This window comes from Cotesia typhae, unplaced genomic scaffold, assembly GCF_013202065.1.
Source record: "Cotesia typhae breed Kobodo isofemale line unplaced genomic scaffold, CoteBio_Ctyphae contig_23, whole genome shotgun sequence".
Classification (NCBI taxonomy): domain Eukaryota; kingdom Metazoa; phylum Arthropoda; class Insecta; order Hymenoptera; family Braconidae; genus Cotesia; species Cotesia typhae.
The window spans coordinates 1-466,139 of NW_027423729.1; the positions used below are offsets into that span (position 1 = coordinate 1).

Sequence of the window (466,139 nt, forward strand, 5' to 3'; positions counted from 1 at the left end):
ATGCCGGCCGTTTTCGGCCAAATATGGCCGGCCATATTTCGGCCATTTAGTGACTGTTTTCAGAACCATTTGGTCTGCGCCCAAGGCCAATATATGTCGGCCAAATGCCGGCCGTTTTCGGCCAAATATGGCCGGCCATATTTCGGCCATTTGGTGCCCGTTTTCAGAGCTTTGGGCTTCGCCCAAGGCCTATATATGTCGGCCAAATGGTGGCCATTTTCGACGAAATATGGCCGGCCATATTTCGGCCATTTAGTGACCGTTTTCAGAGCTTTGGTCTGCGCCCAAGGCCAATATATGTCGGCCAAATGCCGGCCGTTTTCGGCCAAATATGGCCATTTGGGCCATATTTCGCCATTTGGTGCCCGTTTTCAGAGCTTTGGGCTTCGCCCAAGGCCTATATATGTCGGCCAAATGGTGGCCATTTTCGACGAAATATGGCCGGCCATATTTCGGCCATTTAGTGACCGTTTTCAGAACCTTGGTCTGCGCCCAAGGCCAATATATGTCGGCCAAATGCCGGCCGTTTTCGGCCAAATATGGCCGGCCATATTTCGGCCATTTGGTGCCCGTTTTCAGAGCTTTGGGCTTCGCCCAAGGCCTATATATGTCGGCCAAATGGTGGCCATTTTCGACGAAATATGGCCGGCCATATTTCGGCCATTTGGTGCCCGTTTTCAGAGCTTTGGGCTTCGCCCAAGGCCAATATATGTCGGCCAAATGCCGGCCGTTTTCGGCCAAATATGGCCGGCCATATTTCGGCCATTTAGTGACCGTTTTCAGAACCTTGGTCTGCGCCCAAGGCCAATATATGTCGGCCAAATGCCGGCCGTTTTCGGCCAAATATGGCCTTGGGCCATATTTCGGCCATTTGGTGCCCGTTTTCAGAGCTTTGGGCTTCGCCCAAGGGTCATATATGTCGGCCAAATGGTGGCCATTTTCGACGAAATATGGCTGGCCATATTTCGGCCATTTAGTGACCGTTTTTCAGAACCTTGGTCTGCGCCCAAGGCCAATATATGTCGGCCAAATGCCGGCCGTTTTCGGCCAAATATGGCCGGCCATATTTCGGCCATTTGGTGCCCGTTTTCAGAGCTTTGGGCTTCGCCCAAGGCCTATATATGTCGGCCAAATGGTGGCCATTTTCGACGAAATATGGCCGGCCATATTTCGGCCATTTAGTGACCGTTTTCAGAACCTTGGTCTGCGCCCAAGGCCAATATATGTCGGCCAAATGCCGGCCGTTTTCGGCCAAATATGGCCGGCCATTTGGTGGGCGTTTTCGGAGCCCTGGGCTGCGCCCAAGGCCGATATTTCTCGGCCAAATGATGGCCATTTTCGACCAAATATGGCCGGCCATTTGGTGGGCGTTTTGAAGGCCTTGGGCTACGCCCAAGGCCGGTATTTCTCGGCCATTTTCGAGCAAATATCGCCGGCCATATTTTGGCCGGCCATATCTGGACCATATTTCAGCCAAATATCGACCATATTTCCCCCAAATATGGACCATATTTGTGCCATATTTTAGCCTACTTTTGACCAAATCTAGGACACTTTTTTGACAATTCTAGGCCGTTATTTCTGGTTGTTCTCTGGCCATTTCACCGATGGTTTTGAGAGCCATGCGCTCTACGCGTGGCTGGTAATTTTTGACGAAATCTTAGCTATATTTTTGACAACACCACGCAGTTATTTTCGACTATGTTTAGACTTCTATTTCTAGTTGTTGGTTGGTCATTTACTCGATGGTTTTGAAAGGTATGCGCTTTCGCGCACAGCTGGTAATTCTTGGCTAGATCTCGGCTATATTTTTGACTATCTCTAGAACGTTATTTCTCGCTGTTGCTTGGCCATTTCGTTGATGATTTTGATAGCTATGCGCTTCGCGCGTGGCCGACAATTATTGATTAAATCTTGGCCTTATTGTTGACCATATCGACATTGTTATTTTAACTGTAATTAGTTAATAAATCATTGATGGTAAATATTCATTCTTTAGCATTTTTTATTTATCATTAATTTTTAATTATTAATTAATTTTTGAAGGGAGAATTATAGCATTTCATAAATCAGACCTGTCGAACGGACCTGCTCTTTACCGACGGTTAAAGGCCCCTTTATCATGCCTCGTGCATAACACAGCGAGTTTGCTCTTTCAATCTAGGCTTTATGGTCTCAAACATCAGCTCGAAAAAACACCTTAAAAATTTGTGTAGATCGTCCTTATACATGAGTAAATTAGTGAAAATTTTATTGTGCTATTTTTCATTTTTAATCAAAAAATAAATTTAATTCAATCATGAATAGCTCTAGTAAAAATCAATACAATAATTTATTGTTTATTTATGCTATTTCAACAGTATTTTTTACTGTAAGTTTTTTTTTATTTGGTTTTTTTCCATTAACCTCTTTAAATGACAATGATAAGTTTGCATCTATGAATGATTTACCAAAATCTATAAACAAAACTTTGTATGTATATTTTATTTCAGTTTACCCAGTCAATTTTTTTTTTTATAAAAATGTAAATTTTAATTAATCAATTATTATTTATTTTTTTAGGTTGAATTCGAATATTTTATATAAGCCGCTATTCAAAAAAATTGTAATTATGGTTATTGATTCTTTAAGATGGGATTTTATTTCCAGTAAAATCGATGGTATACATAATACAATGATTTTTACAAATCGACTATTGGAAAAACGTTTTGGGAAATTGTTTCAAGTTAAAGTCGACAACCCAACGGTGACAATGCCAAAAATAAAGGTTCAATTTTATAACTCATTATCATTGATTAAATGAATTTAAAAAATAATTGATAATTTTTGTTTATTCTTTTAGGCTATAACAACTGGTACTGTTTCTAATTATATAGATGTCATTTTAAATCTTGGCGAAACAAGAGTCTCCAGTGATAATATATTATTACAAGCTAAAAATCATGGTCACAAATTAATATTTTATGGTGACGATACATGGTTACAAATGTTTACAAATATTTTTCATCGTTCTGAGGGAACTACTTCATTTTTTGTTAATGATTTTGTGGAAGTATGCATCAACAATCTTTTTATTAGTTGTTTTTTTTTTTTCGTTAGTTTTTTTTTTTTTTTTTTTTTTTTTTTGTTAGTTTTTTCTGTCGATAATGTGTTTTTTTAGGTAGATAATAATGTTACTCGTAACATTTATAGTGAATTGGAAAATAACAATGATTGGTCAATAATGATTCTTCATTATTTGGGTCTCGATCATATTGGCCACGTTTATGGTCCTGAAAATCCATTAATTCAATCAAAACTCAAAGAAATGGATAAAATTATTAATGATATATCATCTAAAATAATTGAATGGGTAGGTGTTTTAGTATTATTATTATTTCCTTTATTTAAACACTGTATTTATTTCATAATTTTTGTAGAATAAACAAAATGTTGAATCTTTATTTATTATTTGTGGAGATCACGGTATGAAAAATTCTGGAGGACATGGTGGAGCAACACCTGAAGAAATTTTGGTTCCCTTGTTAATGATTGGTGGAAATTACAGTCATAATAATAATAATTTAAACAACAAAATGGTAAATCAAATTGATCAAATTGATATAACGCCGACTTTAGCTGTTATACTGGGACTACCTTTACCATATTTAAATATTGGAGTTGTATCTTTAAATATCATTAATTATAATCTATCATCAGCTCAAAAACTTTATATTCTTTATTATAATGGTAGACAAGTACTCAATCATTTTAAAAAGTTATCCAACTTTCATTTAAAACGTTGGTATTTATGTTATTTTTATTTTGTTCAATTTTTTTTTTCTTTATTTAATATTTGATATAAAATATTTATTTTTACAGAATGTTATTTAAATTATTTAAAAGCCGTACAGTTGCATATTGAATGGATTAATTCTTTCAACAATGAAAGCAATTTTGATAATACTGTTTCCGAAGAAATTATTAATTTGTACCTCGAGTCTTTAAAAGATATGAAGAATTTACTAGTTCAAAGTATCATTTATTACAACATACCATTAATAACAATAGCCATTATATTAACAATTCAAGTAAGCATTTTAAATTTTATTCATTTATTTATTCAACCAGTACTGGTGTTTTGTAATTTTATTGTTTTTTTTAGGTTTTTTTCATCATTATTAATTTAAATAAACCGATGAACAAAGTATTTTCATTAAAAAAATATTTTTACTTCTGGTCATTTTCAGTCGCGTCATGGTTTTCTTTAAATTATATACTAATAAATTTTATAAACGATAATGAAAATTCCTTAACATTTAAGGACTCACCGATAGCTTTTATTGTTATTATTTTTATACTATTTAATTTAAATATTTATTTAATGTGTACAAAAATAGTTTTCCCATTCAAATTATCAGTATTTAGGATTAATAGTAAATTTTCAAGTTTATCTTCAAATTTTATGCTATATTTAGCTGTTGGACTGCATGCTGTAAGTTTAGGTAGCAGTAGTTTTATTGAAGAAGAACATCAAACATGGTATTTTTACTGGACAACATTTCTTTTTATTATACTAATTTATTGTATCAAACAAAAATCAAAAAATATTACGGAAGAAAATAGAAACAATATAAAAATTTTTTTTTTGCTCATTTTACATCGATTTTTGAGAAAATTAAATAGCACTGGAAATAAATATGCTAATTTACCTGATATTTCTGGATGGTTAAAAGAATCTAAATATTCTGATATTTTCATGACCTTACTCGTAATAATTGGTAATTTGGATAAAAAATTTCTTTTTTACAATTGATTTTTTCTCTCATTTTTAATAATGTTATTTTATTATTATTATTATTATTATTATTATTATTATTATTATTATTATTATTATTATTGTTATCATTATTTTCAGCTCTTGGATTGATTCTCTATATTCTATTATTTATATTTAAAAATGATAAAAAACAAATTGATGCAGCAAAAAGATAAGTTATTTTTTTTATTCTTTCACGTTGCTCTGTATCTATTTACGTCATGCATCAGAAAGAAATATATATAGATTGCCTTTTTATTCTGAATCCAGGTAAATTTTAAAGATTGTTATTTTCTAAAATGTTTTATCTATATTTATAATGTGTTTATATCATTTACAGAGGTATACGCGAAGTTAAAACATTTTGGGTCGTTTGTACCATTTATTTAATATATTCTCTAAAAAAGATTATTTTATATCCAAAAAATAATTACAAAAGTCTGATAAATCAACTGATCTATTTATCGTTACAATATTGGATTATCATATCGGCCATACTACACCGACCTCATAACATAATATTATTACCAATTCAATTAATAAGTCAAATTATTATTAGTAATTTTCTAATAAATTATACAGATAATCTAAAGATTTTAACATTTACAAGTTACTGTATAGGCAATGTTTTTTATTTTTACCAGGTATTATTATTATTATTATTATTATTATTATTATTATTATTATTACTATTAATATATATTTATATAAATAATAATTTATTTTTTTTTATACAATAATTTATTTTACCATTTTCAGGGTAACTCCAACAGTTTAGCAACTATTGATGTCGCTGCAAGTTGTATTGGTTTAGAAACTTACAGAATATACATTGCTGCGTTATTCATATGTATTAATACATTTTCATCACCTGTTTTGGCTTATTTAATATTAGTATTCAAAATTACATTGAATGATACCTCAAATACGCTAGAGTAAGTAAAATATATAATTTTATAACTTATTAAAAAAATTATCTGTATATAGTTATATAAATTAAAAATTTTATCAATTTTTTATTAAATAGATTCTTCCAAAAACTACATATTATTAATCGTCAATATGCAATATTCAAATTATTTTCGTATATAACATACACTATCATAATAAGTATTGAAAGACATCATTTGTTTGTATGGTCAGTATTTGCTCCAAAATTATTGTACGAAACGGCGCACTGTATTTTAATTTTTTCTATTATATTCATTGTTCAAATTACCATTACAGTAGCTAAACAACTTAATAATGTTTAAAAAAAATTTTTTTGTAGCTTGAATGTACTTTTTTTTTTTTTATTTATTTATTTATTTTTTTTTTAATTTACGATTACTGAATATGTATATAATCGTACAAAAATTTAATAAAATACTATTTTGTAAATAATTGTAATAATTTAATTAAGCGGTAATTGTACTTGTAAATAATATCAGAGCACAAAGTTTAAGCTTCAATTAAAACCCAAAATTTATATTTAGTTTTTTATAATTCATTATTATTAAATGCATTAAATTAACATAAAAATATTATTTATCTTTTTTTGAATATATTTTAATTAATCAATGAATTAATTAAAACGGTGAATTCATTCCGAGTTTTGTACCAAATTCTAATCGAGCCCTTTTTTGATGACGTACATTGGCTCTGAAAAAAAAAAAGATTTAAGAATTAAAACACTTAAAATTTTTTACTGTCTTTAATGTATATTATTATTTTATAATATATATTTGAACTTACTTTATTTCTTGCCACTTAACCAATTCGTTAATAGTGAAAACTAGTGGAATTGATATAAGGAAAAACAATGGCAGTTGAACTGGAAATTTTTGATTTTTCCGTTGCTCTTCTTTTAATAATTTATACAATGTATTACCAGAAAAAAGAGCTTGCAATCCTAAACTGTAAAAATTATAGTTAATAATAATATTATTAAATTAAATTTTTTTTTAAAGAAAAATAAATAAATTAACAAATAGATAAAAATGCAATTATTGTATATATATAAAAAAAAGTACTTACACAATAACTATATTACAAAACCATAATAAATTATTAAATGGCATTCTTTGAAATATCAAATATTCTCTATGTACAAATCCTGATGAAATTATTACTGAAATTTATATAAATGATAATAATAATAATAATAATAATAATAATAATAATAATAATAATAATAATAATAATAATAATAATAATAATAATAATAATAATAATAATATTATTATTATTATTATTATTATTATTATTATTATTATTATTATTATTATTATTATTATTATTATTATTATTATTATTATTATTATTATTATTATTATTATTATTATTATTATTATTATTATTATAAAAATACGAATAACCAATTGGAAAGGATTTAATTAAATTTTTAAAGAATAGTAGTAGTAGTAGTAGTATATACACACACCGAAATGTAAAACTAACAAAGTTAGCGAAAAATGTTGCATCATAAAAATAATATTTGGTTGGGTATTCCATCCACCCCAACTAACATCATTGTCATCAATTTCAAGATATATATAAAAACATTCTGTATTTATTGTACTTGTTGATGTAGTTTTTATATTATATAATGGACATAAAAACATGTAAAAAATCATTTGTGATATTACAAGTGTTATTATTGTAGGTAAAAATTTACTCCCATAGCACCAAATAACAAAAAAGGCAACCTAAAAGAGAAAAATTTTAATTCACTTACAGTTCTTATTCGTATTATAATTATAAAATAAATGTACCTTGCTATTAACAACACACTGATTTTTTCCGGTAGCTCTCTGCATTATTGTAGGGTCAATTGGTGTAGCCATCATTGATATTGATAATAGAGGAATAATTAAACAAATTAACCAGATAACTTGGCTTATTGAAAATAATGGTGGTAATAATAACAATACTGATAATGCTTGGGTAAATGAAAGTGTTACAATGCAACACAACCAAAATTGAACACAATTCCATAAACATCTCATGTAGTCTCTTGCCTGTAAATAATTAAAAATTAAAAGTTTAACAAATAAAAGGTGAAAAAAAAAAAAAAAAATGAAAAAATTTACCTCCATTACAAGGTGAAATAAAGCTATTGGATCTTCACGTTTTACACATAGTGAACAAGCTATTGAATTAAGAGCTCGACTTAAATCAATTGGTGATGGGCCTTGTTCATCATTTGTATTTACCATTACAGGAATTTTTTGGCAAACTTGTGGATACAACGGTTCAACAGCAACTCTATTTTATAACAATAATTATTAATTAAAAAAATTTTTAGTTTTACAATAAAAAAATATTTAATTTAATTCAATTGTTGTTACCCTGCATCTGCTTGCATAAATATTGGCATATTATCAGCATTTGCCGATGAACCAAGTACACAAACTACTTCACCATAATCTTGCATAATATTTAACATTTCACGAGTTACTATTGTATTGCAATCGGTAAACAACGATACCAATAAAGGTACATTGTCAACCATTTCAATATGCGGACGTATTTTATCTATTCCTCTAGGTAATTTTGCCTATAACGTAATATAATTCTTTCGATATTGTTTTGAAAAACAATTTATTATTTAATTATTATTCTTAATGTATGTTAAACTTACTCTGTTAGATAAATCAAAATTAACTGGAGCACTTTGTTCAGTACTATCAGTAAGACAGCTCAACGATCTCCAAGCTTCCTGTCCGGATCCTAATTCAACACTTTGAACCAATACGCTATCTTCACTTTTTATTGTATCATGTTCCCTAAAAAGATAAATAAAAAATGAAATAGTGATTTAGTTTTTTTTATTTTTTTATTTTTTTATTTACAAACCTATGACTCATTGCACTTTTAGTTTGCATAACAGAATCCTGATGCCATTCTGTTGTATCTTGTTCAAATTTAACAGTTGTATAGTCTATATTTATTGCGCTAGGTGCAGACATACTCATTGTTCGACTTACATCCAAATTAGAACTAAAAAATTTATAACACACTTAAAATATAATAATAGTGTTGAAGAACATTTGTTGTTTGAATTATATCAATAAGCTTATTATATTTTAAAGCAATAAATAGCTTAAAAATAATAGTTATAAAATAATAATTTAAATATGAATATGAATATGAGGATGATTATGAATAAATAATTAATAAATTAAATTCCTCGGTAAGTAAAATGTTTAATAACATACCGAGGACATATACGATTAAGCAATTCGCTGGCCTCTTCATTCATCATGCAGGTATCAGCATTATACTGATTAAATTTATCAGAAGACGTTGGTGAGGACATAGCAGCTGCTTGGCTCACCCAACATCCTACTGGACTCTCTGACCTATTGTCATTTTGTTAGTTACACACATACACGTAAAATAATAATAATTATAATAACAACAATATTAATAATAATAATAATAATAATAATAATATTAATGACAATTATTATTAAAATATAATTCAATATACAACAAAAAATATAAGCATGCTTGTAAGCATAAATTAATCAACTAATGATGGTGAAAATGATCATAATGTAAAGTGTTATAATAACAACTTTAATTGTTATTTTCTCTTTATGATTAACGCCATGCATCAATTTAAGTTACTTACATTAATTATTCAATATATCAATTGTAAATATAATCAGATTATTGTTCATTATTGATTATTAATAACTATTAGTAGAATAAATATATTTTTATAAAAATAATATCATTTTTATTATTATTATTATTATTATTATTATTATTATTATTATTATTATTATTATTATTATTATTATTATTCCCCGCTTGATTATATGATAAGATGATAAATAATACCTAGCCCTCTCGCTGAGCAATGAAATGTGACAATTCCATCCACTCTCAAGACCCATCTTCTCTGAGAATACACGCGAACGTAATTCATTTTCCTTGCTGAAGTGAACAAATCTTATGCACGCTCTTTCTAATTGTTCAATTAATTGCACCTATCAATTTCACATACATATCGTCAACGTTATCGTCATAATTGTCAATGATCAATGATTGACCAATGAACAATTATTTCAAACAAAACATGATAATAAATTTCATAAATTAACTATTACTATTATTATTTACAAGCATCAATTTGATAACATTACTCTCACGTTAAATAGTATTAATAGTAATAATTAAAAATACGAACCATATCTGCTTGAGCTTGATACTGCATTGTTACCATTCCAATGAATATTTGATTACATTGCATCTCGAAACAACTATCAACATCATTTATTTCTTCATTTTTATTTTCTGTGCAAAGTAATGAATCTATAATAAATATTAATATATTATATTATATTATATTATATTATATTACTATTACTATTACTTTTATTTTATTTAAAAATAAATATTTGTCATTTTATTAGAGTTTAAAAAAAAAAAAAAAAAAAAAATGCTTGCCTGTTGAATGAAATTGTCCTAATAATCCTTTAACACGTGGATCTATAACATTTCGAAAATCCCAAGGTACTGGAGTTGGACTTTTATGAGGTGCATACAAGTGTTTACTATCAGATGGAAGTTCTAAATAAATATTCGATAATTTATTATTGACGGTATGAATCAATGGTCGATATGCAAACGCAGTACAGTAAGACGTTAAACTAGTCCGTTGATAAAAATCTTGAATTTTTTTTCTACATATTATAAATAAAGATAAAAAATAAATAAATTAAGCCTAATTAAGTATATGTATATATAATAATAAAATTATTGTAAATTTTTGACCAACCTATCAGAAGCGGATAATGGACAAAGATCATGTCCATCCCAAAATTCAATACATGAGTCTAAAATAATATCCGCAGTACCTTGAGTTAATAATTGTAAACTACCACCGGTACGTTCTTTCATTACAACTGCAACCATATGAGGGAAAGGAAATTTAAGTTTTGTAGCAATACTTAATGATCTTGCGAATTTAATATCACGTCTGACCATTTCCGGTTGCTAAATTTAAAATATCAAGAAATAATTTTATTTATTTATATTATTTTATGTTGAAAAAAAAAAGTTATTATACTATATACATACAACATGTCGAAAAGTTGATAGCTGTTGTTCCAATTGAAAAATTTCTTGTGCCTGTTCTTGAAATCCAATTTGTTTTGCAAGTTCACATAAGCACCTGTTAGATTAAACAATTTTCAATATTATAAAATAATAATATTATGGATATAATAAATTAACGTTTAGTTAAGTAAAAGTAAAATAGATGTTAAGTAAAAGTAAAGTAAAAGTAGTCTATGGTTAAGATTTATTTACATAGTTCGAGGTTTATTTAATAGTAAGAAACATTAAAAGTTAAAATTATATACTGCATTATTATTATTATCAATTATTAATTATTAATTATTAATTATCACTATATATTTACAGTAAAGATTAAAATAATATTATTATAGTTTATAAAGAGATTGCGAGTAGTTTTTATAAATGAAAACTATAATAAATAATATATTTTAACTGACCCCGTCTTTCCAATGTTTTCAAATTCCTCGACGATTAAATTTATTTGCCTCGAACTTTGCATAACTGTATCATTCTTGTTTGAATCAATTTTATCGTCATTGTTGTGGTTGCTGACAAATTTATTATTTAATATATTTAAAGAAGCTATTAAAGTTTACTTACGTATACATAAATAATATACTTAAATGTACAATTTTGTATATTATTATTATTATTATTATTATTATTATTATTATTATTATTATTATTATTATTATTATTATTTTAGTATAATTAGATTGAGATATAAATTTTAAATCTCAAAATGAATATACATACCTTCTATTTATTACTGGAACTAAATTTTCATTGTAAAAAGCTTCACAAGTAACGTGACAACAAAATTGAGCATAATGTTCTTGAGTTTCCATATTACACGTATTCAGTAATATCGCTAATCCCAAAGGTTTTAGAGAATTTAAATGATGTCTCCAGGAAGGATCATCAAATTGAAGACGAAACGGTAGAGCATGATCGTGAGTTAAATCAAGAACTTCAGCTACTAAAAATAAAAAAAAATTATACTGTTAATAATTTTATTACAATATGCTTAATATTAAATATAAAAGGAAAAATTAAATTTACCATGTTGAACATATGTTGTACGGTGATTTTGTTGCTGTTTTTGTTTTTGTTTTTGTTCTTGTTCTTGTTCTTGTTCTTCTTTTTCTTTTTCTTTTTCTTCTTCTTCTTTATCTTGTTCTTGTTCTTGCTTCAGTTGTTCATTTGGTTGGTGATGTTGTTCTTGTTCATTTTTATGTAGGGGTTCTGTTGTTGTTGTTGTTGTTCTTGGCGATTCCGATGGTTTTTCAAGGCTAATAGAACTAAAATTTAAATAAATAAATATACTGTTATATTGGGGGGGGGGGAGGAAGGAGAGGAAAGAATAAATATAAAAATATAAACATTTAAAATACCTAGATGTACGAGACAATGCATTGGCATTACGTAAAAAAAAAACTTTTTCTGCAGTTGGATTGGCCCAAGATAGAATTCCTTTTTTGTCAATGCAACATAATGCTGTAACTGATCCTAATACATGAAGAATACTTGCTGAGCGTGACATCATAAATTCTTTACCAATAATTATTGAAAGAAAATATTCTGCCAATTCCGACCAATTATAAACAACCTCAGGATTGTTTGGGCCTGCTATATCGGTATCATCATATGGATCTACAAACTATAAATATATTACGAAATATAAAATTAAAAAAAACTTGATTACTATTATTATTATTATTATTATTATTATTATTATTATTATTATTATTATATGCGATGCTTGCTACGTGGCCTCCAAGCGGCGCATCGCGGGAAACGCAGACCATAACATCAGGTCTGTAGGCGAACGACGTAGCCCGTGCAGTGGGCCAACTACCCACTGCATGGAAATAACTGAGTTACCACAAGATACCAACTCAGAAGTGCTCCCCACAACCGGTCCTTTTCGGATGAGGACCATTCATCAGGTGGGAGGAGCACGCCGGACCCGATGAATGATGACGACCCTGGCGCCTTAAGGACTTACTTTAAGTGGACGGAGGAACTGAGAGTCGATCTCTTGGTGTGCTACCAACGTAGCGAGCCGGGGGTGAGCGGTTATATGGCCCGGATGCACACTCTTGGAGTGATATGCATCCGGAGCTAGCGCATTTTACGCCCAAACACCTGCGTAATTATGCCGCTCATCTTCGGCGAAATAGAAGATCGCTTGTGCCGGACAGAAGGCAGTCTAATAGACTTTCCTTTCCGGCGCAACTACACCAAGAGCGACGCCGTTCCTCCTGACAACAACAATCCCTTTTAGGACGGCAAGTAAGTATATCTAAAAAGATAACTTACTCCCAACAACAGCTTGACGCGGTAAACGAAGATCTCCGTGCACACATCCTGGAGGATTCCACCCTTGCCACTGTGAGCCAGGTTGTGTATGGTGCAGCAGTTTCGGCTTTTCCGAGAGAGAGACAATGTCTCTCGATCGAGGCAAGGTTGAAACAGCGCATCTCACAACTTGGCTTGAAAATTGACATGTCCCGGAAACAGGTCTCCTGCATTCAGTGTGTGATTGAGTACGACACAACTCAAACACCATACACGCCCCGAATTCGGCGCATTGCTGCTGAACTTCGGTGGCGTCATCACGCACTGAACAAGAGTACTCTTCATGTCATCAAGGAAGAGTCTCTTAATAAATTGCGGGCTCTAGTGGCTGCTAAAAAGTCATTAGAGAAAAGGCTGAAGCGGTTGGTCGACAACTCGTTGTTTCGATCCAGCCCTTCACGGTTTCTGACACCAAAGACCGATGTTACCGGGAATTATCCAACACCTGAGCGGGTGGAAGCTTTTTGGACTGAGTTGTATGGAGATCAACCAAACGTGAACGCCAACACTCCAGCTCTGCACGACTTCAAAGTATTCTGTCGGGAACACCGTCGACAGAATGCTGATGAAGAGAGCCCTGCAGTCAGTGTGGATGAAGTTCGTTCAGCTCTAAATGGCAGCAAAATTGGGCTGCCCCGGGACCAGACGGCATTAATGTCTTTGGTGGAAGAAGTTTACTTCTACCCACCTCCATCTGGCCCGCATATTTACATCATACATTAGAGCTGACGATCCGATTCCGGACTGGCTTGTAGAAGGGCGAACCGTACTGATACCTAAAAAAAGGTGACTTGTCTGACTCCTAAGAATTTCAGGCCTATCACCTGCTTGAATGCGGTTTATAAAATTTTTACAAAAATTTTAAATAACCGTATCTTGCAGCAGATAGAGCCTGTATGGCAACAGATATATGAACAACGTGGCAGTAAAGAGGCCTGTCAGGTTGCAAGGAGAACCTGATAGTGGATCGATGCGTCTTACAAGATGCGATCTACTATCAACGCAACCTGTCAATGGCTTGATTGACTATCGCAAGGCATTTGACTCAACTCCACATGAGTTAATTTTATATCTACTCAAATGCCTGGGAGTCAATCCCGAAATAGTGGAATGTATTCGGCGTACAATGCAGCTCTGGCGAACGCGATTTCACATTGGAAGTAGAAACGCATTGCACGTAACCGGAGTTGTAGAGTACAAACGAGGGGTCTTCCAAGGCGATTCCTTGAGCCCTCTGCTGTTTTGCATTTCACTGCTGCCTATATCTGTTGCTCCGTAAAACTCGTGGGTACTCTGTGGGGCCTCCGGGTGATCGAAAATATTCGATCACCCATCTGCTTTACATGGATGATCTGAAGCTATATAGTGCTGATGAAGATCATCTACAAGCAGCCCTTAACATCGTAGCAGAGTACACACGAGATGTCGGAATGTCTTTTGGGTTGAACAAGTGTGCGGTCGTACATCTGGCGAGGGGTAAGTGCTCTGATACTGGTGATGATGTCGAATTAGTGGATGGGAGCGTCTTAAGCCAATTAGACGCCGGGGAGTTGTATAGATATCTAGGAATGGAAGAGCACCGCATGCATGCGGTCTCTGAAGTCCGAACAACTCTCCAGAGCGAGTATGTTAGGAGACTCCGGAAAATTTGGTCCTCCGAACTTTCCGGCAAAAACAAAGTCTCAGCTACTAACATGCTCGCTGTCCCAGTCTTACTATACTCTTTCGGTGTCCTGAAATGGACCCGAAAGGATTTACGAGATCTCGACATCAAAACCCGTAAGATCATTAATATGAATCGAAGCATGCACCCCAATTCATCAGTCGCCAGATTATACCTCTCCCGGTCCATCGGTGGGAGAGGTTTGTAGAGTTTGGAGCGGCTTCACGACCGTTTGGTCCTGGGTTTAACTCACGAAGTTGTCAATTTCACTGCAGACGAGGATGACTTTCTTATGCAAATTGTACATAAACATGAAAATGCGCATAAGGGGTCATTCTTGTATAAGGCAGCATATATGCGGCAAGAACCCTTGGTCTTGGAGAAATAAACGCTCTTATGGAACTCCGAAAGGAGGAATTTAAGAGCGTCATCAGGAACGCCGAGGAAAACTACTCCTTGGCGAACTGATGAACAAGTCCATGCACAGCGTGTTCTTTAAACACGTGCGTGATCATGGCTTGTCCATCCAGCTGACGTTTTCCTTCTTAAAGTCAGCGGGCCTGATGTCCGAGACTGAAGGGTTCATATTTGCCTGCCAAGATGGTGTCATTAACACTCTTGAGTACCGTAGCAAGGTGCTCCAGGTGCAGCTTCCGGACACGTCCTGTAGGAGGTGTAGACAACATCCGGAGACGCTTATGCACCTTTTGTCGGCATGTCCAGTGCTGGCGAGAGGTGCATATATCCAGCGTCACAATGCTGCCCTGAGAGTACTGTACTACTATCTTCGTCATTGCTACGGTATTGACGTGACACCAGTGCTGCCTTATTTGCCAGGAGATATTCCCCAGGTTGTTGAGAATGACAGTTGCAAAATTTATTATTATTATTATTATTATTATTATTATTATTATTATTATTATTATTATTATTATTATTATTATTATTATTACTATTAAAACTTACCGAAATTTTACTAGAAGATTGATAAAGTTGAAATAAAGCTTTGAATCTGGCCATACCAAAGCAATTTAAAACAATCCAAAATATTGGAAATATAATTGGCAATAATGGAAGTGTTACTGCAATGGGTTGTAATAAAAATAATTCAGTCCAGTGGCCAGAACCAGCATACTTGTAAAAATATAAATATCGTAATAAATTTACAATTAAAACAATTATTAAAAGAATAGGATAGGCCAATTGTTCAATGCAACAAATCATAAGTAAATGACGTTTGCGATTATGATAAGTAACAGGTCGATCAAGTGCTTGATCTAAAGCCATTCGTAAATTTACTAAATAAGGAGTTTCTTTTAATATGTAAATTTTATTTTTTAAAGGAATTCGGGCTTGAGGTGATGTAAATATTTCATTTGTATTGTGATTAACATTTGGGCTATACATTTCTTTTGCATATAAAGGTGAGCCATCAGGATCCTTAAAAGAGAAAAAAAAAATTTTATTTTAATAAATTAAAAAATTTTTAAATATACTAAGGCACAATAAGTATATAATAATATAATAACTAATATTAAAGCTTACGTTGTATGGAATACAATAACCAGGTACTTGTTGACCGGGTTTTATTATAACAATATCACCAGTAACTAGTAAAGCCCATGGTAAATTAACAATAACATTATCCCGATATGTCCACTGTAAAGTTACGCAAGGTGAAAGGGGAGTACAAAGATGTGGATAATTTTCCGGTTTCCATTTGCATAAAAAACGAGCAGCTGAAAAAAAAAAAAAATAATAAATTTAATTAAATTTTATTTTATATTAATTACTGATAAAGTATTTTTAAGAATATATATTGTTTATACCGTTTATTTTTTTGAGAAGAATGTTAACCCTGTGAGGTATTTCGTTATGGCGTAAAATATTATCTGATGTCACTAACACAAAATTTAATATAACAAAACAACAAATAATAAGTGCTTCATATGGCAATAATGAAACTTGATCGCTGTGATAACAGATAGTAATAATAATTGATAATAATGATTATGTATATTAATATATCAATATCTTACCTCTGTTGATTAATATTTAAATAAACAATTATTAAGATGATGGCATTTATGAATAGTGCAACAGCTGATGTCCAACAAAGTGTTGTATACTGACTTTTGTGATGGAGTGAATCTTTTAACCAACAATGAAATTTTCTAGAAATCAAAAAAACTATATTAAAAGATGATAAAAAAAAATAATAATAATAATAATGTTAATAACAGTAATAGTGATAGAATAATTAAAAAAAATACAATTTTTATTTAAAAAAAAAAAAAAAAAAAAAACGACAAACTTACTTATTTTTATGATAGTCAACTTTATATTCAATTAAAACACGTTCAATTTCATGATGAAGAATTTCTAATGCCTCCGCAGTTGATAATCCTATTTTATTACTCATTTTAAACCAATATTTAATATTTCAATTTGAATTTAATACATTTTTTTAAGCAGCAGCATCCTCTTGAACTCTGTTTTTTTCCACTTGATAAACCAAACAATTTATATAAATTATTATACTTAATAGTTATTTTTATACATACATTTTGAAAATTATATAATCATTCACTAAAATATTAAGAAAAATTTCATCTATTTATATATGTATGTTTCAATTGAAAAAAAAAAAAAAAAACCAATACCCTTAACACTATTTAATAATATCATCATGCATGAAAGAAAAAAAAACCGCTATTATTTATAATTTACAATACTGTTTAATAAAATAAATAGCATCAATATTATATAAATAAAATACTGTATATATACTGTGATTAGTATAATCCGAACAAAAACAGTTTCACTGTAAAAAATTGCGCCAAGGCCACGTTCATGAAACTCATCTCAATAACATTTGCACTTTACAAAAAAAATTAGACTCATTTTAATAATTTTCATTCTCTACAAAAAGATATGAAATACAAAAAAATACCAAGAAACCGTCATAATGTTGAAAAAATTGAAAAAAAATTTGTTGAAAATTAAAAAATAAAAAAAAAATTTTTTATCGTACTTGGCGCGCGTCATTGAGTACCCCAAATTTTTTCGGACGAATTTCAACCCAAGAAAAATCGATTTCGCTTATATATATATATATAATCATATTATATATTTATATAAATTTCATTAGTCAAGGATACTGAAGTCGTTGAAACATTGCTTAGTGTATCAATTATCAGCTCACTTAAAGTTAGCACCCCAGAGTTTTTTTTTTAATTTCAAAATTTTTTTTTTTCATTATATCGTTAGTTAGTTAATAAAAATATACATACATTAATTAACCATTGTTTCGAAATTTTTTAAGAAATTTAAAATGAAATTAATATTTATTAGTTATTTATTTATTTACTTAATGACATTGACATTGGCTGACGTCCAACAATTTTTTTCTAATTATTTAAATTAATTAAAAGGTGATTCTTAAAAAATTACACTTGTAAATTTTTTAATTTTTTACACATGAAATGTGCTTGTCACTATAATTTTCAAAAGACCACGCAAAAAGTCTATATACGTAAAGTTGACGCATGCGCGGTGCGAATATTTAGAATACATACATTCAGCTAATTAAAAATGTTAATAAAACAATAACTAAACAATTTGAAATAGGAACAAATGTTAAATATACATGAACAATCAAAAACAGAGGTTTAATAACCTAAATTGCAACCAAAATATTAAAAACATGCGATAGGGGGGGCTAACTTGAAGGTACATTATTAATAAATTCTTTTCAAAATAAATAAATGGATAACGAACAAATTTTGATAGTGAATAGTAAAAGACAAACAAAGAGCTGCAGACGTCATAGAAGAAAAAATCAAAAATTAAAAAAAAAAAATCTCTGGGGTGCTGACTTTAGTAGGCTATCCCGTTTTGAATCTACAGTTTATGTTGAAATAATTTCTGTGCACTCTGGTGGCTGTAGATGTAAGCTGTGAATTACTTTTTTTAACTGTAGTTTCGTATCTATAGGAGGATTACTACACATTTTTATTTTATCTAGTCTGTGGCATGTCACTTTTTACATAGAAAAAAAGTCAGGATCGAAATTCGTGAGCGCGCTATAGTATGTGCTGATAAAATTTAATAATTTCAAGTAAATAAATTGTGATAAGTGAAATAAATAAATTAATACGGTAAAATAAATAATGAACAACTGTTATAATAAAAAATTAGTGGAAAAAAAGTACCGTAGAATTAAATAAAATTTCGCAACCTCAAAAAACCGTTCTGCTTACAGTATAAATATACAGTCGGTAGTCTGGCGCTCCGTTTACAACGGCCGGATTTTTGAACGGACCTTGGCGCCAGATTCTACCGAATCTGTAGATTTTATACATCACATCTATCGATAAATATATATTATAAATTTAATAAAATAATTTTCAAAATGCCAAAAGTTTAACATTGCAAACACATTAAACAAAAAAAATTTTCTTTTAATATTTACTAGTATAACTATTTTTGTTAAACAACTATACTATTGTGATGTTGTTTCAAATTATCAAAGAATAAAGTAATAATAATAACACTGCTGAAATTGACAGATATTATAAATTTTTTGGAATTTTATAGCAATTAAATTATTTTGAAAAAAAATTCAATTAAAAAGTTTCACATGTGAAAATTAATAAAAATTACAAGTGAAAATTTTTAGAAGCATTTTTTAATTGTAATTAATTTGTTAAAAAAATTTTTTAAATTGACAGCTGACCTCTAACTTCAGTATTATTAATAATAATAACATTTACTATGAATTCAAAATTTCATAATTAAAGAAAACTGTGAAAAAATGAATCGCATAGTAGTTTCCAAAAATAACTGTTATCCCTAATATATGTATGTACATGCTTATGATGTTATAATATTTATTTATTTATTTACTTTATGCATATACCATATGTATATATATATATATATATATATATATATATATATATATATATATATATATATATATATATATATATATATATATATATATATATATATATATATATATATATATATATATATATATATTATTATTGGTTAATTGTTAATAAGTATGTATGGCCATCTATATAAATAATTTTTATTTATATTTTAGTTTTGATAATTGTACATACGTGAGGCTCCATCTTCTTTTGGTGTAATGTACCATTTTATTTTTTCCTCATTTTCCTCGTTCACGGTTGTTCCATTCGGTACTTGAAGCATTATCGTCATAATCCTGCGCAGTTTGAGCAGTTAATAGTCTTGTCTTTGTCTGTGATATATGGGTGTATGAGTGAGTATCTTTTCAATGCCCAAAACGATTCACCTTTAGCAATAAAGAATTTTATGATAAAATTTTATTATTAATTAACATTGTAAAAATGGCATGTTCTGCTGTGCGTTCTCCAATTTTACGCAATTCATCTGTAAGTTTAATTTATTTTACCTTTTTACTGAATGTTTTTATTATTCAATTCGACATTTTTTTCTTTTCTATATTCTGAAATATATGTTACGTTTCTTATAAATTAAAACTTGAGTGTTATATAAAACCGTAGACATTTTAACTACATTATAACAATTTTTTATAGCATTAAAATTCGGTAAAAGGAAGCCCCAATACTTTATTTTTATTATCAGTATAAAATTGAAATTAGTATTTATCAATAAACCCAATGAAAGAATTATAATATCTTCTTTTTTTTTTTAACTCTTCAAAGATTTATTATTGTTCATTTATAGGGTTAACTTTATTATACTCGGAGTGACAATGACAGATATTAAAAAAAAAAAATTATTAATAAAAAATAATAAATAAATAAAATGAAAAAAATTATTATTATTATTATTATAATTTGTATTGTAGGTAAGAAATTATGCAGCTGCAGTAAAAGCTGCTCATTCTGCACCAGCTGCTGCGACTGCTGGTGATTTCAAAGTCTTAAGTAATAAAATTACTGTTACTGCATTGGATAACAATAGTCCAGTAACCCAATTGTCAATTGTTTTCAAGTAATATCATTTTTTAATAATTATTAACCTTCCGTTACTCGCACTTTCTCGAGTGTCTCACTCGTATTCATGCCAACTTTATTAGGTTGAGTAGTGTTGTGGGGGGGAATCGCCGTATAGCGCGAGTAACAAAGGGTTAAAACAAATTTTATATAATAATAATAATAATAATAATAATTATTATTATTATTATTATTATTATTATTATTATTATTATTATTATTATTATTATTATTATTATTTATTATTATTATTATTATTATTATTATTATTATTATTATATTGTCTATATATAGAGCTGGACCTCGAAATGAAACGTATGATACTCAAGGTATTTCACATCTTTTACGATTAGCAGCTGGATTAACAACATCGCGCGGAACTACATTTGGTATTACCCGCAATATTCAACAACTTGGTGGTAATATATTTGCTACAAGTGATCGTGAATCAACAGCTTATACTCTTCAAGTAACTCGTAATCATTTGTAAGTCATTAATTTAATAATATAAAATAATAATAATATAAAATTATTAACTTTAATAATTTATTTTTTATTAACAATAAAATTTAGAGACAAAGCTTTTAACTTCTTAGAGGATGTGGCAACACGACAAGTATTTAAACCATGGGAAGTTAGTGATTTATCACCAAGACTACGTTATGAACTTTCAGCAGTTCCAGAAGCTACACGATTACTTGAGCTTTTACATAAAGCAGCTTATCGTACGGGTTTGGGTTACTCTTTGTATTCTCCAAAACGTCATATTGATAAAATATCATCAGAAAGCGTAAGTTTATTATTTAATCGAATATTGAAAATAAAAATAAAATATGATTATTAATAATAAATATCCTTTGATTTTTCTTTATCAGTTGCAACATTTTGTCAATAGTTGGTTCACAGGACCAAGATGTGCTGTAGTAGGTACTGGCATATCATTGTCAGATTTATCTAGCTTTGCAAACACTTTGAATGTTGGAACAAGTGAGGGAAATTCATCACCATCAAAATATCATGGTGGAGAAATACGTAAAGAACGTAATTCTTTGATTGCTAGTGTTGCATTAGCTGTTGAAAGTTCAAGTTTTAATAATGATAAAGATGCATTGGCATTTGCTGTATTACAACAGGCTGCTGGAACTGGTCCTCACATTAAATGGGGCACAACAACAGCTCCATTGCAACGAAGTGTCATTTCAGCAGCTGGAAATGATCCATTTGCTATTTCTGCTTTTAATGCTAGTTACTCTGATTCTGGACTTTTTGGAGTTATTATCCAAGCACCGGCTAATGTCGCTGGATCGGTAATTATATTATTTTATAAAACAAAAAAAAAAAAAAAAAAAACAAAAAAAAATTTATTAATATTCTATAATATTGTATATATTAAAGATCACTAAAGCAGCTTACAAATGGATGAATTCCCCTAATATTACCGATGCTGATATTGCTCGTGGAAAAACAGAATTAAAGGCATCAATTTTGTATACAAGTGATAACAATACAAGACAATTGGAAAATCTTGCTCAGCAAACATTATTTAAAGGACGTCCAGTATCTTGTTCTGCTCTAGTTGCTGAAGTTGATAAAATTTCATCTGCAGACGTTAAAAAGGTACCTCTTTTATGTTAAATGATTTTTATAATTATCCATAAATTTATCATATTTATTTATTTATTTTCCTTTGTAATAGGTTGCTGGAAAACTTAATGGTAAAGTTTCTATGGCAGCGATAGGTAATCTGGCAACAGTACCGTACATAAATGAATTAAATTAAACACCAATTCATTAGAAAATTAATAAAATATTAAATTATCTTTAATAGTATTGTAATAATAATAAATATTATTATAAAAATAATATCCATATTACAATGTCGAAACATGTTAATCATGACAATTTAAAAATATCCAATTACAATTCATGTAATTGTGTAAATAATTCAATTAAAAAAAAAAAAAAAAAAAAAAAAAGTAATTTTTTTCAAGTTATTTATTTATTTATTTAATTATTCAATATAATTTAACTTGTTCAATAGAATAAAACTTATTGAAATATTTTCGAGGAGATTTCAAAGATTTTCCATTCATAATTCGTAATAGTATTGGCCTAAGATCCTGTAAATCCTTGAATATTTGTAACTGCGAAAAAAAAAAAAATCATAATTTTTAACAATTTATGTACAACTTGGCATAATTATAATGAATATATGTTATATATTGATAAACTTACATGATTATCAATAATGGTATTTAACCTTTCAAGAATAATGACAACTTGCGAATCTTGAGTTAATAGATAATGTTGATAATGTGAATCAATAAAAATACTAGCCCATTCATAAAGATGTTTATCATTTGTTTTATCGATAAAATCATTTTTATTTAAATTCATTTTATCAATGAGATAATTAATTAATGTTAAAATTTCGTTAAAAGTTAAAGTTGTTTTAATGTGTGCTAACAACGATAAATCAGAAAAATTTTGTTGAAAAATTTTATCTAAAAATAAATTTCTTGTAGTCTTAAAAATTTTTTCATTATCATTATCATTATCATTATCATCATCATCATCATCATCATCATCATCATCATCATCATCATCATCATCACCACAAGTTGTACCATTCAAATTTATTGAAAATGTTTCGTCGGATGTTCTAAGTCCAAATGCTAATAAATCAACTAAAATTTGTTCTTGAAGATCTTTAAAATTATCGATACACCACAATATGGATTTAACATCTTTTTGTTGAATCAGTTGAGGCATAAGCGTTTGATGAATAATTGCATCACTAACTCCTTCATTTAACAAATTATTTATTTGTTTTGTGACATTTATAGATAGAAAATCATTTTTTAACGTAAAAAGTTTAATTGGTGATTCTGAAATAGAATTGGCAGATAAATTTTCCCAATTAACAATTATTGCTTCTCGTACTTCAATAATATCATTATCATTATCATGATCCATTGGTTTTGAATCTTTTTCATTATTGTTATTATTCTTATTGTTGTTGATACTGAAATTATTATTAATTTTTAAAGATGAACCAAGCATAGTATCCATTTTTTGTGATGCTAATTTAAATTGAGCTACTGATAAACTTCGATTAGCTGCCAGTAATAATTTGTCATCAATACGCCAAAGTTTTGCATTTTTAGTGTAAAGTTTTAATTTTTGAGAAACCTCTACAAGTTTATATTCAATATTATATATTGATAATACAGCACCTTCTTCATTAGCATCAGCTCCATAAATAGCTATTGTAGTTTCATTTAAAGATATCATTGCTACTGGATTATTGGTACTTATGAATGAAAAAACGGTAATAACATTTCCCGGTGCTGATTCTGACGATGGACAAGTTAGTGGATATTTGTAAAGCCGACCGTGTGACCCTGTAAATAATGAAAATAATAATAATAATAATAATAATAATAATAATAATAATAATAATAATAATAATAATAATACTTACACAATGTTAAAAGATATGCATTGTTTTTGTCTTGATGTAAAACATGACCTATTAGTTTTTCAGATTTACGTTTTAATTCAAATTTTTTAACTTGTTGATTATTATCTAAATAGGTATCATCTTGAAGATTTACAACAATATAATTTAATTTTATTCCAATTGTAGTTAAAGCACATAAATATGTTTTATTGTCAACTTTAGTTAATTTACAATCAATAAATTTTTCATTAGATCTCAAATATCCTTTGTTTGAAGACCATATATTTCGATTTTCTAATGCCCAATTTAATGATGCGGTAGCTCCATTTTGTTTAATCAATATTGATAAATCATTTTCTAAAGTAAGTATACCATATAATGAATCATTAAAATTATACTTTTTTAAATTATCCAAAGATTTTTCATCTTTATCCCAAATTTCAATATACTTTTCATTAAATATTGCAGCATAACGATCATTTTTTCTATCATAAATAACTTGAGACGTGAAACGTTTTTTTTTACTAGACCAACTGTTTACTTGTTTCGAGTCATGAAGCTAAAATAAAATAATATTTAATATTTAATATAATATTAATATTAATAATAAAAATTAAAAACTAACCTTGTAACGTATCGCAATATTTCGGTCTAAAGTAATAATAGCACATCCTGGATCCACATCTTTTTCAACTCCCAATAAAGATTGCTGATCATTCAATGGGCACAATGTATAATATGAATATAATTTAGCCATTATTTATATATTAATTCAAGTAAAACCAGAGTTTTTAAAATAAACACAAGTAAAATACCGTTTAAACATAACCTATAAAAACACGCGATTAAAAAAGTAAAGAGAGACCATGTGCCATTTGCCATAGTACCATGCCTGCATGCCGTAAAATTTGAAGGTATGGACTAAAAATTTACAACGCATGCGTAAATAAATACAAATTTAAAATCTAAAATACACAACGTACACATCTACTGGTTAAATTTTATTTAATTTTTTTCACTTGTATTTCTTAAAAAATATCTATTGTTTGTATTGTACATTATCTGTTTATTAATATAAGTGTTGGTATAGTTTTATATAAATTAATATATATATATATATATATATATATATATATATATATATATATATATGTAAAATAAAAATTCATGCCCATGTCTCAGTTTGATATCGTCCACTTTTTTCAAGTTGTTTAATAAACTCTTCGGCTTGAGTATCACTAAAATTTCCAAATTTTTTGGATAAATCAATAAATTCATCTCGTACATCCTTTGGCATATTTTTAGAGCTTCCTGACAAATAAATTTTTCCACCTTTTGACAATAACTCCCAACATAATTTACCTTGTTTACGTATTATGTGTTGAACATATCTGAAATAAAATTTAATAATTTAAATAAATCAATAAATTGTTTAAGATAATAAAATAAAAATAAATAATAATTACATTTTATTTTCCTGATCTCGAGAAAAAGGAAAAAAAACTTTTAAATTGTTATTACATATTAATTTTTCAATATCATTACGACACAAGTTATCTTTATCTTTATTTCGACATCCAAAAAATAAAACAGTATCGATAAAATCATGTTTCAAAGCCAATCTTTCAAATAATAATGATCTAAACGGAGCAAATCCAGTACCCGGACCAATTAAAATCATTGGTTTATCATAATCAAATTTAAAATTACCTTTTTGTAACCAACATATTATTTTATTATTGTTCAAATTTATTTTTAATGAGGCTAACCAATTAGAACATAAACCAAAACGTGGTGTAATAAGATTTGTTTTATATTTAACAACAGCTACCAATATATCTATTTGATTTTTTGTATATTTATTACTAGAGGCAATACTAAAAGCCCGTGGTTTTATTGGCGACATTATTTCAAATAATATTTTTTCATTTAATTTTTTAGCAGTATTTGGAAAATCATATAATACTTCAATAATATTTCTTCTTGGTCGGTTAACATAATTAAATAAATCTTCTTGTCCATCAGCTGTTGTAAATTCGATTAATTTATCTTTTTCCAATTTATTATCACTTATAGAAGCTAATATATACATTGTTGATCTTCTTGGAATGTAATTTAAATCCCAATAATATTTAACAAGTTGTTCAAGTTTAACTGGTTCTTTTAAAATATGTGGTATTTTTATTTCTTTTTTATTTAATTTAATAATTGTATTTCTATCAATTGGAATGTTATGTTGTTTAAGTAATTTGAAAAAATTATCTATTTGTTGTAATGAATTCTCTGGTCTTAAATAAATAACATCACCTGGCTCATAATCGATATTATTATTAAATAATAATTTTATTAATCTAACATTTTGATAATGATCTTGTGCTGTTAATTTAATATTATCAATAACTTTACAAATCATTAAATTTTCATTAATACCAACTTCTTTCAGATATATATTATCTAAATAATATTTATTATTATCATCATTATTAGATAATATTGTTATATCATAACGCTCCTCTATATTGAATGTATCATCATTATTATTATAAAATTTAAATGATGATTCTATTGATTTTAACAATGTTATATTGTATAATTCACCAATTTGATTAAACAATTTTTGTATCCATGGATCAATAGCTGCATCTATTCCTAAATCATGTTGATCATCAGCTAAACCAATAGGTATTATAGATGTACCACCCAATTGTAACAATCTTTTGTATAATTTTTTAGCAGCATAATTGTATTTTTCATATGAACTATCACCTAATCCAAGTACAGCATACATTAAATTTATTAATAAATTTTTCGATAATTTTTTTTGCAATAAAAAACGCCAAAATTTTTTCATATTCAATGGACATTCTCCTTGACCGGTTGTACTGGTAATAAATATTATTAATTTTTCATTTATTAAATTTTCAATATTATAATCGTCCATACACATAACTGAACAATTTAATTTATATCTGTAATAATAATAATAATAATAATAATAATAATAATTAAATTATTATAAATATTTTTATTTTGTCAAATAATAAATAAAGGTATAACCTCTTAATTAATTTCCAAAGTCCTTCAGCGGTATCTTGAGCAGTTCCAGTTTCACTTCCATACAATATTTTTATGTCTAGAGTTTCCATTATACAATATTGATATTTAAATAGTAAAGAAAAAAAAATTTATTTTTTATATGTATATTTATTTTTTAATTTACGAATAACGCATATAAAACTAGGTTATACACATGTATTAGTAAAAGTAAACAAATCAGAATGATTATATACAGATGTATCTTTATTATACATATATTCTTTTTATTATCTTGAATTTATAAATTCAATCGGTCGGACTTTTTGATGGATTTTTTTTTTTTTTTTTTTTAATTATATTTCTAATGAAAATTATATTTTTATAAAAAATTTCAAGTAGTTTTTCTTTATTATAATTATTTACATTATTATAAATATATGAAAATAAAATTATTCAAAATTATTCACCAAAGATTATAAAATAGTTTTAATTACTTTTATTTGAATAAATAAATAACTATTTATTTTATTTTGAATTAAAAAAAAAAAAATAATAAGCAGTAGCATCTTATGAAGAAACACATTTTTATAATAATAATAATAATAATAATAATAATAATAATTATTATTATTATTATTATTATTATTATTATTATTATCATACTAATTATCAATAATTAATGAAGAATAAAGGACGATAACATAATATTATGTGAAATATAGTAGGTGGGGTATACTTTTTAAGTATAAGACAATGGTTAAGAAAAGGATTCATTCTACTTGTGATCTCTGCTATCAACACTCGCTAAATAATTTTTCTATTGAATAAAAAAAAATATGAAATTTAAATAAAATGTATTAATTTTATACAATAAGTGATTGCCTGATTGACATTAAAAATTTTTTTATATTGATTTTTAAAAGTTTTATGTAGTGAATGAAATTGTCTCCGTATATTGCGCGTAAATTTTTACGGAAATTGTAATGATATATCACATTAACGAGAAAATTAACGAAATTGCCGTATGAAAAAAAAAAAAAAAAAAAAAAATCCTTGAAAGTTATTAGAGTCCTTATACTCTTTGAGGATTCATCAAAGTCGCTGACATTCGGAATATTTTAAAAGGTGTGTGAAACTTTCTTTATAGTGCCTACAGATATACAGTATCTAACAATTTTTAACAATAAACAAAAAATTAGTTACTTTTGTTTATATTTATAAATTTTTTAACTTGCTGATGAAATAGTTTTTGTTTATTTAATTACAAAAAACCTTTTTTTTTTTTTTTTCCCTTAAATAATATTTTTCGCAATTTATATTCATTTTTTATTAAAGAACTAATTATTAATAAAATTTAAAAAGTGAAAAAAAAAGAAGAAATAAAGCATGCCTATGAGCATTATTTATATTTTATCAGATTACAGCATTTCGCGGTGTTACATATATATATATATATATATATATACTAGCTGTTACCCGCCCGCTTTGCTGGGCGTTTACAGAATTGTATTTATACGCGTAATCCCTTTTGAAGTCAGAATTCGAGAAAAGCTATTTCTAGCTGAATTTAACATCATATGTGAATTTATTTTGTTATTAATACGCTGAAAAATATGTAACCTTGAAATTATTAAAATATTTTTAACCGAGAACACCATTTTAAACAAATAAATTTTCTTGAGTCAATAGAAAAAATTATTGCCTCAAGGATAATTTCAGGGCAACAATTGATATCGCGACATGTTAAATGCGTAAGAATTATGAGGTAGATGTGTAGGAGGAGGTGGGTAGATCAAAAGTATTTTCAAATTCAAGATTTGCAGGAGCTAAAGCTCGGATATTAAAAATCTTAATTGTTAACACCTACCCCCGCAATCCATATTATAAGTAGGCTATCATAAAATCCGCTCTTATAGCATTCCTACATCACATACAAAAGATTCTTACCACATTTAAAACCTGTAGAAGCTATAGCTTGGAAATTAAAAATCTTAATTGTTAACACCCACCCCTGCAATCCATTTTGAGAGTAGGTTGTTATAAAATTCGCTCTTACATCATTTTGAAATCACTTATAGAAGATTCCTACCAAATTTGAGAACGATGGGAGTTATAGCTTGAAAATTAAAAATTTTCATTGTTAAAAGCCACCCCCGCAACCCCCTGTGGGGGTGAGATATCGTAAAATTCGTTCATAAATTATTTTTACATCATTTACAGAAGATTTCTACCAAATTTAGAGTCGATAGGACCTTTAGCTTGAAAATTAAAAATTTTCATTGTTCAAAGTCACCCCCGCAGCCCCCATGGCTGAAGGGGAAAGGGGGGGGGGGGGAAATATCGTGAAATTCATTCATAAATTATTTCTACATCTCCTACAGAAGATTCCTACCAAATTTGGTGTCGATAGGAGCTATAGTTTAAAAACGGGAATTTTTCATTGTTAACGCCCCCGCAACCCCCCTTGTGGGTGGAATTCCGTAAAATCCGTTCTTAGCTGACCTCGACTCGTCGAAAGGAATATTCCTACCAAATTTCAAGTTTCTAGGTCTGATGGTTCCCGAGATATCGTGATGAGTGACTATATAGATAGGAATCTCTTATATATATATAGAATATATATAATCATAACGCATTATTATGAAAAAATAATATCTAACAACAACGAAAAAGAATCGAGAAACCAGAAGTGAAGCAAGAAGAATTAAAACGGTGTGGTGTTATTTTCACACAGCCTATTTTATACATCTTTATTATATTTTAATAGAAAACACAGCCTTCATTGTATTTAGTTACAATATTAATCTAATTAAAATTTAACATCCTTGTAATATGGAATATATTTATTATTATTATTATTATTATATATTCTATACAACGTTAATTGAAAATGTAATGATTTTGTTAAATATTACCATATAGACAAGTTTGAAGCTTAAATAAAGTTTTTTTTTTTTTTTTTTTTTTTTTTTTTAATTACATAAATTAACACAAATAATTTATTGAATTACAGATTTTATAATGATGACTTATTTGATAATTCCATTTCTTCAAGTAATAATATTACTGGTTTCTGTAATGGTTACGCCTGTAAAAACAGTCAAAACATCGGATTACCATTTTTCAAAGGATATTATCGATATTAACAAACCTGACAAGGAAAAATCTAAACAAATAACAAATTTTATAAAAGATATTGAAAAGAAAATAATTAAATTAATATCAATAATTGATAACATTTTTGAGCTATCAAATAATCATAATAACGATGATAAAAATAACAAACATTTCCTCAACAACAAATATTATGAAAATTTTCGGTCGTTTGTAATAAAAAAAAATAATAAATATTCAATGATATCAAACAATTTAAAGCAGGAGATGACATCAAATAATAATTATAAAAAAAAAAATGTACGATAGTAAAATATTTTACGTCCGTTTACCGGCAGTCCCTTACTGGATAACTTCATTAATAAATTTACCAATTGATTTTATTAGTAATGGAAAACCGAGTTCAATATATCAATGGGGAAAACCATCAAAAAGAAAAAGATCAAGTCCAATAATAAAGTTAAAAAAAGGACCTTATGAATTTAATGGTAGGCCTACGTCTTTATTTTTAGTTGGATCAAATAGTCAAACATCAGTTGCAGCGTCGAAAAAAAAAAATTCTTCATCAAGTACCTAAACACTTTATGGAACAAAAAAATGATATTATAATTATTTTCTATGAGGAATAATATACATAAATGAAACATATATATATATATATATATATATATATATATATATATATATATATATATATATATATATATATATATTTTGTACAAATATTATTAAAATTGTGTTTATTTTTTAAATAATAGTTCTATTTAAATTTTAACATATACATATAAAATACATAAAAAAATAAGTATAAAAGTAATAAAATTTATTATTATTATTATTATTATTATTATTATTATTATTATTATTATTATTATTATTATTATTGTTGTTGTTATCTTTAAATACTTTTATTGTGATAGAAAAAATTTTATCATTCCGTAATAAAAATTTATATCGTTATTATATCCTTATTATTGATGTTTCATAGAGAGTATTATACAAAAGTCTATTATTCTTTCAGTCTATTCTTTATATGATTCTTAATGTTAATAAAATTTATTTTTTTGTATACTTATATTGACAATAAAATAGATATTAAGTATTTTTATTATTATAAAATTAAACTAATACATTGTATATATAAAAATGACGTTTAAAAGTTAAATTAAAATATAAATGATTATGGCAATAATGAATGGTAGTAAATAGGTTTGCGGCGACTTTTTTCCATAACATAAAATGCTTTTGGCTTTCCATTGCCTGAAAAATATTTTTTATTACTATTTTTATTTAATGATAATTCAGTAGCTTCCGTTGTAATTGGTGCATAATATGTCATTGATGTTTTAATTTTCCGTTGTTTTATATTTTCGATTTTTCTAATATTTTTATCAAAGTAATTATTATTTAATAAATCATTACGAGAGTTGTTTAATTTATAGATATCTTCATCTAATCGGTACATTTTTCTCGTGGAATTATTTTCATTTTTAAATTTATTTAAAAAGTCATTGATTTTTGTTGTTTCGTTATAATAACTTTTTTCATCGATAGCGTAATTTAATAATTTATCATTATTTCTTGTTTGGGTAATGTTATATTTATCGTTACCCGAAACATAATTATTTTTATTATTGTTATAATTTTTAATCATATTTAGATTGATTAATTTTTTAAATCCATCATTGAAAAAATTTAATTTTGACGACGCAATAAAATAATTAATCAATTTTTTATCATCATAATTATTAAAAATTTCATTTATATTATTTTTAAAATAATTTTTTTTAAATAAATTCATTTTAAATAGTGTATTTAGTCGTTTTTTTTCGTTAATTTTTTTCATTAGAGGAAGATTCCAGTGATAAATTTTATCAGGTTTACCATTACTGTTAAATCCTACAGATGATGGTTTATGTATTGTGCTTGAACTATAATAAATATCATTTTCAATACCATTTTTGGTTGAGATATTTTTATTTTTATCATATTTATCAATTGTTGGGTTTACTGCGCTGGGCTTAACGGGCTTCGTCACCGTATAATAAGGCGGACTTGCTGGTAATTTAACCACATATACATGACTGTCATAATGACCATGACGTCTGCTATACGGTTGATGAATTCGTGATTGTGAACTTGAATAAGGTAATGATGATGATGATGATGATGATGATAATTTTTGAGGTTCTGGTCCTGATAAACGTTTTTTAAAATTACTCACAGGAGTTTCAATAGGTGTTAATCCTAAACGATTTAATACTGCAGCATTACTTGTGTGTACTGTTTCAAAAGTATTTTTATCTATCTTGATACTGATTACCAAACTTATTAATAAAGATGTGATAACGATCCATAATCTGAAAATTTATTATAAATAATTATTTTCAGTAAAATTATTATTAAATTTTAAATATTAATAATAATAACAACATTAAGACAAGTATATGTGCTCGTACGTAGAAAAATATGTTAGAATAATACGTGAGTAGAATACTGTAACAAGTTTTTGCAACGTATAACACAAGGATAAGAATTACAAACGCGAGTGGAATCTCCGACAATGGCGTAAATTTATCGTTAACTACAGTATCATTGACATTTTAAAGTTTAATGTTTACTCGTTTATTTAATGTTAACATATAAGGCTTAAACAACTTTAACGTAACAGTCAGTAACATAACAGTAATAGTCTCTGTTTATTGAGTATAAATAATCTTGAATCTGTTATTTAAGCTCAATTAAGGTATGAATATACTACTATTTATTATTTATTATTCAATAAAATACTCGATAATCAAGTCATTTTCTGCTGAAATATTTCTAATAGGAATATATTTTTATTTAAAAATTAAAAATTTATTTTCCACCGATAACACTGAATATTAATTATATATAATACTTATTTATATAGACGCGTCATTGTCCATTATTCACTTAAAAAAAGAAAAAAAAGTCACTATCAATATCACAAGGGTTTTAACTCTTGATTGACCATCAAACAGACTTCTGTTTATATATGTAACGGTTTTTTTTTTTTACTTAAGTAGATTGGGATCAAACGAATCCTAAAAATAAATAAGTAGTATAAGTACAAAAGTCTATAAAAAATTTTTTCGTAGCGGATCTTTACATCTTCTTACATCTATCTAATTTATTATTCTGGTATCTTCTATACATCCTTTCTCGATTTTAATCTTTCTCTTTCTATACATATATAAATTTAAATCATGTTATTCTGTTTAGTATATTAAAAAATTAATAAATTACATTATTGAATTTAACTCAACAATTATTGTTAATTTTTTATTTTATTAATAAAATCAAATACGGTATAAATGTTTCCCTAGATTCTCGATTCTTCACGTATGACCCATGTTGATCTTTTATGCATAACGGTGCATCTCTTATACCAACCGCTTTCCGTATTAACCGTATTGTATTTATTTGTGTGCCTTGGAACTTTGCCTATTGTGTCGTTATAAACATTTAATCTATTTTTAAAAACTTTATAGGTAAATTTATTTTTTTATACTAAATAATTTATATTTTAGATATATTGTTAAAGTTATATCAGTAAACTTGAACTATTTAAGAATTAAAAGGAGATAAAAATTTATACCGTAAAATGTATATTATTATAAATAAATAATACGAATAAAAACCGTAGTATAGCAAGTATCATCCTCATATATATTTAACCAAACTTTTTACTCTTAAAATATTAAGCATTAAAGCCTGTACAATGGAAAATATATATTCTGCCCAACTGCAAATCACATATAAAAACATACTTAGTAGTAGTAGTCTCTTATTTTTTTACCTCCCTCTTATCTACTCCCCTATTTTTTATTTTTTTTACTATCCTTAAAAATTCTTAATAAATTATAATTTTATTAACGAAATTTAATGATTAAATTATTATTATTTAAAGTCTTTTTTTGATAAATACATTTTAATTATGAGTAATACATAAGACTTTTTTATGTATACACCATACGTATAAGTATATGCTAGTGCTAGGTAGATATATTTAATATACGTGGGCGACCCCTTACACATTACACTCATTTTTTTTAAATATTATTATCATTATAAATGCAAACATATATTATACTGATAAAAAAATATTATTTAGTTACAATAGATTTATCATTCATATAATTAAGTGTTAAAATAAACTACATCTGTATAAAAATTTTAAATTTTAATTAATTATAATAATAATAATAATAATAATAATAATAATAATAATAATAATAATAATAATATGAATTGAATAAATCAGATTTACAATGAAAAAAATTTTAATTTTTTAATTTAAAAAAAAATTTTAAGCTTTTATTTATTATTATCTATAATAATTTTTTTTTGTTTAATTACTTACCTTACTGTCAGATTCATTATTTATTTGATTTGAAAGTTATATTAAAAAAAGTTTTTTTTTTTTTTTTTTTTTTTTTTTTTTTTTTTTAAATATGAATAAAAAAAAAAAAAAACTATAAAAATTTTTACTTAAAATAATGTAATTGATAGAGTTATACAATATTTAAAAATGACACTGTTATTTGAAAAAAAAAATAAATAAATAAATAAACGCGTTATATGGTATATTTATTATATTTATATAGCGTTATTGCACTTTTAAGACTGAATCTTCTATACTGACTGAATTCAGCTGACTGCCGCGTTGAAATGGATTTAAAATCAACTGAAAGCCAATACCTATAGGCATAGGTGTCTTGTGGATACCGAACTTTCCCGAACCTATCCGAAGTTGTTTATATTTAGGGTGTATTTTGATATATGTTATGATATGAGGAAATTTAACAAATGTAGCATAGCGTATAGCTCCAAATAATTTAATAAATATTATAAATGTCAAAACTCAAATTTTAGAATTTTAACGGCTCTAAAGGCTAATAAAAATTTTTAATTTATAATTTGTTTAGGGTTAAAATCTAACAAACAAAGTAACCTATTCAATGATTATACTCAATGGTACTTGATAACACACCAAGAGCTATATCCAAACAAGTATCTGAATAAAAATGATAATGATAATAATAAATAAAAATCGACAATACTTAGAATTAAAAATTTTAATATTTTTTATTTTTGAATTTTTTACAGTTGTATATAACTGATATATTTATGAAAATTATCTTTAGCTATTGACAATTATAATATTTATTGTACTTATTAAATTATTATTATTATTATTTTTTTTTTAATAGTTTTTATAGGATTTTGTAATATAAAATGTATATATACATCTTTATCTTACCGAAAATGTATTCATTAGCTTGAAACTATTTAAATATATATATATATATATATATATATATATATATATATATATATATATATATATATATATATATATATATATATCAACCTTTAGAATGATTATATTTTATTTCTGTTCGTACGTTTATTATGTATAGATTACAATAAATGGAATAATAGGAAGTATTTTTTTGTAACTTATATCAATATATTTATAACTGAATATAAATATTATTTAAATAAATTGATAAAAATTTTACTATTGATTTAGTTAAATAAAAAAGAAGTCATGTTATAAATTTGAATTAATATAAAAATGACGCATTACATGACTAGCTTGCGTCGAAAACTAGATGACGGGGCTTTCCCTAGGTTTTTTTCCAAGAGTAATACATTTCTAATGGTCTATTAACTTTCCAAAATTTATCATTTACTTGACGTAAAGTTTGTGCACCACTTAAAACGATATACTGACCAGGTTGTGGTGCAATATAAATGCAGAAATTTAATAGCCTATCAGATTCAGGTAGTTCTGTATCTAAATCTAATGTCAATCGCATTGCTAAATATTTGCTCAAATGATCAACTGAAAGAGAAAAAAAAAACAAAAGAAAAATTATCGAGTTTTTGTTGTTACTATTATTTATATTATTTAATATATGTATATAAAAAAATATTAGCTACATACCAGTTGCATTAGCAGTTGTTTTAATATAACGAATACTATTTTCTTTTAGAGCTTTAATTAGTGAATTGTCACCAGCCATTTCGATAGGATGAGGTTTAAATACTAGTTCAATTTCATTAAGCATCAATGGTTCACTAGGTCCTTCGCCTTCTGTATCAACCATTGAATCTCCACCACCGGTTTCAGCTTCAGCACTTGATGAATCATTTTCGGAAGTTATTAAACTTTTTAAACGTTTTGCCGGTTTAGGAATTTGATTAGCTGGATTTGGTGAAGGTGTTGTAGAATTTCTTGATGTAGTACCTAAAAATTTTTAAATCCTCTTTTATTTAGTTTAAAGTGTTTATTTATTCACTTCTTAAATAATATATTCTGTTATTTTTACCAGAAATGGTTGGACTGTTAGCTGCTTGTAAAATATTGTTCATTGAATTTGAATTAATCCCACCCGTGTTATTATTATTATTATTATTATTATTATTATTATTATTATTATTATTATTATTATTATTATTATTATTATTATTATTATTATTATTATTATTATTATTATTATTAGAAGTAGTATTAGCAGTATTATTATTATTACTTAACGCTGTTGCACCTTGAGATGAGTCACTTTGATTGGTAATAATATTATTATTGTTGTTGTTTACAGAATTCGGTGTTGCGGGCGCATTATTATTTGAAACGATATTATTGTTACTGCTGCTGTTGTTGTTGTTGTTGTTGTTGTTGTTATTGCTATTATTATTATTGTTGTTACCGTTATTGTTGTTGGTGGTATAATTTGTTGAATTATTACTATTTTCTGATTCATTCGCGGTTCTTCTGGATCTTTGAGGTCTATTTTGACTTTGTAATTTAATACCCTCAGTTATTGAATTAACCAAAGCTGCTTGTGAGTGTGATTTATTTAATTTGGCCAACACTCGTTCTTGGTGTGCTTCATATTCATCACGACTGGGATAAATTTTTGATATCAATAAATCAAAATTTGGATCAGGTCTCAAAGATCTTTTAGAAACCAATTTTTTTCTACATGTTGGACATTCCTGAAAATAAATTATATTTGTATATAGATAGATATATACAAAAAAATACATTAAAAAAAAAAAAAAAAAAAAAAAAACAACTATTTGTAATTATTGTTACCTTATTGCCACTTCGTAATGCTGTAATAATACAGTCAGAGCAAAATCGGTGCAAGCATTCTTTAGTTGTCATTGTTTTTTTCAACATATCTAAACAAATAGGACACATTAATTCACTATGTAAACTTCTGGGACTGACCGCTATTTCGGTATTATCTGTTATAGCATCTTGTGATATACGATGTAATTCATATAATGATAATTCCCATGTTTTATTCGATCCTATTTGTTCCGTTGACGCCATTTTAGCTTTAAATTAAAAGGCTAAAATACAAAATATATACATCAATATTATTACTGATTATGATTGAGTAAACCACTCAGTAATCCTAATAAACCTAATCAACAATTTAATTTTACAAAACTCACTGTATACTACCAAAATAACTTATTTTTTATATATCTGTTTATTTATTTAAAAAACTAATGAACCATAAATAACAATTTATGTTTATGGTACTTATAAATTGCTGTACTTGTATATATTCACTGTATTTGAATTTATTATATCATAAATAATATATTATACTTTTATACAAGATAATAATGTTTATATTTTACAGTAAAAATTTTAACTTGTTATCCAAGTTATTTTATTCTATAATAATTAAACAATTTAACAAAAATAATATGCATAAAGTAAATATATAGAGTACTCAGTATAAAGATTTACAAATATAAATGAGTGAATAAGTGAGAATAATATGGAAGGTAGAGAGGTTAAAATTATATAGAGACTATACACTCCGTACAATCACTACAGTCACTATAGATGTAGTATAAAAACTTTTATTTAGCGCCTCTACTGGGTAAGGAATAAAGCTTTCGAAATTGGCGCCAAAATTTAACTTTGCAATTTATTGTAATTTTTTTTTATATTTTTCAGTAAAAAATAATTTATTAAAATGAGTTGAAATGTTATTTTTTAAATTTCAACTGAAAAAAAATTTTTTTTTTTTAAAACATTAATAAATCCAAGTGTAAATATCCAAACTTTTGAATACACCTTTATTTTTTATTTTTTGTAAATTCGACTCCTTCGCCGAGATATCGATTGTCAAAGTTATTTATTGTCTGTTGTCCGCTAAATTCATTAAATTCACACTAATGTCAAGTGATGATGATTTTAATCGATAAAAGTCAGCTGAAAGATCAATGTAAATATATACGCAATATGTCTGAGAGCGTCTAATTAATTAATATAATCGTATTACAAGTTAATATTATATAGGTGAATTAGTATATGTATAGATAGATCCTTATTCCTTACAATAGATGATGATGATTTGATGATTATTTATTATTACATCTAGTGGCCGTTCTCGTTCTCCTACCCCTTCCACTTACCATGTATCACGTATCAGGTATCACACATCACGTATCAGGATGACGCATCATTCTTAGAGTTCAGGTAATTTCAGAATCAAAGGAGAAGGGGAATACGCCATCAACCTGCACCGGTACTCTGCGGTACTCCGTTGTCCGATAGTCTGATACTCTGATGTGTCAGTAAACCCGCGACTACTCGTGACTTCTTACAACTGTTCACAACTTCGTTAATAATAAAGCTTATTCTCTAGAGATAATAAAATATTTCAAGTCAATTTATTCATTAATTTTATTTTCTAACTAATTAATATGTCATTTGTAGGTTGTTTATGAATTATATCCATCAACATTATTTATTTATTTATTTATCAAGGTATTTATAACATATTTCATTTATTTTAATTAAATAGGTATTTTATACACAATTGATAATTATTTAAACTCTATAATATTATTTAAAAGGGACAGCGTACATATATATGTATATATATATATATATATATATATATATATATATATATATATATATATATATATCCATAGAAAGTTTAATCTAAAAAAAATTCATTAAATAAATAATAAAGGGGTTGCTAATATTATAAATATAAAGTATAATAAGATTATTTAGAGCGTGACAACTGACGTGAAGAAAAGGTATGTTTAAGATGACGATACTGCATATCGGATTTGACACACGCAGATAATAATTATCATCATTTTTCTTTTATTAATATAATATAAAATACATAAAAAATTTAGACTATGAATATTATCCAGTAAATTCATATACTTTTCGTCACGCGAGACAGCTTTTTAATCTTATTATTATTATTATTATTATTATTATTATTATTATTATTATTATTATCATCATCATCAAATTATTATAATATTAAGTACACTTAGTAGAACGAGTATTGTATATAAATGGTTAGTTAATCTCTTTACTTTTTTCGATCTAAACGAAATTTAAAAACTTTAATTTATTTACAATACTTAATATAATTATAACTTAATTTTTTTTATTATATATTTATATCAGAAAAAAAAATTAAAAGACAAAACATTATTATACTTTGTTAATATATGACCTAGATTTACTATTGTCTAAATGCTAGAGATACTAATTTTAATTATAACGACATTTCTACAATTACAGCATAAAAATGTATTAAGAGTTTCTAAATTTCATTTGACACATATGGCATTTATTTCCATAGATAAAATTATAAACAGAGTTATAATGCTAGTATCTTGTCACTGATGAAAGAAAAATTCTCAGCATATATGTGTACTTGAATTAAATTGTTTATTGTTATTAAAAAATATGTATTGATGCGTTTTTAGAATAAAATAGCCCTAAATTAGTTTCAAAATAAAAGAAATAAGAAAGAAATCATGTGAATGAAAATTATTTTGCTTTACTTAATATACAATTGTCTTTTATTAATAACGAGAAAAGATTGAATCACGGTGCGTTCTATTGTTGGTTTTTTTTCTCTTTTTTATCATAACTATTGTTATTATGTTTATGATAAAAATCGATTTTTTTTATATTAGATTTATTAATTAAGATCATCATTTATTACTTTTTTTATCTATTTAAAATAATGAATCTAGTCAAAATTGCAATAGAAACAAAATTTATTTTTGTATAAATGGAAACTGATTATTAATATATAATATAATTGCAGTGTATTAATTTAATAAGAAAGGGAAAAAAAAAAAAAAAAAAAAAAAAACTATGAATTATTAATCTCACAATACATACCCGAGAGAGTGCATTCATGAATATATATACAAGTTAATAACGGACAAAGAGAATAAAAATATTACGGTCTCTGTAGAAAATATTTACCATACAAGACAATGAAAAGTGTTTATACATATGTATATCAAAAGTAGCATGTGATATAAAAATAAAAATAATAAAGTAATAAATGCAAATTAAATATTTTTCTCGGTGTTTTATGCCAATTTTATTGTGAAAAAATATAATTTCATTATTGTTAATGTTTAAATTAATTATATACCATATATAAATTTATTAGTATGAAACACTAACGTACTGTAATTATTTATAAAAATATAGATTTATTTTTTAAGATGGAACTTTTTTTCTTTACAAGTGATGATGATAAAAGTGATGTGCGATATATCTAGTATTATAAATATTATGTTATAACTCTTGATAATAATCTGATTAGCAGAAGCGTGAAACATTATATATACATATTATGAATAGATAAACGCAACTTACCGACAAACCTTCCATTTTTAATTAATATTTTTTTTTACGCTTCCAGCCATGACGCTAACAGGAAGTTATTTTTTTTAATTTATATAGTAGAGTATGTATATAAAATCAGATATAAAATTTAATTTTTTTTTTATTATTACTATCAATAATAATAATAATAAATATATACTTTTACATATATTATCTCTCTTTTGTATTATATATTAATTATATCTTAGCGATGATATAATATTATTCGGAAGATGTAAATTAAAATATTAATGTAATAAATGTAAAGATGTTGATTTGTACAGTAATAATGGGATTTGAATGCAAGTGCAAATATAAATATATATTTATTTATGTAATATGTAGACGACGACAGGTCAATGGCTTGGTCTTAAGACGTTTGACTGACTGTCTCAGACTCACAGAGTACTTCTCAGACCGCCTGTTCTTACAATTATTCACCCTTCTAATGGCTAGTATGTATCCTAAACCTATACTACAATGTATATCAACTACTATGTACGCTGTATCTATTTACTTTTTTATACACAAAATAATCATAAACTGGTGGTTAATTTATAATTATATATATATATATATATATATATATATATATATATATATATATATATATATATATATATATATGCGTATAACGTGAATTTTTTAAATTTTTGTTTCAGATATTAAAAAATGTCACCAAATGCCGAAGAAGATGTGTTAACAGTTGAACCTTGGAGTTTATTGAAAGAAAAGGTAAATATTTATTAATGCTTAACTAAATTTTTATTGTTGTTATTATTATTATTATTATTATTGACAGTTAGTATAGAACAATATTTATTTTGTTTCAATTGTTATAAAAATAATTAACAGGATCGTTTACGTCCACCGACATATAATGCTGAAGACTATGCTATAGCATTAAGAAGATGGGGCAGACGTCCCAATTTTAATGATAATGATTCTCAAGGGACATTACCCTCTATAACAAGCTCAAGTTCCGGTTATATATCAGCAAGTGGTGAAATGACGTTAAGACAATTTACATCTGTTAGCGAATTGGTTAATAAATTACGTGCTGATCTACGACTTGCTTTTCCTAGGTATGTATTGTTATGCCAATTTAAAAAATTAATAATTATAATAAGTACAATTTTAAAAATCTTATCTTATTTATGATTTATTACATTAAAACATTTGGCGACAAAAAAAAACATAATAATAATAATAATAATAATAATAATAATAATAATAATAATAATAATAATAATAATAATAATAATAATAATAATAATAATAATAATAATAATAATAATAATAATAATAATAATAATAATAATAATAATAATAATAATAATAATAATAATAAATGTATCGTAATACTGCTTGAACAGGAAATCCCTGATGAAGGCAAGTATAGGTATAGTAAAGGACATCTACGGATGCCGACAACGATGCCGTTAGTTAGCTTTTAACAACGCAATTAAATGACGTGTTATGCTACATCAAAAGAATAAAATAAGTAGGAAAAAGATTAACAGTTATCACAGCAATACTATACACAAGTATACTAACTTTAAGACATATATGCATATGTATGAAAAGGATTTAACATTAAAAAAATGAAAAAAAATTAGATGTTGGCGTTAACAAAAAAAATGGTAATAGTTATATTTTAATTTTAATAATTAATAACATTACAGCTTTGTGCAAGAATTTTCAAGCTCACCAGCTGACGGAATAACTTTATTATTGGAAACACTGAGGGGAGTCCAATTAATACAAAGTACACCTCCATCAGCTGGACAAAGTGGACAGCGTATTAGTACACGTAGAGCAGCACTTGATGAACTCGGTTGTGTTGAATGTTTAGCAGCATGCGTTGAAAGATGTGCTGATGCTCCGAGACTTTTGTCGCAAGCACAACCGGGACTAGTTGCACTTGCAGTCTGTCTTACCAGTAGCTTAAACCGGTCTCGGGTTCTGGCTCTTCAGGTATCATGTATACTTTTTATGTATTTATTTATTTATTTACTTTTTTAATTTACCGTACTGTTTATTATATAGCAAAGTTATTTTATATACAATACACATATGTTTTTGCTACTGCAGTTATTATTGTTGTGGTGGTTGATATAGCAATTATTAGGATATAAAAATATTCAGGTGAAAGTGTATTACAGTTATATATATACTATATTTAAAAATTTTTAAAAACAGTTATAAAAAAAATCAATAATTAAAAGTATTATTTATTTTTGATCTTGCCACTGAAGAAACAAATAAATTTATTCAAGTTTTAGGTAGTATCCCGTTAAATTTTACGTTATACTTAATATAATACACGAGTAACCAGTGGTAATATATTGCCACAAAAGACCAGTTTTCAGCTTACTTGTTAATTTTTTTATCCTTTAAGATGACTTTAACACAATTACATCTTACATTCTATAATATATACATGTTCAATGTCAAGAAACCGTTCGACACAAGTTATAGATATACACGATGATTATTGTTATTTTATATTAAATTTATTAATTATTAATTATTAATTATTTATATTTTAAAAAATTTTAAGCTATTGACGAAGGTATGTCAGATACCTGGTGGGTACACTGCAGTTTCAGAAGCTGTTTCAACATTACGACTACGTTATGGTGAAGGAGGACGATTTAGATTTCTTGCTGGTGCATTATTAGCACCACGAGCAGCGATAGCTTTAAGAGTTGCCGGAATTTCATTTCTTAATGCATTTATTAAGTCTGCTCCTAAAACACAAACAAAACTTTATATCCAGGTATATAGATTATTAGACATACTTAAATAATTGGATAATTAGTTAATTATATTTTAATATTATAGGCAGAAGCATGTGAAGCTGGTCTTGAGCCTTATGCGCTTCAAGAATGGTTATCAGAAGATGAAATAATTAACAATGATAAATCATTGATTGATTTATTGAAAAAACAAGTTTACAAATGGTCACAAAATTGTATTGATGTTGATAGTCTTCAAAAACGGTTAGCTCGAGCTGAAGAAACTTGTGTAATACTTAATAATAAAATAATAATATTACAAAATCAACTTAAAAAATTAAAAATTGATGAAAAAGTAATAACAAATAATAATAATAATAATTATAACAGTATAATCAATGGAATTGATCATCATCATGAAACGAATTATAATTTTAATTCATCAGATATTAAAAGACTACAGAGATTATCTTTAAATGGTGAAGATGAAGGTATAAGTTCTTCTGAGTATTCGAGAAGTTCGAGTAGTCCAGAAGATATACATTTATATAATAATTATCACAATCATAATCACAAACCGAAGCAACACAAATCAATAATTGAGAAAACAAATATTGACAATGATCAAGAAACAACTATCGATGATGTAATTGAAGAATTACGTACAATTGTTAAAGATGCTGAAGAAGAACAAGAACAAGAACAAGAACAAGAACAAAAACAAATACAAGCACGGATAGATAAAGCTAGTTACGAAAATGAATCGATGATTAAATTATTATCTACTAATAATGATATACATTTAATAAAATCTGATTTATTTAATTCAATAGATTCAATAGATTTTAATGATATTGAAGTTAATTATTGTAATAAAACCAATGATACAACTAAATTATCAAGACAAACAATAAAAACAAATGATGTAACAAGTTTAAAAATAATTGTACAAGGGCCTGAAGTCGAAGAAGCTATAGTACCAGCTATTTTGTATCCACAACCCCCGAGAAAAATTCCACCATGTTTATCAGCCATTATTACTGGAAATAATCAAAGTAATGACTTTTTAGAAAACAATAATAAAAATCAAAATGATGATGATGATAATAATAATAATAATAATAATAATAATAATAATAATAATAATGAAAATAAATGTAGAACTTACGATGAAATATTTGGTGATGGAAGTGATTCATTACTTAGTGCCGCACAATTAAAATATCGAGATGATGATGATGATGATTATCATCATCATCATCATCATCATCATCATCATCATCATTATAAAAATGAACATGGTGGACTCTATTTGAGTAAAAATGGGATAATGATAAAAGGAGTATCTGAATTAAAAATTTTAAAGACTAACATAAACGATAATAATAATAATAATAATAATAATAATAATAATAATAATAATGAAAAAAAAACTAAAAGTATCTCAGATGCTGCCAGTAATTTAACAGAGTTATTTGAAAATGATTATAACAATGATAATAATCGAATTATAAAAAATCAAGTTGAAAAAAAAAAATTACAACGATCAGTTAGTCAAAATAATTTAGATGATTCAAAAAATTCAAATTCTTCTAAATTAACGACCACTAAAATAGAGGATCGTATTAGAAAATTTGAAAGTATGAATTTATTTGATGTAAGCTTGAAAACAAACAATAGTTCACCGTCATTATATAGTAATAATAATAACGTTACAAACAAACGAATTGTTAATAATGGAAATTTAAAAAAAAAAATACGAAGGTCAGAATCATGTCATCAGGTATCACATTATAAATTTACAGAAAATTCTAATGGTAATAGTAGTAGTAATAGTAATAATGACAATAACAATAATCGTAATGTAGTAATAAGTAGTGACAGTAAACTTGATTATGTCGATAATTATTACGATAACATAATATTATTAGATCGATCAATGTCATCATCGACGTTAAAACCTCATAAAATGAATTTTTCTGAGGAATTTTCTAAATCTAAGATAAAAACTAAAAAATCAACACAAATAACAAAATCTTTAGATAGAATTGATGAGGGCTTAAATTCATTAGTCGATATTGTTATTGGAGGTACTGCTAAAAATAATAAATCTCCAACGGTTTATCAAAACACAAAGAGAAATTTCAACAACAATAGTAATAATAATAATAATAATAATAAAAATAAAAATCAAGAAAGTTTAAAAAATTCTCAAAATAAACAAATTATGTTAAAAAATAATAACAGATATTTATCATTATCATCATCATCATCATCATCATCTTTATCTTCTTCAACATCATCATCAGTATTAAAAAATGACAAGTTATATGGACGAAAAACAAATAAATCAATATATCTAGGAAATGAATTTAATTTAAATAACAATATTGGTAGATCATCAAATTTAAATAATTCTGATAAATTATTTGTAAATGATTCACGAATTTTCTCAACGGCCAGCAATAAATCACATGGTGGTGCATTTGGATTAAATCAAAATCGATTCAATGCAGGAAAATATTCTGGAAATCCTAACATCAAAGGAGATAAAATTGAATCGAAAATAAAAACTGTTTCATCAAATCATATTATAAATCGTTGTAAAGTAACAGATATTATTTCAGGGTTGTATTAAATTATTAACTAACTTATTACATTATTTATTTTATTTTATTTTTATTATTAAGACTGAAAAATTAAAAATAATTATAAATATATATATATATATATATATATATATATATATATTTAGAGATTTATTTTATTGGTGAGAGGCATAAATTGTTAACATTCTTTAAATATTTATTAAATTATTTATTATATACATTAACATGGCTTAATTATTCATTGATGTATCCGTAAATTTTTCATAAAAATATTATTATTATTATTATTATTATTATTTATATATTAAGTTATAATATTAACTTTTATAAAATAAATAATATTACTTAATACTAGAATTATATAGATTCAGTAGGTACTGCTTATATTAATGGTTAAATCTGTATGTATAATTATTTTTTACGTTTTATAAAAATTTTTTCAATGTTTATAATTGATAAAAAATTCAAAGTATATACAAAGTATATTTACGCAAATTATTTTTATCATTTTGACATTCATTTATAATACAAAATAGTCATATATATATATATATATATATATATATATATATATATATATATATATATATATATATATATATATATATATATATATATATATACATAATGTATTATTGTTATCATTATAAATAAATAAATAAATAAATAAAATCTATATACAGTAAAATACAAATTAATAAGATAAAATAAAAGTTGTTAAAAATGATGATTGTTTTTAAATAAATATAATAATGTACATGTAAAAAATATAACGATATAATATTTATTAAGGGCAAAGGTATTCAATGGAGGAGAAGAAGAAGAAGAAGAAGAAATAAATAGTCCGTATTTGTATCCAAGACTTAATCTTAAATGTGCACGCAATACATAATTATAAGACGGAGTAGATCCACATTGTCTTAAAGGAGGTTCCCAAAGATTATCATCACGTGGTCCCAATAATAAAGTGTATTGACCACTCCAATTAACTCCTATTTTAGCTCTTAATCCTAATGTTGAAGGTGTTTCTATTGCATGTTTGACGCAATTTCTTGGCCAATAATTTAGAGGCCGAATTATAAATCCTCCGTAACCATTATCATCAATATTTGCACCACAATTATTAGCAATTGTTAAATCCCCTGGTATTAATAAACTTTCAGCGACATGTAAATCTAATTCAGTTGTACCTATTAGTATTTTAGAGGATAAACTAGATGATTTTTTTTTATTTAAAATAGTTTCTCTTTCATCTGGACCATTTACTTTTGATACTGATGATTCGTCATTAAAATCATTTTGGTTACCTTTTAACATCATCGTAAAAGATTGAGCCATAGATGGTGGAGAATTTTCAAGTAAATGACGATAAGAATCATCAGTAGCACTATTATGATTACCAATATAATTTACTCGAAAATTTTTTTTATCACTACTAGAAGTTATTTTTGTGTTATTTAATTCATTAACTATTATACTTTTAATAGTAGAAGTAGAATCTACTGTATCAACAGTTATTTTTAATTTATTTATAATATTTAAATGACTATTATTTTTAAATAAATTTGACGGTAATGGCATACGCAGAGAATTAGATTTTAAAATGTCAAGTAATTTTGCAGAATCAGATGTTATCCAATTTACGTGCCATTTATCATATTTTAAATAATCTTTATCCTCAACTTTTTTAGATCTACGTTTAGATCTACGAATAACTAAATTACTGCTGTGATTTTTTTTTATTATCAAAGAATCTTTATTATTATCATCATCTGTAGATGAAAATTGATTATGTTTTAATTTTTCAGGACGTTGAATATAACTTCCAGCTGCCGTTACAGTATATAAAAAGTAATTACACTTTGGATCTGAATAATAATCCCAACGACCTGTCCATAAGAAATCTCCAGAGTAAAATTGCAGTTGACGTTTTATCCATAAACCACCCTGACAACTTTCACAACTTGAAGAAATCCATGAACCACCTAATAAAGCTGGTAGTGCTGCTACTTGATGTAAAAGTGGTGGATTGTTTTTTGTTGACCGTGATATTGCTCCACAAATTAAGCACCCGCGAGTCTAAAATGAAAATGAAAATGAAAATGAAAATGAAAAAGAAAAAAATGGAAAAAAAAAAAAAAAATAAATATATTACCGTATCACTGCGGATAAGTACAGTTGGTTGCAATGAACTAGAACAATGAGATTTTTTGGAGTAACTATTGGGTGGTAAACTACCCAATAAAAGTTCAACTCTTGGATAACCATTTAATCCTAATGCAAATGCTGTTGAAGTAGCTGTTTTATTTTCTACCCTTATTAATTTTAATTCATTGTAATCAATACCTAACGACTCAAGACAATTTAAATTATTAATATTGCTATAACTACTCCGATGATGTAAAATTTTTTGAGTACGTTTAATTGGATAATGAATTGGTATTTCAAAATTTAAATTTAAATATCTTTGTGATGACTGTGATTCATAAATAACTTGGGCCCCAAATGCTCGCCAACGAGATTGGGGTGTACAATTAATATTAACTCGATGTCCAAACTTGTGAGCCACCTGTAATTTATTGTTGTTATTATTATTATCATCATCATCATTTATATTATATTTTAAATATTAAAATACAAACCTGAGGTGTTAATGGAATTATATAAACATGATCCAGCTGATATTTAGTTTCTGTTGCACCAGGAGCTAATCCTGATGATGACAAAAGTCGTATTACTCCCGTAGCGACCACAGTATATGTAGCAATACTACATGATTCTTCAGCATAATGATATCGTATTAAAGTAAATGTTCCATTTTCATAAAATTTATATTTTCTAATAATATATTCTGGTCCAGTTCGTACTTCGCACCTGTTTTAAATATAAATAAAATAACTTGAATAAATAACTATTTTTTTTATTTTCGACTATTAAAAAGCTCTATATATGAATATAATAGAACGATAAAAGGATGTTACTTACTCTTGGGATAACCAAGTGGCATGTAGTCTTCCTGGACTATCATCAACTATTTTTGCTTTATCTTCATTGATAACTTGTTTTATAGCCGATTCACATTGTTTACCACTCTGTTGATCCATCCAGGCAGTATCACTGCTCCAAACTCTATAGCCTTTACTGATTCCTACTCAATCAAAACAATCGTATAATCATCATTATTTATAAATAGGGTATATTTTTTAAATTTAATTATACTTTTTAGAAATATACTTTGACTGGTATTATAAAACTATAAATGATTCTCGAAAAAGTAAGAAAGAACAAAAAAGGTATATAAAATAAATAAAAGTCCATTGGAAAAAAAAAAAAAAATCTTAGGAAGAATCGTTTATACCAACCACCCGTTGACTCTCTAAAAGTTTTATTTAACTCAACAGCTGAAATAATGATAAACGACAGAAAGTTGCAAGATTTAAATCTAAAAGATTATATGAGGAAGAACGAAAAAATAAACAATCTTGATAGATCATATGATAGGTCCTGAGGGTACTCGACTTCTCATCTATAGATATATAACTGATTATTATCGTTGTTGAATTCAGGTGACTGAGGCGACGAGATCTTAATCATCATTATGTCCGGACAACTAAGCAAACTTTTGTTTTATAATTTTATAATTATTCATAATATTATCTGTTAAAAAATTCATAAAATTCTGTTTAAAAAAAAAAAAAAAACTTTTTTTTTTTATTCTTGTAATTATACTCAAGGGATCCCTAAAATGTGTAGTTGGATTTAATTTCAAAAATCTGTAGCACACATGTTGACCAATACAATACAAAGAACTGGTGGTAGCTTATTACCAGTATGATGATGATGATGATAATAATAATAATAATAATAATAATAATAATAATAATAATAATAATAATAATTTATAGAATTAAGTATTTGAAAAAATAAAAAAATCACTATTGAATGTGTAGTATTAATATTAATAGTGTAAATGATGATTTAAAATATTATGTATGCTTAGAGTGATACTATAATATGTATTTTATATTCTTGTCTCGTTAAATTTTTATTACAAAATTTTTTTTATGTAAATTACTTAGTACATTATCCTTTTATTGAACTTGTACTGCGGTGATGATAATGTTATTGTTTCAATTAATATTCTGTTCGCACCAAAGTAAAACTTAAAGTTGCATCGTAAGGTATTTCTAAGTAAACGCATTTAATAGGTATAAAATAAATTTAAATTAATAAAAAAAATTTTTTTTTTTATACTTTTAAACTTACCAATAAAAAAACTTAAAAAATAATCCAAGTTTGTTTCATTATTGTAAATCGCAATAAATCAATTAATTTATCTAAATTATTTTGTTTTTTTTTTTTTTTTTTTTTTTTTTTTTTTTTTTTTATTTATTTATATTTTTGAAACAATCACACTAACTATTAATACAACATCACTAAACACGTTTTAAATAATGTTATAACACGATGCAGGTTTTTAATCAACTGTTGACTCGAAAAAATTTACCCCAAAGTTTTATAGCTTTGTCCCCACTTCTGCTGAGAAGAATAAAGAGTAAGAAGAAGAAGAAGAAGTAGTAGTAGTATAGAAGAGATATATTGTGTACATAAAGTACCATAATCAGTCTGTTGGCCACTATTGGTATGGCTTTTCAACTACTAGGATATATCGTCTATACATGGATAGATCAACTAATGTTACTTATGGTTAAGTGTGGAGTAGTTCTTTGCTCGGGTATATATTTATATATCTACAGTGTCAAGGTATTTTTTTTTTTTTTTTTTTACTATAATAATAAAATGCCAACCCGCTGTGAGTAGAGACCTGAGGGTCCAGTGGTATAGAGTAGAGTTATTGTATAATATATATCCAGACAGTTGCAGTTCACATTTTTTTTTTTTTTTTTTTTTTTTTTCTTCTATCAAAAATTTAAACAGTAGATTTATCATCGACGTTCTCCACGGCCTTGTAAATTTTATTTTAGAAAACTCATGACTAAATGGAGACAACCTTAAAAAATTAGATAAAATCCTGAATTTTTTTTTTTCCTCTCTCTATTTTATCTTAATATCTTACTTCTGAAGTATTTTTAGTTTTTTAAAAGTAATATATAAATAAAAATTATTTCACAGTGAGATACATCTGAGAAATCTTTTACAATTGATAAATATAAATATAAAGATTTATTTTTGCACGGGTTGAATGATTTATCAAAATAATTGTAAAATATAAATTTTTAAAGGTGAGAAGGATTTTATGATTTAAACCACCGAACAACAATAGCACAATAGCAAGGTATAGTGGTTATATCTATTGTTGAATATATATCTTTAAATATAAATGGAGATATCTCAATAAAGGTAAAAAGGTAAAAAGGTATAATCGAGGGTACTATACGGTTGCTTACCTATTATTTATTATTGTATTGAATTCTATTCTATAATAATCCGCAAAATAAGACGTTTAAGAACGAGAAAATAATAAAAGCTAAATAAATTTAAAGATTAAAGATACAATGTCATATGAGAAAAAAAAATAAAAAGCAAATATAGATCATCAGTGTCACCCCATATGTGCCTATATAATAATAGAAAGATCGATTATTTTTTTAAAACTTTTGTCAGAAATGGTTTTTGTTTGTTAAAAATTGGCTCAAATTTTTTTTTTTTATTTCCTAGTCGGGGTTGACTTTTAAACATTAATATATCTCCATGTAAAAGAATTTAAACTTGACGCGTGGATGGATATTTTATATATAATAACAGCTTGTATATGGGTGGGCACATTTTATCAATAAAATGACATTATATATTGAATGAAAAAGAAAACATCTGCACTCCCTACAACAATTTAATTATTTAATGGCTATTCAATAAATATTAAATTTATTTAAATCGGATTATATAATATAAGAAAAGATATAGAAATATTTTATTTATTTAATTTCATATCAAACTATACTTGTAAATATTATATTATATATATGTACTCAAAAACAGTTACCACTGTCAATTATTTATATTATTTATTATTTGAGTAATATACCTAATTTTTATTATGTATTACAATTTATAATAATTTAATTTTTACTTAAAAGTGTGAGTCGATAACTTTGTTCGAGTTAATTATTTACATAGTTATTGTATGTATCTCAGTACATACTCTAAAAAATTTTTTTAAATTCTAAGAACCAGCTGCGTACTTAACTTTAACGCCTCTAACGGCTAAAAGAGGTAAACAAAAATTTTAGCCGTCTTTTACATGTGTGCACATACATGTATGTATAAATATAAAATTAACATCAGTCAATAGATTATATACACAAGAATTTATGTATATCTATTTATTTTTTTATAATAATAGTGATAATAATAATATTAATAATAATAATAATAATAATAATAATAATAATAATAATAATAATAATAATAATATCATAATTACGTTGATGTGAGTGTACCCAGTATCCAGTTTAATACATTATGTGTAAGAAGCACATGTATTGGAAAATTAAAAAACATCTGACACATAATGGTTTATTATTTTTATTGGTTTAAAAAACCAATAGACAATAATGAGAATCTAATTAAAAATTTATATTAAACGGTACATTAAATCATTAAATAATAAGTAATTAAAAAATAAATATTGTGTGACTGATAAAATAAATAATAATAATGTCAAGAAATTTAACAAATTTTATAAAAATGTTTTTATCGTGTTTGTATGGACATACACGTAATTTAACGTATTTAATATTAACATTTATGGTATTATTTTATTGTCTGAATCCTAGTCGATTTGCATCACATTATAGTTTTATAAAAGCTCAAGATATTTATAATCACCTAGAAAAATCATACGAACCGCGTGACAACTCATGTACAATAGCAATATATTCTAATAATAATAATAATAATAATAATAATAATAATAATAATAATAATTACAATGATAAATCAGAATTATGGTATCCAGAAGAAAATGATCGTCAAGATCCAGTAGTTATGGCACGTCGTCTTGGAATTTTACCGGGTGGACAATGGAAACCACTCAATTGTCATCCATTATTTAATGTTGCTATTATATTACCATATCGTAATCGTAAACAACAATTAGATATTTTTATGAATTATATTCATCCATTTTTACAGCAACAAAATTTAGATTATAGAATATTTGTTATTGAACAAAGTCCATTAACTGAATTTAATCGTGCTAAATTATTTAATGTTGGCTTTAAAGAAGCTACTAAAATAAATGATTTTCATTGTTTTATATTTCAAGATATTGACTTGATACCACAAAATCCAAATAATATATATGCTTGTACTAAAATGCCCCGACATATGAGTTCAAGTGTTAATACATTTAGATATAATTTGCCGTATACTGGTTTATTTGGTGGTGCTATTTCATTAACACGAAAACAATTTGAAAAAGTCAATGGATTTTCAAATATTTTTTATGGATGGGGAGGTGAAGATGATGATTTTTACAGTCGTTTACAATCAAGAGGTTTTAAGGTACACTATTTAATAATATTCTTATTATTATTATTATTATTATTATTATTATTTTTTATATTAATTTTTTTATTCAAGATTATGCGGTTTGGACCCAATATTGCACAATACTACATGTTAACACATAAAAAGGAACCACCGAGTAATTCTCGATTTGCTAATTTGGAAAATGCTGCTAAAAGATATGACTCTGATGGACTTAATAATTTAGAATATACTGTTTTAGATCATCAATTACGTCCACTGTATTCATGGATATTGGCAGATGTATAGTAACATTAATTAAGGCTAAATAATTTTCAATTACAAATAATAATTTAATTATTAATTGTTTTATTTTTTAATTCATGTTATTAATTAAATATTTATTCCCATTAAAAATGATTGGAAAGCAAAAAAAAAAATTAAAAATAAAAAATTGAGTATCTATTTTATATAAATGATGAAATATTTATATATACATATTTTTTTTTTGGGAATATAAATAAATAATTATAATAATTTGAGCAAACTTGAGGTTAATATTGTTTGCGCAAAAACTTTTATTTACGAATTAAAAAAAAATCTTTTATAATTGTAATTGAATTTAATTTGTCAAATATTATTACATAATAATATCAGTATTATCAATAGAATAGAACATACGTTTTAGTAATTTATTTTATTTATTATATTTTATACAGAATTATTGCTCAATATGAAATATATCAGTGTAATTTTTGCATAATTGGTACTTTATTATATTATCATGATTAAATTTTCTTTTTTTAATGTTATTTTTTTTTTTTGGTAAATAGTAGTATGATTTAAATTGATTTTTTAATGTCTATTTGCATTTGAGTTGGTGTGCGATAACAATATTATTATTTAGATTATTATTGTGATAAAAAGTAATTAGAAAGAATGAAATTACAAAATAGAGTTGATAATTGTAAAATATATGAATTATTTAATTTAAACGTAAAAACATAATCTTAAATTATAATTATGAATTTGATTTCTCAATATGAACATTGGGCAATGTTTCTATGAAAAAATACAAATCTATCCGTATAAATAGATGTTATCTGATTTTATTTTATTTATTTATTTATTTTTTTTTTTTTTTCTATACTTTTTTGTGTCATTTATAAATTGTCTTAATTATTATTTTTAATATAAGAATATTAAGATTATTGTTTAATTATTATTTAATTGATATAAGAAAAAAAAGTAAACATATTACGTATCAGATAATTCCTGATAACGAGCGTACATCATTTTTTTGACACAATCTTTATAAGTATCACCAGGTAAAGCACTATAAGTAGATGTTTTAGCTCCAAGACCAGCAGTTGATACTCGTCTTTCAGCTTCAATAATACTTGTACGTCCTTGATTAGTTTTACCTAAGCCCATACCTTCACTCCATCCCATTTTTTGTAATAATTTATTACCAACATTGTCAGAACCAATAACAGTTGGATTATTTTTATTAGAGTCTTGATTATAATTACAAGATAAAGATGATGATTCAGCCTCTTCAATTCGTGTTTTTAAATATTTTTCTTTAAGTTTATTTGGCTGTGGTGGATCTGGTTCACCGTACTTGGCTCTACGCTCTTTAGCGCGATCTCTATATTTATTATTTCTTTGTTGTGGATCATTTGGATCTAAGCCTCTAATTTGATACCAATTTTCAAGATTTTGTTTATGTAAATCAGAGAGCTGTTGATGACGTAATAATGCATCTTTACTTGGAAATTGACGTTTACACAATAAACATGCTATTTTTATCCAATCAGTGTGTTGACGATCTTCATGCTGTACATCTTCTATTTCTTCTTCAATATCGCTACCCCCTCCATAAGCAGCTACTAAACCATTATTATTATTTCCAGGATCATCATCATCTTGATAATTATTATTATTATTATTATTAACAATTGATGATGATGATGATGATGATGATGATTTTTTTTCCAATATTGCATAACCAGCATCAGCAGCACCACTGATACCACTGATACCACTTGTTGATAAATTACTTTGATATGAATAATTGTTATTATCATTACAATTATTACCAACTCCTAGTCCAGAAGTTCCCAAATCAACAGTCCAATTAATAATTTTAGCATTTTCTTTCTTTTGATTTAATGTTTTAGCCCAACGTTCCATATCTTTAGCTATTTTTTTAGCGACTTTTACTTTATCTTGTTTAACATCCTTTTTTTTACTATCATCATCTAATTTTAATAATGATTCTTGAGCTGAGTATGTTATTATAGAATTATTAATATTATTAGATGCACTTGAAGCATCACCTATTGATCCAATAGATGATGTAACTCCTGTTGCCGAAATAATTCCACCAACATTTGTCTGTAGAAAAATAAAAAAAATAATACATAATCATCATTATTGTTTGAATTATTTATAAAAATAATATACCTTTGCCGGTTGATAAGAAAATGATTCTGCATCCCAATAAAGAAATTGTTGTGTGTGACTGTTGTAATAATACTGTGAATTTGAATCATAATATAATCCAGTGCTAGGATCATAATAATATCCTGATAGTTTATCATAATGATAAGTGCTGACATCAGGTATAGCTAATAATGAAAATTATTATTATTATTATTATTTATTTAAAAATTTTTTTAAAATAAAAGAATAAGAAAACTTACAGTAAATTTTACCATCATTTGCGTGAGCTGGAACTCTTCCAGAGGATAAATTAGTTGTAGTTGGTGCTGTTGGTGTTGGCCTACCTCTCATTTCTTCAGCATCACCTAATTTACGGGCTGCTTGAAGTTGCTGTATAGCTGATTGTGCAACTGCTGCAGCAGCATTAACTCTATCCGTTTGATTTAATGATGGTAACGTTATTAATGAACCTTGGCTTATTTGATTTTGATAATATTGAGTATAATATTGAATATAATGTGCTTTTTGTGCTGGAGTTTTAGCATACATGTTTGCACTGTATTCAGCTAATTGCGCAACATCATCAAGTGTATAACGTTGAGGTTGTTGTTGTTGTTGGTGATGTTGCTGCTGCTGTTGATTATCCAATGATTTCCATATTGATGCATGATTTATTTGATTATTAAGTTTACAATAAGTTACTTCAACTTTTCTCTCATCAACAGATAATCCTTGTTTTGTTAATGCAGTATGTAAATTCATGGCATCAACAACATTACCCATTTCTAAATAACATACTCCACGAGATGTATTTGTTAAACTATCACGTCCAATTCGTATACTACGTATAGGCATCGCTGATGCATTTTTCATAGCTTGAAGAACAGAATCCTCTGTTGTCAATACATCAAGTCCACGTAGTAGAACAATATTTGTGGGATGTGAGCTTATTTCATCGCTACCTTCACCACCTTCTTCACTTTCAGCTCGAGATGCTGAGCATTTGAAACAAGTCTCACGTCTTTTGAAATTATGAGCTCCACACTTAAAAAATTAAATAAAATCCATTATTTTTACAAGTAATCCAATTATAATAATTAAAAAATATATATATATATATATATATATATATATATATATATATATATAATTACCTTAACACAATGCCAATCTTGTGTATTTTTAGATGGAGCTTTATCAGAATGAATATCTTTTGGTATACTATACTGCATTAGGGCACGATATTGATCTTGCAGCATTAAAATCCCCTGAAACATAGAATTTTAGTGTTATCCCGTTCAATGTCTTTCGCCAGCCTCTTTATGTCCTTTAAGTCTGTCTGTTCCTGATGAAATAATATATCAAGCTACGTATTTTGTATTTTATTATTTACTATTTCTTGAAAAATAAAGATAATAATAATTTAATTAAAAAAAAAAAAAAAAAAAAAGACAACACCGTGGATCTACATAATGCTGGGATTAATATAATAAAAATATAGATAAAAAAAAAATATTATCAGTTTGACGTTATAACTCAAAGGGGTCCGTTAAAAGGATCACTTATTGTTGTTATTTCCATTGTAATAATAAAAATTATTATTATTATAAAAATAGTTCAAAATTAATAAATAATAATTAAAACGAACTAATTTATGTTTATAATAATAATAATAATAATCAATCATAAAAAATACAAAAATAATAATCAAGTAAGTAAGGTGATTTGGACAACTCCTAGATAAAATTAAATAAATAAAAATATAAATGAATAAATAATAAAGGTATGTATATATTAAAGTAGCCTTTAATAGATGTAGAGCTATAGCCCCCAGAGGCAGGCCACTGGACGGCTGGCTTTACTGTGCCCTTGCCACCACTGGGCGTTGAAAGCACGTCTGAGAAAAGCATCAGTTGGATAGTATCTGGATTCTGGAACTCGTTACTACCTGTTTCATCTCCATCCATCTTGTTGCCTCCTGTGTTGCATTAAACTCGACGAATGCAAAACCTCGCGAAGCACCTATACAGAGCAAATATACAGAGATCCAGAGTTAATCCACGTTTTTTGCCTGATGGAAATCAATCTCTACTCTGAGAGGCCAAGCAATCACAGCCATCATCACCAACCATTGATATGATACTTATTAATTAATTAATTAATTATGATTCTTATTTTCTTGATTTTTCATTTGTTTACATTTTAAAAAAAAATCACCTAAACTCCATTCCCCTCTTTAATTATTAATGTATATTTCAACTAAATTATAATCTTGTTTTTATTTCTCCTTTAATTTAATCAATCTATCAAAGTGATACATTTAGGAAAAAAATATATATATATATATATATATATATTCTATCCGTTTTTTATTTTTATTTTTCCCTTTTTCCCCTTGGTACTTGATTCAATGATTCAATGAGAAAAAAACTTACCTTTAAATGTATATGGAATGTTTATAAGTCTTAATTAATTTAAAAAAAAAAAAAAAAAAAAAAAAAAAAAAAAATATTTATATTTTAATTTCAATGGATAACGTGATTTTATAGTTGAAATAATAACATGAATATTGTTAATAAAATATTAATACCGGATAATTAATTAATAACGATTTCAATAATAAGAGCATATTAGATTTGAATAAATATTTACCAGTGTCTTTTTTCCGGATTAACCTTATGTCCTTGGGCATGAGACCACAGTTGAGGATGTCTTGCCGCACCTGTGATAACATCATAATGATAACATTGATGGATGATGAAACGTTAACAGATCTCACTTGAGTGGCCATTATTGTGGGCCGTTAAGTTGACAACCTACGTCGTTTTCAGTGATATGCTGGGCAAGCCCACGTATCATAATGGTGTTGTTTGGGGTCTGTGACTTGTAGTGGACACCCTCCATTGATGATGAACCATAAGAACGACCGTGGTCATGTTCACTTATCATCATCATCATATCTGAACTTTCCCTACTGTGATCGTCATCGCGATCGCGATCATCGGTACGTTTACCACGTCGATCTCGCTCTCGCTCTCGCTCACGCTCACGTTCTCGTTCTCGATCTCTGTCTCTGTCTCTATCACGCCGAGAACGATCACGATCGCGTTCACGATCACGATCACGATCCCAATCGCGATCACGATCACGATCCCTGTCACGATCACGATCGCGTTCTCTGTCACGTTCGCGTTCTGGTGAATCCCGATCTCCCCTTTCTCGTTGACGATTGTAACGGTCATCTCGGTTGTCTCTGTAACTACGATCACTTCCTCCACCTACACCTCCGCTTCCGGTTCCTCCTCCACCTCCACCTCCACCACCACCACCACCACGATCTTCACGACTACGATCCCTTTTATCTCGTAAACGATCATGATCTCTATCCCTTTCACGTTGATGACTATTATTTCGATAATCTGGACTCCGATGGGTTCTTTCTCTACTATGCTCTACTTCTCTTAGTTCTCCAAATTCTGGTGGTGATTTACTATTACGATACTCATACTCTGAATTACTGCGACCTCTTCTGTCTGATGGTGGCCCATAACCAGGCTCCCAAGGGTCAATGTTACTATACATTTTTTTTTTTTATTCCAACTCTGAAAATAATTGAAATTTATCAATTAATAAATTATATTAAAAAAAAAAAAAAAATATTTTTTTTTTTATTCAATAAATACTTATCCCGTAAAATTTTCACTTATACGTATACATATCAATACTCACACCTTGAATGCAAAATGTTTTATTTTAATTATTTGTGTATTAAATTTAAAAAAAAAAAATCAATCTATAGAAATTTGGTAATTATAATAGCTTATTTACTTATTATTACTATTATTTTTTAATCAAACACCCTTCTATATAAGATGCAATAGATAACTATTTAATAAATTATTTTCAGACTGGTTTTTAGTGTAATTATTATTATTATTATTATTATTATTATTATTATTATTATTATTATAATTATTACTCTTGCTATGGATATTGGATATTACGCGTAGTAATATGGCGGAAGTAAAGCAGTAAAGGTGGTTTGTCATAAGAAAGAATCATGATGACATAAACGGCAGCATCATCAGAAGCGGTTGTGAAAAATAATTACTAAAATTTACAGTTGATGGCGTGGATGGCGTCGTGACATGGTTAAGATGTTTACTCAATTCGCGTTTATTTTATCCGTTAGAGGCGCTATATTTCCATGTTTCGGGTTTTACGCGGTAAAATCATCATACTAACCTCTTGGCTGCAAATCCGTAAATAACTATTTGTAATAATTAAATAAATTGATTTATTGGGTATATTGTTATTAAAAATAAAGTTTGTCCATAATTAAGAAATTTGGTAGTGTTTCAATCCTAAATCACTCATGGATTTAGATTTAAATTACATATGTAAAGAAAAATTACGAAGTAACTATCCATTGGATATACAATTTTATTCTTATTATCAAATACCTACATTAAATTTAGAAGATTTTATTCCTCTGATACGTGAAAGGATTGTAGGTAATATTATGATTAATATATATTTTTGTTTCTAATACAACGAATTAATTTTTTTTTCTATTTACAGCCCTCAAAGTAATTACAACTGTTATAAGTGATAATCGTCGGGAAAGTAATGAATATATAAGATCACTTGTAATAGATAAGTTAAAAAGTATCAAGAGTGATTGTTACATATCTTTATTACTTAGCAAAGGACACCAAACAAGTACTGATCAAGATGTTAAGAATAGATTGATCGATCATGTTTCATTTATAGCATTGTTAGCATCAATTATTTCTAATCGTAGTCGTTATCGAGAACTTATGGAGATTGAAGAAAATTTTTTCAAATTGCGAACCTCTGCTCTAGATGATGAAGGATTAAATAATCTATTAAAGATTCATAACAAATTTCCAAAGGTACGTGCGACACTAAATTTTTATCATATTAGCTAATAATGATAACTATTGGTTTTTTTTTTTTTTTTTTTTTTTTAGATTGATGAGAAAGAAAAAAAAGAGCTTAAACTAGAGCTTGTTAAATATTTAAAAAATAAAGATGATTATAATAAGATTGATTATTTTAAAATTCCTATTAATAAAATTATATGTAAGATGAATCCTCATGAATTTTACTTAAATAAAGGAATAGCTTATATACCTTATAACATGATGAGACAAGTATTGTGTGCCAAGTTTCATTATTTTATAAAAGAAAAGGTAAATAATAGTAAAATTATAAATATATAGACATTGAATACTTGTTAAAAATAATAATTAATTGTTTTTATATATTTTGTTTTGATTTATTTATAGAAATCTGACTTGATAGTAGAAACTTTGAAATTGGCAGAAAATAGTCATCCCGGATTCCGTATAATTTGTAATTATGCCCGTACAACTTTCACGCACATTCAAGAGTCAACTCTAAGTGACGATGGATTAACAGAAAAAGATATCGATCACGTAATTAAAAAAAAAAAAAAAAAAAAAAAAAAAAAAAAAAACTAATTTTATTTAATAACGGCAATAACTAATAATCTATTAATGAATTTTTTATTTCCATTAGTTATCTGAAACAGCATTTCCACCTTGTATGCGACATATACACCAAACTCTACGTAAAAATCATCATTTAAAACATGAATCTCGATTACAGTACACTCTGTTTCTTAAAGGTATCGGTCTTAATGTTAAAGAGACAATTAAGTTATTCAAAGGTGAATTTACTCAAAGAATGAATGTTGATTTATTTGAAAGAGAGTACAAGTATTATATAGAGCATGCTTATGGGTTGAGAGGAAGAAGAATAGACTATCTTCCTCAAGAATGTACCAAAATTCAAAGCAAACGTACGCAGCGAGGAGACTGCAATGGTTGCCCTTTACAAATTCATAATGACATTGACATTGAAGATCTTGATCAAACTCTGACTCAATGGGAAATTCCAAAATCAGGTATATATAAATTACGTTTAAATTACGTTAAATTTTTATTAATTTTATTTATTTAGATAGACAAGGTATTATAGAAGAGTTTAAGAATAGAAATCCTGGTACTGCCTGTGCTCTTTATTTTGAGGCGATGAATGACTGTAAAATGAAGAAAAATATTTATCATCCCAATGATTACTATTATCGTAGTCGTTATGCTCAGCATCATTGTATATCTGAATTTCCTTTAGAAGATGATGAAATTATATCGAAATTTTCTCGCCTTAATATGTCTACTGGAGTAACGGAATATACAGAAGATTATAATGAAAAAAATGTTGTTAAAGATGAAGAAGAATGTAATGTAGGTTTTAATAATATTAAAAAAATAAAACCCGATATTGCGTTTGATGATTGTCAAATAGCAGTATCCAATGAAAATGAAAAAATTCAAATAAATTCAATCAATGTAATAAATCCATCAGTTTTACCAGCAGCTCTACCAGTTTCATCAGAACAACTATCATTGCAATTTTATCAAGAAGCAGAGGGTAAAAATTTTATTATAAATCCAAAGCAAATATTTAATTTAATTTTTTTTTTTTTTTTAATTTCGTTAATTTTTCAACAGAACTGGAGTTTATCAAACAATTTACTGTCGAATTTTTAAATGATATCATTCCCATTGAAAACATTAAAACAAGTTCTTTAGTTTGTATACCACCACCAACGTGTCCAAAAGAACATAAATAATTTAATAATTCGCGATCATTAAAACACTGCAAAATAATGTTTCTTTATCTACAGCAGATGGCAGTACAATTTTAGTAGGAACATATTAAACTCAACTGTCAACTATGATTTTCTATAAGGAGAAAAGACCATAAATTAATACTATGAAGTGTTGCTATATACAAAGTTAATTAATATAATAACATAAATATTAACGTATTAAATAAAATTTTTTTTTTTGTAATTATTCAGATTTAAATAAAATTAAGTAAGTCTTGTAAAATAAAATAATTTTCAGTAATAAAACAATCTAAAACTTTGAGGTTAATTATATTATTTGGAAATAATTAAGTATTTTTTATTAAATAACAATGAATCTATTATCGTTAGAGCCGTTAAAAATTTTTTGTAAAAGAGTCTGAGACAAAAAATTTTTCTGACAAAATAAAAAAAATAAAACATAAAGATAAATTTTTAAAAACAAATATCAGTGGAGATGAAGCAAAAAAATGTATAATGATATTATTATTTATGTAATTAGTGGGGAAAAAAAAAAAAAAAAAAAAAAAAATGTTAATTTTAATTTAAGTATTAAACGAGAAAAAAATAAAATAATATCTATTCCGGGCCCTAATGATAACAATAGTAATTCAATTAAAATGAATCCAAATAAAATTTTAAAAGCTATTGAACAAGGTGATATTGATTATTTAAATAAAAGTAATGTCAATAAAATTTTTGATAATTATGGTTGGACACCATTAATATCAGCAGCTTGCTGTGGTAATGAATCTATTGTTAAATTTTTATTAGAGTTGGACGCCAATAAACAATATAAAAATAAATCGGGTTTAACAGCTCTACAATTAGCAAAAAAAAAAAAAAAATTTTAAAGATATTATAAAATTATTGGAGAGTGATTGTTTAACTAAAAATATAAAAATTAATAATTACGATAAAATAAATTCATTAAAAATTTTTTATTGTGAAATTTGTAAAAAAAATTATAAAGAAACTAGCTGGAAAGAGCATCAAGCTTCTATTGTTCATAATTTAAATAAAAATGTAGTATCACCAATAATACCATTTTATGGATTGTCAATACATAATAAAGACTATAAAATAATGTTAAATAATGGTTGAAATGATAGAAATGGACTCGATCCATATGGTTCTGGTTTAAAATATCCTATAAAAACTATTTTAAAGAGAGATCGCCGGGGATTAGGTGCAAAACCACATGAAAAACCAAAAATAACACATTGTAAAAGTAACGATATAAATGCTGTTATCGGTATTAATAAAAAAAATATAACATCATTAAATGTAAAAGCTATAAGTAAAAAAGATCGAAAAAATATTGTAGATAATGACCGAAGAAAAGAGCGAGAATTAAGAAGGGCATTGTCATAATTTCTGTCTTTAATATTTTAAATTAAAAAATATATATATATATATATATTTAAGTAAATCGATTTTTTTTTATCTAAGCATTATAAAGTATTTTTGTACTTTTCTAGTTAAACTAAAAAAATAATTTTATAATTACAGATAATGAAGGAACAAAAACAAATGTTGGATTATCTCGAGGAAGTTGAAAGAAAAGCTGGAGAAATTTTAACAGATAGACAAGAAATAGTATCATTAGATAAACGAAGAAATGATGATAGAGTTGGTATGCGAGAATTACAAAAACAAAATATTGAAAAATGTTGGATAACATTGGGGCCTATTCTAATAAAAATTCCTTCAAAAAAAGCTCAACAATTACTTGTTAAAGGTAATAATAATAATAATAATAATAATAATAATAATAATAATGATAATAAATAATATTTAATTTATTTTTTGTATAGATCAAAATGAATGTGACGTTGCTATAAACAAATTACGAAGTGATTTGAGAGTTAAAGTTAATGAGTTACGTGATTTGGAACATACTACACCAGTACCAGGATTAATGTTGAAACCATTATCTCATACAGAAATGTCTGCTATCAATAAATTATGTGGTAAAGATTAAAAAAAAAATCTATCAAAATCAATTAATTTTTTATATACCATTTGTATTCATGATAATAAATTTTGTTAATTACTTGTTGATTAATTGATAATGTTTATTAGATTACCAAATACAAAAACATAGCTGATACATTTTCAATATTATTATAATACAAAGCGCTTAATATATGTATATTAATTGAATGTAATTTTATACGGCAAGAAATATACATATTACGCTAAGACATATATATATATATATATTTTTTTTTTTTTTTTATTTATTTATTTATACATTTTTCTTAGACATGTAATTGTACATAAAAATTAATTTATTTATTTATAAATTTACCATTTTTATTTCCTTTTCTAAATATTTATCGAGTAATTGCAATAAAATCTAAAATAAAATTCACCATAGTTATATATAATAAATGTGTCAAACTTTTCTTGATCAGTTAATAATCAGAGGAAATGCGTATATAATATTATTAAATCGCCTACCTGCTAATGGAGTATTTTATATTATTATTATTTTCGTTTATATATAAGTATCTATCTCATTTATATTATATATAAATATGTACATTATAATTTATACAGACTATTTATAATTTATTTATTCATCAAACATTATAAATTTATAAATTTCAACTATTGTTTTTAGTTTTTCGGCTCATCTCCTAATTAACCTCAAAACGGTAAATTATTTAAAAAAAATTATTAAAATTTCAAAATTACTAAGTTTATTTAAAAAATAATAAAATTAATTAAAACGAATTTTTTATAAAATAATCATGCAGAACTAAAAAATAAAAAAAAATATAACAGCTTTATTATTCTATATATTTATTAATATATTTCATATTCGATCAATAATATTAATCAAATTATCTACATATTGAAAAAATCACTGCTACAAATTTCTTTATAAAATCAAATTTTTATCTTACCACTTAATATTATTATTATTATTATTAAGATTATTGTTGTTGTTACTTATGATTATGAATTTAAATTATTATTTTTATTAGTACTGTTGTTTGCTTTTCGCAAATTTATACTGTCAAAAAATTAATTAAAGTGGATAAAGTAAATTATATCCTACTGGAACAACGTAGACTTTATCAGTATCTAATTTTATAACAAAATTATAAGTATTTGTATTTTTTTAATTTTACTTTATTGTGGTGTCATTCGTTATATAGTTTATATATACGAAAATAATATAATTTTAGTTCAATTTTTATATACACATATTACAATTGTTTTTAGTTATTTAAATAAAAGAGTCCTAGATTCATCAGGAGCGTAATTTTATTATACATATTTTAATTTTTAATTTTTAATTTTTTGTTTGGTTTAATATTAAATTGAAGACTTGTGAAAGATAATTCAAGTAGAATTATTATAACGTATTGTTTATTTTAACTCATAACTATACAAATATTTTAATGTTTACTATATAAATTTTACAAATTTAAAAACTAATATATCATGTCATTCATTAAAAATCATCAAATTTAATTTAATTAAAAAAAAAAAAATTTACTTTAAAACCATATATGTATATATTTTAGTTAATTTTCCATAACTAGAGAATTTTAATACATAGGCTCATTCTCAATTTAGTTAATAGTATATGCTAAAATGCTTTAAAAAAAAAAAAAAAAAAAAAAAAAGTAAATACTCTATGTTTTAATTAATAATGAAAAAAACGATTTACTATCAACTAATAAAGATTACCTTTTGTTGTTCAATTTTAATTTTTAAAGCACAATAAATGAGCATAAATAAATAAAAAATTAATATTATTATTTTTATTTAATTTATTGCAAATTTAGTTGAAATTTTTTAAAAACTTATTTTATTGTTATTATTATTATTATTATTATTATTATTATTATTATTATTAAAAAAGAAAAAAAAGTCATTGACGTTGTTATTATTACTATTATTATTTTTATATTTATATTTAAAAGCCAATAAACGATAAGAATAATAGTCTTTTGAAAGTTTATTTATTCTTATTTTAATTTTAATATAAATATATATATATATATATATATATATATATATATATATATATACTTTTTATTTTTTTTTTTTTTCGTATCACTTTATACGCGGCTGTAATTTAATTGATTACAAATAGAATAAAATAATATATAAAATATAAATAGTGTTCAATATTTAAGTTGACACTTGTTGAATAAATTGAAAGTTGATTAGTTAAGTCTAAATTATTTAGCTTTTAACCGTAACATTGACAAGGCTTATAATAGCTTTACACACAGCAAACGGACACAGAAAAATATACAAACACTGACGGACGCACCACACTTACTACACCATAAAGTCTGGATCACTGCAATCATCTCCACTATCACTGCTATCGGATATTCTTCTTCGTTTTTTCTTTTTATGTTTTTTTATTTTTTCCGTTTTGTGTGTACGATGTTTTCGGTGTTCTTTATTTGTTTCAGAATGAGCATGTATTGTAAGTTTAGGTACTCGAGGTAAGGGGGGTACCGTTGGTGTAATTATTGTATTCAGTGAATTATTTTGATGATGCATTGAATTAGGATTATGTTGCTGTAGTAATAATGTACTATTATTATCAATAGTACCAGTACCATGACCAGGATTTATTATTGGTAAGATACTTTGATTGTTAATTTCAGGATTAGGTACTCTTTGAGCTGAATTATTTACAGACAAATAATTATTATCAGGAATACCTGGATGACCACCACCGCCACCGCCACCGCCACCACCACTACTAATATTAATAGAAGTAGTCCCACTAACAGTAGTTCCACCAGTTGTAGTTTCTTCATCTGGCTCTTTAGGATCAAATTTAAGCATCAGCTGTTTAAAATCAAGATATTCAGCAGCCAATTTTTTTCTTCCATTTTCATCAAGTTCTTTATCACTGACATTTTCTTGAAGTTTAGCTAATGTAGCTTTTGGATTAAAGTGAGCAGTACTTTTACGTGTAACTGCTTTTTCATATACTTTGGCAGATTCAGAGGGTGAATATTGACTTATTTTAGCATCTGAAAATCCATATATTTCTTTTAAATGTTGTCGTAATGTAAGAAGTAAAAGAAAACCTTGACTTGCAGTAATATATTCACGTAATAATGTTGTATCTTGAGGTAATCTAGCAACAATAGCTTCATCATCCTCTTCATCGTCGTCCTCATCTTCAATAGCAGATAATATTTGAATAGGTCTAGGTTGTCCATCAGATCCATAAATAACAGATTGAAGAGAGGATGCTGTTGATTGTTGTTCTTCAGAATTTTTTTCTAGGCTTTGTGTTAGTTGCTGCTGCTGCTGCTGCTGCTGCTGCTGCTGCTGCTGCTGCTGTTGGGGTTCAGTAGATAATGATGATGACGATGATGATGATGATGATGATGATGATGATGATGTTGATGATGATGATGATGATGATGATAAATTTGTTGAGTTATTATTACTATTTGTTGTTGTTGTTGTTGTTGTTGTTGTTGTTGTTGTTGTTGTTGTTGTTGTTGTTTTAGGTAATAATGCTTCTTTGAATGATTGTAATAAATTATCACCAGACATAGATATTATAATATCAATATGATGAATAATAAATAATGGTTCATCTTGAACTTGATATGTAAAATATGCTAAATTATCAGCAAGATATAACATTTGTGATAAACTTGATTTAGCAGATTCTTCAAATTGTTTTAAAAATGAAATAGCAATTGCACGACGTTGTTGTTTAGTATTTCTTAATATTGTATATAAAAAACCATTTAATGCACTTGGAAATTCACCATCTTTTAATCTCATACCTCTAACAGTAATATTATTTTGTAATATTTTTTGAAGTCTATAACTTAATTTAATACCATACTGTGATTGCATATGAATAAAACTAGGATATTTTCTTTCTATTTCTTGTAATTGATTATCAGCACTGTGACTAACGCTAACATCAATATCAGTACTCATACAAATAAGAACAGGTATTATTTGAATAGGATAAACTAATCCCTGGGCTAATATTAATTGTATTACTTTACATGCTGCTTGACGTACACGAAGATTTGGATTTATAAATGATTCAAGTATTTCTTTAAGATATAATTGTATAATAGTACTAGCCATACCAGATGATACATCGCCCATTTCTTTTAAATTTTCTTGTTTACATAATTTAGCCCAAGCTTGATCCTGTTTAATCATTCTTTTTTCCTCTTCTTGTAAATAAATTTCAATATTATTTAATACTTGAACTTTCATATTATCTAATGCATTATCGGATTCAGATGTTAATAAATAATGATAAAGTTCTTTTAATTCAGGTGTTAACATAAATTCTGAATAACGAATACAAATAGAACCAATAGCTGTTAATGTATGTTGACGTATATCATTATTATCTTGATTAACAAAATAACTCATTGTTTCAAATACTTGATCTTTAATATTATCTGGTAATGTATCTATTACTTGAGGATCTGTAAAATCAAAATGTCGTAATAATAATCCAACTGTAAATAATGCCCGTCTAAATAATGGACGTCCATTTAATAATTTTTGACTATTTGGATCTATTTCATGTCCAGCTTTATAATATGTTAAATATTTATAATATTTAGTAAAACAATCACGTATTAAACTGAAATTTTTAGTAACATTATTAACAATTGATCCTAAACATGATAAACAACTAGCAACAACTGATTTATCATGTTGAAGAATTAATTTAATAGAATCCTCTTCTAATTGTGCTAAAAATGTTTCACTAGGATGTTGCATTAATGGTACAACAAGCTCTAATGTATGAGCAACACAACTTATTATTTGATAATCACCTTGGGTTTGACATTTTAAACCAAGATACGGTTGTAATGTACTGGCATGTTCAACTAATAATTGTGGTCGTATTTTAGCAAATAAATAAAGTGTTGTCATACAGGCAACAAGTCGTTGAGACGGTGGTCCTTTTTTTTCATCTCTGTTGTTGTTGTTGTTGTTGTTATTATTATTATTATTATTATTATTATTATTATTATTATTATTATTATTATTATTTCTATTACTACCAACACCACTGCTAACCGCATCTGAATTGTTCATTGATTGTTCATCTAATTTTAATATATTTTGAATTAAACAATCAACTATTTGTTGACAAGCTGTTAATAAAACTTTTGGTGGTTCAGTTAATAATTTAGTACTGTCTTCTTTATCTTCTTTTGGTTTAAATAAACTAACAAGTAATTGTTCAAACCATTCTAATCCAGCATCTTTATTAGTAGCAACAACGTCTGTTATATTCATAACTTTTCTCAATAATGCTTTTGAATCAAGTATTGGAGTTGATTTAATTGGTGTAAACCACATATTTTGAAATACTTCCATAACTAATCGTCTTATACCCTCTTCATCATTAACTCGGCGTATCATTTTACCACATATTTCAGGTATTTTAGGAAAATCTGGACACTCAACACAAATATCCTTTAAAATTTTAATAACTCTTTTACGAACACTTACTCCAGTATCAAGTATTCTAGCCAATAACATATCATAATATTTATCAATTAATTCAGGTCTACTCAATACAAATTTACCAACTAAATCAACAGCAGCTTCACGAACAGACGTTGAATGATCTAAAAATGAATGCCGAACACCTAATTGCATATCACCACGTCCAAGTACACTTGGATCAGCTTCAACAATTGTTGTTAAACATTTCATAGCTTTTGTTCTTATAGCTATTGATGATTCTGTTAATACATGAAGTATTTGTTTTAAATATTTATCAAAACTTTGTGAAAATGGTCTTTTTGATGCTAAATATTGTGATATTAATTCTGCTGAATTATAATCAATGTATGTTTGTAGTATATCTGGTTTTGTTGATGAACTGCAAGGACGGATTGAAGTTAATATAAATTTTTTCTTTTCTTCTATTATTCTATAAGCTTCAGAATTTTTTTTTTCATTATTGTCATTTTCATCTGAGTCTAATTCTTCAATATCAGAATCATCGCTTTCTTTATCACTTTCAATATAATGTTTATTACGTTTTTGATTTTTACTACTACTGCTACTACTACCACCACCACTAGTACTATTATTATTATTATGTGAACGTCTTTTGTGTGGTGATGATTTTTTAATAGGAGATGATTTTGTTTGACCAACACGAGTTTTTTCATGTTCACAATCACGATACCATTGGGCTAAATAAAAATGACGTGCAAAAATTAATGATGGATCATTAGTACCATTAACAGCTAAATGATCAAGGAGTACTTTTTGTAAAAATTTTGTTCGTTCTTCATCTTTATCTAAATCTTCACTAGTTGTTTGTTTTTTCTTTAAATTATTATCACTATTATTATTATCTTTTGTCGTTGTAGTTGTTGATGTTAAAGATAATGTTGATGTTGGTGTTGTTGTTATTGTTGCTACTGTTGATTCATAATCCATGTCTTTTTGTTGTTCAGCTTTTATATCAATTATTATTTGATCGATTGTTGATAATTTACATTGAGAATTAACAGCATCTTTTCGTAATCTTGCAGCAACAACTCCAAGATATTCAATAGATGCAACACGTAATGACATATCTGAACTTTTATTTGAAAAATGTCCAACAAGTAAATTTCCCAATATACTTAATAATAATTCAGCAGCTGGCCATTCCGGTTTATTAACAGTAGCTAATAAATCTTGAATAAAATTTTCAAATAATGGACGATAATCAATATCAGTACCTTTACTACTGCATTTATTTAAAAATACAGATAAAAAATTACCAGCTAAACGTGTTGCTGTTTCATATTTACTGATAACTAATATATCTGCATCAATATGTGATAAATTTTTATTATTATCATCATCTTTACTATTAACAGTAGCAGCAGCAGCAGCAGCAGCAGCAGCAGCAGCAGCAGTAGCAGCAGCAGCAGCAGCAGCAGCAGCAGCAGCAGCAGCAGCAGCAGCAGCAGCAGCAGCAGCAGCAGCAGCAGCAGCAGCAGCAGCAGTAGCACCACTACTTCCAGAATTATTATTTGATGATGATGATGATTTATTATTATGATTATAATGATCTTGACGAATTAAATTATCTGGTAATATAACAACACATTGGATTAATTGTAATACTAATGCTGTTAACATTTGTATATAATCACCAGAATGAAGTTTATAAGTACGTAAACTTCTTTTACTACTTGGTAATCTTGCTATTGATGCAAGAATATCATCCAATAATAATCTTCTGTGTTTTTCATATTTTGTAAAAATAACAGTTACAAGTTTTAATGCACTTAATTGAAGATCATTAACAGATTCAACAAAAAATGGTGCAACACCAAGTGTCGATGCATGAAGTACACTTGTATCAGTTAATACTTGTATATTTAATAATTCAGCAAGTAAACCAACAAGTTCACGCATTTTATTGTAAACTTCAAGTATACTTTTTTCACGTACCTCCTTCATATTACCTCTTTTTTTACGTCCAGCGTTCAAATTCATATCAGTCTTATTTTTTGAATCTATTCTATAAACAGGATCAAATGATGGATATATTGTATTTTGTAATTGAAATTTCATAAATAATACAATACGATCAATAACATCCTCTAAATATACTGTTTTCGGCATATTTTGTGATGTCATTATATTTAATGCTATTACAGATGCATCAACAGCACGTAATACCCTTTCCATTGCCATTTGCATCCACAATTTACTTTCTTCAATATCATCATCTGGATCAGCCAAAGGTGATACTCGAGCACCATCACGAATATTTTTTTCCAATATATTTAATAATCTTACTAGCCTGTCTGCTGGAATAGATTCCATAGCTCTTAATGATTTTAATTTAGCAGCTTCTTTACATAATCCTTGTAATTCATATTTTTGTATAAGTATTTCTGCTGGTACATCACCATCATCATCTATTTCACCCATTGTTACAACATCCTCTGTATTTTCAAATATTGTATCAATCATTGAATTAAATAATTGATAGGTATTTGTTTCCATTAATTCATCAACGCTCAATTTTGCTAATACAGGTACTAATTTTCTTTCTATTTTTCTTATTTTTGGTTTTATTGGTGATGTTTGTATTATTTCTTTTTTATTATCATTATTATCATCATCTGTTACATCATCACCACCACCACCGTACTCCATTTCATTATCATCGTCATCATCTAATATACGTTTTCGTCGACGAGCCCTTAAATTACGATCTTTTGTTCGAGATGATGATGGTGATGATTTAAATAACGATTTATTATTTTTTACATTATCATCATCATTTTCTGAATCTGATTTTAAATTATCCTGATTAATATTATGGTTGTTATTTTTTAATCCCGTTTTAGTTGCTCCACGGCTAGGTGATTTTTGTTGCATTAGAACTTGATCTGATAGTGATATTCTATTTAACATAACTACTGGTTCCTTAAACTTTGTATCAAATGATTGTCCCATTAATTTAATGTCTTTGATTACATGCTCATTTATTAGATCATGATGGTGTTTGGGAGTTTGAGATGATAATTGTAAATTCGAATTGGATGATTGCTGTTGTTGTTGTTGTTGTTGTTGTTGTTGTTGTTGTTGTTGTTGTTGTTGTTGTTGTTGTTGTTGTTGTTGTTGTTGTTGTTGTTGTTGTTGTTGTTGTTGTTGTTGTTGTTGTTGTTGTTGTTGTTGTTGTTGTTGTTGTTGTTGTTGTTGTTGTTGTTGCTGCTGCTGCTGCCGTTGTTGTAGTAATAGTTGTTGTTGCTGCTGCTGCTGTTGCTGTAATATCAGCTGTTGTTGCAATTGTTGTTGTTGTTGCAATATTTGCTGCTGTTGAAAATGATCTTGCTGATATTGTTCCTGAATATGTGGTTGTTGAAGTTGTTGCTGTTGATGTTGAATATGATGATGATGGTGATGATGATGTTGCTGTGGTGACAATTGTTGTTGCAATTGTTGTGAATGTTGCTCATGATGATGAAGATGATGCATGGGCATTGCAAGACTTGAATCAAATACATTTGCAACACTTTCAGGATTGATATTAGAATAAATAGATTGTTGCTGTTGTGGTTGTTGTTGTTGTTGTTGATTCATTAAATTATCAACATTCTGTTGAATTTGTGGCTTAGGATCAATGGTATCCATTGGTAAATCTATATCAGGAAGTCCAGAAACAGAATCTAGTAAAAATTGTGAGCTATCTTGTACAACATTAGCAAGATCCAGTGTGTGATGATTAACATTTATAGGATGCTGTTGTAACTGTTGATTAATTATTGGATCATACATAGATTGTGGTAAATTAATATTGATTGGTTGATTTGATATTGAACTGTGCATTGGAGATGTAATATGCATTGAATGTTGAGGTGTTAAACTACTAAGGTTATGATGATGTGGCTGTACAACATGAGTATTAATTTGTTGTTGAATAATTGTTGTTGCAGTACTTGGAGATCCCATGTGAGCTGGTGAATAAATATTTGACAATTGATTATTAATAATACCATTAGCATCATCTTGTAAATGATGGTGTGGTGTTGTTGATGTTCTTATTTGTTCCGTAATAACAGTTGCACGAGGTGATGGTGAAGGCACAGCGAAAGGAGACATTTGTGAGATATCAGTATGATTATGTGGTGTAATTGGCATTTTAGAATGTTGAATGTGACTTATATTACTGGTTGCTGAGGTTGCTATTGTTGTTGTTGTTGTTGTTGTGGTTGTTGCTGTTGTTGTTGTTGCTGCTGCTGCTGCTGCTGCTGCTGTTGTTGTTGTTGTTGTTGTTGTTGTTGTTGAAGTTAAAAGTGATGATGGTAATACAGTTCTAGCGGGTGCAGGTTGAGCAGGACTACCTTGAGGTGTTTGTCTTGATCCTGATGAATTAGAATATGATGGTGAAAATCGCCCATAATTTGCTGGTGACTGATTAGCGTTCGTTAATTGTGAGGCATTCGGACAAGGCCAAATTCGACGTGAATTATTATATTGTGGACCTTTGAATACATGAGGATTTATTACTAATATAGCTTTTAATAATTCTGGAGTGTGTTGTTCTATTTCAGAATACGGTTGTTCAGATTGTGCGATAAATTCATCTTTTAATTCAATATTATCAGATGATGTTTGCGATAATGCTTGAATCAATTGTGGTACTAATGTTTCATCTCTATTACTAAGCTGTAATTTTGCTTCTTCTGCAACACGTGCATGAAATAACAATGACTTATTTGTCACAGCTTGCGGTAAAGGTGTTGGTAGGGGCATTTCCGGCAATAAGTCTGTAAGACTCGCGATACCTGCGAGGGTCGTGATCGGAACACTCGGTATAACCCCATTCATTTTGACCTTGATTAATTCTGGCATTACACCCTTGACATTAACTCACCGTTTAATCAATTCCACTTGTGTTTGTTTCTATTTAAAAATTTTTTTTTATTTTCAATTTGAAATTAAGAGAAAAAAAAAAAAAAAAATAAATAAATAAATAACTCACGATTGAACAATTTATAATTATATGCTGTCATAAATTATTTTAGCGATTATTATTATTATTATTATTATTATTATTATTATTATTTTTTTTTTTTTTTTTTTTCACAACAAGTAATGGTCTTTTATCAATATAATTGTTCTCAAGTTGTTAAATGCATATTTTCTCCAATTTTTTGTAGAATAATACATTTTACAACAACTTTTCAATTTTGTTATTTATTCAATTTTGTTCTATTGTTTTTGAGAGAAAACACTAGCACTGTCACACTCAAAATATTTAATTTATTAAAACACTGACGCAAAATTCAATTTTTGGAAACTATAAAGCTTATTTATCTCTTTGTTCAAGTTCCCATAATGTAGGCTATGATATTAGCCAAATTTAGATGATGCTCTTGGATCTTGTAATAAAGGATTCATTCTACTTTTTTTTTTTTTTTTTAATTATCTGAAAAAAAAAAAAAAAAAAAAAAATTCAACCATCAATATTTTATTTAATATAATATTTAAGAAAAAAAAAAATAATGATTGAAATAAAATGATCGATTAGTAGATTAATTAATACTTTAACTAACTCAATATAGTAAATATATAAAGATGAAAAATATTTAAATGTCAAAATATAAATTAATTGATAACAAAAACAAAAAATATTATAATTTAAAGAATCAATAAAATTTAGATGTGTGAATGTACAAACAATATAAAAAGAATAGAATAATAAGCTTTTTATATTTATCATTTTCTTAATAATGATTAAAAATTTAATGGTATGTCAAGTGTTCTTACCCCACTGTTATGGATAATTATTTACGCCAACAAATGCTAATTTGTAATAAAATTTTGGCGGGAGGTAATATAATAAATAATCCTTCTGAAAATATAATAATTATTATAATAATGACGTAATAAATATTGAAAAAAATAATATATAACTAAAAGACAAATACTTACAAGGAATTGTTTTTTTTTTTTTTTTTTTTTTTTTTTTTTTTTTTTAATGACTATGATATTCAGTCAATTGTCATCCGTAGCAGTGGCCTACTTGATTTAAAGTCTTTATATAGTAGATAAAAATAATAAGCACCTATCATTAATACACAACATACAACTCACTTATATTGTTAGTAAAATTTAGTTAAGATTCATTGATTATAGTTATCCATGCGTAACTTAAATTTTATTTATAGTATTAATATGAGAAAAACAGACACAAAGGCGTCCATTTTGCTCAGCAGTCAGATAGCGGAAGTTGCGTAGTACATAGATTTAACCATATATACATATGTACACAACAAAGAGAGAAAGAAACTCGGTGCAACAGAGTAGTCCGAATAGTTCGTGAGGCACTAACACATACTAACATATCCATAGTTTTTATTTTTTTACTTTTTCATTTCTATGTCCATATTGTATAATCATAACTGTATAAGTCAAATACATGTATACAACTACATCTGCCTATACATTGTATTTGTATGTAGTACTTAAATAGTGTAGTACAATATCCATAGCAGCGTCAGATATTTAAAATTTTTCTTAAGCTCTATTTTTATTGCAACACTCCCAATTGCTGCTGATTGGTTGGAAATATATCATCTTAAAATTATTTTAATTTATAAGCTAATAAATTCTTATCTATTAACAACAATTATATTTATCTATATTATAAAATAAATTAATATTTTATATAAATATTTACAGTAGTGAAATTTAAATTATTTAAATGATTGTCGAAATAGCATCGAAATCTCTCTTGAGTACACTTTTTTAGGGTGATTTTTCATGTAACTAAACCCATTATTTTGACGAATCGTAAGAATGGGATAATAAACAGAGTATATATTCCTAACCTAAAGGTTTTATGGAGAATGATCGTTACGGTTAATTTACATAGTTAGCGTCAAAATACTCTTTTTGTTAACGTTTTAACGCAACGAGAAGTATTATTATTTTTTTTTTTTTTTATTTAAAAGAAAGTAAACCTAAAAACGAAGAAAGGTATATAGTAGTTTTTACATTGAAAAGGAGTTGACTGCCAATGACTAAATTTTAACTTTAGTTTGTTGGAAAATTTATCGACAATGGCTGGGATTAAAGGTTATACTTGGTACATTTATTATTTATTTTGCATCTGATGATGAATCATAAATAATTAACTAACACGTAAAAATAAATAATATTTTCTAATCGCAATAAGCTTAACCTAGAATTCAAGTATTATGAGTTCAATAAATTGCATAACTTTAACTAATGTTTATCTCTACTTAATAATTTCCTGTTATAATAACATAGGTTTTGAATTAATTTCAGACAAAAGTATTTTTTTATTTTTATTTTTTATTTTAAATTAAGATCATAAATATTTTGTTTCCGAGTAGTCACTTTGTAAATGTATTTACAACATGAAAAGTATGATTTCTGTTGTAAAGTAAAAAAAAAAAAAAAAAAATATAAATTCATGAAATAATAATAAATATCGACAATATAATTTCAATCTTTTTTTTTTTTTTTTTTTCATGTTCAACATTTTGTGTCAATTTTTTATCAACAGCGTAAGTATAAAGTTTGAATAATTTATAACTTTTATTTTATTTATAAATAATTGAAATGAAATTTGATTTTAAAATTTCAGATTGGTTACACTCGCGTTCGCTGGCTCCATAGGAATGACATTTGTTATTCTGGCATGTGCACTTCCATCTTATCAGTAAATACGATATAAATAATTAATATCTATTAATTTTATATTTAATGAAATATAAAAAAAAAAAAAAAAAAAAAAAAAAACACTTTTTTCAGAGTATGGTGGCCGCTATTTGTAGTATTATTTTATGTACTTGCACCTATTCCAACGCTGATAGCACGTCGTTACACAGAAGATTCGGGTAGTAATAGTAATCCATGTTTGGAACTTGCTATTTTTATTACTATGGGTATCGTTGTATCGTCATTTGCATTACCAATTGTTTTAGCACGTTCACCAGCTGATAAAGGAACCGTAAGTATTTTTATCCAATTTAATAAACTTATTTATTATTTTAATTATTAGTGAATTGTAATTACCTTTTACAGATTGAATGGGGTGCCTGCTGGCTCACACTTGCCGGAAACTTTGTAGTTTATTTAACATTACTTGGTTTCTTTATGACATTTGATCAAGACGATGCTGATTATAGTATTTGGTGAACAATTTTTTTTTTTTTTTTTTTTGTGTATACAAAATCAGCATTGCTGGATTTTATTAGTATTCATTTTTTCCAAGTTAAAATGTAAACGATATTTAAAAAAAAAAAAAAAAATCAATTTGCGAGAACATTGACTGATGGCTACGCTTTAATTTTATTCCGATTCAAAACTTACTGACATTTACTAACTTGTATTAAACAATATTAATTCCGTAGAACTATATTAATAAATAATTTAATTAAATATTTAAGCTTATTTTCATATTATTAAAAATACTTAATATTAACATAAATAAGTGTATTAAATGATTTTTTTGCATTAATACATGTAAAATTTTACAATTAAGAACAATATTATACACAATAAGGTTAATAAAAAATATTAAATTATTAATATGACACTTAAATTTAATTTTTTTCGCATATATATATATATATATATATATATATATATATATATATATATATATATATATATATATATTGTCAGAATTCTGGAATAGAGATAAAGTTGAAAGAAAATTAAAATCTATTATATCGGCAAGGGAGTGGATTTATAGTTATTTTGTCGATCTGTTAGATCGACTGAGAGATGAGGATGATCTATACAACACAATAAAAATAATCCAGACAGAATGTATCAAAGCCAACAATGCATACATATATATATAAGTTTATTTTTTTACACAGTTATACTACATATCTATACTGTGAATTGTATAGGATTGTTATGTACATGATGACAGATAAGGTCACCAAATGTGTCAGCATTTAAAGTTTTGTTGATTAAATTAAAAATCGATATTGATAAGGATGCTATCAATTAATTAGTATAAGATTAAATCTAACGATAGTAGATCAGTATTTAATAATTATGATAGAACCAGAGAGTGATAATTTTAATATGCAAGAAGGTAAATAAATATAATTGATAATTAATTAATTTAATTAGTTTTATTACTGGTTATTTATTGAATTATTTTTAAGGACGATCAAAACGATCTTCAAGTTGGAATGACTATGGATCATTTGAAAGTCATCGACTGACTCACCGACGAGCTTCAGACCAACATTTTTGTTCTCAGCATACTCGATATTTACCATCAAGAACACTGGCATTTTTAAGTTATACCGAAAATCCAAAACTTCATTTTGTCCAGCCTTATAAAACATTACATTTATTAGATGAAGAACAGTCTCAAATTGAAGAACACGTTGATAGTATCGCTAATCATATTGAACTTCAAGAAGATCTGATGCAAGATGATCCTCTATCAGAAATGCGGCGTATTGAAGCGCTTAGAGATATGCCAGAATGTTTAACTGTAAAAAGATCTATAAAAGCTAAATTGAGTCAGTCCATTAATCTTAAATCTAATAAAAAAGGTTTAAGTACATGGAAAAGATTTAAGTATACTTTCAGTATTTTTTTTATAAAGGTAATGACATTTTATTTTATAAATTTTCTCTCCTGTAAGAAGATTAATCTAATTTTTTTTTTTTTAAATAGATTATCATTGGTTTAAAAAATTTTTTATCCAATTTTGAAATATGGCACCATTCGATAAAATCTATTGAAGGCCACTTTGGAAGTGGTGTTGCAACCTATTTTAAATTTTTGAGATGGTTATTTTTACTCAATATAATAAGCTGCTTTTTAAGGTACATCAATAACCCTTTATCATTAACATCTATTGATAAAATTTCGTTTTATTGATTTTTTTTTTTTTTTTTTTTTTTACAGTGTGTTTTTATTGTTATTCCTCAATCATTAATAGAAATTTATTCAGAGCCTTTGCAGTTTAATTTTGTTGATTTATTCATAGGACAAGTATAATTTTTATTTTTATTTTGACCCTAACAAATCTCTTATAATATTTAATTAAAAAAAAAAAAAAAAAAAAAAAACTTTTTAATTTTTTTTTTTTTTTTTTTTTTTTTTTAAGGGTTTTATGAAAATACAATTTCATTTTATGGATTTTACTCTAACCACTCAGTAGAAATAATACCTGGATATACGTATAATATACCAACAGCATATATAATTTCAATGTTATCTTGTTATTTATTAATATTCACTCTGTTATCAGTAAAGTACGTATATTTATATTGTTATTCTGTATCAATACATCAACAGTTTAATTATTAATTAAAAATTTTTTTACAGAGTAACAAAATCTTATCGAAAATGTTTCATTGAAACATCCGGTGGAATACATAATTTGTATGCAAATAAAATATTTTGTGGATGGGACCATAATATAACGTCTTACAAAGCAGCATGTTTACATTCATCTTCAATTTACAGAGAACTAAAAGAATTATTAGCTGAACCGGATACTTTTAATGACACTAGTTGTCTTGCTAAACTTTATAAATTTTTTATACAGTTTATAGTAAATATTTCAGTAATGGTGACAATTGTAGGAACTGGTATTTTAATATGGACTTTACTGAGTGCACACATGCCTCAAAAATCAAATTTTATTTCTATATTAACAATACCTTTAGTTGTTACAATTATTATGAGTATTTTTCCAGTTATAATTTCACAATTGGTAAAAATATATATTAATTATTATTTAAATTTTATTATAAATATAAGTAGTAAAATTGTTATTAAAATAAAATTAATTATTTTTCAGGTAAAAATAGAAAATTATAGAAATAAACGAATAGCTTTATTTGTTACAATGATACGAATGTATGCAATGGCTGTGATAGTAATTGGTACATTGTTAGTTTATTGGCTGACATTTGGCCTGACTGATTGCTGGCAAACAGAATTAGCTCAAGAAATGTATCAACTGATTATTTTTGACTTTTTAATATTTATAATAGGAAGTTTTATTGTTGAGGCGGTTCATTACTATGTTTATTCTAAATTTTGGAAAAAAATTGGTGCTCCAAATTTTGATATTGCCATAAATACCTTAAATTTAATTTATAATCAAATTTTATTTTGGGTAGCCTTGTATTTTAGTCCATTGTTATCGGTTATTAGTGTAGTTAAAATATTTTTAACATTTTATATAAAAAAATTTGGATTAATGAGACACTGTGAGCCACCCTTGATTCTTTGGCGAGCAGCTCAAACACAAACATTATTTCTCGCTCTAACATTTCTTGGTATAACTGGAGCTCTGACAATGTTGGGATATGTTGTAACAACTATTGAGTGTAATGTCTGTGGACCATTTCAAAATTATAATTACACTTGGGAAGTAGTGATTGAACGTGTTTTGGATCTTCAACGTGATAGCAAACCATGGAAAATAATTACAAGCTTAGCCAAACCAGGAGTTGGTGCAGCAATATTAATTGCTATGAGGTTTATTTATAATTTTTAAATTGATTTATATAATCTTAATTATTAATTAAATTAAATAATATTAAGAAACAATTTGTTTTTTTTTTTTTTTTTTTTTTTTTTTTTTTCTCAGCGTAACTGTTTATTGTTTTCATTCTAAAGCTGAAGCCAGCAGACAAATGGTTCAAATTTTACGTGAAATGCTGGTTATTCAATCACGAGATAAAGACTTTTTGCTTAATGAATTTTCTAAAGTAGCTGACGAAAGTAAATATTTTATTTTTATAATTTTTTAATGATATTTAAATTAATAAAAATAAAATAACATTACAGATTGGTTGCAACGACGAATTGCTTTTAACGAAAGCCGTATCAATAGTATTGATCCACAAAAAGAATTGCAAATTCAAACTCCTTTTAAGAGTCATAATACATCGATGATTTTTTATCCTAGTAGTAGTAATCCTCATAAATACGAAAATATTAAAAATTCAACACCAAGCTGTTCAAAACATTATGTTACATTTGATTATTCGTAAAAGTATTATTGATTTATTTATTTATTTATTTATATTATACCTAAAATGGAAATAAATTAAAAAAAAAAAAAACTTCAAAATGATCTTTTATTTTATTTAAATATTATAATTTTATTCTATAAGTAATAAGAATTCTTCCTGTTGCTATGGTGACATGTTTTCATTATTTATGTTGCTATGGTGATATGTTTTCATTATTTATATTGTTGTCGTCAGAGTATATTTAATGGGTTAAACTTTAGAGGTATGTAAAATGAATTGTACAAATTAAATTTTAATAATATATAAATTTAAAAATTTTTTTAAATAATTTTAGTAAAATAAAAATCTGATGGACAATAATAACTTTTCAATGTCATCAGAGCAATCAAAAGTATCCTGGATGTTGACTACAAGTCTCAATGATCCTCAACATCCTTCAACTTCACAAGCTGAAAAATTTTTAGATTACACGGAAAATAATCGATTAGTTCTACAAGATCAATCATGGACAAACGGAATTACATATAAACATTGGATAAATTATGTAAAATTATCAGAGCGTATTGCAAGCTCATATAATACCCCAGATGCATCAACATTATCTATAAATAATTTAATTAAAAAACGGCTCGTTAAAAAAAAATCTGTTTTATCTAAGCGATTTTCAATCAATCAATATCTTGATTATCCCTCCATTAAATATTTACGTGGACATCAAAAGGAAATTATTGATGCAAATGCTAAAAAAAAAAAACTTATTGAATCAAAGTCAAATAATATTGTTAATCTTGTTGATTTAATTGATGGTACATGGGAAAGAAAAAAAAAAAAAAAATCTGAAAAAAAGAAAAAAGGAAATAAAAAATAAGCAAAAAGATCAACCAATAGAACGAAAAATGACAGCAAGTTTTATTTTTAATTTTATTTACACTATATAAAAATAATTAATTAATATAGTTTATTTGTTTTTAGAATATAGAAATTAGACAGGCCGATTTACCAAGGTCTATTGAATCACAGCAAGAACAATTATTTAATATAATTGAAAAAGAATACAATGTAAATATTCAGGTGGAAACAGTTTATAAACTTAATTACTTGATAAATTCAATTAAGGATTTTCATATTGAATTGTATGATTTTTTACACATTGAAAAAGCACACCAATATTTGTCGTATAAATTAAAAAAACAAAAAAAGTAAGTGTATGATAATAATATTTAATTCGATATTAAATATATGTAGAAATATATATTTATTTTTTTTTTTTTTTTTAGTTTTATTCATTATCAAAATCACTGGAATCTGAAATAATTGAAGATTATAAGCAAAGCATTCGATTTTCAATAGTTGATTATATTTTACTTGATCCTTCAGAACGACAGCGATTACTTTTGATTGATAAACTACCAATTCAATATCCAATAATGCAAATTCGTGCACCTGTACCATGGCATCATTTTTTGTAAGTGCAGCTCATTATAATCAACACAATCTTTTATTGGAAATGAAATATTAAGGGATATCAGAGACTTGTGGTACTTCAAGTAATTATTATTTATTATTTATTATTAAAATTTAATTAAATTTTTTTTTTTTTTTTTTTTTATTATTATTATATTTATTTAAATTAAATCAATTGATTATTTTAAAGGTATTACAAAATGCGAATAATAAAATTAAATAATTTTCAAAAGTTTCCAATTCCTGGATTAGAATTAGAGTCAATAGTTGACTCAGTTTGTAATGAAACAAGTCAGGTATTATTAAAAGAATGGCTGGCTGATGTTGCAGAATTATTCCTTGAAAAGAAATACGCTTGGTCATATTTACTGGAAAAAAATTAAATACTCCTACAGCTCTTATTGAAAAGTACTTTCGCAGTATAAATATTTTACTATCACGACAATTGCGTATAATAATAATTGAAACACTAAAAGAAATGAAAAATTTTTTAATTCAATACAGAGATGGGAATAAATTTGATAGTGAATATTATGATTTATTGTTTATACGGTAATATATTTATTTATTATTGAAATATAAATATAGTTAATAATTTTATTTATTTTATTATTTTATAGAACTCCATTTATAAGAATAACAGTTAAACCTGTATTAGAAAGCACAGAATTAAGATTAGATCCAAATATAATGGAAATATATAATACTGTGTCAAGATGTTTTGACAGAATATTATTAGTTGGATCAGTAGTGCCGAAAATAGAAACAATTCTTTTTCCTGAATTTAAAGGATCTGATTATCTATTATCTGTATCACGGAATGAAACTTTGGTAAATTAATAACAATAAAACTGAATAAAAATATTTAGGTCATTTTTATATATATATATATATATATTTTTTTTTATTTTTTTTCTTTTTCTTTTTCTTTTTCTTTTAAAGGTCTCAAAAATTATTAATGAAGCGCTGGAATCAATTTTATCAAACAAAATTGGCTCAAAATTATATTTACAACGTTACAATAATCTGTTGTATATTTTAAATGGTCAAGCGGATGAAAGTTTAAATAATTATTTCAAAAATCATCCAATACCATCGTTACAACAATTTGGAAATAAAATCAATGATTATGATAATCTCAGTAAAGAAATATGTTTATTTAGAAACAAAATTCCATTAAATATGATTGAAATAGATTGTACCATTGTAAATGAGACAATGCGAATTATTTTAAATAATCTTCGTAAAAAAATATGTAATTTTTTTTTAAATGAATTACGATTAAACAATCATGAACTTTGTCATATATTCGATGAAATAGCTGAAAAAATAGCTGTAATGCCCGAAACAACTCAAGAAGTAGTTGATTTATTTAATTATCTTTGTGATAGCCGTGATAAAACAATATTTAATTTAAAAAATAAATTATTACGATGCGGTGAATTAATAATATTTATGTTAAATTATCAGCCGCTTAATGACGAAGATATAAAATTAAATGCACGAACTCTTACATGGCCAAAAGATATGGAAATAATAATGGAGTTGGCCGTTAAACGGCTAAACATGAGAAAAGAATTTATTGAAGGCGTGTTACGTAAACGTAAATATAATTTTGAACAAAAAATTTATCGTATGCAACAAATTATTGATATATTTAAAAAAAAAGATCCACCGGTATTAATTATTGAAGAAATTAAACAATCGACCGAAGAGATAGAGCAATTGTCAATAATTATGGCAGATATTAAAAATGAAGCTGAAGAAATAAATAATGAAGAACGGCTTCTTGATATTGAAATAAGTCCTTATTTAACGTTACCTAATATGTTATCAACGGTTGATACTTTTAACAAACTTTGGCATACAGTTTTGAATTTTTATAATAATTATGAACAATGGTATTATGGTCCATTTGCCAGTTTAAATGCTGAAAAAATATATGAAGAAACGGATAACGTATGGAAAATTTTATATAAATTAGGACGTTCATTATCAGATACACCTGGTGCGCGTCGAATAGCTGAAATGATACGTGGAAAAGTTGAAAAATTTAAACAATTTATACCAATTTTAAAAATAATATGTACACCAGGACTTAAATTACGTCATTGGGAATCAATTAGTAAAATTGTTAATATAACAATTGTTCCTAATAAAAAAAGTTCCCTATCAGATATGATTGAGTATGGTTTATCTGTTTATATTGATAAACTGGAAGAGATATCATCAGCAGCTACTAAAGAATATTTATTTGAAGTAAATTTAAAAAAAATGCAAACTGAATGGGAAGATATTTATTTTGATTTAATTCCATATCGTGATACTGGTATTAAAATTTTATCAGCAGTTGATGATATACAAATGTTACTTGATGATAATATACTTAAAGCTCAAACAATGCACGGTTCACCATTTGTTATGGCATTTGAACATGAAATTGAAAATTGGGAAACAAAATTAATATTAATGCAAGATATTATTGATCAATGGTTAATTTGTCAAGCGACCTGGATATATTTAGAGCCAATATTTAATAATGAAGATATTATACGGCAAATGCCAGTTGAGGCTAAAAATTTTCGTTGTGTTGATAAAATTTGGCGAACATTTATGAAATCTGTTAGTGAAAATAAAAAGTAATTATTGCTACATCTATTCCTGATATGCTTAAACAGTTTAAATTTTGTAATTTATTACTTGATAAAATTCAAAAAGGTTTAAATGATTATTTAGAAAAAAAAAGATTATTTTTCCCCGATTTTTTTTTTTATCCAATGATGAATTGCTTGAAATTTTATCTGAAACAAAAGATCCACAGCGTATAGAATTACATTTAAATAAATGCTTTGAAGGTATTAATAAATTATGTTTTACTAAAAATTTAGAAATAATAGGTATATTATCTGGTGAAGATGAATACGTACCAATGAATGAAAAAATTTATCCAGGTGATGCCAAAGGTATGGTTGAAAAGTGGCTCTGTCAAATTGAAGAAATTATGATTAATTCTTTACGTGATATTGCTCAAGATAGTATAATTGAATATTTTACCACTAAAAGAGATAAATGGATACTCTTATGGCCAGGACAAATAGTTATTTGTAGTAGTCAAATTCATTGGACCAGTCAAGTTATTGAAAGTTTTCAAGATAATTCAACAAAAGCATATTTAAATAAATGTAATTATCAAATTAATCAAACAATATCATTGATAAGAGGAAAATTAAATCCTGGAATACGAATTACTCTTAATTCATTAATAGTAATAGATGTCCATGCAAGAGATATTGTTAAATTACTCGTTGAACAAAAAATCAATGATCCAATGGATTTTAATTGGATCGGTCAGCTTCGTTATTACTGGTTAGAAGGTAAAATAATTGTTTCAATGGTTACAACCGATGTTATTTATGGATTTGAATATTTAGGAAATACTTCACGTTTAGTAATAACTCCATTAACTGATAGATGTTATCGAACACTTATGACTATTATAAAATCAAATCTCAGTGGAGCTCTAGAAGGACCAGCAGGTACCGGTAAAACTGAAACATCCAAAGATCTTGCTAAAGCTGTTGCTAAACAGTGTATTGTATTTAATTGTTCAAAAGGTTTAAATTATAAAACAATGGGAAAAATTTTTAAAGGTCTTGCACAATCTGGTGCATGGTCTTGCTTTGATGAATTCAATAGAATTGAATTAGAAGTATTATCTGTTATTGCACAACAAATATTAACAATACAAATGGCAATAAGTATTAAATCAAAAAGATTTATTTTTCAAGGAACAGATATAAAATTAAATTCAACTTGTAATATTATTATTACAATGAATCCTGGTTATGCTGGTCGACAAAAATTACCAGATAATCTTAAAGTTCTTTTTCGTACAGTAGCTATGATGATACCAAATTATGGTATGATTGGTGAAATAACGTTGTACTCTTATGGATTTACAGATGCTAAAAATTTAGCGGATAAAATTGTTTTTACTTATAAACTTTGTTCAGAACAATTGAGCTTACAAAATCATTATGATTATGGTATGAGAGCTGTTAAAACTGTACTAAATGCTGCTGGAAATTTAAAATTAAAATATCCAGATGAAAATGAATTAAATATAATTTTACGTGCTATTATTGATATTAATTTACCTAAATTTTTATCCCATGATATTTCTTTATTTAATGGAATTTATTTAGATTTATTTCCTAATGTGATATCACCAAAAGATGATCGTGATGAATTAATTCAATTGTTATTAATTTATTTAAAAAAACGAAATCTTCAGGCTACAAATTGGTATATAGAAAAAATAATTCAAATTTATGATATGATACTTGTAAAACACGGATTAATGATTATTGGTGAAACTCTTGGTGGTAAAACTCAAGCTTATCAAGTATTAGCTGATGCCCTTGGTGATTTGTCGGAAAAAAAAATATTCTAAGATGAAAGAATTCAAAACAGTATACCGAGTAATTAATCCAAAAGCTATTTCAATAGATTCTTTATACGGAAATTTTGATCTTGTTTCACATGAATGGAATAACGGGATTGTTGCTAATATATTTCGAGAGTATGCAAAGTCGTTAAATTTTGAACGCAAGTGGATTATTTTTGATGGTCCAGTTGATGCTGTATGGATTGAAAATATGAATACAGTGTTGGACGATAATAAAAACTTTGTCTTATGTCTGGTGAAATAATTATTATGTCTAAAAAAATGAATATGATTTTGAATCAGCTGATATAGATCAAGCTTCACCTGCAACTGTCAGTAGGTGTGGGATGATTTATATGGACACTTATCAATTGGGCTGGCAATCTATTTTTGAGTCTTTTAAAAAAATATTAAAGGATAAATTTCTTGTTGAACAGTTTCAATTAACTATTGAAATTATAGAATGGTTAACCATACCAATATTTCAATTTATTAATAAAAACTGTCAAACATTTGTTGATACATCTGATATCTGCAAATTTTTGGTAAAAATAATTTTTTTTTAAATATTATTGATATTTGACAATTTTAGAATTGTTTTTAATTAACTTAATTATTAATGGTACTAATTAAAAAAAAAAAAAAAAAAAAAAAAAAATCTACAATTATTTATTTGATTTTTTTTTTTTTTTTTTTTTTTTTTTTTTTTTTTTTCTAGGCATTTACTAGAATATTCAACGCTATGTTAGAAGATGAAACTCAAATAAGTACAATTTGGCTTCAGTGTACTTTACTTTTTAGTATGGTATGGGATTCACTTCAATTCTTACCAATAAAAGTAGAAAATTATTTGATATTTATCTTAGAAATTTATTACTCGGTAATATTGAAGAATATCCTAAGCCAAAAGTGTTTAAATTATCAAAACAACAAATTTTTCCTGATAGAGGAACGATATATGAATGGATATACGATAAAAAAATAATGGAACCTGGATCTCTTGGATGGATATAAATTCTGCTGTAAGAAATATAAATTTTAATTGATGTATTTTTTTTTTTTTTTTTTTTATCATTTTTAAAATTATTTTTAGGTACCTTTATCTCCTGATATTAATGTAAATGAAATAATAATACCAACAAATGAGGTGTCAATACAAAAATTTTTATAAAAAATTACTAAATAGGTCAATACCAGTATTATTTGTTGGACCAACTGGAACTGGAAAATCAAAAATCGTTTTAGATAATTTAATAAATCTTCCAAAAGAAAAATTTATTCATAATGTTATAAATTTTAGTGCTTATACAAGTGCCGGTCAAACTCAAGAAATAGTTATATCTAAATTAGACCGTCGTAGAAAAGGAGTTTATGGTCCTAATATGGGTAAAAAGTGTATTTTATTTGTAGATGATTTAAGTAGACCGTTAAAAGAAAAGTATGGTGCACAACCACCTATTGAGCTTTTACGTCAGTTGATTGATCACGGCCATTGGTATAATCCAAAAGATACATCTTTACTTTATCTAGTAGATATATTGATGATTGGAGCAATGGTATCACCAGGTGGAGGATTACATTCAATTACATCAAGATTTTTAAGACACATGCATATAATTGGAATTGATACTTTTGATGATACTACAATAACTAAAATATTTACATCGATTCTCGATTGGCATTTTACAAAAGGCTTCGAATCAATTATTTGTCAATCGAGTAAAATGATCGTTGCCGCTACAATAGATATTTTTACAAAGCTATTGATAATTTTTACCGATTCCTACAAAGAGTCATTATATTTTTAATTTAAGAGATTTTAGTCGAGTGATCAATGGAATTGTTTTAGTTCCTGCTGTCAAAATGAATAATAATTTAAATAAATTAATAAAATTATGGATTCATGAAGTTTATCGAATTTTTCACGATCGTTTAGTAGATAATGATGACCGTAATAAACTATTTGAAATGGTTAAACAAACGGTTTATGAAAAATTACATCAACCTTTAAATAAAGTGCTTAAATATTTATTAAAATCTAATGAAAAAATATAACAAGCAATGACATTTGTAATTTATTATTTGGAATATATATGGAGCCAGATGCTAATCCAAAAATTTACGATGAAATAGTTGATTTTAATGATTTAAAAGAAAAAATTAATTATCATCTAACAGAGTATAATAAAATTTCAAATACCCCTATGTCATTGGTAATTTTTCATTATGCTATTGAACATATATCACGTATAACACGAATTTTAATTCAATCTAAAGGTAATGCATTGTTAATTGGTGTTAATGGATCAGGTAGAAGTTCATTTTCAAAATTATCAGCAAGTATTTGTGAATATGATATTTATCAAATTGAAATAACAAAAGTATATGGAATTAATGAATGGCGTGAAAATTTAAAATTATTATTAAACAAAGCTGGTTGTGATGGTAAATATACAGTTTTTATATTATCTGATAATCAAATAAAAGATGAATCATTTATTGAAGATATTAATATAATACTAAATACTGGTGATATACCAAATCTTTATAATAATGATGAAAAATATGAAATATATGATAAAATATCAAATATTTTACAAAATTCAAATTTGAATAAAAAAATTGAAACAACGCCAATGGCTTTGTATAATTTATTTATTGAAAGAGTTAAAAAATATTTACATATTGTAATTATAATGTCACCTATTGGTTATAAATTTCGAAATCGTATTAAAATGTTTCCATCATTGATAAATTGTTGTACAATTGATTGGTATGTAGATTGGCCAGCAGAAGCACTTGAAGAAATAGCCAATTTATCATTAAAAGAATTAAATATTGATCGAGATATTCGTAATAAATGTATTATTAATTGTAAATATTTTCATAACAGTGTACAAATAGCCAGTAAAAAATATGAAAAAATTAATGGTAGAATAAATTATGTAACTTCAACAAATTTTCTTGATTTAATAAAATCATTAACTAATTTGTATAATAAAAAAGTTAAACAAATATTATTAGAAAAAAATCGTTACACTGTAGGACTTAAAAAATTAGATTTTGCTGCTGATCAAGTGTCTGTTATGCAAGAAGAATTGCATAAATTGCAACCAAAATTAATTTCACAATCACAATTAAGTGATAAATTGATGATTAAAATTGAACAGGATACAGTTAATGTTGAAGCTAAAAAAGAAATAGTTGCTGCTGATGAAGCATTATCAAATGAAGCTGCAGCTGCTGCTCAGGCAATAAAAGATGATTGTGAAAGTGATTTAGCTGAAGCTACTCCAGCATTAGAAGCTGCATTAGCTGCATTAAATACATTAAAACCTGGAGATATAACAATAATTAAATCAATGAAGAGCCCACCAGCTGGTGTTAGATTAGTAATGGAGGCGGTCTGTCTATTAAAAGGAGTTAAACCAGAACGTGTTCAAGATTCATCGGGTTTAATCGTTGATGATTATTGGCCAGCATCAATAAAATTACTTGGTGATATTAAATTTTTAGATAATTTAAAAAATTTTGATAAAGATAATATTCCATTGGTTAATATTAAAAAATAAGAGAAAAGTTGATGAATGATAGAAGTTTTAAACCAGAAGTTATTAAAAAAATATCAACAGCTTGTGAAGGATTATGTAAATGGATACGAGCTATAGAAGTTTATGATCGAGTTATAAAAGTTGTTGCACCAAAAAAGCAATGCTAGCAGAAGCTGAAGCAAAACTTGCTTCTCAAATGGAAAATTTAAATGCTAAAAGAACATTGTTACAAGAAGTAACTGATAAATTACAAACATTAAATGATGAATTTGCTGAATGTATGCGGGAAAAAAAAATTAGAGGATCAAATAGATCATTGTATACAAAAATTGGATCGAGCTGAAAAATTACTTGGTGGTCTTGGTGGTGAAAAAATCCGATGGAGTAATACTGCTGTTAATTTAAATTATAGTTTAAATAATATTATTGGGGATGTATTGTTAGCTTCTGGAATTCTTGTATATCTTGGTCCATTTACTATTGATTATCGTAATGAATTAATTTATCAATGGAATAATTCATGTAAATCAATATCTATTCCATTCAATGATAAATTTAAATTTGTTGATATTATTGGTGACCCGGTAGAAATAAGAAATTGGATGATTTACGGTTTACCATCAGATAATTATTCCATTGAAAATGGTATTATAGTTAAATATAATAACCGGTGGCCACTTATGATTGATCCACAAGGACAAGCCAATAAGTGGATTAAAAATATGGAAAAATTAAATAAATTAATTGTTATTAAACTTACTGATTTGAATCAGTATATTAAAAAAATTCAACAAGCTATTGAACTTGGTACACCAGTTTTAGTAGAAAATATTCTTGATTATCTTGATTCTACTCTTGAACCAATATTGTTAAAAAATATTTATAAACAATCTGGTATTTATTATATTAAATTCAATGATACTGTTTTAGAATATAATAATAATTTTAAATTATATATAACAACTAAGCTACGTAATCCACATTATTTACCAGAAATAGCTATTAAAGTTAATATTATAAATTTTATGATTACTCAACAAGGATTACAAGATCAACTTTTAAGTATTATCGTTGCTAAAGATTTACCAGCGCTTGAAGATAAAAAAATCAATTAATAATTGAGGATACTAATAATAAATGTATTTTAAAAGAAATAGAAGATAAAATATTGCAAGTTTTGTCATCCTCAGAAGGGAATATTCTTGAAGATGAGACAGCTATTAAAATTTTATCATCATCAAAACTTTTATCAGAAGATATTCAATTAAAACAAAAAATAACTGCCAAAACAACTATTGAAATAGATAATGCGCGTAATGATTATAAACGAGTATCACGTCATAGTGCGATATTATTTTTTTGCATCGCTGATTTAATAAACATTGATCCAATGTATCAATATTCTTTATCTTGGTTTATTAATTTGTATATTATGACAATTGATAATAATAATGAAAAATCAGGTAATATAAATTTACGAATGAAAAATTTTAATTCAATATTTACGCGAAATATTTATAAAAATATTTGTCGTTCATTATTTGATAAAGATAAATTAATATTTTCATTTGTATTAACTATTGGTATAATGCGAGCTAACGATAAAATAAATCAACATTTGTGGTATTTTTTCTAACTGGTGGTGTTACTATTGAAAATGTTGAATATAAAAATCCTGATCCATCATGGCTAACTAATAAATCATGGTCTGAAATTAATCGTATTAGTCAATTAATTGGTCTTGAAGAGTTTAAAAAATCATTTGAATCAAATATATTAAAATGGAAAGCGTATTATGATTTATTAAATCCAGAATATAATAATTTACCAGAGCCATTCGACAAAATATTAAATAATAATTTACTTAAGATTATTGTATTACGCTGTATAAGACCAGATAAACTTGTTTCAGCTGTTAAAATATTTATTAAAGAAAATATGGGACAATATTTTATTGAACCTCCGGCATTTGATCTTGAATCATCATTTAATGATTCTAATAATAAAACACCATTATTATTTATATTGTCACCTGGATCAGATCCAATGGCAAGGCTTGTTAAATTTGCTGAAACAAAAGGAATTTTACGGGAAAATTTTTTAACAATATCTTTGGGACAGGGTCAAGGGCCATTAGCTTGTAATTTGATAAATAAAGCCATTAAAAATGGTCAATGGGTTGTTATTCAAAACTGTCATTTAGCAGAGTCTTGGATGAAACAACTTGATAGTATCTGTGATGAAATAATTATTCATGAAAATATACATGATAAATTCCGTATGTGGCTTACAAGTTATCCATCAAAAGTTTTTCCAGTTTCTATTTTACAAAATGGAATTAAAATGATAAATGAACCACCTAAAGGATTAAAACAAAATTTATTATACAGTTATTTAAGTGATCCATTGTCTGATGTAAAATTTTTCAATGGATGTAAAAAAAAAGTATTTCAATGGCGAGCATTATTATTTTCATTATGCTTTTTTCATGCAGTTGCACAAGAGAGACGTAAATTTGGACCTCTTGGATGGAATATTCCTTATGAATTTAATGAATCTGATTTGCGAATAAGCATTTTACAATTGCAGGTAAATAAAATTATTTCAATTCATTTAATTCATTTAAATTAATGATATATTTAAAAAAAAAAAAAATTCATTTTTTCTATAGATATTCATTAATGAATATGAACAAGTGCCTATTGATGCTTTATTATATTTAACCGGTGAATGTAATTATGGTGGCCGAATTACTGATGATAAAGATCGACGTTTGCTGAATGCTCTGTTAAAAAAATTTTATAATATAGAAAATATTAAAGATCCTACGTAAGTGATTAATAATAAATAAATCTTAATTTTTTTTTTTTTTAATAAATCTAAAAAGAAAAATTATATTACTTCTAGATATTATTTTCCGTCAAGTAAAAAAAGACTACTTTATACCAGAAAATGCTGATTATGAAGGTATTTTGAGTTATATAAATAATTTACCATCAAATCAAAAACCTCAAGTGTATGGGTTGCATGACAATGCTGACATTACGAAAGACAACAATGAATCAATGCAATTACTAGCTGGAGTATTGTTAACTCAAACCCAAATAATTACTAGTGGAAATGAAGATAACATTGAAACAATAGTAACAAATCTTACTAGTGAAATACTTTTTAAAATACCAGAACAGTTTAATATTGAAGCTGTATCTGAAATTTATCCGGTTAATTATAAAAATAGTATGAATACTGTATTGAAGCAAGAACTTATAAGATTTAATAATTTAATAAAACTTATTAAAGATAGTTTAACTAACTTAGAAAAAGCAATTAAAGGACAAATTGTCATATCAACAGTGCTTGAACAGATATTCACTAGTATAAGTATTGGCAAAGTACCTATTATTTGGAGTACTAAATCTTACCCTTCGCTTAAACCACTTGGAAGTTATATTAATGATTTATTAAATAGAATTAACTTCTTCCAAGACTGGATAGATAACAATGTACCTAATGTTTATTGGATATCAGGTTTCTTTTTTACTCAGTCATTTTTAACTGGAATTTTACAAAATTATGCTCGTCATTATAAAATACCCATTGATTTATTAGGTTTTGAATTTAAAATTTCTGATTTTTTTGAAACTACTATTAAACCACCACATCTAAGTGTTTTTATTCGGGTAATTATATTATATTTAATCAACAACAAAACGAAAATTTTAATTATATAAAAAATTTTATTCTTATTATTTCAGGGACTTTTTTTAGAAGGTGCACGATGGAATGAACAAATAAAAAAATTAGACGAATCAAAATTTAAATTAATGTTTGATGTATTACCTATAATATTGGTAAAACCAGGGATAAAAGCTAATTTCAAACCTTCACTATCATATCATTGTCCTGTTTATAAAACAAGCGCCAGGCGTGGTGAATTAACTACAACAGGACACTCGTCAAATTTTATTATGTTCATAACAATACCATCAGATATCGACGAATCACACTGGATTATACGAGGTGTTGCCAGTTTAACTCAACTTGATGATTAATTTAACATTTAGAATCTGGAAGACTCAAAAAAGCGAGTGCATAATACACCTGATTATTCTTAAAAGTTAATTATTATTTTATTAAAAGTAATATATATATATATATATATATATATATATATGTATCTTTAGACACTTGTAAAAATAAATAGAATACCATATAATTCTTATTATTTGTAAGATCAATACAATGTTCAACACCTGCAAAAAATTTTTTAACATATTAACCATTGAAAATTACTCTGTACTAATTTTCAAATTAAAAAAAAATTTATACATAGAGTATAAAAGACTTACAAGTTAAAATTGTAGGTTATATAAACTTTTAAATATTAATTACTTTTTATACATTGTGAATCACACAGAATCACATTTTGAAATATATATATATATTAAGTTTTGTTTACTATTAACAAAATATAGATTTTTTTAAAAATCTAAAAGTACTCATAAATGCAAGTTTCTTTTTAGTTTTATTTATTATAAAAAAACACATACTAATTAAATTAATTTTAAAGTTTAATTACTAGTTAATATATATATATATATATCAAGAGTTTCATTTGTTTTGGATTGTGTTACGTAACCTCTACTGTTTATACACAACATTGAAAACATCGTACAAAGAGCCAACTAAACGATGGAAGAAAGTGCAAAGAAATTAAGTAAATTATAATATAAGTTTAAATTAATGATAAAATAAAGTTTTAAAACTTTGAAATAATAAAAAAAAAAAAAAATAATAATTTTGGAGATAGTATAAAAAATAAAATTCAAATATCGCGCTACAATATATTGAGAGAATTGAGAGGTCGTTGGTGAATGTGGCGTCTCTCTGGTATCCGGTTTTTTATTTTATAATAAACTACAAGATATTACGTCTCTTTTGGTATACACGACACACAAGGTATAAAAATAAATACACAATTAAACAGTAAGTTTAAAATATAGATAGATGTTTACATACATGTAATGAAAATATAAAAAATTAGTTGTTATTGTAATAATAATAATAATAATAATAATAATAATAATAATAATAATAATAATAATAATAAACAATAAGTATGGTGTGTTGGATAAACAATAATTGAATAATAAAATTTTTCAGAATTTGTAGATCGCGGTATTGAAAATTAGTGTCACGTGGTGACCACCCACGTTTCGTATTGTGGATAAACAAGGAGGAGAGAAAATAATAGTGCGTGTGTTCATCCAGTTTTCAGACAAGAGAGTACATCAGCAAAAATAAAGAAAAAGAGAGAGAGAGAGAGAGAGAGAGAGAAGGAAAGAGAAAGAGATGAGAAGCACGCGGGATGTACACATATATAGAGAATAGAAATAATCAGTACGAGTACGAGTACGGGTTGTGAGGTAAGAGAGAACCAGTGTAGAGGAACAGAAACAGAAACAGAAACAAGAAACAAGAAACTTGTGTGTCTGTTTTGTTGGTTAACATCCGCTATTGTATTGTGTATTAAGAGCGAGAGAGAAAGAGAGAGAGAGAGAGAGAGAGAGAGAGAGAGAGAGAGAGAGCGAGTGAGTACCATAGTACCATACCAGTAGTGTATTATAGAGGAGACGACGGGGACAGGGTGGGCCGGCCATATTACGAAGAAATAGACACACGAGTAGTACGTGCGTGCATGGTGTTATTTGTATATATTTGTTAAAAAACACGTTGAGAATATTAAATAAAATAAAAGGTATTAAATAAATTAAATTAAGTACACTGGGGTGTACTGATAGTTTTTATTGGGTTTGCCACGATGTCGTCAACGTATTCACGTACTCAAGAGAGTGACGCATGGGCGCTTCTTGCTCTAAAATCATCACCGGTTAGTCCAACGAGGATGCAATGGAATCCAGAAACAAAAGTAGCACCAATTGCAAGATTAGAGGGTCGTGAATTTGAGTATATGGTCCGACAGAGAAGAATTATTATAGGGCGGAATAGCAGTCGTGGTGAGGTTGATGTTAATATGGGCCATTCAAGTTTTATTTCACGTCGGCATTTGGAAATATTTTATGATCATCCATACTTTTTCATGACCTGTAATGGTAAAAATGGAGTTTTTGTTGACGGTGTTTTTCAACGTAAAGGAGCGCCTGCTTTTCAATTACCCAAAACGTAAGTAAACATTCTTCTGCAAATTAACTATACTAATGACGTTACTGTGTGTGTGTGTGTGTGTGTGTGTGTGTGTGTGTGTGTGTGTGTGTGTGTGTGTGTGTGTGTGTGTGTGTGTGTGTGTGTGTGTGTGTGTGTGTGTGTGTGTGTGTGTGTGTGTGTGTGTGTGTGTGTGTGTGTGTGTGTGTGTGTGTGTGTGTGTGTGTTTATATACTAGTGACGTTATTATTGCTCCATCTATATTTATTTTATTTTACTTAAAAATATTCTATTATTCTATTATTGTTGTTGTTGTTGTTTTTGTTACGCTAGTAAACAAATAATTATTATGATATTAACTCGGTAGTATTCAGTAACTATTCAACTTTTAATCACGTGATGATTTGGTGATAATTGAACAGGTTTTACAAATAACTAGATCATATTTCGTAATAACCTTCAAGTTCAATGTATTATAAAAATTAACTTTCAATTATTGTTATTTTGTTTTGTGATTGTGATGATTTTTTTTTTTTTTTTTTTTTTTTTTTTTTTTTTTTTTTTAAATTACATTGTATTATTAATTTACAGGTGTATATTTAGATTTCCCAGTACAAACATAAGACTTGTATTCCAATCTTTAGTGGATGATCAAGATCAAGGAAATGTTCGTGATGAATCACCACCAAAACAAAGAGCACTATTACCACCATTGCGGATTAATATTCCTGATACAGGATACAGCAGTCCTTTTCCATCACCAACAGGTACTATTAGTGCAGCAAATTCGTGCCCAGCTAGTCCACGAGCTGGTCAGAGTCGACGAAATATTTCAGCAGATTTGCAAATGGTGGCTGCTTATGCTGCGGCAGTAGCCGGTGATCCTCAAAATTCAAACAGTGATCGTCAAGATTCTGGTCAAAGTTCGAGTAGACAAATGAGTCCTGAATCTGGAAGTGATTCACGATATCGAAATAATAATGCATCTGCTTCTAATGGTACTTCGGGACATTACAGTTCTTCTTCTAAAGATGAATCTAAACCACCATATTCATATGCTCAATTGATAGTTCAAGCAATTGCATCAGCTCAAGACAAACAGCTTACACTTTCTGGCATTTATTCTTATATTACAAAACATTATCCATATTATAGAACTGCTGATAAAGGTTGGCAAAATTCAATTAGACATAATTTATCATTAAATCGGTATTTTATAAAAGTACCGAGAAGCCAAGAAGAACCTGGAAAAGGATCCTTTTGGAGGATAGATCCTCAATCAGAGGCTAAGCTTATTGAACAAGCTTTTAGAAAACGAAGACAACGTGGTGTTCCATGTTTCCGTGCACCTTTTGGATTATCTTCGAGGTTTGTAGTACTTTGATTGATTATTTTTTACAATAAATTTTATAGCATTAGATTGAATTTTTTTTTTTTTTTATTATTAATTAATTATTAGAAGTGCGCCAGCTTCACCATCTCATGTGGGAATTTGTGGTATTATGACACCCGAGTGCTTAAGTAGGGAAGGTTCACCAGGACCAGAATCTTATCCTGATAGCTCAGTTTCATCACCAGCTGGTCAATTGTCAAGTCAATCAGCTCCTGGTTCACCTGGACATCCTGGACATCCGTATGTTCCACCCCCAGCAACTTCTAATAAAAATCGTCTGGTACAACAAATTACAGTTGTTACTAATGGTGAAGCTTCTAGAGAAGGTAATATTTAAATATTTAAATATTCAAGTATTAATTTTTTTTTTTAAATTGATAACAAATAAAATAAACTCATTTTTTATATCATATAGATAAATACGTCATGTCTGGTAATATAATGGAAGAACAAATGTTATCACCTGTTGGTCAATATAGTCCAGCTCCTGTCATTGTTCAAACCTATAATTACAGGTGAATTTATTAAATTTATTAATTTTTATTCTACTTTAAATCTTATTATTATTATTATTATTATTATTATTATTATTATTATTATTAATATTGAGTTATATTTTTAAGTGGTACATTTGTTGGTCCTGATACAAGCGTTGGAATTACTAAACGGACTCACGAAGAACCAGACAGTTCGCCTGGATCTCCTGCTCCACTTTCGATTGTTGAAAGTCCTGAACCTTCTGATCATCAACAACAAAAACGACAACGCGTCAATGACGTTGACGAACACTGAATCAATATACATATTTAGTATCATATTCTAATAATGTAGTAGAACATTGTTGACATTCATTTCTCATGTCAGATAAATCCTCCGCTCGTTTGTAATTACAATCAATAATTACCTCTTCTATAATTGAAAATTACTACATATTTAAACTTTTTTTTTAGGTCTTGTTATACTTATGACATGATTGTCTATCAATGGCCGTGATATTGTAAAATTAGATGTTATAATAGTCTTAAAAAAAAATTTTTTTTGTAGTTTATTTGTAGAAAATTCTTTCTTTTTCTATCTGTTAGATCAAATTTATTAAGTTTTAATAAATTAAACAATTATGTTTTGTTTTATGAGTGGATGATCTGTCTGACTGTAATAATAGCCTGGAGCCTTAATCGATTCCTTATTTAATGCGGGAAAAAAAAAAAAAAAAAAATTAAAAGCTTGTTATTTCAATTAATCATTAAAATATATATATATATATATATATATATATATATATATATATATATATATATATATATATATATATATATATATATATATATATATTTGCATTACGGATAAAAAATTATTATTTTAAATATCAATATTAATTATTAATTCTAATAAAGTTTTGAAAATTTTATTAAAATTTATGACAGTAGGTTCAGAGCGTCACACAGTTTAATTTATTAGTTTATAAAAAATTTTTTCAACTAATTTAATTTTAACAATTATTAATTTGACCAAAATATAAATTTAAATAACCTCGACTCTTTGATAAATTTGTTTTGTTTAAGAAATATATATATATATATATATATATATATATATATATATATATATATATATATATATATATATTTTATTAAGCTTTGAATGGAACAAATTTTTCATATTTTACATATATTGAAACAAAATAAAAATATAAAATGACATATTTTGACTTTACTTAATTAAGATACAAGAAAAAACGAAAATAAATTTAACTCTTAACGTATAAATAAATAAAATATACGTTATAGAAATAATTTGTGATATTGATGAATTTTTCAAATGTTATCAATAACATTTTTAATATTTTACATATATAGACATAGTCTTGTTTAAATACAAAAATTATACCTTAAAAGCAATGAAAAGTATAAATATTGTCATCAAAAAATTATATAAAGAAAAACAATGCTTATTGATTATTTTTCAAAGCTAAAATTAATCACTGGAATTTCCCTTTATAAAAATAAAACTAAACTATTTCAATCATCGATGCGATGATAAATAATTTGTTTATCAAAGTATTTAGTAAAACTAATAAATTGTATTATATTAAAGTCACACAAGTGTATTGTTCTAATTGAACAAAAATAATAAATGGGAAAAAAAAAAAAAATACCCTGCCTCAAAAATAGCAATGTTATTAAAATTGTGAATCGTAGTGGCATGGATGCTAGTTTTCACGCTGTCAATTAGATTGAATTTATTTACTTATGATCAAAATTAATTTTCGGTAAAACCGAATAATTATTATTTTCCATTTTCTTTTTTTTTTTTTTTAAACTTTGACTGTTAGTCACAATCAAATAAAATATATCTGTAAATATACATAGCTTTATATATACATATATATTTATCATATATACGTATATATATTAAATGGTTATTATTTTATTAAGCAATTATCATAATTAGGTTTTTATTAAATATAATTATTTGGATAATACTTCATAATAACATAGATAATTATTCTGATTTGAAAAAAAATTTGAATCTCGAAATTCTATGTCTTTATGATTATGTAATGATGGAGAACCTCAAAAAATGAATATTTTTGAAATATAAATCCGAAGTATTATCGTCCTCCTAAAGTTTCTCGCAGGCCAACACAGTTGTTAATCACGTTTTTGTAGAAGTAAAAACACGACACATATTTTTATGATCAACATATGAAACGTTAAAAAAAACTGGCGCAACTTCAATTAGTGCAGCTAAAAGTATATTATTAAAATAAAATTTTTACGTTCTTATCAATTGAATTTATTTTTTGATGATTGTTAGATAACAAAAAAAATAAATTATTTTCTGTTACATGTTCTAATAATTATTATATCTCGACGATTAAGAAATGCAAATAATAGTTGTAATTATTTTATTTTTGGGTAATTTATTAAATTGATCAGATGTATCATATTAATTTTTTGTAATTGATTTTTTTCAATATAAAAAATAAAGTATATGAGATTAATAAATAGATATAATGACAAAAAAATTAAAAAAAAAAAAAAAAATAATTTTACGAACACAAATTTTTATAATATAATATAAATAAAAATGACGTATAGGCCTGTGTGTCTGTTATGTAGACTTCGAGACTGCACTTGTACAATAAATATAATAAACAGTACGTAGATTCGTACTAATAAAAAAAAAAGTAATAAAATTATTATAGAAAAAAAAATCGGCATACGCCAATAGCTATCATAATTCTGTTTGTCTGCGAAAAAAAAAAAAAAAAAAAAAAATATATATATATATATATATATATATATATATATATATATATATGTGTGTGTAAATTAATAATAAATTTAATTTTTAAGTAAAATTTAAACCTGTAGGATAACACGTAGTAACATGTCTTATGAATAAAATAATGTAATAAATAAAAATAAATACTTTTCTTATGTAGAATTCAAAAGAAAAAAATAAAAAATTTATCACTGGTTAATAATGATATGAAAATCTATATTTTATATTTATAGAATAATTTAAAAGAAAAAGAAAATATAGTTTTCTAATTCTTTTTGATCTTTTTCAATAATATTCAATAAAAATTTTGACAAAAGGTTTATTAAAAAACGGAACTATAAAATAAATCAAAAATCAATAAATTTGATTTTGTAGGATGTTAATAGGATGAGTAATTTTTATTGTAATATATAAATGATGTAATGAAAATTTAATCTGAGGACTAAAATATCTAGACTTTAGTATGTTTAAATGGATAACTATATTGCAACTTGGCAATTACGATTTAAGTAGGGATGAATAAGAGAGATTGTACAAGTACAGAAGTGAAGCTGTTCGTATAATAGTCATAGCACGGAGACAGGCGTGAAATATTAAAACACTCATCCCAGCCCCTAGTGAAATTGATTCCCCCCACGTCCGGTCGTTTCACTGGTAGCTGTCGCACGCTCGTCGACTGGAAAAGCATTTCGTTGTTAAAATTAAAGCCGCTTACGGTCTATCCTGAATAACTCCTGACTGTGAGCAATTGTGGTTGGGCAATACATTTTGAGATCTCCTCAATCCTCAACTACCCCATTACCTATATACCTATTTTTCCTTTTCACTTATCACTTTTTCAACCTCAGTTCAACAATTTTAACTAAATAATAATTATTATTTTTTTATTTCTACAATCTCTAATTCCAATAATTCTAATAATTCCAATAATAACATAACAATGCTCTATCAAAGGAATACTTTATCTTATCTATATTGTACATTTTACATTGAAAATCCAATAATAGTATCACATTATCTTTATAGATTAAAGGTTTTATATAAAAGAAAATCCGATGCACGTACCAAAATAATCGGATCCTAAATCTTGGATTCGAGTAAACGCATATTTCATTGGCTTACGGCAATGCCACACGATCAACTGTCGTAAAAATGTCTTCAAAGCTTTCAGCGTTAAGTAATATTTTTATCATAATTTTCTGCTAGAAATCTTTCTTTTTAATTTCACATGTTTTATAAAATATTTTATGTTATTATTTCGGGGAAAAAAAAAAAAAAAATTAAAAAAGGGTTGACTCTGTAATTTATTAATCAAGAGAATTAAATTTTTATTCAAGATTATTTATCTTGGATTAAATCGGGTGTTTTATTGATGCAAAAGTTTAAATACACTATTTCTAATGAGCAGAGGTCAAAATGTAAATGTTTTATCGGTAAGTAAATACGGTAAGATGTGACAGCTTGAAAAGAGAATAAAAAAAAAAGGTATAAGAAGCTGTGAGGGCATTCGAAACGATCGTCGAACAGGTATTATAGTGTGTAATAATAGAAGTGTACGTGCACAGGTGGCAAGAACCAAAACGAACAAAGAAAAAGCTCGATAGAGAGAAGCTTACATAATGTTCTGAAGAGGGTATATATATATATATATATAGAGTTTACGAATACCAAGCAACCATTGGTTATGGATCTTTACGGACGTTTAATCCGTAATGGCTTCTACATACGTGTTCTGCCTTCCATAAAAGCTACCACGGAATCTAATACGCGTAAGTCGCGGTTTTATCGTATTATCTCAACTTATTCTATTGACCACTGAAATCCACTTGAGAACTTTCCAGTATTTAACTTTATCGAGCTAATGTTATTGGCTTTGTATATATATACTTGACACTTTGATCGTAATCAAACATTTACTAATTTTTAATATTTTACCTGTTAAGCCCGAGACTTTGAAAAATTCTTCTTTATCATCTCACGACGTAATATTGATTTATTATTTTTTTTCTCATAAATTTTTTTATATTATTAATATCATATATTTCGCTGAGATAAATTTATAAAATTTAATAAATTTTTATTACTTTATATACAAGAACGAATAATTTTTATTTATTATATATCGAGAGTACTCAAAATATTAATTGTCTGTTAACAGATTTTTTGTCAATTGGTATAATATAAAGTTACACAATTTATTGATCTTTTAAATATATTATCCTGGATCGTCGTCTATTTATTGCTATGATATGGGACGAGAAAAAGTATATCATGATTAAAAACGCGGTCATAAAATACCGCAGTGATGAATTGTCGATTTTTTACATTCAGGCCAACGTTAATAATCTCTCAATTATTAAAAGTGTTTTAATTTTTCTGTACAGAAAAAAAAAAAAAAAAACTATTTTCAGTAAATACATCTTCCGGTTAAACAAATGTCTGAATATAATAGAGGCATAGCATGTATATAGATTATTCTAAAAAGTTTTTGACAGCCGATAGATAAATGAGGGTTGAATTAAATGTACTCGAACAAGGGTTTATTCCCTTTAGTTCTCTACATCAATTCCTTTTATTATTTTTTGCCTTAACGTTTTTTTTTTTTTTTTTTTTTTCGTTTACAAAAGAAGGTGACTAATCAATATGTCTAGATTTATTTAATATAAAAGTTGTAGTTTTTCAGACCAATTTTATATTATTTTAAAAACTTTATTAAACACCTTATTAAGGTGTCTAAGAATTAGAGACATTTTATTAACGATAGCAGCTTGGGGTTCAATGTCGGAGCTAATCGGACTATACGGTGCTCAGGGGGTTTTTTGTTAATGTTTTTGTTTATCGTTGTTTTTTTTTTTTTTTTCATCGTTTTCGCAATAGAGAGGGTATTAAAAGTTAGTGAGATAAACTTTTAGCCCTTCTACCCTTATATAATCATTTATAGGAGAGGCAGCTTCGCTTCTGTAATCAATAATACCTACAAGTGCAAATGCATTTGGAATACACGCAGACGAACCATTACCCTTTTGAGCTTAACGGTTTATGCAAACATAATTTAGATCGGGGTATAATAATATACACATGAAATAAAGGAACTAGCTGACTCGATAAATTAACAACATTGTTTGTAAGATAATTGATGAGCAAGATAAAAATATTTAGGAATTTAAAGAGATTGTTAAGATTTATTTTAGATAATATATAAATGATAGTTTATTGTCAATGCAAGAAACGCGTATGAGATCAAGAAGCCCTTTACCGGAAGCTGAGAATATTTTGAGCGTGACGTCTTCCACTCGTATGAACAGAATGTTAGATGAGTATATAACACGCGTTTTCAAAGGTTCCAAAAAGTTCCAAGAGGTTCCAAGAGGTTCCAAGAGGGAATAGATGTCGAGAATGGGCAAAGGATGGGTGAAGGATCGGAATAAGATAGAAGAGGTTGAGAGTCTAGTCTGGCTCCGCGTGAGCAAAAGACGAATGTAATGGAACAAGAGTACGAGTACAGAATAATTGAGAGGCCAAGTAAGTTATTTCTCTTAGACTTGAAGCTTCATCTCAGATGTAGAATTATTCACGATTGTATGAAATTAATGTGCGTTCTTGATATTACATTACACCAAAGAGATCATATGACTATATATATATATATATATATATATATATATATATATATATATATATATATATAAAACGATATTTAGCTCGCTTCTAAAGATTAAATATTTCCATAAAGTTATATCTAATCACTATAAGTATACTATTAATTATTATAAATTATAGAAAAATTCAAAAATTTTATTTGTTGTAGAAAACCGTTAACCGTTTTTCTAATTAGATTTCGCTTTACCTATCACCTCATTTTTAGTTAACAAATATTATTAAAAATTATAGGCTCGTCTTGTTATATTATTGTCGTTTTTCCTTTAAAATTTTGCTAAAACTTTTTTAGGCTTTAGAACTAGCTTCGTTCTGAAAATCAGCTAAGTTATTTTAATTATCATGTTTTACCCCCGCATATATTCAAGTTTAGAGTTGTTTAATTTTGTTAGCTGAGAAAATGAGGTTCATAATTATTTGTATAGGAAAACTTCATTAGGTGTCAGCTAATGAACAAAATTGTTTAAACGATATAGTTACAGATAATCCGATAAAAATAAAATAATTTAATTGTAGATATTTTAAAAATTTTTTTACAATATCTAAGTAAATAATGCATTTTTTTTTTTTCATTGTACTTACATTACTGTTTTATATGTTTGTGCAAAAGTTTCAGAGAGAGAGAGAGAGAGGATATGTGTCGGTAGCAGAAAAAAAAATCTCTTTGAAAAGAAGAAAAGGAAATTTAAACGATCGTACAATCTCTGAAAACGACGAACAGAACTTTTCTAACTAACCTTTTATTTGTACCAAGATAACAAACCACAAATATTCTATTTGTATACATCATAATTGTATTGTATGAGCGTTTTTTTCTTTAAAAAAAACTGGGTGGTGTATCCAAAAATCAAACCATTATTTTAAACAAATCTGACTCTGCGCTAGTATCATAAAATCTCTTGATCGCTGATAATAATTGGGCTTTCAAAAATCAGGCTGCAAGCAATAAATTAAAAAAATTTTGAAAATTTAAAAAATTTACAACATTCCCTTAGTAGAAAGTTAAAAATAATTGCCTAGTCTGTTGAATTAATTTTATGAATACCGGTACTTTCATTTCTGGTATGGCGAGTCTAAGACAAGAAGGGTCGTCGTTTTGATGTTGAAAGGAATATGAAAAAAAAAAAAAAAAAAAAAAAAAAAAATGAGAATTTAGAATGGCTTATGATATGCATAGTGCTTTGCTGCGCGAGAAATGACGCAAAAAAAGAAGAAGAAGAAGAAGAAGAAGAAGAAGAAGAAGGAACGTCTTGAGAAAGATGAGAGAAATAAAGACGAAGAAAGAAAAAATGTAAAATAAAGAAGCTCGTTTGAACATCGGGTGGGCGGGTTTCCTTTAACTCCCTCACACTCATTTCCGTGCAAATTTTCGTGGAGACGGCGAAATTTCTTAGTCTACTCGAAAGCTCATTAGACCTTTATCTCTAGCGTCATGTTCGGTATATATCCATGTCGATCGAGCACTCCATCTGCCTGGTGAATTCATAGGAAATATAATTCAACGACAATTGAAAAATTCTCGAGTTATATTCTCTGAGGATTTACAGTCGCAAACATGAATGCTATTTTCTTCCTCTTTTCTTCAGACATTTTATCATCCTCTTTTCATTATGTCTCTTGGACTGTTTTATTCTTCATAAATATTCGGTCAGAATAATATGTTTGAGCTATGGAATATATATATCCCCTGGGTCTGTTAGTATTAGTAGTCCTACCTTCATACAATAGAAACTTTATAATGAAAAATTATTACACCATGCTAACGTTTAATCGGGCCAGAGTGAAAATCAAAGTTTTTAAAGTTAATTTAATATATTTTCTAAATCTACAATATATCATTGTAAAATATTGCCTTTGAAAATAATAATAATAATAAAAAGAAAAACATTGTCACATTTTAAATTAAATTCTTCGATCAACAACATGAATTTAATTTATTTTATAAAATATTGTTTAATTTTTACATGAAGAAAAATTAAACCTTGTAGGCATAAATATAAAGGCGTATATGCTGGCTTGAATAAGAGCTTCACTGCATTATTCAGTTTGCATTTGATCAGCTTATGGTATAATATAAGCACATTCTACTATCGATTTAATATCAACGTCAGTATAATATAATATTCGGTGAAGAAAATCCAGGTCGATTTTGTTTTCGCCATAACAAATATTCAAACTTTTAAAATTATAAATAAAGTCAGTAGTATATAGAACGATTGTTCTTTATTAAATAATATTTTTTCGTGAAAAGAATAATAATAATTTTTTAGTATTTAATATGCGTTATTACACAGAAGAAAAAGATATAACAGGGGAAAAAAAAAAAAAAAAAAAAAACCGTAGGAAAAGATCACTGGGCAAGTTGCCAAAAGGATATTTTATAGAGCCATAGACTTTGGCAATCGTGTGAATTACATTATCTTAACAGAATCTCTATAAACTTTGAATTTAATTTATAGAACGACTGTTGCACAGTGAAAACTAAATAAAATAAGATATAATGAATTAAACTATAAAAAGATGTATTGACTGAAAAGTTGCAGAACATACTGAAAAATATTAATTCTTAAAAAGATAAATATACAGAATCAAATTATTCGAAATTTTTAAAACTGATGAATATTATTTATATAATCTTAATGGAACAAAATATTAACCTCAACGTTTTTTTTTTTTTTTTTTTTTTTTTTTTTTTTTTTTTTTTTTCATGAAAATTTAATATAGAAATGTCAATATAATATTTTAAAAATTTATAAGCTTAAATGTAAATCATGTTTATTACTATATACACATTAAAAAGTTTTTACCATTAACTTTCAAGTGTCGAGTGAAAAAATCCTTATAAGTTTAAAATGCATTTCATGCTGATATTTCCACCACCATTGAAACTTAAGAAGTTGGGGTATTTTTTTTTTTTTTAACATTATATTTTCAATCTGCTCAACTCTTCAGTGATCCTACGAAGAGTATTTTATTTACTCAGTATTATTCATTCAATTGATAGTTACTTGAATTCTGTATTGTAATGTATATGTTCACAATAAAAAATATATACTCTGTAGAGCCAATTGTATAAATTACAACTGTATAAAATAGATTTATTCTTAAAAAAATATTTTTAAACTATGAAAGTCTAACTAACTTATGGTATATTAAACAAATAATATACGGATAATAATTCTTCTACTGACTATATAGTATTTGTAATAGTGATCGATGGCTTGTTGCAGTTAGGAATATTGTAATTAAACATAAATATGAATGTCATCGACGTAGCCATATACTCTAGCATACCGCTAAAATTTTTGATTGATAATAATCAAATAAAAATTTATAGTCGCAGTAGATATATGCTATAGCTATAGCAATAACTAACTACAAGTTAAATATTTGATAGCAAAATAAAAAAATTAAAAAAAATTTTTTTTTTCTCTATATTAAGTATTACAGTGTTTCCAAAAACTTTTTAAGTTTGATATTTTTGTAATTCGTGGTGTTTTTCATTTTATAATAACAGTAAAATATAAACGCGAAAGTTGTATTGAACTCAAAACTTTGCTGATATCAATATCAACATTAATCCGTCCGAACTTATTATATTAAGTTTATAAATATAGCTTTAATACAAGAACAATTTCCTCATATTTCACCTGTCATTTTATATCAGTCGGTAAGATGAAGGCTTAAAATATTGAAAAAACTCTCAAAAAGTCTACAATGAAATTAAAAATTGATATAGCGAGTAGAAATAAGGTATTGTTTTATTGATAAAATTGAGAATTGAGAAAGATATATATTTTTCTATGCTTATGACGTAATGTTAAAATTTTTGCTCACTATGATTATCATTTATTAATTTTTAATTGGCTTATTCTTTGTTAGTGATGCGGAATATAAATAAAAAAAGTTAGGGGATTTCTTGGAATAAAATTTTTTCATGTTCGCTTGACAGAATCGAAAATTTTTCTCATTGATCTAGAAATAAGCATGTCCTTTGCATTGGTGGTGTAGGATTGAATCTCGACGTCGATATTGATGGCTAAGGCAAACTGGATTTACGATTGGGGAGGCGGAAAGTTTTGTCGACTCAACGTGGACGCTTTCACATGCTACTGGTGGTACGTACTATTGGTTGTCGTATAAGAGAGAAAGAGAGAAGAACTACATCTACTGATGGAGTTTCTATAAATAAAAGAAAAAGTAAAGGTATTAGTAGATGCTGGATGTAGTAGAAAAGGTGGGTCTGCTTGACGAGCCGTAATTTGTCCGTGTGACAAATTGCTAGTCGCAATTAGTTGCCCAAGTTTCAGACCGGATAGTCTCAAGCGACAACCACACAACTTCTCTATGTATATAATATATATATATATATATATATATATATATATATATATATATATACAACCTAACAAAACTTAGACATGTGCTAAATCATTAATACTCTCTCGAGTCTTTTTAAAAAATTTTACTAAATTACTTATCATCTTTCAACTAATAGAATTAAAAAGAAAAAAAAAAAAAAAAAAAAAAAAAAACCATACGCTTCTTAAGTCATTTTTCAACTCATACTATAATAAACACTGTAACTTTATTAAGGATATTTAATTAACCAAAATATAGTGATTGTAATTGTAAAGCCTGATAGTAAGTAAGTTAATTAAACGTTAAAGGGATACGATTAGTTAACAAACTCTTTGCCCAGAATAAGGAATCTAAATTTATTGCGAGCATGTGCCACAAGGTAACCCTCGTCGTCGTTTTTTGGACCAACTAATACATTAGCTCCTATACACTCTGGACGTGACTTTTCAGAAATTCTTAATTCTTTAATCGAATTTTATTTACTCTAATTCTTGGATAATAATTTACAATTAAAATAATTAAAATTATTACTTATAAATCTTATGCTTATAATAGATTAAGTGATCAAACAATTTATCAAGTAAGTTTTAAACTAAAAGTTTACAAGCTGGTTTAAACAGACACTTTAGAATAATGTTAAACCACAAGCTGATTTATCGTTAATAATCTGATTTAACGAGACTGGGATAAAGATTTAAGTGATAGAGAACCACAGAGACCAGCTGAGGTGAGGTTTTTCTCAAGTCCTGTGTCATTCAATTTTTTAAATAAAAAATTCAAAACTGATATTTTAAGAGTTTATTTTTATCTTTTAATAAATTAGTAATGTAAATATAAATAAGATTATGTTAAAATGGATTAAATTTTATCACGGTAAGATTTCAATCTGAATTGAAACTCTCAAAGATAAAATGTATGCAATGAGTGATGGATTATTATTCTATTATACAAATAATTTTTATTTAAAGTATAACTGTCAACTGTTATAGTTGTTGACTGAAGAAGGATTTTTAAGTCTTATGAATATTTTGATTGATTTGTGTTATTGAATAAAAATTAAGTATTATGCGGAAATAAGATTAAAAATTATTATTTTTATAAAAATAAAAGTTTGATTGTAAATTTACATCGACATTGTTGAATTATGAGAGTATTTCTCGACATAACAATGACGAAAAACAGCGAGACAAAATGTCGTTGTCTTGCCTCAGGATCAGATTTTTCACCTACGTGACTTGGAATTCGTATACGCTACAAGGTTAATCTTGACTTTTCCCGTTTTTCTTGACTTGCTTTTCACAAATGTCGTCGGCATCACAATGGCTACAACGGCAACGTTTTTACCATTGGATTTTGCTCTCTACTTTTTCAATATTTCTGTTTTGTTCTTCCTTTATAATACTGTCAATTTTTTTTTACCTTACGCAGCACATCAGTAATAACCTGATAACGTTATAATTTATTTTTAGGTATAGATTTTACTAGACTTTTTTTTTTTTTTAAATTTATTTTCATAGCTGTATGTGGTGGCACTTTTAATGATTTCGTCAAATTCAACCAAACGAATATAAAATTTATTTATTTTTCATACAACTTTCATTCTTATAATTATTTATTTATAAAGTAGAATAAGATAAAATTAGATTTTCTAACGAATTTTACGATAAAAAATAGAGTAAGTGACATTCCTGTAAAGAAACCAAGCTACGACACTTGGTTAAAGCATTTGTTGCAGCTTAAACTTTATTCAAATGAGCTCAGAACTAGTACTTATAGTAGTACTCGTGTGAATCACAGCACTCGTCTGCGGTAGAATAACTTACGGTACACATATACAATATCATTTTACTATTGTCTATTGATGTTAAAAATTAATTTGTATATATCATTATCAAATATTAACATATAGATTTTGTTAAAAATCACGTTTTTATGACGTACAGTCAAGGTCTGTTCATTGACTTAAATTAATATCTTCTCTTTATGGTTTATTTAACTATTGAAATAGTATAAATTTCCGATGAGTATACTAGTCCAATTGTGTGCTATAATTTCCATTTTTAATGGATTATTCACCACACATCAAATTTATTCATTTAAACTTCCCAAATTAATTTTAAAGTTATTATATATTCATACGTATTCGTCGTTATCACAGCCATTTTTTATCATTTAAATTGACAGTAATTCATTTAGTGTTGTGTATATAAATTTCAATTTAATCTAATTGCGATTCTATTGTGATTTGAGAACTAGGTTATTCATAAATATACCACTTTTTAATGTTACCTTGTATCAATTTCAATTAAAATTATAATGAATATTATTACAGAAAATTATTTTTAATCAGTTAATTTTAAGATAAAAAATTAACTACAAGTTTATTTACTAAAGTTTTTCAACAGAATTTTAAAAATAATCAACTTGAGAGATTAATTGTTGAAGTTTGTAAAATTTTTAATTTTCTTAGCGGAAAGTTAAAAAAAAAAAAAAGTCAATAAATTTTGTTATTGCCAAAGACTTAGCTGTCATCTCTTGGTAACTACTTAATTACTTGGAGTTATTAGACCGGATATCGAGCGTCTGCTGGCATGAGTAACGAAAAGGGTGCTGAAGCAGCGAGCGAACAATTGCCGACATCCTGTTTAACGAGCCATTGTAGCAAAATTCTCGTGTCAACGAATCATGCGTGCAATGTATTTCCCCTATTTTTTTTTTTCTTTTTTCTATGACAATTAACAATCGAAAAAAAATTTTCTGCTTCTCTTAACAGTTTAAAGGCTAAAAATAGCAAGAACAAAAAAGATTTATTTTATTGGGCGTAACAAATGCCGGTAGAGTACGAGTTTAATTAGACGTCTGTTGTCGTGAGAAAGAGAGAGAGAGAGAGAGAGAGAGAGAGAGAGAGAGAGAGAGAGAGAGAGAGAGAGAGAGAGAGAGAGAGAGAGTAAACTGACATTACATGGGCGCCTTTTTCGCGCTTCAACAAAATTGACTCTAATTGGCCTGCAACTTTAAGAAGCCACGATTCCAATGAAACTTCTGTTAGTTTCCTCAATTCTATACTGCCTGATCTTTCAAGTTTTGTTCGTACTTTGCTATATCGGTAGCTTTACTTCTTAAGAGTTAACAACGCGTTTATCAAGCCACAAAGTTGTGATTTTTTTCAAAGAAAAGCTATTTTAATTTGATAAATATGGGTTAACTTTAGTAATAATAAAAAAAAAAAAAAATAAAATAAAATAAAATAAAATAAAATAAAATAAAATAAAATTGACAGCTAATAGATTAGTTTTGCCTATTATATTTCATTTCGATAGCAAAAAAAGGCAACAAAGGAAAATTTATATCATCTACACTGATGTAAATAATCTAAATATACATTAAAATATATTTAGTGCAGAAATTCAAGTATGATCAATGTATACCAGACATAAATTGTTTTAAACCGATAATTATAATTTATAGGGACATTGAATGTTATGAATTTTGTAAAATAATTTATTAAAAACATTATCTTGTAATGTATTAAAGAATCAATTTTTGAGTAAATATTAAAATTATTACTTAAGACAATATGAAATTTTCGAATCAATTAAAAGTTATTACCAAGTACAGAGTTCCTTCGGTTTTATTATCATCTTACTGTTCTTGTATAATGATAATCAGCCTAAAGATACTTATTCGATATAGAACAAAGCATCTATTTAGTTATGAGCAGCGCAATAAGTTGAACTTAATACCCAGCACTTGACTGAATTTCTCTATTAGTGACTTGAAAGTATATTCATGGAAAATAAATACCCATATATATATATATATATATAAGCAACGAGAGAAGCTGAACAATTTGAAAACTGCTTTGACGTTGAAATTGCCACGTATAACTTGTAGTCTTTGTTGTTAGTTTCATACAAGAGTTAGCTAAACAGAATTGGCAAGAACAAGTAAAAATGAGTTGAGAAAAAAAAAAAAAAAAAAAAGTGTCACAATGTTTTAAAAAAAAAAAAAAAAAAAAAGTATAAAAAAGTAGCAATCAAGTCGAGAAGTCGAAAAAAAAAATAGAATAGAAATAGAGAGTAGTAAGCATGTGAGAGAATAAGACGTTTGCAGCCAAGTTTTCTTATCCTCTTCTGGTAACAACGAGCTGTATAGTTAACAGTAAAGTAACAAGAATTCGAATCTCAAAGGAAACAAAGAAAAAATAAAAAAAGAATGAGTTTTAGTATATGGTAGTCAACAACTTACCTCGACTAACCATTTCCATTTCTATACATTTCCCACTTTCGCGCTTCCGTGACTCTGGATCGCATTTTTTTTTCTTTTTAGTTTTATTATATCTGATGCTACTCCGAATGCTCGACCAGCCATCAGACTTTTATCAAGATCGATTTACACTTCCTCCTTTCTTTCTTAGTGTATGAACAAATGTCTAGTGACGTGACCCAACTAGTAATTTTAAAGCTAATACCAAAATCTATAATCTTCTATGATTTAGTTATTTTTCTGATAACTTACTTTTTATTGATAAAGAAAAATGAAAAAAATAAAATCATGAATTCGAAAAACACATAAATTGAAATTTTAAGTATCACGTACCTTGTGCGGTCTACAGAATAAACCTTCTATTATCTACCTTGTATTATCAAATAGAAAATAAATTAATATAAAATGAATATCCGTTTATAGTGATACATATAATAAAATTCTATATAAAAAGAAAAGAAAAGAAATAGAAATGGTAATAACAATCGTTTCAATTGTCATGGAATCAAGTTGCGTTTTAAAAAACGGAAATTAAGTTGTGGAATGTTATCATATTTGTATAACGATGATATACATTGGCCCGATCAAATTCAATATTTTCAAATTGTTTTTTCTCTTTTATGCCTCTTATTCGTATCAATTTCATTTGTATATTTGATAAATTGTAATGCTCTCTCGAAATTAAATTTGTTTTTTATTTTATTTGCAAGAGCTGCTCTATAATTTTTATCTCTATGTATACTAACTAACTTTTCAAAATAAACATAAATTAAAACACCATCATACATATTTGTAATTAATCTCGTATCATCTGTACTAAAGATACAAAGTTTATTTGATTGTTAAATTTTTCCCAAGTGCTATTCAATCTTTATCAACTAAATATATCCTACCAATATTTTATATTTCGATTTATTTTTAGACGAGTAGATATTCTACAATAGGTACCAATTAATTGAAAAAATTGTTAGATTAACTATTTTAATTGATAAAAAGCTAATTTTCTCTAAAGGTGATTAAATACAAACAAATTTTTAATTAATAGGAAAAGGAAAACTAAACGAGGCAAATTAGAGGAGAGGCAAATTGAAGCACGTGGATAAATTTTTTTTTTTACATATGCTACTGAAACAATTACTCTTTTTTATGAAGATAAAAAAATTTTTTTTTCACCAAATTCATTGTGTATTATTGTTATAATTGAATAGTATATTGGGTTATTTAAAATTATTTTAAAGTTGTATCTTTTTTCCGTGTACAATATCTTTAAAAACAATTTAGATATTTTAATTTTCGATTCCTTATTGAGAGCCCCATTTTTATCTAAATAATAATAATAATAATAATAATAATAATAATAATAATAATAATAATAATAATAATAATAATAATAATAATAATAATAAGCGGTGCTTGTTACGTGGCCTCCTAGTGGCGCACCGCGGGAAACGCAGACCGCAACATCTGGTCTGTAGGCTAACAACGTAACCGGAGCAACGGGCCAACTACCCGTTGCACCGTAATATCTGAGTTCCAAAACAGTATAATCTCAGAAGTGCTCCCCACAACCGGTCCTCTTCGGATGAGGACCAGTCATCAGGTGGGAGGAGCACACCGGACCCGATGACTTATGACGACCCCGGCGCTTAATAGGATTAAGTTTAAGTGGACGGAGGAGCTTCGCGCCGATCTCTTGGTGTGCTGGCAGAACAGCGAGCCGGAGGTATCAGGGTATATGGCCCGGATGCACACACTTTGGTGTGGCATGCATCCGGAGCACAGACATTTTACACCCAAACACCTGCGTAATTACGCCTCATACCTTCGGCATAATCGACGATCGCTGCTGCCAAATAGAAGGCAGTCTAATCGGCCTTCATTTCCAGCACCGCTACACCAAGAACGGCACCGTTTCTCCGAGGACAACGACAACCTCTTTACAGGTCGACAAGTGAGCATCTCCAAAAAGATGACTCACTCAAAACAACAGCTCGACACGGTGAACGAAGATCTCCCCACACAGCTTCAAGAGGACTCCACTCTGCTCACTGTCAACCAAGTTGTCTACGGTGCCGCGGCTTCGCTTCTGCCGATAGAGAGAAGACATTCTCTCTCCTTCGAGGCGAAGTTGAAGCTGCGAATCGCTCAACTTGGACACAAAATTGACATTTCTCGGAAACAAGTCTCCCGCATTCAGTGTGTGATAGAGTATGTTAGTACTCAAAGACCGTACACGCCAAAGTTCGTCGCCTGGCGGCAGAACTTCGAAGGCGACATCACACACTGAACAAGAGTACTCTTCTTGTCATCAAAGAAGAGTCTCTTAACAGGTTGCGGGCTCTGGTGGCTTCCAAAAGTCACTAGAGAAAAGGCTGAAGCGGTTGATCGACAACTCTATGTTTCGATCCAACCCTTCACGCTTTCTGTCACCTAAGACCGCTGTTCCCGAGAATTATCCATCATCTGAGCGAGTGGAAGCCTTTTGGAGTGAATTGTACGGAGATCAACCAAACGTCAACCCGGATACTCCAGCTCTGCACGACTTCGAGGCATTCTGTCGAGAACACCGACGGCAGGATATCGCCGAAGAGAGCCCTGCAGTCAGTGTGCAAGAGGTTCGTAAAGCCCTGAATGGCAGCAAGAACTGGGCTGCCCCGGGTCCAGATGGCATAAACATCTTCTGGTGGAAGAAATTTTCTTCTACACATGCTCATCTGGCCCGGATTTTTACATCATACATTCAGGGCGACGAACCAATTCCAGACTGGCTGGTAGAAGGGCGAACCGTACTCATCCCTAAAAAGGGTGACTTGTCCGACCAAAGAACTACAGGCCTATCACTTGCTTGAATGCGGTTTACAAGATTTTTACAAAAATCTTAAATAACCGTATCTTGCAGGAGATAGAGCCTGTGTGGCAACAGATATACGAACAACGTGGCAGTAAACAGGGCGTGTCAGGTTGCAAGATCAACTTGTTGGTAGATAGATGCGTCATTCAAGACGCAATCTACTACCAACGCAACCTGTCTATGGCCTGGATTGACTACCGTAAGGCATTTGACTCAACTTCACATGAGTTGATTCTCTATCTGCTCAAATGCCTCGGAATCAATCGCCAAACAGTGGGATGCATACAACGTACGATGCAGCTCTGGCGAACGCGTTTTCACATAGGAAGTGGAAATGCATTGCACGTAACCGGAACTGTTCAGTACAAGAGAGGCGTCTTTCAGGGAGATTCTCTGAGCCCTCTGTTGTTTTGCATCTCACTGCTGCCAATATCTGTTGCCCTCCGACAAACTCGTGGGTACTCTGCGGGGCTACCGAGTGATCGAGTATACTCGATCACTCACCAACTGTTTATGGATGATCTAAAGATATACAGTGCCAACAAAGATCATCTACAAACGGCCATCAACATCGTAGCAGAGTACACAGGAGATGTCGGAATGTCTTTTGGGTTGGACAAGTGTGCGGTCGTACACCTGGCGAAGGGTAAGTGCTCTGATACGGGTGGAGATGTCGAATTAGTCGATGGGAGCGTCTTAAGAGAATTAGACGCCGGAGAGTTGTACAGATATCTAGGGATTGAAGAGCGGCAAATGCATGCCGTCTCTGAAGTCCGAACAACTCTTCGCAGTGAGTATGTTAGGAGACTCCGGAAGATCTGGTCATCAGAACTTTCCGGCAAGAACAAAGTCTCAGCTACTAACATGCTCGCTGTCCCGGTCCTACTTTACTCTTTTGGGATCCTGAAATGGCCTCGAAATGAGTTGAAAGATCTCGACATCAAAACCCGTAAAGTCATCAATATGAATCAGAGCATGCACCCTAATTCATCAGTCGCCAGGATGTACCTCTCCCGGAACATCGGAGGAGAGGATTGCAGAGCTTGGAGCGGCTTCACGATCGTTTGGTTCTGGGTTTAACATACGAGGTTGCCAATTTCACAGCAGACGAGGACGACTTCCTGATGCAATTTGTTCATAGTCATGAAAATGCGCGGAAGGGGTCGTTCTTGTATAAGGCAGCAATCTACGCGGCAAATACCTTAGGTCTCGGAGAAATAAACGCTCTCATTGAACTCCCGAAAAAGGAGTTCAAGAGCGTCGTCAGGATAGCCGAGGAAAAAAAAACTCCTCGGTGAACACATGGACAAGTCTATGCACAGCGTGTATTTCAAACACGTCCGTGACCATGGCTTGTCCACCCAGCTGACATTCTCCTTCTTGAAGTCAGCTGGCCTGATGTCCGAGACCGAAGGATTTATATTTGCCTGCCAAGATGGTGTTATCAACACTCTCGAATACCGTAGCAAGGTGCTCCAGGCGCAGCTTCCGGACACGTCCTGTCGGACGTGTAAACAACATCCGGAGACGCTGATGCACCTTTTGTCGGCATGTCCTGTGCTGGCAAGAGGTGCCTACATACAGCGTCACAATGCTGCCCTGCGAGTACTCTATTATCATCTCAGATATAGCTGCGGTATCGATGAGAGACACCAGTGCTGCCTTATCTGCCAGGAGATATTCCGTAGGTTGTTGAGAATGACAGTTCCAAAATTTATTGGAACATACCATTCGCAACAACCCGGCGGATTGACCACAACAAACCTGATATTGTGCTCTTTGACAAGGCTACTCGTGACATTTATGTCATTGAGTTTTCGGCCCCAGCCGAATACAATATCTCGGCCAAAGAAGAGCACAAACACCAGATATATCAGGATCTCCTGTTTGAAATTGGCAAACTGTACCCAGGTTACCGTGTCAAGCTCGTCGTTTTGGTTGTCGGCGTCCTTGGAGGGATGAAACAGTCTTTTGTGTCTTCACTTGCGAAGATACCGGCTTGCAGTTCAGCAGCCGTGTCTCTAGCAGTGCGGATGCAAAAGGCTGTCATTTTGGGATCCCTGCGTCTACTTAGGCAAATGAATTTGGCCTGCTGCACTCACTAACCGCCTTGTTGTGTGGAGTGGTGCAGCAGTAATGGATGGCGCTCAGGCTGGGCCCTCGGAGAGTCGGACTCCGGGGAAAACCACCCTGAGCAATTAATAACAATTAATAACAAATAATAATAATAATAATAATAATAATAATAATAATAATAATAATAATAATAATAATAATAATAATAATAATAATAATAATAATAATAATAATAATAATAATAATAATAATAATAATAATAATAATAATAATAATAATAATAATAATAATAATAATAATAATAATAATAATAATAATAATAATAATAATAATAATAATAATAATAATAATAATAATAATAATAATAATAATAATAATAATAATAATAATAATAATTTGGTTTTCAGTTACGTAATATTATTTATTTGATAGAAAAAAAAATTTTAAACACTAGGGAAATACCTTTTACTCGTGATACAAATAAATTTTTGACATCAAAATATTGCGTGGATTTATTTTTATTATTATTTGCAAGAAAATATTTATCTCTAGAATTTTTTGCATTGCATCTGCAATAAAACAAATGTCCAAAAACATTAATCTCAACTATGTTATTTTTTGTCATTCTTCAGATAAAACTAAAGCGTTTAAAACGATATAAAACTCATAATAATAAAATAACCTCGTTTATTTGTACAGCCTCGAATGAAAATGTATCTTTTTAAGTTTTATTAATTGTTTTCCCACTTGCTGTCCTTTATTTTCTAAAACAATCACAAGTATGTAATAGAAGAAAATCTCTAAAGTTTTTGATCAACAACCGATAAATAGGATAGATAAAAAAGACTTTTTAATAAAAAGAAGAAGAAAAAAAAAAAAAAAAACTAATTATGAAACGCGAAGATGTAAAATTATAAAAAATTAATAAACTAATCAACTGTTTGTATTATTTTATTCTCATAGTCTCCCACCCCGAAGCAAGTATTTCTACTTTAAAAGGGAGCTTGCGCAAGCTTCGACCCGCCAGCAGCCCAATCGTACTTGATGCTCTGAGCTTTCATGTGGCGACCAACTTTCGTAGCAAGTCAATGCTACACACTGGTCTAGTTTGCTCTCGATATCCGAGTGCGTTGCGTTGTTCGTTTATTCACGCGTGTGGCTTTGTTGACAGTGATATATTAATACATTACACATTTTATATTAGTTTATATGATCTTTAGATAGAGTTTTGTTTTATTTTTTTTTTTATTTATTTTTTTATTTTTTCTATTTTGTTTTAATAATAAAATGTTTAAAAAAAGTCAACTTGGACTTGGACACTATTAAGACGACAGGTGATTAAAATAATTTATTTGTTTTTATATAAAAAACAATAGTTAGTTTTTATTAGTTTGAATGTGGACAAGCGTAAATAGATAGTGTAGAATTTAGTTAAATCATCAGATTAAATGACAGCAGGAGAGAGAATGAGAAAGGATGTCGATATAATGGATCGATATAGGCTCCCATGGGAATCATGCTCGCGTGACACATGACAGATCGTAAGCTTTCAAGTGTCGGTTCCACTCATGGTTACACTATTATTTGCGAACTTCAACGAATTTGTGGGCTCAATACGTTTTAAAATATACACATAATTTTCTCATGTTGATGTTTAAGGACATAGGTACATAATATTTATAAAATAAACTTTATCATTATCAATTTTGTTCTGATTATCAATAACGAGCAGAAATAGTAATGCATGTGTTGACGTGCCTATATATATATATATCATTAAAATGGAATCTATCGCGTGCTGACTTTAATTATTATCTTCTCATCAAGATAATCAATCTGCGATCTTATATTGATTTTCTTCATATTATAAAATGTAAATTTACATATTTTTTAGCTTACGCTTAAGTATATACTTTTTTAAATAAATGAATATAATTTTATAATACTCAATTTACAGAGAAACTATAACAACTGTTGAATTTTTCTGAAATATAGAGGTGGCGGGGGAAATGGACTCATTTTTTTTTTAACGTAATTTTCAGCTGTTTGGCACAAGAAAAAAAGATTAAATTCATCGGTTAATCTTAAGGTTTGTTAATATACAAATAATACAAAAATAAAAGGATTGTTGACGCTACTATGAAATTCTCTTCGTGTAGTATCCACTCGTTAAGCTTTATGACATAGTGTGAAAGAAGCTTGTGACAATGGACTAAAAAACAATTTACTCGAGCTGAATAAACTTCTTTGGAATAAGAAAATTATTGTTGTTTTTTTTTTTTTTTTGTTTATTTGATTAATGAGTAACTAACATGAATAACATTAGCCTCAACTATTAACTAAATTTGTAAAAATATAAATAATACAAGTCCTTTATAAATTATATAGTCGAATAATTTTTAGTATGAACCTTTTTATATTCCGCTGTTAAAAAAAAAAAAAAAAAAAAAAAAAAAAAACTTATTCATTTGTTATAAATAATTATTGAAGCCAAAATGTTGACCAGTTCATTTGACAGAAATACTCACACGATAGCTTAATTAAACGAATATTATTTTTAGTTTAACTTTTTGGTTGCTCAAAAAAGCAAAAAAAAAAATGTGTTTTTATTTTATTTTTTACTTTGTCTCGTTTTTTTTTCGTGTAATTAAAAGTCAATGCTACAACAGTATTAGTGTAAAAAGTAACTGAAATAGCACTTTTAGTAAATTATCAAGTGTTCTTTATCGACACTATTAACTGTGTCATGACATTTTTAGTGAATAATTATTAAGCTGGATATTGAGGAATCGAATTTAGATTTTCATCTGAACTAGAATTATATTTGAATCTGTCATATTTTCCTGTCATAATTATTGAATTAAAAGTTTTAAACTGTAAATGTAAATAAATGCTCATATAGGTACTTGAAAATTTTTTTTATTGGCTATAAATATTTAATTTTAAATAGGAATAAAAATTTAATTAATTCACCACATCGGTAATATTTGCATAAATACTTTTTAAGAGAATATGAAAAAAAAAAAAAAAAAATTTATATTAAATGTAAATAAAATATAATGACATATATTTATATAAAATGTATAAAAAAGATTTAGATATTCATTTTTCGTTTCTTTTATACATGGAATACATGGAATACACACAAAGTTTTGTATAGCATAGAATTGAGCTGGCAATGAATGGTAGGAAAAACGGGACGTGCTAGTCCAGCCATTGACGAAGGATAGAAGAGTAAGGGGAAGAAGTGAATGTGAAAATGGATGGGTGAATAGAAATTCTGACCAAAGTAGAAAAGGGATAACGGGGAAAAACTATAGAAACGAGCACAAGGATCAAAGAGAGTAGGGAATCTATACAGACAAATAGAAAAATAACTTTCTGACTGTTGATTTTCCTATTCTCGTTTTAACATCACATTTTTATTTAATAATAATTTTTATATTTCACCTCTCGACAATGTAAGCCGTCAAACAATCATAATATACTACATCAATAAAATATTTATCTTTTGTTGTTTTTCGTTAGTGTGTGTATAGTAAATTTATAAAGGCAATATAAAATATATGCATTGTAATATAAATAAAGATTGAAAGTTTAGAAAATTGAAAAATTGAAAAATTCATTTAATTTATTGTTCTTTTTTTTTTTTTTTTTTTTTGTCAAAACAAATCTACACAAAAAATAATTCAAAACACTCAATTGATGGATTTTTACTTAAATTTATTTTTTGTTAATTGATTTGATAACCCTAGACTAAAAATATTAAAAGAGGTTTAATAAAATAATTTAATCTATTTTGTTAAAGTTTCAACAAAATTCAAATGAGACAACCGAAAAGAAAAGATGATTGACAGTCTTCAAGACTGGAAGAGAAAAAAAAGAATGGTGTTTTTAACTTTACGCATAACTTCAGCCTCATCATGGACATTTCTCGCATTAGTCGCCCTCCTTCTAGTGACTCCCAGTCCCGCAGCTATTCGCAAAGGTAAAAGTAGTTACATATACAAGTTAATAGCTCGTTATCCGCTGTACAAATAGCTTAAATGAATGTGTGGAGCTTCCTAACTAAGTGTTTCGGCTTACTCTGTTAATTTATGACCGCCCCGAAATTGTAACTTGCGAATAAAAATTTGCCTCCATAAACTATGTAATATTTACCCGCTCATAATTTACATCTTGATTATAAATTTACATTATAAATTGCTACATTAATAAGTAAATAAAAAAATAAATAAATAAATAAATAAATCAATAATAAATTTAGAAAAATAATAAAGAAAGTATGAATTTAGTGGATTTGTTAGATAGGATTGTGAAAACCAGTTATTCTGTACACCTTCTAATCCCTTTAAAGGATTTCCTCAGCTTGCCTGTGAAGCTGCGGTTTGGACCAATCCTTCGTCTTAAGTTTAAGTTTTTTTAAGTTATTTTATTTTATTTTTCCACCTCACCCTACTACTTCTCTGACGTTCTACAACTTACCTTCCTAACTCTTTTCTTTTACCTGACTTTTTTCTTTTTTCTTTTTTCTTATCTTGTCCCGTCCCGACGACAAAACTTTTTGACCCGCCGGGTGAACGCATTCAGGGATTTCTAAGTTTAGACTTTCAGTGATAATGCTCACCGCCATACCACCTTCCAAAACTTTAATTCTCACCCATCGGCATTTTGCGCCATTCTTTATGACGTTTTCTCCCCTTTGCTCTTTAAAATTTTTTTATAACTTTTCGACAGTATATATATATATATATATTACAGTATCTATTTTTTAGTTTCAGTTACTTACTGCTTACGTATTTTGTTCTTAAATCTTTTCACATTAAACTTAATTTAAATTATATACATTAGTCACAAACAAAAATTATTTATAAAAGCACCCTGGGAAAAAAAAAAAAAAAAAAAAAAAAAAAAAAGTGAAAAAGGTGAGTGGAAAATTTTTTTTTTCAAGGAAAAGCTTTTTCTGACATATGTAACTTGGACGCATCAGTTAGATGTTGCCATTTATCCCATCCAAAACGTTTACGGAAAAAGAGCTACAAGTTTTATATACCGTAAAATCTTTTATAATTTTTTATCTTCATGTATAATAGTCATTTTTACTTTTATTGTTTTTGCTGTACTAACCATTGTCAGATTTGTTTAAAAAAAAAACATATCATATTTGACCTAGATTTTACAGAAATTAAATAGTACTCTTAATTACTTCTAGCGATAAGTATCATTATTATACCGGTAATTTAGCAGTAGCTTTACTTATTTATATCTAAGAAGAAATATAAAATTAATTAACCCTGCAAAAAAAAAAAGGTTACCCTTTTTGGTATTTTTGAGCTCTAGTTGACACCAAAAGTTAATACTCGGATCTATCCTCAAAATAAAATTCGGATTCAGTCTTTGTACAATACAAAAATTTTTTATTGAGTTTTACAGTTAAATCCTATCTTCCTTGGAATTCTTTCGTTCTATTCCCTACTACAGAGCATTCCATTTCATTACCATATTTTAATGTTTTATAAATCAAAAACATTTTCAATCCGTTTCTCTGTTTGTTATTCATGATTTCTATAAAATTATTATACACAATGAAAAATTAAGTTTTGGCTACTGGATAGCTTGAAAAGATAATTGTTTTTAATCTGAAAAGTTAGCTTTTTAATTAACATTTCATTGAAACAAATAATAAACTGGGTGTCGGTAAATTTATTTATAATCAAGTCAAGTTTTTTTTTTTTTTTTTTTTTTTTTTTTTAAATCAAAAACGTAATTAAAGTTATAATTAGTAGATTGTTGCAATTATATTGTATCTTCAAAGCCAAAACAGTCTAAAAATTTGCATCCACTATCTAAATATAAGTTTTATACATTATTGATATCTTTGTTACTGAATAGTAATTAAATAGTATTTTTAATTTTTCTAGTTTTTGTTTACCTCGTATCAGAGTTTGTAGAACTTGGTAAAAGAAACACAGAATTCTTCGTTGCGATTACAGTGCTTTTCTCTTGAGATGAAACTTTAAAGTTATATAACTCAACGACTAGCTTCTTAACTGGTCGATTTCAAAATCTAATCAGTTTCGAGTCTTAATAGACTTTTGGATTGTTGCATTGGCTATATCTTAGTCAAATAATTAGTTGAGAAGTTATCAGGGTTCAGAAGTTACTAGTATATTTTTAATTTGATCGAATAAATGTCTTCTGAATAATTCAACTGATTCAAATGATACGGCAATCGAGACAGATTATCAAAGTTTATACATCATTTACCTTTAGGATTAATGAGGTGAATGGATTGCAAAATTATTAAACAACCAAACTTGAGGTTTTATTTATTTTTTTTTTTTTTTTAATTAATCAAAAACTGTTGTATAATAATTATTGTTTGATAAAAAAAATTATAAAAAAAATTAGGTAACCATGTATCCGAAATTGTATTTAAAATATTTATCAATCCCCAGCTCGAGGAAAAAATTTTTTCTCAAAATTTAAGTACAAGTATATATCGTATTACTCCTATTGTTGTTATTTGTAATTATTATTATTATTATTAATAATATTTCCTAAGATAACGGATAGTATAATAGATATTTCATCAATATTATTATTATGATGACATAAAGCAGTATAGGATTATAGGAGTATAGGTGTATAGGAGGATTATGTTATTCTTTGAAAGGTCGGCTTAAGCCGTAGCTCAGCTGTGCGGCCTAATTTAGTACGCGCAGATTACGAAAGTCTCATAAGCATCTGAGGCTGACTATACAAAACATTTTACTACTTATGTATAGTATGCATGTAGACTCGGTTCACAGATTCGTTGAAATGCAGGGTCCTTTCTCTGCACTAATTGACATGCTAGGGCATTTTAATCTTTTCTCTCATTCCTATGCAAATTCTAACAGAGTCCTCTTGGATTTAGCCAGGATTTTACAAAGTGGAAAGGATCACAAGTTATATAGGGTGCTGTTCAGACGTGTATTGAACTCAAAAGTTTCACCTAGAGCATACCTTCCACAATCCTCGGATAGTTGTAATATTTAATGCTCGCGTTAAAATTTCAGTATTATATATATGTAAAGATAGTTTAGATATATAATATATATATCTAAACCGACTCGAAAATTTTACCGAAGAAAACTTGGACATGTTAACGTCGCGGTTAACTTATGAATAAATATGAAATGTTAATATACGAACTTTTGAATATAATAACAAGTGCATAAGTAATTATTTTTGAGTTATATATGTGTGTACATCACAAACACACACACTTTTGATTAACATTATGGAAATTTAAAATTTTTCATGATACTGATGTGTTTAATCGTAAAGAAAAATTTTACAATCTATTTACCCAAAGGGGTATATTTTACTGTTACATTTACGCGTGTCTAGTGTAAGTAAGAGTATCATTCTCATCACGCTTGTGGTTTTTTTTTTTTTTTTTTTTAAATATATATATATATATATATATTTTGGAAGCTATTCCCTTTTGGCATGCGGTCAGTTAATTGTGATGTGCACCAGCAATACTTGTCAGTTAGTTCGCGCATATTATTACTACAATACCATAATTGTTTTTTATATCAATATATATATATATATATATATATATATATATATATATATATATATATATATATATATATATATATATATATATATCTACACAAAATAAACCAAGTACCGGTGGTTATACATTGGTATATTCCCTTTCAGCATAATATTGATTTTTTAAAATCATTTAATTGGTTACATAGGAGGGAAAATTCATTGGCTAATAATATTACCGTTTTAATTATAATTTATCGACAGCAATATGAATTATAAATTGAAATAAAATGGAGCAAAATAATAATATTGTGATAGTAAGGGAATTAAAAATGTTAATATGAGAATAGAGTTAAATGATTTTTTTTTTTTTTTTTTTTTTTTTTTTAAATTATTTAACTGAAAAGAAAGCCAACGTTCCATTAACATTATTTTATGCTCTGTAGGGTACTATCGTTCATCCATACGATGCGCTTTTCATCCCCTCGCGTTTATTATATTGCTAGCATGGCCTGAAGGCATGTAATAAGTGACTATAGCTGCTTGCGCACCACAACGCGAGGAGAAAAAAATAATAAAACAAATAACTAAAGCAAAAAATCATTGGGGACGAAGGAAGATGCTGATAGAGCAAAATAAAAAAGAAATGAAAATAATGCAAAAACAAAAGAAAAGGTAAATCTATCGATCGTCAGTGACCCGCATTTGTGACGTTGCAGGCTTTTACACAAAACAAAAACTTTTTTTTTTTTTTTCCCCATTTTATGTTCGCTTGAAAAAGGAAAATTTTACTAGTTATTTCCTCTACAACTTTTATAATTTATTTATTTTTACATCACGTTAATCTTGTATATAAAAAAAAAAATAATGGATATAAAATGTTTTATATTTTGCAATAAATTTTAATTACTAATGATAAGAGTTTGAAAAAGTAAACGTAGTTTAATTTTTTTTTATAAATTAATATTATTTTTTTTATTATTACAATACATTATAAATGTTGACAATGTAAATATTTGATAGGATGCACTTTCTAACATAGTTTAAAATGTGCGACAATGTTCTCACCCCATACTAGCACGTCTACTGCTCAAATACTTGATGTGGCTGACCGTGCGCAACTACTGAATTTTATATTGTTATCTCCGGAACTATTTTTACGATCGATTTATTATTCTTCACTTGACTTTTGTGTGACATTAAACAACTACATAACACCGAAATTATAGTTTTAAAACGTAAAATAAAATCCAAGTACCAATCAAGTCAATCCAATTCATTTAATTATAAACCAGATTTAATATAATTAAACTAATAAAGTTACCCATCGTTATATTTTTATTGTTGATTTTTGTACAGTCAATTGGGGAAAAAAAAAAAAAAAAAAAAACCAGATTTTTTTTTTTCCTTTTTTCATTCAATCAGCAGAAATGAAAGAAAGAAAGAGAGAGGCTATGTTAGCTTTTGACGCTTGACAATGTAACGAGGAGGTCGAATATCGATTTCTTTCTTACCGAAATTCTCCCAGGACTCATTCTCTTTTGTTCTTCTTCTTTTTCTTCGTGTACTCTTTCTGCTGTACCTATTTATTCTATTTTATTCTGCACGTTTGAAAGCTACACTGTACTTGACCGTTATTCGGGCTTTCAGCGAAAACACGAGCTTTGCTTTTCTACGCTGACCTCATCCGCTTACTCAACTTCACGAAATGAACATCAATGGAAATTACAAACGGTTAAATTCTCCGGTAAGTTTGGAAGTTCTATTAAAAAAAAAAAAAAAAAAAAAAAAAAAAAAAAAAATAAGAAAAAATGATAGGTCATAAGAAGAAAAAGACGTAAAGAGGTTTCAAGTTTAAAATAAAACTAAAAATAAAAAGAAAAGAATATAAAATAGAAAACGATTGAAGAGCAAACGTGCTTGGGCGACAGCGGCTTTCAGCATCACGTTCCATGTGGCGCTCGACGCGTCATGTCGGTCTTATTACTTGGATATACGTGCATGCATCGTCACGCTTTGAATTACACGACATTCCGACACTTTACTTTTCTCTCCACAATATACTGAATCGCTACAATACTTTATATAATTTATTTTCAATGGGTCTCATTATTTTTTTTTTTTTTTTTCGATTTACAATATTATTTTACCGGGACTTTTGTCAAACCGAATGATAATTACATTTTGTTTTTTTACATTATATTTTCTTTGATTTGTTTTGCAGCAGAACGAGATCATTGCAATAAAACTGTCGATATCTATGAAGACGTTTCTAGCCCAGCTGTTACTTCTGGGACTTGGGGTAAACCTTTAACTTGTTGGTATCGGTTTCGAGCATTTCGTGGCACTCCTCGAGACTGGATCCTTAGAGTGCGATTCAAAAAATTCAAAGTCGGAGTACTCGCTAATGCTACTCACTGTCTTGGAGGTTTTTTACAAGTGAGTATATGCTAATATGCTAAAATATTTTTTAGAAATTTTTAGAGGGTCATTCCACATCACGGATTACTCGTCAAGCGATCGTAATGATTGATACTTGAAACGTTTAATTACTCGAGTTAAAACGCGTCGCGAATATACTATATCTGTGTGAGCAGTTGAAAATTTGATGGATGATCATCAAATTACTTTGTTACAAATATCGAGCTTTTACATTTTTAGTATTAATTATTTTTTAGTACAGTCCAATTGATTTTAAAAATTCTTTTCAATAGATTTTAAAGTTTTTGATAAATACTTGGGTTTTAAAATCACCGAAAAATCATATTTTTATAACGCATGTTCAAAATATAATACCCGAACAATTTTTTTTTTAAAGTGTTTCTTTTAATTACCAATTTTATTAATTGGTTATTTTTGGTTATACCAAAAATAATTGAATATTGTTTTTCATTTATAATTATAACAAAATAACTAAACAATTGAAAAGTGAAAAGTGAGAACAGTAATTTATACTTTTTGGAATATTAAAAAATTAATATATTCTATAGCATTTATTATAACGTATTTATACTTGAAAGAACACTAATATAGATATAACACTCAATATTTTATTTGATAGAAACAATTAAATTTATTCTCAGTGAACTCAGCAAAAGCGGTTGTAACATATTTCGAATAGGAAAATAGATTATCTGTTTTCTCATTTTACTTTGCTCTACCCATATACAATGGGTGCAATGGAGATAATGTTGCTATATGTAAATGAGGAGCCTCGAAATACAATATTCCATTATTTTCGGTTTATATAATTAGCTTTACTTACAATGTTTAATATGATATATATAGGATGATCGATATATCATTTTCGTTTATTTCATTTGTTTCAATAAGTTTTATGAGTAAAATACCCTTCGAAATAAAAAGATTCTGAAACCAGCGACGTTAGCCGAGTGGTAAAAAGCATATTGTTACCCATTAGTAAGCTCCTCGAAATCACTATTCAATTAAGTTAGTTTGTCTATCAGTAAAAAATCAAAACCTTATACAAATGTCAAATAAAAAAATTCATCGAATGATGATGATGATTTTGATAAAATAAAAAATTTCTATTTTTCGAATAGATTTAAAATTTTATTTATTGAATTCGATAATATAATTATATTTTGATTTAATTAAAACATAAATCTTTGATTTCCTTTAAAAAAAAGTAAATTAAAACTGTTAAAATCAATACTTTTGTTTAATAAATTTCTATAATTGATTTATACACTGGGAATGTTTTTCGAGTATCCTATTTTTTGCTCATCTATAAAGTATTGATCTATATGGGTATATTCAAGGTATTCTTACCGTGAACTGCAAAGTAACAGAAGAAATAAAAAACCAAGTAAAGCTTATAATTTTTTTTGTGCCGAGAATGGTCTGTCTCATACAATTTTTTTTTTAGCAATTTTTTTGAATTGTTAAAATCTTGTTGTTGAAATCTTTTCCATTGATTTATTCTATTTGATTTATAATCTAAAGAATTTTCTATAAAAATTTGGATATTATAAAACTCTAATACACTGCAATAAACAAAAAAAAAAGCAACTGACAAGACTGAAGATTTAAAATTAAATTTAAATGTAATGATACATAAATTTAATAATTTAAAAAATTTTCCACAGTCTTAAATAGAAACTCATAAAATCTAATATCCGACACGGAATTGTTCGTTCAATAAATCTGTCTCTAGTCCGTGATATTACTGCTATCTCTCTAAAAAAAAAAAAAAAAAAAAAAAAAAAAAAAAAAAAAAAAAAAAAAAAGTATATTTTCACGCTCAGATTAGTTTTCTCTTCCTTTAAATTAAAATGTCGAGGTAGGAAAAAAAAATGAGTTTAGAAATTGAAATATTTAAACAAAGAAATTTAAAGCTGTCATGAAAGAATGATGTATTACTCATCGCGGTGATATATAAACTTTGAAAATCTATATATGTAGATCATAGATTAGTTTGAGAAATATGTGATGTAGTTGTATATAATATTGTCCGTATCCTGCAGAGCTATGGTGGACATTACATTCAAATAATTTCAAAGCACAACTTCGAACTTGGTTGTTAGACTCAATATTCAGTGTGCAATTTCAACAGAATAAAAATAAAATATCCTGAAGAAAGCAAATAAAAAACGAATATATAAAAAAAATATTTAATACTTAAAATTCCAAGTAGTAAAGCAATTTAAAGTTAACCAACTTGGATTTCATTTGAATAAATACTTTATACATAAAGTTATTCATGGATATTAATGCCGACGTCAACTGATTTTTATAAATAAATAAATAAATAAACAAATATTTTTGCTCTTTTAACTATAAAATATTTTCCTCTCTAGATTTTATAAAATTTATTATGTTCTCAAAATTGCAGTACCATTGGTTTGATATTAAATCAATATAGTTGCATAGGTGGACAGAAAAAAAAAATTAAAAATTAAAAAAAAAAAAAAAAAAAAAAAAAAAATTGCCGTTTCTTTTTTATTAATTTTTTTACCCATACTTTTAGAATTCAATTTATAAACTCACACTATAGATTTACAAAAGCCGTTTTTGATTGCATGGGCATGGCGCTGCGAAACTATGTTCAATATTCATCATGTTATCGATATTACAAAATATAACTGTTAGTTGTCGTGTACAAATGTAGCTTGAAAAATTGCTAACCTCTCGCGGCTTTTACAATAATTTATTAACACAAATTGTCAGTCGTGAAATAAAAATCAATTTCTAAATAAAATTTATCACGTTAAACATTTAAAAAAATATATTAATTTTTTTTGGTTGTTAGTATTAAAGGATATAATAAATAGCTGGTGATATTAATCTTGATTGAAAAATGAAAGTTATTATAAAAGCTTTTATCTAAGTCTAAAGGGCAGCTATAGATTTAAATGTAACTCTATATAGTTAAATTTGAATGTATACAAAACAACTTTTGCATGTAGGATCGTATATACGGTAGTTTCAAATGTGTGAATTTTTATCCATATATATACACAGAGTAACACAGAGTATATACAAATGCAATGGAACAGGAGCATAGAGTGAGAAACCTGCCAGAGATTAATGATATTTCCTGGACGTGGCAAGGTATATATGGAACTAACGTTGTTGCGAAAAACTTATATCTTCACGTTTTCATGTCATGTTTTCAAATGAATAATTAACAACTCTAACAACTCTACCCCACTTTTATATAATAATGATGAAAATTAAAATAATTTTATTAATTACTTTTCTACATTTTTACTCGTTAGTAAAAATATTTCTGACATTATATTCATTTTTCAATTAATAATTTTTTTTTGTAAAACCGTAAAAATACGCAACTGTAAATCTATAAATATATAGATTTTTTTTTTTTTTTTTTTTTTATATTAAAATCCCTTAACTCCCTTTGTGTATGACATTTTTAAAAAAGTTTTAAAAACAAAAAGCTTTCCTTTGGCAGATTTTTAGATTTTTCATAAAAATAACATTTATATATATAATAATTTATATTTTTAATAATCTATGTTAATGTAAATTTATATTTATAACATTAAATGCAGCAAGTACTCTCTAAGATAATATATACAACTTTTTATAGTGATATATGTATAGTATATGTGAATGGAGGCTGTACTATCTGTCTAATTATTTACATACGTGATGCGCTTGCAATCTAAGGTAATCCTGTTTACATATTTATTATGCGCTTTAAAACGACTCTTCTATTTTGTCTAAATCGTTGATTTACTATAATGAGATTATATTTGATTTTATTTTATTCAAGTACATAACAACCCAATGTAACCAATGTATTATGCCATCAAATTACACAAGTTACTAATAAAGTTCCAAGTCTTTACTATTATTGATATTTGCATCTTGTTCTCATTATAAAATTTTGGAATATTAGTTTGGAAATGCTTATGGAATACTTGACCGTAAAGTTATAGAGTTATGTCCCTAAGGGGTCAACTAAGTTATTCACTTGTAATAAATAAATAAATTATATAATACTCAGAGATGATAGAATCGATAATACGTATATCTTGATAAATTCAATCCACAATAGAACTGTCATTGTCATCATCATTATAAACTATTATAGACAAATTTGAGTTTAAAGTATATTTAGTAAATCAAATTGAATATTATTCAATTATTCTCAGTCTCAGGACCTGTAGTTGACGCAGACATTACAATAATCGACGTTTTCTCAGACAACCTGGTGCATTATTATATGCCGCTGCCTGAATCCAACGACGCACGAAATTGAAAAATAGTCCATGATTTACTATAATACATGTAACTTTTTCCATTTCAAATGCAATTTTCATTTTCAATTATCCTCTGAATAGTAATGATTATTTGTAAACAACAGAGCTTTTTATTTATACCCTAAAAAGTTTACTGTTCAATCCGAGATATTTTCTGCATTTAATTTTCATAACTTTGATAAAAAACAATAATAAAAGTGTTATTTCTGAAAATAATTATTTATATCAAAGAAAATTTCAAATTTAATGAGTTTTTAAAAAACTTTAGTTTACTTTTGAGAAGACAAAAAAATGAGGTTATGCTTAATTATCATATGGACAAAAGAATAAATGAAAATATGTATATAGAGATGGAAAAAAAAAAAAAAAAAAAAGTTTGTAGTAATTGAACAACAAAAAAAATGTGAGGCGATGAGAGTACGAAATCAGGGACCACCGGATGCAATTCCAGGCTTGGTCTTACCCTCAAGCTTACTCTTCACTCTAAAGTATACTTCTTTCTATTGCACGTTCTACGCTCGGAAAAATACTTGCATAAGAGAGAGTTTAGCGTGTTGTAATTAAATATGCCATGCACGCGGTTACAGTGTAGACGAGTTAACTGGAGTTGAATCTTCAAGCACGTAGTTTGAATGGACCATTGCAGAATCAAATTGCTGGTACGAGTATACCATACGGGGAAAAAAACATATATATATATATATATATATATATATATATAAATGTTAATCAATATTTAAAAATTTTTTTTTCATAAAAAAAATGGCATATATTTTTGTATTAAAATTATTATTATTATTATTATTATCATTTAGTATTACTAACTCGAAATGTAGAATTTAATAACACATTCTTTTAATAAATTTAATTACATAAAATAATAGTAATTATAATATTGGCAATAATACTTATAAAATCGAGTAAATTGGATGCTATTGTTAATTCACTAGCAATAAATCACGAATTATTAATTAAAATAATTTTAGTGAAAATAATAACGAAGAGCAGCTTGATAAGGGTAAGCAAAAACATAACATCGAATTTGTGGGAAACGCACGATTCGCAACGCCTAATTAACGCGTAACAATTGTAAACTCGGTAGCCAAATCAACCGGACGTAGAGCTGAGCACCATTGACGCTACACGAAATTGCCCGAAGGATACACATCCAAATCTGTACACCCCTTTCACACAATTTTGCTTTTACAAAGGACGTTTCACGCACAGCTCGTGAATTCATGGTTGGCTCAATTTCATGTATAACCATTAAATCCCTTATTAATTAAATTAATTAAATTATATTGGTTAAAAATTAAAAAATTACTACATATTTAAATAAATAAATTTATATATATATATATATATATATATATATATATATATATATATATATATATATATATCTGATGAAATATTAAATACACATACTTAGTGTGATTAACTTTTCTTATTATAAAACATAATAAATTTGATTAAAGTAGATTACTGAAAATATAAAAGAAGAGAAAGAGAACTAACGAGTAAACTTAACGATGACTGTGGAAGCCCTCGGGTGATATGATAATTTGCTCCGAGTTAACGAAGCTCCAATAGCATGTATGCCGGATATTAAATGAGAACGGCTGGTAGTTGGCGCCCGTAGCAAACCAATAGAGTATTCTATCGTTTGCCGGAAGCTCTGTTATGTCACTACGAAAGACAGTGGATTCAATTTGGGTATTAAGTTTAGAGACAAGAGTTCTCTTGAGATAGTTAAAAATTTTTATAAAATTACTATTTTGTACATTTTAATAACTAACTAGCTAATTATTTAATTTTAATTTTATCTAAACTAATTACAAGTAATCTAATGGTATTTTTATGTTACAGATTATAGATGGAAATACTAAAACATCAGTGAGTAACCGGAAGGAGCCAGGAGTCTTTTGTGGAGAATCTGAACAACCTCAAACATTCATATCGGAAACCAGTTTTGTACGGGTTCTCTTTCATGCTGACAATTTCACAGATCAGACTTACTTTAGCTTTGATTCGAGAGCTGAACAGCAATTTGAGGTTTACCTTCGGTATGGTCAACATCCTGAGCTTTATCCTAATCGCAGAGGTGTAGTTGTACCTGGAAGTTATTGCGAACGTGATTTCAAAGACTGTCGACTTCAGACATGTTATGTACAAAGTCCTGCTTACCCTGGCATATATCCTCGAGCACTTCATTGCAAATACAAACTTAATACTAGACAACCTTTCATAAAACTATACATTGAAAATGAAGAGTTTAATATAGATGGCCAACGATGTGAAAATATTATGACATGTCCAATGCGACCAATAAGTTCTGGATCCCAACACTGCCCTTTTGACTATATTCGTGTTTATGATGGTATTAATGAGACAGCCCCAGTAATTGGAACTTTCTGCGGTATGGGAAAATTTCCTTACAGTATAATTGGGACCAGTGCCGATCTTTATGTTGAATTTGTATCTTCTCCTGCTGGACCACTTTTAAATACTGGATTTCATTTCAATGTTGGTAATTGGCCAGCTCATGTTGAAACAGCGGGAGTTAAAAACGGTAGTTGTGATTGGCTTTTAAGCAGTGATAATCTTTTAAATGGAGGTGAAGGAATATTTTTATCAGTAGCCCATTGGTATCCTCCGCACACAAGTTGTACGTATCTTTTGAGAGGTCGCCCGGGAGAAATTGCTAGGTTATATTTTCCTAGTTTTCGAGTCAATCGAATTGAATCACCTATTCAACCATATGACGGTGATTGTGGTGAAAGTCTCACCCTTTATGATGCCAATTGGCCAGATGATGCTAGAATCATAAAAACTTTTTGCGATACTTTCAGCAAACCTATGGAAAAGCATGATTTTGTTTCAACATCCAATGCTATGTTTGTTAGATTTGAAAGTAAAACTGGAAGTTATTCTGGTAGCTCACTGTATTATTGGGCACATTATGATTTTTTCAATGCCAGTAGATTTGGAGAACCTCTACCTAATACCGAGTGTGACGAAATATTTACCTCATGGAAAGCTCATTCTGGACAACTTCGTTCACCTCTCAACAGTCTTTTATATAAACGATCAGGTGATCCACCAAATGATTTGTCATGCACCTATACCTTTATAACCGATAAAAGATTATTTGCAAGAGTAATACTGACCGTTGAATCGGTAACTTTCAAAGACAATCCTTATGCTCAATGCAATCATTGTTGGGACAGCCACGCTGATAAAGTGATTGTACGTGAACCAAATATTGAAGCAGACAAGGGTCATTGCATATGTAAATTGAGTTCCCCTACGCCCCCCTTGAAAGTAGTTTCTCGTGGAGAAAAGTTAGAGCTTAAATTTTTTGTTGATGGCAGCCATGCTGCCCCGAGTTATTTTAAGCAATCATCAGCACTCTTTAAAGCAAATTACGAATTTGTCCACAGTCCACTCTGTGGTGCAGCTTTATTACCACCAGCAACTGACGGGGAGATTGAGTTTCCCAGCTATGAAGCTCTTAGTTACGTCAGCCCTCCTCGGTCAATCAAGTGTATTTGGGAGCTACGAGTCAATCCTGACAAAGATTTGTGGTTACACTTTGACAAGATTAAGTTTGCATCTAGGTCTTGCGAGGATGGAAAGTTGGAAATATTTTTAGCCAGTATAACGGAACCTTACTTAGCGATTTGTGGGGAGAATGTCAGTAATGTCAGAGAAATGCCAATATTTTCTGCAGTACAATTAGGTCAGCCGAGAATACCAGACGGCGAGCCACCTCCTGTTGTTATACAATTCACCGGATCGATGGCACCGGCGAGGGTGGCATTCAAGATTGCTTGGACGGAGCTTTTTCGACTACCTCGAGATACCAGCGGTCAACTTAACACTCAAAAACTACAAGAGTGTGGATTTCAGTGTCCACGTAATACCGGCTGCATACCTGAGCGTCTTTTGTGCAATGGTATCGTAAATTGTCCAAACATAAATTTCCCGTCAGTTGGACTCAATATCAGTCTAGTCGAGCCTAATGACGAGTCTGATGAGATTTGCGGAGGCCCGATATCAAATAATAATAACAGCGTTGTTGGCCCTGCAGGGTGGGCAGGAGCTGTTTTCGGCGCCAGCCTAGCAGTTATTCTATCTCTCACTTGTCTCATTGTTGTTTGTCGATTTTGTAGACGTCGTTCACGCTCTCGGAATATTCACGTACCGTATTAGTCTCCCGTAAAGTGATATGTTTGCCAGGGATTATCCTATCAGCTGTTACCGTTACAATTACAATTACAGTTACAGTTACAGTTACAGTTACAGTTGCCGTGATACTACTGTTGGGTACTAAAAATTTGTCAATGTCGCTGCTGTACATTTTTTTTTTTTTTTTTTTTTTTTTTTTTTTTTTAAATGGATATACATCTAATTCCATCAATTTAATGTATCCTACAGTTAGAGTGAATTTAATAATAATAATAATAATAATAATAAGCGATTATTTTCGCTACTGTTGTATAAATCTAAATATTGAATGACTTTATATCATCATGGTACAACGATATTACCAGAATGCTGTAAATTCAAAAATTTATAAATATTAAATATAACAATAGTCTTTTATTTTAATTATCATTATTTCAGTTATTTCTGCCGAAGTAACGACGGCTATTATGTATAATAATAATAATAATAATAATAATAATAATAATAATAATAATAATAATTTCAATCAATTTATTAGAAATATAATTATCAAATAGTGTTTATTTATAAGATGACAACAATTTATAGACATTTAAATGACTAGCGAACTCCGACAATAAATTTGGCACCGCTGGTTAACATAAATGCATATTATAGTAATTGTAAAAGATTAAATCATCATCATTTATATTATTATTATTATTATTATTTTATTATTTTGATACGCGAAAAAAAACTATTATCTTCAAATTTTTGTATGTATATAAGTATATAAATCGTTTTGCGTGGTTTACTTGTAGAGTTTGTTCATAAAATAAAAAGAGAAAAAAAAAAAAAAAACCACATTTGTTAATCTATAGTTAAAATATCCTATTAACTCATCTTTATGCAATCATATTATAGTCCTACTACATCTCATGTAATTATTGTATTGATAATTATATTTTCTACCAATAAAGAGAACTTTCACGTTAAAAATTAGTATAATATTTTTTAATATATAATATGTACAGAATAAGAAACAACTTAGTGAATAATACCATAAGCTTACATCATATTTAGATAAATCAACAGGAATATGTTTATCACTAATTTTATGTAAATTACCACAGCGTAACTTTATAATATATAATAATTAATAACGTATGCATTTCTGTCTATCATTCTGCAGTCACGCTGAAATTGACAAATTTTTTATCAACATAAAATATTACTAACATCAACATCTGCCGGCTGCTGAATATTTATCTTTTATGCATAATAAATCATAATTAATAAAATAAAGTAGAATTCAAGTAGTACAAATATTTACTAAATGTATTTAGTTCGCTTTTACAGTAGAAGAAATTTTTTCTCAGAGTAAATTTCTTGGACGGTTGGACTAGTTTTATTAAAAATTTTAACTTTATACAAATAAAATTATTATACGGATTGCAACATCCCTGATCAAAGAAACGAATTAAAAATTATTGGAAATAACGAAATTTTTAATGTATTTTTAATACTACTATAACTATGATAAATATTTTCGTCTTAAAATTGAAAATAATATGAGAAAATACTTTAAGCAGATATTTTTAAATAATTGAATGCCTCAATTTTCAAAAAACTAATGTGATGTATGGATTCAGCGCATCAAAATACAAAAAATAAGCTTTATTAAATCCACTGACAAAATTATACGAAAGCAATACCGCGTCTAGACTAAGATAAAGTCTTATCGTACCATATCTGTGGAAAGTATCAACCGATTGAAATCGGATTTGTGGTATTGGAGATAAAAGGGTTTATATTGATTTACATCTTATAAAATTCTTTAAGATTTTTTCGGTCAGCCTAAACAATTAATCGTTTTTCCTATTTATTTTTTTTGCAATTTAAGTAAATTTATTACAAATCAATATTCGGCTAAACTCGTATAACTTTTACGTGATAGTACTTCACTTAAAATAATTGAAAAACTTAAACAATAGACAAGTTAAAAGGTTATAATAATGCTTGCAGAGAATATCGAATTGTCTTCAGGCTTGAACGAGGACTTTAAATTATTAAAATAATATCCTTCAAAAGAACACCGTATTCAGTAAGTATTTACTATATTGACTAAGTGTTGTCAATATAAATATCAACGTATGCAAGTGTTTCTATTTAATCTCTATTAAATTCAAAATTGAACCATAATTACCATGATAACTACTTATTATCAACGGATGTCAATCACCCTTAATTAAAAATTCTTTTCTAAATTTAATTTTGTTCTATTTTGACGTTTAAACAAACTTCACTACAGTAAGATTTAATTCTGCTAAATAAAAACACTATAAGGTTTAAGTAGGATAAGTCGCTTTTCAACTGAAGCCGTAATCCGGGTTGGATTAAGGATTATGTAATATCGAAATAAATTTCAATCATTTCAATGATTTGACGAATAATATGTTATTTAATAATATGTTGTTACTTGAGATAAGCTCAAAAGAAAATAACAACATATTTAATAATTGAAAAAAAAAAAAAAAAAAAAAAAAAAAAAAAAAAAACATTTGCGTGGGTGGCAATAAGGGAACAATTTTTGGCAATGAAAGCTTCAAGTACAAATATCGTGCGACAAATGCCAAAAGGATATTTTAAATTTAGAACAATTAACTTTTAAACTTAAGTTTAAATTTTGTACGTTAAAATGTATTTATCACGATTTTATTTTCATAAAATTTTCACTATTGTAAATGATATTTCTTCATGCAACAGGTCTACTTAATCTTTAAATTATATACCTTCAACAATACCGTATATCTATAAAAATAAAAAAACACTTACCGTCTCATGTGAAGATATTATTTCACCCCTTCAATAAATATATATAAGAGATCATATAATAAAAAAAAAAAAAAAAAAAAAAAAAAAAAAAAAAAAAAAATCGTCTCCTCGAAAACTTGACGTGCACGTACAATTTAGTAGATCGATACTTGATTTTCCCCATCAGTTCGATATTTTAAACTTTTTCACTTTATTATAGAAAATATTATTGAAATATATAACCTAGCAAACGATATTAAATTATTATTCATATAACACAACACTTTTAATCACTATCATCACTCAAGTATATAATAATTTCATGAATTTATACACAAAGAAACAACTTGGATCGATCTTAATAATTGATGTAAAAAATTTCTATTCATATTTATTTAAATGACATATCACACGGCAGACCGAAATGCCATCAAAAAGTAACTTGATTATTTTGAAATAATAAAAATATTTTCTATTATTTTCAAGATTGACTCAAGAGTTAAATTTTCTTAAAAGTTGACATTTCGAGTCTTTACGAGCCCATTCCTAGCCGGTCCCATCTTTTTCTCGTGTCGCTCTCACGGTGAAATACGGTACTATCCTTGTTGCACTCGTGATGATGAAGCTAATTGTAGTTTATGTTTTTTTTTTTTTTTTTTTTTAAACAAATGAGAATTTTGAAAAAAAAAAAAAAAACGCTCTAATATGAAATAGATAATTAAAAAATCTTTTACGTAGTAGAGCATTTTTTTTTCGAAAATCTTGTTTGTTTAGAAGAGAAATGAAAAGCTGCAATCATAGGAAGGACCGGCTCTTCGCTCTTCATCTATATACAGGATAGTACCCGAGTGCACAATATATATATATTCCAATACGACTAGACACATTACAATATTATAAAAGTTATATTAAAAATTAAAAGAAATTACGTTGTTTACGTAAATAATAAATGTAAAGAACTTTAAAAATAGCATGTTAAAACCTGAAAAACTTGGGAGTCTGATGTAAATCTGACTTATTTGGGAAATCGGAAGAAAATCATTGATATAGCATTCCAAAAGTAGCAATTTATAATTATTCTCAGAGTAGCGGAAAGTTACAAATGTAAGTTATAGTGTTTTGCTATAAACTTGGATAAAAACTATTTAATTAAGAAATGAAAATGGAATTTTTAAGAGTTACGATGATAGTCATTATAGAGTAGGTTTCAACTAGCTTTTACTTATTGCAAGTTAATAACTTAAGTTTTCGCACCAAACTGGTCAGGTGGAAACTGTTGTCAGGACACTCCATTTGGGAGATTGGTTTCTGCAGTAGCTCTCACAGAATGTTAATCTTGTTGTATAACCAGAGAACTCAGGGGTGAACACTTGTGACAAAGTTGTCGTTCAAACGTTATACTATTTTCACGTAATGCAATTGTGTTACTCCTAACACAATGTTTTACGTCTTGATTAAATCAACGGCTACATTGGTTAATTCAATTAAAGTCATAATCATAAATAAAATTACAAAATATAAATCTTTACTGAAGATTTTAGTATTTAATTGTAACGAGAATTGATCTTTTTTAATTTATCTTTCGCTAATAATTCGTCATTTTTGTAAATTTTATTTGAATAAAAAATTTTTCCGCTTGATGTGGTGAATTTTTCTTAACATGGACAACACTGACAAAAAATTAGACAACGATATGCGAAAATTGTCCAACTAAATTAATTTTATTCAGTAGAATAACTGTTTATATAATTATTTCATCACCTTATAATTGATCGTGCTAAATTAATCTGTATAATGTAACATAACAGCCTGTTATTTAAGGAATATAAATAGAATGACCTATATAGATGAAACTACTCGAAATAAACTCTTTCACTTATTAATAATCTACTTGATTATTTAATTATTTAATATTTAAATACTATTCAAAAGCTGCTTGATTTATTTTTATTTTACAAAAATACATAGAAGAGTATTTATTACCAATAGTGGTGATATGTTTCAATATATTTCGTCATTGTATAGACAATTTGTAGTAGGAAATACATTTAAAGTATGTTTAAAAATTAACAAGAAAATAGCCGTTTATAAAATGAGGCGATCATTAAAAAATTTTAAGTCAATATAAGTTACAGTTTGAAAATTTAAATCGATCGATTCTAATATTGATTTACGGATATATAGACAAGAGAGTTGACCCACCTGTCACAAATAATAATATTTATAAAATTACATTTATCCCTTGAAATGTAACAAAAACACTGCATTACATATAGATGTTCATGAATAACCAAATTGGTATAAATAACGAAATTGAATATACAAACAACAATAATAATAAACCGTCCGTAGAATTGAAAGGACGATTAAATTACTTTTAAAATTATGAATGTATATTATAATTAAACATTCCGAATTATTCATACAATGAATTATGAATTTAAAAAAAAAAAATGAAACGTTCTTTTGTAGAAAATGATATTTGTAAATCTCATTTTCTTTTTTAAATAATTACTATTTATTACTCCGAGAATTTACATATTGGACATTTAAATGACCCTTGAACTTAGTGGTTTGTGAATGAAAAACAACTTTATTCAAATTATTTCAATTACAGTTTTATAATTTCAGAAAATAATTTAAGATCCGAAACTTATTATTAAAGCAAAAACAATGCAGATTAAAATTTACTGTAGAAAAAATGAATAAATTTATTCCGTAATTGAAATGTAAGCTATAATTTTTCTCTATTTGAAAGACAAAACAACAAAAAAAGTACCACAGATATATCACCTTACATTGTCATACCAGTATATCTAATAGAGATTGATAGGAAAAATGCGTCAAAAAATATTTTTATGGCTGATTTGTAATCACAAAACTATATTATTCAATTACAACGCTATAGAATGAAAGATATACAATACGGATTGGTTTTTACGATTGATCTTACGAATAAAGTATTCTAATCTTACTAAGCTGAAAAATATTTCAATCAATAAATATATAGATATAAAAATTTCCGGTCACAGTGTTTATCCACGATCAACTCCTAATTCTACTCAATCGATTTTAATAATGTTTTCCTTCATTTTGCCGGATTTGCTCCAACTTAAAACATAAGATAGTTTTTATCTTAATTTTTAATAAAATTTTTTTTTATAACCTTATCAGTTTTTTAATTGTCACTTTATTAGTTTCATAATATCAAATAGTTTATTATAATATTAATTCAAGACATAATGACTGAGTCACAGTAACGCGAGGTCGGGTCAACTAATAAAATAGATTTAATGATGGTTCATGAATAACTTCCAAAATATTGTTATCAATTATCAACAATCTTTTTTTTTTTTTTTTTTTTTTTTTTTTTTGTGGAATTATTATTATTTTCGGAGTTTATTTTTATAGATCTGAACAGAAGAATTTTTAGATGAATCTAATCGTTGGATTATAAAAAAGTTTACAGCTTTGGAGTAAAAAAAAAAAAAAAAAAAAAAAACTCCAAAATCAATTATTGAATCTATAGTGTATTTATAAGGCGATTTTCAATAGACAAATTTAATTATTATTATTATTTTGTAAGCAATCACTAAATATAATTATATCAGTATTTATAAAAAAAAAAAAATTTTAAGGATGCAATTAAATGTTTACATTGAAATAAAAATCTTTTTAAAAAATAATTAACCTGAACAGCCACGGCAACCACAATGTATACATTCTACTATCCTACCTTCCTCTAATTTGCCTTTTGGTACTCGGCAAATACAATTGGTACCAAAGTTAGTATCCCTTGTTTGAATGCATCGTAAACAACACAAGTTCTCGTAGCCAACTTTCTTCCATTTGGCGATAAGGTTCTTGTCAGCAATATTTTCATTCAAACAATAGTCGTATAGTTCTGTAAAAAAAGTTTTATATCATTATCACTCACATTAACTTAAAATGCAAAAATTAGCAGATATTTCAATTTTTCTATCATTTTATTGAATTTTCTACACTAAAATAATATAACTGGTAACTATTAATATTGTTTAAAAGAAACTAAATTTTGACCCAAGAATTGTTGTTAATATAGAATAATAATCATTTGTATTTATTTCCCAATACATGCTCATATTTTTTTATAATTTATTCGTCGATATAAATATAAAACAAAAAAAAAAAAAAAAAAAAATGATCATATCTGCTATTTTGAATGGTATTGTTTTATCATTTTAGTAGAAAATACTATTTAATAAAAGTAAATAATACATACCTTTGCTGATTGCCTTTCTCCTATAATAAAGATCATAGATGTATCTTGACTTTTGATGGTGTATTTTAAAAATTGGCCACAATGATTCTTGTTTCCTTTTTCCTTCGTGAGGTTCAGTTTCAGCTAGAATATTATAGACAAATAAATATAAAAAATGATTTTCATAACAGCTGTTAATTTATATATTAATATAGCACATCATAAATACCTTCGCGCATTTTGGACTCTAATTCTTCTAAAGTTGGTTCAATCAGTTCCCATCCTTCCGGTGGTAATTTCTTACTTCTACGTACTTTTGGCATATTTATTTATTTATTTATTATTTATTTTTGTTTTTATGTTTTTTTTTTTTTTTTTTTTTTTTTTTTTTTTTTTTTTTTCCGTGTATTAATTATTTATGAGGTTGATTTTCTGTTCGTTTTTTAACCATCAATTTATAAAGATCCCAAGTAAAAAAAAAAAAAAATTACTTATCTCTCACAGATTTAACACTTACACACGTAGATTTTTAATTATTAGAGTAATCAACTAAGAAAATAATAAAATATTAAATTCAATTGTATATAAATGTCCTCAATAAACTGATATATTTTCCAGGACAATGTATTTTGTATTGTAATGTAGACATCAGAGTGTGGTGAATACTCATTTTGTAAATTGATCATGTAAACAAACTTGGGTGGGTTTAGAATGAACGTTGTCATAGAAATTGACATTAGCTCATTGAGAAAAAGGAATAAAAAAAATCTTGCAAATGTAATAAATAGTAGAATAGTAGCCTCCACGAGCTAGATATAACGATTAAATTAGTTATCAATAATAGAAATTTTAATATAAAAGTACTTTAATTTCACCTTGTAATTCTTTGAATCATAAAAATCATAGTGGCTCACTCTAGACTTTAAAAAAGTACGTCTTGTTTTGATTTAAAGATTTTATTTTATTAAAAAAAAAAAAATTATAACGATTGATCACATGAGTTGATTATTGATGGATGAAAATTATAAATACAAATAACACATTTTATTTGTTTATCTCTGGTTTTTTTTTTTTTATTAATTTCTTATTTGAAAAAATAAATAACTACTTTGCTAATAATAATACTCGAATTAACCCTGTTTACCAACTCATAGGACCAAAACGGCAAGCAAATTTTTCTCCCCACCCAAATAATCTAACTAGATGTAACTTGTGCCAACTTCTCGATTTCAGTATATTCTCAACAATTCACATTTTTGTATCTTGCCGATTAATTAATTAACGTCAATATTTTTCCATATTTTACCGCAAACCATTCCTCCAATTATAATTTTTTAATTGAAATAAAAAATTGAAAAATGCCACGAGGTAATTTTATTATTATTATTATTATTATTATTATTATTATTATTATTATTATTATTATTTTTATTCTCAATTAAAATCGTGTTGAAAAAAATGATTTTTATCAACTAAAATTTTTTAAGTTTTTATTAATTGTTTGTTTTATTTTTTAACATTTATTTAACGTTACTTTTTAGGAAAATTTGTAAACCATAAAGGACGTAATCGTCATTTCACTAATCCTGAAGAATTGGAAGAGCAACGGCGTCAGGACGAGGCACGAAAAAGTGGAGAGTCAGTATTTTATAGGTTAACCAATAAGCAACGAAACGACTTGGAGAAATAATATTTCTTAAAGTACTAAGTTTCCAAGTATCTTGGTGATGGTAAACAAAACAATTTTCAATTGATCATTTTTACTTTTTATAGCAAAACAAAGAGCACAGTGATGAATCTAGTGATGAAGACGAGGATCCTAAAGCTAGCAGCGCTACATCGAAAAATCCTGATGCTTCATCCGATGACAGTGACAGTGAATCCGATGGTGATTCAGAGAACGAGGTAAGAATAATGATTTTATTGATGAAACTTTTTTTTGTAATATTTTATTTATATATCTCTATTTTAGGGAAAAGCTAAAGGAGTGGAAAATTTAATTGAAGTGGAAAATCCAAATAGGGTACAAAAGAAAACCAAAAAATTATCAAAACTAAACGAGACACTAGGTGAATCTACAAAGCCTGAACTCTCACGAAGAGAGAGGTAAACATAGATAAATATTATATTCAACTTTTTTTTATTTTATTTATTTATTTTTTTTTTTTTTTTTTTTCTGCTCTTAATTTATGTTTCTTTTTACAATTGTAATATTTTTATATTAATTATTTTCATCTGAATTTTTTTTTGTTCATTCATTAGGGAACAAATAGAAAAACAGCGGGCATATGCAAATTATCAAAAGCTTCATGCTGCAGGTAAAACCGATGAAGCACGGGCTGATTTAGCACGTTTAGCCATAATTAAACAACAAAGAGAAGATGCCGCAAAACGAAGGGAAGATGAAAAAAAGCAAAAAGAGTTAGCATCCCAAAAGAAAACTGAATTGACGCAAAAAGCACTGGGAAAACGATCTTAAACATATTAAATAACTATACTGTAAAACACATTGAAAATTTAATGTGATTCTTTTGATTATAACATATTATTATCATTACAAATGATTTATTAATTCAATCGCTACTTTCTTATCAATAAAAATTTAATAAATTCCTCTAACACTTAGTATTATAATTTCATCACCAGATGGCGAATTTATTTAGATTGAGAGGGGAAATTCATTTTCTTATCATCATCATCATTATCATCATCATATGTTCTTTGCGCATTATTATAATTTTCGAGGTTACAGCAATGATAATCTGAAAAAAGTCGAAAAATAATTGAATTACTATTTATACAAAAAAAGTAAGTTGCTAGATAATTGAAATTAACTAAAACATGGTATATGCTTGACTTTAATTACAAATCAATGTTGAAATTAAATGTAAGATTTTTTTTTCACTCAAAAAAAAAAATTAGATATTTAATTGACATTGATTTTCAAATAGATAACCATAAAAAATTTGCCGGCTAAACTAGGAAGAGTTTTCAAAAATTTGTCAACGATGTCATTTGAAAAAGAGAAAGGAAAAAAAAAAAAAAAAAAAAAAAAAAAAAAAAAAAAAACATACAATTATGAATAAATACATATGGTTTTATTATATTTTTTAAATATTTAACAAACTAAAGAAAAAATTTTTTCTAGAAAAATTCCTGAAGATGAGCTCAGATGAGAAAAAAAAATTTTACAAAGGTGTTATAATAACTTTAGATCAAGTTATGACATGGCCACAATATTGGCAAAAAAATAAAGAGTTAATAAAACCAATTGATACAAAAGAAGCGGAAAAGAGTTCAGGGGAATTAGCTAATAAAATTTCAATGTGGCAAGGCGATATCACGAGTCTAGAAATAGATGCTATCGTTAATGCTGCAAATTCAAGTTTACTTGGTGGTAGTGGAGGTAGCAAATATTTTCATTAATTAATTTATCATTTTTACTAACAATTTAATAATTATTAATAGTGAATTTGAACTAAATACATGTTAAAACGTTATCTCAATAGTTGATGGGGCTATTCATCGTGCTGCGGGGCCAATTCTTAAAAAAGAATGTGCGATACTAAATGAATGTGCTGTTGGTGAAGCAAAAATAACAGGTGGTTATAAATTGCCGGCAAAATGTTAGTTTATACTCAAAACTAAATAGGTAATATTTATTCAATTATTTAAAAATTAATTACATAACATTTTATTATTAGATGTTATTCATACCGTTGGACCACAGGGAGAAAAACCAGAAAAATTAAAGGAATGTTATGTAAATAGTATCCGTATTGCCAAGGAAAATAGTATTAAAACAATTGCTTTTCCATGTATATCAACCGGAGTTTACAATTATCCTCAAAAACCAGCAGCTAAAGTTGCAATTGAAACAGTTAAAAAATATTTACAAGATAATATAAACGATGTAAGTTATTAAAATTTTTTTTTACTATAATTAACATAAATTTTTATTACATTATAAGTTACTCAATATTTTTGTCTACTTTTTTTGCAGATTGACCGGGTTATTTTTTGTCTATTTTTAGAGTCAGACAAAGAAATTTATGAAGAACTACTTCAAAAATATTTTCCCTAAGATTAAATCGTTTTTACTGAAAAAATTTTTATGTAGTTTTTATAATAATTTCAAGCTCTCTAAATGATTTTTTTATGCAGTTTAATATAATAAAAGTATTGAAAATTCCAGCTACTATTATTTCAATTGAATAAAGCCAATAAAATTATTTTTTCAAAGATTAAAAAACTTGTTACGCTTGGTTTTACTCAAAAATTTAATAATAAAATAAAAATTTTAAATTTGTAAATAAATTGACATGAAAAATCTTTTGCATGTCATAAAAATTATCAAAATAATGGAAAATCATAACAGGAATTTATTTTGAGTATTTCTATAAAGATAGCAAAATTAATTATAAATTAAATTAAGTAGTCGAAATTTGCCGCGTAATGATTCGACAACGACACCTATCATATCTGATCGGATATAACATTTACAAATTGTAATTTCTAACAATTGGTATTATTATAATGTAGTTTTTATCACTAAGTTTTAATAAAAATAAATAAATGGTTTTTAATAACAAATTGAGTAGACTTAAGTATTTATAAAAATGTTATGGCAGCACGTTACAGCTAGTATGAAAAATTGAGAAGAAAAAAAGGGAAAAGGTAAGTAGGAAGTACACCAGCGCCATAACTTATAATTCCAGCCGCATCGTTTCAATCGTTTCGTCGTTTCGTCTGACGGTCAAGCTCTGGTGGTGGCAGCCATCTTGAAAAATGAAAATTTGTAATGTCTGCATGTGGTAATAGGTGGGGGACGTTTGTTAATGTGTGGTACATTTCGATCGTGAAATCTGTCACAAATGGGTAAATATTTAGAGTTTTACATAAGTGCTTAAACTGACTTAGATATTATAAGTTTTATTGTTTATATCGTAATACAAAGCATAAAACATTAATTGTGATGAAGGGATGAGGCGACCGTTCGATCGCGAGTGAAGAACGTGTCTTGTGTCAACTGTATCTACAGTTTCGAGAATTCCCTTCCGTGGCTTCTTTTGTATTTTGTATATTATTTTATAATAATTACATCGTTTTATCGTTTTAAATATGAAATATTGTTTAAATAAAAACTGTGGTGATATTAATAAGCTAAAATTAAGTGATTAAAATAATATATTGTTAGTTCCAAGGATTATAAAATAATAAAATACGCGGGTGAATTATTTTATGATTTGATGGTTTGGAATATCATGGACAAACATACAGAGTCCCGTAATCCTGAATGGCTGCCTACTTTCTAGGTTACTGACGAATACTCATGTCTGTTTGTTAAGTCTGATAGTGTCTAATACTCTAAATTCGTGTAATTTTATCATTATTATTATTATTATTATTATTATTATTATTATTATTATTATTATTATTATTATTATTATTATTATTATTATTGTGTATTATTAATTTTTAGTTATTTATGTAAATATATATCATCGTATAGTATATAAATATACAAATATATATTTTTATCTTTTATTGTCAGTTAGAGTAAAAAATAAATCGGTCGCTAGCACGTTTTTAGCTAGGTGCATGTGTCAGTCTAAATGAAACTTATCACCCGCGCTGGTTATACTACCGTTGTCACCACCGTTTATGACTTTTACTTTAGATAACCGTACTGCAATTTAAATGTATGCAACTATTTGCCTACATAAGTGTGTCTACTCAAATCACACGTGAGTGGTGAGTATAAAAATATACAAGGATGAGAAAATAGTTTAATAAGAGTTATGTAGGAGGAGCCCCAAATGTCTCTTAAAATGTTAAAAGATATCTTATTTCGGTAACAATTTTACCTAAAATTTATAATTATAACAAAACAAATTATTATTTTTTTTTTTTTTATTTATTTATTTATTTATTTATTTATTTTTTTTTTTAATCTAAATTTTATCCCTGGGTTCATTTGATTTTTTAAAATTACCGACCTCGAGAGAGAGAGAGAGAGAGAGAGAGAGCAGTAAGTACTGCAGTTGACTCTGCGAGGTCGAATCAATGGTGAACGAGTTTACTTCGAGTCCCTTCACTTTCACGTGATATTGTAAGACTTACTGATATTAAAAGCCGCTTCTTCTCTTGCTATTTTACTTATATTTTTCTTATTTATATATTTAATTTTTTTTTCCTTTTTCCAAGGTCAACATCGCTTTCTTTTGACGTCCTCGTTTTTTAGTGTACACCTTTATTCGGAATTAAGAGATATCATCTTCGATCGAACGGCTTCCCTGGATTTTCGTTTTTATATTGACTAGTTTTATTTTATTTTATTTTTTTTTTCGCTTTTCAAACTCATGATTTTCCCTTTAATGATATATAATATTTATTTATTTATTTTTTAAAGAGAAATTATTTAATTATAACTCACATTTAAATACAAACAGAGAGTATGTGTGAGTATTTTAAATATCAAGAAAATATAAAATTAATCTACAGAGATTACAGAGCTGAGAAATATTTGAACTGAGTGTAACCGATTTGGCAGCAAGGCCTTTCTCTCTTTTTGGGCCAAACGAGCAAATACTTGTAGAATAACGCCCACTCTATCGTCCAATCATCAGACTAATTGCGAGTTCACCGACTTAGAGTAGTAGACGACATTTATTCTTTGAAACGAAAAAAAATTCCCCCCCCCCCGCGGTCAATTTCCTCAATTTTTTTCCCCATATACGTTGTTTTTATTTATTATTTAACATCCGGTCAGGAAATATCTTTTGATCAAAATACTGTCATTATGTGAATAATTTCTCGAAAATTTTTACTTTTGTTGAAACTTAAATTTTACCATACTTATTCATACAGCGGATGTATAATAATAATATATTAATATAATTCAATAACGGAAACCTACTGATATTTATTATTATACATGGTATTTAATTAAGTAAAAAATATAAACTTTATTAAGTTTAGTGCACCATAGTAAAACCCGGTCAGTTTACACGATAATAATATAGCATGTACATTTAAAATTGATGCTTGTGAGGCTGTAGATTTGTGTAAACTCTAAAGGTCAGATTGGGACTAATTAGTTCTCCATTCGCGTTTCTACTAGAATACTAAGTGCATGTTAAAAAAAAGCTTTAATGTTAATCATAGCTTAGATAAAATAGTGATAATTTATACAATTACATGTATAGGATATAAATATTCAAGTTTTTTTTATCAACAAAAAATAAATTTTTTTAAATTATCGTGACAATCGCTTTAAAAATCAGATCATTAATTTTAAATCTAAAATTGCTTTATTACTCCAGACACTGACAAAATAAAGACCCAAATGTTTATTTCTAAAATTTAAAAAAATATTTGAAATACAATATTTATATGAATAAAATATTTTAAAAGTTTAAAGATTTGAAAAAATTTTTTTCTCAACACAGTATTAACTTTATAATGATGTAGGGAGCTTTTATTGCTTTGTATTACAATACTCAACTAACGCGGAAGGAAGCTGACCTCCTTCGCTTGAGGTCTGCCCTGAATCAACATCATCAACGTCATGTCAAGTAGCGCATTTCAATCGACAATATTCGTCATAATAAACGCTCTTAAGTGGTTACTCAATTAAAAAAATATTACTACTTGAGCTTTAAAACAAATAATAAGATGAACTTAAAAATTTTAAACATAAACCAATATGATGCTAACTGTTTCCATTGTTCTCATAGATACAGAGTTTATTTTTTAAGTATTTATATTCTTTACTTTATTACGTTTGTTTTTTTTAGTAAACAATAAAGATAATAAAGATAATTTGTAATACTTTACCATACGCTTTCCACGGTGAATAATAGCTACAGTAATACGTTAATCTGTTGAAATGACCATTTGCTTTCACCAATTTTAAATTAATGTTTCTACTGTATTATATTATGTTATATGTTATATTTAAAAAATTTTTCTGCTTTTTATTTTTTTGTTCAGTATAACATTATTTTTTCTTTTCTTTTCTTTTACAGGCGTAAAGGCAGAAACTGTAGCATTAAAGGGTTGGAGGGTTTGAGGCAGTAATCCTGGCTGGCCTATAATGTACAATACCATGCGGAGCACATTGCAAACTGTTCCAGAATCTGTGCCCGCTGACCGCGTCACAAATCCTAAGGTAATTTTTTAAATTTTTCATTAAAAATTAATTTTTGTCCTGGTAAAAAAAAAAAATATATATATTTGTACTAGTATAGTCTTGTCTTAAAAAAAGATTTCATTTACAACACAATAATTTTTATCGAAATATTTGTTGGTGGATACATCATTTTGAAGCTTCTGCTTAATCATAAAAAATATCAATGGAAGTGGTACTAATTTCCTAGCATTACTATTAATTATCAGAAGTGAAATATTAGTATTTAATAATTTCATGTATTTTTATGACAACTTTTTTTTTAAAACTGATTAACCATCAGTAAAACGAATATATCTGCCAATCGACTATTTAAAAAAAAAAAAAAAAAAAAAAAAAAATTGTCTCTATTGTTGTCAGCTATTTGTGATTCAAGTATTTCAATAACAAGACGGTCGCTCTTAATAATTGTTCGTTGAGCTCAATTTCAACTCCATACGTGAAACTCTGCGCTTTGACACTTGCCATTTATGTTTGTATTTTATTTTTTTTTTTGCTTATTAGTTAGTCTTATTTGTCTTTGTACATAATAATTATGACGTTGTGTTGTTTTATTTACACTAATTTGAAACTTTAGTAGTACGATCTGAAATTTTCCTAGTGATTTAAACTCATTCAAAATCATTTTGTGGTTTGTAAAAAAAAAAAAAAAAAATATCACTAGATGACAGATAAAGTACACTCGAATAGAGTATTTGACAAACCTTTAACCATTAAAGAGGACTTTGAAAGGACAATTGTAAAGCAATTTCTCTATGAAAAAACGTAATTAGATTGTAAAGACAACGATTTTATTTATTTATAATATCTAAGTTTAAATTACTATAGAAAATCGATATTAAACAAACAAGAATAGAAGACCTTCAGACGTCCGACAAATTGCACTATTGATTATAAAATTAATTGATGCATCAAGCTAATAGTAATATCTTACAAATATTTATTAGGACAAAGATAATTGAGGTAAAAAAAATTTTAATTGTTAAGATGGTCTTGAAAGCTTAAAATTATTCTTACTGTTCGACAAGTTAGGTTCAGTAAAATATAAGTTGCTGAGAGTGTACCAATTTTCTATTTAAAATATAATTAACAAATTGAATATTCATCTAGTCAATGCTCCTCTAATATAGTTATGCGTTGGAAAATTCGCAAATAATTCTCTGGAGAATTCTTGAGCGGTACATTTCCGTTGCTGCTAAGAGTTTAAACAACTGAGACCATAATGGATTAAAAGTATGTCACATGGTGCTTAAGTAACGGAATTTCGTCGTACTTCTCTGTTGTTTTAAGTGAACTGCTCGACTTCTATACTTTAATGTAATACCCGCTTAATCTAATAATTACATTGACGAAGAAAATTGCAATAGCTTTTACTGAAAATAATTTATTAAATCTTAAAATTAAAAAATTTATGAAAATACACAGAGTTTAAAAAAAAATTTTTTTAATTTTAAAAACTTTGGATAACTCATATTTGTCAGATAAAATGATAAATTAGTCTTGTGAAAAATATTTTCCATGTTATTAATTTATTCAATGACATAAATTACATGTGTTAAAACTATTAAACTTTGTAAGCATTAACTCAACTTCTAAAGTAACATTTTTATGTTATCGTTTATCATTAATTATCATAGGAAAATTTTTAAAGAATTTCTAGAAGCCTTGATTTAAAATAAAGATTAAATTTATCTATAAAGCATAAAAGTTATTCTGAACAATAATTCAATTTAAACTTTATCAAAAACTAAAGTTTCTTGTATTATAACTTTTAAGTAGTTGAATTCAAACAAATTAAATGGATATCGTTGTTACAATGAAATTTAAAAAAAAAAAAAAAAAAAAAAAAAAAATTTTTTTGTCTGTTATAGGCGGATCATTAAACACAAAGTTTTTTTTTTTTTTTTTTTTTTTTTTTTTTTGGATAATGATGCTTGTTGTTATTAATAGCTTTAAACAATTACCATTATATCTTCATCAATTAAGTGGTTGTCAAAATAAATATAGATGACAATAATTTATTTTGTAATATTTACATTCAATGTGGATAATAAAAACATTCGCTCAAATATTTATGATATATAAGAAAATACATAAAATGAAATACTACGGAACATGGGAAAAAAAAAAAACAAAAAATTTTTTTTCTTATTTTTTAAGTAGCTAAAGATTTGAGATAGTGCTTTGATTTATTAATTGAACCAATTTCAAAATTATTCTATTAAAAAAACGGATTTTTGAGCAAATTCATTATTTTAAAATTAAAAAACTCAATAAGTTATTAAATTATTATAGATTTTTTTTATAAATTTAATAATCATAGAGTAATCGACCTAATTGTTTATTGAAATATGGAGTACCAAGTCCAGTAAACACCCTTGAAATTTTTTTTTCTTTAGTTAATAAATTGAATATTAATAAAACGTCCTATTTTGCTGTCTTTACAACACTCCCGTTAAATTTAAATATAAAATCAATATTTTTATCAATCACCGCCTATTTAATTACTCTTGCACTAATTGCTACGAATTTTTTTTCTAATATAAACAAGAACATAGAGTAGTAGTAGACATCATATGGTGATAACCTGACGTAAGTTTATTACCTCTTGAAGGAAAAATTCCTCAACTAATCTATGTTATAGTCATTATAAAATTATTTAATATTCTCTTAAAGCTCCACCGAATCTATTAATAATGTTTGATTTATCAATTAAATTTTAGTTACAAAAACGGATTTAAAATTTTTGTATTTCGAGTTGATGACAATAAATATTGTCACACTTAGCTCATAAGTACAATATTTTAAGTCGATAAAATAAAATTCTGAATTTTTAATTATTGTAGAAAAATAAATAGTATTAAATAATATTTAAATCCAAGACAATTGATAAGTTATTCGATAATATTTAATTATTCCGTCGATTTCAAAATTGTCCGCCCTTATAATAAATTGTTAATGACTTGCATAGCCTATTACGTTAATCCCTACTTTTATAGTCTTGACTTAGGACAGCAAATAAGCATAAGGTTTTGTATATTGCCGTAAGAACATTGGTTGCACAACAAAATGAATCTAGGCGTGGTTATGCCGTTTTAATTTTCTATTCAATTGACTACGAAAACTAATATAATATATTATAACATAAAACATAATCTATCCAACGTAAGCTCCAGTGGTCCGTACTCTATTCGGCGATGCATCATATTACGAACAATAGATAGAATGGAGTAGAGAATATGTCAAGTATAGTAGAGTAGAGAGACATGAAGAAAAAGAGGAAAAATAATAATAATATGATGCGTACACATACAAGACACAAGACACAATAACTGCAGCAAGTATATCTGTTGGTACGATACAACGATACAACGATACAACGATAATACGATAATACGAGTATAGAGGCAGAGGCATAATAAAACAGTCAAGCTCAAAAGTAAAGGCGGTCGAAGGTTTTGAGCTCAACAGAGTAGAGAGTTAGAAAGAGAAAAAGATATTGTAACATTAAAAGAGTGGGAGAGAATAGACGTGGGGGATAACAGAGGATAGTATACTGTATTGAAGAAATATAGAAGCGTAGTGTGACGCACACAGGCCCCCCGGTACGGACACGAGTTACGTATCAAGCCAACCAAAGATCCAGCAACAAAGCTTACTGCTGGCTATCGCTACTTATGTCCCGGTATTGTGTGTGTGTGTGTGTGTGTGTGTGTGTGTGTGTTTTACATTTTACATTTTACATATCTTTATTCTTAGCCTTTTTACTCCAATTAAATATCTATTTTTTAACTCTAAAACTCCACTTTTTATTTTTATTTTTGTTTTATAGTTTATTATTGTTATTCTTTCAATATCAATTATTTTGGTGTACTTTAATTTCAAGTGATTAATTACTAAGTGTAAAGTGATATTAGAATTAACAATAAAAATCATAATAATAATAATAATAATAATAATAATAATAATAATAATAATAATAAAAATAATAATAATGGTACGTAATAATAGTGCGAGGAAAGAAAGAGAAAAATAATTTAATATTCCCTCGTGGTCATTTGTGCGCCCCAGCTGGACTTTTTGATTGTATAAACGAAGATACTTTCACGTACTTAAAATCAACGTTGCGATTGATATTCAATTATAAAGCTTTTCTATTTAAAAAAAAAAAAAAAAAATTGTTTTCTTTATAAATATATATACAAATTCCAAAATGCTTATTAAAATAAAAAATTTCATTTTGTTTTGTTTGAATGTTTATTTTGATTGTAAAATTATTTGCGGTTAAAAAAAAAAAAAAATGTGTCAATTTATGAATTTTTGTGTGACAAGAGAACAACTCTAAGCTAAACTAAGAAAAGTTTCCGTGCAGAATCATAAATCTGCCACAACCAAGTATTTACTAACTTAATTACGTTAATGACATTAACGTTAAGAATACGCCCCAATGCTTGATAAAATTTTTTTTTTCAATCATGATATAAGACTTCTATTATACTTTAGTGTATACTGTATTGTTATTTATTATATTTATATTATTCAATTATCGACAAGTGTTTCATCAGTTGTCAAAATAAATATGATTCAAAGTTAAAGATAATTTTATGTCAAAGTTCGTACATTGACTTTTTTCTTCCATTAAAAATATTATAATTATAACTTGAGTTAATTAGAATGATGTGTTGATCGTGAAATATTTAATTAACAAGTTGACTTTAAAAGTTGTAGGTGTAGTGTATAAGTCATATCAATTTAATGTACTTGTCTTGTTACTGAACTGCATGCCAAACAAACTATCATTAGTCTATTGTGTTATATTACATTATCTATTATGGAAAATTTAATAATTTTTTATTCCTTTTTAAAATAATAGTTATTTTCGAACGTTTATTGGTAAATTATTTAAAACTTGCGTGTGTTATAAAAATAATAATTGTCTCATGAGAATATTTTTTTTTTTTTTTTTTTCTCTTTAAAGTTATCGTAAATTAAATTACCCGTAAAATCAATAATTACACACAATTGATAATTTAAAAATATATACCTGTAATTACTTTGTTATTGTTTTAAAATTGTCAATTGTATCTTTGCTTAATATAATTTATGATGTAAGAATCATTTTATAACTATCAACTACAACTGTATAAAAGTTTTACTATTCATATCTTGTTATTATATATTGAGAGTTAAATTGACACGAAAACGCATTGAGGCATCAACGCAACATCATTTGCAAAAGTATAACTTCGATCTTCATACTATACTACGAGTAGTGATTACATAAATATAACTGAATTGTTCTCTGATAGTCACACATTGTATATCAACTTAATTATTATACAATTGTAAAATAATACCATAGCTTTCTTCGATATATTTTTTATTAATAAATGAAACAAAATGAAAAGTAAATATTTGGGTTTTTTAAAAACAAAATTAATTAAATCACCTAACTTTTTATCCTCGCACTATATATTTAATAAATAATTAAATTAATATAAAAAAAGTGATTTATTTGTTTATTTATTTATTGGCCAAGAAAATGTGATGTTGTGTAATTAATGTTATCTTTGAATAATTATGTTGAATAGTGTTCATCAGTTGAATAAAAATTTAATTAAAGTTTGTTAAAACAAATAAACTGATTGTTGTGAAATGTATCACTAATGATCCATATGATGGAATCGAGTGGGCATAGGGTAGCCCCAACAAACAATCTATTGAAAAAAATAGATTATAAACCAAATGAAAGTATCAATCACAATGAACGATCAAATGGTGGCGGTGGTGGGGGTGGTGGTGGTGGAGGAACTCATATTGCTGCAACTGTAAAAAATACAGTTCGAAGATTATTGCGTCGAACTAAAAGCCATCGAGATACTCCTTCTGTTTATTCTGCTTCAATAACAGCGAATGGTACTACTACGAATGGTGTAACAACAAAACCAATTACTCCAATTATACCAGCAATATCAAATGTTACTCCAGTTACAAATTCAAAAGGAACAGCAATAATTAAAAATAACGTTAATTCAAATGATGGATCTGTCCAAAGAAAATCTCAACCGCCACCACCTGCACCCTCATCTCAATATCGAGAGACTGGTAACCGGACAAGTACGGGTGGAAGCAAACGATATTCAAGAACCCGGTCTAAATTGAAGGTAAGGACAAAATTTAAATTTAAATTCAATTTCAGATGGGTAATCTTTGTCCGAATACAATCATGTCTTTCAAGTTTACTAGATTGATGATTCATCAGCAGTAGGTGTTACGTTCACTGAATACCATTCTTGTCCCGTTCATTTTTTTTTTTTTAATTATTATTATTATTGGTATAGTTTTATACACATAACTTATAGAACTAATTGATTATTTTTGAAACTACTTTTAATTTAATTGTATCTTTACGTAATGGTTTTTGTCAGAAATAGCAGATAAATTACACCTCTAATTAAGTTAGTGTCGAGTATGAATGATAAAATTTTTATGTATGAGCTGTAATAATAATAATAATAATAATAATAATAATAATAATAATAATAATAATAATAATAATAATAATAATAATAATAATAATAACTGTTGTATACTTAAAAAAAAAAAAAAAAAAAAAAATATATTTTTTATTTTGTATTATATTCTCTTTAATAAATTTTTCAATGAGTAAGACTTAAAGGTCAGTTCTAATTGAAGAAAACAATATTTTAAAATCTGAACAACTTTTATTATTTTGTTTTGAGCTTTGTTGGCGCACTATTTTACCTTGTATGGAGACTAGATTGAAACAATGACGTAGTTCACCAATTGGAACTTACATTAGCAAAAACTTTTTTTTTTTTGTCTGATGAGTGAATAGAATTATTTGTTCTCACAATCTAGCTATAAAATTATTCATTGACAAGAAGATGTATAGTTTATAGTTATACGTTTAAACATTTAAATTAACAATTCTTTTGATTAACATTAACAGAATTATTTTCATACCTGAACAGCAAAGTTTATAATCAATAGAATGAACAATTAGAAGATACAAACGCAAAGTTTGGTACATAGAATGGTATCAATTCAAATGTGTATCTAATAATTATTCTGATGAGCTAGTTATAATAGCGCTGTAACATTTTATCAAAGAAAGACGTTGTATTTCACATTTATTTAGATGAAAATACAAAGTTTAAATTAATGAAGGTAGTTAATTATTTTGGAGTATGTTACAAATAATAGCTAATGAGTGTTTTTATTACCTGAATTATTTGATCATTGTTTTATAGAGCATTCAATTTAATGCCCCATTGAATTTGATGACTCGTAAGTTAATTTTAAGAATTAAGTTATATTACTAACCATAGTTTGAAAAAAAATCTAATAAGATGTGAAAAATCAATATATTATATATTTTTCTATTCTTTCATAAATTAGAAATATATTTTTAATAAACAACTTTATTTTATTACTAAATATTATTGGTAAAATAATCTCTAGCTTTTCTACATTAACTTCCTTTCACTCCACTACTAGTTTCAACAGTATAATATGAACGCGCCTTAGATAGCAAACAATAAAACAAAGAAAATAAATAAAGAAGCGAAAGTAGCAACAAACAGGTTGCTGTTCTTGTGGTTAATGATTTGCTATTTTTTTTTTTTTTTTTTTTTTTTTTTTAAATCCTGCAGGTGTATAATGTAGTAGTAAATATACCTCAAAAGTATCGATTATATTTCATTTCAATACTTATATTTATTTATTTATTTCCATTAATTTTGCAATAAGATTGTTTTTCAAATATACATGAGTTTTATTCCAACGAATGTCATTAATAATTACTATGCAAAAACAACTCACTCTGAGTCACAATATAACAGCATGACTTGACACCCCGCATTCCAACTGAATCTTTCAGAATCAAATAGATACAAAGGAATCTTTAGTTACTTTCAAGGTTATTATCAGTTTTTTTGTATCTATCAAATTAATTTTTTTTTTTATTGATTATAAGTTATAATTCTTATTCAGTAACAATTATAATTGAGTTAATTCGATTAGTGTAAGAAAATTACAGAAACCTGTAAACCGTTTTACATGATGTATTACATAAGAAACGATAAGCCAGCCTAAACTTGTATACATAAGTAAGAAGTTATTTTAAATGAGCAAATTTAATCTGTTTAAAATTCAATATTTTTAAATTATTTATTCTGAAAATAACCAGCGCGCAGAAAATAAAATTTATAATGTAGATAAAAATTAATTTTTTAAACATCATCACTTCTGATGATTATAGTGTCCTTGAATTTTAATTAGCACTTTTAGGTGTCTCGACTAATGAATGATGCATTTATCAACCTTATAGTAGATAAGAATTTATTTATTAAATTTATATTCATATATATTTGTACAAAGGCATGAATGAAGTCTTGTTTTCAACAATAACAATTACAAGGACAACTAAAAAGTACTGTTTTAAATGGGAAAAAAAAAAAAAAAAAAAAAAAAAAAAAAAAGTTCGTCTATACAAATTACTATCATCAAGCTTGCGTGTTTATTAATGTAAAAGTTTGAAATTTATTTAAATTTTACAAACAAAATCTAAATTGAATAATTAATACATTATTTTACGCACCTTAAAATAATTTTAAAGAATTCTCTTTTTTTGATAAGTAAAGTATTATTCTTTCAAGTAGTAACGATATTTATTTATTTTTCTCACACTTGAATAAATAAATAAAACGTTTTTTCGTCGCACATACGGCAAATGAAAAATTTAAAACTGTTCTTGGTCAAACATGGTATATTAACAATAATCTTATACTCTATAATTATTAACACAATTAAAATTACTCATAAAAATTCCGGATATTTTTTCTATTTAGAAGAATTTTTATTTCTTCACATGAATCATCATAAATAATTGCCGTGCAAATTAGGAAAATTTTAAAATGACCGGTAATGTATTATAAATAACATATACAATATTACTTTATTACAAGTGTCTAGTACCTTACTGTAATTTAATTAAATTAGTAAAACTTTAGTTTTTGATAATTGTTGAATTAGATAAAGAATAACCTTTTAGACAGCTATAAAAAGTTTGATAAGGAATATCTAAAATAATAAATTAAATACAACTGCAATTTAAAATTGTTTTATCAAACAAAAAATTTTTAACTTTACAATGTAAAATAAAGTCATTTAATTACATGATCCAGCCACTATAAAATCTTGAGTCAATTGTATTTAAGTTAGTTTGTTATACCATCTCTGTAATAACACTTTTATTACTGTTAAAAGGGGGCATTTATATTAATTTTAGCACCTATAAAAACTTACATTCCAATGTATAGTTCAAATTTAATCGTTTAATCAATACAGATATGTCAAGAGGTAAAATTAGATCGTTTTTATTTAATTGAGAGATTCTGTCAACGTTAAATTAAAAAAAAAAAAAAAAAAAAAACATTTTTTTATCTAAATTTATCATTTGTATTTCACGTCACCTTAAAATCATCTTGACAGATTAATTTCTTTCATTATTGTTTGTAAGTTATTATAAAAAAAAAAATGTCGAAAAAAATTCATTTCTATTTGTCGATTTCGAATTTATTGATTTTCTGTTTCAATACAATTGAAAATGATATCTTTTAAATTATATTGAAACGACATTAGAAAGTTTCAAGACTAATCAAGTCAATAGTTGGGGGAAAAAAAAAAAAAAAAATCAATAAAACAATCATTATTAAATATAGATATTTTGTTAAAAAAAGAAAATTATAAATATCAAATTGCATATTTTTTAATAACAAACGCACTTAAGAGATTATTGTTATTGTTATTATTAATTTCTAAACTTAAATTAAAATATTTTCATTAAAGTTATTTTCACATTTCACATGAGGATACTTTCATCGTTCTTATAAAAATGTAAATTTTTTTTTTTATATATACTAGAATAGGAAATAATAATTTTTTGAATTTAACGTTGATTTTTAATAACGGAAATCATAATTACAACAATAGTAATGCAACAACGAATTAAAATTTGATCATTCAAGCTAACCTGATTCTCAAACAGTTTTAAGTATTGTTTTACCGCATCTATTTTAGTTTTATGAAATCTAAAATTAACTCACATTTAAGCCTACCTATAATTCATACAAAATCCCATGCATTGTTAAAAGCTCATGATTATCAATATTTTGAGGTCATAATACGTAGTTTGCTATCTTCCTGGTTAGCATTAACAGACAGATGGAAATTTCCGCAGCAAAATACATATTGATATTTACGATGTATTTAATTTTCATTTCAATTTATTTATGGATTATTACAAAAATAAAAAACAAGTAATGCAAAAGCACAGATAAAAAATAATAATTAATTACAAATGCTGGGAAATGTTAAGAGACTATCAATTTTTTTTTTTTTTTTTAATACTTTTACAAATTCAAGTTATTTTAATTTTGAAAATACAACTATATATATATATATATATATGTGTGTGTATAATTTCTCTCTCTATATGGAAACTGGTGACTCGACCATAATTTTTTTTTTTTATTATGACATTGAAAAGTATTTATGATGAATTTACCTTTGAATTACATGTGATTGGTGGATAAAGTAGGTTTAGTCAAAGTTTTTCTACCTATCTACGTATCTTTCTATGATGTTTCATAAACTGTCTGGTCTGGGCGTAGTTATCTGCTTGAACTAGCTTAGATGCAGTCCAGTAATAATGTAGTACCACCTTTAACGGTTTTTTGTTGACTTACTTATTTTTTTACCTGTATAAAAGTGATTCATTCTTCTTAAATAGAATATCTAAAAAGTATAAAATAAAATAATTTTAAGATACATAAGATAAACAAAACAAGATTCGGGGTTTTTTTTTTTTTTTTTTTTTAATGCAGACATTGTTATTTACTTTTAATATATAAGAAATGTCAGGTGTTTTGAGCATACGAAGAAGTATTTAAATTTAAATAATAATATGTGTGAGGTAGCCACATATAAGTTTGTGTCATCACAGTTACCTGTATTGTATAGTGGGCGTTGTAAGTGTGTATTTTAAGATACACTCACGTGATGTCTTCTCCCAAGTTGATTTGAACAAGAACAATTTATACGGAGGCCGTATCTCGTTGATAGTAGCGTAGCTTTTGTTGGTCAGTGACTATACCGATTAATGGCACTCACTGCCGCCACCTGACGGTAGTTAGTAACGAGTCTCTGAATTGTCAAGACAATAATCCTTTACACTTTACATTTAATTTAATGTAATATGTAGCTATTAAATTTTTATAGATTTAAAATTGAGTCAAACGCGCGTTGCTAAATAAATGCATTAATTTTTTAGACTAAATAATGTAATCCAAATAGAGAAGGGTATAGAAAGATAAAAGTGTCAAAGAAATGAATGAAAAGACGTATAATATACGTAATATATATTTTAACGTTGACTGCGAACTGCGTTGTTACTATGAAACTTGTTGATTGCATAACTGCATGTCAAACGGAAGCGGAAGAAACAAGCTATGCAAAAGTAATGGCGGTAATCAGTCTGCAATTCAATTCATCGTTCCTATCGAGTGTTTTTTCATTAAACGTATGACAACAATGTTAATTAAATACAATTGTTTTTTAACTTAATAATTTCCGTCGTATTGTCTTGGAAAATTTTCCGAGGAAAATCAACAAGACAAGACAGTGTTCCACGAAATTCTCCATAACTAAACAGTTGAGTGTTGAGCGAAAAGTCTGTTCTGTGTAAGCGGCGGTCTAATTGTGATTAGTTGTAAAGACATCTCTGATAACACTTGTAAACTCTTAGCAAACATTGAGACAATATAAAGCTGTTTTCCGTCTTTTGCTCGACAACGATGTCTCAAACTTTCATTTTTATCCAAAAGGAAGCGTGGGCGCTCGAGCGAGTTTTAAGAACCGATTGTACACGAACTAGAGGTTAGAGACTTTCTAAGCGCTACATAACGTACCAGTAAAGCCGCGTGTGTCTGTCTTGTAACTGTAACTAGGAGAACTACTATTCTACTATACTTAGTTATTCTTTTCAAGACTTTTGTATCATTTATATGTAACACTTATCTGTTAATGTTACTGAGAATAATTTTAAAAAGTTCAAGTAACTGAATTAATGAAGTGATTATAATCATAAAAAAGTGAAGTTGATAATTAAAATTTATGATAAAGTGTAAAAATTATTTAAACAGTGAATGTCAGTTGGTGTTTTAGAGAATTTTAAATTTATATATTACATCACAGATAAAACTTGTCAGATTAATTTTCTTTTTAAATTAATTATATGTGTAGTAAACATGTTTCAATTTTTTTTTAATTAATGAAAAATGAAATATGTCTTTAAGAGCTGTGAGTCATAAAAGTATCATCCTCCTTTACACTTTATCTTATGTATAGTATGTATAATATTATATCGTATACCGATAGATCGGTTTCCACGCACTCAAAGTAAAGAAGGCTTTCGTGAATCCTCGATCATGACTCACGCATAGTTCCACTCGTTCTTGTTTCACTCGTTCCACTGGCTTTCCTCCTCTTCCGTCCGCCTCTTTACCGCACTGCCTTAAATTCTGTCTGTGTGTTGGTTTAAATAGCAGATACTTGAAGACTGCGATCGAGTACGAAGGATAAGTCGGCCGTATTAAGAAAAGAAAATAAATTAAAGTAAAGTACAACAGTAGAAATATAAGTGTATAAGTAAAAGAGAAAAAAAAAATGAAGGAGTGGCTTTGGGGGGTAACGTTGCTGCATGGTCAATGCGATCAACTCGTGAACGAAGATACTACTTATACTTGTCTTAATCCTTAAATGATAATGATACTTCAAGTAACAACGGCTAAAGTACTAAGCACAACATATAGCTATCAAAATTCGCTTATCAGCAGCTGGCTGATAACAAAATTGTTACGACAAGGCTTGACTATCGCACTGGGAGAAGAAATCAAGTAGTTATTATTTCTTTGCGGGCGTCACTTACGTTGTCTTAACACTTATTAAAATTTATTATTTTTTGTTATTTTTAAATTTATTCATGTGCTAATTAACAACTGTGTAATAGGTTTTTAAATCACTAAAATATTTTTTCTTTAAAGTTATTTAATTCCATACATTTTTTAACAAGTCTGTTTATAATTTTATACAATCAAGTTTTGAGGTAAAATAAAATCAATTTGTGACATATACTGCCAAGGCTTTTGATTGATGAGATAAGACATTGAGACAAGGCCAGAAGACCAACCATTCTACACAGCGTATATAAAAAAAAAAAAAAAAAAAAAAAAAAAAAAAAATTATTTTTAAATAAAATATCATTTTTTTAAACTTTAACAAAAACAAAAAGTGTGGTGTTTTTTTATGCAATAATTGTTGCTTATTGTACGGCTTGCTTTTTTGGTGTTTCCCTATACTACCGGTTTTTTTTTTTTTTTTTTTTTTTTTTTTTTTCTTTTCTTGTAATGGTTTATAAAAAATAAAAGTCATATTATATTAATTGTTGAGGATCATAACCGCTTGCTAATAAGGCTATACAAAACACACACAGGACATATTTTTTATTTTATTAATTTTAACAGAACGCAAACTACTTGTTGATTGTGTCAACGTGGAAATTTATTGAATTAAAAAAAAAAAAAAAAAAATTTTAACTGAGCCATGGCGGATCGAGGTGGTCAAATTGCTGAATTACGTAGTGTTGAACATGTTCAGTCATCTCAAGGCTTACACGGATCAAAGAATAGTTATTTGATAGTCGGATCTAAAAAAAATAAAGAGTTTGAACGAGAGGATGTGAAAAAATCCGAATCATCGAATTTTGACAATCTCAAGCAATGGGAATTGATAGAAGGTGATCGAGGTCTGAAAGTTGTTGAAAAACGTTCAGCATTAGAATATTCATTACCAAAGAATTTTGAAAAACTTTCAGTACCTTGTTCACCGTCAATGTCTCAAATGCGAAAAAATAATATACAAGCAGAACAAAATTTGTGGAATGAAGATATTGTACAAAAGTTTAAAGCTTTTGAACGATCTAATATTATAAAAACTTCATCACCTGCACCACCAGTCAAGCAAATAAGCAACAAAACCAATAACGGAGAAACCGTTAATGATAGTCCCATTAAATTGGATACAATTTTGAAGCCGAAAAATCCACCTGGGGATCAGAGCATCGATATGTTGGATCAGCTGGAACGACAAGTAAAAGCTATTGAATTGGGGACTATTGCAGCCCGTACAAAATTGCGCGATAGTAATGATTTGCAACCGCAAATTCAACTTCGTTATCGTGAACACGAAGATTTGTTGAACAACGTTACTGACGATGAAGCTGATGGGTAAATTTATTATTAATTATAGATTTTAATTATAAATAAGTAGACAAAAAAAAAAAAAAAAAAAAAAATAATGAAAATAATTGGATATAAAAATCAAGGGCATCGCTGCAACGAGGTGAGGCTATGAGAAATTCAACGGGGAATGCAGCAATCAAAAGGCCAGCAGTTAAGTTATCAAGAACAGCATCAGATACTAGACGTGGTCAGGAAACAGAAATGCCTTTGAAAGTCCAGTCGAGAGCCCAGCAGTTAGCGAGGGTAGCTAGACCTGTAGTGATTAAGAAAAGTGATTCTCGTCACCGTCCCGAAGTTAGTGGAGCCCTCAAACCGCTCACCGACATCATGCAGAAAGCCATTCAAGCTCATCAGAAGGTATTAATGGTTAAAGCTCTTCATCTACCTTCTGATATTTTAATTTATTCATTTTATTCAACAACTCTTAATTTTGATAAAATAATTAATCCAGTCAACAATTTAGGCATCCATGAATGTATGTTTGTACGGTAACGATGATGTAGTGTAGGATATAGGGATAGTGTAATAGGGGATTGCTAGTATAACTAGTAAATCAGCTGACCTTTTTCAAAGTTTATACTCAGTAATCTCAACTTAAATTAGTATTATATACTAATATGTTTGACTATTAAGCGAATAGTGTTGTCACTATTAAAAGAAAGTCGATAACGCGCATGCGTTGATAACTACAAGAGCGGATAACGACAAGGGTGACGGGCTCGCGCATTTTACCATGCTGGCGGGAGTGGCGTCATGTATTGATTCTCCCTTTCATCCCTTAGTTCATGAGACAGTCGCGATTCGAAACTGTTGGTTCTCTATGATTAAATCAAAATTATCTTTTTTATTTTAGTTTAATTGTGGATAAAAAATACTCAATCAAGGATATTCTGTTAATAATTAGATTAAAAATCCTTATTCATTTGGTTATAATAATTAATTTGTTAAAAATTATGTGTTGTAATTGAACATGGAGTATTTACTCATTTTTAAAAAATATTTATATCAAGATAAGGAAAAAAAATGGACATTTAATTTACTACTGTAATAGTTTACAAATGTTAATATTTACGTATTGGAGTTTGAGACATTGTTTTGTGGTTAATCATAAAAATAATGACGCTTAAAGAACAAAAAAAGGTATCGCGACCGAATGAAAAGCGTGAAGTGAAGGTGCTTTTTTGGAATCTTAATAGAACTTAATATAATTTCATCTATCCTTTCATCAGACGATATACCACATTAAATTAAATTAAATTAAATTAAATTAATTATTTTTTTTTTTTTTTTTTTTTTTTTGTAAAATGTTTAAATCATTTCATTGTTGTTTAAACTTATCATCTAGAGTTGAGAATGATACTATTATTGTTTTATAATTGAATAATGATCTTCGTATATGTTTCACAAGTGTTTTTAACTCGTCTCACCTTATTTAAAATTTCCTGATAACAATAATATTTTTTTTATTTTTTTGAATTAATTTCTACAAGAGAAAGGAAAATTTTCTAAATCATTAACCAATAGATATAAAGTTATAAACTGGCGGCTTCGAAGGTTGCTACAGTGACCACTTGTAAAATGGTCACACGTGGTTTACTGAGGGTAATAACATTAAATAATTATAATTCCTTCTCATTATAATTTCAACAGTCAAAAATTTTTTATTTTTATCCTAGATCTATTAATTTTAATACATAATTTATTATAACGAAATTAATTTAGGTTCACTATTATTATCATATATCCAATTAAATGGTATAAACATTATTGGTTTATTATTTGATATGTTTAATAACCTTGAGGATACTGATTGTCGCCAATTTATTAAAACTACTTGATATCTTGTTGTTCTAAATAAAGCTCAATTAATTGTACGGTCTATGTTATTACCATTCCTTAATATATTTAAACGTATTTTATTTCACTTGACACATATTGAAATATTTTTTATTTTGATACTTTTTATCAAATATGTATATATTTATTAATACAATCAATTGTAAATTAAAATTGTCAACCATAATCAAGTGTGTGTGTGTGTGTGTGTGTGTGTGTGTGTGTGTGTGTGTGTGTGTGTGTGTGTGTGTGTTTATTTTTAATTAGTACATTTATCGTTTCATTGAAATCAAAATGATGTACCTACTATTAATATCATAAACAAATATAATATATGTTTAAGGATAATAAGTTTTAAATTTTTATTAACAATATTGAATTTATTTTTCACCAGACTGGAGATGGCGTGGGAGTATCAAGCAGCGGGGGGCGGCTTTCTTCAAGAAGCCGGACCTCCGAGGAGCCTCACATTGGCAAGTATAAGTTACTAAAAACAATTGGTAAAGGTAATTTTGCCAAAGTAAAACTTGCTAAACATATACCAACGGGAAAGGAAGTGGCTATCAAGATCATTGACAAAACTCAATTAAATCCAGGCAGTCTTCAAAAGGTAACTTAATGTTGTATTTTACGGGTTTTGATTTTTTTTTTATATTATTATTATTATTATTATTATTATTTTTTTTTTATTTTTTTTTTTATTTTTTTTATTATTTTTTAGCTCTTCCGTGAAGTAAGGATAATGAAGATGCTTGATCATCCAAACATAGTAAAATTGTTTCAAGTTATTGAAACAGAAAAAACACTATACTTAGTAATGGAATATGCCAGCGGTGGTGAAGTATTTGATTATTTGGTATTACATGGAAGAATGAAAGAAAAAGAAGCTAGAGCCAAGTTTAGGCAGATAGTTTCTGCTGTGCAGTACTGTCATCAAAAGAAAATAATTCATAGAGATTTGAAAGCTGAGAATCTTTTATTAGACAGTGAAATGAATATTAAAATAGCTGATTTTGGGTTCAGTAACGAATTTACACCAGGAAATAAATTAGATACATTCTGTGGATCACCACCCTACGCAGCACCAGAATTATTTCAAGGTAAATACTATAATTTGAACGATAGTTTATTAATAAAAATAATAAAAATAATATAATTTACCATAATTATAGGTAAAAAATATGATGGACCTGAAGTGGATGTATGGTCATTAGGAGTAATTCTCTACACATTAGTATCTGGCTCATTGCCATTTGATGGCTCGACATTACGAGAATTGAGAGAAAGAGTATTAAGAGGGAAATATCGAATTCCTTTTTACATGTCTACTGACTGCGAGAATTTGCTAAAAAAGTTTTTGGTGCTTAATCCAACAAAGCGGGCCTCATTAGAGGTACGTGGTGATAAGGTTCGGGTTTATTTATCTTTTTGATTGAAAAAATTTAGTTAATTAGTTTAATTATATAAATTGATTTATTTGTTTATTTTATTACGTCTATTAATCAAGCAATTAATTAATTAATTAATTAATATTATTTTATGTATATATTTTACGTTATTAGAATATAATGAAGGACAAATGGATGAATATGGGCTATGAAGACGATGAATTGAAACCGTACTTAGAACCCGAACCCGATTATAAAGATCACAAGAGGATAGGTGAGTCTGCCAGTATGTACATAACACTTCCTACCTATTTAATTTGCAAATTGTGTAACTTACTTTTCAGTGATTTTTTTTTTTTTTTGCACAATCACGTGTTTAATAATAATAATAATAATAATAATAATAATAATAATAATAATAATAATAATCGTTATTTAAATGTATTAGTTTATTTTTCATTTATTCATTGGGAAAAGAGAAAATTATCATTAGGTATTAATAAAATTTTAATATATAAATATCATTTGTATGTTATCATAGTACTGTGATATATATATTTCATTTATGTTGCACGTTAATATTGGTAGAATTGTAAAAATACAGCTGGGTTATAAATTAGTAATTGAATGAATTATCGACAGCTTGTAATCTTGACTCGATGTGACTATGCCTTTTGCAAATTTTATTACAGAAGCCCTTGCTATCATGGGATATTCAAGAACTGAAATTGAAGACTCGTTGGGACAGGCTAAATACGATGATGTTTTTGCCACTTATCTTTTACTAGGACGTAAAACTACTGATGTAAGTAAAAAATAAAAAATAAACAGCTGTTCTTTGGCTTATAAAATTTTTAAAAACAAAAAGTTGATTTACATTTGCCTAATAAAATTATATAAAATAATTTTTTTTTTTTTTTTTTCTTCAGCCTGAGAGTGATGGCTCGCGGTCAGGCAGTTCACTATCACTGCGTAACATTCCGCCACAAGCTAGTTCAGGTGCAGGAGGCGGAAGTGGAGGAAGTACTGGTGGTACAGTTCAAAGCCCTTCACATAGAGGTGTTCATCGGAGTATTTCAGCTAGTAATGCTAAACCTAGTAGACGTGCATCTGCTGGTGTAGAAACTCTTCGTAAGTCTTATCAATTTATTAAAATAAAATTTATTTTTTTGTGTATAACAATTTATTTATTATTATTAAAAATAATAATAATAATAATGATCGGTTTTTCAGGTGGTGTACCAAGTCCAGGTAATGCAACGAACCATAATCATGCATCAACTGTCACTGGTGGAACAGTGACTGCTAGCAGTGGTAGTAATTTTAAACGACAGAACACCGTTGATGCGGCGACTATTAAAGAAAATAGTGCCCGCGTTTCATCGACACGGACATCAGCGCCGAAAAATAATCCCGGACAACTTGATACCAGTGAGTTTATTTAATTTTGATTGATCAATTGCAAGAGATTCATTCTCTTATTTCAATTTTATTTTATTCCATCTTCAACATTTACTTTCGTTACGTTGACAAAATTCATATGTATTTAAAAAAAAAAAAAAAAAAAAAAAATTAATTCTTTAATCATATAAAACCATTTTTTACTATACTATTTAAACAATTCATCTTTTATACACTACTTATTATTTTTAAAACAAAAATTATAAAACTTACCATTAGATAGTTGTAGATTTAAAATTTATGAAAATTTATATTTTTTGTTGAAATCCCGAGATTTCAATGGATTTTAATTTTTAATTTTTTAATTTTTTAATTTTTTAATTTTATTATTTATTTATAATTTTGTTGGCGTACGTTAAGTTTTTTTGTGTTGAAACACATCTAATGAAGCTTGCAGTGACAATGTTTATTCTAGGCGTCGGTACGAGTCCTGGTAGTAAAGGAAGAGTGGGAAAAAGTAATACTATAAATTCAGGGGTAGGTGGTGTACGACCGCTTACCTCTCCTGCCCCTGGCTCTGTTGGTCGACGTAGCACCATTTCTTATGATCAAGCTAAAACCTCATCTTCATCTACAGAGAGAACTAATGACGTATCTAGGTATTATAATAATATTATCATCTTATTTTTTCCAAGAGCTTTATATTTACTATGTATGTATAACAATATTTATAATCTAATATGACTATGACATTCACTGATCACTTTTATGCATGATTAATTTAATAATTAACCAAATTTTATTCAATTATCACAATCGAGTGATGATTTTTTTTTTTTATAAAAGAAAAAATTACGCTTTAGTTTGAATATACTTAAAAAATTTTGTAAATTTACGATGATTTATTATACTTGTTAAAATTTCATCAAAAGGGTAAGAAAGTGTATTTGAATTAATAGCAGAGGTAAACGAAACTCAGTGAGATTATTTATTTTCTGCATTGTTATTAAAGCATGCTAGCTGCTATCTGCCAATCATTAATCATATTCACTAACAGTAATTATTCGTTCATAATCATTGATCTCGTGAAAATTGACAAAACTTTGAATACTATTCAATTTATTAAATCGTGTAGACTTAAATTATTTTTATGATAATTTAGAATTTCTAAAAAAAAAAAAAAATTTTGTCAGGCGTAATATTTATTTAAATACTATCTTTGGTTATATTTTTAATTTATTTAATGGATCAGGATCGGGACTTTTGTTGATTAGTTTTGTACACAGCTTAACCGAGGGCACTAGGCCAACGCGAGGTCATATCAAGTCTGCCAGCATCAGTGCAAGTCACAGATCTACGAGTGGTGTAGCTCCCAGTGATCAATTGCTACTGGATACTCAACCACGGAATGCTCACATCTCATTACTCACAACAACTGACCCTCTTAGGCAGAGGTACAGGCTCCCCATCGTACTTTTTCAATCGGAATTAATTATTTATTTTATCAAAGTTTCCTATTAATTTTTTTTTCATCGAGATAAATTGATATTATTTTATTATACTTATTGGGCCACTAACTCTCTTGGGGAATCTACACGTCGACGAGGTCAAATTTTCGCAACTACTCACAAGCTTAGTGGGACTAGTTGACTTTTACATTATTTTACAGATTTTCGAATGAGTCTATACTATTGAATCTTTTATAACTAAAATACTCGATCAATAATTCCTGTAGGAGCTCTCGGATAGTTTTTGGTCATACTGTCATTTCATATTGCCATTAGTGCATGATAATTCATTTTCATATTTTCATATTTTATTTTTTTTTTTTTTTTTTTTTATTCAGTATTATTGTTATTAGTGTTTATATACATAAATTTTTCTGAACGTTGATTTATTTTTAATTAAAAAAAAAAAAAAAAAAAAAAAAAAAAATAATTCAAGTGTTATCATTAAAGCAAAAATGCTTCAAATTATTATAAAATCTACTGAGCTTCGGCAATTTTTATCATTTTCATAGATACTGCTTATAGTAAATATTTAAACTTTTGTATTTATCATTTAGATTATTACACTTTCTCTCCGCAAATGATTTCAATAATAACTAAATTATATATGTTTTGTTTCTTACTTAACAATGCATCATTTATAAATTTTGTAAATAACAATAATTGTAATTCACACTAAATAACAACTACTATTACTATTACTACTTATTAACTATATTTAATAGATTATTTGAATTATATAATAATAATTTTTTATTTACATTTCAATGTAATTATAATTTTTTTTTTTTTTTTTTTTTTTTTTTTTTTTTTTGATTTTTGATTTAGTATGGGAGTATCTCCGAGTAGCAGATTGGCAACACCCACGACACCAGCATTTCCACGAAATGTACCAAGTCGCAGTACGTTCCATTCTGGTCAAAACCGGGCACAGAGAAATCATACTCAGGTTTGTCAAGTAGCTATGAAATATATTATTTTTTTTTTTTTTTTTTTTAATCATTTTTTTTATCATGATAATTGAACTGAGAAGTTGCTAAAATTACAGGGGCATACTCATACACAGGATACAAGCGCGATAAGTCCACTGGCAAGGCCATCTTTCTTTTCAAAATTGTCATCGAGGTTCTCTAAGCGGTAAGTTACTATTTTTTTCTTATTTTTTAGTATTATATTAATTTTAAAATATTTTGCATGTTAATATAGTCAATTACACTGTTTTAAATACAATAATTCTATTTCGGATCAGTTTTAATTAAAATTTCTAACCAAAGTCACGAAAAATTTATTCATCTTTTGTATATGTACTAATAATAATTGATTTTTAACAACTAACACTCAACTTAGTAACTAAAATAAATTAGGCAATGCATAAATTTTTATTTTAAAAAATTGAATTATCCAAGTATTATCTTTTTCATTAATTAATTTTTTAAATTAATGAATCCGAAGAATTATCGTATCTATTGTTGCTTGCATGCCATTTTATGTTTTTGTTTTAAGGATGCACAATGACTATGTATTATTATTTATCAAAAAGCCCTCACGGGATAACGATGCATTAATGAAAAGAAAAAAAAATAGTAAAATAACTAAATAATTATTTAATATTATGCATACAGTAATATCAGCTGTAATCCAATGAGTTAACAGCGACCATTATCAGTGAAAGTTATATTTTAAATGTAGTTTATTTAAAGTTTATTTTCTTAATAATTATTATTATCGATAATTTCGCGCACGTATTATTATTTATAATCATTAATTGACCCATAAATAAAAACCTGCTTGATGGCGTCTTTTATTTTTTTTTTTAAATTATATTTGGATAAATTTATAGTTTTTATTTTTGTTAGCATTTAATTATAAATATATATATATATATATATATATATATATATATATATATATATATATATATATATATATATATATATATATATATATATATATATATATATATATTGTTTTTATTAAAAATGGTAATGTTAAAAATGAATGTTATTTTATTAACTTTTTTTTTTTTTTTTTTTTTTTTTCAATTTAATGTCGATTCTATAACTATGTTTAAATTCAAAATTAAACTACCTCGCATATTCATTGTGCATCCCGTATCACTCTCAGACTTGTAGCGAGGCATATTTTTGGAATTTACGATTATTATATAAGATATAGCTATGATTGTATTATTAAATATGTGGTGATGGCATGTTGAATTACTTGCCGACACGAAATGCTTAATCTCAAGGTGTGTCACAGAATAACGGTATTGTCTTTGTAATATTGTAAATAAATAAATTAATAATTTAAAAATTGTCTTTCATGAAATGGTCACTGTATACATTATCGGAGTACTGCAAATTGCATTAAATTAAAATACGCGATAAATTAATTGCATAGCCATTAATGCATCATTGAAATTTCTAAATTTCTAAATTGCGTTTTTTTTTTTTTTTTTCATAATTTTTTTCTTTTACTGATATCGGTTAAAATTATATGCTGCAGGACTTGAATCCAAGTTAATTGGCTCCTTCTCAAGTTCAATGATGACCAAAGTCATAAAGACGCGATATTCCGCAAACAACCTCATGACATAGGGCACAGTGAGACATGAAATACAACTAGCCCCTTAATATCTATAATAATAATAATAATAATAATAATAATAATAATAATAATAATAATAATAATAATATCTATAATAATAAACTTTTAAGATGCAAGAATGCAAATAAGTCTTTACAGTCGAAGCTCAATGGAAAATGTGATTTACAGAACAAAAGAAAAGAAATGACATTTACATTATATAATAATTTTTTGATTAAAAATAAAAAAATAGTATTTTCAATTCCGTTATTCTGTGGTGCACAAAGTTTAAAGTAGAGATACCACTTTTTATAAACTTTGTATGCTGATCGACAAAAAAAAAAAAAAAAAAAAAAAAAAAAAACAAATTATATTATAGTGTCTATAATATACATAACATATAATAATTTCAATAAAATTGGTATGCAGAAGCTCGATTAAATTTTCAACAATTTATATACGTATGTATTTTAAATATATAAAATATATATATAGATATTATAAATTATTGAAAAATAAAAATGTCTTCCACATCGATGATATGATATGATATGAACGTAATATTGTCGATATTATTGGCAACCATATGATTGCCTGATGCACTTAGACGTAGCACAGAACTTTGTGCCTTCCCTATTTCTGCTTGTAAATCATAACTTTCAGTCACACATTAAATAATAAATACCATCATTTAATATTTTTATAAATGGGTAATTATATTTGAGTGTCAATATATCAATATATATTTTTTATTTTTCATTTTTTATTTTAAAAAAATACCTATGATTATTAAAAATGATTTCTTATTGATCTATCATTTATTCGTATTTGTTTGTAAGATATATATTAATATGTATTTTACTACCTAAATAGTTTCTGATAATAAAAAATGCTCTGCTTGGAAATTGTTTAAATTAGTTGGCTTATAAACAGTATATAAAAAAACTAGTATTAGTTGATGAAAAAAAAAAAAAAAATAAATATTTAAATAATAATATAAATGTTATGCGGCATCGCCAGCGGATAAGTCTATTGTGACTAATATAATTAGTTATCGCGAATTCATCTCATTGAAAACAATGGATCGGTTAATTATAATAGTCCCATACATTAACAGGTTTTCTAAGTGAAAAGGTGAAGTCTCGCTTAGTTTCTTCATGCTGAAACGAGAGCGAGTGACAGACTGGCTAACTCACACATCGGTATACTTGCCAAAAGAGCTGCATATTCCAGACACTAGATGATTCGTGAAAACTTCTTCGCAACGAAAAAAAATATTTAAATAAAAATTATTTTCATATTAATATTAGAAAAGTATATTAATAATTAATTGATATGCGAACAATCGACAATGGAGTCTATACTATAAGCTGATTATTAAGTATTGGCAATCGTTCAGAATAATTAGGTTTAATTAATAGGCTAAATTATTAACATTTAAAATAATTATTATTTTATTTTATTCTTTTTTTTTTTATTTTTTTTTTTCTTTCTTATCAGTTATACCATTATATTTGAAATGTTATTTAAAAATAAGTATTTATCTATAATAATCAATTGATAACATCGAAGAGATATTTATTCAGGCTATATTGTGTCATTAGATTTGACTGTGATCTCATTACTTTCATCATGATCCGATGTTGTTATTCATATCGATTTTAGCTCAGTTAAATTTGACGTTTTTCCGCTTTTTAACGTACAATTATCAAACAAAAAGATGCATTTATAGGAATTAGTTCTGTTGTTAAATAAAATTAATTATTATTTAATTCAAGGAAATACTGTAAATCTATTATTCGTCTAATATCTTAAGTTTTATTTAAAAAAAAAAAAAAAAAAAAAAAAAAAAAAAAAAAAATGACGCTTCTTTGTCTTCTACTCCATAATCAACATTAAAATTTTTAAGACTGTATTAAACTATTATTTAATCATTTAACTAAATAATAGGTTTTATAAAAATATAAATCAATTTTAATTTTTTTTTTTTTTTTTTTTTTTTTTTGCATATTCAACAGATTAATTTCCGATTATTTGGTGACAAATTGATTTTTGTTATCAAATTACCTACGATTTATTTTGACACATATATTTATATATATATATATATATATATATATATATATATATATATATATATATATATATATATATATATATATTTTAAAACAATAATATTCTTAATTAATAGTTCTCACATCATCATATATTTATTTATTTAGAGTCTTCGGTTTAATTAAAGTACAGAATAATAATAAATTGATGCATCTCTATTATAACATTAATGGGAAAAAAAAAAAAAAAAAAATGGAATTCTAAAGAATAAAACTATGTATTTAAAATTTTAAATGAAATTTATGAATTTTCATAGTAAAAAGTATGAATTAATTGATAATTACAGTAATCATCAAAATAATATAAATCAATGTAAAGCCATTGTGCTAAAATGTTTTTTTTTTTTTTTTTTTTTGTTTTTATATTATCAGTAGCATGTATTATAAATTTTGGTCATGCTTAACTGTAATATAAACGCATGAATGTAGAGAAATTTTTTATTTAAAAAATGGTTATGTTTATTTTTGATTAAATCGAAATGTATGTGTCACAGTGAAATGAAATTAAAAATGGAAAAGTAATTCTTATTCTAAAAAATTATTAGATTCATTTACATTGCATAAAGATTTATAAATTTTAATTTTAATTCCTGTATAGTCTGTACTGTTTGCTGCTCTTCAATTATGTGACCGTCTAAATTTAGATAAAAAAAAAAATATTAAATTGACTATGTTTGTTTGTTTGTTTTATATGATTTATATATTATTTTTAAAATTCGGTTGATTTGATTACCGTTTGACTGAAGGTATGATTACATGAAAAGCAGTAAATATAATACAAAAATTGCAGGATAATTTAATAATATTAAGAAGCAATAATAGATATAATTTCATTTTAATAAATATTTTAAAAACCGTCTTTTAAATGTTGTATGAATTTATTTCTTACTACCTATATTCAAGAAGTAAACTTGTTTAGATTATTAGTAATTTTATTTTTTTAATTTATTACTTCAAAATTTTATTTAGCTTGCATGATATATAACTGTTTTGCTATATATTTATTTATTTAATACTAGCCTACTATATTTTTTTACGATAAAACATTATTTATATTAAAAAAGATATAAAAACAAATGTCAATGCTTACTTCAGTTAATCATTTAATAAACCACCACATCATTATAACTCATTGTATAATAATAATAATAATAATAATAATAATAATAATAATAATAATAATAATAATAATAATAAAAGTTAATTATATTTTATTGTTGAAAATTTTGTAGTAAAACTTAAAAATTAAACTTTGAATATTATTTAATTTTTACTATAAATTTATTAAGTGTTATTTTTATATCTGTCAAATAGTTTTAATTAAATTAATAAATTTTTAGTAAAATATTAAATAATACTCCATTGATTGATTAATAATAATTATTCAAAGTATTCAAGAATTAATAATATTAATGACTATACACGCTGGTGATGGTCGTAAATAAGAAAAAAATCTTCATTTCATTTATACAGTTCAATCATCGTTAGCAATCGCCTTTGTTTTGTTATTTCAGCGCCATGGACCAAACTGCACCCCCAAAGAACCCAGTAGTAAGGTATGTAGCTTCTCAATATTAATTAATTTTATTATTATTATCATTTATTATTTTATTACGGTATGTTCACAAGTTTATTTTTCTTTTATTTATAACCATTTGTTTTCACTGTATAGTAACAACTAATTAAATTGACATCATCATTAATGTTGACGTTAACAATAAAAAAATATTTTCATTTAATTTATTAATTGTGCAATCAATTAATATTTTTTTTTTTTCTCATTAATATAACAAAAACTGTTGTTGATATATTTTAAATTTATATGCGTTAGCATGTGCATGAATAAAATTTAAAACTCGCATGGTATTTTTATAAATTTATATTTTTATAAAAATAAAAGACCATTACATAGATACTTTATGGAGAATCCTGATTTTTTTTTTGTTTTTTTATTTATATTTTATGAGGAAAATAATAGCAATTAATTATATAATTGTATAATTATTTTGAATTTTTCAGTGGAGCTACAACTAATGATGAGCAAGTTAAACCACGTAGCTTACGTTTTACTTGGAGTATGAGAACTACAAGCAGTCGAGATCCAAATGACATTATGGAGGAAATACGTAAGGTAGAGTGATATCTTAGTATAAAAATTATTGATGTGAAAATAAACAAATGAATATCTGAATTTTTCTAACTATGAACAAGACAAAGAAAATAATTTATTTTGATAATGAAGAAATGAATAAATTAATGGGAAGAAAAGTTAATAGAAGAATTGTTTATGATTTATATAAAACTTTCAGGTGTTGGATGCAAATAAATGTCAATATGAACAGCGAGAACGATTCTTATTGCTTTGTGCACACGGAGATGCAGCAACAGACAGCCAAGTTCAATGGGAAATAGAGGTTTGCAAGTTACCTCGACTTTCGCTTAATGGTGTACGATTCAAGCGAATACTCGGTACATCAATAGGATTCAAGAATATCGCTAGTAAAATAGCTAATGAACTCAAGCTGTGACTGCCGGCTGCCGGTGGTTTGACCACTAACGTTAATCCATAACCCTTTCGTGAATTAAATCACTCAGTGACAAATAATGAGGATTTATTATATTACTATTATGATGTCTGGAATTCAGACTCAGGCTCTGATGAATCAGATACACGAGAAGTATTTGTTTAATTTCCCCCCACCTCCTGTTACAATTAACTCAAAATTAAATCATTAAATTAAATAAATTTATCGCGTAAAAATTATCCTCGTCATTCAATGATGTCAATCAAATTAATTCAGTATGATTTTAAAATCTAATTATAGACGATTTTTTTTTTTTTTTTTTTTTTATATATATATATATATGGGATCAAAGTAATATAAATGAATATTATTATTATTATTATTATTATTTACAACTTAGACTTGTTAATTCATTATTACGGGAAACTAGACTTAATTTATGGTGTTGAAACTTTTCTTACCATCTGTTCTGAATTTCTTTAGTTAAGAACTATCCAATGAATTAATTTTAATCAAATACTTGAAATAAAAATAAAAATTAAAATGATGGTTTTTTTTTTTTTTTTTTTTTTTTTTTTTCTCTTCTTCATAGTAAATTTTCATCTATCGGACCCACAGGACATCCTTGGGATAATTATTGTACCTGTTAATCATCTATTAAATTGCATAAAAAATGTCTAGAGTATCGGAATACGATAAAATTATAAATAATTATAAACTATAACAATACATGTATAACAAAAGGAAACAAAAATCTGCCACTGGATTCAATTTTTTATTAAGCTTCTTAGAACAATTATAAATATATTTACAATGTGGCATCAATGTTTTCATTACTGACGTCCATTCGCGAAATCACATATGCGATTTATATTTTTTTTTTTTTGTTTTTATAAACAAGACAAATTGAGTTTCTTTTTTTATTTTATTGCACAAACTTATATCATTATCATTTTTTGTTAATTTAAAAATTTATGGATTCAAATTGCTGCAGGCTGAGTAAACAAAAGAAGAAATAAAAAACTGTTCTACGTCTAAAACATTGTAAGTTTGTTATTAATTAATAAGAAAACGCTTTTTTATTATTATTAACGAATGTGAATAATTAGATAATCAAGCATTTGTAAATGCTTTAATATAATTATATAAATATTGAGTTTTCTCAATAAATAATAGTGAAATAATATAATAATGATATTAATTATAATACTATACTTAAAACTATCAACACTAATCGTATCTATTGTGAATAATGATGATAATAATAATAATAAATATATATCGTTTCTTTCAATAATTCAATGACAGATTTTAAAAAGTAAAATTTATCGTAACTATAAAATCTGCTATATCTAATTGAAATAAACTATTTAAAAATAAGTATGTTAGGTTTCAAGGAGAATTATTTTGTGCTTAAATATTTTTTTTTTAACAAGTATTTTACGGTTCGATAAACCCAATAAATTAATAATATTAATAATTAATAATTTTTGTGAAAATATTTAAATCGTGGTGAATAAATATTATTATTTGTATATTGTAAGGTACTAAGTTATAAAAGTCTCAGTGCATCTCACTTAAAATAAATAACATCAGCTGTCATCAAATAATTCATAACGGGATGTATTTTGTATCCGCCTAATAATGAATGGAATTAAAAAAAAAAAAAAAAAAACTTGCACAATTGAAAAATATCAAATATTTCAATCATTTATTGGCAATATGCATATACATTTTTTAATATTTCTACATCATAGTATCGAATTATAAGAACTGTATGTCGTATGATATTCATAAATGACTGACAAAAATCGACAACAGTTTTGATAATAAATAAAAATTATAATTATAAAACGATGATAAATCAAGTGAAATTGGCAACGAGACTAATTATTTTTTTTTTTTTAACAAATCTGTACAGTATCATCATCATTATTTTTCCGTTATTTTAATTTTCATTTAATGTAATATAATATTATACAATTGTCGCATCATATTTTAAGTAACTAAGCTGATGAATAAATTCAAATACATACATTAAATATTGTTATACATTTATAATTTTTTTCGTTCTCATACTCAAAAAGTTAGTCTCTAATGTAAAAAAAAAAAAAAAAAAAAAAAAATCATATTTTAAATGGGAAAAAGTTTGTTTTGTTTTAGTTTCATCTGCATGATTTTTTTTTTTGGATTGATTAAAAAATTGTAGCAGATATTTTCACACTAAGTTATAGTGAATTAAAAATTATTTACATTTAAAATACAAGGTAATTCGTATTTTTAAATGCACCTCTTCATTTATGTTAAATGGCTGGATTTGAAAAAAAAAATTGTTTTATTAAAAGTTAAAGATTAACTATTTTTAATAAGAGAATAAAAAAATTATTATTATTATTATTATTTTATTTTTTTTTTATTTTATTTTTTTTTTGACAGTAATATGTATAATTATTGGCATCTAACTATAAAGAACCTATTAAAAGTAATGATAAATAATTCCTCTAAGTGTTGAAAAATAATCTTGCATGATCGGTGCAATGATTTACAATGCGTTTACTTGCTTGAATAAATGTAAAAACTCGTTATTAATATTTATAAAAAAAAAAAAAAAAAAAAAAAAATACGTTTGATAAAATAAGAATATTATCTTGAGAATGAAAAAAAAAAAAAAAAAAATACAACAAGAATATTAAATTACAAATGAAATGATGTCGGTTGAACTGACAAATAATTAAAATGATTAACACCTACACGGCTCCTTGTAATGATAATATAAATTGAGGTGACTCTCTCTGTCAGTGAATGTGTTTGATAAATTCTTAATATAAGTAAATTTTTTTGTCTTTGTAAGTAAATGTTTATGATTGAAAATTAGAAAAACGGATTAGAGCTGCTCATGCAGTCATCGATTAATAATGCGATTATTAATGCGTTATGTCATTGGACAAATAACATACACACATTATATGTTTATTCTTTTGTAGATAGATAAAAACAGCTTTGTTAAGGGTTTTCTTGGTTTTCGATATCTAGCCAAATGTAGTAAAAAGAAAAAAAATATTTATAATAAAATTGTAAAATTAATAGTTTTTGAATCATGTTTCCTTATTCAATAATAATAACTAATTAATTCACAATTAAATTATTGAAGGTAAGTAATCACTGCCTGCTGAAGTATATTAAATTATTTTTTTACAATTAATTTCGTTTTCTTTTTCTTCTTATCAATGATTATATTGTGTTTTTCTCATATTCTTCTTTCAGCTGTCAACGATTACTAATTAAACGAATTTGAATCTCTGTTCATAACTATTCCGCATTCATCATAATTATCACATTTAACTTAACGTGTATATCAATTATAACTCATTTTATTCAATTTTTTCTTCTTTATCATACCAATAAAACAGTTTTCAGGGCATAGATGACAGTAGTGAATTAATTCTATACAAATATAAGTCATCGTTTCCTGTAAAATTTTAAATAAAAATATTATTTTATAAACTTGAAATTTCATCCCCTAAAATTTCATGAATAAAAAAATCGATTAACTCATAAACTGCAATTGTCAATAATTTTTTTTTTTTTTTTTTTTTTTAAACAAAGAAATTTAATTAATTTCATAAAGTTATAACACGAATAAAATTGTATAAATAATTTATTAGAATTATCTTAAACTTGATACTAAATTTTGTAATTATAAATAATAATAATTACTGCTGAAAATTTTTATAATTCTGTATGTTTATAAATAATATAAAATATACTATATATATATATATATATATATATATATATATATATACTTGAGTTGCACTGTGTATATAGTATACCTTCGATCAATAATTTGTGAAACTCGTAAATCTTTGGGCTGACAATTCATATTTAGAATTGTGAATAAAACGATATGGGTTGTTGATTAAAAACTATTTTTTAACATAAAATTATTGATCATCTAACTTTGTGAACCGTTTTTTGTCAACCTAAATGTAAGTAACGTAATAAATATTTCGAAAAGTCAATTAAATAGTTATTAAGTATAAAAGACTCAGTATTTTTATTTTATATAATTATTAATTATAAATTATTTAAATAAATTAAAATCAGACTGAAGATGAGTTTATTGGAAGATTGTTGGAAAGAAGCAACTGAAAGTTTTAATACAGCTGTATGCGATACCTGGTTAGCTCGCTTACAAGAAGCATATTCTGATGAAAAAAGAACGTACCATAATTTGGATTCCTTACTGCAAAAGTTGGATCATTTTTTCAAAGTGAAAGATCATTTAAAAAATCCTAAAGCTATACTTTTGGCTGTATTTTTCCAAAAGTAAGTCAAAAGTCATCAAAAATAGTTTTATTTTTTATTAATAATGTCGATTTAAAATTTTAATTTATCCGAATGATTTTTTCTTAAACAGTTTTGAATATGATCCAAAAGCTCTTGATGAAGAAAATCGCAACTCTGAACACTTTATTGAATTTGCAGATCAAGCTGAAATACCTCAAGTAAATTTATACATACATTAGATATACTTATATTATTATTATTATTATTATTATTATTATTATTATTCATATTATTATTTTGATATTTTAGGATGACGAAATCCGAAATGAAACGTGTGCACTTCTTAAAGCAATTGCAATTCATAGTACTGAAGAACATAAAATAGGAGGTGCCTTCGGTAGCGATGATGCTCATTATTTATTAGATTTAGATATGGCCATCTTAGGCTCAAGTCCCGAAGTTTATTTGGAATATAGAGAAAAAATACGTGGAGAATATTCTTTTCTCAGTGAGCCAATGTATACAGCATTGAGATTGAAGGTAAATTAATATCTCAAGTCGATGTACATCTTTATACTTAATTATTTTTTTTTTTTTTTTTTTTTTTTTTTAATTTGATTTTTCATTAAATTAGGTACTACAAAATTTTTTACAAATACCAAATATTTTTGCCACTAAGGAATTCCGCTTGAAGTTCGAAGAGCAAGCAAGACAAAATATTCAAACTGAAGTGGAACTTTTATCCTGAAGTTAATAATATAGTATAAATATACTGCTATTTATATAAGTAATTGCGCAGGATTTGTGAATTTTAATTATTTTATGAAATATATTTACTTGTATTTTAAAATGTCTTTTACATATTTTACAAGTGTCAAAGAATTATCAGTTTTTTTTTTTTTTTTTCTTCTTTATTCTTAATCTTTCTTTTTAAATGTTTATTGTAAAATTTACAAAGTAGTAGAATGAAAAATTTCTTAATTAAAAGAGTAATGTTAAAAAAAAAAAAAGTTAAAAACTATTGAAAAATTATGTTTCTTTTGTTTAAAGCACCGTTTACATATTATTGGTATAATTTGTACTCAAATGTTCTTAAAAGAAATTAGGATCACTAATTTCTTAGAGTATTAAAAACTATTCTCAAAAATTTGCAGGCAAATTATAGAGAATTACAATAATTTTGTTTTTATCTATAAAATTATAAGATTATTTGACATAATAAACGTGTATTTAGTAATAATAAATATTAGAGCACAATAAAGTAATGGTTGTGAAATTATTTCCTTTAAATGCAAAGGATTTTAATATAAAAGTTGTTACAAATAATCCAACAATGAAAAATCTCACTGATTGTATTCTGAGTGAAGTTGATTGTTTGAAAAGAGTAATTGTAAAATAAAATAGTAAAGATTGGATTGAAATAAATTATGTATATTAAATGTTTTAATTAAGTAGATTTTTATATTAAAATGAAATTTTTTATTTTTACTTAATTCTATCCACACCAGAGAAGCAAATAAATATTATAATTTTATCAACAAAAAATATTAATCAGATGAAAAGCTTTTCAAAAAGAAAATTTTGAAAAATAGTTTTTTTTTTTTTTTTTTTTTTTTTTTAAAGCTTTCCAAGTGTGTACAATCGATATCTATATCATCATAAATGACATATTAATCAAGAAGTTGAATTTTAATAAAACGAAGATTATGGATAGAAATTTGAAGCTTTCATTTATCGCTTCCTGGCGTGACAGCTATGTAACATGCGAGTAAAACGATTTGAAAATGTGTTAAAAAATAGATTACATGAATGTTTCCTTACTTATTGTAGAAAGACTATATAGAAATAATCGATTTTTACTGCATGAATATGTTAAAATAAAATTCTGATCTTTATCCTCGTTTTCCTTTAGAAAAAAATTTACACTAGTTTCACTATTTTTATATAGCTCATATAAATATTGATTAATATTTTTTAGGTGTTCAAAATAGAGCATAATTGACTTATAATACTAAAACAAAAAGATGGGTGGCAGCAACACGTAATAATACAATATAAAATTTTGACGCGTGTCAGTTGATTTTGTGAAACATATTACATGCAAGTTATTTAGGTAAACGAGGGTGAATAATTCTCTGGCGTCTTCTTCTCTTTCTGACTCTCCAATAGTTTAAATCTAGAATCCAGAAGGCTCGTGACTCACGAAGGTGCTGGTAGCTTCGATTAAATCGCGCTTATCATGGCCACGGAGCTTAGATAGAAGGAGAACGATCGGCATAGGCCGTTGTATGCTATGAATTGTCCGCTGAAAAAGTGGCATAATTTCAGTGTCTATTTTTACCACCAGGACGGCAGTAATATCGTTGCGATCCCCCTGACGTCACAAAATATTTTTATATAGCTGTATGAAAATATACACATCAAGTAAATTTATTTATTGAAAAATTGAGTATTATTAAAATTACTGAAAAAAGAGTGATTAAAAATGGTTAAAATTTGTGCGGTAAATAATTGTGTGAGTGGTAGGAAAGCGGAGAGAAATAAAAGAAAACAATTAAAGAAACGTCAAACGGCATTATTCAAAGTTCCAAAAGTATGTGACATAACCTTATTAGATAATATATATATGTAAATATAAGAAGTCAATCAAGTAATAATATCTCTTATTATTTAATAATTTAGTGTCCTAGAAAATTCCAAGAATGGCAATCAGCATTGTCACAAACACTTACTGGAAATAGTTTTATTTGTGAACTCCATTTCAAAGATAAAGACGTTATTAAAGAAGACAAAATCAACTTGCCTGATGGGAGTGTTTATAGATCACCTAGGATCAAATGTGATTTAGCATTGGGTGCTGTCCCAAAATCAACAAATATTTTGGCGGGTGAAAGTAAAGAGGTAAGAATAGAGTCATTATAATAATAATAATACCAGTAAAAAATAATTATAGTTTAACGAGGAAATAAAAATAAAAAATTAACTTCAGATACATCAAAATGCTGAAAAAAATAAATTTGTACAAAATGAAAACAGTGAAGAGACGATTACTGATGAATCTTTGAATTGTGATCGTATGGGAAACGAATTTGTACCTGAACAACAAATTCTAATTGATACTTCTGATGTTCACAATAATGTAGATGATATAGTTGAAGATCAAACCTCCACAAATGGTTTTAATATTGATCCCGATGAAAACTCAAGCACGTTTTCTTTAAAGATAATTATAAATATGTTGAAAGATAAAGCCCTGCCATTTAATTGGAGTCGGTCCAGGACATTCGACGATGATACAAATATAATTCTGTTTCATATCGATAGTGTTTTAATGAAAGTGAAATTGAAAATTGTGATTAGTACCGATTTTACTATCATGGTAAGAAAAATTACATTTAGTTATAGCAAGATTTTAGATATTGTATGTCCTACTAATGAACGCATTTCTTTACAGATCACTGTTGTAGAAACAGGAATTTCTGTAATCTATGAACATCCAATATCATCTGTGACTGATTTTTGGAGTTTATTAAGGACAATTGGGAAATCACAATTTTGCAGTGGCTCTGGATTTCTTCAAAAAAAGTATTTAAGTTCATTTCATTTGTTCACAGTTATAAACGAAATAAATTTGCACGTTAATTTTATTTGTATATAAATGTACGTAATTGACATAATTACCATTATTATAATATTTATCTTTTTTGGAAAATAGATGTTCGGATAAATGCTACGGAATTTTAGATCCACATGAAGAATATAAACGTTATAAAATAGAAAGGAGATGTTTAAATTGCCGAAATTTGCGTAAAAATTATTAAATTCTAAAAGGAAAAATAATTGTGACAAAAATAAACGCTACATGACAATGAAACGTAAACTACAATCGAAATCAAAACGACTTCATCGCTTGCAAAGGAAGGTAATAAAATCAAATAATGACTCTGAACTAATACCTAAAAATATTTCGGTGAATGTTTTTTCGCTTCTTTTCTTAACTTTATTTGTTGTTGCACAAATTTTAATTTAAATTATACTCATTACTGTAAATGTGTAAAAATGTTAGTTTCTTAGTATTATAATATTTTTAAAACAATTTTATAATTGTATTACTACACAGAATGTTGAATTAAGAAATGAGATAGAAGGGTTATGAGGCCAGTGCGCTATGGTCAAAGAACAAATATTAGAAGAAGAAATATCTCATTTACCGGAAGCTCAAAAGAAGCTGTTCGTGCTTGCTTTCAAGCAGCCAAAGTTAAAAACAAAAACAGCGACGTTACACTATTGAATGGGTGTATGAGTGTTTGATGGTACGAATAAAAGGCCCTACTGTATATGAAAAACTTCGTACTCGCCAAATCTTACCTTTGCCGTGTAAAGATACACTAAATAAGTATATAAGCAAGTTAGATAGTGCTTTTGGTTTCCCTAAGGCAATATTTGATACCTTACGATTAAAAGCTTCCCGTATGCCTGAATGTAACAGAAGGGGTATACATCATTTCATTCATATAACTACAAACTTTTCTTTTACTAACGCTTTTTTATAGTAGGTATTAACAAACGAAAGCTTAATATTCCGTATAAGTATATACTTCTGAAGGGAAATATTTTAGAATATATTTCAGAAAGAACAATTTTAATTTGAAGAATATTTATCTGCAAGTACTAAAATATGGAAAATTAACAATATTTTATATTTTTAATTTTTTGCATCTTTCCCATTATTATCCTAGATTGTAATATAAATATCATTGATAACCATACAGCTACTGTTCTGAACGCAATTGAATTAACATGGGCGTAGTTTTTCGCTTTCTTCGTGGGTTTCGGATCGTAATTATATCTGTAAATATATATTTTATACATTTCTTTTAGGTACTCTGTTATTAGATGAAATTGCATTAAGTGAGGCGGTTAAATTGAACACTAAAAGTATGGAGTTTAATGGGTTCGTCAATCTTGGTGAATACACTCCAGATAGTTTAATTAATGAAAGAGCGGATCATGCACTAGTATTCATGTTTCAACCGTTTCAAGGTCAGTGGGTGCAGGTGTTAGGATACTTTTTAAGCAAGACAGCAGTTACTAAGGAAGTTCTGCATAAATTGATTATTGATTGTGTCATTCAATTGGAGAACAGTGGGCTGAACGTTGATGTTATAACTTCAGACGGTGCTCAATGGAATCGTGGAGTTTGGAAAATTTTTGGGATCGAGGACCAAAAATTTAGTTGCACGCACCCGTATGATACTTCTAGACGATTGTGGTTCATGTCTGACTTCCCACACCTGCTTAAATGCTTTCGAACCAAAATTATGGAGGGGTCAAGTTTCTGGGTAAATTGTATTATACACATATATACTATCTTCTATTTTATATATAATTCCAGTTTAGCGATGTTTTCCGGAATAAACTTCAAATGCACCAAACAGATAAAAATTTATTGTTTTATCTGTATTTTATTTCAATTGCAGAAACTTGATAGTCTATACTTATCAGAATTTAAATAATTCGAGAGACGCAGGTAGATATATGTTGGCCCGATGTACCGATTCCATTTCTTGCTTAAAGTTAAAAATCTCTTGACTGAATAAAATAATTTATACAGCAAAAAGATTTTGTAAAAAGAAGGAAATTTCTTCAGTTGAAAACTTCACTTGACAAAAGAAAATTATCTTCAGACAAATAAATTTTTGCTTAGAATTCGGAAGACTTCAGTCTTTCAAACATTTTCTTGACTGAAATAAATTTTTTTTCCCGTGTACAGCTTTATTTCTTGTTAGGATTATTTTAATTCATTCAACTTTTATACAGCAGTGTAAATAAAAAATTTTATTTTTTTTTACTCAAGACGCCTGATGGAATGGTGAGGAAAAGCCACTGGGAAGCTTTACTGAAATACGAAAACCATTTGAAAGCTAATTTGAAGGTTGCTTATAAATTAACACCTGAGCATTTAAATCCAGAGGGTTATCAGAAAATGAACGTCCGCTTAGCTGAAGAGGTATTTAATATATTTCATAAAATGCTTTCAATTATTTCATACAGCTCGATTGCTTGAAACAGTACTTAGTTCATTGTTTATTTGTAACTTGAAAATTTTCTTTTTTAATTTTATATTTAATTTTTTTAACTGTACATTTTACTTTTTTCAGCTTTTCTCAAAATCCGTAAGAGTTGCAATGCTAACGTTCAAGAATAATTGTTACGATTTGAATGATTGTGAGGCTACAGTAAAATTTATGGAAAGAGTTGATAATCTCATTAAAGCGATGAGTTCTCGAACCCCTGTTAACGCTTTACGTCCTGAAGAATGTCCTATGCAGAAGGTATCAAAATTATAATGAATAAAAATCGATTTTAAATTTTCAGTACAATCACAATCAAATACGAATTTGAAATAGGATCAGCATACCAGCGAACCTGAGATTTCTGCGAATCATCAAATTTTTTTTCAGCTGAATCAATTAATCAATCAATGGATCAATCAATTAATCAATTAATCAATCAATCAATCGATCTATAAATTAATGGCTTTTTCGTAATTAGATTCAAAGTAAGTAATAGAAACTGGAAGAACTTAAAGAAGGCGATGTTCATATAAATTTGCAACACTCTCTAAAAATGTTATTGTTGAATACTATTATATATTTATTGCGTAAGACAAAACAGAAACGTGCTACGCACGCAATAAATTAACCAAATGTAATCAGTCAGTTCCCTCCGACGGATTACATTACTTTCATTATTATAACCGCATGCTTCTATTCAGTTTCATTGATTGTTAGTCGCAAAAATCTTTTTATCTTGCAATCATACCACAGTCTGTCTTTTTCAATACATTTCTTTCTTATTATTATCATACAAAGAATCGTAAGCCAAGATAAAGAAATTCTAGAACTAAGAAAATTTTATGGGTTTAAGTAAATTTTTTTTCGCTTAACAATTTTTCTTCTGAGCTGTAACTAATGAATGTCTTCAAAAAAATGTTCTGGAGTCTAGTTTTTCTTCTTGTTTCGAGTAAACCTTTCTTGTGTGCCTTCTTATCCCATGTTTTTTTAACAGTTATTAGATAAACTATTTTCATATTATAGGTAATCACGGACTTTGATGTATATTTGAGGGATTGGGAAGCAAAAGCCTGTGAAGAAAAGCAGAAGTATAGAAAAAATAAGAAGCAATCGACTGATAACACTGAAATTCTGGAAGATTTTAATTTTGCAATTACCACAAGTACTTTAACAGGATTGAAGATAACATTGGGAGGAACGCTTGAACTGATAAATTTCTTACATGAGGAATGTCATTTTGATTATTTAATGACAGCTCGCTTAAATCAAGATAAGTTAGAAGTAAGTAAAATAAAAAATATTCGCTACGTTTACTTCATTTAATTGCCATTTAGTGATCGGTCTGAATTTCCCGGTGTCTCCTTTGGGAAGTAGGTAAACTTGGTGCTCTGTCCAGGACTCAGGATAATTCTGTTATTCGATGAGGTATTTAAAGTAGCCGAGAATTTGCAATGTTATAGTTTCAGGTAGACGCTTCATTATGTCGTCACCGATTTGATTGAGATTAGGCCTGGTCCCTGATTTGCTCCGCAAAATAGCTGAGTTTCATTCTGTTTGAGAGATCGTGAAGTTTTCCGATGGGGGTTCTGCGGTGGTATCAGAGTCTTATCTAATGAATCGTTGTGCTATGGAGTCATAACATTTTATTTGGCTCTTTTGGCAATCAGCTTTTATAAAGTTTCGTTTTTTCAGGTCGACTGTGCGTTCTTGGTTTGGTCGAACATACGAGGACGTCAATCTTCGGTTCTTGAAGGCTTTAAATTTCCTTCAAATCATGATTAAGGGTGCATTTTCGTTGAGAGTGGTTGTGTATTCTTGCCAAGTTTTTTGCAAAAGTTTATATCGTGGTACATTTTTTTTGTGCTATTGTATGTTCTGCATCTTCCATTGGTTCAATGTTACTTGGTTCAGTATTAGGTTTTTAACTTGTTTGGAGTTAATGCTTTTTTGGCTGCCTGTGTCGTGTATTTTATTCCGTTTGTCATCGTTGTTGTTTGTTGTATTGCTGCTTTGATTATTTTTATCTACTTAGTTGGAGTTGTCGTTGGTCCACCCAGTGTGAAACTCCTTCAAACGATTCGAAGGTTCCAGAACCAATTTGGTACACTGATCTGGAGTATCTTTCTTTGATTATTTCTAGCATTTTTTCGCAGATTCCGATGTTGTTCAGTGTGTCAAGAAGTTTCTCTCAGCATTAACTATAATTAAGCATTAAGTTCATTTTGTAGAACATCAAAATTACATAAAAAATTACGATTTTAAATAAATTATCGTTCATAGTAACGATTGTTAATTATTAATACGATCATTTGCGGATATTTATTAGGATTGACGATTTAAAACATTATTATCAGAAACTTACATTTTATATTATACTCAGTGTCAAAAATTTCATAACTTCTGAATATTTATTATTTAAAATATTTGAAATTTTTATTTACATCTTTTTTCATTGTATTATTATTTACAGCAATTCTTTGGCATTGTCAGGAGCGCTTGCGGGTGTAACGAACATCCCGATCCAATCCTATTTGGTCAAGTTTTTAGGCTACTTTGCTCATATTCATTGGTTACTCCACTTAAAGGATCAAACGTTACTGCTGTAGAATTGTTACAATCTTTAATGGAAACTAAAGAGTCATTGCTAATAACCAAAGATAAGAAATTGAAGTGGTTGGAAAAAAATTGATACAATTATTGAAGATGGATTTTGTGAAGAGGATAGTAATATAAATCTAAATGTAAGTGTTGCTGAACGACCTTTCGAAAATTTGGTGGATGAAAGCAGTGAAGAAGAACCTGATCATCCAGAGTTGAACGGTGATATTACAAATTCGAGTTCTAGTGGTGATCATTTACGAGAAGATTTCAATAATACGAACGTAAGCGTAGCTGAACAACCGTTCGAAACTTTATTGGATGAAAGCAGTGAAGAAGAACTTGATCACCGGGATCCACATTTACATCATGATTACGATGTCCCACACACAAGTACATATGTTATAGCATATATTGCTGGCTATGTCACCAGGAAAATGCAACGTTTCTCCCGGTGCTTTGATTGCTTAAGTAGTCTGGAGTCTGATGAATTTTCAGATCGTAATACAGTCATTGATGCGATGGGTGATTCTTGTAAACGTCCCAGTGAAAATTTATATAAATTAATTGAACGCCTAGAAAATATCGTATTACAAGTTGTTGGGACGAAAACTGTTAAAATGAATACGATGAGTCAAATCTTGGATAAAATAGCCGAAGAAAAATTACTTCCATATGTAGGCTGCGAAGAACATCGATTAAGCTTAATGAAGAAATTATTAAATTATTTTATTACTATAAGAGGACATTTTTAGCTAATTCAATAAATCGTAATTATACAAATAGAAAAAGTAAGAGCAAGAAGCTCAGAAAAATTTCGAAATTAATATAAAAACAATTTTCATTAGTTGCATTTGTCCGTCAAAATTATTATTTTTAAATATGTAAATAAATAAATTGTTATTTTTTTATAAGGTGATATTTTCATAAGAATTTAACCTTCCTGCAATTTCCTGCTTTATTCCCGTTCTATATAATTAGTAACACAATAATACAGTTTTCATTTTTGAAAAATCTTATTCTAATATCGTCATTTTTATAGTACTAACGCAATTAAAATTAATTTTCCGTATATTTTTAATATATAATCAAATTTTTATATTAAAATTTTCGTCACCGTATAATTTACTTCATCCAATTATTTTCTTAATTATGTATTAATCTATTTTTCGTGAAATTTTCAATTTTTTATTTGCATAAAATAAATAAAACCTTCGTTTCATAAATAATCACCCGCTAAATTTAAATTGGGGATCGCTGCGATTGCAGCGCACTCTGCAATAAAACTTTATTTTCTCAATATTCTGTAGACATTTTTATACATGACGATCGTTCTCCTTTTATCTAAGCTCCGTGATCATGGCTATCAGTTTTTGGAAATGCGTAAGTCCTTTTGCTTTTATTTTTAATATTAAATTATCCTAATTAAAGTTAAAAAAATTTAACTATTTTTTCTAATTAATTACAAATAATAATAATTAATTTATTGTAGTTGGAAAAAAAATCAAGTCGAGCTAAACTTCGACAATGTTCTTCAAATGTCCAAAAAAAATCAGCTGTTGAGGTAAGAAAGACATTATAATTTAAAATTTTTTACCAATTAAAATAAATAATTTATTTAAAAATTTATGTTATTCGGAAATTGAAAATTAAACGAATCGCGCGCTTTTTAAAATAAATAACAACTACATATGTAATCGGTGTCACAGTATAGTAAAAATCGATCGATTTAACCACAGTTCGGTTTTCAGGTTTATAAATTAACATAATTAAACAAATTTATAATAATTTTGTAATATTATTTTCGATTACTTTATTAACAACGTACATCTGTGATGCCGACAACTTTTGAATCATCTGGACGAAATAGCATTGATTATGATCAGGTTTGATGCTTTCATACTCATTAGAGATTTGATATTAAATTCAATTTTCAGTTTTTAATTTTTTATTTTTTTGATATAAACATTAAAATTATATTATTGTCTATTGACAGAGTCCAAAGTATCATAACTCATTTCGTCTCGATGCTTATCAGCCATTCAGAATTGATCCAGTGGATCTGATAGTTAAAACAGTCATGGAATATCGTTTTGAAGACATAACTTATGATATCAATACAATACCGCCTTTATGCAGTCAAGTAGCTGCGGAAATTAGAAAAAAAATTATGAATTTGCATTTTGATAGGTATGTATTTAATATTATTTATTTATTTATTTTAATTAAATCCAAAAATCATTATTTCTTTAGGTATAAAATTATCGTATTTGTGACAATAGTAGAAAAAACAAGTCAATCGATAGACTCTGTCTGTGGCTTTTTATGGGATGTTGAGAAAGATAATTATTCTACTTATACTTTTGAAAATCAATCTTTTTTTGCTTATTGTTTTGTTGGTGGTATTTATCACGAATAAATGTCTATTTACAAATCATACTTTTAACAATCACCGAAATTTAATAGAAAATCACTTGTCAAAAATAGATTTAATTGTTAATTATTTAATAATTATAATAGGTTTTATATAATAAATTTTTAATGTCATTTTTCATTAAAAATAAATATTTGTTATTAGCAATGAAAGATATATCTTTTATGTTTTCGACTTAACTTTAGATTTTTTGCAGAAATAAAAATTACAATACAAAAAGAGTACAGATTTAATAACTTAAAATTTTAGATTATGTTTATAATCAAAAAATTTATGTACAATTATAGTTCTTCAATATCAATTAATGTTAAATCTGCTGTTTTTTAAATAATTATACATTTTAATGTTATTGAAATCTTTAATAAAAATAAACATTTTCAGAAAAATCAATCATTGGTGTATTTATTCACGCACATATTTTTAGACCGAATAATCATAGTAACACAGTCGTAAGGAGAATTAATCATATTCTCAAAAATTTATCGTCTGACCAAATTTAGTTTTCACTACTTGATTAAAAATGATACCCGGGTCATATTAAAAAAAAAAAAAAAAAAAAAAAAAAAAAAAAAAAAAATCCAATTTCTGACCAAAACAATTTTATTCTACTTAATTTAAAAAAAAAAAAAAAAACTTTAAACAGATTAAAGTAAGAAAAATAACATTTTTTTTTTTTTTTTTTTTTTTTTTTTTTTTTTTTCAAAAATAGATTTTATTTTAACGATAAAACATTAAATTTCGAAGATCTAAAGTATAATTCATCATTATATTTATCTAGTGAATGCAGTTGACCATCAATCTAATAGGAGCATTATAAAACGGTGGAAAAAGAAAGAAATATTTTTTTAATGAACAGACAAAGGACAAATGAAGTTATGCAATACTCTGTACATTATGTACATTATGTGTATTAAAGTAAACATACATGCTTAAACATTAAACACCAAGTAAATGAATACATGTATTTGCTGAAGCGTTAAGAACGAATGAAGTAACATGTATAATGAAAGAACAGGGTCAGTTTCTTCGGTATCGTTGATATGATCGGCTCAGTATCTACTTTCTTATTTTATTAAATAAAATCAGAATAAAAATATTTGTGGAATAAACGATCGCGATGATGTCATAGTTATTGTGTCTCATATTTTTTACTGTTCCTCATAACGGTACTGTGTATAATATAAATTACAACGACTTTATGCGAGTAAGCAGAAAAATACATAAAAATAAAGGTGTGATCATCAGGTATACTGGTTTCATAGATGTAGTTGACACTGGCAGTGAAAGGTTCTGTTTTTTCATTAATTTCATTAAAAAAAATAAATAAATTTAATTCTATTGATAGCTATTCAATAAAGTTCTTTAATAAGTTCGTGCGCGGAAAATAATTAAACATCATTTCGAACTATATAACTATATAAAAAAGCCAATTTAGCTTGTTATGACCTCTAATTTCGACAGCCCTTCGATCAACCGAAGAATACGTGCACAAGTATTATAAATAATTCACTTAAAAATCAATTCAATTGCATGAGTTTGTTTGAATCTTTTTAATTTTACAAAGATTATATATTATACATCTATTTACTATTAGACTTTTACACAAATATACTGGTACTGAGTAATAAATATCTACTAAATAGTTTATGCAAGACCGTATTGTCGCTAAAAGAGAAATTTGAAATTTAAAGACAGTGGTTATTACAGAACCACTAGAGTTTTATCAGCATGTTTCATTTATCATTGACATCAGTATTAGTTTTTATAGCACTTTTGACTAGTGATTCTTTATCTCGCGAAGTTGACTTATGCTACGTAAATGATGATGATCCATATTTGTATTTCGGCACTAAATCTGCCTATACTTTTGTTGGTGGTAGGTCACGACTTGAAACGATACCCAGTAAGTATATTTTTCAACAATCATGTACTTTTTACTGTGATTCTAAACAATTACAAATATTTAATTAACATAATTTTTTTTAATAGATTGTCAACCATTGCAAATTTGGACGATGATTCGACATGGTGCTCATTATCCTGGAACCGAAAAAATATCAAAATTACGATCACTTGTAAAATTTCGTGATCAAATAATAGATAATCATCAACAAAAGAAAAGTAACTTAAAATTTATTAGATAAATACTAATTATATAAGGGGGTATTCTGGTCTAGAGACATGAATTTTAGGTAATTTTTGAAGTGCTGTAAAAAAAGGCAAGCAATATTTTTACCATCAATTTTTTTATACATTATTTATTCACATTAGAAGCATACAAAAAAAAATAAAAAAGTAAAAAAAATTCAAAATTCCGTTAGTTATCAGCTGATGGAGTGGGGCGTCTCAAAAATTTGGTGCGTGACCATACCCACGATTTTAACTCTCCTAGCAATCTGAAATCAAAAAATAAAAAAGATTATCAATCTACAATAATGTCGCAATGTCTGGAACTACGGAAAAGTTACAAAAAAATTTTTTTACAAAATGGCGCCTGCCTAAAGAAAAAAAAAATTTTTGTACCACTTTTTTGAACATTCTTCGATTTGTTAAAAATAGTAAAAATGAAAATTTGGGGATGGCCGTAGTTCCGGACGTAGACAAGTCCCTAAAGAAGACTCTCTTAAAATTTCAAGTAAATCGGTTCGGCAGAACCTGAGAAATCGTGGGTATCAGATTCAAAAAGACAGTTCTGAGAAAAACACGTTTAAAGTTTCAAGTAAAATTTTTGCAGTCTAAGTCATAAAATTATATTTTAAACTTACATTTATTCAATCTGCCATTCCTGCTTCATACATCGGACCTTCCTCGACTTCGAAAAAACTATTTTCGGCGTTTCTGTTTTCTATTCGAGCAGTTCTGGCCTCCTTTGATGCGCTGGATGCTCGTATCTCGGAGCGGTCAATCTGGGCGTTGTCTCGTCTGATAGCAAATGCATGCGCTTCTGGACCAATTTTCACTCCCATAATCGTCATCATCTTCAATATCGGTATAAAGCCTTCATTAAAAATACATACAGCAATAAATGTTGCAATTTCAATGATCTGAGACCCGGAATGGATATGCTTTGGAGCGAAAGTCCATATCAGCGAGTTTAGAGACTCATTATTATTTTGAGTTTCTGAACCCAAACATCGAGTCAATAACTCTTCTGATGATAAGCTCTTGTAAATTGGCTTTATAATTTTCAAAACTTTATCACAGAGAGGAGGATTTTCGTGGTCAAACTCGTCTAATGTTCCTTCAGATGCAGCTTTTTGCCACTTACACCAACTCTCCGCACCAGGTGGGCAATACATATGTTGTGGGTTTTTATTCGTAGAACTATTATGGTAGTACGTTGCCCAAATTGCATTTCTCATGTTCTCAACAGAATCAGGATGCCGGCGAATCGCTAAGCCATAGTATAAAGACAATTTATTGATGACTTTATCAGTTAATTTGCCTTCACCTTTTCCATCAACCCCTGTATTATCTTTTTTCGCTTTTCGTAGCCTCGCACCCATTCTTTTTTGGACGTGTCCTACGCACTCTTTTTTTTGGACAAGTGGGTCACCATCGTAAGGATCTATATCAAGTATACCCTTGAACGTCTTAGTGTCACCATCTCCAATATACTTTACGTATTTCACGCCGTGTTTTTCCTCCGATCTACAGAACATTTCGACGATAGCATCAACTTCCATTTTGCCCGCACTTCCTTTATGGTTTATTGTACAGGATTCTTCATGATCTTCATACCAATCGTTGTATGCAGAAATATCGGAATTTTTCTTATTTTTCCAAACATTGCAGCCTTGACAAAAACTGGATTTGACCACGGTATCAACGACCTTCTTACAATTTTTTGCTACAAGTGTAGTTACTCCGAATAGCGAATTAAAACCTCTTTTTTTCCATGTGCCATCACCGGATACAGTGAAATCCGTTGGACTGTCATTAGAATCAAAAGCTGAAATTAACTCTTTTTCTTCATTCACAGCTTTGGAGATAATGAAATCATAAACTGTAGATGCGGCCACGTGTATGTTTTTGACACAAGCGTAATAAGTAGAGATTGATATTCCTTGACAAATATCCATTATGCTGCAGAAGATATTTAATCCTTCCCTGCCAACTCCCAAAAGCCGCATAGCAAATATCACTCGTCGGTTTACTTCGAAGGATTTGTCAACGAATGGACATGATGGAATGTAGCGTAGACTATCGCAACTGCATTGTAATGCAATTTTGAACCCGAGTCCGCGTTGAGCCGTTCTTGAAAATCTAATCTTGTTGTTGCATGTAGTACACGAAACAAACGAAGAAATCGCGGAAAAGACCGTGAAAAACTCCAAAACACAGTAGCCGTAATTATTATCTATAATCACCTCTTCATCATTTGATTTCCTCAATTTTGCTGCTGATGCACTCGTAAAACTGGTGTTTTCCTGTTCCGTAAATCTATTGCCGTGAAATCGCCTTTTTTTTTTGTCGCTCTGGACGCGTAATCCTTCGCGCTGAGGATTTTTTATCCATTTTATTTAAAAAAAATTTAAATAATCACTCAAAATATTTTTATTTCACTCACAGCACATACGTTCACGTGGTTTACAGGTTAAAATTCAACTGTTAGCAGCTGGATGTAAGCGAATACTGAATATAAAAGACACAGGTCACCTAGAGTTATTGTATTACAATATATAATATATATATATATATATATATATATATATATATATATATATATATATATATATATATATATATATATATATATATATATATATATATAACGGAACAAAAGGGCTTACTAAGAAATATAGATTCAGGTAGTCGGAGAACCCATTATGTCTTTTGTTCGATTAGTTGCAGCCCAACCGATTTGGATGCCTGCTCAGCAAAATACTTATTTCTCCGAAAATAATTTGAATTTGGGAAAATCCTCTCGTAGACATATTCTTAAATAGTTAAACTATGAAAATATGAAAAAAAAAAAAAATCGATTTTTTTTTATTTCTAGACCAGAATACCCCCATAATAAAGAAAAATATATTTAAAGTTATTTTCAGCTGGACACATGTGCAATGAAGATTTAGATAACTTAAGAAATTGGTCACCGGATCCAAATATGAAAGAAGAAAATGCTAAAAAATTATCTTCTCAAGGAACAGAAGATGTGAAGCTTTTTGCACGTCGTCTTCAATCAGATTTTCCTGAGCTTCTTCAAGCTACTGATTCTGATATCACATCACAAAATTATTTGGTATCAAATATATTTATTTTTATTTTATTTTCTTCTTATATGTTTTTTTAATTTAATTAAATAATATAATTAATTGAAGTTTAGTAACTCGGGAAATCATCGTACTCAATCTAGTCTTGACGCTTTTACAGAAGAATTTTTTGACAGAGCTGGTGCTAGTGCTTCATTAGCAACTAAAAATAATGACGACTGGTTAAAGGTTTATGCAACAAAATTTATTTCAATAATAAATAAACAAAAAATATAACATTTTTGTTATTGTAGACGTACAAAAATTGTTCTCACTGGAAATATGGCGACGAACTCGAATCTAATATGTTAGAAGAACGATCTAAATTTTCAATGAGAGTTGAATTTACAAACACTATTCAAAAGATTAGTGACAGACTTGGTTTTAAGTATCTTTTATCCGAGGGTATGTCACGGATTTTTTAAATTAAAAATTTAATAAGAATTAAGAATATAGTATATATTTTAAATATTATTAAAATTTAGAGGCAATTTTTTTGATGTACGATATGTGTCGTTATGATAAATCGTGGACTGTCAATCGAATATCTCCGTGGTGTGCAATATTTAGTAAAGATGAATTAAAAATATTAGAATACTCTGAAGATATCAATTATTACTATGGAGCTGGTTATAGGCGTCAAGTCAATGCTCAACTTGGATGTATTCCTCTACAAGATATGTTTAAACATTTTCGGTTCGTTTCTTTGTTTTTGTTGTTGTAATTGAAAAATCTAAAATATTTATAAAAAATAATTTATTTCAGAGAAATTGAATATGGTGATGTTACTGGAAAACCTAAAGGAATTTTTCATTTTACTCATACAATGTCAATGCTTAGTTTTTTGAGTACAATAGGTATAGGAAAAGATGAACAATCAATATCATCAGCTAATTACAAAGAGATGACTAAACGACACTGGAGAACCTCATTTTTGGGACCTTTTAATTCTAATCTTATAGCTGTATTTTACAGGTAATTTATAATATATTTTTTATTTCATTTAATAATAATAATAATAACTTTCTACGTAAACAAAGGAATATATTCCGACCTAATCTTATATAATCCAACAAATAAATTATATCTACACACTAAGTTGTTATTTTTTCCTGTTTATTCGTTAGTGACGTCTTGCAAAGTGCAAAAGAAACCGATTATCGTAATTAAATATCAAGATAGTGATGTAATAATAATAATAATAATAATAGTTTATCTTTCAATCATAGACATGAAATGTGGATCACTTTGATCATATCGCATTGTAAAACACTTCTGTTGAATAACCGTATAACTTTCTTTTAAATATACATTTTACTCTTGACATAAGCTTATCGATCAATAAAAAATAATCTCCGTTCAAGATCGACGTTCTGCGACATATTAATTTTAAGAAATAAAAAAAAAAAAAAATTAATATCACCAAGTGATAATAAATAATTCTTCCGACAAACTTTGTATTTGCAAGTCATAACTTGCACCATTTACCCCGTTTAGTTAATATAATTTTCCGTGATGGCTAAAATTTCATTTATCACCGGTATCTTGTATATAAACATTTTTTTTCAGTGTTTAAAAGGTTTAAATTTAGAAAAACTTGAATGGCTGTCAAATTTATGTGATTATATAAAAACCAGTACCGATGAATATCAAGTAATGATAATTAAATCCGCTAATCAATCTAAAACCGTAAACAACCCATGGATATATGATTTATTAGCCACAACAATTGAAAATCGTCCTACTTTGAGACTCAATCTTAATCTATCATCATCATCATCATCATCATCATCATCATCAACAGTGAGTGATGATTCAATATACAATGGAATACGTGACACCGCAGGAACCTTTTTCATACTCCTACGAGATTCTGAATTCACTGACATCAAATCTTTAATGGATATGATTGACTTACTAAAAGAACTATCTACGTTGAAGGGAATAACAAAATTTTTAATAATTTTCATATCCATAGAAACGAAAGAAAATTTAGAGATGATTTTTCAGTATACTTGGAAGAAACAAATAATTGATATTACAATATTAGAGATACCAAAGTGTGATGTCAAAAAATATAAAATATTAAATGATTGTTCGGCTAAAACGCCTATGATTCATCAGTTTAATCCTTTTTTAAATTCATTTACACATGAATTTTATTCATCAAAAACTCAATGGTTTCCGCCGGTTATGAAAAATTTATACGGTTATCCAATTAAAGTTGCATTTGTTCACGAACCGCCCTTTTCATTCATACGTTATGATAAAAATTTAGAAGCTGTCAATATTTTTGGATCGGATATCTTGGTGATCAAAACTTTGGCGTCAAAAATGAATTTTACTCTGAAACTTGTGCATCGTTTGGTTGTCAATGAACATATTCGAAATAGCTCAGTAAATGAGCTATTTAAATTATTAGAGTCAGATACAATGGATGTATTAGCTCATGGGAACCCTCATTACACAGAAACTGTAACTGAAAACGCATATCGCTCGGGAGATTTATTTTTTGATCAATTATGTGCTCTGGTGCCGATACAAGTAGAAGATAAAACAATCTTATCATTAAGCGCGATAGAAGCTTTTATTATTTCTTTTACAATAGTAATAGCATTTTGGATATCGGCTTTTATCCTGAAATTCGACCGAAGCTGTTGGAGTATTTTTGTTATATTTAGCGTATTATTTGGAATTTCTGTAGATAAACGACCTTCATTAGTTTCTCAACGGCTTCTTTACACATTTCTTTTGTTTATTTCATTTTCATATTCTTCAAATATTTACGCTTCCTTAACCAGTTATTCTGTTGATTCAGAATATCAAAAAGAGTACCAAAATTTTGATGATTTAGCCAAATCATCTTTAACACCAGTCATTTCGAAACATCTTTATGGAAAAACATTTAGTAGGAGTGAAGGATCTGTATTGGAATTAAAGAAAAAAATTGTAAATACAACAGATATATGGATGTGTCCTTTTATAGCAGAAAAATTTAAAAACGTAACTTGTTTAATGGGTAAACTTGAGAGCGAAATATTTTTGGCATCAAAAAAATCAAGGAGACAAAATTTAAAACTTACTAAAGTATGTTTTTGGTCAGACAGCTATACTTTTTTGGTGAAAAAAGGTTCAGTACTTCGAAGGGCTTTTAAAAAAATTTTTTTGAAATTTTCTGCATTTGGATTAGATTCAAAATGGTATAAAAATGATGGAACAGTGGTAGAAGAATCTGGTGAAACAGTCGAACATTTTGTTAATGAATTATTTATTCCTTCGAATACTTTAATTCATAAACTAACAGCTGTTTTATTATTTGGTTACATTGTATCCGGCATAGCTTTTACTGGAGAAATAATATACAATAAAATAATAATGCGTTGGGGAATTACCAATTACTAATTTTTTACAAAGTTAGCTAAAAATTGATTACTTAAAGATTTTTTAAACGTTTAATAATAATAATAATAATAATAATAATAATAATAATAATAATAATCATCATAATCATAATCATCATCATCATCATCATCATCATCATCATCATCATCATCATCGATTAATTTCATTGAATTTAATTATATGAAATTATTCATTTCAGATGCAACGATAAAATTTCACCAAACCAAGTAATGTTTTATTTACAAGAAAAACCTTTGCAATATGAAGGTTGTAAAGTGGGCCTTTGTGATTGGGAGTATCTTAAAAATAAACTTGGTGGGATTGCTGATCAATGCAGCTCAGATTTTTGTGGATCTGGAAATCCATCTATATTTCATCGATTAATTACGTATTTTTTAATCCTAACTGTACTAATATTTAACTGTTTGATGTAAATTATTGAAACAAGTAACCGGTAGTAATTATGGATTATACGTTTAATCAAAAAATTAAATACGAGTTTAGTAGTTTGATGTTTATTTTATAAAAAAAAGATGTGTGCATCGAGATTACAATGCTTTTTTTAAATAATCGGCAGTCTTTGAAAATATAGTATAAAAGACATTTATTCTATAATTAAATAAATTATAAAATAACCATTTATTCTATATTCCATCTCCTTATTAATGTGTATTACTCCATCAGTATTGATTTATTGTTTTATGATTATGAATGGCAGTGGAATATTAACACGGATCAATATCTCTGTACAATTTATCTATAGAATATTAATTACTTTATTTAAGCAGTCCTATTAAATTAATTTTTTTTAAATTTTCGGTCATATTATTTCTGATACTTATCAAGATTTGACATTTTTTTTAGTTTTAACAGGCTCTGAGGCACCATCATCAGATATTGAGGAATCTCTTACGGTTTTTTTTTCCACGTCCAATATTTCTTTCTTCATTTTTTGAACCTATAGATTCACGATGTGATTCTAGGCGTGAAATGTTGAAAGTGTAATATCACATGATTTAATAATTTTTTTATTTTAAAAAATAAACATTGTTTCCAGTTGGTGATAAATTAAGATTTTCTGAATATGTATAATTTATAATTATCTGAATATTCATAATTATAATATAATAATGATAATAATATTATGATTATTATTATTTATTATTTATTTAATTTGTATGCCAAGGCAATGGCCGAATGACAAAAATATAAAAATATAAGAATATAAAGTACATGTAAGAGTATAAACGTCTTTAAATAGGTATTGAAACAATATTAAGATTTTGCTAACAAAAATTTAAGAACAATCCGAAAATTTAGGAAAATATAATCAGTTTTTTACAATTAAAAGAAATATATATTTTAATGATTTGAATCGTCATCAGTGAAGCCGAGAATTAAATTATCTTTAAGCTCAAGGTCATGGAAGAATTTGTAAGCTTTTGTCTTGAAAATATCAATGCTAATTAGCTATTATATTATATTATATTATATATTATATATTTAATTCACAAGCATATATGGAATCCACTCACATTTTATGTTTGTAAAGGTGGATCCTAGGAACTCCACCTAGGATGTGAAGATCCTAGGATCTTCGTCTGTGACGTTGAGGTAGATGATTTTGTGCCCCCAGCGATTCTTTTAAATATTTACGCTTTGCTTCCCAATACAAAGCTTGCCGGTGTACAATATCCGAATATTTACTTGTAAATTCAGTGCTTGGCGGTATTAATAATTTCCATCCCTTTTTTGGTACAACGGTTCCTAAATTTGTCAATATTTCCTCAATTTCTTCAGCAGGTAACTTGATTACCGCAGATATTGCTTTTTTTGTGACAAATTCATTTTCAGTCCAAGTTAACAGCTGAAAAAATTCATGGCAATTAATAAATTAAAAAAAAAAAAAAAAAAAAAAAAAAAAAAGAACATTAAACATGGTTAATTAAAATTTTTCGACAACATACAATGTAATCTCTTGCTCGACACATCAGCTCAGCACTGATTCCATTTTGAGATGATGTTTTATCTCTAGGAAAAACCAAATCACTTTGAACAACCCAGTTACCTTGTACAAGAACTGCTATTTGTTGTAAATATTTTACAACATCCGTAGTTTCGTGTTTTGGATTAATCATTGATCTTAATTGTTTGAACGAAATTACCTTTGCTATAAAATATAATTCATTTTAATTATTTATTTTTTTTTTATCAAAGTTGAAAATATCCTTTATAATTAAATTAACTTACCATCTTTGAGTATTATGCGAATTTGATCTAATAGTGGTCGGTTGGACATATGATGAGAAGACCTTTCATTGGCAGATCTATTAATATTCAAATGTTCATCAGAATTACACGGTAAATAAAATTTATGAAAAATTACGATAAAATATCGTAATCCTGGACCATACTCGTATTACCCTAAACTTTCAAATACTTTTTATGAAAATTTACTGCTTACAAGAAAGTTTTTTACGATTTTTTATCGTAATTATTTAAAGAGATTGTTGTATTAAATTTATTCGAAAAAATTACGGTACAAATATCATAAAAAAATGAAAGAATAATAAATAGAATTTAAAAATATAATAATTCTTATAATTCTTTCAATGCTTTACAGTGCTGCTTCGGTGTCTTTCCAATCGAAGCTTGAAATTTTACGATTTATTAGAAATTGGAATATTTATATTTGTATTTTCTGTGTTAAGCGCCAGTTATGGAGACTATACACCTCTTTGTGTATATATAGTCTCCACAGCGCTAGAATGCTAATGACCAGTATATACATACATATATGAACACATCTATAGTGTTGGAATGTACCCCTTAATACATTGTAATGGGTGAAATCAAGTATTATATAAATATACAATACAAGTGGTAACGACGCACGATCTGTGAAAACAATTAATTTGTAGAAAAAACTCAGGTGCATGCTAATGTGACATAAATATATATTATTAAAAAATTTATTTGTTTAATATGTAAAGTACATAAAAAAACAAGTGTAATAAGAAACATTGCTGTGATTCATTTAAAGTAAGTATTTTGATTATTTTAAAAATACAAATTCAATGATAATCGTTCGTTTTAAATTTATATATTTTTTGAAAATGAGGTTGATGTATGGTTATTAATGTATTTTATTGTGGAATAAAACTAAAGTTATTAATTAAAACTAATCAAGTATTCATAAGCTAATGAAAATTCAATATATTTGTATAAACTTCTGTTAATTATGAATCAATTCACACACATTTGTGATGAGGTAAAAATCTATAACCTTAAAATTGACAAACATAAATTTTTTTCATGTTAAATTTCGAGACATATGACAATTTTATGAAATTTCATTTAACAAATAAATTATTACAAATGAAATAATTTAAAATAATAGCACAAATTATTTTTTTTTCAATTCTATGTAGAATATTTTTTTTTTTTATTTATAATTCAGTAACTTGTTGAATAAAAAATTTATAAATTTGTCAGATGTCTCCTGATTATAGCATCATTCATTTCTTGCAAAATTCACGAATAATTTCGCGACAATTTTGATTTTATAGTATAACCCTTTCGACAAAAGTATTTCATCGAACGAGGGAGAAAGTTCCGACGTAGACGAAAGGAAAGCTTCATCTGGTGAAGATTTAGGCGGGAAAATGGATGATGATTTAGAAACTGATTCTCAAAATAGTAATGATAATGATTCAGTTTCGGTATTATTTGATATTCTATTTAATATTTCCTTTAACGGTTTTTATGTGTTCTCAAATCTGCGATAACTGTTCACTATCATTTCCAAATTTATAGCATAATAATAATGGTTCCCAAACAAATTCCGAAAAAGCTATTCCTTCGCCGGTCGATGATCAAGGTACCAATGATTCACGGGCAGATAATGAAGGGAGACCCCAAACAGTGTTGCCAGAACGTGCTCTTTTCTTACCCCCACTTTGTAGGACACTCTCATCTGACTACATTGAAAGCGGTACAAAGTGGGGGTAAAAAAATCGCACGATCTGGCCACACTGACCCCAAAGTCATACTCAACCTGGGGTATACATTAATATTTGCTTAATCATTTTCATGAATTTAATTTTCTAAATTTAAATTTTACTGTTCAAAAGCAACAATGGAATTTTTTATTTAAAAATTTGTTTCCAATAAAAATATATGGCATTACAGATGCCATAAGGGTGTATAAAAGTTATACGTCCTTATGGCTCCCGGGAACCATAACGGTGTAAAAAAAAAAAATTTTTTTTTTCGGAAATCAACGTATTTTTGCCTGCAACGTCGAGAAATGCAAAAAAAATTTTTCTCGAAATTAAAAATATTTTTTGCAAGTCGAAAAAAAAATTTAATTTGGGGAAAAATTTTTTTTGTATTTCTGCACATTTCATGCAAAAATACGTCGATTTCTGAAAACAAATTCTTTTTATACGCCCTTATGACTTTTCACCAGTACCTTTTGACGGTATACGCCCTAATGGCATATAGAACGCGATATCGCTGTATAGAAATGAACGGTGAATTTTCAGATATTATAAGATTTACTTAACAAAAATGCCAACACTCGTGCAATAGTTCTGTACTATGATAAACATAATTGTTTGAATAAAAATCTCAGAGGTCGATTATGCCGATTCATTATCGGTTTGGAAAAAGACAAACAATTAAGGAGATCGGGAATTGACGAGCCTATGCCTTCATTTGGGTAATAGTCCTAATTTATAATTCTCACTCTTACTATTGAAAATATTTTGAGTTGTTTTACCAATTTCTTTTCATTTTAGAATTAAAAAAAATCAGTTCATTGATTTCGCACGTGAAATTTGTATAACGTTTCCTCGCTAGCACCCTCACACCTACTATTCACCTTATTATCGGGATAAAGGAGTTGTTGTTCCAGTATCAGGTAAATTGTAGTGGCACTATGATTACGCAAAAAACGTTCTCTTTAAAGATGGAATTTTGAGTAGTCGCGGAAAAAAAATCGAATGTAGTAGAAAACAGTTTTGAAATATCAGGTAAGAAATGAAGTGAAAATTGAAATTTAAATTTGACTTTTTTTTTTTTTTTTTTTTTTTTTTTGGACAAAGACTTATTTTCAGTATCAAATTCTCATTCATTAGCTACATGTACTAATAAACTAGAGCAATTGAAATCAATGGTAAGCCCGAGGAAAACACTTATACAATTTTGGAATGATACATTTAAGGGGGGAAATACGTGTAGATGGCCGTTTTCGAGCAGATTTTAATCAATTATTTTAAGGTATAAAAAATTAATATTATTTATTCAAACTTTTGGGTTATTTTATACATATATTGAAGAGTAAAAATTTATATTTACAAGAATAAAACTTCAAAAGTAGTAAAGATATCAGCTGATACATCTTGTAGGTTGTCGTCCGACTTCGCAACTGGTGTACATCATGGAGGCCATAATTTTTATCTGAAATCAATGCATCAAAAAGTAAATTATTACTTTTTTTTAGACATGTATCTTCTATATGAACCTCATTTTAAAGAAAAAAAAAAAAATTTCATTTTTTTGACAGCTGTAAAAGTAAGTCATGTTTTTTTTTTTTTTACCTTTTTTTTTGTTTATTGTTTAGTATAAAAAAATTAGTTAAAATGAAAAAATTGCTTCTGATTGAGGTTGATATTCAGCAGAATTATGTAAAGAAATAATATACTAAATTTGAAGATGATTGGTTAAAAACTTTTTAAGCTAGAGTGTACACTAGTTCGAAAAAACTAGTTTCGAGAAAAACGCGTTTAAAAAATAAGTGATGAAAAAAGTTAAGGTGACAGTCTCTTTTTTCTCATGCAATAATTTCTCGTGACATAAATTATCAGCAATAATTTCTTGTTCGATATTTTCACAAAGGCAATATTTCTCATTGTCAAAATTTATTTGGTATTATTAATTATTATTAAAATTAATATTTATTTAATTATGAATTTTTAATGATAAAGTGATAATAAAATATTTGAAAAACTTTTAAATGATAATTTTTTGCTCTGTGAGAATTTTTTTAATCAAGAAATTTTTGTTTCGATAAATTATTACCGGGTAAATAAAGCCACGGTGCCAAAAGGTTAATATAAAGTTGTATTAAACGAATTGAAATAACTTACCAATTAATCAGCTATTCCAGCACCATATTGTAAGCCTTCTTCAGCTTCATATGCTTCATTTTGAGCTTGTAGCTTTTCTTTTCGTGCTTTTCGGGCTTCTTTACTGTCCAAGGAGCTTTACAAAAAAATTCATATACCTGTAAGTATATGAATGACTACCTACTCGACCCTAACCGACCGCTCCGTTCAGGTAATTATATTCTCGGGCGCAGTACCGAGCGCACTTACTAAACCGCTTGTAACTTTTGAACGAATAATAATTTTGACCTGAAATTTTAACTGTATATTTTTCAATAGTTTTACAAGCGATTTATGAGAAAAATTTGATTTTTTGAATTTTTCAAGCCTCTACACGTATTTCCCCCCTTAAAGCTCACCATCATGATTTAATAGTAAATAAAAGAATTGTTAAAATGTACCTTGATAAATTTTTATGTTTGCGTATGAAAGATGCTTTGATTTTGGTACGAACCATTAATTTACTGAAACTAAATTTTTTTTTTTTTTTTTTTTTTTTTTTTTTTTTTTTTAGATGAAAAACATCGATCGTTCTCAGCTTACTACCCTATTTAATTGCTCCTCAACGTTCTGGAAGGAAAAGGAAAAGTGTTGAAGGCGAAACAACTGAACAGGCACTACCTCCAAGACTGTCTTTGGACGAAAGATCACAATCTTTCTTTATTCACATTCCGGTGAGTTTTTCATAATTATTCTAATCCGGGAACAATATAATTTTCCAAAAATGTTACATTTATTGTTTAATTTTTTTTTTTTTTCAGGATATGGTAAATTTAGAAGCAGTTCTGGAAGCTGGAATTAACCACACAACTCGATTCTCACTCCAACATCAACCCATTCCAATAATTGTTGGTCCTTTTGAAAACATAGCTGCCAGTTACGTTATTCTGGAAAACCTAATTTACGAAGCGGATTCTATTTTGCATGCTTTTGAGAGTACATTTCACATATGTTACGCGGTTAACTGTGATTATCTACCAAATGCTCGAACTGTGTGGTTTTTTCTTACAGCAAGCATTTTTAAATATTGCTCACGCAACTGACAAGCCGCCGATCAGTTTGCTGTCTCTGATAGGCGAGGTTCAAAATATTATTTATCAGAGTGAACTTAAAAATTTACAAAATTCAAAGTAATTTTAATTGAGCTTCATCAATTTACTTATTTAAAAATTTTAAGGTTTTATAATACTTATTTATTTCAAGTTTATTGGTTATTTAAAATTTTATTTATTTTTTTATCTTAATTAATAATGTTTTCATGTTATTTGTGTGATAATAAGTTTACGAATAATACATTGTTTTTAGAACACATCAGAGATTTACATAATGATATTAAAACATTTAGATGTAATGATGATAACTGTAACAGAAGTTACTCAATTTATCGATCGTTTATCCGTCACCGATTTAAGTGTCACACTGAAAATAATAATACTGATAGTATAATGAGTGAGAGTGAGAGTGGAGAATCAAATCTGTTATATTATGTTCATGAAAACGTAGGAGATAGTTCCATGTCCTTTGAATCGTTATTATCATTTGATTCCGAATCATAAAATAATTCTGAAATCAATAATACATTATAATTTTCAATCAATCTTAACCGGTTGTGAAAATAAAAATTATTATGACAACAACAATATGAAAAAAGAGATATTTAAACTGTACGCAAAATTATACAGCTTTATCGGTATTTCGAGAAAAAGTATTGATGAAATTATTCGCATGTTTACCACATTATTAAAAATAATGGTTCAAAATTTTAAAGACCGGGTTGATAATAAATTCAAATCAAATCTATTATTTTTAAGTTTAGATAAGTTTACTACTGAAATAGTTGATGATTATTCAGTGATTATTGATGAAATGAAAAATGAACATCTTCGATTTGATACATTTAAAAAAAAAAAAAAACATGTAACTTATATACCACCGGAGACACTTAAAATAGGTGAACGAAAAGAGTTTAAAAGTAAGAATGATAATATTATATATAAAATGGTGCCTATAACTGTAGATTTTGTCCCATTACGTCAAGTTTTGAAAAAATTTTTTGAGGTACCAGAGCAATATTTGATGAAACTGTAACTTTTATAAATAAAGTTAAAAATAATAGCTCCGGTATTATACAAAATTTTGTACAAGGCCAATTGTAGAAAGATATAGAAAAATCATTTGCTGGAAAATTAGTTTTACCTCTGTTTTTATATTATGACGAGTATGAGCCGAATAATCCTCTTGGTAGCCGTAAAGGGTTAAATAAATGTGGAGCAGTTTATATTACCATTGGATCGTTACCGGATAAATATAATTCAAAATTAGAAAATATATTTCTTTTGCAATTATTTAATCCGTTAGATATAAAAGTTGTTTCTAAAGATATAATTTTTAATAGGATTATCACAGAACTTAAATTTTTAGAACGACATGGAATAACGATTGTTCATCCTTCTGGTTCAAAACAAATTTATTTTTCCCTCAGCTTAATCGAAGGCGATAATTTAGGTATCCACTGAATGTTAGATTTTCAAGAGAATTTTTCTTTTAATTATTATTATAGATTTTACTTGTCCTATTATAATGATTTTAACAAAATTTTTCATGAAAACGATACTATTTTAATGAATATAAATAACTACGATGAACATATTGAGAAAAATGATTCCGGTTTAACAGGAATTAAGGAAGAATGCGCTTTACATGGGCTAACACAATTTCATGCGGTCGATAATTTATACGTAGACATATATCATGATTTATTTGAAGGTATATTCATAGATATGATATGGCTTGTATTTTAAATTCTTTTATTCAACGAAAATTTTTTACACTAACTCAATTTAATATTATACTTAGAGCATTTCCTTTTGATTCAAATATAAAAAATAAACCAGTGGAAATTTCTCGATCTCATTTAAAAAAAAAAAAAAAAAAAAAAAAAAAAAAAAAAAAAAAAAAAGTATATCATTATGACTGCATCGGAAATGTTGGCTTTAGTTAATAATTTTTCTTTGATGATTGGACATCTGATTTCTTCCGAAGATGATGTTTGGCAGCTCTTTTTATCATTAAAAAAATCACTGACATGTGTACAAGCCAGAAAATAACTTATGCAACACCTATAATGCTAGAAGTTGAAATACAAGAATATTTAAGTCTTCACAATCAATTATTTCCCAACCGTTTTAAATTTAAACACCATATTCTTATCCACTATCCTCGAGTAATGAAACTTATTGGTCCTTTAAATAACGTTTCAACGATTCGTAAAGAAAGAAAACATTAAGAAGGAAAGCAAGCTGCTTGGGCTGCTATTATTCGGAAAAATATAAACCACACGATTGCAATTAGACATCAGTTAAAAATTTTGTGCAAATTGTCAAGTAACTGGTACCATCTTAATAGTTACAAAAAAATTGATTAATGTTCACTTCGATGAACACATTGATGCTTATAAAGTTTTAGACCATAAAATTTCAAATTGGATTATTTTAAAACCGTCTGAAATTAATGCTGGACAAGCAATTATAATGCATAAAATAAAATTGAATAATGAAAAGTTTTATATTCCAAAAAAATATGTATAAAAAATATGAAATAAATGTTTAATTAATACTATTTGTATGTCTTATTATTTAAAAGGTATTGATAATTCTATTCTAGATTATAATCAATGTTGGTCTAAAATAGGACTCAGATAATGCTACACAATGTAAAATGAAAGTGTAAAATTTGGATGATGTACAATTTTTATCTTATGTCTTTTTAATATTATGAAAAAAATTTTAATTTAGAAAATAATTTATTGCGTCAGTATCCTTAATATTAAATTTTTTTGCTTGATATTAATTTTTAACATTTATAAATTAACACCATTCTTATTTAACACAGTATTTGGTGCAATTTTGATAATAAAATTTGTATACTATACCGAGCCCATAAATTTTCCTACAGACGAATTATATATTATTATTACTTAATACTTAAAAAATTTCCACGTTACCAACTGTTCATTTTTACGATTCAGATAGTTATTGGTAAGTTTAAGAACATGACATGTATACATTGCGTTATTGTATAGTTGTTTTTAATTTTTTAAAAATTAATATTTACTAAATAAAATTTATAATAATAAATTGTAAATATTAATATTTTGAGAGTATGGTCCACTGGTACGATTATATATAATAAAAATTACGATAAAAAAATTGTAAAAATTACTACATTTTATTTACCGTGTAGTAGTTTGAGCCAACATATGAAGATAATCTTTACACGAAAGTCCTAAGCTATTTTTGGATATTTCATTAATTGAACAAAACATTTCCAATCGGGTTAACTAAAAATATCAGTAAAATTAAAATTATTATGTGTTGATAAATTAAAAAAAAAAAAAAATTTAATTTGCTCTCAAATGATATCTGTTGTGTTTCTCTTGCTAATAAAAAAAAAAAAAATTTGTTTACAAACCTGGGCTTGAGTAGATTCTGCATTCATGTATTGAGTATCAATCCATAGCTCTTCCAAGCTTTTTTTCGAATGGTTTTCAAATGATTGTTCTTGTAATTTTTTACTTGCGTCAGTTCTATTCCGAGAGAATGTAACACTAATTGCCTTAGTTTCCTCTTCATCAGACTCTAATTATTTTTCGGAGAAATAAATAGTTAATTTAAATTTTATAAATTTACAAGAATGAAAAAAGAGCAAACGCGATTTTACACCAATAATATTCGAAAAATTAACTTACCATTTCCGTTCTTCTTTGATTCATCATCTTTATTTTTTTCATTTTGTTCGAGATAATTAAATTGCGGTCTTAATTGAACGATACTTTTTAAAGGTGTAATATGCAATTCATTTCCTTGGAAAGTACCTACGGCATAATTAGAACAATCTGGAACTGCTCTTGATGATTGCAATACTGTCTTATCCATGAATTCACTGGAATATAAAAATCAAACTTTTTATTTGAAAAATATTAATGAGATGTTTCAATTGATTCGTCATACCCCTGAAAATATCTATCTTTATCGTTTTCAAATCTATCGAATGGTCCATCAGCATCCATCGCGATTTTTTCACCTTTTCTTTGATCATAATTAGCACTATTACAATCTAGTCCAACTTCAATGCGAAATTCTTGATTTTCTGGTTTTATTGAAGTTTTTAAAAATTTGGTGTTGTCATAACCTTTACTAGCAGGTCGTATGGGGTATTGAAATATATATAATTTATCGGCCAGCGATGTTGACAATAATACTGGAAACTGGAAATTATAATTAATTTATTTTTCAAAGTAATTAATCGATATATTGTCAATTATTTTTAAATAAAAAAGCCGAAAGAAAAGTAGCTGCTAATATAACCTATAATTATAAAATATTTATTTATTAAATTATATTAAATAATAACTACATGACAAAAAATATTATTGTTACCTCAAATTCAACTGGATCATTATCACTTTCTAAGTTATTTGAATCAGTCATTTTAATAAATTTTCCAATGATGAAATACTCATAAAATCACAAACATATATATAATTTTTGTCATTAGATATTATATATAGTTGTGACCCAATGTGCAAAACAGCGGTACGATACTATTGTAAATATCAAAGTCAAGTAATAAACATACTATATAGATATATACATATCGAGTTGAGCGGGATTTTAGTTTAAAATTATGATAACAGTCATAATGATTCTTAGTAATAATTCCAACTAATAATTTGAATGGATAATGTGTAAGTATATTAATGAGTTGGTATGTTTCAACATAAATCCACGTGTACATAAAGTATTTTTAAATAAAAACTTGATAATCAAATTTCATCGTTAAAGATAAATCCAAAACATTTCCTCGATAAAGCAAAGAAGATAAGCTTATGACCCTGGTTTTCAATGACCTTTATTTAGTTTAATTAACTTACGCATCATTGTTTCATATATAAAATATTTATTCATCGTATCGAACTCTTTATTAGAGCTAATTAGAGTTTATTAGTTTTAGTCGGTTTTTAAAGAATTTGATTAAATGGAGTTAATTCAATTGTTTATTTTCATCATCAGTTTAATCTGTTTTTGTAGCTGTAACAATATAACTGATGGTATGGAATTTAATTAATATTTATATAATTTTTGAGAATACGAAATTTTTCCTCTATTTTCAGGGATGACCTTTAGGGTTGCCCCGTTTTTAAATTTTTTTACAAGTTTCATTTAATATAAGCAAATGGAATCAATTATTTTTATAGAAAATGATAAAGAGACAAAACTGGTACACGAAGAACAACTATTGAGTGACCAGATTCGGTTAATACTTAAACATTACCAACAACCAGATCCTATTGGACTTGCAAATGTTCCAATACCTGATCCAATGACTGTACCAGATTTAAAGCATTCGGTTTCAATGCTTACTATAAATTTGAAATCTGTAACAGTTCATGGACTTTCTAAATTTCAAATTATACGTGCAGAATTTGAAATAGCTTTAATGCAAGTAAGTTTTATCTAATAAATGATATCATGTTAAAATGAATTAAAATTAATTTTCAAATGAATTTTTGCAAGTTTTAGTTGCTTTGAATATCAAAAATATTGATATTCGAGGGTTGTACACACTCAGTAATTCCTTTTCATTGTGGCTAGGAGAATCATCTGGGAATTTCACTGTTAAATTAACCGGAGTTGATGTTCAAGGGATTGCAAAGCTTGAAATTACTTCTAATGGAAAGCTTCGTGCTCAAGATATTGATATGGATTTAACATTCAAAAAATCGACATGGATTTTAAGAATCTTGGGTTCTTGGAATCAGTGTTTCAAGGCGCTATGAATTCACTAGGATCATTTATTTTCAATAACATTAAACCATTTATTCTTAATGAAGTTAATACAAATATCAGGTAAGATTTATAGTAAAATTTATAATAAATTTTGTAAATAATTTTGTCTTATTTCAGAGGTGAAGTGAATAAAAAAATATCTAAATTACCATATTACTTTCCAAACTCAATTTCCCCTTTTGACATGGCGATAGCGGAGGCACGCAAACAAGTTTCAGATTTGGGATATGATCCTTACAAACTCAAAGATTATTCTCAAAATTCTGGATTAATCACCGTTGTCTCAAGTAACACTTGGCTAACTGGCCTTTCTAGCTTTTATCGGATGGGTAATATTACTTTAACTATGGAAAATGGGACGGTAAATAAATTTTAATACGTTTCAATAATATATTCATAATAATAATAATAATAATAATAATAATAATAATAATAAAAAATAATAAATTTTTTTTTATTTAAATAATAGGTTAATGCAGTGATAGACGTAGGTACACAAGAGATTGATGGTAGAACACATTGGGAAGTGGGTCTGATTAATGGTTTTCTATCCAGGGCAGGAACAATCTCGTTTACAGTTCAGTATTTACGAATGCAAATGAAATTAATTCAGCCTGTAGACACCCGAAAACGTGCATCTCTAGGAGAGCTTAATTTTGAGCTTGGGAATATTCAAACGAGAATACACGGTGCGGGTACACTGGATTATCCTTATATAAAATTGAGATGAAATGTATGTGACATCAAACTATTCGTAACGTGATTGGTCGAATATATCATGAGCATAAAAATATATGTAAACGCTATAGTAAGGCGCGCGCTTGCGCGCGCGAATTTGAATTCTAGTATTATAGAAGCTGGAGTTAATATATTATCAAATTTATTACGGTAAAGGAAAAAAAAAAAATTTATTTGTATATTTTGTTAATCATTTTTTTATTTACTTGATTTAATTGCAAGTTTTTTTTTTTTTTTTAAAGGTATCAAATTATGGACGCAATCGAAGATCCTATAAAGAATCGAATTCAAGAAGAAATTAATAAGATAGATGTAGAAAAACTGATTAGTGAAAATATCCCGATTGTTGAAAAACAAGTACTTATTAAAGGAATTAAGCTGTCTGAAGCTATAATTCTTGCAGAAATTGCACTACCCCTGTCTGAAGATGAAAACTTGAAAATTGTTGACAGTGAAGAGTCATCTTTTCATAATTAAGCAATATACTTGACTTATTTTTTTTTTTTTTTTTTTAAATTAGTTTCAAGATAATTAATTGAAAATATTTAATTAAAAAAAAAAAAAAAAACTAGTGAATGATAATATAAATTAACACATCAAAATAAAAAATTTTTTTAATAATATATTATTACTTTCATAAAATCGATAAAGAAATAATTAACATAGTCACAAATCATCGAGTTCTCCCATTGGAAACGGCTTTGGAGAGGGTTGCTCGTACTTATTATATCTTTTAATATCTTCTTCGATTTCCGTTATCTTTTGGCCGTCTAATGTCTGAATCAATCGTATTTTCTCAGCGATCTCTTGGTGAATTATTGGCTGATACTTTTTACCAAGACCAATATGTTCCATCTCATGTAGAAATTCAATACGTTCTTTGATACCTCGTGTTACTGAAGTTAATTTATAAATTTTTTCTCAATTATTGACATATTATATTCTTAAAGTTATAATTTATTTATACTTACAGTCATCTAAAACGTCATTATTATCCGGTGGTAGTGAACATTTTTTCGGTTTATGTCTAATTGCCGGACCATGCGGAGTTTCTGGCATGTCTTTGCCATAAGCCATCATACATGCCAAATGACGTTTTTGTTTTTCTTTGTTTACTAAAAAATTATTTTTACTTATAGAAGTAAACATATGTTATTATTATTATTATTACTATTATTCACATACATAGTGGTGTAGTACGTCTGAATTGTTCTCGTTCATAAGCTCCACTATTAACAATCGCTTCCTGTGATCTTCGCTTCCAATATGAAGATGAAATAGTCTAGCCAAAAAATTTTTCTCTTCAATTATTGTTAATAATTGTTATATTGTGTAGTATATTCTTAAATAATTACACGTATATGATTAACTGCTACAGAAGATGCCCGTGAAATAGGTGGCAATGACTCTCCACGGTTTACTGCATTCTGTATAAATTTTCTTTGCATCATTGACAGTTTTGATTCTTCCATCAAAACTGTAAAAAATAAATAGATTTTTTTTTTTTTTTTTTTTCCATAATATCATGATAATTTTCATGTTAGCTTGCAAATAATACAAACTTTTAATGAGCTGCCGAGTTTCTTCACTATACTGAGCTCGTGGTGGATTATGAAATGCTCCAACTCCAAGTTCAACTCGTTGTTCTTTACGTTCCATTGTAATATTTATTTTTATTCACTAAAATCCAATGCAATATTCTCACAAAAGTTTATTTATTTTGAAATTCTTGTATTCACAATACTTTCATTAAACTATTCTTTTGTCAAGTCGTTACAGTAAAATTAAACTTTATCGCGTGTTACTTTCCATTTTATTAGTTTCGTTTGCTGTAATTTATACAATTGGTTTCTATGACAACACAAATAATGACTCTGAACTGCTGTTCATTATTTTTCGCTCTATATTCAATTTCAAAACTATATTATTTTAATTAGCTATAAATATTAAGTAACAGTTAAAATATTACAGCATAAAATTGTACTTGATATTTATAATTATCAAGTAGCGTTAGTGAATACAAAAAAAAAAAAAAATTCACAAAGTATAATTAGGTTTAAAAAAATTAATATTTTAACTTTAATATAATAAAACCTAGTTATTGAATTGAAAATAAAATTTTTTGGCGATTTTGTACAATAAATCGATTTATTATCATCATAATCATCAATAAAAAGTTAATAATGATAAAAATTTTTTTACAGGTACAATAAAGGACATTATCTAAATGCGCATGCCAAAACCCCAGACTTTGCTACCCCTAGAAAACAGATATTCGTATACGGGGTTGTGGGATATCCAGTCTATCGGTCATCGACGTTTCGCGAGTTCTAAAAATATTCACGATTTTATTTTAAAGCACTACATCTTAGGACAATAACAAAAGATATATTTTAAAGCTCATCTCTATCGTGTTTACTTAAAAATAATTTTATTTATTTAGGTGTTATAAGCTCTCGAAGTTGTTTATTATTCAAATCAAGTGACCACTATACTAGTTATTGATTCCTGAGTCATTGCATTTTACACCGCTTAATATACTATTTTATTATTTATTTATTTATTCAACTTTCTATATATTTTATATATTACAAAGAATTAATTTTTTTTACCAGTCATTTTGTACAACTTTTTTTTTCACACTACAGAAAGAAAAAGTAAATTTAATAAATTTAAATTAAGTGGAGAAAAAAAAAAAAAAAAATGAAAGTTGGATTGTTGAAAAATTTTTTGCATTGTTTCAATTTGAAACAAGGTACTTTGTTAATTGCCATCTTACAACTGGTAAGTTATCTTTTATTAAAAAAATATTTTTTCTCTTCCTTAATAATTATTAATATCATTATTTATTATGAACAGTTCATATCAGGAATTATTATGACTTTCTTCCTGTTGGCTTTGGCACACGCAATGGACATACAAGAAATGGTTGCCAGAGACTCTGAAGAGGCACTTGAACGTGAAGCTATGGAAGCTATATCATCAATGCATCAAAATACCAAAAGAATGGATATTGCCCATCACAATGCAACAGGTTTTTAATTATTTCAACTCTTGATGTTTGACATTTTTAATTGCAAAGATTTTCAAAATATTAGTAAAAATTAATTACATTTGCATATTCAATTAAATGCTGACTTATTAACAAAAATTTCTAAAATTTAATTATTTATTACAGAAAAAGTTTATTCAATGTATTGTGGATTAGTCATCTCAGTGATACATTTTATATCAACAATATTGCTCCTCTATGGAATTTTAATCGTAAGTATTTTGTATAGTAATTGAAATACATAAATAAATTTTAATAATTAAAGATGTAAGACCTAAAAGGTAAAAGTCAATACAAAAAGTTCTTTTTCGTTACTTACTTGAAGAATTTTAATCATTTTTATTTTTTAACAGAACAATCGTCATTTTATGGCACCTTGGATGATGGTAATGATGACAACGATTGTTGCTCTATTTTTATCATTATTCCTCGTACAACAAGACTGTCCTTTTATTGCAATACTCGGTGGAAAAGCTGATATGACTGAACGTAAGTAAAAAAAAAAAAAAAAAAAAAAAAATTGATATTTCAATAAACATAAAATATTAAGATTTATTGTAAGGCTAAAAAAGATTATTTCTTTTCAGGAATCGTCGTTCTATTTTTAATAACAATATGTTTATATATATGGTTTGTCGTATACAGTACATACAAGAGTTTAGAAATCAAAAAAGGAGGAATTACACATGAAATTCATAATGTTAAGAAAAGTAAATATGCATTAACACCTGGTGAAGGTACAAGTAATGGGAAAGTACGCTTACATTCTGGTACTCAAATTCCCTATGAAGTTTAAGACAATATTAACTTAATGTAATAATAACAATAAATATATTGATTTTAAAAAATTAAAAATCTACAAAAATGAACAGTTTTATGTCAAAAAATTTTATAATTCTTACGGCTACTTGTGTGTATTTTTTGTTACCTAATTAAGTCAAAAGAAACATTAAATAATAATGAATATATATATATATATATATATATGAATGAATAATCATTGTCTGGAGCAGCATATGCAAAATAAATAAATAAAACGGAAAGTAGAATGAGAAACTTTGATACGCAAATATATAATGTAGAGGCACGTAATGCATTCAATTAATTGTTATTAATTGACTGTTACCTTTATTTTGATGATATGTAATTATGTTATAGCTATTTGGCTTCTGGTATCTTTTTACACGATAAAAAAAAAAAAAAAAAAAAAAAAAAAAAAAAAAAAAAAAAAAAACAACTAATTTTAATATTAAAAATACAGTCAATCGGATTTATTTATCCATTGAGTACAAAAATGTGTTCTCCATAAAATAATTTTAGGCTTAAGATTTTTTCACGTAAACGAAATAAATAATAAATAAATTAAAACATAAAGTATTGAGGAGTAACTTGAAGTTTTAAATCTAATTATTTTTGTTTAGATTGATTTTTAAAGAAATTTTGTAATTGAATTTTAAAGTTAAGCATATTATATTATGTATTTTAATTGTGAAAATTTTAAAAGCCTGCAATAAGTAGATTAGCTTCTCGTTCTTCTTCTTCTACTTCTTCAACTTATTATTGTTATTTAGTAAGTGTATTATGAATGTGCGATCTATTTATTAATAAAGCTTACAATATATAATATTAAATTTCATTATGAAAATTTTTCTTCTAATTAGAGAAGCCCGAAGATTCTGTTGGTGCTATGATTTATATTGAATAATTAACATCCAAGTTTTTTTTTTTTTTTTTTTTTTTTTTTTTTTTTTTTATATAGTGAACTTTAAAATTTATTCATCAATAATTTTCAGTTTAAATATTTATTAAAAAAACAGTCTCAAATGCACATGTAAATATTTAAAAATATTTAAAGTACATTTGCAATAACTATTAATACAAATGATATTTTTGACAAGAAATACGGCCATGGTTTTAATAAATATTATTTTGCAACAATTGTCATTTTTTGTGTAGTTTAAATAATTGTCAGCATGATTTTGGTAGCAAAAAAATTGCACTTTACGATTAACAAAAACACTCAATTAAATATTTATTATTATCAAATAAAATTTAACAGTGAACCATCACTTTACATTATTTAATAATTAATCAACTAATTAATTAATTAATTAATTATTAAATAATCAAGCTGGAATCAAATATCACCTTCACAACTCAACAAAGATTTGATTGTCTTTAAAATAAGTTGATTTTGTTATTCAACATTAAATATTATAATTTAATAATTTAAATCAACACTTGATCACATCTTGTCATCGGTCATTTCAAGAAACTGCGCATAAAAATCACGTGTACACTCGCCTTTATTATTAAATACAAATTTATAATAACTACCGTCGGCGCATATCACTGTAACAAATAAAATAAAATATTTTATATAATTTGTAATAATAAAATAGTGTATTATTAGGATAAATATATTTACGTATTACCTATAATACTATTATTAGTACCAAATGCACACAAACATTGTGGACCACCTGGTACTTGAAATTTACAAAAGCTCCAACTAGAACTAAAATATTTTGGTAAAAATGTTGCTGATGCCAAACTAGACTGACGGTTTAATTTTTGATCTTCAACTGCAAATACGTGGACTGTACCATGATCACTTGCAACACATAACCACGTCGAGTCATGGTTAAAATTTATACTGAAAATATTATATATATATATATATATATATATATATATATATATATATATATATATATATATATATTTTAAATGATAAAAACAAATCACTACAAGTAGTTTAATAATAATTACCAATAAATATTAGCATGATTGGCACCTCGTCGTAACTCATTAATCATTGTACCAGTTTGTGTGTCAAACACTCGTATCAATGTACCCTTCTCTGATGCTGTTGCTAATCGAGTACCTTGTAAATTTAAAGCGATACATGACAATGGTGTTTCATGTGCTTCAATATTTAAAGGTTGTTTTTCTGTATTCGCCAAGTCTATAACTGTAACAAATAACAAAGTATGTAATTAGTTACAAAAAAAAAATTAATTTACTTCAAAAGAAACAGTCTTAGACTAAAAAATTATTTTCAAAAGTTTGATTATCACATAGATAGTAAAAGTTAATTAATAAAACGTAATTTACTTTGTATGTGACCGTTTTTGCGACCCGGAAAAGCCAGTAATGAATTATCACTATTCGGACATAGTACACAGAGTCCTCGTGGATTGGGATTTGTCTCAAAAACATGTAGCTGCTGTGGATTTTGTGTGAATGTAAATACTTTAATCACACCCTCAAGAATAGCTACAATTCTATCCCGTCGTAATTTAACCCCTTTCACAGGTGCATTAAATTCTAAAGTAATTGCTGGTAGTTTTTTTATGTCGTCCCATATGACAACTGTCAAAAATTTATGTTGAATTTAAAAATATTTCATATTAATTATCTGAATATCTTTTAAAAATTAAAAAGATGGAATTTACCTCTATTAGTTTGATAAACAGGCTTATTACCACCACCAATAATTGCTAAATAATTACATCTAAAAAGCATTTCGACATATCCAAGACCTCCATCTCCTTCAAAATCATGACGTTCTTTTTCTTTCAGTGGATCACAGTTGTAAACACGGTATCCATTTTCCATTCCACACGCGAAACATCCTACAAAATAAATAACAACATAGGTATTAATTTAAGTATTTTACTTTTCGTTAATAATGAAAAACAAATAAAATATAAAAAAATGTATAAATACCTTGATCTTGATTAAAACCGGCATATACCAAACCATTGCTATAAGCATTTCCTGTACTCAAATTCATTTTATACTTTCATTTAAAAGTTAATATATATTTTTTATTGATATTGTAACTTAATTAAATTAATTAAATTTATTAATAAAGTCAATCGCCTAAATCGGTGATAAAACACATGGTAATTTTAATATTTTCCTTATTATAATTGTCACCATTTTCACGCATGTTGTGGATGTATTATGTATATATACTGACTTGACACAAAAATAAATAACGTCACAATAAGTCACGTTGGGAATAAAATAATTATATATGAAGATTATTTGAATATATTTCAACAGTTTTATATCGAAATGTTAACTTTAATTTTGTATTAGAAAATATTATTTCCTTAATCAGCTGATAAATGGAGCAGCTATTTAACTGTTTGTAAACCGATCCCACAACTTAATAGTTTTTTACTTTTTTGTTCCGGGTGTGTTACATTACTGTAAAGATTCACTCTACATATATATATATATATATATATATATATATATATATATATATATATATATATATATATATATATATATATATATATATATATATATATGTACCTACTTATCCCAAGAAAGCTAATACGTAGGAGGTAAAAAATTTATTTTTATCTTTTTTTCTCACTCATTCAAACGCTCAATTTAATAGATAAAAAAAATCATTTAAATTGTAATAAATATTTATACGCTAGAGACGAAGGTAAATATCAAAGACAAAATAAATAAATTCTTTAAATTACAATTAAATTCATACACAATTATAAATTTTTAATGTGTTGTTAATTATATATTTGTCAACTTATCCAATCGGTAATAACATAATTAGTTTAAAATTAAATACTCAGATGGCGTGGCATTTGAATTTTAGCCACTCTGCGTCAATCTGGTGTTAGACATCTTCAAAAGATGTCAATAGTGTACTTTAGCTGAGTATGAGAAAAATTGTTTTTTAAATTTACCACACAATAATAAGTAGTAATTCAATAACGAAAATTAATCGCTGTCAGTTTATTTATATTATTTAAATAATTACAATACGTAATTGTAAGTATAATAAATTGTAGGTTTATTTTTTATTATTAGAGAAAAGCATGAAATTCGATTCTAACCTCTAATTGTTGGAAAAATCATCTTTACTATATAATTTATTAATTTGTATTGCAGATATCAGTTTGGAATGTCAAATTACGTACTAAATTTTTCAATTTAAATTTTTCGTGTGCAAGTGAATTTAACGAAGGAAACAAGGAGTAAGACTTGATAAAATTAAAATTAAAAAGACATTAGTGACAAAAAATATTCTTTCAATTACTTTTATAAAAAACCAAAAAAAAAAAAAAATAATAATTATAATAATTTCAAAGTCATCAAGTTAAAACTGCTAAAAAAAATTTATTGTGTCACTAATATCCTTTTTATTTATTGTGTATTATTATTCTTCTTTAAATTCAAAAGTAAAATTTTATTTTTTTCAGCAGGCAATTTAAAATGGAATTGAAGAGTTTTTTGACCGCAAGAAGTTTTTCAAGTTGTAAAGTGTTGTGTAAAGCCGTACCAAATAATTTAAAAGGTAAGAGTGCTGATTCTAAAAAATGGTTAATCAAGTATATTCGAGATCCATATGTCGAAAAAGCAAGACAAGAAAATTACCGTTGTCGTAGTGCATTTAAATTATTGGAAATAAATGAGCGTTTTAAGATATTATCACCTGGTTTATGTGTGGTTGATTGTGGTGCTGCACCTGGTAGCTGGACACAAGTAGCTGCTAACTTGACAAATTCCGCGGGTAAATTACAAGATACACCTCTGGGTAGTGTATATGCTATCGATCGATTGCCAATACATCATATCGAAGGTGCTACTTTAATTGGGAATTTAGATTTTACCACCAAAGAAGCCCAAACTAAACTACGTCAATTGTTAAAACAGCCAGTTGATGTTGTGCTGTCAGATATGGCACCTAATGCAACTGGAATACGGGATATTGATCATGAGCAAATCATTGGGTTGGCTTATGCTGCTATGAAATTTGCTGTTCAAATGTCTAAAGTTGATGGTACATTTATCGTTAAACTTTGGGACGGTAGTAAATCCTCGCAATTCGAAAAAGATGTGGCAAGATTTTATAAGTCCATAAGAATTGTTAAACCAGATGCTACTAGAGATGAATCGACCGAAAAATATATTCTAGCTAGGGGATTTAAAGGTCTCCAAATAAGTTAACGTATTGTAATTATAAAATATGAGAATTGAATAATAAATTTAACAATTTTTATTAAAAATATCTTTAAATGGTAATAAAATAATCATATTTTCTCATACTAAAAAATTTATACTTTTATTTTAGGGTTTTTTTTTTTTTTTTTTTTTTTTTTTTTTTTTTTTTTTTTTTTAAATAATTAACAGAAAAAATTAATTACTAAATACGCTTATTATTGAGTAATTTAATATAACTGGGGATTTATTTCTGAAATATTTATTTTTTTATCAATTACTTTGGCCAATAATTTTATACCAAACAACTTTCTAAATATGTCGTATAAGGAAACAGAATGATTAGACATCTCGCGCAGGGTCTCTTACTTTAAATAAAAATAAAACGTAAAATTAAAAGCTATTTTGTAAAATAAAAATAAACAAACAAATAGGATAATAATTAATAGAATAAATGAACGAAATAATATTTAATTATTAACTTTTAATATTTTTTCATCGGATAAAAAAAATTAAGTATCCACTTAAATCAAATTTCCCGAATATACATTGATGCATACATAATTTATTAATTTCATTTTTTTAAATTTGTAATATAAATACTAAAATAATACAAAATTACGATTTAATACAATTCTACTTAACACTCTAATAATTTCACACTTTATTACTAATCATTTTATTAATTATTTAAAATATTTAATATTAATAATACGTGATATATACAATTTATTATTTATTTATTACGACAACGGATGAATAAATTATTTACATAAGTTGACATTCATATATTTTTTTATATATATATATATATATATATATATATATATATATATATATATATATATATATATATATATATATATATATATATATATATTAAATATAATATATAATAAGTCATTATTAATTAGATATGTATGGCGACATACTGAGATACAAATACAGGAAAGAGTGGGCTTTAATATAATGTTTTCAAGACGGTGCGATCGATTTATAAAAATAATAATAAACAAATAATTAAGACAGTAACAGTTACTGGCCATAAAGTCAAAGTCATTCACACATATTTTTTATATACTTTTCAAGTTATTCAATTTTATTACACATTTAAACGTTTATTCTTAGACATATATATTTATGATTAATTATTCAAACATCAAGTTACTTAGTAAGTTGCATGTATATATTTTTCAGCACAAATATTTTAAATCACATTCAATTTAACTGCTATTACAATTAATTACTATGATTTATTGATACTATTAAGAGCAATTTAAAGACAAGAAGGAAATAAAAAAAAAAAAAAAAAAAAAAAATAGTTATTTCGAATATAAATATTAAAGTAAATAAATAAATTTAAAAAGCACCGTCTATCCAACTCGCTTTATTCAGGACTCTTATTTTTATTAATCATTTTTTTTTTCTCTGTAATAGTGCTATCAGTCTTGAAATATGTGCGTGCTGGACAAACGTTGTATAATTATAATAATTATAATTAATATATGTATTTGAACCAGCATAATGGGTACTTGTAAGCCCACGTAGACCCATGCTCACTTCTTATAATCGATAAATCGATAATTATCAGTATTGATAACGGAGAGAGTCAGAGGGGGGAAGGGGGATTCCATCCTCATTGATCATTCATGATGATAGTCTTGATCATCAAGAACGTTATGGAAAAAAAAAAAAAAAAAAAAAAAAAAAAAAAAAAAAGGAGAGAATCTAGTCAAGAACTCTTCCTTGCAGTATCGATTTGGATTTAGCGTTGAATGCGTATAAAAGATTGTTTTACATCTTGCGGTGACATTTCTTGATAGTAACTCACTCGACGTGAAGAATGTGATCTTCCAGTACGTTGATTGGGCTCAAATTGAGTTGGAATCTGTGAAAACGAGAGATTAGGTGAATTATTTATTAAACTAGGATCTAAAATCAATGGCATTCGCTTCCAAAATCTCATCAACATTGGAGTATTTTTATTTTGTTTTTGATCTTCGTCATCAGTTGATTTAACGCGTGAATGCTGACGATCTAGGTGCCATGTTGGCGGTATCGGCCACACTGGGCGTTTGAAGGTACCAAGTTTAGCTGTTGCAAGTCGATTATTTTGCAGAGATGGATAGCGGTTATGATAACGTTCTTTTGAATCATCTGTATGAATGCTGTTGGCTTCTTCTGACGGAAATCTTACATAATTCGGACGAGTTGGCTGCTGGTCATGCAACGGAAATCGTACGTAATCTCTTGGAAGATTATAGGGAGGCTGATAATTATTATTGGGGAAAAAATTAACTGGATTTTTATTCAAATCGATTTTTTGGTTGTCAATTGTTTTTATCACAGGATTATCTTGTAATTTATGGCTACTAAAACTGGAAATATGCGGAGCCAGATCGTAATCAAAAACTTGTTTATTTTGAGAAAACGTTTCTTCTTTTTTTTTATCAGTGATAGGATTATGTGAGGATGTTTCTTGGTTTGTTTTATTATCTATAGGTTTTACAATAATTGGATTTAGTGACTGTTGTTCAGGCAAAACAGTTTCAGCCTCATTAGATGACGATACAGCCATTATTTCTGCGACATCTGCTTGAGGAAACGGCTTAACTGTTTGAAAAATTTGAGTATCAGTTTGACTTGGATAAACAATGAACGGTGTTGTTGACTTTAATGTTTTGGTTTCTGTCGTCGTTGTCTTTCTATCAATAAACCCGGTTAGCGAAGCTTCCTCAATCGTTATCACCGGATTAATGTTTTCAAACGGATCAAAAGTTTTGTCAACAATTGAAACTGGCATTTGTGTTTGGAATTCTGTAACTTTTTCCGTGTTCTCTGTTATTTCCGTATTGTCTTCGATCTCTTTATTGTCCAATGGCGTTGTCGATTGGATTTCTTTATCAATTTCAGTTGAACCATTATTTTTATCATAGTTAAGACCCACTAAAGTAGTCTCACGAATAAAATCACGATTAATATAAACTTCACTGGATATTTTATCACTATCATCCTTATCTTTATCGTTCTGAATATCAGGTGCAATAGATGAAGATGTAGTATAAAACCGTGAAGAAGTCGTTACAGTCATACCAGCTTCACTGTGCTTCAAAATTTCATAATCACTTTCCGTAGATTCTTCAAAGGCTTCCGTGTGATCTACAAGGTCTTCTTCATCTGTGTTATAATCTATGGTCAATTTATCGTTGTAATTATCATCGTAAATAATATCAGCATCTTTTTCAGTTACTTGAGCCGCATCTTCGTAATCCGTATTAGTGTTTATTGATACTAATGATGATGATGATGAGTTGAGAAAAATTTTAATAGGGCTTAAAGTAGTCGTTACTGTAGATTCAGGAAGGCTTATATTTATTTCTTCATTCGTGGAATTATTTCTTACATTAACGATGTCTTTATCAATACTTTGGTTATTTATTTTGTTTGAATCTTCCGTTATATTTGATTGTAATTTTGTTGGAGATAAAAGAACTACTAGAGTTGATATTGATGATTCATTTAATGAGTTTTCTTTATTTGAAGTAACTGTGTTATTTTTAGTGTCTGTATTGTTCGTTATATTGTACAATTTAATAGGAATTGTATAATCTACTATTTGAGAGCCATTTGAATTTGTTTCGATAATTTCTACAACAGGAATTAATTGTTCATTTTCTAATGATTTATCATCGTTAGGTTTTGTTTCATTATTTTTATTATTATTATCATCATTTTTGTTGTTGTTGTTGTTGTTGTTGTTGTTGTTGTTGTTGTTGTTGGATTCTTCAATTTCATAAACTGTTATTATTGTTTCCTGTTTCTTTGTTTCATTTTCTGGACGTTTATCATCTGATGATACAGATAAGGAAGGTTTTTCAGAAACACTATCTGGGTTTGGTGATTCTTTGTCAGAATTTATAACAATAGGAATGTTTAATTGAAAAGGTCCTAAAGAACCACTTGAGGAAGTAGATAAAGGTGGATTAAAATGCTGAGAATTTCCTAGATTACTGTACATTGCATTCAACCGCTGAAGAAGAAAATCAAAATAGGCTTCTTGATTGATATTGACATCCTTTACGCAACGATTCATACTGTCTGGTTGATAACCTTCAGGACAAGTTTGCAATGGTGGTGCTATAAATATACTCTTTGGAGTTATACGCCGTGGTGGACTTGGTGAATCCAACACAGAGCTATCTGCTAGTAACAATACGCTCCAAGCTAACGCACTTGGATGTTGGGGGTCCTCTAAAATGCTAATTCTTTTTGAGGATGGTGGTGGTAATGGTGGCGAATTTTTGAGTTCACTTGAGGGTGCTGATATAACATTGCTACTCAAAATACTTATAAATAACAGGATAATTAATTTATTTAAATTATTATTATTATTATGATTTTGTTTTTTGGATGATAACATTTTGACGGAATTATTCCACGGCTGATGGTTTTTTAACTTGTGATAATATTTTGATTGCTGGGCTGTGACATTGGAGTTATTTCTGTAACATAAAACAGAATAATGTGCCATAAGTAATACTGATAATGTAAATATAAAAAAATTATATTTCATAATAATACAAAGTTTTTATCGGGTGAAGTGATTAACTATTATTAAATATTCATGATTTATGTCGTATCTATAAAGTAAATTGTGTGTGTCTAATATATACGTAAATTATCAGAAAAATCAATTAAGATTAAAATCAAATAGTAAAATAAGCTTATCAGTAAGGCTTTAATATATACCGTTTAAGATACATAAACGTTAGTCTATGTTCTTGATGGTGATTGTTAGACACAGGTGTTATTATTCTTAGAAACTATAATAAGTTTACTCATTTAAGGAATGCTAGATAAAATATGTAATCTTCATTAAAATTAAAATCAATTTTCTAGCACGAATAGTATAAATAATAATTTTTAAAAAATTATTTAAAATTAAATTTAAGATATTTTTGATATTTATTTATAATTTTAAATTGTGAAGCTTTTAACTTAAATTTGAAAGAAAAATCGAGAAAAAATGATCAATAATAAAAAATAGAAAATTTATATCCTAGAGAACTGTTATTATCCGAGTTGAGTGATCATAAATTGTTTGAGTGGTAAATAATATGAATAATTTTTGTTACTTTAATATTAAATAAAGTGAAACTTCAATAGTTCACTTTCTGATAGTTTTATGCTTGAATTATAAATAATTTTTTCCCCTCTATTTCCATTTTCAAATAAATTAAACTAAAAAAATTATGAAAATAATTCAAATCAAATGCCAGAGCGTTAGAAAATGTCAAGGATTACTAAATGGAATAATTGAAAAATAATTTAATGATGAAATTAAGTCAGAATTATAAAAGAAAATTTTTACGATCAGATTGATTTCAAAAATCTTTGAAATAACTGAAATTTTTTTCGAATGTTTTCAATAAAATTAAAAAATGTTCAATAATAATTAATCCAGTTTTTGCGATCAGTGATAAAAAAAAAATTATTTCCTCATTTCTTACATAAATATGAATTATGCATTGTGAAATCACTAAGAACATTAAATTCTAACATATAGCTCGTATTCGTAAATAACTTGCGATAAAAATTTCACGGGTAGCTTAGAAAAACTAAAACATTGACTCACTTTTACAGTTCTGATAATTTTCTAAACTTTCACTGTTTGATAAGTTATAAATTACTTATCAGTGGTGACAAATTAAAATTTTCAGTTACTAATGCATTTTAATCTTATTTTTTTTTTTTTAAACTTTACTCTTAAAATACAATAAAGTAATAGAGTAGATATTTTACGTAACGGCTTAGATATTGTTCTCACCCCTCTTACTTAAGAAAATATATATTTTTTTTCCTAAAAGGCTCGTTGAAAGTGCGTAGAAAAAAGGAAAATTTATTATCGATAAACGTGTTTAGAATTTCAAATTTTTTCATTGTATTTTTTTTTTTTTTTTTTTTTTCACATCGAATATTTTACAAAGTTAAATTACATATTTCAATATCAATAAATATTTATAAGCCAACAACCAAATAGGTTTACAATTTTTTTGGTACGATTTAAAGTTACAAAAATTGCTTATTTATTATTTATTTAAAATGTACACTTGTAACTATCACTTAAAACGATTCCATCACAGTCCTTTGCATTGTTATTATAATTTTCATTTACTAGTCGATGTGTTTTAAGTTCATTATCATCGTTGGAGTCGTTAACCGGTATCATAAAAATATTGGAGAACCATTTATACAGTTAATAACCATTAATAATGCCATTAGAACTGTTATAGAAATTAAAATGATATCAAATTCATCGTATTTTATAAATTTCCTGTAAATTATAAACAGGTAGAAAATTTTAAATACAAGTTGAAAATTTGTATTACCGTTGTCTCTACTATTGAAATAGTCACACTGATAATATTTAAGGTTATACCATGTGTTTATGTGCTCCAAAATTTTATCTATACTTCTAATAACCTTTATCAATTTATATGATTTATTTTAGTACACTTTATTGTTTTATTTATTATCTACAAAACTAATGCTTATTAATTTTTAACTTTCAAAATATTAAAAACTATATTACAAGATATATATATCACTGTCTCAAAAACGTGTACTAATATATATTGCGTTGAATAATATTAATATACATTTAAAATTTAAACATAATAATGTTAATCATTGAATAAGTTTATCAGAATAACTTAAAAATTTTTAATTAAATATTTAACATTACCGTTTTATTGATAATTTTTTTTTTCTTTTTTTTTACAACCGCAAGTCTGCCAGTGTCTAATTCTAATTCTAATCGAAAAATAATTTCATTGAGACATATCGTGTTTTAAAACACCAGAAATTATAATGTGATTCAAAGAAACACTTGTAACTCATATAGCTCGGTAACCATGCGTAAGCATTCATAGCAATGTTATAAGAGAGTGAGTACATAGTATTATAGTATTATACAGTGTATATACATTTAATATATGTAATATAAGAGAAGCCTTTCGAAACTTAAACTTCTAAGCGCATTCCACAGGATTGTGATCGCTGTGAATTTTCTTATTACTCTATATACCTATGTATGTACTCAGAATTATCATTGACAGAACAGAGCTCTGCATTCACAGTATTTCGAAAGTATTTATACATTCTACATATTACACTTGTTGTTAGCTATTATTTTTTTCATGCTTTAATCGCGTAATATAATAATCGTTCTATCTTTTAATTAATTTTTTTTTTTTTTATTCACAAATATCTATCGGTTGGATCTGAATATTTATTTTTTTTATAAATAAATATAAATATTCAAGTCAATATCATAAATTTATTCGATTAAAATAAAATAAATGTAAATATTAATTAATAAGTTGTTTACTTTTCAATTTATTATTTATCGAGTAAAAATTGAGTGGGAGTTATTGTATTTTTCTTTTTAAATTAAGATGTACGGGTATATATATATATATATATATATATATATATATATATATATTTTTTTTTTTTTTTTTTTTTTTTTTTTAAGAGGTAAAGAGTTGTTTACTTTAGCGATAAAAATTGAAATTGCAATAGAAGTAGACGATCTTTGACCTGACAATTTTTTAAAAATAAATACTTAATATTATAACTTGGGATTAAAGACGATGAGAGATAAGAAGTGAGGAAGAGTCAGTATAGTTAGAAAGTTTAAAGAAAAATTTTTTTATCCTTTTTTTTGTCTTCCTTTTAAAACCTGTAGGTGTAGGTCGTATATTTCAGTACCTTGTTTTTGCTTTAGCCTTTGGCTATAACCGATCAGAGAAAGAAAAATAAAAATAATAATCGTATATAATTCTGAGAATGATGAGGTCAATCAACGTTAAAAATATTAAACAGTCAATACTTTTTATCTGAAAGAAAAATATATTTTTATTCTTTTGTAAGGAGAGGATTTTATGTGACAGAGAGATAAAAAACCATTGCCATGGTGACAAAACTGATACTATTTGATGAGGTTATATTAACACATACATGTTTATATAGATCTATAATATAATGAGAAAGAGACTACTAAAGTAGGAGCAGAGACAGCAGTTTCCGCAGAGAGAATTCCAGAACACGTTCGCGGCTCGTTTGGCCGTAATCCAGTGTCCCTTTTATACTGTCTCTCATCCCATTTAGGAATTTAGGATCGTCCTATCATCCCATCTTGCCTTTATAAACTTGATATCATTAATAGTTTAGACTAGTTATCGATGATGAGGAGAGTTTACTCCAAAAGACAGTAATATATATACATTGCACTCTCGAAGAGTATAAGAGGAAGAAGGAGAACAGAGTATAGTATGAGCCATTTAGACTTTATGAATAAACTTATGCGTAGTATACTCCTTCCTCTTTACTGAGAAAGCTTCCACGAAACTTCTCGAGCTTATTTTGCTAATCTCCAAAGGCGTCACATTCTACCACTACTTATATCACTACTCTGTAACTGAACATACGAATAGAATAGGAATTAAGGGAGAAAGCATAGACTACTTTGAAGTTTAAATTGTCTGCCGGAAGCTCTCATATTACCTTGTTTTGCCTAGACTATCCAGTCATGCTCTATATAGCTTACACACCATCGTCAGCAACGGCATCCTCAATCAATATATCATATTATCTCTTGGCCCTTTCATCTTTATTCTCACATGTTTTCATACATAATTGTTTCTTTAATCATCCTTTGTATTTTTTCGCTAAACATTATTCTTTGCCTTTTTATTTTATTTTTTGTCATAAAATTTTAGAAACGATAAAATAAAATTTAGAGTATTTATTAATGTTGTTTAACATCACGAGACATCTTAATAATAATAATAATAATAATAATAATAATAATAAAAAAAAAAAAAAAAAAATTACTTAAGTATACTTGAACAGAAAAGTTTTTATCTTGAAAAAGTTCATAAAATGTTATACAAATGTATAACCAAAAAAAAAAAAAAAAAAAAAAAAAAAAAATAACAGACGTTGATGGTGGTTCGGTGGCAAAACTTTTTAGTGTCGTTACGTGAGTTTGCTTGGTCGTCATCGTCGTTGTGGTCGAAATGTAGTTGGTTAAAGCACATGGGACCATCAGGACGACATGAGTTGATCCTTCTGGGCATTCTGTATTAGTCCATCGGCTATATGCACGTGTATATAAATATATAGATATATATCGTCTACTACTATATGTATCTGGAATAGTTTGAATATATGATATAGCAGCAGCAGGGAGAAAAGCAAACGCAGATGCCCCAGGGCACTCGAACCTCGTCTCTCAATTCACTTTCGTCCTTCACGGCTCAATCGCTCTCTCTTTTTCTCTTCATCTCCCTCGTGAATTAAAACACTCTCTTCTATTTATTATGATTTTAAATGCACATTTAAATTATTTTTTTCCACCTGATTGTAAAAAGTCTATTATGAAATAAAATTTTTTTTAAATAAAAAAATTTTTTTTTTTTTTTTTTACATAATACACCAACATTTCCTTTGTTTAGATTTTAACCTCGACATTAAAAGTATTACCGTAATCTTAAATAAAAAATTAACTTGAAAATATAAGTTGATATTTTTTTATCAGACATTTTTTTTTTTTTTTTATATATATATCAATGAATAAAATAAAAATATCTAAATGTGTATGGAGTTTATATTTAGCAAACGAGTGTTTTTTTCACTGGTACTCATTCGTTTTCTTCGAGTGTAATAGCTTGTACTTTGTATTTTTATTATTTTTTATAAAGCAACAATAATAATACTTTTTTTTTTTTTTTTTTAAAACGTACAAGGAATAGTTTGGTGTTATATCTTATTAAAATATTGTAATACAATCCAAGTATTCAAGGCAATACCCTAGCGTAATTTCCATTCTGCAGTGGGTGAATGTTGGCTGCAAGTTCGACAACCCATTGTCGTTGTTTCTGTTGGTTACATTTTATTTTTATTTCATTTTATTTAACTTGACTTTATTATATTTTTTTGGTTTATTTTTGTGTTTATTTATTTTACTCCCTTTGTATAGACTCGTTCTCAGCAGGTCTTGGATTATATTATACACGTGCTAGAAACACCAAAGACCTTCGATCCTTGTCCAGTCGTGCGTCAAGGCTTTCTTCGATTTTTCCCAGTCCAAGCTCTTTCTTTCTCTGTTTCTCTGCTTTTTTATCCTTAGTATTGGCTATTTACTTTTATTTAATTCACTCTCAAGAACTTAAGGATAAACGATTCTATTTTAAAAAATATCTTTATGATTTTTGCCAACTATTTCAATAGTAATGTAACTAATAAAATTTTTTTGAAAACCCGGATTTTCGCTAATTTTTTTTTTTTTTTTAAAGCCATTAAACCGGATTTTCTTTTTATTTTTAATGTTCAGATTAATGTCGGGAGCAATGGCTTCTTATTGACAAAAACATTCTTTTAAGATGACTCGGTAAAATCCTCGTGAACTCTTTATATTTATTATCTATTTATCTTTTTTGGATATTAAAATTTATTGAATGAAAAAAAAAAAAAAATGAAGATAAATTGCTCAGTATTATAAATTACTAATTGTAATTTTTTTTTAATTATTATTTTGGAGTCGGTACAATATTTGGGTTTTACATCAGATTAAAATATAGATAAAAATAAAATCTAATTTCATTTAATAAGTAATTTAATGTAGGCTTGAAAAAAATAATTCTTTCAGTAATTAACAACATAATTACTCAATTATATAATTGAATTGTGAACAATATAATGTTGTTTTGCGTGTTTTAATAAATAAACAGAAAGCGGAAGAATATGTGACATGCAATATCGCAGTGTGATAACGGAATATTTCCGGTGTTCATATAAAAATCGACATTTTGGTATTCTTTTGATGTTAGTTTTATTAATTTTTAATAATATGCTAACTATATTACTACAGTTTAATATTTATGCTGGGTCAGTATCAAATCTAATTGGTATTTTTGATCAGTTATAAAAACTAACAAAAGTTTGTTATTTAATAAATATGTTGATGAAATTTGATTACATAAACTACCATTGATCAATCGACAAATAATTTTATAAGTAGAAGGGTATGGCTGATAAATTTAAAGAGAGATGATGTATTAATATAAAATACGCACGATTGTTGTATGGATATATTTTGGGTCAGTGCCAAAACTTTTCAGAGCGTTGGGTGCATATTTCATATGGTCTTGATATGGCCCATAAAAATTCTGGATCTTGTAGTAAAGTCCACGTTAAATAGCAATAATGTTTACTTAGATCAGAATATTAAAATAGTTAATTTCATAAAAATAATTAAAAAATTTTTATGTATTAATAAAAATAATAACCCCATGAAACTTGAAGCGATATTTATTTAATTTTTTTTTTTTTTTTTTTTTTTTTTTTTTTATTTACTACCGTTGTTATTCAATATTTTTAACTAATTATAAGTTTAATTAATATCGTAGACATTAAATTATATTATATGACATTTTTGGTCGCTAAAATCCGGATTGAAATGGCCCGCGGGTCAAAATATATTTTCGCCCTATGCCATCCATATCTCTTCGGTACGATCGTACTCGTCGGCGTACCCAGGCCGTTGGAGATTATTTCTAGTTTCTCTTCAGTAGTATGTATTGTAATATACATAAACTATTTACTCCCAACTTAAACTTTGTTCTGTATATTCTGCGCTCTCATCTCATCAGCCATTTTCATCCATCCCTTTAGTGTATTTAACATCAGATATTCTAACTCAACTAATTATAATGTACGAATTATTTTGTAAAAAATCTAACTTCTAATCTCTACTAATTTATCTCGACTGAGAAACCGAATTAATTGGAGTAATTTTTTTTTTTTTTTTTTTAAATGAAAATATTTAATTAAATAAATGAAATAGCAGTTGAAATTGTAAAAGGAAATATTTTATTAAATATTAACTTTATTTGAAAAAATAAATTAATTTTAATGATAAATTATTTAATATGAGAGGTCGATCAATTGTGGCCAATAGCAATAATAATAATTATAATCATAATGTTAATCAGTATCACAATAACAATAATAGTAATAAGCATGAAGATGGATGATAACAAGGTGTGCTCTTGTATATGTTCAACTGGTTTTTAAAATGAGGAATTGACCCGATTGTTAACCCGTGAGTTCTCTTTCGCACACAATGTTTCCCACTTTAATCTTTTACGATCATGATGGTTTGCTTTCTTGTATAAATTCAAATAATTTTATTATCACGGTATGAGCACAAGTATATTTTAATATATCGGTCGTTATGAAAATAAATTTTTTTTTAATAAGTGATAAGTATGTAATTTTAAAATTAAATCAGGGATTTTTTATTGGTCACGTGGTGAGTGGTAAGTAAGGCCTATACGGCACGTAAGGCTCCAGTTAAATTGTGTGTCTCATCGTGAAACAGTGTCAGTGACCGACAGCCTAAGGCCAACAGACCACCTTGCGCATGACAAGACATAACAAGCTTTTTAAAGATTTACTTGAACTTTAAGCAACGTTTACAGATAAATTCAAACATCAGTGAGATTGAGAGTAATGATATCGATGAGAAAAATTTATAATATTACATTATATATATATATATATATATATATATATATATATATATATATATATATATATATATATATATATATATACTCTTGACTTTATATTAAAGACCGTTTCTTCAATTTCCTCTGGCGCTCTCACCAGCAAAAAGGTCATCAAATTTCCGATAAATTATAAAATTACATATTTATAAATTTATTTAAATTAAATCAATAATTTACTTACAAATAAATTAATTATTTTAAAAAATATACATCAACTATGCTTTTAATTAAAAGAGAATTTTAAAAACTATATCAAGGTTTGACATTGACCCAGTCGCTATCCTACTTTTATCTACACTCCTTTTTTGAGTTTCTTTAATCGTATTTTCTTTGAAAAATTTTTTAAACAAATTTAAAATTTCAATTTAATTTATATATATTTTTAAGCAATGTTAAAAGTAATTTGTATTCTGTTACCTTCTCATTCTAGCTGATAATGTATAATATTGAAAGTAAAAGTATTTTTACTAAATATGCACTCGTAGGATTAACACACACACACACACACACACACACACACACACACACACACAACTAATTAATTGAATAGTTAATTTATCTATTGATTGATTTTTAAACAAAGTACGGTAAAGTTAAAAATCGTAAAAAAAAATAAAACAAACACTTTTTTATACGTGACACATATAGATCCGTGTGTACACACAAAATCATCGATCTCATTATAGCAACCCACTTTGAAATGTGCTAGACTAACGGACAAGTAAACTCGTTCAATATTTTATCTCCAATAATTAAAAGGCTAATAAATAAATTTATTAATTTACAGTTTATATAGCTTATGCATTCGAAAAAAAAAAAAAAAAAACCAAAGTTGATTCACAGGAAATGAATCATATTAAAAATTAAAAAAAAAAAAAAAAAAAAAAAAAAAATATATATATAAGCTCTTTTAAAACATCCCAATTAAAATGTATCATTACTTTTATTTCTCTTTGTTTGTCTACTAAGAAGCACAATGTATGGATTGATTTAATTATATATAATAAAGTAATTCTTTATAGTTTATAGATATATGTGCATGTAATAATACAGCATGAGAAAATTAATTAAAATTGTATGTTTATCGTAGGTATATACCTTCATATGTATGTTATATTAAAAGAAAATAAATAGGTATATCATATGAAGTTTATGATTTGACAAGTGGCTTGAAGACATACTTACTAGCCGCAGACAACCGGAAAATATTGACGTTGTGTAACCTCAGGTAATTCCCATGCTTCCCCGAAAGACTGTTCTTTATATGTGCTGTCCGTTTAATCATTAATGTATGTGTAACTTTAGTGTAAATATTCGAATCAACTTTATGGTCATAAAATTTTATAATTATGTAATTATAATTAAATTAATTTATTACTCGCTTTTTAATAAAGTTTGAGTTAAAACTCAAATATCTGAACATTTTTCACGAAGATACAAGTTCACTTTCAATGTATTTTGTCCTTATAATTTTGTTTAACTATCTACATTTATGTTTAATGTTTATATTCGTTTATTATTATCTTTAAATAATAATCACAATAAAAAAAAATCAATGATTACACAACGGACCTTGGTCATGAAAGTCTCTTTTATAATTTCTTGACAGTAATTCCATGCTCACAATGATTTTTTTTTTTTTTTTTTTTTTTTTTTCATTCTTCATGACATTGAAAGGATGAGGAGAAATTCATGTTTGCTAATCTTGATTCAATGCTGATTACGACATTTATTGAATAATATGAATCTATATTTATGTTTCTTTAAATTTTTTAAACTGTATTAACGTAAACAATTTATCATTTTTAACTTTTCGTTCAATAAAATTAAAATTTTTAGTAACAAGAGTCAAAGGTTAATCTTTAGGTTTAATACAAATGTCTTAAGCTTAAACAATTTTAATAGATTCTGAATCATTTAAATTTTCTTAAAAAACCGGAAAATAATTAATCGTATTTTTAAATAAATGATACCTGCGGACTATTTATTCGACAATAAATTGACTAAAAATTTAATTATTTTCTACCTAAAACCTTACTAATAATGAAAATTAAAAACGAAAGAATTTTTTTTTCTTAGTCACGATGGTACAGTAATCATAATTAACACACAATTTACGAGCCTCTAAACGGGACATTAGTATTTAAACAAAAAAAAAAAAATAATAAAAAAGTATGGTCTATAATAATATTGTTATGCTCGAAAAATAAAAAAAAAATTGAAAAATAAATTACCATAGAGTGGTGTTAAAAATTTTACCGTAATCTAAAATTACTTCCTTTGTATACTAGGGTGGGTCAAAAAAATCGAATAATTTATTTTTGACTTTATACTCTGAAAAATAGGTTCGTAGACACCTAAAAAAGAATTCTCTCCAAGTATAAGCTCTTAATTATAACGGGAAGGTCCTCCGCTTTGCGGGTTTCTATTTTTTTCGAATAATCAGATAAAAAAATTTATATCTCGCTTCCAACTGCTTGGAAAAATATTCCATGGCATAGATTTTGTGAGAAATTGAATGCTTTACAAAAAAGGTCTCTTATGACTTTTTCAAAAACTCAACCGATTAAAAGATATTCATAGTTGAAGTTTGGCTATTTTAAGGAAAATATTCGTTTTTATTATGAATTTTATAAGTCGATGAAAAAAATTATTTCGGATTGCGGAACTCATGATTTTGTAGGAAATTTACTGCTCTACAAAAATGGTCTCTTATGATTTTTGATTAAGTGAAGCCGTTACGAGATATTCATCGTCAAACATTAACGAATATCAATATTTCCAGTTTTTGATCAATAATTCGATAAATTTTAATTTAAACTATGAGTTTCAGGAAAATTTACATAAATTTGAGTTTCGATCGATAAAGAAATGTTATAATAAGTTAGATAAAGAATTATTGGAATTATCATTGATTTTCCTTGGAGAAATGCCTCAAGAAAAGATTTCTTTCAAACGTCCTGGTGCTGTTCATCATGCTAGATGGATGGCTAAGGCCATTTATAGTTTGAAAATGTATCTATTCAGAGATGAATTCAAACTCTCTCAGAAAGAATTGCATGGTCTTCGTCATTTCTGTATTTTTATAGTCACATTGTATTTAAAAGCTTGGTTTTCATCAACTTCTGCAACAACTGCTGCTTATCATGACTTGCAGTTTATGAAAAATTTATTGGAGTACAAACATATCAATCCTTTGATTTCTTCAGCTACGTGTGAAAAAATGATTTCGCACTTATGGTATTTGAGCGATGAACTTGCCATTTTATCACTGTTTGACGATGGCGTTCCATTAGAAGTAAAAAAGTATTGTTGAAGCTGTTAATACTCGTGAAGGTACAGATTCTAAAGCTAAAAGATTTGTAATTGCTAAAAAGATTTGAATTCATTGGCGCAGAGAACTCTGAGTGACTTTGTGTCTAAAAAGTCATTAAATCTTTTCAAAATCTTCGATCTACCGTATGACTTTCTTGATATCGATGTTGAATTATGGCCTACTAATGAGAGTTATCTCGAAAATAAAGAATACTTTCAACAACTAAAAGTTGTCAATGATTCAGCAGAGCGAGCTGTTGCATTAGTCAGTGAATATAATCAATGCTTGACAAAAATGAAGAACAATTCCAGTACTTATTGCAAGTTGTCAAAGAACATCAAAAAACATTCCCAAATTGTAATAAAAGAAATTATTTATAGTAATAGCGTACTGTTATGTTAAAAATATAGACAATTATATTGCAATTGATAATTTAATAAAAAATTTATCTATAAAAAAGTTAAATACTGGTTGTTTCTCACTTGATTCAATACTTTTCATATTAAATTTGACAAAGAAATATGTCATTCACTTCAAATTAAACTAATCATTGGCTATATGTCGAAAAAAATGCTCTAATTTCTTGTTTTAATGCAATCAAACAAGCTCAAGACTGAAAACAATATTAAAAAATTGTTTATAACATTTCTTTATCGATCGAAACTCAAATTTATGTAAATTTTCCTGAAACTCATAGTTTAAATTAAAATTTATCGAATTATTGATCAAAAACTGGAAATATTGATATTCGTTAATGTTTGACGATGAATATCTCGTAACGGCTTCACTTAATCAAAAAATCATAAGAGACCATTTTTGTAGAGCAGTAAATTTCCTACAAAATCATGAGTTCCGCAATCCGAAATAATTTTTTTCATCGACTTATAAAATTCATAATAAAAACGAATATTTTCCTTAAAATAGCCAAACTTCAACTATGAATATCTTTTAATCGGTTGAGTTTTTTGAAAAAGTCATAAGAGACCTTTTTGTAAAGCATTCAATTTCTCACAAAATCTATGCCATGGAATATTTTTCCAAGCAGTTGGAAGCGAGATATAAATTTTTTTATCTGATTATTCGAAAAAAATAGAAACCCGCAAAGCGGAGGACCTTCCGTTATAATTAAGAGCTTATACTTGAGAGAATTCTTTTTAGGTGTCTACGAACCTATTTTTCAGAGTATAAAATCAAAAATAAATTATTCGATTTTTTTGACCCACCCTATTGACTACTAGATCAACTGTAATATTTATCAATTAAAAACAATAATAAAAACGTCAGTTATTATCTGTTAGTTCAATGACCTTTCAAAAAGACTACAAATGAGAGGTAGGATATAAAATAAAAATAATAAAAAAACTAACGAAATATAAAGTGAAGCAAAATGAACTAAATTGGAAATTGTTGAGTTCGACAGACGTTTTCATGAAAAATATTTTATCTATTTTATTGTATCGAATCAACATTTTTTTTTATTTTCATAAATGAATTTATTGACTTATTAAATTTTCATTGACCGGAGTACGAACACGGACAAATATAACTTCAATAAATTACAAATAACAAGTTCAATAAATTTAATTTTTTGGAAAAAGAATTTTTTTTTTTTTTTGTGACAGAAACTATGATATTAAAAATTTTGTTGAAAAAAATACGATTATATTTATTACAAATTTTTATTAGATATTCTATTTATAGACTAGATACAGGTAATGGTATGAAACCTTATAAAAACAAGAACAAATATAAAAGTTGTGTATTTTTTCTACACGTAATGATAATAATAGTAGATTTTGTACATCAGTATGGGATATAGTAGGCAGTTTAAAAAAGGTGTGACAGCCGACCCACTTGCTTCACAAATACGATCATGTTTCTATATATGAAATATATGCATCAAATATACATACTCTCTTCTTATAAATTAATTGCGTGCATAAGATGAGACAGGTGGTTATCGTATATATATATATATATATATATATATATATATATATATATATATATATATATATATATATATATATATATATATATATATATATATATATATATATATATGTCATAAACTAAGATTAAACCATCACAAACAAATGGCATATAAATATATACATTACACCACACGGTGTAATTGCAGTGATAATATATATATTAATACGGTGATTTAAAAAAACTCTCTCGTTGGTTGCTCATATACATATACATGTATAAAATGTCGCTCATTAGAAAGTGTCGCGAATAAATTTGTTTTTGTTTTATTGACATGAATCTATTGGGGAAAAAGTAGGAAACTAATTCACGAGCGTTATATTAAATACTGGATGGAAATAAATAGAAAATTACATTAACAACTAAATTTATTGTAAAATGAAAATTAAAGTTATCTTTAAATCTTAAAACGATCGTAAAGCACACCCTAAAGCTTCACGTTATGAGCTGTATAAGCAGCAATTGTGATTCAATTTAATAAAAATTTCCGCGCAATGTTAATTTGAGAGTATTACGTGGTTGGTTAGAATATATACTCCATAAAGGGAAAAATAATAAATTTATAGTAATAAAAATCTGTAAATGGTTACTATGAAAATTCTCACGACAATATTATTACAAAGGAGGCTGGTAAATATACACGCAATGGTTGTAGTGCACCTGACATTTAGCGCAGCCGGGCGCGCGCAACGTAACCGTGCGAGCAAAGTCCGTACTGTGGTTACTGATGTGGTGGAATAGCTGCAACACTAGCAGGTAGCGAATAGAACGAATGTACACATCAAGTATAAAGTAAAAAGGTAAAAAGTTAAGTAAAACGAATAGAACTTCATATAGAAGATACACCATAAAAGTCTTTTAACACAAAGAACATTCGTAGAAATACATAAGTCTTAATTTCTTTTAATCTTATTTATTCCGTGTTCAATATATATATATATTATTTTATTTAGAAAAAAAAAAATAACTAAAAATTTTTCAATAAGCATATCATTACTTAGCAATATAATTATCATTATATTCGATCAATTAATCATTAAAATTTAATAAAACAAAATTAAAACAAAATAATAATTTATAAGTATGCCATGGACAAATTGAAATTAATTTTCATTAAAAGTCAAATTAACTATTTGACGCTAATTGATCTCTTTCTACTCAGGAAAGTACATGATTATATTACGCGAGCTATTCAGCCTTAACTAAAGACAGCAAATAATATATATTGTATATTTAACATCCTCTATTATGTATTAATACATAAACTGTAGCAATATATATATATATATATATATATATATATATATATATATATATATATATATATATATATATATATCATATTTTGTCGGAATATAGATGATAATCCTGATGAATAGTTAATAGATGGGATGAGGATGAGGAGTGAGAAAATCTGTGTAAAATTAATTATAAACGCGTGTGTAGTGTGTGGCGTGTTACACTTTCTATCTCGGTAATCCAGTTAAACCAATCACTCTTTGAGCTGATTAATTATTTAATGAACAACCCCTCTGTATACTGTATACTGTATACTGTATAAGCTACCTCACTTGCTCTATTATAGAATATAGAATCCAAGAATGCTTTGTCTTCATTGAAGGCCCATAATTAGATCATACCATCATCAAAATTATCCTAATAAATTTCTGCAGTTCAACTACTCTAATATATATTTATATTTATATTTATATCCAGAGAGATTAAACTCAAGTAAATTGTTTCTATTTTCTATTGTATTTAGTGTTACCATTTCATATATAAACAAAAGATATTTTGTAATTGTAATTTTATAATTACAAGAGATTTTAATAGTTTTATGCGTTGCATGTGTGATAAAGACAATGCAAGAGTTGGGTCAAGAACAAATAGATTCTCGGTCATTCTTATTCTTATGTATTATGTTTAATTTTGTTTGGTTAAAGATCTAACGGTACTTTATACCAAACTTATCTTTGATGTTGATGATGCTGCTGATGGTAGTAGTGATGAGTGATGATTATAATGGTAATGATAATGAGAACTCAATTATAACTCGTTTGTTCTAGTGACTCTTATAGACTAAATACTTTAACTGTAGAGACACTAGTCAGCTTTTTTTTTTTTTTTTTTTTTTTTTTTTATTTTGACAATAGGTAGAAAATTTTTTCTAATAAGATTAGAATATTTTTTTGAAAATTTTTAGGATTTTTTAAACAAATAAATTGTGGAGAAGAAAATTTTTTTTTTAAATTCCATTCAACATTAAGTCATATAAACAACAAACAAACTTACCATAAAAAATAATTGAAAAAAAAATTTCTTAGCCAAAATAATGAATCAGGCTGATGGAGAAGAATAAATAAAATCCTTCGATAGATTTGAATCACAAGTACAATTTTAATTACTAATTATTACGTGTATATAGCTGACACTTTCACATAAACAAAACAAGTCACGTTGCAAAAAGAAACTATTTACTTTTAACACCTTAGCAAAAATAAATATATTTATAAATTTTTTTATAAATGGGTATCAATGGTAATTTAAAAGAGCTGAGTAGCACTTTATTAAGTTTAATTATTTATGTTATGACAAGATGACATCCAATGTTTAACATACACGTGTAAATGTATAATACAATAAATTATTAATTAATTTTTGTATCCCAGTCTATACATAAATGTATCACTTAATATGTGACGACAGTGAGTGTTAATAAAGTCACTTGCAGTCTAATGATTTATTTTCATTAAAATATCCATGTACTTCTCGCCTCTCTATCTCTACCCAATTGTCTTTTAAAACTTCGCCTGACATTTCGTCTTCAACATATACTACTACTATTGTCAATAATTAATCAAATTTTTATTCAATAAATTAATTTTGAATTTTCTCACCAATGGTTTATTGTTTATTTTTATGAAAAAAAATTTCCAAGTTTATTTTTTGATTATTAAATAATTTACTCCAATTTTAAAAAAATTTATTTTATCGTAACTTGCTTAAAAAAAAAAAAAAAAAAAAGTCACAAAATTTTATAACAAGAGAAAAAAAAAAAAAAAAAAAAAAAAAAAAAAAGTATCAAAAATGTTTCTCTGTCCTTAATCTTTCCTTCAACTTTTACTTTTTTTATATTTTTTTAATTTCTCTAAAAAAAAAAATACTCAAAAAAAGTTTTACGTCTATTCCCTTTCACTTTACACCTTCACAAAAATAAAAATAAAAAACGTGGCACTAAAAATAAAACTTGCAGATAAAAATTTTCATTAAAATTATTGTTTAAAAATAAAATATTAAAAAATCAACAGTTGAATTTTTCAAAAAAAAAAAAAAAAACATAAATATAATAGCGATAAGCCAACTCTATTTTAAAAGTCGTTCTCCTCGCGTTTGCGTAGAATTTTCTTTCCGTTCGTAACGGGCGTCGAGTGGCGACTGCCGTTTCTTCGGTGTACAATCGAGTTCTCGGGTAAAGCCGACGAGTGAGTGTTGTATATCTCTCTTACACATTTCGGTATCTCTCGCTCATTGCTTGTTGCCCCTTCCTCGATCTTTCTCTCTCTTAACTTTTATTTATTATGACTCCAATTGTATACTCTCCAAAAAAATATTTTTTTTTTTTTAAAAACATCTATAAACATCACCTACACAATGGGACGGTAACTTTCGTCTAGGAGGTCTAGGGCAACATTCAAGATCACAATCGGCCATCTCAATCTAAATCTGTAGTCACTTTTTAAATCCTGTTATATCCAAGGTACCTTTTTTATAAAATTTCCCAGGTTTTTAACTTTTTTGTCATTTTAATTTTTATTTTCGTCACACTTAATTATTGCTCTACTCATCAATTATACGAACAAAATTTTTTATTTTAACCGTATCATTTTTTGCCTTATTTCTATATTCGGCCCTTTATTTTTAGCCAACCAATAATTAATAACAATTAATAAGCTTTGAGTTTTCTACAACAAAATATTTTTTGGCTACTGGTTCTTCCGGAATACTGATCGTACTGCTTTATGTAGTTCATGCGGAAGTTATCATTATTATTGTTTATTAGAGCAGTAAATTGTCGTAATACATTATATCAATTATCATAAGTGTACAGTCAATAAAAAAATCATCAATTATTTTTAATAGTCTTAAATATTTATTATTATTAAATAAAATTATTTATTTATTTTTTAATAATCAAGTCAATAAGTAATTAAGTAATGTACTGAATGAATAATAAATAATGTATAATATAAGTATCAAGACTGAGACAGACAGCAAAGATAGAGATAAAAATGTTATCTGCATTTGTATGTAGTAGGTTGTAAAATGATAAGAAAATTAATGTAATCAGTGGCTGGTGGGCTGATAATTCGTATTCTCCAGTAATATAGAATACAGATGATTTGATATTAGATATTATAAATAGAAAAAGTGAAAAAAAATGTATGTGATATGTGTATGATGTGAGGGAGAATATAAATACAGGGATCTACTGATTTACGGGATAAATTTAGTTGGAAAATTCCCTTGAGACACAAAGCCACCCTACAAGATTAGGGTTGTTACTGTACAAAATATAGAATAGTTGTGAGATATCTCTAACAATGCATAAATGGAAATATGAGGGCTTACACCGATGAATACACAGGGTTCAACCCATTGTAAATGCCTAGCGAAAAATGGACAACTGGACATTTTCAATCCACTCTTTCATTTTTTATTTTAACGTATTTTCTGCAATGTATAAAAGTTTCTAGTACGCGTAGAATAAAATAATTTTAAAAATACATTTTTACAGACAATATTTCGAATATAACATTAATTAAAACTTTTATTCAATGAAATTTAGATTTTTTTTTTTATTAATTATCTGATGTTAATTTTCTGAAACACAAAATTCATACTCTGCAGTATAATAAATAATGTAAATTTATATATAAACACAAGAAAGCACTTATCCATAAGAAAAGTTTCAGTAAAAGTTTTATATACCGAGAGATTAAATTTACTCTCCATCTACAATTTGATATTAAAATTACTCTAGATTTATTTTTATCATCCAAATAAGAAATACAAAACAAGGAATAAGAACAATTCGTAAAATATTAACCGAAAGCACCGCTCTAATATAATTTATTTATAATTAAGAAAATAATGAAATAAAACGAATTTTAAAATCAGTTAATTTATTTTATTGAATCAATAAGTAATTTATATGTAAATAATATTTTTCATCAATTCACAATTAACTGTTGACTCTTTTTATTTCAAATTTAATTATAATTATGTATAATTTTTTTTCTCTTTACTGTCCCTACGTCATACATAATATTTATCTTAAAAAACGTCTCCGATCGACCTTTATTAAATGTCAAGCTAAAATAATGAAGAATCACCTCCACTCGGTTTTAAAACTAATAATAAAATTCCTATCGGATTTTTAGTACTCTTTGTTAGTATACAGTGTATGTAATGTAATTTCTACCTTCAAAAATATTGACGGTATTACTCTCATTTCCATAGAATAACTTTCTATTTGTTCGTAGAACAAATTATTCACTAATGTATTTTATCCTATTATTATTTTTTATTACTATTATTTTTTTTTTTTTTTTTAATATATAAGTACCGGTACATCCATCATGTTATGTTATAATTTATAATATTTGATTTGATTTGATGGAAAATGTAATTCCTTTGTCTGATGGTAAAACTATGAAGCACGCAGGTGTACAAGTTGGCTATAAACATTCATCCACCTAAACGTGCTTTGTATAGTGATAATTAAGCTGTCATTATATAACATATATGTATGTATGTATGTATGTGTGTAAGTGAAAATGCAATCACCCATTATCAGTCATGGTAAAAGTGACTACAGTTAGCTCTCTACCTCTCATATCCTGTTGTTTCATTTTGGTGCAAAGCTTGCTTTATCAACACACATCCTGTACTCTGCCATCACCCACAAGGTTGATGCATTAGTTTCCCTAAAAGGTTTATGCCATCACTCTCTAAATCCTTCCTGCTCCCATCACTGCTTTATATTCGGGTTTGCTATATTTACATTTTACCAACCGGGTTTTTGCTATACAAAAAAATATCGATAAACATTTTTTTAAAATCAATTTTATTTACACAGAAAACTAAAAAAAATAAAACATTTTTATCCTACACAAATAAAGAAAATATTTATTCTGAATGCAGCAAAAATTTTGTAAAACTAAGAATAAATTGAATGATGGAAAAAGACTTTTACTTCGGTCAAAACAGTTTCGGTCTTTCTAAGTATTTTGTTGGCTTAACTTTTAAAGTAAACCTTTTTTCTGTGGAGGTCCATCAATTACATGCAAGCAAGCGATCCTCAATTTTTAAACCCGGTAGGAGTCGAATTTTTACAAGCTGATTTTATTATTAGTTTCTCCGAGTTCTAAGTATTGTATCCCTCATTTTCATCAAAATCCATTTTATTAATGAATATTATATTTGAAATAAACTTTCTAAAATTTTATTCTGTTCATTATTTATTTATTAGGTAAATTTTACTTTAGATTATTCATGTTTTATTTTAAATCCAGGTTTTGAATATTAATTAATATTAACCCAAAAAGATCTTTTTTTTTATAATTTATCATAGGATTTATTTCAAGAAAAAAATTTTATCCGACATTGTCTAAATGAATTAGAGCGAAAAATGTAAAAGTGACAAGAAACTATTTTTGAATTGACTGATTATAAATCCGTAAAATTTGACTCTTTCTAAAAAGAAAAAAAAAAAAAAAAAGTTTTTTATCTCTTAGACCGATTATAGTCTTAACTCATATTAAAAAAAAATAAAACTTTAAAATTCGAATACTCTTGAGTGAATTTTCTTTTACGATCTAACTGAATTAAAGAAACTCAATAAAGTTAAAATTATGTTCTCTTTTGATCTTCTGATGGCGACGAAGAATCTGAAAAAAAGCCAAGACAAGATATTGTAACATTTTTTCATAAAAGTTATTTATATGAAGAAAATTATTTTTTTTTTTCATTCGGTGTAAAAACGGAAGTATTTTTATTTGCTTCGAAGGTAATAAGATTGGCAACACAGGTGACAATTATGAGAGCGTCACTCCCAATAGATTATTTATATTGAAAAAGACGGCGTTTAGCTTGGAGCGAAAAGGACAACTTTATTATTCGTCTGTCACAGTCTATTTTCTCTAAAACGGATAAAATGGATGAAACAAGTTTAAATTTGGGGCATGTATACAACTACTATATACATGTATAGTATAAAAAAAAAAAAAAAAAAAAATTCCAATTTGGGGAGTTTAAAAGAAATTGACTGTTTCTCCCTTTATTTATATGTCTTAATTTAAAATTTTGAATGAAATTTAGTTGATCAATATAATTGATATATGAATAACATACTATTTTTATAATTAAATGTTTAATGAAATAATTATTGTAAGCGCATTGGGATATTAAATTTTTTTTTTTATCCATAAAATTACGATAATTCAAACGAAATTTTTTATAAAAATGAATATGATTATAATACTCAATAAAACGTTTAAAAGTTATTTCTGTTCGTGGTATAAGAGTTGTAATGTAGTTTGGCATCACAATAAATCTTAAATGTGTACATCAACGAACCCATAAAATTTTTCCTTTCTCTTTCTCACTCCTTTTATCTTTTATTTCCTCTTTTTTTCATTCTTACATTAATTTTTGTTTTCACTATTACTTTCATGCATCTATATATTTATATATCTTTGTAGATATATTTTTAACCCGTTATTCATCTTAATTTCATTTGATTATCAATCAAATGAAATATATATACATATATATACATATTTGATTGACTTTTTTTTTTATTTATTATTTGAACGAGGTATAACAATTTGAGTTTTAAAAATATTAGGGAGTAGAAAATCCCTTGGTAAAAAAATAAAGGTATTTTAAAAACACACAGAATTAAAATCACAGGCTTAATGCTGTTGCTTTCTGGTTGGCTCGTCTTATTCCTCAGGATTTCCTGTTTCCTGCGCTCTTTACCGATGACCCTATGGACGGTTTAGTTCACTCTTTTACTCTTTATACATTAATTATTACACATACGATATACTAAGTTACTTTTGTAAGACGTTTCGTTTATTATCCAAACATGAATTATTTTACATATTTATTTCGATAACTAATAGAAAAATTTTTAACGAATTGTCAATCAGGAGTCACACAAATATTAATATAAAAAATTACTCATGTTGTAAAAATCTAGAGCAGATCATATTACACGATTCTAACTGTTAAATCATCGCGAGTGACGAGATAGATTAAAAAATCAGGTCACTGTGAAATAATCATACACATGTAATGGATATTGAATCAGTAGATTTAAGATTGAAAAAATGTTTAATTTATAAACAAAAAAATTTGATAGAGTGTAAATAATCTTATAAAAAAGTGAAAAAAATTTTATTCTGATGTAAACTGTGTGTCAGAAAGTGTAATGTTCATTCAAGATATGATTGAAATACATGTACATGGAGCATATTGCACTAAATTTATACGAAGGGTATAAACAGTGAAATATAATAAAAATCTAATGAAAATATATAAGATAAATAAGTAGAAAAATATGCTGCACACTTGACAGATCCAGCCAGTGTGATAATCTAAACTGATAAAATGCGAGTGTTCTGGTACTAAAAAACCCTATTTGATGAGCATAGCTATTTCCGGTAGGCTAAACGAGAAACGAACTTATTCTGAAATAACACGGAAATTTAAATAACAACAGTATGTCTTGGAACCTTTTAAAGGGTCTTTTTAGGAGTAAATCCGTGTCTAAAATGAAAGCTTGATAATTCGTACAAAAAATGGTCTTTGTATGAATAAAAAAAAAAAAAATTGCCCAATGTATAAGATGGCCACGGTTGATGCAAATTTATCTATGAAGAAATCGAAGTCTTTCAAAATGATTTTTCCAACAGTCTCCTGTGACCTTTTTTGATTTTTTTAGCTCTCTCTCTCTCTCTCTCTAAAAAAAAAAAAAAAAAAAAAAAAAAATCACCCCTAATTTTATCTGCCGGAAGCAACTTTGCTCGTTTTGTGGATTTTCTTGGGCCAACAGACTTGCGGTCCATCAGTTTATATCATCATACTCCCTGGAGTATTGGGCATTCACTGTTTGTTTTATATATATTCTAAATATTCGTCGTACAAACTAAATATGCTCTACATATATGTTCTGTCGTATATATTGAATATATATTATAAAAAAAAAAAAAAAAGGTTTTTTCAATAAAAAAAAAATTTGAAAGTTTTTATCCTTTGATATATTACAAGCTTATCACTTTTAATAATAATAAAATGTAATGCATTACTTCATTGAGTAAATGTGGATATAAATAAACGCAATAATTGATTTCATAATATGAAGGTGTCTTGGTAATTAATATATAGGAATTTAACAGTAAATAGATAAAGTTATGCTAAAACCACGATATGTTAATAAATTTTCACGATTTTTATTATATAGAGTATATTCAATGATACATATGAAAGTATTATTTATATATATATATTAAAAAAATTTTTTTGTTATTTCATCCAATTGTACCATTGCCCTTTAATATTGTATAATATGCGTCCATTAAAATGTTGATAATTAATTAATAAAATTATTCAATTATGAATACGTCGAACGTTTACCGCTACTTGGAATCATCTTACTGTAAAGTTCTTTAAATCGGATGCAAATAAATACAAATATATACAAAATATTATGTAGGTTGAGAGTATTGGTGTAAAACAGTGAGTGAATTTAGTGAAGCATAAAACAGTTAGCGAAAGCTTTAACACGAGCTACCGGCTTTAACATTGAGTAAATAATATTATCGCTCTGGGGTCTCACAATATTAATTACCAAGTGCTCCCCCCTTTTGAATGGTGAATTCAAAACTCTCATTAAACTTTCCACAATTCGTTTGCCTTCCATCAAGTGTTTTTATTCTTCCGCTTTTAAATGTATATCCACTGCTCATTATCGAATTTCAATGATAATAAAAAATAAAAAACGCTTTGTTTCAATAAACTTTTTTTATTTGACACTATTGTTTAAGTTTAATTGAAATTTCAGATTCAATCAAATGATGACTTTTTTAACAATTAGTTGTTTATAGTTATAAAATTTTAAAACTCCAAAATACGATATTTTAATGAGGAAAAAACTTTGCGAAATGTCAATCGTTTCGTATAAATTGAGAACTTTTTTATATTACTAATTATAATTTTATTCAACTTTGCACACTTGATGTGATCATTAATTAAAATAACACTTTTAAGTTATTAATTTACTTGTAATAAATTAATTTATATTGATTAAATTTTGTTTTTACAATACAAATGCTTAAAATGAACGACATTATGAGATCGCAAAGGTTTTATTACGGGCTCATTAAAAGAGAATGAAAATTGTTTTAATTAAAAAAAAAAAAAAAAAAAAAAAAATAAGTTTATGCGCTAGAAATATTATTCTAAGAATATTTTTTATGAAGAGTATAGTAATAAAGGAATACATAGAACAAGAAAGCATAAGTCATAACTATATAGATGCGTTAACTTAAAGAACTAATACTACGAGGATAGGAATCGTGTACATCTTCAGTATCATAAATCTTCTAGATGCTATCGTTCGTGTCAAAAAGTGATCTAGGGAATAATTTACACTTTATAATAACAATAATTACAACCACAACCACAACCACAGCAGTAGCAGTATTAACAAAGTAATAACAACAAAGCTTACAGGCTTTTACTATTACATTCACAACTAGAACTACTAACATTTTTTCGATCTATTTTTTTTTTTTTTTTTTTTTTTTTACTACGTGTCGGTTTGTCTTTGATCCCGTTTATCGTCTACATCTTGTAATAATGCCCTCATTATTAAGTTTATAGAGTACTCATTTAATACAAGTGGGTTAATGACTCGCGTCATTAATAAGTGGGTGGAAAAAATTGAATAAAAACTCTGAAAATCCATCCCTATATAGAACTTTCTGAAATTTTTAAGTTTAAAATTAAAATTTTATACATTTTTTAGCTCAAAAATCTACTAATCGTGTTAGGAAACGATCTTTAAAATAAGAAAAGTCTCAGATCACATGTAATTGTTGTCCGAAGCGAAGCCGGTGTGTGATAAAAGATGTAATTAAATCAAAATATTAAATTTCCTCCATACAAATTCTTATACCGTTAAAAGTAAAAAGGTCGGAGTATAATTGATTACATAAACACCGTTTCTCGGATTTTTTTTTTTTTTTTTTTTTTTTTTTTTTTTTTTTAAATGTTGCAGATAAAAAATGATGCAGGATTATTTTAATCCCATTTATTGATGAAAACGAAATAGTCAATTTTATTTGAAGTAACAGTTTCTTTAAAACTCAAAAACCCTTTCAAGATTTTTTATTGTTCCTATCAAAATAAATAGTTAGAAAAATGTAACGGGATATAAACCTAATATTTATGTTAGATATGTTCAAGTTAATTTTTTTTGTAAAGTTGATAACAATAAAAATACATTTAAGAAGCTTATAGCAGACTAAAAAATAAAATAACTAGACAAATTATTTCAATCAGAAGTTTAATTAGCTTATCTTGTTGGTGATAAGTAGATGCAGTGTGAAAACCAATTATAAAGAATATTCTTCTTTACTACTGCCGCATTTACAACACCAACGAAGGTCGACAAGCAGTTGGTTGTTGGTAGCTGAATCCTAGAGAAAGGCTCCATGGAGACGCCATCGCCGGAGCAATTGAATGTTGACCGGCGCCACTTACTTTAGATCCGCGTGTTATGTTTATATCTTCTATACTATAATTTCTTCGTATATGATTCTATATCATACGATAAGTGATTTTATCCGTTGATTGTAAGCCCGAAAGACATTTAAATGTTTTTATATTTTATTTTATTTGTCTCTATATCAAATTTAATTACATTAACAAAGTTGTTATTATTATTATTATTATTATTATTATTATTATTATTATTATTATTTTTTTTTTTTTTTTTTTTCCCATAAAAATCTTCGAAATAATTGAATCGAGAAATATATAATATAAGAAATAAACAAAAACATAAATATTGAATAATTATAAATTATTGATGTAAAATGATGAACTTCACGTGTTTAAGTAATGATTAAAAAACGTTTTTCCGAAGAACTGGCGGAGTTAGAAAAATTAGCGCGTATAAGAAAATTATATTTATTTGATTATACACTATTAAAGCGTAACCCTAATCTATCTCACATAGTTCACGCAGCATTACATTTATCACAATGTGTAAGTTAATATTTTTTTAACCTCATTATAAAGTTTTATTTTATTGTACGTGTACATTAAAAGTAAAGTCAGTAATTAAATATTTATTATCAATATTTTGAGTAAAATGTTATAAATATAAATTTATATTTCATGTTGAACAACATAGAACAATTAATCGTGATTTATTTATTGAATGATATTAAATAATAGGAAATGAAGAAAAAAGTATGTATATAACGAGGACAATTGTATTGAATTACATAATTGAATTGTGTCGTCGTGTATTGCTCTTTTTATATCTATATATACATGGATATACGTGTATATATAACTATTAACATTAAACACGCGCGAATGAAATCACGTTTGAGGATGTAAGCGCATTGCGTGAATACAATAAAAATCAGGCCTTTTTGCTTTATCAAAAAAATTCTCTTGTGAAATGTTCTATAATTCTATTTTTTTATCCGAATATTAAAATTTAATTTCTATTAATTTATTTTACTTGTATCCTTTTTTTAATGTTGTCAACAAGGAAAATAAATTTATTAATTGAGCAATCGTTTAACAATTATAAAATAATTTTATTTATACTATTATAATAGTAGTATTGAGTTTTAATTAATCAAAAGAATTATTTAATTGATTACAGATGGTAATAACATCTACAGAAGTCTTTTCTCACTTATATCATGAAATCCATAGACGATTAAAACTAAAGAATCCTTCTTTACCCAACCTTGATGGTGATCGTGATACATTATTAATTATCAATATACCATTTAATTTAGTTATGAGCTTGAGTTTATGTTTTATGTGGCTGTGTGCTAAAAAATTATCAAAAAAAAATGAAATTGTTAGTTGATTTACGTTTTACATTGGAGATCGGTGTGAATGTGTTAATCCTAAAAAAATTCTATTTTTATTTTTTTAAGTCTTTCTGTGGCTGTTTTATTGGTAGCATTTTGACATTAATAACTTCGATAATGGTAATGAGACAATCCCAACTTCAAATTAGTAATGCAGGAATTCACATCTCGGATGTAATTGATCATCCAATATTTATTCACGACTTCGTTACTTGTATTTTATGTGTTTTCAGTATGGCGTTATATCAATTACAATTTTGGATTCTCTACGATTATTTACATTGGGTTCGTTTACTAAAATTTCCCTTAAAACTAATGACTCAATATTTAATTTTCCTTGAAATTATAGAGATATAAACGAAATAAATTAGCTCATGATGATTTAGAAATGAAGCCAAGTTCTACATCAAGAGATGCACAAACTTCAAGTAGCACATCAGTCACACTAAGAAACGAAGATCCTGTAAGTATAATTTTAATTAATATAAATAACTAGCGCAAATTTCGGGAAAAAAAAAAAAAAGAACTCTCAGGAGACATCTTGCGTTTGATTTATTAACTCTGAACTGTCGAGACGAAACAGATTATCATTTTCTTCTTTGCTTACCTCGCTTTATAATATCAAATTTATTTAAAAATTACCGATTATTGTGGGGGTATTATTATCGAAGGAGCGGGATAAAATCAGGCACTTGAAAAATTTTTTATCCTAAAAAATCTGAAAATATTCAAAAATGTAATTTTACGTCATATCCCACCCTTCTCTCATATTTTATTTTTTGAATTAACTTTGCTTTTAGATGGATATTGAAAACAATCGCATTAATTTATACTGCTGTTGTGTTGATTACTGGAAGTATCTAACAAGGCCGAAACGAAAAAATCGAGTCAACGGCGAGTTTCAAGTTACTTACATAATGTAAATAAAAATAAAAATTTTTGGTTGAATCGAATGAAATTGTATTTGTTTTAATTTCTTTTTTTTAATTAGTAAAAATCTAAAATCGACTAATTTTTCGTAGATCTACAAGTAATAGCGCACGTGCTTTGGTCCTCCGAATTATAAATTAAATAAACAATACAAAGTGTACACTTTTGAGTTCTCCAAAATTTTATCTTTTTATTTTTTTTTTTTTTTTTTTTTTTTTTTTTTTAAGTTTAGAAATGTATGATGAGTAACAATAAATGCATGACATCATAATAACAATAAATGATGCTTGTAATAGTTAGTTGAGTTTATATGTCATACACTTATTTTTCACTCAAAAGCATTATTTTATCTTGTATGTTGTTCTGTAAATCCTGTGTTTTCAATGAGAATTTTATTTATAGATATTACGTTTATTGTTTGCACATGAATCATTTTATTACTTATTATTATTATTTTTAGTTATGTATATTTTATATCACAACACTTTCTTATCAGTGATCGAATAAAATGTCAATGGTTGATGATTTTAAACAAAGTAGCATAATTTAGTAAATTAAAAATTTACTTTATACAAAAAAATTGATGAGTTTTTTTTTGTTAATGAATACTTAATGTCTATGATGCACAATACTGTAACTATCAAATATATATAAAGAATGATTCATAACTGTGAGTATATTTTTATACATGTATATGTATGTGCTTACAATGAAGTAGTAACGGAGCGGTCGAAAGAAAAAAAGAGGGAGAGATGCGTAAAAGCGTAGTAGAGGAGACTCCACCACTGTTTTACCATTGTATTGATGCCATTTGCCACTCTCTTTCTGGAGTGAATACAGTTAACACGGTTAAACATTGTCAAGTAACTGCCGGCATTTATATAAAAAAGTAGATATATTTCTATTTTTTTGAGTTATAAGTTATAAATCTTCAACGACACTATTTTTTTAAATAAATATATATCCCCGCTCAACTCTCACGTGGGTAAGTTAACATTTTTTATTTCAATTTAGCTCATTTAATTGTAAAAAATTTTATAACATCAATATCAAAATATTTATCATATCCTGTAACTATAAAAAAAAAAAAAAAAAAAACTATAAATTAAAATATATTATCTAAAAATTTTAATTTTATCGTCGTTGCGTCGTTTGCGTTCTACGCACACCACATCTTCCCCATTCCATAAACCTAACGAACTTTTCAATTTTCCAAAAATAAATTTATTTCCACACCTTAAAATTATTTTAATTCTTTATTGGTTTTAACTGTTGAAAACTTAAAAATTTTTTTTATTTTGGTATTTATTATTCGAAAAAATATTAGAGATTTATTTTGAATTTCGTAATTGTAAAATTAATACTGAATTAATGTAAATACCGCGAATATAAAGTATAATAGCTACGTCAATGGACTGGCACAATAATAATCTACACGTGTTGAAATTGCTGGTAAAAACACAAAATACAACTCCAGCATCCGGTTACTTGAATAAGGGGATATTTGTCTGTTTAAATTTGTTCATAAGAAAGTAGGTTAAAATTTTTAAGTATCATTACAACAGTACATATTATTTTTAAATTTCACTTAAAAATATAATTTTATTTTTCTGACAAATTATTATTATTATTTTTTTTTTTTTTTCTTCTTATTAGATTAAGAAACGAATCTTGACTTGGCTAATTTATATTATTCTTTTTACCAGAAAAATTAATATGGCATCCTTTACAAGACTTTTTGTGATCAGATTACTCGAACTGGTAAGTAAAATTATTTACTTAATCAATTATAATAATAGAAAATTATACAGTAGAAAATGATCAATTTAAATTTAATTTAATTTATGGTAAGCACAAATGGGCTTATTAATAATAATAAAAATAAAACGGTCAAATATGCGAGAGTTATAAACATACGATGACATAATCTTTTGCATTCTTCATCGTTGAGGTTCATTGATTATAATCATAAATAAGTCGCTAAAAATGATATAGAGTTAATATAAACGAGGCCTTGCGTGTCTCTTTAGTAAGGTGTAACTCTAATGAATACCAATCATTACACACCAAGTATGACATGATATTTTCTCTCCTTATTTAATCATCATATTATCTTATACCTTTCTCATTAATAATAAAGAGTTGTATACTCTCACTTAAATTATTATTTAAACAGAAGTATTCACTTTTTTATTGTATTTATAATACAAATTAGTTGTGTCAGTAAATTGAAATTAAAGTTTATTATAGAGTTTTTCTGTTGAGGTAAAGAAAATTTTTTTTATCGATGAAAATGATTTAAATTAAATACTTAACATAGATGCCCTCTAAAATTAAACTTCAAGTTCTTTTTATAAATATAAAAAAAATTACAATAAATCCCATGAGCTGACAATTATACAATATTAACCATTAACTCGTAATTCATGGATCAATTTAGATAGAATGGGTTGCAAGATGACGTATTCTGTAATTTCAATCCCTTTAAAGTCGTATACCATTAAATCAGGCATGCACCGTGCTAAAGTGAAATATAAAGAATAACTTATTTAGCCTTGATAAATAAATTGTCGATTTCTTTGCATCTTCAACTGTAGAGTATGCTGAAAGATCGCTTTGAGTCTTTGAGATCTCAATTATACTACGACACATACATGATATTATGTCTATTAAAAGTATGATGTATATCATAATAAATAATTTTTTAGATTTTTCTTGATATGAGAAATCAACATCAACCGCTCCCATGTCGTTTTTGCATCAAAGCTTGTGTATAAAATGTTTATAAGTTTTTCAGGAAAACGTGTAAAATTAATTTTTTAATTTTTTATCGATAAGTCTTATAGTGTTTCAGTCTAGTATAAAACTTGGCAAATTATTTGTGTAATTAAAAAAAAAAAAAATAAGTATGAAAAATTTTAAAAAAGAAATCAAATTGAATATAGTTGTATGTACTCGTAACCTGGAAAAATATTGAGCACAAGAATACAAACTATAAAAGTACTTATAGACGTTGCGAGGCAATAGATTTTATATTTGTATTTCAGGTCGTACGTTGTTCATACATGTATATATATAACAACAATGTCATATTCTTTCAGGCAATAGTATGCTGTATTATCGGACTTCATTGGCATTCAGAAAATTTCGGTGACTTGCCGACTCGTTTTATATCTACCGGAACAGCTGGAGGATATCTCATTATTCTTGTTGGTTTGTTTGCTGGCGGGTTGATGGGAACACCAGTTAATCGACGAGTGGTACATACCCCAATCATTAATCTGACTATTGGTGTTAACATTGATAATAATAAAATTTAATTTATTTTTGATAGGATTTGTTCTTCAGCCTAATCGGGTGCGTATTGTTCATCGCATCAGGAGCATTAGTAATCGATGCCTTTGATAAAGTTGGATACCGAAGCGCTGCGCGTGATCGAGGTCTAGCACGTGGTTCTTTGTGCATTATCGAAGGAGCACTGTTTCTCGTCGATGCTATTCTTACTTTCCGTGGGGAGGCTTAAACTTATTTTTAATTTATAATTTTAAGATTTAAAATTTTTTATTCAACCATAAAGAACGGTCATTAGTCTTAAATTAAATAGATTTTCTTTGAAAGGAACTATTTTTGTCAAATTGAATTATATTTTATAAAAATTTATATGCATATTAAAATTATTATTATTATTATTATTACTAACTATAGATTATATAATAATATATATATATATATATATATATATTTATATTATTAATTCAGTACAATGTATTCTACCTGACAATTGCAGCATCTGAAAGTTCATAAAATAAGCTTTAATTTTTATATTACACTGGGGAAAAAAAAAAAAAAAAAAAAAAAAAAAATACTTTTACTCAATTAAAAATTTCTTGGTTCAAAAAATTCGATAACAATAAAATATTCTATTATTATTAATTATTAATTTCTGAAGAGAAGAGCATCAATATTTATCTTTGGATAATGAATAAACAAGAAAATAGCTTTATTTAAATTTTCTTAACAAAAGTATTTTTTTTTTTTTTTTTTTTTTTTTTTTTTCTTGGTGTATTTAATATCGAGTGGCCTTATTAAATTAAAATTGTTAAGAATCAATTCCAAAGCAGCACTGTTCAAATAATGTCAATAACCCCCATAGAAATAATTTAAGTTAAGAAGTTATACTACTTGATAAATGGAATTTAAGAAAGCTTTTTTATTTCAGTATTCAAACTATACAAAATATTAATCTTTAAAATTGAAATAATTATGTCATAATTTTTTAATTCATAAGTGCCATTTAAATATTTTAAACTATGCATTAAATTAATATTTAATAAAGAAATAATTTATTTTAAAAATATATATCTCTATAATCTTTGCTTTACTATTTACTATTTACAAATATATGTATAATCATATTTTTACATACAATATTTTAGATTTCGTATTTTATATCATTGATTTATAAGATGAGAATCAATAAAAAAAATATTTAATCATAATTTTAACAATTTTTTTTATTACCTTTATAATTAAATTTTTAATTATCTTTATTATGATTAATTAAATAGTACACCCATGGTATTATTTTAAGTGATTATTGATAAAAAATATAAATCGAATTAAACTTAATTCGCTTCCTCAAACAAAAATTACTTATTATTGATAAAAATTTAAGTATTAAAATATTTATTATACTTAAAAAAAAAAAAAAAAGTACCGACAATTTAGATTTTTAGTAAATATTTAGTACATGACTATTAATACTTAAAATTATTTTAGATATTGCTAGGGGGCATGCATTATAGGGAAGGGATAGATAAGTTGTATTTTTCAATCTTATGAGGATGATTCTCCATGGCCTTATCTAATTACTGGAATAGAAATAGATTATTTTATAATAGTTTCTATTTTACTTGTTTGTGGATATTGTAAAATTCGTGCCCATCGAATTATGGTAAGTTAAAAAAATTGTAAAATTTTTTCTTTCAATCATCCGATGACTTAATAATTTTTTATTCCTACAGCATGGACTTTTTAATTTCATTGGATTTGCTTTATTTGTCGCAGCAGGAGTTAGATTAATTTATTATTATAAAATTCAATATGACTTTACCAAATCCGAATTAAACTTAAAGTCATTATCAACTGCCATTTTGGCACTTTTGAAAAATGATGACGATTCTAAAGCCTCTAAAAGCGGCGATTTATAAATCAACTCCTCTGAGGAAGAGCACACTGCAGATTTAAAAAAATTATTCATCCTAAGATTTACGAGAGGATCTATCGACATCGTTCAAGGACTAATTTTACTAACTGATTCATTTTTTGTCTTCAGAAAATATTATTAGTTATTTATTATATAATTTTTAATTATAGGGTCAATATTTAATTATCAAAAAATAAATTATTACACATATTTGAAAGATTGCTAAAACTTTTATTTTAAATATTATCTTATGAATTATTTATAATATCATTTGTACTCCATAGGCACAACGATACCTTCATACTGATTGTCCTCAATGCCCCAACTGTTCATCAGTACTCGTCTTTTAATAGCTTCACGATAACTAGTAACATCAGTAATCATTTTCAACCACAACCCAATCATTTCAATCATGTACCATCTTTTCATGTTTTCATCAACTTGATCGTCCTGTAAATCCGAACAAATTAAATCTTCATCCGCGGCTTCAGGGGTTTCCTCAACCTGAGCGAGAGGACTCGGGAAAATTTCTAAGCTTGCGGAGGTAAATAGTTTACGCAAAATATGTTCGTTTCTTGTTAACAATCGACGCACTGTCAACCGGCTTTCGTCAAATAATTTTTTAAAACGGTCTTCTGGTCGTTCATTTAACAGGATACTCAAATAAAGTTCTTGTCTATTCGAATTATCTTTACTAGAATTGTTATTTGAATTTTCCGAAATCTTCATTGTGTTTTTTATAAAGTCATGCAATTCTTCAATGCTATTGAATCTATTTATTTGAGCGAAACCGTCAAAATTAACTCGATATTCGTGTGCTTTTTGTAGGAGACTGTCGTCCATTGTTATTTTTATTTCTGGAGGATCTGCAGAATAATAAAATTTTTGTTATTTAATTTATTTTTCATCAATGAAAACAAAAAGAGCAAAAATACTCACCTAAAAAGCTAGATTGATTATTTTCCGGTGTTAAATTATTATCCCCTTCAAAATTTGGGTCTTCCTCTCCGTCATCATCATCATCATTATCATCATCGTCTTCTGTATCAATAGATTCTTCTAGTGAATCATTGTGCCAGATTATATTACTAGTTTTTTCAGTGATCTGTATCATACGATGTGAAGTAGATTCTACAATTATTAATATTAGTTATTAGTTATCTATATTGATTATTAAGTATCAAATAAATAATAAAATACAAACCACTTGGTTGATCTGGAGCGTCTTCCATATCTTCCTCTTGCTCTTCAATTATTCTGTCGTCTAGCTGATCCGTATTCAAGAGAGAATTGTTCAAAACTTGACCGAGAAGATTACGATAAGTTCGACACCTTCTTATAGAACGTGGTATTGAGTCTGAATTAACGGCAATTATATTTATTCTCATAACTTGTGATATGATACATCAAGGCCACTCGATTTATCCAGTATAACTAATTAATATACATCACCACTAATTATTACTAATTGTACCAGCGAGATTCAAAGTGTCAATCAATTGTTTAAAATTGACAAAATAAAATAAAACAGTGATGTAAAATTGACTTATTCACTTGTCACAAAGCTAGCTTACTGTTCTAACAATGTCACTGATAACCGTTGGGTCATAGAATGACAGGTCGATTGGTAAAACTCTGACACACACGCGGATATCTATTTTCACCCAGGGCCACGTGATGAAATAATCTGTAATTGGTCTAAGCCAATTACGCTTCTATCGACAATATTGCATCGTCAATAATCAACAATACTATTTTTATCGATTCTTTTTATTCTTAAATTTTATATTTGTTTTATTCCAAAATTTTTAACTGTACTGTGTATTTTATTTAGGATAAACTATATAAATTCCTCATCTAGTTAATATTTATTATCAAATTCATCTTGATTTAACATTTTTATTTTACTTTCATTTATTACGGTAAACCGTAAATAATACAATAATTGTACACAATGTTCAGTGAATTCTTATTGAATCTATTAAATATTTGTAATTATTTATTTTTTGTCACTCATAAATGTATATAATTTATATATGTACTTGAATTTGGCAACGATAAATAATAACTCAGTATATTTCGGTAATTCAAACTCGAGTAATGTTAATTGTAATATCTCTTGTACATACATAACTATGTGTTTATATTTATTGAATGTATACATATATAATTTAAAATCTTTATACTTTTATTAGGTGTATATATATATATATACTTTCGATTCAATCGATATGTTCGCCAGCGTTATATTAATTTTTAAATTTATACTTTCACTAATAATAATATATATTTATATTTATAATTTCTATAATTTATATTTTTAAATATAATAATGATCATAGTCATAAATATATATATATATATATATATATATATATATATATATATATATATATATATATATATATATATATATATATATATATATATATATATATATATATATATATCAATAAAATTAAATATCTAAATAATAAATGATTACAAAATAAACCATAACCGAAACAAAAATAAATAATTATTAATAATGATACTGCATCAAAAGTTTGACTGTACTTTCAGTAAAATTCGTTTGTTCGTTGTTGATTGTCTAATGAATAACATTTTCACATATTTTATCAGACAGTAATATCTTAATAAATCAGTCAATCATCGATGATAATAAAAATTATTAAAATAACAATTATAATTATTATAATAATAATAACAATATAATAATGTAGAAAACAAAATGAAACACTCAGGCATCTAGAACACTTAGACGGTGATTAAATTTTAACCAAATCCAAAAAATAACTTACAATAAATTTTTTAATACCTTGATTATCATTTTTACTATAATTAATTATTTTTTATTGTAATTATTATATTTTAATTCCATAAATGGCCGCTTACTTATCTTGGCCAAAAAAAAATATTTATTGTCATGATTTGTTTAACGAATCAGTTCATATCGACGTTGTGTTGTTATCAGAACCATTTTTCCCTTGTACATGATGTGGCAATGCTGCTAGCTCATCTCTACTAAGATAATTAACTATTCCTGCGCCCAATGAATCACCAATAACGTTTACTGATGTTCTAAAACGGTCCCTAAAAAATAAAATGTTATTTTTAACAATTATATTATTTGAGACAATTATTTTGAAATAAAATATATTTACAGTAGCCAGTCGATAGCTATAATTAAAGTAACGTCTTTAGCTGGAAGTCCTACGGTATCAAGCACCATTACCATGGTAACTAGACCCGCTTGGGGTATTCCAGCGGCTCCAATACTCGCAGCAGTTGCAGTAATACTGCAATTTATTTAAATTATCATTTATTCCATAAAAAATTGACTTCTGAATTTTTATTAAAAATAAAAAAAACAAACCTAACGGCAGCAAGTTGTCCAAAAGTTAATGAAATTTCGCGAACTTGTGCAATAAAAATAGCTGCAACAGCTTCATACAAAGCTGTACCGTCCATGTTGATAGTCGCACCGATAGGCATCACAAAACGTGATACTCGAGGGTCAATACCATTCCGCTCTTCTAAGCAGCCGATAGCTACTGGGAGAGTCGCTGAACTTGAAGACGTACCAAATGCCGTAGCAACAGCTTGTGCCATATTAGAAATATATCTTATTGGATTTTTTCTTGTTATTATAAAGAATATTGTGGGTAAAACAATAAAACCGTGGATAACGAGTCCTACTATTACTGTTAAAAAATACATTCCCAGTTGACCTAATATTACATCGAATGATTTCATCTCCAATACTTTTGAAGAGACGAGAAAAAGTACACCAACTGGAGACAGCCTGAAAAAATTTATTCAACTTTGATATAATAATGTAACTTTCAAACTTTTCTATTTTATTAATTTAATTTTCAATTATTGGCTTACCAGATTACCCAGTTTGTTATTATCATCATTGCTGAGGACAATGCTTCAAAAAAGTTTAGCAGCGGCTTTCCGTCAGGCCCCATTTTACCTAAAGTTATTCCAAGAACTGTTGCAAACACTACCAGACCTAATATATTCATTCCTGAAGAATCTTCACTTCCTATTTTCCATGTATTTATGTCGCCTATTTAATCAAATTAATCATTATTATTATTATTATTATTATTATTATTATTATTATTATTATTATTATTATTATTATTATTATTATTATTATTATTATTATTATTATTATTATTATTATTATTATTATTAAATAAATAAATAAATAAAAAAACTATTGTCTAGTGGAAATAAAATAAATTTATAAAGTAAATATGTATTAAACTTAATGAAAATGAAAATATTGAAAAACTACAACATTAAAATTTCAAATATTCTAATATTAAATTCTTGTCTTAATGGTACATTTTACTATTTCATTCTCTTTCAATAAATAAGTGCTCCTTTTTTCAGTTATACTAGAATTATTTTCTTTGACTATTATAATTAATAAAATTACCAGATGGATTATTCGGTTGTCTTGTAAGTACAGTGCGGTACTGAGAAATACAAGCTTGAACTAAATTAGGCGGGAACATATTTCTGACCAAATCCATCAATGTATCAACAGTAGAAACATTTCGAGGACCAACGCCATTATCTTCTGATGAATTATTACTTTTACCATACTTCCCTGGCTGTATAGTGACTACCAGTATAATACCTAATTTTAAAAAAATCAAACTAATAATTATTTATTATTATGCCTTAGAAGAGACAATAAAAATATTTATTTGTGTAATACATGATCGATCAAAAACTATACATAATACTAAAATACTAAATAGATTAGACCAGATATATTATTTATATATAGATTATAAAGTAATGTAAAGAAAGATAAACTACTAACCGAGTATAACAGCGCTAACAGTGGTTATCATGTAATAGGTTATGGCGCGTGCTCCGATTTTACCACTGAGTGATAAATCTAATGAACCGATAGCAGATACCAAGCTGGCAATAATAAGCGGTAGAATCAAACTCTTGAGCATTCTGAGAAACAGTTCACCTACATAGTTGACATACATTATTTCACGTTCGGTCCAACCAGTGCGTGCATTTCTCAGTATCAATCCCATCGCAATGCCACCGACCACACCAGAAATAGTAAGAATAGTCAATGCATTGTGCCGCAGACATGTCGTAATCCTTTCACGTCTATTAAGCGGCCTTTTATTTGGTGACTCACGATAGCAGGATCTCCTCTCTGTGTCTAAGGGCTTTGATTGAGCATCCACTCCCGACAGAGGAGCTCTGTAAATAGACTTACTATTAATTAATTATCAATAACAAATTAATCGAATTAATTAGTCATTTTACTCCTTAAACATTTATATCTATGTCAACATCGGTAATTATATCAGTTCCAGAATTAGATTCAGATTAAGACCAAGACGGTAATTAGATGCGCCAGTTTATTCCCGTGGAGATTAACTCGTCAATTTTCGGTAATGAATGTAACAAGGTAATCACCTTGTGAATATATATACCTTACGTTTGATTAAATTATCTCAAGGAATTCGTCTTCAGACTATTCTCGTGTGTCTTAATTAGATGATTGGACTATTTAAAATTATTCGACCTAAAATAAAAAATTATCACTTTTTTTTTTTTTTTTTTTTTAAGTTCTGAGATTTTTTGATTGAGAAACAACAATATGTTATTTTTTCTTGATGAATTGTTTTTTCATATTAATACAAAAGTTACATAATTCCACATAAATTTAATTGACAAAATTCTAATTTTTAGCCTTGATTTTACTCAACTTTTACATCTCTTTTCATAAAAAAATTAACTATTTATTTTGAAAACATCTCATTGAATAAATAACTTTTAATGATCCTGAATTATTTATTGAAACACTTAACTCTAAATAATAATAAATGTATTTAGTATGCATCTGTTTACTCAACATATCAATAGATAATGAATAGATACTCAAAGTATCGAACAAACAAAATAAATCAATAATTACAATGTCAATACTATTTTTATACCATTTTGACGAGGAGGTAAAAATAGATTTTCTTCAAAAATTTACTATCCAAATTAAAAAAAAAAAAAAAAAAAACTATAATAATTTTTGTTACATAAACTATTTTAAGTGCGTCTGAATAAATGAAGGCAATTAAATGTTATAATTTTTTAATGACGAGATTGAAACGTTTTACGGCACCCGTAGTATTAATAATTGTGAATTAGATGTGTGGGCAATATATCTAACGCTGAAACCACATTCATGCATATACATGTATATATATATATATATATATATATATATATATATATATATATATATATATATATATATATATATATATATATATATAGGGCTCACACACACGTCGATAACAAATTTACCGAGTACTACGTAGATATATGATGTTTACATACATAAACAGGATGTGACGACACGCGAGCAGTGAATCCGTCATTTAAATGTCTTGTATTAACTATTACACGTGTTGGTGCTCGTTTTAACCGGGTGTTTTACTTATGATATATATTTATAAGTATATTCATTCCACGTTTGACATCGCGTAATACAACTTATGAATACACTTTAAAAAAAAAAAAAAAAAAAAAAAAATTAAAATAATAATAAAAGTGTCAGATAGGGATTAAGGAATGCTAAAAAGTTCAATAAGTCAGTGATTTTCTATGCATGGATTATTATTATTTTTTTTTCTGAGTTTTTATAAATAAACTTCTTTTAAATATTCAACTATATTACGTAAAAATGAATACAATGAATAGTATAATAATTAAATAATAATAACAATGATTTTTGCTTAAAGAATACCAGAAAAAAACATTCAATTCTTAGTTTATTCTATTAATGTTAAAATAAGTAATGACTCTGATCTCAATTATTTTTTAATTTGAAATTTTTTGAAGGGGATTCAAAACAATTAAATATTTTTTAATTTATTTTGTTGAAAAGTCAATTGTTTTTAATAATAATAAAAAAAAAAAAAAAAAAATTTAATCGAATTACTTGTTAGTTACTGAGTATACATATTAAACATACTTTATAATTGTAGAGAAGAAAAAATTAGTTGCATAATTTTTTTATATTAAAATAAAATAATGGAGCAATTATAAAACTTCCTTGCAATTACTTTTTTAATAAGTTTAATTATATAGCTTTTGTGTCCTTTCGATAAGTAATAGTTAAAAATATTAAAGAGCGACAAGCATTTGAATGAAAAATGATAATCTTATAAAGAAAAAAAATATTGACATTTTTGTCGGTGAATATCTAGGACAAGCGACAATTTTGACCATGATACATAAAAATGTGTCGAAATCCCTCGCACCTACTTCTTTATCCTTCTTATTGGCTTTTTTTGTTCAAATACAAAGAAAACCGTTGGTGAGTAGTCAATGATTGTTCGGAGGTTGAAGGACAATGTTCAAAAGATTTCCTTAAAATTCTAGATAATCTTTCTTCAAAAAAAAAAAAAAAAAAATGTTAATGTTATAAGTATGGGCTGTTGCCATAGTATACTATATAGATACGTTTTCATAGGTGCAGTGTCTTTGATAGCAAGAGGGGAGCAGAATAAGCCCTTAGAAATTTTTCTGACAACATAATTTCTTTTTGTTACTTCTAATTCTATTTAGCTGCAGAAAAAAGTTTAATCACTATAGTTTTTAATTAATCAAAAGTTTTGTAAATGGGCGGTCGTGAAGCTGTAGACGTCAAGTTAAAAAATAAAGAAAAATAATGTATACTTATTATAAAACTACAACAAAACTTATAATAGCCGTACAGTAGTTAAATAAACTTTAATAGCTTATAGTTAAAGCTCATTATAGTTCCACTTATTTATATTTACTAGAAATAATATTAATTTACTGCATATACAAGAAAACTGTCAATAAAACAATGGTGATAATTTAATTTATAATATTGTAACAAAAAAACGGAACTAAAATTTATTTCCATTTAAAATTCATCAAGTGAGAGCTTTAAAAAAAATTTATCGTTTTATAAATAAATAACAAATATATATCCCTTATGCAACAGTTGCGTAAATAATACAAAGTAAATGTAATTAAATTTCATTGGTGTAAACCATAAATAAAAAATAAAATCTTTGAATTTATTTATAAAACAAATTTACATTAACGGTTTATTATTCTTTGCGGTATTGAATAATCATTGTCTCTATTATAATTTTAAATTAATTAATTTAAATATACAACTAATTATTTTTTAATTTAGTATTTGACATTTTAATTTTTGTAATCAAAAAATGACTTTTTATAATAATTTATTCTGTATAAAATCAAACGAGCAATTATTTAATTTTTTTTTTAAGCTTATTACTTATTTTAGTCTTTTATTATTCACTATTATTACTATAAAGGTCGTGGGTTACAAAACCTTACTCTAACATATTGTAATTAATCACCAAATTATTGTAATTTTCTTTCACTTTATTGATACATTATGAAATGATTAATTACCCAAGATATATTTCCTGTATCATTCATTCATATAATACATTTATATATGTATACATATATATATATATATATATATATATATATATAGACTGAGGATCTCCCGCGTATTTCATAATGTCATTATTTCAAATCGGATTAAACGCGCATAAAGAAAATAAAGGAGAAGCAGAAGACGACCAAGAAGAAGGAGGGCAATAGTTATGGATTAATGCAATTGAGACATTTAGACTTGACAATTGACCGAATGTCAAAGATAAAGAGACCAATAATAGACCGAGACTAAAGAATGCCTCTGTAGTAGATATTTGTTTATTTTTAGAATTTTTAAATCAACAAATAAAGTATTAAATTGAAAAATGTTTTTAATTACTTTTTTGAAAATTAAATTTTTATCAAATCGAATTTAAAAAATTAAGATTAATTATTTATCAAGAATAAAAATGTTTAATAGCAAATTTATTTAATTTTATTTTACTTTAAGAATATATATTTAGAAAAAAATTTAATAAGAAACAGAGCTATTAAATTTAATGTACATTATCTAATTATTTTCTTCTTTATATCTATTGAAAGTCATAATTTGTAAAATAATTAAAAATAAATAAAAACATATACTTACAATTCAGAAGCTTCCATCTTCAGTAGTACAGACGCTACGGTTTCGGTGTCGGTGGGGTCACTTCTGCCCGTTCACATGGACCTCGCTTCCGGTGAGGCGGAAGTGAAGAGTGACTACAAGAGGAGGCAGCAAACGTTCCCCAAGGGGGCCGAATAGAAGTGGACCGAGTCACTTGCCAAGCAAAAAGAAAATTATACGCGTAAAATAACTTTTGCTGTCGGGTTTCAATCGTTTAGTTTTATTTTCTATTAATTTTTAGAATTTTAATTAAGTCAGTCTACAAATAATTATTAAAAAAAAAAAAAAAAAAAAAAAAAAAAAAAAAACAGACAACTTTCACCACTCCCTACACTGATACTATACCGACAATAGTTGAGTGTAAAAATAATAAATAACCCGCAAAATCCTGGTCAATATCAAGAGAGGATGTGTGCTGATGGGGCTTTAAATCTATACCACCTTGAGTGGTACAATTAGATATATAATACAGCTAGACTTGTACATACACTGTTATACTATATTATCTGGGTATGTGTGATCCCCCTACGACAATCCCTTCCTGCCTCGGTATCGGGCTATCATAATGTCACAAATACTCGTATCGGTGATGATACTACTCGTATAGTATAGTACTACTGTTGAATCATTAGTCGCCCGGGCCCTGTGGTAATACTGATGCTACTGGTACTGTAACTACTGCCTGATGCTGTTTAGACGCTGCAACTGCTACTATTCCTCCTGGTTAGTCTTCATTGTTACGATCACTCGCTACGAATTAACAACAATCAGAGTGCCGACACACTGTCATTATTATCCGCTTTAATTTTTATTGATACTCCTGATTAACACCAACAATGATATTTAAATATTATTTTCCTTTTTTTTATAACTCAATTTATTTTACATTCCAGTTATTATTTATTCATTTATTATTATTATTATTATTATTATTATTATTATTATTATTATTATTATTTTATTTTATATTTAAGAAGACTATGTTTCTATTTTTTTATGATTTACTTTTCAGAGATTTTTATATTATCCTAATTAAAGTAAAAAATGTATCGTCAACTTTTTTTTTTGTTTTTTTTTTTTTTTTTAACTACTATTTACATAGCAGAGTATACTTGAAAAATAAAAAAATCAGCGGTAAAAAATTCTTTATGCCTACTCAAAAAGTTTTTATTCGTTTCAGTACCCTATATTTTTATTCTGAAAATTAAATTACGCAAGTTAAACAAAAAGTTATGTATGAATGAATAATTCGGTAGGAACTTATACTGAAATTTATAAACTACTTCAATTATTTCTACCCTGTTTTTTGTTTAAATTATTAACTAAATAAATAAATAAAAAAATCTAGCAAAGTTATCTCATATATTTTTACAGTCTTTTTCGGTGTTATGTATCTTATGATTTTGCTAAAATGTTAATTTGTCAATCGATTTAAGAATTAATGGCACTGATTAATAATTCATACATCCAAAAATACTGAAATAGAATTTAATAAAAAAAAAAAAAAAAAAAAATGACAAAAGAGATTTTTTTGTTTCGAGTAGACTAAAATCTCTCTTTGTTGCGCTTTTTTCTTGAGTTTTACAACTTTAACGGGTAAAATGAAAGCTTTTAAGGTTGAATTTTCACGTAACAGTATTTCCTTTTGAAAAAATTTCAGTTGTTTTAGTCCAATTTACGCGGCTCAATTCAAAATTTTCTACTCATACAAGCTGACTGTGAAAAATAGGATTTCATTTTAATTAAAATGAACTTAACGGGTATATAGAATTACGCAAGCTTTATATTTTATTTCAATCAAGATCCTCGCACAGAATTTTTACTCGCACAATGAACAATCGACTTTACTAATAGAGAGCTTAACTTTTTAGAGCTGCGAGGATTATAAAAAATTGTTTTCAGCAATTGATTTTAAATTTTAATAGCAGGAACTTCATTCAACAAATCTTTTGTTATCAAGAAACTGACCTCGAATCTGGATCGACGATCGATATTTTGTATGCATATGTCAAACAGTAGCGGAAATTGGTACTCTCGTTAAATTGTAGAGACTCTTGAAAAGCTTTTCCGGCTACACTAAAATCCACTTTTGCTAATCAATTCATATCACTTTTTATCATTTAAACTCTAAAAACTGATTTTATTTTATTTATTTTTTATTTTCAATAAATTTTATTGCATTTCGTTGAATTTTTTTTTATAAATTTTCAAATAAAAAATATAATCAAATGTTTGCTAAAATCTATCAAAATTAAAACTATAAACTACAAATTGTTAACTCTAATATAAAAAAAAAATTAAATAACATTTATTATAATAAAAAAAAAAAAATTCTTACGATCAACAATATTATCAGTTTCGTAATATCCCAAGTTATCTCTTAATTCCACTTCATTTAACTCTTCCTGCATACTCGCGTGTCACTATACACTAGTAGAACCCACCCTCATCGTTCTCACTCAGTTAGCGTCCTCCCTCTTTACTGTTTTATTTCCCTCCCTCTATTTATTTTTCTGCCTTCCTATCTATTCCTATCTATTCGTATCTACCTTTTCGAGATTTATTTCCCTCCCTTACATCCTCTCGACATCCTTGCAAACATTCACGGAAAAAGCTTAAATGGACGTGTGTAGTATATGATAAGTATAGAAATCGAGAAGCTTATAAGTGACGGGATATCCTGAATTCTTCAAACCTTGTCTTCGAAGAAATCCACTACACCCTCATTTACCTTGTTTACTTTACTTACTCTTACTTAATACATAGATTAACATATCTTCTAATTTTTTACACCAATTCAGCAATATTCTATCAACCCAGCTAATTTTTATTTATTAACAATCCTTTTTTATAATAATAATTAATGAACAAATAATAACAATTAAAAAATAATAGTATTAATATTAATATTATTGAAAATAAAAATGATCAATTTTTATAAAATATAAAAAATATTGTTTACTATAAATAACGCGTGTCAGGAGGTGTAAAAAATAAGCGTACACAATAAAATTACCTTCGCGCGAGCACGCCACGAACACTTGTGGCGTGAGACTCAAATAGGAGAGACGCGGCCACCCGGTGGTACTGAGTAGTGGAGTTGAGTTGTGTGTAGTCGAGGTGGTGGTAACAACACCGAACTGCTAAAGAGTAGAGAGAGTCCAAGTCTATGTAGATGATACAAATGTAGTTACTGAAAACTAAGTAACTTTACGGTCTACAATCTTCAGATAGTGTGATAACGGGAGATACAGGATCAGTAGAGATTGATAGGAAAAAAAAAATAAACCTTTTACCCTTAATTTTATTTCATGAAAATACTGAACACTGTCGGCCAGTAGTAAAGTCATCAGGATGTCACATGAGAAAAATCACTCTAACTTTATTAGATGAGTGTATGTACTCTTTGATGTAACGCTAAACCACTTTTTGTCTCTTTATCGTCATGACTCTTTTGTTTTCTTTGTCAGGTTACGTATCGACCCTCTGAACGATTCATCCAAAGGGCTAATTACCGGATATTAAAAGCAAGGTTCAAGATTTTCCGTGACATCGTTTTTTTTTTTTCATCAGAAATTCGTTTTATTGAAATCTGATTAGCACAAGTTTTCATTTAATGGATTCTGCAAAATAAATATGACTTAAAATTTATTTTTGGAGTGAAAAAATTGGAAAGTTATTTTTTATGAATTAAAATTATTACGCAATACCTTATTTTCTCGAGTGTAATGAATAGCTGACTACGTAAAGATGATAGTATTTAACTAACTTAATTAAAAATGTGTCAATAGAAGTGAAACGCTATTATAAACGTAATTCTTGTCTCCTTAAATTTGTATCAGTTTTAACGAGTAGGAGCTCACATATTTCCGGCATCACCGATATTCTTTCAATCTTGTATAATAATAAAAGTCAACTTCTATTATCAAGTGAACAATGTATCTACAAAAAATTTTCCAACTAAATATATCTATCCATGTTCTAATATGAACTGAGATTACATTTTATTTTATGCAATCAAGTAGATTAAGAAAAAAATTAATCTTATATTTTAATAATAATTATCTTGGCTCATCGATGGCAGTACTAGATCCAGAAGAGTAAAAAATAGTATAGAGGGAATAAGGATCTCTTGAGATATCTGTCGTTCCAATAGTGCAGTAGTAGTATAGAGTTTGTACGCAACAAGCGGTAGCTTGATGTATCCATGGCAACGCGCATCCCTACGAGCATTTTTCTACCTTACATTTGTATTTAGACGCATTTTCTTCCAGGATTCTTTATTTCTTCTCTTTAAAATCCGTGTAGATGATATTATTCACAATCCTCTCTTATTTTTTAATTATTATCGGACTTTTTCTTCATTTCTTTTCACTGTCTTTATTTCTTTTTTTTTTCTTGATAATTAAAATAAATAATGGAACTTGACGACTTTTAAATACCAATTACGGAAATTTATTATATGAGTAAATTTAATAAGTTTAAAAATTTAGTCAATAAATAAGTTTGCATAAACTTTTTTTTAAATGTAATGACTGTAAGAAGAAACAATTTTATTCATGGTTTTTTCTTCAATAGAATATAAGTTCACAGTAACACAGTGCGATTGTTTGAATTCATTTGAAAAATAAAAGTTTCTAAAAAGATAATAAAAAAAAAAAAAAAAAAAAAAAAAAAAAAAAGGTTTTTTTTTTATTGTTTTCAGAATTAATTCAGAAATTTTATTTAAAAAAAAAAATCTTAGTGTGTCAAATTTACCAGCATGTCATTCAAAAATCTAAGTGCAGGATTCTATTCACGTAACAAATATATGTATAATGATAAAACAGACACGCGCATTCACTTATGGGATCAATAATCTCATCATTTGCAAACGCATCGATGGCGGTTGTCCTGGTGCTACTCTTGATTATTTCATCTATATAAAAGTATATAGCGCTATTTTGTACACATGTAAAAAGAGCAATGAATGATTGATTTATTACATGTATATCTGATCTTCTATGACATATATTCCTATATAAGTGATATATATTATTCAATGTATTAGAAAATCAATTTAACTGATTAAAAGAATTATCAGATACTAAAATTTTTTATCAGCATAATAATTCTAGTAATTTTTAACTAACAATCGGAATTCGTTAGCTTGAAATACTCATTTCTAATTTGCAGATTTAATGCAGCAGGTGACACAGCGCTGAGCCAGCTTACCAATTTATTTTTGCTACAAAATGATTATATAGAGAATCAATTGATAATTTTTTCTATTCAAAAAAAAAAATCTCAACAACATGGATTAATTTTTTACCTCTTTGAAGTATTTTGAATTAATTCCTTCGACATACAAGGATGAAGCTGAAGAAACGTCGTGCCGAGAATCGGATGAATTGCCTGTGACAGCTCGGTATATCCCAGACTCGTATCATTGTGATGTACAAGCTTGTGTGCTAACTCGACATTTACAGGATTGACTCCCGGAAAGTCTAATAAATTTTTTTTAATTTTAGAAATTTTAAATTGATAACGATACATTACAATAATGTAAATGAACCGTAAGTGCATGTACATATATATATATATATATATATATATATATATATATATATATATATATATATATATATATATATATATATATATATATATAACAACACAAAAGCAGTTTCATATAAAACATAATCTCTCAAAAAAAGAAAAAAAAATATCGATCTGTTAGTAATTTTCGTGAAATCAGTACTCTGAAGCAGCACTTTCGCGGATTAAGGTCTAGTGCCGATCGTACTTACCGGGCATCGAGGCTAGTCGTCAGAGTAGTACTAAATATTTTTTATACAACAAATATACGGTAAAAAGCATAAAATCGACATTTTTATACATACCAGAGATCCAACCGTTGAAGAATAGTACAGGTACGCTATAACTCATGGACCAAAGTATGTGATGTTCCGTGATAAATAGGACTTCTAAATTGTTTTTAGCTTCGAAGGGATCATCAACAGCATTTAAGTCATCATCATTAAGCCCATCCTTTTTAATTAATTTTTTTTTAGATTCGGCATTATCCTGATAATCTAAATAGTCTCGTGTTACAAAGGTCTTTACCCGACGTGCTAAATAAGCCTGAGCAGGTACATCCTAAAAAAAAAAAGTTAGCAACAATAATAATAATAATAATAATAATAATAATAATGTAATTAATGACAGCGAATATAAAAAATGTTTGATTTAAAAACGCATGTGCACAAACGAGAGAGAAAGTGCGCACACGAATAAAAAGAGAAAAAAGGTATATTCATATAGTGCAGTTCCCGGCGAGTCATTCCTCTATTGATCGGCTTGTACCTTGTCACCACGGAGTTCCCAACTGTCCAAAATTTCATCTGAAACTCGGGCAAAACTTTTCGCATTCTCAACAAATTCTTCCCATGTTATAGTACCTGGTCCATCCATCCATATAAGATATTGTACAACTTTTACTCCTCAATTGAATGTGTGTAGTAAAGATCCTGCAAGGAATTTCATTCATTATTTTTTACTCATGCAATATATAAATATATACAATACTAACAAACTACATACATGCTTTTATTTTAAATACATATATCAGATCAAATCATAATAAATAGTAGATATAATAATAATAATAATAATAATAATAATGATAACTCGCCGCGGGTTGGAGCTGATATTGACATCGAATCAATTTCGATGGAAACCAAATAGACGGATACGGATGGAATTTATTTTTAAAATGAAAAAAATCTAAATTGAAATAATTATTTGTCAGAACAATATATATGTATATATCGATTGCTCGAGAAAAATGAGAAAGGGGAAGCTGTACACCCATGAGAACAGCTAGTGTCTCCCTTATCCGGCCCCTCGACGCCTCGTCAATTGTCGGGTATTTCGCGTCGGCTAAACTCGCTGGTCCTCGTACCTCCCGCCTTCAGTATTTCCACTCAGTCTATACCTATATTATACAAAATCTCCGTGGGTGAACCCGTGACTGAAATGTGTCCGTGTGCAGTACCGACTCATACTCACTACTCTCAACTCACTTACATACATAATTCACATACCACACATACAAACACTGAAAATATTTTCTACCAATCAAAGCTCTTCTTTCCTATCAGGAATGTACTACATAAATAAACAAATCCCGCATACTCGAACTCCAAATTTAAATAAAAAATTAAAAAAAAAAAAAAAAAAAAGACCCGCCAAATTCAAATTTCTCTAATTTTTACGTCCAACTATTAAAATAATTACTTATGAAAATGAATTATGATCCTGGAATTTTCATAAAATTTCTAACGATACTTGAGAAGATAAAAATTTAGTTCTAAAAATGTCTGCAAAAGGGCGCTAGAATACCTTGAACGTCTGTCGTACCTGGACCTTGAAGTCATGAATGCGCGCGCAGTTAAAATTACCGCACATGCGCATTTTTATTTTTACGTAAACGAACAGCAGAAAACGCGTGTCTGTGATTACGAATTTTTCAGTGTATTTTATTTATACACGTATATTATAAATTAAACCTCTACACCCCTAGAGAAGAAGATCGTGAAAAGAAGAGAGAAAACAGCTCTGATATATACTACATACACAATAGTGGCGTGCGCGTCGTACTCAGGAGGCATTTATATACACGTGTATACATATACGGATTTAAAATATATATGCGAAGGGTTTTTGAAGTTGAGGGGTGGTGGACAACGCGGCAAGGGACGTAGTCTGGTAGTATGGATGGCGTCCAAGTGAATATGTCTGCACATGTATAAATATAAATGTTTGTAAGTATAGTGTGTGTTGATAAGAGTGTATACTAGCATGTATGTATAGTAAAAGTGTGCGTGTATGTATTTGAGAGTATAGCTGTGTAAAGAGGAGAGGAGACGAAAGCGGTGGCGGTAGCGCGGTGAAGTAAGGTGCGACGACAAAGTGAAGTGACCGAGAGAGGCGTAACTTTGCTACAGTGACGTGTCAGAGACGCGTATAACAAATAAATAATAAATAGTATTGTAATATATAAAACCATAAGTGATAAGTGATAAATAACAATAAATTATTTGAATGAAATAAATATTAATATTATAAATACTTACTTGCATTGGTGGTTTGTGGAGAGAATGAGACGAAAGCAACGTGCCGGAACGTGAGCTAGAGAGTAAGAGAAAGACGAAGCTAATGAACGAGGACAGAAATATTGAGTTTGAGTGAGAAGAGGTTAAATTTACTGAGGCTAGAGCGAGACAGTTAAATATATATAACTGAGGGAGATAGTTTAGCTAGGAAGCAGAGTAGCAATAGGTTCACTGTCGCCCTCTTTCACGGATTAAACATAGAGAGCGTCGCCGGGGAATAATCAGCAGCAACTAGTCCTCGTTGCCGTTGTCCTAGTCGACGTCGTATTCATCGACGTCTTCATCAACCTATACATTTTATTATTGTTTATTATTATTAATAATTACAACAAACATCACTAGTAACTGCAAGCATTGTTACTACTGTTAATACTGTTATTATTTTTATCATTGATTAGTTTCGATATTTTGAGACACTAGTAGCATTGCTGTCGACAAATCGTCATCGTTTCCATACGATGACGATACTGTGTGCTTGTCCAGCGGAGTTTAACCCTCAAACGAAGCCATGAGGAGTTGTATAGCTATTGGTACAAGTGAGAGAGAGGACAATTGGTGTAACAACGTACCTGTGTGACGCGTGTTTTAATATTTATTATCATAAAATACACAGGATAAATTAGGGATTTTAATAATTAAATAGTTTTTGTTTTATTTATTTATTTTTTTTTTTATTTTTGTTGGTTAGTTTTTTTTTTTTTCTTATTTTATTGACATTGAGAAGACTAAACACGCTGTTTTTTGTATTAATTTCTGTGGGTATTATTTTACAATAAGTTAAGGATTTTAGTGTCTGGCTCCCACGCCATAAATATAAACTTGATATATTTATTTACATACGTAGTAATTGTATTATATATTTATATAATTATATATTTCGGAGATTGATAAGTAAATACTACGATGTACGCAAAAGGCAAAGGTTCCGCAGTACCTTCGGACAGTCAAGCCAGAGAAAAGTAAGTTTATTATTAATTATTAAAATTTATTAATTTTTCATTTATTTATTTCAGAATTGAGCCAAAATTAATATAAAAAATCGTGTTGTTTATTTTGGAGCAAAGGTGCCAAGTTCAGCTGACATGTTTATACTTACATGCGCATTATCGAGATTTAGTAGATAAATGAATATAAAATATTATTTGTTTAAATAAAATTGATAAACATAAACATGCGGATTGTGAGCTGATGTTTAACTGACAGTGTGAAAAGTTGAGATGTCAAAATACTATATCTGATGAGCTAGAGGCAGTTTTTTTTAAATTTAATCACTGTCACTTCGGGATAACTATTCAGATATAATATATGTGCTCTGATTCACACTCCTAAATATATACATATATGTAATACAACAATACTAAACACGTGACAGTAGGCTGAGATTGAGCACCCCTGGCTATGTTCCAGATAACCAACTACATACTTCACAACACTAGCTGTAGTGTTGTATATATGTATAATTTTGTTCCTTTCTCCATCCTCTCTTTTCTCACGCAAATTGTTAATGTTGTTTTCGCTTACGTTCGTCGGACGTTTGTTCGTCCAAGACCCCCCGTGTGATGATGCCGTTTCTTACTTGTTCTGTGGTTTTAAAACCGTGGATATATATATATATATATATATATATATATATATATATATATATATATATATATATATATATATATATATTCCGTTAGAAATGACGCCGGGTCGTTGACACTCGACCGATTAAATGCACCTCAAGCAGAGCGGAAATTATTGGACAATTACCATGAATTCGTGGTTACATACTTGCTACTTATCCTTGTTCTCCCATCATCCTCCTCCTCATCCTCATCGCAATACACCTTCTGCTTCTTCAACTCTCATATTGTACTTATAACATGTAATACACATCTATTCATTTTAAATATTAAATATATTTCAATTTTGTAGTAGAATTGTTTTTAATTTTATTTATTATTGTTCCAGATTAGCTCTGTACGTTTACGAGTATTTGCTACATGTTGGCGCACAAAAAGCTGCACAAACTTTCCTGTCGGAGGTAATTTTTATTTTTAATAATTTAATATTCCAAGAGCAAAACTTAAAGCTTCAGATATTTTAATCAAGTGTAAGAAATACTTAAATTTTCAATAAAAAATAAAAATAATTCAATATTATTTCATGTTATTATAAAAATAAAAAAAATAAATTTCAAATTAAGTTCTTCAGTACTACATCCTTAAAGTTTACCAGATTGTCTCTTATACTCTTGTTCAAATTTGATGAAAAAATTAAGATATGTAATGGTTCAAGGAAGCAGCACTGTAATTTATTTATTTATTTTTTTTTTTTTATTTTACAGATACGATGGGAAAAAAATATAACACTTGGGGAACCACCGGGATTCCTGCATTCTTGGTGGTGGTAAGTTAAACTAAATAAGTATAATTATTTATAATAATAATAATTTATTATAATTAATTAATTGTTTGAATTGATTTTTACAGCGTATTCTGGGATTTATATTGTGCAGCACCTGAGCGACGTGACTCGTGTGAACACAGTAGTGAGGCCAAAGCTTTCCATGATTATGTGAGTTGAACAATTATTTCAATAATTATCATTAATCATCTGATCATTATTATCTGCACTATAAACAAAATAAAAAAAAATATTATAATAAAACGAGGAACTATCGGCGGTTGCATGACAACTAATGGGTTCTCTATTTTCTAGGGATTTGTAAACAGTGGTTATGGCGTTAATGGAATAGCTCACGTAAGTATAAATTACTAAAAACATTATAAACAATAATAACAATAATAATAATAATAATAATAATAATAAATACTATTGATTTAATGAATTGTTCTTGACTTTCAATATTATTGCTTACTAAAATTTATAACATATCAATATCAGCATTACTGAGCTTGATAACTTATCAATTAATCTCTAATGTCATAAGTTCATTAATAATTCACTAACTATTAACTATTAAATTTATTATTATTTATAATGTAAAATATTGATTTATACGTTTGAGCGATATATTTTATGGTTATATTTATAGTATTTTCAATTTTTAATGAATAAATAAAACAATTTTAGAATGCCGGACCAGCACCATCACCACTCGGACAGATGCCACCAAATGATGGCATGCCTGGTGGTCCAATACCTCCTGGATTCTTTCCCGTAAGTCAATTAAAAATTATTTTATTATTTTATACACGTTACTATTTATTTTTTTATCTAGTCATAATAATTGACGGAGTTAAAATTAAACGAGTATGTGATAAAGCAAATTGTATCTTTCTTTTTTTTATATACTTCTTCTAAAAGAACAATATCAACTCAGTTTCAGCTCGAAAATTTTTTTAAACCTCGTACTCTATTAATTTTAACTTCTTCAAATAAAAATTCACATGTTGTCATATGTTGTCACTGTTTTAATTATAAATTGAAAAAAAAAAAAAAAAAAAATCAATTATTAATTAAGAAACTATTTTCTATGCGGTCTTTCATGATAAATATCAATTTCATTTGATGCTTGTCGTTTGGTGGGTCATATCGGGATGCAATTATATAAAAAAAAAGGCTTCACCCTACATACGATGCACGTTGTATATTGTACATAAATAATTTTATAATTTGTGAATGTCTCTGGGGAACATGGATTTAATTAAAATTTATTTTTCTGACAGCATTAATTAATAAAATGAGGTCTTGTTATAATTACATATAAATTTTAATAATTATATTTCTTCTTTTAAGATATGACGATACATTTCATTTATTGAATTTTAAAAGTTACACTTGATTCAAATCTGGTTATTATTAAAAAAATAACTTGTCATTCAATTGAATTATTTTCTACACCTGCTATATAAAGCTATTATGTACTCAAAATATTTATTCAAGTTTTAAATATTATACATATATAAATACGTCGATATCTAGTACTCTAAGAGGCAGGCTGTAGTTTTAAGTACTTGATATTTGATAAATTATTTATTAGTAATTAAGAGATTAAATTGTCATTATGTTTGTTATTATTTGTAAATTATTAAGTTATAGTGTAGGGATAGTTTTGAAACAAGTGTAAATTCCAAATTGCCATGCTTGACACCACTATTTTGTATTTATTATTTTCTTTGCTATGTACCTGAATCTTACGTATTATATGTATATATGAGTACATCATTGTAAACAATTCTATTCAACTTTGAAATCTTTGAATGATTAAAAATAAAAAAATCTTTACGATTATAATTTAATTCATATTGTAAAGATTTTTTTCTAAATTATTTATTGAAAGGTTTTAAAATTGAATGATAAACAAAAGTTGTTTGAGTGGTATATTAAAATATACATATTTACATATAAATACTTGCACTGGTCATTTCACTTTATTATTCTATTTCTCTGCTACATGGACTCAATGTAGGAATTATTTACCAAATCAAATTTTTTTAGATATTAGATAATAGCCCTTACTCACTATAGAAATTAGTTCAAGCAAATACCTGTCTATACGTTATTAAATTTGGGAATTAGTTGATGATTTTATAAAAAAACAAAAGAAATGGATCACCTTAATGTAACTAATAAAGGTCAAGCTCTTGGGATTACACTAATAAAATACAGCCGCCCTAGAGACTAGATCATTTTTTTTTTCTTTTCAATGTGATCCACATTATAAATAGTGATTTATTTTACAGATTATTAATATATTTTATTAAATTATTTGTACGCATTGATCAAAGTTAAGGTACTTTTTTCAAAATTATTTTATTTATTATCTACTTGTAACAAAAACAATTTTATTGTCGACAGGATTTGCACAAAATATTGCTTGCTCGGTTCCTTATGTCAGAGTTCAATAAAATGTACAGTTATAAAAATTATAATTATTTAACTAACTGTATATTTTCTGAGTTTATCATATTAATTTATTTGAGGTACTATATACAAATAATATTATTTAATAATTAAATATTTTGTATACATTACCTTAGATAATTAAATCTTGTTTATAAATCAACCAAATCATTATTTATCAAATATTATATTATTAAATATTAATTTTGTAAGAAACAAATTTTTCATAAAAAAATTTATTTGAATTATTATTTTTAAATAATTTCAATTAGTAAAATTACATAATTTCATACAGACACATACAATTTAATTTTTTATTTTTTAAAAAAATTATTTCTTACAAGTTAATAATGTTAATTGTGTATGTAACATAGTATTAATAACGAGTTACTAAACAAATTTCGATCTAAGAAATTTTTTTAACACAAAATCATTTTTCCTAAAAAGAAAAAAAAACTAAATTTGAAAAAAAGCCTTTCTAGTATAGTTGTTGCCTGGATCGCAGTGTTGCTACATGTCTGTCGTTTGCATTGCTTGTTGCAGAACAACTCGACAATGCGACCATCTCCGCCCACACACCCCTCATCACAGCCATCTCCCCAGCACCCCCAGCCACCCCCGCCCCCACACTCGCAGATGATGTCCACTCAGGTAAGCCTCATTCAACACATTCACACATTATCAAAAACTATCACTCATATCACGTCAATAATCATTCGTCATTTAATATTATTCCAATACCGGTATTTGTGTTTTTATTTACTAACTTGCTTACTTTTCTTTACTAACAATACTTGTCAATTGTCTCGTATTTCAATCATCATTCATTCAATCAATTAATTAGCGAATGTAATTCAGTGTATATTATTTAATTTAAATGATTGATACACGTAACAATTAAGAACACATTTAATAAAAGTCATTTCCTGTTGGTTTTATGTTTTTCGTTCCAACAAATAGTATAAATACATATTTTATAATAATTATTGTTACTATTAATATTAATATTATATACTAATAATAATAATAATAATAATAATAATAATAATAATAAACAATAACACATTAAATAATACCCTGAAATGAAGGTAAGAAACATAAATACGGCTTTTGTGCACTAACGCAGATTCATAAAAACTATTAATGCTTAAACATAAATACACTAAAGCGAACAAGGTAAGACTGGAAATGAATTAAAAATAATAATATACACTTTTCCAGTGTTAACTAAACACACAATTGCATTGTTCCTTTAATTATTAATTAATTAATAAATAATAATTTAGCATCTTGCCCCTTGCTAAGAAAATCCTAAGCCTGTATATTGTAACGATAAATATTTTTCATTTACAACACTTGATATTTATAAAAATAGAATTAATAATGCATTCTCCTTAGAGTGTGAACCTTTTTTTTTTTTTTCTTTAACAGTACGCGAGTAGATATCTATTTTTATTGAAACAATAAAGTCAAAGTCATAACAATTTTAAAAATTATAATTGCACAACTTACAAATTAAAAAAATATGTATATCTATTTATCTAATAAATACCTATATATTCTTCAAATAACATATTTAATTTATAGGTTTTAATTTTGATGAAAAGAAATTATATGTGTTGTTTATTGTTGCAGTTTATGGGACCTAGATATCCTTCAGGACCAAGACCTGGAGTACGTATGCCACAAATGGGAAATGATTTCAACGGAGTAAGTGTTTTTTTTTTTTTTTTTTTTAATATTTTCAATTTTTAATTTACATTTATATCAATTAATTGATTGATTATTTTTATTATAGCCACCAGGTCAACCAATGATGCCAAATAATATGGATCCTAATAGACAAGGTAAGAATTAATTAATATTGTATTTTTTTTTGTCAGTTGATTTACGTTTATTATTTTAATTATTTTTTTTTTTTTTTTTTTTATTAAAAGTATTGGCAAGCATAACGAAAGAAGAATGATTTAGTCGCATGTGTATCGAAATAAAATAATAATCATAATTAAATTTTAAAATTAATTTTACTAAAAAATAAAATATAAAACATTTCATTTTATATTATATATTATAGACACAGCAATAAATGATTTTTATTCAATAATCAAATATAATTTATCAAAAGGTTGAATTGCTGTGATTTGGAATGGATTGGTTTTTTTAATAGTCTATAAGACAGTGGCATAGCATTTATTAGTATTAATAATTGATAAATCAATTTTGTACAAAAAAAAAAAAAAAAAATACGAATTTACAGAAAAATTTGATTCCTTGAATAATAATTAAATAGTAATTTTTTTTTTTTTTTTTTTTTTTTTTTTTTTTTTTTTTTTATCACTATGCCACTGTAAAAATAAGAGTTTGTAGCAATCAACTTGACCTTACTATTATATTACCTACCTGCCGTACTAATGTGTGCTCTTGTGTTCCTCAGGCGAAGCTGGAGAGTTTGTAGGGTGGCAAGGTAGGAAACCAACCCACCAATCGAATCATACACACAATTACATTGTCGAGCCTACCATCTTATTTTCTCCTCTTCTGCCTACTTTTTTTTTTTTGTATTTTTTATTTAATTCTGTGTTTTTATTAATTACACAAGCTCATTTACTTATGCTTAAAATAATTTAATCACGCACATCATTAGTACTACTATAAAAAATTTTTTAATATCAAACAATTGCAACTACTTATCCTACATACCCGCACAAAACACATTTTTTTCTGCAAAGGAACAATAGATGTTTAATCAAAAAATAATACGCTTCTATTTGAAAAAAGTTATTCTTGATTATAGAGCATCCAATTAACCGAAAAAATAACCAGAGTATTTGCTTTGATTTTTAAACATAAGCTTTTTGTGGTTTCATTTATTTAATGCCTCATTGTAATTCATTTCACGGTACATCCACTTTTTTTTTTTTTTTTTTTTTTTTTTTTTTTTAATCAAATTCTGTATTAATTATTGTTTGTTTTAAAGCATGGAATCCGTTGCTTACTTCCAAAACTCTGGTTAAAAATTTATTCTTTAGATAAGTTATCTGCAAAAAATTTTTTTATAAATCAATGATCAATGCCTGACATCCAAACGCCATTGTGTATTTTATTAATAATTGTACTTTTTAAAATACGAATCTAGACACGCTTCTTTAATATACAATCATAGTATCAAATTAGTGACAGTATTAACAAAAACTCAAAATCTGTGTAGCACAATAATAAATATTGAATGTATTATCAAATGTATAATTAAATAGAATTAAAATTAATATTTAATTTTTCTGTAGGTCCACCGGGTATGAATCCAATGAATCCACGAATGAATCCACCTCGTGGGCCAGCCATGGGACCAATGGGTCCTGGTAATTATGGCCCAGGTATGCGAGGCCCACCACCAAACAGTAGTTTAGGTCCTGGTGGACCTGGAGGTCCTGGTATGCCACCTATGAACATGGCAGGACCTGGTAGACCACAATGGCAACCAAACACATCAACAGTAAGTTTAAATTAATAAAATTTATTCGTTAAATTGCAACCAATTTTATCATTTTATTAAAATTTAAAGCCTATGAACTATTCATCATCATCACCTGGTAATTATGGTGGGCCACCTGGTTCGACAGGACCTCCAGGTCCAGGTACGCCAATAATGCCAAGCCCGCAAGATAGCAGCAATAGTGGCGGTGAAAATATGTACACAATGATGAAACCAGTACCTGGAGGCAATATGCCTGGCGTAAGTATTTTTTTATAATTATTAAATGTTTAATTTAAGCTTTGGTAATAGTAATTTAATTCTTTAGTATTTGATAGTGAAATAATATTTAATAAAATACAATAAATTAAGTTTACAAGTGAATTATTTTTAACACAGGATTTTCCAATGAGTGGGGGACCAGAAGGTGGACCTATGGGCCCAATGGGGCCTAACACAATGGGCCCAGTATTGAATGGAGATGGTCTTGACGGTATGAAAAATAGTCCAGCGAATGGTGGCCCTGGTACACCGCGAGAAGACAGTGGCAGCGGAATGGGTGATTATAACCTAAGTGGATTTGGTGGACCCGGTGAAAACGTAAGTATAGCCAGGTTATATTATTAACTTTGATATAAATCTTTATTTATTTATTTATTTTTTATTTTATTTATTTTTTTTTTTTTTTTTTCATTATTTTGCAATCAATTCACAATCCACGGTCTTACGTATTCGCGTAGAACTTAATACGCATGCAATCCAACAATATTAAATAAAAAAAAAAATAAATAATTTTTTTTTATTTTTATTATATAACAATATAACCATTGCTTACATCATTAAGGTCTTTTTGTCGCAATTGCTAATTTTACCATAACGCGTTTATTTTTTCTAAAAATAATACAGTATCATTAGATTTTATTTATTATTATTATATTTTTTAATTTTTTAAAATAATTATTATCATTAGGCTCTCGTTAATAACTGATACTGGTGTGGTAGCTATTGCATTTATAAATAAATAAATAAAATTTACGCATTAAAAGATCGATCAGGTATCCATAGATTTTCAAATTATTAATTCACAACTAATCCAAAATTTGATTAATCAATTAATTATAAATATCTACTGCTGCATATAATATTAATAATTTGGATACACGATCGATACTCATGGCTTAAATATGCCTATGTATATTTACGGAATGACAGATAAATAAGTTATTAATAAATTAACTCTAATATAAATCGCGATTTGCATTTGATATAAAATTTAAAATAATTGCCGGGTTTATTTAAATAAATAATTACCAGAGTAACCGCATTCGTGCACGTTCTCTATTCTCGACAGTTTTTTTAAATCAAATCGCCTTGGATCCAGCTACGAGATCAATAGACACCGGGTTTTACCCACAGTGAGAGGAAGGATTCAGCGCGAATAAGTTCTTCTGATAAGAAATATTTTAGTTTAAAGTTAAATTAAAAACAAAACTGAATAAATAAATAAAAAAATAAACAAATAACTGCACAGTATAATTAGAAAAAGAACAAAAAATAATAATTAATTAAAACGATATTCGCGAATAGTTAAGACTTATGCAAATTGTACAATACATCGTTATTTTTGCCAATTTTTTAAAATATCCGTGTTAGTATTAAGAAACTTAACAACAATTATTAACAGTTATTAAATTGCCATTAACGCCATACAAACAAAAAAAAAAAAAACTATGTAAATGCTTTTCTAATACTCGCAAGGTTGCTAATTATTATATTTCATTTTTTTTTTTTTTTTTCATTTGTTTGTTTTACTTAATCTTTTATTATTAATTTACATCTTTGATTGTGAAATTACTTAGCGTTCGTTATTATAATGATTAATTACCGCGGACTATTTTTTTTCTTTATTTATATTTATTAGACAATGATTTCTAGCTCATAAGCGATGGTGCCTGATTTACGAAAGGTTGTTGTTATTTTTTTTTTTTTTTTTTTTTTTTTTTGTAATCATAGTTGATTTTGTCGCATAATTTTATTCTTTAATTTTTTTGTACGTGTTTTCCTGTAGTATTAATTTTTAAATTTTACTATTAACCTTTATACCGTAGATTTTGATAGTTGCTTTGAAATAATAAAATTATTTATTTTATGGAAAAAAAAAAAAAAAAAAAAAATTGATATTAAGATTTAACATTCTTAATATTAAGAGAAAAATTAATGATATTATAGTTCTTAATAACTTGAAATATGGCGTAAAGGTTAATAATTAATTACCAGTTTTTAAATACATTTAAGAGTAATAAAAATTTTGAAAACATAAAACTAATTATTAAAACGAATTTAAATTTTTAAATAGTCCAATAATCAATTTTAAAATTAAATTATTCAAGATTCTAGTCTATTTTTTTTTTTTTTGTGCATTCTTATACGAGTATTTTTCTTTTTTTACTTTTTATATTTGAATAATTAATACTCTTTAATGTAATCACAAAACTGGTACGAGAGAATAAATCCCTCCAATTTTTGCTCACTTCTATTAACAAACTCCCGTTTTAATCGGGAATGCACTCAATTAATCAATTAATTATAATTATAAAAATAATAATATTAATAATAATCGGCAACTTACGCGTCACAATTACCTAGTGGGCTCTACACTCTTGCGATAAAATAGCATTAAAGTAAAAAAAGTATCTTGCCGCTTAATTGCTCAATTAATTTTTTTATAAGTTAATTAATTAATATAATCTGTACTTATTAATGAAAAGGAAAAAAAAAAAAATAAAAATAAAAAAAACAAACAGATATGTTTTAAAAGTACAATCGACATCTTTGTCGTAATTTAAAAAGTTGATAATTAAACTACGCGCTGTGTTTATTTTAATCGTCTATTAATTGCGATTAATAATCAATAATAATAATAATAAATAACTAATAATTAAATGATATAATATTATTAACAAACAACAATTTAAATAATCAATGAATTATTGTCTATGTTAAAAATTTATAAATCGTTTTATCGTGCTTAAGGACACATTATTATGTACGTTTATTTCACACAATTACTAATTGTAAATATTTTAAACGACAATTATCATTTTTAATCACGATTCAATTTATATTTGTAAAAAAAAAAAAAAAAAAAAAAAAATGAATAACAGCATGAATTTTTTGGAGCTTGTTTAATTTTTATAAAACAAACAAAAAAATAAATGCCATAACGGTTATTAATGATATTTTTAATTAATTAATTAAAATTTTTCAAGACCATATATGTAGCAATGTATGTACATATTTTTTTTATATATATTACTAATACCCTATTACATAATTAATTGAACAAACAAAGAAAGCCTACAATTGTATATTTTAAATGACGAAATAATATTAGTAATCATTATTTTGAAATAAATTAGTAATTTTTTTAACGCGATTTATTAAGTATATACGAGTAGAATAACTGCGAGTTTATTATAATTGAAATAATAAAATAATAAATAAAAATAATAACGTTGCCGGATTAACTTGAATAATAGATACTTAAATAGTAAGAAAAATGTTATATAATATTAAAAATACGTTACTATTTTTGTATACATATAAGACACGTAATGTGAGTACTGAACCTTAATGAATGAATGAATAAATAATTAAATGATAACAAACTTTATTTCCAATAAATATAAATTAACATATTTAATTTAAATTAAATTTATAAAGCATAATTAACTGATTAAAATAATTAGGGAATAAAGTTGATTAGAAAAAGTAAAAACTTAAAAAAAAAAAAAAAAAAAAAAAAATATTAGAAAAACTCCGTCCGCAGGTGGTTATAGGTCAGTACCAGACTATGCTGTGCTGCTATTACGTATTATAAATCGTTTAAAAATATCTATATAAATAATTACCGATTTAATGTAAAATATAGAAAAACATAGTCGAGTGCAAGTACGAAATTTTGGACTGGTTATTATTAATTATTATTTATGCCACAAAGGATGGCGCTCATTTTTCTATATTTTTTTTTTCCCCCGTTGGTCGAGACTGATATTATTTAAGAATTTCGATTTCAAGTATAATTATATATTTACATTACGTTATAAATATAATAATTTCTGACGTTTTATTTGAAATAACAAATACTGGTCCGAAATATCGTCTTGAAAGCTCTTTTTCTTGATGGAAAATAATTAAATAAAAAAACTATAAATAATACATTTTTCTTTATTATTTTTTTTTTTTTTATTAACTAAAAAATTAAATTCTATTTAATATACTCGACGTCGAAGGTACGCTTACGTTCCAAGATTTATCGTGATCTGGAAAGTCATATTTTTTTTTTTTTTTTAATTATTATTATTACATTTATTATTGTAAATTATAACTATTATTAATACTATGATCTTTTAATTAATTAATAGTCATTTAAATTTAATATTATTTTTAAAACTATAAATAAAAACTTAAGTCTTGAAGTGTAAACGGACCTTTATTATTATCGTTTACTTAATAAACTCCCAAGTTGTAAGCTACAATTAATTATTAAATAAATTAAATAAATAAATTTAATGCCTACGCTAAGGGAGATCGAGACAATAAATGTAATCCTGTTACGAAACTGACAACTGAGTTTTTTTTATTTTTTTATTTTTTAATCCCTTAGGGTGCTGCCTACTTGAAGTATTCATGTATAATTGTCTATTTAATTATTTACTTCGCGTATTTATAAAAAATTTATTTTTATAATTATTTTTATTTTTTTTTTATTTTTATTAATTTTATTCGTTTAATATATATACTCAATACTGTGTTTCACGTCGTCACGTTAAAACCTTTAAATCCTTGTCCTTTTTATTTATTTATTTATTTATTTATATAAGATTATTTTAATCCTTTAAATGTTATTTTTTTTTTGAGCCCTTCATATTTGTTTTTTTTTTATTGTTTATTTATTTAAATATTGCGGAACGCGTGAAACACACATTCTGCGTCGCGTTAAAAAAAGACGACGTCGATTATAATTAAAGACAAAATTATTTTGAGTAAAATTTTAGCTTTTAAATTTAAAAATAAAAATAAAAAAAAATCTGGTAGCTTTATATAGTACTAGGCTGTACTGACCTGTAGCACATGGATGCGTGAGTCGGATTGCGATTGTGGATTGCGAATTAGTAAATCTCATTTTAAAGTTATAGAACTAAAAATTCAATTTATAAAAACCATATGTAAGACAAAAATTTAAATCACTATGAATTTATTTTATTTTTCAATTTAAATTTCATATTTTTTTTTCTTTTTTCACAACATTAAAATTTTTTTTTTTTTTTTTTTTTTTTTTTTTGTAATCGGTGAGGTGTGCGTGCCTAGGGGGACTTAGGCCGCCTTTAAATTAACAAAGGCATTTGAAAATTAATTTTTTATTTCGTATTTTAAATTAACGTCCATGTGTTGTGGGTCAGAGCACCCTGTTATTACAATTACAAATCCTTAAATCAAATCCTTAACAAAAAGTAAATGAGAAAAAAAAAATTTAAGAATAATCTCAATTGAATCCACCCGAAAGAAAATCGTTTTTTATTTCTTCACGAAGCCTAACCCCACCGACGCACCATCACCACACCTAGCACGCACCCACAACTGTGCGTGGCACACACATGAGCCGGTCAGTATTTGACTTCAAATATAAACAAACAACATTCTTTATTTTTATATTATTTTGATTTTTAGTTTTTAAAGTATTTATTTTTATTTATAAATATAATTTACCATATATTTTGTATAGATAAATCATCAGTGGACAATTTTCATTTTTATTACAGTTTTGTATTAAAATTTAATGAAATGAAATTTCTAATGCAAGTTCAATTATTATTATTGGTATAAATTTTAAAGATAGTTTCAGCTTTTAAAATATTTTTTTCGACCAATTTTCCAATATTGAATTATAAAAAAATTTTAATTAAAAAAAATTTTTTTTTTCATTCAATTGAATTTTTCAAGTTTTGACTTTTGTAATCTAAAATTAAAAAAATTAATTTTTTAATTTGAATGTAAATTAATTAGAAAAAAAGGTTAGATGATTTAAATTTTGAAAAATAAATATTATAAAACTGTTCACTTGAATAAAAATGTTTGTAATTTATATAAAAAGTACAAATACTGGTTAGGAAAAAAAAAAAAAAAAAAAAAAAAACCCGGCAAAATATAAATAAAAATCCCTGTGTGGGTGTGTTGCACGACGATTTACGTGTAACCGGCCTTGGTGTTGGTTGGTTCGCAGGATCAAACGGAGTCAGCAGCCATTCTCAAGATCAAGGAAAGCATGCAGGAGGAGGCCAAGAGGTTTGAAAAGGATTCCGAACATCCAGATCAATATTTCATGCAATAACTCTCCCCGAGTAATTGGAGCTCGCGATCTGACTAAAGAATTTCGCGACTGTGTACTCGAACGAGATATATAGATAGCTATATATGTTTATATATTTATATAAATGTATATTAATTTCTTATTCCAGTACCGTCCCTACGGATAAAACCACTTATTCGTCCCTTTTCCTTTTATATTAAGTTATATATTAATTAATTAATAATAATTAAATCAATTTTTCTTCTGTTATCTTTCCATAAAGTATCTTGCCCTTGTTCCATTAAAAGTCTTCAGAATCAAGGAAAAGGCGTTGCGATGGTGGCTTTCGCGAAATTCTCATGTCAAAATATCTCGTACTAATAATAAAGAATTTAAATAATAATTAAAAATAAAATTAAAATCAGTACATAGACAATCGCCAATTGTGTAATGTACGTACGATAAAATTTTAAAAAGATTGTCATGTATTTTTTATCATCATCTATCAATTATTAATTAATAACGAGATCTGCGAGATTTTAATAATTAATTAAAATGTGTAAAGAAGTGATGAAAAACAAAACAATATAATAAAAAAGTAAATTTTTAATTAAATAACCAAAACGCGCGGGATTTATATATTAATAGAATTTGAAACGTTTAAAAGAGATATATAATAATGATAATGATAATAATAATGATAATGATAATAATAATAATAATAATAATAATAATAATAATAATAATAATAATAATAATAATAATAATAATAATAATACTAATATTAATATCATTCATGGATTGGAAATAGATATATGCACGTTTAACAAGTTCCAAATATATTTATTGGAACTGTTCTCCAAATATAAATATAATTTATTTATTAATATAATTTGGAGAAAATAAGACGTGCCAAATATCTAAAATAGAAAGGACTTTTTTAACTCAAAATTATTGGAATAAACTTCCAAGATTACTAAAAATTAAATCACAAAAATAAATAATTAATAAAATAGTAATAAACAATGAAAATTAGGCCAGTCTTGCGGATTAATTTTATCCGCAGTATTACAACGGCGTTGTCGACTGTGTTATTAATTAATACCGTTAAATTTTAATAGATAAATAAACATTAAAAAATTACGGTTTTATTAAAACACTTATCGATTACCAGAGATGAATTTAAGAATAAATAAATAAAGTTATTGTATAATTATAAAAATAAAAAAATAAAAAAAAAATATAAATTTTTAAGACGCAATATCGTGATCGAATCATTGTAATCGCGGGGCAAGATAAATTTTTATTGAATTAAATGACTCGAGGAATGGAATTTTTAAAGTGTAAATTTATTAATAATCATGATAATAATAATTTAAAAAAAAAAAAAAAAAAAAAAAAATTTTTTATTATATTATAATAATATCACTATTATACTATTTTATTTTAATATATTATATTTTTAATTGTTTTTTATTATAATTTTAATTAATTGTAGAGAGATACAAATTTTAAAATCAAATAAAATAAAGTAGGACGTGCCGTCCAATTACAATTATATTATATAGTTCTATCCTCGAGTCAAATACGGCAATTACGCGCAAAAATTGAGAAAAATTAATTTTTAATAGTAAAAAAAAAATTTTATCAATCGTGCGCGAACCTCACGCATTCTTTGAATTCACGCATAATTAATGACATAATTGTAGGTATCCTGTATGAGTATAGCAAACAGTAGTGTAAACAATAATAATTATAATTAATTAATTAAAAACAAAATTTTAAGATATTATTGAATAAATATCATCTATCCTACCAAAAAATTATTTTTTATACTTTTTTATTCTACATCTCAATCAACATCACTATTAATATTAATAAGGTAAGTTATATTTTTTTTTTTTTTTTTTAATAAAGTGAATTTATTATATCATATTACTGTAACTTAAAAAAAAAAAAATTACAGTTTAATAATTTTAAATATATTTATTAAAATTAAGCAAAAAGTACATTTTCTAAATCTAAATATTTTAATATATTCAAAGTTTATTCTAAATGCATTATTTTAATGACACAAATTTAAAATAAAAAAAATAAAAAAGCTAAACTAACATTAATTTTTAAACATTAAAGTGTATAAAAAAAATAAAGTCGATCCTGCCAGGATTCGAACCTGGAATCTTCTGATCCGTAGTCAGACGCGTTATCCGTTGCGCCACAGGACCTGTATATCCATCAGGGTGATTCTATTCATTTTGGAGTTCACGGTAGTGTAAATTTTCATCATCATAATCTTAAACTTTTTTTTTTTCAGATCTAAAAAATTATCAGTAAGTCGTATAAAAATAATAAATCAATAAGTATATAGACTTACGTAAAATATAAAAATAAGCCTGAGGTCGATGATATCACAACTTGAAGAAAAAAAAAAAAACTAGGCCCAAGAAAGTCTGATAAAAAGTAAAGATGAGAGGATAAAACAGGCGAAGAATAATATTGGAGACGTATTTTGAGGTCAGAGGAAGAGGGAGACGTGCTTATCGTATATCGCCTCCAACTAGATTCAATGCCTTTTTTTTTACCCCTCATCATTTCTCTCTCACTCTGTTTTAAACTCTTCCGACTAGCGTTCATCCCTACTGTCTCCTTTCTCTACTTACGTTATACCGGCTGACGTCCGCAAAAAAAGCACGCCGCTGAATCGCGTTATGTTACCAGTACATAGTACAACTACCCAAGGAGAAACGATGTCACAATCTACGATAGACAGCCCTATAATCTAATTTATCAATCAATATACCTCAAATTATTTTTGAGTATCCAAAAATTGATCATTCGGATGTTAGAGATTTTTAAATAATAATTTTTATTTATACTGAAGCTATAAGAAGAATGATATAAAAATTTAGTAATTAAAAGTTAAAAGTTAAAAATAAAATATCAAAGGGTTTTATTTATAGTTGTACAGTATTTAATACTATATTTAATGTAATAATATATATGGATAACTGACGTCATATAATCATTAAATATTGGGGTAAGTTGAATAGTACATAAGGTGTTGGTAATTCACTACCACGAGGAATAGTTGAGTGGATGACTGGAAATACTCGAGTCTCTGTTGGAAATAAAGTTGGGTGGCATCTCGCACTCCATGTGTATAGACTCTAAAGTACGAGAAAAAGTATTCACGAGTACAAAGAGAATATATCTATCTCTATGGATATATCTATACATATTTGAGTAAAACTCGAGTCAAGAGAGATGTAAAGTTGCTTCGTCAAGTCATTCGAATACACTTGAAATATTTCAAGGGGAGAAAGCCAGCGAAATTTTCAACACTGTGCCAACAATCGATTCCTTTTTGCTATTAATTTCATCAATAATGTTTTTTTTTTTTTTTTTTTTTTTTTTTTTTTTAATAGTCTCATTTTTGTTTAATAAAACAATAGATACATTAACAATAAAAATAAACAGTAATACCATTTAAAATCTTCAATAAAATTTAAATAATGACCTGAATTTAATTTTATTACTTTGTAGTAATATTAAAGCGTTCATGTCTCTTGATGTATAAAAGCAAGTATGCATTATTATCATTGAGGTCACGAAATTTATAAAATTGATTTTTAAAAACAAATTTTGTAAAAGAGTTTTTTTCTCAGTTGTTTAATAAAAAATTTTTACAGGCTAAAAAAATTTTTTTTTTTTTTTTTTAACTAGTATTAAAAAAAATTTTTAAAGTTCAAAATTAAAATTAATAATTTTAAAAAGAAAAATAAAAAACATTGAGATAAAATTAATTATTACATTGATGTAAGCAAAAAATATTTTGCCGAGTAGACAACTTTAGAATTATATCCGATCCTATCGCTTCTTAAGATGTTTTCGAAGAGATGACGTCATCATGCGCCAAAAATTGACGCTTGCATCGATACAGAAACAGTGTTATTATATACATTAATATTGAATGATGCCCTCATTGTACTTGAAATAAAGTAATAAGAAAAAAAAAATTATATATATATATATATATATATATATATATATATATATATATATATATATATATATATATGAGTTAGCTGTAATTTAATTTAACTAATTATAATTATTAATAGACACAATGATAAAATTTCCATTGTGATTATTGAAATAATAACTTGATAATTAAGGTAACATTGTCATTGGTGTTTGACAAGTATATTTAACAAGTTAAAAGTATAATAAAAATATCTGCAAGCTTTTTGTTTAAAATGAATCACTTGAAAATTTATAACCCCGGAAATCCTCAGTTATTTTAAAAATTATTCAATTGATTTTATTTTATAATTATTAAAGATTCTTTGTATTTAAAATTAATTTTGAATCTAAATCTGAATCAGAAATAAAAATTAAAAAATAGTATTTCTATTAGACAAAAGAAGAAAAGTCAAGTGCACTGTATTAAAATCGTATGAATACGAATGTTGAAGAATAATAAAAAATCTCTTAGTAATTATCATTATAATTCTTAACTATATGATAATTGCGAACATTGTGTATGGATAAAAAAGTAGAAACTTTGTGAGCCCGAATGCATTTCTCTAGCACCGGAGATACTTATCCCTTAAGTTTCCTTGCTTTTGTTCATCATCTTCGTCCCTGAGAATCATCAGATCCACGTTTTTAAACAACTTACGAATCATTTGTACATCTATACAAACATAAGTATATTTAAAATACATATATTGTGCTGAAATCTTTACTACTATCATTCCCTGAGGAAGCAACCCTTCTCTTTGAGAATATAGCCACTCAACTACAACTGGGCTTTATATTCACGGCACAATTTCAAAAATCGATCCATTGAGCAGCATTTTCCCGAGGTAACTTTCCCAATGACGTGGCAATTAGACTAATTGTATACCATATAAAACAATCTATTTATAATACTTATTTCTTTATTTTTTATAAGTAAATTTATTACGACTTTAATTTTAAAATTCAACCAAATCTGGAAGATCTTGAATTTTTAGATAATTAATAATATTTTGGGGTTTCTTTTTTTAATAATAGAATAATTTTTAAAAATGTTTACTTGAAAAATTAATTTTTATGATTGTAATCATAAATCCTATGTAAAAAATTTCTACTGCATAAATTAAAGTGTTATAGAAAAATACGCAGATGTATCTACGCCAAGCATTGATATTACCGGCTCTTGAAACTCATACTCGTTATTTTTTTTATTAGATTAACGCAAATAGTTTATAAATTAATGTCATTAATCATTAATTTATTATTTATTAAATAATAATTCCGAGACTAAAAAAAATAATAAAACAGAATAGTGGGAGATTTACTGCATTGAAGTAAATTGAGGAGAGGTCGAGGGTAAGATATTCCAGAGGGATTATCCCTACGGAATTTAGTTTTATTATTCCATTTTATTTGTTGTACTTTCTTCCCACATTGGAGCCCATCTTGGTAATATACATCGGAACCAGTGATTGGTAACAGGGGTGAGAATATTTAGTAACTAAAATTGACTGGTAGAACGATGAGAGACGTTACCGTTAAAAAAAAAAAACAAATTGAAAAGGAAGGATAGATACACTTTAAAGCTTTTCCGCCTCTTTTTTTTTACCACCGTCACCACCCTTAGCTCGTCAGTGCCTACTCGGTAGCTCTTTAAATCTCCCACTACCAATTGTGCAACTTCTGCAAAATCTCTGCAAGAAGTTTCAGTCGTTGAATGTGTCTCCTCGCGACTAGTTACCAAAAATTCACTAATTTAAAAACTTTATGTCATTATTATTGTTAGTTTTTTGATTGTGTTCAACAGTTAAAAAAAAAAAAAAAAAAAAAAAAAAAAAAAAAAATTAATGAGTAAATTAACGAAAAGACACGTGATGTGTACACATAGTTTAAAAATTGAATAAATAAACAATAATTTTATTTAAATAAAAGTGATGTCAAGATTTTGGGAACGCGGCTCTGCCGCGTATACGAATCTTCATCTTCTCATTTATCTTCTTCTACTCACTGGGTTTCTCATCAACGATACGTACGCTCAGTAAGATCGCTTCTGTAGTCATGGCAGAACATTTTTGTTTTATTAATTTATATAGTCTTTTTATTTAAATTAAATATTTTATTTATATTTATAGAAAAATAGCAATCAGGCGCAATTTATTTATTGTAGTCACAATAATTAATTAGTTAATAGTTTTTTAAAATATATTGCAGGAAGAGTTTAGAATTTTATGATCTTCTACCAGAAGACCCCAAATTATATGACAAAATGAGACCGCCTAAAAAAGATGGACAAGCGACTACGGTTTTTTTTCATGTTACTGTTATGGGTCTAGATTCTATTGATGAAACTTCGATGGTATTTTTTTTTCTGAAATAATTAATATAGACTATGAATGTATTAAAATTTTCATTAATATTTCATTTATTAGACTTATGCTGCTGATATTTTTTTCGCTCAAACATGGAAAGATAATAGACTGCGACTTCCTGAGAACATGACTTCTGAATACAGGTATTTATTAATCTTTTATATATTATAAGTTAATAATAATTTTATGATTAAAAATAATTTTTTAAAAGATTACTAGAAGTTGACTGGCTGAAAAAAATGTGGAGGCCTGATTCGTTCTTCAAAAATGCAAAATCGGTAACTTTTCAAACTATGACGATACCCAATCATTATTTGTGGCTTTACAAAGACAAGACTATTTTATATATGGTCAAGTAAGATTGTTTAATAATCATTTTGTTTGGTAATTTTTTATTATTTAATAATAATCAATCGTTTGTTCAGGTTAACGCTAAAGTTATCATGTGCTATGAATTTTTTAATTTATCCCCATGATACTCAAGAATGTAAACTTCAAATGGAGAGTTGTAAGTAAAGATAATTATTTTCAATAAAAGTCTGACAAATTTTTTTTCTTCATAATAAATTTTTTATGTCTCTATGATAAAAAAAAAAAAAAAAAAAAAAAAAAAAAAATACTTGGGTGCGATATGGGTGTGTAATAATTAATAGCACACATTTTTATATTATCTGTAACATGAAATAATAATAATAATATGTAATATAAATATAATTATAATTTAATAAAATAAAATTGAATATAAAAAAAACATGTAATTAACAAACTCGGTCAACAGTGTCGCACACAACGGATGAAATGATCTTCCAGTGGGATCCAGACGTACCCCTAGTTGTTGATGAGAACATTGAGCTACCACAATTGCAGCTAGTTAAAAACTATACTGCAGACTGCACTCAAGTTTACTCAACGGGTATTTAAAGCGTGCTATTTAATAATAAATAATTAAAAAATGGAATGACTTACACTGTATTATAAATTTATTTGACTAGGTAATTTCACATGTCTTGAAGTAATATTTGTGTTAAAACGACGACTCGGATACTATTTGTTCCACACATACGTACCAACGTGTTTGATTGTCATCATGTCGGTAAGTTAATTATTAATTAAATTATTATCAATTGAATAGCTGTGAATTTTGATTGATAAATTGCTTACAGTGGGTGTCATTTTGGATAAAACCAGAGGCGGCACCAGCTCGAGTTACTCTTGGCGTGACATCTCTGCTGACATTATCAACGCAGCATGCAAAAAGTCAAGCGTCTTTGCCTCCTGTTTCGTATCTCAAAGCGGTGGATGCTTTTATGTCTGTTTGCACGATATTCGTATTCATGGCGCTTATGGAGTATTGTTTAGTGAACATTGTGCTGGGTGATAATGATGCCCCCTCAGCACCTAAACCACCTCCTCCGCCTCCGGCTACCACCTCAACCAGCACTGGTGATACTAAGCTTGATAAAATATTTGATATTGCTTCTAAGGTAATGCTTGAATGATAATTATTTTTTATTGTAATATAGCTTCTTCTGTGCCTCGGTGAAATTATTATCATTTTTAACAAGATATTTCCTAGATTTACCTTGTTGTAAGTCATTTTTTTACGGAAGAAAAATTATCAGAATTAAAATTTATTATTTAAACTAATTATAAGCTATTTAAATGACAATCAGAAGGTGAATGTGCTCTTAATAATCAATAATTTATTAGTAATAATAATATTAAAAAAAAAAAAAAAAAAATGAAGATAATGATGATGATAGTTACAATTGAATTTATTCATCGAGGCATAGAAGATATTCAGCAATAAACCCTGAAGTTCAAAAGTTGTGATTACTGTCACACAGGAGAACGCAATGTTATTATCGGGTCGGTCACAGAAGTCTGCAAATTTAGCACCACCACCAGGTCTTACGCCTGCTCAAAAAGCAAGATTACGAGCCCTGAACATTGATCGAACCTCAAGAGTATTTTTCCCAGCTCTCTTTGCTTTACTTAACGTCACTTACTGGATAATGTTCGCTAAATACATCTAGAACAACAGGCGAGAACAATATACGACATTACCAAATACATATTTATGTCTTCAACGGTCTCGCCGCTGCCGTCCGAAGTCCTGTCGTTTAATAAATTATATTATTTTAATTCGTACTTAATAATTACCAAATAATCATTTATTAGACGTGTTAATAATAAATGATAAATAATATTGAATAATTTATTGCTAATGTTTGTTAATTAATGTTTAAAAAAGATTATATATATATATATATATATTAAATAACGTGATATTATAATATTCGGCTTTAACGACTACTGGATAGTTTTATATTTATTATTCATTTTTATATTTTATTCTTCATTTATTCGCATAAAAATCTTCAACTTGATTCGCATATAAGATAAATTAGCTTTTGCTTATACAAATAAATTCATCATCTAAACAATTATTCAATATGTTATCATTTTTTCTGTTTATTTGTTTTGCTATTTTTTAATAACGATGATATTAAATAATTTAATACTTAATTTTAAATGCGATTATAAATATTTAAAATTTAATTAGGAGATAAATTAATTATGGATAAAAATTAACAGACTCTTCAATTAAAATAAATTAATGTAAAATATGAATTTAAAAAATAAATAAATATCTATTATGAATATTTATGGGCTTTGTTTATTTTTTATTTCAATAAATTTCAACTGATTGCAACTAAATTTTTCTTGGAATTTAAAATGATGATTCTTTCCGGAATTGAGATTATATACAATGACTACTCATGTGGAAAAAAATAGTTGAGTGCACTCTAAGTATAAACGATAATTATAAACAGTAGTAGTTGTCCAGTTGTTTTAGTAAAAAAATAAAATACGAAAAGTGTTTGAAACTGAGACAAAAAATAAGTAAGGGAAGTTGAGTGAGAATGATATTAGTACTTGTGTACGCAAAAGACAAGGAAGACGGAGGCAATGGCATTTTATAAATTATTATTATCATAACCGGAGAAAGATAGCTTTAGATATACACCCACGCTTCTCTTCCTTCCTCTTTACTCTATACATTGACTATTACTTTAAACACTACTTTTTTTTTTTTTTTTTTAATTTATATTATTTAATAGTCAATATTTGTTATATTAATCAATAAATATTTCAAATACGATTTTTTTTACATACTTTTTACAAATTTTATGATACTTTTTTGTCTTTAAGCTTTGAGTTTTGTAATTTTTTTTTTTTTTTTCTAAAAAATCTATGATTTAAGAGATAATAATTTAAATTAAATTTAGTATTTTTGAAGTTCTTACCACTTGACTCAATTGGTTTGGAAACCTTATAAAGTTATAAAAAATTTTTTAACTGACCCATTTTATACTCTTTAATTTTATTTATAAAAAATTAAGTCACTCCGTTTTACCTTTACCTTAAACAAAAAAATTCTCATCATTATTCAAAATTTGTAACCATGTACAGAAAATGAAAATTAATCATTCATTAAAAAAAAAAACAATTATATAATAAAGGAACTAAATAAAACTTAAATGCAAGTGTGCTGCATGTGTGAAACATCACCTACCGCATTTTATAACGGGTGTCTTTTAAAACATATCATTTCCGTAAACTAAGAAAAAAAAAACTCCTCATCAACGAAAATAAAATCAAAAACTCGGTTTTTTATTTCGTTGAGTAAATAAGTGAATAAATAGCATGGATTTTTAGAATTTATTTTTGCTAACTGGTATGCAGCACATGCTAAAAATAATTTCGAACACCCTTTTTATTAACTTATATCACTATACATGAGTAGCAGCCTTGCAAGATCCTTATTCGGTCAGTATTGTCAGTAAGCTCAGCCTCTGGCTATTTTATATTAAATACCAATGACCGTATTTTTAATTTATTTATTTCTTCTTTAATTATTATCTAAGTAAAAATAACTCATGTTATTAAAAATTAAAATAAAACGCAAATCTATGGTGAGCATTAAAGATTTAAGTGCCGACAGGAAACTTAAATACTGGCGTTAACGCCTACGTTCAAAACGAATAACGTTACGATCAAGTATGAACGAATTAATGCAACAGTAATTTTAAGTGCAAATTTTAAGCGTCATTTTAATTAAACTTAATTTTTTAAAATTAACTACATAAACAATTTTATTAAATTTCATTGAAGTAAAATGAAATATGAATTCTTAGAATTGGAATCAGAGTTTGGAGTAAAAATACATTTTTTAATTTTAGAATAATTTAGTAGATGTTTGTTAGTAGTTAGTACAAGTAGACAAGGGCGGCCTAGACTCGTAAAAGATTTTAAGGGAGAAGAGTGTTTTAATAGAGAAGCAGAGGAAGGTCGGAGGTCTCAAAGATTTCAGGCTCATGAAATGAAAAAACATCTGGTTTCCCAAGACACTGTGACACTCTTTACTTCTCTGTTCTATGTCTACGATACGACATTTTATGGTCTACAAGACGTTTACTTATATATACCTAAGTACGTACATATCTATACAAAACGAGTATAGTTTCATAGTCTCATAATAAACTAAGCAGACCAACGGCCTATAGTCAATGAATAAATTTTTTTTTTTTTTTAATTTTTAGAAAATTATCTTTTATTTATTGTAAAATTAAAAAAAAAAAAAAATAGCAAATAATTGATAAGCTACAAAAATGCATGAAAAATTTTTTAATCCTCCAGTCTTTAAAAATAATATTTAAAGTTCTAATAAGCATGTAAAAATATAAAAATTAAAATAAATCGTAAAAAATGATAAAATCTTTTAAAAAATATAATATTTTCATGCATATGTGTAGTCTAAACTGTAGTCGGCGTACAGTTATAAGAGATTTAATCCCTCCCACAGTGTGTCGGTATTTTACCCCGTGATCCCCCGCAATATGACTAACCTTTGTCAGCTCTCTCTAACATCCAGTGAAACTGGAGCATTGATCTTCCTCGACAGCATTTGCTCTCTGGTTTGGCTGTGCGACTGAGAGCTGAGAGAAGGCGCACATACAGCGTGTATATTCTGTAGTGTGTGCTGAGAGTGCTGCAGCCGCTAGCTGCTACTAGAAGCGACAGCGTGAGTCGCGTATAACTAAATAAAAACTATTCTCCGTATACTCGCATTTTTAGTTTATTATTTTTATTTTTGTGTCCAACTATATCTTCAGCGCTCGAAACTTTTGTTATTTATTTATTGCTCCGCAAAGGTGATTTTAAACTGGTGATCACATACAGTACCATACTCACACTCATTACATGTTATTGGAAATAACATAAACAAGTATTGTGAGGATCTAGATCTATTTGCAGGACTAACGTGTCCAGATTAGGTGGATGATTTGATGTTATTTAAATCGATATTTGTAAAAAATATTTTATTATTTTATTATTTTACTGTGCGCTTTGGTTACATTTAAAGTTAATAAGTGCAGTTTTTCTTGCTCACTACGTATATATATATATATATATATATATATATATATATATATATATATATATTTTATTATTATTATTATTATTATTATTATTATTATTATTATTATTATACCTACACTTATAATGATAATAACAGAAATAAGTAAGTAAGAGAAAGAGAGAGAAAGCAAGAGAAGAAGGTAAAGAATGTTAAAGTTAAAAAAAAAAAAATCGTCAGCTAATTTTATGTCAAAGATTTCTCTGTTTTGATAATAAATTAAAAAATATTTTATAATTATTTTAATTCACTCTCATTTATAATTAATTGTAAGTATTTTAAAAATTATTTAAAAAATTTTTTTAACTTATTTCTAATGTGTAATGACAATTTAAATTTATTAAATTAATCATACGGTCACTTTCACGTGCGGTTATATATTTTTTAATTCATTGATAACTTAAGTCTTGTATTACTTAATAACCTGGGGCTATTGTATCTCCTCTCTGATTCGCGACTTTATCACACAGGAAATAAGAAAAAAAATATATTTTAATATTATACTAAAAAATGTTATTTTTAAATTTAAGAAATTAAATTTATCTATTTTTAAAATTTTATCATCAATTATGTAATATAAATAATTAATTTTTAGATAGAAGCAGACATGTTAGACCGTTTGAATTGAACAGAAGAAACGTATCAATTCTGAAATAATGAAAATGAATACGATACGATTCACAGCGGCTTTACTGCTATTCGTCTTCACTATCGGTAAGTAATAAATTAAACTTAATGGAGTAATTGAAATAAAGTAATGAATGGTCAAAGAGAAATATGTGATATGTGATAATTAAAAAAATAAAAAAAGTTAAAATGAAGAAAAAAAAAAAAAACATGTGGTTACGTAGAGAAATGATACCCAATAACAGCCTACTTTCTATTCGTTACCCTCTTTAACAAAAAATTTTTTATCCGACGATTAGATACGAAGACCCCTTGACCCCCTGTTTCCGTTGGACCCTACAGTTTTATTTCGATTCTTAAAAATCGAATGGTCCATCAAATATTTACGCATATTGATAAATTATTTAACTTACTCTGTATGAATAATTATAAAAAGCCAAATTGCATTTTTTTTTTTTTTTTTTTTACCATAAAAATCAAATTATTAAAATATTCCGTAAAATTAGTAAATTCATTCTTCATGAAAAAAACTTTAATTACATGATATTTGATTAGACTTGAGTATCAACTGTTCAAAGAATCGTCACAAACATCCGTTTATATTCGCGATAATTAACAAGATTAAAATATTACATTTAAAATAAAATTACAGAGGAAATTCTATTTTTTTTTTTTAATTATCACTGTCATAAAATTTACTTTTTTATAACTGTATTTAAAATGAATTATTTATTTTTTTTTTTAGATTCTACCCATGGACAGTACAACAGGACGGCATCACGAGGTAATTAATATTCAAACGAATAAAAATAATTTTAGATAAATAGTTAATAAGAAAGTTAGCAAAGAAGAATATTTAAAAAAAAAAAAAAAAAAAAAAAAAAAAATTGCAATAAAAAGGAATAAATTTTAAAAGCTATGAAATAATAAAAGGGAATAAAATGAAGGTGTTATAGGATCAGTACAACGTGGAGACATTTCATCATCAGATGGATTAACTTATCATGGGCCCATGAGAATAATCGCAAGGCCTAGAGGTAGCTTTGCTCGATAGTGAGCAATAAAACCACCAAAAAAAAAAAAAAAAAAAAAAAAAAATTATTAAAAAAATAAAACACGCACATTAATAAAATTAATATTAATAAATACCTTCACATGGTTAAGGTGTAGTCTTAAAATGTACACAAAACTAATAGCACAAATTTCCCAGTTAAACATTTAATTTACCAATAAAATTTAATGTTAATCGCCATATAGACATGGAGTTGGGTGTACTTGTTGTTGAAATAATTTAAATTAACAAAATATTAAATAATTTATTAACGGCGTAGGTCCATTCCCAAAGAGACGTCATCCGTGTGAACAGAGTTCTTGTTATCCGGCGACAGGAAATCTGCTGATAGGAAGAAAAGACCGTTTATCTGCGTCATCAACTTGTGGTCTCAATGGTCCAGAGAGATTCTGTATAGTATCTCATTTAAAAGACAGAAAAAAATGTTTCTTCTGTGATGCCTCTAATCCAAAACAGCAGCATAATATTACTAATATTGTTGGAGGGTAAGTTTATGAATTAATTTTTTTTTTTTTTTTTTTTTTTTTTTTTTTTTTTTTCCCCTCTAGGAAATCATAATTCATAGATAGCTGATTTAATTATTTAATTTGCAGTCCATCACGTCGATTATGGTGGCAAGCAGAAAATGGAGTTGAGAATGTCACGATATCATTTGATTTAGAAGCAGAATTTCACTTTACCCATTTGATAATACGGTTCCAAACGTTTCGACCGGCAGCAATGTTGATCGAACGGTCACATGATTTCGGAAAAACCTGGCAAGTGTACAGATACTTTGCACACAATTGTGAACAATCGTTTCCTGGTGTTCCAACTCACCAACCAGAGAAATTAACAGACGTTATATGTGAGTCACGTTACTCATTTGTCGCTCCATCAACTGGCGGTGAAATAATATTCCGTGTACTGCCGCCGAATTTGCAAGCTGTAATAGACAATCCATATTCAAAAGAAGTTCAGAATTTAATGAAAATGACAAACCTACGTATAAATTTCACAAGATTGCACACTCTCGGTGATGATTTACTGGATGATAGACCGGAGATTAGGGAGAAATATTATTATGCCGTGCAGGACATGGTGATCCGTGGTTCTTGTTCATGTTATGGTCATGCTTCCGCCTGTCTTGAGTTGCCGGGAATAGCTAATGAAGATGAAATGGTACATGGACGGTGCGAATGTACGCACAACACCAAGGGATTGAATTGTGAAACTTGCCAGGATCTTTACAATGACGGGCCATGGAAACCTGCGGTTGGTAAACAAACGAACGCTTGTCGTCGTTGTAATTGTAACAATCACGCTCACTCTTGTCATTTTGACGAAGCTGTTTACGAAAAATCTGGACGGATTTCTGGAGGAGTTTGCGATGATTGCCAGCACAATACTCGTGGACAGAATTGCGAGCAGTGTAAACCTTTCTTCTACCATGATACTACCAGAAATATAACTGACCCAGAAGCATGCCAGCCGTGTGATTGTGACCCTGGTGGTTCTCTGGACGATGGAATTTGCGATCCACGAACAGATGTACTGACTGGCGAAGAGTCAGGTCGGTGTCACTGTAAGTCAAATGTCGAAGGTCGTAGATGCGATAGGTGTAAGAACGGATTCTGGAACTTTGACCCTGAAAATCCAGATGGTTGTCAAGCATGTACTTGTAATATTCTGGGAACTATTGACAATCAAGGCTGCAACCAAGTAACTGGAGAATGTACGTGTAAGCGATACGTCACGGCACGTGATTGTAATCAGTGCTTACCGGAATACTGGGGACTGTCCGATGATCATGACGGCTGCAAGCCTTGTGATTGTGATCTTGGTGGTTCATACGAATCTACCTGTGATGTTCTCACAGGCCAGTGTCGTTGCAGACCTCACGTCGGCGACAGAACTTGTGTTCAGCCCGAGCAGAGTTACTACACTGGATCATTAGATTTCTTGGTTTATGAAGGAGAATTGGCAGGCGCTACTGATGTAATAATAATAATAATAATAATAATAATAATAATAATAATAATAATAATAATAATAATAATAATAATAATAATAATAATAATAATAATAATAATAATAATAATAATACATATATAAATTATATTTCATTTAACTTGTAAGTATAAATTAAATAATAAATATTACTTGTTTCATAGAACTGCCAAGTGGTGATTAGAGAACCATTTAGAGATGGAAGAGACAATACTTGGACTGGTACAGGCTTTATGAAGGCGCTGGAAGGTTCGACGATGAACTTTACTATCGACGATATCAGGAAATCAATGTGGTATGATATTGTCGTTCGTTATGAACCAATTCATCAAGGTGTATGGCAGGACGTGGAAATATTTGTTGAGCGTGATGGTCCTCCAGATCCAGATGGTCCCTGCGCTAATTGGAGAGAAGAAGATGACAGACTCTGGGTTGAATTGACTGATAATACACGCTATAAGGAAGCAACACCAGCTGTTTGTCTTGAAGCTGGAAAAATTTATAAAATATTATTAAGCTTCCGGAGATTCGACCCTCAAGGTGATCCCATTCCTGGAGCAGCAATTCTTATTGATTCGGTTATTTTTTTATTTTATTTTTAATTAAAACAATTGTTGGTACGTTAAATTGATGACAATAATGATAGCAACTTTTTTTTTTTTTTTTTTTTTTTTTTTTTTTTTAGATCGTTTTAAGACCCAGAATTGATGAAATATCTTTCTTCAGAGGTACAGGCATCGGTGAATTGCGTAAGCAGGAGTACGATCGGTATCGTTGTAATGAAAGATTTAATGAAGTCAATGCTGGTAGTAGTCATGACGAAAATGATATTTGTACCAAGTATCACAATAGTATTGGCTTCTGGGTCTTTGATGGTGCTCATGGTAATTGTTTTAATTTTTTTAATTAAAAATAATTATTTAAAAATTTTGAATAAATGCTCGTAAAATTGACTTGTAATAAAAGTTATTTATCTGATGCGAATATATTTTTTCTAGCTTGTGAATGTAATCCGACGGGATCACACAGTTTACTGTGTCAAAATTATGGTGGAGTGTGTCCTTGTAAAACAAATGTAGTAGGCAGACGTTGTGACCGTTGTGCACCAGGAACTTACGGATTCGGACCAAATGGCTGTACCGCTTGTGACTGTGACGCAGTCGGAGCACTGGATAACTTCTGTGACGTTGATACTGGACGGTGTAAATGTCGACCCAATACTTACGGCAAAACTTGTGGTCAATGTGATCCAGGATTCTGGAACTTCCCTCACTGTCAGCGCTGTGAATGCAATGGACATGCCGATAATTGTGACTCACGCACGGGCGCTTGTATAAATTGTCGTGATTATACAACAGGCCACACTTGCGATCGCTGTATTGAAACTTTCTATGGAGATCCACGTATTGGCGTCGACATCCCTTGTCGGGCTTGTCCTTGTCCTGGTAAGTTTAAAAATTAATTAATTATTAATACCAATAAAATTAACATTTAATTTTTAAAACAGGTACCATTGACTCCGGCCATTCATACGCTGAAAGTTGTTCTCTCGACCCAGTAACCCACGACGTAATATGCGAATGTTTTGAAGGTTACGTAGGAGCCCGTTGTGAAAATTGTGCTGAAAATTACTTCGGCGATCCAGAAGAACCAACTGGCAGTTGTACCGCTTGTAACTGTAGTAATAATGTTGATCTTTCACGACCAGGAAACTGTGATCCGCACACGGGGCGCTGTCTTCAATGTCTTTACGATACTGATGGACCCAATTGCCAGTTCTGTAAGCCTGGATTTTACGGAAATGCATTGGAAAAAGATTGTAGAGACTGTATGTGTGATGTATTGGGCACTGATCACGCTGCTGGACCCTGTGATCATCGTACTGGACAATGTCCTTGCTTGCCGCATGTGGTTGGTAATCTTTGTGACACTTGTGAAGAAAATCATTGGCGCATTGCGAGTGGTCAGGGCTGTGATCCATGTGAATGTGATTCTGTTGGAAGTGCTTCTGACAAGTAATAAATATTTCATTGTTAATTTTTTTTTTAAACTAATTGATTTATTTATTCATTAAAATATTTGCATTTTAGATGTAATCCATTTGACGGGACTTGTGAATGTCGACCAGGCTTTGGTGGACGGCGTTGTAATGAATGCCAAGCCAACTACTGGGGAAATCCGAATATCCAGTGCCAGCCATGTGACTGTGATGACATTGGATCATCAAGTTCTCAGTGTGACCGTGAAACTGGTCACTGTGTTTGCCACAAAGGTATAGGAGGCGAGAAATGTGATCAATGTGACCGTAGTTACATTGGTACAGCACCCAATTGCAGTCCGTGTGGCGAATGTTTCGATAATTGGGACTTGATACTTGATGGATTAAAAAATACAACCAATGCGGTAATCCAAGAAGCATCTAGAATCCAAAAAGTCGGCACAACTGGTGTTTACAGTCAGCAGTTTGACGCAATGCTTGAATCACTTGACCAAGTTCGCTCGTTGATTGACAAAACCACAGTGAGATCACAGGATCTTGATGAATTGGAGGGGCTGGCTGAAGATTTAAAAACTAATATTTCGTCATCGGCCAATGAACTCGAAGATGTTAAAAATCAGCTGGAGAATGTCAGCCAGCGGGTTAATTTAGGCGATGTCGCACTGAAAAAGTTAAAGAACCGTACGAATAATTTACATCAGGGTGCGGCTTTATTGAAAGAGGAGGCAATGAGATTACAGGAAGCTAATGTTCAAGGAGCGTTGAATGTAACCCAGCAAATGGCCGAACAGTCAAGGCAAGCTGAGAAAATGGCCAATGAGACCACTAGTGTTCTTTCTGATGCCGAGAGATATAGGAAAAATACTGAAAGTCTCTTGGTCAAGAATCGTGCTACTGTTGAAGATGCTCAGGGACGCAGTCAGGAGTCTATCACCAGATTAAATGACAAATTGATTAATTTAGAAAATGATATTCCGGGATTGAATCTTGGAATGTGCGGAGACAATGTTACTGAGTGTAGCAATGTTTGTGGTGGTGCTGGTTGTGGCTCTTGCGGAGGTATTTCTTGCGATGCCGGAGCTGTTAGCAAAGCTAATCAAGCACTTGATGTTGCTAAGAAACAAGCTGACAAAATTAAAAGCCACAAAGATTCTGCAGAACAACTTTTGCGTACGGTAAGATAATAATTTATAATTTACATATTATTTTAATTTAAATAAATTATTACTAATCGTTGATTTACAAATAAAATAAATAAAAAATTATTTCAACAGATGATGAATATTAAACAAGATGCAGTGACAGCAAGATTAAACGCACAAAATGCATTTAATTATGCGTACGACGCAAGAAATAAATCAGATAAATTATTGAAAAATTTAACCGATATAAATGATAAAATATGGATGATATTGAATGATGATCAACCGACTCCAGTTATGGTTAGAGATTTAGCTGAAGAAGTACTAAGTAAACAGATGAATTTGAAACCAGAAGCAATTGAAAGCTTAGCGGCTGATATCGACAAAATAGTGGGATCATTAACTGATTCTGATAAAATATTGAGTGATACTGCTTCTGATTTAAGAAGGGCTCAAAATTTAGAAGACCAAGCTAATCGTGCTAAAGAATTAGCTATTGAAAGACAAACTCAAGCTGGCAAGGTATTTAATTATATTTTATTTTTTATATATTCAATAAATTAATTAAAATATTATTTTTTAGGTTGTTTCATTATTGGGAGAGACTCAAAAAGCACAGCTCGAAGCAGCTTCAGCAATAGAAAAAGCTGAAATAGATATCGGATTATCAAAAAAAGATCTTGAAGCTGTAGCTGAAGTAACAGCAGAGGCAAGACAAAAAGCTGGTAACACTACAGCGGCTGTTGAAGCACTTGAAGCACGATTGAAACATCTACAAACTCAATCTGTTAAAAATGATTTTGTTTTGAATCAAGAAATACGTAGAGAACTACGTAAGTTAGCTGAAGATGCTAGATTAGTTAAGGAGAAGACAGAAAAACTTGGGATGGAGTACAAAAACGCTGGTGATTCATTGACGTACCGCGTCACCAAGAGCAAAGGTGACATTCAACGTGCCAAAAAATTGTTACAACGTGCTTCTGAACTTACTGCTGATACAACCACCAAATTCAAAGATCTTGATGGTATGGAAAGCGTTTATAGAGATAATGACAGGCTTCTTGGAGACCTGATGGCTGAAGTTGACTCACTTAACACCGTAATGATACAGCAGTTGGCGGAAATAGAACAAAAAGCTCAGAGTTATCGTCAATGTTCGACTTAGAATTGTAAAATTGATTTTATAAATTTTTAAATTCATAACTAATTAACGACACAGCACAAATGCGTGTACCATACACCCAGTGTCATTTATTATTTTAATTATTATTATTAAACTAAATCAATTCATCAAGCATTTAACGTGTTGTTAATGCGTCTGTAAATACATTTTATAATCGAATTTTAAAGAATCTTTTTTTAATAATATTATATTTTATTCTATAGAGTCAAAGAGGTTTTTTTCTATATGCTTTGTTAATTAAAAAAATAATTTACTTAACATTGATAAATAAATAAAATTGATTTATAAAATATACATACTTAAAAAATTTATTTTAAATGAAAAGTATTTTTTAAGATTAAAAGTAAACCAGTTTTAATAGCTGGAAAACGCCAAAATAGTTGATATTTTGTAACGATTTATACGTTGATAAATAAAATAAAAAATTTAATAAATAATTTACCGTTTCTTTAAATAAAACCTTACAATTATTGTGTATGATGACTCGCCCTTTTTGGCCTTCTTTTTAAATCTAAGCTGAAATAGGGATTTATATCTATCTATCTCTAATGTCGATCTAAATTATTTTTCCGGGTTCACAAAAGGAAGTTTTATCATGATCATAAATAACAATATCTATTCACATTTTGCTCATCCTCAACTGTGTTTTAACATTGAATTAAAAAAAAAGTATTTTGGCCTCTCCTGCAAAGTATAATATATATTTTTTTAAAACCATTAATATTGTACCAATTTAAAGTTAAATAATAATAATAATTATTATTAAATCATTCCATTATGCAACCTGATTTTTCAATATTATGATCGACTAAGGAACAAAAAAAAAAAAAAAAAAAAAAAAAACGTAAATAATTTCCATACAACTCCTACGCAATTACAAAAAAAGTCCCCTTCTATTAAAAAAAACATGAATGACATATATACAACAGATTTCCGCATAATAAAATTAAAACAAAGAATGCAGTCCAAGCTTTCACTGTGATTACATTACTCGCATTATAAAAAATGGAATATTAAATTGTAGTCCTCCTTATCCTGGGACTAGGATCATTATATTAACTTTTAACGACTTTGTCTCAGCAGATACCATAATAAAAACACACCTCTACAAAACACAAGCATACATGTAGATCTACATACACGGGTATACAGTAGTAAATAATAAAGAAGTAAAAACAGCAAAGAGATGAAGAACAGTACAGGGAGTTTAAGCTTGAATGCTTATGAATGACTCTCTGTTAAATTCAAATAGAGTAGCGATATGTACGAAGAAACGAAGGGTAAATACAATGAGTTCATTCAGCTCTTGGTGGTTCTCGTTAGTTCTCAAGCATCTTTACTTGTCTATTATATCTAGTTGACTATACCAACACAACTACACCCAAGGAAGACTAACAATAAATTACAAATGCAGCAGTAGTCCTAAACTTTGACGTTAACTAATTCAAAACGACCTTTTAATTCTTCGTGTTACGACCCTATGACTAAACTCCAAGCTATTCATTATCATTACAAATTTATATTCACTATTATCAAAAGACATATTGATAAATAAATATTTTTTCATGTTTACACGCTATACTCCAAGAAGAAACTTAATTATAAAAGTATAGTTATACATCGCTTCTATTTTCTGGGAATTTTTTTAAATTTTTGTACTTAAAAATTTTTTAAAACTCTTTTTGTGAATTTAAAAAATTTTTTTTCACGATGATTAAATTTAGACTTACTAAAATAAAAAAAAAAAAAAAAAAAAATTAACTGTCATAATTTCACACTCATAAATAAATTTTCTAATCAACTATAAGTATAAATAAATGAATAAACAAACCAATTTCATATTATTGTAATAAATATTAATATACTAAAATACGTAAATTTTTATAATGAACCCTCCAAACATCGCTATCGTTTTTTTAAAAATCGATACAACAAATAATTATGATTATTGTTATTATTAATTAATATTTACAATTATTTATCGAAGGACATGCGTACTATTAAAGTTCATTGTTCATCATTGATTACAAATAAATATAATACGTGGTCAATATTGCAAGTCCGGTGATACTATTTATCAATTTTAGCAGTGCATCAACTGTCAAGATAAATAATAAAAATATAATTTCATTGTTTTATTGTTACAATAATTTCCCATTTCAAAGTAATATTTATTATCTCATTTCTTAATGATAAAATTCATTAATAAAATTCTTGGTAATTTTTATTATTTCATTTAATAAAAATAATAATCAACTTTTATCAATTATACACGAGCCATAATTAGTTCAAAAGTAACTATCAAATAAGTGGAATTATTTATTAATACAATGTATTCTATCTGGAAATATATATTATCATGAACAACAACTAAGTAAATATTTGTTTGAAAGAAATAACTGATTAACGTGACCAAAGAAATAGAAATATAAATAAATATCAGAAGAAATCTATTGTCAGCGATAATGATTTCTGTAAATATTGTCAAAGTACAACTTATATAAAAACTAAGAACTACTTAAATAAAACGTTTTAAAATTTAAATAAGTTGTATTTTGTAGTTTATAATCGGATTTATGTTAATAATGATTATGGGAATTTTTAACGTACATATTTCGAATAATAGAAGGGTCGTTAAGGTAAAAAGGTAAAAAAATATTTTATTGTACTTACTTAATTCCTTTAGTTATAGGTTATAAGTTGTAAGACTCTCTCTTTGGTGCCTTTGCCTTCAAAACCAAAAACTTATATGTGTTGGTGAACACTACTTTCAACACGCAATATGTGTAATATGTAATGAAAATGTGAATATAATACCTTGTGTATTGAGACGCGATTGTTTGACGTCTTTCGAAAGTACAAAAGAATTAGGGATGATTTTTGGGGAAGTTTGCAGCTGGTATCCCGTTAAATTGAATAAGCCAAAGCGTGTATGTACTTATGTAGTTTAATGCACCACCACCCGGCTTACCAATCACAAAACGAGACCATGTGCCGCTCACCTTTACTTAATATTTTTTTACTCTATCATTGGTCTCCGGTCTCCAGTGTCTTGATATTTATAATGACGCACCGTTTAGTTTCGTTTCGGGTTTGGGCTTGCATTTACAATATATAAAGTAGCTCAGTTAAGTTTCGTGCGCCAGTTGAGCAATAAGTAGATCGTCTATTTTACAGACGTGTCAGTACGTGTTTGTTTTTGTTTTGATAATTATTTATTATATGTCATAAGAATTAACGTTAATGTTTTATATATTTATTACTTGGTAATTGCTTTTTTAATTCTCAAAATTTTTTGATAATTTGTTAAGTGGGTAATTAAGAATATTTTTTTATGGACTGCGTATTTATGGTTTATTTACTTGTAAATATAGTTTTTTTTAATTAGTATTACTAATATTATTTTTAAAAATGCATTTATAATTTTTGGTTTAATTATTAATAAAATATTTTAAAGTAGTTAATAATATTTTTATTCTTTCACACAACTTGTGTTAGAATAAAAAATAATGAATAATTTTTACATTAGAACATGATAAGTAAAATGATTAATACAGAAAAAATATTAGTCGGAAGTGGTTAAGTGGTTTTTTTTTTTTTCTTTTTATAATTGATTTTCCGTTTTTATTTTTCAGGAAATAGTGACCAATAAAAAAAATGCGGTAAAAAAAACGATCTTACCACCACGAAATAAAACGGGTATATAATAGTAATGGGGATTTAAAACAGCAAGAAGACGGCGGTGATGATGATGAAGAAGCAAGAGAAGGGAAAGGAAAGTCATAACACAAGCTAATTCGAGTACAGTGTTGGAGAAAAGATAAGGAATTTTTATTTAGCTCTTGACGCTGGTTACGCCGGGATGAACTCTAGCAGTGCGCGCGTATATATCGCTAAATGTAATGGAATGTAAGGGAATAGAACGTCAGTAATACTAATATAACTAGTTAAAGTAACAAGTTTTATTACAAAAAGCAAAGAAGAAACAGAAGCACAAATCCGCGTACAATTAAATTCCGTGCACAGCTCGTTTTTAGTTTATAAGGGGATTATAGATTCCCAGTTTTATTCATCCGACTGTTCAGCGCCAGCATTCTTATTCCAATAAACGCGGTTGCTTTTGCATTGAAAAAAAAAAAAAAAAAAAAAAAAAAATAAATAAATAAATAAATAAAAAAGCTGCATTATAAATAAATTCACCGGTAATCGATTAGTACAAAGTATTTGGATAATTAAACTCTATAAAGTGCGTCAATAAGTATTTTTAAAATACATTTGATTGACTTTGGAAGCACGTACGAATTATTTTAATCGCACTTTATAGAATTATATTTAAATTTAAATTTATTTGTTTGGTTTGTAGTACTCAATTAATTGTTTATTAAATTTATTTTTGAATCTAGTAAATTTTAGACAGAAGTTAATGCAAATGATTGACGCGAGTTAATAATTTAAAAAGACCGGAGACTCAAAAAATAAATAAATAAACAAACAGATGAACGTAAATGTGCGGGAGTTTATTCAAGTGATTTAACTACAACACGTGTTCTCGAGTTTTAGCTTAAATGCAAACTTTACATTAATGCCGCTGTGAAGATTCCGAATAAAAATCGTTCCAGCGGAATAGAAGTGATATTAAAACCGAGATTGGTAAAAAATAAAAGGATTATCAAGATGAACGTGACTACCGACTTCAGAGTGATCCAGGATCACGATCATGGCTATCAACAAGCTTATCCACGAGCCGTGACACTTACTGCTGCTGTTTGTGCGATACTTTTTAGCATCGTTGGCGTTCTCGGTATGACTAACATTCAATATTCAATACAATAGATAATTCCTTTAATTTAATTATATTATCTATTTAATACGTAGTAAATAAACATTTTGTTATTATTAAGTATAAATACAAATAAAAATATCAAATTTCAAATGATTGTCTGGTCTCTCCGTGTCTTGGGAGATTAAATTTCATGTGTTGTTCTTTTTTGTTAATGGTAATTACAGTCGGCAAGTCATAATGATACGGTTATTAAGGTCATTATTATATGACTTTTAAAATAACTAGAAAAAAAAAAAAAAAAAAAAAAAAAAATGATATATTACTTAACTGTAATTTAATTTCAACAACTGTTGCAGTAGGGTTGGAGTTTAAATTAAAAATTTTTCCTACGTCACGTTTGTCACCTTTTAACTCTGAGCCATCAGAATTACGTCAATTAAGATAGACAATGATGATATATATTAATGTACGAGGAAAAAACACACAGACGATTATTCTTTATGGGTTTTGTTAGATGAATCATATTTAACATTAAAATCTCAACTTTCTCTTTCATTAGTTTTAATTAGTAATTATCATTTTAAATGATAACTACAAATTTAATTAAAAATATATTAGTGTAAAAAATAATTTAAAGAATTAAAAAAATAAAAGACTTGATGTTGAATCATTGGAATTATTATTATTATTATTAATTTTTTTTTTTTTTTTTTTTTTACGGGAAAATAAAATATTTGACTTAGATAATTATTAAAAAAATTATTTATCGTTCTAGGTAATTTAGTAACAGTAATTGCATTAATGAAGTACACACGATTACGAAGACATGCAACAACAGCATTCGTCATAAGTTTAAGCATATCAGATTTAATATTTTCTGCTGTGAACTTACCGCTTACGGCCAGCAGATATTTAAATGAGGCATGGGTACTTGGTGAAACACTTTGTCAAATATTTCCGCTGTTTTTTTATGGAAATGTTGCTGTATCTTTGCTTAGTATGGTGGCTATCACTGTCAACAGGTTTGTAAATTATTAATATTTTTTAATAATAAATTTATTAAAAATATATAGAGATTTATTCTTCAATTTGAATAATTAATTACTAATGTAATGAATAAGCTTGAAGACACAAACTCTGCATAGTTTTTAATGACTCATCAGTTCTCTTTTCATATTGCTTTTTATAGCGAGGGTCACGCACATATGAAAGCAATTAATAAAGTCGAGAATAAATCTGCGATCCTAAGAAATTTAAAAACTATTTTAATTCGTTATAATTATATAGAATAATTATTGGAATTATATTTTATTAATTTATTTTTGCAGATACGTATTGATATCAAAATCTGATATTTATGCGCAGCTTTACACAAACCGTGGGATAACAATAATGTTGATAGCGATATGGGTAGTGAGTTTTTCACTGCTTCTACCGCCGTTGACTGGCATTTGGGGAAGACTCGGCCTCGACTCCAGGACATTTTCATGCACGATACTCCAAAAAAATGGCAAGAGTCCTAAAAAAATGCTCTTTGTTATAGGATTCGTAATTCCATGCGTTGTAATTATTGTATCTTACCTCTGCATCTATTGGAAAGTTAGACAAAGTCGTAAAAAATTAGAAGCACATATGGTTAACGGCGGTATGAGACGAAATACTGGATTTCAAAGACGTGAAGATTCAAGAGTCACAAAACTTATGCTTACCATATTTTTGTGTTTTTTGCTCTGTTTTTTGCCACTTATGCTGGTCAATGTCGTTGACGACAAGGTTAAAATACCAATTTTACATGTGGTTGCTTCTATACTCGCATGGGCATCTTCAGTTATCAATCCCTTTATTTATGCGGGAACTAATAAGCTCTACAGAGAAGCTTACAGACAGGTACTGTGTCCGATTACCAGCAGCAAAAGTAATATACCCGTTAAGCCCACAGGTTCGCATTCCAGCAAAATTTCATCTCATCAAATTACTTGAAATAATTATTATATTACAAAGAATACTCAATATTTTAATATTTTTATAATTTTTTATTTTTAATAATTAGTTAGTGATTCTAAGTCACTTTTAATAACAATGGTGATTTACAATTTATAAAAAAGTACATGATATTTTTTCTTTAATAACGTGCTTCCGATTAATCGGAATAATTTTTTTTTTTTTACCAACGTAAAACCAATTTGTTTTACATTAATATTTAAGCACTGAATGTACTCATACTAATTACTATTTTTTTTACTCGACTGTATAAAATTTTTTATAAATTAAAAAAAAAATATATCGCTTATGCCATAAGATTTTTAATTTTAAGTTTTCTAAATAATTATTTTATACTTAAATACTAACACTTTAAATTATAACAATATAAATTTATGTGATATTTATGTATTACTTAAATAAAGATATTAATTTAATCAAAAGTATTTGTTCATTAATATCAGAATTAATAAAAAAAAAAAAAATCCTAAAACATATTAATGCTTAAATTAATTTGGTTGTTTAGGCATAGCGATATATCTTTATCAAATATATCAGTATTACTACAATTTTATTTGTACTTTGGTGAATGCCTAAATTAAAATGTACCTTTCTGAAAAAGATAGAAAGTATCTTCATGGAATTAACCAAATTTTAATTAATTACTCAATAAAAACAATATTAAAATGTATAAAATAAAATAAGATCTATGTAGAATATGATTAAATAAAAATAAAAAATATTGTAAAACTTGTATTAAAAAAAAAAAAAATTAAGTAATTTCTGGACGGAAAAGTTGAGCCTTATGTATGTACGAATTGTAAGTAGCTGGAAAAAAAAAAAAAAAAAAAAAATATATATATATATATATATATATATATATATATATATATATATATATATATATACTTGTTTATAAAAATAATAAAGATTGCATCAACAGCTTTTGTATACGGTAACTATACATGATATCAGGGTTCATGACCTTTTAAAAACGAGTTGTGTAATGTAATAAATATATATAAATGCAAAATTGTTCTTTTGTTTATAAACCTTAAGTATAAATGGAAATAATTGGAATTATTTAATTATTCAATTCCAGTTCTGGAACATAAGGCTCTGTGATGGCAGTGATAGGGACAACGCTCAATGTATTCTGAAAAATAATTTTTAATTTTAATTATTATTATTATTATTAATAAAATCTTTATTAACTTTAACTTTAGTATCATCAATTGTCAAGACTTACCAATCGACTAAGTTCATCAAAAGTCGGACGTTCATCGGCATTATCGTGCCAACAAGACATTAAAACTTCGTAAATCGGATCAGGCATATCTCGCAACTGCAGCAATCGGACATTTTTCTCAACAACAGCTTCCTCGACGTCGCACTCATCTTCTAAATTGTGATATGGAGTACCACCCATGCTCATCATCTCCCAGATAACGACTGCAAAACTCCAAACGACAGCCGGATTGTGTTTTTTGTGACCAAATCTTTCAGGCGCAGTCCAGCGAGCTAGTTTTAAATCATCTAAGGCGTGTTTACCAATACCGAATCCCATTATTTTGGGTACAAAATCATCAGTAAGACCGATACTTCTTGCACACAAGTGGGAATGAATTATTTTATGAGCTTCAAGATAATTTAGTCCCATAGCAATCGATGATCCAATTGTAAGGATAAACTCATACGGAAAAACATCACCAGATCGGGCAGCAATTAATCTCAATTTTAAATTATGTGTCGCCGTTTCTTGAACAACATAAAGTATTTCGGGTGTTTCGCAATTACCAATAAAACTTGTTAGGCAATTTATTTTGCCAGCTTTAATACAGACATCAAGATCTCTTAGCATGTGACGCTTTTCAGAAGCACGTAAATTTTTATCATCTATCGAGTGAATCAAAACTCTTGATGAGTTACCATCTTTATCTTGGACAGTTCCCATATGAATGTTACCGAACCTTCCGCGTCTTATAACGGCCGGTTCGACGGTCAAAAAATTTTTAGGAATATTCCAAACTTTAGACTTTAAATTTTGATAATGATTGGGACGTTCTGGAACGTCTTCTGGAATGTAAGCCATGTTGTCAACTTCGTACATTGGACCCTGCAGTGTAAGCTCTTGTTGCTCAGGTAATTTAGTCATGCGTATTTGTTCATGTCGCTTTCTCAAAATAAAATAGCCAGAGATAGCAGCTATTAATAAAATGCTAAATAAAGCAATAGCAATATAGAGTCCGATTGCTAAATCATCGGGACCTGCACTTGATTCAAACGAATGACCTGCAAAATCAGAATGACTGTATTTTATTTCGTTTCCTATGCGAGATACCAATACCAATCCAACTTGTGGTCTATTAAAAGGTTCCTGCAGCGGTGCATTGTAATAACCGCCTACTTTCTGACCATCCCCGATAATAAATCGCTTGTACTTATAATACTCGTTGGCATTAAATTCACCAGTGACATAAAACGGCAAGTCATCTTTGATAGCTGTATGATAATCCGGATAAGTAATGTCTATTTGTTTTGGCGGGATAGTTCCAGGATGGATAATAATAACTTGATAGGAACTCAACGGCCCGTTTTGACTTTTACCTTCAGCCAATTCAACAACGACCGTAGAACTGCTTTGTTGAATTATTTTCGGCTTGTCCGGTTTTTCTGGTGGACCAATTAATGTCCAATCAATAGTATAACTTGGGTGGCTCTCACCGTTAGCATTGACAGCTGTTACAGAGATATTATACTTGGTACCAGGCTGCAAATTAGTTAGGAGAGTGCTGTCAGATGATTCACCTTGGACTTGTAATTGCACAGGCTGAAGTGGATAAAATGCATGAGTTTCAAGTGCCACTGCACGGACAATGTAAGATGTTATGTTGCCATTGGTGATGTCTGGTAGTTGCCATGTGATATTAAGTGACTCTAACTTGTTGTTTATCACCCTGAGCCTTCGTGGTGGGCTTGAAACTTTTTGGCCAGTGCTGTAAATACTTATAGAATCGTGTGATCCGCACAGTGATTTTTTATCATCGATGCAAGTGCTGCAGCCATTTGACAGTCCATTACGTCCGTAAGTACTCATACAGTAGCATTGTTGACCTTTCATTAATCCGGCATACCTAGATAATTAAATTATTATTTTAAATGACACTTTTTAAATAAAGATAATAATTATTTTATTAAACTTACATGTAATAACGACTGAGGCATTCTTTCACACAAAATACTGGAGCTCGTGGATTTGTTATTACCAGAAGAGGTTCTTCTGATTCCGGAGGACTTTTGAAGCAGCCGATATAGTCTTCAGCAAACGTTAGGTTGATAAAACATCCACATAGGCCAATAATTAATAAATATTTAAGCATATTGAATTGTTAAAAAAATAAAACAATGTAAATAAATGGATAAAAAAAATAAATAAGTCACTTGAATTAAATATAATAGATACGGTCACTGGACATTCTTAACAGATGAACAATGGATGTGACTCAGTGGAAGGTAATGTGATGTCAGAGAACCAGACCAGATATCATGATGCCAAGTTGTTTGGTAGATGTCAAACGCATGGGTGATCCTTTGATGTTCTCAGTTTCTCCGTTTTCATTATTTCGAGTTTTATTGAGATGAAAGATTTTTAAGGTACTTTGTTTTCAATAATCACTTTCAAGCATGTACTAGTAGTACTTGTACTAGTACATGCAATGTGGGTGCGGTTTTTTTTTTTTTTTTTTTTTGTTTATTTATATAAACACACAAGTGTTTCACTCACGTACGCGGCAACGCCATTTTGAAATAGTCGTTTTTTATTTACACGTTAGAGGCAGCACTTGCCGAAATGTTTAAGTTGGCGGAAATTTTAAAAAACTCTTTTGAAAATTAATAAACGATAAGTTTTAATAGCAATTAAATTAATAAGTTTCACGTAAGAAATATAATAAAAATTGCAAGTGAAAATTTTTAGAAGCATTTTTTATTGTAATTAATTTGTTAAAAAAATTTTTTAAATTGAAAGTTGATCTTTAACTTCAGTATTATATTATTTATTATATTTAATTGAAAATATAAATTAAATAATTAAGTTTATGTGAAAATAGAACCTGAAAAATAACATTTTACTTTAATTCTTGAGCCGAAAAACACAGCAATAAATTTGATAAAGGATAAAAAATTTTATGACATTATTTATTAGATTTTTTTCTGGTTAGTACACAAAACAAATGCTATTTCAGCAAAACAATCGTTGAGCAATCTAACCTGCCCCCATGGCATCATCGTGATATATGGCCCCAGATTACGTTTTTCCTTTTTTATATTCATATTAACTGTAATTGTCGGTGGTTCGGAAGAGAGACTTCCAGTTACTTCTAAACATGCGTCAGATGCCCAAGTTTGTGTTTCTGGACAGACTGGGTACCAATTGCCCTTCCAGTTTTTGAAAAAATATCCATCTTTATACTTGTAATTAATCACCTAAATTAAACAAAAAAATTTTATTAAAAAACGTCAAAATAAATAATATAATTTTTTAAAAATTAATTTACAGTATCCTGGTTGACAAGAGATGGTGTGAGAATACTACAATCTAACTCATCTTTTTTGTTTGGACACTGAGTTACTCCGTCACATCTTCGCGACAAGGATACACACATCCCCTTAGGATCACGTCTAGTCCAATCTAGACAGCTGAAAGAATTATTACCGCACCCTGATTTAAAAAAAAAAAAAAAAAAAAAAAATACATTTTAATAAAACAATTTTTAATTAATTATATTATTTATTTATTGAACAAACAAATTAATAAAATAATCACCAAAACAATTAAGTTCATCTTCGCCATTAAAACAATCAAATCTGCCGTCACAAATTTTATTGTTATCAATTTGATCAAGACATAAGCACATTTTTTCATCACTTCCATCTTTGCAATCCTTTTCTCCGTTACACCACAAAAATTTCGGAATACATCGGCGGTCATTAACACACTTGACATAATCTTCTTTGCACTCTAACTCAGAGTTGTGTGTTGTTGTATGTAAATCATGATTCAACAAACTTTTTTGTATTCTTCCCAAAGATGTCATTTCTAAAAATTTATTAAAATTTATTAAAATCATCAACCATAAATAAAAATAACTTTAAAAAATACTCAATCAAATTTAATAAACATACCGCGTTGTAATGAGTCGATTACAAACAAAAGTATAAAAAACACAACAAACGTATAATTAAATAACATAAACTTATACATGATTGTTTTATTTTTAATACTAGTTTTTAAATGAATAATCGAAGCACTTTCTCTGACAGCCTAAAGCAAACTAATGATTCCTTATGACTATTTTCTTAACTCTTAGTTATCTTACAGTTAAAGTTATTATCCCCCAGTTAACTCAATTTAACTCGAATAATTCTTAACTTTTCACACCAGTTTAAAAAATAACCCTCGAACTAATTATTTTTATCACTTGGAAAATATTTTTTTTATAATCATATACCTAACACTTATCTGACGAATGTCAGTATATACGTGAATGCGTTCTAGTGCTCTATGGTGTATACTTTTTAATAATATTTTTTGTTGTTTGAAATCCTACAGATTTTTCAATTACTATTTATCATTAACGAAGGCATCCAAGCATGAATGTAAAAGTAATATTTTGAAGTAATACGAAATTACTTTATTGAATTCTTTGAGCATGATGTCATGTAATATTTACTAGTAAGTAATAACTTTTTTATCGCCGAATTAATGTAACGTTCAAAAAGTTTATTTTATTGTTCTAGTTACCAGAAAATCAGGTAGTAATGTATGTAATTACGACAGTTCTATTGATCGAAATACGAAAATAATTTTTTTTTCTTTTTTAAATTTGATTTTCAATTTTATTATTGAAAAAATCTAGTTTTAGCCTAGATAGAGCAATAAAATTTAAATTCAGTGTTTATGGAGCAATAAATTTTGGAAATGCTAAGATTAATCAGGAGCTATATTATATTTTTAATTTATTGACAATAAAATATTTTTAAAAAATTACACTGTTAATAAAATTTTCGCTTATTTCCTTTAATATTTTAAGGGCTATGAAGTGCTTTCTTATCTCGATAACACAAATAATGCTTATAAGATTCTCATTAAATTTTGTCTACTTTTTTTTAGGAAATTACCTTGGCCGAGTTTGTTGCGAGCAAAACCGAACTAAAAACAAAAAGTTACACAAAAAAATTGTGCTTGGAGAGTGATATTTTGTATCGTAATATCAGGGATAATTGCAAATATAAAGATGAAAAAGTTGCAAAGAATCTGATAATATTTTTATGAGAAACATATAAATATTAAAACCTCAAACATTTTCTACTCGAAAATAATTTTTGTAGTCTTAAATATATCGAAGTAGTTTGTAAATAAAATTTACTTTTAACGTTGCAGTACTAAAACTTATAAAAAAAAAAAAAAATATTAATTATATTTATCAAACAAGAGTAATTTCCAACATTTCATTATTTATTAGTGTTCTACTTTAAAAGCCTATAAAAGTTACATAAATAAATCTGTTTATGTTTTTTTTTTTTTTTTTTTTTAATTATTATCAGTAGAGTACCTAAAAAGCAGGTAATGTACATCATTGCGATAAAAATCACATACGCTGCATGGATAATATATGTACACAGAGTTGTTCGATAATGTCAAGCTCCATGAAACAAATGGTTCGACAATAATAATCTTAATGACAAGTGAAACTTGTGACCTCTAACAAACACTTAGATTTTATCTTTATGTCCAATATGTTAAACTAAGTGAGTTTCGACGACGTACATATAATGACCTAATAGTTCTACTCGCGATTTACCCCCGAACCTTAGACCTGAGGAGAGATATGTAGTAGTAGAGAGAGAGAGAGAGAGAGAGAGAGAGAGAGAGAGAGAGAGAGAGAGAGAGAGAGAGAGACTCGTACTTATCTTATGCTACTAAAATCCAAAATTAAAAGTTTTAAATTACCGGATACATTATAAGCTAATTAAATCGTAAACTTTGTAGACTGATTGTTGGCCGTCCATTTGGGTACTTACCGCTGACATATAATATAAATAACACCGATTTTTGGTATCGACTTAAACTACACCAGTCTAAGTAAAAAAAAAAAATAACAAAATACAAAGTGCAATTATATCATAAAATTTAACTAAATGACTTATATATGAAAAATAGGGTGGAAGAATAATAAGGATAAAGTAACGATCGTTTGAAATAATAACGTTCAAGGTCATTCTACTTTAAATCATGATTCATGACTGGCATGAAGAAGATCTTATCAGTTATTGGTAATTTTTGAATAATTTCTTATGCCTTTTCACTTTCATTTCAAGGTTTTCAATTAATTTAAATTCTTCATTCTTTTAAACCGTTTTATCCTTGAATATCATCAATGTCAATTTTATAAGCTATAATATTTTAAATACCCTTTAAAATAATTTTTAAATGGTTTGTTTCAATAATTATTCTTCACATCTCCGTGAAAATGCTTAAGAACTAATAAAATTAAAAAAATAAATAAGTAATTGTTAGAATGAAACTGGAAAAATTACTTTAATACCTTTGTCGATTAATATTTAAATTAATACTTTTTAAAAGTAACTAAATAATTTGTTTTCATTATTTGTTTCAATTATATCAGATTGCTTGGTTGTTTTTTTATGTTGTTACCTTAAAAAAAATATTAAAATATTAAAAAAAAAAATGTTTGCAATCAAAAAAATCATTTTGAAGAATTTTATTCTTTTTTTTTTTTTTTTTTTTTTTTTTTTTATTTATTATTATTATTATTCTGTAAATAATGAAAATTCTCAAGAACGTACAAATTAGTTTTTTATTTCTTAAGAATAAATTAAAATTAAATAAAAAAAGATAATAAAACATTTTATACATAAATTATCATTAATGAGAGTATCATGTTAGAAAAAAAAGTAATTAATTAGATGCAATTATTTTAGGTCAACTGTCAAGAGGTCATTATAATAATAATTACAACAGACACAATCAGTCATACGTAAATTGCTGCGGGTTTCGAATAATTACACTTTGTAATTTAATGTCCCCTACCAAAAATTATAAAATCCATCTAATCCATCACATAAGTTGTCCTGATAAATTAAAAAGCTAATTAACTGAAAAATAAATAATTTAATCCATTATTATTATCTGTACAAGTAAATCTTTAAAAAAAGTAAAATGATTATTCGTAATGAAACAAATTATAACACGTTATCCGCAATTTTGATAAGGATCAAATAACACATTTAAAAACGGTAACAAAAGTAGTAAAAGCTTTTATTAAGTTTCATTTATTTCTTTATTTTTATTGAAAGTTAAAAAAAGAAAATAAGAAAAAAAATAGTGTACAGAGAAAGAAACAAACCATAAGACGAAAGACGAATGTCTATAAGGCGCAAGTCTAAACCTGAACCTCCTCCACCTGGATGAGGTCTTGGGCGTCGTTGAAGTCACGCAAGAGCCAGCAGAAGGTTCGCGGTACCCCTGCACGATCAGACCTACGGCGACGTTTAAATCAGTCAGCACGATGTATTGCTCCACGTTGGTTGTAATTGTGTTCCTACAGGAATTACTCTTTCTCACCGGAATCACCCTGACTAATTCACAAAGAACCAATGCTCGGCAAGCTACAAATAAGATACCGCCAACGGTTGCTGTTCCTGGTCAGGGGACTTTAATCGGCAAGGAGGTAAACAACTTTTTGTTTTTTAGTTTTAGTTCTTTCTAAGAGTAAACATAAAAAATTCGGCTATTTCATAATATTTCAACTCCTAAGTATTGATTTATTTTTATATACTGAAAACCTAGACATTCGACAATTTTTACAATTGTAAAAACAATTTATATATTGTTAATTCAACGAATATATGCACTTTCAGTTTTAAAAAAATATTTTTTTTTTTTTTATTTTCACTTTACCAATATTTTATTTCATCATTTAGAAATAAAAATATCGTTTGCTACATTAAAATTTTTTATACAATATTTGCCAAAAATTTTTTACTGTGTAAAAAAATCCTCCTCTCCTAGTATTAATGAAAAAAATTACTATTTAATTACCTAATTTTACATATTAAGTCTAACAAAATTTAAATATTATAGAATAGCCGAGTTCAAATAGCAATTTTACCTGCAGATTCTTCTAGCACGTCCACAAAAGGTGACAGCTTTTTTGGGAATTCCGTACGCACAGCCGCCAATCGGTCAGAGGCGATTCGCACCCCCTGTGACGGACCCCATTGTCTCGTGGAGCGGTCCGCGTAATGCGACGCAATTTGCGCCGTCTTGTCATCAAGATCTTAAGCTGATAAAGCATCACGAGATGCTGTACAGAAAGTTGCTACCTTCTGATTGGGAAGACTCGGGTTACAGCGAAGATTGTCTTTTCTTGAATATTTACATTCCTGATGGTTAGTTTAATCATTAATAATTATTTCGCATTAATTATAATTATTAGATCGAGTGAATAACTTTAAAAACAAAAACAGTTACGTGTTGACATTAAGGATAATTTTTTTTGGCCCAAGTTCAGGGATATAAATCATCTGATGAATTTTCAAAACAATTTAAGAATACTCTGGAGTAAATAATCTTAAATCATGGGATTGTGCTGCATAATAGTGAACAAAAGTTCGCGTGATCAGAGCCAAAATGTAATAAAATCTAGCGCGTTCCTTATTCATATGTAAACAGTATATAATAATATACTGAGACGAACGCGTGTAGTCATGACACAAGAGCTTTATTTTGTTCATACGACACTCTAAAATCTTATCGCAATATCTGATATTACATTAACTTGGATTGCATACAAAAGCTACCAGTAGATTTCAGAGACTGAATACAGTTGCAGGTAGATATTCTCGACTAATAATAATAAACACAAAATTAATTCCACGGAAATATTCCAGTCATTTATGATGCTAATGACAATGACAATCTTACGTTTAAATGTCCCAACTATTTTATTCGATCCATTCCAAGGATCTTAATCTCCATGTTAATTATTTACCTGATAATTATTGTCAATTTAGTTCTCGGTAAAATATTTTGTCATTGAAAATTGTCTAGTTTTTCATGCTGAAAATGGTTTAAAAAAAAAAAACAACCCCTTCTTCTGGGTAGTAGAGCACACGCAAAGAAAGTTTATTTACGGTTGTGTATTTTATCTACACACCTATGAAAATTGTCGCTAATCACACTCATGCAACTTGGAAAATAGCAAAAGTTTACGTCTCACGTCGACCTGGATTAAAAATTGAGATTAATTAGACTTATTATTTTTTAAATATTTAATTATTGGGTGGTACTGTATTCCAGGAAGAAGAAAATATAAAAAAATTTTACCTTGAGTAATTGAAAATTTTGTTCGTGCATCTTGAGAATTTTATGATAAGGGTTATCGCTGGATTGTGATAAATTTTGATATATTTGAAGAAAAAAAAAATCAAATAATAGAAATATAATCAGTTATAATGAAGAATTTTTTGATAATAATAAAATCCAACTTGAAGCAGTCTAAATTGAAAATTGATTGAAAGATTTGAAGTTTTTTTAGATGATTTAATTTAAAAAAGTAAAATTTGATAAAGAAATAAAAGAAAAAAATAAATAAGTATACGCAATTTGGTTAGTAATTGATGTTTGGATCCCTTAAAAGAGGGGTGTAAAGGGAGTGTATAGAGGGCTAGGTCGATAGCTGAATAGAATGGAAGTAACAGAGTATAACTGGTGCAGCCAGTGGCACGCGATCTTTTAGGTCTAGTAGCAAAAGATGTCGAGATACGACTGACTCGAGTCACGAAGCTTTTGGTCTTCTATTCCATTACTTTTATGTATACATACAAAGAGATACAGATATTTTTGTGTTGCAGGGTTGTGTAATGCCCGAGGCACCCCTTATACTTAATACAGGTGAGCTTCACTTGCCGCCGGAGGTTACTTATGTTTATCTTAGTTTACCTTATATTTCCCTATCTAAGTAGCTTTGGGGATACCTCGAAAGACCAGATCATTTGGCGCACCCTTTAGGGCCAACCAAGATAAATTAATTCCACGCGGCTGCTTCGGAGGCATTTAAGCTTCAATCTTTAATTTAGAAGCTTGCGGCTCCTCGCTGACAAATTGATAGGTGAGGATACACACCTAGATATTAGATGTTAGATTAGATGGTGCATTTACCGATAAATCGTAATTTACAAATTAGTTCAAGGACGTAATAATAAAAATTAGTCGAGTTGTAAGTACAGAAAGAAAAAAATAATAACAGTGTTGATATGAAGGGAGGATGATGGATTCGCGTGAAAAATAAATATTAGAATGAGGAAATTAGCGGCGTGAAAAGTTTCCGGATCGATTGACGGTGTTGATTGAATTTATATACTGGTGGGGATTACTTGATAGCTTCAGGAATATGTAATCACTTGTGAAGGCGACGAGTTACAACTTGTCAAGGGTGCTCGGTATGAGCTAACATTTTCTGATGTGTTGTTTGAGTTTGATAAGATGCGACAAATTATTCATGTAAGCATATTCTATTCCTATGTGCATACCTACATGTATTAGTATTTTTTTTTTTTTTTTTTTTTTTTTCCACTGTAGGGACGTTACGCCCCTTAAGACTTGGATATTAATAATTTGTTGAACAAACTACGTATTCAGGAGATTGATTGATAAATTGAAATGAATTAATTTTCTTTAGCTTGTAAATATTTAATTTTAATTTTAATTGTTGAAAAATTGATTTTGTAATGTAAAAATTTTTTAAGTCGTAAATTTTATAGAAATTTAACTAATGCATTCAAGCTTGAAAAATTAAAAAAAAAAAAAAATTATAGCAATTCCTACCTAATTTCTTCTTTAATAAAACAACAACCGTTTTGATAATATTATGATTTAGAATATTTAATAGGGTTATTATGTACTTATTGTTGCCTACTTCCACATATTTATGTTCGAAGCTTTAATCGATAAATCAATTAATAGTATTTACTTTCTTTTATTCTCAATATTGTAATTTTCTTTTTCGTTATTATATTTTTAATTTTAGTACCGTTAACACCGATAATAACTGACGCTTTAACTTTATTATTAGATAAATACAATAAATAATTAAAAAATTACAAGTAATTGCGCAGTTTAAATTTTAGTTAAACTTTATTTAATAAGGTAGAAAAAAAAAAAAAAAAAAAAAAAAAAATATTTGTGACTTGTTTTTAAAAATATATCTATCGATTAATCAACGGCCTACATAAAAATACAAATAATATAAATATTTAATTATGTAGATCCACCACCGACGGAGGGTTGGCCAGTAATGGTGTGGTTCCACGGTGGTGACTTTAACACCGGGACCCCAGCAATGTGGGACGCAACAGTTTTTGTCAACAAACAAAAGGTCAGCTTGATGCATGTTACTTATATAATTTAAACAGCATAATTAACACCCTCGATAATCAGCAGTTTATTCCAAAAAATCTAACATCTAAGATGCTGTTATTATGCCGTGACACAATTACTCTATTATTTTTATCATATCCGTGAATCCTACTATTGTATACATATATCCATTCTTGCGATAATATAAGAAATATATTTTTAGACAGGTAAAATAATATAAAAATCAATGTGTAGTTCAAGGTTATTGAATATATATACACAAAACAAAATATATTTGTCGCAGAGGTCGACAAAACTAAAAATTCATTTTTTCACTTTTTAGTTACTGATATGATCTATTTTTACTTTTTACTAAACTTTATTTCGTCTAGGATTAAGAATTTTCCTAATAATTATTTATTCTCCTTAGCAAAATTATTATTTTTATTAGAATAATCATTAATTGATAAATTAAAAAATTTTTGTCAACAGATTTTGGTGGTGACGGTGGCGTACCGTCTAAATATCTTTGGGTTTTTCACAACAACAACAGCCGAGGCACCAGGAAATTACGGTATGCTGGATCAAGTTGCCGCATTGGATTGGGTTCAGCAAAACATCCAGCACTTTAATGGCTCACACGATAATGTTGTGATAGCCGGGCACAATGCCGGCGCAATAAGTGTCGGCTTACATATCGTGAGTCCGCTAAGTAAAGGTAAATTTGCCAAAGCGATAACGATGAGCGGCGACCCAATAAGTACCGTAAGAACACCAGAGCTGGAAGCGCCGATAGCTGACCAAGTTGGTGAACGTTTTGAGTGTGTTATACGCAACAGGACACGATTGATGGAGTGTCTTCGTCGTGTGCAAGCTTCTGTGCTTCTCAGAGAGACTGCGGACATCGAAACATGGGGTCCAATAATCGACATCACCACGACCAACTCGACGGATCCATTTTTGCCGATGTCACCGCGGGATATTTTAGAAACGGGGAATTTCAATGCGGTTCCACTGATGGCCGGTTTCACGAGCAACGAACAGTCACTTGCGTACTTGGAGAGTCTAGAGAACCCCGGAAATGAGGGTAAGATGACGTTCAGTAAATTTGATAGCTTAGTAAGAGACGAAATACTTGCCTTGATCAGCGGAGCCGGAGACAACAGCTCAACTTGCGAATCAAAGCCTCAAATGGTCGCCGACGCGGTTTTATTTTTTTACAAACCGTACCCGCAGACAGAAGACACCAGTGTGTACAGAGATCGTTACCTAACGCTGCAGACGGACAAGAATTACGCAGCTAGTTTGACTTTATTGGCGTCACGTGTGTCGAGGCAAAAGGAAACATTTGTTTATCGGTTTGACTACAGACCAATAACACAACTGGTCGTGCGTGATATCCCCGAATGGGCAGGTGTACCTCATATGTTTGAATTGCCGTTTGTTTGGGGACTACCTCACATGTTTGCCAGCTCAATAGTGTGGCGGAGTAGTGATAAAAATTTGGCTGATGTTATGATGAGGATGCTAGGTAAATTTATTCGCAGCGGGAACCCTACACTCGATATTGTACAGTGGGACCCGTTTAATGAACAATCGCCTGGTATATTAACTATTAATAGGACTATCAGTAAGAGTGATGTCGAAGCTATTGATCATAGAATTTTGGCATTCTGGAACGACTACTACCCCAATTTGATTCAAGAGACCATACATTTTTGCTGCAATGCTACTGATGCCGCGGAGAGTACTCATTTTAAGAATAAATTTTATGGAATTGCCATTGGGACACTCATGTTACTTTATATTTGATGATTGTGCATATAGATTTTAATTAGATGTTTAATAAATAGAGATTAATTTTTATAAAAATAATTGTCGTGTAAATATTATTGTGGTGATATTTTTATAAAGCTTCTGTTGCTTTATGAACAATTTAATAATTGTAGAAATCAATATTTAAATTTATAAATAAATAATTATTGGCTAGTCAATTCAAATTTAAACCCTAAAATTCAATGTTATTATACAGAATCGGAATAATAATTAATAAATAATCATTCCAGTCCATTATACCTAACAAAAATGTTCCACATAAATATTAATAATAATTTTTTATTTTTTTAAAACTAGTAAAATTTAAAACAATTGTATTTTACCAAATAATTTTAAAAACTAAAAACTTTTGAAAATTAATAAAAATATTACACTGTTATAGATTTAAAAGGTTTATTAATTAATTAATAGTTAACAAAAATTAACATTTACTGAATTTTTATTATTTGCTTTCAAATACGGAGAGATATAGAAAAACATATATTGTTTAGGAAACAAACGATTGGATAACTTATGAATATTTTAATGCTTTGTAATAATTAATAATAATTAATAATCATTGTATGTACCGTCTATATATAATAATAATAATTGTAATAATAATAATTATAATTATATAAGAGAGAGATAGGTGTGCGGCGAATGCATAGGGGCTGGTGACCTGTGCACGCGCACATCGGAAGAGAGAGAGAGAGAGAGAGAGAAAAAAAAAAAAAAAAAAAAAAAAAAAACATTCCTTCTCATTTATCTTTCTTTAAACTTAAATACATAGTATTAGATAATTAAAAAAAAATTTTTTTTTTTTATGTAAAACTACAGTGATAACCATTGGTCACGGGGTCTCGTACTTGTTCTCATAACTTTTTAAAAACTTATTTTTAATCATTATCGTTATCATTTCTCATTCTGTTTCCGTTATTTTTTGTGCGCTGTTGTCGCGCGTGCACATGAGCCACCCCGAGACAAACTTATATACAATTTTCCCCTTCGTCGTCAATATTGTTCTTGTTATTAACTACAACTGTATCTCATTTTTCATTCCTATCTGCTTTTATATTTTCTTTATTAACGAGCATTTCCCTTGATCTTAATTACTTAACTTGCTTTTATTTTAGTTTGTTATTATTATTTTTTCTTTTTATTTAACTTTATATTCAGCAACGTCCCGGATTTTTTATCTCTATTCATATTTCTTGCTCATACCCGATTGTAGTTGTTCTTAAAAATTTTTTAATCATTTTATTTATTTGCTTTTATTATTTTTTATTTTTATTTTATTTTATTTTATTTTATTTTTTTTTTTTTTTTTGTTATTTTTTATTATTTTACTCTGGGTGTCACGTTGGTTATACGTGGCTAGAAGCACGTTAACTTTACAGAAGTAGGCACAGCGATTTCTTTTTTTGTTTTATCTTTTTCTCCGGTGATTTTTTGTTTATTTGTCGCACAAGGTCATAAAAGATCTGTAACAAAAAATTAAAAAATTTTAATTATCTTGGCCGTTGTTAAAATACAATATTAAATAATTAGTTAATAAAAATATAGCTTACGTCATAAACATTAATTTTAGCTTTGGCAGAGGTCTCCATGAAGGCGCAGCTGAATTGCCGTGAAAGATTAACACCTTGGTCTTTACCCACTACCCTTTCGTCTTCCAAGTCGCACTTGTTACCAACCAGTACCATTGGCACGTCATCTGTATCTTTTACCCGTAATATTTGTTCCCGAAGATCTTGAAGATCATTAAACGTCGATTGTGCGGTTATTGAGTAAACTAAAACAAATCCTTGTCCATTTTTCATATAAAGATCTCGCATGGCTGTGAATTGTTCCTAAAAAATAAAAAAAAAAAAAACATCATTATTCATTGAATACATAATAGCCTTTGATAAAAAATTGCTAGCCATAAAATGAATAGATTTCTATCTATTTCATCCGAAAGGTTTTATTTATTATTTTGTGTGCTAAAATTTTTTTGATTTCATTAAAGATAATTTGTTAAAAAAAAAAAAAAAAAAAAAAAAAAAAAAAAAAAAAAAAAAATTAATTGAAAAATTTTCTGTTGATTATTACTGATGAAATTCACAACGAGTAGTCTGCAATACTAATTAATAACGGTTCAATAACATAATAATTCAATGAACAGAATTAATTTCAGGTATTATTCTATTGAAAGATTAAATAGCAAATAATTATGAAAATATTCCACCTCATATTATCATAATTAATTTATAATAAATAAAAACTCTTAGAAATATTTTTTTTTTTATATTTATAGTATAATTTATTATTATTATTAAAAAAAAAAAAAAAAAAAATAGTGAATGAATTACCGTGCCAGCTGTGTCGAGGATTTCCAGCATACATTGCTGACCATCAACTTCGACTTGTTTGCGATAACTGTCTTCAATGGTCGGGTCATACTTCTCAACGAATATTCCCTGAACAAACTGAACAGTGAGGGCTGATTTGCCGACACCTCCGCTTCCCAACACTACTATTTTATATTCACGCATTCTCTCCCTTCTTTTATCTCTTCTAACTAACTATTCTTGTCGTGTCACTGCCGCGGGGTCACCGAATCCGCCACGTCTTGTCTTCCTGTCGTCTCAGCAACCAGATATACCTGCAATCAAACATACATATATTTATTTAAATATCTTCATTTCAATTTTTAAAATAGTAATTAAAGAAGAAAATATTCAAGATAACGAAAAAAAAGTGCGATACTTGTTTGCATAGCAATATTTAATTAATAAAATATATTTTAATTATCGATGACAGGTCGAAATTGAAATGCTCACTGGAATTTATAAATTAATCTCGACAATCAGAACATTTCTGATTAATTAAAAATATTTTGTTACTAAAAATAGACAGAAAAAAAGAGTAAAATTGTGGATTGAGATGAGAATAAAAATTCATCCAAGCGTAACAATGATTTCTCGTTACTTTAGCAATAAACTAGTATATCTATAGTGATGTCGAGTAAAAGGACAAAGATTGGTTTGAATACCAAGTTCCCGTACATTTATATCTATATATGAATGTATCTATAGATATATGTTGTGATGGTCTATCGTAAGGATGCCTATTGTGAGATATTGAATACAAAGTTTGGAGAAGTTTCAACTAAATTGTTGATAGGATTACGTATATAAAGTAGTAGTAAGCTTTTTTTCATCCCTTTAAAACATTATTAAGTATTATATTATAAGTATATCAATTAGTTAATTGCAAAATGTAGATTTAAAAGTGAATCCTGATAACATATCAAGTCCAGGCGAGTCCTCAAGGTTGAATAAATAATTACAATAGTGAGTGAATGAAATCTCATTATACATATTATGATCATGTGTATTTGTAAAGGTATGCAAAGGTTTAATTGTAAAGCAAGATGTGAATGAAAGCGAAACGCAGTCTAGCTATAACGTTAATTAGACCGCAAAGTTATTTTTTTTTTTTTTTTTACTTTTATATTTATTATGACTCGGTAAATATTTTTAGAGCATTTAGTACGCGGTTTTTTATTTTGGTATGCCATTCTTCTTGCTTTGAACAAATCGAGTGAAACACGAGCTCTCTTAATGTGATTATGAGTAACTGCGATGGAAAAATATAAAAACAATATATACATATATATATATATATATATATATATATATATATATATATATATATATATATATATATATATATATATATATATATATATATATGTTTACGGTGTGCTTACTCACTGAAACTGTAATTATATGTTTTAAGTGAATCATCAGAGTCACTAACCAGGGTACAGTTTTTTTATAACATAAATGTTACGTCATTGTGACTCAAAATACGTAAATATTTTTTTTTTTTAAGTTTGTACTGGCAGAAATTTATTAACTGTTAAAAAATTTGAGTAGAAAAAATTATTTATGAATTATTTTTAAATACTACATAAAAAAATGATTCTCTGTATTCTAAATTGTTAAAACCGTTGTTCAGATTTTTTCACTGGTTAAATAGAGTTTCAATGTCCATAGTAAAAAAAAGTAATTGAATAACACGATCCTGTTATTAAAAACTGTTTCTCCACGCCTATATTCGTTGACGGAATATTCAAAAGAAATATTTTTATCGATAAATAACTGGAAACAAACTCAATCAAGTTATGAACTACACTAGAAAAAAAAATTACTTAATTACCTAAATGAATAAAAAATGTGGATCATTTTTCAAAAGACCCATTTATAATTTAATATCAAGGTAAGAAAAAGAAGAAGAAGAAGAAGAAGAAGAAGTATTTTAAAAAAATTGATTAAATTCTTGATTTAATATAATAATATACTTTTTCCGAGTGTTTGGCAGTAGAAAATTTATTGGATTAAGGTTATATTGAATCACGTTGAATCGAGTACTGCTCTCAAGTTTAATCTATTCTGCTATCGATTCACGTACTAATTCTCAGTTGGACCTAAAAGCTTCAAATTGAGAGCTTGTTACAGCTCTTACACGATAGCTCTATGCCCACTCTCTTGTCTCAATTTTCTCTCTTCCTCTATCTAGAGTTCTTACTCTCTTTCTCTTTCTCTCTAGTTATCTATCTATATATATATAATTCTCTCATGTAGTTGGCCTCTCCTCATATCGGTTTACTATATACATAGAAACTTAGCTATAGCCTATTATATATCCAACCACTTACACACTAATACACTTTCATAGTGTCCACTTTGAACTGTAAATACGTTATCTGCTTCAACAAGTGTCGATACACTTGATCACGCGAAAACCACTTCTATTAATTTACTTTCCCTTGTTCCTTCATTCTTTATTTCTTTTGATCTTGCATATTTTTATCAGCAGATTCTGTAGGACCACCCAATAATTAATATTACCAAAGAGTTAAGTTTTTACTGTTGAATGGATCCTACGAAACAGGATAAAACTTTTAAATTGATTAAATTAACTTTAATTGCTTTGAAGAGAATTGGTCATGTAAAGTGATATAATAAATGTTAGAAATAGTAATGGTTATCTCACAAGGTGTTAACGACACTGATCGGAATTGGAGCGAGGTAGATTCGTCGCTCGGGTAGTAGTAGTAGTAGTAGTAGTAGTAGTTTTGGAGAGAACATGTTCCCTCGGGGTTGATTTTGCTGTCATCTCTGGACTACGTGCTCATTCGAGCATTGAACACGACCTGAGTTGACCTATGGTCAGTCCAGCTGTAACCAACGACTCGAGAGTTTGCTATGTACCACTCAAACTTCCCAATAGGATATGTGATACTAAACTGTTAACTTTTATTATATATACTAAACCGACAAACAATTATCTTTACTTGTCACTGTGTAACTCTTGCCTAATAGATATAATCAGCGTCGTCAGATATTTTTTTTTTTTTTTTTTTTTTTTTTTTTCCCATTAATGATCTTTTTCTGAGAAATAAATGTATTGCTGGTGTGCTTGCGTCTTACTTGGAAAACATTTTTTTTTTAATTTATGTATTGAGATTTCGTTATCTTGATTCGTAAGAAAACAACTTAATTGCGCTGAAACAATTAAAAGAATGTAAATAAGATATCATGTAATTGTATTATACAAGCAAAAGTAATGAAATTCCAATATGAAAAGATGAAAATTTTGTAAATGTCGATGTTTATTAAAATCAGAAAAATTTAAGTCTCCACAACTAACTAGTAATCTAAAATTATAAAATAAATATCAAACAGCGTTCTTGTCAGCGTTGACCTACGAAGACTAAAATATGTCAAAAAAGTGATAAAGTGGGACACTTATTTTAATGTAAAAAACCTACAAAGTGCATACTATGGTATGAAAAAAAAATGAATATTAACCAAGAGCGCGAGAATTTATATAATCTGGATCTTGCAGTTTTTTAATAAAGAGAAAAATAAGTAAGACCAAGTGGAAGAATAGCAAGGTAGTGTATATATTCCCGCACCGGTAGTAGTGTAGTAGATAGTAGTATGAAGTATGTAGCAGGTAACAGCATAGGTAGATAAATAGTAATAGTGGAGTTGCATGGTGATAGAGCCACTGTAACCATTCTATTGTGCAGCAAAGTATGTCACAGTGACTTGTTCCCCTTGTATTCTTCTCTCAATTCACAAGCTCATCCCGCCCGAGAGTTGTACATCCCGGATCTCTACTACCGAGCTCTGGACTCTAGTCTCAACTTTAGATGAGGCCTGTCGACGAGATTCACTATACTCATTCCATTCGCTGTACTACTCGCTCGGACATTTGCGGCTCGTGTCGACTAGTCAACTTCCTGTTTTAGTTTCTTCCATGCAATAGAAAATAAAGTATTTCTTTTTGTATGTACATGTACATCAACTGTACATTTAATACTTTAGACTGCACACTCTGATGTTAATGCTAAGACAAAGTCATTTCATTAAAATTATTATTAAATTTCATTTAATGCTGAAAAATTAATTTACTCGATCTTGTTCTTAATTATTCTACTGTAAAATTGATCAAACAATTTCATTAGATTTTTAATTAAACTTTTTTTTTTTTTTGTCATTATTTTCACTGTGAAAAACAATTATTAAAGACTATTGTTTGTTGCGATACAAATAAAAATAATGAATTCAAATAAAAAATAAAAAAAATTTTCCTCCGTTCCATTTTAAATTTACAAGCTGTAGAATTACTTTGTGGGTACCTTTATCATTTTATTTAGTATAATGGAAAAATTAAATTTTACGAAAAAAAATACAATAATAAATTGTATATAAAATAATAACTTATTACAAATGAAAATGAAATCTAATTACTTTGGATTTCAGCGAAGTTAATTATATTTAATGTCATCTCATATAATTTTGGGAGTTCTCTTTAATACCCCAAAGTATAATATCGATCCTCGGGATAATTATTTATTAGAATTGAGTTATACATCAGATAATTGAATTGTTTAATTGAGCAAAAGAATAATTAAGTTTTTCTAGTATTAATATTATACTTTGATAAAAATCTCAAAAATTATGAATTACATTATTTTTGAAAATTTTCAATTTTCTTAGCGAGAAGTTAAAAAAAAAAATAACTAAATGTACAAACTTTTTGTGTTCAGAATAAAAGTTTATATTTTAAGATGATAAAATAAGTTTTTTCATAAAAAGTTATTGAGGTCACTGCGTTTACTCAAAAAATAAATAAATAAAAAATAATAATAATAAAATAATGGAAGGAAAAAAAGCTTTGTCAGAGCTGCTTGTCGCATCCATCTTCACCGGATCGTTTGTTTCATATATTATATATAATATTTATATGCATGATATGTAGATATGTATGAATGTATGATATGTATATGTATATCCAGTTATGTGAGATAAATTTATATATATATATATATATATATATATATATATATATATATATATATATATATATATATATATATACCGAAACACAAGTGAGTTTATATGCATTATAATAAATATAATGTTCAGTGAAAACAATCCATTATTGCAACGTCGTGGTTTTACATGTGGTTTCACACACTTTTCGAATATCGAATTTAATTAATCAATTCTTAGGCTTACGCTTAGTCTGCAATTATTTTTTAATAATATTAACGTAATAATTACACAATTTTTTTTTTTTTTTTTTTTTTTTTCAAGTTTCAAGTTTGCCGATAAAATAATTTGTTGAATATCTAACAGCTCGTTTCCAATTTTATTTTCTCTCCAATCGAAAAAAAGAACGATACTTGAATTTCTGTAGGAAATTTCTAACAATTTTGACAGCGGGTGAGTTGCGACGCGCGTTTCCCCGGAAACAGTCTCGAGGATCGATTTTACCTCGACGATTTTACGCTTCGACACGAATAGAAGCACAAGCGAATCTATAGTAAATAAAAGAACAAAAAATTTATATTTAATATAAAAAAAAAAATTGAAAAAAAAAAAAAAAAAAAAAAAAAAAAAAAAAAAAAAAAAAAAAAAAAAAGGAAGGAAGATAGATCTTGTCGCTCGACTTACTAAAGGTTTTTTTTGTCTCGGACTAACTTAATGATAAAAAAAAAAAATTATAGGTTGATATTTATTTTTTTTTGTCTTTCACCTCTACTTGCTGATAATTATAATCATTAACCTATTTTTTTCCTCGAGACATTTATTTATTGCATAAAACAATCGTTTCTGTAAGAGATATTAATTGATACGCTTTGTCATTTGCTGCTGTTAAGGTTTAAGTGAAGTAATTTTTTAGATTGAATGTTATATATATTTCGAAGAATAAAAAAATTTAGTATATGAAAATAAATGCTAAGAATATATTGCGCAGTTTTGATGTTGTTTGAACACAACCACTTGTGTAAAATAAAATAATAACAAACGTTATTTTTTTATCTGAACACATTCTACACAATCGAATCGATTATTTTTAAATATTTAAATGTCAACATGTTACGCAATTAAAATGGAAATTTAGCTTTTTTTTACTTTGTCATTTTAAAAAATTTATAGAAAAATCTTACTAAACGTTTCAACCTCGGTACTAACAACCAAAAATGATTAAACTCGATAAAAAATTTTGAAATATAAGAATAAATTTTTAATCAACAGCTGAAAAAATTAAACCGATATTATTTCGATAAAACATCGACTGGTAATAAATAAAATCATTGGCATAACAGAAGTAAATAATTTAAACACGTGAAAATTATAAATCAAACATTCAGTTACTCTGACAATACACAAGTTCTCTTTTAAATTGACAGTTTTTCGTGGGTACATCAAGTCTGTTAATAATTATAATGAAATCAAAAGAGTTTTTACGACCATTAAGTGATTTATTATTTTAAGTTGATTTGTTATCGAAGTTGAGTGATAATTTTACGTAAAGAATTTTTATTACGGTAATTTATATTATCTAATAGGTATATGTAGAGATAACTTGTATAAATAATCGTTCATTGTCTTGATATTATTACAGTTTGATGGTGAAATCAAAACATAGTTGACGCAACATCAGAATTTATTAATTATTCCAAGTTTTAAATGTATATAATTTTCAATTAAACAAAACTAAATAATTCATTCATTTTCTACAATATATAATTATTTTTTAAAAAGATAACTTGTCAAATGTCTGCACCAATATTACAATTCAGCGACATTTTGTCAGTTTATTACTATTGTGACTTTTTTCAAGCCTCTAACAAAAAATAAAAAAATTATTCAATGAAGTTTGAAGGGAACAAAAATATGACATCAGATAAAAACGCTCAGCTAGCTAAGCTGACAGCGTTATGTCATGCTAATGTATGTCTTGTATGTATAACCTAAAATGGACACGAACTTATTAAAATTATGAAATGACATTGTATTAATTCAACACACAACAAATGTCAAGCGTAGTAAATTTTAAAGTTTCAACGGAATTAGTTAAAATTTAAAAGCTACCGTAAATTACAACAAAACAATAAGGTATTAATTTTAAAGCTAGTAAGTTTAAAAGTTTAATTAAAAATGCGTGTATGAAAAATAAAAAACAAAAGATAGTGGTTTTAAAATTTTTTCTTTGATCAAGTTCCTCGTTACTGTTCCTCCAAGCAAGTACTACTCACTCGAAACAACTTTGCTGATGAGAATTTCCGTTTCACTGGTGAAATATCATGGGACCTAACCAGGAAAAGCGTCCGTGAACCACTTTAAACTCGTTATGCGGTTATAGGGTCGCCGTATGTTGTTGCGTTTACGTAGATACGTAAACAAAATATCAACACAAGGAAGAAAGATACGGGTACGGGTCTCATTAATAACGTTGCCGTCATACAATTTAAAAAATTATAAAATATTTACAAAATAATTACAAAGAAAAAAAAATATCTTGCGTCAAGAATATTTTGAAAAGTTTTTTTTTTTTTTTTTTTTTTTTTTTTTTTTTATTAAACAAAAACTATTCAATAAAAATTAACTTTACGGAAATCTTTACTCTGTAATTTAATAATTTTTGATAACGAACTTTGATGAAGGACACCAGAGCGCGAAATGTAATAAAAATCTGCTTCAATAAACGAGAGATCGTCACGATTTAACATCGTTATCCATCACGTGATCGTGGTTAAATATATATCACATATCATATAGTCAGTAAAGGATAGAACAAACTTTAAATATATAACGCTGATCACGATCTTTGTTCGTCATCACTCATCATAGACTGTGATTGTGATTGGTGTTGACCTATCTGCGCCTATTTATATATAATATCTACGGAAGCTCTAATTTATGAATATAAATATAGATACCGATACAGATTGATTTAAAAAATTAATTCAGTGCATAAATTGCTGGTCGGTCAACACTAATAATATAAATAGTTGTTAGCAGTGAGTGAGCTTAGGTCGGTATTATTGTAAAATAAATTGCAGTTATTTCTCATGCCCGCGCACTCTTATTACTGCAGATCAACTACTGTATCTAGTATATAGCGCAATGTGTGAGACTTGACCGTGCGAGTTGTTTTATCTGTGATGAATCGTCCGAGGATTTAGACTTTAATTATTTTAACACCTTTCTATATATGTACGTACGTTATTTGTTAGTGAACTCAGTGTTACCATTATATTATGTGCGTACTAAGTGTTGCTATGGATCATAAGGAATTTAATATAAACTTTTTTTACTTATTAATGTATTATCTTTGTGTGTTTTATATTACCATTGTTCATAAGAGAAAATAAATACTGTACTGTTTTATTTTTATTTGCAATTGTATTATTATGCTACAGATCCAAATATATTTGCCTTGGTGATAAAAACAAATTTTTTTTATGGAAATAAATGTAATTTTAATTAATAAGTAATATGTTATATGATTTTTTGTTGGAATGTTAAAAAAAAAAAAAAAATTAAATTGTACCTTAACGAAATTATTACTTTTAAATGAAATATTTGATGTTAAGTTTCAATAAAATAAAAAATAAATCGTTATTAGTAAAAGTTATTTTTACACATGATATATTTAGAAAATAAGGTCGTTGAGGCCATCCCAGTTTGCTATCCCTTTTGAGCAAAGTAGAGATATTCTACAAGAACATAAGCAGTCAAGTAACGAAAAATGTTAAATTATAAAGGCCGTACTATTCACCATAAAAAATAACATTCACTTTTATTTTAAGCTGGATTAGAAAGTATTTTATCAAAAAGTTAATAAAATTATTCCAACAATCGCTTGTAGTCATTAAAAATAAAATGTAACCATAAACATTTTACCGCGTATAAAGAATAATACTTGCATATTTTATTTGTACAGAAACGCATTAGAAGTATTAAAACAGATATATTTTTAAAAGAGAAAGCCAATGATAAATATTAAATGAAAAAAGCATAACGGCAGAGTGGAAAAGAAAAATAATGAAAAATTTCACTGTTTTTAATTTTTTAATCTCTTATAGAAAATAAAATAAATTTCATTTTATTTTATTTTTTATATTATTATATACACTTCTTAATTTATTTTCTTTATTCATTATTTCGTAAAATTCAAAACCGCTAACAGAGGAAACGGAAGTTATTTAATGTGTAATCACTGTGATAATAATGTTATAATTTTATTCCTTTGTACTTATTTTTATAAAAAATAAATTGCCCAAAAAACAGCTAGTGAGAAGCGAATCAAAGTAGCTTGATAAAATTATGTTGTCATTTTAAAATAAATATGTTTTACAGATCAGATAATAAATCAGATAACAATTTTAATCTTCGCGGATTCCATACGATACACGAATAAAACGATTTCTCGAGAAATCGATTAACAATTACTGAAAGCAGCAGCAGCAGCAGCAGAAGTACTCGTCTAGACTTTTAAGGAATTCTCCATTTTATTTCATTCAAACTGACATTCCAATCGAACTTCCGTTTAAGATCTCGATGCTTTACTTCCGTTAAATTCAATATGTGTTCAAATAATAATTCATTATCTGTTTCATAATACATTTATATTATAATAAATATTAATTCAAAAGTTAACTGTCTAATTAGTTTTCATTAAATTAAGTTTAGAAAATTTATTTTGTGACATAATTTAATTATATGAATCCTTAAAAAATGTAAAAAAGAGTCAATTTGTTTTAAAATATCTTGTATAATTCATTTTTATGTACTAGATACACATCAATAACAGATAGGGATCATACGAGCGTGAGTTTGAATCCATTACAGAGCGTCTAAAAGCATAATGTGTTTACTTTAGTCCACTTCTTTACTTTAAATTATATTAACTGCAAAGTTATTAAAATTTCATTTTCAAGTATCAGATCAAGTGATAATTTTATGAAATGTGTGATTTAAGGTGTTCAGTTTAAGTGTTGAAAAGTAAAATAATTTTTGATACCCATTCCCCTTCATTACACTTTTCGGGATCATTTGTCATTACTAATTACTTATTTTTTATCTACACCCTGCATAGTATTAAAAACTTAAAGACTTTCTTGGAGCGAATCTAGATAAGACATAAAACATAAGAACCAAAAAAAGCCAGAGCAAAAGCAGCAGCCGGGCATTGAGGCTGACAGGTTGGTGGAATGAAAGTTTAAACTTCATTATCAACTTTAAGATCGATTCTTGACGTCGTAATGGCATCTTACCCTAAGACTCAATAAACTACTCTCTTTTCTCAACTATACTTTAAACAGGTAACTTCTACAGTCAAAGACATTCAGCCAAATTCAATTTTATTTCTCTCAATTTTTTTTTTTTTTCATATTATCAATTAAAGTAATTTATTTATTTAACGATAAAAATTTTCATACTTTTGTTATGTTTTTATTTTTCTTATTATCTTATTTTAATCAAGACTTCAAAGCATTTTCTCCTTTTACTGTTCTAATGCATAAAGTTATAACTCTAAATTACTTTCTCGTGTTTAATAGTTTTTTTTTTTTTTTTTTTTTTTTTTTTTAATTAAAAAAAATAACTACATATTATTAAAACATTTTTAAATATTAACTTTTTAATATTTAACATGGTATTAAATTAAATTACACAAGTTTACAGAATATTAACATAAATTTATAAGTTTTAATCTTGTTAACTGTTTAATTTAAATATTTAATCAGGTATAAAATTTATAGAAAATTTTTCAACTGAAATGGACAATCAGTGAGAAAGTTATTGTTCATAATTAAATATAATTTATTAATTATCAATATCTTTAGAAAATTTTTATGAAAATTTTTCCAATAAAATTGGAATAGAAAAATTAATTTACTAGAAACATTTCCCCAGGGAAATAAAAGTAATGGATAAAATAATATGACATGCATTTTTAATATTAATCTTTTTTTTTTTTTCTATTTGATAAGAATAAAACGCATCATGTTAAGACAGAAAAATCACACAATTTAACATTAAATCTATTCCCTGGCGTACAAAAGGTGTGATACGGCCTTGAGAGAAATATTAAAAAAAAAAAAAAAAATAAATGAAATAAAAAATAAAAAGCCAGAGAGATTTTGCACTCTCCCCAGGAAATATGCATTATGCTGATCACGTGATACACAAAGAATTTTTGTATGACCTATTGTCATTGCAAAAATGCACACGAGAAAAGCTTTTTCGTCATATCGGGCTGTTTTTTATAATACGACACAATGTTTTACACAATTTTATCGAAAAAAAAATTTCTTAAAACTTGCACTTAATGACACAAAAAGCTTAACAATAACGTCTACAAGACTTCATACTCCTACTGATAAAATATTTGCAAAATGAACAATGATTGAATGCAAAAGAATCAACTTTGTTTTATTTTAGTTAATTTAGAGTATTGATTGGAAGATAATTAAATTTAATCTGAAGATGTTGCTTATTGTCTTAAAATAAAAAATTATTCATTCATGAAACATGCACTTTTAATAATAATTTTCATTTTCTTGTAACAATAATTTTTCTATAAAAATCTGAGAGTATTTGTAAAGAAGGAAATTGATCAGTATTATGAACTGTATAATTTATAAGTTACAAGAAAAATTATGTAAACAGAAGTTAATAATGGAGGCAGAAATTTTCTTGATTTACAATAGACTTTTTCAAATGAAGCGAGCTAAAATTTGCCGGTCAATAACCTTTCTATTAACAAGATACAGATAATAAAACTTTATTGATTACCTCCAGCATACCTATACTACATACAAGAATAAATACAAGTATAATCCGAATAAAATATCCAATTATTTAATTTTCTTGTAAACTACTTATAAAAAATTCAACTCATAATTTATTAAAACACTTGTTTACTCAAACTTTAGAAAAAAAACTTTTATACTTTTACCCCACGAATGCAAGCAAATTAGTGTAAATAAGAAAATTCGGAATACTTAAAAACCCATTTATTATTACTTGGACCATAAATTTTATATTTTAATGAGTACAAAAATACTTGACTGTTTTTTACGTCTCCAAATATAAAATCGGAGTTTTACTTAATTTGATTATTTAAAAATTTTGTATACGAGGTCGGTGATGTTGTAGCTTATTTTTCATTGTTTTTATTCAAATCAACTATCAGCAATTAAAAAAAAAAAAAAAAAAAAAAACCCGTATAACAACCACAGAAAAGAATTTCTAGGTCCTCAAAAATTGGAGCCTCTGCATTTTTTTGTCTCTATTTTTATTTAGTTATTGGCTTTAGTTTTATTTGTCGGAGCTACGAAGCTAAAAAAATAGAACTCACACACGAAAAATATCTGAGTTCACATGCTTTTTTTGTTTTTATCTACAGTAAATTTAGCTTGCTTGCAATTTTCTAAGCTAAAAATCTGTCATGCATATGATATAAACTCAAATGTGTTCTTGATAATGCATAAATATGTATATAGGATTTTGCATTGCGAGTATTATAGGCATTTGAAACAAAGAGAATGGCTGGTAGATATGTGCGGCCTGCAGTTTAGGACCAGCAATATTGCGCTTGCATTACATGAGCTCTATATATATATATATATATATATATATATATATATATATATATATATATATATATATATATATATATATTATATAGAATACAGAGCTTATTCGCAAATCTGAGTTAGATATATATTGCCTTAACGGTCTCGGTAGTATCTCAAGCCCGTTGACGGAAGAGAACAGCCTGTAATACTCTCACATTCTAGTGCACTTAGAAATTGTCCTTGAGTAAGTACCTAGAGAGTTTTAAATGTAGATATGGCAAATCACATGACCTGGTTACGATCTACTTGATACTTCATACTTGTAAGTATGCGTTCATTTTTTTGTTATATCAATTATAACATATTTCCTGCTGTCACTGTCACATGTCACTCTTGAATAACTGCAGTTAACTTCCTTTCTCCGTTAAATTAACGTACAATAATGTATACTTACTACTTTATTTCATTTAAAATTACTAGCGGAACTCTTTACAATGTCCGTCGTTCTTTTTACTACAGGAAATTGAAATAATAATATTTTTATTATTTCTTAAGATATATTTTTTACAGCACGTGAATTACATGCTTTTATATAAATTTGTCCTTCGTAATGTCCGCTTAAACTATTTCCGTCAAAAATATTCTATTGTAAGTACGTGACAACAAGTCAACGACTAATCGATTGTGATTGCGAGATCTGCCCACATTTGCTGTCAAACGGATGTTTATTCCAGATCGCGATTATCTCAAGGTAAAAAAATTTTCATTTTAATTCTCTGGTAATTACAGAAAATAATTGGACTTTCGTGCTGACAAATTAAAAAAATTTTTTTAATAATTATCGACAGTAATATCATAATTAATTGTTTTTTTACTTTTATTATTAACGATAAATAAACTATTTCACAATTTTTAAATTAAATCCAATCAAATGGCATCGAGAAAATAAACTTTGAGAAAAGTAATGGTAGTTTGATGTGGAAATTGAACCCACATCTTAGTATCGCGCCAATCGCTCTATCTAAGCTAACCTTTATGCCCTTTTCTTTATTCAAATGGTGTGGTAAGAATTTTCATTTTTAATTCAGAGATAATTATATGTTTTAAAATCTGGCATTCAACTACGTCCTTTCTAATAAAAATTTAACTATCATGTATATGATTTATATGTGCATAAATTTTTTAAGTTTATTGTATTTATTTTATTAAAATTTTTTTTACCAAGTAAAAAAGTTTTAACGAAAGAATTTTCCAATAAAAATAAATAAAACAATTTGAAAAACAGAAAAATTGAGGACAGAAAAACTAAAATCGGATTATCTGTGTGCGAGTTTCAAGTAATTTTAGCAACTGAGATTTATTTTTAAAATATTGAGGTCATTTTTTTTTTTAATTTTAAATAATTTATCACAATTCTTGTATCAAAGTTAGCGATACTGGTTTATTTATTTAAAAACAAATTTTTTTTTTAACAAAACAAATGGATTAAAATTAAATTCGATCAACTGGGAGGAAATAATGCGTGATAATTATTTAAAATAGCTGGTGGTATAAGGACAGATGATATATACTATAATATAAAATTCATGACTAAGTTGAAGTTGGTTAGTATCGAAATATATCGAAATATCGAAAAAATATGGTCCCCGATTCCTTATTGGTCGAAATTAAGGCGCGCGCGTATGCGCGCAATTTGAATTCCTAGTATGAATGAGAATAAATGATATTAAAAAGTAATCACGCGTGAATACATGACACTTAAACACCCAATAACCAGTACATAACAGCAGTATGAATGTATGTATATAATACGTAAAATGCGTGTTGGACAATCATAATTATGATGCAATCACATCCACGCAACCCAGTAATTAGTTTTGTCTCTCTTACTCATACATGACCCACTCACGCGGCTAACGATATTCAATCTCTCTAATGATGACACTAACATTAACTATTATCCCCCATTCTTTATTAATTTGTTATCGAAAGTTATCTGTTCAAATATTCCACTTATTTCATCAACAAGTATATTTTTCTGTTCATATTCTATGGGATTAAAAAACATTTTTAAATATATAAATACTATTTGCCTAATTGTGTAATATGCAAACAGAAGGACTCAAATATTATTCTAATGAATAAACTAACAGTCGACATTTCTCTTGTACTATTATACGAATTATACGAGTTAATTGTTTCTGACAGGCTTCGTTTATGCAATACGACACGACAACACAAAAATGATGCTTGTGTGGCAAATAAAATCTCTCTATATATAGATATAATGTATAATAGTAGCTGCATATAAGCATTACAATGTACTTTGTAAATATCAATTCAATAATGTATGGAATTTTCAATAATTACATTTTAATTTTCTTATCAAAACATAATCAAGTTAAATGACAAGAAAAAATGTGTTCATTAATTACATATCTCAGCATTTCAATCATTTATAAAAATAAATAAATTTTATTTAATTATGGAGTAGATAATTTACGAAAAAAATATTTTTTTTTACGTAATCTCCAGAAAATAGCTTTGTTCTGGGCAATTTATATTCTGTGAGTTTATTTAACTTTAAAAATATGATGTGAGTTAATAAAAAAAAAATAATTTTCAAAAATATTTTACTCCCCATGTTATTAGAAAAGCAAAAAATAATTTGATAAGCCTAAACGCAAAGTAAAAATATTTCAGACTAATTTAACAAAAAATTTATAAATTCATCAATTTTTATTTAACGGCAACATATGAAGGGAGCTTTTGAAAGCTCGTTATAACGTACCCATATAAAAACCACAGAATACAAAAGTTGAATAGCAACGAGTGCTTTTTCCTCGACTCTCTGGATATATACATATACATACAATAAAAAGAGATATAAATATTGCGGTACTGTGTAGTAATATAGTAATATAGTAGTAGAGTAGTAAAGTAGTAGATGTAGTGTGTAATATAGTGTGTATAACCAAGAGCTTTAAACGGAAGCGATCCTTCGATATCCGCAGCTATATTATGTACTCGGTAATGAAAATTGAGGGTTCAGTTTGGTACTCGTTTGCTCGTCTCTACTCGCGGCCTTGCGTGACACCATACAGTTGAGTGAGTCATATGCAGCTCACGGCAAACCAGCACTAGCACCAGATTCGTGAACTTCATGCGCAGTGTATTCACCAGGGTGTTGGCTAACCCTGGCTGGCTAAGTCAACGCTTTCTCACATTTATATTTTTATTTTTATTTTTCTTCACCTCTTTTTATTATTTCTATCTCTTCAACTACTGTCCCATTCCCCTAGAGGCTTCCGAGTTTAGTTTTTATCTCACCAGCGTATACACTAGACTCAACATCATCGAGGGTTCACTACTCTTTCTTCTCTTACTCTGTGTCTTTATATTCTCTTTACTCGCTTACTTGCTTCGACTCTTCCTAACTTTACTTGTTCTCGCTTCACACATTACTCTTTCATCGCTTAGCTTGTTTCTTCACAATTCACAATCTCCTCTGCTCTATACCATACAATGCGCTGCTCTTTCATTCTGTTTTCCGTTTAGTTACCTTCGTCCTCGTCTTCCTCGGCATTTTCTCTTTTACTTTATTTTATTTCATTTTTATCAGCTGAGTATTCTACTCTACCCAATGTAGAATACACTACACTCTCAGTTTACTCCTTGATATTTTTTATATTTTATTATATTTCAATTTAAATATAAAATACACAAGATTCACAATAATCCTTTAGTTGTTGGAAAAAAAATTAAAAAAAAAAAATTCACTGAGTGAATCCGTTCAAATCTTTTTTCCTCTCTACAACATTTAAATCTTTTATCTTTTACAGCATTATTATTCTCTTAAAGACAAGTACTGATAAAGATTAAAATAGAAAAACAAAGGATAACCATTATCGAATAATAAAAAAGCACGAATAAAATTAATTGTAATGAGTTAACGATAGGGATTGAGAAGACGGAGATAATTGAATGAACATAACAAGCTCTGTCGAGTGGAAAATGTTAAAACGGTGAATGGAGATCAACTAAAAAAAAATGCTAATCAAAAATAAAATAAAAGATAAACTGAAGACAATTAAATTTTATCCATCAACAATTTATAATTTTGATAATTATATTTTTCTATTATTTTTTTTTTTTTTTTTTTTTTTTTTTACTTTAAATTATTTTCAATGATGTGCCTTTACTGCTACTTTAGACAGTAAATACAATTTAAAGTTTTTAATACTATACATCATTAAAGTTACGCGAAGAGTTAAAGTATAAAACTTTTAGTCAAGTATATTTTTTTAAAACACGTATGAATCACTCTTGCATTCTTCTGAAAAGTATGCGATAAATTTATTGATAAACATTAAATTATAAATTTATATCACTCAATCATTTATTTATAAATTAGCAATATGTGTAGTATGTAAGTGTTTGTATATATATACAACAAAGTATAGCCAACAAACAAACAAACAATAAATATATATTAAACAAAACGTAAACGTCACGCTAAATCGATATAATTCATTTGACGTAGGGTATTTTACGATTGAAAAATTATTGGTGAGTCATAAATAAAAAAAGTGAACATCAAACTTATCTTTATCACCGTATAATAATAAATAATAACCGTACAAATACTATTTTTATTCCCCTATTTTTCAGTTACCGAAAATTCCTACTGAGTAAAGGTCCTCCCCTTCCCCCTTTATCATTAATTTCCCCCAGTTCCCAAAAATTTGTCTTTAATGACAAATTTAGCTATTATATATGGCTATATATATAATAATAATAACAACAATGATGATGATGATAATAATAATAAATAGTAACCATCATACATTTTTAATGTCATCTTAATATAAAAATAAAAACTTATTTTTTCTATTTTTATTTTAATTCTTATTCTTCAACGCTATTCTGAGATGAAAGAATGTATGTGTATAAACATATAATTTTATATTCATATACCCATGAATAGTAGAATAATAGATAGTAAAGCAAAACATAAACATAAAAATTGATGACGGTCTAGATGGCAGTTAAATGTGTATATAAAGAAAAAAAGATAGTTATTTTTATTGACCTTGTGTATAATGTGCTCGACAATGAGCATACGAGCAAATAGTTACCACAATAACCAAGAACTCTACAAGTGAATTTAATGATTAAAAAAAGCTGATCAAATGGAAGCAGAAGAGAAGTAAAATAAAATAAAAATATAAAAGTCAGCTATGTAGACAAGTTAAGAAGTTTAACCATCACAGAACTTCTTAACGCCTTCTCCATTTGTATGATTCATCAGCTTAGATCATCCAACACTTTCTACACGTATACAATAATAAATTTATTACTCATTGCGAATATTATAAGCAATTAACAGTAAGTTAATGATGTATTTTCTATATAAAATGTTGTTTAATTAATAATAATGAAATTATTTTAGTTTCAGTAGTTTAGCGATTGCGTACTTAGCTATGAACAAACTATCATGTTCTGACCGAGCATGTTGCCTTTAGAACACAGAGAGTGACCTCGCATTTATCGGAAATTTGATGCGTACAATTGACACTACGTACGTGGGGTACAATTGATCTAAATTAAGGAACATTAAGTTATAGCATCCGTAGTCTCTAACGTCTCTCTAAAGCCAGTCCACATTGCACTGGACCAAAGTGCCGTAGACACTAAAATAAAATATAAATAACCCAAGCAAACATTCACTAGGGGTATCAAAAACATTTTTCTCCTCTTTTATTTTATTCTATTTGATTTTTTCCCGTTCGTGGCATTCCTCACATGCCAATGTAAGCCAATTTCCGGCTGAACATAAAGAGTGACGCTACAATTTTTTTTTTTTTTTTAAAGATAGCTATTGTACTTAAGATAAAATATCTGCATAAATCAATCAGTCGAACATAAAAAAAAAAAAAAAAAAAAAAATAACAACAATAATTATAGCTAATATTTAAATAATCCTTACCCTGTATCTCCTATCACGTTTATTTCCCGCTGCTTTGCAATGTAATTAACAATTACAATCCAATAAAGATAAATAACACTTTTTTTTAACACGCACAATCTTCCGGGTGTCGAAATAATTTGTAAAAATACTCTCCGATATGTCTGTTTGTTATTATCAAATACGTTTTTTTTTTTCGTCAATTTATTATTTCCTGTCTTAAATCTTGCTCATCACTCCACCATAAGAACATGGAGTTGTTATTTTAACTTGTAATGATTATATTGTACCTATAATTATAATAATAATAATTATTATTATTGTTATTATTGATTGATTAGATTATTTAACAACAATATTATTTAAAGCTGATAGAAAAAGTGAACATACAATTATGATTATTAAAAATTTGTTTAACCCAAGTGTTTGAACACACACTAATCTAATAACAGATTTTATTATTTTACGTTTTTAATAATAATAATAATAATAATTAATAGATTTATTATCACTATCACACAATCTAAGTGCGAGTGTGTCACTGCTATTGCCCGGACTTTTGTGTAGCGTGTAAACTCTTAGTCGTTTATACACTGAAGTAACCGCAGACGCCGTGTGCGGGGGGCCGTTTTCCGTTTCAGCCGATTAACTCTTAACTCAATATTAAACACCATTAATTATAATATTAATTTATATTAATTAATGAATTTTAATAAAGTTTCAATAATCACTGTACAGAGCAATATGTATTATATATATTTTCACGTATTTAATAATATTTACGGACGTTTTTAAACTCGTGGAAGACACTCGCAACAGTGCACAATTCTACCGTTATCTAGGGCGATGCCTCTACACACTCGTTCACTCTTCACTCTTTGCTGCTGATGCTGATTTTACACTCAGCCATTGAACGCAACAAATAAACCGATAGAATAGTGCGTACTCCATAATGAATGCGCCCGCAGCGCCTCTATCGGTTAAAGTTTATAGTTTTTGAAAATCAGCGCCAAATGGTCGGATTTGAACTAACATTTTTGGCTCAATTGACATCGGTTGATAAAATAATATTTTTCTTTACCAACATTATCAAGAAAAAACAGAGAAAAGATAATTATAATATAGAGAATTCAAAAACTGCACACACTACAGGATGTTTTAAACATGTCGGTGATATAGCTTTATTTTTCAATCCTTCTAGTTGTTTCTAAGTTGTATAATGTTATTGAAACGTGGTTAAATACGATAAACCGTTATTAGTGAGTTTATTTAAAAAAAAATATAATTTTTCAATATTTTAACCATCTTTTATTTTTAAGGAAAAGATTATTTACTTATTAATAGAGCTAAAAAATTTGTCACATATATCAAAAGTGATGGCTGATCATGCAGGTTAGTTGATTGTTGTTTGTTGTTTATTTATTTTTAATTGTAGTTTCATTTTTATTTCTGATGGTTTGGTTATTTTTTTATAGACGACCCGAATGAAATTGATGATCGGAGTAGTTCACTTGGAATCGATAGGAGAAGTAGATCGAGGTCGAGATCAATAGCTTCTGATAGGTCTGTTAGTCCAGATGTAATGAACAAAAGTGTTCACAGTCCAAGGTTTGATTGCATTAAATTTTATTATTCGATAAATTGTGTTCAAACAGTATTTTATTTAGTGTTATGATTCTAGGTCTGGAGGATCATCGCCGAATGATCGCCCAAGTTCTCCAGCCTCAGCCAGATCTCCATCGCCAGAAAACACAAGGACTTCTCGGTCGCGATCACGGTCAAAGTCAATGTCAAGAAGTCCTTCGGGTTCACCGCACCGCGCTGGATCGCAATCATCAGCCAAATCTAGAGCCAGCAGATCAAGATCAAGATCAAGATCTTCGGTAGATTATCGAGCAGCTTCAAAATCACCAGACGCTACACGAAAGTCCATGTCTAGGTCTAGAAGTCGTTCGGCTGGTACATCGCCAGCCCGGTCAAGAGAAGCATCACGCTCGCGATCACGATCACGTTCACGTTCACGTTCCAATTCTCCAAGAAGTATCAAGTCTACTGGTAAATCTTCCAAAACTGGCTCTCGCTCTCCTTCACCGGTGGCTAACAAAACATCTAACAGAGCATCGCGATCTAGGTCTAATAGTCCCGTGGGTAAATCCCCAAATGGTTCTCGACATTCATCCAAATCTAGATCACGCTCGAGATCAAAGTCACGGTCTCACTCACGATCCAAGTCAAAATCTCCATCTAGATCACGCTCACGATCTAAATCAAAGTCACGTTCTCGATCTCCATCTCAGGAAGCTAATAAAAATCCTGTGTCTCCGCGTTCTGATAAAGATTCTGATGTTCAAAAGGATAATAAAGCTGATAAATCGCATTCAAAATCACGATCACCTTCACCTAGTGATGATCGAGCAGCCAGTGTAGCCCGATCACTATCTGGTTCAAGACCTGCGTCTCCAGTTACTTCTCAGAGATATTCTCGGTCAAGGTCACGCTCCGCTGGATCACGAGCCGCTTCGCGATCAAGATCTCATGCTTCCAAATCACGTTCGAGATCCCGCTCGAGGTCACGCTCACGATCTAGAATATCGCGCTCTAAGTCTGGATCAAGGAAATCTGTTTCACCCGCTGCTTCTAGAATATCTAGATCACGTTCTCAATCTGGATCAAGAAAATCTCGTTCAAGATCACGCTCAGGGTCTAGAAAATCTGGATCGCCATCGGCTATAAGAAAGTCCAGATCTCGCTCTAGGTCTGGCTCGAGAAAATCTCGTTCAAGATCACGATCAGGATCAAGAAAATCCGGTTCACCATCAGCTACAAGAAAGTCTCGGTCTCGTTCAAAATCAGGGTCAAGAAAGTCTCGTTCTAGGTCACGATCTGGATCAAGAAGATCTGCATCACCAGCAGGCTCGGGAAAATCTAGATCACGATCAAGATCTGGCTCGAGAAAATCTAGATCTCGTTCAAGATCTGGCTCTCCTAAATCTCGTTCACGATCGGGCTCACACAGATCACGATCAGGTTCTAGATCACGCTCACGATCAGGATCCAGAAGATCACGTTCAAGATCCGGTTCCAGAAGATCTCGCTCTGGATCTCGTTCGAGATCACGTTCAGGTTCAAGACGCTCGGGTTCACGATCACGCTCGAGATCGAAATCGAGATCTCGTTCACGTTCGCGGTCTCGATCGGGCTCAAGAGGTAAATCTAGATCACGATCAAAGTCCCGTTCACGCTCAAGATCTGGATCAAAAAAAAGCCGCAGCCGTAGTCGCAGTAAAGACTCAACTGGGTCAAACTCAGCAAAACGTGGTCGTGTTTTATCGGACTCTGAAGGCGACGATGATGAACAAGTACAACGATCTAAACGCACAAAGTACCAAATTTCTGACTCTGAAAATGAGAACGAGGACGAAGAAAAAGGAGAGTCTGCAGAGAAAGAAAAAAATGATGATGAATTGGAAGAGGGTGCTGCCGAAGACGAAGGTGGTGATCTTGTTGACAAAGACGACGGTGCCGAAGACGACCGAGTTCGTCAAGATGGGGGAGTTGAAGATGACTCTATGTCAGATTTTGATCGTATGATGGCACGTAAAAAAGAAGAACAGTCTCGCCGGCGTAAACGCAAGGACATTGACATTATCAATGACAACGATGATATAATTGCTCAATTATTGCACGACATGAAAACAGCTTCTGAGGAAGACAGAAAATTGAATCAATTATCAAAACCTGCGACGAAAAAAATAGCAATGCTTTCCAAAGTGCTTTCACAGCTGAAAAAACATGACTTGCAGCTGGCATTCCTCGAGCACAATGTATTGAACGTATTAACCGACTGGCTCGCACCAATGCCTGATCGTTCATTACCATCGCTGAAAATCCGTGAGAGTTTATTGAAATTATTGTGGGAATTTCCCCGTATTGATCAGAATTCACTCAAGTCATCTGGGATCGGTAAAGCTGTTATGTATCTGTACAAACATCCTAAAGAAACTAAGGAAAATAAAGAGCGAGCTGGTAAAATAATAAGCGAATGGGCCCGACCAATATTTAATCTTTCAGCAGACCTTAAAGCACTCAGTAAAGAAGAACGTTTGCAACGAGATATGGAACAGACTCCTCACAAAAGAAGAAAGACTGATGAAGGTGGTTCATCACAAAAATCTCAAGATATTAATAAAGCTCTCAAGGGCGACGCTAAGTAAGTATTTTTTTGTCTTGATAATTTTTTTTTTTTAAATATTGTAATAACTTAATATTTATTCTAGACCTCTGAGACCTGGTGAACCTGGATGGGTTTCAAGAGCTCGTGTACCCAAGCCTTCCAATAAAGAATATGTTGTACGACCTGAATGGAAATCAGACGTCGATATCAGTCGGGTAATTATCAATTTTAACTTTCATTTAAATTTAAGTTTATTTAATTATAATTTTTTACTTTATTTAACAGACCACGAAAAAACAGTTGAGCAGAATTGAACGACATGTTAAAAATCATTTAGAAAATAGGAAAATGAATTCTTCTAGGCGCGCAGTTGAAATTTCTATTGAAGGACGTAGGATGGCTCTATAAATATTTAATATATTTATATATTTCCACTAGCCAATTTTTTGGTATAATTTTTTATAAGTTAGACGAGCTAAAAAAAAAAAAAAAAGTCTAAGGAATTTTTAACCAATATCAGAAACGTGAAGATTAAAATATAATTGCATTGCTTTATATTAAGATGGAATATATATTATTATCAATAATATTAATCAATAAGTAGTATAAGTAAATTAATTGTTCTCTTATGTTTTATGGAAAATAAAAATAAATCAGTTCATTCTTTAACCAATGATTAATTTTATTTATTTATTTTAGTAATTAGATTAATTTTTAATAAAATTATTTTAAGTTTAAATTGCCGCTCAATTCTTTAGCTACCACTAGTGCCATCTACTGTAGATTGACAAGTAAACTTTCCCATAACCACAATCTCGTGTAAAACATTTGCGTCACAATAGATTAAAAAGGGCAAATTAGTTTATGTAAGTAAAATAAAATAAATTGTATATTTATTAATTTTATTGTTGAATGTTTAAATGTTTTTGGTGTAAATTTAAAAATAAATATATTTTATTTTATCTTTTTGATAGAAGCAGTTAAAGATGGTGAAAATTGGCAAGAGGCACCTTGAATTAGCAACAAAATGGTAAATATTTTATAAATTAATTGTTAAATAGATTTGTGCCCTTTAATTTTTTTGTTTTAAAAATTGTCTATGATGTATATGAATAACAATTTCGAAATTCGTCTTGTAAAAAATTGTTATGTAACACAAGTTCAATATTCCATTTTTATACTTATTATATTTATGTTTGTATTAAGTAAATATATTTTTGACTATTATTGTAGGATTCCATCCGCTACAATTTATGGAGCGTTTAGCTCAAGTGCGCTATTGTACTTCACAGACTGGAAGGCGGTTCTTCAATACATGCCATTCTACAACGAACAATTTAAACCAAGAGAGTATTAATCTACTAATTATGTAAATCAATAAACTCAAAGCTATGTCATTAATTCTATCGGGTTACTGTAAAACATAGTTGAAAGGGAGAATTAATCAATTGTAGGCAAAAAGCTATTTATTAATTAAATTTGATCTATGTACATATTTATTTTTATTCACGTAAACCTCCAATTTTCTTCTGCCTCTCGTTCCTTCTTCTTTTCGTAAAATGTTTCCATCATATCATAAGTCTTCGAGCGATTATATTTTTTTATATTGGGAATAAATTTTATTCTGACGAAAAAAAAAAAAAAAAAAAAATTAAATAATTAGTTTTCATTCATTTATAAAAATAAAAATTGATAAAAAATTACTAACTTGCACATGACTAAACCAGATAATCCAGCTATGATAAGAAATGCTTTAAATGTGAAATTTTTCTTTATCCCCAACTGGAAATTCTGCCAGCGGCTTAATTTATTCTCCGAACTTTTAATCAATTAAAAGTTATTATATTAATTATTAAGTATTCATTTAATTTTGAAAGGTATAAAATTGAGGTTAGGAATAAAGCGGGGATCATTCAACATAATTTTATATTTACCTCATTTTTTGTTATTTTTTCACGATCTAATTTATCTTTCTGTTCTTCTAAATATGGTTTCCAAATGTAAATACCGCTTCCAACTCCGAAAGCAATCGCTACGAGTAAGGAAAATCTAGAATTTTGTCTCCTTATTTTAATCAACATTTTATAATTTACAAATCCAATTCCACACTGTCCTATGGTACTACAGTTTAAACATGCGCACTATATATATTAAATTTGTATTGTGATGAATTTCTATTTTTTTTATAATATAACCGAGAAAATATAAAAAATTTATAATACTAAAGTTAAGGGTCAGCTGTCAATTAAAAAAAATTTTTTTATAATAATTTCATAACTAAAAAATTCGAAAAAAAATTTCTACTGTCTGTCAACTTCAATGTCATATTATAAATCTGTAAAAGTAAAATTATCTGATAATTTTTTTATAACTATGAACTGAAAAATGAAAAAACAAATTTATATTATAGAAATATTTTATTCAATAAACAAAATAAAAAACTTATTGATATAAAATTATAATTACATTTTTTAAAGATTAATCTGTCTGCTTTGAATAAATCTAGTTACTTTTTGTAATTTACCAAAATACAACTTTACGGTAAAAATCATCTTGTTTACTCGCTTTGAAAAAATTTTCATACTTAAAAACTTTTTCATCAATAACATTTTCCGCTCCAAAATTTTTATTTGCTTTTTTTTTCTTAGATTTTTTTTCAAGAGCCGGACGGAATATTTCAGATAAATTAATTTTAGAGTAACGACTCCTTTTAACAAAATTATCAACCATTTCTAGGCTTGTTTTGTAGACATCAAACATTTCTTTTTGATTTAATACAGATGTCGGTAACTCAGATTCAGGAATTTGTGCAACATTTAAAATTTCTCGATAAAAATTAATAGATCTTGCAACGAGTTTATCGGTAACAGTTTTTTTTACATAAGCATGTCCGCAATAAATACATACTGGTAAGTGTCGTGATCCATAGACAAAAATTTTTCTTTGAGTTTTTCGACATTGCTTGTTAGAGCAAATAAAACTTTGTTGATAGTATTGCTGAGTAATTTTACGAAGATTCATAGCTACAGCATTGTAAATAATAAATGGATATTTATAAGGAGTGAATTTACAATCTTTCTGAGTACATTTAGCCAAAGACAGTTTGCGACCATCATTTGCACATTGGAATGTAATGTCGTTAATTGAACGATAAGTTTGACATTCCAAACAGTAAAAAAGAAGAGGATTACAATTTTTATATTTTTTTCTATCAATTTTAAGATAACACTTACTAACACGTAATTCATCCGGAGTCTCGTAATGACGTGGAGCCTGAGAAGTAAGTGATTTAAATTTTTCCCTGTGAAGGTGTCGTAAACCTAACTTTTCTATTAAAAATGTTTCGGTTATCATCTCAATTGGACTGCAAATACGCTGTATTACCTGATAAACTTGACAATTTAAATAATAATCAGAATCGATTGTTAAATCCTGATTTTTTTTAAATTCATCAATATGATAACTACGATCATTTGTACTCTTTTTACTACCATCAACACATATTAAAAATGAAATAGTATCACCAGACTTCCACATACGTCCACCAGTTTTATTCATTCTCAAAGCAATTGCTACGTGATTCGCAGTTTTATTCGGATACTCGTTTGGATTTTTCGATAATTGTTTAGTTAAAACAAACGACGAGAGTGGTAATGTATTATTGCGAACATTCTTTGAAATCTCTTCAAGAATTTCACCAATTTTAAATAATTTTTCTTCTTCAACGCAATCCATAAAAATAATATCCAAAATTTTTCTTCCAGCTTCACAAGCAAGTTGGCACCAATCTCTTCTTACAATATCCAATCCTTTATATTCTTTACTGAAATCATATTGACCATTGGGTAATTTAGCAATTGTAACAGCAGCATATTTCTTCTTTTGTAAAAGTAATAAATATTTAAATACTCCATCAATATCAAGCTCAAGCATTTTGTAATGTTTATTAACTTCACTTTTAATATTTTTAGCTATTTCAAACGCTTTATCATAATCTAAACATTCACTGTTAATCATCAATGAATCTGTATCACCATATATAACTTGATAGTTTAGATTTTCTACAAGCTTTTTTGTATGTTCAAGTATTTCACGTCCTTTGTAAGTTATAATAGCAGCAAATGTTTTTGCATAAAAACGTGAATGCGTTGCTCCAAGACAACCATACATTGAATTAGCTGTTAATTTTAACGCCAATTGACGAATATTGTAATTCATTTTCAATTCAGGAATCAAATTTTGTTGTTTCATTAAATTTTTAACTTGACGCCGACTTTCAACAAGCTTACGAATTTCTGTTGGAATAACTCCTGTTTCAGAATCTGCTTTCGGTAGACTATCATTAAGATCATCCATTTCTTCAAGATTTATGTTGCAAATATTTTTTAATGTTGTGAAACATAAATTATATTCTTGAATAATACTGGGATACAGTGAATTAAAATCCATTAATAATATAAATTTATCATAAAATCCTTTTTTAGGATCTAAAACAAGACCACCCGCGTATTTAGGTTTTTTGCTGATACTATCACTAACTTTATTAGTATCTTTATTTGTTTTACTTTTTTTATCTGGCGTAATGTATCCCTTTTCAGAAAATGCATGAAGTAATAAATATTCATTTCTTTCAGCACGACCAACCGATAATGTTCTTGATAATATATTACCAGCAATACAAGTTATTTGAAGTGATAATGGTATAACATTTAATTGAAATATTAACGTTGATATATAAAGAGCTTCGGACATTGTCACTTTAACAAGTGTTATTATTTTATCAGCTGTTTCATAAAACTTATTACATTCAGATGGTTTTATTTCTTTAACAGAATTTTCCTGAGTTTTTAAAACAGCATGACATATACTGTCAAGATCATAACTACGTATTTTAATATTTAGTTCTTTAACTGATGCAACAATATCAAGAATTGGACGACCACTGAATATTGATGGTAGAGGTAATTTATAATTATTACTACCACCACCACCAAATTGTCCAGCTATATTTTGTTTAAGTTTGCTTATTCTGTTTAAATTTTTAATTTTTAATGTAACCAATCGTCGATAAATAATATCAAATTGAAAACCACAATCATATCCTAAAAGTAAATCCGGATCTGTTTCATTAATGATGTCCAAAAATTTTTCTAAAATATCTGTTTCTGTTTCACAAACAACAACATTTGTTGCTTTATCAAAACGTTGTAATTTATCACGAGCGTATAATGGCCATGTTGTATCTTTTGGATGAGTAACTAAACAATAATTTTTATTGAATATTGTTTTAGGTGATGGTTTATCAACATTGTAATTATTATTAATTAAAATACCAATCATTGCTATTTCAGTATCATTATTACGAGAATTTAAAGTTGTTCTTACGTCAATAGTCATTAAGACAACGGGTGGAATTTGTAATTTACTTTCATTTTCAGTAACACTTATATTTTCCATTTTTAAACAATTTAATTGTAGTTTACACCAAGACGGGCCATTATTGACAGGAACTGGTGATTTAATATCAAGCCAATTAGGTCCCTTAATTTTTCTTTCGATTAATAATAGTTCTAACGGATTAACACTCGTACCAAATATGTGTTCAATAGCTTTACCACTGTAATTAGAATTTAATACAGGATATGATGGTGAATATCTTACCTCGAGATACTCTGATTGTAATGGTGTATTTACCCTGTCAAAGGCATATGATTTTGAAGTTGTTAAACTACGAAACTCATTTATTTTATTAGCACTTGCTAATTTTTTAAATTCATCATAAACGTCCTTCATTGTTGTAAGTCTTTCCTCTTTTGTTTCATCGTTAATTATTTTTTCTCTTGGCAATACATAAAGTCTACGAGGAATATTTTTGACAGTCAAACAACAAGATACAAAACTTTTAGATGATTCAATATAAATTTTACCGAACAAATTAACAGTACCCGGAGTTTTGTATGGATTTTCAACAGCGTCCCACCAAAAAAACCTAACAACATCATCACTGTTATTGTTTTTCAAAATAGCAGACTTGAATAGATCATTAGTGTCAGTAAAAGATGAAGATAATGGTGTTGCTTTAACTGTTGCGGCTTCTTTTACTGGATCATCTGTATCACCGTCCCATGCTGCCCATAATAATTTCTCGTCTAATGATACTATAACTTCATTGAAGTCATCGTCTTCTATTACAGGGCGATTATCTTTATTCACTTTCTCTACGTCTATTGATTCTATTAGATCATCAAAGCCATCCTCTTCTATTAAAAAACAATTGTCTTCATTTATTTTTTCTTGGTTTGTTAATATAATCATTTTTTTGTCATCACTATCATTACAACTACTGATAATCTCACTTATACCTTTTGAATCATCTGGAGTAGGATTGACGTCTTGAGTAACAATACTTTCCTTAATCTCTGTTATCTTTTGACTGGGTGGTTTAGTTGCAGCAGTGTCTTTTTTTGCTGCCGTTAAATTATCGTCAAATATACTTAAATTATCATCATTATCAATACTTTCTGTTCTTTTCTTGACATTCTTTGACTGATCGGTAAGACCAATCAAGTTTTCTTGGCGCTGTACTGTACAAGATGGCTTTGTAGACTGAACTTTAAATTTATTAACTGTTGGTGTTGTTTTATTCGTTTCTGATGATGTTTGATTCTTCTTAAATTCGTTGAGTATATCTGATAAAAGGTTTTCATTTTCCGGTTTCACAGAGTCTTTTTTCTTGTCATATTTTTTAAACATATTTACAATAGAGCATTTTGATCCAGATTCATCCTCTCTTTCTCGCTTGCGTTTCCGTGGACCTGATAAACTTAGTTTTGATGCTTTTTTAATACTTTCATCATCTAAATCGTCGTCGAAAATTTCTCTACCATCTTCCACGTATCCGTCACCACCTGAATAAATAAATAAATAAGTAAATAAATTATGATAAAAATAATATTATAAAAATCAAATTTACCATCATCAACAATCCAATCGGATTGCTGTCGATCAGCAACAGTTTTTGAATATTCTTTTTCGTCAACTTGATCATATACATTTTCCAATTGCCCAACTTGATATTTATTTTTACTCCCCTTCAATTCTTTTAATTTTTGAAAAGCCGCACTTCGATTGGATTTATCGATTTTAATCCTTTTAGTCCGAAATGTTGTTGCTGAAGTAAAAAACACAATAATTTATTAAAATTTCATTCATTTATTGTTTATTAAAAATAACATTAAAGTTGACAGATATTAAAAATTTTTTTGGAATTTTATTTATTTGTTAAAAAAATTATTAAAATTATCAAATATCTGCTAAATTAATTTTCATTTTATTATACTTACGACTGTCTTCCATTTTAGGTTATAAATTTATAATATTCGTAATAAATATCACGTATCTATCAAATTTATAAAATTGAATTGATTTTTATATTTAAAAAATAAGATTAAACACAAAAATGACAAAACAAAAATAAATTAACTACAATAATATATAACAACTAGCTTTGACGAACTGTTTTACATTTCACTCAGCGGTTTAGGTTAGTAAATTTTAAGGTTTAGTTTACTTTATTTAAATACTGAGTGTAGAAATGTAAATAGGGAATGTGAATAAACAATTATGGCGGCATCGCGATGTATTCATTATTATTCTTATTTGTATATACAAGATGTCTCTGCTATTTATTTAGTACAAATATTTAGTTTTTGCTTGTCCCGAATCTTGCGCTAAATGTCTCTTTTTTGATAAAAAAAAATATCGAGATCATCAAGGTTACTATAGAATACGAAAACTGTTTTTTTTTTTTTTTTTGTTTTTTTTTATAACCTTGTATATAACTCCCGGCGTTTCTTATCTCGTGCAAAGTGCAAACACCGTGTTAGATTTTTTACGGTTATTCTCACTTGAGTTTCCGGTGATTCCACGTTGGAAATTTATTGATCTCCATCATTAATTTTATTTACTAACAGTTGACTTTACAACAAACAAACAAATAAAAAAATAAACTGCGATAATGGACAGCTATCATAAACCAGAGTCTAAAACAATTCAAGAGCTCAAGGATATCGCTAATAAACTGAGAATTGATGCCATCAATTCCACGCAAGCTAGTAAATCCGGGTAAGCATATAATAGTTATTCTTCACAAAAAAAAATTTTGTTTGTCTTCGATAATTGAATGTTCAATTAGATTATTGTTAATATTTATCTATTAATTAATTAATATATGATCTTATAATATTACTCATTAATTATTATTCAATACTTAATATTTTTAGCCACGTGCCAACGCTGATTATCATTATTTGATAAACTTATTTTATCAATTCAAGCGACTTTTTATTGATAATTTTGATTTATGAGCAAATAATAATAATAAAAATAATAGATTGATTGCTGATTGCTAAAAATATCAATTTATATGACTTTAAATTACTTTCAAAGTACAACACTTTACTCATTCATATTAATTAATTATCACCGGAAACATTTGTTGAAACTAAAAAAAAAAAAAAATTATAAAAATAATTCATTAACAAATTTATTTTTTATCATCAAAACAACAATGACAACCAGTTACAAAAGTAATTTATCACTGTTGTAAAAGCTTATCGTGTAATACTACATTTTTTTTGCTGAAATTACCTATCATTAAAAAAATCCAATCATCATTAGCATTATTTTAACTTTCGATTATGTAATAACAGTACCGTAATTAATTACATGAATATCCAATACATGGCAAATAAAAATTTTTACATATACAAAAAGGAAAAATTTTTTTCAAAAAATTATCAAATAAAAAAATCATTTATTATTAATTCCAAAAATTTTTAGGATCAATTTGAAACAGCTGAGAGCACGCGGCTTGGAATGAAAAATTTTTTTTGCACGTCGAGTCGATAAAATACATACGTTCAATACTTAGATATAACGTCATAAGGTCGACGCGCAGTTCACCGATAGCGAGCGTAACGCTAACTTTATTAGTTGATATCAAGCCATTGTACGATACGGTCTCAAATTATTTTCTGTTGTATAAAATATCAATAGCATATATTTTAATAAGTTTAATATCTTGATAATAAAAAAAAAAAAAAAAATAAAAATAAACAAAAAATGATACGTGAAAAAGAACTACAAAAATTACGTGATATGGGACATAAATTAAGGATTTTAAGTATTAAAGCCACCGAAGCTTCAAAGAGCGGGTAAAAAAAATTCAAATTAATTTTATAATTTTTTAAATAAAAATTTAATTATTCACAATATTCCTTTATTTTTAGTAGTGATAAATACTTTTTTCCTTTTTATAATTATTTGACTTGTAGAAATTTAAAATTGCAAATGATTAAATTTGAAAGTTTATTAAAAACTGTATTATTCATATTGAATAATCGTCAGATTTTATACTGAATACAATCATAAAATTTAAAAATTTATTTATGTAACATTGTAATGGAATAGTTTCTAATTGAATTACGTAGGAAGCATAATTTGTTATTGATTCTTTATAAACTTAAATGAACTTTATGTTATTCAATATTACCAAGAGATTATCATTCGCAGGTCAAGCGCCTTTTAGTTTTGACACTGTCATTTAGAACGGATCAATAGGCTTTACGCGTATTGAAGAAACAGCGACAATATTTTCATCAATACTCAAAGTTTTTCATGTTTTTTTTATTAAGGACATTTATTATTAATTTTAGTGTTATTATTATCATCAATGATTATATTAATCGATTATTAATTTTTTTTTTTTTTTTTAATATAAAAAAATTAATAGACATCCAACATCATGTTCATCAATGGCAGAAGTTATGTCTGTACTATTTTTCCATACGATGCGTTACAAAGTATCCGTTCCACGTGATCCTAACAGCGACAGATTTATCTTAAGTAAAGGACATGCCGCTCCGATCTTATATGCTGGTAATTATCGAGATTTTTTTATTTAATGTTAGTAATAGCTGCTGGATGACTAACGATTCGTTTTCAATTATAATTTACAGCATGGGCAGAAGCTGGATTGTTCCCTGTTGAAGATTTACTCAATTTACGTAAAATCGACAGCGACTTAGAGGGACATCCAACTCCAAGATTGAATTTCGTTGATGTGGGTACTGGCTCCCTGGGCCAAGGTCTTTCAGTTGCTGCTGGTATGGCTTATGTCGGAAAAAATTATGACAAAGCCAATTACCGGTAAGCATTTTCATTGCTTGCGGTATAAAATAAATTTTTTTTATTTAATATTTTATTAATAAATCAGTAAATAATTAATTTCAGTGTATACTGTTTAATTGGCGATGGAGAATCAGCAGAAGGTTCAATTTGGGAAGCGCTACACTTTGCCTCTTACTACAAACTTGATAATCTTTGTGCCATTTTTGACATCAATCGTCTCGGTCAAAGTGAACCCACTTCTTTACAACATAATATGGAAGTATACCGAAAGCGCTTGGAGGCATTTGGATTTAATGCTTTAGTTGTCGATGGTCATGACGTTGAAGAATTGGTCAAGGTATGTATAAATTTACTTGGTTGCATTAATTAGTTATTAGTCATTAGACAATTAAAATGTTATTTATGTCTTATATAATAATAAATATTCATTCAACAGGCATTCCATGAAGCACAAATTACTAAGGACCGTCCTACAGCTATCCTCGCAAAAACATTCAAAGGCAAGAATTTCCCAAATATTGAAGATTTGGATAACTGGCATGGAAAAGCTCTTGGCAATAAAGCTGAAGAAGTGATCGCGCATTTGAAATCATTAATAAAAAATGCGGGTCCTTTGACATTACATCCGCAAAAACCTTTGGTTGATGATGTTCCCGTGGTAGATATTACCAACATTAAACTTGACAGCCCACCTAATTACAAGAAAACTGATCAAGTTGCCACCCGTTTGGCTTACGGAACTGCTTTGGCTAAAATAGCCAAGAACAATGCACGCGTTATTGCACTGGATGGTGACACTAAAAATTCTACCTTCGCTGAGAAGATAAAAACTGTTGACCCAAAACGTTTTGTCGAGTGTTTCATTGCTGAACAGAATGCTGTTGGTGTTGCTATTGGAGCTGCATGCAGAGATCGTACTGTTGCTTTTGTATCAGCATTTGCAACATTTTTCACTCGTACTTTTGATCAGGTGTGTTTCACTGATTTTATATACTCATTATTATAAATTGGAATTAATTATTAAATTATAAGAAATAGATAAGATCAACTTTGTGTTTTTTAATTATCTCTAAAATAATAGCTTTCTTCATAATATTTAATTTTTAGATTCGTATGGGAGCCATTTCACAAACCAATGTCAACTTTGTTGGATCACACTGCGGAGTATCAATTGGTGAAGATGGACCATCACAAATGGGTCTCGAAGACATTGCAATGTTCCGTGCAGTTCCGGGTTCAACTGTGTTTTATCCGAGTGATGCAGTATCAACTGAGCGGGCTGTCGAATTTGCTGCCAATACAAAAGGTGTTTGTTTCATCCGTACATCACGTCCTAACACTGCCATCATCTACGACAACAACGAGTCAATGGCTATCGGCAAAGCTAAAGTAATCCGCTCAGCCGCTAAAGATCAAGTTCTCGTAATTAGTGCTGGTGTAACTCTTCATGAAGCATTGAAAGCCGCAGACCAATTAGCCGCAGCCGGTATCAGTGTACGTGTAATTGATCCATTCACTGTCAAGCCGATTGATTCCGCAACTGTAATAGCTAATGCTAAGGAATGCGGTGGTAGAATCATCACCGTCGAGGATCATTACCCAGAGGGTGGTTTAGGTGAAGCAGTTGCATCAGCTGTAGCACTTGAACGCAACATAATCATTAAAAAACTTGCTGTTTCAAAAGTACCACACTCAGGACCACCTGATGTACTTCTGGACGTTTACGGTATAAGTGCGGCTAAAATAGCCGAAGCCGTAAAAGATATTATCAAACATTGAGAATGTTATTACATTATTTACGCGTGGGTGACATTCCACTTTGATGCCACAGCGGTCTTCCACTCGCTGGGGAAAAAAAAAAAAAAAAAAAAAAATTACTCTGATTTTTTTACCTCAATGCGTACAAAAATATATATACTTGTTTGTGTTCAAAATTTTTTTCTACACACTGATATACTTATGAGATATTTGTATCGTTGTATTTTATACGAAAGTTTCAGTGAAAAAATTTTCTACACTTATAAAAAAATAATTCATGTCGATCAAATAATGTTATGTTGATTACAACAGAGAATAAATTTTAAATGAAATAAATTTTTTAAGCTTTTTATTTGAATTAAAAATTCCCGCTAATGGTTTTGGTGTTAAAGGTGTTAAAAGATGTCGTTGCGGGGAGTTTTTAAAATAGAAAAACCTCACTAGCGCCACTGTTGCCCTACATATCCGTAAATATACACGTTAGAAACATCTGTGAAAGTGAGCACAGCCTTTGACTGTGTCAAATTGTCCGTGATCCTAACTCTTTTATACACATATACAGAGTACAAACACATTAATATATTACAGTACAGCATACAACGTAGAGCGTAAGAGCGTAGAGTACAAAAGTACGCATCCATATAGGTATAAATTTAGATAAGTGTGTAGATACAGACATTGTTAGTTAGTATTTGTAGTTGAGATCTAGCACGGCGTTTTATTCGTATGGCCCCGAAAAAGATGGCCGCCACGACAGCGTACGGTCGTGATGTTGACGTCGTTCATGGTGTAACCCGCGTCCAATTTACCATTATTATTTTATAATGTGTATCAGTTCGCATAAATAATAATAGTGACAATTGTTTATTAATTAAATGTGTTGTGTTTTGTTGATTTTATAGCAACATTCAAGTATTTCTGTGGATTTGTTAAATTTAACGTTTAATATCAGTGAGGATTTTTAGTGAGGGTGAAGGAAAGCACGACAGTGAGGTGAGTGCCCAGAGAAAGAGAGAGAGGGAGAGAGAAAGAAAGAAAGAGTGAGAGTGTGAGTAGATGAAAATGTATATATATATATATATATATATATATATATATATATATATATATATATATATATATATATATATCCATTAATATGTAGATATTTATGTGTATGTATGTTTTAAAGTAATATACATAATATGTATTATGTATAAGTATAAATGTATGTAATAAGAGAGAGTTACCATAAGATATGTGGGTGTGAGAAAAAACGAGTCAAGGGTGAAGTGTGCTGGTAATGAGCACTCATGTGATTATTTTATTGTTATTATTGCTATTATTATCATTATTATTATTACTACTATTATTATTTTCATAATTATTATTTTTATTATTACTAGGATTGCTGTTATTATCTATTTTTAATTTTCACATGTTTATTTCATAAAAGTCTTATAATAATATTTTTGTTAAGTTCGTACGGAAATGTAAGTTGATGTTTTAGTGGATTATTGTTGAGTTGACCAGATACTTTCGCCCTATCGAAAGTTCATGTCAACGGACGGCCATATTAATCTGGAGCTCCGCCGTCATCGGAGTTTCGGCGGTGCTAAAGAGTGAGAGAGAAAAGTCAGTTGAAAAAAATGTATATACGTGTTTAATACATATATATATATATATATATTATAGTTATTAAATTCAATCATATATGTTTGTTTGACAGAAATATCGGAGCAGAACAAAATGATCTCGTAGAATGAAAAATGTGTATACATATTTTTTTGGAGTGTATATGCAGTGCTCACAATTTGAGAGTGAAAAATAAAATGTATCGCTATGAAATGTTATAAAATGAAAACGGAAATGTGACGACGAAACGGAGTCGACGGTGGTGGTGGCGAGAAAATCTACGTCTCTTGTTTTTCCAAACTTATTCTCGTTACTAACATTGAAAGAAATGGTTGTTTTTATTGATGAATATACATCCTCACTTACCGTCGTTATCTAAATTTCTGGTTATTTTTTGTGAGTATTTGTGCTGAAAGAATTTATTTTTATCATTATTTCTAAGATAAATATAAATACATATATATATATATATATATATAAAGTATTTATGTGTTAGAGATTTACGGAGTAAAGGACAAACTATAAAATTGAACAGAGGAGCATTCACAATTGTAAAAAAGTCTTGGATGTTTCTTTATCACCTATATTTCCTGCTTAAAGCTGTCACCGTCTGTTTTATTTTCCATGTTCGCTTCTGTTGTTTTCCATTTGATTTTATTCTATGCTATTCTATTCAAAAGCATCATTTTCCGTCGGCTCTACTATTATACTGGTAGTCTTACTTTAATGGCCGTATTTTTCACCCCATCAACAACGTAATTTCCTCCCTTTCGATATCAAAATTTATTTTCAAAAGCATTACTCATTAATTTATTTACTATTGAGATTTAGAGTTAAAGTCACATTATTATACATACGAATAAAGTTATATTCATATAGATGCATATATTCTTATATCCACAATTTGTTTGCCACAAAATTCGTTTTACTTGTATCTCGAGCCATTAAGTATTGTGGTAATATTGAAGAAAAAAAAATACGATTTAATGGTTAATAAAAAGTACAACAATTTGGAGATATTGTAGTCTTTACTGTAATATTCGTACTATATACAATATATGGATATAAATATATATAAATGTAACATGAAAGATTTATTTCACTGTTTAATGGATGTTTTTTTTATACATATACTGATAATATTATATTTTATTTTCTACGAGTCACGCTAGTGCAGTAAAAATTATACAATTTTCAATGGCTAGCATTAATCTATCAACTTCTTGTCAAAGATTTTTTTTTTTAATTAATCATCACAAAGTATTTTTTTTTTTTTTAATTCATTGATTTAAAAAAAAAAAAAAACTTTTTCTGCACTTTTTACGTTTAATTCTCCCTCGTATTTACATTTATTATTCTCATTAAATATTTTTCGTTCGCTTTCCATTTGCTCAGTTACATTTTTCATCAGATAAGTTATTTCTTCACCATTCTGAGAAAAATTAAAACCCTTTTCTATTTTTTATCGCATCCTTTACAAACACAACAAATAACACTGGGTACTGTTGAGAAAAAAATTTTTCATTGCATCATGTCGTGGATATTTCGTTACATATACTCTTGCTAGTACCGACTATAACGCTGTGGACAAACCACACCAAAGTCTTGTGGTTTTTCATACCATTTCAAATACCAAATAATAATGAAAGAAGTTTTTAAAATCACCAAAAACTAGGATTTTGTTTCCAAGATAAATTTATAAAATAAATAAAAAGATTTTCTGCCATCGAAAAGCGTAAGACGTATAAGATATTATATAGCCTAGGATTATCAACAAGCCTCAATTTAATCATCAGGATTATAATTTTCTCTTATTATTCATTTCTTGATAGATGTTTGTATCTAATACATAGATATATACATATGAATCCAAACTATTTTATCCGCTATTTGATACACGGTATGTATGATGATGATAAATATGTATATCCATATCTACATCCATAAGTATAATACATGGTATGATATATTATATATTGCATCGTATATTATATATATATAGAAGTAGAGTTGAAGACGTAACTTTACTATTTGTTGGTCGAGATGGAGTAGAAGTTGGGTAGTTACTCTGTGCGATTACTAAGGCGACTACTCAGCATTACTAGACGCTACTATCAAATGAATCGAACTAGGCAAAAGCTATTGAAATACTTTAACCAGAATTGAACGTTTTACTTTGTATTTGGTGTAAAGTACTTGAGTAGTAGTCCAGCAATGTATAGAACTCAATATAGAGGATGTGTAGGTATAGCTTTCTGTCTCTGTACTGTGTCCATGTATATGTATATGTATCTATCCTTACGTTACTTGACACAACTAGCTATCATGACAACTTTTTACTGTTTCTTTCGTTCTTTTTTGTTTAAAGTTATAATAGCTTTAAATCCCTTACTCGGATATGATGTATGGACCTTCATATATGACGTATATGTACAAATATAAAGTGCTCATGTTCTCGACCATTTTTTTTCCTTGGCTGGCATACAATGAACTGAAGAATTACGTAAGCCTGTATGAGTAGAGTACTGAGCTTTAGTTGTTACTTTCTTTAAGCTCTGATGAATCATTTTTATAAAACTTTTTATTATCAATACCCTCTTTTTTATTTATTTTATTATTATTATTATTATATAGTGTGTTCATTCAACGAGTGGAATTCTTTTATACTGTTAAAGTCAACGTAACTTTTTAAAATGAAATTTTATTTAAAAGTTTTTGATTTATTATTCACCTTTGAAGTATTATTATTAAAAAAAACTAATTGAACAAGAAAATATAAAAAGCATATTAAATTAAGCCTTGGCTTGACAAAATAATAATTATATATTTTCAAAATAAACTTGCGGAGAATTTAATTATCGTTTTTAAAACTGCCATTTAATTATTCGTAATTCAAATTTATAATTAAATGATATCTGTTATTGAATTATATATTTTTATTTTTAGTGCTTATTTAAACTTTTATTTAAAAGCCCGTCATTTTATTTTATTTTACAATTATATATTTTTTTTTGTTCTCAAGAATAATTGAGTTAAAATTTTTTGACATATACTATGTTATAATTTAGCTCGTGTACTGATTCACGATAATTACATTTTTTCTGGTCAGACTTAGAAGCTCTACTCGGGTAAAAAAAATAATAAGACGAATAAAAAAGAATAAGGAAGAGGAGGGAAAAAATCTCTTATATGCACTACTATTTTACTCTCGCTTCTATTCGTTATCAACGGCGACGGCTAGACATTATCGGATCTTTCTTTTTCACGCTTTTATGATTTTTTTATTTTTTATTAATTTACATCCTCATCTCTCATTCTATCGATAGACAATACAGTACTCGAGAGTGCTAATTATAATGTATCGATAAAATATATTTCTAAAATGAAAAAACAAAGTTAGTAATAATAATAATAATAATAATAATAATAATAACAACAACAATAAATAATTATACCATGACATTAAATCGATTTTTACTAAAGATATAACAGAAACTAAAGCAATCAAGAGTGATAGATGGGAAAAATTTAAAGAAAGATTGACGAATAAACCATGTTTAATATTAAAATAAAAAAAAATATTTCCATCCACGCGCTGAAATTAATAATACTTTGAATAAGATAAATAATTTTTAGAGTGCATCGCCCATTAAAATATTTAAATTGAGATAAGGATAAAGCTGATTATTTAATAAGCTTTAACACATTTATATTTCTTTATAGATCTTCAATACATATTATTCAGTTACTCTCACTAATAATTAATAGCGATCATAATTAAATAGTTATTCTTAGCTTATAAGCAAAAAGCTCAAATGTGTCAAGTAAAAATTTAATCATTCTATTTTCTTTAAATTTTTATTTTTTTTAACTCTTGTTTTTAAAGTCAATCCTAAAAAAAACACACAAAAAACACACAAAAAAAAATCAAAAAAATATTTTCGCCATACTTAGCTTTACGTTTAACTAAAGAAACTATTTTTTTTTTTTTTTTTTTTTTTTTGACAGAAAAAGTGAAAAATGATCGTTTTAATTTGTAAAGAAAAGAAAAAGATCATTATCGATTCGGAGCCTGGTTTCTTTTATTAAGGAAATTATCTACAGTTGAATTTTTATAACTTTCAAGCTGTCAGGTCTAGAATTCTCAGAATTAAAATTTTTTACAAGATTAGCAGTCGTGAGCCATCAAAATAAACTATACTATCTTTCTTGAAGTTTAATTTAAGTGATTCAAATTTACGAGTGTTTCTTACACAAAAAAAAGTTTAATAATTTATCAAATAAAATCTTATTAATATCAGTTTAAAAATTTTAAAGAAATAATTTCTAAAAATATTTATTTCCTAGTTAATTTTTATCAATATTATTTCTATTTAAAAATAAAAATGTTCCTCAATTTATCATGGGAACATTTAAAAAAAAAATGTGAACAAATGTTGCAATAGTCAGTTGCTGGTTTTAAAATTTTAGAGCCATACATATTAAAAATAACATAAACCATTATTTGGATTATTATAAATTATATAAAAAATTATTATGAATGTATAGCAGTGTCTGATCATCTCTCGAGCACATAGATGATGGCGTGACGCTGTATGCGACACGCAGGCAGGCAGGGCTAGTGCATATGTTCCCGGACGGCGTACACTGATGACGCCATGTGTTTCCAGCTGGTGAAGAGGGTATAGTGCAGCAGGAATGTAAGGGGAATATAGAGGAGGTTGTTGCTGGCACGGTGGGCGATAGATACAGTCAACAGTAAACAGGGTTGCAGTTGTAGTTGTAGTTGTAGTTGTAGTTGTAGTTATAGCATTATATTTACACTACACTAGACTACACTACACCGGTAGATATATTATATAGCGGGTAAGTAAGCAGCGTAGTGGGCGAATAGAACGGAATGGAATAGGAAGCTGAGAGCGGAGAAGTTAGGGGGCAGAGGGTAGAGGGTAGAGGGTGGGCTCGGAAAATGGGGAGTAGAGTAGATGAGTGAGAAGAGACGTGTGGGGGTTGAAGGGCGAGCTCGACCCTGGGGATAGTACGAGTACGAATATAAGCACGCGTGGGGATCTTTCGCGAGGAGTAAAGAGACAGCGTCAGGAAGTTTTGGGGCAAGGAGGGACGTAGAGGGATATAGAGGGACCTCGAGGGGAGTTCGGGGTTGAGAAAGCACAGGGAAGGCTACGAGAAGAAAGATAGTACGATGAGTTACCACTGGTCGGAGTGAGCTAGTCAGTCGAGAATGTGAACGAGGGATGGAGCGAGACAGAATGGGGTAAGAGTAAGAGTAAAGGAAGGGGAACAATTGGGCGGTTGGAGTTTGCGTGATTTACGGTTTCACGATTCTACGATTTACTTTTACTCTCTACTCCCACCCCTAGTCCACGTGAGTCTTAGTCTCGACCCCGGTGATTTTTATTTTGTTTTTAAGGGAAACATTTTTTTTTTCTTTTCATTTTTTATTTTATATACTGTTAGAGAAATGTTACCGCACGGAGTTAAAAAGCCTTGTTGTCTACCGCGAACACAAGAGAGCTCATTTTGAGCGGTTTACAATCTCTGGGAGTCGAGCAGATTCTGATGCTTCTTCTGATACTGAGGGTTTAAAATTTTGCCAGCGTCAGCCGCTGAAATACCACAAGCGTATTCCACCACCGTAAAATGTCAAGTCGAGACTCTTGGTGTCGCATTTACGCTTTTCTAGCTTATTTTCAAATGAAATATCTTGTCTCTCTAGTACATTTTACAATAACAGTACATATTATCTGCCGTTGTATTGTGTGGATATAGATATATATATATATATATATATATATATATATATATATATATATATATATATATATATATATATATATATATATATATATATATATATATATGTCTTACGTATTGGATTTTATAGACTTATATATGATACTAAGACTCTAGGTACACTGATGTTTATGTTTATTATATAATCTCACTTCACCACGCAGACTTAAAGGGGACCTTACCACGTGTTTTGATATTAGGGTAACTTATGTGTCTTTTTTATTCTATTTTCTCAACGGTATTCCTATTCTGTTATTCACGTATCATATTTAGTATAAACCCTCCTGCGTTTTTCGGTATTTGGGCTTGCTGTTGAAAGGATATCTTTAAATTCCAGGCACGTATTTTTTTTCTCTCCTACTTTTTATTTTTTAATATTTCTTTTTGCATTATTTTTATTAAATAAACGTAAAAATATATTTTTATTAATTATTATTTTTAGAAAAATTATTATTGTTGTAATAATAATAATAAAATTATTTTTTCAATTTCATTTGAAATTAAATTTGGTTCATATCTATCCTTGCGTAATACTTCTCATATGTGATATTTGCTTTATCAGATTCTTCTCGACGCAATCATTTCTTCGGATAATATTTATTAGAATCTATGAATAAAGAAACGAAGACATGAAAGAAATAAAATAATAAGAAATAGTAGTAATAATAACAATAATAAGAAAAAGTAAAAAATTAGTGTTGGAGGAATCTCGGACATTGTCTTGATTCTTGACGTAGATCAATTCATCTTTTTGCTCGTATACAATTCACAATCCACTGAAAAACAATGAACACTTGTTTTTTAGAAATGTGTGTATGATATCACATGTCTTATATAGTCGGTAGCCTTGCGCTATTTTTCGCATATTCCTCCACCACTTTCTACCCTCGCGATACTCATTCTGACCGACGTTCTGTATTGTCTTTTAAAGTCCTTGATGAAATCGTACCTTTGCGAGATATTTAACGACTGCCTTGAGGGCCTTGATATTGGACTTGTCCATTTTCAAGGGAACAGATGACATCTGGCTTTTCTGTATTTCTTATCCTCTTCAATGACATTTTATTTTATTTCATAATAGCATCCCGCCAAATTTGCCAAATCGGTTAAATAATTTCGGAGCCTATTCAATGCAAAAAAACAATCCGATCTTTTCTATTTATAATATTAGTAAAATTATATCGTACATAAAATATAATATTGAAAAAAAATTTATTTTTTTTTGTTAGTCTGATTCTGCATTTCTAATATTCAACTGAAAATTAAAACCAATTGGAATTTTATTATTTTCATTCCCTCATTCGTTGGTTTTTTATCGTATCAGATATCGATTTCGGTCTTGAATTTCGCTCACTGACGGTACCATGTAACTTTTAGCTGTCGACGTCGCATCGATACGTATATTTATATACAAATAACTACCGGATAACTGATGGAATTTAATAATTGAAATATATAGTTTCTAAAGGTTACAACACAGTGCAAAAAAATAATCAGAAAATTCAAACAGATTTCATTGTTATTTTTTTCCATTTTTTATTTTTGCCATAACTATTATACTTTTATTTCCACTGTCATATATATATATATATATATATATATATATATATATATATATATATATATATATATATATATATATATATATATATATATATATTGGGTGGGTCAAAAAAATCGAATAATTTATTTTTGACTTTATACTCTGAAAAATAGGTTCGTAGACACCTAAAAAGAATTCTCTCCAAGTATAAGCTCTTAATTATAACGGGAAGGTCCTCCGCTTTGCGGGTTTCTATTTTTTCGAATAATCAGATAAAAAAATTTATATCTCGCTTCCAACTGCTTGGAAAAATATTCCATGGCATAGATTTTGTGAGAAATTGAATGCTTTACAAAAAGGTCTCTTATGACTTTTTCAAAAACTCAACCGATTAAAAGATATTCATAGTTGAAGTTTGGCTATTTTAAGGAAAATATTCGTTTTTATTATGAATTTTATAAGTCGATGAAAAAAATTATTTCGGATTGCGGAACTCATGATTTTGTAGGAAATTTACTGCTCTACAAAAATGGTCTCTTATGATTTTTTGATTAAGTGAAGCCGTTACGAGATATTCATCGTCAAACATTAACGAATATCAATATTTCCAGTTTTTGATCAATAATTCGATAAATTTTAATTTAAACTATGAGTTTCAGGAAAATTTACATAAATTTGAGTTTCGATCGATAAAGAAATGTTATAAACAATTTTTTTAATATTGTTTTCAGTCTTGAGCTTGTTTGATTGCATTAAAACAAGAAATTAGAGCATTTTTTTCGACATATAGCCAATGATTAGTTTAATTTGAAGTGAATGACATATTTCTTTGTCAAATTTAATATGAAAAGTATTGAATCAAGTGAGAAACAACCAGTATTTAACTTTTTTATAGATAAATTTTTTATTAAATTATCAATTGCAATATAATTGTCTATATTTTTAACATAACAGTACGCTATTACTATAAATAATTTCTTTTATTACAATTTGGGAATGTTTTTTGATGTTCTTTGACAACTTGCAATAAGTACTGGAATTGTTCTTCATTTTTGTCAAGCATTGATTATATTCACTGACTAATGCAACAGCTCGCTCTGCTGAATCATTGACAACTTTTAGTTGTTGAAAGTATTCTTTATTTTCGAGATAACTCTCATTAGTAGGCCATAATTCAACATCGATATCAAGAAAGTCATACGGTAGATCGAAGATTTTGAAAAGATTTAATGACTTTTTAGACACAAAGTCACTCAGAGTTCTCTGCGCCAATGAATTCAAATCTTTTTAGCAATTACAAATCTTTTAGCTTTAGAATCTGTACCTTCACGAGTATTAACAGCTTCAACAATACTTTTTTTACTTCTAATGGAACGCCATCGTCAAACAGTGATAAAATGGCAAGTTCATCGCTCAAATACCATAAGTGCGAAATCATTTTTTCACACGTAGCTGAAGAAATCAAAGGATTGATATGTTTGTACTCAATAAATTTTTCATAAACTGCAAGTCATGATAAGCAGCAGTTGTTGCAGAAGTTGATGAAAACCAAGCTTTTAAATACAATGTGACTATAAAAATACAGAAATGACGAAGACCATGCAATTCTTTCTGAGAGAGTTTGAATTCATCTCTGAATAGATACATTTTCAAACTATAAATGGCCTTAGCCATCCATCTAGCATGATGAACAGCACCAGGACGTTTGAAAGAAATCTTTTCTTGAGGCATTTCTCCAAGGAAAATCAATGATAATTCCAATAATTCTTTATAATCATCTCGGGGTTGTAGTAACTATCAAAAATAAAAAATTTGTCAAAAATAACGAAATTTTTATAATTTAAATCACAGTTAAATATATATATATATATATATATATATATATATATATATATATATATATATATATATATATATTATTCTCTGATATTTATAACTTTTTTTAACAAATTTTGTCCTGAAGAGTACGTACCTGTAATAAAAAATGGAAATATATTGCAATAAAATAAAATAACTTTGTTAGATGGCATCGATATTTCTTCTAACTTATTTATCTTCTGTAAACTTTAATAAATATTTTTGCAATAGATCTCCAATCTACATATATATTGCTTGGTTCGTTTCCTCAAAGACGTCACGGCTAAATGAACGTATACCGTACAGAAGTAATGTAGTTTTAAAATGACATTACATTATGCTTTTATTCCTTGGTTATTTTTTTTTATAATTTTCAATGTATATGTATATAGAACATATGATTATTATAATTATTATTATATTACTATACGGAGACCACAGGAAATAAAATGCAATGAAAGAAAAATTAAATGAAAGAGAAATGTTGCAATGCTTTTGCTAAATGGAACACACAAGTCAGAAGTCAAAGTAAAGAGTTGAGTACTGAGGAGAGTGTGCTGTATTATAATAGTTGTTATATTATTCAGAGTAAAACATATAATATATATCTATGTATATATAGAAATATTAAACAAAACTGGTACAATAGTAGAAAATAAAAGTGGGTGGTAATGAGAATTTTGCTGCCACGAAAAAAGAATTTAGAGAGAAGGATAAATAAAAGCTACAACAAACACAACTGACTTCCTTGCATTTCAAATTGAGGGACTCGAAACCATACTATGTATATATATAAAATCCAACAACTTTATAGTTACTCCATGGATAAGAGAATAAATAATGTATGTGGCAAAGAATAAATTACCATACTCGGATTGAAATTCATACATATATATATATATATATATATATATATATATATATATATATATATATATATATACAACTTTTTTTTTCATCATGAGAGTAGTAATGAGTTACTTTGTATTCCCTAAAGTATTTTTATCCGTACGTATATTTTTATTCATTACGTTTATATACGTATGTGTTTTAATTACCACCGATAAAAATTGAACATATGATTGAAATAAAAGGACAGATATCTGGATTTAAATTTGAACACTCAAAAATCATTTGAATAATTGAAAAAAAAAAAAATAAATAAATAAAAGTATATTTGAGTAGATTAAATACCGCTGGGAGAAGTAATATATCGCGCAAATATTAAAACTCATTCGTCATTTATGCTGATAAAGCTTCACAAGTGTTTTGGGAAGCTCATTAACATCCACAATCATGTAATCACAAGGGAACAGAAAATACTTGGATCGCAGTCTAGTCCAGGGTTAATCGCATGTTGGTTACCAGTTGAAGAGAGAAAGGGAAAAAAGCTCTAGAGAGAGGAAGAGAGAGCTAGCTTGAGGTTTTGAATCAGAAAGGTTTGAATGTACTAATGCAATGTGGATAGGATAGCAAAGTTGTAGAGCGATAAGTTCTAAGTCTCCGAACAAATTTCGTAAGTTTGTTCCCCAACTTTTACTGTTACTGTCACATTCTGTCGTCTCAGCCAGAACTCATCGCTTTTAAAGTGTCTGAGTAATCTTTTCTAGATGAATTTATTTATTTTTCAAATTAAATTATTAGTTTAGTTTGTCATAGAAAAAATATATTATTTATTTATTTATTTTTAATTGAGGAATATAGAATTAATTATTCATTATTTTTGGGCAGTTAGAGTAAATTATCATTCCAGGTGTTTGGGGTAATAAAATACATAGTCACACTTCAACGTGGTCTGACCCTTGCATGTGGCACGCGACATAGCCGAAAGTCACAGTGACCGCCCCTCTTATTCTTTCATGGTATATATGTATGAGTGTCTCTTTTAATGCACATACACACATACATTTGTAATGAATGTCTGCACAAAGTACAAATGTACAATGTTATGCTTTTGTTAACGGTATATTGTATATATATATATATATATATATATATATATATATATATATATATATATATATATATATATATATATATATATATATATATATATATATATATATATATATATATATATATATATATATATATAATATGAAGGAGAGAAGACTCTGATTTTACTGGGACGTATATAATTCGCACGTGACCCTAGACGCACTTTCATTTTATTTAACTGCGCTTCTGTGGAAGCTCACCGTGTAACTGGGTTACCCTTTGACCATGCCAATTTACTTTTTTTCAAGTGCCAATAGTTTTGCTTCGAAAAATTTACATGTTTTTATCTTCTATGTAGAACCGAGTACTCGGTCCTCTATTTTTGGAAGACTTGTTTTTTTTTTTTTTTTATTTTTTTTTTTTTATTTTGTCACAGCTAGATATTTGTCTAATTTTAGATTTGAAAAACAAAAGGCTACCCTAAAAACACTTGAATTATAGTAAAAATTTTAATTAAACTTGAAAAAGTCTTTCTGGTTTAATTAAGGCACATCAAATCAACTAAAAAATTTTTATATAATGTTTTCTTCGAAAGCTTACTTTAATTATTTTAAATCCAATTGCTATTCTTACATATTTAACATTTCATTAACTGAAATCTAGCCAAACGACACATAAAATTTAAATTTTCACAACCCACATCCCTTTTCATGAAAAATAATTAAAATTGTAAATATCTGGGAAATGCACGTGTACTCTCACATTCAAGTTACCATCTATCGTTCTTTTTTTCGTTCTTCCTCTTTTTGAAAAGTTTTTTTTTATCTTTCCATTGAGCACTAACTATAGGATTAAGTGCTCTCATGAAGACTCAACACACGCTCAGACTCTCGCTCACCCTCGTGTGACGTTACTGTGTGCTTCGAGGTGGAAGAAAAAAAAAAACGACGGATATCCGTTAAGTTTTCGCTTCTGCAAGGGTTGAATGTTAAAGGGCAAATTTTAAGGGTTAATACATTTTACCTCTAACAGGTGGATAAAATAAATAATTAATCACAGTAATATTATATCAACTATTAATTATAATCTTGACTTAAATAAACTCAAAAATTTAATTTTAAAATACGTAAGACATAAAAAAAAAAAAATCTCAAAAAATATGAGATAGTTTTTTGAATTTTTAAAATAATTTTATTGATGTCTCAATTTTTATTTTTATCGCGATATTTCGATAAAAATCTAATTGCCGTATTGCGATCATGTCGGGTAGTTTTTTTATTGCGAACAGAACACTATGTGTACTATAAGTACACAGTCTATCATTCTATAGATATATTCATATAACATACACACATCATAAACGTGGACGCGGACGTGGACGTGGACGTGTAGATGTGAATGTGTATATAAATGGGTTTATACAGCAGCAGAAAATGATAATTGGCAATTATCAAGCGTTACTGAAATTACGGCAATTTCATTTTCTCAGTATTTTAACTGTTTTGATATAAACGTTAAACTTCCTGAAGTAGTGTACTTGAAAAAAAAAAACATCCCTTAACCGTTAACTAAACGGAGTAGAAATTTATAAACAATTATTTTAAAAATTTAAATCAAACGAAAAGCACAATCAAACGAAAAAGCTTGAAAAAAAGATTAATTTTTATACTGTCTGTTTAATTTGAACTTCGGTATTTCGAACCAACCTTAAAGAATATATACCCTATCTATAACTATATATAACAATGATAGAGCTTTTTCTATTCGGTTTTCTATTTTTCTACTCGTACATCGTAGGAGCGTTGAATAAGGGCGTGCCCCTGCTTCTCCCCTTATATTGTTGTGTATACATAGGTTTATATGTATATAAGTAGGTACACAGTCGGAGAATATGCGCAGCACTCGCATTTCCTACATTGTTTTGTAATGACCAAGAAAACTAAACACCCAAATTCCATATAATAAAGTTCAAATTTATAAATTTATAAATGTCAAATAAATTTTCTCTTTATCCTTTAATCTTTTGTCATTCAAATATCCGTATATATATTAACACCTAGAAAAAAATAAATGATAAAGGATTCTTGATCATTTTTGAAACTATTTGAAATAGTTCTTTTTTTTGTTGCTCTACATCTTGAGTTATTAATAGTTATTTATATCCATTAATAAATCATCAAATAAATCTATTGGTTTATAAAAGAAAAAATCAATCAATAGTTACTCAAAAATAAACAAACGTTATTTAATATAATATTCTAATAAAGGAGAACCTGTATGCTTTACCTCGTTTTCGCACAATTCGACATAAAAATAAAACTTTAGCAATGCAAATGTGACATTCAATTATTGGAGAAAACGCCTCTTGTATTTTACTTTCCTCAACTCTATTCGGTTGTACGCTCTTGGTATATGCCTCCAAGGTATACAAAACATCTAAAATAACGGAAAACTGAGAAAAAATAAGAATTAAAGTATAAATATAAAATCTCCAGAATAGGAATGAAAGAGAATAATAAGTAATAAAAAATAAGAAATATATAACGAATGCGCCCTTGATATATATATATATATATATATATATATATATATATATATATATATATATATGTATATATATCCGCGTTGCCAAGTAGCCCGTTTACTTTTTTCTGCGGGAAAAATGAATGGCAATTATTTTTCATGAAAGTTACTACGAGAAAGAAAAAATAAGTCTGGTCGCAAACCTCAAAGTATACTCACGTCCGGTAAAAAAAGTTTTTCCTCAGAGTTGCTCTCGAACCCAAAACTTTTTCCGCTCTTTTCTTTACTCTTTTTTTTTTTTACATTTTTTTTTTATATTTTTATTTTTTTAGTATACAGTTATAGTTGATAAAAAAAATATACTCTTAAGTCTTTAGCAAGACATCAGGTTTCACACGCAATACAAAATCCCCTCATAACTATACTACCCCATATCGCTATTCTCTTCTACCCTCCATTCTGAATCAGAAGCCGTAAATACACTAGTACCATATCTAAATACAAGAATATATGTGTGTATATGTGTATGAGATATATTGTGTTAAATAGTGAGTATGTAGTCTAGTCATATCTCCATACATCGCTTGCATTTGCCTTGCCTCAAAAGATTTTACTTTGCGTACGTGATATAAGCGGTATTCTGTGTATAACGTCATCTCTATGTCTACATCTACGTCTGCGTCTATATCTATGTCTATGTCACTATAGTATTAGTCGGATCGCAGACGAGTAGATGTGTTGAATTATACAAGCGATAAATACACAACGCCGGAAAGGAACACTCCGACGTTCGTGCATCTACATATGATTTCCGATCACGTATGCTAGAAAATTTGTTGATACGGTTGAGTTAACTCTTATCTGAAGATAAAGATAAAGAGCAGTAGAAATGAGATTAAATAAAATGAAATTATATGAAATGGAATATATAAATGTATGCATGTAAGGATGAGAGAAAACTAATTAGCGCAAACCTCGTCTCTACGTCCGCAACTTAATGAGGGATGAAAAGAGAAAGATGGCGGACCAGATGGAGCGTATATTATTTCAATGTAAATTGTTACTGTAAGCACAAGTCCAATATATCTCGACACATACTTTTGTTCTCCTTGATTAAACATTTATGCAATCCAAGTATAAATGTTAGACTACTCTACCTTCATTTTGTCTTCGTTAATTCTATTTATTTATTAATTAGGCTAATTTTCAATGTCTTGTTTTTCGTCATGTAATGATAACTCGCCAAATGCTGTATTAATTAATTTATTCGCTAGTTATCCAACCATTCATCGATGACAAAACGGTCATTCATAATTTATTATTTTTACTTTAACTATTAAATATCAGAATGTAGTATAAAAACTTTTTTAACCGCTAGCATTGGATATTTTTTTTTAATATACTTTATCAAGTTTTAGATCAAGGTGTATTTATGAAATTATTAGATAAGGTTGTAGTGATTTTATGAGTGTTTAATTATAAAATAAAATTAAAAGTTTGTAGAAAAAAAAAAGTAAAAGAGGATCAGCGAAATATATGTGTAAAACGGCTTAACTGGTACTTGTATAGGGTTGAGAAAAAAAAATCCATATATATATATATATATATATATATATATATATATATATATATATATATATATATATATATATATATACGTAAAATAAAATAAAAAGAGCAAAAAGATGAGAGCTTTTGCTCTTGGGCTCGTTACGAAATTGCGAAGAGAGGATCGAGTCATCTTTTTCCACTGAGAAAACATAGAGAGAAATATATATATCTAGTAAAAAATAAATGGGGAAAGAGAAAACTCGATTGGAGAAAGAATAAAAATAAAAAAAAAAATCTCTTTATATATATATATATATATATATATATATATATATATATATATATATATATATATATATATATATATGTATAGATACAGACGATTCCGTCTTACGCTCTGTTGAACCGTCTTCTTCATTATTTACTATATGTTCTAAAGGATTGGTCATAATAGAAATTTTTTATTGAAGAATAATACGATGATTAAAGTTAATAAGAAAATAAACAAAAACAATAATAAATACGGATTTTATTAAATAGCAGTTTTAATAAATATTAGTCCTATTAGTAATTGTAATAACGTTTGAAATTTTTTTAAGCTTAATTATAACTAATAATATTAATGAATACTGATTGAAAAAATTAAATTTATTCAAGAGGAAAAATCTTGAATCAAGAGAATCATTAAGAAGGAGTTGATGATCTTAAATTAAGCAAAAAAATTCGTGAACTGAGAAATTTATCTTAAGTTAATTCTAGTTAGTTCAAGAATTTTTTTTTTTTAGCCAATGTCATTTTTTGATAAGTGTATGACGTTAACAATCAGAAAAAATTTCATTTACTAAAAACTGATTTTATACTATGAACATAAATAATGATAATAATAATAATAATTGAAAAAGTAGTGATTAAAGCTTTTTTGATAATTACAGAAGTTCGAGTGGCTGAAGGGACGGAGGAAGTAAGGGTCTGCAGGGAATTGAAACCGCAGGAAGAAACAAGTTGTGAAAGAAAAAAACGAAGAATTGTGAATTACGTTCAAAGGATAGGATATTATTGGTTATAGAAAATACTTATTGGCAGTCTGGAGTCTCAGAGGATAGGAGGACATAGCTGGCGTTTAACATTTAAGCGTAGTTGCTGATGTCCGCCACGAGTCCTGTTATTGTAGCTCCTGGACGGTGCTCGCGGCCACGAGACACACCGGGCTCCACAATCATCAACTTTAAGAACAATCACACTGATTCGTCAACAGTGCTTAGGTTGCCGCCACTGCTGGGGCCGTGCCACAGCTATTATTGGTTAATTCCATCTCTAAAGCCCTCAATATTATTCAAATTATTAAATAATAAAAATTATCACGGAGTACAGTCGCTGACATACTTAAATTGCATACGATACGACTCTGAATGTCTTCGCACATCCAAAAGTCGTGCGTGGTAAGAATTATTATCATTACTACTATTTTTTTTTTTTTTTTTTTTTTTTTTTGAATATTTTTATTATTTTATAGCTTATTTAAAATTTTCAATTTTTTAAACTTTATTTTACTCGCAAGTAAAAAAAAAAAAATTAACAAAGTGAGAGAGAGATTTTAGATTTTTTTTTTTTTTAAGTTTAAAAAACTGAAAAGAGAATGAGTCGTAAAGAGGGAAAAAAAAACGTGAGAAAAAAAAATTAAAGAAAATAACGTTGCGAATTGCCGAATTTACCGAGTTGGCAAACGTCGTAGTTTTCAAACGGACGGACTCTCGACGAGCCCGAGACGAAAAGTCTTATGTTCGGTGAAACTTTTAGAATGAGAAAAGTTAACGAAAAGTTCAATTGATTTTACTGGTAAACAACTGAGACAACAAATGATGATTATGATGATGACAATAATAATTATTTTTGCTATTATTATAGTGGTAATACTTGATGTGTACGTTTATTTTCTCACTTTTTATTTTCTCTGAAACTAAAAACTCTTTTATATATTTATTGCACGTGATATATAAAAGACAAATAATAAATATAATTTTTTCTCTCAACTTTGTTGAATTTTTTCATTTGTATTGACAGTTTTCAGTTGTCACTATATCTAATCTGGAGAATAAATTTATACATTTTTGTTATTTTTTCTAATTCAACTTGAAAGTTTTCTCGCACTACTACTTTCTGCATCAAAAAGATGGAACATTACACACATACATAGACACAAATGCACCATTGAAGTACTCTAAAATTGTTGGTTATTTTCTTTTGAGAGTAACATAAATTCGCCCTGAACTTTAAAGGAATCAAAATGAATAAAAGTAAAAAATGATCATTTTTACGTAGATTACTTTATTTTATTTTATTTTATTTATTTTTTTCTTCAATCATTATTCTATTATTTTTACTTGTGATCTCTGGTGAACTATTGATTTATTCTTGAGTTAAATGAAATAAAACGAGAAAGAAAATAAGAAGGAAAAAAGTAAAATTAATCGAAAGAAAAGCGTGTAGCGCTGCCTGAGTTTAACTTAAAAGGATATTTTAAATTTAAAATCCCAATGACATTAAATCGAATTTAATAAAAAATGGAGTTGAAAAAATAAATATGCATCGGCACATTGAGTGAATTGTAAAAGATGGATGAGTTTTAAGTCTGCACTACATAAATAAAAGAGATATAGTCTAGGTCTGGGGAAAAAAAAAGCTAAAACCAAATAAATGTCATCTATTTATCATTTTAATCATCTCGACTTGTAACTTAGGCTTGTTTATTTCAACTTATTATTGTTTCTGTAATTTTGTTGAATGATAAAAAACAAAAATTCTTGTCGATTCAATCTTAAAAATTTAGTCTATGTTTTTTTATAGCGTAATCTCACTAAAGGATTGGACGGCTCATACAATGGATTATCATGGTAAAATAAGAAGGCAGCATTTACACCGCAAGAAAATAACTACGTACACAAAACAATCATCATTATAATGGTCCCATTTTTCGCGGTAGGCATTAATATATTTTTTGTTTTCTTCTGTTTGTTTTTATTTTATTTTTATTTATTTATATTTTTTTCTCTATAAACTCTTCATTTGTTATTGTTTCAAAATTATTATTTTACATTTTATTGTCTACTGTTATTATTAAAATTACTTCAAGAGCTAGATAAGTAACCACTTGAGCAAAACGAAAAATAAAAATATCTCTATCGTGAATTATAAATGATGATACTAATAATAATAAAAATAACTCAGTAACATTGTATTGTCAATATCTTACTGTTAATACAGTTAATTCTGTGTAAGTTAATACATTGTTGGAATTCCTCAAATATAATTATAAAGTCAACGAAGCTTGAATTAGTGAGGATCTGAATTTGGTATTTCATTTCCAAATACAAAGTTGTCAACTAAAGCACGAGTAGTACAACTTGGATGAGCAGTCGTAAGCATTGAATACGACAAACAGTAAACACTAGTTCCGGTAATTTTACTCTCATCTCAACAAATTTTCTTATCTCTTACTCTCTTGCTCTTCCATCCTCTTCCATCCACCTTATCATTCTATTCACTTTCAAATAATATAATACATCTCTCAGTACACATTTATATATGTATACTGTATAAACCGTAGCTAGTGTACATACTCACACAGTATTTGCTGTTTAGAATTTGTCTCTTGTTCTGTTCACTCTGCTTGTGAACTCAATACTCTATACCGTTGGTGATTCCCGGGGTATAAATTTCGCTAGCTTTGACGCACTCATGTTTTCTCTAGCAATTCATTATTTTCCTCTAAAGTAAGCAGATCTGTCTTCTTCTGGTTGTAGAATTTTATATTACTTATGGCTATTTTACTCGAATGTAAATAACCAGCCAGTTACTTGTGTGTGTGTGTGTGTGTGTGTGTGTGTGTGTGTGTGTGTGTGTGTGTGTGTGTGTGTGTGTGTGTGTGTGTGTGTGTGTGTGTGTGTGTGTGTGTGTGTGTGTGTGTGTGTGTGTGTGTGTGTGTGTGTGTGTGTGTGTGTGTGTGTGTGTGTGTGTGTGTGTGTGTGTGTGTGTGTGTGTGTGTGTGTGTGTGTGACTACTGTTAGGTCACCTACGAATCTTGATTATGATGGTTTCGCTGGATATCGATTATCGATTAGCAAAGTGTACTCGGTTATTCATGCTATTCCAATAATGGCTATCTCGACGTTGTGCAATGTGCAACATCTATAAATTCCCTTCCTATTCTCTATTTTAGTTTACCTCGGTCAAGATTGCACCAATAAATTTGATTATTTCAACGTTTGATTTTCTACAATATTTTTTATTTTTATCATTTTTTATTTATTCACAAAGTTTGTTACATTGTTAATCCACTAATTGTTGCTATTCACCGCTTATTAATATTTTCATTGTTATTTAGATTTATTTTACAGAAAAAAAATAACAAAATAATGCTTTGTGCACTGCAAAACAATTCAATGGTAATATGAATTACTGTTACTAATTAATTTTTTTTTTTTTTTACTATCATTTACTCATGTCTAATTATCTTCTGCCGTGTATTTGAATAATCCGTTATCATTCATTTTATTGAAATATATAGAAATATTATGCAATATTTTATTTTTTTCACTGACGCAAGTAATTAAATCTGCGCTAAAAAATTTTATAAAACAGTTTTAATTTAACTTATAATTATCCTAGATATAATTAAAAAAAAAAAAAAAAATCATAAAGACATGAAAAAAGTCATTTAAATTCTAATTAAATTTTTATTCATAGGGCATAGAACATAATTTTAATATTTGTCCTTTTTATTAACTGTTATTGTTATTATAATAATGGATGTTAATAGTTATAATAATAATGAGCAGAAATTCATTATCTATGATTAATTAAATTTATAAATATTTTTTATTAATTAATATTGTCGTTCATATTACCATTCAGTTTTACTTTTTATTGTTAATGGAAATCCCCTGCGTTTTTTCAAATATACTGAAAATTCATGGACCAGTATACATCCGTAGATCCGAATATAATACACAAATAAACTAGTTATATAGTTGGTACTTAAAATAGTTCACCAGAATATTGCTATCAGAGATAACAGATGAGTTAAATATTTATATAAAAATACTTATGTATATCACCAAGTGAAAAATGTTATTTACATAGGAAAACTTTTTATTTTTATTCAATTAGTTTTACCGGTTAAATTATTCCTCGAGTAGGCAGCATTATTTATTTTGTGAGATAACGTTTTTGATATTTAATTTTATTACACGATGTAGTTTACTAGAGCGGTAAAAATTATATTTATTTTAGTAAGTTATAATTAATATTTACCTATTTAAATTTAGATTTTATACTTTATGAGCCACCGAAAATATACGTGTAATTAAAGTGACATTTTATCAGCCAGTAATTTAATTATTACTATGAAAAAATACTTAAGTCTTTTTTATTTAGTAGTACTTTTATGGAGCCAAATTATTATAATTAAAACTCGCTTTATTTGTATCACTTTTTACATTTAGCGTTTTACGCATATGATTTATTTATTTTTTTTTATGCTGTAAAAAAAAAAAAAATAAAAAAGGGTAAAAGAGAATTTTTATTTTATTTTACAATTTTACCGATAGAAAAATATTTTACTGCAACAGTATAAAACTAAGCTTAAATTTTTTATGAGTAAAAAAGTTTCCAGATAAATAGTTGATTGGGATTAAAAATTGTAATATAACATCAATACATTCGTTAAATTTTATACAACAAAGAATTTATTTACATCGTTATATTTCGCAACAACCTTTCGTTAAATTGCACTATCGAGTTATCGAATATATTAAAATATTTGATGAAATAAAATTTGATTTATGTAATTTAAAATGATAATATTTATGATACAGCCTTTTAATCAGTATGAAATAATATAATACGTACTGACAATTTATAAATGATTCAAAGGATACACATAAAATAATTTCCAATAGTTCAGTCTTAATATCGTTATATTTCAGGTCAGGAAATTCTGTGGTTGACGTGAATGTTATTCCGGTAGGCAACACACTGCACCAAATAATAATACTGATTGAAATAGACGACTGAGTATATACAGTATAATATAGTACATACTATTATATATATATATATATATATATATATATATATATATATATATATATATATATATATATATATATATATATATATATATATATATATATATATATATATATATATATATATATATATATATATATATATATATATATATATATATATATATATATATATATATATATATATATATATATATATATATATACTTGGTAAACTCTACAATGACATATTTAAAGTATCAATCATGTCATCTAAATTACAATTTATCCGATAATATTTTCATAAATAAAAAATAAAACTATAAAAAATTTATTGTCAACAGTTATAAATCATAATTGTAATAGTTTATTATTTTTATAAATAATTTTTTCACAGTCAATTAAAAATAACTCAATCTGGTCGTTAGTTAAAGTCAAAGGCAGATTTAGTAAAAATTATCATTATCATCACATCTATTATAAATCAAATAATCGATAATATATATTTGAAGAATTAATTAAATAATTATTCTCTCTTCATGCAAGCTTAATTATTATTTCAGCAGTTGCATAGCAATAACACATTATGAATTTATTATACCAGAAATGATTGGTATTACAGATGTAATTAATTTAATTAAATTGGAATTTTTAATCTTAACTTATATAGTTTTTATCTCGTATGATGCTGTAAAAGCACCTGTTTTAATTCAGTAAAGTGGTTGCTTCTTTTCTTCGTTTACTATACATTACAATCAACATCAAAACACTTACAGTATGCATACTAAGTAATATCGAGAATTTATTTTCCAGGTGTTTATTTGTAATAATTGATGTATTAATTTACTTTATTTATTTACATTATTTTTTTCAGTGCTTTGGTTATTAATGAAATTAAAAAAAAAAAAATAATTAAAGTGTATATTTTATAAATTATAATATAGAGCTACAAGTTATATCTAATATTTAAATTTATTTACAGGGGCTCGAAGCTACTTTAAGTGACAGCAAAAAAAAGTACGGCGACAAGGTGGGTGCACTTCTGTCTGCCTGGGAGCATGTCACCAATTTCATTTCTACGGCAAACCCAGAGGCCACCCAGTCTCTCATAGAATGGGTCCACAAGTAAATTTTTTATTATATTTTATTATATTTACTAGTTTATGAATTTTAATAATTTCAAGTTACTGAGAGCTTTTAAATTAATGTTTTATAACTAACTACAAGTATGCTTTGTAAAACTTTTTTATTTATTTATTTTTCTTTAACTTATTAAAACAGTTGATTAATTCGTTCAAAAAATAATAATTGATTATTTTAATATTAATTTATTATCGTACTAACTCGTTACAATTTCACAAGATTTAAATTTCCTTTCATTTTTTAATATTATTTTTGATTATTAAATTTTTTTATTTTGATCCTGTAATTATTTAATTTATTTATTTAAAGTAAAAAATTTTTTAAACGTCCGTTAATTTTTTTAAGGTAATTTTTCATGACAATAATGGTTCAAAGTGTGGTTGCGTTAATAGCTGAACATATTGAATCATTAAAAATAGAATAACTTTTATATAATATGAATATTAAAATAAATTTAAAAATATTTTAGACATACGTTGACATTGGTATTGCGCGGGGAGTGGCCAAAGCTGTCACCTGCTACAAAAACACACCTCAGCGTAACGTTGCAGAGGTGTGCGAGTCACCTGGTGCACCATCCGGTCGCGTCGAGGTGCACAGCCCTCATCGCGTTGGTACACAATCCATGGGCTCATCCAGCACTAGACCGCATACTTAATGGCCAACCAGATCCTGAACATGAAGAAGGTAAATAATAATATTAAAAAAAAAAAAAAAAATTATTTTGAATCTGCAATACCATTATATCAATTTGTCACCTTACATTACATTTAACAAAATTATAATTATTTATATCTAATGACTAATTTTATCAAGTTTTATTATTTCAACTTATCGTTCGATCGTTAAGACAAATGGTATTTATATCTCCTATCATGAATCATTAATGGTTTTATAGTCCATAGATTCATAGTCGTTAGATAAACGGCGGATTTATAAAATAATATTTTTATAGTCAGTAAAAATAATATTTGAGCTTATATTTGCATTGTTTTGTAAAGACTTTTAATTTAAAGTTTATACGTGACTGTATTTCAATATTAAGTATTTGGATTTTTAAAATTGAATGAACTCTGATTTAAAGTTTTATGAAATCAATTGAAATTTTTTTCATAAAAGTTTTTAAATTATATTTCAAACTTGAAATAAAATATTTATTTATATTATTAAGTATATGATATTTAAATGAATTAATAATAATTTATTTTTAATTATAGAATTTTGTTGCTCGGAAAAAGGGGAATTGTTAACAATGCGGTTGAAAATTCTCTGTGAAGATCGCTGCGAGGACATTGCAGTAAATCTTGCAGCAGCTTGTGTCCGAAGTCTTCGAAGAACTGATCGATTACGTTCATTGTCGGATCTTCATCATGTTCATTTTATGATTGACGTATACATTGTCCTGTTGTACAAATTAAAACGCACGCAAGATATATTCGCTCAAGTAAGAATAATAATTTTTCTATATAGTATTAAATTAAAAATTCCATAGACATGTTTATTGTATTTGTTGTTGTTGTTATTATTATTATTATTATTATTATTATTATTATTATTATTATTATTATTATTAAAGATAGATATTTATTTTGACGTAAGAATTTAATATTAAAATATTTATTTTATTTTTACAGTTAAAATTAATGGACCTAAATGATGGATTAGAACTAGTCCAAAGATTAAGCGGCGAGAAACCAATGAAATATGGTACTGCGCGTGTTTGGCGAAATTCAATAAAAGCCGCCGAATTAGTTGCTCAGTATCTTGTAACAGCGGGTATGGTTAGGCCCGTTAATGAAACTAGTGCAAGTGTTTTAGAACAAATTCTTAACTCCTGGGTGTGCTTACATGTTAAGCTTAAGGCAACTGATCCAAATCTACCGGGTATGATTAGAAAATTAATAGAAAATGCTGAAAGTGCCCAGCATATTTATTTATTTTGTACTGTTTTACTGAAATACGTGAGTTTATTAAATAATTAAATTATTTATAAATAACTAATTATTGATTAATTAATTGTATTTTAATTTTCAGTTTGGGGATAGTATTAAACCATTGGCTATTGAATTATACATCAGAGCACTTACAGCAGATATGAATGAATTGGAAACACAAAAAATAAAGTCTGATATTGATAATGTACGTGAAACGGCAAAACGTCTTAGTACGCAATTTCTAAAATTGGCTGATGTTGTTAATAATAATATTGGTATTGCACGTGAATGTGTATTAACCGCGTTTTCGTTAAATCCAACGCGCGCTTGCTACAATAAAATATGCGAATTGGCGATAGCTTGTGGTAAAGTAACACGACTAGAGAGTCAACATCAAATTCACACTCTTGATGAAGAAAATGAAAGATTGTCGATAACCCCAGTAGAAGTAGCAACTACAACATCGACACCAGTAACTACCACAACTACAACTTCTAATAAAATTGATGACAACTCTCAATCAAATAATAATAAAACAACAATAATTGAATCACAATTTGAAAATACTACAGATAGTAATATTAAAACAGATCTTAAGGAGCAATCACAAAATTATAATAATAATAGTAAATGTACAGATCAATTGTTAAAAAAATTATTAAATTCACCGGTTCAAGGTTGTCATTCGAATTCAACTAATAGTAGTAGTAGTAGTAGTAGTAGTAGTAGTAGTAGTAGTAGTAGTAGTAGTAGTAGTAGTAGTAGTAGTAGTAGTAGTAATAGTAATAATACTGATAAAAAATCAGATAAATGTGTTATTAATAATTTTAAAAAAGATTCAAACAGTGAAGGTTCATTGGACGAAATATGTCTTAATTGTAATAATTATAAAGGAATGAATGTTGATAGTAATACTAATAATTCTAATAACAGTAGCAGTAATAATAATATTAATAATAAAAACAAGTCTTCTACTGAGAGTGGTAATAGTGTCATTGTTAATAAAGATCATCGTACATTGGATGCATTGATACTTATTAAAGGAGAAGTAGTTACGGGTTCGGCAAACTATGACGAAAAATCAGTGCCAAATCAAGTTTTGGATGCCGAACAATTAGGATTGACGCCTCAATTGTGCGATGATTTAGCTGTTGTACTGAGTAGTCCACGTTACCATATGCTGAGCTGGGTGTCTGATTGGACTGAATTAAGTACACTTTGTGAACGATATTTGGAGAATGCTCAAGAAATGCGTCATACTAATAAAGAGTTAAAGTATCTTAATATTGATTACTCACAATTTAAAGATTGGCCATCGGAGGATGACAGTAAGGATGTTTTTTATGGTATTGAAAAGGGTTACGAGCAATGGGCAGACGGAGCGTCTGATACTTCTGAGCAGTATGGAAGTTTTCAACCAGCTGGCTCTTACAAAAGAACTTCTACCAGACGTAGTTTAGACGATAGTTCTGATTCCGACAGTGGAAGTATTTTACGAGTTCGTAGGACTGGTCGACAACGTAAAATTCACCGGTTGATATCTTCTGAAAGTGATTATGACAGTAGTAGTGGTGTTAAATCCTCGAGTAATAAACATTATCATAATAATAGTTACAACAACAGAAGAAGAAAATCAAGTTGTGTTTCTGATACTGAGGACACTAATACTCAGGACAGTCAGACTGACAGTTTAGGAAGTGACGGATGTCGACAGGATAATAAAATAAATAATAAACCGTGCAATAATAAAGAATTAACTAAACGTAGTGGTAATAATGGAAGCAATGGTGGTATCAGTAATAATGTAACTAGTGTTGCTAAATCTAAATTAACTGTTGATACCGTATCACATTTTCATATGCTTGTTAATGAAAATTTACATCATACTACGACGACAATATCAAGCGGTGCCGGTAGTGGAGACGTCAGTGGTTCGGATGTTAGTAGCAATGATATAATAACATTGTTTTCTGCGGATTTGGATGAAAATAAACGAGAAACAATTAAAGGTTCTGCTTTTACCGCTGTTTCACCAATAATTATAACTAAAAAACGCAGTGACCCGGCTGTTTTAAAATCATTGAGAATGTTTAGACCACAAAATACTAAAAAACCCACACCAAGAATAAATCAATTAGTTCCGAAAAATATTTTAAATAATAATATTAATAAAAATAATATTAACAATAAAGATAATGTCAGTGGTGGTAATAATAATGTTGGTGGAAATATTACTAAATTTGCCCCATTATTAAGTACACTTAATTTAAATCCTAAAATTGTATTGACACGCAATAATGAAATAGATAAAAAATTAGAACAAACAAAAATTAAAAAGCAACCGGGAGTATTGAGTGCCGGTGATTTATCAAGTGAGCTTTTAAATATACAAAAGAAAATGCCATTTTCGCACAAAAATTCAATTCATAATCATCATCATCATCATCATCATCATCGTAATCATCATAATCATCATCATCATCATCACCATAATCATAATTATTCAAGTGATAAAAATAACAAAAGTCCACGTGGACGCAAACCAATTAAATCTAATAACAATAATATTAGTAATAATAACAATAACAATAATAATAATAATAATAATAATAATAATTTAGGAAAAAGTAATTATGACCTACTAGCTAAAGCAGTACGTGATTCGGATATACTGGCTCAAACAGTTCCAGGTTTAAATACATTGGACATGATGGTACCACCGCGTGTACAGTCAACAGTTAATGTTGTTCAAATATCACGTAACATTCCGCAAAGTCCAAATTCTGGATCGATTAATAGCGGTAATACATCACCGAGAAATCGTGCGTCGAGTATTGTTGGCAGCATAATACAATTACCAGGTACACCCTCGTCTGGTGGTCATGATAGTGGAGTTGGAATGAGTCCAGCCGGACAAACATCTCCACCGACACGTACATCAGTGCTTCATGACGTTGGTGAAAAGGCTAATCAGCCTCCTGATGCATCACCAACTATTTCAACAAATGTCTCACCAACTGAACCAGATAGCCCTCATACTACCACTAATAGTAATAACATTAATAATAATAATAATAATAATAATAATAATAATAATAATAATAACAACAACAATATTCAACGGGTAATAAGTCGCAATGATTCACCAAATAAATCACCATTGCCTTCAACTACTACCACAACAACAACAGTTATAGCAACAACAATAACATCAACAGCTGCTATTACTACAACAGTACCAATTACTACTGAACAATTACAAATTGTTTGCAAACCTGATGGTACTTATCAACTGGCAACAGTTAATCCTAATGTTATAACAACAGGACAGAGAAATTTATTGACGTTACAAAATTTAGAAGATGATAGTATTGGTTTTACTAGACAAATTCAACGAGTCTCGGAATCATCCTCAGGAAGTGGTTTTAACAGCAGAAGCAATACTTATGAAAGACAAACGGTTAAAGTATCTCAACTACAACAACAACAACAACAACAACAACAACAACAACAACAACAACAACAACAACAACAACAACAACAACAACAACAACAACAACAGCAACAGCAACAGCAACAGCAACAGCAACAGCAACAGCAACAAGAGCAACAACAACAACTACAAAATACCGGATTACCAAAATTTCAACAGGCATTTGGTAAAACAATTTATACACAGTCAACAGATACTACGACTGTTGCCACTTTATCAACCACTGAAACAATAACCCAACCAATGAGCAGTATCCAGAAAACGTCGAATTTATCTAAAGCTGTACAAACGTCTGTATTAAATAGTCAGGGTAGTGTTAGTAGTGGCGGAATTAATGTACAGTCAATAGCAAACATTCCAAATCTGCAGTTATCATCATCAGGCGGCAGTCAGATACTTAATATTGTACAGAACACTGGTAGCAATAATACAAATATTAATACTCCGAATGCTAGTCAAACAATTACTCAACTCGTTCAAAATACTTCACCAGGTGTTATTTACACAACGCACAAAATACCTGTTACTATTACAACAACAACAAATCCTAGTCAGTTGAACATCATACCTGCTATATCGCACACTAACTCACTCCCCGGTGGTAGGCCACCCGTTGTTAAGTTGAATATTATAAGAACGCCGCTGAGACAGCAAAACCTCGCTGAAGTTATACAGGCTACTATTAATGCTTCACGAATTCAACAGCAAAATTCACAGCAGCAGCAACAACAACAACAACAGCAACAACAACAGCAACAACAACAACAACAACAGCAACAGCAACAGCAACAACAACAAAAACAAAAACAACAACAACAACAACAACAACAACAGCAACAGCAACAGCAACAGCAACAGCAACAACAGCAACAACAACAACAAAGACAACAGACGGCTGTCAGAGCAGATACTTTATTAAATTCACCCATCGAAGTACCAAATCAAGTCAGTTCAACCACACTTGAACAATTGCGTGAATTTGAAAGTGTACTCGAGCAAGTTAAAGAACGTAGTACAATTCAACCTCAGCTTCAATCAATTTCCAGTACTACTACCACGGCTGTTCAAACGCAAACAACAAGCCAACAAACTCAAGCTAAACAACAACATCAACAGACTGCTGTATCGGCTCTTGCCCAGCAACTTCTTATTTCAACCCAAACTTCAACAAACACTGAATTTACAAACAACAATGGTGGTGGTGGTGGTGGTGGTGGTGGTAATAATAGTACCACAACATTTCAACAGCAACAAGAAGTATTTCCACAAAAAGTTTCACTGACTTATGTAAATCAATCGACACCGACAACGCCACAAAAAAGTACCAATACTACGACGGCACCAGTTGTCGTGGTAACGAGTTATTGTCAGCCAGCAGCTTCACCAACACTTAGCGTCACTTCACAAAGTTCTTCAAGTCCTTGTGTAACTCCAGCCCCGACATCTGTTTCTTCTGCTGGAAAAACACCACCAACACCGTCACCTAAAAGTTCGAAAAAGTCTGCCCCGAAAAATGTTAAAACTAATACTTCTAGTAATGCGTCAAAATCCTCACCAATTCCAAAACCACAGCAAAAACCCCAAGAAGATGAACAAACTGCACAACGTATTTATACAATACTTGCAGAGTACGCTGAGCAGCTGAGAAATTCTCCAGATTTGAATAATAAACCTGCGCCTAGAAGACGTTCTAATCCACCAACAAATCCAAGTCAATCGTCAAAACGTAAAAAGTCTGGTGGTAAATCAAGTAAACCATCTGGTGGACAGCAATCATCAGAAATGAGTCCAAGTGCTGACGATTTGGGACGTACTATGGGCAGCGAAGATTCATCGAGTGGTATTGCGCTTGTACAAGACAGTCCAGCTGGTTTTTCGGGACAAGACGAGCAATCAACAGCTTCTAATCTCGACTCGCAGTCAGAGACGCGAAATAATTTAACAACCTCTGATTCAAATGATGGCGTTGAGGTTAATGTTAAAAGACGTAATTTAATATTTACTGAACCCGGTAGCGGACAACAGAGAACGGTTATTGTTCAAGAAGCAGTACCTACGGGTACAGTTAATGTTAGCGAAGCATTAGCGTCTGTTACAGGTAAAGTTAGTGGGACAACAGTGCTTGTACCAAGTGGTAATTATATTTTACCAATGAATTTGGTTAAAAGTACTCAACAATTTACAATAGTTTCTCGTGGATCAAAATTATTGGCAGCCGTACCAGCAGCATTGACAACAGGTGGCAATTCTGGTGTATCTAATGCCCTTGTATTGCAATCATTTCTAAATCAAGCTGGCAAAATTATTTCTCAACAACCTGGACAAGTTAAACAAGTTAAATTACCAAATTTACAAACAATAACATCTACTTCAACAGCCGCATCAACAACAACAACAACAACAACATTGAACACAACTTCTGTTGTTGTACCACACCAAACAATTAATACAACACAACAATTTGCAAACAATGATTCAACATTGGACGGCAAAAGTGATTCTGCAACTGACGTTATTATTAAAAGTGAACCTGGTACACCAGTTATCAATGATGCGACAACACAAAATACTATTTTAGTTAATAAAGCACCGACAATTGGCTTGCTACAACGTAGTTTGAGTGAAATTACTGATACACAGCAATTTTGCGGAGTTATAACAAGTAATTCAGGCTTAACATTACAAGGTGCAAGGTTATTTAATTCAACAATTGGTAAATTATCAACGTCCAGTAGTACCAAAACTGAGAGTGTCGTTTGTTTGGCCTCAAATCTTGGAGAATCTGATAAAAAGCCGCTTATTGAACAATTGCAAAGTGAAAATAATAAGCTGGATTCAATGCACAGTGCAACAATTGCTTTGACTTTTGCAGCCCCGAGTGATGTCACGGCATTGAACAACAGTAATACGCAAAATAAATCAATTCAGCAACAAGTAGCTCAAATAGTCCAGCATAAAACACGGGAAACCAATAATATTACTGAATTAATAAATAATAGTAAAGTAATATCACCAAAAGCTGTTAAAAGAAAACTTGAAGATCAAATTTTGTCATCTGAAAAAGTTTCCAAGTCATTGATAACTTCACTTGTATCGCCAAGTACGGTTACGTCTATACAAAATCATTTAAAGTCAGAGCCAATCTCGGTAGTAACGTCCAAACAAATGTCTAGCATCGATAGTCCAAGTCAGTATTTAATAAATTCTGATGGAACTAGCGGAAGTTTAGACCTTCAAGAATCAACATTAAGGCAATCTGGTGACAATGAGGTTAATTGCAAAGTAGGCAATGGTGTTTTATGTGGTAATGCTAGACTACAAGAAGCATGGGAACCAGACGACAGAAAATCATCACCAGATACACCTTGGCGGTACGTTCCCTCTCAGAGCAATCAATTAACTATTGAGCCGCTAAAAGTTTATTCACGCGACGGCGATAGTTCAGAAAATGTACAAACAGTATTGCAAATTATAAATAAAGGTTCAAGCCAGAGTATGGACATGAATAGCGGACAGTTGTATTCAAGTAACACCACTAAAAAATATTTTATAAATCATCTTGAGCCTTTTCAACAGTTTACAACATCAAATAAAAGTAATATTGTTGTTGCTAGTAAAAATTCAAATAATAATCCACGATTGGAGCGTGAATTGGCGCAACAGCGTATTGAGAGAAATCGAGCGGCAATGGAACGCGAATTGAGACTGCAAAAAAGTTTATCCGAAGAATGTGAAGATCTAGGTGTTGATGAACCGAGCACAAGTGACTTGTTTCCAGAAGCAGATTTGTTATTTGATACCAATCATTCGCCGTCTTTTGATCATTTGTCGCAGGATGCGTCATGCAGTCAACCGCTGGGTATGAAAATGTACAACGCTTCGTCATACTTTCGGCCATTAGATTCATCAAGTGGTAGCCGTGAAACTAGTCCAGCTCCCAGTATTGAAATAAAAAGTACCGAACGCAGAAAAAGCATTTCCCAGCGCAATAGATCGTCCAAAGATTCAGACCGGCTGTCATCCAAAAGGTCAAAACGCGACAGGCAAGAAGAAAACGAGATGCTTAATCCACCTAAGCATTTGAGATTGAGTCCAGAGAGCCAAGATGAGGGATCTAATAGTACTTCTGACTTGTCTAGACTTTCACCGCCACATTTACCGCTCATGGATATTGATTCAAAGGATACAATGTGCTTGAAAAAAATGATATCATGCAATGGTTCTAAAGAAGGCTCACCCACCAGTGTGTCTAGCATTCCATCAAATATTAAATTAGATATTGATTTAGATTCAGAGTCATTACCACTTGGTTCTAATGTTAATAACACGATTGGTAGTTCTGGTGATGACAGTATGACGTTAATGGGCGGTAATACTGCTGATGTTACAATACCGTCGCCGCTGTCACCAATTACAGGTCCACTGTTATCGACACACAAGTATACGTACACCAATAAAAAACGTGCCACATCCAAAGTGTCACGTCCCGAATATTTATCTTGGGAAAGTCCAATCTCTGAGAGAACGAGATCTAGCAGCGATGACGAGGATTCGAGCATCAGTGAGTCTATCAGCAGCCAGACAGATGATTTGATTACCAATGGGCTTGATGACAGCTTACAGTTGAGTAGTATTAAAAGTACTTCTTCTAATTTTAATTCTTCAACAGTAACAACTAATAGCAGTACAACTGTAATTAATGATAGATGTAATTATTTGAAAAAAAAAGACAACAGTAAAGTACACGTCAATGCCAGGGTAGTATTAAATCGTGCTGAGTCTAAAAGTATTATTGCTAAACGTGCTAAAGGTGATACCATCAACAACGAGATGGGAGTAATGAGTCAAGATAAAACATCAGATCCATCCGATGACGAAACTTGCCATACTTTGATAGAACCTGATTGTCGTGCTAGAAGATCTAGTTTACGAGGGCATGTCAAAAAAGGATGCACCTGTTGTAATGGATCGCCCGAGAGACCCAAGAAGAAACAAACTGGTGCTGGTAATACTGGTAACACCGGTAATTCTGGTGTTACTGGTGCTAGTACCGGTGCTACTGGTGGCAGCGGCGGCGGCGGCGGCGGCGGCGGCGGCGGCGGTGGTGGTGGTGGTGGTGGTGGTGGTAAAATTATCGAGCATAAGTTGAAGAAAAAATTGGTTAAATCACTTGGAAAAAAGAGGTAGTCTTAGCAATTGTATTCTTGCTTATTTATTATTAAATGTATTTAATTAAAGTGTACGGTATTTGTAAATTTATTGAAGAAAAATTTTAAAAAGTAATATTTAAATATTAAAATTATTAACAAATAAATAATGATGATAAAAAAAAAACGCTTAAGGGCAATCGCCATGTGTTTCAATGTGGTTTAGTAATATTTAAATGATGATTGAATAAATGCGACCAAAGCGGCTAATGCCAATTATCATAATGAGAAAATAAATGAAAATAAATATTACGAAAGAAGAAAATAAATGTGTGCGTGTGTGAGAGAAAGAGAGAGAGAGAGAGAGAGAGAGAGAGAGAGAGAGAGAGAGAGAGAGATAATTTTCCAGTGAAATGGTAGTAGCTTGATATAACAGATTAGATACCAGGCTCTTGCTAATATTAATTAATTAATTTATAATGATTATGATTATGATGATGATGATGATGATGATGTAAATAATAGTATGCTTGATCAGTGTATAGCAGGCTTCACCCATCCAGATTTTGTTGTTTGGAGCGAGGCAACAAGCTCTAGTTAATATTTAATTTTTACGTTATTATAAATTTATTATTATTATTATTTTTTAGTTATTAATAAATTTAAGTATTCATATTAAGACAAAAACTTATTATTAGATTATACTCTGATTAATAAATAAATTAACATTGTAGATTCCAATTCTAATTGTAGTCGATCATTTAATAAAATGAATAGAAGAAAAAAATAAAATGAAAAAAAAATGAAAAAAAAAAAAAAAAAAAAAATAAATAAATAAATAAATAAATAAATTTATACTTAAATTATAGATTTATTATATTTTAAGAGACATTATAAAACGCAATCTAGTCAGCTGGTTGGGTCTCCACGAGTTGAGAGTTTATGGATAAATAAGTAAATACATTGAATATAAATAAAAAGCATGATAGTGTATTTTGAAGCTCCTATCATAATTATTCCGTATTTAACCACTTACGTGATACAGGCCAGCCAGAGACTACAATTAAAATTATTAATTAATTAATAACCAATATTAATTAAGAACTTGTGTACAGTTTTGCTCTCCGCGTGTCTTTTTTAAAAATGTAAAGTCACTTGTGATCATGAGTCTCCCTCATTTTAGCTTTACTTAGTATTTTTTATCATCAATTTTTATTTAAAATACTATTATTTTTATGAGATTTAACTGCTTCATTTTATTATTTTATAAAAAAATCTAAATTGTAGATGAATTTATAATTGATTTAAAATCAAAGTTGAGACAAAGTATCAATTGAATTATATATATATATATATATATATATATATATATATATATATATATATATATATATTTTTTTTTTTTTTATTGACGTTCGGAAAATACTTTTGTATTAATTAATCACATCATACATGTAAATCCATACTGTACATTGAGTAGTTTCTATAAATCATTTAAATTAGTTAATTAATTAATTAAAATTTAATATACTAAAAAGATAAAACTCTAAAATAATCATATATCGCTGCACTTTAGTACAAAAATGCTTCATCTCTTATTTCGATACTGGCAGGTACTATCTTGATGTATTAACGATGGTGAAGCGTAAATGCCTGCAATTTATTATGATTATTATGTTATTGCATTTATAAAGTTTGTGTGGGTATTAATATTAAGGATATATTCTAAAAATTATAGTTCTTATTATTAATATTACTATTATTATTAATAATTTTGAAGTATAATTAATAATTAATTTTTAAATTATCATTTTAAATCGGATTTCGTAATTTTTTGATTTTTTAAAAATCATAAAATGAAAGAATGAATTTTAAAAATTTGTTACTTAGTTACGATAATAAGATGATAAATAAAATGCTTAAAAAATCGTGCAACTGTAAATACGTTTCTCGTGTTTACTAAATTTTCTGTTTTAGATTGTTAACAAAACGATAACAATTAAATAAATAAGTAATTCATAATTGATAAATGATTTTGTTTTTGTAATTAACTTTGAAGCCGAATATACTGAATTACATGTATGTACTTTCATTGTTTTTTATTTTCATTTGATCTCATTACTTTTAAAATACATTAATATTTAATTAAGTATATTATTATTTATTTTTAGTGGATTTCTAAAATTTTATTCGTGCAAATTTTAAATTTTACACTTCTGCATTTGGTAATATTTTACTCTATATTTTGGATTAATATTTTTAATATTTAGATTTAAAAGGATATTATGAATAATTAAGCCCACTGCTGCTTACTTTAAATAAATTTTTTTAAATATGTACAAACATGATATCTTCTTCTTCTTCTTCTTCTTTGCGTGGTATTATTCATCTACGTATTTATTTTTTTTTATCCTGGGCATTGTAAAAAGTTCTGAACAATTACATATTTTATTTTTATTTTTGAAAGTAGATTAATGATTTTTTTTAACGATTTTAATTATTTAAAAAAATAAAATTTTAACACTATTTCTTCTTTTTAATTTATTTATTATAAATAAATAAATTAATTAAATTAAATAAAAATTAATTTAAATTGAAAAATAAATTACAACGTGTATTAATTATCATTAATCTCAATATCTTCCTGTAAACTAAAAGTTAAAAAAAAGTATGTCTGTTAATTAATCAAGCAATTGTTGTACTAAATAGAATGATATTTTTAAAAGTTAAAATTTTTTTAAAAATTGGTAATAGCACAAATACTTTACCAAATTAGTTAAAAAAAATATTTAACGACAGTGTGGCTTGAAGAGTAATCCTTTTAGTCGTACCAAATGCATTTAAAAGTAAAAAAAAAAAAAAAAAAAAAAAAAAAAAAAGTTAGCAACTAATAATTAAAATTTAACTAATAAGAATGAATTAAATTTTAAGTTATAAATTATAAATCGAGTTTTCCAAAGTTAACTCTACTTGAGCTGCTTGACAGAAGCCGATAACAAGATTATATTATTTATATAAAATACATATAAATATATATGTATACTAACTTAAGTAATTTTTTGTAATGTATATTTGTAAGAGCTATTACATTTGTCACTTAACACTTAACAGTATTGATATATTGTATTGGGTTGTTGCGATGTGAAAAATTCGTGTTACGGACTTTTTTGAAAATAAATTAAAATCACTGATCAGTGAAAAATAATGTACCAATTAATTGCATTGAATCAGTTAGCACAAATTTTTTAGATATTAATTAATAATAAAAATAAAATATTAATTAATAAGTTAAGAAGAAAAAGCATCTTTTGTTAAAAGTTACGATTAACTCGTAATTCATGATGCTGTTCTTTAATAATTTATTTTTAGTGTATTATATAAGTATGTAATTATAGTTAAAAAAAAAAAATTTTTTTCATTTTTAATTATTTTGTGAGTATTAAATGATAATTTTCAATTGAAAATGCTGATTAAAATTGTGTATGCCTATTTAATGACGGAAATTAATAATAATAATAATAATAATAATAATAATAATAATAATAATAATAATAGTAATAAATATAACTAATGATAATAACAATAATTAATAATGATAATAAATGAAAAAAAAAAAAAAAAAAAAAAATTATATGAGAGAATGAGTACTGGAACAATGCACAAATGGCAAGTACATAATGAACGATTTATTAATGATAGTTAAATTTATTAATATTTAACAAATTATAAAAAATCTAGATGGCTTCAATAACAACAAAGTAGACAAAGATGAATATTATTTAATTTTCAGCTTAATTATATTAATTACATTTGCTAATTTAAGAGATAAATAAAAAGAAAATGAAAATGATAATCGACATTTATTAATTAAATAAAAAATTAATTGATAAATACTCTTGAGAATATGATTGTACAGTGTGTTGAAAGAATAATTGTCTGAAAACAAAAAGAAAAAAAAAATTACATATATCACAAATCATTTTTTCAAATGGAAGTATTATGGTGGTTGCATATTGTACATAAACGAGACATATTTTCTATAAAAGGATGCGTCGCTCATAAGAAACGACGTACCGAAAAATATTGCAATATTATATATTAAAATAATGATAATATTAATGATTCTTTAAACAAAAATGTAGGATAGTTTAATCAGTTTATGTAATGCATCAAATAGAAAACAAACAATGGTCTGACAGAATATAAATTAAAGTTCTGTATTTACATTGTACGAGTATGTATATTAATATCTATGATGATATTACTCACCCTTCCTTTAATATTTAAAGTTGATTATTCTTAATTAATTAGTAACATTTTTTTTTTTTTTTTTAATTTTAAAAGCTTATATTGAATAATTAATATTTGTAGAAGCCGTTATCATTAAGCCGCTTATTCGATTTGTTGAGTTTCAACAGCCTGCAAACGATAGAGTTTATTAATTAACTTCCTGAATTAATTTATTAAGATATTTAGCATGAAAAATACCCTGCGAATCATTTCAATCATATCGTTAGAGCCTTCTCTGGTAAAATACTCATTGAGTTCCTGGGGCATGCAGAAGTAATTTGGAGTACTAGGTTGAATTCCCATATCTTCGCCGATGAAACGAAATTCTGGAGGATCTACTATGGAACTAATTAATTCTTGATGAGTAAATAGAGTTCCTTTTACAGATGACTCATCTAAAGAACCAAAGTCAACTATTTTTACTTTGTCTTTTTTATAACGAATCACATCAAATGTATCTGGAAAATATAGTTGTTTAATCAGTTCAATGTTTCAATTTTATCTCAACTAAAATATCAATTTATAAATACAATTATCGAGTTGAAATCGATCCTTTATACGCTCTCGAAACAAACTTTTAATGTCTGTTTGTATACTGTATTTTTCATTCTCTATGTATTGATGATACTGAGTAACATCCCTTTGACAAATCCCTGAAAAAGAAATTTTTTTTTTTTTAATACTTCAAGACTATTTAAGTTTACTATATCACTGAGTAATTTTTCTCATACTCTTATCACAGTCACCAAAAATAAAAATAAAAGAGAGATAAAAAGATATATTCTTACCAACTAATTCTCTGTTGACAACAAAACAGCGGAATTCTGTGCAAGGATTAATATCACGCCACTTTTTTAATACCAAGCAGGGTGGAATTTCTTTATCATTACTTGCTAATTCTTTTACTGCAGATATATCACGTGAAATGCGATCGGAACTTTTTAAGAGTAAGTATACTTCCTCAAGTGACGTACACTTTAATGATTTTGTTACTGCTACCCACATTGCATCCTATAATTGTTCAAAGAATAATTACGCATATTACTTAAATGCCCAATAAAATTATCTTAATTTATTTTTTGTCAGTTAATTAAAATTTTTGACAAAAAAAATTCGAGTAACAATTACTAAAAATAAATTTATACGTACTGAAGGTGTTCTCCAGTTAGATTTTACAAAAACTGCTCCAAAATCGTCAATGATATCTTGAATTTGTTTACTAAATTCTGGAAAGGTTGGCTGAGCTGAATCCTAAATTGAAAATAAAATTATTAATAACAATTGCAACACAAAAATAAATAAAAATAATTTTTATTTCAATAATAAACTTACTTCTGATAGGTTATCTTGACCAGATGATCCATCAGACCATTTTAGATTTAGAATTTTATTGTCAGTAGCTTCCACTGGCAAAATAAATGCATCGTGCTCCAAATAATTTAAAAAATTCTCCGGTATTTGTAATACAACTGTCTCTAATGAATTTTTTATAAATTCTGGATACCATGTTGAAATCGAACACTCAATTACTGGGTTACTTAACATAATTATTTATGTTATTTTCCGAAATATGAATACTATAGGCCGAATATTACTAAAACTAAATCCAAAGAGTATCCTGTACTGTGCCCTTTGTCTAAAGATAAAAACAAATATCACTTGAACTTAAATTAAATAAGTAAGTGTACAACTCTTTTTATACTTATTGTTTACATGAGTATTTTAGAACATTGACGCTATATTACATACGCTAGCGACACCTAGCGGTTCAGCAGTAATGTTTGTATGCGCGCTCATTTCAAATAATCTATTGACTGGTAACTTTAAGTTGGAAAAAAGTTTATTCGATCACATATTGTAATTTACAAACAACTTAAAATTAATTTAAAAAAAAAAAAAAAAAAAAAAAACCTTATAAAATTTTAATTGTTTATAAAATCCTGGAAAAATAAAATTCAAGACTTCGGTGATTAGTTGAATTATCTTAAATAAAATTAGATTAAAAATTAAGATGTAGCATCAGCACAAATACGAATAGTGTTCCTTCCAATCACGTTTATGAAACCATGATCTTGGAGATCTTTCAAGGAGTCCTCAAACATATCACGAGTGACAAACTAAAAAATAAAATAAAATAATAGAATAAATAAACACATGAGTAGAAAAAGAACTATGAAAAAAAAAAAAAAAAAAAAAAAAATATTTCTTACAATTTGTATAGATTCTTTCAATTCAGCGAATAATTTCTGGTAATTTATCGTAGGAACTTTCTTTTTGGATGCAATCAATTTTTTAAGAACGTCAACCACTTCAGTTCGGCGTTTTCTAGCTGCAGCAGAAACGCCAGTTGTTAAGATACTAACATCAATTTTTCCACTGAGAGGATCAACTGCTGATTGTTTAAGGGCTTCACGATGCAGTCTAAATTTTAAAATTAATTGTTAGCGACAATAAGTTCAGTATATTGTACAAAGGCTTACGATTTTATTAAACTTCTTACCTCCATGCTTCTTCAACATCTTTAATTTCAACGACATGATTAAACCGTACTTTAGCATGAGCTTCAGATAATCGAATGAGTGATTCTAATTGTCTTGGATATGCAGTGATTTGACCTGCACCACTCCCTACTCTTCGCATATCAACATAGGCTTGAACAAGTTTTTGTTGTGCCTCTTCACTCAACGTTGGTTTAACATGTTCTTTTGCAAAAGCTATGTAATCTCTCAAAACACTTAAATCAAACAGCTCGTCTTCATGCTCTGGTTCATCTTCCTGATAAAGACCTACTAAATGTTTCGCTAATTTACGATCGAAGTGTTCACTTTGAGGGTCCAACATCAAAAAGATCAAATCGAAACGCGACATAAGAGTGTGGGGCAGCATCACATTTTCGACTACCTATAATCAAAAATTAAAAGTTATCATAATATAAATGTAATAATTATTATTAATAATAATTAAGCCAAGTAATGTGCATACCGTTTTATTTTTATTCCATTGAGACTCGCATGGATTAGCAGCTGCTAAAATACTTGTCCTAGCATTCAGTTGACAAATAATTCCAGCTTTAGCAATACTCAAAGTCTGCTGTTCCATGACTTCGTGTAATACCGAACGAGTACTGTCATTCATTTTATCAAACTCATCGATGCAGCAAATACCATTGTCTGCTAGAACCAGCGCTCCAGTTTGAAGAACCAGTTGACGTGTTTCTGGATCTTTTGTGACGTAAGCCGTTAAACCAACAGCACTTGAACCTAAAAGTGATAAATAAACAATGAAATTTTTCTGAAAAATTCTACTTTTAAAAATAATTTTTTGCAATAAAAAAATTACCTTTTCCACTACTGTACTGTGAACGTGGCACTAAATTAAAAACAAACTGTAAGAGTTGAGATTTGCTGGTACCAGGATCTCCACACAACAAAATATTAATTTCAGATCGAAAATGACTTCTTCCAGATGTAGTATGAGTCTTTTTTGTACCACCAAAAAGTTGAAGAAGTATACCTTTCTTGATGTCTTCATTTTCGTAAATACTAGGTGCAATACATCGAGCTAGCCGTTCATAAACGTCATCTAATTGTGAAAGTTTTTTAAGTATTTGAAGTCTTTCTGGTGGGAAAACATGACTTTTTCCATCTTTTTGGTCGTACAGCCTATTAGAATTAACATTAGTTAGTTAATTAAATTTATTTATTTAATAATATTATGTAAAATAGATTAAAAAAATTTTATTGAATTGAAAATAAATCGAATTTACCTTTTGGAGTCCTGTTTTCTGAAATGAACGACATCAATGTATGTTTTATACACAGATTTAACATTAGAAATTCTCGGATTAACTTGAATCGGAATAGCTCTGTAAATTCCGGTAACTGCTACTCGATCACCAGCAGATACAAAATCAACTAAATCATTGTGAGCAAAGCATACAACGGTATAAGGTGTTTGACCAGCAGCCATATCATCAGGCGACTCTTGGAGTTTGATCATTTGTTTATCAGAAAAGTGGCTGCGATTATGAATCAACGTAAAACAGTAATTATTATTACAATGACTGCAAACCGTTGGCTCGGAAATTCTTCCTTTGTCTACTTCTACTGTAGTTGAAAAAGAACAAATGATACACCGGAAAAATGCCTCTCTCATCTCTGGTAAGACATTTGATGTTCTGATAACCATCCCAGTTATAGTTATCAATTGATCAATATCTTCTGGATTCAAAAGTCTCATATTTTTTGTTTTTTCAACGTTATACGGTCTCACTTGAATCTGATGTTCTAATACAGCTGCAGGATACTTTTCAAAAAACATTTCATTAGCTGCCATATCCATTGTAGGAATAACTTCCTGAGGATAGCAAACTAATTGCTGATATAATTGTTGATCAAAGTTTTCTAGGTGAGAACAATTGATATTTAAATAAGGCTCTTCCAATGTGTGAATTTCTACCAGTTTTTGCAAGTACAAAGGTTCCATTAAATTTAAAGAATCAGGTAATTCATCATTTTCAGCTTCAGGATCAATAAAGCGTTGAATAAAATGCTTGAACTGCTGTTTACAACGATTAACGACGACATTTGTCCCCCAAATAACTAGCTGAGGCCCAGCTGGTTCGCTCTCTGAAGTTTTTTGAGCATTTTCTTCTTCCAAAATCTTATTTTAAAAATAATCAGCATGATCAGTAAATAAAATTATTAATTAAAAATAAATTATAAATAAAAACTCACAGGTTCAGCCAAATTTACTTGACGCAATCTTTTCTCAGTTCGAATGTCTGGTCTCTGTCTGATTGGAGTACCCCTTATTCCACTTCGGGGAGTTCGAACAGAACTAAGAGAACTAGGTGTTCCATAGTTGAGAGGAGAAGACAGATCTATTTCGCTGATCCCTCCAGCAATGGGACTTGTTTGTAAAATTCGGTGTGGAGATGTTGCAGGGTGTGAAGATGGTCCTTCTGATGATGCTGCAATCGTTTCTTGTGTTCTTTGGGTAAAGGGGTATCTTTGAGGAGTTGAGACCATTGATAAACCTGATAAATTATTTTTACTTTATTTAAAAAATAAATTTTTTTTACCAAAAAATAATCGGATTACTAATAATTAGTAATAAAACTTAGATTATTAATTAATAAATAAATAAATAAATAAAAATTGTAAAAACAAACTAACCTTGTTTACTGGGAGTTTTTCTTAGAGTTTTACTTGGAGTTTTACTTGGAGTTTTACTTGGAGTTTTACTTGGAGTTTTACCTGGAGTTTTACTTGGTGTACTAAGATTAGAAGTCGAAGCAGTTGGAGTTCGAGGTTGACCTCTTGACGTATCTCTACTTGGACTTTCATCATTTTGATTTCGCGGTGTTGCTGGTGGTTTCATAGGGCTCGGCATTTTAACTTGTTATTAATATATTATTACAACAAATAAATCCTACAAATTTATAAATAATTATATAGTTTACAGGTTCACGTAGCAAATGTGTACAATAACAATGCCTAACACTTAGTGCGTCTTTGCGGATAGTTTTTCCCGCGTAACTTAATGCGCTCTAACCTTAAAAGCTTAAGGCGGTTTAGCTGTCAATAACGTCGTTGATTGTGTGTATACCTAAATTGAGTATTTCTGTCTTTTAGTATTCTTTATTGACAATAGATTACACTTACTTGTAATTTTTTATGATAAATATAAAATATCTTCAGTTATATATTTTAAAGAAGTAATACGAGTAGATAAATAAATCATTAATAATAATTGTAAATCTATTTTTCTGAAAAGTGCTGCTAAAAATAGAAAATATATAATAATAATTAAAAATTAAATTATTAATTGTTTAATTGGTATAGCTACTGTTAGTGGATGAAGAATAGAAGGAGAATAAGGTATTGTGTACAAAAAAATTTTATTTGATTTTTTTATTGATATTAAAACAAATGTTTATCCATTTTATTGTTTAGTTATAAAAAATAAAGTTGAATTTTCAAACAAGACCAATGGATGGATTTTTTTTTATTTTATGTGACACATCTTTTCATATAACCAAGGCAGTGGAATGGTTTGCAGCAATCCTCAGCAACAGAACACTTAAAAAAAAAAAAAAAGGTCGTATGAAATTATAAATATATAGATTATTATAATAGATGAATTTTTGATTATGGAAACATTGAAGAATTAAACTACTCACAAATTCTCCGATTACTGAACATTTTCTATATCCTGACAATACCATTGTTATTGAAAGTAACGCAACAATCATCAAACAATAAACAATTTTTTTCATCATAATTGGAAGATTTTAAAAATACTTCAAAAACTGTAATATAAAATTATTTTATTATAAAAATAGATAATAACATTTGATCAAAGTAGCTTCAAATAATAATTATTTATATATTTACTTTAATATGAATCTGCGACTAATAAAATGAATCTTCAAATTTTGCAATGTAATATATAACTATTTTTATCACAATTGATTAGCGTTATCATTTTTTTTTTTTTTTTCTAATATTTTGTGGTTTTATTTATTATCGATTCATCAATAATTCTTAAAAAAAACTGATTTGTATCTATATTTAATTGCGTAACATGTTCCAGTTATCAATTATTATTTTTTTTTTTTTTTTTTTGTTTAGTTGTTTTGATAAAATAGTAACTACATTTGTTCCTTCAATAAAACAGCAATTTAAGATGTTCAGGAATTTAATAGGAAATACTTTTCTGAATATTATTGCAATATTAGTTTTATTTATATTTTAATAGTATTAATATAAGTTCTTTTAATTTTGTACTGCATTATTTTTAATAAAAAAAAATTTTAAACATGAATATTTTATTGAAAAAATTTAATTAAAAAAAAAAAAAAAAAAATTATACTTATTGTTTTAATTATTGATAGTTAGATTTTTCAAGATAAAAATTAATTTCACCATCTTTTTCAATAGAAGTTACTTTAATACCCTTTAACAATGCAATTTTCCTAATAATGTCTCTGAGCATTGGATCAATCTCATTAGGAAATGGCCCTCTCATAATATTATTATTATTGATAAAATTATCGCAAAGTTCAGACGCTATTTTTCTGTATTCTTTATTTTTAGCATCTGAAGATAATTTAGCCATATTTGAACAAGATGACTGTATATTTTGTTGTATTATTAAATTCCAACGTTGCAACTTGTCAGCTAAATCAAGTTCTTTTGTCATTTCTTTATTGTGTGGATCAATTTTTAATCCTAGGTTCAATTTGGCTATCGCTTCCTGAAACTCACCCATTTTTATTAACGCACGTCCGAAGTGAAAATAAGTTTTAGCTGTTTTATTAGTAACATTATTGCAAGCAATGCATGCTTTACGTAGCTTGTTTTCTTTATTGTAACAAACTGCTAAATTTTGGTAAGCACGTGATAATAAACAATTATAACGCTTTTCTTCTTCATCGTTATCTAAATGAGAGTTCTCTAAGCGATCAATTGCACGTTTATAGTCATTTATAGCGAATTTTACTTGTCCACGTTGGTAATTATTCGCGCCGGTAATTAATAATTGTTTGATTGATTTTTCAATTTTAAGAAATACTTTACGATTTCCAGGATCAAGTAAGTTAAAGTCATCAATTTCACTATTGTCATTATAGTCTATCAGTTGAACGATAAACATCACTTCAGAATTGCCTGGTATGGTTGGCCAACATCCTATTTCTCCGTAAGCTAAATCCGGATTAATTAAAAATAATGAAACTTCGTGTTTTCGCATACTCTGGATTGATAAATCTAAACCCAAAATCAATTCACCATCACTTAAACGAAAGTAACTGACACTATTACGATGGTAGGTTGAATCAAATGGACTGTCTTGACCTTCAAGATACCCTGAATATTTTACTGTAACTAGAGAATTTTCAGGTATTATATTTCCAACACCTCGTTGAAGGATTAATTTTTTTATCTGTAACACAAAAATATATTTTTGTTTATTTCTGTAATTTATTAATAAAAATTCATAAATTTAATTTTGTCTACACTCTAATTCGTAATTTAGGCAGTTGGGAATAATTTTTTCATTGTACGATTAACGACTTAATTAAGATAAATTTATTGTAAACAATATCTCGTAATTTGAGGATATATTTTTTCATACGTTTCTAGGTATTCACGCTATAAAGATGTGTATCGGATTTCTTTATATTGAAATAAATAATAAATAAATAAAAGAAATCTATAGTAAAATCAATAATTGAAATATAAAACGTAAATTTTACCTTTCCATCATCACATAAATTACTAATTTTTTCTTTTATTTTATCAAAATTGAGACCTGGTAATAAAGTGGCTTTACATTTTTTGCTATCATCGTTATCGCGGTCGTCACCAGCATCATCATCATCATCATCATCCTCATCCTGCTCGTCGTCTGATATCTCAAGATTAATAAATTTGAGTAATTCATCATCAGTAAAATTGGCATGTGGATCAAATTTAAAACGATCATCGTCATTTTCATCAATCTCATTACCATAATTAAATACGACACCATTATCTGACATTAGATCTCTGCAATAAAAAATAATATTTTAGTACACCACGATCAGCGATCACATCAGTATATTTTGTGAGCTAGCAGATTGCTAATATACTGAACAAAGAAAAAAAAATTACAAGATAAATTAAAAATATTATAACACACCTGAGATTGACACCAAAAACTGGATCCACGCCGTTAGCCATGATAGTTGATTGAATTAATGGTCAAATGTTAATAGTGTGTCTACAAAAGCTTACTGAGAAACAAAGCCACGGAAAATTTTCGAATGTTAGCTTTGTTTTTAGTTGTTTCAAGTATGATCCACGGTGCATATGACGCAGTGTTGCTGTGTTGATGATAAAAAAAATAATTCAAATACTTGCTACAAGATGGCTTCAGGAATAATTTGCACTTCATTTGGACAAGTTGAAAAATTACTGTGCGAGACATTAATTTAATTTAATTTTTTCAATTTTGTTTTTAGGAATTTAAGGTTACAGGAACAGATACTACTTTCTGCATCCTACATTCCAAATTTTATTGATGATAATAAGGAAGAGGAATTAATTAGGCGCATTCCATATCAAAAAGGGGTAATCACTGAAGAAATACCAAAATTATTTACTATTTTAAATTAAATAATTATTTATTAATTATATTTATCATTAATGAGATGGTTATTACGATCTCCATAAACGACATACAATAATTTTATAATAAATAGATTGAATAACATAAAAACATTATTTTCAGGATGTAAGACAGCAGAAAACAGCTGACAACTTTTGACAATTTCAAAAAAAAATTTACCTTCCAAATTTTATGGGATACTATACGTATTAGAATGTCAGTATCAATATGTAAAATTAGCGCCGCTGTTTTCTAATCACGTGATCAAAGTACTGAGAGCGCCTTGCCTCGGAAGCGCCAGTCCTCACAGTACAATAGACACAATAGTACAAAGTGTTGCTTATGTTAATATAGTTATAGTTATAGTTATGAACAGCTGCTGTTGATGAGTTTATTTGATTAAGGTTTGTAAGACAATTAACTTATACCTTTCTTATTAAATTTATATTTTTACAATACATGACCTTTACAATATTAAAACAGTATGTATTTTTTTTACAATTATCATTTTCTCTGATAAACGTAATTTATCATTTATCGGCTTATCAGCCATTATATACATCTCCGTATTTTTGTTGTCATTTTATTTCATATCATTAATTACTAATCAATACTTTTTTTGATCATCAAAATTTTATCATTTCAGAAAAAAATTTCTTCTTTTAATTTATCAATTTTTGTCATTAAAAAAAAAAAAAAAATGTCCAATTTTAAATCAACAAATTATTAATATTAAAAAATTTTTTTTCTTAAAATAAATAATTTATTAATGATGACAGCAAGTAAGGTGACATATATTTACTATTTTCAGGCAAAAAAATAGAGCGGTTTTTTTTCTTTTTTTATCTTTAATGCTGATAATAATAAGTTCGTGTAATGATAACGAGCATCGATAAAAAAAAAAAAAAAAAAAAAAAAAAAAAAAAAAAAACAAATACAAATACATTGAAAACACACATAAAGTGATAAATACACAAATACCGAGAGATAATGTAATTATGGTGTTAATTTTTATGCTATTCTGTTTTTACAGTTAAGTACAGTTGTTTTCACGGCCATCGTCTTTATATACATCAGTGCACTCGGTTTTTTTGTCCATAGTATAACACGCAATAGAATCACAACAATAATAAAACAATGTCTGATATAGATGTAGAAGTGGATGTGGATGGAGAAGATGAGGTCAGTAATATAATTTAGAAATTTTTTTCTAAATCATAAATAATTAATGGTCTTTTCTTTTATTTAAATGAATTTCACAGTTTCTTGATGCTGAAGATGATGAAGCGATTCCAAGGTGCTTTATTATTTTTCTTAAATATCTCATTAATTATTATTATTCATATTATTGTACATCTGTACTATTTTATAATTTTTTTTTTTTTAGCCCGCACGCTTTGCCGTCATCAGAAGCTACTAGCACCGTGACGATGGACTTAGAAACAGCGATCGAAGATGCCAAGCGTGCAACTTGTTTTTTTTTTAATAATGATTTTGCAAGTGCTAAAAAAATACTTGAACCTTGGGCGCACAAGAGTATGTATCACTCCCTGGGAAATAGTGTATTTGCATGTCTTGAAGCTTTTCTAACTTTCGAACAGGTACTCTTCATTCATTAACTCTTCATTTCAAAATTATTTAAATCTTTTATTTATATAATTTCATTTTTTATTTCAAAAAAATAATCGTTGATGGTTCTATATAATATATTTTTCTAGAAACATATAGAAAAGGCTGTGGATACTTTGAAAATTTGTATGAATGTTTGCTCAAAGCACCGACGTCACGTAACACTTACCCAGAATATCGGAAAAATGGTGAAAAAAACCAACTACAATTTATACACAATCGGTTTAGTATTTTATAATATTTTTATTTATTAATTTATGATTTAATTTTTTTCAGTGTGTATGTTTACAAATAATTTAATGCGACTATAATTTTTTTGTTACCACAATAATTATCTTAATGATTAAAGTTTAATCTAGAAAAAATTGATGGTTGATAAAGCAGTCATTTAAATTTATAACAAATGGACATACACTCTGACATAAATATCTACAATTAAATTTTTTATTGCATAACAATGAGGAATTTAATAACTAAAATAATAAGCGTATTACAGAGGAGATACATGCTGAACTATGCTATGCTGAGTCATTATTATTGAAGGCGATGCTTACATTTGTCGAAGATGAAACTCTTGTGAGTTTTGTCAAAGCTGGATTAAAAATACGTACATGCTACCTTATTTACAAGTAATGTTATTTATAATTTTATTCATCAATTATAAATTATAATTTACAATAATTGTCGTAACTTATATTCATAAAAATTTACAATTTATGCGATGTATATTATAACTTCTTCTCAACTATTTCTGTATTGCATAACAATAATTAATAACTTTTTTTTTTTTTTTTTTTCCATTTGTCCGTACTTATTTTTAATAATAAAAATAATAACAATCAGAGAATGTTTGACAATTCTTACATCACGAAAATGGAAAAATGATATTGAACGGGTACACTTTGAAAGTGGTGTACGTATGGGAATTGGTACTTTTAATTTGGTACGTTTATAATAATTAATTAATTAACTATTTAATTTTATGTCTATAATCTTAATTTAATTTTTAATTAAACAATTTTTATGTAAGTAATAAAATAATTTATTTTAGATGATATCACTTTTACCAGGGCGTATTATTAAACTATTAGAATTTATTGGATTTTCTGGTGACAAGGTAAAATTAATTACTGATAATAACATTTATAATTATAAACTTATTAAATGTCATTTAAATAATTACATTGACCTAAAATATTTGACAGATCAACGGATTAAAGGAATTAGAAAAAGGATATGAAGATCGCAGAGGATTACGTCAAGTACTTTGTGCAATGACACTACTATCGTACCATCTAATAACGTCATTTGTACTAAGTCACCGCGATGGTGATCTCAACTGGTGTGATAAGGCATTAAAAAATGAATTGCACTATTATCCAGAAGGTGTCTGGTTCTTGTTCTTCAAAGGTCGTCTCGAATTTATGAAAGCCAATATTGAAAATTCGATCCAGTGGTACGAAAAATCATGGAAAAGTCAAAATGTTTGGCCACAATTTCACCATTTATGTTTCTGGGAGCTCATGTGGGCACATTGCTGCCAACAAGACTGGGACTCGGCACTATTTTACGCCCGTTCGCTGGCTGAGCAGTCCAACTGGTCCCGTACTATTTATTTGTACCAGCAAGCAGTGCTAATGATAATGAAACAGCAGCAAATTGAAAAGGATCAGCCTCAAAAAGCTTCTTCCGCTGCCGACCTAGAAAAAATTAGTAGTTTGATGACCCAAGTACCTACATACAAACAGAGAATAGCTGGTAAATCATTGCCTATGGAGAAGTTTGTCGTTAAAAAATCCGAAAGGTATTTTTCACAAAATAAAACTCTGGTTCTTCCTATTTTTGAGTTGATGTTTGTGTGGAATTTATTCCGCATTATTGGAAAGCGTTCGGACCTAATAGTTAATGTTTATAAAATAATTGAAGCTGAAGAGAAAACTTTAAACCAAACGTAAGAAATTTCTTTATATATTTAATGCTCTTTTAAATAAGTCCAATGACATACTTATTTTTATTAATACTTTGAGTGTTCATAAATATGGATTGTACTTATTTTAAAGTGAATTTAATAGAGAATGAATACATATAATTTTATTTATGTAACAATTTACAGACAAAAACAAAAATATACGGCCGATAATTTAGGATTATTATTGTTAATAAAAGGAACATGTTTACGTCAAATGAAACTTCCTCTACAAGCAGAAGATTGCCTGAAACGTGTTATTGAAATGGAAAAAGAAATTAAGGAGGATTGTTACCTAGTTCCTTACGCTATGATCGAACTAGCGGTACTCGCGCGTGATAGAAATGATAATCAAGGAGCTGTCAATCTTTTAGAAGACGCAAAGTATTTATTTATTTATTTATTTTTTTTTTTTTTATTTTGTGAATCTGTTTATCTAATTTTAGCTAAAACATTTTTTTTATTTTCAGAAAAAATTATACAGGATATTCATTAGAGTCAAGATTGCATTTTAGAATTCATGCTGAATTGATGGATCTCAACAATCAAACCAATAATTCAATAACGCCTACATCTGCTACCGTCAGATCCGGCAGTTTAAAATCTTCGTGCTCATCATCAGCTAACTCTAACACTAAAATTGCTACGGCATTAAATGATGACTCAGGAGTTTTAGTAACAAAATTCACCAAAATTACCGAATTAAATAGTTGAAGTCTAAACTAATTTATTTATTTATTTATTTTTTTTTTTACTTTACATTAATTTCATTACACAGCAATTGCGTGTTCAAAGATCTTTTTATAAGTTATTAAATTATTTATTAATTTACAAAGATATTATTTTATTAGATTATATTCATAGTTTATTAATATAAATGGCATCATTGAAAAAAATTATTTATTAATATATAAACGGTGTAATTATTTATAAATATTTATGTATATAAAGAAAAAAATTAATAAGTTTATGACATGAATATTTATACAGTAAATATAAAAATGATAAATAAATAACTTTACATTTATATCAATGTTAAATAATTATTTAATTTATCTATTGAGTTTTACGGTTTCACGTGACTTGATATTCTTGACATTTGTTACTATACATAAATCTATAGTTAGTTTTTTGATGGAGATTATTTACTGTGCCGAGATTATCAAGAAAAATATTATTAACTATCAAAGTTTATGTGTTTAAAAAAATTTAGTTGAATTATTATTTTGTTAATAAGTATTAAGGAAAGAAGGTATTATGGTTTTAGATGGATTGAGAGGCGGTGGCAGCGGTGGAAGATTTCCATCAACATTTTCGGTTATTATACTTTTTATAGTCTGTTTTATTGTAACATGTAATTGGTGGAGCTTGTCAACTGAGAATATTGAATTAATTAGCCAAGTTGATCAATTACAGGAAAAACTTAAAACTAGGTAAAACATTTAATTTTTTTTTTTTTTTTTTTTTTTTTTTTTGTAATTTAATCATCATTTATTTATTTTCATGATTATTTATTCAACTCTGTAGTAATTAATTTTTTAGAGCTGATACTATCAGTTAATTTTAATTGTTCTTTATGTACATTGACATATCGACCGTATGCAAGAAAATTAAAAGTCAATGAAAATAAAGTTAGCCGACATTTAAAGATTTTCATAATTTTTTTTTTTTTTTTTTACATTTAGAAAATTTTTATAATTATCCATGCTAACTTTATTGTCATAAATTTTTTTTATAATAATTTGTTTATTTAATTATTTAATTAGCATCATAAAATAAACTAGGCCTAGAAATTTATTTTTAAAATATTGCATTTATAATTTTTTAGAGCTATACTTGAGAAATACTTTAATTAAAAATAATTTGATTTATTTTATCGCAATTAAATTTACTGTCTGATTTTTTTCACTAATTTTTCTTTATTTTTTACTAGTATTGAAGAACGTGACAAGTATCAAAGTATTGATGAGAATCTCAAAGAGCGTTTGAACGATGCAGAAAATAAAGTAGCGATGATGCATGTGCGTTTGCAGAATCAAAATGAGCTGAAAAAACAAACCGATGAATTAAGTGTTTCACTTTCTATGTGCAAAAGTGAACTTGACTCATTGAATAAACTGGATGTCACCAAAACGGCGACGTTAGAAGCACTGAGACTTGAAAAAGATCGGATTTCAACCCAAATTTTATTAAAGAAACAAGAGATTATTAATCTTATGACTGACGTAAATCGAGTATGTACATTAATTTTTTTTATTTCAATTTTTTTTAGTCCACTAAAATACTAATTTTATTGATTTTATAGACTAATACTGAATTGGAAAATTTAAAGAAAACTTGCAACAGCAACAAAGAAAATAATGAAAGTATAAAAGACTTATTGCCAAATACTGGTGATGTTTCAAATGAATTGGAAGAAAACTCAGTAATAAATAATGAAGAGAACACAAATAAAAAATTAATAAATGAAAATACAACACTCAAAGTAGTAAATAAAATAACTGAATTGCCAGATATTGTTTACAATTTAATAAAAAATAAAACTCAAAAAAATGATAATAATATTAAATAAGTAAATAAATAAATTTTTATACTCGAAAAGTATTTTGATTAAATAGTTATTTATTGCATACCACAATTAAATTTACATTTTTCGTCTCAATATTTTTTGTTAATCTTTAATATATTTATTGTGTAAAATAAATATCTATAAAATTACATCATTATTCAACTAATACATACACCAAATATGTATATTTTTTTCTACATGTAATATTATTAATAATGGTTAATGGCCATTTAAAATATTATTGTTTATACTACAACACGCAATATTGTCTCTATCGATGATTTATTAAGATAAACTATTTATAAAAAAAATTAACATTAAAAATATAAAATAATAAAGAATTATCAAACAAATTACTTAATAATAAAACGATTAAAAAATATCTATACAGTAAAAGTATGTAAAGTAAATCACAAGCTTTGGAAATGAATACCATTTGAGATAAGTAAAATAAAATAAAAAATTTTTTTTTATGGTTTTTGTATATTTCTATTTTTCCTACGGAAAATGAAAGCAAAAATGGAACGCAGTCTTCTCCATCGGCTATGTGACGACGAATGTTTCTTTTGTGCACGCGTTGTACTGTCATTGTCTTGATTACGATCTTTTAAGCGTATTTGTCTTACGAGAGAATAAAAAGCGTCGTCTATAAATTGTCGAAGTGCAGCGGATGTCTCAAAAAATGGACATCCCAATTGATTTGCTAATACTTTACCTTCTTCAGTTGTTACCTTAAATAATTTATAGCATTACAGAACAATAAAAATTAAATGAAGAAATGATGATTTTTTATTTAAAAGCATCAATTAAAAATTCAAGCTAAGTATTAGTTTAAAAAAAGTACCTTACGTTGTGATTGTAAATCAAATTTATTACCAACCAATACTAAAGGAATATATTCTTCATTAACACGGACACGTGATATTAATTTACGATATTCAGGTACTTCTTGGAAACTATGTCTATCTGTTACTGAATAACATATCATAAAACCTTCACCACATCTCATATATTGATCCCTCATAGCTGTAAATTCAATCTACCGGAAAATAAAAATAGTAATTAATTATAGATTTATTTATACAAAAAAAAAAAAAAAAAAAAAAAAAATATTATTTTTGAAATATAAAGAGCATTACCTGTCCAGCAGTATCTAAAATATCTAAAAGAGCTGCCTCACCGTCAATAACTGCTTGTTGTCTATACGAGTCCTCTACAATATTCATTTAATTCCAGCAGCATTAGCAAGACAAACTATTTTATTATCAATATAAATTTTTAATTTATCATTTATACTAAATAAAACACTCCGGTAAACTATTTATAACCAGCTAAAATAATAGTGTCATGTTAATATTTACAGGAATTAATACTCACCAATAGTTGGATCATGATACTCAAGAAAACTGTGGGTTACAAATTGAAGTGTGACAGCTAAAAATCAAATATAAATTCATAGTATTAATGATGATTGATGATTTATTGGTTTTAAATAAAAGTACCTGATTTTCCAACGCCTCCATCCCCAAGTACAACAATTTTATAAATTCTAGGCTGCATACAACGTGTATTAAACTGAATGACATCCGTAGAAAGTGGTAAATCCTGTCTTTTATCATCAGCTCCTCCATTCTGGTGCTGCTGATTATTATTTGTTGATTCATTTTTTTTATAGTCGTCATTGTGGTTCAATTTGTTCGAGTCTCCACATATGTTCATTGATTCACAAACTTTAAATACCTCTTACACTCTGCAATCAGTAAATCACTTTAATTAGTTAATATAAACACATTTAATTAATTAATTAATTAATTCAAATAATTTAATTATTTATAAAATATATAAATATACCTGTTATTGCGGCGTGACAGTATTTACATATAAAATAATAATAATAATGATAATACTTGTGACAATAAAATAAAAATTTATTTAGGTCTATGACAATTAAATTTGTAATTTAATTGAAATTACACTCACACTCATTTTTATCATCAATAAATGTGACATTATGCAATTAAATTTTATCTACTAAATATTGCTTTTTTTTAGAGTCACTTACAGTTAAAATTGTTACGCGCATTGTTTAAATTATTGATCATACCTATTTCTTCTCGTATATACCTATTAAAGGTATATATACCTACCTGTACTTATACATTTATATTTATATATATATGTGGGTGTAATTGGGTGTGTTAATACTTAGAACTAAAATTCGAGAATCGATATAATATTTAGCTCGACTGCGTCAAGAAAAGTAAATAAAGAACTGTCAATTTATTTGATATTTATTTTTTATTATAAATTTATAGGATAAATAAAAAAAAAAAAAAATGGAGTCAATAGCAGGAAAAATTGAGGAAGCAAATGGACAATCACAGAAAAATCAAAAATTAAATTCTTCTGGAGTGACAGCTGATTATGACCATGATCGAGTAAGGTTAGATTATTAATAGTATTTATTATTTATTGTTTACTTAATAATAACAAACCGTTTTATTTATTTTGTTTTTTCATGGGAATAAAGCCGCAGGAAATGACAGCATCGTATTCGGAAATATCATTTGATTCCCAGCAATCATCACCGCCTGTTTCTGAACTACGATCGCTAGTTCTTGGTGATGATGACGATGATATTGATGATGACAATGACATTCCTGGATTGCCGGATCATTTAATGGATGACGATTTTAAAGCTAACTGTGATTCTGCTACTCCATATGATAGACCGGCTAAACTAAAATTAAAAGGTATAATTATATGACACTGAAGTTGAAAGACATAAAAATTTTTTTTAGAATTTTATAACAACTAAATTATTATAAAAAAAATTTAATTTAGAACCAACGAAACCATTTACTCAATCAGACTATCGTAAAGCGATGGGTTACCTCAGACTCGAAGCAGGAACTGTAATGCAAGACGGTGACATGGTTTTATTCGTCGCTGAAGATTTAGAAAACAAAATAAAATTATCAAGTCCAATTACCTCGAGTACTAGCAGTAAAAAGAGCGGAGAGTTATCATTTTCAGGTTCATCTCGTAGTTCTACGCCCTGCCTTTATAGACAAGCATTGAATCCTCAGTTGCCTTTACCAGCAGATCATAATGTTTTAAATGAGTTAGAACTAGAGGCTAGAAAAATAGCGACTTCTGTTGATTCATTGACTGAAAATTTAGCTGCTATATTGCACAGTGTGAGTCATTAAATAATATTATTTATTAATAATATATTAAAAATTTATTCATTTGTTATATTTTAACAGGCTTCTGCAGTTACGGTCGATTGTTTGGAATCATACAGAGATGCCGTTTGTAAAACTTGTGATGGAGTAGATCATAATATTAAATCAATGTACCAGTTAATGGCAAAATCTGAAGAATTATCAAAATCAATGGGTTCTATCTACAAATTGGCCGATCAAATGTACTAGATTAATTATTTTTTATAAATTTTGTTCCTGTATTATTTTTTAAACTGTTATTAATTAAACTATTGTTAATTTGTTACAGAAAAACGATTAAACGGCTACTAGATTTATTCGAAGGAGCTATTAACTTTTAATTGAAAGCCTGTGAAAAATAATGTATAAATAAAATATAAATTATTTGTTCATCTGTCTCCCGTGATTTTTTTTTTTAAATCAGTTGATAAAGCCAGCGCATAAGTTAATAAAAAAAAAAATTGTTTATTTTCATTTGTTTACCTTGCAGAACATGGCAACAAAACTAAAAAAATGATTGTATCTATATTTGATACCACTATAATGGTTTTTGTATATTTAAATGCGTAGGTGGAGTTAGAGGAGAAAGGACGCCATAAATATATATATATATATATATATATATATATATATATATATATATATATGTGCAACAGTACAGAGTCAAAGAGTAATTTTTTTTTATAACCTTCACCAAATAAAATTATAGAGTAGTCGAACAGTCATGTACTTATAATTATAATGACATAATATTTTTCACACTAACTTATTAACAATAATCATTAAATATATCTTTATTAATTAGATTATCTAAAGGTAGTTGTATAAATATTATACAGTAAAGTAATTAGTGTTTTGAATCTAAAAATGGACCTGGTAATATTAAAGGTAAAAATGAGTGTTAATTAAAAAAGTAGTTATTCAATTATTTTTATATTAATAATAAATATGTCAATAATCAATAAATTTAAACAATGCTTGCAAAGATTTTACGTTCATATATTTTACAATTTTTTTTTTTTTCTAATTATATCTACTTTATTATTAAAACTAAATTAATTATTAGACGTTTGTTATTTTCAATTTTGATTTTCATAAAGGAATAATTGTAATTTATTCGTTGAATTTTTATCTGACAGGTAAACGGTCAAGATGTTACAAATTCTAGTCATGAGGATACTTTAAAAATTTTTAAAACTGCACAAGAACCAATTCTCATAGAAGTAATACGTATACAGCCCAATAAATGTAAAAATTCAGAAAGCAATGATGTATCAATAAATACAATAGTGAACCATCCGCAGCAGCAGATAACAAGTACCAAGAAATTATCTCCGTTAGCAACAAGTTGTACATCAACTGGAGTGCAGACAGATTTAGCAGGGTTTATAAATGTTGATGATGACGATTATTTTTATAATTATTTTGTTTACGAGGACGACGAGGTCGATGTTAATTATGAGATAGCGCAAGAACAAGATGAGGACGAGCTTGACGTAGATGACAGAGAAGCTGTAGAAATAAATGATTATTTATCAAATGCGAATGAAGATTATCATCAACTGGAGTCTTATAAACCAGAGGATGGCGACGGTGGTGGTGCTGATGACGTTTATCTTGAAGATATAACCCTAAGGAAGAGCAAGAGCACTGAAAATCTTGGTCTAACAGTATCGTACAACTATGATATTACTTCTGACCGCAACAATCCAACGGACATAACCGCTGTCGTTTATATCTCCGAAATAGCTCGCGACAGTTTAGCTGCACGAGACGGTCGCTTGAAGGAAGGAGATCAAATTCTCCGGATAAATGGCCGTGATATTGTAAATAAGGAACAAATTGATAAAATTTTTTCACAAACGCAGAATAATATTGTTCATATTCTCATCAGCCGGTGTGTTGGTCAAAATACACCGCCACCCGCACCGCCTTCTTCTTCTATATTGTCGTCGGTGAATAATATCGATGAGCCATCAATTTTAGGAGAAGCAGATGAACACAGTCCGGCTTATCAGAACAGCATGATCGAATTATTGATGCGACAACAGAAGCAATTTGAAAATTCAAAAAAAAGTCTTCCAAATGAAACAAATGATGATAACAGTGATAATAAAATATTAATTCCACCTCAAGTGCCATTTCATAATAATTTACCATTATCAACGTCATCATTGTCATCAGCAACACCAAAAAATCCCAATAAGTCATTTAATAAAACAGCTCAGCACCATAGTTTAACAAGTAATTTTAAAGAATTAAAAGAGCTTAAGAAGTTTGAAGATTTGTCTATCAATAAGAAATCAGTAACTGGCTTAGTGACATCAGTAGCAGTAGCAGCTGCTGCGGCGGCTTGTAATAGTGACGCTGAACATATTTATGAAACAATTCCAGAGAGTGACAGCGAGCCGATTTATTCCTCACCGTATGAGAGTCAATACATGCCACGGGCATATGACTTGAATCAGCAGCAGCAGCAGCAGCAGCAGCAGCAGCAGCAGCATAATCAGACAAAGTTGTCGACCAAGAACAGCAGCAGTTCTATTGAAGAAAAAGATAGCTCAAGCGCTTATAACACAGGCGGTGAATCTTGTAACAGTAATCCGCTGCTGCTGGAGCTCTACAGAAGCGATTACGATGGTGACGAGGGAACTATGGTACTCAATTCATTTGATGTTGGATCTACATCGACTGTGATAAAGTCTCCGGGTACTCCAATGTCTACGCCAATGAATTGTCGAGTTAAATCTTTGGACGTGACGCCTGTTACAAGGTCTAATTCATCTTCTTCATCATTGTCAATAGTTACATCGCCTCGTCAGCCGATCCCGAAGAGTTTGCTGAGTCAGGAAGATAAAAAATTGTTATCCGAAGCACATTATCATCAACAGCAACAGCAACAACAACAACAACAACAACAACAACAACAACAACAACAACAACAACAACAACAACAACAACAACAGCAGCAGCAACAGTGTCACAACCATTATAATTATCGTCATCAATACTATCATCATCATCATTACCATCATTATCACAACAAACCACCAGTATTAAACCAAAACTGCCCGTCAATGCAAGATGATAATCGTGATTTAGTTGGTACTAATAATCGTGATGATATTTTGTATACGAATATTGATAATGATAGTAGTAAGCATACGACAATGATATTACAGCAGCAAATTTTTACTCAAGCACTTAATCGTAAAAATTTTATAACTAATCGTAATACCTGCGAGGGTGAAAAAGATATAAGAATTAAGAATTCAAAGTCACATGGAAAATTTCAAGCACCTAATTTAACCCAGTACCATTTTATTGGTAGTAGTCAACAGATGCAGCGTAATACTGCAAATGAAGATAACACTGGTGGGAAATGCGACCCAAGGATGGAGTGGAAAGTTAAGCGTAGACCTGATGGGACTCGTTATATTGCAAGACGTTCTGTTAGGAATCGCTTGTTAGGTAATCGTACTCTTGAGATTTTTGAAGAGCGTGCTGGTCAGACCACTGAAGATGATACAGTCTCTGAAATTAAGGTATATTCATGTTTCTAAAAATTCAGAGTAAATTTACTAAAATAAATAATTATTGTTACAGCTTGGACGTTATTGGAGTAAAGATGAAAGAAAAAGGCACATTGAGCATGCGAGACAACGAAAGCTAAAACATCAAGCAGCTATGTTACCACCAACACCACCAACTACCCTAGTATCTCAGCAGCATTTAAAAATACGGCGTGATTTTAATTTTGAGCATCGTTCTGATGATCCCGTTGCAACAGCAGCAGCTTCAACCAAAGAATTATCTAAAAAATTAATTCAAGATGCAGTACAGATTCATGTTAACAAAATTGAAGATAATCATGACGACGACGATGGTATTGGTGGTGGAGGTAATGCCGCTGGGGAGGACGATGAACTTACGATAAATGGAAAACTAAAAGGCTTATTATCCGTAACTACTGTCTAATGTATATAATATTAATTGGCTAGTATTTTATATATTATTATGGATTGTTTTGTGTATGTATATAGTTATAATTTAAAGCATGTGTGTTTAATGATTTTTTTTTTTTTTTTTTTTTTTTTTTATCAACTTATATCAGAGTAAAAAACAAATACATTGTTATTATAGTAATATAGAAAATACTTATTTTAATTGAACGTTCTTTAAATATTAATACATAACTGAATTACCGCAAATGCAAACAAAGACTAATTTATAGTTAAAAAAAATATATATATCAAACGTTACTGTATTTATTTGTTGTTATAATCATATATATCTCGAATTATTATATTTTTTATTGTAATTATTATTTAACGGGCACTTTAAATGCATGGCGAACTGATAATATTGAGACTTGTTAAAATTTTGCGTTCCATTGGATTTAAATGTTGTATGTAAACTGGAAAACAATGGTGTTGTGAAAAATTTGTTAGAAAATCCCGTAAATAGTTATTGAGGTTCAAATGGTAAATTGAATCCTCAAGAAGATCCGAATCTGTTTCTTCCTCCAGTGTTTTATCATCATCCATTATATCTAAAAAAAAAAAAAAAAAAAAAAAAAAAAAAAATGTGCACATACAATATGTATGATAAAGTATTTGTATTGCTTTCTGTTTATTAAATAAATAAAAATTAAACATACTCATCAAATGAGTTGCACCACCTGGATCTACCCAGCAATTTTCGCCATCAGTCGTACCATCTTGTCGGTTCTCCTCTTCATCAGAATCCTAATTTAATAACAATTAATTTGTAAATATTTTAATCAATTTTATAATCTTTTAATTAATTAATTTGGTTTTTATTAAAATTTTTGTGTGTATTTGTAGAAAAATTAAAAAACTTTCCACAATTATAAATTTTGTTTTTTACCTCAATGTCTTGGGTCACATCCTCATCATCTTCTTCACCAATTCCAGCGTAATCAGCTTCAATGTTATTTGATAACTCGTTAATAATTAATTTGAATACCTTAACAAGAATTGAAATCATAGTCCATTGGAACGGCTGAGATTGCGTTTTACTCCTGGTTGTTCTGATGTTATTATCATTAGCTATTCCATAAGAATTAATCAATTGAAAAAATTTCTTATTTAATTTACAAATTAATTAATTAAAAAATAAGCAAGTACCTGTAAATACTTGATCGCCTCTAACAGTAATTTCATTAAGTCGAAAATCATCAGGACGTGTAACACCATGTTCAAGGATTTTTGACAAAGCAACTATAGTTACTTTTCTAACGTAGGTTCCAAAAAATAACTGCTGTCTCTGAACCCATTCTGTTAAGACGAATGCCAGAGCACTTTCTCCTGTTGGACCGGGAACTGTCGATAAGAAATTCAGCACCGCATCAAATTCAGCGTTTAATAAATGCGCATAAACCATTATCAAACTCTGCATAACTGTCAATGTTTCAGCTCGTTGCATTTTACTGAGTACTGCTTTGAGCAGCAGATCTAAATTTTCTCCCAAATTATTACCAACTTTTTTTATAAGAGTTATAACCAGACGGCCTACAAATGTTGCCGTGAATTCACTGGACTAAAAATTTAAATTATAAAATTAAACATTTTTAAATAAATTTTTTATGAATTAAAAAAAAAATTGTACTAACCTGAGGATTGAGTAATTGAGCAACTATTTGCAGTACATAGTGCAATCCTGTACGTCCTTCACTGTCTCGATGATCAATTATTTGTCTTGCACCAACCAACAAATATGTACGTATGAGCTCACCTCCACTTTGGAGTATTCCATTGTCATCAGAGTTAAGAATACAATGACATGCTGCTGGAAATGCTGTTTCGACTAAGCTATTGTTCAATGGTTGAGGTGAAGATTTAACAAGGACTTGTAGAACATCCAGAGCTTCTCCTCGAGTACCCTCTTAAGTTAAAAGAAAAAAAGAAAAAAAAAAAAAAAAAAAAAAAAAAAAACTTTTAACTGTTCTACATACTAATAAAACATGTAAAACAGTATAAAGTATAAAATTAAAAATTGTAATCTAATTACCATCAATATTTTTTTCAACTGGATTAACAGTAAGCATACTAACTAAAGTTGGAACCAATCGATTTTGCAATGGAGCTATACATCGTGGATTTTCAGTTAGTTCTTTGAATATATCTTGACAAAGTGATAAAATTTCAGGATCACTTTGAAATTTGAGAAATACTGCTATTGTAAGTGGACATATTTTACTTTCGACACTCGCTGTGAAATTTTTATCTACCTACAATCAAATCATAAATTTATTAATATTTTTTTTTTAATGGAAAAAAAAAAATCATAAAATTACCGCAATTAAAATAGAAAATGTCTCCATAATAAGTGTAAGTATTTCAGTGGATGCTTGATTAACAAATCCAAAAAGCTCTTCAAATATCACAGACAAATGTGGGCGTATAATATCCCGGGTCATGAGAGTATTAGTAATAACAGCAGCTTCACAAAACCAATATACTGCTTTAATAGAACTCATACGAATACAGAGGGGCTGATTTGCTGGTAGACCAACGACAGCTGCTTCTAAAAACCGGGCACTTATTTCTGGAGGTATTTGATTTGCGTAGCGGCCTCCGAGGCATAAACAACGACCAATAAGATAAGGATGAGCAGCTTAAAATTTTTTAATATGTTAATAATTAAAAGTAAATGATATGCAATGTGGAAATAAATATAAATTAATTACTTGGATCATTGAGGATTCCATCTAAAATGATAGTATTCAAAAATGCCACTAGATCAAAACGCAGAGTACCCTCTTGAATGTGTTCAATAATTTGCTCTTTTGCGATACTCAAAGCTAGAATAGCGGATTCACATATTTTCCAAGAAGGCGATGAAGACCAGGGTGATGATAATGATTGAATTGAACTGTTATTGTGGATACCATTGTTTTGCTGGATATTTCTATTACAAACTTGCATTATATTTACAGCCTCGATATGTCTTGTTATAACTTCACAAAGACCGTTTATTGATGTATCTTCTGAATAACCTATTAACGACTGTAATAAATATATAAGATTATTTATTTTTATAAAATCTGAAATTCTTAAAATGTTTTTACATTCATTTTTAAAACAAATTTAAATTAAACGTACTGTTAAAAGATCCTGAGCAGATATACGGACGTTGTAGGAAAATACGGTTTGTTCATCTTCTTCAACGAACTGACTAGGATTTGTAGTCCACAACTCAACTTGTTCATGAGTAATTTGCATAAATATTATTAAATAATACATTGCTTCTTGCACTGAACTGATAATTAAATTCGCAAAGTTTTTGTGATCTACCAAGTTGTGGATAAAGTCGAAAGTGGCAATAATTAAATTATTAAAATTAATTATTTCCCCTAGAAAATATAAATAAGTTAGTAGACTCATAAATAAATAATTAAGTACTTGATAAAAAATAAATCCATGTAGACTCACCATCTGAGTCTACAACAACATTCTCCTTGACATCGTGATCATCGTCAACATCTCCGCTGTCATCATGACTTAGAGGTACTCGGGTTATCCTCCTCGACAAAGTCTCCGAAGCTACGGATTCTTGTTGATAAATTTTAGCACTCTCTGTAAGCGTTTCCCAGACTGGAGGTAGAATTTGTGGTAAATATGGCGTAACAAATTTAGGTAACTTGGTAACTAGACAGTTGATAGCTTTTATAATATCTGTTTTGAGACCAATATCACATGTAGGCGTGGTGTGAGACCCCTCAGAGGAGTGTTCTCTCAGACAAGCGACAAATTTTTCACAGAACACTGGTATCACTGGTTTTAAACAAGTCTCAACAAAAGCCTTGTGGTAAATTCCTGTCGAGCCAACTAATGACGCTATTGTTGTGAATATTTCAACTGCTCTTCCTCTTGTTCTAATTGAATACTAAATAATGATTATTAAAAAACTGAATTTATATATTTCATAATTTATTTGTTAAAAGAAACTCTTAAAATTATAAAATATATGTTAAATTAATTCTTGTAAATATACTTACACTTTCAGTGATAAAAATTCTGTACATTTCTCGAAGAATAATTGGACCAACGCTCGGAAGATTATCATCTGATAAGTCACGTGTAAATTCACTCAACACTCTCATTGCTCCATGTACAGCATATTCACTTTGGGCACCGTTCAAACAATTAACTAGGATATCAAAAAGCCCTGGCCAATTTTCAGGCCAATCCCAGTGAGCTATTGCAGCTATGGCATATGCAACTGATACTCGTACCTACAATTTATCAATAATCCAATTTTTTTTAAATAATTTTCTAGGCATTTTTACAAATAATCACCTTGCTGATAGATTCATGAAGGCCAAGAGGTAGTAGTTCTTTTATTTTTTCCTTAGTGGTAGGTTTAATTTCAGGAGATCGGAATTTCTCAGCAACAGAGCACCAATGTGTCTCGACATACTGCTTCAGCAAAACCGATGACAGCTGCCTAATAGCGAGAGGTCCATTAACGTCGACGACAAATTCTGTTAGATGAATTCCGAATTCGTCGGTAACTTCCAATGCCTGAATCCTCTGCTCAGCAGCTTGCCGAGTATCACGGTGTGGAGATAAAATTCCATTTAATGTCTCGTAAAGAGCTTCCTTCAGCGAATTTTGTACATCTCGTGTGTTCATGTTCATTGTCATTATCAATTACTGAAATTAAAATTAAATAATAAAAATTAAGTTAGCCGACATCTAAAAATTTTTAGAATTTTTTTTTTTTTTATTTAATTATTGGAAAAAAAAAAAAAAAAAAAAAAATCAAAAAATTAAAAACGTCTGCTAACTTTAGTATTATTAATATTTACCAGTTTTCTATTTTTATATTTTTTTTTATTATGGATGATGAACCTTGCTTATAACCAATAATTTTATCGCGGCATGATCTGCAAGTCAAGTTAGAGGTTATAATCAAATTAAGTTAACAAGTAACCAAAAAAATTATTAGAAAATATATTAAAATTTTAAAATCAGTCTTTGTTAAAAACTATTTGAAAATTAATGTCCGTTGACTAAGTGATTGTTAGCAAATAATAATAAATATATGTTTGTAGTAGACATTCCACCTACCTATAGATGTAATGATCGTCTCTAATGGTAATTTTTAAATTAAATTACTCTATTTAATAGTAATAGTATGATAATTATACAAACAATATATAAAATTATAAAACTTATATTAATTCAATCTATCCACAATGACATTTTATGTAAACGTACTTTATATCTTAAAATAAGAAAATTTTTTACCTCCCTGAATTTGGCACCAAAAAATAAATTTTTTTAACTTTTATTTAAACAATCCGATTGTCCGTCAATGTCCGATGTAATTGTTTATTTGTCCGATAATTGTTTATTTATAAACAATTAAACAAATTTTTACTTGCAAGATAGCACTTTCTTTATCAAATCGATTAGTTTTTTTTTTTTCATTTGATCGGTAATTATTTTTTATTGATTGTCCGATCAATATTTTTATTTGTCCGATTGTTTTTCTATTTTTAATTAATTTTTTTGTGAAATTAATTTTGAATACGTAATTGTTATTGCGCATGCGCGAAAGTATATGACGTTACAGCAGGGACCGCCATATTTATTTTTATCTACTAATTTAACTGAGTAGTTTTTTCTATTTTTTATCAATGGAGAGGTACCTAAACAAGGAGCTTTACCCTCCATTATGGAGGGTAGAGGTAAGGACTCCATAATGAAGGGTAAAGCTCCTTGTTTAGGTACCTCTCCATTGATAAAAAATAGAAAAAACTACTCAGTTAAATTAGTAGATAAAAATAAATATGGCGGTCCCTGCTGTAACGTCATATACTTTCGCGCATGCGCAATAACAATTACGTATTCAAAATTAATTTCACAAAAAAATTAATTAAAAATAGAAAATCAATCGGACAAATAAAAATATTAATCGGACAATCAATAAAAAATAATTACCGATCAAATGAAAAAAAAAAAAACTAATCGATTTGATAAAGAAAGTGCTATCTTGCAAGTAAAAATTTGTTTAATTGTTTATAAATAAACAATTATCGGAAAAATAAACAATTACATCGGAAATTGACGGACAAATGACGGACAATCGGATTGTTTAAATAAAAGTTAAAAAAATTTATTTTTTGGTGCTAAATTCAGTGAGGTAAAAAAGGGGTGCCATAACTTAGTCCTAATTCATACTTTTAATAATGTGATGTTTTCATCAAAATCGTGTTTATGAAACGTCTGAATTCATGAATGTGAGACTTTACTAATGTGAGGTTTTAAAAAAAATTGGTTTAATAAATGTGATGTTTTCAAAACGTATACTTTGAAAAATGTGATGTTTTCAATATGTAGACTTTAATAAACGTGAGACTTTTAAAATGTGAGGTTTATGAAAAAAACGGTTTAATAAATGTGACGTTTCAATATCGTGAGATTTTGCTAATGTGAGGTTTCATAAACGTGAGGTTTTAAACAAAAATCGAGCGGCAATATCGATTGAAGATGGAAACAATTTCAGTTGATATAGTAGATTTCATGTGATAAGAACTAAAAATTTTTCAAATTGACTTCCGGGCGGCAAATCACGCAGTCCAGTATGTTAATATAATTAAATAAATTTTTCAGTGAAAAAAAAAATAAAAAAATAGAGGCAGATTATTATTAAAATAATTAACAAATTAATTGTTAACTAATGAAAGAATGGCCGTTTTTTTTTCTTTTAAATTAATACCTGGTTTCTGTATTTTTTTCTGGTTTAAATAAATTAATTCATTGTTCTAAAATTAATATAAATAAATTAATTAAATCAAACGCATATCATTTTAATCAATAAATTTATTACAACGTTTATTTAAAGAATGTACCCTTGATTGGAGGTTTCCAGAAACATATTAATAACTTACGTTTGGGAAGTTAATTATGGTTGTCATCGTAAAGGGCACGATGCACCGCACTGAGACTTTGTTGTACATTGCTAGTACTTCCCTGATCTTCTTGATCCAGAAACAGATCGTACAGCAGGAGCAGTTAGATTGTTCTTCCACTAAGAATTGACCAAAGACACTTCATAGGGTGACCATCAAGCTGCCGGTTGTAGTATTAATAAGTCCCCATGACCTTAGTAGCGTCTTTCTGGGTCACGTAGATGCGGTATACCGGGTCGACTTTTGCGGTACCGGGTCGAACTAACATCGAGATCAGGAGTTCTCCGACATCTCCAAACAACTCTTTAATGTCCTCTTACGTGACGTTGGCCTGAAGGTTGCTGACGATAATTCTGTACCCGGTGTTCGGGAAGCTCTTGCGAGAGTTTAGCTCGGGTCTGGACTTCATGCTGTCCAACCTGGACTTTACTCCCGGCTACCGGGTGCTTCGGTATTATTTGTCTTCGTTCTCCAGGTCGTCCTCGTTGATATGGTCCATGACTTGCTTTCAAATCTCCAGCAGTCCTCGTCGTGATACATGGGCTCTAGTTTCTGCAGGAATTGGGGAACGCGTGCCACCACTTTTAGCTGCCTGGGGCGGTCCAGGTCCGCGGTCTTCCGCACAGATCTGCTTACAGAGCTTGGAGGCGCTAACGTTATTTTTGTTCGACCAGTTCTTGACGGAAGATAGCGCGTTCTCCATTCCGAAAATTCACGACAGCGGCGGAGGTGGCTGCGTACTCGTTTCTGACTGTTTGTCTTAGAGGAACTTGGAGATCCATCGAATAGTCATCTTGGAAAACGGGTTCCTCCGGATAGTCGACAAGAGGCCGGTATAATTGAAAGTCCTTTCACATTCAGCCGGCATCTGCTGTCCCCCAGATGATGGCTGTCCCCCAGATGGTGGCTGTCCCCCAGATGGTTCATGAGCATCACATGCCAAGTCTCATGTCTCGGGCCCAGTCCAGCTCCAGGTAACGGGTACCCCTAATATATATTTTTAGTTACATATAAAAAAAAAAATAAATAAATACATAAATAAATATATAACTAAATAAATAAATAAACAAATAGATAAATGAATAGCTACTTTGATATTGTGTATCCTAAATAATTATTGATATTATTTTGTTATAAATTGATTTTGCAAATTGGGTTTTTATTTTTATTTTTAAATAAGTTTTTATTTTTTTACTTGTTAATAATTAATTTCATTAGACCTTTACAGTTTATTCGATAAGTATAATTACTTTAATGTTAATATGCATCCATAGATTTTTTTTTAATTGAAAAATTAATTTAACAATTAACATACTGGACTGCGTGATTTGCCGCCCGGAAGTCAATTTGAAAAATTTTTAGTTCTTATCACATGAAATCTACTATATCAACTGAAATTGTTTCCATCTTCAATCGATATTGCCGCTCGATTTTTGTTTAAAACCTCACGTTTATGAAACCTCACATTAGCAAAATCTCACGATATTGAAACGTCACATTTATTAAACCGTTTTTTTCATAAACCTCACATTTTAAAAGTCTCACGTTTATTAAAGTCTACATATTGAAAACATCACATTTTTCAAAGTATACGTTTTGAAAACATCACATTTATTAAACCAATTTTTTTTAAAACCTCACATTAGTAAAGTCTCACATTCATGAATTCAGACGTTTCATAAACACGATTTTGATGAAAACATCACATTATTAAAAGTATGAATTAGGACTAAGTTATGGCACCCTAAAAAAGTACACTGGGAAATGTTGGTAAGATTGAATATCATTGTATTATGGTTATAAAATCCTTGAAAAAACAAATAACCAGAACAGCTGGTACTGTATCGTATCATACAAAGCATCGTATCATAAAAATTTTTTTTTTAATTTTTCGACGTATATTGTCTTATTTGATAAATAATATATTATATATTTTCTAAATAAAAATCTTACAACGTAAGTAACACTTTACTTGATAAGTAATCCCCAAAGCACCGTCATAATAATGATCATAGCCTCACTGAGTAAACACTATAAAATCATAAGATATTAGAGTAATAATTATTATATTTTCAAGCTATATTTTTCTTGGGCCTAACTTACTTTTAACCGGACATACAATTTGAAGTTTAGGACATAAGGTCAAATGATTAATTCCATTTAAAAATAATTGTTTAACATAAATTAGCATAAATCAACAGCAGCCATCAGTCAGTAATTATTTTTACATCATCCACTTATTTATTTATTTATTAATTGTAAGTAATTGTAGGTAATATTTAAAATTTTTAATTAATAATTAATTTTTTTTAAAACTATTTTAGAATTAACGAAAATATAATTGGAGTTTTAAACACCTCGCTGGAATAAATAACTATCAACATGACGGAGGACATGTTAGGGGCTGATATCTGTCGAGTGTGTAGATCAGAAGGTCTCTCGGATCGACCACTCTTCCACCCGTGCATCTGCACTGGCAGCATCAAGTGGATCCATCAGGAATGTTTACTTCAGTGGATGAGATACTCGAGGAAAGAGTACTGTGAATTATGTGGCCACAGATTTTCGTTTACGCCGATTTACAGCCCAGATATGCCGCGACGTTTACCCCTGAGGGACGTCGTCGGCGGGTTATTTTCGAGTGTCGTAACAGCAGTCAGTTACTGGTTTCATTATACTTTGGTGGCATTGGCATGGCTCGGTCTGGTACCTTTGACAGCTTGTCGTACTTATCGAGCATTATTTAGTGGATCATTAGATCTAGTAAGAGTAAGTTATTATTTTTATCATAAATTTTAATCAATTTTTTTAATTTTTGTAATTTTTTTTTTTTACACATAAATAATCATACTGAATTAATTACAGATAATGTCATTACCCATGGACATGCTGTCACTCGACAACATATCATCAGACGTGTTTCACGGGTGCTTCGTCGTAACTTGTACTTTGTTCGCTTTTATCGGACTGGTATGGTTGAGAGAGCAGATCCTACACGCGGGTGGACCTGATTGGTTGGAAAGAAATGTCCAGCAGTTACCAGCAGCTGGAAATAATCAAGCGGCCGTAGGACAGCAACAGGTACAAGATATTCCTGGACAACCGGAAGTCCGAGGTGACAACAACAATGTCCCGCCATTCGTCGACGAACCTCCGCGTCTAGCAGACGGTAACGATGACGAACAGCCGATGTATCGGGAAGTCGCTGACAACAGTCCTAATAACGCAGTTGCAGCCGAGGCTGAAGAACCTAATAACGAAAATGAAAATCCTGAAGAAGCTCAAGGTGACGGAGCCGCAGTGGGATGGCGCGGACAAGTGCAAGATCAAGATCAAGCTCAAGCGCCCGAAGAAGCCGAAGAAGCAAATTGGAATCCAATGGAATGGGACAGACCTGCTGAAGAACTTACTTGGGAACGTCTACTCGGACTAGACGGTTCACTTTTATTTCTGGAGCACGTTTTTTGGGTGATTTCTCTAAACACTGTATTCATTCTGGTATTTGCTTTCTGCCCTTATACCTTTGGGTACTACACAATTGCTGCCCTGGGACTTAAAGAGCACGCTGCTGCGTCGCACTTTGAAGGATTGGTAACGACACTTTGCGGATACGGCGTAATCGGAGCCATCCTTGTGATTTTGCATACAATAGCCGCACTATTTGGTTTGCAGCGTTCGCAGCGTGTCTTGGGGCTGGGTTACGTAGTTGTGAAAGTATCTCTGCTCTCGGTAGTCGAGATTGGAGTGCTGCCTCTGGTCTGTGGCTGGTGGCTCGACATTTGCTCACTGGCTATGTTTGACGCGACACTGAAGGACCGTGAGTCGTCATTCCGACTAGCGCCAGGAACATGTATGTTTATTCACTGGCTCATTGGGATGGTCTACATCTATTACTTCGCTTCTTTCATCCTTTTACTCCGCGAAGTGCTGAGACCTGGCGTACTCTGGTTCTTGCGGAACTTGAATGATCCAGATTTCTCCCCAATTCAGGAGATGATTCACTTGCCGATTCTACAGCATGTACGCAGGCTGATAGTGTCTGCGGTTATCTTCGGGACGGCTATTTTGCTGATGCTCTGGCTGCCAATCAGGCTTTTGAGATGGGCATGGCCTGGGTTTTTACCTTACACAGTTTCCGTAAAGACTGAGTCTCAAGTAAGCGAGTTATCATTGGAGTTACTGCTTTTGCAAGTGATTCTACCGGCGTTGCTAGAGCAATCGCAGGCACGAGCCTGGCTTAAGGCACTGATTCGAGGGTGGTGTCAAGCTGTCGCCTGGATACTCGACCTTCAGTCTTATTTGCTGCGTGACCAGCGAGATGACCAAGGACCCGCTGTAATCGAAGAACCACAGCACCCAGGACTGGGCGCCGCTCATCAAGCAGCAGCTCAGCAAGCCCAGATGCTGCATCGAGACATTCCTACTGGTTATCAACCATATGTACGGACAAAATGGTTTCCGGCGAGACTTGTTGGACTGTTGATATGTGTCTGTATTTCTCTGGTGATTGCAAGTCTCATTGCGATGACTGTACCAGCCTGGTTGGGACGCAGAGTTATGGCACTATCGATGATTGGAGCTCCTGCACCTTTATCACCTGTTTTACCACCAACTCTATCAGTAAACAGTTAGTATAAATAATTTTTTCTCCTTGATTAATTTAATTATTTTTATTGACATTATTTAATTGAATTTACAGTTGTAGGCGAAGCCATGGTCGTATTCTCAGGACGAGTTCACGAGATTTATACCGTCGCTTGCGGTACTTACGTTTGTTGGGCAGCAGCTCGTGGGCTAGCTCTCGCATTCTCGTGGTTACCTCGCGGTCGGCGAGCCATCTTGGACAGAATAAAACACTGGGCGATTGTCAGCGTGAGATCTTCGATAGCTTTTGTTCTGCTGGTTGGCGTGATACCCCTGCTATTTGGCCTTTTATTAGAATTAGTGGTAGTGGTACCGCTCCGGGTACCTCTGGAACAAAATCCCATTTTATTTATATGGCAAGATTGGGCACTAGGTGTTCTTTACACTAAAATAACGACGGCCGTGATAATGATGGGTCCTGAGTGGCGACTTCGTACTGCTATTGAAAAGGCTTATAATGACGGTGTCAGAGAAATGGATCTTAAATTCATAATAAAAGAATTAGCAGCGCCGGTTATTTGTGTCTTTGGACTGGCACTAGCAGTACCTTATGCCTTTGCTTATGGTATTGTACCATTATTCGTAACAAATTTACAAACACAAATACTGATCGCTAGATGTCTTTATTCCGTACTACTTTGGATAATATTTGTTTGTGTTTTGATAGTATTTCACATACGACAATTTAAAAAACTTTATGAGAGAATTAAAAATGACAAATATTTAGTGGGACAGCGGTTGGTTAATTACGAGCATCGAAATAAACAAGCGCAGAGAGTTACTAATTAATTTATAAATTTATTCATTTTTAATTTAAATTAAGATACATGCAATGTAACGCGGTATGATTTAGGTTTAGCTTCGTATACATTCTTATATTACAATCCTTTCTTTACTAATAACATTAACTAATTATAATATATTAATTATAATTATAATAATACTAAATCAAAGATAATTTATGCAGTTCCAGTTAATAATAAATATTCTAGGTTTTTTTTTTTTTTTTTTTTTTTTTTTTTTTTTTATTCTTCATAAATATTTTAATATTTTTCTTTTAATTTATTTTAATATAAAAAAAGGGAAATGAAAATATAATAAAAATTATTTAATTATTAACTGGAATAATTTGCGTAGTTTATAATTGATAGAGGACTTTTAAAATAATTAGTGGTGTTAATAATGTAATTTACAAAGAAATGATTCAAAAAAATATTTTTATGTAGGCGATGCTAAATAAATCATAAAGACTGTGTTTGTTTTCCAATGTATCGCTTTTAATTGTTATTAATATTGAAAATTGAGACAACAATGTAGATTGTTTATTTAATAATTATTTATCTTTTTTTTTTTTTTATCACACAATAGGATCGCTTTTACTAATTACTTCATTACTTATTATTAATTGCCGTAGATTTATTAACTTCCAATTTAAATTGTCTTCAAAATTAAAAAAAAAAAAAAAAAAAAAAATTAATAATAATAATAATAATAATAATAATAATAATAATAATAATAATAATAATAAAAACAATTAAAAAAAAAACTTTGAAGTTCTATAACATTATTTAAAATAAAGTAACAGTAGTTTGTAAATTTAAAAGAGCGATAAGTTATTATTAATTAGTAGTAATTGATAAAGAAATGTATAAAAGATTAATATAAATTTATCTATTGATAATTTATTAATTGTCGGTCAATAATCTGAATTATTCGGGATTTATTATTAATATTAAAAAAATTAAAAGTATGATTTAGTTGGTTGAATTTATATTCACAAGATTACTAATGATAATCATAATATTAATGATTAACAATAACTTGAAAGCGACATTCATTTATATGCAACAATTAATTTCTTTTATTTCTTCTTTATTATAAAAAATGTTTAATTCAATATGTAAAATAAAATAATATACGAATACACGTATGAATCTATTATAATGTAAAATTTTTTCTTAATTAAAATAAATAATAATTTTTAATAATAAAAAATTCATTTACTTTAATGTTAAAATAAGTGCTTTTAACATCACATTTTATTTAAAAAAAATTTTATTTAAATTTATTGTCTATTGTAAAATTATTAATATATATTAAAAATAAAATAAAACTATTTCGTAATAAATATTAAGTATTTTATTCATTTCAATTATAAATTTATTTATTTATTAATAAATTATTATAAATAATTTTAATCAAATTTAATTTTAAATTAATTTAAAAATTTTATTTGAGCAAAGATAAAAAATAACATTATAGTTCTTCCATCCATTCCGTTTCTTTTCGCAATCTTTCTTCTTCTTCTTCAGTAAAACCACTTTCGCCATTGAAAAGATCTCTTCTTAGGTTCATGGGATCTGAATTTTCGAAAACTCTTGCTGCTATTTGACATGCACCGGAGAGTAAATCTAGAACATTGTATTCATCGGATGCCTGGATGACTTGAAGAAGCGTATTGATATCGAGAGTCTGAGATAATAAAATGAAAAGATAATTAAATAAAATTGAAATAAATTATTTAAGTGATTATTAAGAATTCTTAGATCAGTAAAATTTTTTTTTTTTAAGTTCTTTGAATTAAAAAATCTTACCGATAATTGGTTTGAATCTTCAGGAGTCAATGTAACGTCAACTGTTTCAACTGCTTCAAATGCAGTTCGGTTAGGATCATTCATATGCCTTTCTGCCCAAGAAACTATTTGTCTGGCTACGCTGGTCGGAAGATGCGGCAATCTTATTTCATTAAGAGAACCAGAAAATGCACTTCGTGCACCATATAAAGTTCTGTAAGGTTGCAAAGCAGATCTTCGCGTACGAATTTCGCCATCACTGCAACGAATAGTAACAAAATCCCCACGTCTTCGGTCCATCTAATAGTTTTAAACAGACAAAATTATTATTAAAAAAATATTTCTTTACTTATACTTTTTTTTTTTAAATATTTACCTTATAAATTTTGTAGAGATTATTTATCAAATCTAATTAAGAAACACTGAAGAGTAATGAATAATTTTCTTCTTTTGAGTCGTATTTATACACCAAAGTATGATCTAGAAGCAATAAAATTTTTTGGTGTTTTCGGTATTTAATTTGTCTACTACACTAGAATTTTCTACTCGATTTTATTGCTTCTATTCAGTATATTTTCGATTACTCAGACTTTCTAGAATTTTTTTTAATAATTATAGTTGACATTATTACCAAATGTCGCTTAAAATTATAATTTTTTCCAATTTCCTAAATGATAAAAATATTTATAATTTTATTTGTTAATTCTTAATGATTAAAAAATTAAAATTGTATTATTTATAAATTGTCATTTATTATTTTTTTTTTTAAATGACAAAAAAAAATTTTTTTTGGGATTAAAAAAAATAATTATTAACTATTTTATTATAATAACATTAATGATTAAAAAAGCAAAAATTGTTCAAAGGTGTTTCTTCTTTTCTTCTCTATTATAAATTTAAATATTATTATATTTTGTAAAGGTCACTTATTAAAGTTCATCATCACTACCAAGGAAACCTTCCTCTTCCTGCAAAGAATCACCAGAGGCAAAAAATTTAGCTTTTAGTTCAATCGGATTCATATTCTCAACGACAGAAGCTGCAATTTTACATGCACCATCTAACAAATCCATTATATCATATTCATCTGTGACTTGGACAATTTCAAGAATAACATTGTCGTCAACGAGCTGTAAAAAGATGAGAAAAATTATTTAAAATTAAAAAAAAAATATTAATTTATGTTTCATTTAAAAATTACACTTAAACTTTTTTCATCATCATTACTCAAGGTGATTGCTACAGGATTTTCGGTGTTGTCAAATACGGTGCGTCCTACATCATGTTGATGTCTATTAATCCAGTTGACAAGTATCTTCATAGCATCTACGCTAATGTGGTCGAGTGAAATTACTTTTTCTTTGTTATTACGGCGTTCTACTTTGGAATAAAGACTTGGATAAAATCTAACGGCGTCTTCATCGGCTTGTAAATTTATTTTACGGTTACAAAATATTACTTTTTGTCCCATTGTAGGTCATTTATGCACAGAAAATTAAAATTTTATAATCTGAAACATTTTTCAAGTAGTTAGAAGTTTTTAGAAAATATTAATAAATTATTAGATAAAAAAATTTTTTTTTACTTGATCTGTTATATAGATCACAATCACTTGGTAAAAAATTAAAATTAATTATTACTTTATTAAAATCTTGGTTATTAATTAATATTTCCACTATTAAATTCTTCTAAAGTATATTTTTAATTGAAAAAAAATTGTCCAATTATCTTTTTGTCGTTAATTTTGTTAATAATTATTATCACTTTGATTTTGTCAAATTATAATATATCAAATCTAGAAGTTTCATAAAAATTAATGTAGCACATATTTAATAATTTAAAAATGCAATTTTTTTTTAATTAATTTTTCAAAACAAATTTTTTTTCAAAAAAAAAAAAAAAATTAAAAACTCGCCAAGACTGTTAACTTTAATGTCATTTTTTTACTCAAATATTTAAATTTAAGTTTCCCACGTTTTCGCGCTGATTCGCATGCGCAACAAAAATGGCGACTTGTTCATTTCCGTTGATGCCAGTCGTATCAACTCTAGCCACTAGTTTCACTGTATGTTTTTTCGCAAGTTCTTTTTTACCGTTTTAAAATTTTTAATAAATTTATGAAATCATTAAAATATTAGTCCTTTTTTTAACAGTTAAAATTATAAATTATTAATATTATTAAAATTTTTAATTAAAAAAATTTTTTTAACAAATCAATTACAATAAAAAAATTTTTAACATCTGTCAACTTCAGTGTTATTTAAATATTGGCGCTTACTTGAAGTACTACTAGCGCCACGTTACGGTCATAAGAAACACAGCGCCGTACCTTGGCTACTTCGGAAAAAAAAATCTGGCTACCCTGGAACTGCTGTGTAACAAACAATAGTGCTCGTGAGAAAAATAGTTAATGACAATTATTAACCAAGTAAATTGAATAATTGCAGTTGAGAACTTGTGATCTTCATCGGGAGCACACCATAAAAAGTCCATTGATCATAATCGTAATTTTTTTACATCAGTGCCACATATTTAAAGATTTTAATCAGCAATTACTGTTATAAATTTATAAAAAATTTTTTAGTTACACACTTGAATTATTATTAAAATAGTATAATAAAGATTTTAAATGCAACGTGCAATGAATAACCAACAATTAAATATTTGCAAACAGTGTAATCATTGATAATGAGTTAGTTGTTAATTAATATTTATCGGAGGTCGGTTATTGATTATTTAAAACCGATCCAGTGTAATTGTTTTTATTTATAATAAGTAATAGTAACGATGGCTGCTACTTTTGATCAATATGATAAATCTAGGTAATTATTGTATTTATTTATTGTTTATTTGCGTACATATGTTATTTATTGTTGATGATTTGATATTTTAGCTGGTACTTTGGTGCAATGTCACGGCAAGATGCATCGGATTTACTAATGGGTGAAAAAGAAGGTGGAGTTTTTTTAGTAAGAGACAGCACATCAATACACGGTGATTTTGTGCTGTGTGTTAGAGAAGATAGTAAAGTTAGTCATTATATTATTAATAAAATTCAACAAGCTGATCAAATACTTTATCGTATTGGAGATCAAATATTCCCAGATATTCCAAACTTACTGGCGTTTTATAAGTTACATTACTTAGACACGACGCCGCTCATCAGGCCAGCGCCGAAAAAATTACAAAAAGTTATTGCTAAGTATGATTTTGAGGGCAATGATCAAGATGACTTACCATTTAGAAAAGGTATATATTTTTTTTTTTTTTTTTTTTTTTTTATTATTATTATTTCAATTTACTTGTTTATATATAATTATTATATTTTTTTTATTAAGTTTAATTGATGTCAGGAAGACAGAGTAACTGTTGATTAGTTTCTTTTATATTTTAAATAAACAGAAATTTTTTTTTTCGAGTAACTATTAAGATATTCTTTGAATTATGCAAATTATCACAATCGCTAACATAGATAACGTTATTGATTGTTTGAATTATTTATTCAGAATCATGATTATTGAAATTAAAATTACAAAAGCACATTTACCTATGAATATAAATGACACTGAAGTTGACAGAGATAAAAAATTTTTTTTTAATTTTATGGCAATAAAATTATTATAAAAAAATTTAATTAAAAATTTTTTTATTGTAATAATTAATAAATGAAAAATTTCACAGGGGAAATATTGACAATAATATCAAAGGATGAAGAGCAATGGTGGACAGCAAAAAACAACGTAGGACAAAAAGGATCAATCCCAGTACCTTATGTTCAAAAATACGAGGAAGAAAATCCGGCTAATGCAGTCGATAGTGCAGTAAGTGGAGTGCAAGAGATAGGTAGCGGTGGTGGTTCTACTTCAAATTCTATAAATCTTTCATCACAAGCGATATTACAGCAGGCACCGGTTAGTCAGGATTCGCCAGTAGTAACAACAACCCAGCAACAGCAAGTGATACGTCGTTCAAATATACAAAGAACATTACCGGCATTCGCAAAAGTTAAACAAGCACGAGTACCGAATGCATACGACAAAACCGCATTGAAATTAGAAGTAGGTGATATTATTAAAGTGACTAAAACGAATATTAACGGACAGTGGGAGGGTGAGTTGCATGGTAAGACTGGTCATTTTCCTTTTACACACGTTGAATTTGTTGAGAATGAGCCTAATGAAGAAAATAAAGACGTATGAGAGAATATATAATATAGAATATATATAATTACATATATAAATAATTATTACGATAAATATATTATTATTATAAATGAAATATATATGTTCTTCCATGCTATTATTTCTTGAGGTTGTTACCAATCAAAGAGTTAAGTGATGTATAAAAATAACTTTATCATTTCATATTGCCATTAGCTAATGCGTATACCAATTCACATGTACCATTTATTATAGATATTATATATTACTATTATTTAATATGATAGCATTTGTAAACATGGATTCTTTAAATAATAGTGTACAGAAATTCCATGGCAGCAAATAATTTTTTACGTGCAGGATATTACAATAATATTTTTTAATTATCCATTTTAGATATTATTTTAGACATTAATAATTAATTAATTAAGTCTGACAAAAATATTTAGTGGTGACTGGTTAGAAAATCCAGTAAATTTTTTGTGGCTCAATTCATTTAATTGCCTAATTTTTTCAAAAGTAATAACTCGAAAAAAATTTTTTTAATTTATTATTTTTGTCACAAATATTTTTTTCCATCTATATTCTAACCTAGAGCCAATTTTAAGCTGATTTTGATTTACTCGGTGGATATTAAATCTTTTTTAGACTAAAAAATAAACGAATCATTATTTAATAAATAATTCAATGAATATAAGCAATGAAATACTCGTTAGCTTGAATTTATTTAAAACTACGAGATGTATACACAATTTTATAAATTCTTTTAGCACTCGTTAAGATTTAAGGGTCGGATGTTTTTAACATTTTATTTTAATGGTTTTATTATTTTACTACTTATAAATGATGGTAACATTAAGCGTGTCTTTAGTTAATATTTATTTAGTGTACATTTGAAACGTAATGGGAAAAATATTTTTACATTAACACTTCAATCGGGTTTTCTGTCACGTTTCATGTGTGTAATACATATTTATATTATATAAATTGTAGCTGTTAATTTTCTAGTTATACATCACGACCCGTATGTCTGACAAATAAATAAACCAGGTAACCTGGATCAAATTTTAAATGACCTTGGAATTTTAAAATATAGTTTACCATTAGAGGAATGAATTGTGGTAATTGAATTTTATTTTAATGTGTAACGATGAGGCTAAATGCTTTAAAAAATTTTATAGAATTAATCGAATGTGGGTTACAAAATTTATGATCAAAAAGAAGCAAATCAACATTTTTTTATAAATTTTTTTTTTTTAACAGATTAAATTTTTTTTTGACAACGAAATCATGAACGAAAAATCAAAAGATAAAAATAATCAACTGGTTTTTTGTAAATTTAAAAATTCAAATCAAAAGGTTAAAAAATTGTTGATTTGATAATTAAATTTTTGTTATTCAAAATAAAATAACAATCAAATGAAATGCGTGAAAACATAATATTTATAATGAATAAAAAAATGTATATCGACTTCCTATAGTTATAATTATTATTTACAATCAGATGTATACCACTGTAAATCAATTGCATTTATTCATTTAAATAGAAACAATATATTTTTCACTTAATTTCATCTTCAATAATCATTTCAATAGACAACCCATTGTTATAAAAAAAATTTAAAGAAGTTTAAATTGTCATATCCAATAAGTTTTATTTAATTCTATGAAAGCAATTAATAATTATAATAGATAATTGAAAGAGATTTAATTTTAAAATAAAAATGATGACTTGATAAATTATTAAAAGATCTGAGTGTGACTCGAGTATCCTATGACTGAATTAATTGTTACGCTATTATAGATTATCACTGGCCGTATATTACATTACCCCGAAACTCCTAGCTTTCTGTGAGTTTAATTGAGCGTTAATAATATTTAAATCCATGAAGAAATTTTGTCTATCACTCCAGCTATTATTCCATTGTGAGGATTTTCACAACTTTTTATTATCCTATTTAAATCTAAGAAATCAAAAGTTATAGAAATAAAAAAATTATTATTTAAAAAAACCAATTAAAAATTGTTAACAATAATGAAGATAAAGATCTATACTATGTATTCATCGGCCCCTACGGGAATTTCAAGCGCTTCGAAATAGCAATAGGATACAGAATGCAAGTACTTGCTACTGTAACTTCACCAGCCACCTTTCCCACATTAATCATTTAATATGACGTTCTAATTGAATTGCGTTGTTTACCGAACCGCGATTTTAGTATACTTGTTTCAACTCACTTACTCTCCGATTTCGCTCTATATATTACATATATATCTACAGTATTTTATGTATATATTTATTATATGTTGTTTCAGTCGAAAACTCGTGTCGTTACGACTCTATAGCAAAGTTTTTTTCTAGCGCTAATTAATTTCATAATAAACTTTTAAATATTATTACGATTTATACATTTGTATATTTTTAATAAATTCCGTTTATTTAACTTTTAATTTAAAATTCATTCTATTGACAAAAAATAACAGTTTCAATTTTGAGCTCCAGAAAATTAAATTTTTTATTTTAGCTTCCGAAGTGCTTTGAAAATTTTTTTACAGCGCTCATAATTTACATGTAAGCATACAGATATTTCTATTTAATATTTTCAAGGGATTTACTTAATTTTAAATTGATCTATCAAATGTTAGATAGTAAATTTAATTTCAAAGTTGAATCTTAAATACCAACACACTAATTAAAATAATAAAAATATATTTATCTCCCTTAAAATTTAGTGCTAAAGCATGTTATGTTGTCTGGCACAATATTAATTACCTTTTATGAGTGCGGTGATAATGAATCACTACAACCAGAAAGTGCCGTACAGTAATGGGAAGGCTGTGTGTCAAATACGGTACACGAACCTGATGAAAGGGGTCCGATTTTGTGACGCACTGGGTCCTAAATTTTTTTTCCTTGGCATTTTCTGTCCCTATCTGAACCCTATCTCCCCATCTCTAGGTCTAGTAACTATAGCTATACGCTTAATAATATATAGTTTCTATATATATCTAATGACTTACTCAACAAAGTACAGAGTTAGGAATTATCTGGCATCGGGGGTAGATGTGAACATGGGCGTAATACTGCCGGGCTTTGTTCATCTTTAATTGTAGCTTCTGGAACGACAACCACCCGCTGACATTTAACTCATTTAATATTTTCTATTTTTATACTTTTTTATTTTTACTTTTACTTTTCAGGTCTTTATCACAAAGCCCCCAATTGATTCAATGTCACCGCCAGTGTAGCGCTATACCTCACCTTCAACGGCATCCTCTAAAGTCGATGTATATACTTTAATACTCCGCCCAAAAATATATTATTTTTTTATCAAAGGAAAAATTATTTTTTACGGTCAGCTGGCTCACTTTACCTAAAATCGATTATCGATTACGTATTTTTTATTTTTATTATTATTGCTGAAACATGATAAGAGATTTATATCTATGTAATAAGAATTTAACTTCAAGTCAAGAAAAGTATGATAAATTTTAATGATTAATTATTTTTACTATTTTCTGTGGAATAGAATGAAGTGAGAAAAAAAAATTTTTTTACAAATTTTAGTATTAATTTCAATAATAAGCTTTTCTTAATTGAAGGAATTGGTTAGATAAAATTTTGAACGAAGAAATAATTTATTGACAATAATACAAATTTAAAAAAAAATTATTTTTAGTAGGAGAATTGTTTTTAATAAAAAAATATTTGATTTTATCGGTTGAAGATAACATAATTTAAAAACTAAGTCACATTAGTTACCAATTAAAGATCCAAAGTTCTTAATCAAGACTTAAAAACCAAGAAAATAAATTTTTATTCAAGAAATGCATCATAGATTATCATCGCACTAAGAATTTAATTTCAAAAAAAAAAAAAAAAAAAAAAATAAAATAAAATAAACTGAAGAATTAATTTATAAAAACTTTAATAGAGTTTATTCATTAAAAATTTTATTACTCGCATTATCCGCGATCCGAGTGGAAAATCATTCAAGATAAAAATCAAGTAAAGATGGCATTTTTTTTTTTTTTAATATCTTCAAGGCGATACGACAATGCCAATGAGTTAGACTCTCGATGAATTTGACGCGTTCGGTCTTTTCTATTAATTTTTTTTTACTCGCATTTTGTGTCGCGACGTTTCTTGTATTAAATACAGAAATCGGTACGGGTTTGGTTCCCTATCAGAAACACGGGACTGTAGATAAGGAATGCACCCGTGTGATGAATAAAGGGGAAAGGATAAAGTATGGAAATAATAAAGAAGATAGAAAAGAAAAAATAATCAGTAGCCTGTGAAATAAAAATAAAAGGGGGTGAGTGTTGAAGGCAAGCCCGCGGGAATTTCCAGACGTCGCGTTTTAATGAGGTGAGACGTCGTTGCGAGTAAAGTACTGCTACTAGTACCGGTGAGGGTATTGGTGCTGGTATTACTACTACAGCAACTTCTGGAAGAGTATAAGCGAGAGAAGATTTAAAGTTTAGCTGGACTACTACGACAATTCTCTGTTTTCGGACCTTACAATCGGACGAGACGTAAATAATATGCTAATCCGTCTTGACTTTTACTTACTTACTTACTTCCTTACTTAACTTACTTACTTACTCACTCACTTGCTCTCTATACACGTCTCTTTGTTCAATTCATTTATTCAATTCTCTACAATCGCGACTAGACATTCTTTACTCTCTACTTTTATCTCATACACTTTCCTCCCAAAATATTCAAAAGCACTAAATGTTTTTACGTGAATAAATTTTTGTTTTGGAGTGTACAGAGTGGAAAGGTTGTCAGACTAGTCGTAAGATTTGAGAGATAAAAATTTGATGGGTACTTTTTTTGCTCAAATATTTTTTTTTTTTTTTTTTTTTTTTTTTTTTATAATCCACATTTTTTATTTTATTTTAAAACACAAAAATTACTAGAATTTAAAATTTATTTATTTATTTTTTTTTTTTTTTTTCATTCAATGATTCATTCATTTGTACTGAAGTAACTTACATAAAATTCAAAAACCATCGAAAAAAAATCAGTCGTAAATATTTGATAGTATTTTTTTTTTTTTTTTTTTCATGTCTGCTCAATCCCCAGTATTTCATTCTATAGATCTCGAGAGATGTATCCGTGAATATTCAGATCTCTCGACAAACTCCGGGGTGTATTTGGCAAGGGCTTAAAAAAATGACTCGAAACTGGAAAATAATAAAAGTGAGGCAGCGGATTGAGAAAAAAAGGAGCAAGGGGATAATAAATATGAGAATACGAAAGTACAAGTAAGGAGGAAATAGATAGTAGCCACGGATTGAAGACACGCGCTATGCAATATTTTCTCGTGTACTGTAGGCCAAAGCACCACCACCACCACCACCACCACCATCACTATCACTACACTCCTACCAGCTCAACTTTTTCTATCTTATATCTTCTCTTCTTTTTTGCCTTACAGCTCAACGAAAAAGTAAATATAATACAAAGAAGCTAAAGTTAAAGAGAGCAAAAGATAGTAGAGTTTCGGCGGTAGTCCCGAAGAATTTACGGGCACCTTGCTGATGGGGTTTCCTTGCTTCCTTCATCTAATATCTTTACAAGGCCTTAGAATCTTTCGCGCTTCCACGCGTCATTGTATCAAGAAAGAAACAACAAATCAATATACTTGTACATCTCTATACATTTATATACAATATACAATATACAGTATTCATGTTCGACTGGATTACATAAAAGATAAAGGAGCTCGGAAGAAACTATCGACATATGCATGGATATTTATAAAATATATATGAGATAGCTCTTTATTACACTGTTTCATGGAAAATTCTGTTGTAAATGTTCCTACAAAGCTGGATCTATTTACTACGCTGACTTAATATGTATGGGATAAGCCCACGATTGTTAGTCTACTAGCTGTAACACAAACTGTCGGGCGCAGGTTCGAGCCCCGCACATGATCACCATTAATTTTTTCACACAAAATTTTATATAATATTTATTTTATTGAGTGACATAATATTAACTATATTTAAGTTTGATAAAAAACTAATCAAATTTTTACCTAAAAATTAATTTATAAATTTGGAAAACATTTTTTATTTAAATGGTGTAAATGTATCTCTAGGATATAAATGAACATAAAGATACAGATCGAATACGAAATACGATTCATAGTAAAGGAAGTAAGGGAAAAGATAAACTTTTTGTTGGGTGTTCACACTTAAATTCAACTCTAGTACTCTTGCACTTTTATTCTGTATACGAGAACTAGTAGTTGGTGTTTTTACAAAACTTGTCTGTCTCCAGTCTCCAGTCGCTTTTCTCGCGACCAGGAGTAATGGAGAACGGTAACTCCGTGAGTAAGTTGATAAAAGCACAGTGGAAAAATATTTCCCAGGACCACCGCGAGCGACTTGATAAGCGCAGTGACGACAGTCGCGGCTACGTGATTTGAAAAATAATAGACTTGTCCTTTTCCTGTGCGTACTTCCGTACTCTGTACTCTGCTCGCTGTACTTTGTACTATGTACTGCTGGTATTATTTTTTTTTCAGCATTTTTTTAAGCTAGGCTGTCCCGGGTTCACTTGCTTTCATTTTGTTTGTCCGAATACGTTTATTTTTTTGGTACTACGTTAAAGCTAATTTATTGTTGGATTTTTTCGGTAGAATGAAAATCACCGGAATTTACATTAGTATCTTTACAACGGTACTTGTTAACTGCCTTTATGTTTAGCAATTATAAATAGGTGACCGGGATTATTTATTCTCAGCTAATTAATATATTTATTTACTTGTTTGAGTTTAATTGATTATATTATAAAAAATGCTTGAGATCAGTGTCAGTCGATTTTTTAAAAAAATTTAGTAGTGAGCTTTTTTCTAAAATTTTTTCTTGGCAATAATAAATTTTGTGATGATGATTTTTTTCCTTTACTGCATAACTAAAGTTTTCCCGCGAAGGACAATGTTTGAATTCCACCGAAATTTGACTAAACTTCGATCAAGATTCTAAAATAGTTAAACTATGGGCGTCACGTAACGATCGTAGATTGCAAGTCAATATTATTATATCTCAAAAATTCCATCCTAACGTGAAGAAAATGACGTATAAATTTTTATCATTCAAAATTAATATTATTGATTTTTTCCGAGTGTTTTTATTATAATTATAATTATTATTATTATAATTATTATTAAGCACTTAAATTACCCCGAAATTCATCAGTTAATATAATAGGTAATAATCCGTGATATATAATTCAGTAGGAGATATGACGGTTAATTATTAGTCAAACCAATAAATTGTTTATTTATTATCCTCAATGATAATCGTTAGTAAGGGCAATTATTGTAAAAGCTCATGACAATCAATCAACACATCGAATGTAGGGGGAGGGGGAGGGGTAGGACCAAACAACGATAATAAAAAGATTAACGAGACGATATTTCGTTCGCCACGCCTTGATTATTTCTAGGTAACAAAAAAAATAATGCACCCGGCCCATCATTATTAGTTTAGATGCCCTCACGACTGACAAAAAAAAAAAAAAATAAGTTAAAAAAAAAAATTATTATCAATATCAATTATTTAGTTGACTCATCAGATAAATTACTAATCACTCACGTGCCCATTAATACTTCACGTCTATTATTTATTTCGATAATAACATATTGTTATTTTTATCACTCGTTCAATCTCTCTCGACCGGGCAGAATTTTATTGAAAATTTATTTTTGTCTACAAAAAGATAAAAAAATATTGACGAATTATTTTATTTCCGTACCAAAAGATGGATATTTATATTTATATGCATGATAAATATATTTTTGCTCTACATTAATGTTTAAGTGAATTAAAATTAGCTTGATCAGTATTTCATTGAATGACCATCTCTCTAGTACGATTCACTTATGCATAAGCCCGTTAACCAACCATCAGATGCATCTCAGCGACTAATTTATTTTTTTATAAAAAAAATTCAGTCCATTTAAACGTTTTTTTTTTTTTTTTTTTATATCAATACAAGACAAGATAAATATTAATTAAATAATAAATCTACAAACAAGAGTATTGATTGGTTAAATATCACTCATTTGAAATAAATATAATATAGAATAAAAATAATAATAATAGTATATAGATGAAATTTAGTTATTTGGTAAGAAGTAATATTTGTGTGAAGATTATCATGAGAATAATAGACGGGTAACATCGATACAAATAGCAATCGATATTTTGAGGAATATAAAACCCCTGAGCAGAGCACGGGTTGATTCGAATACGCTTCCTTGAGTCTTTTCTTCCATACTTACACGTACACGCGGGTACCGTAATACGTATCTACTACTTATCGGGTGTGCAGATACCGGTGCTTTTCAATTTTCGTAGGACGCCTACAACCTCAACTACTGCTATTACTACTATTACTACAGCCACAATTACTCCAACTGATGTTACTAATATTTTTTTTTCCATTACCACGTATTACTTTACTTATAAAGAAGCTATGTAAACGAGGGAGATTCGGGTTTTAAGAAAAAATTTTTTATACAAAACAAGATCCTTTATTATTATCATTATGGCGGTAATAATAATAATAATAATAATAATAATAATAATAATAACACCACAAATTTTGTGAAAATATTTTTATAATCCTTCGACATACCTTTAAAGTCTTTTATTAATGTACCAATATGACAATTTGATGACCGACAATTAATCATTCATTTCAAAATACTCAATTGTTGTATTTATTTTTTTTATTCACAAATTTTGAATGCAATTTTTTAAAAAATTCTCTTAGTAAAGAAGATATGTAAATGCATTATAGATTTCAATCGGTGAAAATTAGTAAAAATCAAATGAACAGTTAATTTGATAAATAAAATAAAAATAATAATAAAAAAGGCGTATAAACAGCTAAACTGGTATTTCGTTGACTTCTTTTCTTGGTTTAGCTCCTGTTTATCCTGATGGTGATGGTGATGGTGATGTTAGGACTGGTGGCACTGATGCAGTTGTTGGTGTTGCTGTTGGTGCTGCGTAACGTAAAAGTTTCACTCGATTTTACTCCTCTGAGAGCTCGTAGAGATAAGCTGAGGCACTATCATTTTGTCTTGCTTTTACTCAGCTTTTTTTTCGATTTATACTTTTTTCAGCTGAGTTGTGTGTCTCGTGTCTCAGTCTAACGGAAAGCCCGACGGGAACGAGCCGGGAGCCGGATCCACCAGCCGAGAAGAAGCGAAAGAGATGTCGTCATCTACGGAAAATGTTTTAAAATAGTGAATAGTGTGAATGTAAGAGAGTGTGGAAAATAAAATGAAATAAAATAAAATAAAATAAAATAAAATAAAAAGTTGTATAAAATGGAGTATGCAGGAAAAAATAAGGTAAAGGGTTCTGTGTAACGTTTGCTACAGACATTGACTTGTTATTTTACGGTCCACTGTGAGATGTCTTCAGCTCGGTATTCCCACACTTGTGTGTCACTCTGTTTCGTTCTCACGATTATAGCAATATAACAACCTTCGGAATACATTGGATGCTGATCAAGGAAATGGACACTTGTTGTTTATAGTTAAGATCATCTGTATCCTTTACAACAAAATATTTTTTAATAATCTTATTCACTTTTCTGTATTACATTTTTTAAATGATTATTGTCGATATTTTCATGTTCGAAAAATTGAAAATTAAGTCTAAATTATTCAATTGATTTGATGTTGGTTAAACGTCCATAATTCTGATATTTTTTATGGTTTATTCTGTTTTAGTTATTTTTTTTTTTAAATCATGTCCTTACCGAGTAATTAAGCGCATTAAATACTTTCATACCGTCCATTTTAACATTTATTTTTATGACTGATAATCATTGAGGTTTTCCAAAATTATTTGCTTCAACATTTTATTTTGATTAAATTTTTCACGTTAAACTTTAAAACGCTCAATTAAATATTCATTTTGTTAATCTGTTTATGAAAAAAAAAAAAAAAAAGAGTGTGTATACTCATATACACGCGTTAGAAGTTATACTTCTTTGGCGTATAGAAAAAAAATAACTAAAATTCCGTGGTGATTAACGATAAATATTATACTAAAATTAATTAAAAAGATTACATTTAAATGAAAAACATTTTATCTACGTGAAAATATGACTACATTAAATATATTACTTAAACAGAAATTGAAATTTAACGATGTAGTACTATTAGTTTCAGAGAAACCTGCAAAAGATCATAGGTAGATAGATATGAATTCGTATAGAAAATTATTTATAATGTTTTTTATAAGTTGATTTAAATTTTAAATTTATTTATTAAAATTCATTTAAGTTTATTTATTAGAATTTATTTTCGATTATTTCAACTACTATTTGAATAAATTGAAAATATATGTTTATATAAATATCTCATGTTAAGCTGAGTGCTCGTAATTTTTAGAGTTACTTAATAAAATTTGTTTGTTATAATAAGAATATAAAAAAAATAATTAAAATATCAATAAATCAAATTTAACGAATAGTTAAGATCAAAAACAGTATGAACACTCAGCATTTAGGGTTTATATAAACATGTATAGAAAATAAATTAATTTTTTTTATTTATACTTAAAACTTATTAATGTATCAGA

The 466,139-nt window shown here is 27.8% G+C and overlaps 70 protein-coding genes, 3 long non-coding RNA genes and 1 other non-coding gene across 173 annotated transcripts; 43 read left to right on the forward strand and 31 right to left on the reverse strand.

Moving 5' to 3' along the window:
- The first annotated feature begins 1,878 nt into the window (after positions 1 to 1,878).
- Positions 1,879 to 5,278, forward strand: Pig-g (phosphatidylinositol glycan anchor biosynthesis class G). Of its 5 annotated transcripts, XR_012478755.1 has the most exons (10): positions 1,886 to 1,980; positions 2,047 to 2,472; positions 2,563 to 2,767; positions 2,843 to 3,052; positions 3,161 to 3,352; positions 3,420 to 3,780; positions 3,862 to 4,070; positions 4,145 to 4,760; positions 4,898 to 5,068; positions 5,139 to 5,278. XR_012478755.1 is itself a non-coding variant. In XM_074238761.1 (9 exons), the coding sequence occupies exons 2-9, from the start codon at positions 2,300 to 2,302 to the stop codon at positions 4,972 to 4,974; spliced, it is 2,043 nt and encodes a 680-aa protein (XP_074094862.1). In that variant the 5' UTR covers positions 1,885 to 1,980; positions 2,047 to 2,299; the 3' UTR covers positions 4,975 to 5,255. The 5 variants fall into 5 exon arrangements, 4 of the variants coding, with proteins under 4 accessions (XP_074094865.1, XP_074094862.1, XP_074094863.1 ...); XM_074238761.1 differs by having other exon boundaries at positions 1,885 to 1,980; positions 4,898 to 5,255; XM_074238762.1 differs by having other exon boundaries at positions 1,888 to 1,980; positions 2,047 to 2,371; positions 4,898 to 5,255.
- LOC141524738 (GPI ethanolamine phosphate transferase 2-like) lies at positions 5,119 to 6,113 on the forward strand (the record flags this gene model as incomplete). The annotated part of the gene is made up of 3 exons (XM_074238765.1): positions 5,119 to 5,442; positions 5,558 to 5,733; positions 5,826 to 6,113. Coding segments are annotated over 3 exons (726 nt in total), but the record flags the coding sequence as incomplete, so codon positions are not given.
- A 149-nt stretch (positions 6,114 to 6,262) lies between these two features.
- Positions 6,263 to 17,979, reverse strand: L(2)k05819 (transmembrane protein 94-like protein l(2)k05819). 9 transcript variants are annotated; one of them, XM_074238753.1, is made up of 26 exons: positions 17,685 to 17,906; positions 17,459 to 17,483; positions 17,213 to 17,399; positions 16,934 to 17,068; positions 16,724 to 16,866; positions 16,440 to 16,633; positions 15,861 to 16,334; positions 12,265 to 12,530; positions 11,933 to 12,171; positions 11,627 to 11,849; positions 11,308 to 11,418; positions 10,871 to 10,964; positions 10,569 to 10,786; positions 10,238 to 10,473; positions 9,978 to 10,102; positions 9,629 to 9,777; positions 8,998 to 9,141; positions 8,636 to 8,779; positions 8,421 to 8,565; positions 8,128 to 8,336; positions 7,870 to 8,044; positions 7,552 to 7,797; positions 7,221 to 7,485; positions 6,815 to 6,908; positions 6,533 to 6,694; positions 6,263 to 6,439 (listed from the first exon to the last, which is right to left on the reverse strand). In XM_074238753.1, the coding sequence occupies exons 3-26, from the start codon at positions 17,314 to 17,316 to the stop codon at positions 6,367 to 6,369; spliced, it is 4,368 nt and encodes a 1,455-aa protein (XP_074094854.1). In that variant the 5' UTR covers positions 17,317 to 17,399; positions 17,459 to 17,483; positions 17,685 to 17,906; the 3' UTR covers positions 6,263 to 6,366. The 9 variants fall into 9 exon arrangements, with proteins under 9 accessions (XP_074094854.1, XP_074094857.1, XP_074094858.1 ...); XM_074238756.1 differs by lacking the exons at positions 17,459 to 17,483; positions 17,685 to 17,906 and adding an exon at positions 17,929 to 17,979; XM_074238757.1 differs by lacking the exon at positions 17,459 to 17,483 and having other exon boundaries at positions 9,978 to 10,084; positions 17,685 to 17,907.
- A 2,183-nt stretch (positions 17,980 to 20,162) lies between these two features.
- Uqcr-c2 (Ubiquinol-cytochrome c reductase core protein 2) lies at positions 20,163 to 22,771 on the forward strand. Its single transcript, XM_074238693.1, has 7 exons — positions 20,163 to 20,320; positions 20,761 to 20,906; positions 21,203 to 21,394; positions 21,482 to 21,698; positions 21,784 to 22,215; positions 22,304 to 22,525; positions 22,605 to 22,771. Exons 1-7 carry the CDS (start codon positions 20,276 to 20,278, stop codon positions 22,686 to 22,688), a joined length of 1,338 nt encoding a protein of 445 aa, XP_074094794.1. The 5' UTR covers positions 20,163 to 20,275; the 3' UTR covers positions 22,689 to 22,771.
- A 117-nt stretch (positions 22,772 to 22,888) lies between these two features.
- LOC141524694 (nucleolar protein 11-like) lies at positions 22,889 to 25,321 on the reverse strand. The gene is made up of 4 exons (XM_074238689.1): positions 24,997 to 25,321; positions 24,393 to 24,930; positions 23,144 to 24,312; positions 22,889 to 23,052 (listed from the first exon to the last, which is right to left on the reverse strand). The coding sequence occupies exons 1-4, from the start codon at positions 25,126 to 25,128 to the stop codon at positions 22,924 to 22,926; spliced, it is 1,968 nt and encodes a 655-aa protein (XP_074094790.1). The 5' UTR covers positions 25,129 to 25,321; the 3' UTR covers positions 22,889 to 22,923.
- On the reverse strand, positions 25,084 to 27,679 carry LOC141524695 (NADPH-dependent diflavin oxidoreductase 1-like). 2 transcript variants are annotated; one of them, XM_074238691.1, is made up of 4 exons: positions 27,429 to 27,678; positions 25,838 to 27,340; positions 25,543 to 25,762; positions 25,084 to 25,200 (listed from the first exon to the last, which is right to left on the reverse strand). In XM_074238691.1, exons 1-4 carry the CDS (start codon positions 27,515 to 27,517, stop codon positions 25,144 to 25,146), a joined length of 1,869 nt encoding a protein of 622 aa, XP_074094792.1. In that variant the 5' UTR covers positions 27,518 to 27,678; the 3' UTR covers positions 25,084 to 25,143. The 2 variants fall into 2 exon arrangements, with proteins under 2 accessions (XP_074094792.1, XP_074094791.1); XM_074238690.1 differs by lacking the exon at positions 25,084 to 25,200 and adding an exon at positions 25,362 to 25,433 and having other exon boundaries at positions 27,429 to 27,679.
- A 3,739-nt stretch (positions 27,680 to 31,418) lies between these two features.
- Positions 31,419 to 35,650, reverse strand: LOC141524697 (uncharacterized). Its single transcript, XM_074238694.1, has 2 exons — positions 34,909 to 35,650; positions 31,419 to 32,881 (listed from the first exon to the last, which is right to left on the reverse strand). The coding sequence occupies exons 1-2, from the start codon at positions 34,923 to 34,925 to the stop codon at positions 31,702 to 31,704; spliced, it is 1,197 nt and encodes a 398-aa protein (XP_074094795.1). The 5' UTR covers positions 34,926 to 35,650; the 3' UTR covers positions 31,419 to 31,701.
- Positions 35,651 to 35,900: 250 nt separating this feature from the next.
- Positions 35,901 to 38,160, reverse strand: Sce (E3 ubiquitin-protein ligase Sce). Of its 4 annotated transcripts, XM_074239037.1 has the most exons (5): positions 38,022 to 38,160; positions 37,654 to 37,916; positions 36,884 to 37,553; positions 36,499 to 36,801; positions 35,901 to 36,396 (listed from the first exon to the last, which is right to left on the reverse strand). In XM_074239037.1, the coding sequence occupies exons 2-5, from the start codon at positions 37,894 to 37,896 to the stop codon at positions 36,179 to 36,181; spliced, it is 1,434 nt and encodes a 477-aa protein (XP_074095138.1). In that variant the 5' UTR covers positions 37,897 to 37,916; positions 38,022 to 38,160; the 3' UTR covers positions 35,901 to 36,178. The 4 variants fall into 4 exon arrangements, with proteins under 4 accessions (XP_074095138.1, XP_074095140.1, XP_074095139.1 ...); XM_074239039.1 differs by having other exon boundaries at positions 37,103 to 37,553; positions 37,654 to 38,118; XM_074239038.1 differs by having other exon boundaries at positions 37,088 to 37,553; positions 37,654 to 38,117.
- Positions 38,161 to 39,081: 921 nt separating this feature from the next.
- Mwh (multiple wing hairs) lies at positions 39,082 to 46,818 on the forward strand. 2 transcript variants are annotated; one of them, XM_074238995.1, is made up of 6 exons: positions 39,082 to 39,354; positions 41,913 to 41,985; positions 42,106 to 42,335; positions 42,936 to 43,227; positions 43,814 to 44,032; positions 44,098 to 46,818. In XM_074238995.1, exons 2-6 carry the CDS (start codon positions 41,923 to 41,925, stop codon positions 46,627 to 46,629), a joined length of 3,336 nt encoding a protein of 1,111 aa, XP_074095096.1. In that variant the 5' UTR covers positions 39,082 to 39,354; positions 41,913 to 41,922; the 3' UTR covers positions 46,630 to 46,818. The 2 variants fall into 2 exon arrangements, with proteins under 2 accessions (XP_074095096.1, XP_074095097.1); XM_074238996.1 differs by lacking the exon at positions 39,082 to 39,354 and adding an exon at positions 41,411 to 41,705.
- Positions 46,819 to 47,267: 449 nt separating this feature from the next.
- Positions 47,268 to 51,264, reverse strand: LOC141525083 (uncharacterized). 4 transcript variants are annotated; one of them, XM_074239423.1, is made up of 5 exons: positions 50,867 to 51,264; positions 49,586 to 49,748; positions 49,243 to 49,474; positions 48,756 to 49,169; positions 47,268 to 48,679 (listed from the first exon to the last, which is right to left on the reverse strand). In XM_074239423.1, exons 2-5 carry the CDS (start codon positions 49,702 to 49,704, stop codon positions 47,318 to 47,320), a joined length of 2,127 nt encoding a protein of 708 aa, XP_074095524.1. In that variant the 5' UTR covers positions 49,705 to 49,748; positions 50,867 to 51,264; the 3' UTR covers positions 47,268 to 47,317. The 4 variants fall into 4 exon arrangements, with proteins under 4 accessions (XP_074095524.1, XP_074095527.1, XP_074095526.1 ...); XM_074239426.1 differs by lacking the exon at positions 50,867 to 51,264 and adding an exon at positions 49,963 to 50,501; XM_074239425.1 differs by lacking the exon at positions 50,867 to 51,264 and adding an exon at positions 49,959 to 50,501.
- A 1,953-nt stretch (positions 51,265 to 53,217) lies between these two features.
- Positions 53,218 to 54,531, forward strand: LOC141525085 (beta-1,4-galactosyltransferase 1). The gene is made up of 2 exons (XM_074239430.1): positions 53,218 to 54,127; positions 54,206 to 54,531. The coding sequence occupies exons 1-2, from the start codon at positions 53,279 to 53,281 to the stop codon at positions 54,398 to 54,400; spliced, it is 1,044 nt and encodes a 347-aa protein (XP_074095531.1). The 5' UTR covers positions 53,218 to 53,278; the 3' UTR covers positions 54,401 to 54,531.
- A 242-nt stretch (positions 54,532 to 54,773) lies between these two features.
- On the reverse strand, positions 54,774 to 60,442 carry LOC141525082 (RNA-binding protein 5). The gene is made up of 8 exons (XM_074239422.1): positions 60,269 to 60,442; positions 59,360 to 60,141; positions 59,192 to 59,261; positions 58,488 to 58,561; positions 57,694 to 57,807; positions 56,800 to 57,583; positions 56,561 to 56,724; positions 54,774 to 56,491 (listed from the first exon to the last, which is right to left on the reverse strand). The coding sequence occupies exons 2-8, from the start codon at positions 60,119 to 60,121 to the stop codon at positions 55,349 to 55,351; spliced, it is 3,111 nt and encodes a 1,036-aa protein (XP_074095523.1). The 5' UTR covers positions 60,122 to 60,141; positions 60,269 to 60,442; the 3' UTR covers positions 54,774 to 55,348.
- Positions 60,443 to 60,718: 276 nt separating this feature from the next.
- LOC141525084 (DNA primase large subunit-like) lies at positions 60,719 to 63,240 on the forward strand. 2 transcript variants are annotated; one of them, XM_074239427.1, is made up of 7 exons: positions 60,719 to 61,053; positions 61,121 to 61,455; positions 61,534 to 61,755; positions 61,852 to 62,001; positions 62,105 to 62,492; positions 62,549 to 63,019; positions 63,100 to 63,240. In XM_074239427.1, exons 1-7 carry the CDS (start codon positions 60,915 to 60,917, stop codon positions 63,219 to 63,221), a joined length of 1,827 nt encoding a protein of 608 aa, XP_074095528.1. In that variant the 5' UTR covers positions 60,719 to 60,914; the 3' UTR covers positions 63,222 to 63,240. The 2 variants fall into 2 exon arrangements, with proteins under 2 accessions (XP_074095528.1, XP_074095529.1); XM_074239428.1 differs by having other exon boundaries at positions 60,909 to 61,049.
- Positions 63,241 to 63,328: 88 nt separating this feature from the next.
- On the forward strand, positions 63,329 to 65,303 carry LOC141525087 (p53 and DNA damage-regulated protein 1-like). Its single transcript, XM_074239432.1, has 3 exons — positions 63,329 to 63,468; positions 64,752 to 64,980; positions 65,057 to 65,303. The coding sequence occupies exons 2-3, from the start codon at positions 64,755 to 64,757 to the stop codon at positions 65,221 to 65,223; spliced, it is 393 nt and encodes a 130-aa protein (XP_074095533.1). The 5' UTR covers positions 63,329 to 63,468; positions 64,752 to 64,754; the 3' UTR covers positions 65,224 to 65,303.
- On the forward strand, positions 63,478 to 64,745 carry LOC141525086 (G patch domain and ankyrin repeat-containing protein 1 homolog). Its single transcript, XM_074239431.1, is given in 2 exon segments — positions 63,478 to 64,087; positions 64,089 to 64,745. Coding segments are annotated over 2 exon segments (903 nt in total). The 5' UTR covers positions 63,478 to 63,709; the 3' UTR covers positions 64,614 to 64,745.
- A 1,973-nt stretch (positions 65,304 to 67,276) lies between the features above and the next one.
- On the reverse strand, positions 67,277 to 77,275 carry Nipped-b (Nipped-B cohesin loading factor). The gene is made up of 4 exons (XM_074239270.1): positions 76,698 to 77,275; positions 76,533 to 76,617; positions 75,745 to 76,191; positions 67,277 to 75,665 (listed from the first exon to the last, which is right to left on the reverse strand). Exon 4 carries the CDS (start codon positions 75,612 to 75,614, stop codon positions 67,548 to 67,550), a length of 8,067 nt encoding a protein of 2,688 aa, XP_074095371.1. The 5' UTR covers positions 75,615 to 75,665; positions 75,745 to 76,191; positions 76,533 to 76,617; positions 76,698 to 77,275; the 3' UTR covers positions 67,277 to 67,547.
- A 363-nt stretch (positions 77,276 to 77,638) lies between these two features.
- LOC141524767 (leptin receptor gene-related protein) lies at positions 77,639 to 79,330 on the forward strand. Of its 2 annotated transcripts, none has more exons than XM_074238830.1 (4): positions 77,639 to 77,843; positions 78,379 to 78,453; positions 78,546 to 78,744; positions 78,819 to 79,330. In XM_074238830.1, exons 2-4 carry the CDS (start codon positions 78,413 to 78,415, stop codon positions 78,930 to 78,932), a joined length of 354 nt encoding a protein of 117 aa, XP_074094931.1. In that variant the 5' UTR covers positions 77,639 to 77,843; positions 78,379 to 78,412; the 3' UTR covers positions 78,933 to 79,330. The 2 variants fall into 2 exon arrangements, with proteins under 2 accessions (XP_074094931.1, XP_074094932.1); XM_074238831.1 differs by lacking the exon at positions 77,639 to 77,843 and adding an exon at positions 78,258 to 78,298.
- Positions 79,331 to 79,601: 271 nt separating this feature from the next.
- Positions 79,602 to 82,860, forward strand: LOC141524708 (transmembrane channel-like protein 5). Its single transcript, XM_074238704.1, has 9 exons — positions 79,602 to 79,845; positions 79,919 to 80,370; positions 80,442 to 80,584; positions 80,666 to 80,760; positions 80,875 to 81,025; positions 81,099 to 81,489; positions 81,577 to 82,262; positions 82,375 to 82,508; positions 82,575 to 82,860. The coding sequence occupies exons 1-9, from the start codon at positions 79,806 to 79,808 to the stop codon at positions 82,778 to 82,780; spliced, it is 2,298 nt and encodes a 765-aa protein (XP_074094805.1). The 5' UTR covers positions 79,602 to 79,805; the 3' UTR covers positions 82,781 to 82,860.
- A 272-nt stretch (positions 82,861 to 83,132) lies between these two features.
- Dnah3 (dynein heavy chain 3, axonemal) lies at positions 83,133 to 96,420 on the forward strand. Its single transcript, XM_074239142.1, is given in 28 exon segments — positions 83,133 to 83,306; positions 83,735 to 83,821; positions 84,248 to 84,309; positions 84,417 to 84,604; positions 84,607 to 84,778; positions 84,847 to 85,057; positions 85,169 to 86,858; positions 86,861 to 86,983; positions 86,986 to 88,661; positions 88,663 to 88,906; positions 88,909 to 88,962; positions 88,965 to 89,218; positions 89,392 to 89,482; positions 89,485 to 89,649; positions 89,652 to 89,695; positions 89,767 to 89,840; positions 89,842 to 90,441; positions 90,443 to 90,719; positions 90,722 to 92,237; positions 92,240 to 92,377; positions 92,380 to 92,509; positions 92,511 to 93,322; positions 93,325 to 93,846; positions 93,849 to 94,813; positions 94,896 to 95,053; positions 95,132 to 95,150; positions 95,152 to 95,904; positions 95,980 to 96,420. Coding segments are annotated over 28 exon segments (11,496 nt in total). The 3' UTR covers positions 96,277 to 96,420.
- Positions 96,421 to 97,393: 973 nt separating this feature from the next.
- On the forward strand, positions 97,394 to 100,917 carry Foxk (forkhead box K). The gene is made up of 5 exons (XM_074239271.1): positions 97,394 to 98,407; positions 98,978 to 99,754; positions 99,846 to 100,105; positions 100,195 to 100,294; positions 100,403 to 100,917. Exons 1-5 carry the CDS (start codon positions 98,046 to 98,048, stop codon positions 100,569 to 100,571), a joined length of 1,668 nt encoding a protein of 555 aa, XP_074095372.1. The 5' UTR covers positions 97,394 to 98,045; the 3' UTR covers positions 100,572 to 100,917.
- A 20,328-nt stretch (positions 100,918 to 121,245) lies between these two features.
- Positions 121,246 to 139,738, forward strand: LOC141524914 (cubilin). 3 transcript variants are annotated; one of them, XM_074239087.1, is made up of 4 exons: positions 121,246 to 121,613; positions 124,088 to 124,267; positions 130,055 to 130,269; positions 136,449 to 139,738. In XM_074239087.1, exons 2-4 carry the CDS (start codon positions 124,126 to 124,128, stop codon positions 138,792 to 138,794), a joined length of 2,703 nt encoding a protein of 900 aa, XP_074095188.1. In that variant the 5' UTR covers positions 121,246 to 121,613; positions 124,088 to 124,125; the 3' UTR covers positions 138,795 to 139,738. The 3 variants fall into 3 exon arrangements, with proteins under 3 accessions (XP_074095188.1, XP_074095189.1, XP_074095190.1); XM_074239088.1 differs by lacking the exons at positions 121,246 to 121,613; positions 124,088 to 124,267; positions 130,055 to 130,269 and adding an exon at positions 132,492 to 133,404; XM_074239089.1 differs by lacking the exons at positions 121,246 to 121,613; positions 124,088 to 124,267; positions 130,055 to 130,269 and adding an exon at positions 133,907 to 133,983.
- Positions 139,739 to 143,491: 3,753 nt separating this feature from the next.
- Positions 143,492 to 146,467, reverse strand: L(1)10bb (BUD31-like protein). The gene is made up of 3 exons (XM_074238888.1): positions 146,033 to 146,467; positions 145,825 to 145,947; positions 143,492 to 145,467 (listed from the first exon to the last, which is right to left on the reverse strand). The coding sequence occupies exons 1-3, from the start codon at positions 146,124 to 146,126 to the stop codon at positions 145,250 to 145,252; spliced, it is 435 nt and encodes a 144-aa protein (XP_074094989.1). The 5' UTR covers positions 146,127 to 146,467; the 3' UTR covers positions 143,492 to 145,249.
- Positions 146,468 to 147,017: 550 nt separating this feature from the next.
- Positions 147,018 to 148,422, forward strand: LOC141524805 (uncharacterized). The gene is made up of 5 exons (XM_074238889.1): positions 147,018 to 147,171; positions 147,345 to 147,445; positions 147,577 to 147,708; positions 147,776 to 147,909; positions 148,066 to 148,422. The coding sequence occupies exons 1-5, from the start codon at positions 147,162 to 147,164 to the stop codon at positions 148,280 to 148,282; spliced, it is 594 nt and encodes a 197-aa protein (XP_074094990.1). The 5' UTR covers positions 147,018 to 147,161; the 3' UTR covers positions 148,283 to 148,422.
- A 504-nt stretch (positions 148,423 to 148,926) lies between these two features.
- Positions 148,927 to 149,997, forward strand: LOC141524803 (macro domain-containing protein PG1779). Its single transcript, XM_074238887.1, has 4 exons — positions 148,927 to 149,209; positions 149,313 to 149,429; positions 149,508 to 149,716; positions 149,807 to 149,997. The coding sequence occupies exons 1-4, from the start codon at positions 148,966 to 148,968 to the stop codon at positions 149,885 to 149,887; spliced, it is 651 nt and encodes a 216-aa protein (XP_074094988.1). The 5' UTR covers positions 148,927 to 148,965; the 3' UTR covers positions 149,888 to 149,997.
- A 556-nt stretch (positions 149,998 to 150,553) lies between these two features.
- Positions 150,554 to 184,825, forward strand: LOC141524966 (serine/threonine-protein kinase MARK2). 18 transcript variants are annotated; one of them, XM_074239171.1, is made up of 16 exons: positions 157,599 to 157,679; positions 157,827 to 157,991; positions 159,586 to 160,158; positions 170,609 to 170,824; positions 170,936 to 171,314; positions 171,387 to 171,622; positions 171,777 to 171,888; positions 172,295 to 172,407; positions 172,532 to 172,733; positions 172,836 to 173,033; positions 173,461 to 173,662; positions 175,340 to 175,460; positions 175,560 to 175,648; positions 180,726 to 180,767; positions 181,231 to 181,342; positions 181,521 to 184,825. In XM_074239171.1, exons 3-16 carry the CDS (start codon positions 159,661 to 159,663, stop codon positions 181,737 to 181,739), a joined length of 2,739 nt encoding a protein of 912 aa, XP_074095272.1. In that variant the 5' UTR covers positions 157,599 to 157,679; positions 157,827 to 157,991; positions 159,586 to 159,660; the 3' UTR covers positions 181,740 to 184,825. The 18 variants fall into 18 exon arrangements, with proteins under 18 accessions (XP_074095278.1, XP_074095276.1, XP_074095275.1 ...); XM_074239158.1 differs by lacking the exons at positions 157,599 to 157,679; positions 157,827 to 157,991 and adding exons at positions 167,602 to 168,363; positions 168,462 to 168,735 and having other exon boundaries at positions 160,017 to 160,158; XM_074239177.1 differs by lacking the exons at positions 157,599 to 157,679; positions 157,827 to 157,991; positions 159,586 to 160,158 and adding exons at positions 150,554 to 150,681; positions 153,834 to 153,976.
- Positions 160,165 to 166,277, reverse strand: LOC141524967 (uncharacterized). The gene is made up of 3 exons (XR_012478773.1): positions 165,028 to 166,277; positions 161,242 to 164,815; positions 160,165 to 161,109 (listed from the first exon to the last, which is right to left on the reverse strand). It is a non-coding gene; the product is annotated as an uncharacterized LOC141524967 (long non-coding RNA).
- Positions 184,826 to 185,586: 761 nt separating the features above from the next.
- On the forward strand, positions 185,587 to 187,451 carry LOC141524837 (uncharacterized). Of its 2 annotated transcripts, none has more exons than XM_074238952.1 (5): positions 185,587 to 185,725; positions 185,844 to 186,065; positions 186,157 to 186,244; positions 186,336 to 186,566; positions 186,661 to 187,451. In XM_074238952.1, exons 2-5 carry the CDS (start codon positions 185,851 to 185,853, stop codon positions 186,772 to 186,774), a joined length of 648 nt encoding a protein of 215 aa, XP_074095053.1. In that variant the 5' UTR covers positions 185,587 to 185,725; positions 185,844 to 185,850; the 3' UTR covers positions 186,775 to 187,451. The 2 variants fall into 2 exon arrangements, with proteins under 2 accessions (XP_074095053.1, XP_074095054.1); XM_074238953.1 differs by having other exon boundaries at positions 186,706 to 187,451.
- A 163-nt stretch (positions 187,452 to 187,614) lies between these two features.
- Positions 187,615 to 190,242, forward strand: LOC141524836 (uncharacterized). Its single transcript, XM_074238951.1, has 6 exons — positions 187,615 to 188,619; positions 188,709 to 188,927; positions 189,016 to 189,405; positions 189,481 to 189,611; positions 189,742 to 189,948; positions 190,147 to 190,242. Exons 1-5 carry the CDS (start codon positions 188,512 to 188,514, stop codon positions 189,845 to 189,847), a joined length of 954 nt encoding a protein of 317 aa, XP_074095052.1. The 5' UTR covers positions 187,615 to 188,511; the 3' UTR covers positions 189,848 to 189,948; positions 190,147 to 190,242.
- A 5,768-nt stretch (positions 190,243 to 196,010) lies between these two features.
- Positions 196,011 to 197,639, forward strand: LOC141524839 (dynein light chain Tctex-type 5-A). Of its 3 annotated transcripts, none has more exons than XM_074238955.1 (5): positions 196,026 to 196,084; positions 196,194 to 196,265; positions 196,453 to 196,587; positions 196,698 to 196,891; positions 196,955 to 197,635. In XM_074238955.1, the coding sequence occupies exons 3-5, from the start codon at positions 196,537 to 196,539 to the stop codon at positions 197,118 to 197,120; spliced, it is 411 nt and encodes a 136-aa protein (XP_074095056.1). In that variant the 5' UTR covers positions 196,026 to 196,084; positions 196,194 to 196,265; positions 196,453 to 196,536; the 3' UTR covers positions 197,121 to 197,635. The 3 variants fall into 3 exon arrangements, with proteins under 3 accessions (XP_074095055.1, XP_074095056.1, XP_074095057.1); XM_074238956.1 differs by having other exon boundaries at positions 196,052 to 196,084; positions 196,572 to 196,587; positions 196,955 to 197,639; XM_074238954.1 differs by lacking the exon at positions 196,453 to 196,587 and having other exon boundaries at positions 196,011 to 196,084.
- A 363-nt stretch (positions 197,640 to 198,002) lies between these two features.
- On the forward strand, positions 198,003 to 206,432 carry LOC141525008 (multiple inositol polyphosphate phosphatase 1-like). The gene is made up of 8 exons (XM_074239250.1): positions 198,003 to 199,038; positions 199,125 to 199,256; positions 202,187 to 202,380; positions 202,460 to 202,579; positions 202,645 to 202,795; positions 202,876 to 203,086; positions 203,156 to 203,365; positions 205,992 to 206,432. The coding sequence occupies exons 1-8, from the start codon at positions 198,864 to 198,866 to the stop codon at positions 206,224 to 206,226; spliced, it is 1,428 nt and encodes a 475-aa protein (XP_074095351.1). The 5' UTR covers positions 198,003 to 198,863; the 3' UTR covers positions 206,227 to 206,432.
- On the reverse strand, positions 199,043 to 217,569 carry Polr3e (RNA polymerase III subunit E). The gene is made up of 9 exons (XM_074239253.1): positions 217,401 to 217,569; positions 216,972 to 217,228; positions 216,710 to 216,903; positions 216,433 to 216,599; positions 216,198 to 216,301; positions 208,043 to 208,119; positions 207,760 to 207,962; positions 207,328 to 207,659; positions 199,043 to 199,175 (listed from the first exon to the last, which is right to left on the reverse strand). Exons 1-8 carry the CDS (start codon positions 217,449 to 217,451, stop codon positions 207,381 to 207,383), a joined length of 1,332 nt encoding a protein of 443 aa, XP_074095354.1. The 5' UTR covers positions 217,452 to 217,569; the 3' UTR covers positions 199,043 to 199,175; positions 207,328 to 207,380.
- On the reverse strand, positions 199,270 to 202,170 carry LOC141525009 (uncharacterized). 2 transcript variants are annotated; one of them, XM_074239252.1, is made up of 3 exons: positions 201,929 to 202,170; positions 199,901 to 201,770; positions 199,270 to 199,531 (listed from the first exon to the last, which is right to left on the reverse strand). In XM_074239252.1, exon 2 carries the CDS (start codon positions 201,266 to 201,268, stop codon positions 199,907 to 199,909), a length of 1,362 nt encoding a protein of 453 aa, XP_074095353.1. In that variant the 5' UTR covers positions 201,269 to 201,770; positions 201,929 to 202,170; the 3' UTR covers positions 199,270 to 199,531; positions 199,901 to 199,906. The 2 variants fall into 2 exon arrangements, with proteins under 2 accessions (XP_074095353.1, XP_074095352.1); XM_074239251.1 differs by having other exon boundaries at positions 199,901 to 201,794.
- On the forward strand, positions 203,387 to 205,957 carry LOC141525007 (uncharacterized). Its single transcript, XM_074239249.1, has one exon. It carries the CDS (start codon positions 203,906 to 203,908, stop codon positions 205,790 to 205,792), a length of 1,887 nt encoding a protein of 628 aa, XP_074095350.1. The 5' UTR covers positions 203,387 to 203,905; the 3' UTR covers positions 205,793 to 205,957.
- On the forward strand, positions 208,142 to 211,946 carry LOC141525017 (uncharacterized). Of its 7 annotated transcripts, none has more exons than XR_012478785.1 (6): positions 208,142 to 208,834; positions 209,362 to 209,672; positions 210,340 to 210,515; positions 210,595 to 210,828; positions 210,934 to 211,075; positions 211,157 to 211,946. It is a non-coding gene; the product is annotated as an uncharacterized LOC141525017 (long non-coding RNA). The 7 variants fall into 7 exon arrangements; XR_012478786.1 differs by having other exon boundaries at positions 211,204 to 211,946; XR_012478784.1 differs by having other exon boundaries at positions 210,901 to 211,946.
- On the forward strand, positions 212,096 to 214,071 carry LOC141524765 (uncharacterized). Its single transcript, XM_074238826.1, has 3 exons — positions 212,096 to 212,134; positions 212,481 to 212,636; positions 212,724 to 214,071. Exons 1-3 carry the CDS (start codon positions 212,096 to 212,098, stop codon positions 213,003 to 213,005), a joined length of 477 nt encoding a protein of 158 aa, XP_074094927.1. The 3' UTR covers positions 213,006 to 214,071.
- A 168-nt stretch (positions 217,570 to 217,737) lies between the features above and the next one.
- Positions 217,738 to 220,158, forward strand: LOC141525016 (uncharacterized). Its single transcript, XM_074239263.1, is given in 8 exon segments — positions 217,738 to 218,071; positions 218,219 to 218,470; positions 218,544 to 218,735; positions 218,738 to 218,870; positions 218,928 to 219,171; positions 219,280 to 219,518; positions 219,657 to 219,698; positions 219,791 to 220,158. Coding segments are annotated over 8 exon segments (1,410 nt in total). The 5' UTR covers positions 217,738 to 217,998; the 3' UTR covers positions 220,026 to 220,158.
- Positions 220,066 to 221,248, reverse strand: LOC141525014 (UPF0193 protein EVG1). The gene is made up of 5 exons (XM_074239261.1): positions 221,111 to 221,248; positions 220,904 to 221,025; positions 220,734 to 220,830; positions 220,520 to 220,663; positions 220,066 to 220,444 (listed from the first exon to the last, which is right to left on the reverse strand). Exons 1-5 carry the CDS (start codon positions 221,205 to 221,207, stop codon positions 220,215 to 220,217), a joined length of 690 nt encoding a protein of 229 aa, XP_074095362.1. The 5' UTR covers positions 221,208 to 221,248; the 3' UTR covers positions 220,066 to 220,214.
- A 123-nt stretch (positions 221,249 to 221,371) lies between these two features.
- On the forward strand, positions 221,372 to 223,847 carry LOC141525015 (uncharacterized). The gene is made up of 5 exons (XM_074239262.1): positions 221,372 to 222,332; positions 222,408 to 222,582; positions 222,727 to 222,812; positions 222,954 to 223,089; positions 223,188 to 223,847. The coding sequence occupies exons 1-5, from the start codon at positions 222,252 to 222,254 to the stop codon at positions 223,394 to 223,396; spliced, it is 687 nt and encodes a 228-aa protein (XP_074095363.1). The 5' UTR covers positions 221,372 to 222,251; the 3' UTR covers positions 223,397 to 223,847.
- LOC141525011 (WD repeat domain phosphoinositide-interacting protein 3) lies at positions 223,778 to 226,833 on the reverse strand. 2 transcript variants are annotated; one of them, XM_074239254.1, is made up of 6 exons: positions 226,333 to 226,833; positions 226,059 to 226,238; positions 225,718 to 225,975; positions 225,373 to 225,574; positions 225,036 to 225,256; positions 223,778 to 224,952 (listed from the first exon to the last, which is right to left on the reverse strand). In XM_074239254.1, exons 1-6 carry the CDS (start codon positions 226,397 to 226,399, stop codon positions 224,846 to 224,848), a joined length of 1,035 nt encoding a protein of 344 aa, XP_074095355.1. In that variant the 5' UTR covers positions 226,400 to 226,833; the 3' UTR covers positions 223,778 to 224,845. The 2 variants fall into 2 exon arrangements, with proteins under 2 accessions (XP_074095355.1, XP_074095356.1); XM_074239255.1 differs by having other exon boundaries at positions 225,036 to 225,214; positions 226,333 to 226,821.
- Positions 226,834 to 227,262: 429 nt separating this feature from the next.
- On the forward strand, positions 227,263 to 228,653 carry Mrm2 (Mitochondrial rRNA methyltransferase 2). 4 transcript variants are annotated; one of them, XM_074239256.1, is made up of 3 exons: positions 227,263 to 227,415; positions 227,536 to 227,621; positions 227,847 to 228,653. In XM_074239256.1, exon 3 carries the CDS (start codon positions 227,860 to 227,862, stop codon positions 228,592 to 228,594), a length of 735 nt encoding a protein of 244 aa, XP_074095357.1. In that variant the 5' UTR covers positions 227,263 to 227,415; positions 227,536 to 227,621; positions 227,847 to 227,859; the 3' UTR covers positions 228,595 to 228,653. The 4 variants fall into 4 exon arrangements, with proteins under 4 accessions (XP_074095357.1, XP_074095359.1, XP_074095360.1 ...); XM_074239258.1 differs by having other exon boundaries at positions 227,850 to 228,653; XM_074239259.1 differs by having other exon boundaries at positions 227,306 to 227,431; positions 227,850 to 228,653.
- Positions 228,654 to 229,481: 828 nt separating this feature from the next.
- Positions 229,482 to 249,514, reverse strand: LOC141524864 (uncharacterized). Of its 5 annotated transcripts, none has more exons than XM_074238992.1 (3): positions 235,331 to 235,642; positions 234,221 to 234,919; positions 229,482 to 233,087 (listed from the first exon to the last, which is right to left on the reverse strand). In XM_074238992.1, the coding sequence occupies exon 3, from the start codon at positions 233,003 to 233,005 to the stop codon at positions 230,351 to 230,353; it is 2,655 nt and encodes an 884-aa protein (XP_074095093.1). In that variant the 5' UTR covers positions 233,006 to 233,087; positions 234,221 to 234,919; positions 235,331 to 235,642; the 3' UTR covers positions 229,482 to 230,350. The 5 variants fall into 5 exon arrangements, with proteins under 5 accessions (XP_074095093.1, XP_074095094.1, XP_074095091.1 ...); XM_074238993.1 differs by lacking the exon at positions 235,331 to 235,642 and adding an exon at positions 234,975 to 235,280 and having other exon boundaries at positions 234,221 to 234,869; XM_074238990.1 differs by lacking the exon at positions 235,331 to 235,642 and adding an exon at positions 234,975 to 235,280.
- Positions 249,515 to 259,131: 9,617 nt separating this feature from the next.
- Positions 259,132 to 261,636, forward strand: LOC141524858 (uncharacterized). Of its 2 annotated transcripts, none has more exons than XM_074238982.1 (4): positions 259,132 to 259,708; positions 259,788 to 260,006; positions 260,071 to 260,184; positions 260,522 to 261,636. In XM_074238982.1, the coding sequence occupies exons 1-4, from the start codon at positions 259,505 to 259,507 to the stop codon at positions 260,642 to 260,644; spliced, it is 660 nt and encodes a 219-aa protein (XP_074095083.1). In that variant the 5' UTR covers positions 259,132 to 259,504; the 3' UTR covers positions 260,645 to 261,636. The 2 variants fall into 2 exon arrangements, with proteins under 2 accessions (XP_074095083.1, XP_074095084.1); XM_074238983.1 differs by having other exon boundaries at positions 259,597 to 259,841; positions 259,955 to 260,006.
- Positions 261,492 to 265,008, forward strand: LOC141524859 (protein snakeskin). Its single transcript, XM_074238984.1, has 4 exons — positions 261,492 to 261,636; positions 262,358 to 262,412; positions 263,753 to 263,911; positions 263,986 to 265,008. Exons 2-4 carry the CDS (start codon positions 262,368 to 262,370, stop codon positions 264,172 to 264,174), a joined length of 393 nt encoding a protein of 130 aa, XP_074095085.1. The 5' UTR covers positions 261,492 to 261,636; positions 262,358 to 262,367; the 3' UTR covers positions 264,175 to 265,008.
- A 992-nt stretch (positions 265,009 to 266,000) lies between these two features.
- Positions 266,001 to 268,174, reverse strand: LOC141524780 (uncharacterized). The gene is made up of 3 exons (XM_074238844.1): positions 267,062 to 268,174; positions 266,797 to 266,988; positions 266,001 to 266,723 (listed from the first exon to the last, which is right to left on the reverse strand). The coding sequence occupies exons 1-3, from the start codon at positions 267,243 to 267,245 to the stop codon at positions 266,125 to 266,127; spliced, it is 975 nt and encodes a 324-aa protein (XP_074094945.1). The 5' UTR covers positions 267,246 to 268,174; the 3' UTR covers positions 266,001 to 266,124.
- A 165-nt stretch (positions 268,175 to 268,339) lies between these two features.
- Positions 268,340 to 279,857, reverse strand: LOC141525075 (excitatory amino acid transporter 1). 5 transcript variants are annotated; one of them, XM_074239397.1, is made up of 11 exons: positions 279,725 to 279,857; positions 278,677 to 279,603; positions 278,263 to 278,589; positions 277,983 to 278,159; positions 274,949 to 275,786; positions 270,704 to 271,107; positions 270,311 to 270,514; positions 269,749 to 269,932; positions 269,234 to 269,662; positions 269,022 to 269,156; positions 268,340 to 268,950 (listed from the first exon to the last, which is right to left on the reverse strand). In XM_074239397.1, exons 5-11 carry the CDS (start codon positions 274,963 to 274,965, stop codon positions 268,806 to 268,808), a joined length of 1,518 nt encoding a protein of 505 aa, XP_074095498.1. In that variant the 5' UTR covers positions 274,966 to 275,786; positions 277,983 to 278,159; positions 278,263 to 278,589; positions 278,677 to 279,603; positions 279,725 to 279,857; the 3' UTR covers positions 268,340 to 268,805. The 5 variants fall into 5 exon arrangements, with proteins under 5 accessions (XP_074095498.1, XP_074095499.1, XP_074095500.1 ...); XM_074239398.1 differs by having other exon boundaries at positions 274,949 to 275,119; positions 275,455 to 275,786; positions 277,983 to 278,589; XM_074239399.1 differs by having other exon boundaries at positions 274,949 to 275,119; positions 277,983 to 278,589.
- A 200-nt stretch (positions 279,858 to 280,057) lies between these two features.
- Atg10 (Autophagy-related 10) lies at positions 280,058 to 283,215 on the reverse strand. Its single transcript, XM_074239411.1, has 5 exons — positions 283,084 to 283,215; positions 281,312 to 281,475; positions 280,849 to 281,104; positions 280,278 to 280,452; positions 280,058 to 280,193 (listed from the first exon to the last, which is right to left on the reverse strand). The coding sequence occupies exons 2-5, from the start codon at positions 281,417 to 281,419 to the stop codon at positions 280,094 to 280,096; spliced, it is 639 nt and encodes a 212-aa protein (XP_074095512.1). The 5' UTR covers positions 281,420 to 281,475; positions 283,084 to 283,215; the 3' UTR covers positions 280,058 to 280,093.
- Positions 282,466 to 299,583, forward strand: Ssdp (Sequence-specific single-stranded DNA-binding protein). 9 transcript variants are annotated; one of them, XM_074239409.1, is made up of 14 exons: positions 282,466 to 284,081; positions 285,076 to 285,148; positions 285,452 to 285,513; positions 285,597 to 285,681; positions 285,826 to 285,867; positions 286,201 to 286,287; positions 288,517 to 288,624; positions 289,609 to 289,683; positions 289,772 to 289,820; positions 290,408 to 290,437; positions 291,258 to 291,380; positions 291,603 to 291,706; positions 291,845 to 292,045; positions 297,729 to 299,583. In XM_074239409.1, the coding sequence occupies exons 1-14, from the start codon at positions 284,026 to 284,028 to the stop codon at positions 297,834 to 297,836; spliced, it is 1,203 nt and encodes a 400-aa protein (XP_074095510.1). In that variant the 5' UTR covers positions 282,466 to 284,025; the 3' UTR covers positions 297,837 to 299,583. The 9 variants fall into 9 exon arrangements, with proteins under 9 accessions (XP_074095510.1, XP_074095511.1, XP_074095505.1 ...); XM_074239404.1 differs by lacking the exon at positions 297,729 to 299,583 and adding an exon at positions 292,797 to 295,251 and having other exon boundaries at positions 282,469 to 284,081; positions 291,258 to 291,466; positions 291,536 to 291,706; XM_074239401.1 differs by having other exon boundaries at positions 282,473 to 284,081; positions 291,258 to 291,466; positions 291,536 to 291,706.
- Positions 299,584 to 299,946: 363 nt separating this feature from the next.
- Positions 299,947 to 300,019, reverse strand: Trnar-acg (transfer RNA arginine (anticodon ACG)). The gene has a single exon. It is a non-coding gene; the product is annotated as a tRNA-Arg (tRNA).
- A 3,729-nt stretch (positions 300,020 to 303,748) lies between these two features.
- On the forward strand, positions 303,749 to 306,613 carry Ort (glycine receptor ora transientless). 2 transcript variants are annotated; one of them, XM_074238775.1, is made up of 9 exons: positions 303,749 to 303,843; positions 304,026 to 304,170; positions 304,244 to 304,326; positions 304,395 to 304,538; positions 304,609 to 304,691; positions 304,962 to 305,096; positions 305,176 to 305,276; positions 305,347 to 305,667; positions 306,031 to 306,613. In XM_074238775.1, exons 1-9 carry the CDS (start codon positions 303,749 to 303,751, stop codon positions 306,217 to 306,219), a joined length of 1,296 nt encoding a protein of 431 aa, XP_074094876.1. In that variant the 3' UTR covers positions 306,220 to 306,613. The 2 variants fall into 2 exon arrangements, with proteins under 2 accessions (XP_074094876.1, XP_074094877.1); XM_074238776.1 differs by having other exon boundaries at positions 306,064 to 306,613.
- Positions 306,614 to 309,190: 2,577 nt separating this feature from the next.
- On the forward strand, positions 309,191 to 318,096 carry Lanb1 (laminin subunit beta-1). Of its 7 annotated transcripts, none has more exons than XM_074239342.1 (13): positions 309,191 to 309,558; positions 310,264 to 310,382; positions 311,041 to 311,079; positions 311,243 to 311,332; positions 311,627 to 311,852; positions 311,961 to 313,344; positions 313,521 to 313,934; positions 314,042 to 314,240; positions 314,355 to 314,801; positions 314,864 to 315,371; positions 315,447 to 316,530; positions 316,630 to 317,019; positions 317,081 to 318,096. In XM_074239342.1, exons 2-13 carry the CDS (start codon positions 310,325 to 310,327, stop codon positions 317,660 to 317,662), a joined length of 5,421 nt encoding a protein of 1,806 aa, XP_074095443.1. In that variant the 5' UTR covers positions 309,191 to 309,558; positions 310,264 to 310,324; the 3' UTR covers positions 317,663 to 318,096. The 7 variants fall into 7 exon arrangements, with proteins under 7 accessions (XP_074095443.1, XP_074095442.1, XP_074095445.1 ...); XM_074239341.1 differs by having other exon boundaries at positions 309,191 to 309,525; XM_074239344.1 differs by having other exon boundaries at positions 309,191 to 309,402.
- Positions 318,097 to 320,308: 2,212 nt separating this feature from the next.
- Positions 320,309 to 324,781, forward strand: Tre1 (Trapped in endoderm 1). 7 transcript variants are annotated; one of them, XM_074239357.1, is made up of 4 exons: positions 320,309 to 320,327; positions 321,316 to 322,481; positions 323,239 to 323,485; positions 323,792 to 324,781. In XM_074239357.1, the coding sequence occupies exons 2-4, from the start codon at positions 322,355 to 322,357 to the stop codon at positions 324,441 to 324,443; spliced, it is 1,026 nt and encodes a 341-aa protein (XP_074095458.1). In that variant the 5' UTR covers positions 320,309 to 320,327; positions 321,316 to 322,354; the 3' UTR covers positions 324,444 to 324,781. The 7 variants fall into 7 exon arrangements, with proteins under 7 accessions (XP_074095458.1, XP_074095454.1, XP_074095452.1 ...); XM_074239353.1 differs by lacking the exon at positions 320,309 to 320,327 and adding an exon at positions 320,474 to 320,610; XM_074239351.1 differs by lacking the exon at positions 320,309 to 320,327 and adding an exon at positions 320,627 to 321,044.
- On the reverse strand, positions 324,476 to 328,086 carry LOC141525058 (putative inactive tyrosine-protein kinase Wsck). Its single transcript, XM_074239349.1, has 3 exons — positions 327,648 to 328,086; positions 325,693 to 327,577; positions 324,476 to 325,599 (listed from the first exon to the last, which is right to left on the reverse strand). Exons 1-3 carry the CDS (start codon positions 327,821 to 327,823, stop codon positions 325,528 to 325,530), a joined length of 2,133 nt encoding a protein of 710 aa, XP_074095450.1. The 5' UTR covers positions 327,824 to 328,086; the 3' UTR covers positions 324,476 to 325,527.
- A 487-nt stretch (positions 328,087 to 328,573) lies between these two features.
- Positions 328,574 to 329,741, reverse strand: LOC141525060 (serine protease ndl-like). The gene is made up of 4 exons (XM_074239359.1): positions 329,628 to 329,741; positions 329,269 to 329,541; positions 329,000 to 329,163; positions 328,574 to 328,928 (listed from the first exon to the last, which is right to left on the reverse strand). The coding sequence occupies exons 1-4, from the start codon at positions 329,704 to 329,706 to the stop codon at positions 328,644 to 328,646; spliced, it is 801 nt and encodes a 266-aa protein (XP_074095460.1). The 5' UTR covers positions 329,707 to 329,741; the 3' UTR covers positions 328,574 to 328,643.
- A 3,126-nt stretch (positions 329,742 to 332,867) lies between these two features.
- Positions 332,868 to 338,966, forward strand: LOC141525019 (carboxylesterase 1C). 2 transcript variants are annotated; one of them, XM_074239265.1, is made up of 4 exons: positions 332,868 to 333,196; positions 333,644 to 333,917; positions 336,795 to 336,904; positions 337,378 to 338,966. In XM_074239265.1, the coding sequence occupies exons 1-4, from the start codon at positions 333,035 to 333,037 to the stop codon at positions 338,695 to 338,697; spliced, it is 1,866 nt and encodes a 621-aa protein (XP_074095366.1). In that variant the 5' UTR covers positions 332,868 to 333,034; the 3' UTR covers positions 338,698 to 338,966. The 2 variants fall into 2 exon arrangements, with proteins under 2 accessions (XP_074095366.1, XP_074095367.1); XM_074239266.1 differs by having other exon boundaries at positions 333,075 to 333,196; positions 333,654 to 333,917.
- Positions 338,967 to 339,142: 176 nt separating this feature from the next.
- Positions 339,143 to 360,501, reverse strand: Rap1 (RAS oncogene family member Rap1). Of its 2 annotated transcripts, XM_074239268.1 has the most exons (5): positions 360,000 to 360,501; positions 359,631 to 359,899; positions 341,055 to 341,347; positions 340,272 to 340,553; positions 339,143 to 340,184 (listed from the first exon to the last, which is right to left on the reverse strand). In XM_074239268.1, exons 3-5 carry the CDS (start codon positions 341,235 to 341,237, stop codon positions 340,095 to 340,097), a joined length of 555 nt encoding a protein of 184 aa, XP_074095369.1. In that variant the 5' UTR covers positions 341,238 to 341,347; positions 359,631 to 359,899; positions 360,000 to 360,501; the 3' UTR covers positions 339,143 to 340,094. The 2 variants fall into 2 exon arrangements, with proteins under 2 accessions (XP_074095369.1, XP_074095368.1); XM_074239267.1 differs by having other exon boundaries at positions 359,631 to 360,501.
- A 280-nt stretch (positions 360,502 to 360,781) lies between these two features.
- LOC141525018 (uncharacterized) lies at positions 360,782 to 364,452 on the forward strand. The gene is made up of 6 exons (XM_074239264.1): positions 360,782 to 360,868; positions 360,929 to 361,001; positions 361,085 to 361,217; positions 361,291 to 363,819; positions 363,887 to 363,998; positions 364,069 to 364,452. Exons 2-6 carry the CDS (start codon positions 360,986 to 360,988, stop codon positions 364,189 to 364,191), a joined length of 2,913 nt encoding a protein of 970 aa, XP_074095365.1. The 5' UTR covers positions 360,782 to 360,868; positions 360,929 to 360,985; the 3' UTR covers positions 364,192 to 364,452.
- A 97-nt stretch (positions 364,453 to 364,549) lies between these two features.
- Uqcr-6.4 (Ubiquinol-cytochrome c reductase 6.4 kDa subunit) lies at positions 364,550 to 365,274 on the forward strand. The gene is made up of 3 exons (XM_074238876.1): positions 364,550 to 364,649; positions 364,758 to 364,813; positions 365,017 to 365,274. The coding sequence occupies exons 2-3, from the start codon at positions 364,770 to 364,772 to the stop codon at positions 365,138 to 365,140; spliced, it is 168 nt and encodes a 55-aa protein (XP_074094977.1). The 5' UTR covers positions 364,550 to 364,649; positions 364,758 to 364,769; the 3' UTR covers positions 365,141 to 365,274.
- A 217-nt stretch (positions 365,275 to 365,491) lies between these two features.
- On the reverse strand, positions 365,492 to 371,351 carry Dnapol-alpha180 (DNA polymerase alpha catalytic subunit). Its single transcript, XM_074238875.1, has 4 exons — positions 371,127 to 371,351; positions 370,757 to 370,954; positions 365,718 to 370,691; positions 365,492 to 365,602 (listed from the first exon to the last, which is right to left on the reverse strand). The coding sequence occupies exons 1-3, from the start codon at positions 371,137 to 371,139 to the stop codon at positions 366,304 to 366,306; spliced, it is 4,599 nt and encodes a 1,532-aa protein (XP_074094976.1). The 5' UTR covers positions 371,140 to 371,351; the 3' UTR covers positions 365,492 to 365,602; positions 365,718 to 366,303.
- A 284-nt stretch (positions 371,352 to 371,635) lies between these two features.
- Positions 371,636 to 376,068, forward strand: LOC141524936 (transketolase-like protein 2). 2 transcript variants are annotated; one of them, XM_074239124.1, is made up of 6 exons: positions 371,636 to 371,907; positions 373,577 to 373,722; positions 373,803 to 373,992; positions 374,077 to 374,311; positions 374,411 to 374,944; positions 375,082 to 376,068. In XM_074239124.1, exons 1-6 carry the CDS (start codon positions 371,801 to 371,803, stop codon positions 375,751 to 375,753), a joined length of 1,884 nt encoding a protein of 627 aa, XP_074095225.1. In that variant the 5' UTR covers positions 371,636 to 371,800; the 3' UTR covers positions 375,754 to 376,068. The 2 variants fall into 2 exon arrangements, with proteins under 2 accessions (XP_074095225.1, XP_074095226.1); XM_074239125.1 differs by lacking the exon at positions 371,636 to 371,907 and adding an exon at positions 372,839 to 372,998.
- Positions 376,069 to 376,181: 113 nt separating this feature from the next.
- Positions 376,182 to 411,694, forward strand: LOC141524934 (uncharacterized). Of its 3 annotated transcripts, none has more exons than XM_074239122.1 (8): positions 376,182 to 376,725; positions 393,505 to 394,011; positions 395,417 to 395,548; positions 399,620 to 399,762; positions 400,250 to 400,467; positions 400,998 to 401,224; positions 401,415 to 401,741; positions 401,815 to 411,694. In XM_074239122.1, the coding sequence occupies exons 3-8, from the start codon at positions 395,531 to 395,533 to the stop codon at positions 410,392 to 410,394; spliced, it is 9,513 nt and encodes a 3,170-aa protein (XP_074095223.1). In that variant the 5' UTR covers positions 376,182 to 376,725; positions 393,505 to 394,011; positions 395,417 to 395,530; the 3' UTR covers positions 410,395 to 411,694. The 3 variants fall into 3 exon arrangements, with proteins under 3 accessions (XP_074095223.1, XP_074095221.1, XP_074095222.1); XM_074239121.1 differs by lacking the exons at positions 376,182 to 376,725; positions 395,417 to 395,548 and adding exons at positions 377,219 to 377,346; positions 377,441 to 377,742; XM_074239120.1 differs by lacking the exon at positions 395,417 to 395,548.
- On the reverse strand, positions 377,198 to 378,343 carry LOC141524939 (uncharacterized). 2 transcript variants are annotated; one of them, XR_012478772.1, is made up of 4 exons: positions 378,204 to 378,343; positions 377,928 to 378,113; positions 377,713 to 377,755; positions 377,198 to 377,326 (listed from the first exon to the last, which is right to left on the reverse strand). It is a non-coding gene; the product is annotated as an uncharacterized LOC141524939 (long non-coding RNA). The 2 variants fall into 2 exon arrangements; XR_012478771.1 differs by having other exon boundaries at positions 377,928 to 378,245.
- A 68-nt stretch (positions 411,695 to 411,762) lies between the features above and the next one.
- Positions 411,763 to 416,356, reverse strand: LOC141524937 (translation initiation factor eIF2 assembly protein). The gene is made up of 7 exons (XM_074239126.1): positions 415,977 to 416,356; positions 415,794 to 415,895; positions 415,433 to 415,655; positions 415,175 to 415,297; positions 414,843 to 415,102; positions 414,624 to 414,773; positions 411,763 to 414,290 (listed from the first exon to the last, which is right to left on the reverse strand). Exons 1-6 carry the CDS (start codon positions 416,187 to 416,189, stop codon positions 414,747 to 414,749), a joined length of 948 nt encoding a protein of 315 aa, XP_074095227.1. The 5' UTR covers positions 416,190 to 416,356; the 3' UTR covers positions 411,763 to 414,290; positions 414,624 to 414,746.
- Positions 416,357 to 416,466: 110 nt separating this feature from the next.
- Positions 416,467 to 420,174, reverse strand: Dpa (disc proliferation abnormal). The gene is made up of 8 exons (XM_074239123.1): positions 419,822 to 420,174; positions 419,381 to 419,682; positions 418,411 to 419,306; positions 417,984 to 418,306; positions 417,627 to 417,904; positions 417,145 to 417,545; positions 416,855 to 417,065; positions 416,467 to 416,761 (listed from the first exon to the last, which is right to left on the reverse strand). The coding sequence occupies exons 1-8, from the start codon at positions 420,036 to 420,038 to the stop codon at positions 416,651 to 416,653; spliced, it is 2,739 nt and encodes a 912-aa protein (XP_074095224.1). The 5' UTR covers positions 420,039 to 420,174; the 3' UTR covers positions 416,467 to 416,650.
- Positions 420,175 to 420,544: 370 nt separating this feature from the next.
- Positions 420,545 to 423,585, reverse strand: LOC141524930 (inactive peptidyl-prolyl cis-trans isomerase FKBP6-like). 2 transcript variants are annotated; one of them, XM_074239113.1, is made up of 6 exons: positions 423,330 to 423,585; positions 422,905 to 423,196; positions 422,438 to 422,591; positions 421,043 to 422,353; positions 420,829 to 420,957; positions 420,545 to 420,727 (listed from the first exon to the last, which is right to left on the reverse strand). In XM_074239113.1, exons 1-4 carry the CDS (start codon positions 423,368 to 423,370, stop codon positions 421,533 to 421,535), a joined length of 1,308 nt encoding a protein of 435 aa, XP_074095214.1. In that variant the 5' UTR covers positions 423,371 to 423,585; the 3' UTR covers positions 420,545 to 420,727; positions 420,829 to 420,957; positions 421,043 to 421,532. The 2 variants fall into 2 exon arrangements, with proteins under 2 accessions (XP_074095214.1, XP_074095213.1); XM_074239112.1 differs by having other exon boundaries at positions 421,043 to 422,591; positions 423,330 to 423,575.
- A 407-nt stretch (positions 423,586 to 423,992) lies between these two features.
- LOC141524929 (tetratricopeptide repeat protein 39B) lies at positions 423,993 to 428,118 on the forward strand. Its single transcript, XM_074239111.1, has 11 exons — positions 423,993 to 424,201; positions 424,831 to 424,979; positions 425,060 to 425,094; positions 425,185 to 425,398; positions 425,516 to 425,648; positions 425,923 to 426,055; positions 426,270 to 426,369; positions 426,478 to 426,543; positions 426,632 to 427,377; positions 427,540 to 427,776; positions 427,863 to 428,118. Exons 2-11 carry the CDS (start codon positions 424,935 to 424,937, stop codon positions 428,104 to 428,106), a joined length of 1,953 nt encoding a protein of 650 aa, XP_074095212.1. The 5' UTR covers positions 423,993 to 424,201; positions 424,831 to 424,934; the 3' UTR covers positions 428,107 to 428,118.
- Positions 428,119 to 428,458: 340 nt separating this feature from the next.
- On the forward strand, positions 428,459 to 429,996 carry LOC141524933 (uncharacterized). Its single transcript, XM_074239119.1, has 3 exons — positions 428,459 to 428,825; positions 429,326 to 429,626; positions 429,698 to 429,996. The coding sequence occupies exons 1-3, from the start codon at positions 428,650 to 428,652 to the stop codon at positions 429,962 to 429,964; spliced, it is 744 nt and encodes a 247-aa protein (XP_074095220.1). The 5' UTR covers positions 428,459 to 428,649; the 3' UTR covers positions 429,965 to 429,996.
- Positions 429,997 to 430,147: 151 nt separating this feature from the next.
- On the reverse strand, positions 430,148 to 432,033 carry Ric (Ras-related protein interacting with calmodulin). Of its 2 annotated transcripts, none has more exons than XM_074239116.1 (6): positions 431,813 to 432,033; positions 431,464 to 431,711; positions 431,339 to 431,395; positions 431,101 to 431,174; positions 430,806 to 431,000; positions 430,148 to 430,692 (listed from the first exon to the last, which is right to left on the reverse strand). In XM_074239116.1, exons 2-6 carry the CDS (start codon positions 431,678 to 431,680, stop codon positions 430,432 to 430,434), a joined length of 804 nt encoding a protein of 267 aa, XP_074095217.1. In that variant the 5' UTR covers positions 431,681 to 431,711; positions 431,813 to 432,033; the 3' UTR covers positions 430,148 to 430,431. The 2 variants fall into 2 exon arrangements, with proteins under 2 accessions (XP_074095217.1, XP_074095218.1); XM_074239117.1 differs by having other exon boundaries at positions 431,942 to 431,963.
- A 125-nt stretch (positions 432,034 to 432,158) lies between these two features.
- Positions 432,159 to 433,584, forward strand: Borcs6 (BLOC-1 related complex subunit 6). Of its 2 annotated transcripts, none has more exons than XM_074239114.1 (5): positions 432,159 to 432,399; positions 432,492 to 432,714; positions 432,806 to 433,161; positions 433,231 to 433,391; positions 433,478 to 433,584. In XM_074239114.1, exons 1-5 carry the CDS (start codon positions 432,298 to 432,300, stop codon positions 433,527 to 433,529), a joined length of 894 nt encoding a protein of 297 aa, XP_074095215.1. In that variant the 5' UTR covers positions 432,159 to 432,297; the 3' UTR covers positions 433,530 to 433,584. The 2 variants fall into 2 exon arrangements, with proteins under 2 accessions (XP_074095215.1, XP_074095216.1); XM_074239115.1 differs by having other exon boundaries at positions 432,265 to 432,404.
- Positions 433,585 to 433,852: 268 nt separating this feature from the next.
- On the forward strand, positions 433,853 to 437,202 carry Slip1 (SLo interacting protein 1). Its single transcript, XM_074239110.1, has 3 exons — positions 433,853 to 434,076; positions 434,328 to 436,733; positions 436,795 to 437,202. The coding sequence occupies exons 1-3, from the start codon at positions 434,056 to 434,058 to the stop codon at positions 437,164 to 437,166; spliced, it is 2,799 nt and encodes a 932-aa protein (XP_074095211.1). The 5' UTR covers positions 433,853 to 434,055; the 3' UTR covers positions 437,167 to 437,202.
- Positions 437,203 to 437,436: 234 nt separating this feature from the next.
- Ipo9 (Importin 9) lies at positions 437,437 to 442,803 on the reverse strand. Of its 2 annotated transcripts, none has more exons than XM_074239104.1 (14): positions 442,467 to 442,803; positions 442,025 to 442,102; positions 441,513 to 441,869; positions 441,212 to 441,448; positions 440,646 to 441,099; positions 440,316 to 440,566; positions 439,901 to 440,219; positions 439,508 to 439,827; positions 439,222 to 439,441; positions 438,824 to 439,095; positions 438,339 to 438,750; positions 438,079 to 438,260; positions 437,849 to 437,936; positions 437,437 to 437,740 (listed from the first exon to the last, which is right to left on the reverse strand). In XM_074239104.1, the coding sequence occupies exons 3-14, from the start codon at positions 441,858 to 441,860 to the stop codon at positions 437,529 to 437,531; spliced, it is 3,315 nt and encodes a 1,104-aa protein (XP_074095205.1). In that variant the 5' UTR covers positions 441,861 to 441,869; positions 442,025 to 442,102; positions 442,467 to 442,803; the 3' UTR covers positions 437,437 to 437,528. The 2 variants fall into 2 exon arrangements, with proteins under 2 accessions (XP_074095205.1, XP_074095204.1); XM_074239103.1 differs by lacking the exon at positions 442,467 to 442,803 and adding an exon at positions 442,287 to 442,418.
- Positions 442,804 to 445,953: 3,150 nt separating this feature from the next.
- On the forward strand, positions 445,954 to 450,250 carry March6 (membrane-associated ring finger (C3HC4) 6). Of its 4 annotated transcripts, none has more exons than XM_074239105.1 (5): positions 445,962 to 446,089; positions 446,211 to 446,391; positions 446,458 to 446,902; positions 446,999 to 448,760; positions 448,833 to 450,250. In XM_074239105.1, exons 3-5 carry the CDS (start codon positions 446,516 to 446,518, stop codon positions 449,564 to 449,566), a joined length of 2,883 nt encoding a protein of 960 aa, XP_074095206.1. In that variant the 5' UTR covers positions 445,962 to 446,089; positions 446,211 to 446,391; positions 446,458 to 446,515; the 3' UTR covers positions 449,567 to 450,250. The 4 variants fall into 4 exon arrangements, with proteins under 4 accessions (XP_074095207.1, XP_074095206.1, XP_074095208.1 ...); XM_074239107.1 differs by having other exon boundaries at positions 446,211 to 446,343; XM_074239106.1 differs by lacking the exon at positions 446,211 to 446,391 and having other exon boundaries at positions 445,954 to 446,089.
- A 643-nt stretch (positions 450,251 to 450,893) lies between these two features.
- LOC141524949 (uncharacterized) lies at positions 450,894 to 451,811 on the reverse strand (the record flags this gene model as incomplete). Its single annotated transcript, XM_074239143.1, is given in 4 exon segments — positions 450,894 to 451,249; positions 451,372 to 451,650; positions 451,727 to 451,747; positions 451,749 to 451,811. Coding segments are annotated over 4 exon segments (579 nt in total), but the record flags the coding sequence as incomplete, so codon positions are not given.
- A 307-nt stretch (positions 451,812 to 452,118) lies between these two features.
- LOC141524891 (uncharacterized) lies at positions 452,119 to 453,037 on the reverse strand. The gene is made up of 3 exons (XM_074239040.1): positions 452,936 to 453,037; positions 452,552 to 452,860; positions 452,119 to 452,480 (listed from the first exon to the last, which is right to left on the reverse strand). The coding sequence occupies exons 2-3, from the start codon at positions 452,819 to 452,821 to the stop codon at positions 452,280 to 452,282; spliced, it is 471 nt and encodes a 156-aa protein (XP_074095141.1). The 5' UTR covers positions 452,822 to 452,860; positions 452,936 to 453,037; the 3' UTR covers positions 452,119 to 452,279.
- A 670-nt stretch (positions 453,038 to 453,707) lies between these two features.
- Positions 453,708 to 457,069, forward strand: Crk (Crk proto-oncogene, adaptor protein). 2 transcript variants are annotated; one of them, XM_074239011.1, is made up of 4 exons: positions 453,708 to 454,172; positions 454,244 to 454,599; positions 455,032 to 455,171; positions 455,253 to 457,069. In XM_074239011.1, exons 1-4 carry the CDS (start codon positions 454,138 to 454,140, stop codon positions 455,547 to 455,549), a joined length of 828 nt encoding a protein of 275 aa, XP_074095112.1. In that variant the 5' UTR covers positions 453,708 to 454,137; the 3' UTR covers positions 455,550 to 457,069. The 2 variants fall into 2 exon arrangements, with proteins under 2 accessions (XP_074095112.1, XP_074095111.1); XM_074239010.1 differs by having other exon boundaries at positions 453,710 to 454,172; positions 455,032 to 457,067.
- The last annotated feature ends 9,070 nt before the right edge of the window (positions 457,070 to 466,139 follow it).

Excerpts from the sequence above, each read along its gene's own strand:
- Dnapol-alpha180 (XM_074238875.1), bottom strand. Across the intron at positions 370,692-370,756 it reads CGATTGGATTGTTGATGATG|GTGGTGACGGATACGTGGAA; the intron begins GTAAATTTGATT and ends TTATTTATTCAG.
- LOC141524929 (XM_074239111.1), top strand. The coding sequence starts at position 424,935 with ATGTCTGATATAGATGTAGAAGTGGATGTGGATGGAGAAGATGAG. Across the intron at positions 426,056-426,269 it reads ACATGCTACCTTATTTACAA|AGAATGTTTGACAATTCTTA; the intron begins GTAATGTTATTT and ends AATAACAATCAG. Across the intron at positions 426,370-426,477 it reads GAATTGGTACTTTTAATTTG|ATGATATCACTTTTACCAGG; the intron begins GTACGTTTATAA and ends AATTTATTTTAG.
- LOC141524933 (XM_074239119.1), top strand. The coding sequence starts at position 428,650 with ATGGTTTTAGATGGATTGAGAGGCGGTGGCAGCGGTGGAAGATTTCCA. Across the intron at positions 428,826-429,325 it reads CAGGAAAAACTTAAAACTAG|TATTGAAGAACGTGACAAGT; the intron begins GTAAAACATTTA and ends ATTTTTTACTAG. Across the intron at positions 429,627-429,697 it reads TTATGACTGACGTAAATCGA|ACTAATACTGAATTGGAAAA; the intron begins GTATGTACATTA and ends TTGATTTTATAG.
- LOC141524803 (XM_074238887.1), top strand. The coding sequence starts at position 148,966 with ATGAGCTCAGATGAGAAAAAAAAATTTTACAAAGGTGTTATAATAACT. Across the intron at positions 149,210-149,312 it reads TTTACTTGGTGGTAGTGGAG|TTGATGGGGCTATTCATCGT; the intron begins GTAGCAAATATT and ends TTATCTCAATAG. Across the intron at positions 149,717-149,806 it reads TACAAGATAATATAAACGAT|ATTGACCGGGTTATTTTTTG; the intron begins GTAAGTTATTAA and ends CTTTTTTTGCAG.
- Borcs6 (XM_074239114.1), top strand. The coding sequence starts at position 432,298 with ATGGAGTCAATAGCAGGAAAAATTGAGGAAGCAAATGGACAATCACAG. Across the intron at positions 432,715-432,805 it reads GGCTAAACTAAAATTAAAAG|AACCAACGAAACCATTTACT; the intron begins GTATAATTATAT and ends AATTTAATTTAG. Across the intron at positions 433,162-433,230 it reads TAGCTGCTATATTGCACAGT|GCTTCTGCAGTTACGGTCGA; the intron begins GTGAGTCATTAA and ends ATATTTTAACAG.
- LOC141524864 (XM_074238991.1), bottom strand. The coding sequence starts at position 233,005 with ATGTTATCATCCAAAAAACAAAATCATAATAATAATAATAATTTAAAT.
- LOC141524837 (XM_074238952.1), top strand. The coding sequence starts at position 185,851 with ATGAGTTTATTGGAAGATTGTTGGAAAGAAGCAACTGAAAGTTTTAAT. Across the intron at positions 186,066-186,156 it reads TTGGCTGTATTTTTCCAAAA|TTTTGAATATGATCCAAAAG; the intron begins GTAAGTCAAAAG and ends TTTCTTAAACAG. Across the intron at positions 186,567-186,660 it reads ATACAGCATTGAGATTGAAG|GTACTACAAAATTTTTTACA; the intron begins GTAAATTAATAT and ends TCATTAAATTAG.
- LOC141525075 (XM_074239397.1), bottom strand. Across the intron at positions 270,515-270,703 it reads TGTTAGCGCTGTTATACTCG|GTATTATACTGGTAGTCACT; the intron begins GTTAGTAGTTTA and ends TTTTAAAATTAG. Across the intron at positions 268,951-269,021 it reads ATAGCTATCGACTGGCTACT|GGACCGTTTTAGAACATCAG; the intron begins GTAAATATATTT and ends TTTATTTTTTAG.
- LOC141525019 (XM_074239265.1), top strand. The coding sequence starts at position 333,035 with ATGTATTGCTCCACGTTGGTTGTAATTGTGTTCCTACAGGAATTACTC. Across the intron at positions 333,918-336,794 it reads GAATATTTACATTCCTGATG|ATCCACCACCGACGGAGGGT; the intron begins GTTAGTTTAATC and ends TTAATTATGTAG. Across the intron at positions 336,905-337,377 it reads TTTTTGTCAACAAACAAAAG|ATTTTGGTGGTGACGGTGGC; the intron begins GTCAGCTTGATG and ends TTTTGTCAACAG.
- Foxk (XM_074239271.1), top strand. The coding sequence starts at position 98,046 with ATGTCGTCAACGTATTCACGTACTCAAGAGAGTGACGCATGGGCGCTT. Across the intron at positions 99,755-99,845 it reads CCTTTTGGATTATCTTCGAG|AAGTGCGCCAGCTTCACCAT; the intron begins GTTTGTAGTACT and ends ATTAATTATTAG. Across the intron at positions 100,295-100,402 it reads GTTCAAACCTATAATTACAG|TGGTACATTTGTTGGTCCTG; the intron begins GTGAATTTATTA and ends TATATTTTTAAG.
- Rap1 (XM_074239268.1), bottom strand. The coding sequence starts at position 341,237 with ATGCGTGAATATAAAATAGTAGTGTTGGGAAGCGGAGGTGTCGGCAAA. Across the intron at positions 340,554-341,054 it reads TCCTCGACACAGCTGGCACG|GAACAATTCACAGCCATGCG; the intron begins GTAATTCATTCA and ends TTTATTTTTTAG. Across the intron at positions 340,185-340,271 it reads CTAAAATTAATGTTTATGAC|ATCTTTTATGACCTTGTGCG; the intron begins GTAAGCTATATT and ends TTTTTGTTACAG.
- Ipo9 (XM_074239104.1), bottom strand. The coding sequence starts at position 441,860 with ATGACAATGAACATGAACACACGAGATGTACAAAATTCGCTGAAGGAA. Across the intron at positions 439,096-439,221 it reads AGTTGAAAAAAATATTGATG|AGGGTACTCGAGGAGAAGCT; the intron begins GTAATTAGATTA and ends TTTTAACTTAAG. Across the intron at positions 437,937-438,078 it reads ATGTGACCCAAGACATTGAG|GATTCTGATGAAGAGGAGAA; the intron begins GTAAAAAACAAA and ends TTATTAAATTAG.
- LOC141524780 (XM_074238844.1), bottom strand. The coding sequence starts at position 267,245 with ATGAGAATAAATATAATTGCCGTTAATTCAGACTCAATACCACGTTCT. Across the intron at positions 266,989-267,061 it reads CGCTCCAGATCAACCAAGTG|AATCTACTTCACATCGTATG; the intron begins GTTTGTATTTTA and ends TAATAATTGTAG. Across the intron at positions 266,724-266,796 it reads TAATCAATCTAGCTTTTTAG|ATCCTCCAGAAATAAAAATA; the intron begins GTGAGTATTTTT and ends ATTATTCTGCAG.
- Atg10 (XM_074239411.1), bottom strand. The coding sequence starts at position 281,419 with ATGGATGGACCAGGTACTATAACATGGGAAGAATTTGTTGAGAATGCG. Across the intron at positions 280,453-280,848 it reads CTTCAACGGTTGGATCTCTG|ACTTTCCGGGAGTCAATCCT; the intron begins GTATGTATAAAA and ends AAAATTTATTAG. Across the intron at positions 280,194-280,277 it reads ATTCAAAATACTTCAAAGAG|CAAAAATAAATTGGTAAGCT; the intron begins GTAAAAAATTAA and ends ATCATTTTGTAG.
- LOC141524695 (XM_074238691.1), bottom strand. The coding sequence starts at position 27,517 with ATGGAAACTCTAGACATAAAAATATTGTATGGAAGTGAAACTGGAACT. Across the intron at positions 25,763-25,837 it reads CGAGATCAGGAAAATAAAAT|ATATGTTCAACACATAATAC; the intron begins GTAATTATTATT and ends ATTTTATTTCAG. Across the intron at positions 25,201-25,542 it reads GATATCAAACTGAGACATGG|GTTATGTTTAAACGGTATTT; the intron begins GCATGAATTTTT and ends GTGTTTTTATAG.
- LOC141524694 (XM_074238689.1), bottom strand. The coding sequence starts at position 25,128 with ATGGCTAAATTATATTCATATTATACATTGTGCCCATTGAATGATCAG. Across the intron at positions 24,931-24,996 it reads ATATTGCGATACGTTACAAG|CTTCATGACTCGAAACAAGT; the intron begins GTTAGTTTTTAA and ends ATTTTATTTTAG. Across the intron at positions 24,313-24,392 it reads TGCATATCTTTTAACATTGT|GGTCACACGGTCGGCTTTAC; the intron begins GTAAGTATTATT and ends CATTATTTACAG.
- LOC141524767 (XM_074238830.1), top strand. The coding sequence starts at position 78,413 with ATGACATTTGTTATTCTGGCATGTGCACTTCCATCTTATCA. Across the intron at positions 78,454-78,545 it reads TGTGCACTTCCATCTTATCA|AGTATGGTGGCCGCTATTTG; the intron begins GTAAATACGATA and ends CACTTTTTTCAG. Across the intron at positions 78,745-78,818 it reads CACCAGCTGATAAAGGAACC|ATTGAATGGGGTGCCTGCTG; the intron begins GTAAGTATTTTT and ends TACCTTTTACAG.
- LOC141525018 (XM_074239264.1), top strand. Across the intron at positions 361,218-361,290 it reads AAAAGTGTTCACAGTCCAAG|GTCTGGAGGATCATCGCCGA; the intron begins GTTTGATTGCAT and ends TTATGATTCTAG. Across the intron at positions 363,999-364,068 it reads CAGACGTCGATATCAGTCGG|ACCACGAAAAAACAGTTGAG; the intron begins GTAATTATCAAT and ends TTTATTTAACAG.
- Ssdp (XM_074239401.1), top strand. The coding sequence starts at position 284,026 with ATGTACGCAAAAGGCAAAGGTTCCGCAGTACCTTCGGACAGTCAAGCC. Across the intron at positions 285,514-285,596 it reads TTCCTGCATTCTTGGTGGTG|CGTATTCTGGGATTTATATT; the intron begins GTAAGTTAAACT and ends TGATTTTTACAG. Across the intron at positions 291,707-291,844 it reads CTGGAGGCAATATGCCTGGC|GATTTTCCAATGAGTGGGGG; the intron begins GTAAGTATTTTT and ends TTTTTAACACAG.
- LOC141524891 (XM_074239040.1), bottom strand. The coding sequence starts at position 452,821 with ATGGGACAAAAAGTAATATTTTGTAACCGTAAAATAAATTTACAAGCC. Across the intron at positions 452,481-452,551 it reads ATGATGAAAAAAGTTTAAGT|CTCGTTGACGACAATGTTAT; the intron begins GTAATTTTTAAA and ends ATCTTTTTACAG.
- Mwh (XM_074238995.1), top strand. The coding sequence starts at position 41,923 with ATGTCACCAAATGCCGAAGAAGATGTGTTAACAGTTGAACCTTGGAGT. Across the intron at positions 42,336-42,935 it reads CTACGACTTGCTTTTCCTAG|CTTTGTGCAAGAATTTTCAA; the intron begins GTATGTATTGTT and ends ATAACATTACAG. Across the intron at positions 43,228-43,813 it reads CTCGGGTTCTGGCTCTTCAG|CTATTGACGAAGGTATGTCA; the intron begins GTATCATGTATA and ends AAAAATTTTAAG.
- LOC141524966 (XM_074239158.1), top strand. The coding sequence starts at position 167,681 with ATGGCGGATCGAGGTGGTCAAATTGCTGAATTACGTAGTGTTGAACAT. Across the intron at positions 168,364-168,461 it reads ACTGACGATGAAGCTGATGG|GGCATCGCTGCAACGAGGTG; the intron begins GTAAATTTATTA and ends ATAAAAATCAAG. Across the intron at positions 175,461-175,559 it reads CACAGAGAAATCATACTCAG|GGGCATACTCATACACAGGA; the intron begins GTTTGTCAAGTA and ends CTAAAATTACAG.
- LOC141524708 (XM_074238704.1), top strand. The coding sequence starts at position 79,806 with ATGATAGAACCAGAGAGTGATAATTTTAATATGCAAGAAG. Across the intron at positions 79,846-79,918 it reads TAATTTTAATATGCAAGAAG|GACGATCAAAACGATCTTCA; the intron begins GTAAATAAATAT and ends ATTATTTTTAAG. Across the intron at positions 81,026-81,098 it reads TTCACTCTGTTATCAGTAAA|AGTAACAAAATCTTATCGAA; the intron begins GTACGTATATTT and ends ATTTTTTTACAG.
- LOC141525084 (XM_074239427.1), top strand. The coding sequence starts at position 60,915 with ATGGATTTAGATTTAAATTACATATGTAAAGAAAAATTACGAAGTAAC. Across the intron at positions 61,756-61,851 it reads ATTATTTTATAAAAGAAAAG|AAATCTGACTTGATAGTAGA; the intron begins GTAAATAATAGT and ends ATTTATTTATAG. Across the intron at positions 62,002-62,104 it reads CAGAAAAAGATATCGATCAC|TTATCTGAAACAGCATTTCC; the intron begins GTAATTAAAAAA and ends TATTTCCATTAG.
- Mrm2 (XM_074239256.1), top strand. The coding sequence starts at position 227,860 with ATGGAATTGAAGAGTTTTTTGACCGCAAGAAGTTTTTCAAGTTGTAAA.
- LOC141524934 (XM_074239120.1), top strand. The coding sequence starts at position 393,982 with ATGTCTTCGCACATCCAAAAGTCGTGCGTG. Across the intron at positions 399,763-400,249 it reads CTCATAGAATGGGTCCACAA|ACATACGTTGACATTGGTAT; the intron begins GTAAATTTTTTA and ends AAAATATTTTAG. Across the intron at positions 401,742-401,814 it reads GTACTGTTTTACTGAAATAC|TTTGGGGATAGTATTAAACC; the intron begins GTGAGTTTATTA and ends TTTAATTTTCAG.
- LOC141524805 (XM_074238889.1), top strand. Across the intron at positions 147,709-147,775 it reads ATGGTGATTCAGAGAACGAG|GGAAAAGCTAAAGGAGTGGA; the intron begins GTAAGAATAATG and ends TCTCTATTTTAG. Across the intron at positions 147,910-148,065 it reads GAACTCTCACGAAGAGAGAG|GGAACAAATAGAAAAACAGC; the intron begins GTAAACATAGAT and ends TTCATTCATTAG.
- LOC141524937 (XM_074239126.1), bottom strand. The coding sequence starts at position 416,189 with ATGTTAAGTAACCCAGTAATTGAGTGTTCGATTTCAACATGGTATCCA. Across the intron at positions 415,298-415,432 it reads TGTCAACAGAGAATTAGTTG|GGATTTGTCAAAGGGATGTT; the intron begins GTAAGAATATAT and ends TTTCTTTTTCAG. Across the intron at positions 415,103-415,174 it reads TCGATTTCAACTCGATAATT|ATACATTTGATGTGATTCGT; the intron begins GTATTTATAAAT and ends TATATTTTCCAG.
- Lanb1 (XM_074239342.1), top strand. The coding sequence starts at position 310,325 with ATGAAAATGAATACGATACGATTCACAGCGGCTTTACTGCTATTCGTC. Across the intron at positions 311,333-311,626 it reads AATAATCGCAAGGCCTAGAG|GTCCATTCCCAAAGAGACGT; the intron begins GTAGCTTTGCTC and ends TTAACGGCGTAG. Across the intron at positions 313,345-313,520 it reads AATTGGCAGGCGCTACTGAT|AACTGCCAAGTGGTGATTAG; the intron begins GTAATAATAATA and ends CTTGTTTCATAG.
- LOC141525008 (XM_074239250.1), top strand. The coding sequence starts at position 198,864 with ATGTTTCATTTATCATTGACATCAGTATTAGTTTTTATAGCACTTTTG. Across the intron at positions 199,257-202,186 it reads TAATCATCAACAAAAGAAAA|CTGGACACATGTGCAATGAA; the intron begins GTAACTTAAAAT and ends AGTTATTTTCAG. Across the intron at positions 203,087-203,155 it reads GATATGTTTAAACATTTTCG|AGAAATTGAATATGGTGATG; the intron begins GTTCGTTTCTTT and ends AATTTATTTCAG.
- LOC141524936 (XM_074239124.1), top strand. The coding sequence starts at position 371,801 with ATGGACAGCTATCATAAACCAGAGTCTAAAACAATTCAAGAGCTCAAG. Across the intron at positions 371,908-373,576 it reads ACGCAAGCTAGTAAATCCGG|ACATCCAACATCATGTTCAT; the intron begins GTAAGCATATAA and ends AAAAATTAATAG. Across the intron at positions 373,723-373,802 it reads CGCTCCGATCTTATATGCTG|CATGGGCAGAAGCTGGATTG; the intron begins GTAATTATCGAG and ends TATAATTTACAG.
- LOC141524858 (XM_074238982.1), top strand. The coding sequence starts at position 259,505 with ATGGTAATAACATCTACAGAAGTCTTTTCTCACTTATATCATGAAATC. Across the intron at positions 260,007-260,070 it reads TCTACGATTATTTACATTGG|AGATATAAACGAAATAAATT; the intron begins GTTCGTTTACTA and ends TTGAAATTATAG. Across the intron at positions 260,185-260,521 it reads CACTAAGAAACGAAGATCCT|ATGGATATTGAAAACAATCG; the intron begins GTAAGTATAATT and ends CTTTGCTTTTAG.
- Ric (XM_074239116.1), bottom strand. The coding sequence starts at position 431,680 with ATGAACATATGTGGAGACTCGAACAAATTGAACCACAATGACGACTAT. Across the intron at positions 431,396-431,463 it reads TGGAGGCGTTGGAAAATCAG|CTGTCACACTTCAATTTGTA; the intron begins GTACTTTTATTT and ends TTTGATTTTTAG. Across the intron at positions 431,001-431,100 it reads TTTTAGATACTGCTGGACAG|ATTGAATTTACAGCTATGAG; the intron begins GTAATGCTCTTT and ends ATTTTCCGGTAG.
- LOC141525085 (XM_074239430.1), top strand. The coding sequence starts at position 53,279 with ATGTCAAGAAATTTAACAAATTTTATAAAAATGTTTTTATCGTGTTTG. Across the intron at positions 54,128-54,205 it reads TACAATCAAGAGGTTTTAAG|ATTATGCGGTTTGGACCCAA; the intron begins GTACACTATTTA and ends TTTTTATTCAAG.
- LOC141525082 (XM_074239422.1), bottom strand. The coding sequence starts at position 60,121 with ATGTATAGTAACATTGACCCTTGGGAGCCTGGTTATGGGCCACCATCA. Across the intron at positions 58,562-59,191 it reads AATCCGGAAAAAAGACACTG|GTGCTTCGCGAGGTTTTGCA; the intron begins GTAAATATTTAT and ends TGCTCTGTATAG. Across the intron at positions 56,492-56,560 it reads TTTCTTATCAACCGGCAAAG|ACAAATGTTGGTGGAATTAT; the intron begins GTATATTATTTT and ends ATTTTTCTACAG.
- LOC141525015 (XM_074239262.1), top strand. The coding sequence starts at position 222,252 with ATGAAAGTTGGATTGTTGAAAAATTTTTTGCATTGTTTCAATTTGAAA. Across the intron at positions 222,333-222,407 it reads TAATTGCCATCTTACAACTG|TTCATATCAGGAATTATTAT; the intron begins GTAAGTTATCTT and ends TATTATGAACAG. Across the intron at positions 222,583-222,726 it reads TGCCCATCACAATGCAACAG|AAAAAGTTTATTCAATGTAT; the intron begins GTTTTTAATTAT and ends TATTTATTACAG.
- Tre1 (XM_074239357.1), top strand. The coding sequence starts at position 322,355 with ATGAACGTGACTACCGACTTCAGAGTGATCCAGGATCACGATCATGGC. Across the intron at positions 322,482-323,238 it reads TAGCATCGTTGGCGTTCTCG|GTAATTTAGTAACAGTAATT; the intron begins GTATGACTAACA and ends TTATCGTTCTAG. Across the intron at positions 323,486-323,791 it reads GTGGCTATCACTGTCAACAG|ATACGTATTGATATCAAAAT; the intron begins GTTTGTAAATTA and ends TTATTTTTGCAG.
- Pig-g (XM_074238761.1), top strand. The coding sequence starts at position 2,300 with ATGAATAGCTCTAGTAAAAATCAATACAATAATTTATTGTTTATTTAT. Across the intron at positions 2,473-2,562 it reads AAATCTATAAACAAAACTTT|GTTGAATTCGAATATTTTAT; the intron begins GTATGTATATTT and ends TTATTTTTTTAG. Across the intron at positions 3,353-3,419 it reads CATCTAAAATAATTGAATGG|AATAAACAAAATGTTGAATC; the intron begins GTAGGTGTTTTA and ends TAATTTTTGTAG.
- Uqcr-6.4 (XM_074238876.1), top strand. The coding sequence starts at position 364,770 with ATGGTGAAAATTGGCAAGAGGCACCTTGAATTAGCAACAAAATG. Across the intron at positions 364,814-365,016 it reads CTTGAATTAGCAACAAAATG|GATTCCATCCGCTACAATTT; the intron begins GTAAATATTTTA and ends CTATTATTGTAG.
- Sce (XM_074239037.1), bottom strand. The coding sequence starts at position 37,896 with ATGGCGTCAACGGAACAAATAGGATCGAATAAAACATGGGAATTATCA. Across the intron at positions 37,554-37,653 it reads CATTACGAAGTGGCAATAAG|GAATGTCCAACATGTAGAAA; the intron begins GTAACAATAATT and ends ATTTATTTTCAG. Across the intron at positions 36,802-36,883 it reads TAACAGTCCAACCATTTCTG|GTACTACATCAAGAAATTCT; the intron begins GTAAAAATAACA and ends AAAAATTTTTAG.
- LOC141525011 (XM_074239254.1), bottom strand. The coding sequence starts at position 226,399 with ATGAATTTGAGTACAGGAAATGCTTATAGCAATGGTTTGGTATATGCC. Across the intron at positions 225,976-226,058 it reads TGTTTATCAAACTAATAGAG|TTGTCATATGGGACGACATA; the intron begins GTAAATTCCATC and ends AATTTTTGACAG. Across the intron at positions 224,953-225,035 it reads TACTAATAATAGTATTATAG|TGATATGCGCCGACGGTAGT; the intron begins GTAATACGTAAA and ends TATTTGTTACAG.
- LOC141524914 (XM_074239087.1), top strand. The coding sequence starts at position 124,126 with ATGATTGACAGTCTTCAAGACTGGAAGAGAAAAAAAAGAATGGTGTTT. Across the intron at positions 124,268-130,054 it reads TCCCGCAGCTATTCGCAAAG|CAGAACGAGATCATTGCAAT; the intron begins GTAAAAGTAGTT and ends TTTGTTTTGCAG. Across the intron at positions 130,270-136,448 it reads GTCTTGGAGGTTTTTTACAA|ATTATAGATGGAAATACTAA; the intron begins GTGAGTATATGC and ends TTTATGTTACAG.
- Ort (XM_074238775.1), top strand. The coding sequence starts at position 303,749 with ATGTCAAGATTTTGGGAACGCGGCTCTGCCGCGTATACGAATCTTCAT. Across the intron at positions 304,327-304,394 it reads AACATGACTTCTGAATACAG|ATTACTAGAAGTTGACTGGC; the intron begins GTATTTATTAAT and ends ATTTTTTAAAAG. Across the intron at positions 304,539-304,608 it reads ACTATTTTATATATGGTCAA|GTTAACGCTAAAGTTATCAT; the intron begins GTAAGATTGTTT and ends TCGTTTGTTCAG.
- Slip1 (XM_074239110.1), top strand. The coding sequence starts at position 434,056 with ATGGACCTGGTAATATTAAAG. Across the intron at positions 434,077-434,327 it reads TGGACCTGGTAATATTAAAG|GTAAACGGTCAAGATGTTAC; the intron begins GTAAAAATGAGT and ends TTTATCTGACAG. Across the intron at positions 436,734-436,794 it reads ATACAGTCTCTGAAATTAAG|CTTGGACGTTATTGGAGTAA; the intron begins GTATATTCATGT and ends TTATTGTTACAG.
- Polr3e (XM_074239253.1), bottom strand. The coding sequence starts at position 217,451 with ATGACTGATTCAAATAACTTAGAAAGTGATAATGATCCAGTTGAATTT. Across the intron at positions 216,904-216,971 it reads AAAGATAGATATTTTCAGGG|TGAATTCATGGATAAGACAG; the intron begins GTATGACGAATC and ends TTTATATTCCAG. Across the intron at positions 207,660-207,759 it reads GTCGAGCAAGAGATTACATT|CTGTTAACTTGGACTGAAAA; the intron begins GTATGTTGTCGA and ends GAATTTTTTCAG.
- LOC141524839 (XM_074238954.1), top strand. The coding sequence starts at position 196,061 with ATGGCTATCAGTTTTTGGAAATGC. Across the intron at positions 196,085-196,193 it reads CTATCAGTTTTTGGAAATGC|TTGGAAAAAAAATCAAGTCG; the intron begins GTAAGTCCTTTT and ends AATTTATTGTAG. Across the intron at positions 196,266-196,697 it reads AAAAAAAATCAGCTGTTGAG|AGTCCAAAGTATCATAACTC; the intron begins GTAAGAAAGACA and ends GTCTATTGACAG.
- LOC141525014 (XM_074239261.1), bottom strand. The coding sequence starts at position 221,207 with ATGGAACGTAAAGAACAACGAGTTGAACTTGGAGTTGGAGCATTTCAT. Across the intron at positions 221,026-221,110 it reads AACTCGGCAGCTCATTAAAA|TTTTGATGGAAGAATCAAAA; the intron begins GTTTGTATTATT and ends TATTTTTTACAG. Across the intron at positions 220,445-220,519 it reads TAATGACGTTTTAGATGACT|TAACACGAGGTATCAAAGAA; the intron begins GTAAGTATAAAT and ends AATTAACTTCAG.
- LOC141524930 (XM_074239112.1), bottom strand. The coding sequence starts at position 423,370 with ATGGCTAACGGCGTGGATCCAGTTTTTGGTGTCAATCTCAG. Across the intron at positions 423,197-423,329 it reads GTTTTTGGTGTCAATCTCAG|AGATCTAATGTCAGATAATG; the intron begins GTGTGTTATAAT and ends TTTTTATTGCAG. Across the intron at positions 422,592-422,904 it reads ATTTATGTGATGATGGAAAG|ATAAAAAAATTAATCCTTCA; the intron begins GTAAAATTTACG and ends TTTGTGTTACAG.
- LOC141525087 (XM_074239432.1), top strand. The coding sequence starts at position 64,755 with ATGAAGGAACAAAAACAAATGTTGGATTATCTCGAGGAAGTTGAAAGA. Across the intron at positions 64,981-65,056 it reads TCAACAATTACTTGTTAAAG|ATCAAAATGAATGTGACGTT; the intron begins GTAATAATAATA and ends TTTTTTGTATAG.
- LOC141525058 (XM_074239349.1), bottom strand. The coding sequence starts at position 327,823 with ATGCTTAAATATTTATTAATTATTGGCCTATGTGGATGTTTTATCAAC. Across the intron at positions 327,578-327,647 it reads TGCCTCAGTCGTTATTACAT|GTATGCCGGATTAATGAAAG; the intron begins GTAAGTTTAATA and ends TTAATTATCTAG. Across the intron at positions 325,600-325,692 it reads TTGATGAACTTAGTCGATTG|AATACATTGAGCGTTGTCCC; the intron begins GTAAGTCTTGAC and ends ATTATTTTTCAG.
- Crk (XM_074239010.1), top strand. The coding sequence starts at position 454,138 with ATGGCTGCTACTTTTGATCAATATGATAAATCTAG. Across the intron at positions 454,173-454,243 it reads GATCAATATGATAAATCTAG|CTGGTACTTTGGTGCAATGT; the intron begins GTAATTATTGTA and ends TTGATATTTTAG. Across the intron at positions 454,600-455,031 it reads TGACTTACCATTTAGAAAAG|GGGAAATATTGACAATAATA; the intron begins GTATATATTTTT and ends AAAATTTCACAG.
- LOC141524836 (XM_074238951.1), top strand. The coding sequence starts at position 188,512 with ATGGTTAAAATTTGTGCGGTAAATAATTGTGTGAGTGGTAGGAAAGCG. Across the intron at positions 188,620-188,708 it reads CATTATTCAAAGTTCCAAAA|TGTCCTAGAAAATTCCAAGA; the intron begins GTATGTGACATA and ends TTAATAATTTAG. Across the intron at positions 189,612-189,741 it reads TCTGGATTTCTTCAAAAAAA|ATGTTCGGATAAATGCTACG; the intron begins GTATTTAAGTTC and ends TTTGGAAAATAG.
- LOC141525060 (XM_074239359.1), bottom strand. The coding sequence starts at position 329,706 with ATGTATAAGTTTATGTTATTTAATTATACGTTTGTTGTGTTTTTTATA. Across the intron at positions 329,164-329,268 it reads AGATGAACTTAATTGTTTTG|GGTGCGGTAATAATTCTTTC; the intron begins GTGATTATTTTA and ends TTTTTAAATCAG. Across the intron at positions 328,929-328,999 it reads CTCTTGTCAACCAGGATACT|GTGATTAATTACAAGTATAA; the intron begins GTAAATTAATTT and ends TGTTTAATTTAG.
- March6 (XM_074239106.1), top strand. The coding sequence starts at position 446,516 with ATGACGGAGGACATGTTAGGGGCTGATATCTGTCGAGTGTGTAGATCA. Across the intron at positions 446,903-446,998 it reads GATCATTAGATCTAGTAAGA|ATAATGTCATTACCCATGGA; the intron begins GTAAGTTATTAT and ends AATTAATTACAG. Across the intron at positions 448,761-448,832 it reads ACCAACTCTATCAGTAAACA|TTGTAGGCGAAGCCATGGTC; the intron begins GTTAGTATAAAT and ends TTGAATTTACAG.
- Dpa (XM_074239123.1), bottom strand. The coding sequence starts at position 420,038 with ATGCCGAGCCCTATGAAACCACCAGCAACACCGCGAAATCAAAATGAT. Across the intron at positions 418,307-418,410 it reads AGAAAACAGGACTCCAAAAG|GCTGTACGACCAAAAAGATG; the intron begins GTAAATTCGATT and ends TAATTCTAATAG. Across the intron at positions 416,762-416,854 it reads TGAAAGAATCTATACAAATT|TTTGTCACTCGTGATATGTT; the intron begins GTAAGAAATATT and ends TTTATTTTTTAG.
- Uqcr-c2 (XM_074238693.1), top strand. The coding sequence starts at position 20,276 with ATGGCATGTTCTGCTGTGCGTTCTCCAATTTTACGCAATTCATCT. Across the intron at positions 21,699-21,783 it reads ATAAAATATCATCAGAAAGC|TTGCAACATTTTGTCAATAG; the intron begins GTAAGTTTATTA and ends TTTCTTTATCAG. Across the intron at positions 22,216-22,303 it reads CGGCTAATGTCGCTGGATCG|ATCACTAAAGCAGCTTACAA; the intron begins GTAATTATATTA and ends TATATATTAAAG.
- Nipped-b (XM_074239270.1), bottom strand. The coding sequence starts at position 75,614 with ATGCCAGAATTAATCAAGGTCAAAATGAATGGGGTTATACCGAGTGTT.
- LOC141524765 (XM_074238826.1), top strand. The coding sequence starts at position 212,096 with ATGACTACCTACTCGACCCTAACCGACCGCTCCGTTCAG. Across the intron at positions 212,135-212,480 it reads TAACCGACCGCTCCGTTCAG|AAAACATCGATCGTTCTCAG; the intron begins GTAATTATATTC and ends TTTTTTAGATGA. Across the intron at positions 212,637-212,723 it reads CTTTCTTTATTCACATTCCG|GATATGGTAAATTTAGAAGC; the intron begins GTGAGTTTTTCA and ends TTTTTTTTTCAG.
- LOC141525007 (XM_074239249.1), top strand. The coding sequence starts at position 203,906 with ATGGCTAAAATTTCATTTATCACCGGTATCTTGTATATAAACATTTTT.
- LOC141525009 (XM_074239252.1), bottom strand. The coding sequence starts at position 201,268 with ATGCGGCTTTTGGGAGTTGGCAGGGAAGGATTAAATATCTTCTGCAGC.
- LOC141525083 (XM_074239423.1), bottom strand. The coding sequence starts at position 49,704 with ATGGATCAACAGAGTGGTAAACAATGTGAATCGGCTATAAAACAAGTT. Across the intron at positions 49,170-49,242 it reads TAATTCCATTAACACCTCAG|GTGGCTCACAAGTTTGGACA; the intron begins GTTTGTATTTTA and ends AATAAATTACAG. Across the intron at positions 48,680-48,755 it reads TACTTATCCGCAGTGATACG|ACTCGCGGGTGCTTAATTTG; the intron begins GTAATATATTTA and ends TTTTCATTTTAG.
- LOC141524859 (XM_074238984.1), top strand. The coding sequence starts at position 262,368 with ATGGCATCCTTTACAAGACTTTTTGTGATCAGATTACTCGAACTG. Across the intron at positions 262,413-263,752 it reads TGATCAGATTACTCGAACTG|GCAATAGTATGCTGTATTAT; the intron begins GTAAGTAAAATT and ends ATATTCTTTCAG. Across the intron at positions 263,912-263,985 it reads CACCAGTTAATCGACGAGTG|GATTTGTTCTTCAGCCTAAT; the intron begins GTACATACCCCA and ends TATTTTTGATAG.